This window comes from Capra hircus, chromosome 14 (assembly GCF_001704415.2).
Source record: "Capra hircus breed San Clemente chromosome 14, ASM170441v1, whole genome shotgun sequence".
Taxonomy (NCBI): Eukaryota; Metazoa; Chordata; class Mammalia; order Artiodactyla; family Bovidae; genus Capra; species Capra hircus.
The window spans coordinates 71,365,754-71,942,469 of NC_030821.1; the positions used below are offsets into that span (position 1 = coordinate 71,365,754).

The window sequence follows — 576,716 nt, forward strand, 5'->3', positions numbered from 1 at the left end:
TGAAATTCAGCCACATTTCCTAGGAATACAGACAATATTTTTTAAAGTCTCTTTCCTCTGACCTCTAGCAGGACACCAGGAGTCACTCCAAAAGCTTCCACTGCCTTTTCCACCTCCGGTTGTCTTGGATGTGCTGCAGGCAGGGGGATGTGACCAGTCACCAGATAGTAATAGAGCTGACTTACCTGATTATCACGCGTTTATTTATGGCAACCCTTCTAAAGCCCTGTGCCTGGATCTGGGTCGGAGGTGGGCTGGGGGGGTGTGCTGAGATGTTAGGATTTCAGCAGGACTTCCTAGAGACTCCTGGTCCTGGGGCGAGATGGAGGGCCCTGTGAATCTGCAGCTTCAGGAAAGCATGACAGTGTATAGAGGAGACAGGGGGCAGGGATGTTTACCCAGCTTGGAAGGGAGGGAACCAAAGAGGACAGCAGGAGGAGATCAGAAGGCCCTTCCTAGAAGCTGTGAGAGGCATTAGAAATCCCTGGAAGATTGCCTGAGCACCCGCACTCTCATCCTTACAAGAGGGGAACAGATGCCTCGCCCGAGGTGCTGGAGGGTGCCGTGGGGAGGGGTGGAACCCTGGGTCTTGAACTATGAAAGTGAGAAGCAGCAGGGGAAGGGTTTGGACTTACACAGCTGAGCTGAGTTTAGTTTCTTTCTTGGCTGCCTACAAAGTGGGCATCAATTATGCTGAACATTTTGGAAATGCTGAGCAGGTGCCAAAGGCTGTGCCCATCGAATTCTCACAACAGCCCCATGAGGTAGGTTCATCACACTCAATGGTTTGCAAGATACTGGAGCCGAAAGAGAGAGGGAATTTGCTCAAGGTCAGACTAATTGAATAGTGGTGGAGCTGGGCATGAACCCAGATTGCTTGGCTCAAAGCCCACACTTAGCCACTCTGAGCCTCAGTTTGCTCCTCTGTGAAATGGGATTGACCATAATTACTTCATTAGGGCTGGGGAGGGGGCAGTGGTTAAATGACATAGTACATGTGTACTATGAACCTAGCAGATTAATAGGATCCAGGACAAAGCTATCACCATTGTAGTTGTCCTCATAACAATTGTTAAAGGCATGGGGGTAGGAACTTTCTGGCACACTTGGGAACTGCAAAAAGCTCAGCATGATTGTAACACAGAATGTAAATGTGGCCAGGGCAGGGTCGGGGTTGGGGGAGCGGTTAGGAAGCTGGGAAGAGTAGATAAGGGCCTGGCGAGCGGTGGATCACACTTCGCCTGCACTCCACTGAATTGAGAGTACCTGAGATGAGAGATCCAACTTATATGCATGTGTCACTGGGTGCAGGGAGGCTGAGAGGATGATTCTCACCTTTGACCTTGGCTCATTCAACCAGGTCCTGATAGATATGACAAATTCAAGCAAATGGAAACCTGGGGATAATGCCTGGGAAAAGCTGTGGCAAGCCACTGCAGTGACCTGCTCTGTTTCTCTGGAGTATCACCTTTGACAATGGCAGATAGAAGCCTATGTCTGTCTGTCTGGGCTGTAGTAACCAAAAACCACAGACTTCTCAGGGTTTCAGAGGCTGGAAAGTTCAAGATAAAGATTCTGGCAGATTTGGTGTCTGGTGAGGGCCTGGTTCATAGGTGGCCTTCATCACTGTGTCCTCACATGACAGAAGAGGGGAGGGAGCTCTCTGGGATCTCTTTTATAAGCACACTAATCCTATTTATGAAGGTTCTGTTCTCATGACCTAATTACCTCCCAAAGGCCCCACCTCCCAATGCCATCACATGAGGGGTTAGGTTTCAACATAGGAATTTTGGAGGGACACAAACATTCAGTCTGTAACACCCAGCATCCTGAAAATAGTGCTGATTTTGGAGTCAGGAAGGCCTGACTACCATTTCCAGCTGTGTAACCTAGGCAAGTCATTTAACTCAACTCCAGTAATTTCCTTGTCTGTAAAATGGGAAAAATGACATTCATTTTCTGTTGTTGAGAAGGTTACATGAGAATGAATTCTGAACGCTCTATAAACTCAAACAGCACGCACATTTTAGTTTCAGTCTTCGAGTCCTGTCCTCCTATCGTGCATGCTGTCCACTCATCTTTCAAGCAAAGTATTAATAGCTTGCTCTTTCCATCATGTATGCAAAAGCTCCTCAAAAATATGCTTCCCCATTGAGCATCTGCTTTTTCCCACGAGTGAATGCTCTTATGTGTAGACGGTAACAGAAGGCAGAAGTCGGGAGGCACAGGGACTCCGTTTTTGTCCTGCTGGTTAGTATTTTACAATTAATAACTTAGGGACCAGAGACATATTAATACATCCTTTGTTACCCTAATGTTATTAACCAGGGTGTTTTGATATTCACTAGCATAACCAACCCCGGGCCACAGGAGTTAGTTTCTGCAACGTGCACCCCAGGTCAGCACTATGTTACGCAGATTCCTCTTGCTGTTTAATACCACTGGGCATTAAAGCAAACTCAGTGACATACTGCTACTGGTTGTGAGGGTCCCCTCACTTGCAGCCACTTAGAACCAACAAACTTAAGGAGGATTCAAAGCCTGAACCCTCTAGAGGCTGCCTTCCTGGAAGGGTGAGAGGGTTACTTGGAAGGGGGCTTGCAGGTGGCTCAGGCTGCCACTTTCAGGCTGGACAATCCCCCTCAGCAGGAGGAGAGAGAACTGGCCTTCAGAATGGAACAGGGGTTCTACCCCCTGGCATGCAGACCCAGGGCTAGTGAGGGATGGTTTCCAGGGGCCAGGAGAATGGGGGTAACTGCTTAATAGGTACGGGGTTTCCTTTAGGGGTAACACATTCTGGAGCTAAAATAAGGTGGTAGTTGTGCAAGAGTGAATGTGCTCAATACGACTGAATTGCTCACTTTAAGATGGTTAACTGTATGCTATATGTCCAAACTGTATCTCAATTAAAAAATTAATAAGAATTAAAACAGTATAAGTTTCACCTGAATCAAAAAAAAAAAAGGATGGGAAGAAAACTTAGTTGGGGGATGGAGAAGGCTAATGAGCAGCACCTTTAATATATTTTCAATATTTCAACATCGCCATGATAGAGCTGACAAATGAGCCAAAACGTCAGAATCTGGGCAACTGGGCATTGAAACTCCTTGTGAGCCATCAGGAATTAGTATGGAATAATGAAGTCTGGGTATTAACATTTTTATTATTACTGTTATACGTTAATTTGTGTTTCTAAGTAAAAAGCCTGGCATAGTGGCATAGTGGAAAAGCTCAGGGTATTTTCCCTGACTTTAGTTCTCATCAGTCATAGGGCCTTGGGCAAAGCACTCAGCCTCTCCTGATTCTTTGTCTCTTAAAATGGGATGAGGACGGCATTTACCCCATAGGGTCGTTGTGGGGACCAGTGGGGGACACAGGTATAATTTCACCTGGAAGATACTTAATATTGATAAATGGCTCTTACTATGTGACATATTCATATTTTCCAGAGCATGAAGCTAAGAATTTCACGGGGTGGGGCGGGGCGGGGGGCTACTTTACGATGTACTGCCTAGGCTCCACAGTCCTGGAAATGCACAAACCAAAGCGCACCTCCGAGACCGATCTCACACGTGCCCCTGCACAACACGTGCAGGCGGCGATAAGGGACTGACGCATGCGCAGCTTGCTCTGCTCCCTCTCCGCCCCTCCCGGAATCCGTGGACACGCATGGCTTGTTACTGGTCCAGTGCAAAATGACAATTACCACTAACCGCAAGAGAGCAAAGTGAAAATACTGCATACTCTCTGGGATCGTGTTGTGAGGGTGCTGGCCAAGGGAAGCTAGCCGTAACACTAGAAGAGCCGGAATCCTGGAGAAAGGCTGGGAGTGATTTAAGAGCCAGTGCTGTACAGTTACTTACCAGGGAATTGCTGTGTAAATGGGTCAGCTTTCATTATGCAGAAAAACTCAATTACTTGGGGGTGTGATCTTGTATCAGTGACATATTCCCTGGGAAATCAAATGGCCCTCTGTGAGAGGAAACAGAAATCTTCCCCTCTGGTCGTACTGAAGTAAAACCACTCTCTAAATGACTCATTTCCCAGAGCATAAAACGTCTCTCTACTCTGGTCGACAAGCATAGGTGTGAGCACATACACGTGCACACACATGGGCACGTACCCCGGAAGGCAAGAGTGTATCTATATGAGTTATTTTTAAGTTATGAAAGCAATAGCTGTTCACCATAGAAAAATAGAGAAACTATGAGGAAAGCAAAATTTATTCATAAACTTGTCCATTCTTTAACATTTTGATGTATTATCTTTCAGTCTTTGAAAAATGCATTTTAATACAGTTGCAGTCCCACTATATGCATAATCTTTCTTTGTTCACTTCTACCTAAGGCTGTTCATCCCACACAGGTTTGAACAACAGACGGGGTGGCCACTGCTGCCCTGAATGCCACACAGGCGAGAAGGGAAGGATCACGTGAGAGAGCAAGCACTGCCATCCCTTCACTGCCGTCTCCTCCAGGGCAGACACTATGTCTTGTTCAGCACTGAGGTCCCAGCCCTTAGAATGGTACCTGAAACATTATGGGTGCTAAATAAAGACTTGCTGAATAATGAATGGATGGATGCCTGGGGGAAATACCTTACCTGACAGGTCCAGCCACTGCCGCCTGCCCATCTGAGCAACAGGGAGTGGTGGGGATTGTAGTGAGGGGAACGTACATCCATCCTCGGGCATTTGCATTCCATTGTTTACAAAAAAACCCCTCTGCTGTCTGCAGTGGGCAACCTCTCAGAGCACTGTTCTCCAAGGGCGGTCCTTGGATAATAGCAGCAGCATCAGCTGGGAACTGATAAGGAGAAAAGTCTCCGCCCCTTCCATCCCCAAGTCACCCACTCAGGAACCTGGGGATGGGGTCCAGCATCCAGGGGTTTAACGAGCCCTCCAGGTGACTCCACAGTAGCTAATATTTGAGAGCCATGGACTCAGAGTAGTGGTTGATGGGTCTGGTGCATATTAGAATCACCCAGGCAACCTGGTTACCCTCCAATACCTGAGCCCCAGCCCGAGACTCTGATTTAATTGATCTTGGTTGGGGCTCAGACTTTAGAATGTTCTCAGAGGTCTTCAGATGCTTTTAATGTGCAGCCAGGGCTGAGGAGCCTGATCTGGAATGGCAGAGAGGCAGCAGGTAGCTCTTTTATTCCTCTCAGATTCTTGCGCCTTCTCACCTGATGTGTTTTCATCATTACTGTGAACTCAGTACTGTGATCAACCACACTGACTTTTTTAAAAATTATTATCATGAAATAGTTCATTCATACAAAGCTGCATAGAGATCAATATAACAAACACCGTTAGCTCTGTCATATCTTATCATTTGGTCATTGTTGTGGGCTGACTCTGTCCCCTTCAAATTCCTGTGTTGAAAAGTCCTACCCCCAGGACCTTAGAATGTCACTGCATGTATGTGTTAGGGCCTTTAAGAAGGTAAAAGTGAAAAGTGAAAGTTGCTCTGTGGTGTCCAACTCTTTGCAACTCCGTGGACTACACAGTCCATGGAATTCTCCAGGTCACAATACTGGAGTGGGTAGCCTTGTCCTTCTCCAGGGGATCTTCCCTACCCAGGGATTGAACCCAGGTCTCCTGCATTGCAGGCGGATACTTTATCAGCTGAGCCACAAGGGAAACCCAAGAATGCTGCAGTGGGTAGCCTATCCCTTTTCCAGTGATCTTCCTGACCCAGGAATCAAACTGGAGTCTGCTGTATTGCAGGCGGATTCTTAACCAACTGAGCTCTCAGGGAAGCCCTACTACAGTTAAAATGAGGCCATTAGGGTGGGCCCTAACCCACAATGACTGGAGTCCTTAGAAGAAAAGGGAATTAGGACACGGACACATGCAGACGAAGGAAGTCACCTACCAGCCAAGGGGAGAGACCTCAGATGAAACCAACCCTGCTAACAGCTTGATCTTGAACTGTGAGAAAATAAATTTTTGTTGTTTAACTACCCAGTCTATGGTACTCTGTTATGTGAGCCCTGGGAAACAAATACAGCCATATTGTCTCAGATTTTCTGGGTGAAAAAAAATGAAACACAACAGATTTGGAGCTCCATCTAGTCCCTCCCCTATTCCTCATTTCTCTGCTTCCCCCTCCTCCAGGGGTAACGTGTCCTAACCTTAGTCTTTACCTTTCTCACCAGGATCTTGGAACAATGTTAGGTACAAGGATTCTGGAGCCAGAACAACTGGGTGGGAATATTGGTTCGGCTACATGACTTTGACACACAATCACCCTCTCTGGGGCTGAAGGGTCCTCATCTGCAAACTGGAAATATGAAGAGTACCACCACCTCTGCATGCTGTTCGGAGGGTTAAATCGACTACTATTTACAAAACACCTAGGACAGTGAGTGCTGAAGAATTGATGCCTTCTATCTGTGGTGTTGGAGAAGACTCTTGAACGTCCCTTGGACTGCAAGGAGATCAAACCAGTCAATCTTAAAGAAAATCAACCCTGAATATTCACCGGCAGGACTGATGCTGAAGCTGAAGCTCCAATATTTTGGCCACTGGATGCGAAGGGCCGACTTGTTTGAAAAGACCCTGAAGCTTGGAAAGATTGAAGGCAGGAGAAGGGGATGACAGAGGATGAGATGGTTGGATGGCATCACCGACTCAATGACTTGAGTTTGGGTAAACTCCGGGAGATAGCGAAGAACAGGGAAGCCTGGCGCGTTGCAGTCCATGGCGTCGCAAAGAATCAGACACGACTGAGCGACTGAGCAACAACAGGATAGTGTCTGGCACATTCAGAGTGACATACACATGCTTGTTAAACAGAGCCACACTTTGACTGCATAAACATGTATGCACCTATAATATGCACGAAATATTCTTTACACATTTTTTTAGACTTACATAAACGGTCTCCTGTACACATACTCTGTAACTTGGGTTTTTTGTTTGACTGCCAGTGGCACTTTTGGCCATGGCTGCATGTGAATAAAGGCTCTCTTTCACCCCCATTTAAGGGCTGTAGTCTCCCCACTCTCACTGCCTCACCCGGGGAGCTGCCTCTCTCATCCTGGCCTCTTTTCACCTACACATGGGACACTCCCTGCCTCCCCAGGGACGGGGCCCGGCTGCCCTTAGTCAAGACCTCGCCTCCACTCTCCCCCCGAGGCCCAGGCTGCTTCTGAGCCAGCCCTCACACCTTCTTGCTCTAGTTTCATTTCCCCTGTGCCTGGGTTTTAGAAACCCAGCACTTCTTCCATTTCAGAAGATTTCCATAGCCAAGATCTCCTGGGAGGGCTGTCACTTAACAGCCCTGTGATGAACAGAAGGCAGTGTTGTTCCCTTCCCTTTGCACATGAGGAAACTGAGTCACAGAAAGGTTGAGTGACTCATAGAAGGTCACACAGGGAGTTAGAGACACAGTTACGTCTCAGCCCAGCTCTCCAAACTCCCAATCTTATGTTTTTTGCCAAATTTGTTATGAAAACAATTGCACTTAATATTTATAACAATTTGGAGTTTTCTTAGTATTCCCAATTAGAAGATGAGAAAACTAAGTTTTCCAACAGCAGGGTCCCAGAGCCACCCGCATTGGGATTCCCCTAGGGTCCTTGCTAAAAGTACAGATTCCCAGGCTACATATTCTTGCTTAGTAGGTCTGGGTGGGCCGAGGAACCTGCATTTTTGTGGCCACTGCTAAGTGGCTCACGCTCAATCAAGTTTGGGTAACACTGGAGTCTAGAAGAAGCGTTGCCCTTTCTTTGACCCATCACTCACTGTGGCAGGCAGCTTCCAAGCATCTGGGTCGAGTCCCCGGCAGCTGCCAGCTCTGAGGTGTATGTGTCGACCATGAAGGCCAGGGTGGCAGAGGTCAAAGGCTGTGAAGCAGAGCAAGATGCCAGACCCAGTGCAGGGGCAGAGGAGGCATCTGCGATGCACCTACCCACATGGGTGCTCAGCCCAGAGCCGGCCACGCGGACAGGGCCCCAGGGGCAGGAGAGCTGCTCCGGGGAGTCCCAGGATCATGGTTATTAGAGGTGTGGTTACTGGGAGCCCAGTGGCTCCTGTCCATCGGCTGCGTCTCAGCCTGGTGGCAATAGGAAATATTCATGGAGCGTTTACTGCACGCCAGGCACACACCCGGTACAGTGCTTGGCATACGTGGCCTCACCTTGTGCTGGGCACTGTTGTCATCTCCATTTGTCACAGGAAGAAGCTGAGGCTCAGGAGTCTAAATGACTCGCCCAAGGCCACGCAGTAAGCACACGGATGCCTGCATCCGTTCTCTTAACCACAATTCAACACGCCTTCAAGTCATTATTTTTTATGTCCCTGTGTTCCTGGCAAAGTGCCTGGGACTGTCAGTGCTAAATAATTGAGTAGACTGAATGAATGAATGAATGAAACAGATATTACAGTTCACTAGTATAAACTGACTCTAGCAAACCCAAGCTGTACTTCTTTTCTTAAAAGAGCAGGCATTTTAAAAATGAGCTTATACAGTCCTTTAGCTTTTTTCTTGAAGTTGACTGAGCCAGAAAGAACGTACACGTGTGCACACACAGTTAATGGGAAGCATTCTGGCTATTGAGAATCTGACTCGATTTGTTTTAATAGAGAACAGTTTTAGAGACAGGATCTGGCACTCACTCCTGGAATTCTCTAGGCCTCAGTTTACTCATCAGGAAAATGGGGGCAATCACAGCCCAGCCCTGGGGATGTGGTGAGGATTCAATGAGGAAACGCAGCTCAGGTGCTTAGTGCTGCGTGGGACCCACGAGGAGCTGACGGAGGATGTTAGTGGTTGTTGCTCTTTCATTATTGCTCTTTTGGGGGGAAAAGTGAGCCGGTAAGAATCATTCTTCTGTCACATTCATGCAAAAGGAAAAGCCCCCAAAGGGTTCTAAGAAAGATGTGTAGCAATAGTTGTGGTCACGTACACAAATGAAGACAGGGAGGTGGCAAATGGCACAGAGAATCCTCGAAAGGTGAACGTCACAAGTATTTGTCCCACTGACATTTGCTTTTGACACACATTTCTTTTTAATACATTGTCATTGCTTCCCATGCCCATTTATGATGATAAGTGAACATCAAAGGATTCCTAGAGCACCAGCTTTGCTGGATGATAGAAGTGGGGCTGTGAAATTGACTAATAAAGAGATCTTACAATACGTGGGCCTTTTGAGTTTACAGAGGGATTTTACACACACTGTCTTTAATCCTTAAACCCTGTCCCTTGAAGTGAGGCAGATACTGCTCCTGCCATCTGACAGAAAAGGAAATGGCAGCCTCAATGTCAAAGTGATATGCCCAACGTCATCTCTTTATACCAGAAGCTGGATTTGAACCTGGTCTCCAGAGCCCATGCCTGTGGTCCGCTCCATCACAGGAACCCACTCTAGAATTTAAATGTGTCCTGGGATACCTAGGAACCGAGTCACTGGGTAATTAATATGAATAGTATTAATATGAATTAATATAATTAACACTAATAGTAATTAATATTATTCATTAATATGAAAAGTAAGGATCACCCACAGAATAGAAAAACAGGTTGGGAGGACTTCTTGCCAAGGTAGGGTAACAAGGACTGGATTTATTCTCCTGCCTTAACTGGAAAAAAAAAGAGGAAAAAATACTGTTTCAGACAGTGGACAACAGCCAACAAGGACAGTGATCCCTGAAAGAGAAGAGGGTTATGACTCTAGCCTCCGTGCCTCACTTGGGGGGTCTTTTGTATCCTTCCAAGTCCAGTGGTTAGGAGTATACCTTCCAAGGTAGGTATTCAGGTTCGATCCCTGGTCAGAGAGCTAAGCCTGTGTGCCACAACTAGAGAGAAGCCCTCAGGCTGCTCCAAAGATCCTGTGGGCTGCAACTAAGACTAGATGCAGCCATAAATGAGTAAATCAGTTCAGTTCAGTTCAGTCGCTCAGTCGTGTCTGACTCTTTGCAACCCCATGCGCTGTAGCATGCCAGGCCTCCCTGTCCATCACCAACTCCTGGAGTTTACTCAAACTCATGTCCATTGAGTCGGTGATGCCATCCAACCATCTCATCCTCTGTCGTCCCCTTCTCCTCCTGCCTTCGATCTTTCCCAGCATCAGGGTCTTTCCAAATGAATCAGTTCTTTGCATCAAGTGGCCAAACTATTGGAGTTTCAGCTTCAGCATCAGTCCTTCCAATGAATATTCCGGACTGATTTCCTTTAGGATGGACTGGTTGGATCTCCTTGCAGTCCAAGGGACTCTCAAGAGTCTTCTCCAACACCACAGTTCAAAAGCATCAATTCTTCAGCACTCAGCTTTCTTTATAGTCCAACTTTCACATCCATACATGGCTACCGGAAAAACCATAGCCTTGACTAGATGACCTTTGTTGGCAAAGTAATGTCTCTGCTTTTTAATATGCTGTCTAGGTTGGTCATAGCTTTTCTTCCAAGGAGCATGTGAGATGAGTGCAATTGTGCAGTAGTTTGAGCATTCTTTGGCATTGCCTTTCTTTGGGATTAGAATGAAAACTGACCTTTTCCAGTCCTGTGGCCACTGCTGAGTTTTTCAAATTTGCTGGCATATTGAGTGCAGCACTTTCACAGCATCATCTTTTAGGATTTGAAATAGCTCAACTGGAATTCCATCACCTCCTTACATGTATTTCCTCATTACTTATATGAGTAAATACATATAAGTAAATAAGTAAAGTCCAGCCCCATTGCCACCAGCTCCATTGGGTGTGTCCCTGCTGGAAGGAGACTCTGCTCTGCCCTGAATTTCTACGACAATGCGTCTCTGTGGCGTTTATCACTTTTCTACCTTGTGCTAAGGCTGCCCAAGAACATGACGGCCATGAGACTCTGACCTTCCCACACCTGCATCCCAGCTCCAAGCACTATGGCCTTCACAGGACGGTGTTCACGAAACATTTATGCAAAGAAGAACGAATGATTCTTCCTGTGCCATTTACCCTTAAAAGAAAAAAAAAAAGCCTTTAGAAGAAAGAGTGAATTTGCAATAGCCAAGATATGGAAGCATCCTAAATGTCTGTTGGCAGACAAATGGATAAAAGTGTGTACATATACACAGTGGAATATTACTCAGCCATAAAATAGAAAAATGCAATTTGCAGCAACATGGATGGATCTAGAGACGATCGTTACTAAGTGAAGTCAGGCAGAGAAAGGTACCATATGATATCACTTACACGTGGGATCTGAAAATTGATACAAACGAACTTACAAAATAGAAACAGACTCAGGGACACAGAAAACAAACTTATGGTTACTGAAGGGGAAAGAAAGGGATGGGATACATTAGGAGTTTGGGATTAACATATACACACTGTGATACAAAAAACAGGTAACCAACAAGGACCTACAATATAGCACAGGGAACTCTATTCAGTGTCTTGCAATAACTTACAGTGGAAAAGAATCTATATATATAGATAAAAGAATATATATATATCTCTGAAAAAGTATACATGGATACAGTTGTATACAACTGAATCACTTTGGGTGATTCGTACACCTGAAATGAATACAACATTCTTAGTTTAATTAACACAGCTATACCTTAAACAATAAAAAAAGTAAGAGTAAGATAAACTCATAATCACCATACTTTACCTTGATATAATTGTTTTACAGCTTAAAAAAGTTAATCTTTGGATATACCACCTGATCAGTACCAAGAAGAACTGCTTTTTTCCCTGCAATGCTTGTTGCTGTTTGTGGTGAGAACAGGGAAAGAACAGACACTAACATCAGAGAAATATAGCTCATAAAAGTCACATTCTTGGGACACCGAAGGTATTTCAGAAGGACAAGAAAGGGTAAAATGATTCTTTTTAACAGTTAACAGTTGGGAAAAATGATACTGTTTTAACCTGAATTCCCTCTTCTTTTGATCATAAGCCTAAAACAAATTTTTTTTTTTTTTTTTGCTTGACAAAAGATCATTTTAAACCCTGTTCGGGGCCGGGGGCGGGGGGTGGAGGTGGAAAGGTGGCTCTAATTACCCTGGGATTATCAAGCAACACTACTCATTATCAGATCACCTTATTTCAAATTCTCCACGGCACTTAGTATCAGGTATTATTTATGTTCTGTTTCCTCCCACTGAGTGGACACTTCAGGAAAATGGGGATCGCGTGTATCCTTTTCCCTGTGGTTGGGGAAGGTCTCCTGTGCTCTGAGGTCTTCCAGGAACAGCTGTTAGCATCCCATTATCAGAAAGAACCTTGCCTTTGTGAATCAGTTCCCTGTTGGTTATGCCCTGAAACATCATGTATCAAGCGTGTTTGCATGTTCTGTAGCTGTGTTTTGTGGCTACATATTATTTTATTGGGTGGGTGTCTGCTTTGTCACTCTGTTGTGTCTGATTCTTTGCAAACCCACGGACTGTAGCCCGCCAAGTTCCTCTGTCTGTGGGATTTCCCAGGTGAAAATACTGGAGTGAGTTGCCATTTCCTCCTGCAAGGAATCTTCCCAATCCAGAGATTGACTCCATGTTTCTTGTGTCTCCTGAACTAGCAGGCAGATTCTTTACCACTGCACCACCTGGGAAGCCTGTATTTTATTGGGTGGATGTACCATAATTAACTAGAAGTGTGTATTAAAAAAAATTTTTTTTCTACAGGTGTATTTTTTTTTTTAAAGCAGCATAACATAGATCTTTTAAAGCAGCATAGCATAGATCTGGAGAAGGCAATGGCACCCCACTCCAGTACTCTTGCCTGGAGAATCCCATGGACAGAGGAGCCTAGTAGGCTGCAGTCCATGGGGTCACGAAGAGTCAGACACGACTGAGTGACTTCACTTTCACTTTTCACTTTCATGCATTGGAGAAGGAAATGGTGACCCACTCCAGTGTTCTTGCCTGGAGAATCCCAGGGACGGGGGAGCCTGGTGGGCTGCCGTCTATGGGGTCGCACAGAGTCGGACACGACTAAAGTGACTTAGCAGCAGCAGCAGCATAGCATAGGTCGGCAGCTCAGTGGTGAAGCATCAGGTACTGACACTGAAGTTTCAATACTTTGGGCACCTGATGCAAAGAGCTGACTCGTTAGAAAAGACCCTGACACTGGGAAAGATTGAGGGCCGGGGGAGAAGGGGGCAACAGAGGATGAGATGATTGGATGGCATTACCGACACAATGGACATGAATTTCAGCAAACTCCAGGAGAAAGTGGAGGACACAGGGGCCTGGCATGCTGCAGTCCATGGGGTAGCAGAGTCTGACACAACTTAGGGACTGAAAAACAACAGCAACAAAGTCCAGCTGGACTCCACTTCGAGAGCAGGCTCTTGTGTTTGAATACCCTCTACCAGGCCAGAAGGAAAGACAACCACTTCCTGTAATTCTGATGCCATTCTTCTCTCAGGATAACTTTGGTGGGTTGGGGTCGGGTTTTAGTGGCCCCCTTACTTACAGATGTTGTCTGAGGACCCCCTGTGAGCTCAAGGCTGCAGGGAGCATGAAAGGCAGACAGAGGTGGTGCCTGTTAGAAGCGTTATGTCTGGCCAGCGGGCTGAGTCCTGGAACTGGCCGGAGGAGACTATGGGTACTTGCAATGGAGCAGGGCCCTGGCGAGGGCAAAAAGGGACTGAGGACATGAGAAGGACACTTCTCGCTTGGCCAAGTGAAGCCTCAGAGGCCAGGCCAGCACCCAGAGAAATGCTCCTTTTTGCTTTAAGAGCCACACGTTATTTTGGTTTAAAAAAAAAAAAAGTTGAAATGCGTGACGATTATTTTTCAAAGGACAGTCCGTGACCACCCACATGAAAGTCACCTAGGTGGATTTGCTAAAAGTACAGAACCTGGGCCCTACTTGCTACGCCCGGACCGACCTGCTGACTCAGAATCACAGGGGTTGGGGTGTAGGGTTTGCCTTTTTAACACTGAAGTGTGAGACCCACAGGGTAAGCAGATGGGAAGACAGATGGACACAGAGATGGGATAGAGAATAATGGGCGGGTTGGCAGAGGCAAGGGGAGTGTTGGGTACCTGCTCTGGGCTTGGCTCTCCGAGGACCTCCTGGCCCCACGGGCTTCCTCGGTGCGGATCTGGGTGTGTTAGAGCCACAAGAATCCTGCCTGGCAGGGAGGGTTCTCCGAGCTGAGGTGATGTGTTATCTTGAAATCAGCACTTCCAGCCTGACTCATGCAGGGAGTGACTTTACCGTTAAGGGCCAGAGGGGCAGAGATGAGGAACTTCTCAAGTTTCATTTTTGTTTTGAAACCCACAGCTCAACCTGGGGGTGGTGTGTCCGTGACCCCTGAGTACACCTGACTGGTAAAGGAAGTTTGGCTGCAGAACCTTCCAATCTGCCTCTCTGGGATCTGAAACCCTGCCCTTCACCTTGGCCCCTCTGCAGAGAGCGGGCTGCAGGCATCATCGGAGCAGACCAGGTTCCAGGCTCTAGGGGCACAAACGCCCAGGTAGGCTCCGCTTTCAGGCGTGGGGTGGCGGCTGCTGTAGGGGAGACTGAGAAACCTCTGTGGGGCCAAAAGGCTATTTCCTCTAGAAAGAAGAGCAAAACGGCACTTTCTTTGGTTTCAATTATTGGTCAAGTTCTTACTGGCCCAAGGAGCTGAGAAACACTTGTTTGTCTCTGATTTAATAATAATAAAAGGAAAAGCAGGGATATTAGCCTTTTCGCCCTCCCCACTGCATGAAGAGGTGGCAGGTTCCAGCTTCTTCTGCTAAGGGCAGCTGTGAGCCATCAGGAAGGCTTGGGGGGAGAGAGGAAAGGGGGCTGAGCCGGGCTTTTCGGCATCAACAGCAGGGTGAGGGAGGGAGTTACCATGTACAGAGCCCCTAACTGACAGCAGACCAGGTGTAGGTCTTACACTGTATTAAAAATTGTATCAAAGTAAAGTGTGCATATCATACAGGAGGGCCTATTCCAAACTGTTTCCAGTTGTCTGCTCTCAGGCCTTCTCGTGAGGGCAGCAGTAGCATCCACATTTCATGGACAAAGACTCGGGCTCAGAGGGGCCCACTAACCAGACCACCTTCACTCGGCTACAGGGGTGGGGTGGGGGCAGGCACTATCAACCCCGGGGCCAGAGAACCCACTGCCCACATCTGTGCTCCTGGAGGCCACAGAGGCGCATACTTTGGCCTGAACAAGTGTATTACTGGAGAAAAACCCAAGGCCACCTCACACATTCAGGTGACTGGCCTGGCTTTTGAAAGGCTTTGGAGTTTGTGATTCCTGAAAGTTCCATCTTCATGAGGACAACATCCAGGTTCAAAAGAGAAGGGAAGGACAGCATGCAGAATGAGAGGAAAGCTTTGCAAACCACATATCTGATAAGAGATAAGAGACTTTAGAGTATATAAAGAACTCCTACAACTCAATGAGAAATAGACACACGATCCAATCTTAACACAGACAAAATTTCTTTCTTCCTTTCTTTTCTTTTTTTCCCTATGCTTTGGCTGTGCTGAGCGGCATGTGGGATGTTAGTTCCTGCACCAGGGATCGAACCCGTGCCCCCTGCAGTGGAAGCACAGCATCTTAACCACTAGATGACCGGGGAAGTCCTATTAAAAAGACAAAGATTCTATATAGCCAAAGAAGACATACACGTGGCCAGTCAGCGCATGAAAAGATGTTCAACATCATTAGTCATCAGGAGAGTGCAAATCAAAACCACAATGAGATACCATTCCACACCCACTTGGCTGGCTGTAATAAAAAAGATGGATCATAACAAGTGTTGTCAAGGATGTGGAGAAATTGGAGCCCTCATATACTGCTGGTAGGAATGCAAAATGGTGTGGTTACTTTGGAAAGCAGTCTGGCAGTTCCTCAGGTGGTTACACACAGAGTTACTCTGTGACCCAGAAATTCAACTCCTAGGTCTAGAGAAATGAAACCTACTAGAGAAATGAAAACATCCGTCCACACAAAAACTTAGACGTGAATGTTCATAACAGCATCATTCATAATAGTCAAAGCAGTGGGAACAACTCAACTGTGCAGCAATGGAGAAACAAAATGAGTGATAGCCACGGAGTAGAGTATTACGGTGAGAAAGAATGAAATAGCAACACATGCTGCAGCATGGGTAAACCTTGGAAACATTACATTGAGTAAAAGAAGCCAGTCACAGAAGACCATCCATGACTCTGTTTATATGAAATTTCCTATAGAGACAAATCTCTACAGAGACAAGAAGTAATTTAGTGGCTGTTAGGGGTTGGAGGCGGAGAAGGCAATGGCACCCCACTCCAGTACTCTTGCCTGGAAAATCCCATGGACGGAGGAGCCTGGTGGGCCGCAGTCCATGGGGTTGCTGAGGGTTGGACATGACTGAGAAACTTCACTTTCACTTTTCACTTTCATGCATTGGAGAAGGAAATGGCAACCCAGTCCAGTGTTCATGCCTGGAGAATCCCAGGGACAGGGGAGCGTGGTGAGCTGCCGTCTATGGGGTTGCACAGAGTCGGACACCACTGAAGCGACTTAGCAGCAGCAGCAGCAGGGGTTGGAGGAAAATGGGAGTGATCACTAACAAGTACGAGGTTTCTTTATGGGTTAGGAAAAGGTTCTAAATTTGTGATGATGGTTGCACAATTCTGAAATGTACACTTAATGAGTGAACTGTATGGTATATGGAATATATTGAAATAAAGTTGTTTTAAAAAAATGCATAGGGTCGTGGGGAGGTAGATGATGGTGTTGCTAGCGTGGGGCCCTCCCCAGCGTTTATTTCATCTCTGCATTTTAGCAGACTTTATTTTTTAAAAAAACTTTTGTTAACTTGGCATTCAGCGACATAAAATTGGTAGCTTGGAATCAGACTTGGCAGAAATATTTACACCATGGGAATTGGCAAATGCTACAAATAAGGGCCTTTATATATATTATATATATATATATTATTTATATATATATATAATATATATATATGCTGCTATGCTGCTAAGTCGCTTTAGTAGTGTCCAACTCTGTGAGACCCCATAGACAGCAGCCCACCAGGCTCTGCCGTCCCTGGGATTCTCCAGGCAAGAACACTGGACTGGGTTGCCATTTCCTTCTCCAATGCACGAAAGTGAAAAGTGAAAGTGAAGTTGCTCAGTCATGTCCGACTCTTAGCAACCCCACAAACTGCAGCCTACCAGGCTCCTCTGTCCATGGGATTTTCCAGGCCAGAGTACTGGAGTAGGGTGCCATTGCCTTCTCCCATATATATGTACATATATATATATGTATATATATGTGTGTACATATATATATATGTATATATATATATAGTGTTTTGAGAGCTGTTTATGTATTTATCAGCATTACACCAAGAATAACACACACCCATAAAAGTGCACATATCAGAGGCAAATAGCTCAATGAATTTCACAAACAACAACAGAAAAATGGCTTGCACCAAGAAGAAAGAATAGTATCTGTACCCCCGAAGTCCCTCCCCCAGGCCTCCCTTCCAAGTTTCCCTTTGGGTAACCATGATTTGACTTGCACACAGATGACCTATTTTTGTACGTTATGTAGTCTCAAAAGTGGCTTTTTTGCCTCATCATCTGTGACATTCATCCCTATTGTTCTGTGTGGTTGTTTCACTGTCGTTGCTCTACACATTGTGTGGAGCTAGTCAACTTACAGAACCATTCTAAGATCCCCTGGAGAAGGAAATGGCAACGCACTCCAATATTCTTGCCTGGGAAATTTCACGTACAGAGGAGTCTGGCGGGCTACTGTTCATGGGGTTTTAAGAGTCGGACATAACTGAGCGACTAAACCACCCTTCCTGGGAGGGACATGAGAGTAGTTTATAGGCTTTAACTATTATAAATAGTCCTGCTATGAACACTCTAGTGTGTTCTTTTGCCTGGCACATGCACAATTTCTACCTGGGAGTCTTGGGGCAAATAAGTTCTGTCCAGCTGTAGTAGACGAGATGTTCAGCCAGCTTCACTTTGACTCTGCTCCCATTCTCTGCCTCCTGACTCCCTTCCCAGCCCCTCTCCTTGTGAGCTGCTCACCACCTGCATCGCAGACCTCGGGCACAGACCAGACTCAGTCTCATTTCTAGGCTGCAGACTGGACTGGCCTGGAAGGGAACGCAAGACAGCCTGGGTGCACTTGCAGCTCACCAGCTCTAGAACGTTCTAAAGCACAGCCGTAGAAGGGGACCCAGATAGGGAAGCAGTCAACTGCTCTCCCGAGGTGGAACAGGCCAGGGGAGTCCTGGTGTCCGGGCTTCCTAAGTGGTTCCAGCTGAGCAGGAACTAAGCTTGCACATTCAGACAATGTATTCTTGTGCATCTTTGTTCTGCAGCTTAGTACACCATAGAAAGAGGCCCATTGTCAAGCCTCCTGTTTACTGGGTGGGAGTCGGCAATATGCAGCGCAAGTGGGCAGAGCAAATGTGGACCGGAGCCCCGCTCCCTGCTCTGACCCCGGGATGGGAAGCTCTGCCTACCATACACGACCCCTGTTTTCAACAGTGGGTGCTCTTTTACTTAATTTTGCTGGGAGGTTCCATGGGCCTGCTCATGCAAGGAATACTTGGAGGTCATCAACTGCATGTCAGTGGGCTTCCCTGGTAGCTTAGACAGTAAAAATTCTGCCTGCATTGCAAGAGACTGGGGTTCTATGCCTGGGTCACGAAGATTCCCCTAGAGAAGGGAATGGCAACACGCTCCAGTATTCTTGCCTGGAGAATCCCATGGCCAGAGGAGCCTGACTGGCTATAGCCTACGGGGTCACATGTCAACAATGAGTAGATCTGTGTGGTTTCTCACTTATCTCTGAGGAAGGAGAGGTTCAAAGTCCTTGTTGGGAGGTGAGAGGGCTCTGTACCCCCGGCGGTACATGGGGGCCACCTGAGGATGCTGGTTAAATGCAGATTCCTGGGCCCCCTTCAGAGACACCCAATCTCCAGGGACAGGGCCCAGGAGTGATTTAAATGCTGAGGGTCCAGGTGATGCTGGCCCAGATCTCAAAACCTGGGCTTGCTGGATTCTCAGGCCTGTGTGCAGATGACACATTTGCCATTTCTCGTCCTCAAATCAGCTTAGACTTATAAAGCAAAAGTTCAAATCCTGTCCGAAGAAGCGTGAAGCCAAGCAGGCGTCTTCCCTGAAGATTTTGCAGAAGGTCATCATTTTGGCCTTCCCTCTGACTAGGGTTTGCTGTGTAGTAAGAGTTTTGCAAAACAGCTGTGTTTATCAGAGCTCTAATTCCTGTTTCCAGGAGCTTAAGTGTTTCGGTGTTTGCACACGGAGCTGCTGTGTTCAGACAAGACACACTTGCGTACCCACCGCTTTCTTCTCAGTCACACACTGCAGGCACTGACATGTTGGGTGCCAGCCTGACTTCTGCAGAGCAGCTGTCCAAGGAGTAAGATACATCCCACCCCCCCACCCCCCCCCGCCAACCCTGAGGCCCCTCCTGCCAAGGCCGTCACTTCTCTGAGCTGCAAACTTCGCTGCGCTTCCTGGTTTACACTTCCCTGAAGCTGACCTGTCCTGCAAGGCTGGGTGGGCGGGCTCCAACCCAGTCTCTCTTCGGCAAAGGCAGCCAGGGGACAGAAGCAGCGGAGGCAGCACAAGGTCACAGCTAGGAGCTACATGGGCCTGGACCTCTGGGTTTAGATATGGCCCCTGCCCACCTCTCAAGCAAACCGACTTTTGGCAAGTTATATCTTCGCCTCTGAGCATCAGTCTTTCTAAACTGTAAAACGAGGAGAACAGTTCCTCTTCAGTGGGGCTGGGATGAGCATGGTTGTACTGATAAGGTACTGGACCCAGCGCCGTGGCCACAATGCTGGTTTAGCAGTTAGCGTGCAGAGGGGCCTCCCGGGAAGCAGAGGGGCACGACTGCTGGGGTGGAGCATCCCTGCCTGTACCTTCAGCACTGGTCCCTGTCTGAGCTGCTGCAGGCTCACAACACACCATCCCACCAGCCCCTGCCCCAGTTTTTTGCCTCCTCTGCTGCCCCCCACCCCCACACCCGCCCCCTGCAATCGTCGCAGGCCCCTACGATGGGCACAGACTTCCTTCCTCCAGGAAACCCACTGGCTTTAAACGACCCCACACGCTGCGGATTTGGGGAAATCAAAGATTTCCATTTGGGATGGATGAGAACATCTGGGAGGCAAAGAATGGGTTGAATAACCCAATAATTATCATCCCTCCCACCCCACCACTGCCACACATACAGCCACATTCTGGGAGGAGGAAGACTCAAAAAATACAGTGGAGGGCACAGGGTCAGGGGAGAGGAGAAAACAGCAGGGCTGGGGAGGGAAGGTGGGAAGGCCGGGAATGAAGCCAGGAAGCCTCAGGCTCACACTGCTGCCATGACTTACTGTGAGCTTGGGCAAGTCACTGCAGCCTACAAGCGGATTTCCTCATCTGAACATGGACAGAGGAGGATTTCTGCCTCACAGACGACAGACTCCACGTACAGGGAACAATGTTGCATCCACTGGTGCTGGAAGGACCTGAAGGAGAGAGCTCAGGGAGCTTGCCTGTTTCCAGGATCTCTGGGCCACTGAGGGCTCACAGAGTACTGGAGGGGCAGCTTTCAACGGGGGCCAGTCCGATGACCTCAGAGGCTGCTCCAGGTTTAAAATAATACATAACCAATGGAATCACTGCAGCATTTTGTAATTGCAAAGTTGGCTGCCCCTTGGCCTGAAACAGCCAGATAACCATGCAAGCCTCTCCCAGATCCATCCTGATGAAAAGTCTCTGGCTTTCGTGGCAAACGCCATCTTCCCCAACAGCTTGGCTTGAAGGGTTTATCTTGCTGAGGTGAGTGAACAGACATTGAGAGCTACCCACTTTCATGAAAGGAAACAAAACAGGTGCTGGGACCAAAGCCATGGTCTCGATCAGCTTTCCACCGCGGCATTTCTCTGGCTACAATTTCGTGATGGAGACCATCTCCCACCTGGTGGAAATCCTGAGGACGGCCCTGGAGCCAGGACCACTCACCTGGACCCTGAAGTGGTCGGTGAGTAACCATGAGGGCTGCTGCAGGGGCCTGCGTCTCCCTGAGCCTCCTGGTGGGCTCGCAGCTTCCCCTGGCTTCCTGAGGGAGAGATGAGACCACACACGTTCGGTGCTTAGACCACGGTGTGCTCACAGCACAGCAGTATCAGTGCTGACAGCTACAGAACAGAAGCGCACACACAGCACTGAGCAGGGCCCAAGAACTTTCAGTGTATCCACATGTAACCTTTGGGGACTTCCCTGGTGGTCCAGTGGCTAAGACTCGGCACTCCAAATGCAGGTTCGAGCTTTGGTCAGGGAACTGGATCCCACAAGCCACAACTACAGATCCTGCCCGCCACAACGAAGATCACAGATCCCATGTGCTTGCTGCAACTAAGGCCTGGTGCAGCCAAATAAGTACAGAAATATGTATTTTTTAAAAGTTATGATAAAAAAAAATGTAACATTCACGATGTTCCAAGATGTGCAGGCTGGGTGCCTATAGGTGGGGGTGGGTTGGGGGTAGCGGGGTCAGGGAGGAGAAAGAACTGAAATGCTACAGGTCCATGGTTTGTTAAGCCGAGGAAAGTAATGCACATTCTTTATCTGAAGTGAATCTGAACGTAGAAGTTGCGTGACTTGTGTTATCTGTACCTGCCTCCCGCCCCACCTAAAGCACAGCCAAGTCAAGTTCTGATTTCCTCCAACCAGAAGAGCCGTGGACAACTCACAAAATGACCTTATGTCAGATGTTTGGGATCAACTGAGAATATGTTTATTTAAAAGCAATTTTAAATATTAAAAAAAGTAGAAATGAACACATACAGTACTGAAAAACAGTCACATTAAATACATGTGAAATGACGAGTATACTGATGTCTAAGCATAACATCCAGATGGGAATTCGGAATTTAACTTGTGGCGCTGTGGGATCCCTATACAACATGTTGAAGTTCTAGGCAATAAAAAAATAAATAGCAATCGCTGTTCAACAGTAAAATAAGACACACACTATTTGCAGAACATAACTTTCCCCGCTGCGGGGGGGCAAAGAAGAATTAGCTATTTTTCCCATAAGGTTCCATACCTTCAAAATACTCTCTATCATGTACAAAATTGCAGATAGCGGCTCACTGAGTTTAAGAACAATACCAGATTCAAACTCAACCAAGGTCGCCAAAGGTATTTATTTATATCTATTTTTCCTATGTCCCACAGTAAGCTGGGTTAGAGAAAACTCAGATTCCTGATGGAAAACAAAAACAAAACCAGGAAAAAAAGCAAGTGTTAAAAAGCATCTGTGTAAAAGTTGCTCTAAAAGAGGAAAAAAGAAAAGGAATTAATTCCATATAATTTTAGACATCGTGCTTTTGTGTGTGTTTTTTTTTTTTAAAAGCCAGTTTATTCTGAGATCAGTTGAAAATACTGTAGGCCACAAAAATGAACAGTGCTTGAATGCAACTTAAGTGTAAGTGAATGAATTGGAACACTAAATAACTTTGGGAGGTGACTTCCTGTCCAGACACCCGGTGGCTGCACTATTAAGCCTGCCAACACTGGACCACGCACACCAGCACGTCCCGTATCTGTGTGGAGTTCACGTGTGCTGCGACGCTGAGGAAGCAGTTGCTTAAAATCACTTTCCGATAATAGCTGGTGAGATATGTTGCAGGTTTGTCATGCAAGGTTTATTGGTTCAGTGATCACGTGAGCAGAGCTAAGTTAATGCTCGCCAAGCACTGCGACTTGATTACAGAGGGCTCCCCTAAGGGTTTGGTTGGGAGCTGTGCTTCTGTGAAATGAACATTTCTCACTTGTTGCCAGGATGATCTGCTTAAAAATATTAGTTTCCTGCGCTGCTGCCAATGTAGCTGTTTAAGCAAGTGCACTGCCAGGACGACACACGGGCCTCGGAATCCGAGAGCAGTCCCACGGACTGGGGAGTGGAGCTGCTGTATTCTTTCCCCAGATTCAGGCTGATATAAAAGACTGAAAAACTTAGGATGGTCTTAATGGTCTGATGAACACGGCTGGGATGAGAAAAAAAAAACGGGAGGGGCAGGGACCCCTGGCAGAAAAGCATGTTTCACAGTGCAATTCATAGCAGCGTTCAGAAACTTGGTTATGAATTGACTTGAAGATGACGTGTCTGTTCAACAGAGCTGGGAAACTTATCTATGACTGGGGTTTAGTAAAGAAAATGGGGGAAAAAAAAGAAGGCTGGTTTCAGCACCTGGATTCTAGGGGAGAGCGGGCGGGGGAAAATGGTGGGCAGAACTGATTTCTGAATTCGTCGTCTTCTTGAACACTCTTTTGAGAGTTTAAATTTATCCAGAATGAAAACTGAGAAAATAATTTAAAACGGACACGTTAGGGGTGTTAACATAGTCGAAGGATGCTAATTCATAATGTGATATGCGTATTCATACCCTAGAGGAAGCCAAATGACTGACTGGAAACAAATGTTTGTTGCAACCTTATAATTTCTGCTTTAATGGCAATCAAGTTTAAAAAAAATGTACAGTTCAACTTATCCATACTATTCCTTTATAAAAGGCAGATTTCAGGTAAGCTTCTAAATGCATGCATAATGTAGAGGCTAATATTTTCTGGCAGTCCTTGGTTCCTGAAAGTTGAACTTCATCAGATGTGTCTTAAACTTCTGTGAAAATAGTCATGAAGGATATGTTATTTTTGCATAATGAGGTAATATCAGGGGCGGGCACTCATCTTCTTAAGACAGCATAAACCCACGTGTCTAAACCTGCGTGAGGCTGTGGGCATTGTAAAATGCCACCCAGCGTTCTGGGTCAGTGGATGTTTTGCTGAAGGAATAACACTTACACAGAACTGAGCACTTTTCTGTAATAAATACCAAAGTCGATTTTTGTAGCTGTAAACTGTGTACACAGATAACAACAGGCTGGTCTGTCACGGAGTGGAAAGATTCACCTGGAAGACAGTACCCACCTCTTTGCTAATGTTGCATTTCTCAGTAACACAATGGAGAATACTGTCAGGTTAGGAACAGAGAGGCAATTCTGTGCCCTTCAACGGTTGCTGGAGACCATTTCTATTCGCAAAGCCAGCAGTTCCTATATTCCTGCTTGTTTGTTTGCTTGGAAAACAGCATAGACAGAAATGTAAGTGCTAGATACCAAGGATGGCTTTGGCAAGCCAGTAAGGCGCGCCGGGCCCCAAGGCTACCCGAATACTGGCGAAGGCAGAGACCGCAGGGTATTTACAACACGCGTTCCGTTCCTCTCCTGAGGCGGCCCCTCCGGGAGCTTCCACTCGGTAACAGCAGCTATTTACACGGTGTGCACAGGGTCTCGGGGAGGCAGCGGTCTGGTATGACGGGCGCGGACAGTCTGAAGGCTCTGCTTTTCTGCTAGTCGGACAGGATGTGGACAAAGGACACTGGGAAGACGCCCTTCCTCTCGGGCTGCCCCTCGATGTGCCCAATCTGCAGGGAGAAAGGAGAGGCGTCAGGCAGGAGGCAGCCGGTGGGTCCGAGTGCCCCCGGAGCTGATACTGATGCAGGCCCCAGGCAGACACAATGAAGGCGCCATGCACGGCGAAACCGCTTTCACAGGGATCGCTTCGCTAGCAGGCAGCCCTGGGAGGTGGACGGTCCTGGGGCCCTCACTTTCTACACGAAGGGACAGGGGCCCCGAGGGGTGGGGTCCTGCCATGGTCTCTCCTGGGCTGCAGCCTCAACCACGCGCTTAACCAGGCCGCTCGGCTGCCTCTCCCGCTGGGTGACCTTGCAAAGCGTGCTAAGCCTCCCTTGTCTGTAAAACGGGGCTGAAAAACCCCTGCTTCTCAGGCCTGTGGGGAAGCTACACCAACGATTCTATACATAAAAAGGGCTACTAGGCACCAAGAACTTGCTTTCTGGTTGTGGTGGAGGAGAGGATGCTGTGAAAGTCTGAGAGTGATGGGGGCAGCTGTTTTCTTGTCTGCTGCCTAAACCTGTCAGCCATTGTTACCTCCCAAGGCTCCGAATAACCTGTTACATGAGGATTAACTGCTTCGAAGAGAACCCTATCAGGAAAAAGACCAGCGACACGCAAGCTGGCTTCAGATGACTATCACAGAGAAAGATGGGCGGCCTCCTTTGCTCACCAGGCCTGGGGCCTTGGACGGTCAGCCGGGCCTCTGTGCACTGGTTTCCATCTGGACAGAGAGGTTAATAGCAAGGCCAGGATGACCCACGTCATCGGGTCTTAGTTGGCGTCATGCACGTGAGTCCTCAGACATCCCTGTGAGGGAGGGCGACTCGTGCCTCCCTTTTCAGAGGGGGAAACTGAGGCTCACAGAAGGCTGCACCCAGGGCCAGAGGGTGAGTCACGCTGAGATTTCAGCACCCGTCTCCTTGTCAGGGATCTAACCCACCAGACTTCACGACAGACAGAGAGAGGGAGGAAGGGGGCCTCTGGTTTGTCAGCCCCAGTGCTTCTGACATTTGGGGCAGAGGGTTCTTTGTGGTGGGGGCTCCTCCACACATCACAGGACGTTCAGCAGAGGCCAGCAGCACATACCCTGGCCAGGCCCTGACGAGCAGAATGTTTCCAGATATTGCCACACGTGCCTGCAGAGTGAGACTGCCCCGGCTGAACCACTGCTGCGGCCCAAGGAGCATCCCGATGGCTGTGACCGGGATTCTGGAGTCATGGTCTGGGCCCAGGGGGAGGAAAGGCGAAGGGCCACGAGTGTGCCCATGTGTGTGTGTTTCTGGGCGTCAGCAGGTCCTGGGCTCAGCAGTGAACCACAGGTCCCTTTCTCAGCACAGAGGGTCGGGCGCTCTGGGGAGGACAGGGCTCCAGCTGCCAAGGACGCAGAATTTCCACGCCGGGGTGGGGAGTGATCGCCTCGGAGGCGTCCACCCGCTGCCCCTCTGTCCGGCAGGGCCTGCCAGAGGCTTCCTCCCCCAATAGCCTGGACAGCTGTGGGCACGTCGGGTCCCCTGCAGCCACCCAGGACCCAGGCAGCTCCCAGGCCGCGGAGGGGAGACAGGGCTGCCTCTCCTTCCTGACACCTAGGCAGCAGGTTTTCATGGAAAAGGAGCTGTCACAGATGGTCTCCTTGAATCCTCCCCTTGAATCCCCCCTGAAGTCACGTGAGGCAGGGATCCTCCTGATAGAACTTCAGGCTGGACGAAGATGGAGCCTGAGGATGTGCGGCGGGTGTGTGTGTGTGTGTATGTGGAGAGGTGGGGTGATAAAGCCTGAGGATGTGTGGCGGGGATGTATGTGCACACAAGTATGTATGTATGTGTGTATGTGTGTGTGTGGTGATGGAGCCTGAGAACATCTGGCAGGTGTGTGTGTGTGTGTGTGTGTGTGTGTGTGTTTGTGTGGTGGTGGTGGCGGTGGTGTTGAAGGGCGAGGCCTGAGCAGAGCTGGCTGGGCCAGGGTTGAATGAGCCCTGTGTGATGAGGGTACTCTCCTGAGCTGGTTTCGAAGCTCCCGGCTAAGAGGCAGGACAGGCACTGTGTCCTGGGGGGCGTGTGCGGGCTGACCACGGACAGCGCCACGTGGCTGGTACGTACCCACCACTCCTGGTCCTCCTCCCCGGTGACCACGATCACCTCACCCTCCATGAAAGTCAGCTCATCATCGTTGTCCGCCTGGCAGTCATAGATGGTCTTCACTCGCCTCACCTTGCTCTTCCCCTTCAAGAAAGCAGCGGGGTTTTAGCTCACAGGACCGACTGAAGGGAAAGGAGGACACGATGACCCAGGGCGAGTGGCTTCACCTCGCCAAGCCTCAGTTTCTCCCTGATGAAAGGGGGGAGCGCCCCTAGCCCTGGGTGCTCTCCAGATAGAAGGGCCCCTCTGCCCAAGGCAGCAGGGAGGCCCAGTGAGAGTGGAGGGGGGCCGGTAACCACCAATGACTTCCATCTGAGAGCAAACATCACGGGGAAGGGATCAAAATCCAGCTTCACCAGAAATAAGCGATGTGCCCGACCACGCCCCGCCCCACCCCGCCCCGCAGCGGCCTGCAAAGATGACAGCAGATTCTAAAAATGGTTTGGGGAAACATGATGTAAAGCAGACCAAACACATGCAGCATAAACACATTTCTCAGCCCCTCATGCAAAGCGCCGTGTCAGCACACGCTGCTGACACAGAGCAGGGGAGCCCGGGGCGGGGGCGGGGGCCTCCAGGCAGTTCCCCAAAACGTTTTAGTTTCTGACCCATGTTGATTCGAGCTTTTGGTTGTTAGATTTCCAGTTCTCTGCAAACAGGAAGATGGAAATAGAGAACTGACCTCCCAAAGGATGTTTCTGGCACCTGGCTTATTAAATAATTAGGAATTTTAAAAAAGCAAGCTGTCCCGCTCAAAGTCTGGGGTCAAGTGCTTTTCCTCTTGGTCTGTTGGTTTCTCCCTCACTCTCCCTGATGGCCCACTTGCTTCTACAACTCCCCTCCCCGGGCTAAGCCAGAGCTGGTGGAGTCTGAGAAGCCGAGGGCTACGGCCAGTTGAGGTCTTAAGTCTTCCGCTCTGACTCTGTGAGCAAACTGGAAGACCTCTGTGTGACCATTTATAACAGGGAGGGTTAAATGAGATAATTAAATGGTGACGTGTGCAGTAGCACAGACTGGAATTGTGTACATCAAGGCCAAGGGTGGTGCTCAGGCTTCTCGAGCACCGTGAAGAGCAAGCATCCATCAATGAACATGCTTGTGGCCTCCCACCCAGGAGAGGCTCTGTTTCACTATTCTCACCTTTCCTTTAGTATTGAAGGGACACACTTCTATCACAATGTTGTTTTTCCATGGGAAGATGTGAGCAAGGCTTTTGGTCCCCCCGCTACCTGTGTTCCTTAACCCGGGGTGCTCCCACCCCGGTCAGGGTGCAGCGTGGGCAGGACAGGCAGTACGTGTGCATCTTCCCAGAGCTTCATTTTTCCAAAAGAAGATTTTTTTTTAGGGGGTGGGGACGGAAAGGCATGTTTAAAGCAAAAAGGACATACTATAGAGCAGAAGGCATTTTGTGAAAATGAAGGGGTGGGAGACTTCAAACCAAACTCTACGTTGGTTGGTACAAGTCTCTTTGGGCTTTATGTCCAATTCCTCCAAAAGGCGCAAAGCTGAGGTGTGAGGCTGCTTTCCCGGGACCTTGGGAAAGGAACGGTCTCCTGCTCAAGGACCACAGACAAGGGTGACCACTTGCGGGGCGCTGCTCGCACTTCCCTGCATTTCACTGCCCATGAAGGCAGGCAGTGTTCTAACCCCTTTCTGTGAAGGAGGAGACAGAGGTTCAGGGCCGTGAGGAGGTGGCCACGGCCCCGTGGTCACAGGGCAGGCAGGTCCTGACGCCTATCTGCTGGGGTCCACAGCCCGGCCCCAACCCCCAGGCCCTGTGCCCCCAACGACACCCGACCCCGGGTGAGCACGTGCCTGGGTTTCCGAGCACCACTCACCGTGTTGATCTTCCTGGGCAGCGGCACGGGTGTCTCTGGCAGGGTGGGCGTGAGGTCGTTGGTGTCCTCGGACGCCTGCTTGGGGATGTTCGGGGACAGGTCCGCCGGGTGTGACTTGGGGGTGAGCTCCGGGGCTGGCTGGGCCTTGGGCGAGGCATCTCCCGTCTGGGGTTTTGCCAGCAGCTCCCCCAGTTGTGGCTTGGGAGGCAGGTCCTTCACCTGGGGCTTGGGGGGCAAGTCTGCGAGCTGCGGCTTGGGAGGCAGGTCGCCCAGCTGTGGCTTCGGGGGCAGCTCTCCTGGCTTAGGTGGCAAGTCTCCAATGGGGGGTTTGGGAGCCAGTTCCGTGGGCTTTGGGGGCAGGTCCCCAGGTGGCGGCTTCTGCGGTAACTCTGCCAACTGGGATGACTTCTGGAAGATCTCAGGCGGGACGTTGGCTTTGTCGAGGGACAGATGATGGCTGGTCTCTGTTTTCCTTAGTGCCACTGCGGGAGGCGACCACAGAGAGGGTTCACGGGCAGGACCGACCCTGAGCGAGCGCCCCAGGCAGTCGCAGGCCAAGATCCCACATGACTGGCCTGCTTTTAAAAAAGTTGGAAGCCTGGAGGCATCCACCTTACAAATGGATGATCTTATGCCTCAGTTATGTAAGAATAAGATCCAAACTCACCCAGAAGTAAAAAAAAAAAAAAACAAAAAACCACAACTATACACATAATAAATCCTCTGGAGAAGGGAATGGCAACCTACTCCAGCATTCTTGCCTTGAAAATTCCATGGACAGAGGATGCTGGTGGGCTACAGTCCACGGGGTCGCAAAGAGTTAGCTGTGATTGAGCGACTAACACTCTCACCCTTTCATACACATAATACAGATTACAGGAAACTGCAAGGTGCAGAGTTAAGAGGGGAAGTTTCCCGTAAGTCCACTGCGTAAATCAGCCACTTACAATGCTCTGGTGCAATTTCCTTCTGGACCTTTCTATGCATTTTTCATAGATAAAACATCTATCTGCCCTTATCTATATACTGATTTAGCAAGAATATTCACCACGTTTATAAAAATCGTTCATTAGTACTAAGCATATACTTTTAATGCTGCATCCTATTCCGTTCTGTAGTGGTATCATTCTAATTTCTCATGTTTTATATGATGTACACACTGTGTAAGAGGGAAAAAGTTTCTCCTCTTACCACTCCCGCCTACCACCCCTTTGAGGTCAACTCCATTCCTTTTTAGTGATGCCCATATGTGTATATGTGAATATGTGTATATATGAATGTGTATATATGAATTATCTTTAAAAACCTGGGACTACAGCAAATACATTAAATGGGACTACAATACCTACATTGCCTGCAACTTGGTTTCCCATTTAATATATTTGGGAGAATTTCTATTAACATGGGACACATACATTGGACAAGGAAATGGCAACCCACTCAAGTATTCTTGCTTGCTACAGTCCATAGGGTCGCAGAGTCGGATATGACTGAATGACTCACACTCACTCACTCATATACACACACACACACACAACATACAGTGTCTACAACTTTGGTTTTTCCCCACTTAAAATACTTGGGAGAATTTCTATTAATAAATCACTTCCTCCTCCTTCTCTTTAAAGGTTGTGCAGTACTCCATCGCTTGGAGAGTCTGCGGTCTGAACCTTTGCACAGCTCTAACCAGTGGAACTTAAGACATGTCTCCAAATTGGGCTCCACTACTTAGTTACAAGCTGTGTGACCTTGAGCAGGCTACAAAACCCCTCACCTTCCTCATCTCTAAAACACGAGCTGACATAATGAGCTTGCCAACAGGACGAGGCAGACTCTAGGTTCAGTATCAGAATATTACGGAGCATGTCACTGTTGCTGAGACAAGGTTCCTTGAGGCCAGGATTCCCCAAGCACATAGTGTGTGCTCAGCGAGGACACAGCGGACTAAAGCACACTGAAGGAGCCCAACAGCGGACTAAAGCACACTGAAGGAGCCCAACTAAGAACTGTATTCTAAAGACATGACACTCAGAGAGAGACTCTTCAAATGTTTTGTTTTTTAAAAAAGTAACGACAAACCCCAGTGTTGTAAAGTCACAAGCTACACTGAAGCTGCTCCTGCTCGGGGACTGCTGGCCACAACCCTTCCTAAGGAACTCAGACTTCACAGGCTGGCTGGTGAGCTTCGGCCAACATGGCACAGTTCAGAAAGTGGCAACAGGCCCATCAGATTCCTCTCTTGGAAGCAAGACACTGGGGTAAACAAAACAAGCAAGACACTGAGGCAGGCGGTGATGGGGGAACAGCTGGGGGAATCCCCTGAGGCAGCGGGGCTGAAAAGCCTAGCTCTGAGCCACACTTACGGGGGAACAGAAACCGTGAGGAAGTGCTGGGCTGCCCAAACAGGCAACTCCGGTTCTAGGAATTTATCCAAAAAGGGGATCAAAGCCAGGGCACACGCCTGTGCCAGGGTGTTCAGCATGACACTGTTTATAGTGAAAAAAAAAAACCAAACTGTGAACCGGGTGAATGTGGAAGAGGACAGACTACTTAATATGGCCCGGTATCAGATAACGGAGCACTACACAGCCAGTAAGAGTACAATTAATCTCATGGAAAGGGCTCTTGATTCACTGTATGACAAAAACCAGCTTAAATAGTGACATGAAAAAATCATAGGAAAAAGACCGAGAGGACCGACTAAATTGCTTTACCCTGGGTGGCGAGACTTTGGGTGGTTTGCATTTTCTTTATACTTCTTTGCATTTTTTAAATCTAGAATGAATATAGGTTCATTTTATACTACGAAGAAATATGAAAAGAGTCTCCCCTCTAAACAAGTCTCTCTGACTATTTTATTTCCAAGATGATCTTGTGTTTTCCCCTCTCTAATTCAAAGTCCTTTGTGAGCTTCATTTTTTTTAAATTAATTAATTTATTTGTCTGTACCAGGTCTTAAGTTTCGTCACTTGACCTTAGTTGTGGCATTTGAGATTTTCCCTGACCAAAGATCGAACTTGGGCCCCCTGCGTTAGGAGTGTGAGGCGTTAGCCACTGGACTACTAGCGAAGTGCCTGAGCTGCATTCGTAACTCTGATGGGCAGACCAGCAAATTTCCCCCCAAAGTTGGATGACACAGAGTACTCTGCTCGAATGAGGACATCAAGGACAAGAAAGGAGTGAGAATCCCACCCCATCCCTGGGACTTCCTTGGTGGGCCAGTGGTTAAGAATCCACACTTCCACTGCAGGGGATGTGGGTTCGATCCCTGGTTGGGGAACTAGAATTCCGCATGCTGCATGGCACAGCTGAAAAATAAGAAAAAGACCCGGGGGGGGGGGGGTTATGGTGCGGCTGGTTCATGCAGGCAAGGTTGGTTGGAAACAAACAGATTTGGCCCTTTGGATAGCAGTATGACACAGAGCTCAGGTGCTGAAATACTCTGCCCTGGGCTGTGATGGTTCTGTTACTGAGAATAGGCTCTAAGGACATAACTGAGAAGGAGGAGGAAGATGAAGAAAGAGCCCGTGTGCTCTCAGCTCATGTTTCCAACAAAAGGGGGCGTCAAGCAGAGGATGGCAGCCGCTTGATGACAGAATCCTAAGTGGAAAAACCCAGGATGCAGGGCTGGACTGTCACTGTGATGACAGCTAGGGAAGAATGTAAGGGACCAAGGGCTGTGTCACAGCCCAACACTACGGTGACTCTGTTCAGGTTGGAGAGGCCCCTGAAGTTTCTCTACTTCTGCCCTTTAAAACTCATTAAACAAATGGCTTCATGCAGCAGTCAATCCCCAGCTGAGGTTTTCACTAAGCCCTTTAGAAGAAGCCCAAAGGATTACCTCGTGGCTCAGATGGTAAAGAATCCACCTGCAAAGCAGGAGATCTGGGTTCGATCCCTGGGTCGGGCAGATCCCCTGGAGAAGGGAATGGCAACCCACTCCAGTATTCTTGCCTGGAGAATCCCATGGACAGAGGAGCCTGGAGGGCTACAGTCCATGGGGTTGCAAAGAGTCGGACACGACTGAGCAACTAACACTTTCAAAGAATTTAAAAAACAAGTGATGTTTTGGAGGGAAAAACAGTGAGGTGTGGTCAGGATAGTCCACGTGGAAGTGGCAGCAGGTGCTGCGGAGGACAGGTGGGCAGAAGGAGCTGTGCCCGGTCCCTCTCAGCGTCACAGACACCCTCTGGCTCTGGCTGAGGAGGCTCAGAAATACACCCAGACTCTGCTTGTTTTCTGAGTGAGACAAAGACACACTGGATGGATGGTGCAGGAGCCACTGATGTAACATGGAGCACCCTAGCTCTTCTGCTGGGGAAAGACTGCAGGGCCAGGGTGGAAGCAGGCAGACCAGGGAGGAGGCTGCAGAGTCTAGACAGGAGATCATGGTCTGGGAGACCACGGGTGAGAGTGGAGACACGGGAATCAACAGTGTGTGTGGAGGATGAGGGGCATGGGAGGAAGGGAGGAGCTGGGCTTCTCTCCTAGGTTTAAGATCCAATCTCCTAGACCTGGACAATATCACCTGTAACAGACAGGGACGCAGTGCAAGGAACAGGTTTGGCTGGAGGGGTGTGTGTGCTGTGTGTATGTGTGTGTGTCTGTGTATACTTGGACAATATCACCTATAACAGACAAGGACGCTGTGCAAGGAACAGATTTGGCTGGAGGGTGAGGGTGTGTGTGTGTGTGTGTGTGTGTGTGTGTGTGTGTGTGTGTGTGTGTGTGTGTGTGTGTGTGTGTGTGTGTGTGTGTGTGTGTGTGTGTAAAGGGTCTTCAAAATCTTAGGTTGAGAAGCTGTCAGACGTCTGAGCAGAGACAGGACAGTGGCAGGTGTGTGGGAGTTTAGATTACGGAGGGACACTTGGACTACGTACATGATACAGAGATGCCGAGGTGGGTACCCCAGGGAATGAGGGCAGATTCAGAAGAGAAGTGACTGCGACCGAGACAATCTCTGGGGGCTGCGGACACGAGGGACCTGCACATGCGGGGAGGGACTGTCAGTGCCGTAAGAACAGGATGGTGTTCACAGGTCAAGTGCAGAGACCAGCTGGGTCAAAGGCTGCAGACAGGCCAAGCTGATCACCGCTGACGGCCTCATGGAGGGGTTTTAACAGAGACACATGAATGGATCTCGGCCTGGAGAACTGGTAGCCGCAAACTTGACACAGAGAGAGGCAGTCAGACAGCACATCCCTCTCGACAGAAGAGCGCACTGCTGCCTGGGAAGGAGTTTTGCCAAAGCCTGAACTAGCAGCATCTGATCGGGTCTCTTGATCCAACTTTCAATTGATAGGACATGTTAGAGGACAGAGGAACATGTTAAATGACTACATGGGGGTGCCGATCAGCAAAATCCAGCCTTTCTGAAGTATGATCTCACTTCGTCCTCACAAAACCTGGTGGAGTAGGTGTCCTGGCGCTGCTGACAGGTGAGGAATCTCAGGCTCAGTGAAGCTTCTGAGTGCCCTGCCCAGGCCTCACAGCTAGTAAGAAGGAGAGCCAGTCCTGGTTCTGAGGTCTCTCTCACTTTGTTTGCAATAGAAGAAATGATATCTGGGGATACTAATGATGGATCTTCTGAAAAAGCATTGTTTTAGGAAAAGTTTGGTGTTTGTTAATTATAAAACTTGAGCTTATAAATATTTTTCTTCACTGAACAAATATTAATTACACATCTCTTACATGTCAGCTGCTGCTCAAGGCCATCTGAGATAAAGCAGGGGCCAAAAAAGACAGACACCCCGACCCCTTGGAGGGTACAGTGACAGTATAATTACACGTAAATATGAAAGAGAGGATGAGATGGTTAGCCAGCATCACCGACTAAATGGACATGAATTTGAGCAAACGCTGGTAGATATCCAGTGAAGGACAGGGAAGCCTGGTGAGCTGCTGTCTCTGGTGTCAGAAAGAGTCAAGGGAACAAACAGGATGAAAAAGAGAAATCTTACCTTTCTGAGGTAGTTTAGGAAGAACTCTTGGGCCAAGGGCAGTCTTTGCAGAGCCAGTGCTAATGAATAAATAAGAATCGTTTATGATCTCAGAGTGCTATAAAATCAATAGTGAAATAGTCTTCAAGGAAATCATAGAAATTCACAGAATTATCTATCTAAAATTGCTTTCAACATTTCCCTAACAAAAGATTATAGTCCAGTTGCCCAGATTTGAAGCTTGCCTGCATTTCCCTGAGGATTTTCTTTTTATTCCCAAGTCTGCAGAATGGAGTCAAGAGGGAAAGTAACAAAACCACCACCAACCCACTGAGTGAAAAAGCCTAATCCCTCCTCTTCTTGACGCCCTTCCCTGAAGGAACAGTGCTGATGAAAGCGCGGGGCACCCTGCAGGTCCTGGGCCAAGCGCACTGCTCCAAGGCAGCTCTTCTCATGCGGCCCCACGATGTTATGCATGTCACCTCCACCTGCAGCACAGGAAACCAGAGCCTGTGCACCTCCAGTGACCTGTGGACGCTTCCAAGGCTGGTCAGCGGCGGAGCTGGACATTCAGGCCCAGCTCCATTGGACTCCAGAGCCCTCACTTTTTCCTTGCACCAGAGCAAACAGCTTGGTTCTCAGGCCTCCAGGCTTTCCCTGAGTTGTTCCTCTTCTAGAACAATTTGTAAATGGGCAGAGGAGAAGAGCCCCGGAAAGCAGGCCCTAGGCACAGAAGCTGCCCCATGTCATCTGGTATCAGGGACTCCCCAACGCCCCTGCCACCACTGAAATGCCAGCGCTGCAGGAGACTACTCTCGGTGGGAACCCGCTCTTTCCCTTTAATAAGAGGCTGTGACTGTGCTCAGGGAACACCGGGGGCCCTGAGGACCCAAACAGCACAGCATCCCAGTGCCAGACTCGTATCTGCCAAGAGCCACCTTTATTACCTCGTTTATCCTCTGCTGTCCTCTAATGGCCTAAGAACCGACTCCACCCCTCGTCTATCCTAATTGCATTTAAAAGGACAGGAAAAGCCAAACCAGCCAAAAAGAAAACAAAGAGCTCAATAAAGAAGATGAAATGCACGTGTCTTTCATCCTGGCCCACAAACCACTCCTGGTCTCAGTGGCTCTCTCCTTGGCTCCCTCGAAATTTTAAGGCTTCTGGGCTACTCAAGGCTAAGGCTGGTGAGATCAAGCCACCACTGGACTAGAAGGGTTTTGCCCTGAACACGTCTGGTGCGTGTCCTGGCCTCAGCATCTTTGCAGGGACGCATGTCTGCCCATCACAGACATGAGCTTGATGCTTTCCCAGCCTGGGTACTGAGGCCAGATGCTTGGAAGCATCTCACACGGGTGACCTGGGGTGGATGCTGTGCGTGGATCTGGGCTGCTTTGCGTGCTGTGGGGGGTGCCGTGTGCACATGTATGCAAGCGTGCGTGCACATGTATGCAAGCGTGCCTGCACATGTGGGGGCTCAATTCCCTGTAAAAACCATTAGTGGGCACTTCCTCCACCTCAGATTCCCTCCCCTGGAAGACCCCCACTGGCCCTGGGGTTGAGAGACCCCCAGGCAGTGTGTGGGGGAGTCGCTGAGCGCAAGCGGCAGGCAGTGTTGACTGTGGCGTTTGAGAACCCCCCGGATTGAGTACCGGGGCCCCGCGTCCTCATCTGTAAACCTGAGGGCAGTAGCGACTGGGCTGCCTCACGGGCTCGTAAAGGCTAAAACAGGGCGGCGGCATTAGAAGAAATGAGGATTTTGGCTTTCAGCCTCGACAAACTCTGGAAGGCAACCCCCACGCACCAGCTGACTCCTCCTGCCTGAGCTTTTGGGTCAGGAAGCGGCTCCCTGTGTCCTCATCTGGGATCGAGTCTCTGGGGAAAACCCTCTGTGCTGGCACCGGGTATACACTGTCCACAGAAACTCTTCTGAAGCATCTCATTTCGGTGAGAGGAGAGCAGAAAGGGATGCCCCTCCGTTAGCCTAGCTTAAAGAAATCTTACAAACAGGAGGCTTGGAAAGAGTCCTATTTTTATGTTTGAAAATCTCTAGGCTGTTGGATCTCCTTGAGGATTATCTTTTTATTCTCAGGTCTGCAGAATGGAGCTAAAAGAGAAAGTACCAAAACAAAATGGCTTCATTAAAAAATTGAAAATAAGAACTCATTCCAGCACAGACTGTGCAATCCTCAGAAAAGTGAGGTCCGTTCCCGCTTGGAATCTGGACAGGGAGGTGCTGATCCCCTGAAACACCGTCTGCAGACCCTGTCCGGGCCCTAGAACTGTGTGCTGAGGGGGGCCATGCAAAGTGATGGAGGCTTTCAGGTTCCCATCACGGTCAGCATCAGCTGGTGGGCCCCACCTTGAGCAGACAGCCCCTGAAGTCCACTTGTATAACTGTCCATGGCGACCCTAAGTGGCCCCCCTCGGGGGAGTCCGCGTGGAGATGGCTCACCTTGACTGCTGGGACAGGCCCTCGAACTTGTTCGCAGTCTTACTGGACGACGACGGACCCACATCGTTACCTGGGGGAGACAGGATTAAATGGACCAACGCTGCAGGTCACAGGGCTGCAAGAGGTCCCACACACAAACGCACTCAAGTTTCATTACTCCTTGGAGATGCCCTGAGAGCCACGTTAATAACAGCAACTGCTGTGTACTCACCACTGACTACCAGTGAGGTACTGTGTTAGGTACCTCATAGTCATTACATCTGTGAGATACATATTATCATGTGGGTGCGCTCAGTCATGTACGACTCCTTGCGATCCCATGGACTGTAGCCCACCAGGCTCCTCTGTCCATGGGATTTTTCTGGCAAGAATACTGGAGTGGGGTGCCATTTCCTCCTCCAGGGGATCTTCCCAGGGATTGAACTCGCATCTCCTGTGTCTACTGCACTGCAGGTGGATTCTTTACCCGCTGAGTCAGTGGGGAAGCCCAGACATACCATTTGCCTTACAGTTTACATAAGAAACAAAGAAGTAAAGCAGAGGCCAGGGTCAAGCAGCTGGTAAGGGTCAGAGCTGGGATGCAAAGCTAGGCAGCCCTCCTCCAGGGTCTGCAATGAACCCCCACTCTCGCCCCTCCCACCCCAGCCCCATAACCTACAGGAGGGAGAGGCTGGTTAAGTGCTCAGACGGAACCTTCTGGATTGGACTGTAACACCAGGTCATTGATGCATGAAGAATAGCGCCAGACTTTCAAATACAGATCTAGTTTAATGAGACACTCCTAACCATCACTCTATTTCCACGAGTCTGCAGCTTAAGCCTGAAGGTCTTCCTTGGCAGCCTCTCACGGCATCCTCTGAGCTGAGACTTCCTTTAAGGCAGGTGTTTCTTTTCAGCATGGTGCTCACATCTCACACTTTCAGACTTAAATGGGTCATAACAATCAAAATGTCAAAGAAAGTTCTAGATGAGGGGAATACGCTGCTGCATCTGCTCATTCCTGCTCCAGGTGGAAAACACCCCAAACCAGTGATTCTCACCCTATTAAGCATGCGCAAGAGACCACCTGGGCTGCAGGAGCCCCCCCCGCTCTGCTCGGGGCCACCCACTCTGCTCGGGGCCACCCACTCCGCTGACTCACAGACAAGCCAACACGTCAGGGGCTGGGGCGCGACACTGCAGCTCAAACGGCCGGCATCCTCACTTCACCCTCTGCTCTGGCCACTTTCCAAAGAGGCTATGTGTTTTTACGCCTCTGTGACCTTGGCTCTTCTGTTCCCATTCCCTGCAGCATCTGTCCCCTCCCACTTGTGGTAAATTCCTCTGCCACCTTAGAAAAGAGTCTCTCCAAAGTCGGACTCTGTCCCTTCATCTCCCGGGCGAGCCTACAACCGTTAATCACAGAGGACGGTCAGGGTGCAGATTCTAGAGCCAGACGAGCCTGGCTCTGGAGTCCGGGTGTGCCCTCTGCCCAGCGGGTGTGAATTCTGATGACACTGCTTTTCCTACCAAGTCTCAGTTCCTGCCTGTATGAAAGAGGGATAACAGTTACTCCTCCACTAGACGGCGTGAGCATCTCGGGGGAGAAACCACGGAGTGTGGTGCACGGGGCTGGACCACGGGGGCGAGACAGGAAGGGGGGATCGCTGTTCCGAGCTCTCTGATGTGATGTAATGAAAATGGTGATGATTTATTTCCTCAACAGGTGAGCGCTTCGCTGACAGGGGCTCTGCCTTTTCCGGTTCTGTGGCCGTGCTCTCTAGCCCGCTGTCCGCCCAGAGCCACCTCCGGGTGCTATTGAAGGAAATCGTGGCCCACAGAGCCGCCGCCGCCACTTCTCCACCCCCCGTCTGGCTTCTCCCACTCCTTGGGGGCGAGGGTGGGCCTGGGGAAGGCATGTGAGGTTGGGCAGACAGGAATTCTGCCTTTCTCAGAGCCAGGCAAAGGCCACCTGCCATGCCTGGGAAGAGAAACGTGGCTGAGCACAATTTCTAGAAACAGGAGAGCAAGGTTGGAGGGAGGGGGAGGAGCATAAGCATGGAAGCAGCTCAATCCTTTTCCTCTCTCTGTGCCATCTGGGGAGGACCGTGCTGCACACACAGATGCGCAGGAAGGGACGGCGGCAGACAGACGCGGGGCAGGCAATTTAAGAAGCTGTGGCCAAGGACATCCCTGGTGGTCCAGTGGTTGAGAATCTGCCTGTTGATGCAGGGGACAATGGGTTCTATTGGAAGATCCCATATGCCTTTGGGCATGGGCAACTAAGCTTTCGAGCCACAACTACTGAAGCCCTTGCACCCCACAGCCTGTGCTCTGCGACGAGAGAGGCCAGTGCAACGAGAAGACTGCACACCACACCTAGAAAGCAGCCCCCATTCACCGCAACAACACACAGCAACCAAGACCCAGCACAGCCAAAAGTAAATAAACAAACAACAAATGCTGTGGCCGAGACTCGAGGTCCCTTGGTATGGCTCGGCAGCTGCGGGCCAAGAGTGTGGAATGAGAGGAGGCGCTGCCTAGCAGGGCCTGGCACACGGGCTCCAGCAGTCTTCTGGAAGAGTGGACACTCGTATGAGCCTTGGAGTCAGAAATTGGTTCAGATCCCAGCTCTGAAGTTACTGGACCTGTGATCTTAGGCAAGTCACTAGACCTCTGTGCTTCGATCTAATCAGCTAACCCAGGACAGTGACAGTCCCTATTTTATAGGACAGTTGTTATGACTTAATTAGGATTGACTGGTTTGATCTCCTTGCTGTCCAAGGGACTCTCCAATAAATCCTAAAGGAAATCAATCCTGAATATTCATTGGAAGGACTGATGCTGAAGCTCCAATACTTTGGCCACCTGATGCAAAGAGCCGACTCATTGGAAATGACTGGGAAAGACTGAAGGCAGGAGGCGAAGAGGGCAACAGAGGATGAGATGGTTGGATGGCGTCACTGACTCAATGGACATGAGTTTAAGCAAACTCTAGGAGATAGTGAAGGACAGGGAAGCCTGGTATGCTGCTATTTATGGGGTCACAAGGAGTCGGACACAACTGAGCAAATGAACAACAAATGATGACTTAATACAATAACGTATGAACAAATGTACAAGACCGGATACCTGGCAAATAATCTATACATGGCAGTAGCCACCATTATTTCTAGAACTGCATGTAAAACAGGGTTGGGGGGGCAGGGGCAGCTGACTTGAGACTATATCGGGAAATCCAAGAAAAAGAATCAGGAAGTATCTACCCAAAGGCTCTTTTACAAGTCAATGCTACTTCCAATAAGTAGATGTGGGCGCCTCAGATCAGACATTTCAAATACTGACTCTATCACCTGGAAGTTCTGGCCTTGAAATAGGAGAAGTGAATCAATTTTTGGCACAGCTTTTCATTCATTATCTATTCTCCATTAAAAAAAAAAAAGGAAGCTTGGGGAGGATGGGGGCCCAGAAAGTAGGGAAAAAAAGGAAGTGTATAGAATATTTTAAGTCCCAGAAGCCAAAGACAAGGAATTAATTAAAGTAACTCCCAGAGGTCACTTAGGCAAGAACCGGTGGAACACGGATCAGAACTTGGGCTTCTGAAAAGTTCACTCAGTTCATGTTACGGTTCCCCAGGTTGTGGCCCTGTAAACACTTCTGTGAGTACTGGATAGCGGTCCCAGGGGAGGCTGATCGTGGGTAGCAATTACAAGGATCTCAAGTTCGAGACGAGGTTTAATACTATGGCCACCACCAACTGGATAACCGGCTGCACTGTCTTCTGTGCTCTTGCTTGTAAGAACCTCAGTGTCAAATCCCTGGTCTATTTCCAGCCACTGCATGTGACCCTGCGCTATGCTTTTAGTGAAGACACCACACTCCTGGACTTCATTTTACTTTGCTACCTTTATTTTCCCTTTGTCCTCATTTCCTTACTAATTTGTGTGTTAAAATGTGTTGGTCTCTTAGAGAGTAGGTTATAAGCAACTTATTTTATCTCCAAAGGTGAGGTTTAACGACAAGCCACCTTAAAAATCAACAGTCCCTGCAAAAACCCAATTCGCCCACAGGCCTGGCTGTCTTCTGATCAAAATCCTGCCTTCACCATCTCCCTGGTGATGGCTGAACTCATCACTGTGGTGGGACGGTAGTCACGTGACGTCTGGGCTATCTGGGTGCTGTGGATGCTGTGGATCTAATGGGGAGAAAGCCTGGGGCGACCTCCCCAAAGATCAGGGCACCATGCTGCAGGGACGGGGCGGCACAGCCTGGTGGAAGGTGTCCACCTGCTAGGGCACCTTCTCCCTAACTCATTCACAGATAAAGGAACAACTGCTGAGACAGGAGAATGGCCACAGGGATCAGCAAGCCGTCACGAGCAGAACTCAGCAGAGCACCGAGGGGGCGAGGGGTCTGGGCTCCTCCAGCCAAAGGGGATCCCCTCGTACCAGCCGAGAGGACCTGGGCCGCGCACTGAACCTTTCTGAATCTCAGTGTCCGTACAGTCAAGCTCCCCATGTCCTACTCTGTGAAACTGTGGCAAAGAATCCAATGAGGGCTATTAACTAGCCCTGTTTTACAGGTGGAGAAACTGAGGTAGGAAATGAACCAAATATAACTGCTGAAAGCCATAGGGCTACAGGTGGTAGAGACAGATTAGAACACAGGCAGTGTGACACAGGTCCATACTGGAGCTCCAGAGACAGAAAACGCTCGTGCCTGCATAAAGCGCTCACACGGTGCTAAGAAAGGCAGAGTAGCAAACAGAACCGCTCTGCAATAATCCCTATGCCAGAGGGGCAGAGGGTGGGCAGGTGGGGCCTGGCGAGGGCTCAGGGGCTGTGCTGCCCACTCCTCACGCCCACCTCCCCCAGCCCTGTCCAGATCTCGGAGAGTCCAGAAGCCCTCACCCTCGGGGGCCGGGAGGAGAAGGGGCCTTTAGGGGAACGTAAGTGCACTGGAAATTGATGCTTTCCAACTGTGAAATGGCTGGGATGGCATCACCGACTCAATGGACAAGAGTCTGAGTGAACTCTGGGAGACAGTGAAGGACAGGGAAGCCTGGCGTGCTGCAGTCCCTGGGGTCACCGAGTCAGACACAACTGAACTACGACAGCCACAAAGAGCACTGGAAAGACGGGTTCCTGCAGGGAGACTGCAGGCACTGTGAATGCGCCCTGGGAATCTGGCACCCCATGTGCTTTATTAACTAGAGTCTGGCCTCTGCCTTCAGCTTCTGGACCATGGTGTCAGCGGGAGACAGGCAGAGATAAAACCTGTGGGGACGACAACATAAAGCACGTGGTGGGCTAGAGATAAAAGTCGCTTCAGCGTGCCTGGTGAGAGGCCTGTCACTGACCTGCGGCTACATGGGTCTGCAAGAAGGTCTTCCCTACGTGCACACCCACCACCTCAGAGAGCAGGCCCGACAGTCACAGAATGGCCACCTGGGGACAGTCGCCACTTTTGCATGGACAGGTTCTGCCTTTGTGCCTGGAGGCGGGTGGTAGGTGAGTGGCTCTGGCTGGTGGTGGTGGGTGGGGAGGGCAGACGACTGCTCGCGGCCCGAAGTTTTCAAAGCTCGAGGCTCCCGCTGACCGTCCAGGACACTGACTCTGTCTCACAGAGGGGGAGCTTTGCTTCCTAGTGAAAAATGCCCCTTGTCCCCAACAAAACCACCAAAACCAAAACCAAACAAGATGAACGGCAGCTGCGAGTCCCGCTGCTCAGTCAGGCGGAAGGAACCTAAGAAAGAGATGATTCTTCAGCCAGAAAACAGAAAGGTACAGACCAGTGGGGTAAGGCATGATAAACTTCACGGAGAAATAAAAGAAAACCTGAATGAACAGCAGGATCAAAGCTTGATGGGATTTGCAAGGAGGGGAATCGGAGATTCGTGGTAGGAACACGTGCAGGAGACTTGTGACCGTCAGTGCGACACTGTCTGGGGCAAAGTCCTTTTGGACGAACCCTGGGGACTCCCAAAGGCCTTGGGTAGGGTCTCGGGCAGCCTCAGGGACCTGTGTGGAGCTGATGGGTGCCTGGGCTGTGCCCTCCAAGGCTCCTCCGGCTCGTCTCACTGAGAACTGATTACTCAACACGTGCTGTGAAGTCCCCGAAAAGCCTCCCTGTGCAGCTGGACGCCTCGGTCCAGCATTTCCACAGTATTTGCTCACAGGGCAGCCTGGCGGTGAAGAACACACTGCACACGCTTTCCTACTCATCTCCTTCCTGGAGCACGCGTGTGCAGAGGCCCGAACCCCAGGCATGAAGAGAGCAGAGTGGAAGGCTGAGCACAGACAGGCTCATGTGTGTGCCAGCGTGCAGACGGCAGCACGGCCGTTCCCCAAAGCTCCCCAAGTTCGGAATACCTAATGCCTTTAATGACGGCCTTTCCTGGGGGTTCAGTCAGTAAGGAGACTGCCTGCAATGTGGGAGACCTGGGTTTGATCCCTGGGTTGGGAAGATCCTCTGAGGAGGAAACGGCAACCCACTCCAGTATTCTTGCCTGGAAAATTCCACGGACGGAGGAGCCTGTTGGGCTACAGCCCATGGGGTCATAAAGAGTCGAACACGGCTTGGAGACTAACTACCAAATCACCAATGCCCTTAAAAGCATTCAGCTGAGTTCCCTATCAGCTGCAAAGACAAACAAAAAAGCCACAAGGCGGCATGCTAGAAGGGGAAGGTGGGACCCGTAAACCAGCAGAGCCAGGGCCCCAGGGGACCCCTGGCTCTTGACTGAAGTTGGTGGCAGGCTGGCAAACTAAAAAGGCAGATGGAGCTGGAAACGGTGCTCCTCGTGGATGGAAATGTGCTATCCACCATCAGCTGTCACAGAAATGGTAAACTACTGACTGACTCTGCATGGGTTTGTTTATTCTCCAGCAATTATTGAGCACCTACTGCATCCTGGCTCGATTCTAGGCTCCGTGAACACAGAAGAGAACAAGACACACAAGGGCCCTGCTTTTATGGGGACCAAAACACCAAACACAAATAAAACACTCTTGTGTCAGCGGAGATCCGGGGCCTGGAGGGCAACAGGGGGATGGGGGCTCCCTTAGAGAGAACAGACAGACGAAAGGGAGCCAGGCTTTCAAGCCCACAACAGAGCTGCAGGGAGGAGGCGGCCCCAGGAGGCAAAGAGCCTGGAGGACCCAGAAGTGAAAGCAGATCAGTGAGGCTGAGAGCGGGGGAAAGGGCGCTGGGAGAGCCACGACCTGATCACAGAGGCCCTGGTGGGTGTCTGGTGCACAAGAAACGCTCAGCACCTTATCATTACTAAGCTTTCTAAGCGGTGATAGAAATATTGTCCCAAACGTTTCCTGGCCGTCAGAGGCTGCGCGATCATACGTGTCTAAGCCCTGGCCCAGTGTGGCTGCAGTCTCCTCCGGCTGCTCAGCGTGCTAAGTGCCCACTGCCCCCCGAGCCCCATGTGCGGCCCGACCCTGGGCAGTGTGGGCCCTGACTTGAGGATGACTTACCCCAAGGAACTGCGCCTTTGTTTGGGGGCCCGTGAGGTAGTGGGCTGGGAGGGTCGGACAGGGTTCTCTTGTGTCCGGGTGGTGGGGGAGGAGGCCGCTTCTTGGACAGGGTGGAGCTGCCACTAGAGGTCTGGGTGCTTAGAGGGAGTGTTGAAGGTGGGCCAGGCGGACCTGGAAAGGAATCGAACGGGGCAGGAAGGTTAATTTCGGTCTCGCAGACAGAACAGCCCATATGCGGTTACTCCCGAGCACAGAATGAGGTATGACACGGAGACGGAAGCAGGAGGCTGGGGACGGCCCAGTCCATCCATCCAATAACCCACAAAAAGGGTTTTAAAAAACTGCTGGTAAAAAAAATTAAAAAGGAGAATGCGTGCTGTTAAGAAACAAAATGTCAGTCAACACAGAATACTACTGGGTTTATACCCTCATTTGGGTGCAATGGGGAAAACATACATTTCACACCAGTAAGCTCACTGGAACCACTGCGAAACCTGCTGAGGAAGAAGATACCCCGCACTGCCAGCAACTTCAACGGAGAGGAGAGCAAAGAACAGACACAACCGCCAAGGGCCTCAGACCAGGGTTTTCTCTCCACTGCAACTTTTTCTTCTAGTCAGCAAACTTTGCCAGAAGTTTTTTTTTTTTTTCTCTTTTCTGATGACTTTTATAAATAATGAAGGCTCTAATGTAAAGGGTTACTTAGAAAGAAGGGAAATCCAAAAACATTTTTTTCCCCTCCAACTCTGACCTGTTCTAGAAATCTCAAAGGTGGAAGTATTATTTGCTCAGTTGTGTCCTCTGCGACCCTGTGGACTGTAGCCCGCCAAGGCTCCTCTATCCATGGGATTCTCTAGGCAAGAATACTGGAGTGGGTTGCCATTTCTTTCTCCAGGGGATCTTCCTGTCCCAGGAATTGAAGCCAGGTCTCCTTCATTGCAGGCAGATTCATTATCATCTAAGCCACCAGGGAAACCCCAGAAATCATAAACCATCTATTATACTGGAAGCTTGAGTAAATGATATAAGCTTCACTGATTTCTAAAGGTTTTTAAATTTTTTTAAACACCCTAATTTTATTTTTTAAATTGGAGTATAATTGTTTCACAATGTCGTGTTAGTTTCTGCTGTACAACGTGAATCACCTATATGTATACATATATCCCCTCCCTCTTGAGCCAATAAGTTATTTAAAAGATTCTGTTTTCTCTAGAGGTAATGACAGGATAGCAATAATGATACTAATATCACACACACACACACACATAAACCATTACTACCATTTCTAATGTTTTTAGAAAAAAAAAAGGGAGTTTTAAGTATATATGTTGTTAAATTTATTTCAAGTGACACTGAAGTGGCTGGTGTGTGCCTGGGGACCTGGGTGACGCTGGGCACCTTGACAAACCTCTCTTCGTGATTATTACCAGATATATGATTTAACTAGACAACGGTTTCCGCAAACACTGAAAGAAGAAGAAAAGGAAGAAATGAAAAGAGCTAGGGACACTGCTACCCCAAATGTTTAAGGCAGGAGGGTGGGTACCTGGTGCCCCAGAAAGGCTCCAAAAGAGCCTTCTACATTCCGTGTATTAAAAGAGAAGCTTAATTACCGCTGGCCTCCTTCCTTGGAAAACAAGCTCTGCTGTATCCCGTGATCAATTATGGTCAGTACCAACACAGACTTAAACCTCTGCTTCTCAGAGATAGTCTTGTCTTGAAGTAAATACTGCTCAGCTCAGGAAAGCAGTCATTTGCTTTAGGATGACACGGCCCTGGCAGTAGCATTTATTCTCAGTCCTACTGACAGATATGTGACGGAAGCCTGTCACCCCAGAGCAATGCCTAATTATGACACCAGTCACTGCCGTTTCAGAAACGATTTTATTTCTGCAACAATAAAGGCATTGTTACTTTAGCCTTGTGTTTGCAGAGGGCTTCTTAGTTTTTGAAATATGTTCCTGCATGGTGTTCCCCTCAATTTTCATAACAACTCTGTGAGGCATGTGGGTTAGGTATTGTTCTTGTTGCTAAGTTGTATCTGACTCTTTTGTGACCCCATGGACTGTAGCCCACCAGGCTCCTCTGTCCATGGGACTCTCCAGGCGAGAATACTGGAGCGTGTTGCCATTTCCTTCTCCAGGGGATCTTCCCAATCCCGGGACTGAACTCACGTTTCCTGCGCTGACAGGTGGATTCTTTACCACTGAACCACCTGGGAAGCTTGGGGTCAGGTATTACTGGCCCCATTTTGCAGCCAGGAAAGTGGAGCTGGGAATGATGTGATAAAGGTTAGGGAGCCGAGAGGAGCTGGGCTGGACCACGATGCAGGTCTCTGGGGCTGGCGAGGGCTCACCCTGTCCTAAAAGCAAGGCCACATTTTCTGGGCTCCGCACACGTTGATGCAAACGGCAACAACAAAGCTCGGTACTAGGAAGTGTAACTTTCCTCTTGGAAATAGGAGAATAGATAATAGACAATGGTGAGATTCTCTGGCAGGTTCGTCTTTAGCGCCACCTAGGGACGTCTCGATGTACTGCATCTGGAAGGCCATTCAATGGGTTCCAAATCCTGCCTGTAAACTCCAAATCCTGCCTGGAAACACAGACGGCCAATGGGACCATGTCTCTGGGCAGAGCAGTCTGTGTACGTGATTTTAGGAGAGAGCAAACCAGAGCAGTCCTGCAACCAACCACAAACCAAGTAAAATCAAGCTTTCTGAACCATCATGTTAAAAATGTAGGGGTTCGTGTTCCCTTCATCATGTCAACACAGCCTTGCCTTACTTTCTTCACGTCAGCTGCCGCAGTCTCTAATTATTCCTTTTCTGCTTACTTGTCACGGCCTCCCTCCCCACCACGCTGCAGGTTCTATCGAGGTCAGGCTTTTCTTTGGCCTGGTAAGCTGAATTTAATAATGCAGTGTCGAATAAATGGATGAGTAAACTGCTACTTCTCTTGTTTTAAGGCTAGTGATCCTTAAGGAAGATAGAATGTCTCCCTTAGGGAGACAGAGCAGAAACCAGGGAGAGAGGGAACCTAGTGAGAGAAGTTCAAAGAGAAACATTCAGTACTGTAATCCACCTTCACAGAAAATTTTACACACACCCAGACCCACCTACCGTTCTGGAACAGAAGCCACAGAAAGGAAGGTTCCACTGAATCTCCTGACTGGTAGGTCATGAGTTAAAAAAGGGTGAAAAACATTGTATCAGACCCCAGCGAAGCAGACAAAATTTTTTTACGTTGTAAAGAGCTCAAAAGATTTCCAAAATGAGTAACTGGTCTATAGGCACTGAAAACGATGTTTCAAGTGAAATAAACCTGAGGACTGGCTCAGTCAGGAAAGAAGCAATTCTTGCTGGGTAAAGAAAGCTAAAACAGGGACTTCCCCTGGTGGTCTAGTGGCTAAGACTCCACACTCCCAACGCAGGAGGCCTGGGTTCGATCCCTGGTCAGGGAACTAGATCCCACATGCCACAACTAAGACCCAGTTCAGCCAAATAAATAAATGAAATATATATTAAAAAAGAAAGAAAGCTAAAACAAAAGAGAAAAGAGTAGACACAGCATTAAACATGCTTAAAAGGGAGGCACAATTAACAGGTGGGGAGGGGAGGGACTTGGACAGCCAAGTTCCTCCCCTGAACTCTGCCGGAGCCTGTGGGAATAGGCAGAAAACACCCTAAACCACAGTGCCCACTAATATCGGCTATTATGTCAAATTATCCACCAACACTTTTCTTAAAAATATGGGTCTAGGCTTACAAAGTTGCTATAAATAACGTTGAGGTTACATTATTAGAAAGGCTTTCTACGAGGAGGCAGGGTGTACTGCAGCTCTTACTGGGGGTTCGCGTGGCTGGGTTGAGGTCCTGCACTGCCAACAGCCTCTTGGGTCACTCATCTGTTGGACACTCCTTCCACGCCTTCAACTCGAGCGGCCCCACTGGACATCCCTTGAGCTGTGCTGCTGAAAGCATCTCCCGGTCATCAGCTCGTGGAGGCCCCTCACAGAGTCCGACATGTGGCCAAGGCTTGGGAAGCTCACGAGCCTGATGATGCTGTACACATTCTGAGATGCTGTACATCTCAAAAGCCATGGTCCCTCCACCTCAGTATCTGTCAAGGGTCAGCTCCAGTGTAACCTTATCCAGAAGCCTGCTCTAACCCTCCTTTGCCCTGGAGCAACTGCAGCTATGAATATTTCTGCACACGCACTCTCCACCCAGCATCAGACACACACTGTCTCCGCCTTCCCAGGCTGCACATGTCCTCAGGGCAAGGGCCATACTGTCCTCTCTCTCAACACCCAGCACGTTCTGGGCACAGCCTATGGACATGATTCATGGTGTAAGATGGGAGGATCCTTCTTCAGTGTCCTTGTATCTTTGAAAAGAACGTGAAAGTCGCTCAGTTGTGTCCAACTCTTTGTGACCCCACGGACTATACAGTCCATGGAATTCTCTAGGCCAGAATACTGGAGTGGGTAGCCCTTTCTCTGGGGGATCTTCCCAACCCAGGGATAGAACCCAGGTCTCCTGCATTGCAGGTGGATTCTTTACCAGCTGAGCCACAAGGGAAGCCCAAGGATACTGGAACGGGTAGCCTATCCTTTCTCCAGGGGATCTTCCCGACCCAGGAATAAAACTGAGGTTCTCCTGCATGACAGGCGGATTCTTTACCAACTGAGCTATCAGTGAAGCCCTTGTACCTTTGGTTCTTAATAAAACAGAGGACCCAGAGGCCTGCCATGCTGGGAGACCAAAGGTACACCTCTGAAATTTCAATTTAAAGAAAAACCCAGAAGTTGACTTTAAAAATTACCCTGTCAGTTTGGGGCAGAAAACTGTCTGTAGAAGTATAATATATACATTCTAACATGCCATAGTAAGTGTTAATGACAGGAGCCAAGGACAGAGTCATGCAGACAACTCTGGACAACGCGAATGAAAAATTTAGCATTTTCTTCTTTTTAAATTTAGCATTGTCTAAGTGCCAGACTTTATTTTTTTGGGCTCCAAAATCACTGCAGATGGTGACTGCAGCCATGAAATTAAAAGACGCTTACTCCTCGGAAGAAAAGTTATGACCAACCTAGATAGCATATTCAAAAGCAGAGACATTACTTTGCCGACTAAGGTCCGTCTAGTCAAGGCTGTGGTTTTTCCTGTGGTCATATATGGATGTGAGAGTTGGACTGTGAAGAAGGCTGAGCGCCAAAGAATTGATGCTTTTGAACTGTGGTGTTGGAAAAGACTCTTGAGAGTCCCTTGGACTGCAAGGAGATCCAACCAGTCCATTCTGAAAGAGATCAGCCCTGGGTGTTCTTTGGAAGGACTGATGCTAAAGCTGAAACTCCAGTACTTTGGCCACCTCATGCGAAGAGCTGACTCATTGGAAAAGACTCTGATGCTGGGAGGGACTGGGGCAGGAGGAGAAGGGGGCGACAGAGGATGAGATGGCTGGATGGCATCACCAACTCGATGGACATGAATCTGAGTGAACTCTCGGAGTTGGTGACGGACAGGGAGGCCTGGTGTGCTGCAGTTCATGGGGTCGCAAAGAGTTAGACACGACTGAGCAACTGAACTGAATGGTTTTCACAGTACAGAGCCTGAGAGAGAGGAGAGACTACATCACTTAAAAATAGGTAAAGATGTAGTAACTTTATTTAGAGAAGAACTGTGTGTGTACAAGGAAGAAGCTACAAACACCTCCTCGCTCAGAAGGGGAAACAGAGGCACAGTGCGGTGGAGGGAGCGTGCGGAGAAACCATGGTGGGTCAGCCATGGAGCTGGCGGGGTCCCAACACGGCGGTGTGACCCTGTGAAGGACCCAGCATCACAGAACTCATGAGAGCTGTTCACGTGTCCTTCAGTATCCTTCTGGGAATATTAAGAGAAAAGAGCCAAACTCAAGGGGCTCAGGGTTGGCTCCTTAATGCTTACTCATACGTACTTCTATGCAAGACACAGAGCAAGGACTTCCTTTCCATGCCCTGAAGTCAGGCGGCTGGGCTGGCCAGCCTGAGCCAGTGACCACGGCCAAGGGCGGAAGTGACAGCGGTGTTCTTGGTCAGCGCAAGGTGACACACGTGATGCTTTAAAGAGGAGTGACAGACTGAAAAAAAACAGGCCCCCAAATCTCCCATCCCACAATGCCCACCCCCAACCCAAACCTAGAAAATTCAACTGGAATGAAGGACAATGGTCCCTGGGAAGTATTAAAATCAAGCCGTTCAAGTTGCTATCTTCCTATGAGATTAAAAAAAAAAAAATCCCAGGAAATTAAGAGTCATCCGCGTATGAATCATGTCCCTCTCGCGGAAAACATCTCCTAGGCTCCCTGACTCACACTCTGAGGGTCTCCTCCCTGGCCACCCCTCTCTGTTGCCACAGACCTCAAAAGAGAGTCAGAGAAATGGTATATAAAAGGCTTACACAACCGAGTGTGGGCATAAACATTCTGCAGGCCAACTATCTATCACATTCAGCAGGTCAACTGTCTATTACGCCTCCAGGACATCTGGGTTAGTTTTCTGGGAATCCCCTCCTTGCTCTGGTCACACACTTCTGGGATGTGCTCTCATTGATTCCGCTGTTGTTTATTCATACAACAAGTGCTGACGGAGCACACCTGTGCCGGGGATGCAGGGATGGCTCACTCACAGCATCCCTGCAGGAGCGGAGGGGAGAGTGGAAGGGAGACTTCTTTCACCCTTTCTTCAAACCTGCAGTGGCACCCGCAGCTGCCCCGATGGCCAGCTCACCCCTCTCTAGTCCACTGGAGCCCGAGAACCATCCTTTGCTACCTTCCCAGGACCCAGGACACTCGCAGAACCGAACACCTGCAGCAGGACCAAATAGGCTGCCATGCTACGTATTGAATGCCCACGCCGTGCCAGTCACTTTGCAGATATGACTTCACGCTCTAAGCAAGGACCTGCCAGAAGCCCAATCCTGATTTTTCAGATGAAGAGTCTGAAACTCGGCAAGGTGAGCTGAATGTCAGAAGGAACAGGGCGGGACAGGGTTAGCACTTGAGAACGCCACGCAAACACAATTGCTTTCCTTCCCACGCGTAAGGGCACGTGAGCCAAGCTAACCGCAGGAAGCATCTCCTGTTTCAAATCCCTTCCACAAGTCACGGGTGGGCCGGGCTTGTGTCTCATCAGCTCGGAATCTGATGTCCTGCTGTGAACGGCCTGGAAGAACACTCCTGATTTTAGCAGGGAGGGAGGTCTACGTTCAAATATGGATTTTGGGGGGGCAGGGGGGTGGTCTATCCTCAGCTGACCACGGCTGCTGTGGCTGTCTCTCAGCACTTGTTTCAGGAGCTGGATCACTAAGTAAGTCTGGTCTTTGTCTTCCTGGCCTTTGGTAAAGAGCTAATGAGAAATTTATTCAAGGCAGCAACAGATACATACTCCGGCGTTCAGTCAGTGTATTTTATGGATTTCTGCATCCCCTTGAGATAAAATTACAGAAAGGGGTACAGGGAGATGAGGGGGGGCTCCTGGCTCCTAGGACTCTGATGTCATTTCCTCCTGTAGACCTCTCCAAGATTCTCAGTGACCTGGAGGATCTGAGAGGCTATCATCACTTCTTCTTTCGTAAGCACAATTAGGTTCTCTTTAGGATGGAGAGAGGAATGCTGCTCTGAGCAGACTGCTACCCTGATGGGAAACACCATCACGCAGAGGTGAGCGGCAATACAGCCTTCTTACAGAACACGTGCACCCTGACCTGCTAGTGATGTAAAAGGTGCGTTCCAGCGTCATGCGTGGGGTGGCAAGAACTGCGCCGGCGGGTGAAGAAGCCTCTGGCTTCCACGTGCTGTTGCTGCTCTGGTCACGGGTTATCTCTGATGGGTACCGTTCGTGCCCAAGTCTTATTTTAACTTCCTCCGCTATTTTATAATCTCAGAGGCCATTTGGGGTCTAAGAACACTGCTCCCATTTATAACACTATTTCAATGGAGAATAAGCTCTGAAAAAACACTGTTTTGAATAAAGCTCACATTCCCCAGAAAATAGCCCCAGTGTGACTCCAACAGGCATGCCATTGTGCCCGGGGAGCCCCCGAACCTGCGTGAGCACAAGCCGAGCACACAGCGAGGATCCTGCACTTGGATTTACTGGCTGAGGCCAGACCTGAAGCTCCAGCTCTGGGTACCTCTCGGATTTCCCCTGGGCAGTGCTTAGTTGCGTCCAACTCCTTGTGACTCCACGGACTGTAGGCCTGCCAGGCTCCTCGGTCCACGGGACGTCCGAGGCAAGAATACTGCAGTGCGTTGCTGTTTCCTTCTCCAGTGGACCTTCGCGACCCAGGGATTGAGTCTGGGTCCCCTGCACTGGCAGGTGGATTCTGTTACTGCTGAGCCACCTGGGAAGCTCCCCGGCACTGGGCAGGGTGACTCCCTAATGTGACCATTTCTGCTTCTCAACTTGTCCCCGTGTAGGTGGGAATACACGGGCTTTCTGAGCAGGGTGTTCTATGGATCAGAGGGGGGTCTGTGGACTGTCACTCCCAGCACAATAACCCTCCTCTGGTAAAATCCTGCCCCGGTTGGTGTCTCACGGAAAAACCACTCCTTATCAGAGAGCACGGGAATGTGGGTTGGGGTCACATAGCACCTGGGTAAGGATCCCAACCACCAAGAACCTCAGAACAATGACTCAGCCTCCTTGAACCATGGACCCCTGTCTGCCTATTGCCACCAACTGTCCTTTGCACCTCATTCTCTGAGTGTGGAAAAAGAAGTTCTGGGTTTAGGGCCACTCATAAAGCAACAGCTTCGTAAGTATTAACTATCACTGTTATTACATTTTAGTGTCGAGGAAAGAAACTTCTCAAAGAACGGAAATCCCACCCCATACTACACAGGAAAGAGCACTGGTTTTGGAGCCAAGTGACCCTGGATGGAACCTCAGCTCCACCACTTACTGGCTGCACGACCTTAGGTGAGTCACTCTAGCTCAGTTTCCTCGTCTGTACAATTGGCACAAAAGCACGCACCTCAAGGGAGGTTGTGAGGTTCACACAAGACGAGGCACAAGGTGCGCCGGTAACACTATTTCTCGGCTGTAATGCAGCAGAGGGCAGGATCCCTGTTTCAAGCCGCAATGACGTCACAGCCCTGGTGCTCACACTCACCCCGCGATTCTGACCTCAAAGCGGGGTGGGTTCCCAGCTCTGAGGATGGAGTCATGTGGCCCTTCCCAAGGCTCCTACCTTTCGTGGCATTTCTGGGAGGCAGCGGGGGCGCCTCCGCGATCGGTGACGTGGGTGAGTCTGTGCTTGTGGAGACGAAGATCTGGTTGGTGAAGGCGCCATAGGAGAGTCGCTGCTTGTCCCTCGGCGTGCTGAAGCCTGGCAGTGAGAGCTTGTCCTGGGGGGAGATGCTGGAGGAGTGGCAGAAGCTCTGGGGTCGGGGGGAGCGCTCCTTCTTGATGGGGCTCGGCTGGCAAGCGAAACAACAGTGCGGGGGGCGGGGTCAGCCAGTAATCAGGGTGCCCGGGGGACGCGGGCAGGGCAGGCTCGGGAGGGGGGTGGGGGGATGTGGGCAGGGCAGGCTCGGGAGGGGGGGGGGGGGATGTGGGCAGGGCAGGCTCGGGAAGGGTGGGGGGACGTGGGCAGGGCAGGCTCGGGAGGGGTGGGGGGACGCGGGCAGCGCAGGCTTGGGAGGGGGTGGGGCTCCCGTGGCTCCACACATCGGGAGTTAGCCACAGGAAAACTGAGAGTCGTGACACAGCACAAGCAAAACATCTAGAGAGTTCGCGTCTGACTCTCCTATCATCACCAGGGTCCCCCTACGGACATGGCTGTGAGGGGTCACAGTATTCAGAAGCAACTTTTAATTTTGTATTGGGGTATACTCGATTAACAACCTTGAGATAGTTTTGGGAAAAGAGCAGAGGGATTCACATATATACATGGATCCATTCTCCCTTAAACTCCCTCCCACCCAGGCTGCCGGGTAACACTGAGCAGAGTTCCCTGTGCTCTCCAGCAGGTCCTTGTTGGTAACCAGTTTTAAATACAGCAGCGTGTGCATGTCCCTTCCCCCATCCCTTTCTGTTAACGACCATAAATTCGCTAAGTCTCACCGAAAATTCTGAAAGAGATGGGAATACCAGACCACCTTGCCTCTTGAGAAATCTGTATGTAGGTCAGGAAGCAACAGTTAGAACTGGACATGGACCAACAGACTGGTTCCAAATAGGAAAAGGAGTATGTCAAGGCTGTATATTGTCACCCTGCTTACTTAACTTCTATGCAGAGTACATCATGAGAAAGGCTGGACTGGAAGAAACACAAGCTAGGATCAAGATTGCCGGGAGAAATATCAATAACTTCAGATATGCAGATGACACCACCCTTATGGCAGAAAGTGAAGAGGAGCTAAAAAGCCTCTTGATGAAAGTGAAAGAGGAGAGTGAAAAAGTGGGCTTAAAGCTCAACATTCAGAAAACGAAGATCATGGCATCTGGTCCCATCATTTCATGGCAAATAGATGGGGAAACAGTGGAAACAGTGTCAAACTTTATTTTTGGGGGCTCCAAAATCACTGCAGATGGTGATTGCAGCCATGAAATTAAAAGACGCTTACTCCTTGGAAGAAAAGTTATGACCAACCTAGATAGCATATTAAAAAGCAGAGACATTACTTTGCCAACTAAGGTCCGTCTAGTCAAGGCTGTGGTTTTTCCTGTGGTCATATATGGATGTGAGAGTTGGACTGTGAAGAAGGCTGAGCGCTGAAGAATTGATGCTTTTGAACTGTGGTGTTGGAAAAGACTCTTGAGAGTCCCTTGGACTGCAAGGAGATCCAACCAGTCCATTCTGAAAGAGATCAGCCCTGGGTGTTCTTAGGAAGGACGATGCTAAAGCTGAAACTCCAGTACTTTGGCCACCTCATGCGAAGAGCTGACTCATTGGAAAAGACTCTGATGCTGGAGTGGTTGAGGGCAGGAGGAGAAGGGGACGACCGAGGATGAGATGGCTGGATGGTGTCACTGACTTGATGGACGTTGTATCTGAGTGAACTCTCAGAGTTGGTGACAGACAGGGAGGCCTGGCGTGCTGCGATTCATGGGGTCGCAAAGAGTCGGACAAGACTGAGCGACTGAACTGAACAGAACTGAACAGAACAGATACTGCCCCTGTGCAGGACACGTTCCCCAGTGTCTGGACGTTGAGGCCCCATCTGTAATCTACACTGTTTGTTCCCACTCAGCCCTTTGATGTCCAAGCTCTCCACCACCTTCCCCTCCCCCTTCTGCATCCTCTTGGGAGGGAGCCTCACCCATGCCTGTGGCCGTAACTACCAGCTAATGTTGATGACTCATTAACATCAATTTAAAAAATTAATGCTTTTGAACTGTGGTGCTGGAGAAGACTCTTGAGAGTCCCTTGGACTGCAAGGAGAGCAAATGAGTCAATTCTAAAGGAAATCAATCCTGAATATTCATTGAAGGACTGATGCTGAAGCTCCAATGCTTTGGCCACCTGATGTGAAGAGCCAACTCATTAGAAAAGACTCTGATGCTGGGGAAAATTGAAGGCAGGAAGAGAAGAGGGTGACAGAGGATGAGATGGTTGGATGGCATCACTGACTTGGTGGACATGAGTTTGAGCAAGCTTCAGGAGATGGTGAAGGACAGGGAAGCCTGGCATGGTGCAGTCCATGGGGTCGCAAAGGGTCGGATATGATCAGGCAACTGAACGACAAATGTTGATGACTCAGGCCTGCACACCTAAGCCCAACCTCTAGGATTCCAGACACTTCCAACCCCCGGTGACAGCAACGGCAGCCCTGCAACCTCCAGATATAGAACCTCAGTGGCGCAGAGTCACCTGGTCCCGCATGGGTAAATCAGGTCATGAGACCAAAATCAGCCTCACAAAGAATGGCTCTTATCTGCACAGGGGACAGAACCTGGGAGCAGCGCTTAGGAATCCCGAGGGATCATTTCCACTCACTTTGTCATCCAGGTCGTCATCGCTTTCATCCATCTCCTCCTGTCGAAGATTCCACTCATATTCCACGTGGACATGTGGATTGAACTTTCCAGATTTAGCCTGGGAAAGCTGAAAATGACAGCAGGCAGAACCGTTTTAATGTAAAGGTGAGACACCCTGACATTATATAAACGTCAAGTAGCTTCCACCTCATTCCTGGTTTCAGATTAATCACCAGTAGCTGCGATGTAGGCAAAACTCTGATTATCCAAATGGGACAAACTGCCACAGGACAGACCGAAAACTTCTGCCAAGAAGTTTTCTTAACATTATGAACATGCATCTCAAGAATTTACAACCATAAATTCTTGGCTGGAGGGCAAAACTGGAGTGAGAATAGTTTGAGAGGTCTGCCTCTAAAGTCAGCTGGCCCCGGTTCCAGGCAGAATACACTTTCTCAGTCATAAAATAAGGCAGGGGTGACTCAACTTCCTCAAAGGATTCTTACAAAAAATAAAGAAGGACAACTTCTGGGCCTGGGCACTTGGCACAAACTCCAGGGAGCGTCACTTATCCTTCCTGTCTTACCCTTTTCTGTGGCTAAGAGACTCAAGCTCTATGCAAAGGGCCAGAGGTCTAAGCAAGAACTAGTGGGGCTAGGGGTGAGCGTGTACACAGAATGGGCAGGGCACTGAACATGCTGAAAATCATTACACTCTGAGCTTTATTTGCCCTATTTTTGGAACTGGCTTCCCAAATAATTCAACTTAAAAAAAAAATTATCTTATTTCATTTTATTTTTGGGGACAGCCTGCGTAATCTTAGTTCCCCAACCGGGGACTGCACCCAGGCCCCCTGCAGTGGAAGTGTGGCGTCTTAACTGCCGGACTCCAAGGGAAGTCCTCAAATAATTATTTAGTATTAAGCTACAGAGAAAGACTAATGGCCTGGCAAATAAGAAAAAGCAGCACTTTGGGACAACTTGAGGTTCCCCCCATAAAAACCCCAAAACAACAAAAATATCCCCAGCACCTCAGTCCACAACTCTGGCTGGTAACAAGACTCCTCAGATGCCTTTTAGCTGCTACACTGTAACTGCATGGAAAACATGTGGATGAAGAATTTATCACTTCACTGGTTTTTAAAATCTAGCCTTAGTGCTGGTCTGAGTTTCTTTACCCTATGTCCCCCACCTCACCTCCTCCTCAAAAAATCTGCTTCTCTCACCTCCAGTCTCGGTTTTTGAGAACGCCCTTTTAAGGCAGAGGGTCTAACCCGTTTCCCACTCTGCTTACCAGGTCTTCACACTGAGTGGCTTTCAGTCTCTTTGCTATGTCCAGGGCGGTCTCTCCAGCCTGATTAACTGAAACAGGGGGAATACATTTGCACGATTATCTAAGATGCATCTTGACAAGGCAAAGAACAAGACTCAGAGTTCAACGGAAGGGGCATGTCTCAGTTTCAGCAGACTGAATGCTCTTACAGTGGTTATTCTTTAGCCTTTAAAAATGTATTTTATTTTTTGGCTGTACTGCATAGCATGTGGGATCTTAATTCCCAACCAAGGATGGAAACTTCACCCCCTGCACTGGAAGCATGGAGTCTTAACCACTGCACCTCCAGTGAAGCCCCTCACTGTGGCTGTGAAGAGACGCTTGGCCATACTTACCGACATCCACAGTGGGCTTGCTCCTGAGTAGCAGCTTCAAACACTCTGGTTTACTGTACATACTACAGTAGTGCAGAGCCGTGTTCCCCAGGGCCGTCTGCTTATCCAGGTTCCCACTGAAAAATGAAAGCATTCGGAAAACAGACGACTTGCTCTGTAAGTTAGAACTACAGATGAACCACTTTTACCCATGCTAAAGACTGAGTCAAATTTGAGACCTACTTCTTAGAGGCAGGGAAGACGATGATGTTTCTAGCATGACACCTGAATTTATAAGCAGCGTAATGACAACAACAGCTAGCACTTTCAGAGTGCCTACTGTGTTTAGGGCAGACACACGTCGCTTATATATACCAGCTCACTTAATCTTCACAACCACCTTATGGGGTGTGTATATTATCACCTTTATTTTTCAGACAAAAACAGTTACAGAGGACAAAGTCCTCGAGATTACCAAGACACAGATGATGGAGTAGGGATCTGAACACAGGCAGTGTGTCTGGAGCCAATGGTATGAACCACTACACTGAACCACCTCTACGGAAGAGGCTGGGAGTTACAATCTGCCATGAAGAACAAAGACACCATTCTTTGAATGTGGGTTCAAATCCCCTATTTACTGATCATGGCAGTTTTGACACTATGGTGGCAACACTGAATGGCTGTGATAGACACCAAATGGCCTGCAAAGCCTATAAGAGTATCTGGCTCTTTATAGAAAAAAATTGCCGAGTCCTGATCCAGGCCATCAAGAGGGCTGTTTGTGTCAACTCACAAAGCACGTTCAGGGAAAACTAAAACTGTACCAGTTTTGTACAAGGAAGTCCACCAAATGGAGAGATGTCTGGTCTGCGGTTCGGACTGCAAGATGAAGGGCTGTCTCCCCAAGCTCCTAAAAGGAAAGAACAAGTATAAATAGGGTGATCAGATGTCCTCGTTTGCCTAGACAGGCTTCATTTACGTCCAGTTACCCCTAAGTAGTTATTAATAGCAGCCCCTTTCACTCTCAGATCGTCCTGATTTAAACATGGTCACTTAATGTGTCTCCTCACTCTGTGTTGTTACGACGTCCCCTTTTAAACTGGCTTTCCACATCCCTCCTCATCCTGATTTTGGGGAGGCTGTTACCTGTCCGGGTTCCAGCAGCGGTTCCATTAACTCCACCCCCTCTGCATAGACTTGAATTAGTGCAAGTAAATCCCTAGATTTGATGGCCTCAAGCAATTCATTCAGTTTAGCTGATGAAGATGAACAGGTCTTCCGTGAAAATCTATGATCTACATACTTTGCAGTGATATATTCCTTCCGTACAGTCCTAAAATAGACCAAAACAAAATGAACTGAAACTTTATTTTTCAAGAGCTAAGAAAAGATTTAAATTTTTTCTGACAAACAGTTCCGTGAAGAGTTATTTTAATTAGGACACTCTTCTCTTCAACATTCCAGCTGACTAGGTTTAACTCAAGTTGACTGCAGCAGAGACAGAATGAGGAAACTGATAGGAAACTGAGGCTCCACGTGGCTGTCGCTGAAGCCCCTCCCACAGGCCATGCGCGGAGTTCCAGGGAGACAGATGGTGGTCCTTCCTGCTGTGGATAACATGCCCAGAGCCTGGGTGGGCCTGGCAGCATTTCTCCATCTCATCAGGACCCATCCCTCCTCTGCTTCAGTTCAAATGGTTCTGGGCCTGCCTCCCCAGCTGCAGGGGTGAGTCTATGACCTAAGTGCCCAGATGGCCACCTTTGGGGAAAGGCTGATGTTGACATTGGCTCAGAGGAAAGGAGAGACAAGAGTCAGGAGAGTGAGCTAGGGTCCAGGTGATGCTGTCTAACATCCTGGATACAGACGTGCCTGAACTCACCCTCTGAATTTCCCTGTTATGTGAGCCCATTAGTTAAAACACAATGAATGGATTTGGAGTTCCAATCTTAGTCCGTAACTTTGGTCAAACTACTAAATCTTCAGTTTTTGTTTATTTCATCTGAAAATGAGGATAGTAACTCACCAGTATATTTTGAATTAAAGAACACACAGTACCTAATAGGTGCTTTCTGCTTTCCAAAAGGGCTCTAATTCACGGAGTCTGGCTCCCAAGTCTACATGAGAGATTCAGAGAATCACGAACGCTCATAAGGGGAAGGCAGGGCGAATGCTGCCTCTCATGTGAGCAGTAGGAAACAAAAATCCATGCTCTTACAAAGTTTATCCTAAAGTAACGCCTTCAAGGTCTGGGTCATGTAAACACTTAAAAAACGCTGGTGCGAGCAAGACTGGGCCATGTATGAGCTGAGCATTTACTGTTACCACATTTGTGACGTGATCCCGGACTGTATTTGGTTGTGGTTGTCTTGTAATCAAACTAGCTTCTGAAAGCCCTGTTTCTCAGTGCAATTTGAGCTCATTAGTGTGACAAAAAGACATGCAAGCAGTTTTTGTGGTAGGATGACGGTTGGTTAAACCACACGCCCCTCAGATTAGCTTAGGGTATTATTATACATGCCCCCAACATCCTCGACTTCTCTTCTCTGACATTTAAACCACAACTATGAGCAAACAATCTGTTGTTTAATTTTCTGGTTAGTACCCAGGTGTCCCAAGGACAGGATTTATACCTAGTTTTGCTTTGTCAGATCCGCAGCATCTAACATAATTCGAGGCGCAGACTAAACATACGATATGCATTTGTTGAATTCAAAGAAAAGACAACTGCCAAAAGGCCTTCTGGAAGATTGCATTTCATAATTTCAGACTGAAAAAGCATGTTCATCGAATGCGTACCATAATAATTTTAGTGCTTTGGAAATTTGGTGCCTGAATAACCAACCACCCGGGAAGGGCTGGCAAAACTCTGAGGCTGGTGTCTGCATCTCTGATCACTTGAGTTGGAATTAAATCTCTTTTCTATTTAGCCACAGGATTTAGAATTTTAAAGTTTAAAGTCAACGTAAACCCTTTTGAATAGGTTTAAAGAGTCGCATGACTCAACAATAATGAGTTAGGGGGTCTTATGACTCATGACTCAGGGGGTCTCGTGTCTATGCCCACCCCAGAGGAAGGACTTTTATTAGTTTCCTGGGTATTTGCCAGTGTTTCTTTAAGCAGACCCAAGTTAAAATAAATGTATATGTTTATGTGTGTCCTTCACCGTCCAAATCAATTTGGTGCCTGAGTCCAGATAGAATAGCGAGAGTTCAAAAGTGAGGGATTAATCGGGAGATGTACCTAAAATTCAGTTCCTGAGTTTGGAGAGTGATTCTGGGTTGGGGTTTAAGATGTGCCTATACGCACTTCCTCCCATGCCCTCTACCCTTCCCTGCTCCAAAGGCAGCATGCTGTGAAGGCTGCTCTGTACCCTGATGGTTTCACTTGACAGTCATTCTGGAGATCATCCCGGAACAGGACAGGAGAGGCTCCTTTATTCCTTTTTACATTTACAAGGTGTTCCACTTTTTGGCCACACTATAGACTATGTCTGTCTGCTGTTCGGCCATATCCGACTGTTTGTGACCCCATGGACTGCAGCACGCCAGGCTTCCCTGTCCTTCACTATTTCCCGGAGCTTACTCAAATTCATGTCCATTGAGTTAGCGATGCCATCCAACCATCTTATTCTCTGTTGCCCCGTTCTCCAGCCCTCAGTCTTTCCCAGCATCAGGGTCTTTTCCAATGAGTCAGCTCTTCCCATCAGGTGGCCACAGTATTGGAGCTCCAGCTTCAGTGTCAGTCCTCCCAATGAATATTCAGGGTTGATTTCCTTTAGGATGGACTGACCTGATCTTCCTGCAGTCCAAGGGATTCTTAGGTAGACATCTGCTTTGTTCCTAATCTTTCTCTAATACAGAACGGGAACAACTTCCCAGAAGGGCAGGTGCTGAGTCAGGGTAAATAAATCTGTAATTATGATAAACATGTCTAATTTGCCCCTTGTGGCTGGTGTTCCATTTGTACTCCCACCAACAACACACGAGCAGGGATGCCTGTTTTCCCACAGTCTGGCTGAGCAGGCCGTTAACCACCTGGATTGTTGCCAATCTGATAGGAATCTCGCATTGCTTTAGTATGTCTCTTATTTACAATATGTGATGATTAAGCATTAATTGTCCTTATGAAGATTTATCCTCCACAGAGCAGCTACAATTACTTAGGGAAAGGTGATGGCAAAAATAGTCGATGCATTCCAGAAACGGGCTTCCCAGGTGGCTCAGAGGTAAAGAACCCGCCTGCCAATACAGGAGACGTGGGTTCAGTCCTGGGTTGCGAAGATTCCCCTGTAGGAGGAAATGGCAACCCACTCCAGTACCCTTGCCTGGAGAATCCCATGGACAAAGGAGCCTGGTGGGCTACAGTCCATGGGGTCGCAAAGAGTCGGACATGATTGAAGCAACTGAACAACAATTTCAGAAGTACTTTGCTCTGCCTTTTCCTCATAATGAGGCTTCCTCTGGTGGGGAAGAATGCCACAGCCACGAAGAAGTTTGGGGAAGGGGAGAAGAACAATTATAGAACAGCAAAGAACTCAGGATATTAGAAATACTTACATATCACTTGAAGGGGTGGGTTTTGGTGAGGGACTGGGTAAATTTGCTTCCATAATATCATTAAAACTATTGTTTCCTACATTCTTGGCCAGCTGTAACATAAACAAAACACAGCAGAGTGAACGTATTACTACTGGTTTAGGAGTTTACTATTAATTGCTTTTGAGATTTCTGAATACATTATTTTCCCTCAATTGATTCAGAATACAGACCATTCATCCATCTGGTCAAGAGATAATTTACTGGGCATATACTACGTGCCAGACAGTGAGCTTCTGAGTGCAGTTCTGGAATACAGAGATGGGTCAACAGTGTTCTCTCTCAAGGGAGATGATGGACTGGTGGAACCATGGATACGAAAACTAACGATTTTCACAAACACAATGTGATAAATGTTTGACTAGAATACGATGTGGTCCTACACACACACACAGAGTCTGAGATTAAACAGCAGGTCCCATATTTGAATCTCATATGAACGAGGTTAAATGCTATTGCTTAAAGCAAAAACTTTTCAATTACCATCATGACTCATTTTTAAATAAAGCAGATTTACTCTTATTAGCCAGAGAAGAGTGTAGGATTCCTTTATATTTGGGGTACAAATTAAGATGCTATAGGTAATTAATGAAGAGGCCTCAGGAAAAATTTTGCTTCTAGGTTCAAGACCATTCCAAGAAAATCTGTCCTGAAGGGCTTTTGGTCATTCAGATAATTTAGGGATCGATGCGAAGAAACATTCATGCAATCGGTCTCTTGGGCTTCCCTGGTGGCTCATAAGGTAAAGAATCTGCCTGCAATGCAAGATATCCAGGTTTGATCCCTGGGTCAGGAAGATCCCCTGGAGACAGGAATGGCTACCACTCCAGTATTCTTGCCTGGAGAATTCCCATGGACTGAGGAGTCTGGTGGGCTACAGTCCATGGTCTCACAAAGAGGCGGACACGACTGAGCAACTAACACTTTAACTTTTCACGACCCTTCCAAGAAAATGTGTTCTTCAGGACAAATTTGGTCATTTGGTCACTCGGATAACCTGGGGATCGATGCGAAGAAACATCCAGGCAATCAGGTCTCTGGTGTTTACCGTATTTAAGTGTTTAGGATTTGGACTCTATTTCAAGTTGTCAAACTGGGTTTCATTTACCCAACTCAAGGAGAGGGACTGACAGCACTTTCATATTAAAGGGTGTTGCAGGTGTTAGGTCTGAGTCTCTTCTCCATAATGCTGAAGTGAATAGGGAGCCGTGTATAATAAGTACCATATCTTCTAAATCAAGGGGCTCATGCAACACGAGAGAGACCACTGCTGCTTACTGACTGCTTAGACTTTAGGTTTTCTGGGCCCCAGGCTCCCTCACGTTCTGCTCAAGAGTCTCTTCTGTCTGAGAAGCAGCCCTGTTTCACTTCAAACCCTCGCATCCTTAGCATAAAGATTCTCTCATAGGCACCAGCTTCCAAATAGGCAAGACGGTGCTGATGACCAAAAGGCATTATAGGAGACTCTGAATGGGCCTTTCCCTCCTATTATTTGGTTGTGGGACCAATTTAACTCAGACCTGATGAGGGTGTCCTTTCCGTACCATAAAGTTAAGCACCGCAACTGCACACAATTTTTCCCCTGACTACCTGAAGAAGTTATGGGTTAAGGAGTGGTTGGTTTATGACAGTGGCTAATAGGCCACTCCTAATTCATATGTACTTTTACAAACAGAAGAAAACCAGAGAAGAACTCTTTAGCCTTTATTTTTAATAATGTAAGCCACTAGATAAAGTGAACACGAGTCTGACATCTAACTCCCTTTATCGTTAGGATAGTGAATCATATAAACACTAATTCTAAAAGAAAAAAAAAAAAAGAAAAAGAAAAAGCAACTTTGAAACAGGCTATCCCAGAAGAAAAGAGCTGGTTTCTGTCAAGCTAATTATAGAAATGCATGATTCGCCAGTTCTTCAGGAAACAGAAACAGTCAGTGTTACATACCTCAAAATTTACGTTTTAAATATCTATGCAAACTCACTGAACTCGGGAATTAGAATTCTTTGTACTCAGCAGAAACCGAAACACCCCAAAGCAATGTATTAAATGCATTCATGACAGGTCGCTACTTACCAAGAGTTCAGAAGTTCCTAATTTGTCTAGTTCCAAAGACTGGATGCGAGAAATATGAACCCCCATTTCTCTATGGATGCCAGAACACTCTATACAGGTCAAGATACCCAAGTTGGTGGACAGCCAGGTGGGTTCTGTGGGAAGGATTTTAAAGACATGATATCTAATTTTAGTGTGCCAATTACAGAGGAAGCTGCAAAAGTAGTAAAATTTTTAAAATTTATGAGGGAAAGATTTAGATGGAAGGTAGCAGCTATTTTTAAAACTAACAGCTTGTCAGAGAGCAAATCTTCTTTAAGACAAATTTGAAAAATAACTCCTCAATACTGAGCTGAAAACAAAATTCAGTGCCTGGTTTTTGTGAAAATGTGAGGCCTATGAAACACCCTGATAAAAGACTTCTCAGTACAGCTCACAAGGGGCTGGGTTCTGCAGCCATCATTAACCTGCACACTTGGTTAACTGTTATCCTGGTTATGGCTTCTTTGCAAGCACCTCTTGGTATAAGACAACCCCCAAGTGCCCTAGAGCAACGGAACGAATACTTCTGTTACCCAAATCTTCAGGGCTCTCTGTCTGCGGCGAGCTTCTATTTACTGCTCCTCTGCCATCCTGACACTGTGTGAAGCAGTGTCACACACGTGCACGAAAGTAGAAAGTCTGGGGCCTGCCTCTGAGGGGCTTACGGACTGTTGTATAGAAGAATCCATTTGCACTAGTAAAACGATTTTAAAAGTCAGCCATAACGCCTAAGAACGGGTTTGCAGGCTGATGCTCTGAGCCCTACCAGATGTGTGACCTCAGGCGAGTCACTCAAAGTTCTCCAGTCCCTCAGTTTTGTCATCTGTGAAATGGAGATAAGATCAGTTATCCTGCCCAGAGACCTCCTGTGAAGACTGAATAAGAAAAGACCAGCAAAACAACTGCCACAATCCTTACTATAATGTAAGCACTGGATACATGTTAGCTAATGTTAATATGCTTTCCAGGTGGTGCTAGTGTTAAAGAACCCACCTGCCAATGCAGGAGACATAAGAGATGTGAGTTCGATCCCTGGGTCAGGAAGATCCCCTGGAGGAGGGCATGGCAACCCACTCCAGTATTCTTGCCTGGAGGATCCCATGGACAAGGAGCCTGGTGGGCTACAGTTCATAGGGTCACAGAGTTGGACATGACTGAGCGACTAAGCAGGCACACAGTGTCAATAGGAAAACAACACAGATGCCATCTGAGAACAGAAATCTGGAGGAAGGTGACACCCGTGTGATACAGAGGTTGGGCACGTTTTACCGAACAGAAAGGAAGGAAAGAGAGGCACCGTGTGCCAGCCAGTTTTGGGGACACCATTCTATTGCATCCTCGCAGCAGCTGAAGTTCGTTATCCGACTTTTCAGACGAGCAAACTGAAGATCAGACTAGCTGGGGACTGGTCTGGAGGAGGTCCAGACGTTAGGAGCGGGCTGGTGATTCGAACTCTGGGCGACGGACTCCAGGTCCACAATGCTGACCTAACTGGGCCTTGCAGGACAGGGGGTATTTTCGCAGGTGCTGTTTAGGGAGAACAAGGTGGTAGAGCAGCGGGGGGATGTCCCAGATGGAGCGGACAGCACAGGTGACCACACTCAGAGGTGGGAACCATTCAGGTTGGCAGTATGTGCTTGGTGTGCAAACAACACGCTCACTTACACCCCTAGCCAGAATACCTGCTGAGCCGCAGTCGCAGCAGACGTCATTGCCCGGGAGCCGCTGCACGTCCTCGATGATGGCCTTCGTCAGCTCCTCCAGGCTGCTCTCCCCGGCGCTCTGCTCCCCCCGGAAGGCCATGGTGAGGGCCTCTTCTTTGCTGTTCGTCAGCACCGAGATCCACCTGCCGCCAGACCAGGAGGAAGGAGACGTGAGCACCTGGCTGGCCGCTGTATTCTCCTTCCCCTGCAAAAAACTCGTTATCTTCATCTGGAACTTGAGCAGTAACAGGAGGGAAAATGAAAGAAATTAAACTTGGAAAAAAGAGTCAGAGATTGGAAAGCAACACACAGGAGAAGAGCACGCAACGTGAGATGAGAGGGTGAACATCAGTAACCAGGGGCTTGTGTGAACACACGTGTGCTGTGCTGAGTCATGTCCGGCTCTCTGCGACCCCAGGGACTGTAGCCCACTAAGTTCCTCTGACCATGGGATTTTCAAGGCAAGAATACTGGAGTGTGTTGCCACTTCCTTCTCCAGGGGATCTTCCCGACCCAGGGACTGAAGACGCATCTCTTGTACTTCCTGTGTTGGCAGGCAGATTCGTCACCACTAATACCACCTGGGAAACCCATGATATCTATATTTACACGCAGCCACAATAAAGGGAGGAAGAGGGCTTGGCATGGGATCAACCCAGGGAAAGGATGAGAAAGAACAGGTGAGAAGGGAACAGGAGGCAGGAAAGGAGGCTTAGCAAAAGGTAGTGTTTTCTGGAAGTCCATGTCAGCAGGGGCACTTACAAATGAAAATGAAGGGATATTTCATTTTCCATGAAAATTCATGCTTACAAAAAAGGTACGTTAACATGGAAACATGCTGATGTTTGTTACATGAAATGAAAAGTACAAGCTATTAAAATATATATACAGCATGACCATAATGTGGACCCAACAAAGTAACTCCTCACTACCAGTCTATGCATAAAACAGCCTGAATACCCAACAACAGAGGTTGATTAGCAGAGTATGAAATAACCACAAAGTGGACTAGTTACTCCAGTACTAAAATTTAAGTTTCCAACTAATTTTTGGATGACATTGGGGAAATGCTGGCAATATAATGCTTTGTGAAATAAACAGGAAAAAAAATCCTTAAATAATCTCAGATTTAAATGTATTCATGAATTATATGTTTTGTAGGGAAAAGGCTAGAAAAAAAATTCACCAAAATGTGAATACTGGATGTCTCTTGAGTGATTTTCTGTAGGAAAAAAGAAACAGATGGAATGCCTTCACCCTGTACTTTTCAGTAACTGTCCAAATCTATAAGGAGTTGTGTTTCTTTCAGGAATGAGAGGGAAAAAAGCCAAATTAATTTTTTTTTGGAAGAAAATGAAAGACATTTCTAAACTACAGTCACTTCTCACCTATTGCACAGACAGCTAACAACCACTCTTGATAAAGAACACAGAGATCCAGAGCTGTGTCTTGAAGGATGTGTGCACTTGAAACAAAGTCTGTCTACAAGAGGTCTGGAATGAGTGACAGAGACAGCTGCTGCTAAGTCGCTTCAGTCGTGTCCGACTCTGTGCAACCCCAGAGACGGCAGCCCACCAGGCTGCCCCGTCCCTGGGATTCTCCAGGCAAGAACACTGGAGTGGGTTGCCATTTCCTTCTCCAATGCATGAAAGTGAAAAGTGAAAGTGAAGTCGCTCAGTCGTGCCCGACTCTTAGCGACCCCATGGACTGCAGCCTACCAGGCTCCTCCGTCCATGGGATTCTCCAGGCAAGAGTATTGGAGTGGGGTGTCATTGCACTGAGAATTAAAAATCAAAGCATCTGGTGCAGGTGAACTGCGAGTCACAACTTTGACTCTAGGTGGTGCTCACCCTCACCATGTTCTGAGAAACAGGATTGTGTAGCTCAGCTTTTCCTCTGTGATGCAGAAAACCCAACTGTTCAGATAAAACCAACAGTCCAGGGGCGGGGTAGGCAATTACTACCGTGTAAGTTAAAAAATACTTTTTCTATCATATAGTCTCAAGTTAGAAACTAGAAATTATTCTGTTAAACTCTGTAAGGATCTGGGTTCCACAGGGCAGGTCACTGTGCATTTATTAGCAGTCGTGTTGATGATGCCAGAGTTTTCACTTGACTGCAGTCTCTATACTGCTTTCCTTAGGCATTCTGATATTTTGGCTATCTGATATTTCCAGTATTTACTATGTGCCAAGTACTTATAATTTTTGAAATATAATCCTCCAAATAAGCCTCTGAGTTAGGGTTTACAATGCTTTAAAGAGACAGAGGCCTAGAGAGATTCAGTGACTTGCCCCAGAGCCCTATAATGGGACTGACGTCAGACTGGGATGAGAAAATAGCTCTGCTGACCCCCTTTTTTCAGAGTTCCTCCTGTTATGCCACATTCTCTTTACTGCACAATTCATGACAAATTAACTAAATAAAAAAGCTTGTCATGATGATCCAAAAATATACATTTAAAGGACAATTCATTTTTTGGAAGAATAATACAAATATGGTAGAATAGCTACATTTCAAAAGGGCTGAGAATCAAAGCAACTATTTCTGAAAATTCTTTAAAAACCTTTAAAATTGTTTTAAAGTAATTGGCACATAAAAAAGTATTAAGAAATAAAATAGTGCATAATTGTGTTTTAATACTTTAAAAGCCACTCTGAGTCTATAGGAGTGAAAAAAAAAATTGGCACTGTATGAGAGGCTTTAGGAAATGGCAACCCACCCCGGTATTCTTGCCTGGGAAATCCCATGGACAGAGGAGCCTGGTGGGCTACAGTTCATGGGGTCACAATGAGTCGGACACAACTTAGCGACCAAACCACCACCACCACCACACATTTCATCTCAAGTCTCAAAATTCTGCAAGCGAGGCCTGTAACCCTCTCACGGACAAGAAAGCCGTGGGATGGCCTTTCCAAGATCCAAAAGCCACTATCAGGCAGACTGAGGACTAGAAACCAAGTCTGCCGGACCTCAAACATTCAGCCGAGAAAGGATTTCTCTGTTAATTCACTGGATGCTTTCACATGAGATAACAGCTCAATGCGGCAGTGGAACTTCCTCCATGTGACTTGGAGAAAAATGAACATCTCTCCTTGAAGGATGCCAGAATCTCCTCCAAAATCAAGTCTCCCATCACCACCGCCGGTACCCAGAGAGAATCCCGAAGGGAGCCACTCCCCCAAACGTGAATTACTCCAGCGCTGAGGAAAGCCCTCCCAAGTGCAGATGGTGGGATTAGAAACGAAGAAGGCGCAGTCCTTGTCCTCAGAAGCTCCAGGTCTCCAGAGGGCTCAGACTGAGCCAGGGGAGAGGGGTGTGAAGAGGCCTGTGGGGAGGGAGCAAAACCCCTCGGGCAGCGAGGCTTGAGCAGAACCTTGAAGGGGGCACCTGAGTTGACTGAGCTCCCCAGACTAAAGAAGAGACCCATGGGAAAGCCCCGGGTGGACAGCTAAGCAGGGGAAACCCACCAGGACTGGTTCTTAGTAATAACAAGAACACTTTTAAGTATACTATACAGAAGAGAGAGGCGCTTTTTTTAGTTTAAGGCCTTATGCCATGATTTCAAAACTACTTACGCTACGTAATCCTGCTCATCTTCAGCCTGAAAGTGATACGTCCTGTTATCTGAAATACAAAAAAAGAGAGAGAGAGAAAAAAAGCAAAATCTTAGAAAGCAGAATGCTTCAGGTATTAATATAGATTTTAAAAGCTCCTGAGGACACATTGAAAGTAGGATTCTGATATTATTTTTGCACCCTTTTGTTTTAGCAGTTACACGATTCACTTTGTCAATAGTGCTTTTCTGAAGAGAAACAGGAATACAAGAAGATAACTGCAAACACCACGCCAGTGCCTAAACATTTCTTTTGAAAAACAAGTGGGAAGGGGGAGGGGTCCCACCTGGTCAAGCAGTTCATTTTTTTTTTGGGCCACGCCACCCGGCACGTGGGATCTTAGTTTCCCTACCTGGGATCAAACCCGAGCCCCCTGCATTGGACAGGTAGAGTCTTAACCACTGGACATGTGGGGAAGTCCCTCAAGTAGATCTTAGAAATCAGAGAGTGCTAGGTGCCACAGTATTAATATTTCACTTTCGTTTTCCAATTTGCCTTTCACTGGTTTTTCTTTTTAAAGAATTTCTTTCTGTAAGAATTCATAACTCACAGGGCAGCCCTGATGATCAGACAAGTCCTGCCCGAGGTTGCTCTCTGGTTAAATCAGACTTCAGGAAGGGAGGGTTCAAGCCCTGCTGGAGGGTCATCCTCCAAGGTGTGACCCACATAAGGAGGGGGTAGCTGGACCTGGGCAGTGTGGGCAGGTGTGCATGAAGGAAACTCTTCCTTAGAATGTGGGATTTACTGGGATGCTTCCATACACTGAGGTCCAACTACCACTGTCTTACCACTTCACTTTCTAGGCAGTCACTCACTCTGTGACTGCTCTGCCAGGCACCCCCTGCCCCCTGCGAGAGAGGTCGTGCGTGTGCCCAAGGACACAACACAGATACTGGAACCCAAGCGCCCCGGCTGAATCCCGGCTTTATTGCTGAGACTTTATGTTAAGTCGCTGGACCTTCCTGAGTCTCAGTTTTTCCTTCTGTGAAATAGGAAAATGACAAGGCTTTTGAGAGGATTACCCATCATGGACATAAAGCACCCGGCACATATTGTGGTTGGAGTCACTAAGTCGTGTCTGACTCTTTGCAACCCCGTGGACTGCAGCATGCCAGGCTTCCCTGTCCTTCACTATTTCCGGGAGTTTACGGAAACTCATGTCCATTGAGTCCGTGATGTCATCCAACCATCGCATCCTCTGTTGCCCCCTTCTCCTGCCCTCGGTCTTTCCCAGCATTGGGGTCTTTTCCAATGAGCTGGCTCTTTGCATCCGGTGGCCAAAGTACTAAAGTGCCAGTGGCACCCATGAAAGCACAGGGAGCCAGCCTAGAGGGAAACAATCTCCTTTCACTCCAAAGACTATGAGGACACAGGCTATCAGCTGAGGGGGTGGATGGGCCAAAAGCACGCCCGACCCATGGAGGACAGAGCGCAGTGTCACTGATTTAGGACGTCAGAAGGCAGCTCTTCGCAGCAGGGAAATGACTTCTCCTTTCAGAGCTTGATTCTGCAGGGGTAAAACTTAGGAGTTGGGCAGAGATAGCGGCACGCCTCACTGTTAAGTCCATGTCCATGCTTTCGTTTTCTTTTTTTTTTTTAACTGAAATTTTATTTTTTGACCACACTGCATAGCATGTGGGATCTTAGTTCCCTGATGAGGGAATGAACCTGCACCCCATGATTTGGAAGTGCAGAGTCTTACCCACTGGACCACCAGGGAAGTCCCCTGTCTGCACTTAACCATAGGTATACATCAGAGTCATCCAGCGACTTCTTAAAAGATACCTATGTCTGGGCATCACATCAAAGACCGATTCAGCAGACATAGGAGCGCAATGGGAACGTGCTCAGGGAAATCCCTCCCAGGAGATAAAGCTCATGGTCAAGAACTGGCCTGGTTTACTGTACAAATCTAGATTCTCCTCCACTGCAGGTCGCTTATGCCTTCCTGCCACAGGTGAGTTCCGTGTAGAGAGACCCAGGCTCTTCCTAGAGCAGCGTGTGCAGCATACACCTCCTCTCAAGGAGCCCTGCTTGGGAAACACGTGGCTTCCAACCCAAAGAATGGGCAGGTGGCAGGATCCACAGTAACCGACCCGGCAGAAAAAGGACTCACGTGATATCAGGTCAAAAGACTTCTTGTCCTCGGCATTCGGCTTCACCTGGCAGGTGAGAAGGTTCAGCTTGGCTGGTTGCCTGTTGGACTGGACATGAGAGAAAACAGAGAAGTTAAATGTAACACAGACTGCCACCCGCCGGCCCAGTGCCCCGTGGGCCAGGTGGGTGGGTTCATCATACATTCGATAAGGTCTAATTCACCCTACTGGAATACTTAATCTCATTAAACAAGAGGGGAAAAAAAAGTCAGGCGGCCCACTCAATGTCTTTTAACTGCGCATAAGTGTCCCAGTGGTTAATGAGGATGGAACCAAGATAATTCATCTCACTTTCAATGACCAGTGGGTATAACCCACGGAACTGTGACTTTCTGGAATCTACACGTATACAAGCGCAAAGAGTTGACACTTTAATCACTTACTGTGAAACACAGCTAGGTGTAGTTTCTTTATCCACTCAAAATGACCCCAGTAACCAGTCACTGCAAATCCCATGTCCCAGGTAGCCACAAATTTTAGCTGCCACACAAAATTCATGTTACTTCTCCCCAAAAGTACAAGAACAGTTACCACCCGTGAGACATTGCTTAACCAACCCCAAAATCTGGAGAGGAAAATATAATGAAGATTTCCTATCACTTCACAGCCAGTCTCTTGGTCACGCATGTATTAATAATTCACACAGACTCTGTAGTGACTAGACAGTCATGCTAATGTAGGCTTTGCCTTAAGAGAGTCTCGCCACATGATCACTCTGCTCAGAGCTCCTTCCGGCCCTCCTGCCCGTGTCTGTCCACGGTCACACTCTGGTCAATGATGAATGCCAGTTTCTGGAAGGAGCTGACCAAGGGGTGAAAGGCCTGAGTGCCCAGGCCTCGCTGTGCTTCCACAGAAGCCTGCAAAAGTCAGGCCTGCAAGCCCACCCCAGCTGAAGGTCATCATGCTGACAACCTCCATGCCAGGAGCACGACCACCCAACCAACTTGAGTTTTTAGGGAAAACAGAGGGGGAGGAAGTAGAAAGGGGACCCCTCGGTGGCGTATTATGATCAAAAACACTTCAGACGCACACTGTGCCTCTCATTCTCAATAATGGCTACCAGACACTTAATTTCCGTTTCAACAACTTCTGAGATCTTCCCCTGTGGTTTCAAGGATATCAGACACAGAAAGGATATTAGATACCCTATGTCCTGAGTTATCTGTTCCAAAACAAGCTCTCTGTGGGCAGGAAGTGAGAAGACAATCCAGGGATTTAATGTTCTTTGCATGTACATGTGACTTAGGCATAGAAACCAGAAGTCAGGTCCTGTACAGGATGGTTTTGCCTAAGAAGAAACAGTGTCCTGTACTACAGACTGACTGCCAAACCCAAAATAGGGAGGCAAGGAGGTTGTGGGTCTGCAATTTTTTCTTAGAACAGACCTGGGGTTTGGGTTGCTAAAAGCCTCAAGTCTCCAAAACCGGCGGCTACAACCACAAACTTTGGCTGGGTCCCCTGTAAAAGGAATTGCTAGTCCTCATCCTTTTGCGTGTTGATAAGATCGCTGGATTTCCCATATGAATGACAAAGACATCTGACAGGCTGAAAAGGTAGTGAGCCCAGTTAATGGTGAGACTGCAGACTACCACGTTCCAATGTGGCATCCACATTCTGAAAGAGGATACAGAAAAGCTTAGGGAAGATCAAGGGATGATTAAAGGAGTGGAAAACGGGGACTTTGAGGTGGGTTTAAAGGCATCTTTTAGTTGGAGCAAAGAGGCTGGGGCGTGACTTAACCGTCTGTTGGGACGTGAAGGGTTGTCACTGGGGAAGGCTGGGCAGCTGTTTTCCATTTGTACAGACGGAGGAGAAAGGCCCTCCAATTGTAGGAGGTCTGAGCCAGACACGAGGAAGAACTTCCCAGGTTTACACTGATCATGCTTAATAAGGGGTTGCAAGTTTCTTAACCTAAGTAGAGAAAGCTCTTCAAAGACCTTAAGAATTTTTGAGACACCATTCAGTTTTGAATGCGGCAGAGGGTTAACTGGGTTTCTTTTTCCTTCCCAAATCTTTGTGACTCTACTGTTTATGAACCACCTCACCAGCAGACACAACGAAGCAACACAGACAAAATTTTTAAAAAGGAAAACATACTCAGTTAAGTGTCAACTGATTCTGGAAAATTAAACAGCACCATTCTTTCATTCAAAAAATGGGCTACCTCGAAGTATGTTATCTGGAAGCTTCTGAGGACGAGGGCTTTGTGCAGTTTACATCATTCCATGACCGACCCACAACTTCAATGACAAGATGACACGTGATCCTCATTCCCGTGGAACCCTGTCCAGTCTGCTGAACTGACAGCTGCCATGTCAACATGAACTTCAGCTGGCAGACAGGTCATGCCTGCACAGTGTTCTTCCTCTAAATGCTAGTGGGACAAACAGCCTACCACTCCAAAGGCGAATCTGGAGAGCAGAGAACACAATTTTTTGGATGCGACTAGTCATGAGCCCAGGAACACCAGGAAGTGGAGTGAAACGCTGAACCAGAGTCTACGGACCAAGGGACCAGAAGGCTTGGAATCACGACAGTCATCACTGGAACTCCAGGTTTGTGTAACTTCCTCAAATTTCAAAGTCCTTTCTAGACCGTTAGCACTAATGTACAGCTTGGAAAGGAAAGCTATGACCAACCTAGACAGCATATTAAAAAGCAGAGACATTACTTTGCCAACTAAGGTCCATCTAGTCAAGGCTATGATTTTCCCAGTGGTCATGTATGGATGTGAGAGTTGGACTGTGAAGAAGGCTGAGCGCCAAAGAATTGATGCTTTTGAACTGTGGTGTTGGAGAAGACTCTTGAGAGTCCCTTGGACTGCAAGGAGATCCAACCAGTCCATTCTGAAGGAGATCAGTCCTGGGTGTCCTTTGGAAGGACTGATGCTGAAGCTGAAACTCCAATACTTTGGCCACCTCATGTGAAGAGTTGACTCATTGGAAAAGACTCTGATGCTGGGAGGGATTGGGGGCAGGAGGAGAAGGGGACAACCGAGGATGAGATGGCTGGATGGCATCATTGACTCGATGGACGCAACTCTGAGTGAACTTCGGGAGTTGGTGATGGACAGGGAGGCCTGGTGTGCTGCAGTTCATGGGGTTGCAAAGAGTTGGACACGACTGAGCGACTGAACTGAACTGAACTGAACTGACAGCTATAGTGATTAGGGAAGGTATAATCTCTCCTGCCAGTTCAGCAGACTAAAATCATAGACTAAATGACCTGCCCTGGGCTACATCGTTGATGAACAGTTTAGGAAATGCTTTCATACTGTTTATGTTCAGTTCAGTCGCTCAGTCATGTCCGACTCTTTGCGACCCCATGAACTGCAGCACGCCAGGCCTCCCTGTCCATCACCAACGCCTGGAGTTCACTCAAACTCATGTCCATCATGTTACAGGAAAGCAAAAAAAAAAAAAAAAAAAAACAAACGGAAAGGACACAAAGGAAATGTTTATTTACTGAGTCCTCACCATTGATGATTCCTACCATGCTTGGAATAAAAGCCCCAGTCTGGGTCAGGACCCCCACAGACCACCTTCAGGCTCCTTCTAATTTCGGTTCCTGCCACTTGGCCTGCGGCTCCCCCTGCTGGCGGCGAGTGGCACTGGCCTCCCCCCTACACCTCTGGGCTCGCTCCCTTCAGCCCCTTCAGCCAGCAAGTCCAGCAAGTCCCCGGAGGGAGGGGTGGTCCTGTCCTGACCTCCCTCCCTGGACTTCCTACTCCTTCACACTCCGTTGTACTGCCTTCCAGACTCGTCTCACTCCCCTTTACCGCTTGTCTTTCTTCCCACAAAGAGCAAACATCTTTCTGATTTGTTCACTAAAACATGTCTGGCCTGCAGCAAGTACTCAATAAATATTTACCAAATGAATGAACGCATTTCTCAGCCTTACGCATACCTATCTCATGTACCGACCTGCGAGGGGACTATTTTTAGTTTCTTTTACTAACTAACATGAAGAAACAGTCACAGAGAGCTTAACTGGCGTCCCTAAAATCTCCCGGTAGACAAGCAGCAGAGTCTGGCGTTCATCCCTTCCGCTTCCACGGGAAGGAGAGCCACGGAACCAGCCACGTGACCCCAATCCTGCCCAGGGGGAAGCCCAAAGCCGCAACCCACGAGAACACCTCCTCTGAGAAGAGCAAGGGCTAGAAATAAACAGAGCAATGGTGCCAAATATGAACTTCTATTCTGGTATCTTCTCAGGTCATTTAGCTTCTATAATTGATGCAAACAGAAATTTTAGAAGCCTATTTGAAACACCTCTTTACTTAGTGCGTTTGACAAAATACTGTAGAAGCCTCAAGTCCATCTAAGCACATACGAAGGGCAGCCGGTCTGTGCCACCCATAAGATACAGGAAACAGACCCGCCCAAGGACCGAGGATACGCCCGGTGCCCGGAGCCTGAGCTCAGGAGGGCATCGGGACTTCCGCAAGGTTCCAAGGGTGGCCTCGTCCCTGGGCGAGGACCGAGGCGAGGAGGTGTGGGTGCACGCCCCTGGGAGTGAGAGGGACAAGGCAAAAGATGATGAAGTAGTTAACACGGTGGGGCACTGCGGCTGGTGCGGAGGACTCGCGCCCCTTCCCGGGAACGCGGCAGTCACACTGATTGGACCCCCTCCCAGAACCGACCAGCCCACCGACATCCAGGGAGATGGCTGGGGGAGGAGTAGAGAAAGACTGGTGAGCGATGACAGGGCCTGAATCAAAGCGATGGTTGTGGCGCTGACCGCTGGGGACTCAAGATACTGCTGAAAAAAGACGTTTCAATTATTCCCAAAGATACTTCTATGTAGCAGGTGGCTCTCCCAAGCTCCGCATTTGATGTGTGGAGGGGGAGGGGGCGGGGGGGGGGTGGGTGGTGGTCTGCACCCTTGTAGGCTCTGCTGAACAGCAAGTTTAAAAAGCTCCAAGTGCCCCCACCCCAACATCGTTATGATGTCTTTCAAAAATGAAGACTGTTCCAGCTCTGTTCCCTGAAAATCTTTGAGGCCTGTCCTTTTACAGGTTTTACTGTTCCTTAAAAGAACCCATATTTCTGGAAGAAACACTAGGAGACAGAGATAGTGCAAAGCAGAAACTGAATATTACTTGTTAATCCTACTTACTTACACCCAGGGACACTCATGGCTAATACCTGATTTTAACAAGATATGCGTGTGTGTGAAATGTCTGTTTTTAGAAAAACATGGGTTGGTTCCATCTGTATATATTGTTTTGCAAACTGCTTTTTCCAGTTAACAGTATTCACGTTAGTGTTCATTTCTCCATGTGTGTGTGCATACACACGCATGTACACATACACATGCACACATGGCAAAGCTACTCGCAGGATTCTGAACGTGTTTCCACTCGGTAAGCTCTTGACACGTTCCCTGCACAGAAGTGAAGACATCACCCCTCTGACAAAAAGGCTCTGCCACCTTAAACAGAAGATGCCCTTCAGCTAGGAAAGTCATCACAAATGTGTGTAGAAACAGAATGACTCGATTCTGATGAACGTTTCTGCATTTCCTGAAAGAAAACAAACACCACACATTTGTCCACCACAGCTCGGCATGCACTGTGGTGAAGTGTTTTTGCTGGAAGTGTGAAGTCGTTAGTGCAGGCTATTTCTGTTAGCAGAAAACAGCTGCTACTGGAATTAGTATCCAGAAATGAAATTATTTACCCCCATCATTCAGCTGGATTGCTCGCTGCACAAACAAGTGAACATTATTAATTACTTGGAAAATAAGGCTGACCCAGCCAGGCTCAGGCTGCTGGGTAGAAAGAGATAAAAATAAAATAATAAAGCTCTCTTCATTTCCTAGGCGAATGCTTGCTAACACAGCTGTTTAGATCCTTATACTCATTTCAATTTTTCGTTCAATATTTATTTAGACACCTACCATGCCTTAGAGGGACACCTATGTTTGGTATACCATCAACAACCACACAACTCCTGGATTAGAAGTTAGGCATGCACTGAACACCTACCACTGAAGAGAGATCTTATCTTCAAAAATTTAGTACATTAAAACTTCTGGCTTTTGCAAAGAATTTTGGTTTCTTTGGGGGCAAGGTAGCAGTTTTCATTTATTGAGCACCTAAACCTTATCTCCTGCATTTGCAGGTGCATTCTTTACCACTGAGTCACTTGGGAAGCTAGAAGGGAATAAGATATCTTAATAAGCAAATTATACAAATTTGACATCAGAGAAAACGGAGGCTCCAAAGGCTTGAATAACTTATCCAAGGTCCTACAGCTTGCTTCAGGAGCTGGAGCCCAGGTCTAATCAACTCCAGGATTTGTCCTTTTATAATTCACAGTGCTGTGTCTAATCTCGTGGCAGAGGGGAAAATAGTCTCTTCTTGCAGTGACAACTTGGACAAAGATGTGGAACTGGGCAGAGTCCAGGTTAGCCTCAACAGAGGCCAATCACAGAAACCAGGTTATTGAACACACTGCAAGATGGGGAGCAGCCTGCTGTGAGCGGGCTTTCAGAGCATCTGTTAAAGTCCTGAAGCTGAATGTTGTCTTCCAGGCTCTGGACAAGATGGAGAACAAGATTCCCTGGGAAATGTCTGTGGGTCTAAAGAGCCCAAGGATAGGGAGAAAGAATCAAAGTCTTGCTCTAGTGTGATGCCTGGAGGTGCCAGAAGTGTTGTCCACTTCTAACAGGAAGAAATGAAATTCCTATGAGAGGTCAGTTGCTCCAGATGAGCTTCATCAAGTCCCTCCAGGAAGAAACAGCAGTACAAAGGAATTCCAATAAGTGAGATTAAATATGAGATGTTAACACATGAGGGAAGAAGGTGATAGTAACAGCAATAAGGACAGCTAACATTTATTGAGTGCTACTTCCAACTTGCATTGTGTTCTAATTACTTATAATCAATGAACTCATTTAATCTTTACATGTACCTATGAATTGGGCACTACTATGAGGGATTTACGGAGAAGGCAATGGCACCCCACTCCAGTACTCTTGCCTGGAAAATCCCATGGATGGAGGAGCCTGGTGGGCTGCAGTCCATGGGGTCGCTAAGAGTCGGACACGACTGAGCGACTTCACTTTCATTTTTCACTTTCCTGCACTGGAGAAGGCAACGGCAACCCACTCCAGTGTTCTTGCCTGGAGAATCCCAGGGATGGGGGAGCCTGGTGGGCTGCCTGTCTGTGGGGTCGCAGAGTCAGACACGAGTGAAGTGACTTAGCAACAGCATGAGGAATTCAGTGTTATTTTGACTCAAATCATGGCAGTCTGGGCCCACGGTGATGGGTAACATCATCCCAATCATATTTTTTTAAACTTTTTTTTTTTGGGTCACACCACGTGGCATGTGGGATGTTAGTTCCCTGACCAGGGATCGAACCCATGCCCCTTGCACTGGAAGCTCGGAGCCTTAACCACCAGCAAAGATGAGTAATCATTTAAGTTTACCAGACACTTGGCTTCCCTGGTGACTCAAATGGTAAACATAAATCTGCCTGAAATGTGGGAGATGTGGGTTCAATCCCAGGATTGGGAAGATCCCTGGAGAAGGGAATGGCAACCCATTCCAGTATTCCTGCCTGGAGAACCCCATGGACATAGCCTGGCAGGGTACAGTCCATTGAATCGTGAAGAGCTGGACACGACTGAGGGACACTTACTGTGGTCCAGGCTCTATAAAGCTTTAAATGAATCATCTAACTCTCATGGCACTGAAAGGCAGGAACGGTTAATATCCCAGTTGACAGGTGAGGAGTAAAGTATCTTAACAAAAGCTGGCATCAGAGGAAAGGACTATCATGTAGTAGAAAGAACACAGGCACTGGGAACTCAGAGGCAAGCAGGACACTAGCTTCTTACACTTTTGAAAATAATTTCTCAGGATCATGACGGTCAAGCGGTACTTCACACAGAATCCTTGTATTTTTCTTGGAACGCTTGTTCTACTGTATTATATGTCGATGCTAAAAAACTAAAGTAAAAGCAAACAACACAAAGATACAGAAATCTATTTATAATGGTCTAGTGGCTTAACATAAACACTTTTATCCTTAAGCTTTACGCTGTTTGCCACAGATTTGTCAGAATTGGCTTTTTAAATGAAAACATCTCACGCTGCACTGAACAGATACTAGACTCGATCAATATTACTGTGACAGCAGATTCAGAGGTTCTCACTGAATTTGATTCCCCAAGTGCTGCATTACTTTGAATAGTAAATTTAAAAAAAAAAAAGTCTTTTAACAGGTATGTGTGAAGCAGTGAAATTATAGAAGAAATCTCTGGGGATGTGTGCAGGTAAACAGAAAATGGATTTCTTCCAAAACAGTCAGCTAGAGAGACGAATGGTCCCTGGAGCAGAACGCAAGTGTGTGGTCAAGCCAACAGGCCATGGCTCACCAATCTAAACACAACTTGACCCTCTCCCAAATCAACCTGGTAAGAAGAACCTGCCAAAGTGACTGGGCCCTTCCAGCATGAGGAATTCCCCTGTCTTAATAAAGGGGTCCCAAACAAAGACCCTGTATTTCCTGACCGAAAAAAGCTCTTTTATCCACTTTTCAAAAGATCACTGAATTCGGCATGTTTTCTCAGGAAACTTCTGGCCCTGATTTTCAATCTGTTTCTAAGGAATCAGAGGTGTTTGCAAAGTCTGGAGAAGCCAGCTAAAACTGGCCACAGAGATCATTCTGTGGGGGCAGGTTATGTGATTACAAAGCGATGTAACTGGCGGTAAAGTGTGGCTTGAAGCCAATGAAAAGTAGGGACCAGGTTAACAGAAACCAGTGGGAGGTGGCCAGAGGTGAGGTGGAGAGGACCCACTTGCCCTGGTCTGCTCTGGGGGCAGCTGAGGTGGACTCACAATTTCCAGCGTGTGTAGCAGAGCAGGCTGCCTGTCAATAGATTTCAGCACCTGCAGGGACGTCCGAGGAGGAGGCAGCACAAATAGCAGCTGCTGTTTGGTACTAGTTGGTGACACAAATACCAACTGCTAGTAACTGTGGCCCCCACCCAGCATGGTGCCTCATTCAGTCGTCACCAGCACCTCTGGCAGTTAAACGCTTTTCTCCAGGCAAATGGTGAACCTGGGATTCAGAAAACTTCAGGTTTTCCACGTATGTGTGAAGTTACACAGATTTCTAAAGAAAGAGCCAGCTGTTGAGATAATTTGGGTAGCATCTAGATGTGTTAAAACTTCAGAAGAGCCAACAATATTTTCCCAGAGATGAAATGAAAAAAGTAAAGGAGCGCCTGATTCGGTTTCGAGGGAGCAGAAGGCAAAGTTCTGGTGAAACAGGAGAACCAGGCAGGACAAAGAGGGACAGACTTCTTTTGTGAAGGAATCTCCTAAACCCTCGGAGTGAATCCCACACGTTAAACACACGCAGGGAGATTTTTAGGCTGGTTACATCATGCACTTGCTTTCCGGGCCATGTGGCCAGAGTCATCATAGACATGGGTGGTGAATGAGCGGATACACTTACTGTGGCGTGGGAGATGGTCAGGATCCCGTTCTTGACGGAGCACTTCCTTCTCTGCCACACTTTCCGGATCCTAAGGATGGAGCCAAACACAACCTGATACAGTACCTGCTTCACGCAGCTGCACGGTGTCATGCTTGACCACCATCACAAAAACCCCCAAGCAGACCCCACACAGGCCAGGGTCTGGGCTGCCGTTTATTACCCCAGGGGGAGGGGAATGCAGACTCGTAGGCACACAAGGAGGCACCAAAGCACTGGGCTTCCTCCCCCTCTGGCCGCTCTTCACGGCACGTGGAACTTCCCTCAGCAGGGACTGAACCTGTGTCCCCTGCAGTGGAAGCGGAGTCCTAACCACTGGGCCGCCAGGGAAGCCCGCAGCACTGTTGTTGACAGTGAAAACAGGAGACAACAACAGAAATCTGAGAGCAGGAGAATAAGTAAATGATTCCTGTTACATTCGTACTACAGGGTACCATGCAGGCGTTTACAAAGAATAACACAGCTACAATATGGGCCACCTACGTAGACTTTTGAAGCATACTGTTGGTTGAAAAAGCAAGCTGTTTTAAGATACTTTGGGTATCATCTAGAAAAGCTAAAATTTCAGACCTATGAAACGGCATTCTACATTTTCTATACATATATGTATAAATGCATTTCCTTCTTGATTGTCTGCCTCCCTGGTGAGCATGTAAGCTCTATAACAATAAGGACTTTCTTTGGTTCAGAGTTGTATCCCCAGCATCTACAACAGTGCGTGGCATGTAGGACTGCCAGAAGGTATCTGCTGAACGCGTGGGGACAGTCCCTGCCTTCCTCAACCACACATTACAAGTCACAGGCGCCATCTGCGGACACAGGCCAGTTACCACTGCTTCTAAAGACAGCAGGTTAACTCTCAGCCTTGCCTGAGGGAAGCATCCTTCGAAGCTGGTGCACGCAAGACTGTAAGTGCGTCTCCCTGCCTGAGCGGCTGGGGCAGGTCCCTAGGCTACTGGCCCCTGGAAGGATGCTGAGCACACAGGGGACCCCGGGCTGGCTGCGGACGTACCCGTCACTCTTCTTCAGCAGGTAGCCCTTCTTCTCGCTGCCGTACTCCTTGTTGCCTTGCAGCTGGTGCATGCTGTAGCCTCCTTGCCGGCTCTGGGAATCCTAGAAAGGAGACGCCGTGGATAAGGCTCACGCCGAGACAATTCACTCCTTGACTCTAGTCTGCCATGGAGCCTTGGCCTGTTGGTCTGGAGCTAAGAGAACTGTGGACTTTTGAGAGCTGCCGGGTCCTTGATCATATACTAGCGGAGGAAACTGGGCAGGTAAGCAATTGCCAGACAAGCCTGAGCTGAGGCTTGGGGTCCGGGTCTCCTATTTCTAGTAGAAGCCAGCTCTACTTCAGAGACACTGCAGCGGCAAGCTATTCTAGGACTCAAACTAGTCTACGCTGGCAGCGGAGGCGAGCGCAGAGAGGGCTAGGGGAAGTGAGGTGGGCACCCAGCAAAGCTCATGCACCCCGAGAATTCCTCCTCCGGGCACGCTGCCTGTCCCTCACCTTTTCTGCTAAAATACCCCCAACAAAAAGTACCTCTTCTCAGTGAGGGATGAAGAACTGCAATAAAACTCTTGTTTTGCAACTGAGTACTCTGTAAAAATACACCTATACCCATGCTTTGCATTTAAAAAGATGACTCGGTGGCAGGGAAAAGTGTATGACATAGTGACAGGACAACACAGATGCAGACAAGCTCGATGTAACATCCACGAATGCTTTCCCCTCGTTTCTAAAGACTGCACTATGGAAATGTAAAAAACAACTGACGACGCTGAACTGTAGAACGAGAACCCGGGGCGTTAGACACAGACAATACGGTCTGACAAAACGCATTGACTTACTCTCCTAGACTTCGATCAGGAAGGGCAAAAGCAAGAGGGAAAAAAAGGCAGAACATTTGAAAATACAGTTAATTTCATTGATAGTCTTATTGTTTATAGGCTAAGCACTTTTTACAACACACAGAGAAAACATCACTGTAAGGGTAATTAACATCAGGTATCTCTCTCTCACTCACAATTCAGAGTCATGATAAACTTTGGGTGGTAGGATAAGAAAACATCTTTATCAAGTTTCATTTCAGGTCATTTGAGAACAGAGGGAAAAGAAAGCTGAATGGAAGAGGAAGTACACGCTTCACCAAAATTAAAGGGCTGACAAACCTCACCATGTTTATGTGTAAAAAAAAAAACCCAGTTCTTTACTTACAAAGTCTAAAGAAAACAACAAATGGTAGGAAGACCCTTTGTTTTCCTACAATGTATGTGAAGTGAAGAGAATTTAATAAAAATAAAAACAAACAGCTTAGAAGCAACCCCTGAAGCATGACGGTAAAGAGGCAGGAGGCTGAGGCACATTTACTCGTCATCGCCCACGGCCTGCCTCCCAGGCCAGGATGGCCTCTCCCTGGACTTCAAGATCCCCTGGACCAACAGCATGTGCTGGGTGAGTGCTCGGTGAATGTCAGTAACAGCTGCAGGGAAATCCGTAGGGCTACCGCACACACCATGAGCTCACTGTTCAAAAGCATGCCCCGGATGCTCCCGAAAAACCGGGTGCTGCAAATGTGCTGAGGACGCTGGCTGGGACACAGCCTGTCCCAGAATTGGACGCTCACCCTTGGCCCCCGCTGTCCTGCTCGCTAGCGAGGGTAACTGAGAGCTGACTGCACGCTGTACCGGGCTTGGCGACTCAGACTAAAGAGGTTACAAACTCTGCTTGGTTTCTTTTTTTGTTTGTTTGATTTATTTATTGGACATGCAGCTGTGGAGTTTAGTTCCCCAACCAGGGATCGAACCTGTGCCCCCTCCATTGGGAGCTCAGAGTCTTAACCACTGGGCCACCAGGGAAGTCCCTGCTTGTTTTCTTAATCTGAGTCATTTCTTTAACTGGCCAGGTTCCCTCCAGCTGAAATATATCATTGGACAGTTTTAATCATCCGAGGAAGAGGGGAGCTTAGGAATGCTGAAAAATTCCCCTCCAGGTTTACTTTTAACCGGGGTCTACAGCCTTGGACTCAGGGGCTGTGACTGAGGGACCGAACCTCATACCAAACAGGCAGGAGTCTGCCTCCTCCAGTGCCTCCAGGGACACCCCAATACAACGGTGGGGACACCTGGGATTTTTTTCAAGGAGGCAGCAGCGTGTCCACAATATTAGTCAAGAAATATGAGGACAGAAAATCAGATCAGGTGGTAGAACTTGAGCCATGAGACAAAAATAACAGGCTGGGATAAATGAAACCCACAGAGTTCCTGCCTTAACCCAGTGAAATCTCAGGGAAATCACTTAACTATGGAAAATTACTTAACAGGTATTTTTGCCACATCTATACCTCCCCACAACATTAAAAACAAACTCTAAAATCTCCTTGATATAGATTCTTATTAAAAGAATTACTATCTTCCTTGGACCCCTTTTCAATGAACTCTTTATCTGCTCGCATAATTCCTAGTCTGTCTAAATGCTTTAAAACTATTCATCTTTCACCTTAACTGGCCTGCTAACATTTAAGATAAAGGTCCAAGTATAAAAAAGTAAAAGTACTTATCTTTTTTAAAAAATAAGGATTCAGATGGTGACAACTGATGAAAACTATTATATTCCGTAAACTTACTACTAAGACATTCCTTACATATATTTTTACTAGCCTAAATTAACTTTAAATTCTGAATAACAAGCAGATTGAATATTCCTTGCTTGCCTGGAAAATCCCATGGACCGAAGAACCTGGTAGGCTACAGTCCATGGGGTTGCAAAGAGTCGGACACGACTAAGCGACTTCACTTTCACTTTGCTTTATATCAGACAAACATAGTTTTAAAGGTTAATAAAGTGGCTGAAGCCTAGGCTTTGACCCCAGAAGTCTGTTTCATTAAACCAAGCAGGAAGGAAGTGATGAGTCAGAAGTAGCATCAACAACCCTAAACTAACTACTAATGAGTTTTATGACCTAAGAAAGTCACACAAATGATTATGATATTGAGAAATGATGGTTCAGCATGGCACTCCAGATAAACAAAAAGAGGACTCTATTTTTCGAGAAAGTAAATCTTGGAGAATTGTTAACACTTAATAACGCAACAATCTGGAAAAAGGAAAGGCCACCCACTCCAGTATTCTGGCCTGAAGAATTCATGGACACAGGAGCCTGGCAAGCTGCAGTTCACGGGGGTGCAAAGAATCGGACACAACTGAGTGACTTTCACACACACAATAACTAAACAAAGCAAAGCTGAAGGGATGAAATAGACTGTCAATCCTCTAACAGTAGAACAGGAACCAATATGTGCCGAGGAAAGGGAGATGCAAATGAGAAACTCAGTCAGGCAAGCAATTTAAAACTAGACTTACACTTAAAAAGAAAACCTCGGAGAAATGCCACGATGTGAGTCAAGAGATGTAAACTACAGAATGAGAAACTATGGTGGTATTTTTTTTAGTTCAATTTCCTATTCTCTATTAGCAGTACAAATTAGCTTACCTTCTTATTAGAAAACCTTATTAACATATAAGATGCATTACAAAGGAGCAGAATCTCACATCCTCTAAAACTGCAAGCAATTACACCCTCATTGACTTAATGGCTTATAACTGTTTCTGCCATCCAATTTATAACTAAACCTCTATTTATAGAAGCTTCAAATTTCTAATGTAAGGTATGAATGGAGTGGGCAGAGGAGTTCATTTCATCTCACTAAATATTTACTGAGTTGTTCTGGGGTGCCAGGCAACGTACCAGATACTGTGAAAGGAGAGAGAAGCAAAATACGTATAGTTTGCAAACTAAGATGGGTTACTGAGACAGATTCAAAAAAAGAAGGTGGAGTTTGGGGAACGATTTATGGATAGCATCATTAAAAATAAAATATTTTCAACCCTGAAAATAGTATTAAGGCAAACAGTCCTTTTACAAAGTTAGGCTATTATAAAAACCTAAGATAACTAATTTCCTGAAACATTTGCCAAAAGTCAATAAAGAATTGTGACAAGGAAAAAAAATGAATCTACCAAAAATCCAAAGATTCTATTTAGAGTTCAAATTCTTGAAGCTTCCTTTAATGGAGCCAGGTTGAAGCTGGTGGGGGTGAGGAGGCTGAATGATTTGATGGGGGACTTTAATTTCTCAAGTCCTTATTTTAGATTATTTTACACTCTTCCCAACTGGAGTGCAAGAACTCTCTAGTGGACAGCCTTTTACTAAGTCATTAAAAATCATTACCTTCTAAAGATACATTGTGGCAAGAGATGATAAACACCATGAGAATGGGACAGGCATGTTGTGAAGTCAACTCTACTTGTAAAATACTCTGGACGTGGTGTTAATGAAAACTTACTTATTAATCTGGGGTGGAATCAAAATCAATCATGTGGATTCCCTCATGCGTATGAGAGCCTTAGATGCAACTATGCTGTTTAACTAGTGTGAGCAGAATAGTCTTTATGCAAAACAAAAAGGGACTGTAATAATCTTTTTTTCTTTTTTCTCCCAAGAAAGCTTCCACGCACAGGAAAGAGGTAAACCCGTGTGACAAAACAAAGGTAGGAAGTGCTTAAGTTACAACTGCGAGTTAAAAACCGTGTTGTTTTCTCCCCAGACAGAGACCTAGCTCTTACCCCTCCAGTTGGGTATTTCTAGGACTCTTACACTGAGAAGTAAGAAGCTACAGGAGACAGCTTCTCCCAGGGCCAGCAATAAGCATGATCTGAAGCCTCAGAGCACAGGTGCAGACGCTGCAGAGACTGGGTGAGCTGGGTACAAGCTCACACGCCTCCCAGGCCCTTGATGCCTCCTTCCAGGGATCAGCAGGTGCTCAGAGCAGGGCTACAGGCTCCACTCACTGCATGAACACCCAGGATTTATATAAAAACTGGATTTGAGGAGGCAGGAGGGTAGAGGGTGACAGTCATTCAGTCAAGGGAACCTTCAAGGTTGCTTTAAGATTAACGGTGCTGGTACATGCTTGAGGGGGTTTGCTTTGTTCCTGTTTTGGACTCATTGAACCCCTTTTGGAAACTTTAGGAATTTACAGAGGGTTAGTTTGCAACATTTTAAAAAAAAGCAGGGGGGACACTTCCCCCAGAGGTCCAGTGGTTAAGACTGCCTTTCTCTGCAGGAAGGGTGGGTCCAATCCTTGGTTAGGGAACTAAGATTCCCACATGATGCACCGTACAGCCAAAAATTAAAAAAAAAAAAAAATCAGCTTGCAATTGTGAGATAATACAGGGAGGAACTGGCACTATAAAAAAGTGCTGTATTTTGTGTGATTTTGATTAAGTACTGCACTTAAACTGAATCCATCGTCATTGCATAACGTAAGCACTACCTTCTCCCACGCAATGAACGGTGCGCAGCACCCCATGTGCCTTCACGTGAAGTCCCTTCCCTTCAGCTGCACCCCAGGTCCTCCACAACCATGTCTGGGTTTTTGCCTCAGAAGCAGCATGTCTCACTCCTCCGCCCACCCTGCCCCAGCCCAGGCTGTAGGTGGGCTGCAGACTCCGCCTGAGTCTTTCTAGCTTCTTCTCTTTTCTGGCACGGCCCCTCCCAATCTCTTACAGCTTCCATACTGCTGTAGGTCTGATCGCTGGTTCCCACGGCTGACTATTTCCTACTAGGCAATGAGCTCCTTGACGGAAGGGACCCAAGTTCAGTGCCTAGAACAGTTGTTGGTGCACGGTAAGTATTCATTAAATGCTTGACCAAACGAACAGATGAGACTAGTCATTAAGGATGTGTACTGCACTCATTTAACACTTAACCATTCACCATATAGGCCGTTTCAGCCCACAAGGACAACCTCACATTAATTTTTCTAACTGTTGGGACAAAAGCTCTATATGCTCTGCATCAAAATAAGTTCTCTGTTTTTCTGGTAGAATGAGAAAGGCTCCTCTTAGCTGCCTGGAAAGACCGGGATGACCTAAGAGGAATGGGGGTGTGCTCATCAATGCTTACTCTTCAAAGCGTGGGGGGATGCTCTTCTGAAGCACATCTCTTAGAGCCAGGATGGCAAATCTGGTCATGGAACTGGGCACATCATTTTTTGTTCTTTTACAAGGAGGGAATGGGAACTCAGAGGCTGTTTCTACTGCGTTTTAGATGACAGCTGTATCTTGGGTCTCATCTGTCCCCACCAACACCACGACCACCCTGGCAGGAAGCCCTCTCTACGCTTGTTCTGCAGGTCGGGATGCGAGGCCCCACTCAGAAGGTGAGCCCTGATGGAAACACAGAGACCACCTACTTCTTTCTGATCCAGTTGGAGGGAGGACTTTATTAGGTCTCGGAGTGCGGTCAGCTGTTTCTTTTCTTCATCCTGGGTCTGTTTGATCTATGAGAGAAAAACGTTTCTTCTATCACTCATCTCTCATACATTTACGAGCAGAGCTTAATTCATCCAAATAAATACCACTCATCAAACAATTATACAGTTGATTTCCTTATTAAAGTCCTTCGCATGGTCTCATTTCTGACAGGCACGATTTTCTCATCTTCTTAAACTACCAGAGAGGTTGGAAATTAGTGAATAATGCAACATGCTTTCTTATTACATAGTATATCTAAGCTAGACAATTAACTCAGAAGGACTATTTTAAACAAAGGTAAGAAGTAACACTGAGTCATTTGAGTTTTTCAAAGGGTGGTAGCGGAAATACCATGATGTGATTGAATGGCCAGAAGACAACCCTCAGAATGACAGGAATCCCAGAGCTAATGCATAGACGAAAGTTTACAAAGTTTACACGAGGGCAAGGGACTGGTGCTGCTTTCCTTTCTTCTTTTCTTTTTCTTTGGTGCTGCTTTTCCTAATTACTTGGAATTTAACTGCAACCTGAGCCATGTTAGCTTATTCAAGAAAAATCAGAAAAAATTCACAGCTGTGTATTTTTGAAGTTCTATCAGAGTATCATTTGTAACGCTAAAACTTTATTTGAGTACATGCAGTTACACTCCTAAGTACATACTTTCTTTTTTAATTCTGAAAGTGAATGTTCATTTCCACCCCCAAACTTTCAACTTTTTATTTTGTATTGGGGTACAGCCGATTAACAGTGCTGCGGTAATTTCAGATGAACAGCAAAGGGACTCAGCCATATGTATGCAAGTATCCATTCTCCCCCAAACTCCCCCTCCCATCCAGGCTGCCACATAACACCGAGTAGAGTTCCATGAGCTGTACATTAGGTCCTTGTATATACTTTTAATATTATTCATTGCCAACTGGTTCATGAAGAACAAATTTGAGATTTCTACATAGGCATTTAGTTTCTTGCTCAAAAAAGTTTTCCTCTTGATTTTCTTATTATAAAGGCAAAACACAGACAGTAGGGGGAAAGAAAGGAGAAGGAATATAAAACAAGCAAGCAAGCAAAAAAAATCATAAATATCTGCTCATTCAGAGACAGTCACTTAGCTGCTTTCCTTCCAGGATAAAAATTTCTTTTTCTCTTTCTGCAACTGCTGATGAAAGGGCACTCATGTGATGATAGTCATTCAGAATCAATGGCCATCCACCTGCTCCCTGCCCTACCCTGCTCTTCCTATGTCCCAGAAACATACTCTGGAATATCTGACCAGGGATGATGTCTCCAAGTTAAACTGGAGGGGAAAGAAAAGTTTATCGGCCTTAGGTTTATGCTGACACATCACTTCACCCTGTCTTCTTTTCTTTAGCACTCTTAGAATACAGATTACAAATTTACTGTTATTTATCCACAAAACCAAGTTAAAGTGCATGCATTTTGTGAAGAACTTACATTATACAAATCAGCAGCCAGTTTTTCAATGTACTGTTTCAATTTATCAGCTGTTTTCAAACCATCTTGAAAGAAACTACAATGGAAAACAACAGAGATTTACCAGCGGTTTTAAAAAAACAATATGAACCATAGTTACCTGAAAAATCTGAAATTTCCATAGGTACACATTTACTCTCTATCCATATATCTATACAAAACACTTACAAAACTAATTTCAGTATTTTATAAAGATGTACTGACAAATTATAGGAAGGCAGATTCTTTACTGGCTGAGCTATGAGGGGAGCCCAAATTACAGGCACCATTTGACATATGCTAGCAGGTGTCACATGGATACGCAAGCAACAGCTATAGTCCCAACACTCTGATTTACACGAAGTACATTTCTTCATGGTTGTGCCAAATTTGAATTCAAAAGAGACAGATACATAAACCAGTGGAGTAAATGAAGCTGAACTGGACATTAAGGATAGCAGTAAAGGGCAGAGGACAGCAAGGGTTCTTTCTGTTTCCCAAGATCTGTGTCCCCCAACATATTTGAAACAAAGGCTGTCGAATCAGTGGTACCAATGAATTTGGAAAGCTTTCAGTTCATGAAGACGCATCAGCCACATTTCAAGTGCTCAGTCATCACGTGTGGCTGGTGGATACCACGTGAGAAAGGAAAGAATTTCAACACTTCCATCACTTCAGTATGGCAGGAACCAACACAATATCGTAAAGCAATTATCTTTCAATTAAAAATAAATTTTAAAAAATTTCCATCACTTCAGAAAGTTCTACTGGACAGTGCTGCTCCAGGTGAAGAAGCAAACTGAGATTTGAACAGCCTGCAAGGAATGTTATAAAACATACATTTTTATGGAGAAAGAGGGATGGTTTCAGTTTGAGATGGTATTGATAAAAATGTGAAGTTCTTTACCAACAGTGAAAGCAGGCTGGAAGGAGGGATAATCCCTACCAGTCAAAAGGCTGAAGAAAGACCCAGGCAGTTTATCTGCCTACAGTTAAATTCTTCTGAATGTGACACAGACTAGGAAAAATCGACGTAAGGAGGGATGATTTTAATCTACAGTACGATCCAACGTTTGTAAACCAAACAAATCACATAACGTAAATCCAGTAAATTTCTGATTAAGGAGATTACGAGTCCCCTTCCCCCCGCCCCATTTTTTTCCCCATTAGCTCCATTTTCTAAATATTTTCTTAAGATCATATATTACTCAGGCAAAATAAAATCAAAGAATCAACACTTAGCCTAGGAGGATGAGGCTGAGCTGAGTCCCTCTCAGATGATTACTTTGGGGCCAACTTCTGGGTTTTGGTGGGAAGTGGGGGTCGGGGTGGGGGGTAGGGGGATTGCCGGGGGCGGGGGGCAGAGGCTGCAGGGGAACAACGCAGCCCCCAACAGTCCTAGTGACACCGAGGGGCCAGCACTGCGGTCAGCAGAGCCCCCTAAGCACCCCGCCTATCCACACTCCACGCTGCCACCTGCTGGCTGGGGCTCAGAGCTGCAACCTCCACCAAGGCCCCGCCTCCCTGTGCCCTTCTTCCCTCTCTTTGACCTGGTTCCCTTTCAGTGGAAAAGCCTGGCCTTAGGAGTAAAAAGCGTATCGTATTTTGGCTCCAAACCTCACCGTATGTATAATAACCTGGGGCGGGTTACTGCCCTTGGCTAACCACGAGCATGCTTAGCTCCACCTGTGGACGCTTTTTGAACTTCCAGGGGCATCGGATGAGCCACCACCGGTGAAAGCGTTCTGCTGGCTGGAGAGGGAAAGACCAGTGTCAGCTCTGATGACCCATCACTCAACCTGGACTTGGATGCTTTCCCTACGGAAGTGGAAACTGCTGAGTGACATCCCACTTGTCCCTTGGCCAACTTCTCCATAAGTTAGTGAAATAATTTGGAAAATAGGTGATGATGTAATAATAATAATGGCAGCTAATGTGTAATTGAGTACTCAGTGCCAGTCACTCATCATTATGAATAATTCATAAAATATCCCCTTTTAAAGGTCTCTTTACAATCTAACAAAATAGGTAATTATTATCATTAACCTGTAAGACAGATAAAGAAATAGGCTCAGAGAGGTCAAGTGGGTTGTCTAGGGTCATTGAGTCATTAAGTGCAGAGTTTGGATCTGAGTATCTGTTTTCCCATCTCTGGAGCATAGGTAATTAAAGCACAAGGCTGATCTGGGCCCAAATCTTCGCTTTCCCACTGAATAACAGCATAATCTCCGGAGCCCTGCGCCTTGATGTCCTTTTACACGAACAGAACAGAAAGGCATGGACCTTGGAGAGTTCTCATGAGCACCAAGATAAACTGCCAGGCACAGAGAAACAGCTCAATGCCTGATGGACACAGGCCAGCGAAACGGGCTTCATCATTTTTCTGAACTTAGGGACACAGCAGAACTGGTTCGTTTTTTAAAATAAGTAGCTTGAAAGCAATATGACCACATTTTAAAGATACTGGATGCAAGAAAAAGGTAAGCTGCCAACTGATGGGCAGAATGACCCCTGCATTTACACTGAGGAGCTAAGACACACCTCCAGAGGCTGGGAGCAAGCACAGGAGTGCCCAACACCGTCACCCACCCATCAGGCAAGACACATCCTCCTTAGAACGACTTGGAACCTTCTTGATCCTGAGAGTCGCCATGTACTTCGCTTCTGTCTTAAGTCACTCTAAGCAGGGACGGGGAAGGAATATATTGTGTTCTTCCTTTTAATTTAAAAGAAAGAGTGAGCAGGTCTCCCTGATACCCCTTTATCACATGTACTGCTTGGTATTGCTTGGCCAAAAGCTGAAAGATTCACAGAGCATTATTTTCATCAGTTACGACTCCCTGGAATAGCAGAGAGTTCGGTTCTATAAAACAAACTATAAAGCAAAAATTTTTAAAAAGCACCCTCTCACAATCCAACTACCAGTCCCTTAGGAAAGCCTGAGATCCAAGCTTCAGGTTTGGCTTAAGTCAGGTATTGATTCCCAGCTGTCTAGGTAATGAGGACATTTTTTCCCAGATATATTCTGTGTGTGTCCTGTGATATTTAAGAAACTTGAAAGCACAGGGGCGGTGTCAGGGCTAATTAACTGCAAATACATCTTGACAGTTCAGATCAAAGAGAGGTGGAGAGCGGTAAACTGGACTCGCACGTGGAGATTCTTAAAAATACAGACGTCCAATTCCAATCCCAGGCTTACAAATCAGAATTTCTGCATACTGAAAGCATGCACTCTGAGTGAGAGACCTAGGTTCAAGAGTTGGTTCTGCCATCTTCCAACTGTTAAGTTTCAAGAATCTTTGTTTCTGTTTTTTTTTTTCCCCATTTACAAAAGTAAGATAAAATTCATGTAACATAAAATGATACATCATTTTAAAGCATACAGTTACCACTGTGCAACCACTACCTAATTCCAGAACATTTCCATCACTCCAAAAAAGGACACTGTACCTGTGAACAGTGACCCCCAATTTCTACCTTCCTCTTTCCCCTAACAAACAACAATCTGCTTTCTGCCTCAAAGGACTTGCCTTGTCTGGACATTTCACTTAAATGGAATCACATCATATGTAATCTTTTGCATCTGGCTTCTTTCACTTAAAGTAACAATTTTTTAAAGAAAATTGAAGTACAGTTGATTTGCAATGTTGCTACTTCCGTGCATACAGCAAAGTAATTCAGTTTTACATATAAAATCTTTTTCAGATCTACTCTGAGTTCCTTAAATCACATGGTAGAGTTTGCACCCTACTTCTCTTTTTTTTTTTAATATTTATTTTTATTTGTTTTATTGCTCTAGGTCTTAGTTGCAGCATGTGGGATCTAGTTCCCTGACCAGGGATTGAACCCCGGGCCCCCTGCATTGGGAGTGTGGAGCCTTAGCCACTGGACCACTAGGGAAGTCCCTGCACCCTAATTCTTACACCTGGGCTGAACTTGTGTCTAACTGTCTAACTGAACACATCACAAGCTAACAGTGCCATACTGGAAGCTGAGAAGTCAATCTTGTGTGTCTCAACTCTTCCTCTCTCAGTAATCTGAACCAGTATGAAAACAAACCCAGGCTAAAAGGAGTTGGGCTAATATAGCCTGTCATCTCTTGCAATCAGCTAGCTGGGTGTTCCAATAGCACTGCAGCCTCTCTTGGCATCTCAGCTAAGACTACTTGCTGCTGAAACCCCCTTGGGCACGGATGACCCTCCTGGTGGCTCAGTGGGGCTGCCCTTCTACGTCTGGCTTGGACGTCATCTCTGGAACATGCTGTCTTGCAGCCCGTCTCCCTGGCTTACTCCACTGCATTGGCGGCCACACCCCTCTGCCACTGCTGCTTTTGATTATGGTCCTGGCCACTGAGTGTGGTGAGGCATCGCACTGGGGTTCTGATTTGCCCTTCTCAAATGACTAATGAGAGCGAGCATTTAATCATGGGCTTTCTGGCCATTCGTGTATCTTTTCTGGAGAACTGGATATCTGAATTTTTGGTCTGTTTTTAAACTGCGCTCTCTGTCCTTGAGTTGTAAGAGTTCTTTATACAGTTCTGGACACTAGATGCTTATCTGATAAACAATTTGCAAATATTTTCTCCCCTTCTGTGGGTTGTCTTCTCACTTTCTTAACAGTATCCTTTCACTCACAAGTTTTTAACTTCGAAATCCATTTTTATTTTTTTCCCTTTTGGTTCCTTGTGCTTTGTCTGTTTTGACACATATTAATTGAGCATCTATTAAATGAACGACTGTGCCTTTGGGCAAGTTACTGATCTTTTCTGAGCTACAATTTCCTGATTGCTTTTGATAAATTCTAGCTGTTATTATCTGTAAGATGAAAGATGATAAAGTAATGTGCGTAAGTGCTCTTGAGTCTGCAGACCATAATGATACTTGCCACTGCTAGAAGCGGTGGCTAAGCAGTAGAACAATACATTTGTCTTGGAAACAGCATGTTACTGACAATGTTCATGCTGGCAAGTGAGGAGTAATCAGTGTGGGCGAGCTGAAATGAGTGACACGACTTCTTCTTTTCTGCTCCCTTTATTTTTCCACGGCAGCAGCTGTATGCCTGCCAGGTACAAGCACTACGATGAGAGATTATCAGAGCAAATTCATTTTGGAGCTCCACCTGACTTTACGTTAAAAAAAATAATTTTGAGAACTGGAATCAGGTTCTCAGAATATGAAATTTCTCTTTTTACATCTAAGTAGAATGCTTTACGGAGAAGGTGATGGCACCCCACTCCAGTACTCTTGCCTGGAAAATCCCATGGACGGAGGAGCCTGCTGGGCTGTAGACCATGGGGGCTCGACTGGGCGACTTCACTTTCACTTTTCAGTTTCATGCATTGGAGAAGGAAATGGCAACCCACTCCAGTGTTCTTGCCTGGAGAATCCCAGGGACGGGGTAGCCTGGTGGGAGGCTGTCTATGGGGTCACACAGAGTCGGACACGACTGAAGCGACTTAGCAGCAGCAGCAGCAGAATGCGTTACAGGTCCACACTACATCTGTTAAGGGTTTGGGGAGACTGAATTAGGAAGGAGGAAGACGAGTCCTGGAAAGAAAGCTCCACTTGCCTCTCGCTGTAATGGCATCTGTGAGCCTCAGCCTGGGATGGCCAGGGTCGGATTACCACATGGCCCAGTTCTACTGCTGGCTGGCTTTGAATCGCTCTCCCCACAGGGGTGTTCAGTGTGTAGGCTTTCCTCCTGCTGATCTTTCTCTGCCCTGGGGTAGACGCTTCTACCAGGCTCCAGTGTCCAAATGCCAGCCTTCCTCCAAGTCCAGTCCCAACAGCCCCCACCACCTTCAAGGAGCCCTCAGCAGTCTCTGTAGCCGGAAGTCTGTCCTCCTGATTTTCTGTGTTATCAGTCACTTCCCAGCCGTGTGATGATTCTTGATGGACCCGACTTACTTCCTGCATCGCACAATGAACTCCCAGGGGCGGAAGCCTTGTTACGTCGCTGCACCCTATAACCTAGCAAAGTCCCTGGCTTCTGCTAGGGGACTGATAAATATTTATGGAAGGAGAAAAATACAAGAATCAAGGGAAGATGCTCTCCTTTTCACCTTTACCAACAAAGGCTAATATATCTGTAGTTTACATAACGTCTTATGTTTGGAAAACTCATGTTTGTTTACATTAAATCCTTCTACATGACTTACAGATTTTTGAGACTGAAAGAGATTTCTAAAATCAGGTGAAATCAGACTTGCTGCTCAATTGCTGTAATTGAGAGACAGCACCAAAGCCTAACCACTGGACCACCAGGGAGCATCTCAAATATTGTGACTGAGAAGACAGAGAGATTCACTGATTTCTGGACAAGTTTCAAAGAAAGATCTGTGTTGAGGAAAAGTAAAACTGATGAAAGATGAAAGACTCCCCCTAAACTAAAATCAGGGCCCACCACTACACATTTCAAGGTTTCATAAGCACCCTGCTGTGATAAGAAGGCAAAGCTTAGTCTGGGTCTTCAGGACGAGGCTTCTGCAGGTCCGATTATCTTATAAACATGGAACTGTTTCCATTTCACTGTATTATTCTTATATCTGAAACTTTCATAGAAAGTAGAGTTTACTTTGAAAAAAGGAAAAGAGTAAAATCGAATTTATGTAAATAACAAGTTGATCGTTCAAAGTTTGATCTTCTTGAACAGAAACAATCCTGTATAATAAAAATAATTCTTAATTCCACTTAGAATCACCCAAGCAGGAAACAGGCACAGTGCAGCAGGCATATGCATCTTCTCAGTTAATTCTCGCATCTTCTCAAGATCTGACGTGGGTCTGCTTACGAACCTTAACCCCACCTGACCCCGCCCGACAGATGAGGAGACTGCAGTCTAGAGAAGCGCCTGACAAGGCTCACACGGTTACCAGAGCCTGGATCTGAAATCCCCTATCTGCCCCACTCAAGCCTGGTGCTTTTCCCATCACGTTAATGCTGGCTCCCTTGAATGTTTCCGTTGAACACAAAGGATTTCCTAGGTATGAGATTATAAAAAAGAATCCAAGAGATGACCAAAGGAAATTACAAAATTTGAGTTCTTGGAGAGTCAGCATCTCACCTAGTATAATACTGCTGCTTATAGACTACTGTCATTATAGGTATGCCGCCTACCATGCTCCTCTGTCCATGGGATTTCCAGGCAAGAGTACATATAAATAAGTATGACAGCTGCCCGGACCATTTTGGAATGTCCATGCACTATTTCTCTCTAAATTCCATGGATTTAGTACAGACTTGAATAGTAATCGGTACATTTTCAGACAGAAATTCTACCATAAAACCCAAGAAAGCTAACCCAGAAAGTAAAGCAGATGTGATGAAGCCAACATGGTGCCACAAGCATAATACAAGGGTGGCCCTGCACCACAAGCCACAGCGGGGCCCGTGGAGACAACCGCGCCTCCCCAAAAGGCAGCAGCAGCTACTCAGGAGCTCAAGTACAAACACCAAGAGCTGCCAGAGTCCAGAGTTTTCAGTTTCCCTTAATTTAAAAGTGAAGTCGCTCAGTCGTGTCTGACTCTTTGCGACCCCATGGACTGACTGTAGCCCACCAGGCTCGTCCGTCCATGGAATTCTCCAGGCAAGAATACTGGAGTGGGTTGCTATTTCCTTTTCCAGGGGATTTTCCTGACCCAGGGATCAAACCCGGGTCTCCTGCAGTGCAGGCAGACACTTTACGGTCTGAGCCACTAGGGAAGCCCTTAGTTTGGATGATGCAAAAAATGAAACGAAAACAGTCCCATATAGGACTATGTTGTACAAATGACCCAGTAACACGTAAGACGCCAAGTTAAGTGGGGGAGGGAAGTTACTAGAAAGGCCTCTTTAGTGGCAGAGTGACACAGCCACCATGCATTTGTCACGGTAGCTCCACGGGCTGTCAAGGCCAATGCCAGAATCCGTAAGAAGGCATTCAGAGAGGCCGAACAGTTGCCCTTAATTCGAGTGACTGACTTACAGAAAACACGGAGGGTGGAAGACAAAACCATTTCTCAGCATTTGGCCACAGACGGTCACTGTAACAACCATGCACAGGGACCAAATGAAGGACAGAGAAGAAAGAAGGAAGAAAGCGACCGTTCAGCGGAGCCTTGCGTGGGCTGATGATTATGGCGGCAATCGTCCACTTACTTGCACTGTGCGTGATAATACTTTATCAGATTCTGCAGCAGATCCACACCTTTTTTGGTCTTGATTTCATTGACTTTAATGAGATACTGTGGAAATAAAACAGAATTGGACATCGATCATTACAGAGAAGGCTCTCTGGCATGGGTTTGGGGGCCAGATCAGCAATCGTGAGTCTGCAGGAGGCTGGGCTGCAGTCAGACAGTGTGAGCTGACTTAGGGGACGCTGATCTGACAGTCACAAGTGTGCAGCACAAATTGATTAGCGTGTTAGCATTTTAGAAATGCTTAAGATTAGTTTACTAGACAAGCAGAAACCAAACACAGCAAAACATTCCGTAATAATGGATTATCCCACCCCCCACCCCAGTTCAGTGGATCTCAAACTCACTGTTCATGTGGACAAAACCTGAAAGATGGACTGAAAGACAAACAGCATTCTCTTTAAGGAAAATGCTGTAAGATACTCAAACATTCAGACCAAAGAGGTAAATTGGAAAGTACTTTAGGTACTAAAAAGGGAAAGGAAAAAAAAAAAATAATGCACTTGCTTGCTTAGTCGCTTCAGTTGTGTCCGACTCTCTGTGGCCCCATGGACCATGATGGCCTGCCAGACTCCTGTGTCCATAGGATTCTCCAGGCAAGAACACAGGAGTGGGTTGCCATTTATGCGCTAAACGTTACTGGCTCTGATTTTCAAAACTGGCCAAGATTTTCTGTTGATATTGTTTGCTTCTTGTTCACTTGTTTATGGTGTGAAAGTGCTCATGAACAGATAAGCTCCCAGAAGGAGCTGAAGGCTGATGAGGGGGGTCAGAACAGAAATTTAAAAAAAAAAAAAAAATTATGGAAGAAAATCTTGAAACTGAGAAAATTCTATCTACTTTAATATTTTCTGAAAACTGCCAAAAAAAAAAAAAAATCTATTAGTATCAGAATGAGTTGGTCTCTAGGTCACGGAATGCCACTGTTCAATGGGAACCCAGTTTGAGAACCACTGTTCTAAGGCTACGGTAACATGCTTTTCATTGCATTTCTCCCCATGAGTTCAGACTTTTTTGACTACTTCATTTCAGTTTTCATTCAAAGTGGACACAGGGTTAAAACCAAAACAAAACAAAAACCATGCTGTACAACCTGTACGAGTAAAAATATTCACCAGTGTTACCTCTCACTCCCAGTTTTTTGGTTTTTTTTTTTTCCACACTCACTCACAAGCGATATTAAAGTTCTCACCAAAGAATCCCGTTTTGGCTTAAAGAGCCCCCTAGGACCCGGGCTCAAAATATGAGACAACAGTGAGACGGCGGATCCCAAAAGGCTTGGAGAAAAGTGGAGATTAGAGAGTCCTTGAGAAACGGTCCCCTCCTCTGATCATCAAACCACAGCCCGCGTTTAAGCATAAGGACGGCTGACCAGCAGGAAAGGCGAGCGGGAACCGCGTCGAGGCGCAGGGCGGGCTCCGGCCGTCCTTACCTCGCACATCTGGAGCTGGAAGAGGCGCCGCTCCTTCTCCATTTCCTCTGCGATCTCGGCGCCGGTGATCTCCGTGCGGATCATCCCGTGCTGCTTAGCGTGCTCCCTTTTCTCCTTCTCAATTTTGGCACTGGAACCGAAGCAGACGCCAGCATTTAAAAACCAAAGAACCACACTCTTGTCTTTAAGGACAGCCATTTGACTCTTTCTTCATTACTAGAAGAGGCTGCTGAGTCGCTTCAGTCGTGTCTGATTGCGTGCGACCCCACAGACGGCAGCCCACTAGGCTCCTCTGTTCCTGGGATTCTCCAGGCAAGAACACTGGAGTGGGTTGCCATTTCGTTCTCCAATGCATGAAAGTGAAAAGTGAAAGTAAAGGCGCTCAGTCGTGCCCGATTCTTAGCGACCCCATGGACTGCAGCCCACCAGGCTCCTCTGTCCCTGGGATTTTCCAGGCAAGAGTACCGGAAGAGGGAGGGACTCTTAAATGGACGGCTTCTATCAAAAGTTGAAAATCTGAAGTTCAAAGAAGAGTCAACACATTGTATGGATTTTCACCGAGGACACTGCCTACGTTTCAACTTTGATCTCACCCTTGAGAGGATTCACCTAAGTTCTCCTCTATGCTGGCTGGCATCAAGTCACTGCGACAGTTTACCTTCACGCAGTAAAGCACTTTCATGATACAAAGGAAATCAGGAGGTTGGAGGCCTCAGGCATATCTTGATTATTAATAGACTGTAAGACTCGAGAGTTATTTCAAGAGCATATAATGGGTCTTTGGAGGCATGCACAAAAGTTAGCCAAAGGTAATATTCAATATTTCTCTAAACATAGGTTGTTTTTCACCCTCTAATGATATTTTAGTCATTTAACCACCTGGCAATGGATTGTACACAGTCAAGATTTAGGAGAAATCCAAATCTCTTCTTTGGAATGCTGTGAAAATGTTCTTCCGTTGGGAGAGGGCCAGGAGGGAGCCAAGGAAATAAGCGCGGAGAAAGCACATTAAACCAAGAGTACCTGAGGGGGATGCTTGGCTACCGCAGATAATATTTTGGTATCGATACCAATGGCCACAGCTCTTTTTCTAAAAATCCATTTAATCTGAAAGCAGACTTCTAATTTCTTTCTTTCTAACTCAGACTTTCTTAATGACGGCTTCATTTCAGTTTTCATTCAACTGGTGGTGGTTTACTCGCTAAGTCGTGTCTGACTCTTGTGACCCAATGGATTGTAGCCTGCCAGGTTCCTCTGTCCCTGGGATTCTCCAGGCAAAAATACTGGAGTGGGTCGCCATTTCCTTCTCTAGGGGATCTTCCTGATCCAGGAATCAAATCTGGGCCTCCTGCACTGCAGGATTCATTCAACTGGACACACGGTTGAAAAAAAAATGCTATATACCTCAACCAGTAAAACTTAATATTCACCAGTATTCTCTCTCACCAAAAATTTTTTCCCCACATTCACTCACAAGCAACATTAAAGTTCTCACCAAAGAGAGCCTATCATTTATAGTTGTGAAAGCAAAGACTGACCTAGCCTTTGAGTTTTCCTTTAAATTGCAGTGATGGGAAAACAAACCCTAAGAAAGCCAATATCTTTGCCAACACACAAACACAGTAGAAAAATTGAGCCATCAACTCAATGAAAAACTTACAAACTGGGCTGAGATTCACTGTAATACCCTAGTGTCTGGCATGCCTAACAACTCTTCCATCACACACCTCACAGGTTAAATGGGTGTGAAGGCAGGGATTTTACCAGAAGGAGAATAAGCCTCAGCTCTCTCTCCACTGGTGTGGGTGGGAAGAGAAGCAGGAAGCTACAGATTCTGGAGAGGGAACATGAGCAGGGAAAAACTTAATAGTAATGACAGACTGCAAGGAGATCAAACCAGTCAATCCTAAAGGAAATATAACCCTGAATATACATTGGAAGGACTGATGCTGAAGCTGAAACTCCAATACTTTGGCCACCTGATGTGAAGACCTGACTCACTGGAAGAGACCCTAGTGCTGGGAAACAATGAAGGCAGAAGGAGAAGGGGGTGGCAGAGGATGAGAAGGTTGGATGGCATCACCGACTTAGTGGCTATGAGTTTGAGCAAACTCCAGGAGATGGTGAAGGACAGGGGAGCCTGGCGTGCTGCAGCCCCTGGGGTCACAAAGAGTCGGACACAACTGAGCAATGACAGACGTTGGGTTAACATGGTGATGACCATGTGCATTTATTTATTCTTCCTTCACCAAGCTCACTAAAATGATAGGGAAGTCATTAAAAAAGTATAATCTCCCAAAGACAGGAATTGGAGACCAAAAAAAAAAAAAAAAAAAACCCGAGAGAATTCAACAAAGATTTGGAAGAGCAGGCCTGAAGAGAGAAAAGTCTGCACCCCAAACGACAGGGTCCCCTGCCTTCTGCAGCTTCCAGAATATACACTCACCAGATGGGGATACAAGGGACTGGGTGGTCCCAGGAGACAGACCTCTGGATACTGACATGTAGAATAATCCCGATTAAAAAACTGATTTGACATCCCCTAACTTAATACCTAAAGAGGCAGCTCTAGCTCTCTTGAGAAACCCGGATATGTACATGACCTTTCAGTGAATACGTGGGGTGCCTTGCTCTGAGATGTGAATGGGCAGTCAGGGACAATAAGGATAATTGAGCAAAGGCCCCAAAATGAAATGGAGAGATCAAAAAAGACAAACAGCAGGGCTGGGGTGGCATAGGGAACCAGGAGCAGTAAGAAAGCAGAAAAAAATTTATAAAAGGTAACCAAATCCTCAGAGAGCTAAAATAGTGCCTCTACAAAACAAGAAACTATACAAGAAGCTTCCCTAACCCCAACTAATTGTGAAAAAGAGCTTTTAGAAATTTAAAACATGATAACCAAAATAACACACACACACAAAATAAATGGAAACAGTGGGAAAAAAGGTGAAGAAATAACCTAAAATATAAATAGGACAGAAAAGAGAAAAGTGTAAGGACAAGCTAGAAGTCCAACACTGTATAATGAGGTGTATATAAACAAAACAAAACAAAAAAAAACCCAAACCTGAGGAATCACATGAAAAGTTTCCAGACTTTTCGTGAAGGAGTAAAAAGCTACAAACAGAAGGTCAGTGCACACACCACGGCATATGAAGCAGCTCTGCAAGACCACTCATAAAGGGAAGACTTGAACATTTTCTAACTGAAAATGAACCAACCATGCCCCTCCAAAACCTCCACGTGTCACACACACAAAGAAATGGGAATCAGAGACATCTGACTTTTTTTTTCACTAGCAACACTGGAAATCGCAAAACAATGGAGGAACGCTTTCAACATTTTGCGAGAAAATGATTATAAAGTTAAAATTTTGTATTCAGCCATCTCTCAATTCTGTGTGATGGCAGAAGGAAGGCATTGCTGGACATGCCAAAACCTGAACATCTTACCTCCTCTAGAGCTGCTCTCTGGGAAGGGCTTGGAGGTGTCGTGCAAGTGAAAGCTGCTAAGTTGTGTCCGACTCTTTGCAATCCCCTGGACTATACAGTCCATGGAATTCTCCAGGCCAGAATGGGTAGCCTTTCCTATCTCCAGGGTATCTTCCCAACCCAGGGGTAGAACCCCAGTCTCCTGCATTGCAGGCAGATTCTTCACCAGCTGAGCCACAAAGGAAGCCCAAGAATACTGGAGTGGGTGGCCTATCCCTTCTCCAGCGGATCTTCCCAACCCAGGAATCAAACCAGGGTCTGATGCATTGCAGGCAGATTCTTTACCAACTGAGCTACCAGGGAAGCCCTCAGGGAAGAGGTGGTGTGCTCACAAAATTCTGGGCTTACCACGGCAAGGAAACAGGCCTACCACTAGGGGGAGCCCCAGGGTGAGAGCCGCTCTGCTGGCATCTCTCTCTTTCGTCACTCAGTTGTGTCCGACTCTTGTGACCCCATGCACTGTAGCCCACCATGATCCTCTGCCCATGTGATTCTCCAGGCAAGAATACTGGAGTGGGTTGCCATTTTCTTCTCCAGGGGATCTTCCCAATCCAGGAATCGAACCCATGTCTCCTTCATTGCAGGCAAATTCTTTACCAACTGAGCTATGAAGGAAGCCCCTCTGCTGACATGGGGGGCCCTGGAAGGATGTCTCCAGGAACGCAAAGGAACTGACAGAGAATTTAATGATAACTGATATATAATCACCATAATAATATACATTATGTATTTGCTCAGCAGCAACATTAATAGGTATTGGACATCTGCTGGGATAATAAGAATTCACAATAGATTCATGTACAACTAAGTACATGAATAAATGAGGCAATTGCTTCATTAAGAAAAAGCAAACAAACAAAAAAAAAGAGTTGGGAATTCAATCATAGCATACCTTCAGACTGACAATACATATTTATCTTTGCAGCCAAAGATGGAGAAGCTCTATACAGTCAGCAAAAACAAGACCAGGAGCTGACTGTGGCTCAGATCATGAACACCTTATTACCAAATTCAGACTTAAATTGAAGAAAGTAAGGAAAACCACTAGACCATTCAGCTATGACCTAAGTCAAATCCCTTATGATTATACAGTGGAAGTGAGAAATAGATTTAAGGGCCTAGATTTGATAGACAGAGTGCCTGATTAACTATGGAAGGGTTCGTGACATTGTACAGGAGACAGGGATCAAGACTATCTCCATGGAAAAGAAATGCAAAAAAGCAAACTGGCTGTCTGGGAGGCCTTACAAATAGCTGTGAAAAAAAGAGAAACAAAAAGCCAAGGAGAAAAGGAAAGATATAAGCATCTGAATGCAGAATTCCAAAGAATAGCAAGAAGAGATAAGAAAGCCTTCTTCAGCGATCAATGCAAAGAAATAGAGGAAAAGAACAGAATGGGAAAAACTAGAGTTCTCTTCAAGAAAATTAGAGATACCAAGGGAACATTTCATGCAAAGATGGGCTCGATAAAGGACAGAAATGGTATGGACCGAACAGAAGCAGAACATATTAAGAAGAGGTGGCAAGAATACACAGAAGAACTGTACAAAAAAGATCTTCACGACCTGGATAATCACGATGGTGTGATCACTCATCTAGAGCCAGACATCCTGGAATGTGAAGTCAAGTGGGCCTTAGAAAGCATCACTACGAACAAAGCTAGTGGAGGTGATGGAATTCCAGTCGAGCTATTTCAAATCCTGAAAGATGATACTGTGAAAGTGCTGCACCTCAATATGCCAGCAAATTTGGAAAACTCAGCAGTGGCCACAGGACTGGAAAAGGTCAGTTTTCATTCCAATCCCAAAGAAAGGCAATGCCAAAGAATGCTCAAACTACTACACAATTGCACTCATCTCACATGCTAGTAAAGTAATGCTCAAAATTCTTCAAGCCAGGCTTCAGCAATACGTGAACTGTGAACTTCCTGATGTTCAAGCTGGTTTTAGAAAAGGCAGAGGAACCAGAGATCAAATTGCCAACATCCGCTGGATCATGGAAAAAGCAGGAGAGTTCCAGAAAAACACCTATTTCTGCTTTATTGACTATGCCAAAGCCTTTGACTGTGTGGATCACAATAAACTGTGCAAAATTCTGAGAGAGATGGGAATACCAGACCACTTGACCTGCCTCTTAAGAAATCTGTATGCAGGTCAGGAAGCAACAGTTAGAACTGGACATGGAAGAACAGACTGGGTCCAAATATGAAAAGGAGTACGTCAAGGCTGTATATTGTCACCCTGCTTATTTAACTTATATGCAGAGTACGTCATGCGAAATGCTGGACTGGAAGAAACACAAGCTGGAATCAAGATTGCCGGGAGAAATATCAAGAACCTCAGATATGCAGATGACACCACCCTTATGGCAGAAAGTGAAGAGGAACTAAAAAGCCTCTTGATGAAAGTGAAAGTGGAGAGTGAAAAAGTTGGCTTAAAGCTCAACATTCAGAAAACGAAGATCATGGCATCCGGTCCCATCACTTCATGGGAAATAGATGGGGAAACAGTGGAAACAGTGTCAGACTTTTTTGGGGGGCTTCAAAATCACTGCAGATGGTGACTGCAGCCATGAAATTAAAAGACGCTTACTCCTTGGAAGAAAAGTTATGAGCAACCTAGATAGCATATTCAAAAGCAGAGACATTACTTTGCCGACTAAGGTCCGTCTAGTCAAGGCTATGGTTTTTCCAGTAGTCATGTATGGATGTGAGAGTTGGACTGTGAAGAAGGCTGAGTGCCGAAGAATTGATGCTTTTGAACTGTGGTGTTGGAGAAGACTCTTGAGAGTCCCTTGGACTGCAAGGAGATCCAACCTGTTCATTCTGAAGGAGATCAGCCCTGGGATTTCTTTGGAAGGAATGATGCTAAAGCTGAAACTCCAGTACTTTGGCCACCTCATGCGAAGAGCGGACTCACTGGAAAAGACTTTGATGCTGGGAGGGATTGGGGGCAGGAGGAGAAGGGGACGACAGAGGATGAGATGGCTGGATGGCATCACGGACTCGATGGACGTGAGTCTGAGTGAACTCCGGGAGTTGGTGATGGACAGGGAGGCCTGGCGTGCTGCGATTCATGGGGTCGTAAAGAGTCAGACACGACTGAGCGACTGAACTGAACAGATCCACAAAAAGACTAATGCGTGAATGTTCAGGGCTTCCCAGGTGGCGCTAGAGGTAAAGAACCAGACTGCTGATGCAGGAGGTGCAGGAGACATGGGTTCCATCCCTGGGTCAGGAAGATCCACTGGAGGAGGAAATGACTCACTCCAGGATCCTTGCCTGGAGAATCCCATGGACAGCCTGAGCACAAATGCATGTTCAGCATATTTATACTCACAAAAATGTAATCACTGACAACTGGCTTAAAACACAAATCACTGTATTTATCTTACTGGATGAATGAGGAGGGGGTGGGGTGGAAAAGTGATGGGGATGGTTGGACAAGCGTGATAAATCCTCACCTATCACGGCAATACAATACAGACGAACCAAGAAGGAACAGCAAGAGGAACCTGCGGGATGTGGGGAGAACTCAGGAGCCCCACCCTCCTTGTAACGACTCAGTTCTAGCTCCTTTCTGCTGTGTGCAGACGCCCTTGGGCCTGGCAGTCCTGTGAGCACTCGAGACCCACTTGCACAGGGCAAGACACACGGGCCTGATGCCATGGCCCACGGCCTTCACTTACCCTGGCTGGCCATTTTAGGGAGCCTTCTGTTCTCAGCACCATTTGTCACCGTCACGGCACATCAGAAGCATTCCTTAGGCAGCAAATCCTCAACGATGTGTGTATTACATAAGCGATTACAGAAGTGGTTTCGGGGAAAACATTTTAATCCTGAATTTGTTTTTCTCTGGCTTGTGTTTTCACTTTCCTGTTATTGCTGCCTACGGAAATGTTTTTATTCTCTCATGTTTATAGTTATCCAAGTTTATAGCCAAGACATTTATTAAATGCTTTTAAATACATTTCTCCTCCTGCCCCACCCCACTGACTGGTGTTATAAATGTCTCAGAGTACTAATAAGAATCACTATGGATGGTGACTGCAGCCTTGAAATTAAAAGACGATTGCTCCTTGGAAGAAAAGCTATGACCAACCTAGACAGTGTATTAAAAAACAGAGACATCATTGCCGAGAAAGGTCCATCAAGTCAAAGCTATGGTGTTTCCAGTAGTCATGTCTGGATGTGAGAGCTGGACCATAAAGAAAGCTGAGCACTGAAGAACTGATGCTTTTGAAATGTGGGGCTGGAAAAGACTCTTGAAAGTCCCCTGGACAGTAAGGAGATCAAACCAGTCAATCCTAAAGGAAATCAACTCTGAATATTCATTGGAAAGACTGATGCTGAGGCTTAATACTTTGGCCACCTGATGTGAAGAACTTACTCACTGGAAAAGACCCTGATGCTGGGAAAGACTGAGGGCAGAAGAAGGGGCAACAGAGGGTGAGAGGGCTGGATGGCATCATCGACTCAAAGGACATGAATTTGAGCAAACTCAGGGAGACAGTGAGGGACAAGGAAGCCTGGCATGTTGCTGTCCATGGGGTCACAAAGAGTTGGACGCTACTGAGCGACTGAACCACAAATAATAAGAAAGGGATGTGGAAGAACGACCCGTATAGTATGAGGATGAGCCACGTCCACACTGAGGTCTGATGGGCAGCGTCTCCCTGGTCCCACGTGGATCGCTCCAGCTTGCAGGCCTCTGGCTGCAGCCATGCTATGCTGTTCTGGGGTCACAGAGACCAGAGGGGAAGCCACACTTACTAGCCTTAGGACCTTCCGAAGCCCCTTAGCCTTTCTAAGCTTCAGTTTCCTGATCCACAAACAGGCAGCCCAAGGTGCACACGGAGAGGGGTGCTGCGAGGAGGTCATGCACATGAAGCATTTTGCTCAGGCCCCGGTGGGCAGAGGGATGTCACGGTTGTTTTGCTGCCAAGTCGTGTCTGACTCTTCGCAACCCTGTGGACCGTAGGCTGCCGGGCTCCTCTGTCCATGGGATTCTCCAAGCAAGAATACTGGAATGGGTTGCCATTTCCTCCTCCGGGGGATCTTCTTGACCCAGGGAAAGAACCCATGTCCCCTACATTGGCAGGCGGGCTTCTTCACCGTGGAGTCACAACACAAACAGTAGCTGTTTTTTATTTCTGAGTTGCCGTGTTATCCAGAAACGGGTAAATGGTCTATCGCTACGCACGAACTTTAATGAAAAAAAACTACAATACTCATCGACCTATAACTTGACCGTGTATCAGCCACGGACGCCAAAATAATCGACAATGAAAGTACATCTCACTCTAGACAACCAGCAGGGGAGGTGGAACCACTTCTAATCAGGTGAGCATACTCAGCCTCACGGCCCTTCCAAGGATGGACTCGGCAGTGTTTTTCTCCTGAAGGAATTAGTTCAAGACTCTGTCCTTCTTTTAGTTATTCTTTTTCTTAGAACACTTAAACCAGTAACAACAACAAAAAGGAACCAATTAGAAAAAACACACTTACAACTTCGTCTCATAATCTTTCCAAGCTTTGTCAAATGGCTTCTTGAGATCCTTAGAAAAGAGAAGATAAAATTGAGATTAAACATGCTTTTGCTTCAAGGTGAATAATTTTCAGATCACATCTTAGCAAAAACAATTTCTGTTACAGGACCCTGGAAACTTTACACGGGACACTTTCAGGCACACCACGTGACTTATTACACCCAAGAAAGCTAAGACAGTTGTAGCCACGCGTGTTCCCAGTCAAAACCATGAGGCAGTACCTGGTGGTTCTGAGAGGTGGGTCCACCAGGGTGGAGCCCAGACTCAGCACAGCCCACCCCCCGCCCGCCGATCTTCCTGACAGCATCTCATCCTATTTCTCAGCCAATAACACTATGTGAGTCGGTGTCTTTCTTCTAATGACCGCCTTCCAACAACACTTTTCATGCTGAAAATGTTCAGAGTGTCTTTCAGATACCAGTGCCACTAGGATCTTCAAAGATAAGAACAAATCGATCCTTTGAAGCTAAAGTGAAAATTGAATTTCAGAACACTCACGCCTTTGACTCCCTTCAGGTCTCCTTTCAACAAGGAATCCAAGGTGAAGATCACATTGTGGCTCAGGCCCTGGAGCTGAAAAGCAAACAGAGACGGGAGACAGTTAAAAAGGGAGCGCACAGGGAACCGCAAAACCAGCTGATGCTCGGTGAGCACCGTCGCCCCCACGCAAGTACAGACGCGATACAGTGAGGGCAGAGACCTTGATCGCCCTGCTCGCAACTGTATCCTCAGTGCCCAAGTTCTGTTGAAAGAGAAAGCTGTTCAGGGGTTCCCTGGTGGCCCAGCGGAAAGAATTTGTCTTGGAATACAGGACACCAGTTTGATGCCTGGTCTGGGAAGATTCCCACACGGGCAGAGCAGCTAAGCCTGCTCACTGCAACTACTGAGCCCGTGCTCTAGAGCGCACGAGCCACACTACTGAGCCCCCGAGCTGCAACAGCTTAAGCCTCTGCGCCGGAAAAGAGAAGCCACTGCAATGAGAAGCCCGCACAGCACGAGGAAGGGTAGCTCCCACCCACTGCAACTAGAGAAAGCCCACATGCCGCAGCAAAGACCCACCACAGCCAAGAAATAAACAGATCTGTGCGTTTCACGGTAGGTAAACTTAATCCCAATTTTTAAGAAATAATGTAGTCTCCTAGCCATCTAATTTACTCAAGGGACATGAAAGTTGCTCAGTTGTGTCCGACTCTTTGCGACCCCATGTATACAGTCCATGGATTTCTCCATGCCAGAATACTGGAGTGGGGAGTCTTTCCCTTCTCCAGGAGATCTTCCCAACCCAAGGATTGAACACAGGTCCCCCGCATTGCAGGCGGATTCTTTGCCGGCTGAGTCACAAGGGAAACCCTAATTTACTACTTTTTACTAATCCACCTGCTGATGCAAAGGACACAGGTTGGATCCTTGGCCCAGAAAGATTCCCACATATGCCACAGAGCAACTAAGCCCAGGCACCACAACTACTGAGCCTGTGCTCGAGAGCGCACCAGCCCCAATACTGAGCCCGCGGGCTGCAACAACTTAATTAGACCCCTGCGCTTGGAACCTGGGCTCCCCAACAAGAGAAGCCACTGCAATAAGCCCGCACACCTCAACTGGAGAGTAGCCCCTCCTCGCTGCAACTAGAGAAAGCCCGTATGCTGCCACGAAGACCCAGCATAACCAAAAATAAATGAATTAAAAAAAAAAGTAAACAAAAAAGAGAACGACTTAGCAAGTGCAACCTACAGCTGGGGGAGGGGTTTTCACTGTTCTGGGGCAGTGGCCTGGGTCTCCTTGATTTCAGGATGGAGCAGAGAGAAGCCCACAGAGGGGGGGTAGGACTGTAACCAGCTGGGGAGCAGGGGGGCAGGGGGTGGGAAACCAAGGGGAGGATGGTTTAGTGTGCACACAGTCAGGAGAGCCAGGGCTGAGGAGAGTTTATGATACAGTCTGTCTTCAAGGAGACCCAGGCATCTCGGGGAAGTCAGTTTCAGCAGTGTGCAACCAAGACGCCAGGGACCCACAGCACTGGATTCACATGCGGAGGCCGTAGGTTCCCTCATTTGAGAGGTCATTTTGTTCACGTGTAAGTGTATTCACCTGTCAGGTGACCCACCCACCCTTCCATCAATCATTGACTTAGTACCTATTCCATGACACCTGCGATGCCGGGGCTGAGACAGGGGTGCCAGGATGTCTAAAACACCGCCTGCCTCCAGAGAGCCCGCACGCGGGGGGCAGACACAATCAGCATGCAGCCAACTCTACCAGAGGATGATGCCACGTGTTTATCAGCAGCGGAGGGAGAAACCGGTGTGTGAAGGAGCAAGGCTGACGTTTATAGGCTCTGTGTGGGACCTTCTTAACCACATCTCTAAAGCAAGGATGTTACAGTCTGTTGCGGGCGGCTGCTGTGACGATGCAGTGCGTTCACGTATGAGGAAAGTGCTAGTGTGTTCCCTGATACTTGGGAAAAGCTGAAGACGTGTTTACTTTGAAAATCCTACGGGATGTTAAATACAAATGAAAGCAACGTGGTGCTGAAGCTGAAACTCCAAAACTTTGGCCACCTGGTGTGAAGAACTGACTCGCTGGAAAAGACCCTGATGCTGGGAAAGACTGAAGGGAGGAGAAGGGTCCAACAGAAGATGAGATGGTTGGATGGCATCACTGACTCAATGGACACGAGTTTGAGCAAGCTCCGGGAGTTGGTGGACAAGGAGGCCTGGCATGCTGCAGTCCATGGGGTTGCAGAGTCAGACATGACTGAGCGACTGAACTGAACTGAAGGCAATGTGGGAGCAGAGGCGGAGGGGCGGGGCGGGGAGGTTTTTTCTCCTGCCTGGAACACCTCCCTAGCCCTGGCCTGAGGTTCTCATCTGAGGTTTCCTGCAGCTCTAAGTCACTCCATGTCCTGCCCTCCCTGACCACCAATGAGACACACACGAGGAGAGTTCCCCACCACTAGTGGGCTTAGACCAGAGACAACCAACTCTTCTTATTTCAAAGACAAAGAGATTCCTACCAAGGCCACCTCATCTCTGCCATCTCACCATCACCCAGCTGGGCTGGCAGGCCAGATGCACAGTCCTCGTTCCAGGGTGGTCTGGGGTGCCGGTCTCAGGGCGTGGGGTGAAAATGACCTCAGATGTTATAACGGTCTGTGGCTTTCCAAAGGGTCACAGTATGTAAACTGAAACAGAATACCACAGTATTCGAATTTCATGGGGGATGTTATTAGGAAAGAAGTAAGCTTCCCTGGTGGTACAGTCTGTAAGAATCTGCCTGTCAATGCAGGATACACGGGTTTGATCCCTGGTCCAGGAGGATTCCACACACTGCAGAGAACTAGCCCCATGTGCTATTAACTACTGAGCCCAACACGCTGCAACTTTGAAGCCCACAAGCCCTAGAGCCTGGGCTCCACAGGAGAAGCCGCTGCAGCGAGAAGCTGGCACACCGCAGCTGGATAGTAGCCCGCCCCGGGCACTCTTCACAACTAGAGAAAAGCCCATACAGCAAAAGGACCCAGCACAGCCAAAAATTAGTAGTAAAATTATTAAAAAAATAATAAAAATGCTCCCTGGGATGGAGGCTTCCAGGTAATAATGAGGAAAAAAAAGAAAGGGTGAAAACCACTGGCCTTGGATCTGAGATGGGGAAAAAGAAAGATTAAGAGGATTCACTCTCTGTCCTGGACAGATAGCTAGAATAATATTTTGTTCTGAGTCCTCAACAATCTCATTCCTGGGCCACAAGCCCCCTGCATCCTGCTACCCTGCGGTCTTGGGACTTAGGGCCACGTTCACCTTGTGTGGACAGTGGTAAGTGAGGTACGGACCTCCATTAATCAAGGCAGAAAGTACCTATCCCCTGTTTGTGAAGATCCTTGCATTACTTCTCAACCTTTACCACCCTTATCATTTATACGTGTATTTGTTTCCTTATGTGTTTTGCTGTGTTTCCAACTTGAATGTGGGCTTCCCTGGTTGCTCAGATGGTAAAGAATCCACCTGTAATGCGGGAAACCTGGGTTTGATCCCTGGGTTGGGAAGCTCCCCTGGAGGAGGGCATGGCAACCCGCTCCAGTATCCTTACCTGGAGAATCCCCATGAACAGAGGAGCCTGGTGGGGTATAGTCCATGGGGTCACAAAGAGTCAGACATGGCTGAGCGACTAAGCACAATTTGAATGCAAACTCTTTGAGAGTGTGGTCTGCGTGTTCACTGCTATGTTTCCAGAATTTAGAACATTGCCTGGCACAGAGCAGCTACTCACTAAATATTTTCAGAATGAAGGAAACACAAAGTCACGTGTGTACAAGGTTCTTCTCTACAGGATTGTTCAGATTGAGTTTAGTATTTATCGGACTTCCCTGGTGGCTCAGACGGTGAAGCGTCTGCCTACAATGCAGGAGACCCGGCTTCAATCCCTGGGTTGGGAAGATCTCCTGGAGAAGAAAATGGCAACCCACTCCAGTATTCTTGCCTGGAAAATCCCATGGAAGGAGGAACCTGGTAGGCTACAGTCCATGGGGTGGCAAAGAGTCAGACATGAATGAGCGACTTTACTCACTTCATTTAGTATTTATCAGTAGAGGACCAATTAATAAATTATGGGAAGTTCTACACAATAGCCATTAAGATGAGAAAGTTTATTATGTCTGACTTTGGAAATACCTCCAAGATAAACTGTTTTGTGATAAAAGCAAAGTGAAAAACAGTATTCATGGTGTATAACGATTTGTACAAAAAGAGGGAAGAAAATATGGCTACGCTCAAATTATGTCAGGGAGGATACAGACTACACCGCTGATGGTCCCTTCCAGGGATGGACACTGGCTGGAAGAGAAGCCTTTTCTGTGCGCCTTCTGCATCTTGGGGGAGCTGAGGAGAGGGATAACCTGGACCGCGCTATTGATCCAAAACAGGTGAAAGTTCTAAAACAGAACATGAAGAGACGGTGATTATAAACCATTTTAAACCATGAGTCCCACATCAAGGCTTTCACCAAGGCCTCTTATCCTTCGGGAAATAAAAGCAGGAAAAAACAAAAAATACATAAATGTCCTTGCCACTTTGGCCTAAAGGCTGTGTTACAAAATAACAATAATAGTTATGAAACTCCATGGTTTGTACTGAATTTGAGGGTTGTTTGGAAGGAAAAGTCCCTTAAAAGCCAGGTACTGACCACACAGTGAACACACAGCCCCACATTTTGGCCCTGTCATCGTGGGGAGGCACCGGGTAAGCGTGGTGGACTGTAGTTTGCAGTGATGGAAAACCCCAAGACTTAAGAATTTCTTTGTGGTTATCCGCATACATACTCTTGGGGGCTGATAAGAAACCAAGAAGGCAAAAGTACCACATATTGTGAATTCAGAATCTTTCCAGTGATGAGCCTATGAAAAGGCCATAGGGGAAAAAAAAATTTTAACATACACAAACTCTTATTTCTTGGGAAAAAGTTGGTTCATTTACAGAAACTGGCAAAGGAGATTGTGAGAATAGTAACTATTTATTTCTATAAAGACAGGGAGAGAAGTCAAAGAGCAGAGCAATCTCAAGAGAAGAAAACTTTTAGGACATATTTGGGCAAAACTAAACTTCCTTCCTGGGATTTCCCTAGTAGTCTAATGGTTAAGATTCTGAATTTCCACTGCAAGTGAGCGTGGGTTCGATCCCTGGAAGGGAAACTAAGATCCCACAGGCTACCTGCTGCAGCAAAAAAGAAAAATTAAAATAAATAAATACGCTCATGACAGAAATTTAAAGAGAAAAATTTCCTTCCTTGGCCATCTCAGCCTAGAACACCTACTCTCAGATATTTTAAGGCATTGCTTCTGTGACAGGGATGGATCAGGTCGATTCACAGTTGAAGGATTCTGTCATTTCCCTTTTTTTTTTTTTTTTGCTAATTTCCCAGCTCTTTCAGGAATCCTTTTCACGGCCTTGGCAAACTTTTCATTGCAAACGGATATATAACAAAAGCACCCCATGGGCAATGCGGTCAGTGTGACACGGTAATAATACGGGGTGGACAGACTTCTGGTATCACCTTCATAAGCCTCAGGTTTTTAAAAGCAGCCTTTCAAATCCATTATATAATCATTTCCTATTTATTTTACTGAGGTCCTATATTGATTACTCCACTCCCATTTACTCCCAACCCATTTCCTTTATCAATAGAGTTGAACTAACATAAGCTCTTCATGTGATTCAAGATTACACCAGGTAGATGGGCATGTTTTTAAAGGTACATCTTTTCCATTTTATTACATAACACACTAAAGCCCCTTTCAGGAGTGATGTTTAGTTGTGGTAAATGCATGTGCTTTCCAAACACAGTTGTTTGTTTCCTTCCTTACAAAAGGGCAACTTCCCCTGTGAGCACACAAATCAAGCCCACCAAGGAATCCGGGGTAAATCAGACAGGGAGTGGCTGAGGGCTACCATCCTGCACAATGATGCAAAAGTGATTTGTTTAAGCACATAAACTATGATTACTACTGGCTTTGAGAAAAACATTTTGCCTACAACTGCTTAAACGCTACCAGACATTATACAAACTGCCCTTGTAATTCCAGCCACTGGAAAAGCCGTTTTCCTGGGTATAAAAACACACACACCTCCATGCCCTTAGTTTTTCTTTACCCCTGTAGAGCTTTGCTAGGAAATGATCTTGTTAGCTGTTTGCTGATTCCCGCCTATCTTTTCTAGAAGGTATGCTTCCTACGGGGAGGCGGCTCCTCTGTTTTGTTCACTAACTGATCAGATCCCAACACAGGAGCCAAGTGGCAGTTGTAGGTCTTCACGCTCCAAGGCAGCTGCTGGCTGGCCGGTGCGGGCCTGGCGATGGGGTGGGGCAGTGACTCAGCAGCGCAGCTCTGCAGACGGTACCCCCAGGACACCTACAACACCAACCTGCACATGCAACTCTATCAACTAACGAGGACGTGATCTGCTTGCTTTGTCATCCTGCGTTACTTCTGACAACCCGTCTTCACCGCCCACTGGTTTCTCTTTCTCTCTCTTTCCCCTCTGCAGACAGAAAGAGTTCCTCTGAAAGTAAAGCTAATACGAATCTGCTGACTTGCTCAGCACATTGGAAAATCCAATTAAAGTAATGAGCCAGCTCCCAGCGTTCTCCCGAGGTTCCCTGGTATAAATTAGGTCTTCTGGCCCATGTGTTAACTCCTTCCTGCCCTGCAGAGTGACTCACCACCGTGAAGCTGTTTTATTCTGGTGCCTGGGCATCAGGCTGTCTTCCAGGGCATTTAAGATCCGGAGGAAAGAGTTCTTGGCAGGAGCCGCGAGGCATGAGGCCATGCATCACTCCTGGCCTGTGGCTTTGGGAGAACTGCCTGACTTGCTGACTTGGCTCCCTGATTTGAAAATGGGCATCCTGGCGCCTTCCTCTATGAGCCCGAGCCAGTGTGCAGGGACCAGGGCCTGACGCCAAAGAAATTCTTGCTTCACTGCAGACACACAGGGTTGCCTGCTTCACTGGTGGCTCCTGAGAACCACGCAAGGTGTGTTCAAACACTCTATTAAGTGGAGGCATCAAACCACAGACCAGGTCTGGCACTAAACGTAATGAACTGCTTACTTCACTGTCTTCCTAGAGGTATCAGAATGCTTTGAAAACTACGATATACTATATGTGTGAATGAACAATCATTATCAGCTATTACTAACCTATTAAGCAAAGGGAAAGATTGAGGGCAGAAGGAGAGGAGGGCAGGGCTGGATGGCATCACTGATGCCATGAACTTGGGCAAACTCTGGGAGATGGTGAGGGACAGGGAAGCCTGGCATGCTGCCGTCCGTGGGGTGGTGAAGAGTTGGACACAACTTGGCGACTGAACAACAACAAAAGCTAAGCTTTATTTTATTTGGTTGCATATGCATTAAGGGGAAACAGGTTCTGCTCAGAGGTCAAGGGGTGAGAGGTAAGGATGCGTCTTCATCCCCTGCTCAGGGTTTTGTAGGTGCAACCCTCACAGCCACCAGAGTGCCCTGTGCTCGCACAGTCAACCAGGGGACGTGCACTCGGCCAGGCTGCGCCTGGGGAAGGCATTCACAGCCACACCACATGCTGCCAAGGGGCCGCGACATGCAGACACTGCCCGCAACGCATGCAAAATGCCCGGCACAACACAGACTCTTAATAATAAAATGTAGCCCCGTTTATTTTCTTAGGAGTCTTTACACATGAAAAGCTCAGCAGTAATAGTGGGGAAAAAAAAAATCTAATGATAGCATTTCAGATCCTGAAACAGGTCTTCTGAGGCTGGAGGAATGGAGGGGAGACTCCCAAGTGTCCTTCAGATTACACCACTCTCTCCTCTGGTAAGTTTCAGAGTGATTTCCCCGTCTCAACCTCCTATAGAACTGCAGGATAATGTACCCCGTTATACCTTCCTTCAACCTAGGTAGCCTGAAATAGTTATTAAAATGACAGATGGCATTGTGTTTAACACATGTTATCTAAAATTACTGGGGCTTGCCCAGGTGGTGCAGTGGTGAAGAACCTGCCTGCCTGACACAAAGACTCAGGTTGAATCCCTGGGTCGGGAAGATCCCCTGGAGGGGGAAATGGCAACCCACTCCAGTATTCTTGCCTGGAGAATTCCGTGGACAGAGGAGCCTGGTCAACTACAGTCTAAAGTTATTGCTTGAAACAACTCTCTTAAAATGAGACTTGGTCTCACCCAATTAATGAGGAAACAGGCTGAGAGAGGTTAAGCCACCTGCCCAAGGTCAAACAGTAAGTAAAGGAGTCGGTCAGCGTATTAATAAAGGTTTTCACTGACTCCAAAGACTCCTGTGCTCTGCCATGCTGTTAGGTTGAGATTTTAAAGTGCTTATCAGATCACATCAATTGGCTTCGCGTGCCCCGTCCTACTGCAGGTCTGGCCCCGCCCATGTCTCAGGCTCCCCCACCAGTTCCCACTAGCCTTCGACCGCTCCAGGCCCCCTCCGTGTCTTGACCCATCACAGCCTTTCTTCTAGGCACCTGCTGGGTCTTCTGTCGGGACCTCTCTTCCTCTGGCTGCTGGCAAAGCGGGCTTCCAATCTCCAGGCTGCTTCCTCAGGGAGGTCCTGACTGGTCTAGCTCTAGACAGATCGCTCCCCTCTGATCTCCCATTACTCTCAGCCAGGCAGAACAGGTTCTCTTTCAGGAGAGTCTGCATTCTAGAGTCAGTGGTTTGCGTTTTTTTTCACTTTCTGGAGCAAAGCTTCTTGAGGACGAGGGCTCTGATTGTTCTGTCGACCACTGTGTTACATCAAGTCCTCAGCATAGACACAATATATGTATGTCGAGTAAAATGCTTGTTGACTGACTAAATGGATGAAAAAATGAGCTTGAACCCCGGCTCCCTGCATTGGGAACATGGAGTCTTAGCCACTGGGCCACCAGGGAAATCCCTCAGCAGCTCTGCTTTAGGGAGCTTCTTATGAAACGAAGGTTCTTAGGCTACCACGTTTTACAAAACGGGAAAACATTTTCAGAGTATATAAATAAATGAAGACCGGAGGTATAAAACAGCACTGCAGTATGAGCCCAGTGTTAAGTACTGTATGATATGTAAAAGGCAAAAGAAGAAGGGGACGGCAGAGGATGAGATGATCAGATAGAATTGCTGACTCAACAGATATGAATCTGAGCAAATTCCGGTAGCGAAGGGCAAGGGAGCCTGGAATGCTGCAATCCATGAGGCTGCAGAGAGGTGGACACGACTCTAGGAAGTGAACGGCAACAACTGTATAAGAACTAGTCACAGGAAAACAAGACATATGTACAGACAGACAGAACGTCAGAAGCTAGCTAGCTAGTTCCCAACCCCTTAACGGTAGACTGTAAAGTGACTGGTGATTTTTATTTTACTCTTCCCCCACCCCTGCATTTTCCAGGTTGTCAACAATGAACTGGCTATTACTTTTACATACTGCTGCTGCTAAGTCACTTCAGTCGTGTCCAACTCTGTGCGACCCCATAGACGGCAGCCCACCAGGCTCCGCCGTCCCTGGGATTCTCCAAGCAAGAACACTGGAGTGGGTTGCCATTTCCTTCTCCAATGCATGAAAGTGAAAAGTGAAAGTGAAGTCGCTCAGTCGTGTCCGAATCTTCACGATCCCATGGACTGCGGCCCACCAGGCTCCTCCGTCCATGGGATTTTCCAGGCAAGAGTACTGGAGTGGGGTGCCATTGCCTTCTCCGTACGTTTACATAGGCTATTAAAAAGAAATTTGACACAGAAACACAAGAGGGCGATATAATCACCCAGCAGCTTATTTCTCATTTAACTTACTTGTTATTATAAGATACAAAGCAGGTGGTGTGTATAAAAGTAAAAATAATTAATAAGGCAGTGGATTTGGATGAAAAATGTTGTATCTTCTCTATAACACTAGGGAGGGCTTCCCTGATGGGTCAGTGGTAAAGAATCTGCCTGCAATGGGTCCCAAAGATCCCCTGGAGGAGGAAATGGCAACCCACTCCAGTATTCTTGCCTGGGAAGTCCCACAGGTTACAGTCCACGGGGTCCCAAAGAGCTGAACACGACTCAGCGACTAAACGACAACATAACACTAGGGAACTCGGGCTCTCTGCCCAGGACAGCAATTCTTATTGGTGGTTCCCAATGTGCAGTCCTTGGACCAACTGTGTCAGGCCAGGTGGGAACTTATTAGAAACAAAATCTCCAATCTTATTAATCAGACTCGGGGCGGGCGGGGGGCGGCGGGCGGCAGGTGCGGCAAGAGGGGACCAACAACCTGCTTTTAAACAAGCTTTCTTGGGAAGATCAATGCAAGGGCAAGTTTGGGCCCCGTGGTCTTAGCTGTTCAGAGTAGAAGGAAAACCAAAGCTCTGTTGGAGAAGAAAGCCCTACAGACAGAGAGTGGGACCCACTCGCCTAAGGCCTGAGGCATAATTCCTAGGAAGAAAGAACAGAGGTGAGCGAGAGGTGAGGAGAACCAAATTCCCACTTTAAGCTAAAGGGGCTGGGAACGAGCAAGTCTGAATTTAACCAGAAAGTACAGTTTCACTGAAATTTTTGCAGAGAAAACTGGGTATGTGCAGGAGTGTCAGAGAATAAGAGAATACCTTAATGTAAAATAATGCAATTATATTTTGTCTAATTCAATTTAAGTAAATGACGGGTTAGATTTGACATCATTTCCTACATCAACAGTGAAACTGAAAGAAAGCATGATTTTCCTTTGCATTATGTGATTTCATCTGAGGATAATAATAAGAAAAGGGAGGGGAGGGCAGCTAAGATTTATAAGATCGAGATAAATGAGAAAGCAAAAGAAAAAAGCCTGTATAGGTATGCCTTGGTTTAAAAGAGTCAGGCCGACCCTAAGGGCTTCTTTAGTGTGCTTGAGAGGATTAATCAGTTTGTGGTCAACCTTCAGACCTTTACTTTCATTTCCATGCATGCCATCTATAATCTGCTACGTTTAAACTAGAACAAAACCACAATGAAACTGACATCGAATCACATTTTCCTTGCCTTCCTTGAACATCTTTATCATACATTACGGGACATGCTTTACAACAAACTTTTACTTAGGAAGAACCTTGTCAAGGCAATTTAAGAAGCTGACAAACATGTACAAGCACACAGGGCTTACCACGTATCGGGAGGACAAGGTGATGCCACTCAGCAGACAGGTTCTGTCTTCATTTCCCTGGTCAGAAACCAGGCACCTGCTGCTTTCTCTGCCTAGACCGCCCTACTCTCTCGGCTTGGTCCACATCTTACACGTTTTCAGACTCACTTCACTTGATCTTCAATGAGTATTTTAGAATTCAAAGAATTTCTCTTAACTCAGGGGTCCTCCAAACCCTGGGCTACGGACTGGCACCAGGCCACACAGCAAGAGGTGAGCTACAGGCTAGCAGGTGAAGCTTCATCTGTGTTTACAGCTGCTCCCCACTGCTCACATTACTACCTGAGCTCTGCTTTCTCTCTGGTCAGCCCAGCTGATGTATTTCGAGGCCACCTGTGAAGAAAAAGAACCTTCCTACACATGCCTGTGATGTTAAGTGCTGCTAAGAAACCAAATAAAAGTGTTCTCTACTTGTAGGGAGCAAAAACAGGAAGTTTTAAAAATCTGATCCTAAACCCATATCCACCTTTCCCTATAGAATGAAAGTAGCACTTTAGGACAAACTACTAAAAGATTCTGTATAAGCAATCTCTTAAATGGAAGGTAACAGTCAAGCTTAGCACAGAGGCCGGAACAGAGCGGACACTTAGTAAATGCTGGCTGAGTCGAGGCCATGCTTTTAGAAAAAGTCTTTTCTTTTCTTTCTTTTTAAAACTACTGAAGTGTTGGTATTTTCTAAATCTCTCGAAATGTCAGGTGCATCAAACGATGCTTAGTGTTGTACGATGTTTCTATTTAAAGAAAAGAGCCTCTGCAAGCCCGAGAGGAGTTTCACAAAATATTGATTGATTATTTGTGGCTCAGGTCAAGGGTCTCTCTTCTGGGAAGCCTTTCTGGGTCTCCGTGCTTTCTGGATGAATGGGTGAGGCAGTGAGTGAGTGAATAAAGGAATCTGCCTCTGGTGACCTAGCTTGGGAAACAGCAGAGCAGAGATCTGAACTCAGTTGTAACTGACTTCAAAGTCGTGTTACGCCTGCCAGCTCTCTGAACTTCCAATTTCTCAACCCAGCCGGGCAATTAGTCAATAAAAGGGCCATTCACTCTGAGTGGAAGAGAGTCAGCTACTAGTTCCAGACGAAATCAGGAGGCTTGTTTCTTCCGGTTTAAACCTCAAGGTACCACAGACAGGGGAATCCTCTAAGAAAAAGAGACAACACATAAACAAAGAGGCTTAAAATACTCGAAAACGATTCAATGAAATGGAAGAAAGAAAGAAATTCTAGAAGAGTAGATGTGAAATGGAAAAGAAAACAAAAACAAACACGACAGATGAAATGGACCCCCTGATCCAGCAGGAGGCCTGGGGGCCTGCCTGGTCCTAACATCTCAGGCAGCATTTCTCAGGGCGGGTGCATGGGAAGAAGCTAATGCTTCTTACAGGACAAGAAAGCTGGTGGTCAAGGAAGTCAGGAAAACACTGGACCGGTCTCTTTCACTGCACGATGCCTCTAGCCTTTGATATACACGTGTGCGCAGTTAATTCTGCAAGGGTGTTAATTATGTGGTGCTTCTCAATCCAGAACTCAAGGCATGGGATTCGTGTTTCAAGGAAAACTTAGGGAAAGGTGTTTCACGTTCTGATTCGCCCGCTTCCAGGCAAGACGGAAGCAGAAGCACTGGGCCCAGCCTGGCCACTGAGCAGAAGGGCTTACGGGGTGTGCACACCTCAAAGCACCCACCTGGCAAGTACCATGGAGCCTAAATCCCAGCCATGCTCCCCTCACCCATCCATCAGGGAGAAGACTGGTGGGGCTGTGCAGCACCTCTGCCAACCGGTCTGGGCTGGACAGGGTGGTCTCATCTGAGGGCCACAGAAAGTGGAGGTGAGGGGCGAATGGAGGCACCGTTCCGCAGGAGTCCAAACCAGTTCAAGACAGAACATTTAATGTGAAGCAAGAAGAATGCAGATAGGAGGCCAAGCCTGGGATGGCAATGGGAATCCAGGCAGAGGGGAAAGAAGCCAAGGAGTGGGTGCAAGGCAGAGACTGGCAGAATTTCCTGAGCCAAGGAAAGTTATCTGCATTTGCTTTTCACCAAGCAGCTCCAGATTCGGGCTGGAGAAGGCGGTCTGGAGGCTTCTGGGACTGACATCATGCAGCCAGAGGGCTGTTGATTAGCTCAAAAACAGTGTTTGCCTTACTCTTGCAACATCCCTGCCACTATTTCGTTTGCTAGTCTTTAAATCTATAAAGAATAGAAGTGCATATGTTAGCTGCTCAGTCGTGTCCAACCCTTTGCGACCCCATGGAGGCCAGGCTCCTCTGTCCATGGAATTCTCCAGGCAAGAATACTGGAGTGGGTTGCATTCCCTTTTCCAGAGGATCTTTCCTGACCCAGGGGTCAAACCTGGGGTCTCCTGCATTAAGTTATGTCTGTATCCTCTGAGAGGCAGGGAGTCCCGGGAACTGCTTAAAAGCAGAGTGGGGAGCAGACTGCCTGGGTTTCATGCTGACTCCACTATCCACTCGGGGCTCTGTGACTCGACTTTCTCAGCCGTCCAGTAAGGATGATTATGGCTGCTACCTGGTGGGGTCCATGTTAGGAGCAAAGTGGGCTCTAGATGAGGCACAACACTCTCACCACATCTGAGCAGCACTGCTCACCATATCCTCCGTTCGCTCTTTCTGCTCTCTGAGCCCCTGTAAATGGGGCCAGGAGCACAGTTTAAAGACACGGCTCCATGTGAGTCTCCAGTTTCTCTCCTCCTCTGCACAGAGGAGCCAGAGCAGCCTCTCTCCGCCCTGGTCTCCGCATTGCTGTTACTGTACAGCTGAACCCTCGGTAGACATGGGACAGGAGGCGGAAATAACACCGCTTTGCTGTGTTAAGCGGTGCACATGTGGGAGCTAAGTTTATTACTGCAGCACATCCTTGCCTGTCCTAGCTGACACCATGCAAAGTGACTGAAAAACAGTGCCTGGCGTGTAGTGCCCACACTGTAAAACACTGGCTGTCACTGCTATTTGTATAGACAAAAAGTTAACCATTAAAAATAATGAAAACTTTGCCCGCCTGAAAGCTTGGAGGATAAGATCAGTTCCATCTTTATTTAAAAGAGAAGATCTGAAGCAAAATGTCAGGGACATCCTAAAGCATGGGGCACAAGCAGAGACTCCATGTTCCACGCTCAGCCCTCTGCTCTGGCAAATGAACCCTCTCTCAACAAATGCCAGTTCCACCCATCTCCATCCTCCTTTTCCTTCCTTCTCTCGTAGACCCACAACTCTAAAAACCTGTCTTTTGCAGCATCAAAATGCTGTTCTGTGAATCTCTTTCAAGTCAACACTTGACAGCCACATAACCACAAGCACACACATTCTAAATGAAAAGTGTTATTCACTACATGTAGCATTCACAAGATGGAAACCAATACTGTTTCAAATGCATTCTTTGAAATTCTTATCTAAAACACTTCTAATGTAAATCTTGAAAAAAAGAAAAACATGTTACATTGGGCCAGAGGATATCAGGATCTCTATATATTGGATATATTTAAGACAAGGTACACCTGCACTGAATGTATAATTCAAATCCTATACACAGAATGATGGTTTAGTTATACAGCGAAGTACTATGGAGCCTGTGGAAGTGGATTCTGCCATTTTATTTGTCTGGTCATGGAGAGCTAACAAGCTTTAAAAGAAAGTATGCAAAATGTATGAGGAACACAAGGTTTAAAGAAACCAAAAGTTGGTTGGCCAGAAAGTTCATTTCAGTTTTTCCCTAACACCTTATCCAAACAAACTTTCTGGCCAACCCAACATTTGGCAGCGAAACCTGACCTGAATGCACGTGATGGTTAGGCTGGACTTGAACTGAGGTGGGAATTCTCATTTATCCTACTTCATGTAACTGTTCACCCGAGGAGTCACCAGGGGGCGTTACACAACACTGCATATAGCAAGTGCACCCTGCCAGCTCTTCTGGAATCTGTAAAAGTCTGAATCTGGAAAAACATCTAGCCCCAAGAGTTCTGGATAAGAGCCCATGGAGCTGTACCTCTCTCTCTCTCACACACACACAGACACAAATGCGTGTATAAATTATCAGTATCTCTGTGTATAAATCTGTGAAATACTTTCAAAGGACAGACTATAATATTAGTATTCCCAGAAGTTAAGAATTATGTAATGATCTTTATCTTCTTATTTGGAATTTCCTGTATTTCCCTCATTTTTATAGTAAGCACATACAACTTTTATAATAGAAAGCAAAAAGAAAACCTCCCTGCTTTCACCCACCCTCCCCCAAATGGACAGCTCTCAGGTCATGAAATGTCCCACAATACTAGTCAGTGGCGAGGCATGTCAGGACATGAGGGGAAGCCTGGCAGATCAAAAGCTTAAATCTTTCAATTATGGATTACCATTTTGCAAAATGATTTTTGCAAATGATTTTTTTTTTTTGCCATGCCACATGTGGGATATTAGTTCCCCAACCAGGGATCAAACCCGTGGCACTTGCAGTGGAAGGGGGGAGTTCAAACCACTGACCCACAAGGCAATTCCCCAAATGACGATGTTTGAAAAATGTATTATCCTGGGACTTCCCTGGCAGTCCAATGGTTAAGACTCCGTGCTTCCAACGCAGAGGGTATGGGTTGGATTCCTGGTCGGGAACTAAGATTCCGTATGCTGTGTGGCATGGCCAAAAACAAAATAAAATAAAAATTTTAAAACATATAATTCAGAGCACCCAGAGGCTATCAATTACATTGAGGATACCCAGGCTTTCAGTGCTTTTCCACGTTTTAAAAACTTGAGAAATAATCCATTTGCTGTGAGTCTAGATGCAACCTGCACATTTCCAACTATTCTCGTTTGAAGGGGAAGAAAAGAAGGAAAATTAAAAAAATCCTTAACCCAAACCACAATGCCCTGCAGTCAGAGATTGCAAACAGGAAATGCTACGCAGCTGGAGAAACCTCTGCTTTGCTTCAGTAGTTCTGAAGCAATAACTGCCCTCTAACTGATAAAAGAGGCCTGGGCTCTTATGCAAGCTCCAGAATTGTCCAGGAGGCACAGACAGTCCTGGCTGGACTGGAATCCTCCTGGGCACCTCCGACAATTTCAAAAGAGCTTCTCCATTTATTTCCATAACTGCTGCTACATCGGGGTTCTTGGCATACGGTTTAAATGGTTTGCCTCTGCCCACTGAGAATCTATTTCAATCCACCAATTACTCCTTTCCTGTCCCATTTTTGTGGTTTGGTAATTAAATGGATGCAGGGCTCTGTTGACTCCTTTGCTTCTTTGTCAGGATCACAGGATGATGGCCTGACGCTGGGTATAAGCACGTCCAGCATGGTTTAGCAAGTGATGACTTTACAGAAAAAAAGAAAAAGGCACACAAAAAGACTGAACCCAATTCTGGCACTGTATATTTAATCAAATGAAAAATAAAGAAAACCTGCTGCTGCTGCTAAGTCACTTCAGTCGTGTCTGACTCTGTGTGATCCCATAGACGGCAGCCCACCAGGCTCCCCCGTCCCCGGGATTCTCCAGGCAAGAACACTGGAGTGGGTTGCCATTTCCTTCTCCAATGCATGAAAGTGAAAAGTGAAAGTGAAGTCGCTCAGTCGTGTCCAACTCTTAGCGACCCCATGGACTGCAGCCCACCGTCCATGGGATCTTCCAAGCAGGAGTACTGGAGTAGGGTGCCATTGCCTTCTCTGAAAGAAAACCTAGGGACAACTAAAAACGCAAGAGCACCCAGCTCTTCTCCTTCTTCTTTTGCTTACAAGGAAGCGTTAGTTATTAATACATTAGCTGAAGGGCATTTGAAGTAGAAGGAATCGAATGTGTAAAGACACGGAAGCAAAGAACAGCCAAAGTTCCAGTAACAGCAAAATAATCTGCTGCATCCGGAGCTGACTTAGATTAGGAAAGTTTTGGTTTTTCCCTTTTTTTGTCACTTCCTCTACACTTTCTTCTTTTAAAAAAGGTATTTGTTTTTAATTGGAGGATGCTTGCTTTATAATGTTGTGTTGGCTTCTGCCATACATCAACGTGAATCAACCGTAAGGATGCCTGTGTCCTTTCCGGAAGGCGTCGGAAGGATGAGTCCAGAGAGACTGAACTCTGAATAGTTCCAATAATTTTTAAAAACTGCTACTATCAACAAAGCAGGCTATGAGCCAAACCTCCGAAAGATACTTCGAAGGAAAGCTCAGGCACTTAAAAAACTCACTGCAAAGGTATTAAAAACGTCAACAAAACAGATTATGTCCGTGGTTCTCTGGCCTCTCACCACTAGGAGGCAGCACTCCGGAGACACAGCAAACATGATGAAGGGATTCACTTCCGGGAGGACACAGTTAATCCCTTCACCTTGTGAGAGCAGTGACCTCGTAGAGGCCTTTAACTGGGAGAAAAACTCGGAAGGCACAGGAGCTGGTTTAGACAACTGATAAGAGTCAGAAGGAAGTAGGAATTGGTCTATAGGAACAGCAGGGAGGCAAGAGTTTGGTTTTTGGTCTGTGCATTTTTTAAATTCTGAAATTAAAGTTATACAGTGAGAGCTGTATTATCGAAGATTCTCTCCAAGAATAGCTGTATTATTAAAGACTTTTCCCAACTTTCTCTCCCTGACTAACATCTGTTCATTTACATTTTTGTTAACTTTATTAAATTGAAGAAAAATGATAGATTCACAAAAAGTTGCAAAAAGGCCATTTTCCTTTAAGAAAGTCCACGATGAAACAGCAGAAACGCTTGATTTTTTACTACACCCCAACATCCCATGAGTATATCTTTTTAATAGTCTGTTTGATGAAACAGGACGCATAGGATGTAAAGAACTGCCAAGGTGCACCAAAATGCAACGGCGATCTTGAGGAATGCAGGTTTTCAAGTTGCTAGTTGAACTGGCTGGTTTTGTCAAGTTTTCTAGTAGAATACCACTTTTTTTCCCATAAAAGAGTGACCGATGAACTGTGGTATTGAAACCTGGGTATTTGGCAAACATTTTTTTAAATGAATCACTCATCTCTACAAGGTAAACAGGTGGCAGCATTTGTTGCTAATGACAGAACTGGAGCTTGCAGAGAAAGGTTAGAATTTTGGAAAAACTCTGCCACCATGGACTCGACAGTTTCCAGATCCTTAAAGTTACATGGTTTCAGATTCATGCTGCTACTAACCTTTTTAAGGAATCATAATCTTGTTCTGCTGCTGCTGCTAGGTCGCTTCAGTCGTGTCCCACTCTGTGCGACCCCAGAGACAGCAGCCCACCAGGCTCCCCCGTCCCAGGGATTCTCCCGGCAAGAACACTGGAGTGGGTTGCCATTTCCTTCTCCAATGCATGAAAGGGAAAAGTGAAAGTGAAGCCGCTCAGTCGTGTCCAACTCTTCGTGACGCCATGGGATTTTCCAGGCAAGGGCATGGGAGTGGGGTGCCATAGCCTTCTCTTTGTTTTGCCATAGTATCAAAGAAAAATATTGGTAATTACCTGCAAAGGGTCTTAAAGTACTTTTCTCTGTAATTTTGTCTACTTCAACTAAAAAACATATCACGACAAAAGGAATTAATACATTTAAAAAAATGCCTCAGTTTTAAATTCTAAGATAGTAAACAGGGATAGGAATATTCCACATAAACAAAATCTCTTGGGTGGCCTCAATCATTTTTAACATTAGGATCCTAATACCTAAAAGTTTTAGAACTGCTAGCTAAGAGTCTCCCGATATAATATATATATAATCCACTAATGAGGGAAGGCCTTCCCTGGTGGCTCAGATGATAAAGAATCGCCTGCAATGCAGGAGACCTGGGTTCCATCCCTGGGTTGGAAAGATCCCCTGGAGAAGGGAACGGCTACCCACTCCAGGATTTTTGCCTGGAGAATCCCATGGACAGAGGAGCCCGGTGGGCTCCACTGTCCATGGGGTTGCAAAGAGTTGGACATGACTGAGAGACTAAGCACAAGTGCAGTGAGGGAAACCAGAGGGAGAAAGGAGAGAAGAAAGCATCGATACTTCGCAAGCTGCAGAGAAACAGGAGCTGGATGGCAGCTGGCACAGGGCCCCGCCATGGCGTCCGATGGGCCGTTGGCATCCCGTCTATTGTGCTCCTGCTTAGTCAGTCGCGTCCTACTCTCTGCGACCCCATGGGCTGCAGCCCGCCAGGCTCCTCTGTCCGTGGGATTCTCCAGGCAAGAATACTGGAGTGGATAGCCATTTCCTTCTCCAGGGGATCTTCCCAGCCCGGGAATAGAACCTGGGTCTCCCGCATTGCGGGCAGATTCTTTACCAACTGAGCTACAAGGGAAGCTCAAGTGAGAGGATGTAAACAACAATAATAAAAGCTTGTATGGGTTAAGTGAATTCCATCTGTCAGGTATTGTGCTTGGTAATTTGCCTCCAGGATCTCAATGAAGTCTCATTACTATCAAGAAACAATTAGATACCATCATCTCTTTTTACAGATAAGGAAACTAGCATTAGAGAAAAGTTAAATGATTTGCCTTAGGCTAGAAAGCTGGGCTCTGGGACTCCAGGTCTGATTGTGACCAAAACCTGTGTTCTTCCCACTGCTTAACATGGCACAGCCTCTCCCATCCTATAATCAGAGGTAAGAGATCTTTTTATAAAAACCCTTTTCAAGAATTCCTTGGCTGTTGAGGGATTGGGACTTGGTGCTTTCACTGCTGTTTCATCTCTGGTTGGCAAACTGAGATCCTGAAAGCCATGTGGTGCAGCGAAATGCAAAACAAACAAAACAAGCTCTTACGTGGAGGGCAAGAGCTGCAAGAAAAGCAAGTTACTTAAACCTGGCTTGGGGCATGATCAGTATGAGGTCACAGGACCATCAGCTGCAACTGCCATCTACTCTGCAGTCCTCAGACTTCAGTTAGCTAATAAAAGCCAGCCTCAGCTCATGTGATGCTGACAGCAACGTCTGTGCAGCTCCTGAGATTTTCACAATAACATTTCACTTGATCACCCTACCTTCTACAATCGCCGCAAGTATGGGGAGACAAAAATTTAAATGGTGACTCAGAGTCACCAGCCCTTAGTGAGCTCATGTTTTTCAGAACCAATCCGACACAGAAAACTCCCAAACACAATATGCTTGTCATACAGACTGCTTAAAAGTCATTAGCACAACTAACGGAAGTTCAATCTAGATCTAGCATTTGTTAAAGGCAGAATGCTAGACCTGACCCTAAAATCTACCCCTTTTTCCCCCATAAAAATAACTGTTTAAATATAAATTATGGAAATACCCATTAAAAGCAATCTCTTAATTAGAAAATAACATTTCTAATGAAATAACATCTCATTAGAAAATAACATGACTATAGACCTCAGCACAACAGATATTTGGGTATTTGCTGGCTGAACTGAGGATAAATTTAGGAAGTCTAAAAAATGCCAAAGTATCTTCTTTCATCTTACTTTCTACACGATCCATTATTGCTGAAGTTTTCCCATCTTCTCACCTTAACTAGCCTAAGTGAGTAGGATTTTCAGCAATCTCCTGAGAAAAACAGGTTCCCAGGGGTGCTGCCTCCAAACTCATGAGGGGACTGAAGGTGCTGCAACCAACCCCTCCCTCCCTGAGGGGCTTGGCTTCCCTTGGTCCCCCTGCTCTGGGGCGTGGCCCTATGCATCTTCCCTTTCCTTTAAGACAGAAAAAGGGAAGCAGAAGCTGCTGGGCTCCTGTCAGGCTGTACAAACTCCTGGGGCTGACTTTATATCAATCAGAATAGTGTTTCCCTAGTAACCGGCTATGGCACACACTGATCCTTCTATCTGCTCCCGCAGTGGAAATGCCACCACCTTCTCCATCTTTTTTTTTATTTGGCAGCATGGCAAGGCGTGAAGGATCTCAGTTCCCCAACCACAGATTGAACCAGGCCATGGCACAGAAAGCCCAGAATCCTAATCACTAAGCTACCAGCGGGGCCTCCCCTGTGGCTTAGCTGGTAAAGAATCTGCCTGCAATGTGGGAGACCTGGGTTCAATCCCAGGGTTGGAAAGATCCCCTGGAGAAGGGAAAGGCTACCCACTCCAGTATTCTGGCCTGAAGAATTCCATGGACTGTTATAGTCCATGGGGTCACAAAGAGTCAGACACGACTGAGCAACTTTCACTTTTCCTTCAAGCTACCAGGGAGCTCCCTGTCACCACCACTTTTTGGGAAAATGACTTTGTTTTGTTTTAAACTAACTGAATGAAACCTTCCAGCAATTTCTTTTGATTTGTTTCTTAGACTTCTGGAAGGAGGAGGCCTGCAGCATGAGGGATGTTTAGGGAAGGATGACGCCCAGAGCAGGAGGTGCCAGGTGGCGGGGAAAGGCTGGGAAGGATGACGGACGCAGAGCCAGCGTGCGGGGTTCACGTCTGGTAACTAACAGCACGCCTGAACAAGGCACTGACGTAATGCGCCTTAGTTTCCTCACCTGGATTCGAGGTATAACCACCACCACTATGTCGAACACTGTTCTGTGCGAAACCCACATGAAGCACGCTGCTAGGCGCCTCAGAGCGCCCAAAAAGCACCAGTGGCGGGACTTCCCTGGGGGTGCAGTTGTTCAGAATCCGCCTGCCAATGCAGGGGTCATGGGTCTGATCCCTGGTTTGGGAAGATCCCACTCGCTGCAGGGCAGCTAAGCCTGCGTGCCACAGCTACTGAGCCAGCAAGTCGCAATTACTGAAGCCCATAAGCAGCAATGAAGACCTAGGTGCCGATACAGAAAATGCACAGATCTTAAAAAAAAAAAAAAATATATATATATATATATATACATACATATATATATATATATCAGTTGTTTCTGCACAGAGATAAGCAAGCGAAGACAATGACTGAATGGCAACTGATGGCATTAAATCCACACAGGAATCTCTTAGCTGAAGGAACCTACGGGATAGGGAAGTGTGGAGATGAACTGGCCCAGGAAACGTGGACGTGATGGCTACTGACTTAAACTAAACATATTTCATCTCCTGGCAATGAAAGGTTAGCAAGATATTCTATTTCATGGGTGAAAACGCCCATGTCAGGGAAAACAGAACTTCCTCCCGAGCCGGGAGCCTTTTACCAGCTATGACCAAAGAGAAACGTCCCAGTCTTGTTTCACTTCCTTTCTTCCCACCGTAGCACCCTTGGGCAACGCCACCTGGAAAAAGGTAGGCGATGCCCCGAGGAAGAAGAAATGGGAGGCCCTATCTGAGTAGGAGAGATTTAAATGATATAAGAATTACAGAAACATCATGGGTTTGTCAAATAAACTCCGAAGTTTAGGAACACAAAGGCCCTACAGTCGGAATTATCCTTTCTCCAGTTTCTGAAGACGTATTTCTATTTTCAACCTTTATTTTCTTTATGATTAGTTGTCACTGTGTAAGACTAATTCAGTGGCATGAAACTATCAATTAAAATTAAGTTGTCAGGATGACAGACACATACATATATTCATCTCGTGGGACAGGAAAACGAAGAATTTGATTGGTCAAATTATCCAGGTTGTCTTTATTTTACAACAAAGTGTAATCATCTGTAAGGCAGCCGTTTGTACCAAGTAGATTTGCGACAAGAGTCTCATGGAAGACCACAGAGGTCGGTTTGATATGGGTAACTAACTCAGGGTCAAGGCATTTTAAGCTTGAGTTCTGGGTCTTTAAAGGCGGCAAAGATGCAACACTGAAAGACTGGGAAGATGGAGAGGAGGAAGCAGCTCCTCCGTCTCAGGAAGGAGCCAACAAAATTATGATATAGTTTTCCTTTGGCATCTTTCCACCTCCCACTGCCCCACCTCTTGGGACTTAGGAATGGAGGCTTGATTACAAATTAACTTGTACACAGCTGTGGTGGTCGTGCTAGACAGAATGAAGCTTTCTCGCTATGAACGCAGTGTGAGGGTGAGGGAGACTGGTGTGCAGGATTTAGGGACAGCCAGACCACACTGCCTGGCAAACGGGTCTCCCACCCTCACGCTCTGGGCTCCCCTGATGGCTCAGCGGTAAAGAATCTGCCCGCAACACAGGAGACAACAGGATTGATACCTGGGGTCCAGAAGATCCAATGGAAAAGGAAATGGCAACCCACTCCACTGTTCTTGCCCGGGAAATCCCATAGACAGAGGAGCCTGGCCGGCTACAGTCCATGGGGTTGCAAAGAGCTGGACATGACTTGGTGACTAAACAATCCTCATGTCTGCTCCTAGGTCAGCAGCTCCAGTATCTTAGATTTTTAGGGATTCTTCTTGTTGTCATCTACTTCTGAAACCATAGATTCTCTAAACCTTAAAATCTTTTTCCTTGGGAGGATGTTAAAAGGATATGGGGAGTTGGGAGAAGTTAATTATCTGTAAATCAAGGGCTGAAATGTGTGATGATCTTCATACAAGCGAAGGGTGACATGTATGTTTGACACAGAAATAATCCCCATTCTTTCAACAAATTAAAAGGCCAAAGTCACTAACGCTTGTCTAAACAAACACAAAAGCAAACAATGGGGGAATGTGGCAGAGAGTTCTGGTTAACCAGTTTCTCTACCTGCTCTAAGTGGGGCCAGTGGTACAAATTCTAGGCATTTCCCAAAGGCATTTTCCTTAAATGTGACTCCACATCAAGGACTGAAAAAGCTTTTTATTTTTCGTTTTCTTTTTTTGACCCCAGGATCAAGGGCTGGGGAGAGGATTATCACTTCGTTCACTTTATGATCTTGCTTCCTTTGATCAGGCTGCAATTTTTAAACGTTACTTGCGAAATGGCTTACCAGATTTTTCAGCAGTGTGGACAGTTCCTTTGTAAGCGTGGAAAACTTGACAAAAGCAGTGCCAAGATCTGGGTTGTCTCGACTTAAAAAATTACTCCCAAACTTATCAAGAACTTGTGCATAGTTTTCTTCATTTTGTACATGGTCTGAAAAGAAGAAGAAAGAGGAGTCTGAGCTGTTATGTGCCACAGTGACAAGTCACTCTGAACACTGGCTGATCACCAGACACTCTCAAAAAGAAAGCAGAGAAGCTGGATCCATCCTTCACTCAATGTATCTAGAAGGTGGCTGGCAGTGTGCTGAGTGTTCTCACTCTCTCAAAGGCAGCTCCCCTCTTTTGTTTCAGAGCATTGAGTTCATTTATACCCCCAATTAATCCACAGATGCACCACAGGTTAAGGGGTCAAATTACCATCTCATTTTCAAGCATTTAAGAAACTATGATCGTCAGGAAACAAATCAGACCTGATTTTCCTTTCTCATACCCCAGATGCAGTCCCCTGGCCTCTACCTTTAAAAATATAACAAAAATTTGACAACATCTCACCGCTCCCATGACTATCAACCTCATCCAACACCATCCATCATCTCTTGCCTCTATCCCTACAACCCTTCCTGCAAAAGCTCCTTGTTGCAGCCTCTGGTCTGTTCCCAGCATGGCACCCAGTGTGATCCTGGGTAGTTGTGCGTCTGATCCCGTGAGTCTCGTGGCAGACACTGTCCCTCCCCATGTTCTGAGTCCTTGCAGGCTTATAGAAAGGGGTACTGCACATCCCCATACCCTGAAGTAACCCGGCACCGACCAAGGACGTGTGAGCGCAGGTGGTGCCAGCCTCACGTGGCAGTGTTTCAGTTCCCTGTGCTCAGCTCTGCACGTCTCTTTCCTTGTGCTGGAGTGCAGGGAAGCATGAATTTATATGGAGGTCCACAGCAGATGCATGATATTTATGAAAAGAATAAATGAACACAAAACCATCTATCAAAACCATACCTTTAAAGGCTTAATTCAAACGACAGCTCTTTCTCTTGTAAGCCTCCCCTTACTTGGCAATGATTTTTCCTTGCTCATAACGCTCTGTACCGTTACTGCGGTATTTTCCACCACGTCACATCATATTCGTGTAAGTACTGCTCTTTCCCTGCCCCCAGACCACGAGAGGCAGGGTTTCCCAGTGGCTCACCTCTGCATTCGCACCCAACACACACCACTCACGTGCCAGGGAGCTCAGCTTATGAAGCTAGGGCTCAGTAAAGAGGTGTTGACTTGGATTCGTCGATTACCCTTTTGGGACTTTAAGAAGCATTCACTCCTTAAGTCTCCTGGGTTGTTCGATAATTGAACACTAAATAATTTAAAAATATTTCACTCTCTAACACACCCTCAATAACTGCCTGGGAGCAACAGTGTGTGTGAGCCTGGACTGGTGGATGCCCCAGAAAGAAGTCAAAATACGACAAAGGAAACAAGCATCATAGCATCGAGCGAAATGAAACGAGGCCCGAGCAGCCTTCTAATTGTCACCACATTAGAAATGCATGATGCCTAGGGTGGATGTCAGCATTTCGGGTTGAGACATTAAAAAAGATAAAATGCAGTTCTAGTTACCTCCCGTAAAGCTGCTCTGAGAAACACAAAAGAAAGGCTACATCAGCTGCAGACAGGATGCCCACGCCTGGCCTCCTTCGTAAGCTGGAGCTACCCCAGCACCTCCTTCGTAAGCTGTCTGAGGCCAAGGGCCTCACCTCGCCCCTGAGAAGCCCACTCTGCCCGACATCCTTTCCTGCTCTGGAGGTCAGCAAAAAAGGGGTTCAGAAACCTGTTCAACCGCTTTCAAAGGAAGGGTCTCAGAATTAAAATCTAAGCGGCAAGCTTTACGCGGCAGGCTTGAAATTAGAACACATTTCAAAGGATACATTGAAATCTTTAGATTATAGGATACCCAGGTACCTACCAACCAGTTAAGACATAAACTATTTCAGGATGCTTCTTCTCTCCCTCTCAAGCTACCCAATTCCAACCTCTTCCTCCCCTTCCTCGCCACAGCCATTATCCTGAATTTGGACTTCAGGGAGGGGTTAGGAAGTTGTATGAGAAGCTCTCAGTTTATGAGGGATGACAGATTCACCAAAAAATAAGATGGACTTGGACAAGGCAGAGAGCGAGGTCACAGGAAGTTGGCTGAGAACCTTCTCTGACCCAAATGCTTTTCACAATATTATATGTAACCCACACCAGAACTCTGGGAAGAATTATGCTTATCAGGTAGGTAAAATAAAAAATATGATGAGAGAGGCAGAAGGTAAGACTGGATAAGTTTAGGCAAGATCATGGGTCCTGTATGTTTAGCCCACAAATGAATCACTTCAGTGGCTCAGTTGTGTATGACTTTTTGTGATCCCATGGACTGCAGCAAGCCAGGCTTCCCTGTCCATTACCAACTCCTGGAGCTTGCTCACACTCATGCCCACTGAGTCACTGAGGCCTCAAATCATTAGCCATATATATATATATATATATCTACACACATACTCACAAGAGTGTATGTCTATATGTAATAACCACATTTGTATGTGCATACGTGCTAAGTTGCTTCAGTGTCCAACTCTTTGTGACTCTATGGACCATAGCCCGCCAGGCTCCTCTGTCCATGGGATTCTCTAGGCAAGAACAGTGGAATAGGTTGCCTGCCCTCCTCCAGGGGATCTTCCCAGGGGATCGACCCAGGGATTGAACCTGTCTCTCTTAACATCTTCTGCATTGGCAGGCAGGTTCTTTACCACCAGGACCACCTGGTTTAAGTCCCACATGTATAATCTATACACATGTATATGAAATTTTACACATCTGAAAATAGAACAGCTAATTCAGTGAGCTAAATCTTAGAATACTACCACTAATTCTACTGAGGGTTTAAGTGATGGGAGTTAAATAAAAGGTGCTTAGAACAGTGCCTGGCAGGCGGCACATGCCCCTAAATTGTCAGCCACTACCTCTATACCCATGATTAATTACAATATCGAGATGTGTTTCATATCAAATGACATAGGAATGTAGGTCTCCCATGTTTCAAGTATTTTTTTAACATACTGCATTATAAAGCCAACAGTGACAATTCACCCGAAAGATTATATAACCACACACATCCCTTTGTACAAAATTAAGGGTTTACCAAACAGGCTTTCAATAGGCACAGAGGGCAAGGAGGCAGGATCCTGGTGGAGGCAGAAGGGAGGGACAGATTACAGAGTAGAGTAAGCAATTTGAGAGGAATGTAAACTCAGGGGTTTAGGGAAGGAGAGGGAAATGAAGGCCTTGGGCTAGGAGAGCACCGTGTAGGCATGGGTGGGACTTGGGACGCAAAGAATTGGTTCAGGACATCTTAGAGAGCAGGACAGTCTGTTTTAAGAACTTTACTCAAGTGCCTGATGACTTTTGGAAGCTGGTTAAATAGGGGTTGGGGTTGGAACTTCCTCGGTGGTTCAGTGGCTAAGACTCCCGAGTTCCTGATGCATGGGACCCAGGTTCAATCCCTAGTCGGGGAACTAGATCCCAAATGCCACAACTAAGACCCGGCCCAGTCAAACAAATAAATCTTTAAAGTAGAGGCTGGGAGAAGCAGGTGAAGACAGAGATGGAATAAAAGGAAAGGAAAAAAAAATAAGGTGAGTGAGAAATCTGATCCCTCTCTTATGGAGACCCATGTTTTTCTAATATTTATAGGGGATTCCCTGGTGGCTCAGATGGTAAAGCGTCTGCCGACAATGCGGGAGACCTGGGTTCGATCCCTGGGTTGGGAAGATCCTCTGGAGAAGGAAATGGCAACCCACTCCAGTACTCTTGCTTGGAAAATCCCACGGATGGAAGAGCCTGGTAGGCTACAGTCCGTGGGGTCGCAAAGAGTCAGACACGACTGAGCAACTTCACCTTCTGCCATTCAGGGTATAGTTGCAGAATATAAGGCAGCAAGTGCTATGTTGCTTCTTTCAGTTCTGACGAAAGAACAAAATAATATAGTTTTAACAACTGAACCAGAAAGGGCCACTTAGTTAGGATTTCAACTGCTGGCATTACTTTGGAGAGATGACGAAGATACACTAATCCCCTGATGTGTTCCACACAGCTTGAAATCACCTTTGTATACTCACTCAATGGCTCAGCAGGTAAAGAACCAGCCTGCCAATGCAGGAGACACAGGAGACGAGGGTTTGATCCCTGGATCGGGAAGATCCCCTGGAGGAGGAAATACCAACTCACTCCAGTATTCTTGTCTGAAAAATCCCACGGACACAGAGGAGTCGTGAGCCACAGTCCACAGAATGCACAGAGCTGGACACGACTGAGCACAGTGCACACACACACACACACGCATTTAAGCACCACGGCAGTATCTAGGTAGTGACCTCTTACTCCGGCTGTAACAGTGGCAACTGCTAGTTTGCTGAGCATTCAGTACTGAGCACTGCTGAGCACGCCGCTCACTGCACTGAGCACTTTACATACATTCCTTCAATCACGCTAATTAACAAGCCTATGAGATAAGTACTGTTATCATCCTCATTGGGAAGATACTGGAAAAAAACAAAAAAAAGAAAAGGCCAAGGCCGCACAATGCATAAGGGAACTTAAATTAGCACTTTTTACTCTCAGAGCTGTGAGACACACTCAGGTCTATTACTGATACTTCGTGATGCACTGACCCAGCAACTTCACCTTCTTCTAAACCTCATTCCCATGCTATGAAATGGAGGGGATGACGGTACTGACCTCACAGGAGCATGGCAGAGATGGAGTAAGATACTGAGTGGTATACAGCAGACTCGATACATTTCTACCACGACAAGGGCAACAACCGTGATGGGGACAAACAGCAGGCTGCCCGGCCTAGGCTGGGGGGCAGGGGCTTCCAACAATATTCAGAAAGTGATGTCTGCACTCAGGAGTTTACACTCCTAGTGGCTGGCAGTAACAGGTGCCTTGGGAATACATTAAATACAGTGTTCTTTAAAATATCTTGTATTTCTCCAGTGAGGCCTTCCCTAGAATTTTCAGAAGCACAATAATGATGAAACAGGCCTTTCTCTGAGGGGTGTCTGCCTGACTGTCACCCTGTTAGACTTTACCCACCTGGGAAACGTTCCCAAACCCTCCCTGACTGGCCCACCAAGCCCACCTCCGATTCTGTCCCTGTCATTCAATAACGACACAGAGGATATTCTAAAACCTAAGGCAGCTGTTTCACAGATAAGAAAAGGGAGACTCAGTGGTGAAGCCAGGTGAGGACCCAGCTTCGTCAGATTCCAGACCCTGTCCTTTTCCACCGACAGGCTCAGGAAAGATGGTCACGGCTATGGGGATACGAGTCACAAATAATTACGTGGAATCTATTACGTGAAAGAATGGATGATGAATAGCAAGAAGAAAGGGGGGGGAAGATGGACCTCCTGGCCCATGACAATAATATAATTATTATAATAACAATAATAATTGTAACAATGAATGATAGCGAATTTTTAAAAAGGTTTATTTATTATTTTTGGCCGTGCTGGGTCTTCATCGCCGCACGGGAGAAGTCCATTGCAGTGGCCTCTCTCATTGCGGAGCATGGGCTCAGTTGCTCCACCGCATGTAGTAGCTTCCCTGGTCGGTGAGGGAATCCGTGTCCGTTGCACCAGCAGGCGGATTCTTAACCACTAGACCACCAGGGAAGTCCCCTTGTAGCTAAATTTTTTGATGACTCACTATACCAGGAACTGTGCTAGGTATTTTTCCTGAGAATTTAATGCTCACAAGAATATGCTAATATTATCCCCCTTTCACATATGCAGAAGTTGGCTTAGGGAGGTTAAACAAGTCACATCCAGTGACACAGCTAGCAAGCGGTGATGACACGTGCCGACTGCAGAGCCTGAGTTATTTTTGACTGACTGGGCGGCTTACAAGATCTTAGCTCCCCAACTAGGGACCAAACCCAGGATCACAGCAGTAAGAGCACTGGATGCAAACCACTAGACCCCAGGGACGTCCCCCTAGCCTCGTTCTTAACCGACAGGCTTGGCTAAGTGCTGGGGAGCCCCTGGTGCTGTTGTTCAGTTACTGAGTCGTGTCCGACTCTTTGCAACTGCAGGGACTACAGCGTGCCAAGCTTCCCTGTCCCTCACCATCTCCTGGAGTTTGCCCAAGGTCACGTCCATGATGATGCCCTCCAACCATCTCATTGCAGATTGCCTTCAATCCTTCCCAGCATCAGGGTCTTTTTCAATGAGTCGGCAGTTGGAACCCCTAGTTACTTCCTAATTTGAGCCAGATGTCAAGTGATGGAGGGACTGGAAAATCGAGGTCTTACTGCGACCTATATGCAACCCTGGTCAGGTGACTAAGGATCTTGGGGGCTTTAATTTCATCTAGAAAACAGGTCTAATGAAACCTACCCAGCCTACTCCCGGGGGCTGCCTACCAAGAGGTAAAAGATGTCATCATTAATGTGAAAGCTCTTTGGGGGAAAACAACGGCAACAGTAACAACAACAGAGGACACTAGACGATCATAGAGGATTATTTCTATTTAATGAGTATCAGGCCTGGAAGGCACTCATCATAAATCCCTCCTAAAGAGCAGCCCCAACCTGGACCACTGCAATCAAATGCTCACAGAGGCATCACACCTGGTGGAGGGACACAGTTCTGGGTGGTGCGGTGATCTGAGTGTGAACCTCCCTCTGGTCCTGCCTAGCCGTGTGTGATCCGGGAAAAGGCACCAAAGTTATCTGGGTCTTGACTTTGTATGTGAACTGTGGTGGATGATATCCAGAAAGTACATAGCAACTCTCCATAAAAATATCTTTACTTTTACTACTTCTATTCACCCTGAGATTGAGGGCTGACGTTCTGATGTGATGGACGTTCAAAGAGAATCCAAATTTTATGGCCTTTTTTTTTTTTTTTTTTTTTGAGGGCTCCAAGTTACATAAGAGGTTCCCCTGGTGGCTCACACAGTAAAGAAGCTGCCTGCAACGCAGGAGACCTGGGTTTGATCCCTGAGTCAGGAAGATGCCCTGGAGAAGGGAATAGTAACCCACTCTAGTATTCTTGCCTGGAGAATTCCACGGACAGAGGAGCCTGGCGGGCTACAGTTCATGGGGTCGCTAAGAGTCAGACACGACTTGAGTGACTAACACAACAATGAAGGTACGTAAGACAACTGTGGACCAAAGCCTGGTCTTCCCCTTTACCAGCTGTGGATCTGGGGCAATTTCTGTGCCATCTCTGATGACTCTGCTTAACTGCAGTAATACCTACCTAACAGAGTTATTATGTACAATGGATGAAAAGAGTCTATAATGTGCCTCTCTCTGCCTGGTTTACACTGGCTGTTTATGAAACATGGAGATCTTCGTTCCCCCAACTAGGGATCAAACCCAGGGTCATAGCAGTGAGAGCACAGAGTCCTAACTACTAGACCCCAGGGAAGTCCCCCAAGCCTGTGCCCTTAACAGGCTCTGACTGGTTAGAGTCTAATTAATAGGCTTGGCTAACTGTTGGAGCCCCTGATGCTGTTGTTCAGTTAGTAAGTCGCGTCCGACTCTTTGCGACTGCACGGACTGCAGCACGCCAGGCTTCCCTGTCCTTCACCATCTCCTGGAGTTTGCCCCTTCTTCCCTCCAAAGCAAGACTCACTTCCTCAGTTTGCTGTATTCTCTTTCCTGGGAGCCTAGCTTCTCTTCCAAGATCTTTATGCAAGTTATCTTCCACACCAAGAGTCCATAGCAACTTGTGCTTGTCAGTTTATCCTTATGATATTAGAAAAAATCTTCAGGAGGACAGTTTAAGTAGAGGTATTATTGTACTATAGTTACACAACCTAGCCGAAGTTCCCAGTCCACCAAACTTCATCACAGTTCCAGGCCTAGCCTGCCTCTTTCAAGATCAAATGCAACTGTGATCTCCCAAGCAAGCCTGTCATTCCTTCTCAATCTCTTGCAACACCCAGGCTCCTAGCCTTGTATAATCTGTTGTTATGCAACCAGTTCCCAGCGCTGAGACTGACGTACAAGTTAGTATTCAGTAAAATGCTCAGTGTCTATAGTGAATTCTCCTGGAACAAGTCTTCTTTCTTCCTTCAAAAGAAGACTCAGCATGGGCCATGTGCCAGGGGTGAAAAAACAATGAACTATAACAACAATTAAAAAAAAAAAGGCCATGTAATACATGTCATAAATTATAGTGCTGGCATAGAGGGGGAAGCAATAAATTCTTTTATACTATACTATACATACCTGGTAGCACAAATCATACTTGCACAAAATTAATTCCATTTGGTTTTAAAATTACAAACATAATCCATATAGTACTATACAGACGTACAAAGATAAAAATTATTATTTCTTTCCTCTTCTTCAATCATCTCCTTGAAACAAGCCAAGTTAATAATCTCTAAACTTTTTTTACACATAAAAAATATATACACACATATAGATTTTCTCCTCTTTCTTAATTCACTTAAAAAATAAATGTGGTATTACATAAGACTCCATGGCTTGCTTTTTCCCTCCTGAATAAAGATTGAGAAATTCAATACAATTAAATCTAATTATTTTAATTGTGATCATCTATAATAAACCCTATCATAATTCACATCTATTATGAAAAGACTGTTTTGCCTAAGGGGTGGCAATTTTTTATAATACTTGTCACGGATATTTTTTTCCCATTTGTCTTTTCACTTTTCAGTAGTGCCCATGGCCATGAACTTTTGAAATTTCATGTAGTCAAATACACCCGTTTCCAAAAAATATTTATTTCATTGCACCGGGTCTTCATTGCGGCCCGTGGGATCTTTAGTTGAGGCATGCAAACTCTTAGTTGCAGCAAGTGGGGTCTAGTTCCCGGATCGGGTGACCCTGCATGGGGAGTGCAGTCTTGGCCACTGGACCACCAGGGAGGTCCCAAATATATCAGGCTTTACTCAAAAGACTTAAGAGTTTCCTGCCCTGCTTCTACTCCTTAACCCTTCTAATGTTCAGTACTTTTTCTAAACATCTAAGTCTTTAATCCAGTGCAATGTTATTTGTTCATACAGCAGGAAGAAGGGTTCTAACATTATTTAAAGTATGTCCTAAACCTTCTAGTATTTAATTTGGTTTTCTTTTTAATATTTAAAGTCAATTCATTAGCAATGGATGCATTCATATGGCACAAGGAAGAGTTCTAATTTTATTTCCTTTCTGTTGTATGAAAATATATTACTGTTTAACATAGCCGGTTGTAGGTACCCTTTCAATATCTGATAAATGAACACATGGCAGAACTTGAATGGAGCAGATCAGGCTTCATAAGAGATGGTACCTGAGCAGCAACCTAAAGAATATATAGTTAACAAGCTGATTTAGGGTGAAGCACGCTTCAGGTAAGAGGTAGCAGCCTACTGCCAAGGCACCATCAAGTAGCCAGGGGTTAGAAAGCGACTACCAGGAGGCCTTGGGTCTCTCCAGAGCTCACTGTCTCTGGTCTAGAATCAGGCATGCTAAGTTTAAAAGCACTGCCTTCCACTCCCGTTCATTATCACACGGGCTCAGATCTCTTTTGCCATACCAATCCATGAAGCCAGTAAACCTACCCTGTGACCCCGAAAACAACCTGTTTTAATTTCATAAGATGCCATGTGACTGGGGGGTGAGTTCTGGACTTAAGAGCCTGTATTTTCTGACATACGACATCCACCTGATTCTGAGCAGTTATTTCATGCCCCTGGGCCTCCGTTTCCCCATCTGTTCCCGCTCTCTGCACTGGTTAAGATGAAAGGTAACATCCTTGGGGACAGAACAGCCCTGTGTACGTTTTGTTTTTTTTTTTGGTAAATTGTCTTTCTCCATACCACTTTGGGTGAGTCATCTCGCTGCCTTTTCAAGGTCATTTTGAATTTGGATCGGTTCTTTCCAAGTTCTAGCTGAGCTTCTGCAGGAATCTGCCTGAGCCCCAGGGGTGTTATCTGGAAACGCAGCGTGCAGACTCCCATTTCCACAGTGCTGACAGGCCCATTAACTCACGGAGCCCCGAGAAAAGATGCCCGCAGAGTTCCATGGGGCTATTACTCAGCATTTAAACGGCACTTGAGCATCACTCCATTATAGCAGAAGCAGAAATGTTCTGTCTTCTGGCTCCATTATTCAGGCTTCCTAACTGCCAGATCAAATATGCATCATGGCCTGGTTTGCTGATGGCTCCTGAGGTAATTTTAGATCTGGCCCCTGAAAAAGCTAAAAAGGAGACGAGCAAATTCCTCTCCTACTCAAGTCTCCCACAGCAGGAGTGCCCATCACCCAGTGGAGCCAAGTTTTCTCATAAAAAGATAAACTTTAAAAATATGGCTTAAAAAAAATATGGTTTCGTATTTCACTAAAAACCTGCATCAAGCACCCACACTGAGATACAAAGATTATTTAGGTCATTATGTCTGTGGCCTCGGGTGCATCTTGTGGCCTTAGTGGTTCCCAGCTTTAGCTTCCTGGCTAATAAATTATGTGGAATTTCTGCGCTGTGCTCTGTGATGACCAAGAGGGATGGGTTGGGAGAGGGGTGAGATGGAAGCTCCTGGGGGAGGGGATATATGTGTACTTGAGAGTTGATTCACGCTGTTGTACAGCAGAAACTAAAACATCATTGTAAACAAATCATACTCCAATTAAATACATAAAAATTTTAAAAGTTTTTAGAAATTCAGGAGAAGACCAATTTTTGTCACATTATAAAGGGATCTATGACTTCAGAATTTCAGAAGCACAGAGGAAATATTCAGTTCAGTTGCTCAGTCTTGTCTGTCTCTTTGAGACCCCATGGACTGCAGCACACCATGCCTCCCTGTCCAACAACAACTCCCCGAGATTACCCAAACTCATGTACATTGATTTGGTGATGCCATCCAACCATCTCATCCTCTGTCGTCTCCTTCTCCTCCTGCCCTCAATCTTTCCCAGCATCAGGGTCTTTTCAAATGAGTTAGCTCCTCGCATCAGGTGGCCAAAATATTGGAATTTCAGCTTCAACATCAGTCCTTCCAATGAACATCCAGGAATGATCTCCTTTAGGATGGATGGTTGGATCTCCTTGCAGTCCAAGGGACTCTCAAGAGTCTTCTCCAACACCACAGTTCAAAAGTATCAAATCTTCAGTGCTCAGCTTTCTTTATAGTCCAACTCTCACACCCATACATGACTACTGGAAAAACCATAGCCTTGACTAGATGGACCTTTGTTGACAAAGTAATGTCTCTGCTTTTTAAAATGCTGTCTAGGTTGGTCATAACTTTCCTTCCAAGGAGTAAGTGTCTTTTAATTTCATGGCTGCAGTCACCATCTACAGTGATTTTGGAGTCCCCCAAAATAAAGTCATCCAGTTTCCACTGTTTCCCCATCTATTTGCCATCAAGTGATGGGACCGGATGCCATGATCTTAGTTTTCTGAATGTTAAGCTTTAAGTAAACTTTCTCATTTTCCTCTTTCACTTTCATCAAGAGGCTCTTTAGTTCCTCTTCACTTTCTGCTATAAGCGTGGTGTCATCTGCTTATCTGAGGTTATTGATATTTCTCCCAGCAATCTTGATTCTAGCTTGTGCTTCATACAGCCCAGAATTTCTCATGATGTACTCTGCATAGAAGTTAAATAAGCAGGGTGACAATATACAGCCTTGGCGTACTCCTTTTCCTATTTGGAACCAGTCTGTCCTTCCATGTCCAGTTCTAACTGTTGCTTCCTGACTTGCATACAGATTTCTCAAGAGGCAGGTCAGGTGGTCTGGTATTCCCATCTCTTTCAGAATTTTCCACAGTTTGTGGTGATCCACACAGTCAAAGGCTTTGGCATGGTCAATAAAGCAGAAATAGATGTTTTTCTGGAACTCTCTTGCTTTTTCCATGATCCAGTGGATGTTGGCAATTTGATCTTTGGTTCCTCTGCCTTTTCTAAAAACAGCTTGAACATCTGGAAGGTTATGGTTCATGTATTGCTGAAGCCTGGCTTGGAACATTTTGAGCATTACTTTACCAGTGTGTGAGATGCGTGCAATTGTGTGGTAGTTTGAGCATTCTTTGGTATCGCCTTTCTTTGGGACTGGAATGAAAACTGACCTTTTCCAGTCCTGTGGCCACTGGTGAGTTTTCCAAATTTGCTGGCATATTGACTGCAGCACTTTCACAGCATCATCTTTTAGGAGTTGAAATAGCCTCACTGGAATTCCATCACCTCTGCTAGCTTTGTTTGTAGTGATGCTTCCTAAGGCCCACTTGACTTCATATTCCAGGATGTCTGGCTCTAGGTGAGTGATCACACCATCGTGATTATCTGAGTCAGGAACATCTTTTTTGTACAGTTCTTCTGTGTATTCTTGCCACCTCTTCTCAATATCTTCTGCTTCTGTTAGGTCCATACCATTTCTGTCCTTTATTGAGCCCATCTTTGCATGAAATGTTCCTTGGTATCTCTAATTTTCTTGAAGAGATCTCTAGTCTTTCCCCTTCTATGGAAATGTTAGCAGAATCTAAAGACAAATCTTGCCCTCGACAAGGACACAGTGCAGTGCATTCAGGGGAGGACGTCAGCACACACACACGAAAGTGGTCAAGAGGGCTAGGCTGGATTCCTTGATTGTTACTTAACTTACTTTTTGGCTGTGCTGGGTCTTTGCTGCGGTGCAGGCTCTTCTCTGGCTGTGGCGAGCCAGGGCTGCTCTCCAGTTGCCGGGTGCAGGCCCCTCCCTGTGGTGGCTTCTTTTGTTGAGGAGCACGGGCTCTAGCGCATGTGGGCTTCAGTAGTTGCAGCTCCCAGACTCTAGAGCACAGGCTCAGTAGTTGTGGCACATGGGTTCAGCTGCTCCAAGGCATATAGGATCTTCCCAGATCAGGGATCAAACCTGTGTCTTCTGCACTGGCAGGTGGATTCTTTACTACTGAGCTACCAGGGAAGCCTGGACTCTGGTTTTGGTCCCTGGGGAAAGGCATTCCTTACTGGCCCTCATGGGCTCCCTTTAGGGTAGGTACTGTGAATTCTAGGTGGCAAAAAATCTTAATCTCACTTTATAACCACTTCCCTGGTGGTTCAGTTGGTAAAGAATCTGCCTTCAATGCAGGAGACCCAGGTTCAATCCCTGGGTTGGGAAGACTGCCTGAAGAAGGGCATGGCAACCCACTCCAGTATTCTTGCCTGGAGAATCCCATGGGCAGAGGAGCCTGGTGGGCAACAGTTCATGGGATTGCAAGGAATTGAACACAACTGAGCGACTAACACTTTCACTTTCAACTCGTAATCAGACATGGTAGGGATCATCTTCTCTGTTTCACAGATAATAAAATGAGGTCCTGAGAAATGAAGGGATTTGCTAAGAAATGTGCAGCTACAGCTAACCCAGGCACATCCCAGCTCGCCCAGGCACATCCCAGCTCTTCCGCACTGGGGCCACTGTTTCCACTCGTCACTGTGCCTGCAGCCCAGGAGCAATACAGCAAGACAGATAGATCTCTCCATCTCAGGACTCACGTAACAGACATCACCCTGAGGGCAGACAAGCAGGAAGGGCTGTAGAACTGCAGCTAGGTACCACCTAACTGTGCTGTCTGGGACTGAGAATACACAAAACAAAATGGAGTGTAAAAAGAAACAAGGCTGAGTAGTATTTTCTTCTGTTAGTTAATTTGAATTTTCTACAGCAAACATGGTAATCCACATTACACTTCCACATGGGGAGAAAAAAATCAAACAGAAAATGTCACTCGAAAAAAAAAAAAAAAATCAGCCCTAGGCATTCCAAAGAAGCAGCCCCCTGCAATTCTCCACACAGAGAACGTGTATGGTAGATGAACTGTCTGAGACACGGAAGAATACCATTCTGCCACTGGTGAATGCAAGCGATGTCATCCTCTGACAGCTCCTGAGCATTCTGTCCCATGGGACTGATTATCAGTGAAAGACACTTCATGATCAATAGCAACTTGCTTGATTTCCATACTCAAACAGAGGATCAGAAAAATCAATGTGGAGTTATCTTTCCAGGCTAAAGACTCAACTGGAAAGTCCCTCCAGTCCTGGGAACAGACACTTTAGGATTCTTGTCTGCTCCCAAACCACACATGGCATTCAACACACGGCCGACTGCTTTCTGGAGGTTATCACAGAGCATGGCTGCCTTACGATGGTGTATAACGTGAAGAACTGCGATGGAGCTGCTTCACGTGTGATACGCCAGGTGATCGGGAGAGCGTGTGTGAAAAAAGAGAGGGTTTAAGCACACCTGGGGAAAGAAACATACACAGAAACAAACCCAGAGACCCTGGCTTTCCTCCAGAGAAGTGAAACATCTTCATACAGGAAAAAACAATCCGAATTTGACGAGATATAAACCATCCAAGAGCACGGTTGAATGCAGTTTGAAACAAGCAGGAAGGTACAGGCAGGCTACAGAATCTTAGCTGTAGTGGTCAGCGAGGGCTGTTCAAAGGAGAAAGGTGGTCCTGAGAAAAGAACTACAGACCTAGAGATGGTCCTGCTGAGTGAAGTAAGTCAGACAGAGAAGGAGAGATACCATGTGACACCCTTACATGCGGAAATAACACTAACAACCTTATTCACAAAACAGAAACAGAATCGCAGAGAACTAACTTAGGGTTACTGGGTAAGGGGGTGAGGGGTGGGGGAGAACAGGGCGAGGGGACAGTCATGGAGTTTGGGATCCACATGCATGCACAGCTCTATTTAAACTGGATGACCAACAAGGACCTACTGGAGAGCACAGGGAACTCTGCTCAGTTATGCGGCAGCCTGGGTGGGAGGGGCGTTGGGTGGGGGGCGGGGCGCAGAGAATGGATGCATGTATGTGTACGGCTGAGTCCTTCTGCTGTCCGCCTGAAACTATCACAACATTGTTAACCGGCTATATTCCAATACAAAACAAAAAGTTAAAAAAAAATCTATAGATAGCTACTGACCTGAATATTTAAACAGTGAGAAGGGTCAGTGAAAAGGACAGAAAATCACAAATGGGGTTATATATCTATGTCTTTAACTGATGAGATTTAACTTAGCAGATGTGAAAGAACAAGAAAGAGAGACAGAGATAAGAGAGTGAGCGAACCCCCATTCCACTCAAAGAGCGCATGTCCCTGGGGCAGGAAGACACGCCAACCTGCTCTCCACCTGCTGGCAGAGGGCCTTTCTCCCTGGGCTAAGGGTGACTGGCTTAAAGACCATGTGTCTTTAAATACCAGGGCTCTTAAAGGACTGCCAATGCTACGTAAAAACACAGGAGTTCTATTTCAAGTGTACTTTATAGGCCATCCAAGCATATTCAAGGCTTGCTTTGACTCCATGGGTTACTTTCCATCCAGGCAGACTTTAAAATCTAACCTCAAATCAAGTGTGACTGTAGATAAATATATTTTACTTTACAATAAACTAAGTTTAAGAGAGCAGACATCACTAATTATCCTGTTCGTCCTATTACTCACTCATCTCGCTGATACTTAGTAGCTCTGACTGAACATATGAAATGCCAACTTTCAACTCCACTAACCTCAGTTTAAAATACACCTCTCAAGTCACCTGTCATACACTGGCATTTATTATTTATTGATTTAAGTCGAATTGCCTTAAAACATAGTAACCGTCTGTGAGCCAAGAGTGTTCTGGCAATTCTTTCTAGCTCTAGTTCAATAAGGGCTTAATAAATGAATTAGTCATATATATTAAAAAAATTTTTTTTGGCTATGCTGGATCTTTGCTGCTGCTGGGCTTTTCTCTGGTTGTGGCGAGCAGGCTCTACTCTCGAGTTGCAGGCGCAGGCCTCTCAGGGAGGCCTCTCTTGTGGAGCACAGGCCCCACGCTCATGGGCTTCAGCAGCTGCAGCTCCTGGGCTCTGGAGCCACAGGCTTAATAGCTGTGGGGCACGTGCTCAGCTGTTCCACGGCTTGTGGGACCCTCCCGGATTGGGACTGAACGTGTGTCTCCTGCACAGGCAGGTGGACTCTCCACCACTGGGCCAGCAGGGAAACCTTCTCATATATGATTCTCATAATTAAAGGCCTGCAGTTGCTAACGTGACAGAGTGACTTTTGCCAGGCTAATGCTCCTTTCATTAACAACGATAAACGATGGACAAAATATAAAAATAACAACCGTGTGAAGTCACTGCAAAGTACACAAAGGCATGAAGAAAGAGGCAGGGATGCCACCCTTTGAGGAAGGGAACTGCTCTGGGAAAAGACCATCTGTTACCGGCCTTTCTCCTGAGGACAGACCTCAGTTCATGCTGGGCAAGAACAGAACTTCTGCAGAAAGTGCATTTTACTGAGCTAAGGTGTCAGAGGTCAGAATTCAGGACTGCGTTAGCAGCTGGAAACTGGTGGTGGGGCGGGGGGAGGGGGGTGGGGATCTTAGAAAGGAGGAAGTCAGAGAAAGGAGAGCCCACATGTCTGCGTATACCCTCCCTTCAAATCCTTGGCTGACCCTGCACTGCACATGTATGACTGATACTTCAAGAAGCCCTGTGGAGGACAACATCTGAGAGCTGAGCAGGTTTCAGCCAGCAAGTTTCCCTAGACTGAGTAAGGTATGGAATTCAAGTCCCACAAAGTCAGCAGGGCATGGTAAGCACTGTGGGCTGAAGGCCCAGGGGACTGTACCTTTGGAGTACGGACCATGTAGCAGGACGAAGAGCTGGATCCTAGGACCGTGAGCAAAACTAAAACAAACTCACCCTAAAAAAGCTTTTCACAGGGTCAAGGTGATGGCTGTTGTTCAGTTGCTAAGCCGTGTCTGACTTTTTGTGACCCCACGGACTGTAGCATACCAGGCTTCCCTGTCTTTCACCATCTCCCAGAGTTTGCTCAAACTCATACCTGTTGAGTCAAGGTGATGGTGATCACCAGCAATTCAACTGTGTACTAAAATAAACACACTTCTTAGAAAGGTAACTATCCAGAGCCTCTACAACATGTACTTCGCTATGTCTACCTTGCAAACAGAAACTACTGGACATGCAAAGAAACAGAGGATAAGCAGCTAAAAGTCAACAAAGTCAAGAGAAGCAGAACCACAGACAACCTGGATGTTGGTTTAGTATGAAGTAAGTTCAAAAATAAATAGTACAGGACCTCCCTGCTGGTGCAGTGGATAAACATCCACCTGCCAGTGCAGGGGACACCGGTCCGACCTCTGGTCCAGGAAGACTGTACAGGCCATAGCGCAGCTAAGCCTGCGCACCGCAACTACTGAGCCTGTGCTCCAGACGCTGTGAACCACAGCTACTGAGCCTGCGCGCTACGACTACTGAAGCCCACGCACAGAGCCTGTGCTCCGCAACAAGGGAAGCCGCCGCAGTGAGACGCCCGTGCGCTGCAACCAAGGGTAACCGCCACTCACCACAACTAGAGAAGGCCCAGACGCAGCAATGAAGACCCCGCACAACCAAAAATCAGTAAATGTTACAAATACCTTCAAGAATGTATAGGAAAAGTCGGATAAAATGGGTGAGAAGATGAAGAATTACAGAGGAGATAAAAATTCTAAAGAAGGAAAATGGAAATCCAAGAACTAAAAACTACAATATTCAAATAAAAACACTCATTGGGCGAGACTATTAGCAGACCAGACGCTGCAGAAGACAGAAGCAGTCACCTTGAAGACAGGTAAGTAGACATCATCCAAACTGAAGCACGAGAAGTATAAAGACTTAACCTGAACAAGCTGAGTCTGGATGACCTGTGGGGACGATATCTAACATAAAAGTAACTGGAATCCCAGAAAGATAAGAGAACATAAGAATAAATAAACAATTTGAAGACATACAGGCTAAAAGTTTTCAAAGCTTTGATTTTTTTTTTTTTTGCAATTAACTGCAATTATAATAATTATCACTGATTATTATGTCCCGGGCTTCCCTGGTGGCTCACAGGGAAAAGAATCTGCCTGCAATGCAGGAGACCTGGGTTCAATCCCTGGGTCGGGAAGATTCCCTGGAGAATGGCAAGCCACTCCAGTATTCTTGTCTGGAAAATCCTATGGACAGAGGAGCCTGGCAGGCTACAGTCCACGGGATCGCAAAGAGTTGGACTTGACTGAGCAACTAACACGCACGATGTCCTAGCATCAACACTAAGTAGTTTATATATGTATTTCCCAATTTTCACAAAGTAGGCATTAATGCCCCATTTTCAGAATAAGAAAACTGAGGACTGAAATGGGGTGGAGGGCAAGGTGAAGGGTCTTGGACACATCTCCACGGTCACAGATCTAGAATGACAAACTAGGTTTGTCCAGACTTTCCCTTGGCTATTTCAGAAAGCCTCAAGTTGATAAGGATGAAGGCAATCGACACCATCACCACCGGTTCTGAATCATATGTGTTATTCTTCACGACAGTCCAGTGAGGCAGAAATTATTATTCCCTTTTACAGAAATGAAGACCCAATTGCTTAAAGTGTTCTCTGTGCACAGGTTTCTCACCAACAATCAGAGGCTAAATCAGTATTTGATCCCAAACCTGTCTGAACTAACCCACAGTACTTTAATGATGGTGTGCAGGAGGCATGTTTAATCTATGTAAGAGAATATATGAATATACTGGTCTAAGTGCCTTGTTTTTCATGTACCAATTAGGCTAATTACAAACAACACAGTAGTAATAGGAGTGAAATTGGGGAATACTTTGTGGGTAATCCTCAATTCCAGCTCTAGCCTGAAGGAATAAAACTGCTCTCTGTTTTAAGTGACCCATCTAGCACTTCCAAGTTACACGATTACTGCTTCTTTTTCTTGTCTCCCTGTCTCCACAGGTGAGGCACCCCAGGATGGCGTGCCCATGAGTTCTGCACTCCACTGAATGAATCCTCAGTGCGCTATCCTGGGTCGGCAGTCATTCACCTCTGACAGCTAATAGTCTTGGCAATTCTGCCTCGGCAGCTTTGGGATGATAAAGAACTAAGTTTCAAGACTTGTAGCTACTGACAAGCTGTGTGAGTAATTTAAGCCAGGTTTAAATTTAAAGTTACTAGCTATGCCAGTAATTTAAACCAGGTCCCTTCACCCCTAAATCAGGGATGACAATGTCTTTCATGCAGGACTGTTGAGATGATTAAGCGACAACAGGCACCTGGCCTGTAGCAGGGACTCAATAAACGGCAGTTATAATTCATCACTTCTATCAAACTTGGACCACGAAGGTACAGAAACATTTTTTAATAGTCACCTTTAACGGAGTGTTTTTCTTGTTCATCTCAAGGCTTTTCAAAAAACTGGAACTACAGGTTATAGAGTAAGTGTTCCCAATTCCACTTAACATGAGTTAATTTTTCATGAAGCATGCTCCCATAAGTTGTAAGCAAACATTATAAAATATTAACTCATTTTAAAGTTAAGACCACTCATTCCAGATCAGCAAAACGGAGGAAGTACATACACATACATACCCCAGATAGCTTCTGATTTCAAGTAACAAAGAGTTTTTGAGCCAATGGCTTGAATAAAAAAACTGTCAGTTCCCAAAGAGCCTCGAGGTGTAAGGTTATTCTGGAAAGAGACTTCAATTTTCTAAAGGCAGCTTAAAAAAACTCCTCTGGTTTTATCCCTACATAATTTGAGCAATAATACTCTAGACCAGGTAACTGTACTCCCTTTCAGAAAAGCCTGCTTCCTTGATCATTCTGAAGGAATCCATTATTTTGCTTTCATTTTATAAGGAGTAATGATGGGGGACCTCCCTGGTAAGATACCGCATTTCCAACTAGGGGTCCTGGGTTCGATCCCTGGTCAGGGAACTAGATCTCACATGCTGCAATTAAAAGATCCCTCGTGCAGCCAAATAAATAAATAACAATAAAATATTGTTTTAAATGAAGAAGTAATGATGGACTCACAAGAATTCAAAATGCCTTGAAGGTCCAAAATAATTTGTTTAAACTTTGCTCAAATCACTACAACTACCACCAAGAGCTATTTGCAGTTTTTCTGTCTAGTGCCTTCTATTCCTGAGGGCCTAGTTTTGTTTATTTATAGGTTTACTTTCATTCCCTGGTGGCTCAGAGGGTAAAGCGTCTGCCTACAATGTGGGAGACCCGGGTTCGATCCCTGGGTCGGGAATATCCCCTGGAGAAGGCAATAGCAACCCACTCTAGCACTCTTGCCTGGAAAATCCCAGGGACTGAGAAGCCTGGTAGGCTACAATCCATGGGGTCACAAAGAGTCGGACACGACTGAGAAACTTCACTTTCACTCAAAAAATTTTTAAAAATCAGATTATCAGCCACCAATTTGGAAAATGGCAGAAAGGAGAAAATATTCTAAACACAGACTATGTTCTCTGTATACCTCTTGACATTCTTTCCATTTAAATTCTAATTTATTTTTATCTCTATCTATTCTTAAACTGTGGTGTTGGAGAAGACTCTTGAGAGTCCCTTGGACTGCAAGATCCAACCAGTCCATTCTGAAGATCAGCCCTGGGATTTCTTTGGAGGGAGTGATGCTGAAGCTGAAACTCTAGTACTTCGGCCACCCCATGCGAAGAGGTGACTCATTGAAAAAGACCCTGATGCTGGGAGGGATTGGGGGCAGGAGGAGAAGGGGACGACAGAGATGAGATGGTTGGATGGCATCACGGACTCAATGGACGTGATCTGAGTGAACTCTGGGAGTTGGTGATGGACAGGGAGGCCTGGTATGCTGTGATTCATGGGGTTGCAAAGAGTTGGACACGACTGAGTGATTGACCTGAACTGATTCTTAAGAAAACTTTCTCCCCACAGAAAACCACAGGATTAAAAATATCATTACAATTAAGACTCTAAACTTAATTATCGACTCTACTTACAATTAACTTCACACTATACCTTTAAATTTGAGAAAATGTTAACTTAAAAAAAATAGCTGAAATGAAGTTGGAAATTACTTGGATATAAAGATTTACTTCCTATCCACTGATGAATTTAGCACTTTACCTTTAAAACCTTAGATTTCCTCATATATGACAAGCTATTTCTTAAAACAAATTATCAAAATGAAAATCTGGGGTGAACATCACATTTTAATTTTGTTTTAAAAAATACAAATGTTCTTGTAAAACCACTCACTATGCAACTGTAACTGAAAATGAAAGGGGAAATAAAATAGGAAGCAATAAGAAAGCAGTGTTTCCTTTCCTGACTGAAAAAAGCTGGGAGCTATTCATGACCACCCAGCTCTATTTCAGAAATAATACTTCCCTATCATATGCTTGTAATCAAATGACATACCACTGTCACTTTTTTATTTGCTAAAATAAAAGGATTTGAGAACTTGAATTTTCAGACGTTACAGAGATTTCTAGGATACCATGTGTTACTAATAAGCTAAAATGTACTCCAAATATATCTTGGCATGAATTTTAAGGAAGCCACTATATAACAATAAAACACACATTTTGATTTGTGATTCATTATTTTTTAATCACAGAAAAAGACCTAGTAGCAGGAATATCCTGGGTTTTTCCTGCCAAGGAGAAGTGTACATGTGTGTGTGTTTAAATAACACATCTGTTAAAAAAAAAAAAAAATGAACCAAGTCAACTCAACTAAGTCACGTGATAGTAAAACAAATTTGGTACACCCACGCTCACAGTGAACCACGACTCTTCCACTTTATACAAGCACAGCGGACCACTTTCGTCTCCAACAGCATGAGATGTAGTAAGCTCTCCTTTCTCTAGAGACACACTGGCTTACACTGGACCCACCTCGTGCACACACATGCCGGTGCTCAAAGGGGCAGAAATCCTGTGACTGTCAGCCCCACTGCAACTCTTCTGACCTCAGGTCGCACTCAAAGACCAAGAGCAGGATGTCGGTCAGAGCTGCGGTCACCTGAAGGTTTGGGGCTAGCCAATGTGCTTCAGTGGCACTTTTTGGTGGGGAAAAAAGGCCTCAGGGCTGCTTGAGTGTCCTCACAGCATGGCAGCTGGTTTCCTCCAAAACAAAAGAAGAGGTGGGGGACCTAGGTGGAAGCTGTCTCTTTTATGAACTGGCCTTGGAAATCACATGGTATCACTTCTATTACACTCTCTTCAATAGAGGAGAGTTCTAAGTCTGGCATATGTTCAAAGCAAAGAGAATCAGACTCTATCTTTTGAAAGAAAAAAAACCCCAAGGAACTGCAACATCCTTCAAAACCTCTACAATGTTCAAGAAAATATCAGCTATTTTAAACATTTATTAGTGGGAGAGAGAGGGAAAGAACACACTCACCAGGTAAAACTTTCTTAATGACAATGTATTTCACAGTTCAACACTGTTAAGACTTCAAAACTTAGAACCAATATAGAAGAATTGAACGGCTTGGAAATTTTCCCCTTGATCCAAGTAGTTTGCAGAATTCAGTTTTTTGTTTTTCAAAATCTCCTCATATACAGCAGGGACAAGTAAGAGAGAGAGACAAATTCCTAAAGCCATTTCAAACTAAACTGCTTAAAGGGAGATGATTTGTTTTTCCAGTAAAAGATCTCTTATTAATTTATAATTAATACTGATAAAGCTTACATGCAAAAAATAATAGATACCCTCATAGAGTAAGTCTTTTCACCATTCTCAACCATCTTTCAAATCGTTTTGGGGAGGTGGGTGGTTAAGTACTCTCAAACCAGAAATACAGAAATGCTTCTTAAAGTTCCGAAGAACATCAGATGGGTTTTGTGTCACTTAAGCACTGTGAGAAACCAAGAAAATTATGAAAACACACTGGGAAACAGACATCAGGGCTCAGCCTCTTGTGGCTTCTCTGGAAGAGACCAGAAGCCCTTGGACAGGAACGGCCTGGATTCCACTGAGTATGGCTCATGGGAAGATGTGCAACATCACTGTTTTACTCATCTCGTTGTTTTTTAAGAATTAAATGTCACAGGGCTGCCCACATAAGCTGATAAAAAAAAAAAAAAAACCCTAAATACGCTGTAATCATTGGTGACTGCAGAAACCCTATCAGGCCCCTGCAGTGGGTAAGATTTGAGTTTATCCCCACATTTCTAGGCCACAGGGATGATGATAACTGCTATTGTGGCCCCTATCTGAGAGGCACGAAAGTCACCCCATGGGTTACACTGCTGTGAGGTTCCATTTGATGGATTCATTCATGAATATTCACGACCAGTGAATATTTAATGGCCACTGACAGAGCATTTCCTGGGGACCCATCCGGCTGATAAGCAGCAATTCATCCCGTGCTTGTTGAGCTCCTGCCAAGTGTCAGGTCGACGACATGCATACAGTAGCTACAAACAGCCAAGCTGGAGTCAGCCAGGCTCCCCTCCCAGTCCTTGCCAGTTGTGGCCTCCTGGACAAGACGGTGTGCCCCTTCACAATTCAGCTCCATCATTTATAAGGAGGAGATAATAGGAGACCTGCCTCAAAGGCTTGGTGGGCTTCACTTAGTATGGCGTGAGCACCCAGTGCATGCTCCAGAGGTATTCCCCACCCACCCTCTTCGAATGACATCAGTTTTCCTTTCTGTATCCTGCAAGCTTTCCTTTAGTACTTGCCAGTTTCTAAGTACTTTCCAGCTTGAGGATCTGATATTAACATCTCTCTCTCTCCCACCGGACTGTCAAATTATCATCAAGGCAGAGATTCTGTCTGATTTATCTAATATACCTAACATCCCAAACAGTAGCATATAATAGGGGCCCAATAAATATTTGATAAGCTAATAAACCATGCTGGCAAATTCACAAAATACAAACATGAAAGACACAATACCGGCCCGCTAACAAGGAGTTCCCAGGCCACCGATGCCGTTCTCAATTCCAGTTGTATTTAGTCATCTGGGGAGTAATACTGCTGTAAGCCCAATATTTGGCCTCTATTGTGGAACAACTCTTGGAGGGTGGACCTATGGGAATCTCTGCTGTTGTGTTTTAAAAGAGTTGTTCAGGTGATCTTTTAAAAAATTATTTATTTTTGGCTGCACTGGGTCTTTGATGCTGCACAGGGCTTTTCCAGTCTTGGCAAGCGTGGGCTACTCCCCAGCTGCAATGTTCCAGCTTCTCATTGAGGTGGCTTCTCTTGTTGCAGAGCATGGCTTCTAGGACATAAGTCGCAGCACGTGGGCTCAGGAGTTGTGGCGCACGGGCTTAGCTGCCCTGCGGCATGTGGGATCTTCCCAGACCAGGGATGGAACCCGGGTCTCCTGTATTGGCAGGCGGAGTCTTTACCACTGAGCCACTAGGGGGAAACCCTTCTTCAGATGATTTTAATGAAAAGGCAGGATTGACACTCACTGGTCTAATGCTTGAAAGACTGAGCGACAGTTACCCTACCGTGTGAGCTATGTTCTTCTGGGGATGATGGAGGCGTCCTGTCTCTACACATATTGTAGCTGCTTGTCACACGTGACTACTGCGGACTCAGTATGGCTACTGACATTGAGGGCCTGAACTGAATTTTAATTTAAACTGAAAAAGTTATGTGTGACCAGGAGCTCTTCTATTAGCCAGGGCAGAAGACATATGAGAGCCCGGAATCCAGGTGACAGGACTCAAAGCTCTGTGGGCTGTGGTCTCACCTACAGGAGAGCATCACTGGGCAGCGGAGACCAGGCCAGACTCTGCACTCACCCCGCAACCCCACACCTTCCGCACACGCAGGACAATCTCTCCCACTGCCATGCCCAGGACGGCTGGGACCAAGCACAAGAGCCGCTGTGTGAGCTGCTGAATGGTGTGGTCACTGTGCAAAACGAGGCGATGTGTCTTGAGTAAGGACTCTTGGAAAGGAAAGACTGGCAAGGAGCCCCCAGCAAAGAACTGACATGGCACACCTCAGATATGTAAATCAGAAGTCTCCCTTCATGAGTCACGGCGTAAGCCGTTAACATTACGGAGAACTGACATGCATTCCTGAGGCAGACAATGGCTCATTACATTCGTTATAAAATCAGAGTGGTTCCACATTACTGGTAGAAAGGCTGAATTAATACAGAGAAGGCATCCACGCTATTGACCTACCTATCATTTTCACTCACCTATTGTGTGTTAGCCAGGCACTACATGGCAGGCAGTATGTTAGGGACCTTAAACATTCCCTCATTTTGTCCGTATTAGACTCTGTAAATTAGACGTTATTTTCTCATGTTATGGTGAGGTAATTTAAAACTCACAGAAGTTAAATAATTTACTTGACTTTGACAAACAGGAGTAAAGCTATAATTCAAACTTAGACCTACGTTACACCCAAGATTGTTTTTTTATAAAGTTTGTCTCATATTCTATTATATATTCAATAGATACGATACTGTCCAACAAACCTCCATTTATTTTCTGTTTTATCAAATCACAGTCAATGCTTCAATGAACCTACCTGTATATAAAGCATAACACACACATACATGTAGAAAAGTGCATATATCCTAAGTGAGCATTTCATGAATTATCAAAAAGCAGACTTAACTATGGATTTGATCGACCAATCCATAGTTTCTTACAGAAAAACCCAAATGACCTTATTGGCCAACCTAATAATACACTCCAAATCAAGAAACAGGGGAATGCCAGCACCTCAGAAGCCCCTTGGGCAACCTGCTAGTAATTTATCCCATCCTCCACAAAAAAGCTAGTATCTGTAAACGGCCTACCACCTCATGGGAGTTCATCAGACGCAAGCTAAGAGAGAAGTTACAAATTATGTGTATAATCTAGGCCAAGACTTAAAGTACCACTTGGTCACTAGATAACTGGACAAATACCATTTATCTACTTTAATTAGAAGTTAGTGTTTTATTGGACATAAAGAAATTAGAGACGGGTCTCAAAGAACCAGGGTACAAAATCTGTTAATTAGGATTATAGAGTGCCCTAGGCTTGGGGCTTTAAGGGTGACAAGTGACTGATTCTCAGCTCTGATAAGGTGAGGAGGACCAGGAAGTATCTGAGGGCTGAGCTCTGCCTGGTTCCACTTTCCTTTCAGTCCCATGATTTTACCAAAATAGGGAGCATAAACTTAAATAAAATATAAAATGAATAAAATATGAATGTATCATACTTAACTAAACTCCCAGGAAGTGGCAGACCTTTTACAGATGTGAACTACTTAAATCCCTTCAATAGTCCTGTAATAGCACCATCCCCACTTTACAGAGAAGATGACAGAAGTTCAAAAAGTGGAGCACCTGGAGGTCACGAGGCCCGTCAGGGTTAGAGCAAGGATGCAAACCCACCCTCACCGGACCTCGGAGCCCTGCCCTGTCCAAACACTCTGCTGCCTTCCCCTCCCAGGTGTTCTCTTCTGTAACAGACAACTGACTTCTTAGAGACATGACCTCTGGGAAAGTCAGCTGATGACTGCAGTAACAATAACAAAAGATGTGAGTCACAGACCTGGAAACTCCTTTCATGTTTCCAAGCCTCTCCCCCCCGGGGGCACCAGAACCTACTGTTTCAAGTGGACACCTACTGTTTATCTTCATTCGGTTTGTTTCTTCTTATCCACTGACAACAATTCTCTGCGACCCCATGGACTGCAGCCCACTGGGCTCCCCCGTCCATGAGATTTTACAAGCAAGGATACTAGAGTGGGTAGCCTTTCCTTTCTCCAGGGACTCTTCCGAACCCAGGGATCGAACCCAGCTCTCCCGCATTGCAGGTGGATTCTTTACCAGCTGAGCCACAAGGGAAGCCCATTTGCTGACACAGGTTACCTGGCCTGCCCTGAGCCACAAGCAAAGCAGGTTGTGGCAGGCTGTGTCCAGGTGTCCACTTAGCCTTGTACCCCACATCCCCTCTAACTTTCACCCCACGTCTGTCAGCAATTGGTGGTGGTGGTGGTGTTCAGTCACTAATTCGTGTCTGACTCTTTTGTGACCCCATGAATTGTGTAGCCCACCAGGCTCCTCTGCCCATGGGATTTCCCAGGCAAGAATACTGGAGGGGGCTGCCATTTCCTTTTCCAGGGGATCTTCCCAACGCAGGGGTTGAGCCCGAATCTCCTGCATTACAGATGGATTCTTTACCACTGAGCCACCTGGGAAGCCTGTCACCAATGTTAATTTTCAAATGTGTACAAGTACGCTTCAGATGGAAAAGATCCTTGTTTAAGTGAATTACAGCCTGACCAACCACACAAAGAGATTTTACATGTCACTTGTGGCAAAATTACCTATAATGTTACTAAGTTTTTCAATGTATAATAAAACCTACTGCAATTAATGGGCTTCCCAGGTGGTGCTAGTGGTAAAGAACCCGCCTGCCAATGCAGGAGACATAAGAGACATGGGTTCTATTCCTGGGTCAGGAGGATCCCCAGAGGAGGGCATGGCAACCCACTGCAATATCCTTGCCTGGAGAATCCCCTGGACAGAGGAGCCTGGTGGACTACAGTGCATAGGGTCGCAAAGAGTTGGACATGACTGAAGCAACTTACCACTGCAATATGTTTTTTCTTCTTTTTTATTGGGAACCAGTAACAGGCTTGGACTGACAGAAGAACTGAATCTCTTTGACTTACTTGGTTTTCCATTTGTAGGAAGTCTTTCATAAGCTTAGCACCTGACAAATAACAGAAAACCTTGGGTCTCCTGCACTGCAAGTGGATTCTTTACCATCTGGGCCATCAGGGAAGTCCAAGACTATATCTATAAATATATATGATTGGTGCCGTCCGTGTTGGTAAGTACTTACCTTGACCGGAATTATATATTGCTTTTACAGACTTCTTAACTTTCTGTAAGGCTGTTCTATCTTGGTCTAGAGCCTAAAAGAGAAAAACAGGGAGAGAAAATGTTGGAAAACTTGGTAAGTTTAAAAAAGAAAAGAAAAAGAAAAACTCATTCATAACCGCATTTGTTGTGCTAAGCACTGCAGCAACAGCAAAGTGGCACATTCATCTAATGGAGAACCATTTCAGAGACATGATTTGCCCAGGATTTGAGTAGTTTTGAGATAAATGTAGTTATTCCATAAGGCTCAACATTGGGTGAAGTGGATAAAGTGGTAGTCAGTCGGTAACTGTGCTAAGTTATGCACAGGAAAGAAAACAGAAGACACCTAATAAATCTTAAGATTTGATTCCTTCACTTGGAAAGCTTATAACTTGGGAAGGGAAAACGGCAAACATGTGACATGTTCCCAGAGGATAAAGCACATCATCAAATGGTAACTTCAGCCAGAAAGAAAACATTTAAGGGGCTGTAATAAATAAGAGTGGCCCCGAAGTGCTTCTCAAACTTTTAACTTGAGGATTATTTTCAGCGTTTAAAATTTTTTTGATGACCTAAGGCTGATATTTCAAATATTCCACTTATTAAAAATCACAACATGGAAAATGCTACCATGATGCTGGTAATGCTTACACATGATTTCTTAGGTGATGAATCAACACATCTCCAGCCGTCTGCCTGTATTACGGAGGGGGGTGGGGGTGGGGTATACTGGGGGACTGTCACTCCTGATTCTTAACCCAAGTGCTGGATACACAATTGTGTTTCATTTGAAAATTCATCACACCGTGCACGTAGGGTGTGCACTCTTTTCTATGTGCGCATTACACTTCAAAAGCAAGTCAGTATAAGGTAACACTCTTATGCATGCTGACTTAAAGTTCTTACAACAACTTCAAGCCCCTCTCTGCTCTCCCAAGGGTCTAGGATCCATTCACAGGCTGGGAACCCCTGGATGGTTATGTGAACATGTGGAGGGCAGGAGCAACAGCAGCCATCGTCATAAACTCATTTGTATAGTTTAAGAACATTAAATGTGCACTCACGCCTATTACGTCAACTAAACCTCAAGACACCAGATGAGTGAATGGAGGCCCACAGAGGACAGGACCTTCCTCACTGCAGGAAGGCGCCCGGTGACGGCAGCAGGCACCTACTATTCCCCTTCTGCAAGACGGGTTTTCCTGCCGCTCTGAACGTGGGGTTCAAGGGGCCCTGCTGCCTTCCTCTGGCTCCTGCTCTCTGGGTGAACATGGTGAATGCCAGCCTCAGTCCTGCCTCGGATTTCTTGGCTTGGGAACAGGGATTATAACATTCAGCCCCTTTCTGATGATGCACGCCTGGGGGCTGCCACGGCTTTTGTGGTGGAAGAATCTGGCCAGACAGGATGATGCCAACAGAGACAAGCACTAGAAACAAGAGGTGGAGGAGGCAGTCCTTGCGTCCAGCTGTCCTCAAGGCTGTGTCAACGCTAGCCTTCCTGCAGACTGAGGACTCCCTTCAGTCCTCAGCCAGCTGAACCTGAGGCTGTCACTTGCAACCGCGAGTCCTAAGTAACACAAGAACTGAAGTTTTAGTTCAGTTCAGTTGCTCAGTCGTGTCCGACTCTTTGCGACCCTATGAATCGCAGCACGCCAGGCCTCCCTGTCCATCACCAACTCCAGGAGTTCACTCAGATTCATGTCCATCGAGTCAGTGATGCCATCCAGCCATCTCAGCCTCTGTCGTCCCCTTCTCCTCTTGCCCCCAATCCCTCCCAGCATCAAAGTCTTTTCCAATGAGTCAACTCTTCGCATGAGGTGGACAAATTACTGGAGTTTCAGCGTTAGCATCATTCCTTCCAAAGAAATCCCAGGGTTGATCTCCTTCAGAATGGACTGGTTGGATCTCCCTGCAGTCCAAGGGACTCTCAAGAGTCTTCTCCAACACCACAGTTCAAAAGCATCAATTCTTCGGCACTCAGCCTTCTTCACAGTCCAACTCTCACATCCTTACATGACCACTGGAAAAACCATAGTCTTGACTAGACCGAGGACTTACTACCCAGATGTAAGCTTGGTGGAGAAGACACACCCAGCAGATAAGACTCTCTGAGTTGCATCTTCAACAAAAAAGAAAGCAGTATCTATATTTTTCAGATAAGGAAATGTGATAGGCCATCACTAAATATTTTTAAGAAGGGAGGAAAATATTAACTTGCTCGAAGTCATAGAGTCAGAAAGTGCTAAAGGTCACATTTCACACAAATGGCTCTTGAATCCCAAATCTAATGGGATACTGGGATAAAAATAAGACTGCAGGTCAAAGGCTATTTCTGCCACACCCATCACTTACTTCCCACCTCCACAACTTCGTCACAACCACATCCCACCTGTACTCCCTTTTTTGTACTCTTTTTAAATCAATGTTTTTCTTCAGGTCCATTCCCCCCCTTTTTTTCCCCCATTCACATCTTCTTTTCAAAAAAATAAATGGACATTGTAAAGAGCTGGATCATTCATCATTAACAGAAGATACCCTAAAAATGACGTAGTACCTCTAACTACACAAAATGCTCACCTATTTACTACCTCGAACCATCTCATCTAACACCAGGGACACCGCACATCACACTTAAGAAACCGTGTTTCACGACATAGTTGCAGAGAAGAGACGAAGCTTGAGTTATTTCAAAGATCTGAGATTTGTACTTTAAAAAGGGAAAATAACTAACATTTTAATCAATGTTTAGTCACATAGGGAGCTGAGGTTTACACAGATTATTCCACTCAATTCTTACAAAAACCCTCTGAGGTAAGTGCTAGTACTGGACTCATTTTATAGATGAGTCAACAGAGGCTTAGAAAGTGGAACTTGCCCAGGTGGCAGAGTAGGGATTTGAATCCAGGTCTTCACAGTAAAACGCCACCCCCTAATCACTACCAGTACTGTATTCCAATGATATCCCTGAGGAACTGAAACTGAAAGCAATCTCATCTTGAGTGGGGAATGTCCACCAGTTTGTAGAGGCAAATCTGAGTTAAGATAGTTAGGTTACTGGTAAGAGTGGGAAGGGAAGACATTAGTGAAAATAAGTGCAAATAAGCACTCATTTTAAGAGATGGGATCCAAAGGGTTTATCGTTTGATGAACTGCTTTTGTGGTGAGGATATTTTAAAAAATAATTCTAATAACAGCTACCATTTATTTTTTTACATACATATTGAGCATGCCTGCTAGGCTGCTTCAGTCGTGTCTGACTCTTTGCAACCCTCAGGACTGTAGCCCACCAGGCTCCTCCAACCATGGGATTTTGCAGGCAAGAATGCTGGAGTGGATGTCAAGCTGTCCTCCAGGGGATCTTCCTGACCCAAGGATAGAACCCAAGTCTCCTGTGGCTCCAGGGAAGCCTTTATATCCATTATTACTGCCATCTTTTTTTCCCGATGAAAACTGCTGCTTTATTTTGGAGAAGTCAAACAGCCTGGCAGGTGTCACATACCAGGTAAAAGAAAAAGCAGCTGATGCTTTTTCAAACAAGCCACCTAAAAACCCACTGTAGATGGCATGCTCGTGTTTCTCCTGATTTTTTAATTAACTTTAGAGAAAGAACAAAGGATATCCTTTTGGAAGAAAATACACTATTGGCTTAGCTTTGGGGAGTGATAACCACTGAAGAATGATTCTACTCATAGAGAAATTAATGAGTGGACTTTAATGTCCATGCACAGAGTTAATGACTCCCAATAAGCAAAGGGCTGGGGAAGATTTCAGCCATAACATTTTATGAGGCCAGTTATCTGCTTCCTTTCTGCAGGAGGGAAAGTCTCAGAAATTTATGTTGGATTCTTACCAACCTGTCTATAAACTAATAGGATGTAAAGTTCACGTACTTACTTTTAAAGGTTATTAATGACATCCACAGCCACCATTACATCTAGGTGACACTTCTCTTTTCACACTCTCCTATTTGGCCACTGGCAAAAGGCAGCCAAGTAAAATGCACTTTTAAGAGCTCCGTGTTGAAGAGAGCTAGGGAACGCTGTCCTTCAATCAAACAAGGCTCCCTCCAGAAATAACACATGTCTGAATGTGCTATAGAGCGCCATCCCCTCGACCGCCAGACAAGCAACACTCGGCAGTGACATATTTTAAAATGTCCTGTGTGTAAAACTAAATAAAGTGGAGAGAGAAAGGTGGCAGATGAATGGGCTTCACAACTGTCCTCTCTCTCAACCCATTAAAAGTATGTTAAAATTCATGCCTGTGTTGCAAGTATGCATCTGAAGGTGAATCACTAGAAAAGGCATATGTGTTTGTGAGAGAAGGAGAGAGGGAGAGGGGAGAAGGATGAATGAGCCAAGGCAGGAATCCAGGAGAACAGGCTGATCTCTAATGATGCAATAACGCCTTCCCCATCTAAGAATTCTGCAAGACAGCAACTCTACCTTCTCTGCGTTACCGAAGAGCAGGGGCATTAACCTCAGAAAGTACTCTCATCTTTATATGGAGACATCTTATTTCATGTACAGTCCTAACAAGTGTGGGCATCTGAACACACAGACAAGGCACAGGCTGTGCAAACTAGCGAGAGGCTGCTGGAGAAACCATACCACAGAAGCTGGCAACCTGAGGGTTCAGAAGGAGTCTACAAACTGGATATGAGAATGAAAAAGAATTCTCTAAGAATCAAGGGGTTATTTGGGGTAGGACATGGAGCCTTTCATAGCTCTCTGGGCCAAGCCACATCCCTGGGTCACAACAGATGCTCTTGAAGATGCACAGGAATCCAGCCATGCCTGTTCCCCTCCATTTAGGGCATTTGTACTGGCTGATCTGTCTGTCTGGAACTCTCCTCCCTGAGCTCTTCAGGTGAGGGTTCTGTTTACCCAGGCCTCAGGTTATCAGCCCCTCCTGTGACCTCCCTAGTGGTCCAGTGGCTAAGACTGCATGCTCCCTATGTAGGGGACTGGGTTCCATCCCTGGTCAGGGCACTAGATGTCACATGCCGCAACTAAGACCTGGCACAGCCAAATTTTAAAAAGAAGAAAAAAAAAGCTCCTTCCTCCAGGAGACCTTCTATGATCACCTAAAGCAGCTTATCCGCTCTCCCCCACCATTCACTCTCTCATACACTTCACACTGGATACTCAACAGCGCTACACATCCCTGAAATGGTCCTGGTTGTGACCTGTAAGGAATTTCTCTCCCTCCACCAGGAGAAGGAAAGCACTATGGATGTGGGCCCTGTGGAACCTCTTCATGGCCGACTTCCCAGTTCTGGCGTCCAGCTGAGCGGAAGCTCAAAAATGCTTATGAAACAAAGTTACAAATAATGAATCAATGAACCCCTCATTATTCTCAGCTCCCCAAATAGCAACCTACGCAATGCAAAGCTTGCCTTGAAAATGGCCAAACAGAATTTTGAATTGAGAAAACATGGCCCTCTGCAATTCCCCTGATGGTTTTGAACAGCTGAGGTCTAAAAGTATGTATGTGTTACATGCGTGAGTGTGTATGTGTGTTTGTGTGTGGAGATTCGTGTATGTCACACATATACGTATAAGGAATATGACCATTCAGTACCTCGAGTAACGGTTTAAAACGACAGAGCTTATACATTTTCAGTTAGTTTTGTGTCTCAAGATAGTTATTCTGGCAACTGTTAAAAACATTTTATTGGAATATAGTACACCTACGTTAAATGAGCAATGCCAATATGACTGTTAATACTCATTAAGATTTTCTCTTTCAGAATTACTTTCTAAGTCCAGGGCACCTTCTTTTCAATATACTTCAAGTGGGAAAAAATGTGTCTTATTTTAGGTAGATGTGATTTTTGAAAACAAAGCACAAGTCTTTGGTGCTAAGTCTTATGCGTATACTTACAGAGAAAGCAAACAGTGGATAACAAATAACCGCACAGATTTCTTACAGACATGCCTGGGAAGACATCAATCACACCTCCCACCCTCTAGGGATGCTGAACATTAAATAGATTAAAGTACCTGGATGTGGCTGGCACAAAGCCTTGCATGGAGCAGGTGCTCAAAAATTGCTAGCATCATTATGCTCACCTCTGGAGGTGCTTCCAAGAGAGGAGTTTCTGAAACACCTGGAGCAGTGACAGCACAGCGTCTCTGAAACAAGCACTCCCACTAGCAAAGTGGTTTCTTCAATGAAAAGAATTTTTACTCAGTTGGGGGAAAAAAGGAGCGCTTCCGTTTTATTATTTTAATAGTCCTATTCAGGGAGGTAATTTCAGAAATGCATTTCAATAGATGCATTTGTCCCATAATCACCACAAGGTAAGAGCTCTTCTTCTGTGCAACTGGCTTAATAGGGAAATCAAAGGGAGACGATGCTGGCCCGATTTGGGTTCAAAGCCCAGATGCTTCATCCTTCACCTTGCTGAGCAACCCCACTGCCTTTCTGGGAGGAGGGAGATGCCTAATTAATTCTCATAAACTCTCTGAGAATGAAATAGTGATGGAGGCTCGCGTGCAGCCTCCTAGCCAAGTCAATACACTCACTATCCGTCACAAGACCCCACACCCTAGCATGCATGTGTGTAACTGTAGTGTGGACCAGGCGTGGGCCCAGAAAGCGAGCCAGTGGGATGAAGGGAGAGTGACCATGCCATTTCCTCATGAAAGGGCTGGGGCATCTGAACACACAGAGAAGGCACAGGCTGTGGCAAGTGAGAGACTGCCTGCTGGAGAGACCGCACCAACAGAAGCCGGGAACCCAGGAGTTCGGAAAGATTATTCAAACTGCACATGAGAACGAAAGAAAAAAATTCTTTAAGAATGAAGAGGCCACTCGGAGTAGGACACGGAAACTTTTGTACCCCTCTGGGCCGAGGGGCACTCCTGGGTCACAGTGGAGTGCCAACAGATGCTCTCAGAGATGCACAGGAGTCTAGCCACGCCCGTTTGCCCCACTCAGGGCATTTGCACCAGCTGATCTGTCTGCCTGGAACTTTCCTCCCAAAGCGCTTCAGGGGAGGGTTCACCCAGGCCTCTGGTGGACAGTCTCAGGTTAATGCAGCTGAGTCTCTGTTCTGATCAATCCTGGGTTTTTATGGCACTGGCTCAGCTGTTCATCCATTAGCTGTGGCTGGCTCAGAGGGGTCCCTCCTCTGGGTCAGGCACTGCCTCTGCCTCTGCTTCCCCAGCTGCATAAGAACAACAAAACCCTTCGCTAGGCCAGGTGGGATGCTTGGGACTGCGTTAGATAAGACGTGAAGGAAGTTATTCATAAGGTAGGAATCCTCCCTACCCTGGGATTTTGGCCACACTTCCCAAACTGTACTATACTTCACCTTGAATTTTAGGGGTTTAGTACCTCTGTCTCTTCCTCTACTTGTCAACTGAAAGCACTCCAATAATAATACTTGTATTTGTTTCTTTCTTTGCACAGAAGACGCTGAGTAAGAACTTGCTCCGCTGAATGAAAGGAAAATACACACGGAAGGAAGAAAGGATGAACCCAATGGTCCAATACTATGGCCACCTGATGAAAAGAACTGACTCACTGGAAATGACCCTGATGCAGGGCAAGATTGATGGCAGGAGGAGAAGGGGACGACAGAGGATGAGATGGCTGGATGGCATCACTGACTTGAAGGACACGAGCTTGAGCAAGCTCTGGGAGTTGGTGATGGACACGGAAGCCTGGTGCGCTGCAGTCCACAGGGTCACAAGGAGTCAGACACAACCGAGTGACTGAACTGAACTGAACCAAGAGTAAAACCTATGTTCATCACTGCCAGCCAGGCCCTGTGAGGTCCAGGGCTGGTGGCCTCTGACTCTGTTCCCACACTCTCCACTCATGTGTAAGCCACATCCGCAGTCTTTCGGAACCCATAAGCTTGAATCCACCCAAGAGCTTCTGCAACTGCTAACATTTCTGCTGAAATCCTTTTCTCCAAACTCTTCCCCTGATGTAAAGGGGGGTGGCCTGCTCGCTCTCTCCTTTTTTCTTATGCATTCACCTCAAATGCTGGAAGCACAGCCCCTATTAACCTGAGGATTGGAAGTTATGGGGGCGCTGAGAGGCATCCTGTGGTTCAGCGACACATCAGCACAGGAGGCCAAGAGCAGCTCACATGAAAGGAAGAGGGAGAGATGTTATCATTTCTTAGTTTCAAGATTAACACGAGTTGAATGAGGCTGCTACACAAGGGGAAATGATCAACCTAAAATAAAACGTGATTTGCATAATGCATCTCAAAAAGGGAAAGCTGACAGGTCATCCACATAGGTTTTAAGCTCTTTGTGCTATTTTAGACTATAAAAGTGTCCTTAAGATTCAGATTCTCCTTTGTTTATACAGATTTCAATCAGAAACTTCTGTCTTCTACTCTACCTGTAGCTGAATGGCTGAACCAAAGGGAATCAGACTCACAGGCAGCAGAGAATTGCGGGTGCTGAGGACTAGGGGTTTGGACCCCACTTTACACGGAAGCTTCAGACTTCACAGCTCAGATATGCAGCAAAGATCAATGTATCACCTTAAGCAATGTTGTTGTTCAGTCACTAAGTCGTGTCCGACTCTTTGCGACCCCATGGACTGCAGCCTGCCAGGCTCCTCTGACCTCCTCTATCTCCTGGAGTTTGCTGAAACTCATGTCTGTTGAGTTGGTGATGCCATATACCTTCAGCAATACCTCCTGATTGATTCTAAGGATCTATGCCATGCAGGAAAACAGCACCAACCTATCAACTTTCCAGGTTGAAGAAAAGACACTGCATAAAACTGCGGCTCACCAAAGTCTGCTTTCCTATGTACACATCTCGAGGAAGGAGACTACGCAAGGCCCAGAGCGAGGGCTCAATAAATGCGAGTCAGCTGAATCTGCCTCTAAACTAAAAGCATCTGAAAGTAAAGGGATACAGAACAGCACTGGGACTCGCAGAATGCTATTTATTTCTCAAGCGCTATTTATTTTAAAAAGCTAAGTGTTTCATACAACCTCACACTGTCATAGTCAAGACTCCCTTCACTGAACCACTAAACCGACTCTTGCACTGCTGTGGGGACCAGCGGAGTGAACGGCCCCTTTAAGACCCTTAAAGCCATATAATAAGACCCGCTGGACTCAAAGCGCTAAGCCGAGTCTTGCTTTGCCCCGTGAGGCTGGGTCTCTACACCTAATGGTTCAACTCCCGCTGGTCCGCAACTATGTGGCACTGTTACCACGGGGGCCCCCCAGTTCCATGGGGTCACTGATATTCCAGCATTCAAGCCCTCGTTGGTGAGTGCAGCCTTTGCCTCTGGTGCGTATCTGGGCCCTGAAAGAAGCAGAGCCTGGCAGCGGAGCCATCAGGAAACGGATGCTGCGGTGGAGAGCTTGGAGGGCCCAGCCCTTGATGACTTCTGCTGGCTCCGTTGGGACCTGCTCAAGCAAGTTGTCCTGAAGTGCCCCTGCCCTCCTCCCACGCCGCCACCACAGGGAGTGTTTCCTTCTCGCCTCCTCGGCCTCTAACTGTCCTTAGAGACTTTTTTCTTTTAAACAGATTTTTTTTTTTACAAAATTATTTATTTATTTCTGGCTGTGCTGTGTCTTTGCTGCTGCACGTGGGCTTTCTCTAGTTGTAGTGCGTGGAAGCCGTTCTCCAGCTGCGGTGAATAGGCTTCTCCGTGCGGTGGCGTCTCTTGCTGGGGAGCAGGGGCTCTAGGGTGCTCGGGCTTCAGTAGTTGTGGCAAGGAGGCTCCAGAGCACACGCTCAGTAGTTGTGGCGCACGGGCTTAGTTGCTGCTCCATGTGTGGGATCTTCCCGGACTAAGGATTGAACCTGTGTCCCCTGCGTGGGCAGCTGGATTCTTAACCACTGAGTCACGAGGGAAGTCTTCCTTAGAGGCTTACATTGGCCCAGTCTCACCTCCCTTCTCCCAACACTGATGATGAGGGTGATAAAAACAACTGGAACGTGTTCTGATTTAATCCTCACAGTAACCGATCAGGACGTCTCTGACATTTTACCAAGGAGACTAAAGCGCAGGATGGCCCGAGATCCTGCATCAAGTCAGAGACGCAGTCAAGGTTCGAGCCCGGGTCTTCCTGACCTGCGAGCCCATATTAATGAGCTTTGTGTTCTCCAAGCTGCCAGCCTGACAAACTGGGTCCAAAGGAAACTTTAAAAGACCAGATCAGCCAAGGATTCAGTAAGCAGCCCACGAGACAAACAACTTCTGAAACCTTCTCCTTTCCATGTGAGGGACGCTCTCGCAAGAAGCCAAAGAGGAATTGAGACCAACGCTTAGCTTGAGAACCTGAAGTTGCTCTTTACAGGGGGGAGGGGACAAAAGCAAAGTGGGAGGAGGTCAGCCTGCAGCTCGTTGGCGCTGAGTCACCTGGCTGTCCCCACACCCCCCTGCCACTTCACGTGGGCCCATCTGCTAACCAAGCACTGTGCTGGGTGTGGTGGTGATGAGTCAGTCACAGAGAGGATTTCCACGTGGCTTCAGGGGCACCCGGAGGACTGCAGTACAGCCTTTGTGGACTTCACCGAGAGCCATGCTGGATACTGGGCATGACTTGCACTAAAACTGATCACTGACGTGTGTGCCCCCAAGGAGGAAAACAGGTTAAAGAGCAATAACTAATCACAACAGCACATGCAAATCCACAGGCTTGTGAAAGCGTCCAGGTGCACCTTAAAATATCAGAGACTGAACAACATTACTAAGAGTGACTGGCAGAAAAACCCTCAGAAAGAATTGGTGTGCTTATCCTTGGGGTCAGTGAGGGAATCAGGAGCCTATTTTAAGAAGAGGGACAGTTTCTCCACCTGGTACTTCTAATTTGGCTCTGGTCTGCGGAGAGGTTGCTTTGGTCCCTGCTGTGCAGTGTGAGAGGGACAGAGAGGACTATCCAGAGATTGGGCGCATCCATCCACAAACACCCACCCCTCTCAACAGCCAACGTCCACACTCAACGTGGGAACACCAGGCAAAGACCAGACAGTGCTCTTCTTCAAAGAGGGAGAGAAAGGGAACAGCAAGGTGCAAACCAACGTTCCTCAGAGGAGAGATGCTGGGGTCTAGAAGCACCAAGGAGGCCAGGTGGCTGGATCACGTGGACACGTGGAGGATAAAGAGATGGACGGGGGCCAGATCACGCTGGGAGGAGAGGCCACGGGAAGAGTTTGGTTTTATTCTGACGGCAAAGGTAAGTCAAGACTGGGGCTGCAGCGGTTTTACAAGAAAGAAGGTGGCAATTACTCCTGAACTTTGGAAAAATGACTACAGCTGACGTGCTGGGAATGGGAGAGACAGGAGCAAGATTGGAAAGGAAAGAGCCAATTGGCTGGGTCTCACACAGACAGAACTTCTAAGTATTTTTCATGTGGCGAGATCTACTTCCTCCTCTAGGATCACACTTTGTATTTAAAGCTTCCTCCAGAAGTAGCTTTCCCCCGTTGACACCCACTCAGGAACTCGTATTTAAGGCTTCCTCTTTTTCTTCTCCCTGCTCACACCCACTCACGAGCTCGGTGGAGGGCATCGAGATGCCCAGTTGGACTCAGGAGACCACACCCCAGCCAGGCCCACCTCTGCAGCAGTCCTTAAACCCATCCCCTTGGAGCCGGCCTGACTTCAGGACTGCACCATGTCCCAGGCAGAGGGAGGAGTTCTTCTAAACTATGAATCCGATCATGGCACTCTCTCGCCTTAAAACTTAGAATAATGAGCAGGCTGACTCTTTCAATGACTTTGAAAACCCTCTCTGCCTTACTCCAGGGGCTACCGCAGGCTCTCTTCTGCAGCACGATGACCTGCTCTCTCCGATCTCTCACCAGATGTTCCTGGCAGTCCAGGTCCATGGTGCCCAGTCATACGCAGCACTTGTCTGGCCTCTGTTTGACTCTGGAGATGCCAACTCCACTAGCTACAGCTCTCGTCCTCAATGATACTTTTGCCTTTTCTTCTCCATCTTAACATGCTACAAACACAGGCTCAACCTTTACACTTCAGTTTTATCATCTCTTCTTTGAAACCTGCCCCTTCCTGCTGAGAACGAATCTCTCTGCAGTGCTGTGAGAGCACTTATCATAAGGACTTCTTCCTTACATTTCCATCTCCAACAAACGGAGCTATGAGTCTTTCAAGACGCTACACACATACTCACTGCCTTTCCCCACTGCAGAGCCAGCTTCCTGCCCTAGGGATGCATGGGACCTGGAGACCAAGATGTTCACAGGGCACAGGTGGAACCCCACCCAGGATCCAGGAAGGGTTACCTGGAGGCTAACTCTGACCCCACTCTCAGACCTCTCGGGCTCCCAGCTTCCTGCCCTGTAAACCTGGAAGACTGGCCACTACATAGCTTCTCTTGGCTCTAGTTTTCTGAAAACAAACCATTTTCAAGTCCTAGGGACCATATCCTACTGCTTCAACTCTCTTATCGTATTAGGTTTTGTTTTAAAGGGAAAACACCGTAATTTTTTTTGACACCTTATTTTTAAAAAGGAAGTAACCCTAGGAAGGACCGTACATTTAAGACCTTTATGCAGTTAAAAAGCTCAACCGTGGCTTTGGTCTCAGATTCCAATTCCAGTCATTTCTGTGTCACTTTTTTGTGTTCTCTGTCCTCCAAGAAATGTTTAGAAAAGTTCATTCTGAATTCTGTGTTCAAAGACTCTATCGATCATATAAAACAAGCATACTTAGTGCCTGTTAAAAAGATAATTTACTTAATTATTGGCTGTGCTGGGCCTTCACTGCTGTGGGGACTTCTCTCTAGTTGCGGTGAACAGGCTTCTCCTTGTGGTGGCTTCTCTCGTTGTGACTTTTTAAAGATGAAGGAACTGATTCAGAGCAAGTGTCCAGGGCCAAAAGTCTGGGAAATGGCAAAACCAGGCTTTTCACCGTGGAAAGTCTAACCCCCAATGTCCGTGTTCTTTCTGCCACATCAGACTGCCTCTCCAGTTAAAAGACATGTTTTATTCTGCTTCTTATTAGGCTCAGCTATTTCACACACTAAGCTTTCTATAGGTGGCTCAAGGGCCCAGCTTCTGAGAAAAGAAGTTCTAAGGGGAGACAAGCTCTAAGCCACTGGTGATGTCCCCAGCTCAGCCGAGTTTAGAACTCTCGTGTCCTCTCCAAAAGAAACCTCAGAGCTGCTGACCGTAGATCAGGTCATTGTTAAGGAATGGTTTTTACAAAGACAGACTGGCCTGATTTGACAGTGGAGATCAAGAAACCCCAACTCCACACCTGCGTGAAGATGACACTGGAAATGAAGGACCACTTCTTGCGAACAAACAATGAAATGGATTCAAGCAGCATTTCCCAGACTGAGGTCCGTAGATAACTGTTTCTGAGATGCTGGAAAGTATTCTGGGGGAAAAAAGAGGCTGCAAATTTGGAAAACACTATGTGCTAATTACCATGTGCTAATTAACTATACCTTTCTTTTGGATCCCCAAGGCACACAAGAATATCAAAGGCTGGGATACTTTGTTTGTGTGGGTCTTATTAGTAAACCCATTTTATTATAAAAATTCACTTCAAAATTTGAAATTATTAACAATGAGTTATACAACAACACAAAACTGTGTGAAGAAAAACATCTTGGGATAGAGTAGAGCTTTAGTGCTTAAGTACAGGAGAACACTGTCCTTATTAGAAACGTACCACATGACGCAGTGCTTTGAACCACGCAGCAGTCTACTCACCAACACGCCACAAATGTAGCGGATGGCCACACTGGACTGAAACTGAGTTAAAGACACATCTTTCGGGACTTGCCAGGTCAACCCTGGAGTGGAAGACTGGGACACTTTAAGGAACATGGTTAACTTTATAACCCAGCAATTCTCCATTAAAATAAATAATTAAAATCAGAAATTTTTGGGCACACTTACAGAGTACTTATTGGGACATCAATACAGAAAACTCCATATTAAAAAAAAAAAAAACTAACAAAAGTTAAGCCTAAAAAAATACACTATGTATATGAAGTAAGAGGTCTAAAAACAGACAGATGCTATTAGGGAAAAGCCAAGAAAAAAAAAACCAAGATTAAAACCAGACTAAAACAGAAAACCCACGATAAAAGAACTAAGAAGTAAAAATAATCCCAACAACAAGAAGAGGAAAAAACGTTGACATCCGTAGGACATAATTACTATGTGGAATTCTTATTTTGCTGCTATTGTGATCCAGAAGAATGAGGACAAAAGATATTAACATAAGAAATTAAAAACAGTAAACCTATGCAAAGGACTTCAATCACACTGATAACTTTTAAATTCCAAGTAAAAGTGAAGGGTTTTTCTATCCTTATAAAGATGTTAAAAAAAAAAAAAAAGAAACAATAATAAAAAACAATGAAAGGACAGGCTTCAGAGAAACAGTCCCAACTGATAACCACGACAAAGTGTATTATTCCAAGTCACAAAACTGCTCTTACACTTGACATAGCAACTCCATTCCTGACAATTCCTATCAAAACGACCACCATCCCCTCAAGAATGAATAAAAAGAAGATAGTATAAAACTCATTACCAAGTTTTACAGTATAAGAAACTAGAAATAACCTAAGTTTAACAACAAGGAAATGACACAGTAAAATATGAAACAAAGAGAAGGGCTTATGTGGTCACTGAAAAGTACGTCTGTAACAATTAGAAAGACTAAAGGATAAGGTCTACCATTTATTGATGCCTATTGTGTGAGATGTGCAAATAATAAGGAATTCCATATTTTACAATGTAAAACTGCAGATATTATGAAGAAGTGAATTATCTAGAAATATAAAGTTTAGAAGGGTGCATAGAGAGGTTTAAAAGCTGTTGTTACCTTGGACTGCTATGATTAGGAGCTTTCTTTTAAAATAAGTTTAGTTCTGCAATATCTTAAGGCTGATGTAGTACTTCAAATTCTTCTAAGCCTTTTAACAGTCTTGTAATACGTTCAATGTCTGCTTCTCCATCAGCAATTGCAAGAGATCCAGCAAGATGCTAACTTTCATCGAAAACGAGGGAGAAACAGTACACACTCTCAGTAATTTCCTTGTTGCCTTGAAAACTGTACATTTAAAAAATTAGTAGAATATTGTGTTTCAAGAGCTCCTGTCTGGGGCCAAAAAGAAAACTGTAATCATAGCAATTACCTTGTGAACCTCTAATTTCTGTTGTAGTTCTAAAGTTCGGAGGAGCATACCCACCCACAAGCACCATGGCTCTTTCATCTTGAAGCAATTTCAGCTCCATTCTTAGGAAAATAATAATTATAGGTACAACAAGGTATTTAAAGACCAAAAAAAAAAAAAAAGTCATGAAAACACCATTTTCCATGCTATAACATAATGAGAGTTCATTAAAAGACTTAAAATTTAGACTAAAAACGAGTTTCCTGAGTCATGTCTTTTCAGGATCCTGAGAATTTATCAGGAACCTACCTCATAAAAGAACAAGAGTTTTCACTGGTGAACAGATTAAGAACCACGGAGTTACTGAGCCTTTTAAATTCCTACCAGTTCTGAGGTTCTATAATGACCTACTAAACCATGGGCCTGGGTCTTGACCCAATGATTCAAGATACGCTGGTGCTGATTTAGTCATATAGACTTTGTTGTTCAGTCGCTCAGTCGTGTCCGACTCTTTGCGACCCCATGGACTGCAGCACTCCAGGATTCCCTGTCCTTCACTACCTCCCAGAGCTTGCTCAGACTCATGTCCATTGAGTTGGTGATGCTATCCAACCATCTCAGCCTCTGTTGTCCCCTTCTCCTCCTGCCTTCAATCTTTCCCAGCATCAGGATCTTGTAGGCTTAATTACATAATTTTATCTAAAGTGGAGACTGCTGACTAGGTGCTTGGAAACATGCTGGTTAAGAGGACAGAATTTCAAGCCAGATGGCCTGGAGTCAAATTCTAGCTCCACTGCTTACTGACTATATGATCTGGGCCAGTTACTCAATCTAGGTGTGCCTCATTTTCCCCACTGGTGATCCACCTTGCACAGTTACGTGGATTGAGTACTTACTGACTATATGATCTGGGCCAGTTACTCAATCCAGGTGTGCCTCAGTGTTTCCACCAGTGATTTACCTTGCAGAGTTATGAGGATTGAGTAACCATGTAGATGAAGTGTTCAGAATGGTGCTTGGAGCAGAAGCAATATCAACAAATGTTAGCTAGAATTTGCAAATGTGGATACTTGGGTTTATTTTTTCTAAGGTTCCTAAGAGATATGTAGTTAGCAAGCATAATTTTTACACTGCTGGTGGTGCTACTATAGAAACTTCCCTGGTGTTCCGTGGTAAAGAATCTTCCTGTCAATGCAGGAGACACGGTTACAATCCCTGATCCGGAAGATCCCACATGCCAAGGTGTGACTAAGCTCGTGTGCCACACTACTGAGCCTGCGCTCCAGAGCCAGGGAGCCGCAACGAGAGAAACCACCACAATGAGAAGCCCATGTTCTGCACCTAGAGTGAGCCCCTGCTTGCCGCCACTTGAGAAAAGCCCGAGCAGCAACAAAGATCCAGCACAGCCAAAAATAAACTCTTTTTTAAAAAAAAGGAGGAAAAGAAAAGGGAGAAGCTGATGTAAAACCTTCCACGCAGGCCATTTCTTTAGATCGGTGACCTCCCTACAACGCACACAGGAGAGTCCACTTTGGTATGGGAGGAAAGACAGAACTCTTGTACTATGTTAGATAATTATACAGTATTAGTACAAAAGAGTATGTACAGATGTATATACACATACATGCATATGGCATGCATGCATTGAAACGTTTTACAAATGAGATGCACAGAAGTCTGGAAAACGCTGCTCTGTTAACGGACATGAAGATTTTACTTCTCTTAAGTAGGAACTGTGGGGAAACGAGGAGTTAGGACGACCGTGTGGCCCAGGGCTGTCTGCTGTCTGCACATGGAGAGAAGACAGCGCTGTTCAATGCTTAAAAGGACATTGCCAGAAATGCCGGTGGGTTTCTCACAAGTAGGGTCAATCAATCTAATAACTGAGCTTAGAACTCGGAGGGGCAGCAATGGGTACTAGTTTGATTTCAAAATAAAAGAATACCCTTTTACCTAGTTTCTTGTCACTTTTACTATCTTGCATCTGATTTCTCCAGCTGCCCAAATATTATCACAGTCTCTCCTAAGGGAATGAATGAAGGCTCAGGGAGAGCCTAGATAGACTAGGGGAATTTTTCTAAACTCACCTGGGTAATAAAAGGAGTCTTAAAACTCAAGTCTCTCAAATCAGAATACAGTGTTAAAAAATGATTCTGTTCACAAGTGTTCTGTATATTTACTGCCAAAAGTGCTCGAAAGTGGATGCTGCTTCTTGGTCTTTTGCTTCCTACCACAAGGTACTCAGGAAAAAGGTTTACTGGCAAAGAAAAAAAAAAACCATCAGAAAAATCTGCTTTTGTTTTTAATGTAATACTGAGTAAATTGGAAATACAAATTCAAAACTTTAATTCTGCAACTCTAAAACACTATTTTCTGTTTTCTTGACTTGCCATCGTTATTCACGTTTTATGATTTCTATGTAACTAATCGACATTGCATACAACTTGTATTCTGCTTTTTTCACTTAATACTATATATACTGCAAATACTGCTGCTTATTTTTCTTGCACAAGCACAGCCATTACTACTTCGGCATTCCATCACTCTCACATATCATCTACATATCACATATCATCTACGCATTGCTCTTGGTGAAAGCCAACTTAATGGCTGGCTTTTTCACTTTTTGTAAATAAAGGTATTTAAGACTTAATGTTCCAGCATGGCTGTCAAATAATCAAGTTGTTTTTAATAAGGATAATTTTAAGTTGTGTATGTTTTAAACATGCTCATGAAGTACTAGCAGGCACTAATGATATCTTTTAGTATCCGAATAATTCTCATGCCCCCAAGGCACAACACTCAGAAAAGGTCTTTAAGTTTCTGACTTCTAAAAAGCTGTCACATACCAGAAATGTCATAAAGATCTAACTAATCCTCTTGCAAATTATAAATGAGTGCAATTTAGGATAGTGGTTAACTGAAAAAGCACAGGCCTCTTAAAAGGGGGCAGCGGCTAATGTGGAATGCTCCCCATTCTAAACACCCCCGCCCCCCCATGCTGCCACCAGTAACTGTTTAAGTCACCCTTTCAAATAAAGCTCCCTCCGAATGGCCAGTTCAGATGGAAGTCTTATTATTAGGAGAATGTGCACAGATCCCAAGACCCGCTGATTCAATACCCTTTGAGGAAAACAAGGCTGAGGTAATATAATTTGCTCTGAACTATAAATGAATATTATGCTCCACTGGCAGCTGTTTCCATAAAGGTAAATCTTTCCGTTTATGGGAGTTGAAGTTTTCTATAAATCAAACCTTTGATATTAAACCTTACTCCCTCAAAGATGTACACATTAACATTTCAGAGACGCTTTCCTCAACAGGCCTCCAGTTTCTTGTTACCTTCATCGGAGAGTCCTTTTGTAATGTAAATGACACCCTCCCACACTCACAACCAGCTTATCTGAAATGAAGAAGCATCTATGGAACATTTGGGAAACAACTTCAATCTCCAGGCTACGAATGCGTTAGCTTGACAAACATCTGGTGGGAACAAAATCCCAGAGTCAGGGAATACAGAGACGGTCCCTGACCTCAGGGATCGTGAAAGATTACTCCAATCATGTTTATTAGGTAGCTGGATGTAAAATGTTTTGAACCATGAATGCTTCCCTATAATATAACATTTGGGGATAAGTACGCCACCGCAAAAATGTATTTACCCAGAAGCGAAGTATGTAGTAAATTTTAGAAAACGTTTAAGGAAAAAATATAGCTTGAAGCCAGGAATGAAAAAAAAAACATTCACTCTCCTTGATAAATACATATCGAAGCTTTTATTAAATCCCATTTCACGGACTGAGTTATCTTGTAAAAGGAGAGGACAACTTCCCTTGAATGAGTCTTTAATATGCTGCTGGGAATCAACTTAGAGGGATACTAATGGTTTAAGAAGTTGTTTCCATTTCAAATACCAACATTTAAAAAAAAAAACACACACAAGAAACTGGAGTGCTAAGGCTCTAAGAAAGCATCAGCTTATCATCAGTAATTTCATAAAAACAAAGATGTTTTCCAAATGTCTGTGCTGATTGTTTGGGAAAGCAACATGTTCAAAGGCCACTTCTTGGGGAGCCTGAGTGATCCCAGGGCAGTAACTATAATGGGCCCCCTCAATCCCTTTTAAATACACTCTGGCTGCGATCGTGACCCTTAGTACAGTGCAGAGTGGCGTTTTACTATCTAGGTGCTCTAGAGATCCTCCAAATGACTTCACTTCTCAAAACTGAACAAACAGTGCCCTTCTTATCCAATGATGAGGTGCGCCATCAACTTACAAGTGGTCCAGCCCAGGCCCTCTCACACCACAACACTGACAAACAGCTCAGCTGGCGTCTCACACAGGCCAGCTTTGGGGGAACAGTACTTCAGGACGAATACTTATTTCATTCCACGAGCATTTGTTTGCCGGGTAGAAGTGTGGAGAAACACATGGTTTTAGAGCTTTCACATAGTTAGAATATGCTTACATCAGAGAACTACTCACTTAGATCAGCATTTCCCAAAAGTCATGCCCAACTAGTCCAATCAATGCTTTGAGAAAGGGGAGACTGGTTCAAAACTGGGAAAGGAGTATGTCAGGGCTATATATCGCCATCCTGCTTATTTAACGTATATGCAGAGTACATCAGGTAAAATGCCGGGCTGGATGAATCATAAGCTGGAATCAAGACTGTTGGGAGAAATATAAAAAACCTCAGATGATACCACTCTAACTGCAGAAAGTGAAGAGGAACCAAAGCGCCTCTTGATGAGGGTGAAAGAGGAGAGTGATAAAGCCAGCTTGAAGCTCAACATTAAAAAAACTAACATCACGGCATCCAGTCCCACCACTTCACAGCAAGTAGATGGAAACAATGCAAACAGTGACAGATTTTATTTTTTTAGGATCCAAAATCACTGTGGACAGTGACTGTAGCCATGAAATTAAAAGACACCTGCTCCTTGGAAAGACAGCTATGACAAACCTAAACAGTACATTAAAAAGCAGAGACATCACTTTGCTGAGAAAAGGTCTATCTAGTCAAAGTTATGGTTTTTTTCCAGTAGTCATGTGCAGATGTGAGAACTGGACCATAAAGATGGCTGAGTGTCAAAGAATTGAAGCTTTCCAACTGTGGTGTTGGAGAAGACTCTTGAGAGTCCCTTGGACTGCAAGGAGCTCAAACCAATCAATCCTAGTGGAAATCCACCCTTAATATTCATTGGAAGGACTGATGCTGAAGCTCCAATACTTTGGCCACCTGATGCAAAAAGCCGACTCACTGGAAAAAGACCCTGATGCTGGGGAAAATTTGAAGGCAAAAGGAGAAGGAGGCGGCAGAGGATGAGATGGTTAGGTAGTATCACCAATGCTATGGACATGAAATTGAGCAAACTCCGAGAGATAGTGGAGGACAGGGGAGCCTAAAGGGCTATATTCATGGGGTCACCGAGTTGGGCATGACTTCGAGACACAACAACAACAACAACAGCCAGCAGGTCTGGGAAATGCTCCACACTATACCCTCTTTTGAAGATCCAAAGAGCATGGATCTATTATATGTTTGTGAGCTTCCTGTTTCTTGAACTTTGGTTAATACAGGATTCCCCAAACTCATTGACCTCACAAAAACACACTTCCTGCCACTGTCCTTTCAGAATTAGTTCTCCACATGATACACTTTGGGCTACACACACTTGGACCATAGTATTTCAAGGAAAAAACAATCTGTTCTAATTTATATCAGAGAAAGCAAATAGGTAGCTCAGAGTCTAAATTCAACTTGCAAAATATCATTTGTAAACTTTTGAATATAGCTTCCACACATTTTTAAAAGTTCAGTTCAGTCGCTCAGTCATGTCCTACTCTGTGACCCCATGGACTGCAGCATGCCAGGCTTCCCTGTTCATTACCAACTCCTGGAACTTACTCAAACTCATGTCCATCGAGCCAGTGATGCCACAGAATTGGTTTTAAAACCTGGGAGATTTAAGATAAAAATTCAGAAGTCCAACCTTCCCTATAAAATGCCTTGGTAGAGCTGAAGGCCCCTTTCCCCAGGAATGCCCATCAGGAGGGCCAGTCTCCAGTCTCCAGCTGCCACTGAATCACCAGGTCTGTGCCAGTCACGCAGGCCTGGCCCCAGTTTCACAAAGGGTCCTATGAATCCGACCCCTGTTCTGTTCTGGGCGATGGCTGCATGATGAAGGCATCAGGGCACGCTTGGGATGCAGGAAGAGAAGGTCACTGCTGACCTGCCCATCCCGCCAGTCCACCTCCCTTACGAAGGCTTGCCAAGGACGATGCCTGTTTATACCCACTGCCTTGGCATAACAAGTAACAGAGCCACCCTCACCCTCGTCTCGTTCTGGATAAGGACACAGCCACCGGAGCTGTGAAGTCCTCCCAGACACTCACCTCCACGTCCTCAAGTCCCACAGATGCATTTCACCACTTGAGTCTGCCCTTCAGTTTTCCCAATTGCTTCATGTGAGCCTTACAGAAATCAGACTGGCATCAGAGGCCAGGTGAGCTGGGTCTGATTCCGGGCCCTGCCGCTGAATGGCTTTGTTGCATATAGACAAGTCCTCTAATGCCTCTCGATTCAGACCCGCATCACCCTATTTCAGAGTTCACAGGAAGATCAGGGATGCAGCAAGCGCTTGATAAACAGCAGGGGTTCAATAACTAGTACTTTTAGTTCTGAGACTATAACTCCCTGGAATTATGTCATTCGAATCCAGTGGTTTTGGGTTTTCATGGCAGATACTATACATAATACATGATTGCTGACTGATCTGATTTTTTTCCTCAAAAAAAGAAAAAGCATCAAGAACTGCCATTTTGTCAATTCTCATGTTTCTTTAATTTTGCCAATTTGGGGTTAACTGATATGGGAACACTTTCCTTATTTGTCCCCATCAATTTAAAAAATAAATTCCGGAAGGGCATCTGTCCATTTACTTATGGAAAAATTTTTTAAAAAAATGTTTTGAAGGCTAGGAGGAAGAAGAAGAAAGAAAAAAATTCTCCCCACAGAGTATGGTTCACAAAATTCATGACCTGAGGTGATTTAAGAACTAACAATCTGCCTGTAATTTAGAGAAATGAAGTGATGACTCATGCACTAAGATGAACTGGCTTTTTCTTTTTTTTTTTTCTCCTCTATGCCTTGGGATTAGTAAATATCAGAAAACTTTCCCTGGGGATTTTCCCCCAAGTCTTTATTTGTTCCCAAAGAGCTTCAAACATTCTCCTGTTTTCCACTCCTTTTAAATTTGTCTCCTTTCAATCCAGCTAATAACTGAAGCCATTTCTCACGAGTTCTCACCATGGAAAGAAAATCTCAAAGCGGACGCTTTAATGTTTAAAATTCATTTTCAGCCCTTGCCAGACCTCTTTTGTGAGACAACACGGGGATTGCCCTGGATGCAAGGCCTCCCCTGCCCTCTGGACTTTTCGAGTCTGACACTAATATTCAAGAAGCAGACGGGGCAAAGCAAAACGAAAGAGAGCAGGGCTCAGATCCAGAAAGTGCCTCTTTTGGGCTGGCTATGACTATACAAAAATTTTCAAGCAAAATTAGCAAAAATTAGAAGTGCTGTTTTTAAAGTCGAACCTAACGAACCATCATTATCTTGTCGTGCTCACTTGCTAATTAGCGATGCCACATTGCCTCACATCATATTTTAGTTTCTTACAATGGACAGGGACGGGGAAGCTCACGACTGTCGACGTGTTGGCCACAAACATAGAATCTTCCTAAGAAATTCTCAAGGGTATTCCTGCCTTTATGCCTCTTTCTCCTAGTTAATGACAAACCAGCATAAAGTCAACCCTTCTTCCAGGAGGTAAGCTTGAGAAAGAGGCGTAGACGGGTGAGATGCCTGAGAAATCCTGGGATGGGGTTCTATGCCAGCAGTGGGGGCTGGGGTAGGTTTGGAGGATCCTGGAGCATCTCTGATTGTATGGGAAAAAACTGCCAAGAAAACCTATACTTTGGTCTGAATCAGAGGCTGGTAACTCCTCAGGCAGAAGTACCTAAGGTGCCCATATATTAATAGTTGATGTGGAGTAAGACTCTCTGATACACAATAAAATCTCAAAGGTTCACGTAAACGGTGTTATGTGGAGGTGGCCAGGGGACCTTGGGTGGGGAGACGCTGGAGTGGGCATGATTATAGTCAGGGCATTGCCTTCTCTTCCACTTTCATATTTTTTCCATTCTTTCTTAGTTCCAGGACTACTCATAGTTGACTCCCAGCAACTATCACAATTCTTACTATTGTGTACATATAGCAAACAACTGCGGAATGAATAAATAAATATGGTTACCAGGCATAACAGGAAAAGACAAACGCATCTGACAGTTACTGTAAAAACATAAAAGACTGTATACTCCAAAAATAAAAGTAACTGTTAGATATGGACAATATAAACTTTGCATACTTCTTCATTAGCTAACAATCACCATGTGATTAAAACAAAATGCATGTCTTAGACTGTCATGTTCCCAGTGTTGCTTTAAATGAAAAAAAGTCCATGTAGGATCATAGATAGGGTACAGAAGGTTTATTCACTGTCCACTTCAGTAAACATTTGGGATGAAAATTAATACTTTATTAAATATGAAGAAAGTAGTCTTTGAATGTGCGTTGGAATTCTGAGCTTCTTAAATCCTTTCAACTGATATTTAGACTGTAAGAACGCCTCTTTTCCCATGATCCTTGTTGAGATAAAGACAATCACAAAATTTTGAAAATATTTATACAAAAGGCTCCACTGCAATTCCCCCAAATAGCTCTAGGAGAACAGACCTCAAAATACAAGTCTATCTTCAGATGTATTATTAAATACTTCACATTTTTAACTTTTGCAGAATGATAAACAGAGAGGCCTGTTCCATGACCCCAAAAGCCAGGATTTCCTTGAATGACACGTTAATGAAAAATGCAAACCAGTGGGAGTCTTGACTCATTGTAGAGTCTGTTACATTCCAACCAAAGGCCTGTCTTGTGTCAAGAGGAAAGAAATAGCTCCTGAAACCAAAAGTTATCGTTAACCTTTGCCTTGAAAATATTTCCGTTTTTGTGTAACACGGAAACACAGAAAATGATTCTCAAAAATACTGAACACGTTTATTAACATGGCACTGAGTTGGTATATAGCGTCTGATTACATGTGATCACAACTACCTTCAAAGAGCCCCAACTCAAAGATCAGCAAAGACACAGCCAGGTTCCATGGCAAGGGACCACACTTTTCTTCTAGCCAGCACTAACTAGGCCAGGGAAGGTAGCTTGATCAAGGGCTTCCCAGGAACTGACGATGTGGCTGGAGAGAAGACAGATGAGCTGGACTAGTCAGAGCTGACCCCCTAAGGAACTTGCAAAAGGGAAAAGGTAACAGAGGAGAAGCCACGGTGGACCGGGCACAGGCACCTTAATGAAGAAACACAGACTCCACCTAAGCAGCAGGTAACAGAGATACAAAGATACAGAAAGCAGGAGCAAGTCCAGACCAGGAGGAGAAGGAAAGCACAGACGCAATAAAGGAGACATTGCAGAGAGCTCGAGAGGTGGTCTGGAACTAACGCTGCCCCCCATCACTACTTCTGAGTAACTTTAAATGAGCCTCTGCTCTTTCGAGAGCCCAATGGAAATGAAGCTCTCTGTTCTTTCTCTCGGAACAACCCCACCAAGTGAGGAGTATTAACCTCTATAGGCCACGGAGTGGTTAAACTGCAAGATCAGAGAATCAAGTTCAGCAGTGTTTTGCTCCAGTTCCTTGAGTGTATTCCCCAAGCTCTAGGCATCCTGGAAGAATAATTACCCATTTTGAGTGCTAGGAACCAAGCACATAGAGACACTAGGTAAAAATCATCAATCTTTTTTTTTTTTTTTAAACAGCCTAGGAAAACAGGCATTCGTCATTATCTCACAGGTGAGGAAGCTGAGGTTCAGAGAGGCCAAGCGCCTTATCTGCAGTCACACAGGCCAGAAAAAGCAGTCCCGTGATCCCACTCGTGTTGCAGACACTGACAACTGGGAGATTCTGGGCCTTGCTGAAACTGGTGAGAAGAGGAAAACCAGCCAAGACTGCAAAAAGCAGAGGGCTCTTAGTCACTTCGTGACAGGTGTAGAGGTGAACAGACGGACAAACACGCTCAAGGGCTCCCCCAGCTGTGGGGAGAGGAGACGATGAGACAGGAGGGCGACCGGGCTGGGCTGACCCTCAAGGCAAACCGAATCAGGGATGCTGGCCAAGCTGCATGATTAAATGACAGAAGCTCTTACTAAACGGTGAGAGCAAACTGCTGATGCTTCATCTCATAGGCTGGCTCCTCTACCTTTCACCTGGCAGGAGAAGCTGCAGGGTCTACCAAACTCGTGATTGGCCCGGCCCGCCCCGCCAGGGAGACACAGTTCTCAAGCCAGCCAGGCCCTCTCAGCTCCTCAGTGGGCAAAGCAATGCTGCCCGGGGCCCCTGCACTGGCTGGTAAAAGACCAGCAAGACGCAGTGAAACGGGCAGAAAACCCCCTTTGATCTCCCTGCCTACGCAGTGGCTCCCTATTCTTTTTCTGGCCAGGGCATGTGGTATTTTAGTCCCCTGACCAGGGATCAAACCTGTGCCCCCTGCGTGGGAGCATGAAGTCCTGGACCTCCAGGGAAGTCCCCAGTGTCTCTCTTTGCAGAGCTGGCAAACAATGGTTGTCTCAACCACTTTAAAAAAGAACTATAATAACTATTCCTGAACTGCTATCAGCTACTCATACACACCAGTATTTCCTTTCATGCAGGAACTGATTAAGCGCTTAGTATGTGCTAAGCCATGTGCTTGGGCCTCCCTGTGAGTACAAATGAGAGGGAAAATCCTTGTTTGTCTGAAGCTTATGTAGTACTGTGCACCAACTAGACTTAGACAGAAATGTATATGAAGGGAAATATTCTATTGAAATGAAAAAAAAAAAAAAAAATTTTTTTTTTAAAAGAAAGGGTAGAAACATACCGGGCGGTGACAATGCCAGAGCAGCAGGAGTGAGCCATAAGCGGTGTGAGGCGGTCGCCGTGCTCAAAGGGCTCCAGAAGCCCTGCAGGGAGGTCGGGAGGGAGGTCCCAGACAGGGCGGTGTCTCCTGGCTTTGAAGAGCCAGTGTTCTCCAGGCATCAGGGGAAAGATGTTTTAACAAGGGGGGTGAGCAAAGGCAAGGAGAAGTGACATGGACCAGAATCCCTGGTGTGCAAGGGGAGTATTAAAAGACGAGGGGCTCTTTCAAAGAATATGATGGCTTCTCTGGTGGCTCAGATGGTAAAGAATCCACTTGCAATGCAGGAGACCCGGGTTCAATCCCAGGGTCTGGAAGATTTCCTGGAGAAGGGAATGGCAACCCACTCCGGGATTCTTGCCTGGAGAAGTCTATGGACAGAGGAGCCTGGCGGGCTACAGTCCATGGGGTCCCAAAGAGTCAGAAAGGACTGAGTGACTTAACACACTTCAAGGAAAATTGTGACTGGGGCCAAAGAGCTGACCCTTTCTCAAGGCCACATAAAGCCACAGGCGGCTTTCAGTACGATCTGTGACGGGGCCGAGTCTTGTTTCCTTCAGGGCACCCCGGAGCACCCAGCACTGGGTGACTGACAGGAGATGACCCTGAACATTTCTGGACGTGAACAATCAAGTAAGGCATCCAAATTTGGGAGGGAGATCCCCTGACTCTCCCCAACGCAAAATAGGAAAGCAAAGGAGGCCTTTTGACAGCCTATAGTAAAAATGAGAGAGAGAGAAAAAAAAAAAAAAGATGTTATGAACAACAGACAGATGTGAAAAAATACTAAACAGATCCTCCAAAAATTAAAAAAAAATTTAACAAGGGAATGATTAAACATATACCAGTAAGAGAATTACGTCAGAAGATACGTCTGATGAAATTATCCTAAGAAGGTACACACAAAAATGTATTAATAGGATATTAATTTTTAAAAAGACAATGTATTAATAGGATATTAAGAGACATGGAAGATAGAATGGAAGGCCCAATGCTAATCTAATAAAGTTCCAGAAGGAGAGAACAGTGGGAAAGAGTGGAGAGATCAATGTGATATTCTGAAAAGCTCAAAGAAATACGGTTGTTAGCTTTCCAAAACGTCATCTCTTACCAACCATTGCTTAAGCACATCCTGCAGGTACCAAGAACAAAGGGAGCCACTATTAGGACACAAAACAAGTACAGCCAGCTGCCTGCACATATTCTGTTTGACTAAGCCGTTGTTAAGCCAGTGGAGACCACAGAACCTATTGCTAAACCAACGCCTACGTTAACCCTAGTATCAGCTCCTAGGGCTCACTGGAATTCAGTGAGAAAAAGAGTTAATAAGAGCAACAGTGTTGAAGTAATTCATGGACCTTGAAGAACTGGGAAATAAAAGGTGTGTTACATGATACTAACAGCTAAGACTTACTGAGCACTTAGTCTATACAAGACACTGTGCTGAGCACTTTCGATGGAGGACCTGATTAAACTCCCATGATAACCTACGGGATGGGGATGCTTAGATAATGACAACGGTTTACAGATGAGCAAGGCTGAACGCCCTGCCCAGAGTCACAGTGCAGCTAAAGGGGAGCTGGAAGTCAAACCCAGACCGTCTAATTCCAGAGCTGGGTGATGAACCGTTCTCACGTCTAGGCAGAACCCCCTCTCCTTTGATAAAAGATCTCATCTGCAACTATTAAATGAATAACATGTTGAAGGCACTCCCCTACCCCATCCTTACAAAAACAGTGAGGTCAGGCTGGAACCGCCTATGCCCTTTGGATAGGACACATTTCCTTCATAAGAGCAGTGATATTAGCGATGACCAGTACATTTTTTCCTTGGGAAAGCCTCCTCCTAAGGGGTCAGCTAGAGGGGAGGGTGGGAGAGGCCTTCTCTCTAGGGAGAAACTTGGGAAGAAGCTGATGGAGTCTTTTTTCCAAAAACCATAATGCATCTTTGTAGCTATATGACAGTTTGACAAAGCAACATGGCAGTGCAAGATCCCAAAGACGGTGCCCATGCCTTCGGCCCAAGGATCTCACTTCTGGGAAAGCTCCCCAAGGAGCTCACTCAATGGGGAAAAGTGGCTAACAACTTGAGTGGACCACTGCATACATGGTCTCTGCCCAAAGGCAGGCACAGAGATTTTAGTAAATTAAGGAACATCTCTATGATGCCATCGGAGAAGGCAATGGCACCCCACTCCAGTACTCTTGCCTGGAAAACCCCATGGACGGAGGAGCCTGGTGGGCTGCAGTCCATGGGGTCACACAGAGTTGGACACGACTGAAGCGACTTAGCAGCAGCAGCAGCAGCAGCAGCAGCATATGATGCCACAGATGAAAGACAGGATGAGATGGTTGGATGGCTTCGCTGACTCAATGGCCAAACTCTGGGAGAGTTGAGCAAACTTTCGGAGATGGTGAAGGACAGGGAAGCCTGGTGGTCGGGTAGTCCATGGGTTCACTAGGAGTCGGACGCAACTGAGCGACTAAACAATGACAACAAATATGATGGTACTATTATGGGGCCCTTAAACTAAAAGAGATGGCAACGCTTCAGAACAGTGTGTGTGCCATTACAGTTTCATAAGTAAAACAGCAAGATTCAAAGCTGCAAGTGTGTGAAGCTACGTGGCAGTGGGTGTGTAGTCACTAAGTCGTGTCTGGCTCTTGTGATCCTGGGGACTGTAGCCCGCTAGGCTCCTCTGTCCACGGGATTCTCCAGGCAAGAATACTGGAGTGGGTTGCCATTCCCTTCTCTATGAGATCTTCCCAACCCAGGGATCGAACCCAGATCTCCTGCATTGCAGGCAGATACTCTTACTGCTGAGCCACCTGGGAAGCCCTTAAAACAATGTATGAAGCAACAAAGACTGAACAGCAATAACCAAAAACTGTTAGGTTAGGGTGGTGGAATGGTGGGGGATCACTACTCTCCAAATATTTTTTAATGTGTCATTGTTCCAGCGTATACTATTTGGGGGAGGCATTCAGGTGTCTTGATAATGTTCCAAGTCAATAATCCTTTGCACTCTCCACAAAATTATACTACCATTCGTTAAACTAAAGATTTTCCACTGAGGCACCCCTACTCCCCACGGTTTTGCCAATGTTAGCTTCTGTTACACAGGACAAGAGCAATATCGGGTTAGCACTTATGATTCAGGAAACCTGAGGGAGGGGGATGGCACGGAGAAGGGATGGTCAGAGGCACTCAGACCGCTAACAAAAAAAGCACTGTGGCTCATACATAACACCATTATTGGCCTCCGTGAGGCATTATCGGTCCAATAATACATTTCTGTTTCAGACTGTTTAAAAAAGCGTACTTGAAACCAGAGCAGGCCTTGAATTTCAAACACACAGAACTAAAGGAATGCCGCAGAGGGAGAATTAAGGTCAGCTGAACTTTTGTCTGGGATGCATTCTTCAGACTCGGGAAAGAGGCAGAATTGGGTTTAGCTGTGGACGATTTGAAAGTAAGATCTGAGGTTTTCAGAATTACCCACACAGCAGGAGTTAGAAAGCTCGGTGCAGATTTCTGCGATATGGCTCCCCAATAAACCAGCCATTGTGTGACCCGAGTGTACCTCTAGCTGCAAGGAAGTGGACAACAAACTGTTAACAGTATGTCCTGGGAATACAGGCAGTGACAAGTTCCACAGGCTGTTTACACTTGCTCGGAGGGTCAACAGCAGGAAAGATAGAAATGTCAGACACGCCACACTGCAGCTTAGGTAATACGTGCCATCCCCTATTACGGCAAGATGTTGGCTTCGTGTAGAACGTATAAGTTTTTGACAACTGTGCATGACTGGCTCTCTCCTCCTCGTACACCAGGGAAACCTACTTCCTGGCTGAAGCCAGGTCTCCACCCAGAGGGTGTGTGGCAGCCTCAGGGTCACCGTCAGTTAAGTCAACCGTCTTGATACTAGAGGTAGGGGCTGCTGGCTCTAAGACCTCTGCATCCATGTGGGGGAAGGGCTAGTTTTAATCGCTGCCCTCATCTGGTCTCCAGATTAGTAAGTAGGCCAAGTGTGAGTTTCAAGTACCTAAGAATCACCATATTTGGCAGGCATTACTGCAAAGTAAAAGAAGCTATCAAAAATCTAGAACAAAAGGCCTAAATTAAGTCACTCCGCTATTTGGACCTACGTTTCCCCTTCAATAACAAACTTTTTTTTTTTAATCTAAGTCTCAAACTAAATTCATTTCATAACACAGAATGCATTGTGTTCTGCAGTTTGACTAGCATATTTCTATAAAGTTCCTCACATTCTCGATGGGCCTGATTCACACATTCACTCAGTCCCATCTTTGCTTTCTAACAGAATCGGCTCTGTACGTAAAAAGGAAGGAAATAAATTCTCTTGTTAAAAATGTTAACTGGGTAACTCGTTGTACAAAGTTCTTATACACTGAGTGCTTTTCATTTTGATGAATGTTTGCTTAATGTGGGTAAAAATATTCTTTCAACTCAAACACAGATGATGACATAAAAATTAAACAGACTGGCCAGATCTTCACCCTCATATTGTTTTGGGAGAAGTCAATTTGGTTCTAACCTCCTAACAATCTGAATTTTGGGGGGAAAAAAACACAAAACAACCACTTTTCAAAACATAGAGGTACCTTAGGAAGGTAATTTTTGTCCTACTTGCTAGGGAAGAAAATAACGCTTAAAGAGGGGCTACAGACTTTTCTCCAGTGTCTCTACCTTTAAAATCCATTTTCCTGGTCTGCTCAAATTAGCTTCTCCTATAACCTTTGCCTAGGAGTCATTTATCTCATGGTTTCAGATGAGTCACCAACACAGAAAGCAAGTGCTCAACAATGTGCTTGGTCAAACAAATCGCTGTCTCCTCCATAGACACCCATCCCCTGGGCAGCGGTTTGGGAATCACGCTGACCGCCGGGAGGATCTGCTCTTTCTTGTCCCAGAGGCACCCTTGCCGGTCAGCAGAGCTGGCTGTGGGCAGCTCACTCTTGCCCTGTGTGGGTAACATATCTCCCTCATTCCCCAGCTTCTCATTTGTCCGGTCAGGGTGGGGCTGCTCTGAAGACTTATTCAGGAGTATCCACTGCCAGCATATCCAGTGCTAAGGGGGGCAGTTCATCCGGGATGCAACTTCAGACTCACTCTGCTCTTTTAAAAAAAAAATACAAGTTATCACAATGTGCTTTGAAGACACTGTTCTCTTGTATGGCACAGAACTCCAAGGTATTTGTTCTTCTTTGCCAGGAAATTTTACCCCACAGCATTTTGGTTAAAAGAATACTTAACCACCTCAAGGAGAAGTAAAGGGAACCCAAACCAGTAACATTCCTTCCATTGCTATGTGCAGAGCTCAGATGTTATCCACCTAACTTCAGATTTTAGCTTCCAACCCATCTACCAACCCACATCTGCATATTTCTTGCTCGTCTCTTTTTGAATCCTTCATAAATATGATAAGAGCCACAAGTTTTAAAAATGGAACTGAACAAGCTATACATTATTAGGTTGATCACTCGTTGAGCTAAACTTGCTCATTATTAAGATTTCATGTTCTCAGGGAATGAGCCCCCGGGTCTCATTTTCACGTGATTATATCCACTCCTGAATTACTAAATTAAAGTTATCATTCTCCTGCCTCCTGTTTACAAATCTGTGCTACTTTTGAGTTCCAAGCTTTTCCCACTTTCTTATTTATAAATGCGTAAAACCTTGGTGGGAATAAACACTGCATGACTTTAGATAGGAAGAGAGGGAAAAAGTTAAGAATTACTAAGTTACTAATACGTCAGAGGAGTAAGGGGCTTCCCAGGTGGCACTAGTGATAAAGAACCCGTCTGCCAATGCAGGAGACTCAGGAGATGCAGGTTCAATTCCTGGGTCAGGAGACCCCTGGAGGAGGGCACAGCAACCCACTCCAGTATTCTTGCCTGGAGAATCTCATGGACAGAGGAGCCTGGGGGGTCTATGGGGTCACAAAGAGTCAGACACGACTGAAGCGACTTAGCAGCAGCAGATGAGTTGATCCTTAAATATCCAATTATTTGAGGTCTAACTTTTCATTGTTTCTCATGTCGTCCATGGCTTGTTTTGATTGGCCTGCAGTAGGTACAGGCTTGAGTGTTTTGGAATGGCCTTATTCTCATATGGTTTATTATGCAACCACTTGATTTATTTCAGAAAAAGACAACAATAAAAACAAAGACTTCTCCTCCCAAGGCACAGATTCAGACCTTTGGTCACACAATGGTCCGTGTTAGAAAGCCTTAGAGTTGATTTCCACACAAGGATTCATATTCAGCCAAGATCTGTTAAACTCACCACCCTCTTCTTACCCTCAATCCTATGACAAGCGCTCTAATGAACATTCAATCCCTAAATAGTCCCTCCTATGAAGTATTCACGCTCAATTTGTTTTACGGTAAAGAAATGGAATTAGAAAAATTAATGTGGTAAAAGTCATCTTAAATTAAAATACCACTTTTCCACTTGTCTTCTTGGCCTATTTTTTTTTTTCTCCAGCATTCAGAAACTGCAACTAAATTACGGTGCCCACTTCTATAGCAAATCAGCTTGTGTTTCAACAATGCACACATTTTAGAAGGCGCATCGTGAAACCTTTGATACCAGAGGGACGTAAAGACAGAACTGAAATAATGGTACTACATCATGCCATTACTTAAAATCATGTACACAGACGGGGGGCAGGGTCGGGAAGGGGAGAAAACATTCCTAGGCCAGAGTTCTAAAAACTGGTTCCCCAAACAAACGTTTTAGCACATCTCTGATCTTACTACCTTACACGAAATGAATGATGTCAAGGCAAAAAACAGTAGGCAAGCAAAGGGGATCTGCACAAACACTAAAGGAACCCCCATACTCTAAAAGGATAAATTAGAAGAGAGGGAACTGAGCAGCCTTTTCTTTGAAAATGTGCAATTTTCAAGTTTTGAGAGATATCAGATGAAAACGCATTTATTGCATGTTCCCGAGGCACGCTTTGGATCTGCTCCTTCAAATTGTTCTCTACCTGAGGAATATTATTACACACAGCTGGAGTGGACCCAGTTTTGTTTCTTTTGTAACAAGCAGGATACAAAATCCTAGGGCCAGAAAGAAAAACTCATTACAGTGAAGTTTTAAAATGTGCTGGAAGTGAAAAAAACTCAGAAGGGAGAAATACTATCATTTCTCTTTAGAATATTGTAAATAGCTGATGGCATGTTTTTCCTAAGATCTTTGTTTTGCTGGATCCCTGCATATGTAAGTGGAAAGTGAGAAACGCTTTTTTTTTTTTTAATATGCTGAGCTCAGTGCTGGTGCCGAGCGAAAGGCATGCAAAGGGTCACTTCTGAAATTAAGCTCAAAAAAAGGATGAGCTAAAGGAGAAAGATACAATCCTACCACCGACTCACCAGCAGGATCAGTATCTAGTTTCTGGAAAAGAGGGAAGTTCACTTAACTCCTGTAACCTCCATGCATCTATTTAAAATTAATACAGAGGTCTATATTTTAAATCTCTTTCCTTTTTGAAGAAGGGGGGAAACATCAAAAGTGATTTAAAACCTTGAAATTCAAAGGCACCTGCCTCTCCAGATTTGGCACCCCAGAAGAAGCAGGGACAGAGTAGGGGAGAGGAGGGCAGGGGACTTCACGGGGAGGACTGCCCATGTCCAGAACACTGGTTTAGCATCTGCATCACCTGGGGAAACTGGCTGCAAACGGGAAGCCTGGCTCTTGGCACCAGGCGCTTGGACCAAGGAGGAGGAGACAGGACCTCGGAGTGTGCTTCCTCACCAGCACCCTGGGGATCCTGATGGAGGCTGTCCACGACCACACCTAGAGAAAACTCTGCAGTCACACCTGAGACATCAATCTCAGGAGGACGAGAGAGTGGTTTTCACTGGGCTGTGGTGGTCCTCAGGTGCACTGTTAAAGATTCCCACATGATTCCAGTACCCAGCTAGGGTTGAGCAGGAGGCGTGCGGATGAAACCTATTGATCCCGCCTGCTGTGACCACAAAGCTCATTATTCTCACCCCCAAGACTTGCTCAAAATCCCCAGAACCCTGCAGAGGATGAAGGAGTTGGGGGATGCCCCCCAGAGCCCAGGCCTTAGAGTAAAGAGCTTTGAGTTCTAATCTTGGCTCAGCCACTAACTGGCTCTGAGGTCTCCGAGTTGTCTCTTACAGGACCACTACTGTATCAAACCCACTTAATAGCCTCATCACAGGCTTTGATCTATTTTGGTCCTCAGTTTCCCCATCTGTAAAAGGGAAATGTTTGCAGTAAGATCTCTTGAGGGTACAAAATTCTGTAATTCACAATCCCTTAAGCATGATTAACTGTTATTTTTCGTCTCACGCTAATGAGCGCCTGCATGTTTGTACCACTTCCCCTGCGGGAAGAACGACACCAAACGGCAGGGCTCGAGATGATCCCAGGATGACAGACTGTGTTACCAGGAGGAGGGCGACCACGGCAGGGAAGGGGGGCCTGGCTGGTATCTTCTGAGTACTTTTCAGAGAGGCCAAGTCTTCACTTATACTGTACATGGGAGCATTTTATTCTGGGGGGCAGTCATGCAGAAATGGAGAGGTTATATTCTTTTCATTGCTAGAGAGAAGATAATAGCTGCCTGATAGAGAACCAGGCTGAAGAGTAGGGAGCTGAGGTTTCTGGTCTGAACCCTCGAACTGTATCCATCTCTCAATCTATCTTGGACCATCATTTACCCAAATATCCTAAATGGAAAAGAGAAAAAGGGACGCTTAATCCCCCAACCTGTGCCCAATAGTATAATTTGATAGGGCAATGTCTCTTTATTCTACTTTCTAGCATTCATTGTCAGGGATGTACCTTAGGCATTAAGACCTGACGAGATATGATTTCATTCAAGTCTGATCAATAAAAGCCCATCTCCTCGGGAACAAGAGGAGTGAATGGCAAGGTATAGCCGGGCCTCGGTATCTGCAGGCTCTGCATCAGAGGACACAGGGGTCCGAGACTGCTACTCGAGCATCTGTGGGTTTGGGGATCCTGGTGGGGGTTGTCTGGGAACCACCACCCCTGTGCCGAGTACTGAGGGGCGACTGCACCTCCTTTTCGCAGCAGAGTACTGGGCACAGAGCAGACACGTGCACTGACGTGACCGCAGGAGCCACGTGCTTCCTCAAGCTTCTTCAATGCTGCCAGCACAGGACCTGACTGGTTGGAGCGACCACTCCCGTCATGCTAACCCCCTCCACCCACACTTGCAGGGGGAACTGAAGAATGAGTCTGGCTCACTACCCATAACCTGGGACAGAGACCGCTGGGTGAGGGAGCACAGGCTCGTAAGACTACTCACAGCCCTGCCTGTGACTGTGGAGCTGGTGGGTGAGGCAGGTTTCACAGACTCTGTCCGCCTCCCCTACCCGGGTCTGTGAAGCAGGAAGGGACATCCATCCTTATCACCTTGAGGCTTTAGAGAGAAATCAGAGGGCACACAGAGCACTCACAAGACAGGCAACGGATGGCAGCTCCCTCTTTCCCAAGAGCTCTGAAACCACTGCCAGGAGCTTTCCAAGGAAGAGGCTATCTTCCTGGCTCCAGCAGAAGGAAATAAATGGGTGAACAATTCAGGGCCGTGGAAGGCTTTCTGCAGGTCATCCATGGCTGCAGAAAGCCCACTAACTCACTTATCAAAGATTCCTGGAAGGCGGCAGTAATGGCTTTGGGCGGCTACCCACTTAGGCACATTCAGACTGATGACCGCAGGGTCAATACTGCTCTCTCAGTTACAGCCCCCTGAGAACCTCCCGGCCTGCGAAAGCTCTCCTCCTGGCCAGCACAGGAGCTGAAAAGCACTTCCAAACAGGGGAACGCACAGAGCTGAGAGCTTGCTCTCAGAAGTAAAAGGCTTACTAAAGCAGCCTTATCAGGGACCAAAGGGACCTATTTTGTTTGCTCTTTTTGTTCTAACTTTGCAATGGAAAGGGCCCCTAGAAATGGTTTATATTCCTCACGAAGACTAGAACAGCAGACCTGGAAAAGGGCACAGGCACTAACCAACAAGCCGGAAGCAACAGAAGCCTCACTGCAGAAGTAAATGTCCTGACAATGTCTGGGCCTCGGCAGAGCCGCCAAGGACACGAGATGCGAAGACAGAGTGATCAAGGGAAGAGAGGCGAGTTTCTCTGAAGGAAAGCAGGTGAAGAAGACTCAGACCCAGGACCTTCCATGAACCAATGGATGCTCTTCACTGAAAAAAAGATACAGAAAGAACCCCGAGGGCCTGGCTTCCAGGTCTGGTGTTGCCGAGATTAACAAGGTATGGTGCCCTCAGGCACAGCAAACCCCTAGAGCCAGCTCATTTGTTTAAATTTAAAAAATAAAAAACAGTGGGAGGGAGGGGATGAAAGGGTACCAACGTCCAGTTTTAAGACAGATTCTGGAGATTTAAGGTCCAGCAAGGTGTCTACAGTTGATAACACTGTACTGTCTATTTGAAAGTTTCTAAGACAGTAGATAGACTTTAAAGGTTCTCAGTTCAGTTCAGTCGCTCAGTTGTGTCCGACTCTTTGCGACCCCATGAATCGCAGCACGCCAGGCCTCCCTGTCCATCACCAACTCCCGGAGTTCACTCAGACTCACGTCCATCGAGTCAGTGATGCCATCCAGACATCTCATCCTCTGTCGTCCCCTTCTCCTCCTGCCTCCAATTCCTCCCAGCATCAGAGTCTTTTCCAATGAGTCAACTCTTCGCATGAGGTGGCCAAAGTACTGCAGTTTCAGCTTCAGCATCACTCCCTCCAAAGAAATCCCGGGGTTGATCTCCTTCAGAATGGACTGGTTGGATCTCCTTAGAGTCCAAGGGACTCTCACCACACAACTATAATTCTGTGAGATGGTGAATGTACCAGCTAACCTTACTGAGGTAAGCCCCCTGAAATACATACATATACAAAATCACTATGCTGTCCACCTAAACTTAAATAATAAGTCAATTCCATCTCAACAAAGCGGAGGACAAAAAAGTCATAGACAAGAGGGGTGTGTGTGGCACATTACTGCTCCAGTTTTAACAATATTTGTGTTAGTTTAAAAAGTGATTCCATGTACATTCCACTTTACTAGCCCGTTTTATAAAGGAGGAAGGTGAGCCCCAGTAAGGTTCAATGACTCGCCCCCAATCACACCGCTGACAGGTGGCTGGGCTGGGGCTGGAACTCATAATAACTCTTGATTCAAATTCCAATTTTTTTTTTTTTTTTGGTCTTACACCCAATCATGCCTTACAAAGGCAAGTCTGCTAGGACATCCACGGTCTGTGTAACCAGCAGGTCCTCTGAGGAAGAAGGAGCCGCAGGAGTGGCCGTATGGGTGGGTCCTCTGTGAAGAGGAGCCCGGCTGCGGCTCTGAATCTCTGCTGTGAACACCCGACCTAAATTCTCACCAAACAGGGAGAGCTGTGAATTGCAGGCTCAACCTGAACTGAGAAAAATAAAGAATACGGCACTCAGTCATGTGACCTGAAATAGGAAACACACGCACTCACAAAGAAGCTCTGCGGCTGCAGGAGGGAGAAGACCAGTCGAGCGGAGGCACTGGCTGGAGCAGAGAATGTGGAGGGCGGTTCTCTGACGATGCCAGGAGCACCTGCGGCAGGGAGGGAACATGAGGGCCCGCGGGCCCTGCCCGCTGCCAGAGGAGGAGAGTGCCAGGCGGAGGCGCACCCTCCCAGTTTCGCAAGGGCACCTTGGCTCTCTCTGGGAGACCCCGCCCTGCATCCTAGGCCCGGCCCCGCCCACATGCGAATCCCCGGTGAGTGCTTTTAATCACACACACCTGGGCCCTGGGTCGGACCTTCCAGAATCTCTGAGAGGGAAGGTTACAACAGGTGCTCCAGCAGAGGGCCGCCACAGGCCATGAAAGTGAAAGCCGCTCAGTCGTGTCTGACTCTTTGCAACCCCATGGACTATACAGTCCAGGGAATTCTCCAGGCCGGAACACTGGAGTGGGTAGCCGTTCCCTTCTCCAGGGGATCTTCCCAACCCAGGGATCGAACCCAGGTCTCCCGAATTGCGGGCAGATTCTTCACCAGCTGAGCCACAAGGGAAGCCCAAGCATACTGGAGTGGGTAGCCTATCCCTTCTCCAGGGGATCTTCCTGACCCAAGAACTGAACCAGAGTCTCCTGCTTTGCACGCGGATTCTTTTACCAGCTGAGCTACCAGGGAAGCCCTCCACACTAGGCCATAGTGTCTGGAATAACACTGAGGAGGGGGCTTCCCTGGGGGCTCGGTGGTAAAGAATCCACTTGCCAATGCAGGACACACAGGTGGCATCCCTGGTCCGAGAAGATTCCAGAGGCCCAGGAGCAGCTGAGCCCGGAGTGCCACGACCACTGAGCCTGTGCTCTAGAGCCCGAAGCCCCTGCCCCGGACCTGGCGCCAGTGCCAGGAGAAGCCACTGCGGTGAGAGGCCTGTGGACCAGCACTGGAGGAAAAGCCCGCTTAGCAGTGAAGACCCAGCACAGCCAGAAACAAAGGCTGAGGAGGAGAAAGCAGGGGTGAAACAGGGCTGGGGGCAGGAGGGACTGAACTTCTGTCTCACCTGGTCTGGCCGTTCACCTCCTCGGCACTCCCTTGCGATAACCGCTTTGCCACAAGGATGCAAGAAATGAGTGAGACAACTTCCAGAGGCAACAGAAAAACACCAGGGAACTCCTTGGCGGTCCAGGGGTTAGGACCCGATGCTTTCACTGCCAGGGTGTGGGCTCGACCCTTGATCAGGGAACTAAGATCCCACAGGCTGCCTGGCGTGGCTCCTCACTGCCCCTCCCCCCCAAAAAACTCCCCCAAATAAAAAAAATAACCCGCCAATGACCCTAAGCCACGCCAACTCTCCATGTCCAATGAGTTTAAAACAAAAAAGATCCAACAGCTACAGCTGAGTTGAAGTGAAAGAACCAGAAAACTCATTACAATGCAACAAAAACAAGTTCAAAATATCAATTCCATTTTTGCCACATGGAAAAAAATGTTTGGACAACCCCATCTTGTTAGTCCAACAACAACAAAAAAAGACACAAACAGAAAGTAAGCAGCATGACACTCGGTGTTCTCATGACAGATATCTGAGATGAGGGTCACAGCGCTCAGAATCCACCGGCCAAGACAGAGAGTCTGAAGGGTGAGCATGAAAGAAGGACAGATACAGAAACAGTTCTGTATCTGTATCTGAACTGCAAATGCTTTAGCGAACATCGCAAACAGGCAGCCATTAGCTCCAATTTGGGAATGAGTTCTGTGAGATTTCTCACAGGAGTTTCTGCATGTGTCTCCACATCAGGCAATCATCGTGTCTGCTGCCTGAGACCTGAGTGGGCCCGTTGGCAGGGCGGTACCCAGACTGCCCGGAACCAACAGGCAGAGACAGGGAAGGACAGGCGGGAAGCCCGCCCCGCTGGGCGGAGCTCAGAAAGGCGAAGAAACGCGCTCTAAGCAACAAGAGCGAGAAATCTTGAGCAGACTGCTTCTCAGAGAGGTGCCAAGAGAAGAGAACGTGTGAGTGTGTGGGAAACCCCACCCCCCCCACACACAAATAAAAGGGCCGTGTTAATACGTGTAAATCAGCACCAACGTCCTAAGACTGCATGCCCGCAGGGTTTGAAGGAGAGGGTCCTTAGGGAAGAAGCACAGTTAAGTAATTACTAGGCAGAGTGATGCATGTTGGCCACTGCGCTCACACAGGCATTTCCAAGAGCATTTTCTCAACCCAGGTCTTTAGGACGGATCTAACCACCAAGAGCTGTAGTCACATCCCACATTCTATACGTATTTTATTATTTTAGAGGGTATGGCAGATAGAAGCCACCATTCCTGTGCTAAATGGAAAAGGAAAACAGGGCCCTCGCCAAAAAACAAACTGAATTTTTTTGCTGACATCAACAATGTGAGGGGACAAACAAAGAAATAAACCAGAGACTTGTTGGCTTCTGTTTCATTAGAAACACATGAAGACAGTATCTGCCAATGAGAAAATATTCCTCTTTCTTTGCAAGTCTTCCATGCAAATCAATGTTTCTTTTTCCTTCTTTTGTTTTCTCTTTCTCTTTTCTTGAATACGTACCATCCGGTCTTGTAGCTAGGGAACACACTTATCAGATCAAGACACATGACAGAAGAGATGAGCGATAAAGGACAAAAATATCCCCAACAATTCCTAGGATATTTGATCCATATGTATCAAATATCTGTGTTAAACTACACAGGGTGGGAACACAAGAGTCAGCCATTGCTTTTGGGTCCGCCAGCATCCTCTCACTTAGCTCAGTCCCAAGCTGGGGACAGCACTAGAACTCAAACCCACGTCTTTTATTGCTGTTGTTTAGGCACTAAGTTGTGTCCAACTCTTTACCACCCCGTGGACTGCAGCACGCCAGGCTTCCCTGTCCTTCACTATCTCCTGGACCTTGCCCAAACTCGTGTTCTTTGAGTCGGTGATGCCACTCAACCACTTCATCCTCTGTTGCCCCCTTCTCCTCTTGCCCTCAATCTTTCCTAGCATCGGAGTCTTTTCCAATGAGTCAGCTCTTTTCACCAGGCTCTTTCATCTCATACTTTAAAGTCTCTTCATAAAAGCCCCCACAATCAGCCTTTGGCATGTTTACAAAAGCCCTTCCTCCCCTATTAGTTGATTCAAAACAACCCTCTGAGACATACAAGACAGGAACCTGCAAACCCTTCTCACAGATGAGACAGCTGAAGTGAGCAGAGTTCTAAAAGGTCACCCAGCTCTTAAGGAGTGGAACAGATACAGGTTTCTGACTCAGTCTACCTGCTTGTCAAGTAAAAACAAAACCCCCAAAACTTCAGCACTCGATCCCCAGTGAGACTGAGAGAGAAAAGAAAGTTAACAGAAGAGCATAAATCCTACACCTTCCTCTGAACTCTGTGGTTGCATTTTTAGCTCAGAAATACATGGGGGAGGCAGAGGAAGTTATTCTTTTCTCATGTAAGGTCTGAATCATACATCCAGTGTTAGGGGTTTTGCAGTTACCCACACCTTCTGCCACAAGCTGCTTCTCGGAGCCATGGACACAACAACCGGGGCCTTGAGAACCTGGCTGACACTGCACAGAATGTTAATGAAAGGTGTCAGAAATCTACTTCTGCAGAAATATTTAACCATGTTTAAAAGTGGGGGCTAGGGAGCCCCTTCCATGGGGACAAAATTTTCAAAGCAGCATGGTGTGGTGAAAACAGAGCTGCTTTTGAAACTGCACCTATGGGCTTCACCAGCCTGGCTGCTTGCCAGTTGTGTGCTCTTGGGCAGGGAACCTCTTGATTTTAGCTCCTTCATCTGTAAAACAAATAGATTTGACCAGATGATTCCTAGATGGTGAAAAGTGAAGTTGCTCAGTTGTGTCTGATTCTTTGTGACCCCTGGACTATAGCCTACCAGGCTCTTCCCATGGGCTCTTCTCCATGGGATTCTCCAGGCAAGAATACTGGAGTGAGTTGCCATTTCCTTCTCCAGGGGATCTTCCCAACCAAGGGATCGAACCTGGGTCTCCCACGTTGGAGGCAGACACTTTAACCTCTGCACCACCAGGGAAGCCCTCCTAGATGGTGCTCAACTCTAAAAATATTCTGTCATTTCTGTAAGAGAGATTGGATGGAGGAAGACATGGAGTAGGAGAGAGAGAAAGGAAAAAAACAGAAGTGAGAGCAGAGAAGAAAGAGTGTATGGTGGGAAGTGGGGAGCTGATCCCCTGAGCTGTCTGGGGCATCCTCCCCTAAGAGGGACCCTACTTTGTGTGGAATCCAATGCCCCCGTGAACCAATAACCAACATAAAATCCAAGGCTAAAAAAGAGGAGATGGGAAATAACTTATCAGTGAACGAACATCAACTATGTACCAGATTTAGCAACCTGAGTTTCTAAAGTTCAGTAACCTGAGTGTCTCAGTTCAGTAACTTTCCACCGTTACTTTTGTGTGCCTTGGTCATTAAAAAGAGACATGCAGAGACTTGCCTGGCGGTCCAGGGGTTAGGACTTCGCTGCCCAAGGCAAGCCATGCAGGTTCGATCCCTTAGGTCGGGGAACTAAGATCCTACATTCCTCACCCCTCCCCAAACAACATAAAACAGAAACAATACTGTAACAAATTCAACAGCTTTTAAAATGGTCCACATTAAAAGAAAAAAAAAAAAAAGAGAGAGACAGAGGAAGAGCTGATGCTTTTGCCTTTGTTTTGCTCAGGAGAAAACCAAGAATCAAAGGGATCAACGGGCCTTAAAAAAAAAATCATCAGGCCAGTGAGTAGCACAGATAGACTTGGAAAAAGATTATTTCATCTGTGCCCTTTCTAATACTCCTTAATGTTCCCTTTCTACCTTCTTTACTCATCTATGGATGTCAGAAGAATCCAGCATAGAACTGGTAACTGACCTCCGGCCCAGAAAACAAGATTAGGAAAGTGGTATGCTGTATAATCAACTGTGACTGTATTCCCGCCGCCCCCGAACTGTGAGCATTGTGTGCAAACAGTCTAACTGAGATAATGGTACTGGCTTCTTTTGACAACTAAGTCTTCACAAGTCAGCACTGCTCCTGGAAGGAGTTTTGGGCATCCAGTCAACCATGATAGACGGGAATCAATCATGCCAGCACTTTCAGCAGCTGGACTGAAACTTTTCTCAGAGCATGATCCATGCAATGTAATTCTGTCACACTAATAAACTCGTCCAGCTTTGGGCCAGAGATATTTATCCAAGCCAATTAATGGCAGCAGAAAAGCGAGCGAAGAGGTACATAAATACTCATCAGAGATTCTGCTTGAATAAAATAACAGAAATGGTTCAGTTACTTAAAATTCAGAAGGGTTATTTATTCAGAGCTGGGAAGAATACCAAAAGTGTATTTAACTTTCTACATTAGAATTCAATGACTTTTCAATTGCCACTGAAATTTAAAAAGAAATGAGGAAATGCGGGTTTGTCGGTCAGTCCCCTGCTGCTGGGTGTTAATAGCATCGTTCCATTTAAAGTCATCCAGTACACATGTGCTCTAACAGCCACTGGTGTGTCTAAGAATGAGTGAATGAATACTTGCATTTAGAGAATCACTTTTTCCAAGTAACATATGGTGGTGGAGGTTTAGCTGCTAAGTCACGTCCAACTCCTGCGACCCCATGGACTGTAGCCCAACAGGCTCCTCTGTCTATGGCATTTCCCAGGCAAGAATACTGGAATGGGTTGCCATTTCCTCGCTCAGGGGATCTTCCCAACATAAAACAACACATTGCTTTTTTAAATAACAAAAAGGTTTAGACTGTGTGTGTGTGTGTGTGTGTGTGTGTATACACATGAAAATACCTCATATTTGGCAGCAGTGTTGGTCAGCAGAAGAGAACAGAGACTTAGGTTCAGACAATCTGGGTCTGTAAGATTTTGTCTAGGTTAATTCATCTTGATGGACTCAATAACCTCATTTGTAAAACCAGAAATGATATGTACCTCAAGAGGTCACATAAGCAAGCCCACCACTCAATAAAAGGAAGCGACCAGTCTTAGGGATCTACAAGTCAACAGAAACAGCATTTCTCTACTAATTATGGCTTTTCTCTCTGCTTCAAGTTTTTACAAATCTCTTTATGGTCAATCCCATTACTGTTTATGGGTTGGTTCCTGCCCCCCGCTTCCCATAGAAAGACAGATATATGCTTATTAACTGAAGTAAAACATTTACTACGGGGTTGGGGACTTACTTGTCTGGTTCTTGATTTCTTAATTATGCCAGACCCTTCTGAGAAGAGGGGCTTCTATCTCGGGGTGGCGACTATGGATCTACAACCAATGCACTGGTTTAGTTTTTCAGGCTGGAAGATGTAGCCTAAGTTTAAAAATAGAGTTTTTTTTGTTTTTTTTTTTTAAAGCAACCTGATTTATTCTGTTCTGAGATACAACTGTATGATGACACGCAGGGAACCCAGCAATCAAGATACACAGTCCTGGCAAACATCAGCTCATTCTGCATCACACGTGTGTGTTCTCCATTTTGCAGTACAGCTTAATTACAATCCAATCTGATTTGATCATGCTGTCAAAGTATCTGAGACCCTGCAATTACGGTGTTCCAGGGATTCAATAATGTATCTGACAAATAATCATTTCTTTACTTAATTCACCAAATAGGGGAAAAAGGAGAAACACAAACAAAAGGATATTGTGACTCCATAATTTTTAGGTATCTTAGTCAAAACTATACATTTCATTTGTATTTGTATATTAATCCTTCCATTTTGAAAAAAAGGCTTAATTATTTTCACTCTATTTGCAAAAACAATGGAATTAAAATCTTTAAAAAATCTCATCGGAAACTGCTTAAGGTCTATCCAGTGCAATAAAACTGGTGTCTTAGGCACGCTTCATGGATATCTATTATCAATCCTGACTTGTGAATGTAATTATAGGAACACTTAATAAGATCCCTATTTGGCAAATTGAAAGGCTAAATACTTCAAGTGTCTTTCCATTTTCTGTAATACAAATGGTTATCAAAGAGAAAAAAGCCTACTCCCAAAAGGGACCACATGAGAACTTACAGAAAGAGGCAAAAAAGACCTACAAACAAGTTGGGAAAAAACGAAACACATTCACATATGCTCCCTTTACCAATTATTTCCTTAGTTGTCTGTTTTGTTTTAGGTGCTAAGAATAGAAAAAATAAGTAAGCACACTCCCTGACCTCAGGAAGCCCACAGACAGAAAAGGATGTGCTCAATAAATCCAACAGAGATATATCTAAATCAGACCAGGGAACTTGCTATGGAAGCTGATGCCACAACCAATGCTTAAAGCCTAGAAAAAAGACACGTCCCTTCCCCTCTTTCTCTCTAACTAGGGTTCACCCTACATGGCTCTTTGCTCTGCCTCGTCCCAGAAGTGCTGAGATGTATTGCATGGAACCTGTGTATGATCGCATTAGTGTATCGAGGATCTGTGATGCTGTAAAAGCCAGGTAGGGTAGATTAAATAAGAATATTCTGTCCTGTGTACATCAACCATGGCATTCAAGCTAAAATATCAAAACCAATTACTGATCTGGAAGAACAGTTACCCATCAGAGTATGGACACTCTTGGGGAAATTAGATTTGGTGGGAAAAAAGGCCATGCATCCTACTCTCATGAAAATCACACAAATAACAATTTGAAGGTACAAAGAGGAGAAGGGTAGGGATGATACAGGCTAGAAACCAAAGGACCACAAATACAAATGCTTACCAGAGCCAAGGTAATAATGTTAATAAGAGAAACAAGTTTGGTTAGTTTTATAGGGAGAGGGCATGACTATGGCAAACCAGTAACATTTGCCAGTTAAAAAAAAAAAAAAAAAGCAGCCACTAATTAAGCAGCTTTAGCTGGCTTTTGCCATATGGGAGAGTTCAGTATAATAAGGTTCTCTGGTTTTTCAAAACGAGCCAGAAATTCAATACTTACGTGAAATTTCCCGACACTTAAAAGTTAGCAACTAAGTCAAATTTGGTGGAAACACAAAACATCTGTGGGCTGGAGGCGGCAAGAGCGCCACCAGTTCGTGAGCCCTGCAGGAACTACAGTCGGCGAGAAGACAACCACACCCAGGCAGGCTGGATCGTAAAGACCTCTGTGCAGAGAACATGGGGTCTGGGATTAGCTTTAAAAGATGCAGACGCCGGGGAGGAGTGGAGAGGCCGCGTCAAGGCACGGAGGTGTGGGGACAGTGCTGGAGGCCACTGGCCTGGTAAGGACAGACAGTCCCAGGGGCGACCGGGCACAGGAGGAACACTCGGATGGTAAGGCCTTAAAAGCCAGGCAGAGGAATTCAGATCTACTCTGGTGGGCAAAGCAGGGCACTGGTCTGGACAGCCCCAAGGGATGAATATTTCACTGGCTGTATCGACAGCAACCTCGTGGAGAACCGAGTGTGATCGGGATGGCTGTTAGACCCACCTCCATCACACCCTCCCTAACTCCCAGTTCACTGACATGGAAGGCAGAGGGTCTCATGGACAGGATCCCTCCCCAGAAAATGACTGTAGTGGCCAGTTGTATGTGCAGGGTTTCTTAAGAGTTTGGGGGCCCTAAAGAATGCCTTTAAAAGAAAATGTTTGTTTTTTCTTCAGAAATGTAGTGATCATAATCCAAGATCTCAAAACACTGGAGCAATGGGAGTAGAAAAAGGAAAATTGGGCAAAATAAGCATCCTAAAAATAGCCAGACCCCCCCAAATTGTGTCTATAATTGGATTCAAGTGATTATACAGTAATTCAGTCCACAGGGCATGAGGCTCAACTGAAGGCCAGAAAGACAGAAACAGGAGCCAAATTTTCAGTAAAGGTGATGGGGAGCCCAGGTAAGGTAAGATGACCTGTATTTTACATTATTGTTGTTCAGCCGCTAAGTCGTGTCTGACTCTGTGCAACCCTATGGGCTGCAGCAGACCAGTCTCTTCTGTCCTCCTTTATCTCCTGGAGTTTGCTCTAAAATTCATGTCCACTGAGTTGGTGATGCTGCCTAATCATCTCATCCTCTGTCATCCCCTTCTCCTTTTGCCTTCAATCTTTCACAGGACCAGGGTCTTTTCCAATGAGTCAGCCTTTTGCAGCAGGTGGATAAAGTTATCTTATGTGTTTTATGAAGAGCAATAAACCAGAGGAGATGACCCAAGGCGTAGCTGGGATCTGTGAAGATAAGCGTCACCTCTAGACAAGATGCATGACTTCCTTTGGTTATGTCTGGGAACCAGTGACAATGAACCACGGTGACCCCATGAAGACTGAGAGTTAAGTTGTGGTCCTGGGAGGGAAGTAGGGAGGGAGGGAGGGATAATGGAGCAACGTAGTTTTAAGTATCTCAGCAACCACTGGCAGTGCGTGACCGCTCTGCAAGGGATAAGGCATCTTTCCTGGTGTCCCCTCCCCCCATACAAAAGACATGACCTCCTAGAAGGTACTGAAACTGATCAATCCTTTCTCCCTTTACCCACCTGTCCTGTGTGGGGGGCTATCCACGGAGACTGGTCCTAATGCCTGTGAAAGAGGAATGGGAAAACCTCCCACCCCACACTCTGCTCATGACCCATCAAAGTACAGACCAGTCTCTAACAATGATGGTCCTGGTGGTTCCCTAACAGTTGAGCCTTCCTTGACTATAAGATTTGGAGGGGGTTACTTCAGGGAACACTAGATCGAAAAGAAAAGGAGGGTTTGGCGATCCACACTCACTTTCCTACAGGAAGCAAGATGGGAAAGGATTAGCAGAATAAAAACTAGGACATACCGTTAATGACACTGAATAGCCTACCCTCCTTATGCAGCTTTCAGAAACACACACAAGGAGACAGAATACTCAGAGTTTTGAACCATTACGTCTGGGAAAAAAAAAAAAAACAACTGTTTCGGTGCCAGCACTAGCCAGGACAGACTTTCATGAATGAAGAGAATTTTATGTACACTGGCCCAAACAAAATGATCTTATCACTAGAATCATGTTTGGTGGTCTAAATAAGATGAAGAAAAATGTAATTATAATCATATCTGCCTATTTGAGAGTCATCTTCTAAAAAAAATTTTTTGTTTTAGTTGCTGAATCAGAGACAGTCATCGTGTGTGTAGCAGCTAGAACACCCAACCAATCGCAACCCTGACATCCATGGCAAACTAAACAAACACAAAAGGTTGGTTTTATTTTTCTGAACGTTCTGGGAAGGCATCCATGATTAGTGTCACTCTGGCATTCAAATACAGTTGGAATAAAGCTGATAGCAGTTTTTGTGTTCCATAGGCAATAGCCAGACTTTCTTTAAAAACATGAAATGTTTATGCAGATCACAGTGGAAGGCTTGCTGCTTTTAGTCTCTGCTGTAACTTTATGGTGTTTTTCAGCCGTACAGTGATCCATATATTGATTACAAATAAACAAAAACAAAACAGGCAGTCAAGGCCTTAGAGGCACAGATGTAATAATGAACTCAATAACTATTGGAAATCAGAAGATAACTGCCTGCGAATGACAGGATTCTGAAAATTCTGCTCTTTGTAGCCACCATTTCTGAGGACCTACTATGTGCTAAGCATGGACCTGGCAGGCGACGTGTGTTACCTCTCTGAATGCTCACAAAAAATCTGCCAGGTCAATTACCATCTTGATTTTCCAGAGGAGAAAAATAAACTCAGAGAAGCACAGGTCTCGTGTATCAAAGGGCAGAGCAGGCTCCTGAAACCAGGACACCCGAGGTACAGCACCCTACCAGTCCTAGGACACTAACCGTGAGCTTTCGTGAAAATGGTTTTGTTCTTTTTCTTTTTTTCTATAAACTGAACTATAGTTGAGTGAAAATGGGACAGTAATCAAAAGTTACTACAAAGCGGTTGACAAAGCTATTCTCAATTAACTAAAAACAAAGCTGGCTGAGGTTTCATTTCGCTGATGTCTATCTCACCGTGTATGTCAGATTCTATTTCTGTTCACAGTCGAAGCCCATCACTTTGTTTCACATTAAAAAAAAAAAAAAGCGTTCACAAAATCTGAGAGTCACGGCAGGCAACTCTTCCACGTACTGATGGTGTCTGGAGGCCAGAATTCCTGAGGTTTTAATCCTGCTTGAACAAGACACTTAGCGCTTCATGCTGCGTTTCCTTCCTCCAGAAAATGAAGCTTGCTGTGCGGACTTGAGTCAAAGCCCGCAGAGCACGAAGAAGGCTTGCTTGATACACAGTAAGTACGTGCACGGGTCAGCTTCCCGTACGTTCAGGCTCCTACTTACAAGTGGACTGAGCAGGTGATCGCATTGAGAGCATCCATCAGACTTCCTGAGCTTGAAAACCTGCTGAGAGCTATCTAAGCAAACGCACAAACGAGCAGACAGCCTTAATGTCTGCGTGCTCACTGTCATGAAACAACAGGGAAGCAGAAGTCCGTGCCCTTGGGGAACGTTAACCCTGGCACCAGCGTAGAAGCAAGATGAGACAGACTGACAGAGGGAAGACACAGCTCAGGAGAGTGTGGGCCTTCAAGCTGAAGGCGTGGGCAACAGAGGAGGAAGGGCTGGGGAGGTGGGGAGGGGAGAGGGTGCAGCGAGAGCCTGGAGGGAGCCCCTGACAGGTGCTGCTCAGAGAAGGGCTGCGAGTGCGTTCCTGGCGAGGGGACCCCGAGGAACCAGACAGAAACAGAGATGAGTGCAGCCTGAGGGAAATCAGAGGCTGATGAGCAGAATTATTTGATTCCAACTGAACAAAGCTCGATTGCATAGGCACTCAGAGGTCAGGGACTGACCCACAGATCATTTCTTGTCTATTCCTTGCCTGAGGCCTAGTGTTTGGCAGGGAAATATTGGCTGGTGGATGAAAAGTATAGAGGGATGGAATGACCAGCTGAAGGATGCTGGGGAATAATCGACAAGATGGGGCTGGTGAGGGCACTTCCGATGAGCAGGAGCCTGAACAAACAGAATGAGTGCCAGCGGAGTGGGTGACATAAACCCACTCATTCGGGTATACCCTTTGATGAATCTTATCTAATCCATCCGTCTGCATATCTGTCTTTGAGAAGGGAGGCCAAATGATTTGGCGGGGAGGGCTCATTGGGCTAATTCTCCCACCCCAGGGGAAACAATCCAATGGAGATATAAACTCCGAGGACCAGAGACTGGAAGCCCAGATCTGTGGGCAAATCTCACCATCCAGATGGCTCCGTTGATGCTAAATGGCTCTCCTGCTAATTAATGAAAATATAGTAAACTTACCTCCTCAACCAAGCTGGAAACTGAGACATTTGATCAGTGGCTTTGTTTCTGATTAAACTGGGACTTTTCATCTATTTCTAATCTTTCTGGTTCTAGTATCTGACCTCAAGGGCACCATTCCTTACCTTGGTTCCCCAGAACTGACTCCTCCGAAATAGTGCCCTTCTTTTGCAACAGCTGCTATAAAAAAGCACCCCTCATTTATACAGCTGTTAATAAAAGGGGATGTTTTTAAGAGGACACAGAGCCCCTCTGACAGGTCTGACCTCTCTGCCCATGCTTAACAGGAAACACTGCCTGCAGCTGCAGTCTCACCGGTAAGCCATACACTTACCAGCTCGGCCGGCTTTTACACACTGTGCACCCTGACATTCTGAAGTCTGCTCTGTGCATCGACCAAACAGATATGCATTAACCACCTTCATCTAGAGATCCCAGGTTGCCCTTCCAACCCAGGTTTTGTAGGATTTCATGGGACAGCTGCGGAAGCCTTCCTGGAACCAGGAGTTTGCCTGAGTTGGGGCTAGGGGAGGCCTTTGTATAGCCTCATCCTCTACAGGGTGTGTGCCTGATTTCATAAAGAACCCCGTAAGTCTTTCCAAACATTCCTCATTCCAATGGTGGTCCTTTCTCCCAGGCTACAGTAACGTGTACAAGACTTTTCAATCCCAAACCTCTTGCTGGTCTGTGCCTTGGGACAACTTCCTTGCAGGTGCTTTGAACCACCAAACTTTCATATGAACACACAGGACGTTACTTCTTCCTTTCCTTGTACCAAGAAGACATGAACAATTTTAGTGGAATCAAATACACAGAGCTTCCCAGGTAGCTCAGTGGTAAAGAATTCGCCTGCCAATACAGGAGACACAAGAGACGTGGGTTTGATCCCTAGGTTGGGAAGATCCCCCGAAGGCAGAAATGGCAACCCACCCCAGTATTCCTGCCTGGAAAATCCCACCGACAGAGGAACCTCGTAGTCTATAGTCCATGGGGCCACTAAAGAGCTGGATATGATAAAGCGCATGTGCGTACACACACATCAAATACACTACTCTTCCTTTGCCGTGATGCGCTTCTAGGCTGATGACATCTGGCCTGGGGTAAAGGGAGTAAAGACTACAAGGGCTCTTGACACATTCAAGGCATCCTTCTATAGAAGACCTTCACAAGTAGGAGCCACTTATCTTCTAAAACCAGTGAACTGCTTTGCAGGCTGAGGAAGAGAAAAGAAGAGTTGCCAAGCTACCAGTTCAGGAATCCAGTTATCCTGACTTTTCCCCTGGGGCTTGCTTCTGCTGCAACTAAAAATGAACCTCGGGTTCTTGGATATATTCACATACCCTTCCAGCCAAAAAAACGAGGCAGACTGGGATGTAAGTGGAAACATTACAGAGTGCTCTCAGAATGTGAATATCAAATTCTCCTGTTGAAAAAACTCAAGAGATGAAACCAGGATTGACACTCAAAGACAAATCCTGGAGCCAGAAATAGACCATTGCTAGCGTATATATTCCAAGTGGATGAATTCCAGAAAAAATAATTTGCTAAGACCTCAGCCGACAGTTTCTGGTTCATCAGCCCCTCATGCCTGCGCCTGTCCCCACTGAGGGGCCGACTGTCCTCATTAAGAGAAAGGGGCTGCAGACGTCACCTTCTGCCACTTCCCCTCGATGTCCTTGAGAAAGAAAAATGGAAGATGTGAGATGGCAACGCCCACAGGGCAAAAATGCTGATTAGCTTCCAGGTGCCCTCAGGCTCCCAGGGATTACAGAGATGAGGGGAGGGGAGTCAAATACACAGACCTTTCCACGTGGCTCAGTGGTAAAGAATTCGCCTGCCAATACATGAGACACAAGAGAGGTGGGTTTGATCCCTAGGTTGGGAAGATCCCCCAAAGGCAGAAATGGCAACCCACTCCAGTATTCCTGCCTGGAAAATCCCACTGACAGAGGAACCTCGTAGTCGGTGGGATTTGATTCTCCCTCTCAGACAGGGGAGAAAGGGGAGGTAAGGCTGACAAATAAGACACACAGTGAAGGAATAAATAAATGAATGCTGTCAATCAGTGGAGTGAACAAATGAGTATGTTGCATACACTCTTTGAAAAAGCAGTCAGAGCCTCCTCCCTGCCATTTTACTTATTAGGAGGTAAAATTCACCCTGACTTATATTTTCAGACATGAGTTAATTCACTAGATCCCAAGGCACTATAGTCAGAGTCCCCCAAACAATGGAAAAGCCTAGCAACTCCTGAACTTTCCAGAATCACTTGTTACATTCCACTGCTTACAAGAGGACCCTGAGAAGACAATGTGCAAGCATTTCATGTAAGTGCAGCTGAAGTCCCTGCCTGTTTATTCACTGTAATGGACCAGATCACCCTCAAGCCCAAGTGAATCCCCCTCCCTTCCTTAAAATGCTTTCCCAAAAGCCACTGAAGGAGCCAAACTAAAAATTTGAGTGTTATCTTCCACCCATACACTTCCTGCCCCCAACCCACCAGATGCTCTTAAAAAGCAGACAATGGGGGTGAGATGGGGCGGGGTAGACGAAAACCGCATCTAGACCATGCATGCACGCGTCATACGGTCAACATGCGAAAAGTATAGTGTTAGTTGCTCAGCCGTGTCCGCCTCTTTGCGACCCTGCGGATTATCGCCTGCCAGGCTTCTCGGTTCACAGGATTTCCCAGGGAAGAATACTGGAGTGGATAGCCATGCCCTCTTGCAGGGGATCTTCTTGACCCAAGGGTTGAACCCGGGTCTCCAGAATTGCAAATAGCTTCTTTACCATCTGAGCCACCAAGGATGCAGGGAGGGCCAAAATAAGCCAGGTTCTGGGGCTATAATGGTGAACTGGGACGTCTCTTGGTTCCTAAGGAGCTTATATAGGCTATCTGGGTAGGTGGGTAATAAGACAACTAGTTAAGACGCAGTGATCCTTTTTGTAACAGAAGCATGAATGAAACACGAATGGTGGTGGTGGTTTAGCCGCTAAGTCATGTCCGATCTGTGTAAACCCATGGATTGTAGCCCGCCAGGCTCCTCTGTTCATGGGATTCTCCAGGCAAGAATACTGGAGTGGGTGGCCATTTCCTTCTCCAGGGGATCTTCCCGATCCAGGGATTGAACCTGTGTCTCCCGCATTGTGGGCAGATTCTTTACCAACTGAGCTATGAGGGAAACCCAGAACGCTAATGGAGGAACCAGCAATCCGTCCCTCCCCGGAGGGAAGGTTCTACAGAGCAGGACTCCCCTGGGCTGGGCTTCACTGAAGAGCTGGAGGTGAATGGTAAGCCAAGGGAAGAGGGAAAGTGTCTTAGTGTTCCCGGCTCTAAGCCAGGGGAGTCATGAAACGTTCTAGAAGTTGATTCCTACAGAATTCCGTCCCTGGCCCAGACTGTTTTCCACTTAGAACTTTTCCACGTTCCTTCTGCACAAGTGCACTTACACAAAGCCATGGCCCCGATGGAGGATTTCTTGTATCTCACTATTAAAACATTAGATGATTCAAAAAAAAAAGCAAGGTCTGAACCTGTTGTTTTAAGACCACAGTTCAAATACTGCTACTGATTTTACTGTGTGACTCTGGGTATGTCACATAACCTCTCTGTGCTTTCGGTTTTATTATCTACAAAGCAGAGAATTGAGTATCTCACAAGAAGGCTATGTGATCAGAGAAGAGGATGGATATAAATGGGTTTTTAATGCTAAGACACCATTGTTTTCATCAGTAATCCATATTTATGCAGCTCAGTCTGGAATTCTGTTGCTTAAAATACTTGGCAAGTACTAAAAAGTGAGAAAGGTGGCTCTGACTGGCAGCCCTGCACAATGACTGACATTCCACAAACAACACTCTCATTCCTAGGCTTTCGGTCTATAGGATTGCTCCATCTTTCCCAAAGTTTGCTCCCTAGACTGCATACAAACACCTGGAGATCTCATTAAACTCCAAACTCTAATTCACGAGGTCTAGAGTGGAGACTTGAGTTCAGTGTTTCTAAGAAGCTCCCTGGTGACGACGCTGCTGGCCCCCAGGTGCTTTAAAAAAATCAATGTGTGGCTGCCCCACTGGCTAAGAGTGGATTCAGTCACCCAGCTGAAGTAGCTCTTTCATTGCTAGCTCTTTCCCAACTGTGAACAACCATTCCTGTTGTCGTTCAGTTGCTAGGTCGCGTCTGACTCTCTGCAAGACCATGGGCTGTAGCATGCCAGGCTTCCCTGTCCTTCACAACCTCCTGGAGTGGCTCAAAGTCATGTCCATTAAGTCGGTGATGCCACCCAACCATCTCATCCTGTGTCTCCCTTTCTCCTGTTGCCTTCAATCTTTCCCAGGGTCGGGCTCTTTTCCGATGAGTTGGCTCTTGGCGTCAGGTGGCCAAGTACCAATTCCTACGCTCCAGTAAACCATCACTTCCTGAAACCAAACAGCCTCATGACACAGTAAATCACCCTCCAGTCACAGAGTGGTAACAAGACGTTGGATTTCTGCAGCAGCATGAGGTCCAATTCTGACAGCAGAGCCCGCAGTGGTAAGGACTCCACCCCCACCCCAGCACAGTCAGCCACGGAGCTGGGAGGCTTTCCAAGTCAGCTCTGCACTCCGCTACCTCAAAGGTCACCACCTGACCACCACTCACCACTGGGTTACTTTCTCTGATTTTTTTGTCTTGGTAGAGGAGCATGTATCTCCTGAGACTATAAGCACCCCAGGGATGATAAATGCCCCACGTCTTCCCTCACCTGGCACAGGGCTAGGTGCTCGAACACCTGTGCAGTGAGTGAAGTGGGAACGTCCAGCATTTAGTGGACACGCACCACATCTGTGCCTGAGTGGCCCAGGGGCTGAGGAGGGCACAGGAGACAGCTTCGCCCACCCACCCCTGAGATTGGAACCCCCGAGGAAGTGCCAGGTGCCCTCTGATCACACTGCCCGTCACCGTCTCACGTCTCAATCCTCGTGGTAGCCACACGAAGCACGTATGAACACCCACACGCCGCAGGTGAGGAAACAGGAGAAGCACAACACAAGACGCCTTCCACACACAGAAAAGCTGCTGCTAGTCTGTCTGCTCTTTCCTCGTCTTAGAGTGTGCGTGCATGCTCAGGGTTCAGCGCTTTGCAACCCCAGGCACTGCAGCCCACCAGGCTCCTCTGTCCATCGGATTCTCCAGGCAAGAACACTGGAGTGTGTTGCCTCGCCCTCCTCCAGGGGATCTTCCCAACCCAGAGATCGAACAGGAGTGTCTTAAGTTTCCTGCATCCTGCGTTGGCAGGCAGATTCTTTAACCACGAGCACCACCTGGGAAGCCCCCAATTACAGAGAGTATTTCCATCCAACGACCAAAACCCAACGGCCTACTGCCCACTGCAAGAGTTCTATGACCTGGAACTAGTGCCCAGAAAGGCAGCGCCATTCCTCCTGGGGCCTCTGTCATCTCCTTGACCCACCTGGACATCCCTCACACAGAGAGAAACATGCAAGAGCTGGACAGAGCTGGGTTTGCATCCCAAGCCCACACCATGTGTCAGCTGGGTGGTGCCGCTAACCCTTTCTGCACCTCCACCAGGGGGGTAGCAACTGCAGCTTCCTGTGAGGTTGAAAGGAAGACACGAGACAGTGTGTTTAAAGTGAGTTGAATGTGTTTAAAGGCACCATGGACGTCTACAAATCCAACCTCTCTTCTCCCATATAAGGGCCGCCTTCTTGCTGCTTCAGGGGGAACAGCGTTAAGAGTTACATGTCCTACTTGGCTAATGAGAACAGAGAATTACTTGAACACGACTCAAGTCAGCAAAAGGCCAACTCCAGCCGCCACTGAAAGTCACAGTCCAATTACCGAGGCAAATAACAAGTGACTCTCTGGTTTAACTTGGAGGAGAATGGAAGCCATTAAAAAGATGATGAGATGCCTTCTTTGTTAACATATCTGGAAGTCAGAAAGATGATCAAATCCAATTTAAAGGCATGTGGACAGGGCCTAGCATATAACAGTGAGGGGAATATTAATAATGTCCTAAATTTTCTCCCAAATGGATTTAAAGTCCTGAAGGTAACTTTTTTTCTTGTTGCTGCAAATACTGTACCACAAGGATTACCCAAGAAGGACTGTGGAAAAAGAAGTGGTTCCCAAATCAGACAGAGTCGAATTCTGTCTGATTATGTTCTGGCACCTACTAGACTTGTGACCCTGGACAAGCTACACAAAAATCCTTAGCCTCACCTCCCTCAGCTAAAATAAATAAATAAATAAAATAACAATATTTGCCCTGTAGTCACTGAGAGATTAAAGTCTACAAAGACTTTAGTGGTAAAGAATCCACCGGCCAATGCAGGAGATGCAGGTTCTATCCCTTGGAGCAGGAAATGGCAACTCACTCTAATATTCTTGCCTGGGAAATCCCATGGACAGAGGAGCCTGGGCGTCCATGTGGTTACAAAAGAGCCAGACATGACTGAGTAACTAAACACCACCACCACCACCACCAAAGGTATACAAAGCATCTGGCAAAAAGCAAGCGCGCAATGGATGCAGCTGTCAGTTACTGTGACTGATCCCTGGGAGCAGAAAAGGCTTTCCTAACAAACTGTAAACTGGTGGATGTACATGAGGTGCGCTTGATGCTGGGCTATCATTTGTGCTGCCACTGGTTTCAGAAGGTTCCTAAAAATATCCTGAAGCTGTGACCCAAGAAGAATTTTTTTTTTTTTTTAATCAGCCCTTAACTAGGTGTCATGGAGATTTCAGGAACATTTTGGACCAAGTCCCAGCTGTGCTACATTTCAAAATTAAATATATTAAGTTTAAGAGCTACTGCTGCTGCTGCTGCTGCTAAGTCTTTTCAGTCATGTCCGACTCTGCGCGACCCCATAGATGGCAGCCCACCAGGCTCCCCCATCCCTGGGATTCTCCAGGCAAGAACACTGGAGTGGGTTGCCATTTCCTTCTCCAATGCATGGAAGTGAAAAGTGAAAGTGAAGTCGCTCAGTTGTGTCTGACTCTTAGCGACCCCATGGACTGCAGCCCACCAGGCTCCTCCGTCCATGGGATCTTCCAGGCAAGAGTACTGGAGTGGGGTGTCATTGCCTTCTCCGAAGTTTAAGAGCTAGGCCCTATCAAATAAAAAGAAAAAAAAAAAGACTTTTTTCCCCCTCCTGTCCTAACTTCAACTCCCAAAGCCGTTCCTCTTAGTTCCCCAAACGCCACCAACCAAAGGCCCTGCTGGGGGCTTCCCTTGGAGGGCTCAGTGGGGAAAAGTCCGCCTGCCAGTGCAGGAGACTCGAGTTCGATTCCTGATCTGGGAAGATAGCACGTGCTGCGGAGCAACTAAGCCTGTGCACCAGAACAACTGAGCTTGGGCTCTGAAACAAGAGAAGACACCGCGGTGAGAAGCCAGAACACTGCAACTGCAGAGGAGCCCCTACTCCCTGCAACTAGGGAAAAGCCCGCACGGCAACAGGACCCAGCGCAACCAAAAATAAATAAATAATAATTGTTATTTTAAAAAAGATACTGCTGGATTCTCCCGGAATGAGCAACAGGGGCCCGTGCTGACCCCGCAACCCCAGCCCAGAGGAGTTCCGGTTGGGGGCGGTCCTCTCTCCTCAGAAGGATCTTCACAACCCAGGGATGCCAGATAAAAAAGGTTTTGCACCTGGATGCTCCTCTGCTTGAAAACCAGGTGTCTTTGTTCCCGAGAGGCACCCTCAGCTCTGGGAGCACCTCGCTCAACACTGTGTCATTCTCACGCTCCCTCCAGGGTGAAATTCTAGCACGAATCCTCTGCATTATTTAAACTTGGTATTTCCACCCTCACTTTCCCCTTTTTTCCTTCTGCCAAGTCCTTGTTGTCACTCTAGCTGAGCAGAAGCTAGACTGATCACATCCTGCCCTGCATTTTCCACCTGCCGTTCTAAGATCCTGCATCTAGGAAGGATTCAAGGATCACCAAGTCCAGTCCTCTCCTTCTTCCTTTTTAACCTTTCATTGTAATCAGTCACGTGTCTCTTCTGAGCACAAGAGTGACCATACAAATACTTAAAAAAAAAAAAAAATTGAGCTAGCTTCCAAAGCAGCAACAACTAGCTCCCACGTATGCTCTATCTGCTCCTCTGCTTTGGGCCCTTGTGACTAAGGCTGGAGCCCCCTCCCAGGCCAGGGGTCTTATTTAGTCTCCACAGTCACATAGCTTTGAAGGTTAAGTGACGCGGTTCAGGGAGGGTGAGAGAGACACCCTCCTCAGGGAGAAGACAGAGCTCAGATCAACCTTCTGGAAGGGTGGAAACAGGAGTCCATCAGGGTAATGACTCGAGGGCAGCTGGTGGTAAACAGGCGTGTGCTGGATGGATTACAGTTTGGGCAAATGCAGTGAGGATACAGGACAGCAATAATCTAGTGTCAACACAGTCACCACTTATTGAGCATCAGCTGTGTTGCAGGCACGGTGCTGGCTTTCTTCACATCTACTGTCTTTTATTAGAGTCTGTGTTCTCATTAGCTAAGTATCCTAGTGCATGATCAGTCTGACTTTGCGACCCCATGGACTGCAGCCTACCAGGCTCCTCCGTTCATGGGACTCTCCAGGCAAGAGTACTGGAGTGGGTCGCCATGCCCTCCTCCAGGGGGTCTTCCTGACCCAGGGATTGAACCCTATGACTCCGGTGTCTCCTGCACTGGCAGGAGGACTGTTTACCACCAGTTACATTGGGGAAGCCCAATTAATTAAATATCACTGTCCCTATTTCACCCCAAAAAAACCTGCCTAGCAGACAAGTGGCAGAGGCGGGATTCCAGCCAGCCTGACTCCCAAACCCGGGCTGTCTGTGACAGAAATGCAGTGGGACCACCTCTCAGCACAACAAAGCCCAAGAGAAGCCCAGGGGCCTGCCCCGCCCCGCCCCCTGCCACCCATCAGGTGGCTTCAGAAAGGGGAATCCAGGATCTAAGTTCTGCTGTCAGAAATGAAGAAATCACGGAGTGAAAATGAAAGAGAAAAGCAGGGCTAGAGTATAACATTCACACTGTTCTTTACAAAAGCGCCCGTGCTCTTAAAAGAAGGTGACACCCAAGACCAGCCTTGATTTATCCACCTGTCACACACTGCAGTCCACTCAGCTGAGAGTGAGCGAGAGGAACACTGGCAATGAGGCACATTCCTGCAGTTAAACTGGGGGGACAGCTGTCAGCACCCCAAATCACCTCACTGGGAGCTAAGACACCTGGGTGTTAGTCCCAGTTCTCTCTGGGAGTTTAAGCAAGTCATTTTTCTTCTCCGGGTGCCACATTTTCACAGGTAAACCATGTGCATGGGGCCAGGGGGTGGGATGCACTAGGCTTCAAGGATTCATTCTCCTCTAACGTTCTTGGACTCTGGGATTCTAAATAAGTGACAAAGACCTAGTTGATGAGTATGTCTACTGCACAGGCCACCCGACGCTTTAGCTCAAGGATCGAAAGACCAAGAGAAGGGCAGGGAATCTGTAAACATGGCTGCGTCCACGAAGACGCTTCCATCAGTAGGAAGCTTATGAGCATCTTTTCGACATGATGTAGAGCCCTGATGAAATTGCATGATAACAGGCAGGCAGGACAATCCCCCTGTTCAGGAGCCAGACACCATCTTTGTGCCCAGAAGGAAGTCATGGATTAAATATTGCTTGGGGCTCTCTCTCTCCGGCCCTGTCTATCCCATTTCATGTTCCAGGTCAGGCCACCAACAGCTCTTGCTGGGTCATTCCTAGCAGTCTATAAACACTTATTACCCTTCATTTTCTTTTCCCCAGTGGCTCAGTGGGAAGTAAAGGATCTTCCTACAATGCAGGAGAGGCAAGAGATGGGGGTTTGACCCCTGAGTTGGGAAGATCTCTTGGAGGAGGAAATGACAACCCATTCCAGTATTTCTTGCCGGAAAAGTCCCGTGGACAGAGGAGCCTGGAGGAGTAGAGTCCCAAGCATCACAAAGAGTTGAACATGACTGAGTGGACATGATGATGGCCCTTCATCTAGGCCTGCCTTCTCCAGTCCACTCCCCACCCTCTGGTAGGAGTCGTCCCTCTAAAAGGCAGAGCGAGCATGCCAATGCCCTGCTGCCAGCCTAGAGCCTTTCTGTTGTTCTCAGGACAAACCCCCACTGTCTTCCCATGCCCATTACCACCCTCTCTCCCATCAAGCTCCAGCTGTAACAGGCGTGATTTCTCAAAAGCCACTGCCTCGCACCCCTACGCTTCAGGTCCCAGCTGAGGGATCGCTTCTCTGGAAAACCTCCCGTGACCCTCTGTGGACCAGGTGGGCCCTGCCCTGGACTCCGGACCACCTGCCTGCTCCCATCACGGCACTGACAACATTTCACTGTGAATTCCTGTTTACTCATTCGCACCCCACCCCCACCAGCCTGTCAGTGTTAAGGGGGCAGAAACCACATCTGTCTTGCAATCAGCACCTGGCAGAGTGCCTGGCACACAGTGCAAACTTTAGAAACAAATACACAGAAATCTGCTGGTGAAATGAAGGGTCTCGTAATGGTGTGGTGTGGAAGGTGGAGAACGAGGGCAGGCTAAATGGAGAGGAGAGGCTGAAAGGGGGGTAGGGGCCGGCCGGGAGCCCAAGAGGGGACGTCTGTGCCTCTGCACGTCTGCCCAGAGGCTGGGTGAGGTTGTGAGCGAGGGCAGCAGCAGTGACCCCTGCAAGGGCAAGCCGCGCGCTGTGCTCTGTCAGCTGTGCCCAGGCTGCACTCCGCGGAGCCCAGGGACGCTGTCAGTTGTGTTTCCGGCGTTCGGACGTGCCAGCAGTGAGAATGCTGTTTCAGGGCTGCACGTCTGCGTGGAGGACTGAGGATGTAAGAGTGGCTCACGAGTAAACTCAGCCATGCTAGTCACTAGACAGCAGGAGCAAACGTGTCTACTGCCCTCTCTGCTGTGTGCCAGCTCTGTCCGGCATGACCGCCCCCCTCCCTCTCCTTTTTAAAAGATGCCGATCCAGACAGGACATGGCTAGAAAACAACTGATGGATGGGGTTTGGCTACTGTACTATTTAAACAGACACTGCGGGCACTCCCCAGAAATTGTGACAAGATAGAAAGGCAGACTCAATGTGGCACTTCATGAGGGAAGGGAAAGTGCAAAATGACTCGGGATTTAAAGAGACAGCAATCAAGAAGCTGGAAACTGGGGGAACTTCCAGAGCTGAGTCGAAGAAGTTCAAGATGGGCAGGAACAATTGCAGCAGCAAGGACAGAGTTCAGAGGAGAACGAGCTCCTATTTTAAAAACACATTTAGAAACATTACATTTCAAGACCAGAAATGATGCGCTTCAAAGAAATAAGCAGGAGAAAGAGCTTTCATACAAATCTTTCCTGGGGGAACAGAAAACCACCAAAAGACAGGGTGGATTGGGAAACCGGCCACATAAGCAGGAGGTGGAAGTTAATTAAAGGAGGAGTCAGGCAGTCCCTTGAAAAACAATGTAACCAAAACAAAGAATGAAAAACAGACAAACACATACAATATCTTGGCCAAATAAAGAGATAATTCACACACACACACACGCACACACACACACGTCAATACGGAAGGGCTACAAGTTCTAAACAATTCACACACACACACGTCAATACATAATGGCTACAAGTTCTAAAAAATTCACACACACATACACACACACACACACATACACACACTCCCCCAATACAGAAGGGCTACAAATTCCCAGAAAAATCTGTGATCAGATCCTGCAAACAGGCAAACAACAGATGTGGCTTTGGCCCTTAATTAATTGTGGGAATTGAAAATCAAGCCAAGTTAGGACATCTAAGTAAATTCATCCCATTGTATGTTTCTCCTTTTAGGAAAGGATAAAATTTTCACGTCATTTCCTAATTTTCATAATTACTTTTGGCCCAGTTTTTAGAAGCCGCTGGCATGAAAACACTGCAGAAGTGCTCAGCTTTAGCAGCACCTTAGCAGCACCGGGGAGCTTTACACTCCTGCTGCCTGGCACCCTCCCCTGGAGGTTCAGATTTAACTGGTCCAGGGTGTCGCCTGGGATGTTTAATAGTTCCCAGTACTACTACATGAGAACCACCTTCTTAGTATTTCCCAGATTCACATGGCAACTTCTCAATTTCTGGAACAGATAATCAAGTGGAAGGAATTCAAACTCAACTATTCTATCAGAAAGTCTCTTAATTTCTAAAAAGAAAACATCTTTTCCTGTTTTACTATCCCCTTTCTCAACAACTGGATTCCTAAAACCAAAGCCCACCACTGGGTCGGCTCCTTCGGCCATGAGAGGGACGAGGAGACAACGTCCAGTCCTTTATGCCCCGTCTGGTCTAGGTTTCAGCAGGAGAGCATCGCTCAGAAAGTGATGTTTCACCTCTAAGAAGGGGGCTGCCTGCACTTAAGGGCTGGCAGGGGCCCTCCCTCCTTGCCGTCCTATGTCTGGAAAGCACGTTGTGCTATCGCTAAATCAAAACCCTGTCTGACAAATCTATAACGGGGCTTCTAAGTGGAGAAATTCATTCCCTGTGATGCATCTAAGGAGATGATGCCAAAAAGCCCATTAGTTCAGATGAGGGGACCAGATGAGGGAATCAGCATAAACACAGGACGTGACAAGAAAGAACCATTTACATCTTACCCAGACCCTCCTAATGGTAAGTGGCTCAAGTAATTAATGAAGCTACCTTACTCCACCTCCTATAATAACTATGGAGTGACATGTACCAATGCCAGCTCTTGGAGAAAATCCCAGTCTTTCAATATGTATACCAAGCATGGCGCCTTCCTTTATTCCACCCACAAACAAAATACTGTGTCCTGCACAACCATGGAAATTCCAGTGTGACTTTAAGCCACATACCTTGCTTTTCCTTCCCTGTTATCTAAGTAGCATTTTATACACATTTCCATTATTAAATAGAAATGAATGATGAACTGTGTTTTAGAAGTGATTCTCTAAGAAACCCAGGACTTCTTTCTATTGTGTTCACTGCTATAGTCTGAGTTCCTATAAATGTGCCCAGAGTATAGTTGGCACTCGATAGAGAGTTGCTGGATGAAGGAAAAAGCATTTGCTGTACTGAGTGGTCACTGAAATTGACATGAGTCACCCCTCTTGCCCCCCAACTCCAGGACAGGAGCAGCTTACAGTGTTTTTTCTTGCCCTGTTTCTTTCTTTATTTGTTTAAATCGATATTACATGTCCATTATGAAAAAATCATCTTGAAACTCCAGCATCCAGAGATAACTAACATGCAACTTTTAGTGCATCTTTCCAAAGTTTTCTTTTTAGATAAAATGAAAAGATCCCTCCTTCCTGTGTTGTTTTATAACCTGCTATTTTCCACTTAACATATGGTGACTGTTTTCCCGTATCAGTAGGTATGCATATGTACTGTTGTTCACTGTATTCCACTGATGTTGTCGTGTCTGTGTGTGCGCGCTCAGTTGTGCCTGACTCTTTGTCACTCCATGGACTGTAGCCCACCAGGCTCCTCTGTCCATGGAATTTTCCAGGCAAGAAATACTGGAGTGGGTTGCCATTTCCTTCTCCAGGGGGATCTTCCCAACCCAGGGGTCAGACCTGCGTCTCTTGTGTCTCCTGCAGTAGCAAGCGGACTCTTTGCCACTTGCGCCACCTTGGGGATCTCATTCCATTGACAGATTTCACTAAAGCTGACATGTACAAGTCTCTGTTTTTGCCATTCTAAACAAAGCCTGCATATAGGATAAAATTCACCAAGTAGGATGTCTGGGTCAGAGTTGCAAGAAGACGTTCATGAAGGCAGAGGTTACCCAACACCCAGAGTCTGCTTCTCAGTAAGTACTCAAATACTGACTGATCAATCTCCAAGCTCCAGGAGTCGACATTCTAAAAGGAGAGAAAGGCATGTAAACAAGCCAGCCGTGGCGGTCTAACATGATGTACGAGGTGCCTGCACGCACAAACCGACACAGGCACCAAAGATGTGAAAAACCACGTGTACCTTTTCACGTTAACCAGTTCCAAGACCCTATACCAACCTTACTTAAAAAAATTCTCTCAATTTTGGAGGAAAATTCTCTAAATGATGTAAAACAACCAGGGGTGCTAGAAATGTATAGTTTAGAGAGGGGGTGGGGTGGGATGTGTTCCTGTGTGTTGGGGGTGGGCAGGAGAGGGCTCACTTTCCCCAGACACTGGACATGTACCACTGTGAACAGCCATCTTCCCGGATGAAAGAGAAATGCTGAAAAATAAACAGACAGCAATCCCAAACAAATGAAAACGCTGGCTTTAAGACCAACACTGCCAGCTGTTCTTCACGCAAACAGGAAGACAGGTCAGGAGGGCAGGCCTCTACTGGGCACTGAAAAGAACAACCAACTTCTTTATCCAGATCCGCTGCCATCTGCCACGGGGACCAGACCCACGGCCACAGGAAGAAGCTGGGAGACGGCAGCCAAGCCCGGAGACAGACACCACCTGGGAGGTGGGGGCGGGGGGTCTGATGCCTCATCTCTTCATTCAGTGATGGTTCTCAGAAGACAGGGCTTGGGTCCCGGGACTAGGAAGTGCTGAGTCACTGGAGGACACCATCACTGTGCCTTTATCTTCTGGGGCAACCACATCAAAGGGGAGAAAAACAGGAAGAAAGAAGGGGCCAGACACAACTGCATAGAAACTTCTTGGAGGCCAGAGGCCACGGCATCTTCATCTTTGTTGCTTCTACAACACTGAGTGAAGTATCCAAGTCTTTGTGACCTCGTGCACTGCAGCCCGCCAGGCTCCTCTGTCTATGGGATTCTCCAGGCAAGAATACTGGAGTGGGTAGCCATTCCCTTCTCCAGGGGATCTTCATGACCTGGGGATGCAACCTGGGTTTCCTGTATCCCAGGCAGATTCTCTACCATCTGAGCCACCAGGGCAGGCCACTGAGAAACCAAGTATGCACTTAAAAGACTTCCACTGAATTGAAGTGAAAAGGCGACAAGAAACTTAAGTCACTAAGGAAACAAAGGAAGAGTATTTGGGTTAAAAACAGAAGAATCCACGCACAATGCAGAAGGAAGATCCCAAAGATACCTAATACGCTGGTGCCAGTGTCAGACTCCGACTGAGTTAGAAGCTGCAGGTCAGAATCCCGGCTTCAGCTCACTCACTGGCAGAGTGACCAGAGGCACTGACGTCTCTTAGTCGGTTTTACGGCACATCTGGCTCCTGGGGTTGCTATAGGCCTGAGATTCTCAAAGGACGGGCTAAAGCAAAACTAAACATGTATGCTGGTTGCAAATCAACTGTATTTCATTAAAATATATTAAAAAAGAGAAAGAGAGAGAAGGTAAGCTCATCGAGCACACTGTTGGCCTGTTTGTCCTTGTTCTATCCACAGTGATACTCCTGCCACATTGTAGGCACTTCACAAGGGAGTCAGTCACTCATTCTTATAATGAACCAGTTAATTAACCATCCCCACTGTGTGAGAAACTAAAGGCCAGACAAATTACACTAGCTTTAAGTCACCATTAGCAAGTGAGCCTTGAGTGACATCAAGACTCCACCGTGCAAATGAACTTCACTGTGACCTGTTTCAGAGGTCCCCACGTCACCCTAAGAGAGGAAACACAGGGGTCAGTGCCGAGAACTCTGTATCCAGTTGCTCCCCTTTGTAGCTATTCCAAAGCATTTTACTGGCTATTTGAGCTCCTCATACTTATGTGGGTCTCCTCCATCTATTTATCATTTCTTCCCAGATGACCTTTCTGCAAGGCCCTATGCCTACAGCAGTAACCCTGCCAGGGGAAGCCATGACTTGTCATGATTAAGCACGACTCTGAGGTCAGAAAAACCTGGTGCCAAGATCCATTCGGCCATCGACGGACTGACTATGAGAACTCCAACAAGGTTAGCCTGGTTAAGCCTGAGGTGTCTCACTTGAAGAACAGCAATGTTAATACCAACCTTATGGGGACTTTGGGAGGACTCAGAATTAGGTATAGAAATTGCGGGGAGTCTAGCAAGCAGCAATCACTTCCTATGTGTTAACTTTCTTTTTTTCCTTTAAGCTTTTAAGTATTATTTAGCAAGTAATTCACTCAGGGATCTGTTGACTTCTACTAATGCAAGTCACTATAAATCCTAAGTGACTCCTTTCGACCAGTCATTTGGTTAATGGCTTTTTTTTTTTTAATGCCCTCTCCCCACATTGACAATCCCTTTAGCTTTTGATAAATCTTTTTTTTTTTCAGCCACAAAATCAATTCTGAAGCAAAGAGAAAACCATATCCATTGTCATTAGCACAAAATCCCCAAGGATTCACATGATCAATTGGTCAAAGGTCTGAGCTGAGCTGGTCCTTCATCTCTTCTTGCATGTGAGACCAGGCGATGGCGGCCAGGGGTAACCTCAGGGTATGAGGAGGAGCAAACCCAGCTCTTGGCACAAGATTAAATTAGCAGATGTAAGAATGAAGGGAAGCGGCTGGGAAGCTAGTTCATCCTTATATTTAGGGTACACTCTCGAAGTAAATCTGTTGGCACTCACAATGTACCAACCATTTAGATTAAGACTTAGCTCTATTTTTCACCTCTGTGTTTTACCTCTACAGTACTTCTTCTCCTCCAATTAAAAATGTAATTCTTTCAGGGCAGAGAGCACTGAACCAAACAGGAGAAACGTGGATTCGCTACATCCAGCCTCCCTCGTCCAGAGCCTCTGCCGGAGCTGTTCCCACGGCCTCGAGCTCTGAGGTCCGGCCAGCTCTTTTCAGGTTAGCTACTTCTCACACCACGGTTGCAGCTCAAAGGTCGTTTCCTCAGCACATCCCTGGGTGATCCTACTAAGCCTTCCCACACCTGCTCTCTATCAAAGACACCTGACTTGCTTTCTTTAAGGCTGTGATCACCAGCTGAACTTATCTTTACATCTGTTTGCTTCGTCTGCCTGCCCATGAAACACACTCTGAGAAGACAGGACTTTTGCTTTTGTTTTTCCACTGCTCTAGTCCCCAGCACCTAGGACAGTTACTATCACACAGCAGTAACTGCTTGCCCGCTTCCCTGGTGGCTCAGACGGTAAAGAATCTGCCTGCAGTGAGGGAGACAGGGGTGCAATCCCTTTGCTGGGAAGAGCCTCTGGAGAAGGGAATGGCTACCCACTCCAGAATTCTTGCCTGGGAAATCCCATGGACAGAGGGCCTGGACTACAGTCCATGGGGCCACAAAGAGTTGGAGACAACTGAACGGCTAACGCTCACTTGGTAAGTGCTTAATTTCATATTCCTTGATTAAACAAATATAGTGAATATTCTTAAGAAAAAGTATTTAACTAATTGAAGGTCACAAATTTTATCTAATCCCTTGACAAAAAGTAAACACTCCCCAAATGGGGGCTATTGACCAATGGCATGTACAACCCACAGCAATGCCCCAGCAGACTCAGGTATAAGCCATGCCAAATAGACCAGGGATGTCAGCTCCTGCCTTCAGTGGTTCAAAGGGGCCTAGAAGTCCTGCGCAAACTTATAAAAGTCTTATCTGTCACCTGCCTCTGGTTTTTCTCTTACTTCCTTTTTCTCCCCAGTACCCAACTTTCTCTCCATGAGAAAGAAATACATATACACATGTGTGGGCTTCCCAGGTGGCACCAGTGGGCAGAAGATGTAAGAGATGAGAGTTCGATCCCTGGGTCAGGAAGATCTCCTGGAGGATGGGATGGCAACTCACTCCAGTATTCCTGTCTAGAGAATCCCAGGGACAAAGGAGCCTGGCGGGCTACTGTCCGTAGGTTCGCAGAGTTGGACACAGCTGAAGCGACTTAGCACACATCCACACATACACATGTGTATAGTGTTCGACAGCTTAAATGTTTCCCTCTCATTTTTAATCTTTTTTTAAAAGTTAATTAACTGGCTGCACTGAGTCAAATTGGCTGCACTAGCCCAAAGGCACAAAGGAGTGAGGAAGATGGACATGAAACCTGGTGTTTCTGGCTCTAAAATGCTCACTCCTTCTTTCTACTACAGTAAGCTGCCTTTCCAAATACATAAAGTGGATTTTTTAACATCAGTATTCAAATACACTTGAGAGGAATAACATTTGCACAGCTTCAGTGAGTAGCTTCTTCTCTCAAAAGTTGTCTCCATTTCCTGACACAGAATTAATTTAGGAAATGTTCACATTTTAAATCTGTAACTCAATTTGCTCCTGGCAATACAGTCTTGAATTTATATAACACTATCACAAGTTCCATTAATAATTACAGAAATATTTTATACACATATAAAATACCTGGATTTTACATACGTATTAAACTACCCATCTTAAGGATAAGTTTTATAAGTCATAGCTTCAAAATTCTACTGCAAACTTAAAATATATTCCCAAGCTAAGATTTTCCCAGTTGTCCAATTCAAAATGTAAGATATTAAAGTGTATTCTCCAACTGGATTATGAAAAATCGATTCTCAAGTCCATTCTGAACTCAAAAATAACCTAGTCCATGTTACGATCAAAACGAGAAGTGTGAATATAGGCAAACCCAAAGCATGAAATGAACTATTCAATAAATAAAATGTAAATCAAACAGGCTAAAATCAAGCTGCACACTTATGATGCTGGATGGGTCTGCATACAAAAATAATTCCACCCTTCAGTGTAAGATATTCTTTTAAAAATTACTGTAGGATATTAATCAAAAATTCACTGAGTGTAAGATCTTTCAATAAAACAAAGCTACATAGTCAAGTTTATTTGTGAACATTAGCATCAGGGAAGGAAGAAAACCCCAAACATGGATAATTCAGAAGTCCTTTTTGGAATCTTTTCAGCAACAGATTTAGTTTTTTCAACATGCACTGTTTTTTGACAGTGTGCTAAAGCTCTGGGATTATCCAGTTGAGGAGCGCCCACTGTTTAATAAACACAGGGCTTCTCTGGGGTACGGTCCTTACTTTGAAGTTGTTCAGTCTTGAGGGGGTAGAGTGGTGAGTACAGAGAGAGACAAGTATCATTTCAGCAGAATACACCCTGATTCACAAGTGCAGGAGTGCTAGGAATGAGAGGGTAGTGTCAACCCAGTCCAGTTCAGCAGAGGCGTGGGGGTGGCCAGTGAAGCGTGAGGGGTTGACTCTCGGCCTGGCCCCTCATAGTCAGGAGACCTGATTGGGAGCACAGGGTGAGAGGGCTGGCAGGAATGAACACAGCCCGGAAAGCACAGGTGTGTGTGTACCCGCTGCTGCGGATGAGGGGACAGGGGCAGGTCTGGGGGGACGGGGCTCAGCCAGGAGGGCCTGAGGGCTGCGCTCTCACCATGTGAGACCGAGGGGCCACTCTATGTGGACAGGGCCAAGGTCAGAAAGACAGACACTGGGTGCTTGTGGTAATACCAGACACCTCGCCGATGACTTGGAGAAAGTGGGAAAACTCAACCCAAACCGACTTTGGCGCTAAATGAAAGAAAAAGAGAAAGTGAAGTCGCTCAGTCGTGTCTGACTCTCTAAGAACAGATTTGAGCTCAGTTGCTCAGTGTGTCTGACTCTGTGCAACCCTACGGACTGTAATCTGCCCGGCTCCTCTGTCCATGGGATTTTTCAGGCAAGAATACTGGAGTGGGTTGCCATTTCCTTCTCCAGGGGATCTGCACAACCCAGGGATCGAACCTGTGTCTCTTGTGTCTCCTACAATGGCAGGTGGACTCTTTACCAGTGCACCACTTGGAAAGACCCCATAAGAACAGATTTAGGTTTCTTCAAAAGTAGACTTTTAAGGCCAGTGAATCTGAAGCCAAAGTACCCCATGGATGCATGGCCAAGTCCACAAAAACAGAAGATGTGACCAACCTCAACTGCTCAGTTTCCACGGTGGAGGGTCCCAATTCTACACCACTGGCTATAATGACCTTTTAAGTTCTCTGCCTCAGATTCTTCATCTGCAAAATGAGGACAATGTCATCTACCATCATGGAGTTTTCTAGAAGGGAATGTGGGAATGATTAAATGATAGAAGAAATATGAAAGGACCTTATAAAATCTAATTCTCCACAAATGAAAGAAAGAACTTATTGCAGGCTCAGCTGACAGTACTACAGAACATAAAATTATCAAAAGGGAGAAGAAGCTTCAATGTATTAATTAAAATGAAGAGGACTGTTTTAATTAAAAAAGACAGATTAGCCCATACAAAGGAACCACTTATTTTTAATAGCGTAAAACCACCTCTCAACCTCTCCTTGACCCCAGGAGTCATCAAACAAATTCTAGGCCAGACAGGGGTGAAGAGTGTAAACTTCACAGTGATGGATGTGTCATGAACAGAATTAAACCACAAAGCCAATTAAGTCATGAAAGCGGTGATACAACCAGACAGAGGGTTCAGAGGAGCATCTCTGAAAGATTTCATTAGCTAAACCACAAAGTCCTACTGAAAAGCATACCAGCAATCTAGCTAAAAATGGGTCACTTTATTTATAGATTCCATAACCAAATCATATATCCTCAAAAAAAAAAAAAACAGCCTCTGAAAAATATCTTGAATAGGTATGTTAAACAGGGCAGCTCCATGCCTACTGAAGGAAATAAGGCAATGATCTGTTTAAACTGTAAATAAACAGGCTTCACATGATGCCAGCAGAGTGCGTAGATTACGCTCTCCTGGGGAACACACCGTACTAGTTTGGGGCTGAGACCAAACTCAGTGGGATCCTGTTTCCTTGAACAGGTTGCTGCTAAAATCCATTGTGAAGGAGGCAGTTTTGCTAGACTCAGTAGGTGCACCTATTGTGGGGACGACAGTCATTCTGTGAAAATACTCTAGGGCAGGCTGTCAGAAACTGTGCGAGGGGAGCCAACTGCAAGCCTGGGAAACGCAGCCTGTTAACTGTTCAGACAAGTGACAAGTGCGATTTGCTGAAATGCCAGCTGCAGTGAGTGATCTGAGTGGCGAAGGCGGTGGGAGGATGTTTAAATTCTGTTCCCCTTATTTTGCTCTATTTTCAAGTTTTACCAATGGCCATATTTTTAAAAATTAACAAGAAATAGCCATGGCACCCCACTCCAGTACTCTTGCCTGGAAAATCCCATGGATGGAGGAGCCTGGTAGGCTGCAGTCCATGGGGTTGCTGAGAGTTGGACACGACTCAGTGACTTCACTTTCACTTCTCACTTTCATGCACTGGAGAAGAAAATGGCAACCCACTCTAGTGTTCTTGCCTGGAGAATCCCAGGGACGGCGGAGCCTAGCCGGCTGCTGTCTATGGGGTCGCACAGAGTCGGACACGACTGAAGCAACTTAGCGGCAGCAGCCACTTAGATGGAGATTTTGCAAAATACAGAAAAAGACTAAAACAGCAATGGCCAATTCCACCATCCATCTGCTTTATATGTCTCTCTAGTCTTCTTTCAATGAACATGCTTTATTTTTTTCGTATGTTACACCATTATTTTAAAAGGGAGGGCAAAATAATATATATATACATATAATGTTACTTATAATTACAGAAATCAAATTAACACAACATTGTAAGTCAACTACACATCAATTAAAAAAAATAAAAACAAAAAAGCACAGTTGTTAAGCCAGATAATCATAAACCATGTTAGACAGTTAAAATTCTCTTAGAAACATTCAAAGAAACAATTACTCCAGCTAACAATGGCAATATTTTGAAACCATGGTAATTTACATATGACTAATTAAAAAATGCTATTAATTATACTAAAAACAAACAAACAAACAAAAACCTAAAGGCATGCATGCTCAGTTGTGTCCGACTCTCTCTAACTCCACAGGCTGTAGCCCGCCAGTCTCTTCTCTCCATGGGATTTCCTGGGCAAGAATACTGGAGTGGGCTGCATTTCCTTCTCCAGGGGATCTTCCTGACCCAGGGATGGAGCCCACATCTCCCGTGTCTCCTGCACTGGCAGACGGATTCTTTACAGCTGAGCCACACTGAGCCACCTTAGTACACGTAATAAGCCACCTTATTACGTGTACTCCTTCCCTCTAAAAGAGGAGATCTGAACTCAGCCTGGAATATGTATGAGCAAGTACATTTTTGCTTATTGACCTCATAAACTTTTAAATGACCACCACCCACTGTTAAAGATGGAAGGGATGTGTCTATAGGTCCCTGCAGCTCAGCCCCTCACCTTGGACTTGATGGCGCCTTTGAAAAGGAGCTTGAACACGACCCAGACCAGAACAAAACTTCATCTCACACACCCGAACAGAATATGACATGGTTAAAAGGAGGCAGAGGAACCCACCTGGGGTTCTAGCTTAAAAAGAAATACCGCCACCTGCACCAATTCCCAGGGGCTCCCCTGTCTGTTCAAGAACATCCTCTGCATAGAGACGTTTGTCCTGGTCGATTACACTGAACAGTGTTTTGGTCCAGGAGGTCCAATGTATACACGCTTAGAGGGCTGAAGGGCAGGTAAATGGCTTATAAAAGGACCAGCGGGCTCTCACCAGTCCTTTTCACATGTTAATGTTTCAAAGAGACCAGCACCCATAAAACACCTGGCCCAAGTCCTGGCACCCAGCAATGCCACCAGTAAGTGGAAGCAGGTATTGATGTATCGATCTGTACCTCAACTCGTATCTTACAGACGAACCCAACATTTTCTAAAATGACTGTCAGTTGCTCACGTGAGGTTGATACTAGTGATCACATCAGACCATCTCTTCTGATTGCTTCTTCTCAGCCGTGGTGCTGAAGGTTTCGCTTAACCATGCTGCAAGTCCAGCTACCTACCCGGAGCCACTCAACACCAGATTTAGAGAGCAAAACACCACCAGCGTGTAGTACAGACTCAGGATGGAATACAATGACTACTTGTCATTTCTTACTTTACACCAGTGATCCTTGGGCATCTGTTTAACTTCACTAAGCCTCAGTTTCCTCATCTACAAAATGGGGATAAATGGCACCCATTGACTCACTTCAGGACTTCCCTGTAGCTCAGACGGTAAAGAAACTGCCTGCAACACAGCAGACCCAGGTTTGATCCCTAGGTCAGGAAGATCCTCTGGAAAAGGGAATGGCAACCCACTCCAGTATTCTTGCCTGGAGAATTCCATGGACAAGAGGACCCTGGCAGGTATGTGAGGTTGCAAAGAGTCGCACACAACTAGCGACGAACACTACACTACTCAATAAAAACACACAAGTCCAGAACGCTTTGCACAGGGGCAGGCACAAAGATAGCGCCCCAAAACAGTGAGGGGTTGCTCCAGCACAGGCAGCCTCCTTAACCAACCGTGTTCCCTAGGAATTCACAGCCACATGCTAGGAAAGCCTGCCAATGCAGGAGATGCAAGAGATGCGATTTGATCCCTGGGTCAGGAAGATCCCCGGGAGGAGGGCTTGGCAACCCACTCCAGTATTCTTGCTGGGAGAATCCCATAGACAGAGGAGCCTGGTGGGCTACAGTCCATGAGATTGTAAAGAGTCGGACACGACCGAGCATGCAGGTATGCTAGGAAACACAGGCTCGCTAACAGGATGGAGAGGAACCACAGTCATCTGCCAAGCTACCAAGGAACACCCGTGAGAGACCGGCAGCCACAACTTTTGGCACACATGCTGCCGGGGGCGATGCTTCTTCCAGCCAGACGTCACCATGCACGTGAGGGCAGCCCGCTGCTCTGACACCCCTGCCCTTCTCCCACTGCAAGGGGGGCTGAAGCTGAAGGTGCAGGCCTGGTGAGGAACCACGCGCCTCTGCTCTGCTCCTCCAGCACTGCTGGCAAGATGCGCCCATCCGCAAGCTGCGTCAGGAAGCCTCCATCACAAGAGAAGCCAGGTCACCGAACACAAGCCTTGCCCAGCGTAAAGATGGTCTATTTGGTCCCCATTCACTTTATTAACAATTTAGCCCAAAACCTTTGTAGCAGAGAGCCCACTTACTGGGTCTCCTCCTGTCTCAGCAAATGCGTCATCCCTTCCTCGCAGTTTGCAAGATTATTGCTCACACTCATTCTGGAAAATCACAATAAAACAAATGCTCTAGCTGACAGCCATGCTGGCAGTTTTAATTTTTAATCTCTAACCTGAGTATCAGTTATAAGGAAGTCTGGAGCCAAAGGAGGAGAACGAATTAAGAAGCAGCATGAGGTACAAACATTCAGTATAAAACACTTTTACCTCATGGTCTGTGTGTTTGTCTGTGAATATATGAGTGTATGTACATGTATGTGTATGTATGTAGGTGTATGTGGGTGTGAATGTGTATATGTGTGTGCGAATGTATATGTATATATGTGTGCATGTATATATGTGTGTGTGTGTGTATGAAATAAACAGAGCTTCAGAATGTTAGAATCAGCCAGCCCAGTTCCCCAATTCAACACTCATGAGAGAACTGTTTCAGAAACGTTAATGTATCAGAGGTCACAGTGAAAAGTGTCAGTTGCTCAGTTCCATGGACTATGGACCACCAGGCTCCTCTGACCACGGAATTCTCCAGGCAAGAATACAGGAATGGGTAGCCATTCCCTCCCTTCTCCAGAGATCTTCCTGACCCAGGGATGGAACCCGGGTCTCCTGCATGGTTGGCGGATTCTTTACTGTCTGAGCCCCCAGGGTTACACAGAGCTTTTGTCAAAACAGAAAAGCTTAAACCACAATCTGTTCGATCCACCAGTTTTACGGATGAAGAGACTGGTGCTGCTGCTGCTGCTAAGTCGCTTCAGTCATGTCCGACTCCATAGACGGCAGCCCACCAGGCTCTCCCGGGCAAGAACACTGGAGTGGGTTGCCATTTCCTTCTCCAATGCATGAAAGTGAAAAGTGAAGTCGCTCAGTCGTGTCTGACTCTTCATGATCCCATGGACTGTGGCCCACCAGGCTCCTCCGTCCGTGGGATTTTCCAGGCAAGAGTGCTGGAGTGGGGTGCCATCGCCTTCTCCAGATGAAGAGACTAAGGCCCAGCAAAGTGGACAACACAGCAGTAAGTGCAGGCTGTAGATTCTTGAGTCCAGCACATCACTCTGTCTTTCTAGCTCTTCTCGGTCTTGCTTGAGAAGCAGACACAGTGACACGGCACCTCATCCTGCAAACGCCCTGACGCATTTCCCTGGACTTTCAGGGACTAGAAGAGAGAGCTAGTCTGTCTTCAGACATTCTGGGAGGCCAACAACCCTGGAGCTCGCTTGCAAAAGGCTCACCCCACCAATGGCAGCATCAAGTTCAGGTGACTAAAGGAGGCTGCCCGCTGCCGCTAGGCCTCTGGGCCTCCGAGGAAGTACCAGGGCCTTGTTGGTCCCTGTGAAAAAGGGGGTGGCCTTTTCCTTGCCAGGAATAAACAGGTGTTCATTACTGGAGGCACCTTCGGGGTCACTCTGGAGTTGCCGGGGCATAGCAGGGCACAATAGTTCAACGTGTGAGCTTGAGGAAGACCCTCCTTCTCTGAGGCCCTTAATTAGATGATCGTTAAAGCTCCTTCCTGAAATGAAAATGCTTTATTATGTTGTGAAAGCAAGGACAGGCACTTGAGTACAACGTGACCTTCGTACACCAGTGTCTAACTTGAATTCTGCACGGAAACATGCCCTCGTCTTCTGCTTCTGGTTTGAACAGGTCTGTTTTCACCTTTCTTTCAGAAAATATAAAGATACTAAATGAGTTTGGTCTTAGACAGCCACACAGCTGAATATTGCCTCAACTGTGCATGTGTCTGTGTGTGTGATTAGCCAGTAACTCAATCTGTAGGTGCCCAATTTCTGCTCCCTCCACTGCCTCCCCAAAGCACTATGTTAGACACACATATCACGGAGATAAATAGTCGGCGGTTCTGGACCAATGCACCTGAAATAAACTCCAAGAAAGTTTATTTCACTCAAAGACAGCAGCTCTCACAAGGCTGGAATACTAATGTGAATCGAAAGAAAGAATAAAGCCTTGGTTAACGAAACAAAATAGCCCAGGCGGCAAAGCTAACACCCAGGGTGAGAACAGTGCATGAGAGCAGCCAGCACGGAGGCGCCTCACACTCGCCTGCGCTCTGTTCCCCTGAAAGCTGCTAAACCAAAAGACACAGTAGATTAAAAAGCTGACGACACCTGAGCCAGCTGGTCAGTCTTAACATATGAGAGACAGAGACAGGGAGAAAGAACAGGGCAGGCGTGACACGCCTCCTGATGCAAGTTGACAGCATCACTCCAGAGGACTCTGATCCCACTCCACTCCCCCAAAAAAGGGGAAAAAGAAAATCAAAATTGAATCTGATTAGCCTGCTAGATCAGTGGAACACATTAAACACCACAGGGATTGCAATTAGCAAAACCCCAGCAAAGAATGTGGTGAGTTCTATAGGACAAATGAACCATTGCTTTAACAAATTAATCATTAAGGGAAAAAAGGTGGGTGGGGGAGCCCAGCCAAAACGACTGTCTGATTCTTATTTGAATGCAGATTTAAACAAACCAACATTTGAGACCTCTGAGGAAATGTAAACACCGACTGAAGCCCTACTGATACTGAGGAACTACTGTGTTTCTTTGTTTGTTTTCCCACTTGGCATGTGGGATCTTAGTTCCCCAACCAGGGACTGAACCGGGCCAAGGCAGTGAAAAACACCGAGTCCTAACCACCAAACCACCAGCCAATTCCCTACGGTTAATTTTGTAAGCGAGATAATAGTATTGTTGTTATTATTTTTAGTATTATTTTTTAAGAGCGTGTACTGAACTGCTCACAACAAAGGGCCATGGTTGGGGGAGGCCATGGCAGGGAAGGCAGCAGTGAAGAGGCCATAAGCTTGACCCTTGTTGAAGCTGGATATTGAGTACGAGGGAACTCATTATCCCCTCTGCCTTTTCTGGGTTTCCTGACATTTTCCAGCATAAAATGTTCAAGAAAAAAAATGACAGACATAGGTGCAGATATGCGAGTTCCGTCAAAAGTACAAAGGAAATGAAAGTCACAGGCCATCAGTAAGTCTCCCTAACCCCATTCTCTCTCTCTTTTAAACACTCAGCTGTTTGCTGTTTCAGGACTTTAGGACTCAGTCCTTCTAAACGGTCAGCTGAGCCCCGTGAAGCAACTGTTTCAGCGCTAAATAAGCTCCCTGTAAGTTCTGCTTTGCTGACTTCAGAGAGTGGTGCCTGGAGCCTCAATAGCACCTGGTTAGAAATACAAGCTCCCAGGCCCTATTTCAGACCTCCTGAGACGCACGAACTCTGGGGGGTGAGGCCCCCACAAGGTGTCCCAACAAGCCTTCTGAGCGATTCTGATGAACAGTCAAGTCTGACCTGACATCAGAGTAATTGAGTTAACAAACCAGACAAGAAGGGAAAGAGGAGGGCTGAGTACTAACCACTTAAGTGCCAAGCTGATGACTGGTCAGTAAAAATACCCTAGAGCCTACAGGGCATGTTTAAGTAATTCTGGTGGGTCCCTAAATAAAACATAGCCTCTACACCCATCCACTACCACCTTCATCAAAACAAAAAAAACATAAAAAAATTGTAAAGGTCTACTTCCTATTGTCACCTTTGGGACCCTCAGTCTCAATGAGATCACATATAAACTTAACCCTCTTTCCAAATCTCATCCTTTTAGAAAGGAAAATGCTGTTTTGCTTTGTAATTATTGATCAGAGAAGAAAGCCATTTTAAAGCAGTGAAAAGTAAAAGTGTTAGTCACTCTGTTGTGTCTGACTCTTTGTGACCCCATGAACTGTAGCCTGCCAGGCTCCTTTGTCCATGGAATTCTCCAGGCAAGAATACTGGAGTAGGTTGCCATTCCCTTCTCCAGGGGATCTTCCCGACCCAGGGATCGAAGCTGGGTCTCCCGCATTGGAGGTGGATTCCTTACCATCTGAGCCACTAGGAAAGCCCTGCCCTCAAGCAAACTGGCTGTAGGTTAACTGCAGAATTACGCTTCTTATTAGTGTTAGTCACTCAGTCGTGTCCGACTCTTTGCAACCCCATGGACTGTAGCCTGCCAGGCTCCTCTGTCCATAGGATTTTCCAGGCAAGAACACCAGAGTGGTGGTATTCTCCATCGACAGCCAAACTGCCCAATGGTGGAGCTACAGTTCGAAAATGGGAAACTCTGCTTAGGTGGCAGATGGCAAAATCAACGTCCTCACAGAAAACCAGAGGTTTCAGCTAAAGAAAAAAAAAAAAATTCACCGCTTAAAACTACCAACCCCAGAATCTTCAAGGCTTATGAACTTTTATCTTGAACAATGTCCTCACTCTGAGTAGACCGAACACTCGTGGCTGGATGCTATCGGCTGTGGAATTTGCAGAGGGAAGGACAGGAACCTTCGCACGTGGAGCCACCCCCATCCGCAGTGAACGCTCTGGGTGGAAAAGAAGAGCGTTCAGAGAAGAGTCGTGGGCAAGGCTCTCTCACCCTGGTCAGAAAGGTGGGTTTGCTCCCCACACTCAACACACCATAGATCCACTCTACTGAGTGGGCAGGGCAGCCAGGCCGCGATATTCTTGCCTTTAATTTTAACTGGAGAATAGCCGCTTTACGACGTTGTGCTGCCTTCTGCCATACAGCAACGTGACTCGGCTGGAAGTATTAATGTGTCCCCTCCCTCTAGAACCTCCCTCTCACCCCATCTTACCCCTCGAGGCTGTCACAGAGCACCCCGGGTGCTCCCTGGGCTACACAGCAGCTTCCCATTAGCTATCAATTTGACATATGATAACGTATATACGTCAAAGCTACTCTCAATTCGTCCCACCCTCTTCTCCCCAAGCTGGGTCCACAAGTCTGGTTCTTTATGTCTGTCTCTATTCCTGCCCTGCAAGTAGGTTCATCAGTGCCAGTTAGCTTTCATTTTTGTTACCATCATTTTTTAGGAGGCTCTCACAACACTCTGAAAAGATGAAGAGCAAGGAGAAGAAGGCAGAATGCATGCTGGGCGCCAGCTACGTCGCCAGGCCTGGTGCTGAGTTCCTGGTGTGGCCACGTGCTACGCTGGCGCCATTTCACAGATGAGAGAGCAAGAAACTCTGCCCAGGTAACAAAAGCGTTTCAGAACAGTATGTTTTTGGCCCTAATTGTACAATGGCAAGGTCGAGGCTCAGAGATAGGAAGTGGTGAGCCCAGGATGCAGAGCTGGTACCCATGCCGGGAACCACACACATCCAGGCCTACCCAGTCCCGACGCCTAGGCCAGCTCTCTGCACGACAGCGAGCTGCCGCCCACAGGCACCTGTGAACCTGGGCCCTGCCAAAACCTGCACGGCCCAGCCAGGATGGAGCTGCTAGGTCGTCAACCTGCCCCCACCAGTGTGCAAGGAAGGGGCTGAGCCACAGAAGATACCAAACTTTACCAGTCGGAGAGACTCGTTTAGATGCGGTCGGGATGTGCAGACAACAGTTTCAGCCACAGCAGATCGACTAACCAGGCTCTGCTCAGGCTGAGAATTAGCATTCGCTTGCTTCCTCTGAAGCTGAACACTTGAAAAGGAAGGTGGACGACCTGCTTCCAACCTCAGGTCTTCCACAAGTGTCATAACTGGGTGACCTCAGAGCCTAGGTTTTCTGACGGTAAACAACTGACAAGTCATGTCTGCTCCGTCACAGCTTTCTTTATTATGAGGATCAGAGGAGAAACTGTGTTAAGGAACTTTGTAAACCATAAAGCGGTACAGAAATGGAAAGGATTAACGTGACATACCAGCGGGGCGGTAAGACTTTCACCAGGAAAGTACTGCGCAGTCCCTAATGATGCTAATGACAGACAGTGGTCATGCTAGCCTTTAAAAAAAAAAAGAAAGAAAAAGAAACAAAACCAAAAAATGGGCCCACTCCACAGAACGGCTACTCCTTTGGCACATAAGCAAGAGAGATTGTGTGAAGTCAGTCTCAGGCTCCATCCGGGATCAGAGCTGAGACCTGGGAACAGAAAGGTGAAGCTGGGTCCCATGAGGCAAGAGCTGAGAACTGCGGGCCACGGCAGGGCCAAGTCTCAAAGGTAGGACTCCCCATAAATCCTGTCTATAATGAAGAGAGAGCTGCAAACAAGGGGAAGGAAGAAGTCCTACAAGGTGAGCAGAGCATGAAGTAGAAGCTCTTCTTCCTCTCTTACGGGAGATGAAGGCCCTCAAGGTCAAGGCGAGCCAAGAAAATGGATTGCCCTGTGCGTGGGCAGCCTGCTGCGGAGCACCTTCCTTAGCAGGGCACCCACCTCCACCTCCCAAACTCAATGGGACAGACGTGCCTCCCGCCAGCAGGTGGCCTACCTAACTGGAACTTTCAGTGGGCTACCCATTACTGCATGGGGACACTCAAAAACCTCAGAAACGCAATACAGAGACCAAAATGATTTCTCTCACACTTTTGCCTATCCAGGCTTCCCTGGTGGCTCAGCTGCTAAAGCATCCGCCTGCAAAGTGGGAGACCTGGGTTAGATCCCTGGGTTGGGAAGATCCCCTGGAGAAGGGAAAGGCTACCCACCCCAGTATTCTGGCCTGGAGAATTCCATGGACTGTACAGTCCATGGGGTGGCAAAGAGACGGACACAGCTGAGCGACTTTCACTTTCACTTTCTGCCTGGCCACCATTCTCATTCTCCCTAACGTCCACCTGCCAGCTTCCCTTTCTTGGCAATTCAGCTACCACCCACGCCCGAGACATAAACCCCCCTCGCCTCCTTTTCGTTCTTATCTGGTTTAACGCCTCACCTCCCCACCAGCTTTAATCAATTGATTCCAAGCGCCCCGGGGTCTCTTCCTTGCTGAGTGCATCAGTTCTACATCTTTTCCACGGCTGGAGAGAAGGCACTTCTGCCTTTTCACTTCCCTTCCTTAAGATCTATTCTCCAGGCACACCAGTCCTTTACGACCATGTTCCCATCCACAAGTCCCCCCGCGGCCACTGTCACACCAGCGCCTCCCCATGATCTCCTCTTTGGGGGTTCATGCCCACCATCTCCCTCCCCTGAGCTCCAGGACACTAACACTTTAGTAACAACACCCCAACGTCACTCTCAGCCACATCAGGACCCACGAGGGTGACGCTCAACCCTGACTTCTTCCCTGCGATGCTACACTCAGCTTCATCTTCCCTCCACCCCAAATCCTGGCTGTGGGACAGACATGGCTGACTCCCATTCTCCTCTTTGCCTTAGCACCAGAAACCCAGTTTTCAGCAGGTATTTTGCCATTGGGAATAAAAGACTTCCAGTTCCCAGTCTTTCTTGCAGCCAGCTGCAGCCCATTAAGCTGTACTGGTATGTGGGTTCTAGAAGAGAAATGACTCCGTGAGGTGGAGAGGCAACTTTTCCTTTCTTCTTTAGCATCTCATCTCAGAAAGGAGAGCTGGAGCACCAGCATCTATCTCGAGCCAGGAGGTGGGCTTAAGGATGGAAGAAGGTGGAGCAGAGAAAGGGAGCCCGGAACCCCTGACGGCACCACGGGCCTGGCACTCTGGGCTCACATCCAGACTCCTTACAGGTGAGAAAGAAACTACCATACTTAAGCCTCTCTTGTTTTTGCTTTTTTCCTATTACATACAGCTCAACCAAATCCTTACTATTACAAGCCAATGATCAAATAACGGCAAACAATGAACCAGCTGTGGGCAGGGTCTCCAAAACGAAGAGGGGTCCAGAGAGAGTGAAGGTCAATGTTTCCTAGGCTTTTTATCAGTATAGGATGCCCTAATGAATGTTCCTGTCCCCACTATGGTGTGGTACATTATACTACACCTTCAGACTTCATTCATTTTGTCTTTAATATAACCTTTGTAGAAAGTATCACAAACGTGTTAAAAAGAAAAAAATACATCTCAAAAAATTTTTTTTCAAAAGAGTAACAAATAAGAGTCAGTTTTATTCTTTACTCATTACAGGCTTGAGAAGACTCTTGAGAGTCTCTTGGACATCAAGGAGATCAAACCAGTCAACCTTAAAGGAAACAAACTGTGAATATTCACTGGAAGGACTGATGCTGAAGCTGAAGCTCCAATACTCTGGCCACCTGATGTGAAGAGCTGACTCACTGGAAAAGACCCTGCTGGGAAAGATTGAGGGCAGGAGGAGAAGGGGACAAGAGAGGAAGAGATAGCTGGATGGCATCCCTGAATCAATGGACATGAGCTTGAGCAAACTCTGGGAGATGGTGAAGGACAGGGAGGCCTGGTGTGCTGCAGTCCATGGGGTTGAAAAGAGTCAGACACAACTTAGTGACTGAACAACAACCCCCATATAGGCAAAACGGTCGTGATAAACCCCCACTTCTCAGCGAGAATCTGGCAAGAGGGGATGACCTGAGCAGGGGGAAAAATATCTCCAAAGAAAAAGAAAGCGAAAGTGTTAGTCGCTCAATTGCGTCCAGCTCTTTGCGACCCCATGAACAGGCTCCTCTTCTCATGGGCTTCTCCAGGCAACAATACTGGAGTGGGTTGCCATTTCCCTCTCCAGGGGATCTTCTTGACCCAGGAATTGAACCTGGGTCTCCTGCCTTGTAGGCAGATTCTTTACCATCTGAGCCACCAGGGGAGGGAAAATATCTCCATGATAAACCCAAATGCCATAATGGACCCTCAGGGCTTCAGCCAAGGGTTGGACACAACTGAGCGAATGAACTGAACTGAGGGTTTCAGCTACTGTAAGGGCTGAACTCCGATTTTCTGCTCCTGAGTTTCCGGGATTCCACCAGGGAGTAATTCAGGGGAAGGAGTGAAGGGCTTGGACAGATTCTGTGAACCAGAACACCCCCCACCCTACCCGAAGGCTTTTCAGAGTCTCCTCCCCCAAACGGAAAAGTCCATCACCCATGCCTCCACCAGAACCCGCTGGAGCCCTAGCCTAACACCGCCACAGTTTCCAGCACTTTACCTGGACACCAGCTAACCTCACTGTGAGCATCTGAGGCCTGGGGCTCTGTGGCCCGGCCTGTTAGTGTCACTGGAGCTGAGAGTGCCAGGAGCACGGCACAAGTTCAGCAAACGGTCACTGAATCAATGGATAAAAATAAAGTGACTCGGTGAGCCAGACAGGGAGCTGTCGCCTGCTCCTGAAACCCTAGCCCAGCATCCTGCACACATGGCCCCTCAGTCTCCCACGGAAGCTGCTGACCCGGGCCACGGCGGCAGAGACGAGCGTGGGATGGGGGCGGGGTGGAGGGGAGAACCCGGAAGAGCTGGTGAAGAAATAGTCGCTGCGCGATTACTTTCACAGAAGCGGCTGAAAATCAGGAACAGGAAGCGGTTTGCTAATGCGTGTGCAGAAAGCACCCTCTGACAGGACCTAAAGGGAGAGCGCTGAGGGCCCTCATGGGATCATGGAACAGGCGGTGTTTTCCCGACGAGGAGCATCAGCGGTGACGGGAGGTGGGGGTGGGGGGTTAGGATGCTTCGAGGAGAAGTGTGTGGGCACCAGGGCAAGCATCTCCCACGCCGCCCTTTCCATCCTCACAGCAACACCGGGAGCCCAGCTGAGGGTTGCTGACAGGACAGGAAAAGGCTCAGCGCTCCCTCTGCACGTGACATCCATCCAGGTTAATCCTCCCAACAGCCTGGGGAAGGGGGGCTGTCATCTCTTACAGACATGGCAAGTGGTCTCCCAAAGTCTTCAAACTGACACGTGATCACAAGGGGGGAAAATTTTTCTTTTTTGGTAATTATGTACGGGGGACAATGTTAGCAAACCTTACTGTGGTGATCATTCTGCAGTGCACACAGTCTTGAATCAGTACGCTGTATACCTGAGACCAATATAAGGCCACAAGTTAAATGCACCTTCAATTAAAAAAAAAAAAAAACTGGTGATAGAGTTGAGGTTCAGCCCATGTTTGTTAAACTTCAAATAAGGACCAAACACCAAAAAAAAAAAAAAAAGAAAGAAAAGAAAGAAACCTTTTTTCTCCATCGTGGAAATAAGACACTAAGTCAAACCAACTAGAGGGAGAAAGGTTAATAGAAAAAAGAACAGATGAGCAGGTCAGAACAGGTGGGCCATCCGAGTTTCCTGGTCTCTCTGGGGCAACACAGGCCAGGAAATCCGGAAGGGAACACACCAAGCCACTCTCAAACCTAAAAGGGGAATAAAAAACTGAGGCTTCCGATATATCTGAATGAAAAGTCTAAGAAAATGAACACAATTTATCAGGACTTAAGAGCAGTCACTCCTACAATCAGCTCGGCTGTCAATCTTCCGAAGCGGTTTTACAATTTCATTTCCTCTGTGGCAACGCCACGGTTGCATGAGGAAGCAACGGCACGGGAGTCCAGAACCCTCGTGAAGGATGCCTAGGCTCCGCCAAGGAAGCTCTGCAGCCAGAAAGAGCTGTTTGCTCGTCTAAGTCACTGTCATGTGGGATCACGGAGCCAGAAGCAGCCCCCAGTTGCTAATTTTAAGAGAACCATTTCTGTCCTTAAAAAAAAAAGAAGAAGGAAGGAAGGAAGGAAAAGTATGTTGAGAAAGATCCCTGGCACTCCCAGACAGAGTATGGTCTTAAGAGACTGAGTGAAAGTGAAAGTGAAAGTGGCTCAGTCCTGTCTGACTCTTTGCGACCCCACGGAATTCTCCAGAATACTCGAGTGGGGAGCTGTTCCCTTCTCCAGGGGATCTTCCCAACCCAGGGATCGAACCCAGGTCTCCTGCATTGCAGGCAGATTTTTTACCAGCTGAGCCACCAAGGAAGCTCCAAATCTTCCAAAGGGCAGTCACTTTCCTGTGAAAGTGTATGAACCTCAGAGTGGAAGGGAGTGAGGACTTGGGGGCCACAGAGACAAACAACTGCAAGAGGCAACGTGACAGAAAAGGCAATCAATGAACTGGAAGTTCAAGCCCCACATCAGCCAACTGGGATGGAAACTCTGGGACTCCAGTGTCTACAAGACAAAGAGCAATGAACCTAGTAGGTGGGGGGGAGGGGGTGTTTCTCTCCAACTCTTCCACAAGGTCCCCCTGAGCTGAGACAGGGCATGTCCTAAAGCACTTACTCTAAGTACATAATCCTAATAAAGTCTCTATTTTATCACCAAGACTCATGTATGTTTTGCATTCTTCTCTACATCTCCTCCATATTTCCATATACCTCTAATTTAAATATGATGGTTTAAATATAAAATGACCATTGGTCACTTAAATGGCCTGAGTTCATGCATTACCTACCACAACCTGGTCTTTGGGTAAAGCTGATGCTCCCAGAAGCTATACCATAGGTGTCCTGTAACCTCACCCCTCTCCTCCCAGGACATCACATAAATCCCCCAAGAATGCATTTCCTAGCGTGAGATGCAAGGTTCTTAATAGTCACAGATTTTCCTGCCTGTTATAATTGTCCGTGATGAGATGTAATGACGTGTGCGCAAGTGCCGAGTTCACAGCAGATGGTCAAAAGACAGCAGCTACATCTGAATCTAACGGATCTGACTTCTTTATCAAACTAAACTTGCTTGAAAACATGCAGCTGAGTGTCCTCATCTGGGAGACCCAAGTCATAAACTGCACTGAGGACGCTGCTGCTGACACGGTTCTTCATATCTCTAGAGTTTCTTGTTCAGAAAAATGAACCATGGAGAAGACAAGAGAAGCAGCAAGTGAAACAGAAAAACAACAACAAAAATTCAATAAGACAACTCACAAAGGAAGACTTACGAGGTAGGTATGTGCAATGACAAGTTGCATAGGACCTGAGATATTAAAAATTCCTACTCAAGTTTATGACCAAGAAGTCTTTCTACAGATGAAGGTTGTGCCATCTGTGGTTAAAAAAAAAAAAAAGAAAATGCTGTATCTAGCCATGATTCCTTCTTTGTCTTAGATACAAAAGATTATGGAGTTACTACAACCTGCTGAACTCAGGAGTCTGTTGCCTCCCACAGAAGTTTTCTAGTGAATCTTCTACCAAACTGCCTTCTTTTAATCTTGCATTCTCATCTTCAGTCTGCCATATCCTTCAGGCTATAGAAGACATAGCTGTCTTAAATAACTAACTAATAGATCTGGGGGCAAGGGACTGGACAGGCGAAAGTAAATATTGACCTTTCTAAAAACAATTCCTTTTGTACTTGATGAGGACTCTGCTCAAAATAAATAATGCTATCTGGATTCAGTTCAATAAATATTTATTGAGTGCTTATTATGGTCAAAGCCTTACATTAGGGACTGTGAAGAATGCACAGAACACACAGTCCTTGCCAAGGTGAGTTTATAACCTGCGAGGAGAGATAGGACACACATATAAATAACTAATGAAGGGCAGGATGTCATCGGGCAAGAAGAGCGATACAAAGACTAGTGTGTAAGGAAAGATCATTTCCAGGCCAGGGAGTCTGAGAAAGTTTCAGGGAGGACACAGCACACACCCATAGGACCAGTTCCACCCAGACTTTGTGTTACTGTGGGCGTTTGTGGGGTCCAGCTGGATGAGAAAGACTCAGAGCAGAATGAGCAATGCAAGGAAAGTTTCAATGCATTTGCTGCAAAGAAGAGAGCGCCCCGGTGGTTAAAGACGAGTACCACACAGAGATGCAGGAACCGGTGTCTCCTGAAGCACCAGAGTCAACCACCCCTAGCGAGGGCCTGGTAAGACCAGATGTTCTTCTGGCTCATGTGCTTGGAGGGCAGGCCACCCAAGATTGATGCAAACAGAAGCATGAATACCACCCTTTAGACACTTCATTCAGGGATGTGGGTTGAGAAAGAGGGGTGGAGACGCTTGGGGTTTTTTAATACTGGTCAGGAGAAGCAAGAGGAACATACTTCTCTTGTTCCACTTTCCAGAAACCAACTAATAAGCCTTTAGAGGCTATAACTAACCTACAAGACATGGAGAAAGGCAGTACTCATTTGTCCTTGCTCTTGCAGATAAATATATGCCTTCTCAAGGCAGAGATTCCTACTTACTAGTCCCTGTACTGCTGGGTAAGAAAGTGAACACATTCCAATGCCATGTGTAGCAGATCTGAGATTCCTGCCTCATTGAAAATGCCCATGTTTGACCTCTCCTCCTTCCCTCTGCCGTCCATGACCCCTTTCTGACTCCCCAGCTCCAGCCAGGACTTCCCTCTCTCCTCCATGTGCCCTCAGCCATTTGCAGATACTGCCTGTGAACTTCATCTCTGTATCAGAAATATGTGGACAGGGACTGTCCTAGTGGGCCAGTGGCTAAGACTCTGCGCTTCCACTGCAGGGGGTGCAGGTTTGATCCCTGCTTGGGGAACTAAGATCCCTCACATACAGATAAGCTTCCCTGGTGACTCAGATAGTCAAGAACCTGCCTGCAGTGCCGGAGACCCGGGGTCGATCCCTGGGTGGGGAAGATCCCCTGGAGAAGGGAATGGCCACCCACTCCAGTATTCTTGCCTGGAGAATTCCACAGACAGAGAAGCCTGGCAGGCTGCAGTCCATGGGGTCACAAAGAGTCAGACGTGACTGAGCGACTAACACACACACATATATACATATATAATTCTTAAAAAAAAAAAAAAAAAAAGAATTATGTGGTCATCCACAGGGAAAGCACAGCAGATGTGTGATAATGGCAGTAAGTGTCTCCCCTCTAGCCTCTGAGGCCCCTTAAGGTCACACTCTTGCCTTTATACCCCACAGCCTAACAAAGTACCAGGCATGAAAACGACTCACCTGGATAAAAACCCAGAAACACAGGGGACTGGGTGCAGGAGAACTTCTCGCTTCTTGCCTAGAGCTGCCCGTGGTTTCCTTATAAGACTGCACCCCTATTCCCCCAGTGGCGATCCCCCTCCTGCCCTGCCAGCCAGCTCTTTTGGATGCAAACTAACAAAACGCTCTGGCTCCATCACTGCAGAAGTAGAATCCAGCTTTGTGTAAAGAGCTGGGAGCTCTTAATCAGAAGACCTGGCCCATGTGGGCGGGGCCCTCCCAGTTCTGCAGAGATCTTGACTCAGTCCCACTTCTCCTCCAGCTGTCTGTCAACTTCTGTGCTTCCAGGAACGTCAGGCTGGCTTTTCTTTTTCCAGAACGGAAGGTAAGCATCAGAGACCAGCAAGACTTCGGGCTGTCGCAGAAACAGGCAGGATGAAGGATGAAAGGATGAAGCCATACCCAACTGGAGGGCTGGCTTCATCTGCAGAAAAGTGATTTTTTAAAAGCTAAAGTAAGAACTTCCCTGGTGGTCCAGTGGTTAAGACTTCACCTTCCAATGCTGGGGTTGCTGGTTCAATCCTGGGCCGGGGAGCTAAGACTCCCACACACCTCACGTCCCCCCAAAAAATCACAACATAAAACAGAAGCAATACTGTAACAAATTCAAGAAAGACTTTAAAAACAAGTCCACATCAAAAACAAAACAAAATCATCTTACAAAATAAAAAGCTGAAGGTCTTTAAACATTAATCTAAGTCTGACCCCTCTGTCTGAGGAAGAGGAAACAGAGGCAGGGTGAGATGTGACCTGGGGAGTCGCTTGGCTGGAGCACGGACCTCAGATAACCAGGGGCACCTGTGCGTGCACCCCGTGACTCCGGTGTGTTCAGGAGAGTTAACTACATCCTATTTAACTCTACTACATCAATTTAGGAAGCATAATTCATAAAACCAGTTAAAACATAGGCCTCAGATTTTATGGATACCCAAACAGGGCTATGAAACTTCAGTGGAACTTACGACTTCATCAGTTTTATCCAGAGGCACAAAGACTCACAGAACAAATGTTCGCATGGCTAACATCTTAACTGCTCAATATCCTTTTGAAAAAACATAAAGCCCCTGGCTAGTGGCAACTTGCTTCCTTGACTGGTGGTAGGAGAATGTGGGCATCTAAGCAAGAAGCATGAACAGCTTCCAGTCGGCTCGGTAACCCTGAGTTCTGCAACAGCCAAGCAAAGGCGACTGAAACCTTGGAAAACACAGGTGAACAGCTGAGACCTCAAATCTCCAAAAGCCTGAGCCTCAGCTGCTGTCACTGGTGGCCCTGCTCTCAGGCCCTTCAGAGGTGACGGCATCTTTTCCTAACCTGGGCCTTCTCAGCATCTTAGGGACCAGAATTCCCCTGACATGCTGGGAATGGGGAGGGAGGGGGAGACCAGCAGCGCAGTGATGAACGTGCGGGCTTTCAACACTTCCTTTTCCAAAAACTCAGACAAGCTTACAGGCGGCTCTTTCTAGGGGGCCACAACTGGTGGTTTCTTTCTAACTGTGAGGAGAATTTGACACATGAGAGAATTCTTTTCTTTCAAAGTACCTGAAGGCAAGCAGAAATATCTAGACATTGACTCAGGGAATACAGGTGTCTAGTGCTGAGGACAATTTCACATGGCACACAGCAAGGAAAGGCACAACGCTCCCCTCGCGTAGATGCAGGTGGCTTACCGGGTGGCTCAGGGGTAAAGAACGGCCTGCCAATGCAGGAGACACAAGAGATGCAGGTTCAGTCCCTGGGTCGGGAAGATCCCCTGGAGTAGGAAATAGCAACCCATTCCAGTATTGTTGCCTGGGGAATCCCATGGACAGAGGAGCCTGGAGGGCTATACCGTCCATGTGGTTGCAAAGAGTCGGACACGACCGAGCAACTAAACGGCAACGTGAGCAAACAAACAGCAATGTGAGCAACTAAACAGCAACGTGAGCATGGTAAGAGGCACCTGTTCTTAGTCTATATGCTCTGTAAGCTCAAGCACACCTTGTCTGAATGACCATTCGTTGATTAACTACTGGGCTGAGTATCTGGGGGGCAGAGATGAAAGCACAGTCTCTGCTTACAGGTTCATGGTGTGGGGGTGCAATTCATAAACAACTACAGCCCACAGAGCAGATCGAACTGTTGTAACTGCACTGACTGCCGCATCCTGATACACCAAGAGCCGGGACAAGTGCCAGGAGCTACACCGACGCTTCTCCACACCGTCTCACCCACTCCTTACAAAGCTGCTGCTGACTTCGATATTTCTGTTCTCATATTGTAGGTGACACGACTGAGGCTCAGAGACATTTGACTCCAAATCAGACAACTGGAATCAGGGACTCCCCTGCTTACGCTGGAGGTCCAGTGGGTTAAGACTCTGCACTTCAATTAAGGGGGCAATGGTTCGAGTCCTGTTCTGGGAACTAAGATCCCACATTTGCTGGCATGGCCAAAAATAAATCACAGAATTCAAATTTTTGAAACGAACAAAAATTTGAGACAATTAGTAACAGTAACCATGGCTGTTACAGGGCACTAAAAATGTGGAAAACTGTGCTACATGAACACAGCTCACATGGAATTTTCTCATTCCATCCTCGCAACAACCCTCTAAGTTAAGTAGTATCACTGACACCAATTCACCAATGAGGAAAGGCACAGAATTTTTGTAAGGAGCCTCAGCAAAGCCGGGTTAGGAGTCTAGGGCTTTCTGACTCAGCAGCAAGTACCCGTCACTGCCAACCCCGCGCGTCGATGAGGCGGGGCGCCCTGTGATATCAGAAGGCTTAGGGAGGAGGTAGCATGTGACACCGATGCCGTGGCTCCCTGCCTACCTCCTGGGGCCCATCCCTTCCTGCTGGGGACTGAGGAATGAGCAGAGCCCTGGCACGCCCATGCATGATGGAAAACACAAGGGGCTTGCTTTTACAGGTCTGCCATCGTAATGGGAGGACTACGGGCCTGCCTACAAAACCTGAGACCTCACTGGCCTGCAAGGTCCTTGCTTCTCTCCTTCCATTCTTTCATTTTATAAAACAGTCAACTGCACCAGGGTCCTCAGTTTAAGCACAAAGAAGCTGGAACGCCTGCAGCCACTTCCCACCCCAAATTAACACAAATCTGATGCAGAGCACGAATGGACTGGCATGTCTGAATGGTGGTCAGCGCAACCCTGCTGAGCTCCTGTGGCAACCACCTCTGTCTCCCCCAAAAGAGGCTGGGCCAGCCTACTGGCCCTAATCAAATTGCATCAGTGGTGTTCACCTGGGGGCCTGGCAGAGGGTGGAGAAAACACCCAACGACTGTAAATGTTCCAAACTTGAACGCGCTCACAACAGCCAGACGGCAAACATGCAGAAGCCAAATCTCCCATAGTAATCCCGACATTTCAAAGCAGAGCATGAGCTGAATGCACCTCCCTACAGCACGTTATCCAGCCCTGGGACTTGGAACACGATCCCAAGGGAGAGATTCAGAGAGGAAGGGTGGTCTGTTTCTTCAAGATCTCTTTCCTTCCCAAGGCACCTGAGCTTGAGCCTTTTAGATGCAGGCTCATCAGATGCACTGTGGCTGATTCTCCCCGACCCCATCAGTCTCTGCACCACCAACAGGAAGCACCATTCACCGTGGACGGATGCCCGGCAGGCGGCCCTGAATAGCTATCTCTGCTCAGATGTAATGAGTAATTCTCCCTGTGTTCTGTTTCCACCAGGATTTGTCCTTGGACTTGAAACCATAGCACTACTGAAAGAGTTGGTGATGACTATGGCCCTGTGCTTGGTCTGTCTTCTAACAACTTTGCTCAGAAAGCCGATCGTTCCCCCTGCCCCTGGCAGGCTGCTGCCCCCTGAAAAACGCCAGGGACCTCATGGCTCGGGCCAGGGTCTTCCTCAGTAGCTCCAGGGGCATCTCCCAGCACAGGGGTGTGGCCCACACAGCTGAAGACATCACCTTAATTACATGACTCCCAGGCGACTCCACTGAGATGGCAAAGAAGCCCACCATGGGTGTTACCTACAATAATGAAAGTAACTTAAACGCCTACCTGCAGAGGGATGGTTGCTCAATCAGTGGACATTCACATAACAGAAAACTGTGCGCCCTTTAAATACCTGAAATGTCCAGAATAAGCAAATCCATAAAGAGAGAAAACAGATTAGTTGAGGGACTAGCGGGCTTTGGAGGAAAATGGGGAGTGATTGTTAATGGGGTCCAGGGCTTTTGTGGGGGGTGGTGTGATGTGTTCAGTCGTGTCTGACTCGTCATGACCCCATGGGCTCTAGCCTGCCAGGCTCCTCTCTCCATGGAATTTGCAGGCAAGAGCAATGGCGTGGGTTGCCATTTCCTACTCTGGGCACAAGGGGTGGGGGTGGGGGGCAGTGATACAGATGTTCTAAAATTGATTGTACAACTCTGAAAATGCTAAAAAAAAATATTGAACTGTTTAGTTTCAATGGAAGCACTATGGTATGTGAATTTCATCTCAATGAAGCTGTCATAAAAAAATTATGGTTGGGGAGACTAACAATGTAGAGAAATGCTCAATATAATGTTAAGGGGAAAAGGTAGGTTTTAAAGCAGATTATTTAATAAGATTCCACTTTTGCAAAAACTTTAAAAAACAACACACACACACACACACACTCACAGGCTTACTGCCGTCTACTAATTCTACTTCTGCCATCACTACTGCAACTGCCTAACATTTAATGAGTGTGCAAACCACGGACCCGCACTGATTAGGTATTTTCATGCATTTCTCACCTATCGTCACAACAGGCAGGTGAAATTGGTTCTGTGGTAGATGAGGAAACGGTCACAAAGTATGGACACAGAAGACTTTGACCAAGTCCATGCAGTCGGTACTCCGTGGTACAGAGGAGATCCAAGACCAGGACCATCAGACCGAAGCCTGGATGCTCTCGACCTCTGTGCCAAATTATACAGTGGCCAACAGTCTTCAGAGCAGTGAAAGCACAGGTGACTTAACCTTGATATTATTCCTGTTATGAAAATTCCACATTAATTTTCAGACTAAGGAAAGCCAAGAAATAGATGTAATTTTGACAAGAAAAAAACAAGGGGTTCCTGGACTTCCCTGGCAGTCCAGTGGTTAAGACTCCTCACTCCCAATACAGGAGGTGTGGGTTCAATCCCTGGTCAAGAAATTAAGGTCCTGCATGCCACACGGTGTGAACCCCGCCCCACGCACCACGCTCCCCCTCCCCGCCCCCCCCCCCCAATAAGTAAGAGGTTCTAAGCACCTGCTGTCTATAATAGGCCATGGGCACATAGCACCTTGACCAGATAATATCACAGCAAATTATTTTCAAGAGGGAGATGTGCAGTTAATACAAAAAGCTGTAAAAACACTAGTAATCAGTTAAGGCTCAGTATAGATTGTTAACAGTTGGAAGAGGGGAGGCCGTCTACACTAGCTGGGAATTCAGGGCACTAGGTTCCCTGACCAGATTTCTCCTAACTGGAAAACGGTGTCTGCTTAAACCGTCCCCTTGAGGCCCCTGGGGCTCTCTGAGGCCCCCAGTTTCAATTCAGGGTGGTACGTCTTTCCTTAACCCAAGCTCAGGATCGAGGGCAGGAGAGCTCTCTGGACTGGCACTGCCCCCACTCCTGCCCACGCTGCCCCTTCTCTGGGTCACACCACAATCGTTCCCCGAGTCAATTCTGGAAAGACTTCCAGCTCTGTCCCTACTTGGCTTCCATCACTCCTTTCAAGATGTGGCCCCCAGTTGCGGTGCAGACGTGGCAGGAAGTCTCCCCGTGGGGGACACCACTGAGCTCCCCAGCACTCACTTCCTCCTTACACGGCTGCTACACTATCCAGAGCAGAGCTAGGATCCAGGACCTGGGGTTCCTTCCTCCCACTTCTGAGGGGCTCCTGTGTCAGGCGCCCCCGGAGGCCAGCTGCTCCAAAGCCATCACCTTACAGACGTAAAAAGTAGCTGGGGCGCATGGCTGCAAAACTGGCACAGAGCCCCTATGACACTGGGGGCCTGAGTCTGGACCTACTGTGCAAACATACTCCTGCCTCACTAAATGCGGACCCAAAACTCCAGGTGTTTCCAGAAGTTTAAAATTGAGCATCTTTTACATTTCAAGAAGGGCTCTGAAACAGGAACTAAATAGTCAAGCACATAAATGCACTAATTCTTTCAATAAAAAAATGTCCATCCACCTATGATATGCGTACCTCTCTGCCGAGGCAGCCTCTGATAGCGCCATCCCAAGTTTTCCCCAGAGAAAAGCCCCAGGGCGGGATGAGCAGCAATATTTATTAACCAACTGGGACCACACAGCCCTAGTTTCTCAAATAATTTCTAAGTCAACACACCCAGCAGCCCTAAATCCACACTTCCCTCCTGTCCTGCCCCCACAGCGAGGGGTGTCTGATGCTGCAGCTACTGTCCCAGCTTGCAATGAGAGATGGTTGTAATCTAATTTCCAATTTGTCAAGCACGACATTTTCACTGCAGCCTGACCCAGCTGGAAATGACTCCCTTCCACACACACACATACACCCCCAACAAAACATAAAACAAAAAAGACGGAGAAAGACAGAGCAGGAGATTGATGGCTTCATCTAATCAAATGGAACAGGATGAAATAAAGCCAACACCATCACCATGGGTGTGCTGCCCGCCGCCTCCCCGCCTCACCGAAGTCCATCCCACCCTGGGCCTTTGCGCAAAGGGTGTCCTCTGCCTGGAATGCTGTACTCATCTGCCCTTCATGGTCCAGGTAGGAAGGGACGCTATAAGCTCTCTCCGGCTGGAACCAGCTGTGGCTCCACTTGTACTCCCCGAGCCATGAGACGCAGCTTCACAGCACTGTCCATTACACGTAACTCTGCACCCTCTCCCTAGACCTCATTCGCCTGCGAACACCTCTGGGGCAGAAATCATATGTCTAATTCATTCTGTTACCCAACCCCCGCAGCATCCAACACAGAATGGTCACACAGCAGGTGCTCAAACAATGGGAGAAGCAAATTAAACTGAACTTAGTCTGATATTGGTGGGAGGGGCCGGGGGTGGGGGGGGCAGTGCAGCTTCCCAGGTGGCTCAGTGGTAAGGAATCTACCTGCCAACGCAGAATGAGGGTTTGATCAGTAAGAGCCGCTGGAGCAGGAAATGACAACCCACTCCAGTATTCTTCCCGGGATAATCCCATGGACAGAGGAGCCTGGTGGGCTACAGTCCACAAGGTTGCAAAGAGTTGGACACGACTGAGCACGCACACAGTCTGATGGGAGGCCTTCTTGAGCAGTTGAGATTTTTACAGCCATAAGGTATCTGTCCTATGGGTAAGCTTTACGATGGATCTCTGTCTCCATCCCCATATTAAATGAGTATTTATGCCTGTATGTGAGGTGGGAGAGAGTATAGGATTCTAGCCAATAAATCTAACAGTGTGTTTTTTATCACGTGAGAATCCAGGGAGAGAGGGAAAGATGGCGGAGGAATAGGACGGGAAGACCACTTTCTCCCTCACGAATTCCTCAAAAGAACATTTCAACGCCGAGCAAACTTCACAAAACAACTTCTGTAGGCTGGCAGAGGACATCAGGCAACCAGAAAAGCAGATCATTGTCTTCAAAAACAGATTTTTAATCTTTGCTCTTAGGTTTTTGTGGTCAATTTTGTACATTTAAAAACCCAAACTTCACTATCCCAGTTTACCTGAGAGCGAGATTACTGGCTTGACCACTCTCTCCTCCTCTGGACTCTCCTTTTTCTCCACCAGGTGGCCTCTGTCTCTTTTCTCCCCCATCTCTCCTCTATCCAACTCTGTGAATCTCTGTGTGTTCCAGACGGTGGAGAACACCTAAGGAACAGGTTACTGGCAGGATTTGTCTCGCTCCTACTCATTCCTCTCTCTGATCCTCCTGGTCACCTCTGTCTACTTCCTCCCTCTCCTCTTCCCCGTATAACTCTGTAAATACCTCTGAGCGGTCCAGACTATAGAGCGCACATAAGGAAGTGACTACTGGCTAGCTTGCTCTCTTCTCTTTTGATCTCACCGCATCTCATTCCAGTTACCTCTAACTACCCCCTCCATCTTCTCTTCTCCTTATAACTCAGTGAACCTCTCTGAGTGTCCCTCAATGTGGAGAAACTTTTCATCTTTAACCTAGATGTTTTATCATCGGTGCTGTATAGATGGAGAAGTCTAGAGGCTACTGTAAAAATAAAACTGAAAACCAGAAGCAGGAAGCTTAAATCCAAAGCCTGAAAACATTAGAAAACTCTTGAATTCAGGGAACATTAAGCAATAGGAGCCCATCTAATGCCTTCATACCTACACCGAAACCAAGTTCCACCCAAGGGCCAACAAATTCCAAAACAAGACATACCACGCAAATTCTCCAGCAACACAGGAACACTCCCCTGAGCTTCAATATACAGGCAGCTCAAAATTATCCCAAAACCTTTGATGTCTCGTAACCCATTACGGGTCACTCCATTGCACTCCAGAGAGAAGAAACCCAGCTCCACCCACCAAAACTCCAACACAAGCCTCCCTAACCAGGAAACCTTGACAAGCCACTGATAGAACCCCACCCAAAGTGAGGAAGCTCCATAATAAAGAGAACTCCACAAATTCCCAGAATATAAAAAGGCCACCCCAAACGCAGCAATATAACCAAGATGAAGAGACAGAGGAATACACAGCAGGTAAAGGAACAGGAGAGTTGCCCACCAAACCAAACAAAAGTGGAAGAAGTAGGGAATCTACCGGAGAAGGAATTCCGAATATTGATAGTGAAAATGATCCAAAATCTTGAAAGCAAAATGGAATCACAGATAAATAGCCTAGAGACAAGGATTGAGAAGATGCAAGAAAGGTTTAACAAGGACCTAGAAGAAATAAAAAAGAGTCAAAATATAATGAATAATGCAATAAATGAGATCAGAAACACTCTGGAGGCAACAATTAGTAGAATAACGGAGGCAGAAGATAGGATTAGTGAAATAGAAGATAGAATGGTAGAAATAAATGAATCAGAGAGGAAACAAGAACAACGAATTAAAAGAAATGAGGACAATCTCAGAGACCTCCAGGACAATATGAAACGCTCCAACATTCGAATTATAGGAGTCCCAGAAGAAGAAGACAGAAAGAAAGATCATGAGAAAATCCTTGAGGAGATAATAGTTGAAAACTTCCCTAAAATGGGGAAGGAAATAATCACCCAAGTCCAAGAAACACAGAGAGTTCCAAATAGGATAAACCCAAGGCGAAACACCCCAAGACACATATTAATCAAATTAACAAAGATCAAACACAAAGAACAAATATTAAAAGCAGCAAGGGAAAAACAACAAATAACACACAAGGGGATTCCCATTAGGATAACAGTTGATCTTTCAATAGAAACTCTTCAGGCCAGGAGGGAATGGCAAGACATACTTAAAGTGATGAAAGACAATAACCTACAGCCCAGAATACTGTACCCAGCAAGGATCTCATTCAAATATGAAGGAGAAATCAAAAGCTTTACAGACAAACAAAAGCTGAGAGAATTCAGCACCACCAAACCAGCTCTCCAACAAATTCTAAAGGATATTCTCTAGACAGGAAACACGAAAAGGGTGTATAAACTCGAACCCAAAACAATAAAGTAAATGGTAACGGGATCACACTTATCAATAATTACCTTAAACGTAAATGGGTTGAACGCCCCAACCAAAAGACAAAGACTGGCCGAATGGATACAAAAACAAGACCCCTCTATATGCTGCTTACAAGAGACCCACCTCAAAACAAGGGACACATACAGACTGAAAGTGAAGGGCTGGAAAAAGATATACCACGCAAATAGAGACCAAAAGAAAGCAGGAGTGGCAATACTCATATCCGATAAAATAGACTTTAAAACAAAGGCTGTGAAAAGAGACAAAGAAGGCCACTACATAATGATCAAAGGAACAATCCAAGAAGAAGATATAACAATTATAAATATATATGCCCCCAATATAGGAGCCCCGCAATATGTAAGACAAATGCTAACAAGTATGAAAGGGGAAATCAACAATAACACAATAATAGTGGGAGACTTTAATACCCCACTCACACCTATGGACAGATCAACTAAACAGAAAATTAACAAAGAAACGCAAACTTTAAATGATACATTAGATCAGTTAGACCTAATTGATATCTATAGGACATTTCACCCCAAAACAATGAATTTCACTTTTTTTTCAAGTGCTCATGGAACCTTCTCCAGGATAGATCACATCCTGGGCCATAAATCTAAACTTGATAAATTCAAAAAAATCGAAATCATTCCAAGCATCTTTTCTGACCATAATGCATTAAGATTAGATCTCAATTACAGGAGAAAAACTATTAAAAATTCCAACATATGGAGGTTGAACAACACACTTCTGAATAACCAACAAATCACAGAAGAAATCAAAAAAGAAATCAAAATATGCATAGAAACTAATGAAAATGAAAACACAACAACCCAAAACCTGTGGGACACTATAAAAGCAGTGCTAAGAGGAAAGTTCATAGCAATACAGGCATACCTCAAGAAACAAGAAAAAAGTCAAATAAATAACCTAACTCTGCAACTAAAGCAACTAGAAAAGGAAGAGTTGGAGAACCCCAGAGTTAGTAGAAGGAAAGAAATCTTAAAAATTAGGGCAGAAATAAATGCAAAAGAAACAAAAGAGACCATAGCAAAAATCAACAAAGCCAAAAGCTGGTTCTTTGAAAGGATAAATAAAATTGACAAACCATTAGCCAGACTCATCAAGAAGCAAAGAGAGAAAAATCAAATCAATAAAATTAGAAATGAAAATGGAGAGATCACAACAGACAACACAGAAATACAAAGGATCATAAGAGACTACTATCAGCAGTTGTATGCCAATAAAATGGACAACGTGGAAGAAATGGACAAATTCTTAGAAAAGTACAATTTTCCAAAACTGAACCAGGAAGAAATAGAAAATCTTAACAGACCCATCACAAGCACGGAAATTGAAACTGTAATCAGAAATCTTCCAGCAAACAAAAGCCCAGGTCCAGACGGCTTCACAGCTGAATTCTACCAAAAATTTCGAGAAGAGCTAACACCTATCCTCCTCAAACTCTTCCAGAAAATTGCAGAGGAAAGTAAACTTCCAAACTCATTCTATGAGGCCACCATCACCCTAATACCAAAACCTGACAAAGATGTCACAAAAAAGGAAAACTACAGGCCAATATCACTGATGAACATAGATGCAAAAATCCTCAACAAAATTCTAGCAATCAGAATCCAACAACACATTAAAAAGATCATACACCATGACCAAGTGGGCTTTATCCCAGGGATGCAAGGATTCTTCAATATCCGCAAATCAATCAATGTAATTCACCACATTAACAAATTGAAAAATAAAAACCATATGATTATCTCAATAGATGCAGAGAAGGCCTTTGACAAAATTCAACATCGATTTATGATAAAAACTCTCCAGAAAGCAGGAATAGAAGGAACATACCTCAACATAATAAAAGCTATATATGACAAACCCACAGCAAACATTATCCTCAATGGTGAAAAATTGAAAGCATTTCCCCTAAAGTCAGGAACAAGACAAGGGTGTCCACTTTCACCGCTACTATTCAACATAGTTCTGGAAGTTTTGGCCACAGCAATCAGAGCAGAAAAAGAAATCAAAGGAATCCAAATTGGAAAAGAAGTAAAACTCTCACTGTTTGCAGATGACATGATCCTCTACATGGAAAACCCTAAAGACTCCACCAGAAAATTACTAGAGCTAATCAATGAATATAGTAAAGTTGCAGGATATAAAATCAACACACAGAAATCCCTTGCATTCCTATACACGAATAATGAGAAAGTAGAAAAAGAAATTAAGGAAACAATTCCATTCACCATTGCAACGAAAAGAATAAAATACTTAGGAATATATCTACCTAAAGAAACTAAAGACCTATATATAGAAAACTATAAAACACTGATGAAAGAAATCAAAGAGGACACTAATAGATGGAGAAATATACCATGTTCATGGATCGGAAGAATCAATATAGTGAAAATGAGTATACTACCCAAAGCAATTTACAAATTCAATGCAATCCCTATCAAGCTACCAGCCACATTTTTCACAGAACTAGAACAAATAATTTCAAGATTTGTATGGAAATACAAAAAACCTCGAATAGCCAAAGCAATCTTGAGAAAGAAGAATGGAACTGGAGGAATCAACTTGCCTGACTTCAGGCTCTACTACAAAGCCACAGTCATCAAGACAGTATGGTACTGGCACAAAGACAGACATATAGATCAATGGAACAAAATAGAAAGCCCAGAGATAAATCCACACACATATGGACACCTTATCTTTGACAAAGGAGGCAAGAATATACAATGGAGTAAAGACAATCTCTTTAACAAGTGGTGCTGGGAAAACTGGTCAACCACTTGTAAAAGAATGAAACTAGATCACTTTCTATCACCGTACACAAAAATAAACTCAAAATGGATTAAAGATCTAAATGTAAGATCAGAAACTATAAAACTCCTAGAGGAGAACATAGGCAAAACACTCTCAGACATAAATCACAGCAGGATCCTCTATGATCCACCTCCCAGAATTCTGGAAATAAAAGCAAAAATAAACAAATGGGATCTAATTAAAATTAAAAGCTTCTGTACAACAAAGGAAAATATAAGCAAGGTGAAAAGACAGCCTTCTGAATGGGAGAAAATAATAGCAACTGAAACAACTGACAAACAACTAATCTCAAAAATATACAAGCAACTTCTGCAGCTCAATTCCAGAAAAATAAACGACCCAATCAAAAAATGGGCCAAAGAACTAAGTTGACATTTCTCCAAAGAAGACATACGGATGGCTAACAAACACATGAAAAGATGCTCAACATCACTCATTATTAGAGAAATGCAAATCAAAACCACAATGAGGTACCACTTCACACCAGTCAGAATGGCTGCGATCCAAAAAGCTGCAAGCAATAAATGCTGGAGAGGGTGTGGAGAAAAGGGAACCCTCCTACACTGTTGGTGGGAATGCAAACTAGTACAGCCACTATGGAGAACAGTGTGGAGATTCCTTAAAAAATTGCAAATAGAACTACCTTATGACCCAGCAATCCCACTTCTGGGCATACACACCGAGGAAACCAGAATTGAAAGAGACACATGTACCCCAATGTTCATCGCAGCACTGTTTACAATAGCCAGGACATGGAAACAACCTAGATGTCCATCAGCAGATGAATGGATAAGAAAGCTGTGGTACATATACACAATGGAGTATTACTCAGCCGTTAAAAAGAATTCATTTGAATCAGTTCTGATGAGATGGGTGAAACTGGAGCCAATTATACAGAGTGAAGTAAGCCAGAAAGAAAAACACCAATACAGTATACTAACACATATATATGGAATTTAGGAAGATGGCAATGACGACCCTGTATGCAAGACAGGAAAAAAGACACAGATGTGTATACCAGACTTTTGAACTCAGAGGGAGAGGGAGAGGGAGAGGGTGGGATGATTTGGGAGAATGGGAATTATAACATGTATACTGTCATGTAAGAATTGAATCGCCAGTCCATGTCTGACGTAGGGTGCAGCTTGCTTGGGGCTGGTGCATGGGGATGACCCAGAGAGATGTTATGGGGAGGGAGGTGGGAGGGGGGTTCATGTTTGGGAACGCATGTAAGAATTAAAGATTTTAAAATTTAAAAAAAAAATAAAAAATTAAAATAAAAAAAATAAAATAAAATAAAATAAAATAAAAAAAGAATCCAGCCTGTCTTTATATACCACCCTTCTTGAGCCTATCAGTTCAGTTCAGTTCAGTTGCTCAGTCGTGTCCGACTCTTTGCGACCCCATGAATCACAGCATGCCAGGCTTCCCTGAGCCTATAAACTGACTCAAATAGAAAATTAAACATGAAGCCATGAAGAATATGTTGAACCCAATTTACTGTTTGTTTGGTTTGGTTTGGGGGGGTCATATTTTTGATTGGGTCATATTATTTCAGGACCTCTATCTGCAATTTTTTGTGCAACTCTTGATCAAATGATCTGATTTACTGGAGTTTCCAGTGAAACTGCTTGCTTCTGCTCTGTGCTTTTATGATGCTTTTGCTGAAGACACTGCCTGGGCCATCCCAGGTCTCCACACCCATCACCACTGGCAGTGGCTCCAATGGAAACACTCTCACTTCCTCATATCTCACTGAGAAAGGAAACCGCATTTGCCCATAAACCCATCCACCACGTCTACACCTTTGAATATTCAATTCCATTTCAAATTAAATAACTACTTTTATACTGGTTTCTGTGATGATGTAACGGTAGCTTAGTTCAAGTTACTGTTGTTTGTATACTGTCAAAAAATAACACAGAGAACTAATTTTACTTCAACACTTAAAAAATTTCATAATTCCAAATCCAAATGGAATTTAACACCAATAGCAATGCTTTTGCAAGTATTCCAGAATGCAAAAGGACTTTTCTTTCTCGTATAAAAAAAAAAGTTTTTCTTTCTCCTAAATAGCTGAGAATAGGAAAAAAAGCTTCCCTCTCTAGCTAATCTCATGCCAATTTACTTTCTACTTCCCTTATCACTTCTTTCAAAGTCAAAGGGTGATCTTTACTCACTCCCCCACCAAGAAGGAGAAGCCCACCAACTGGCCAGTGGCTGCCCTTAAGGTAAAGACACAATTTTCATTGGAAAAAAAAAATTTTTTTTCAGAAAACATTTGTTAAAAATAAAAATCTAACAAATTTATAGTGGCTAGAGAGAAATATCTTTTAAAAAGGGAAAATAAAGTGAAAGTGTCTTCACATTACAGAATGAACTAGAAATAAAACCATATGCAAAGATTCTATAAGCATAAAACCATTCAACCTTTTATGATAACTTTTGTTAGACGCTCTAACCAGATCGTGCTCTCAAACATCACGGGGAAATTACAACCATACATCTACTATAGACTCTCTCTCTATCTACCCCTCATGTCTTCTAAACGCTCTCCCCCATCCAAACCCACTGGATCACTTAAAAGGTGATTTTAAAAAGAATTATAACCCCAAATACTAACTTTGATAATCTTCAGGTGATGGAATTATAGGCAACTTTCACATTCTCCTTTCTTTCTACAATAAACAGGCATGGCTCTAACAATATAAAGATATGGCAGGACATTCCCCATCCTGAAGCAGAATGGTTTATATCAAATGGTTACAAAAATTAAAAAAAAAAAAACCATATTTTTGCTGATTGTGTTGATAAAATGAAGCCACACTGCAACTTCCTGGTGGTCCAGTGGTTAAGAATCTGCCTTCCAACACAGGGAATGCGAGTTCGATCCCTGATTGGGGAACCAAGACTCCCCTGTGCCACAGAGCAACGAAGCCCGTGCACCACAGCTAGAGAAAGCCTGCCCACGTGAATGAAGAGTCTGCACAGCCAAAATAAAACCTAAAAAGATAATAAATAAATAAACTCTGTCACAGACTATCAGATGTATTTTAACAGAGGCTTGCTCCTTGAAGGAAAAGTATGACAAACCCAGATAGCACATTAAAAAGACAGAGACATCACTTTGCTGACAAAGGTCTGTATAGTCAGAGCCATGGTTTTTCCAGCAGTCATGTATGGATGTGAAAGCTGGACCATAAAGAAGACTGAGCACGGAAGAATTGACAGTTTCGAATCGTGGTGCTGGAGAAGACTCTTGAGAGTCCTTTAGACTGCAAGGGGGTCAAACCAAGGTCGAATCAAACTACAGGAAATCAACCTTAAATATTCACTGGAAGAACTGATGCTGAAGCTCCAATTTGGCCACCTGATGCAAAGAGCCGACTCATTGGAGATGACCCTGACGCTGGGAAAGACTGAAAGCAAAAGGAGAAGGGAGCAGCAGAGGATGAGATGGCTGGATGGCATCATCGACTCAATGGACATGATGAGTTTGGGCAAACTCCAGGAGAATAGTGGAGGACAGAGGAGCCTGGTGTGCTACAGTCCATGGGATCACAAAGAGTCAGACAGGACTTAGCCACTGAACAACAACAATATTATACTGTCCCACAGAAGGCATCCACCACTACCAGTAATCCTAGGAAGCCCCACAGGCACCAGGCCAAATGGGAACAAGGACAAGATCAGGGAACAACAGTTGGGAAAGGTGATATCTGGTCCAAGGGAAAGAGAGTCAGGGAGAAGCCAAGGAGACTCAACAATGCAGGAGGAGGGCAGAGGGGCACCAGACTCTACGCTTGGTGGCCAAAGAGAATGAACATTGTCCCGGAAGCCACGGGGAGCTACCGAGGCCCCACATACAAGGAGTTACACCTGCATTTCCAGGTAACAAGTATCTGGTGTATCAAGTACGCTTCTCAGGTAATGGAAAAAGAAAAGCATGTGATGAAATGCTATCACGAAACTGCAGCCCTTCATTCATCTAGTAATTACTGACGTCTCCTAGAAGCCTCTGCTCCCAAGAGCCCCACTTGCTCTTCATCAAAACCAGCTAGAGTTCAGGAGACCAGGTACATGGGCTCTTTCACTTTTAAACTAGAAGATGGGGAACCAAGTTCGACCAACAGTTCATGCCATAAAGCAAAGACAGTTATCTTGAGATTATTCCACAGTTCCTCAATAACCACTCTGACGGCTTACAAATTACTTTCAGTTGTAGAATGTGACCAAAATAAACTTTTATTTAACAGCTCGGGGAGGGGGATACAAAACACAAAATGAATGAAAGCTCTGTTCTGTTTTGTGCGTGGCGACTTCCTGTTCTTTTCCCTCTTTGGGCAGCCCTGTACCGTATCACAGAGTGCTTTTTATACTATGACATCGACACAGATCTTCTTTCAGACTTGGTGAAAAATTGGGCATCCTCTCACATGGCAACAGCTCACCATTTACCAAGATAAAATAGCAGGGGGACTGAGAAAAGTCCATCTCATTAACAAAGTACTTTTATCACAAACAGACCTTCCCTTTAGATGATACAAATACATCCCCAGACCGTCACACCTCAGACCTGGCAGCACATTAAGTCTCTCTCCGTTTCACTGCTACCTTCCTGGGGCCGTGCTCACTCCCAAAATTCTCTGATTGCACTGCTCTGTCACTGACACAAGAAGCCTCAAGACGGCTGATTTATTCTCTCCTCCCTGCAAAGTGAACTAACGGAGGCTTCCTGCCCTTACTTCCTATCCCACTGTGAGCATCATCTCCTCCAAACTATTAATACTCTCAGCCTGGGTACTGAGAGAGTACCCATACTCCCTTTATTTGATGCCCCTGACCATCTTTATCACCAGAATGACCACTGATTGGACACCTATCATGGAGCAGACCCTCCTCCACCAGGCACTGAAAGAGACTCACTCACTTCCTTCTCACTATTGTTCAGCAGCGTCAGTGTATGAGTTCTGTTTTCACAGGTGAAGAAACTAAGGTCCAAAGCAACTGAGGCAGAGAGGGGTATGATACTGATAAACTGACAACACTGAGTGACACAGCCAGGATCCAAACCCACGCCCACCAGACGCATTCCCTTCGTGGTCACACTCACTCCTGCTGAGAACTGGCAGGGTGAACTGCCCTATCTGTGTACATTGGAATATGGGGGGACTGTGGCCCACAGCCAGGAACCAACAGTGTCTGGAGAGTACAGAGTCACCCAAGTGGAGAAAGAGATGGAAAGAGCTGGAAGTCAGATTCTGGGCTTGACTTTGCCTCTTGTGGAGATAAAGGGCACAGAGCCCTTCTGCTGAGGCTGTGCTGCCCACCCTCTCCTCCTCGTGACACCTGGGGCTCTCTGGTCAGTGAGAGACGTCAGAGGTCATCTGGGAAATGCAGCTCTTGGGAAAGCCCTGCCAGCAAGTCAGGAGTGAGCACAGTACATGTGAGCCTCAACAAGAGATCAGCAAGCCTGTTAGGGCAACCAGCACTTCTTTTATAACACCGCTGAGTCAGTCCCATGATTTGCAATAAATTTTCAGGATGTTAAAAAAGAAAAAAAAAAAGCCAACTGCAGGCACCTGCATGACTCAGAAGTCTGACTACTAGGATACGAGGTTTCCACGTGAGATAGGGGAACGGAGGCCCAGGGTGGGGGCAGGCTACATGCCTCAGAGACCACCAAGTGCTGCTGAGTCACTGCCCAGCAGGGGTGGGCACCTGGGATGCACACAAGACAAAAAGAAGCCTCAAAAACAGCCCTTTCCAAACAGTCAGGTCTCCCACTCCTGTGACCCAAGATAAATGTTTACTGAAAGGATGAATGATTAGTCGCTCCAAGGAAAAGAGTCTTGCCTTACACTTAATCACAGCAGTGGACAAGAAGGTCAAGGTAAACAAAGGTGTGTGCACACGTGTACGTGTATGTGTCTTCATGTATGTGTGTGTGTGTGTGTATCAGTGGTTTTCCTCCTTGCTACTCATGGTGTGGCCTCTGCACCAGCCACGGCAGGATCACTTGACAGCTTGTTAGAAATGCAAATTACTGGGCCTTTCCCAACACCAACTAAACGAAAGTCAGCATTTTAACAAACTTCCCAGGTAACCTGCATGCACAGGAAACTTTGAGAGACACTGGCCTACATCTAGGAAACACATTCAAAGCAAAATGTATAAAGACAAGGCAATAAACTAAAAGAATGCTTCCAAGGTATTTCAGTCACTTTAGTCCTGTCCGACTCTTCTCGACCCTAAGGACTGTAGACCACCAGGCTCCTCTGTCTGTGGGATTCTCCAGGCAGGAACACTGGAGTGGGCTGCCATGCCCTCCTCCAGGGGGTCTTCCTGACACAAGGACTGAACCCTCGTCTCCTGTGGCCCTTGCATTGCACGTGGATTTTTAACCGCTTGAGCCATTAATGCGGCCCCCACCTCCTAGGTACCAAACAGCAAAGAGCAAGGCTGGATGAACAGTGTCCACGCTCATCATGTGATGTAACAGAAGGATTCAGAAACGCTGCAAACTCTTACGACTTTGGGAGGCGCGTGGTAAAGCCAACCAAGGGGAAACAACCATTTTTGGACAGCCCTCATTTCAATTAGTTAGTAAACCAAAAAAAGAACCTATGTGTATCCTGAGTTAGCAATGTTAGGGAGGTAGAGAGGCAGAAAGCGAAATTTTATTCTGCACCAGAAACAGACATCAGACCCAGGAGAATAGGTGGAACAATGTTAAGATGAGGACAATTTGAGAGGAACTATTGCTCCATCAAACAGCTCCAGGTAGAGGCAAGCATCTCCTCCCATCTCCCAATAAGCAAACAGGGAGGGCTTCAGCAAGACCCGAGCCGACAAGTGACTCTCAGGGCTGGCGGCAGAGCCTGCAGGATACCGGGCACTGAGGATTCTAGTCCAGCCACGGGGACAAAAGGATCTCTCCCTAGTCAAGCTGCTTACTTATGTTGGCCAAACCAGCCTTCAGTGCAACATCAATGATTAAATAGCACTCGACCGAATTAATAATGCAATAAATGGGCTATTATGGGGAGCTTCCCTCTTACTGTAAGGGGCTTGAAAAAAGCCCAGTGGGGAGCTTGAAAAATGTTACCAAAGATGCTAGTATTTTTAAGCAGCTGATGCAGACACAAGATACACAGCTTTTGTGTTTATCAACGTCCACAATTTGGCACCAGGACAGGAAAAAGTCCACAATGTTTCTAATAAGAAACCACTGGCTCTTAAAAACAAACAAAAACAAGTTATCTTCTTCTGGGGCAGCAGGGGAGGGGTGGTTGGGAATCACCCACACAGAAGCCGCCAGCAACTAAACATACTGGCTGCAAACTGTAACTGACCAGGCCAGCTCCAGGGAAGTGGTCCAGTGGTCAGAGTGCTGCCCCTCCCCTCAAGAGGGACTCCTTGCGCTGGGAGGTCAGGGGGCGCCACAGCTGTCTGCTCGCCCTTCTGGCTGCCTTGTCCAGGGGCAATGGAAGGAAAACGAAGTTCAGAGTCAGGAGAAGAGAGTTTAATAAGTTCCAGCTCTACCACTTACACTAAAGCTATCTGACTGTGCAGGGCCCAGAATTTACTCATCAGGTAACAATGACAGGGCTTCCCTGGTGGTTCAGCGGCAAAGAATCCGCCCGCCAGTGCAGGAGACACAGGTTTGTTCGATCCCTGATCTGGGAAGATCCCACGTGCCGTGGAGCAGCTGGGCCCATGCACTGCAACTACAAAGCCTGTGTTCTAGAGCTTGGGAGCTGCAATTAACGGAGTCCATGCACCACAACCACTGAAGCCCAAGCGCTCTGCAATAAACCATAATGAGGAAGAGTATTTTAAAAAAGGATGTGTGTGTGTGTGTGTATATATATACGTATATAACTGAACCACTTTGCTGTCCAGCAGAAACGCTGTAAATCAACTATGCTTCAATTAAAAAGAAAAATCTGAAAGAACTCAGAATAAAGAAAAAACAAACAGGCACTGAGCACTCAGTATAAATTTAAAGAAGCAAGACAGTCATTATGGAGATTTTCAGTCTAGTTCTAGCCTAGACACAGACAGGCGTGTCAGTCAGTAACAAAAATGGAGGGTGCTGGGCCCTCGATGTCTGCCTTGGGCATGGGCTTGGGCGCGCTGCAGAGACAGATGCTGACGCACCTCTTCTTATCAGATGGAGGCCTTTCCCTAACGCTGCCCTCCTCCGTGGTCTACACCTCCAACACCTGTCAGAGGAAGGAGAACTTTGGGCCAGGGGAAAAAGCAGCGAGACGGTCTCACAGCAAACCACCAAGAGGAAGGCGGGGGAAAAGGGAAGAGGCTCTGAAAGAGTCGCTGGTGCCAGTTACAGAATTCTTCCCAAGGACTCTGAAGTTCTGAGATGAAAATAGCCAGGAAAACTGCAGTGCCCGACACCTCAGCGATGTGGCACTGAGTTTCTGAAGGAAAGTGCTAACTCCACAATTCCTTGTTTATTTCCATTCTGAAAGCCTCCGTTGCAAGGCGGCTGCCAGAAGGGACCCAACTCCGCTACACCCTTGTCCTTTTGTTTTCACATTCTTTATATGCTCGTTGAAATTACATGGATCACAAAAGGGATGCTGTGACTCAAAGAGAAAAGCTGAAACCACTGCATTTACAGAAACACAGGGTCCCTGGGGTAAAGGAAAGGGAGCAGGCTTGGCGGTCTGTACTGGACACACAAGTCACGTCCAATGTCAAAGACCCCAGGGCGGGTCCCCCTCAGACCCGGGCACACACCTCCCTCTGAGGTTCTTCCATGTGCTGGCCAGCGCCCCAGGAGGTAACCTGCTGTGGAGGGCGGTGGTTCTCCAGATCTGTCCCACTAACCACTTGCCTCTGATTCCCCACTGATAACCTATACAGCACACTGGCTTTTCAGAAGTTAGGTCTCCAAGGGCAACAAAAATGAATCCACTCCCAAGAGAACCCCTGTTAGAAATGCTAAGTTCTGAATGCTAATTAAGCGTGCTGGTCCTTCCCAAACAGTCAAGTCCTAACATGTCCATGATAATTAACAGAAAATAAATGTTACTGCAATGCACTGAGTGTTTGCATGCTCTCAAAATTCAGATGATGAACGCCTAGCCTTCTATTGAGACAGTATCAGGGGGCGGAGCCTTTATGAATGGGTTGAGTGCCTTTACAAGAGAGACCCCTCACTCCATCCCCCAAGAGGACACAGCAGAAAGACAGCTGTCCACAACCGAGAAGAGGGTTCCCACCAGAAGCCGACCGTGACGACACCTGACCTCAGACTTCCAGGCTCCATAATTGTAAGAAACAAGCTTCTGTTGTTGATAAGGCAATGTGCCTAGGGTAGTTTGTTTTAGCAGCCTGAACTAAGATATATTAATATAATCCTCTCAGGAAATGAGAGCTGGGTGGACAGGGAGGTGGCAGTGGAGAGCTCTCCTTCCATCTCATGAAAATTAAAAGTACTAAAGGCTGGCGGAATCTTCCGGCTTCTCAAGGAGCTATGTTCTTGTATTTGCCTTGGTTTTATAATAGTCTTTGAACTTTCTCCTACCCTCAACCTGACATCGTTCCCTTGCACCAAGATATTCTGTCTTCTACAGAGAGTGGCCAGGGGCCAGCCTTGCTAACAAGACCCTCTGATCCTGTAATCTACTCTGCACATAAGAGGGTGAGAAACAACTCCCCACGGGAATGGTGTTTATAACTACCATTTGCATCTAGTACTTACTACGTACCGATGCAGACCATGAGATGCCTAATAGCCATTATCTCATCCAGCCTCATAGCAACCCTCTCAAAACCTGCTGTACACATTTAATGGGTGAAAAAAGAGGGGCAAGGCACTGAGGGATAAGACTCTCCAAGGGGTTTATGACGCTTCACTCGCAGCCACTCACTCACTACATGACAGCCTCATGCAACAGGGCAGCATTAATACTCCAGTGATTCAGGGAGTTTGTGCCAGGGCACAGAGAAGTCAAGTCACTTTCCCAAAATAGCAGTTAGGAAGGGGCAATGAGCAGTGCCTACCTTAATGGTTGCTGTGGGGTTTCGATGAACGGACGCAGTCAGTCGTATCTAATACAGCAAGCACTTAATAAAAACAAGTGGCTACAGTGAAAGCACCCTCATATGGGTAGTGTTCCCAAAGAGGAGCCAGCAACAGCAACTGGAGATGGATGTCAGGTGGATAAAGAGGGGCTCTCCTCCAAGAACATTAGCCCAAACAGCTGTAGAGTCCGCAGCCGCCCCGGCTAACCTTCTGCAGTGTCTCTGCCGACTCAACCTGGCCGTGCACAAGGGCGCAGAACTTCTTTGTTCCTGCTATTAAAAGCCTGCAAAGACGGGTGGTGGAAAACCTACCTGCTTTCCTATCAGTACCTCTCAAAGTAAGACAACAGACACAGAAATTCTTTGTAAACTGTCAAGTGCTACACAAATATAAGACGCTGGGAACCTTCTCGGTGGTTAAAGGATCGTGCTGTGGAACAGATGGGGACACATAATCTAGGTCCTGACCGAGAGTAAGTTTTAAGAATTAGCAAATGCACAGGTCCTCTCAAACAGAGCAGGGGGGCATTGGCAACGTAACAAGAGTTGGGGGGTGGAAAAGAGGACAGGGCAGAGGTCGCCAGCGGGGCTGGCCTAAGATCCAGTTCTCTCTCACCTGAAGGCAGTGTGCTATTTGATTAGTTTCTAGAATTTTTAGAGTTGTTTTTCCTTCCTACCCAAACCACCTCAGGGCTCCAACAAAAAACAAAATCAATTACTTCAAACATAAAACACAACACGATGAACGGTTAAGTGCTGAAATCAATAAAAGCACTAATTTAAAGAGATCTGTCTGGTTCTGGGCCCTGAAGTGGGCAGTGGCTGCAAATTTAGGGCTGGTGAGAGATCTCAGTGACCCGGAAAATGTTGATCTCTGGGATCTCTAAGGCTCCTTCCGCCTCCGAAATGCCAGGATTACGTGATGTCCCTTGACCTCTTAAGAGTCCGAAACTTCCTCCCCACTGTCTGGTCAATCCTACACACAGTACCCTCCCCTGCCTCTGCCTGCCACAGAGCAAGGATCACTTTTGCCTAAATGCCTCAAGGCCCCTCAACATGTAGACATGTGCGTGTGGTCATCTGTTCATTTTCAGCTAGCGCTCATCCTCCTAGTTCCCAGGCTTTGGAGGTTAGGAAGTCAAGAAGACCACGTCCTGTCCTCGAAACAGTAACAGGAGGAGAAAAGGCTGGGCTGAGTGGATGGAGAAGGGAATGACCCCAAATAATTCCCTCTTTTCTGAGCATCCCATGCAGTCATGAGATGAGGGCGGCTGCAATGCAAAGGGGGAACTTCCCAGGGAATGAAAAGTAGGAAACACACTGAGAGAGAGATTTATCCTGTGAGAGTCAAACAGGGCTGGGCCCTCAGGGAGTCCGCTGCTGCTCCAGAAATAAGCACAAATTACCTCTCCCCAGGGAACCATTTACGCTGGATGCGGTGAAAATCCCTCCAGCTCCCTTCTTCCTATAACCTTTCTAGGGGAAAGGCACGAGCAGAAATTGAGTATCTGATGAATAATATCTGCCGTATTCATATGCTCCTTCTCAATGTAGAAAATATATATTATACACATGCACTACATAACACATATATTTAAACTACAAATTTACAAATTTTCATCCCACATCTATTTTTTGTAACAAGCTGTAAAGTGGTGTGACACTGAGAAGCTGAACAGACCTCCTCTGAAGTGCAGTTCAGCCATAAACCAGCTGTGTAACCTGAGAATTTATTGATCTTCTCTTAGCATCTCTTTCTTTCCTATCAAGTGCTGAAACTCTTGCAGAGCTGTCTTAAGGATCAGAAACCTGTGAAAAACTTAGCACAGTACTAGGTCCAAAGAAAAGCTTAATAAATGGTGGCTATTATAAGATTACAGTGACTCCCAAAGGCTGCTTGCGTCATGGCGACGGGATGTGGAAACACCTTCAGGAGGCTACCTAGTAAATTCCTAGTATTTTTTTTTTTAAGATGGGGGTGTTATGGAGTGGGTGTTTTATTTTGCTTTGTTTTGCTTTAACCAGTATTTAGTGCAGTGATGCCACATGTTTGTGGGGGTGCTAACAGATCAAATTAAGTCAGTAAGTCATGGGACACAACGCATCATTGCAGGAAGCAACACTAAGCCCCCAACCCTAGGCTCCAGAGCATAGCACGCACACCACCCACAGGGTGCCTAGGAAGGCGCAGGGCACCCCAGATGGATGCGTGACTCTGGGTCACAACGTCGAGCTCCTGTCTCCATTACTCACGCTTGAGAGAAAAAGTGTGGGGAAGCGCCCAGTGTCCGAGCCAAGAGGAGGTGTAACCAGGCGGCGGTCGTGGGATCCTGGGTAAGAACTGCAGCGCACAGAGGGGAAGGGCAGAGACCTTGGGGCTAGACAGACCTCAGTCTGAACTCGGCTCTTTCCCTTTAGTGGTATAACCTGAGCCAGGGAACTGCCCACTGCCCAGCCTCAGGCTCCTCAATGGAATATCCAAGTATTAACTACATGATGGATTTGTTGTAAGAACTGAATGATAAAATATACGTTAAGAGCCTGCCACCTCTCCGAGCCAATGGTTCCACGATCTGTAACATGGGTGAGCTGAGAATCCATATTCTGAGGTTGATACGAAGATTAAATCATGCAACACGTTTAACCTGACTGCCCAGCCCAATACTGGACATATACCTGGTAACCAGGGTTGAGGCACCAAGGGTTCATGAACAGGCTTTAGGAGATTCTTGGGAGACAGAAAGGGAAACAGGAATAGCATTTATTTATGAAATAATCTGGGCTTCCCAGGTGACACTAGTGACAAAGAACCCACCTACCAATGCAGCGCAGGTTCGATTCTTGGATTAGGAAGATCCCCTGGAGAGGGATGGGCATGGCAACCCACTCCAGCATTCCTGCCTGGAGAATCCCAAAGACAGAGGAGCCTGGAGGGCTATACAGTCCATGGGGTTGCAAAGAGCCAGACAGGACTGCGTGGCTGAGCACACAGGCACACATGCAATCATTTACTAACAAACAGGAGAAAAGGGGGCAGCGAGAAACCATGTAAGAAACTGAGGCAGCTTGGCATTTTTTTCTAAGAGTCCAATGAACTGACACACAGGAAGAGACAGGCAGCTACACCGTACAGTGCGAGGGTATCCCTGTGCCCGACACCTAAAGCTGCCTCCCAGCCGCCTCCCGGTGATGCCAGGTCAGGGCATCACGCACTGCGGGGGGCACACACAGCTCCAGGAAAAGCCGGCAGCTGCCTCGTCAGGCTTTAACACTGAAAGGGATCCTCAGCGAGACTGGCTTCCAGGAGAGTCGGACTTTGGTCCAGCAGACTTCAGTGCAGAAGACCCAGGTCCTGAGCCAGCGCAGGGACGGTGCGGGATGGGGAGGGGGACGTCCTGGGACCCCCAGGGGAAGCAAGAAGGATAGAGAAGGTACCCGAATGGGTGAGGACCACACCAGCCACAAAACACACAAACTCCAGCTTCCCCCGCTGCCTGCACATCGAGGCCAAGCCCTGCAATTCTCTGTGCTCGGTCTTTTCATCTGTAAAATGAAGTTCCTACCTCTCAGGTTCCAGATGCTCTGAGGACCCTGAAGACACCACCAGTGGAGTACCAGCATGGAACCCAGAACACCACACCCAGAGTCAACCCTGACTTGAAGTAGTCTCCACTAAGCGAAAGTCCCACTGCAAAAAAATGCCCCAGAAAGCCACTGCCTAGATTCCCTGGGGAAATGGGGCCCCGACACATCCAGAGGCACGCTCAGACTTAAGAAGGGGCCTCTCTGAAACACCAGCCAAGGGACAGTCCTGGTTGAGTTTCCAGGTCAACCAGGAAAACCTTATGGACCCGTCGTGTAACAATTCACGTGACAAAGTTATGGGGCTCCCAGCCCAGAGACAACTCAAGGATGTCTAAAATACAACTAAGCTGCTGCAAATAAAAAAACATTTGCCAACTCTCAGAGAGAACAAGTTAAGTTATTTTTGGCACCTTCTTCCCCTTGGGTTATTCCAAAGGCCCAGGTGCCCCATGAGGCCCACGTGACTTTGAGAAGAGGTCCCTCTCTCCAAAACACCCTCCCCTCCCACCCCCTGCAAGCTACCTCTTGGCCAAGTGGTGAGTTGGAAACAATCCAACTAGCAAATTCACAACCATGTATGAAGTATAACCATGTGTGGCAGTACTTAGGTGTGCAAAAGATACTCACTGATCCTAAGGCGTTTCTCAGCTGGAGAACAGCACTAACAGGGAAAGTGCGACCGTCCAGGCAACAAGGCAGGAAGGAGAACCACCAGGGCCGGCGAGGAGTCCAACGGACTCCATGTCCATCTTCTACATGTCCGCCCTCTTCATAGCGAAATCAATTTCCTTATCCCTGAAGGCACGAGGCACAGGCCTCCACGAACGTATCTCCAGGGCAAGCGGGGACTTGGGCAGGAAGGCTCCAGAAGGCACAGAAGTCACCGAGGGCTGACAGGGCAGAGTTGCCACTTCCTGTGACCCCAAGGACACGGGCTCTCGGCTCGCCGCCCACTCAGCTCTGCAGACGGCCTGGAAACACCCCCACTCGCTCCTTCTCCTCTTCAGACTCACAGTCCCTTCTGGAGCATCAGCACGCAGGGCAGGGTGACAGCACGCCTTTCCCTCTGCAGAAACTTTTAAGTAAAGGCCTGACTCAAGGCTTGTCTCTGTGAGGAGACAAGCTCGTTCACAGGCTGCCCGGGGCTCCGGGGTTGTGCGACACGGGCCATCCTTCTGGTGGGGGGGCAGGAGGAGGGTCTGGCTCCATGACCACTGTATCAGGAACTGACGAGCACACCGGCCTTGGACCCCATCGCTCTCCTCCTGGGACTCTGCGAGCACCGGTGCAGACAGACAGGTGCAGTCCCACGCGCACCGCTCCGTCTCTGCCCAGCTGTCGCTGTTGCTCAGTTGCTAAGCTGTGTCTGACTGTGCGACCCCAGGGACTGCAGCATGCCAGGCTCCCCGTCCTTTACTATCTCCCAGAATTCACTCAAACTCATACCCACTGAGTCAGTGATGCCATCCAGCCATCTCATCCTCTGTTGTCCCCTTCTCCCCCTGCCCTCAACCTTTCCCAATCTTTTCCAACGAGTCGGTTCTTCTCATCAGGTGGCCAAAGCTTCAGCTTCAGCATCAGTCCTTCCAATGAGTATTCAGAGTTAATTTCCTTTAGGGCTGACTTGGTTTGATCTCCTTGGAGCCCAAGCAGTTGCCTCAGAGGGCTGACTAGTCTTCTTGGGCAACTGCTGAGCCAACTATTTAAAAACACAAAGTCCTCAGTTTGGTGGCGGGGGTGGGGGGGGCAGTAACTTAAGGGGAGGAGGGAAAGGTCATTAATAAAATGATACACCTCATAAACTGTTACTGAAAACCTCTTGATGATATGGGGAAAGGCTCTCAATGTGTTAAATGAAGGTGAGCAGGATGCAGGTGAATCTGAAGAAAAGCCTGAAGGGACAAGAGAGGCGATTCCCTAACTTCTGGGGTTATGGGTGACTTTTCAAGTCTTTTGTGCTCTCCCTAATAGTTCGCTACAAGGGGAGTTTAATTTCTTTTATTCTCAAAAACTACTGGGAACAAAATATGTTAAGAACAGATTGTAGTACATGTTAAATGACACCAGAAAGATAGACGCAAGCAACACTATCCAGATTATGGGAAACTCAATGGGACAAACAACTCATTTCTCCCACAAATAAATTAGAGGGGGAAAAAAGAGGGACTACCCACAAAGACATTTTAAATATATGTCAGTCAAATTGAACATATGGCTTGCATTTGAATCCTGATTTGAACAAATCATTAACAGAAAAAAAAAAAACCAGACAGCTGGAGGAATCAGAACACCATTTAATGCTATATTGAGAAAATGGTCATTTTTTGATATGATCCTTATATTTATTGTGGTTCATTGAAGCTGTTGCTGTTTGTCCATATCTTTTTGAGACACACACTAAAATATTTATGGAAGAAATAAAAGAATATCTGGGACTGCTTAAAAAAAAAAATCAGGGGGGCAGGAGATAGAGATAAAAACAAGACTGGCCAAAGCAGATCTGTTGAATCTGGGTGACAGGTACATGGAGGCTCCTACTGTTCTGCCTGCTTGTGCATTTGTGTAGAAGTCACAAACCAACACCCTAAAACAGAAACATGCCCAAAGTAAAAAGCCATTCGAAGGACTGAGCTACTAAGGAAAAAAGAGACTACGAAAGAGAGACTACATATGGGGAGGAATCTAGTAATGCAAAGTATGTGACTGTCCAATAAAACTGTGCTTAAAGTCCAAGGGTATTATTTACGTTAAAAAGCATTTGACAAAACATCCCACTGATCAATCTATTTAAGTTGGGAGCTATTTGGGGGGCATGGGGGGGGACACAACATGAGACCAGAAGGCAGAACTGACCTCGAGCTTCAGCGCACTACCTCTTCAGTCCTGCGGCCCCTGACAAGCCACTTCAACTTTTTGAGCCTCTGTTTCCTCAACTGCCAAAGAGGAAATGGTGGCTTGTTGCCTTACCAAGTACTGTGGATGAAACGAGACAATGTATGTGAAAGCCCAGTGTGAGCGGTCATAACGGGGCACAGAAACGCTGGAGAGTAAGCGCACAGCACAACTGCCTCACATCACGACTTTCACCGTTTGTAAAGGAAAATCAGAGAGGTCAACTCTTCTTGAAAATACCAATCCTCTCGGCAATCCCTCCGATACCACACCACAAACTGGCTGCCCCCAAAGATGGATGTAAATTACCTGAATTTAAATGCCCCCCATTCTACTTAAGGAAACAAACCCAGAGTCAGGAAAAGCTTTCTTTTCCAGTGGAGGATGCAGGTCTTGTTTGTGTTTGTTTCCACTAAGGAAGTCAACACTAACCTGTCTTCTGTTTCCTGGCACTGTGCAGCTAAATCACCACAAAGTAAGGCTGGCTGGAGGTGGGGACGGTGTGGGCTATGCAGGCCCGCAGACCTGGCTGTGACTCCAGGCTCCATTTTTTATTAGCTGGGTGGCGTGAGGCTTAGAAATTGCACCTACAGTTATTTCTGTACTGAGCACAGAGCTGCGACTCAAAGAGTGAGAGTTACCAATGTTCATGAAATTGCTAACCTATTGAAAGACGGCAGGTTCCAGACACCAAGAGGCCAGACCAAAAATTCAGCGTGGCATCCAGTTCGGCCATGTATCTGTGGCAAGACCTCCAGGAAATTTAGCAACTGAGGGTTTTTTCCAATTGCTCTATGCAGCTGGTGGGCATACAACTGAAGTCCAGAGAGATGAACAGAAGTACTTGGAAAACTTTTACCGGATCAGCCCTCAACAATTAAAAATCAAATGCAATTTCATCTAATTTCTGAGTGCCTAGCAGGTGAAAAAAGAAAGGGCGGCGGGAGGAGTAGAAGGGTATCCCTGGCCTCAAGGTACTTATAAAGGGAATACATGTGTGACCATGAGCAAGTATATAATTCAACCAGCCAACCGGAGGGTGAAAATGTGACTTCCGGGGCCATGCAGTTGATACGTAATACCTTGTCAGGAAGCTCTTCGTGTTTATACACATAATTTTATTTACCTATTTCTGGCTGCGCTGGGTCTTCCTTGCTGCTCTAGGGCTACTCTTTGCTGTAGCGCACCGGCTTCTCACCGCGGTGGCTTCTCTTGTCATGGAGCACGGGCTCTAGGGCACACGGGCTTTAGCAGTTGAGGCTCCCAGGCTCTAGAGCACAGGCTCAATAGTTGTGGCACACCGACTTGGTTGCATGTGGGATCTTCCCAGTCCTGGGACCGAACCCATGTCTCCTGCACTGACAGGCGGATTCTTTACCATTGAGCCACCAGGAAAGCCCAGGGAGTTATTATTATTCAACTCTAGCCTAAATATCACACGCTTCAGCTGAAGCCTATTTCCTGATGGTTCTATTTCATTAGCATCCCATTCACAATATAAAGCATTTTGTCTTGAGGATAAGTCTGAGGGAGAAGAGGATGGACTGACCTGAATCCTTTCTCGGCCGAGCTCATCATCTGTAAATTGGGGCAACAGCACCCAGCCAACAGAGCTGTTGGAGGGATTAAGTGACATGATGTGTGTAAGGCGCCCAGCATAGAGCCCAGGATAGAGCAGGTGCTTAATTGTAGTGCTGGCAGATTCGGGATTTGTTCAAACTCTTTCACTCAAAACACGCAAGCCTTGAGACAGTGACAGCACTCTTTGCCTTGGCATCAATTTATTTACTGGGAGGCAGCGCCTTCACTTGCATTGCTATGAAAAATTTTACTATTATTAAAGCAGCAGCAGCTGCTGGGCCAGCCGTGAACGCTTATTTTGATTTGCACCTCCTGGAAATAAGGAGTATCTAATTTTATGTTAAGCGCTATTAATGTGAATAAACATCATACGGAAAAGGAAATGGGTTGCATTTATTTTTTTATGAAAATGTGATTAATGAAACATAAAGGAAGACTCCCCACATTTCAAAACAGCAAAGACACTCGAATTTTAGTTGGTGTGTAAACTGGTCAGTGAAGCCACTGGATGGAAGGAAAGCTGTGGTCCTCGTCAGACCTTTAAGTGGTTTGTTACCCAACACTGGAAGGAGGCAGTCAGACCAGGACACTCCCAAGCGGCCCAGCGTCTCCCAAACGTCCTGGGTAGCCATGGGAGGTGACTTCTGAGCACCATGTCATCACTGCGGGTTGAAAAGGTGGTAGGGTGTTCCTACTCTGCCCAAACCCTGTGTGGAATGTTGGTCTTTCTTGACCACATCAGGAAAGCTACAACCAGGCAGCGCGGTGCCCTGACCACAGCCCTTCAGAGTGTCCCAAGTGAATACAGAGCGGAGGGGTCACGGGGAGGCGAGGCTTGCAGAAGCAAGGGCAGAGAACTAACATCCCCAGGGCGCGGTGCAAGGCACGTGGCTGCCTTACCTCCTGCACCGGTTCTCAGGGCCACCCTGCGAGGTACCGACGTCTCCAACCGGCTCTCGCTCCAGTGGAGGGTGACGGGACCAGAAGACGGGATCCCAGTCCCATCCCCCTGTGTGATCCGGTATGGAGAAGGTGCTTCCCTAGTCCCTAACCCTGCTCTGAGGACCACCATCATGCCTGCACTCCGTCAGGTAGCCCCACCCTCCCAACAAAGCTGACTGCACTAGCAGTGGTCTCCTGACCCCCGCTGCGCCAATCTGATCCACCCCAACCCCAGGTGTCCCCACCAGGCACAGAGACTTAGCTGGTGAGGGCACTGGAGACAGGGATGTCCCCTCTCTATCATTTGCTCAGGAGAATATTTCATTTCCCACCATTCTGGACCCTTGTGTTCTATAAAATACCCCTATGAGTCCTTACAATCAACGCTCACTTTGTCTGGACAGGCTGTATTCTGTTTCGTAGGGGGAAGGCGGAGCCTGTTACTTCCAACAAAAAAGCCTAACATGGCTGGGTTTTTCTAGGCCTCCGTTTTTTCGTCCATGGAAGCAGGAGCTGAATAGATGGTCTCCAAGAACTTTACCAGGTCTGTCAAAGGTGTGATATAGTAATACGGGACACTGGGGGGACATGGCTGTCCTCCCCTGAGTCCCTGAGCACAATGCTTCACAGAGGCAAGGTACCCAGGCTCTACTCATAACAGAACGAGCTTGGAAGAACCTGTATTTTTCTCCATCCAAATCACATCTGGCGGGGAAAGAGATGGTCTGGCTGGACTTGGCCAACTCTACTTTTTAGAATAGTTGCCACGTGCAATGCAATCATCTTTAGGGCTTTACTTCCCTGGGACAGGTGGCTCTGACTTTGTTTTCCTAGCTTCTGGGTGGCTAAACTGGGTGCTGTCTTAACAAAGGCACACATATTCCAGTTCTTGGGGGAAAATCATACCATGGCCTTAACATTAAAATTCAGTTCTTATGTAAGTGAACTCTAAGCACACTGAGACCCTGGGCTGCTCCGAATGAGCTCTGGGTGGGGAGAGCCCACCGTGAGCTGTTATTCTGTTAAGGCCAGGCAGGGTCAAGGGCGTCCAGGTCTGACCTAAGCCCTGCCCCAGAGATCATGAAAATGCATCTTACTGAGGCTGAAAAGAAGTTATGAGGCACACAGAAATGCAAATTCAAGGACAGATCCTTTCCTTTGAAGGCGCCTGCCTCCAAACCAAAATAGAATTCCTTGTGGTCTCAGTGCTTCAAGCTGTAATCAGGAAAGCAAACAACTGAGCTGCCACGCTCTGTCCTCCTGGGGCCAGGGCAGAAACGGTTCCCCAGCGCCTCCCCGCAAACGACCCAAACCCAGTCCCTGCATTTATTATGGAACAGAGAAAGCGACTGGTTACTACAAAGCCCCAGTGAAAATCAAAAGGGACAACTGCCCCAGCCTTGATGCACTGATGGAGGGCATGTGGCAGGACGAGGTTGGGAGAAGGAAATAAAGAAACAGCAGCGACCCAAGGAAGCCCGGACAGCGAGGCAGCGCCCGCAGAGCCCGTGAGGCTGGCCCGGGTCCGAGGAGGCAGCGCTGGTCACCGGTCCCCTTACTTCAGAGCAGTGCCGCCAAAGGCGGACACAGTAAAACTGAGCAGGCACTCTATTTCAGATCAAGCTGGCTCTGACCGTGACCGCCCAGTGGCCGTCTGCACATCCACCATCAGGGTCCTCTGAGGCACACAGCCGGCCCTGTCACTGACCTCCTCACCCATCCTCTGCAGAAAGGGGTCTTGTCCTCTCGTCCTCTCCTCCTACAGGTTCAAGGGTCCAACCCAATAATACTAAATAGGGAGGATGGTGAGGCGGTGAGAACAATCATTCACAGAGTGCTCGCCACACCAGCAGGGCTCCGAGCGCTTCGCATACACCGACAGGTTAAGAGGCAGCACACAAAGATGCAAAAAGGTTCAGGGACTCGCCCGACACACACGAGAAGATCACAGGGCTGCAATTAACCCTGGCAAGGGAACTCTGTCCTCCTGTTGACCCAAGTGTCACCTGCCGGTCCACAGTGGCGAGAACTCTGCCCAGCTCCCTACCAAGGAACGCCTCTCACTTCCTTGAGCCCCGCCCCACGGGGGGAAGGCTGACTAATGTGGCAGGGCAGCCCCTGGCGTGCACATTTCACCAGGAGTGAAGTCACCGGATGGGTGTCGCACGTGCATTCTCCCCTTTGATACTTCTTTTATTCATCAAACGAGGAGACCGAGGCTCAGCTGCCAAGTGATCCCCATCGAGCCCATCGCTTACTCATGTTTAGATAATACACGAGGGAAAGGCCAAGGCCAAGGTCTGCCTCCAGTCCTCAAATGACTAGGTTACATAAATGGAAACCACCTCTCTGAGGCTCCTTTTGACGCCCAGACACAAACGCAAAGGTCTGCGTAGCGTCTGAACATCCAACACCACAAAGGCATCTAATGAGAGCTTCCGAGCCCCACATCAAGGAGGGCCGCCGTGGCTTCACTGGGCACGAGATGTGAGACCAGGACTTACCAGGAGACCGGCCAGCAAGATCGAGGCTCCTTAACTCAGGTTCACTCTCCACCTCCTGCCTTAAGCACGTTCTAGGGAAGGGCACTGGCCGAGCCCCAGGCTCACCACCCCTACCCCTCCACCCTGTGAATAAACAGTCTCCATAGACGTCTGGGAGAGCAGAGTACAGAGAGCCTGGACTGGGAGTCTGGAGACGGGAACCCAAATCCTCACCCCATTTCCTTTCCATCTTCAGGCCTCGGTCCCCACCTCTGAAAACAGCAGGACTGAACCAGATGTGTGTGGGTCCTTTTCCTTCATGAGCTTTCTCCCACAGGAATACAGAACTCAAAGGTTCTGCAAGCAAACCAATCACGAGAATGAGAGAGCCTTTTGCTTTCCAATTTTAGGAATCTGTAACTGGTGATCCAAGTATCTGATCAGCAGGAGAGATCAGTGTGACACCACCGACCTGACCTATTTCAGCCAAAATCAAAGACGACTGGCATGAAAAAGATGCTGAACCACGCTGTGAGGGGTGGTGTCCATTCATTCTTCTGGGCCACTGGCTACTGGACCTACATCGTGACTTTCACGGGCCCCTCAGAGACCAGGTTCCTGGGCTGGTGAGCACCAGCCTCCATTCTCTCCCAGGCCCTGTCAGCTCTGATGCCCAGAGTTGCCAGCAGCCACCCCAGAGGCAGGGCTGGGACGGACAGGAAGCCAGAAGGCAGCCGGCCATGGAGCCCTGCAGCAACTCCACCCAGAGCTGCAGGTTCTTCAGCCAGGGCTGTGGGCAGCTCACGGGCAAGGACAGGTTGGGCGACAGTCCCATAAGTATGCCAGGGTGGAGCTGAAAACCACAGGGCCTTGTCCACTTCCGCTCAGTCCAGGCAGGGTGGCTGGCAGCGCCACCTCTGAGGACCAAAGGCAGAGACTTCGAGAGACGTCCAACAAGAGGTCTCAGAAGAAGAGGGACACAGAGCTCCCCCTTTTCTTCTCGACCCAAAACTGTCTCCTCCCTGGCACTAGAAATCAAGTGAAGATAAGAAAAATAATCCATAGATATCTATGAGACAGAAAAAAAAAAAAAAAAAAACCCACAGCAGACAGGAAACACAGAGTGAGCTACAGGTGAAACACAAAGGCTTTCAGATCCTGAGATCTTACATTCAGAGCATTCACTACTGTGCAACTCTGGATAAGGCATTTTACCTCTCTGAGCGGCGGTTTGTGGTTTAGCCGCTAAGTCGTGTCCAACTCTTTGCAACCCCATGGGCTGTAGCCCGCCAGGACCTTCTGTCCACAGAATTTTCCAGGCAAGCATACTGGTGTGGGTTCCCATTTCCTTCTCCGTGGGATCTTCCCAACCCAGGGATCTAACCCATGCCTCTTGTGTCTCCTGCATTGGCAGGCGTATTCTTCACAGCTGAGCCACCTGGGAAGCCTGCGCTGAGGTTTATTCATATGTAAAAGAATAATAAGAATGCTATCAGACAGGGGTTTTATTAGATGGTAAAAATGTTTCTTTATTTATGCATAAAAAAGGCAAACAGCATTAGCTCAGACTAGCTCACTAACGGGTTTGAGCCCTGTTTTAGAAAGAGTGTGAGTTCTGTTACAGAAAGGAAGTAGCCTTCTCTCTTTGCTTCTGCAGGCAAATGTATTCTTCATTCACTGGCCTTATCTGGTAAAGTCCAGAGAAAACTCATCCTACGTCCCTCTGCACTGAGTGGGGAGCCACAGGGCCCAGAATTCTGCATGGGACGGTGGCTTCAGGAGACTTGTTCACCTTTTGTTGTTTCGTCTTCAAGAGCTCAGGGACAAAGAAAGCACATTTTCTTGAACTTAAGCAATGCACAGAGACTCTTGGTTTTATGTAAACCTTTCCTGTGACTTATGTTTCCTTTAAGATCACAACTGATCTTACCTGCCTCCTGAGAAACCTGTATGCAGGTCAAGAAGCAACAGTTAGAACCAGACATGAAACAACACACTGGTTCCAAATTGGGAAAGGAGTACATCAAGGCTGTATATTATCACTCTGCTGGTTTAACTTCTATGCAGAGTACATCATGAGAAATGCCGGGTTGGATGAAGCACAAGTTGAAATCAAGATTGCCAGGAGAAGTATCGATAACCTCAGATATGCAGATGATACCATTCTAATGGCTGAAGCTGAAGAGGAACTAAACAGCCTCTCGATGAGGGTGAAAGAGGAGAGTGAAAAAGCTGATGTGAAACTCAACATTAATAAAAACTAAGCAAGATAATGGCATCCAGTCCCATTACTAGATGGCAAATAGAAGGGGGGAAATTGGAAGTGAGAGTTATTTTCTTGGGCACCAAAATCACTGCAGACAGTGACTGTAGCCATGAAATTAAAAGATGCTTGCTTCTTGGAAGGAAAGCTATGACAAACCTAAACAGCATATCATCACTTTGCTGATGAAGGTCTATGTAGTCAAAGCTATGATTTTTTTCCAGTAGTCATGAACAGATGTGAAAGTTGGACCAAAAAGAAGGCTGAGTGCTAAAGAGTTGATGTTTTGTGCTGGAGAAGACTCTACAAAGTTCCTTGGACAGCAAGGAGATCAAACCAGTCAGTCCTAAAGGAAATCAATCCTGAACATTCACTGGAGGGGCTGATGTTGACGCTAAAGCTGCAATACTCTGGCCACCTAACGTGAAGAGCTGACTCACTGGAAAAGACCTTGATGCTGGATATGATTGAGGGGAGGAGAAGAAGGGGGCAGCAGAGGATGAGATGGTTAGATAGCATCACTGACTCAACAGACATGAATTTGAGCAAACTCCAGGCAACAGTGAAGAACAGGGGAGCCTGCTGTGCCACAGTCCACGGGGTTGCAAACAGTCAGACATGACTTATCAACTGAACAGCAGTAACCACATGAAGAACTCCTTGGAACTTGAACGTGAAGATAAACCAAACCACCTAGGAACTTACGCACCTGATTTATGGTACCAAAATGAGAACAGACAATAAGAGTGAAGCCTCCTACACTTCTACAAAACACTAACCACTGAAGTCTGTCTTTGTAGACATTTAGAACATCTATTTTAAGTCTTAACTATTTAGGGGCTTCCTAACACCACTTAGGGGTTTCCCAGGTGGCGCTAGTTGTGAAGAACCAGCCTGCCAATGCAGGAGAGGCAGGTTCGATCCCTGGACTGGGAAAATTCCCTGGAGGAGGGCACGGCAATCCACTCCAGTATTCTTGCCTGGAGAATCCCATGGACAGAGGAGCCTGGCGGGCTGCAGTCCATAGTGTTGAAAAGATTCAGACATGACTGAAGCAACTGAGCCGCAGCAGAGTTCATCATTAACACCACTCACTTACTAGCCATCCGATCTTGGAGACAAATCACTTCATCTCGCTAGGCCTCAGTTTTCTTCCCTGTAAAATGGGGCTAACAATTGTTTCTCCTCCATAAAGCCTCTGTAAGGGTGGAGTGTTCTCAGGCATGCTGTGTGTCTTCGAAGTCCTGGTACCAAGCAGCTAGCTGCTTAATGAATGGGCAGAGCATGCCTCCTCCGTCATCACCAAAGATAAAAGTGCTGGGCCAATACTACTGAATCAATAACCGAGCTGACCTTCACATATCATACTGGACTCTCCCTTTCAGCCAACATATGCACCAACCTAAGCCTCTAAATGAAGAGCCTCTCCTTTTGTCTCCCTCGATGGTGCTTGCTCCCTTCCTGGGAAAGCTCAGCCTTCTCCTACTCATTTACTCATAATTTCCAAACGGTCACGAGTAAAATGGCACACGTCAGTGTGCTCTGGTTGCTGAATAAGCAAAACACTGGCTTTTTGCTTGGAAAACACTCACACACCAGCATGAAACCTTGGCAGCCCATCCACTCTTGCCTCTCAAAAGCAGCCACTCATTCTGTGCCAGCCCCGCCATGACTTCCAGAATCATGGGGGACTCTCTGTCCCCAAAGTTGAAGCCTGGAAGTAAATTCTTTTCTTTTTTTTTTTTTAACCACGTATGTCTGACCCAGTTCCTAAAGTGCCCATCAGTGATAGGTTAAAATAAAAGCAGCAACATCTGCAAAGCACAGAACTCTTTGCCAAGAGGACAAACCAAAAGGGAGAGTGTGGGTTAATTTGGGGTTCCAAATTAGGAGATCTAACACAACTTTTTACGTGACATTAAGGCATGCTACTTTGGAATTCAAAGAGCAAAACAGTCCATAAATAAATAGGAAGACAATTGCTAGAACTAGAAAAATATTTTTTAAAAAATTCCAAGCTGCCCAAATTAATCCCTATTCCTGAGTTTCCACATCACCAAAAAAGTACCCAAAATTTCTCTTCCTAAGAATAACCACAAGATAACCCAAACAGCAGTCTTCAAGTTTCCACCTATTTCACTTGTGAAGCCTATGCCAACAAGAATTTGTGGTTTGCCCCAAAACTTTTCCTTATATTTTGAGGGTAATAACCTTAAGCCCCGTAATTTTTGAGAACTGAATGCTGATCTACGTAAGATATTTATAAATGTACGTCCTTCATACATACAAGCTTTGGGGAGGTGGGATTAAAAGTTCAACCGTGGTAGTTATCTATCAATTAAGAAACTAAAGGGTATATTGCACTTTAAGGCTAAAGTCAATCACTCTGAATCCAACCTCACGGAATTCAGTTCGAGAGTTAAAAGATGGACTTCCCTGGTGGTCCAGTGGTTAAGAATCCGCCTGCCAACGCAGAGAACACAGGTTCAATCCCTGGTCCAGGAAGAGCCCACATGCCGTGGAGCAACTAAGCCCGAGTGCCACAACTACTGAAGCCCGAGCACTCTTGAGCCCATGCTCCACAACAAGAGAAGCCACCACAATGAGAACCCCGTCCTGAGGACCGCAACAAAGAGTAGCCCTCACTCACCACAAGTAAGAAAGCTTATTCACAGCCAAAAAAAATAAATAAATAATAAAATTAAAAAAATTTTTTAAAAGGAGTTAAAAGATGGAGACTGGGGACAATGACTTCTTGGCTAGGACTGTACTAAAGTCAGAAAAAAGTTACAAAATGATTGTGCTGCTCTTGATGAAACAATCACTATTGTATTTTTGAGAACCTGAATATTACCAACGTACTCTAACATGACACTTTTGAACTTCAAGCCTGGTTCCAATTCCTTCTCAAGTTCATAGGTGACCAGGTTGGTAATAGGACTGGGTCTGTTTTTCTACCCAACCTTGCAAAACAGCATGGCCCACCAAAAAATACATCAGCTGCCTTTGCTTTTAAATTTAGTAACCTCAAACAAAGATCCAGAGCAGCTGCATATAATTTAAAAGCACTAACCCTATCCTCCAGTGTGGCCACATAGTATGGGCACATACACCTACAAACAGCATCACCAACTATATACTTACCCTTATCACACTCCACACAAACAGAATACAGTAACATTATCTGAATGTGCAGAAAGGAAAAGTTAAAATAATTGACAGCTCTATCAGCAGGCCCTGAAGGACTTATCTGGAAAGAAAATAGCCCCTCAGTCTAACCAATGTCACGTCCTTTAGAAGCATATACACTAGGTACAGAAAAAGGATGCAAAGTGCTGCTGTATCAGCATGTTTCAATTCATCACAATTAAGTGAAGGACAGACTGGTCATAGGGTTGAATGCCTGGCAAGTCCACTTAATCCCAGACACCAAGCATCAGGCTGGTTCAACAGACAAGATAGTTGACAGAAACAAAACCACAACAAAGAAAAAAGTCATTTACCTCTGGCTTTCAAACAAACCTAGTCAGATGGTGCTTCTCCAACTGAATTTCAAAATTCAGTTCAATAACCCAACATTAACTTCAGAGAGAATCTAGAAGCAACCTCAACTGGCATAAAACATTCAGACTCATTTGCAGCATCAGATCGGCAAAACAGGACCCAGCACTAGCAGAAACCTCTCCCCTCCTAAAATGTAGGACCCCGGTGCTTTTGAATACACGCATAGTTCTGCGTGTAATCTGGCCCAGGAACAAGCATCACAGCCTGCATCAAGAGTAGTCTGCTCACAGAAGCCCAAGCTTCTCAGTATTACACAGGAGGAACCTTGGGGAGCTTACATCAGAAAGAGCTCCCCTAAACCTCAAATAAACCAACCACAGAAGAATCCACCCAGGGAAAACGATCTGCCTTCCTAACTTCCTCCAGTGCTATCTTTTTTGGGGCTGAGAAGGGAGTGGCACTTTATGGCACTTATATATGGGGCAGAGTTCCAGGGCAAATATCCCGTTTTTGAGGAGGTTCAGAGGCTTCCCAGCTCCCAGGCTTGCGGATTCCTCCTTATGTACCCACTCGGCCCTATCATTAATGCACGTAAAATTGTTAAGGAAATTGCTAAGTTCTTGACGCTGTCGGAGGCACCAACAAGCTTTCCTTGGAGACCTAGATAAGAGGAGCGATTCTTTCTGCATCTCAGTCCTCCCTTCTTCCTGTCTGGCCAGGTCCTTAGGGCAGCATCGGCCTCGGGGCTCCATTCACAGCTTATGAGTGCCCTGCGGGCAGGTCCTGCTGGCGCAGCAGCCTGACTCTACCAAACCAGCCGCCCAGGGGAGCCGGGTGGGGACCAGTCTGCAGAGATAGCTCTTTCCACCCAGGGCTTTAGGACGAGAGAGGAGGAGGAATCCTGGGGTGGAGGCAGTCCCGGCCAGAGCTCCCTCTCATTCCTCTGGGGTTTTTCCACCAGTCCTAGCCGATGCAGCTCATTCTGCCCAGCCAAGCCGGGCCGTGGTGAGGTGCATTAACTAACTGACCATCTCCCAGTCCCTTGCTGGTGACCTTGGCCACGTTGCTTTGCCTCCCTCTACCCTCAGAGGCCTGACACCATCTGCTTGGCGGGTTACAAGAGGGTCAGGGTGATGTGGAAAGAATCTAGAAGGGCTCAAGCCAGGGAGAGGACTTCCTTCTTCTTAGGGCTGTCCACAGCCTGTTCAATCCTCTCCCCACCTCCAGCCTCGCGGCGGGGGGGGTGGGGTGGAGGGTGGGGGGTGGGGACGGAGCTGGGGGCTGCACATCCGATGTCCCCCGTCCATCACCTGGCCGGGGGTGGGCTGGAGGGGGTCCCGCAGGGGGGTGTGGCTCCCCCAAGCCCCATACATCCCCTTCCTCCCCGGCTCGGAAATCGACGCAATCCAACGGCGAGGCAGCGGCCGAGAGCTGAGGCAGCGAGGCGTCCCGGCGGGCGGGCCCGGGTCCCCGAAGGGCTGCGCGAGGAGGGCACCGGCCCCGACCTACCTCCTCCAGCAGCGTGACGGTGTTCCTGCAGTTGTGCAGCCGCGTAGTGAAGCTGGACGTGGTGGGCGAGTTGTAGTCCTCGGTGGTCTCGGCGATGAACTCGGAGACGGAGATCTGGTCCGGCATCCTGCCGGGGGAGGGGGCGAGACACAAGCGAGGGCGGGGGGTGAGTCACGGCGCAGGCTCCCGGGGCCGCGGGCCGGCCGGCGGCTCATGAACGACCCCCGCGCGCAGCCCGCCACCCGCCGCCCGGCTTGGCGCGGCTGCGATCCCGGCGGCAGCGGGAGGAAAGCTCTGGCGGGCGAGAAAGGAGGCGGTGGCGGCCCCGATCAGCGATCTGCGCGGGGCCCTTCAAACTCGGAGCGGCGCGCGAGGCTCGGGGCTCTTGGCGACCCGCCTCCCTCTGCTCATGCCCGGCCACGGGGGAGGAGACCCGGCGGGGCGCTTCGCGGGGGACCGGGAAGGGGGCGCCCGGGGCCGGGCAAGTCGCGGCTGGCCGGCGCTGCCTGCTCACACGCTCTGACAGGCAGCAGCGCGGACACCGACTGACTGAGCACACGCTCCCGCGGGCGGGCGGGCGGGCGGCGCTGCCGCGACGGTCACGGGGACAAACAAGGAAGTGCTCTGCGCACGCGCCGCCGCGCCCCCTTCCCCGCGGGGCCCGGCCCCACCCACGCCGCCCCGCCCCGCCCACGCCACCGGGCCCGCCCACGCCGGCCCCCAGCCCCGCCCCGGACCTCCCCCGCCCACTCGCCGCCCACGCCATCCCCCGCCCAATCCCTCCAGCCCCGCGCGCGGCGTTCCGACTGAGTGCTCCCGTCAGGCGGCCCGGGCCGCGCGGTTCTCGGGGCGGCGGATGCCCGCGTCCCCCCGGCCGCCCCCGGAGCGGTTACTCGGGCGAGCTCGTTACGCGAGCTTTTCGCAAGAAGGGGGACCAAAAAAATAAAAAGTTGTGCGCGTTCTTTTTTAGCCCCGTGTGGGAGCAGGAAGCGAGGCCCGGAGAGCCGCCTCCGACTGCGCGGGCCGCGGGCCCGGCGAGAGGGGAGCGCGGCGGCGGCCTCCGGGGCCCGGCTTGCAGCTTGCCCGCCCGCCGGCTCAGGCTCCTCACTCTCTTAGCAGGGCGCTCACGAGCCTCGCGAAGGCTAGTTTTGTGTCGTTTGCTGAAGCCGCTAAAGTGCTAAGTGAAGATATAGGATATAGGAAGGGTTTTCTTTTTTTAATACCACAATTTTCTAATCTTTCATTTACACTGGTTTTTGTTGTTGTTTTCACCCCGAAGGACAGAGGAGGGGAAGGGGTGTAAAAGGCATTTCCCGAGGTGCAAATGGTGTACAATGCTAAGTAGATGCCAAATTTCAGCGGAAAAATTACCAACAGATTGCTCATTCCTCGGCTCTGGCAGATGGCTATTTTGCTCAATCTACTTAGCCCAAAGAATCCATTTAACTTCTCACCATTGATTGCGGATCAAATTGGTTTAAAAAAAACAAAACTAGGCCCTTAGGAAGCGCCTGACGACTGGCTCCTATAATTGGAGCCAACTGGAGCCGGCTCATAAAGTCCCAAATTCACCAACCTGGGCAGAAGGCTAGCCCCCAGGCCTCCTCTGGGATTGAGTTTTGCGATCTTGTACGGTTATCTGTCCTCTGGTCCTTCCCCAAACCACAATAGAGTGCCCACTGGCAGGGAGGGACATTGGACCCGGGAGTGATTGTCAAAGGAGAACTTCTCGCTCACCGCTGACAACTATTTACTAATGCCCTTCTCCTGCCGCTGGAGATTCGTAAACAGACAATGCAGCTACTCTTCCATCAACAACAGTAAGGGAAACAGACAAGCAATATACATGTAATGTAAAGTGAAGTACATACAGAGTAAGCAAGTGATGCAGGAGCTATGGTTTAAGGAATGAGCAGAGAAAACCTCCTTGACAAAGTGACGTCTAGAGCAGAAGAGAGAATGAAGGGACTTCCCTGGAGGACCAAGACATCCCCGCTCCAGTGCAGGGGACCTGGGTTTCATACCTGGTCAGGGAACTAGATCCACATGACGCAAACAAAAGAGTTCCTGGGACGCAGCTAAAAAGATGTTGCAGTGGCAACAAAGATCAAAGGTCCTGTGTGCTGTAACTAAGATCCGATGCAGCCAAATAATAAAAAGAAGAAAAGAGAATGAGGGGCTGGCTGCCTCTGCAGGTATCCTGGTAGCTATGGGATCTTGGCCTTCAGTTGCCTCCCACGAAGATGAAAGAAGAGGGTGCCAGCCCCATGAGGCTGGTAAATGATAACAGATGAGAAGGTGCTCTGTGCACCGGAGAGCCATTGTACAAGTTCAAGGTGTTTTGTCTGCCTGTGCTGGCTGTCCTGAACCTGCACTGTGTCTCTGGGGAAGCGCTCATTAATGTCAGGAAGGCAAGCATTGCAGCTCACGAGGAAGCCCTTGGTAAGGCAGCATACAGGAATAAAGACTCTGCTCTGGCAAAATGTTGAGACATCAGCTTTGAGGGCATCCTAAAAAACAAAGAGACAAACAGGTACACACTTTCTCCTTCTTCTACATTAAAAGTCTGCATTGGGACACACCAAGGTTGAGGTTTTGGGGAAACTGCCAGATGGCATTTAAGACCCGTACCCGGAGGTCACTTGTTCACATGCTGTTACTGACAGAATATGAGACACCAGAAAAAACCCTACCTCTTTTCCCATATACTAACTGGGTCATCCTGTATCTAGAAGGTTCTGTGACTTGGGAGCAAATATAGCCACTACTAGCTTGTGCTCATTAAGCTCCAAGAGCCTCAAGTAACCCCATGTTTATCCCCATGCAGCTGGAGAAGGCAATGGCACCCCACTCCAGTACTCTTGCCTGGAGAGTCCCACGGACGGAGGAGCCTGGAGGGCTGCAGTCCAGGGGGTCTCTAAGAATCGGACACGGCTGAGTGACTTCACTTTCACTTTTCACTTTCATGCATTGGAGAAGGAAATGGCAACCCACTCCAGTATTCTTGCCTGGAGAATCCCAGGGACAGAGGAGCCTGGTGGGCTGCCGTCTATGGGGTCGCACAGAGTCGGACACGACTGAAGCGACTTAGCTGCATGCATGCATGCATCCCCATGCAGCAGCTGAGACTCTAACACCCAGCACTTAGCCTTCCAACCACTCCAAGAAGGCCATCCTCTAGGCTGGAAATCAGCTGAGACTCTGATTTTGCATTATTTCCACTTTTCTCTCTCTTCCAAGTTGTCATCGAATACCTGTCATCCCTGCTGGGCTGGTAGCACCTTCTATCCCATATGTATGGCTTAGAGCAAACACTTGATAAATATGAGCTGTTATTAAAAAGCCTGGAGTCAGTGAATAATTGCCTCAATTCCAGGAGGCCTGGATTCCAGAGCTTTCTCTCCTAATAACTGATGCTGTCAGCTTGGGCCTTAGTGCCCTCACTTGGATAAAATAAAGGGATGCGTATGTCAAAATGACCACAGAGATCCTTCCCAGCAGGAGCTGAGTCTGTGTCTGCCCTCAGCTCTACAGATGCAAGGAATAAAGATTATTACAACAAGCTAAGCTAACTGCGATGGTAAACAATGGGGATTGCTTTCTTGATGGAATTCACCAGAGTCCAAACTGCTGCCACCAATTGTTGTTTCAGTTTCATTTGAAGATTATGTTATATATCCGCTCCTCCTCCCCGTCTCCCCTAGCCAAGAAAGGAATATGTGAACAATGAGATATTGTGCCCAGGTAAGTATATACCTCCTTAGACTGGTGTGCAATTAGAATTTCAAAGGTTCACACCTCCATCCACCATTCCTAGGGTTCATGAACCATAATCCCTTTAAAATTTGAAACCATGCCCCAGTGCAAACCATCTGCACCTCTCATTTTCTCAAAACACCCTGAAAACCATTCCTGGCTATCTTCTGTGGATAGAGCCTGATGCAGGCAAAACTTAAACTTGATTTCTTTGTGCAGAACTGCTTAGAAATATTTGTTGTTATTTAATTGCTAAGTTGTGTCCAACTCTTTTGCAACCCCATGGACTGTAGCCCACCAGGCTCCTCTGTCCATGGGATCTGCCAGGCAAGAATACCGGAGTGGGTTGCCAATTCTTTCTCCAGGGGATCTTCCCAACCCAGGGATTGAACTCGTGTCTTCTGCATTGGCAGGCGGATTCTTTACCACTGAGCCACTAGGGAAGCCCGCTCAGAAATACACATCATCCTTTCTGGAGCCAGGAAAAACACACACACTTACTCGTGCACACCCAGTTTTGTCTAAAGCGTGCATCATCTCTTTCGTCATCAACATCACCCCCATCCAATGCTGTTCTGCGCCCTTGCACTCCTCAAGCCTGTTTGTTACTCTGAGCACTGCTGACGAGATAAGAATGGTCCTTACAGAAGGCTTTTCTTCCTCTAGAAAAGCAGGAATAAAAATAGTGGTGGCTTATTCTCCTGGTCAGCAAGGGCACTAGTGACCCCACAGGCATCAGGGAATTGGCTGAATTAGATTCCCAGTGGCAGGCTTCACTCATCTATCTGCCTAACAACCAAGGTGGTGCATTTGCAAGATAGCTGACAATGTACCAGGGGTGGGAGAGTACGGAGGAAGTGTGGGGTCCTTTCTGGGCACAAGAAACCAGGAACTTTCCTGCTAGTGCAGTTATTAAGACACAGAGCTTCCACTGCTGGGAACACGGGTTTGATCCCTGTTCGGGGAACTAAGAACCCACATGCTGCACACAGCCAAAAAAACAGAAGGGGGAAAAAAGAAGCCAAGAAGAGCTATCAGTGCTCTGATTCACATGCCTAGAAAGTGGCCCAGGCTGACAGGATGGAATTACAGCATTCATCAAAGGCTCCCAGTGCCTTCATGGGGCAGGGCCATAGATAGTGTGGGAAGAGAATATGCTTTGTGTTACTTGGATCTGGGTTTGAATCTCCGCTTTGTCACTTATAATAATGCATTGTTGTCTCATCTGTGAAATTAGTATAGTAATAAAATGACCATGTTACAGGTTGTTAAGTGAAATAAATTGAGAAGCTGTGGATAAAGCAGTTGATGTACAGCGAATAATTAACCAATGTCAATTCCCTTTGAACTCCCTTTTTATGTCAACTATGACCATGAATACATCTCTTTTCATTCCAGGACTCAGATCTCTCCCTAAAGTAGTCACCTGGAAGAGGAAAGACTAAAGGGAAGGGGAAACTGCTCAGTAATTCCCAAAGTCTGGGATCTCAGATTTGGGGATCGTCTTTAGAAACTTTGCTCATTCTTGAAAGTATCCCCTGTGAGGTAAGATCCATCAATGATGGATTTTGGAAGTAAAGAAACAGTGTCTAGAGTCAAACAGTGGGGATCAGAAGAGAGCTGAGACCGTAAAAGCCTGGTTTTCGTGGAACACAGTTCCTGTAAAGAAGGATATTCTAACCAAGGCAACTTCTAGAGGGTAGAATAGGCATTTGTTTCATAAGAGCATGAGTTATAGCATGATTCTCATGAGAAAGACTTGGCCTCACATCTCTACCATGTAGCAGCTATTAGATCTCATTGAAGTAATTCACTTCTCTGAGTCTCAGTTTTCACATCTGCAAATTGGGGGCAATGTTAGTAACTATGTCTTAGTGCTCTGAGGATTTCATAAGCTATGGCATATAAGGTGCTTAGCAGGGTCTGAGGGATCATAAGTAGATGATACTTCTCAGGTATTATGGGAATAAAAATTCAGATATTCCTTCCCCCTTAAAATTTACTGAAACCTACAATGTACCTGACGCCTTGCCAAGTATAGCATTTTGGACATACCTATCCTTCTTTAAACTTCATGGCAACTTAATAAGGTAGGTATGACTATCTTTTTTTTTAAAATAAAGATTTTTTAATATGGATAATTTTTAAAGTCTTTATTGAATTTGTTACAATACTGCTTGTTTTATGCTTTGGTTTTTGGCCTTGAGGCATGTAAGATCATAGCCCCTCTTTCCCCTTTTTCCTCCTCCACCAGCAATCGAACCTGCATTGGAGAGTTAAGTCTTAACCGCTGGACTTCCAGGGAAGTCCCAGGTATGACTATCCTAAAATTACTGGAGAGAAACCCGAGGCTAGTGAGGTGTGCGACAGTATTTTCTGAGCTTTTGTTCTGAGCCATGCACTGCCCTGGTTATATAGGCAGTGTCTGAATTCATCCACGTAACAGTTCTGATGTGGGAGTATTACAATAATGGAAACCAAGGGACTTCCCTGGCGGTCCAGTGGTTAAGACTCCGTGCTTCCAATGCATCAAACTTGGATCTGATCCCTGGTTGGGGTAACTAAGATCCCACATGCCATAGGGCGTGGCCGGGAAAAAAAAAAAGACCCAATAAAGGAAACCAAAACACAATGAGAGCTCACTGCAAGTTAATGTCCCAGCACCCAGGAGATGAAATCCTGGGCTTTTTCTACTGCCTGCAAAAATAAAGTTCTCAATAATAATTCACAGAGCACTACTCCATTAGATGTCCTTCTCATCGGTCAATCAAAATAAGTATGGTTTGTTCCTTATTTCACCTTATGTGTTTGTTTTCTATCATCTTAACAAAGTGCTAGAAGCAGGGAAAGCAGTGGGCGGGGGATGGGGCCGGGGGAGCAGGAAGAGGGAAAGACGCACTGGATTCCACGTGTTTTACTGTCGGGCTCATGTTGCGATATTCGACCCCAGCAACAGACTGCTTCACTCATGCGCCTTGTCTGAGTGCTTCCCAAGTACACTTATATTCTCTCAAGTAAGAAACAAACAAACAAAAAGCCTATTCTAGTCTCCAATGAACTTAATGTAAATACTCCAAGTAAAAACCACTAGAGTGTTCCCAGTGAGTAAGGAGGAGAACATGGTTTGTTCTCCTTATCAACTGAAAGGACTCAGGAATGTATTTCTGTTCTATAAAGGAATAATAATAACATCAATTAGTAAATGCTGGGCTTGTTATATGCCCTGCATGATTCTGCATTGCTGCAGGCATACCCTCATTTCATACTCAACAGCCACCACATAGAGCAGGCACTGGTATTATCCCCATTTTATACCTGGGAGGAACCTGGAGCTTAGAGGTCACCTTAGCAAGTAGAGGAGACTGACTGGTCTGATTTCAGAGCCTGTGTGATTAGTCTCCTGACAATGGGTCCACAGCCCTTGGATGGTCTTCTGTTAGAGCCTGTGTGTCATCTTTTTTCCTCCAGGGGAACCTGTGACAAGCCCAACTCAAAGGCAAAGTAATGGCTGGAGTGGAGTTGTTGTTCAGTCGATGAATTGTGTCAGGCTCTCTGAGACCCCCATGGACTTCAGCATGCCAGGCTTCCCTGTCCTTCACTATCTCCCGGAGTTTTCTCAAACTCATGTCCACTGAGTCGGTGATGCCATCCAGCCATCTCATCCTCTTCCCCCTCCTTCCTCAATCCCGTCCCCTTCCCCTCCGGCCCTCAATCTTTCCCAGCATCAGGGTCTTTTCCAGTGAGTCAGCTCTTCACATCAGATGGCCAAAGTATTGCAGTTTCAGCATTAGTCCTTCCAATGAAAATCAGGGTTGATTTCCAAGTGGAGAGCACTCCCATTGCTCCATTACTGCAGATGGAATTAATCTTCACAGTGATATTTACAGTAAAGCCTCCCTTTATTTATCTATATATACATATAATTTTCAGAGAAGGCAATGGCACCCCACTCCAGTACTCTTGCCTGAAAAATCCCATGGACAGAGGAGCCTGGAAGGCTGCAGTACATGGGGTCGCTGAGGGTAGGACACGACTGAGCGGCTTCACTTTCACTTTCCTGCATTGGAGAAGGAAATGGCAACCCAGTCCAGTGTTCTTGCCTGGAGAATCCCAGGGATGGGGGAGCCTGGTGGGCTGCCATCTATGGGGTCGCACAGAGTCAGACACGACTGAAGTGACTTAGCAGCAGCAGCACATATAATTTTATTCATATATATATAATTTTATTTATTTTTGGCTGTGCTGGGTCTTTGCTGCTACACACAGGCTTTTTCTAGTTGCAGAGGCTACTCTCTACTTGGGGCATACAGGCTTAGTTGCTCTGAGGCACGTGGGATCTTCCCATACCAGGGGTTGAACCCATGACCCCTGCATTGGCAGGCAGATTCTTATCCACTGAGCCACTAGGGAATTCCACAATACAGCCTCTCTCTTATTTTGTATGAAGACTGTTGGCACCACTGGGAAGGACCTAAGTACTCCCTTCACATGGAGAGATGAGAACTTCCCCAGTGACAAACAGCTCTGCTAGTGGCAGGGCGCGGCTCAGCATTTGGTCTTCCTAATGAGTTTCCTGCTTTCTGGGGCTCCAAAATCCCTGCAGATGGTGACTGCAGCCATGAAACTAAAAGACGCTTACTCCTTGGAAGAAAAGTTATGACCAACCTAGACAGCATATTCAAAAGCAGAGACATTACTTTGCCGACTAAGGTCTGTCTAGTCAAGGCTATGGTTTTTCCTGTGGTCATGTATGGATGTGAGAGTTGGACTGTGAAGAAGGCTGAGCGCCGAAGAACTGATGCTTTTGAACTGTGGTGTTGGAGAAGACTCTTGAGAGCCCCTTGGACTGCAAGGAGATCCAACCAGTCCATTCTGAAGGAGATCAGCCCTGGGATTTCCTTGGAAGGAATGATGCTAAAGCTGAAACTCCAGTACTTTGGCCACCTCATGCAAAGAGTTGACTCATTGGAAAAGACTCTGATGCTGGGAGGGATTAGGGGCAGGAGGAGGAGGGGACGACCGAGAATGAGATGGCTGGATGGCATCACTGACTCGATGGACATGAGTCTGGGTGAACTCCGGTAGTTGGTGGTGGACAGGGAGGCCTGGTGTCCTGTGATTCATGGGGTCACAAAGAGTCGGACACGACTGAGCGACTGAACTGAACTGAATGAGTTTCCTGCACAGAAGAACTCCCAGACTGGCCATCCCTGGGGGAAGGAGGGTGGTACATTGTATCCTTCTTGGTATTACCAACGTCCCTGAAGATCTAAGGGAGGGACAAGAGATTCCTAGAGCTCCAGGCTTGGCATTTTATAAGCACCATCTCCTGAAATCCTCCCCAGTGGCCTAGTGAGGGGCCATGCTGTCTGTTGAGAACTCAGATACATGCACAATCTCCTTAAGGACTCCAGGTAATAAACAGAGACTCACTATGCACAGCCGGTCTGAATCCAAACCCTGCAGGCTTTTTCTTCCCCACAGAAGGTGCTGCCTCGTACACATTCCCTGTGGGCCCCTGATAAACGTGTTTTGGATGAAGCCAGCTCTTTTTTATGAGCTACATGTTTCCTAATATAAGTAAAACAACATCCAGTGAAGAAAAATGGTGGTGTTATATGGGGTTCCTAAAAACTTGCCACCTATAGGAGTGAGGGATTTTAAACCTTAGTTTGTTTCTGAAAAAGAAATCGTCACCTGAAAAAAGAGAAACACTTAGAAAACCTTCAGGTCTCTTTTCTTTTTTTCTGATGCATTTGTCTTAGTTCAGTTTGGTGGCTTACACTTACTCGTGCCCACTTCTGCGCTATCTCAAGGCTGACCACATGTCTTTTTTTTTATGACCCTTTCTCACGGCACCGTTTTCCAAATATTTCTATTTCTCCAACAAGACTGTGAGGTCCTTGAGACTCGAGGGTTTTCCATTTGCTGTTACAGTCTCAGAGACCCAGGTGCTCAAGAGATGCTTCTTGAACAGATGGAAGGAGGAATGAATGGATGAATATTTAAGATGGGGGAGGGGTGTGAGAGGAATTGGGAGAGCAGCAACTGGAATGAGGAATCCTGGTTCTTAAGAGTTTCTCCATGTATATTATCATATGTGAAATAGATCGCCAGTCCAGGTTCGATGCATGAGACAGGGCACTCAGGGCCGGTGCACTGGGATGACCCTGAGGGATGGGATGGGGAGGGATGTGGGAGGGGGGTTCAAGATGGGGAACACATGTACACCCATGGCTGATTCATGTCAGTGTATGGCAAAAACCACTACAATATTGTAAAGTAATTAGCCTCCAATTAAAATAAATAAATAAAAAGAGTGGATACCAAAAAAAAAGAGTTTCTGACATCATCATAAAGCTACCAGAGTTGGAAAGAATTTCAGGGATAATATGCTTACGAACCCTTTCATTTTTCAGATGAGGAAACAGATTCTTCACTGGTTAAATGAATTTGCTCAGTATCCCCTGGCAGAATTGTGGGGAATTCTGAGATCCCAAGTATCCTGGTTCCCAAGGGTTGCCTGACTCCTCCACCTTACATTTCAAAGAAGGGCTTAAAAGACCTTGCTTTAATAAGGCTTCCCTGGTGGCTCAGAGGTTAAAGCGTCTGCCTCCAATGTGGGAGACCTGGGTGATCCCTGGGTCGGGAAGACCCCCTGAAGAAGGAAATGGCAACCCACTCCAGTACTCATGCCTGGAGAATCCCATGGACGGAAGAGCCTGGTAGGCTACAGTCCATGGGGTCACAAAGAGTTGGACACGACTGAGCGAGTTCACTTACACTTACTTTAAGAAAAAATATATGAAACTGCCATTTAAGAATGGATTATAATGGTCTTTGCGTCGCAGTGTCAAGGAATCCCTGCAGACATTTGCCTACCATTTAAAACTTCTAAAATTCTAACTACATAAAATTTGGCATAAGATTACTTAACTAACACTCCTAATTTTGAGCAAGGAGACTGTGAGTACAGTCGAAGACTGGAGTGATACCCACCCCCTTTTCATCACTTCTTGCCTCTTTCTCTTCTTTCTTGCTCTCCAAAAACTAAGCTAGAAACTTGACAGCAATCAAGAACCTTCTAAATCCGCCCCTCCCACCCCTGTGCCCTTCCTTTTGTGTTAGTCACTCAGTCGTGTCCGACTCTTTGCGACCCCATGGACTGTAACCCACCAGGCTCCTCTGTCCGTGGGATTCTCCAGGCAACAATACTGGAGTGAGTTACTAATTCCTTTCTTAAGCGACCCTTTTTAAAAGGTTAGAAGTCACAAGAGATAAGGAGATGTTTCGGTGACCAGAACATTGGGAGTCAGTGTTGTTTTAGTAAACAACCTTCTCCTTGCCCAACCCAGGGCAGCCCTATAGGATAATCCCAGGGTAAGTGAGGATTCTCCTCCCAAACCCACTTTACTCTCTGGGACTGACTCATTCCTTGTGGGACATTTTCAGAGATAAGACCATTGTCCCTGAGTCCCTGAGGACATTCCTCAATGGATGCAGAGGTATTTAGGTTGGAACCCATTGGTTCGATTCCATTTGCAGTTACTGAGCAGCACTAATAATCCTTCCAGAGGTTAAGAATGTGTAATCTGGATCCAGATTGCCTGGGTTCAAATCCCAGCCCTGCCACTTAATAGGGATGGTTAACCGTAGGCCTACGTAATGTCAGCTACTTAATGTGGTTTCAAAGGAAGGTGTCCTTTAAAAGGTGATCTCTCTCTCTCTTCTAAGGCTGTTGTGAGATATAAATGAGATAATCCATGCAAGATGTATTGGTATACAGTAAATGATATTTGTCTTTGAAACAGGTCCTATGCTAGACTCTTGAGTCAAAAGGACACATAAGATACAGCCCCTGTGCTCACACGTAGGCAGAGATACAGGTCTGCAGCACAACTGCCAAAATGCTCAAAGAACTCAAACAGGAAATAAATGTGTCTTTCAGCTATGTGACCTATGCATGTGGAGTCCAAAAAAAGGTCCTTTCATGTATCTCTGATTTGCCCAAAGCCCAGTTAGACCCACTGTTACAAGTGGCTGTTCAAAGCTGCCTATCATCTGAAACACTACTCAAGAAGAAACATTTGATAAATGACAGCTGTTTGCAACTTTAGCACTGAGAGAGAACATGGCATTGCCAGGGAGTTCAGCCTCCCTTCCTCAGCCAAATCAGCTCACCTCCTTTCGTCTCATTTCCCAGGAACCCAGGGCAGATGCTCTCTGAGGTCCTAGGGCAATAACATCCTACAATTTGATGAATTCTCTTCTTATATCAGTGTTATAACCAACCCCAAACACCAGCTCTGCCTCAAGATCTACTCGTAAGCCAAGAACAGTCTGGAGGTCATTACTTCCGTGTTGGGGGCCTCTGTTATGAGCACCCCACATTATATGAATCTATCACAGTACTCAGTTGTTGCTTTTCAAAAATATGATTTCACCTGCAATGTATTTGAACCCACATAACAATGAGCTGTATTATCACAGAATTTTCCTGTAATTTTGTCAAATGTAGGGCATTGCTCTATTTGAAAAAAGAAAATTGCCCACCCACTGCAGAGTTTTGTTCCTAGCATATGCTATTTGGTTAAAGTCTTTCTCAAATGTGAACATTCCAAATCACACTAGGGGCTCTAATTTAAAAAAAAAAAAAAAAAAACTCTACAATTGCTAGCTAAGCTTCTGACACAAAGATCTAGCTTCTGTTTCCTGTCTTTTATTTTGTGTATTGTTTTTGAAAAATTAGTCTCTTTGCTCAGGTCTTAGAGACTTAGAGGTATTACACAAACTAATTTATAAAATTGCTATGTTTAAGTGGACAGCAGAGAATTCACTGTTGATTAGATGTGGAGATGATTATTTTCAATTATCTTTTGTTTTTCTTTTGTGAGTAAACTGACTTTTTCCCTGTTCTTTGGATTTGGGAATTAACCTTCATTTAACCCTAAGAAATTTATGCATCTTGAACTCTGCAGTTCTATACAGACCTTGAAGAACACTGACTATGATTTTTGTCTACCCTACACATCCTCATAACTCCACACGACTTTCCAGACAGTGTTGCCATATTCCCAACCAAAGGGCTGGACCAAGCTGTCCAGAATATCCCAGCGTTCTGAGCACAGCACCGATGTGTGTTCTGATAGGGATTACACTCGAGCAAGGTCAGTCAGGGAGCATATGAAGGTCTGATATGGAAGCTAGAGTCAAGAACAATGTGTCTTTTCTCCAGGTCTCAACGGACTTAGGAAGCCTTTAGTTACTGATGACTATCTTTGCCAGGGCTTCCCAGGTGGCGCTAGTTGTGAAGAATCCACCTGCCAATGCAGGAGACAAGAGACGCGGATTAGATCCCTGGGTCGGGAAGATCCCCTGGAGGAGAGCATGGCAACCCCCTCCAGTATTCTTGCCTGGAGAATCCCATGGACAGAGGAGCCTGGTGGGCTACAGTTCATAGGGGAGCAAAGAGTTGGACGCGACTGAAGCGACTTGGCACACATGCATCTTTGCCACACATAAGAGAGCTTGCCTAAGAATGATGCTAACCAAAGACAGCAAGAGATGGAGGGAGGGAGGCGGGGGAGGGAGGAAGAACCTGGTGAGATCGCTTGAATCAATGGACCCCAGAATCGCTCCCATGCCTGCTGCCAGTCCTGGACTTTCCAGGTATGTGAGCAGCTACAGTTTTTCCAGTGGTCATGACTGTGAGAGTTGGACTAGGAAGAAAGCTGAGCCCCGAAGAATTGATGCTTTTGAACTGTGGTGTTGGAGAAGGCTCTTGAGAGACCCTTGGACTGCAAGGAGATCCAACCAGTCCATCCTAAAGGAAATCAGTCCGGAATATTCATTGGAAGGACTGATGCTGAAGCTGAAACTCCAATACTTTGGCTACCTGATGCGAAGAACTGACTCATTGGAAAAGACCCTGATGCTGGGAAAGATTGAAGGCAGGAGGAGAAGGGGATAACAGAGGATGAGATGGTTGGATGGCATCACCAATTCAATGGACATGAGTTTGAGTAAACTCCGGGAGTTGGTGATGGACAGGGAGGCCTGGTGTGCTGCAGTCCATGGGGTCACAAAGAGTTGGACATGACTGAGCGACTGAACTGAACTGAACTGATACTTCTTTTTTTCAGCCTAAGTTGTCTGAGATGGGTTTCTACCAATAAAGCAAAAAGAGCTCTGGTTAGTCTTTTCCTGGTTTCCAGCACCACCTTCACAGTTAGTAGATGTGTTACCCTGGGGAAGCTCTTCACTGCCTCAGAGCCTCAGCTTCCTCATCTGTAAAAAGGGAATACTGATGTCCACTTCAAAAGATTATTAAAAAGAACAAATTAGGTAATACACATGAATCTGCCTGCAATGCAGGAGACTCAGGTTCGATCCCTGAGATGGAAGATCCCTTGGAGAAAGGGAAGACTATCCACTTCAGTATTCTTGCCTGGAGAATTCCATGGACAGAGGAACCTTGCAGGCTACCATCCATGGGATCGCAAACAGCTGGACACAACTAAGTGACTATCACTTACTGACTTACATAACAGAATGGGAGAAAATACTTGCAAATCATATATCTGATAAGAGCCTAGCATCCAAAATATATAAACTCTAAAAAAAAATTTTTGGCTACACTGAGCCTTTATTGCGTTGCAAGGGCTTTCTTCATTTGCAGCACATGGGCTTAGTTGCCCTACGCCACGTGGCATCTTAGATCCCCTACCAGGGTCAAACCTGCATCCCCTGCACTGGAAGACAGATTCGTAACCACTGAAACACCAGGGAAGTTCCCCCAAATATATAAGCTCTAAAAGTTCAACAATGAAAAGACAGATAACTAATTTTTAAATGGGCAAAGGACTCAAATGAACATTTCTCTGAAAAAGATATAAAAATGGATAATATGCACATGAAAAAGATGCTCAGTATCACTAGTCATTGGGGAAATGCAAATCAAAACCACAATGAGACACCCTTTCACAGCCACTAGGTGTGGCTATTAAAAAAACAAACAAAAAAAAAGGCTGGAAGGTGACAAGAGTTGGAGAGGATGTGGAGAAACTGGAACCCTCATACACTGTCAGCCATTAGAAGGTGGCTCAGACCGTGAAGAATCTGCTTGCAAAGCGGGAGACCCCAGTTCAACATACATTGTTAGTGGGAATGTAAAATATCTTTGCAGAACAACCTGGCAGTTCCTCAAAAGGTTAAACAGAATGTGACCACCGCCACCATATGACCTGCCAATACCATTCTTCAGTATATATCAAAGAGGAATGAAAATGCACATTCGTGCAAAGAGTTACATCTGTCACAGCGGCATCAGTCATAATAGTCAAATGGTGGAAACAACCTAAATTTCCAGCAGATAACTGGGTAAACAAATTGTGGTACATTCATGCAATGGGATATTACTCAGCCACAAAAAGGGAAAAAAGTACTGATACTCATGCTACCACATGGATTAAACGTGAAAATACATTATGCTAAGTGAAAGACACAAAGGATCACAATTATTGATTCATATTCACAATATATGATTCCGTTTACACAAAATGTTCAGAAAAGGCAAATCCATAGAAATAGAAAGCTTACTAATGGTTGCCAGGGTCTAGGGGAAGGGAAGAAGGAGTGACTCAGCGGATATAAGACTGGGGGAGTGATGAAATGTTTTGGAGTTAGATCATGGTGAGGGTTATATAACTTTGTGAATACACTAAACCCACTGAATTGGACATTTTAAAAGGGTAAATTTTATGCTATGGCAATTTTTAAGATACTATTCTGATGCAGGAAGAAGGTACAACTTACTCATTTATAACAATAACAACTATAACCATTCAGTACCTACTATGTACAGGGCTTCCCAGGTGGCACAGGTGGTAAAGAATCCACTTGCCAATGCAGGAGATACAAGAGGTGCGAGTTCAACCCCTGGGTCAGGAAGATCCCCTGGAGTAGGAAATGGCAACCCACTCCAGAATCCTAGCCTGGAAAATTCCATGGACAGAGGAGCCTGGCAGCCTGCAGTTCATGGGGTCGGAAAGAGTTGGACATGACTGAGCACACACACATACACACACATGTACAAGGCGATTTAGGCAATGGTTTTGTTTAAACCTTATGACAACTCTAAAAAGTAGCTATTACTCTCCACGTGTTTCATGGGTAGGAAACTGAGGCTCAAAGAAGTGGTGCTGCAGCCAGTAAGTAGAGGAACTAAGGTTCAAACACAAGTCTGTCCGAATTCCAAGTTCAAGCTCTTTCCACTGCATTCTTTATACAGACAGTACCTTGCTGGATGTGGCAGGGACTACTGGTTTGTCACCTCTATCCAGTCTACCTCTATCCTTTCTTCAGTAACAGAGCCCCATTTGATTCAGGGGAGAAATATATTCAGCCAAAAGACTCATCTTTCAGCCTCTGCTATAGCTGGTATAGTTGGCTGTGTGCCTAAGTCTAACCAGTAAGATGTAAGCTGAAGTACTATGTAGGCCTCTGAGGAAATGCTTTGAAAGGAGTTACTTCTGCTAGAGGAGGACCCCTGCTACCCCTCTTCTTCCATACTGCTGCCTGGAATGCAGATGTGATGATTGACACTCCAGCAGCCATTCTGAATCATGAGATAATATGCTAGGGATGGTTTAACCAGTGAGACAAAATCAGGTTGGGTGCCTGATAATCATGGAGGCACCATCTGTCTTTGGACTATCTCCAGGCTTCTTTGGTCTTGGAGAAAGAGGTGAGGGGACCCTAACTGCTAATATTATTTGTATTTTTCTTCACATGCAGCTGAAATATAATCCGAGCTTATATACTGAACCTATGAACATACTTAACCAACTAAGAATGTATAAAAACAGCTAAGCTTAGAAGTGGTCAAATTTGAAACAATCTACCAGAGTCATTTTGTCCTGTATATTAGACTCTATATTCAGAGGCATAAAGATTCTATTGAATTATTCTGAAGACAGGCACCAAGGCCTATTTTGTGGAATTATAGAATCAGTGAAGAGACCAGTCTCAATTTACCAAGTACAGGCATTACATATTATAAGTACTTAAATTCATCTCAGGAATTGCTTTAGAAACACAGCCACATGGGAGCCAACAGGCTTCCACAGACTGGATTTCTGAAGAAGCAAATTTATTTACACAACCTTTGCACAATTTAGTTAAGAGAGAAGAGACAGAACAGATTCTAAACAGGAAATAAGATGATAAAGATCAAAGACTTCTTTGCTTTAAAATCAATGTTCTGCCCAGTCTTTCCAGAGCATTCATTTAAAATTCTAAAATTATTTTCCCTTCCAGAAAGACAAATGGTAGTGGTCTTTCACAGTTGACAAAGAATAGCAGTTTTGTTGTTTATTTTATTTACAAAACACAGATGTGTTTCGTATCAGTCAATATATTATTTATAACCCAACAGCAGGTTGGTACAGTATTTCTGGGTCAAGAATGGGTTTTCTTTGATTCTCCTTCCTTCTCATTAGGGTTCTTAAGAATTCAAACCACAATGACGCAAGAGCAGATAAAACATTTGGAGGAAGGAAAGATTTTTCCACACTGTTTTTTTTCTGTAGCTTAATATATCTGATTTTTTTTACACCCTACCAGCTAGAGCTGGTAACCCACATACTCTTGATGAGGGTAAAAAGTTTTGATTTTATTTTGTTATTTTGTATCATAGGCTATGTGTCTGTATATGTGTGCAAGTAAGAAGAGACAGAATTCAGATTAAAATTTATTGCAACCCTTTCTCCAGATTGGGTGGGATTTTTTTTTTTACCCTTTTTTCTTTTCTATGAGTATACATGTAGGGATTCCCTGGAGGTCCAGTGGTTTAGGACTCTGAACTTCCACTGCCAGGTTTCAGGTTTGATCTCTGGTAGGGGAACTAAGATCCTTTAAGCTGAGTAGTATGGCCAAAAAATAAAATGAAATAACAATGTACATGTATGCATGTGAACACACACACACACCATCTCTTCTAGAACATAGGCATCAGGAAATAAAGTACACAGATTCCCCAGAGAGCCAAATTCATTTCCACAAAGTCCATGAACCAACATTCATGCTTTTTAATCACAGGAATTCCCCTACCCTCACTCCACAGCTCTCCCTTCACCCTGTGTCTCTTACTTTACACTCAATTCCTACAGGTTTGGTAAGCTGGTTCCTAAGCCCTCAGCAAACTGAAGGGAGCAATTATGCTGGAAATAGTGAGAAGGGACTACAGAGAAGGGGAAAAAAAAAAAGAAAACTGTAGAAATTTGCCAGCATTCACCCCCACCAGAAAGAAATTCTAAATACATGTGCTTGCTAATGAAGGCACACCATTCCGCTCAACCTACGCCAACCTCAATAAGAGGTGATATTCAAAATGATGAACCTTTGCAATCAAGAGGTTTGAGACATGATGCTATAGTCTAGGCAGCATGCCAGGTGCAGGTCTTTTAGGAGGGTTTTCAATCAGACCAGAAAAATAACATAAAACAAAACGTATTTAGTGCTCAAAGGCTTTGCAGAAAATGCCAGTTCCTCAAGGGAAGTATCACAGCCAATGTGAACACAGGTTAAGAGTCAAAAGACATGAGATCAAATCCTGACGCTGTTGCATACAAGCTTGTAGGACACTGGGCAGAAGACTCAAACTTCCTCATCCCTACAATGGGGTTACAGACAGCAACATCTGAGGTTGCTGCAAATTTAAATAAGCTCCAAACTACTGGTTTCAGCTACAGGCCTTCTCTGGTGGGCACTCAGGGTCCACAGGTGGAAAAGACGGGGGCCAATGTCAGGGAGGCTTTCTGATTACTGCCTAGAGTCTAGACTCAGGGCTCTCATCCCTCGGACTCTGTGGTCCTCAGGCTGTACTGTACTTTCCCTGGTTAACATTCTGTTGGCCCCTATAGGAAGGACCACACACAGGGGAGCCCTGGAGGATTAACTGGAAAGAACGGCCCCAGTAGGTTCTGACTACAGCTGGGGGTGAGAGCAGGGGGAACAGAGAAGGAAGGAAATAGACAATGCAATTGAAAAAAAAAAAAGAAATGAGGTCTCTTCCCTCTGGTTTCACTGGAGAAGATTCTGAAAGGTGTAACTGGAAGAGCAGGCAAGTGGAGTGCTGCCAGCAAAAGGTGGAGAGAAAAGAAAGGGAACGCCCATTACTGCCTACCCGCCACCCTCAGAGCTATGCCCCTATTGTATCTCCTTTAGTTCTTCCACAACCTCGTGACGTATGATACCCATTTCACAGATAAGGAAACTGAGGCGCAGAGAAGTTGAATACTTGGCCCAGGTTCTAAAAGCAGGTCTGTGTGATTTCAAAGCCAGTGTTTTTGTTTGCTTTTTTTTTTAACATAGGCTGCCTACAGCTTCATCCCTGCTGATATAAGCTGAGAAACAAATAAATAAATGGCGAAGACAGAAATTTTCACTTCATCCAACATCCTTGGAGAGGGTAGATAACCTGCCCCCTACCCCTGCCTCTCTGTAGTATGAGATCAGTGTGGCATTTACTTGTTTATTAAATTTTTTAAAAAGGTCTTGTCTTCTACCTTCATATCCAAGTTCAAACGGGGCAAGAGACATGAAAAGTCTTCTGAGAAGCACTGAAAAGAATGAAGTCAGAACACAAGTCAAAACTACAACGAGGTATCACCTCACACCAGTCAGAATGGCCATCATTAAAAACTACACATAATAAATGCTGGAGAAGGTGTTGAGAAAAAGGAACCCTCCTACACCGTTAGTTGGAAGATAAATTGGTGCAGCTACTATGGAAAACAGTATGGAGGGTCCTTAAAAACTAAAAGTAGAGCTACCATATGATCCTGCAATTCCACTCCTGGACATATATCTAGAAAAGATGAAAACTAATTCAAAAAGATAGGTGCACCCCAATTCATAGCAGCATAATTCACAATAGCCAAGACATGGAAGTAATCTAAGTGTCCATTGACAGAGAAATGGACAAAGAAGATGTGATGGATAGGTAGATAGACAGACAGATAAATAGATGGACAGCTATATATACAATGGAACATTAGTCAGCCATAAAAAAGAGTAAATGAAATCCCACCACTTACAGCAACATAGATGCACCGAGAAATTATTGTACTAAGTGAAGTAAATCAGAGAAAAACAAATGTCATACGCTATCACTTATGTGTAGAATCTAAACTACAATACAAATGAACTTATTTATAAAACAGAATCATAGACATAGAAAACAAACTCTTGATTACCAAAGGGGAAAGCGGGTGGGGAAGGGATAGATTAGGAGTATGGGATTAACAGATACACACCACACCACAAAATAAACAACAAAGGTTTACTGCGTAACACAGGGAATGATATTCAATATCTTATATTAATCCATAATGAAAAAGAATCTAATTCATATATATAACTAAATCACTGCTGTATACCTGAAGCACAAAATTGTAAATCAACCATACTTCAATTTAAAATAGACTTTTAAAAAAATCAAATGTTTCAGAATTGTTACCATCCTCTTCCTCATTGCAAACTTCAGAGATAACACAGACAGATACACAGACACACAGACACACTCTCACACTCAGAATCTTGAGTCCACACATGATCAACAAGCAGGCACTGTGCAAGGAGTCATGCTTTTTCTTTTTTTGAACTTTTTATTTTGTATTGGGATACAGTCGACTAACAATGTTGTGATAGTTTCAGGAGAATAGCAAAGGGACTCGGCCATACATATACATGTATGCATTCTCCCCCAAACTCCCAACCAGGCTGCCACATAACACTGAGCAGAGTTCCAGTGCTATACAATGGCGGAAGGAACCTTTTTTTGCTTAAGATCATTCATCAGACACACACACACACACACACATGTGAAGTGAAGGCAGCCTGCTGGCTTCAGCGTGAGGTGCCCCAGGTGTAAGGAGGAGCCAGGAAGCCCTTCTTGATGGATCAAGAAGCCTACGGTTAACCTGGGGGTGAGGGAGGCCCTCCAGGCCCACTCATTACCCTGCCCTGCCCTGCCCTGGACCCCTGGGGCCTGATATGCTCTGAACACACCTCGGGGTCCTTGGCCCTCTGGCTTCCTGGAACAGAAGGAGAAGGCGTGGGGAAGCCGGTGTCCCTACCCTCCAGGCTCCTGCCCTCCTGCTGCCGTCGGAGCGGGGGCCGTGGGCACACGGCCTCTCCGGCTCCGCGGTCCAGAGACAGCCCTCGCTCCCCTCTTCAGACCTTCAGGGGAGCCTGGAGGCCCCACCAGCCTTTATGGTTTCTCTGCCCCTCACCCCCACTTCTCAAATGAGCATTCTATTAAACTCTGCTCGAATTATCCTATTTTGGGTTCACTACCTGCTTCCTGCTGGGAACCCCAACGGACCTAGGGAGGCAGAGTAAAGAGGGCTGCGCTGGAACAAAGCAGCGCCAGGAAGACAGTACTGCCTTTGGGGAGGGGCAAGTGCTCTGGGGTCTGATGCACATCCTGGTTCCCCCCCTGCCTATCTCTTAAACCTGTTTCATCCTCAGAATCCACCTCTGAAAAATGGGGTTAATACTAGCGCCTACCAACTACATAGGGCGGCAGTGAGGATCGAATGACACAGTACAAGTAAAGAAAGGAGCTCACCGTCTCGCTCTTCACCACTGCTGACAGAGTGATGAGTTAACTGTAGAGATTCTGAGTTAACTGTAGAGTCCCGAAAACACAGTAAATGCCCAATATGTAACCACTAAAAGGCTGAAGTTCCAGGATACGTAGACATGGAAACATCAAGAAGCAACAGGGCATCGAGTAAAGTGCTTTCCTGAGTTCAGTGAGTCATTTCATGGAATTACAGAACTTGAGGAGGGCTCATGGAAACCTCGGGATGTATGGCGGCTCAATCAAGAATCCGCTGGCCAGTGCAGGGGACACGGGCTCATCCCTGGTCAGAGAAGAGCACACACGTGGAGCGACTAGGTCCACGTGCTGTGACTACCGAAGGCCACATGCCTACAGCCCGTGCTCTGGGATGGAGAAGCCACGGCAGTGAGAAGCCTGAGCCCCGCAGCGAAGGGTAGAGAAAAGCCACTCGCCACAGCTAGAGAAAAGCTCTCACAGCAGTAAAGACCCAGCAGAGACAAAAATAGAAAAATAAGATAGATAAGTAGCCTCTGGGACTTGTGATTGGTATCTGAAGTGGGGGCTGTCCTGTGGGGTCTCTGCTTAATTCCAGGTACATAGTGTCAGAATTGAATTGAATTGTTGGACACACCAGTGGATGACGGAGAACTGGAAAGCTGCCTTCAGTCAGAAGTTGTGCTAGGAAAAAAGACACCGCGCCCATCGACTCTGCTTCGTGGCATGCGCTGGACACTTCCCGCTGCCCTTTCGGCTGGGAGCCACACCCGGATCCCACAGCCAGACTGACCACAGAAGGTCAGCCCTCATCTGGGCAGCAGTTGACTCACCTGCTGACTCAACTGTCCCTCTGGGTGTGGCCGCTGGAGGTGCTCAGGACCAGCCAGATAGCACGCCCCATGCCTGGCCCTATGTCCTCGCTCTTAGCCCTCTGGCTCAGAAGTCCAGGGGCTGGAGGGACTTCCCTGGAGGTCCAGTGGCTAAGACTCCAAGCAGGGTGCCCGGGTTCGATCCCTGGTAGATCCCACGCAACTAAGAGTTCACATGTTGCAACTAAAGATTTCACATGCTGCAACTAAGACCCGATGCAGCCAAATAAAAATTTTTTTTAAAAAAAAAGGAAGTCCAAGGGCTGGAGAAGACTGGCCAGGAAGCCTGTACCCCTGCCACCTGCACCCCGCCCCCACTGCTGCACCCAGTGGGGTGCCAGACAGATGGTCCCCTTCTTCCTTCCACTGAGCTCCTGTGTGCTGGGCACCCCACATCTCAGGCTGGGTTTCCTCAGAAGCAGAACCTGAAACAAGGATTTAAGGCAACGATCCCAGGGAACTAGGACACAAATGGAAAGGAAGCCAACAGGGGTGCATGGAAGAGCAGCCTCCAGTCGAGGGCAATGGGGCTCCAGCTCCAGTAGGGACGCCAGGGAGAGGCTGGAACACAACTGAGATGGTGCGCCCGTGGCCAGGGGGCTGAGGCAATTATTCCCAGGGGCCTGCTCCCGTGGGAGACCCAGGTTCGATCCCTGGTTTGGGAAGATCCCCTGGAGAAGGGCATGGCCACCCACTCCAGTATTCTTGCCTGGAGAATCCCATGGACAGAGGAGCCTGGCGGGTGACAGTCCATGGGGTCGCAAAGAGTCGGACATGACTGAGCGACTAACACTTTGATTGCTCCCGTGGAGTTAACTCCCAGCTTTGCTGGCCTGACCCATACGCAGCCTGGGCCGGCAGAGAAACCTCGGGTCCTGAAGCACCCTGGGAACCCGTATGTGCCAAGGGGAACCCGTATGTTCCAAGAAGACAGGTGCACTAATACCACTCCAGTACACTCTGCCCAGGGAGAAGACCACCAACCAGAGGAGGTCAGTCCTCAAGTGGGGACGCACGCAAGGCCAGAGGTAGTCATAACCCAAGCAGGTAAAAGCAAAGGCTAAAGTCGCTTCTAGAGCAGTGCTGACCAGCAGAGACATAATGGAACATAACAGGATTGCATGTAGTTTTAAATTTTAGGAGACTTTGCTGGCAGTCCAGTAGTTAGCACTCTGTGCTTCTACTGCAGGGGGCCCAAGTTTGATCCCTGGTCAGGGAAATAAGATCCTGAAAGTCAAATGTCACAACCAAAAAGAAAAAGTTTAAAAGTTTAGATTACTGAATTTAAAAAGTAAATTCATTTTAATGTTACTTAGTCTAATATATCAAAAATATTATCAGTGCAACATGTAAACAATAGAAATTATTAATGATGTAGTTGGTACCCTTTTTTTTTTTCCTACAAAGTCTTTGAAAACTGGTATATTTCATACTTTGAGACATCTCAATTCAGACCAGCCACATTTCCAGTGCTTAGTAGCCCACATGTGACTAGTGGCCACCATACTGGACGTCACAGTGTTTGAAGCAAAAATGAAAAGCACCAACTCCAGGCTGGACTACAAATTGCAACAATGGCTTGCCAAGGCACTAAGACTAAAATCTGAGCCCCTTATGGGCTTCCCAAGTGAGGCTAGTGGTAAAGAACCCGCCTGCCAATGTATGAGACGTAAGAGATGTGGGTCCGATCCCTGAGCCAGAAAGATCCGCTGGAGGAGGAAATGGCAACTCACTTCAGTATTCTGGCCTGGAGACTCCCACGGACAGAGGGGCCTGGTGAGTTACAGTCCATAGGTTTGCAAAGAGTTGGACACTATTGAGCAACTGAGCACACACGTGCACACACACAGACACAGCTGATGAATATGGCCTGGAGTCATCCCAGAAGCAAGTCGGGATGTAGCTGGCGGCTGGGAGTGTGCCTGAGGTTCATGTTAAAAGCCAAAGCAGAACAAAGACTCTAGAACACCTGCTAAGAAAGATGGTTTGAGCTTAAGCTACTGGCTGTCCCCACCTCCAGTGACCTGGTTAGTGGGGTGGCCCTTGCATCCTGGCCTCCCAGCATCCAGTGCTGTCCTTCAGTTTCCATGGTGATGACCCCTCTCCAGGTCTGCGGGTGGTCACATGACATAGGCCTGTATGGTCCGAATATCCCAACACCTCGTCCACAGTGATTGGGACAAGGGACCCAGGTTGAACCAATGGACACCAAGCCAGGGATTTTGCTAGCATTTCTCGAAAGACAAGCTTTTTGGATCTCAGATAGACTGGTAGTTGTCAGACAGGTGCTTCTGGAAGCTGCAATGTGAGAACCTGGTCTGTGGCTCAGGAATCTAACAGTCAATTACCTTTCTGCTGATGAAGAGGCAGCGGCAAGGGAGAGCAGGGCAAGTAGCCTGCAGCCAGGCTTGTTAATGACCTGTCTGCTGTCGCTCTGTAAACCTTTACTTTCGTGGCTCAGCCAGAAACAGTCGCTTGGCAAGCACATTTTTCACTTTGGAAGCTATGCTGCTGTTGCTGTGGTTATTGATTCCGAGGAAAACCTGTGTAGTTGTTTATGAGCATCAAACCCCAAATATTTGCAGAGAACCCCTTTCAGGAGCTTTTGGCACTACAATAACCCACACAAAATGTTCTACATCTCAGACTTCTTTTTTTCTTTAAACAGAGAGAATTGTTCTCTACTCAAATCTGTAAAATGCATTAGCTCATAGTTTCCATTTTAAACCCAAATCAAATCAACTTTAATATGGACTGGGTATCTGAGGCTGCTGTTTCCCCAAAGATTACATTTGTAAGTCCTAACATTTTGGAGGGCCCAGCAAGGAGAAACATGAAAACAGAGACTGAGATCCATCAGAAAAGCCCAGGTCCCATCCAACGTTCAATCACCTGTATACACATTCAAGTACCGCCTCGCCTGTGAAAGGACTCCGCAAATAACAGGCCTAGAACTGGTATTTTATGTTCACGATCGGGTTGGTTTTTTTTTTTCTTTTGGCCACACCATGCGGCACATGGGATCCTATTAATAGTTCCCCCAAGCAAGGATTGAACCTCTATGCCCTGCGCTGGGAGCACGGAGTCCCAACCACTGGACTACCAGGGAAGTCTCCCATGATCGGCTCGACAGGGACCAGTGGTTTGATTTCAACAATCATATATATTCAGCACTTCCCTGGTGGTACACTAGATGAGAATCCGCTTGCCAACCCAAGGGGTCACGGGTTTGATTCCTGGTCTGGGAAGATTCCACATGCTGAGGGGCAACTAAGCCTGTGAGCCACGACTACTGAGCCCGTATTCTAGAGCCTGTGCTCCGCAACAAGAGAAGCCACCGCAATGAGAAGCCTACACAGTGCAACGAAGAGCAGCCCCTGCTCACCACAACCAGAGAAAACGGATGTGCAGCAACAAAAACCCAGAACGGTCAACAATCTTTTAAATAAATTAAACTTTAAAAAAAATTTTTAATGTGTTTTTAAACAATCATATGTATTTACTGAGCATCTACTATGTACCAGGCTTTATGCCAGGCACTGGGGTAACATTTGTGGATAAGCAGCCATCAGCATCGTGCCTTGTGGTCCGGTGGGGACCTCAGACACGCACAAGTGAACAAATAGTTCCAGAGTGTCACAGTCCTGGGGAGAAAAGCTACAAGGTGTAACTAGAAGAGTAGGGTGGTAAGGAAAGGTCTGTCCAAGGAAATAGCATCCGGGCTGAGACTGCAGGATGAGAAGTCATCACCCCATGGAGGAGCAGAAGCTGAGGGCTTGGAGGTGCAGGGAGAGGGGTCCTGCAGGCAGACAGATAGCATGAGTCAGAGGCCTGAGGCTGGACAGCACTTGCTGAGTGTGAGAACAGAAAGAGGTCGGCAGCTGAAGCCTGCTGAGCGGATGGGGTGAGGGCAGACGAGACATGCAGGCTAGGCAGGGGCTGGATCATGCTGGTCATTACAGGCCATGGTAAGGAACCTGGATTCCATTCAAAATAACGGGCGGGGAAGGCACTGGGGCCACAGATGCATTTTTTTTCACAATAATTCTATCTATTTATTCATTTTTGGCTGTGCTGGGTCTTCGTTGCTGCCAGGGCTTCTCTCCAGCTGCAGCGAGTGGGGCTGTCCTCTATGGGCTTCTCTTGCTGAGGAGCACAGGCTCTAGGGCACACGGCCTGCAGCAGTTGTGGCTCACGGGCTTAGCTGCCCCTTGGTATCTGGGATCTTCACGGATCAAGGATCAAACCCGTGACTCCTGCCTTGGCAGATGGATTCCTTACCACTGAGCCACCAGGGAGGCCCCACAGATGGGTTTTAAGCAGGGGCACAGCAAGTTCTCATCCGGGAGGTGTGTGGAGAATAAGCCACGTTGGACATCCCAGGTTCGAGGTACCTGCTAGATCTTCAAATGGAGACTTGAGTTCGGCATCCGGGATACTCAAGTCTGGAAGACAGAGGACAGACTCAGCTGGAGGCATAATTTGGAAGCAGTCAGCATACAGACGGTCTTCATGAATGCTCTGAGGCTGGCTGGAGTAAGAAAGCACCATTGAGAGACTGGAGAGAATCAGTCATAAGTGTTGGCAAAGACGTGGAGAACCAGAAACCCCTGTGCACTCTTGATGGGAAAATAAAATGGGACACTTGCTGTGGTATGGTGAGTCCTCAAAAAAAATTACACATAGAATCACCACAGGACCCAGCAAATCCACCTTTGGGTGGAATTTCTTCAACCAAAAGACACCAAGCATGGTCTCAAGGCATCTGAGCAGCCACGTCCACAGCAGCATTCTTCATAACAGTCAAAAGACGGAAGCAGCCTAAGCACCCAGCAATGGACGACTGGATAAGCAAAATGGGGTATATACACATATTAAATACAATGGAATAGATGCAGCCTTTAAAAGGAAGGAAATTCTGACACATGGTACCAAATGGATGAAGCTTGAGGACATACACTAAGTGAAAGAAGCTAGTCACAAAACGACAAAAACTGTGGATTTACCTCAGTGAGATACATACAGTCAAAGTCACAGAAACAGAAAGTAGAATGCTGGGTGCCCGGGGCTGGAGGAAGAACATAAACGGTGTGGGTGGGTGGGGACGGGGGGCAGGGAGCTGTTGTTTATTGGGTACGGTTTCTGTTTTGCAAGATGAAAAGAGTTCTAAAGACGGATGGTGGTGACCGTTGCACAACAATGAGAATACTTAATACCACTGAATGATATACTTAATAATCATTAAGACACTAAGTTTTATGTCTATGTGTATTTCAGCACAATTAAAAACATTTTTAAATACATAAACAAATAATGTTTTAAAAAGCATTCAGAGGTACCAACCAGAGGAAATATATCAGCCTCACGGCTTTGGAAAAACTCTGGTTCTCTATCTATGTTGTTGCAAACTGGGTAGAAAGCATCTGGCGGCAGGAGGAGGGAGCCGCAGAAACTCCATCTAGCTGATCACCAGAGCCTCCTGGAGGGGGACTTGCCTGGAAGTCCAGTGGTTAAGACTCCACGCTTCCAGAGCAGGGGGCATAGGTTCAATCACTGATCGAGGAACTAAGATCCCATATCCCACAAGATGTGTGGTGCAGTCAAAAAAAAAGAAAAAAAAAAAAGAACCTCCTTGAGGGTCTGATTCTATACATCTGGGGATGGAGTCAAGGGGATCTTTAATATTACAGAGTTCTGAACGGGACCCAGACTCAGGAGCCCCAAGCTAAAGCACTTGTTGTTGTTCAGTCACTAAGTCGTGTCCAACTCTTTCCAACCCCATGGACTACAGCACGCCGGGCTCCCCTGTCCTTCACTATCTCCCAGAGTTTGCTCAAATTCACATTCATTGAGTCGGTGATGCCATCCAGCCATCTCGTCCTCTGTCACCCCATTCTCCTCCTGCCCTCAATCTTTCCCAGCATCAGGGTCTTTTCCAATAAGTCAGCTCTTCACATCAGGCAGCCAAAGTATTGGACCATCAGCTTCAGTCCTTTCAGTGAATATTCATGGTTGATTTCCTTTGCTGCTGCTGCTAAGTCGCTTCAGTCATGTTCGACTCTGTGCGATCCCATAGACGGCAGCCCACCAGGCTCCCCCGTCCCTGGGATTCTCCAGGCAAGAACACTGGAGTGGGTTGCCATTGCCTTCTCCAATGCATGAAGGTGAAAAGTGAAAGTGAAGTCGCTCAGTCGTGTCCGACTCTTCGCGACCCCATGGACTGCAGCCTAGCAGTCTCCTCCGTCCATGGGAGTTTCCAGGCAAGAGTACTGGAGCGGGTTGCCATTGCCTTCTCTTTAGGATTCATTTTATATTATGCTGTTGTTCCCATCTTCTCATCTGGTTTGCAAACTTAAGTGGAGTGACTGTGCCTTACATCTACCGTGAGAATCTAAATCACTTGTGAAATTTTTTTTTTTCCAGACTATGGATGCCTGGGACCTACCACACATCAATTAAATCAGCATCTCCAGACATCTTGTGATTTTCCAAAAGCTCTCAGAAGGGACTCTGACGCATTCTCCTATACTGACACCTCCTGCTCTGTGGCTAACAGTGCTTCAGGGAGAGGCTTAGTGTTTGCTGAGTGACCCACAGAATCAAGTCCTTTGCATAAGACATCAAAAGGGAATATCTGTGGTGCTTCACTCGTTACTTATTCTAAATGTTTTTCTGTGGCTATTTTCTACGTAATTTAGATCACGTGATCAATAATAATAACAATCAGCACCTCATATATGCCAGGTGCCAATCGTTTGTTTCCCATGTATTATTATTCCATTTAATTCTCAATCTTATATCTAAAGAAGGTACTGTTATTATCTCCATTTTACAGATGAGGAAACTGAGGCACAGGGAAATTCAGCCACTTCCTCAAAAATAAAATTTTCTTTTATTTACATGGCATTTACATCATGAGCATTCTCATAACCTTTAAAAAGTGACCATTATCTTCTTCTTAATGGCTGCATCACTGGTTTTCATTGTTTTACCCTAGTATTATTTTTTTAATCATTTTGCCCTAATTTGGTAACTCATTTCTCACAGTAAGGCAGGTCTTTGTCTTGGTTGCCACTGGTTACCATTTTAATGGCTTCCCTGACGGCTCAGTGGTAAAGAACCCAATTGCCAGTGCAGGAGATGCGGGTTCAATCTCTGGGTTGGAAAGATCCCCTGGAGGAGGAAATGGCAACCCACTCTAGTAGTCTTGCCGGGGGAATCCCACGGACAGAGGAGCCTGGAGGGCTACAGTCCATGGGGTCATGAAAGAGTCAGACATTTTAAACTATACTGCAGTGGACATTTTTGTGCTGAAGGTATTTGCTGTATTTCACAAAACTTTCCTTAGGAACGATTATGGAAAGAATGTTCTGACGGTAAATGGCATTAAACACTGAACAAAAGTCTTTATTAAGGCGATTGTGCTGAATGAGCTGGGTCAAGGCCATCTCCAGAGACGTGTTACATGCCTGGCCTAACTCCTACCAGCTCACACCAAACACATACTGCGGGCCAGGGGCTTGTGAACGCTTTACAGATCTGATCCACCTGGTCCTCATAAGACCCGGGAGGGAGGCACAGTGAGATGCCTGAGGCAGAGAAACGCCAAGAAATGAATCCAGGCTCACAGGACCAGCCAAAGCAAAGCCAGGACAGGAATCCACAGCTCCTACCACCAGGCTGGGCCTCACAGGCAACGCAGGTGCTCCATGACCACCCTGAGAAACTACAACTAACGAGAGTGCTAGGAATGAGCGCTGTCCATCAACTCGACCACACAGAAGACGCCTCACCTCCCAGGCCAAAATCCACACACAGTCACTCAGAGCAACACAGGGTTCCTGCCCTAAAGGCGTAAACCCTTCAGATGCAGAGAGAAAGTGGAAAAAAGAGGCCAATTAACCTTGACCCAGGACCCACTCGGAACCTTTGTAGCTGCTTTACAATTCAGGGGTCCCCAACCTCATGTTCTCAGGTGGAACTGATGTAACAACAGTAATAAAGGTGTACAATACATGTAATGTGCTTGAACCATCCCCCAAACCATCCCCCACCCCCACCCCCGCACCCGGGACAAGGAAAAACTGTCACCCACAAAACCTGTCCCTAGTCCCAAAAATGTTGGTGACTGCTACATTGTTTTATGTGTGTGTGTGTGTGTGTGTGTGTGTGTGTGTGTGTGTTATGGGTTGATATTTGTTAATGTCCCATACCAGGGAACCAATGGAAGTGGGTTTATTTGGAAACAGGATCTTTGCAGATGTAACTAAGATGTATTAATAAATTAAAGATGAAGTCATACTGGAGCACAGCGGGCTCTTATTCCCATAAGACTGGTGTCCTTGTAAGAGAGAGGAAGAGAGACACAGAGGGAGACAACATGGAACAACCCAGCCAGAGACGGAAGCAACGCAGCTGCAAGACAACGAACACCAAAGACTGCCAGCCAAGCCCAGAAGCTGGAAAGAGGCAAGAAGAAGTCTCCCCCAGAGGCTTCAATACCCTTGGTTTTGGACTTCGGGACTCCGGAAGTGTGAGACAACACGTTTCCACTATTTTTGAGCCATCAAGTTTGTGGTACTTTTGTTGTGGCAGCCCTAGGAGATGAATACAATATTTTCAAAAATTTATTCATTTATTCATGGCTGCACTGGGCCTTCCCTGCTGTACATGGGCTTCCTCTAGTCATGGTGAGCAGGACCATTCTAGCTGCAGTTCTCGTCGAGGTGGCTCTTCTTATTGTGGAGCACAGGCTCTAGGGTGCGCAGGCTCAGTAGTTGTGGCTCACAGGCTTATCTGCCCTGTGGCATGTGGGATCTTCCCGGACCAGGGATCGAACCGGTGTCCCCTACACTGGCAGGCAGATTCTTATCCACTGGACCACCCAGGAAGTCCAATGAACACAATATTGCCTGGTCTGTTAACTCCATCAAGACAGAAACTAGGGACTACTCTGGCAGTCGAGCAGTTAAGCTTTCACCTTCCAGGGCTTCCCTGGTGGTTCAGTGGTAAAGAATCCACCTGCCAGGGCATGGGACCTGAGCAGCTAAGCCCAGGGGGACTACTGAATCCATGCTCTAGAGCTGGGGCACTGCAGCCACTGAAGCCTCATGTCCCAGAGCCCAAGCTCCATACCAAGAGAAGGCACGACAGCGAGAAGCCCGCACACCGCAACTAGAGTAGCCCCCACAACTGGAGAAAAACTCTCATACAGCCCCAAATAAAAAGAAATACAGACACTTACTTTTTAAAAATAAAGACGTCACCGTCCAATGCAGAGGGTGTGGGTTCGATCCCTGGTCAGGGAGTTAAGATCCCACATGCCTCATGGCCAAAAAACCAAAAGCACGAAACAAGCAATACCATGACAAAGTCAATAAAGACGTTTTAAAGTCTTTTTGATGGTCGACATCAAAAAATCTTTTTTTTTTTAAAAAGCTATACTTTGTTCATCTTGGAACCCCAAACACGGAAACAGTCCCCGGCTAGTAGAAGGGACTCAGAAAGTGTTTGTTGGGTGAGCAAGAGAAAAAATTAATAAAGTATAAACTCAGGAGGAGGAGGAACTAAGTCTTTTATCTCTACGAAAACATCAAAGCAAATGAGGTGCTCAATAAATGTTTGAAGAATGAATAAGTGTCTTTAAATAAATAAATGATAAGCCCAGGAAGGCTCTGCAATGAGTCCTACTCATCTATTTCCCCAGGACTCGGCAGAGAGTGTGGAACACAGCAGCTCCTTAATAAATTTTGGAGCGAAGGGAAAAAAAAAAATGAAGAGAAAGATGGGAGCGAAGGAAAGCAGACCAGGACCATACTTTCCCAACTCTGGGTCTAGGTAGGAATTTCCTTCCTGCACGCATCTAACTGAGGAATGGCCAAGGTCATGAAATAAGCAGCTGGATCTTAAACAGCTTCAATTATACAGAAAGGGCTTTCACAGTCCTTTGAATATAATTCACCTCCCCCTCCTTGAATATGTTTTTTTCTAAACACTTGAATATTGTTATTCTAAAACACATTGCTTTGTCTTTCGCATGAACTTGAACATTGTTTTTCTGAAACGCGCTTCCTTTTCTTTCACATCCAGAAATCGTAAGGCTTCCCAACCCTTCCAACAATGTCAGAAATGCACCTCTGAGTTGAGAGGTCAGCGCTTCTGCGTTCAGCTCCGAGGACACATTTCCCGTCTCTGTGCTGGATTCAGCCTGACCCCTACCCTGCGGCCAAAAAGGGACATCAGCTGGGCTCAGGGAAATGCAATTCGGGCTGACAGCCCGCGGCCTGAGGAGGACAGGACGTCTGCCTTGACCTCTGCAAAAGCAAAGGCGGGGAGGGAGGGAGAGACACAGAGGTTCCTCCTGGGCTTGGCTTGGAAGGGTCTAACGTTTAGGTCAGTTCATTTCTACACATGGAGAAAAATCCTGAAAATAAGGCCAAGTGATTCCCACTGCCGGCTCAGAATTCAGTGACACTGCCATTTGCTACTCCCGCCCTCCTGGTGCTATTTGGGGTGAAAAAAAGGAACGTCTTGTTCTTCATTCCTCTGGACCTGAACTTTCCCAGGGATGACAACTGCTCAGTTGTGGAGCATGATTTTATTCATTCATTCCTTCATTTATTTTTTTAAAATTATTTCTGTATTTGGGTACACTGGGTCTCAGCTGAGCCAAGTGGGATATAGTTTCCTGACCAGGGATGGAACCCAGACCCCCTGTATTGGAAGTGCACAGTCTTAGTCACTGGATCACCAGGGAAGTTTCACTTCATTTATTTTTTATTCTGTATGAATATACATAATATATAAGAGGCCCCTGGACTCATGTCCCGGTACATATAGAGAAACTCTGCATGTGTGCATGCTAAGTCGCTTCAGGCGTCTCTGAATGAATCATCTTTGTGACCCTGTGGGCTGTAGCCCACCAGGCTCCTCTGTCCATGGGATTCTCCAGGTAAGAATGCTGGAGTGGGTTGCCATGCCCTCCTCCAGGGGACTCTTCCGACCCAGGGATCGAATCTACAGCTCCGGCGCTGCAGGCAGATTTTTTTTTTACCACTGAATCACTGGGGAAGCCTATAGAGAATCTCTGCTCCTGGGCATTTTCCCTCTGTATACTGAACTCCAGAGCTCCAGCACTTGTCTGTTCCATGAGACGCCAGGTGTAGGTCAACGACTGTCACAGTGACAAGCAAGGAAAAGAAAGGCTGACCCCTTCTCAGAGCCGGTTAGCAGGAAAGGCAAAGAACTGCTTTATGTGTTTTGATGTAGCCCTGACTTGGTCAGCTTAAGCACGGACATGGGGACTTTCCACCCTATCAAAGCAGTCAGTTGAGACGGAGATCACTGTTATTTTATCAGACACAGGACTGTGTGGTTGGATTAGTTTCCGTGACCTTCCTGTGGCCCCAGGGCATCCCATGCTGAGCCTAAGCCAGTAGCTATCCATATGAAAGATTTTTAAAAAATATTTATTTATTTAGGCTGCGCCAGTGCTTAGTTGCGGCACACAGGATCTAGCTCCCGGACTAGGGATGGAACCTGGGCCCCTGCACTGGGAGCATGGAGTCTTAGCTACTGGACCACCAGGGAAGTTCCAATCTGTATAATGTTCATCTTCCCTTTTCCTCTAGACAGAAAGCCCCATGAGCCTAGGGCTGAGTTACACTGCTGCTTACGCTGAGCACAGTTCCTGGCACCTAAGTAATAAGAATCTATATATGTTATATGAAAGAGCCAACAAACAAACAAATAAATGAAAAGAAATAATGGTGTTGGGCTTGACATCATTGTTAAAAAAGAGCGGTGGTTTAGAATCAGGTGGGGTTTTGTTTCACTCATGGTCTATCACTTATCTGCTCCATGAGATGTTGATTGAAATATACAACAAACGCATAACATGGTCTATGTCATAAAAGAACCAGTCGAAGAATTTTGACATCCAGGTAATCAGCACCCAGAGCACTCGCAGAATCTCAGAAGCTGCCTTATGCTCCCTACAGGAGCATACACTCTTCACCGACCCACTCAAAGGTGAACCACTATCCTGCAAGACGCATGCATCTGACATGTTACTATCCTCCCTGACTCTCATCTTCACACGGGGAATGTGAGTAACACTTACCATGCCATGAGTGTAACATTTCATATGCGTATGTGCAATACTTGGCAGCAACAGTCACTGTTTGAACAGTAGTAACAGTAGTAGAAACAGGACCAGTGACAGCAGATGTGATAGGAGGAGCAGGAGTTGCAAGAACAGAAGCAGCAGCAATGGCAACAGCAGAAGCAGTAATAGTGGTAACAGAGGTAGTATCATTAAGAGCAGAAGCAGCAGTAACAGGAACAGCTAACACTCATGCCACACAGGATGTTCTAGACACTGGTCCAGGGGCTGTACCCTAACTCATCTAATGCTCAAAGCAATCCTTATAAAGACAGATAAAATAGGGTTTTACAGATAAAGAAACTGAACTTAAAGGCACAGAAGATAAGCACAGATAAAAGCACAGCAGTTAAGTAGCTTTCTCAAGGTCACAGAGAGTGTCCTAAATCCAGGATTTTAATACCAGCAGTCTGGCCACAGAGTCTGTCCTCTCAAGAGAACTCTCTTTTTAATAAATACTTGCATAGCAAAGAAAGATCTGTCCTCCAATATCTGTTCTCTTTCTTTGGTCTCATCATCATCTTCCATTTTCGTATGCAGGTAGTGTTGCAGAAGAAAGATCACATTTCCCAGCCTTCCTTTCAGTTAAGTATAGCTGAAGGACTAAATTCTGGCCAACAGAATATAAGCAGAAGCAGTAGCTATGATACCCAGAAGCATCCTTAAAAGAAGAGGCCTGCCTGCCCACTTCAGTAGTCTTACCTGGGAAATCCCATGGACAGAGGAGTCTGGCAGGCTGCAGTCCATGGGGTCGCAAGACATGACTTAGAGACTAAACAACAACATGGATTTGTCAGTTTCTGTTATGTAAGTACTGTAAGAAGTTAAATAATTAAAAAGCATTATTTGTGATTTAAAAAAAAAAAAAAAAGAGGGCCTGCCTTTCTTCTTCCCTTCTTCCTGTTGGTAGATGTTATAGCTGGGACAGAAGCAGTCAGAATGGGCCATGAGGTGACCTTGGGGGGAATGGAGGCCCACACGGCAGGAAAACAAGAGAGGAAAAGTGTGGGTCTTTCACAGGTTGCTGTAGCAGCCCTGTAACTGAACTTTTAGGTAAGAGATAAATATACTACTTCTGTTTTCTATTTAAGCCACTGTTCTTTTAGATTTTACATCATTCATAACAAAACCTAATCTTAAATAATGCACTCTTATAACAATTATAATTAATACTGAAACTGAAGAAGGCTCTGCAGGATGTTCCCAGGGACAGACAAGACAGACACACACACACACAAACACACACACACACCCTACCATGTTCCCTACCACTTGTTTCTATAAAGGCTTTAGCCTCCAAGGCCTTCCCCAAGATTCAAAGAGCAAATTTAATCAGAAAAATGAGAATATGCACAAAGAAAGCAGTGAAGTAAGACAAAATAATAATAATTTAGCCATAAGTTCTTCCTTAAGGGCTACAGGTAACATCCTGAGCCATATCCTTGAGCTGTTTTGCAGATACTGAAACCTCCACCAGGTGGAAGATGTTTACTGCAGGCTGACCACTAACATGTGTACCCCAGACTGGGGCTGGAAGCAAAAGGTTGATAGATGAGATTCCCCAAACACCACCCTGTTACCTCACCAGCAGCCAATCAGAGAACCATGCACAAACTGATCACACACCCTGTGACCCTCTCCTCATGAGTTTAGATCTCAAGCCCGTTCTCCTTGCTTGGTGCTCTGCAATAAAAGCTGTACTTTCCTTCACCACAACCTGGTGTGAGCAGATTGACTTTGCTGTGTGTTGGGCAAGCAGACTCAGTTTGGTTTGGTAATAATATCACCTAAACAGATATCTCCAAAACTAATGTCACTTTCCTGTTGGATTCTTGATTTATAAAACAAAACAGAATAAAACATAATTCTGTAATAGTCAAACTATGAAAATCAGCAGGCAAAGTCTCATTTATCCTAGAGGATGGTAATGACAGTCTCCCATTACTTCATGTCTGGGTCACATGAAAGCCTCTTAGGTTGGCCTCTCTGCCTCCAGCCTCTAACTTCTCCTCCACACTCAGGGCGTTCTTGTCTAACTATCTTTAAATATGACTTTCATCTTAAAAACTGGAATAATTACAATGCTCTACGCCCTTACATTATATGAGACACTTTCTTGTAGACCTTTTTTCCTAATCTCACAAAAACCTGAAACATAAATATTATTGCCCAGATTTCATAGATAAGAAAAAAGAACAGAGAAAGTCAGTGACTTGTCTGAGATCACAGCAAGATGGAGGCAGAGCAAGATTCAACCACCTGTCCAGCACCCATAGTCTTTCCACCACTAAGCTGACTTCTGGGATATGCCGATCATAGCAGGCGGACCCCATGTTGATTCACCCTGGCAACTTAAAGATTCCTGGACTCTTTCCGTTTTCTCTGCTTACTCTTCATGGTTCTTCCCAGACTGTCCAGTCCAATTTTTTTTTTTTATCATCCACCAACACAAACCTCTACCCACTGAGGTTAGATGCCTTAAGATTCTATCATGTGGCTCTATGCCAGGTCCCAGTAGTCCCAGCTGCAAAACGGGGCAAATCATACCTCTACAAGAGCCAACACTGCGGGAGGAAAAAGACAAGAGACTTGGAATCAGGAAAATTGGTTTCAAATCCAACCAGGCAAGATACGGTATATATGCACAATGGAATATTACTCGGCCATAAAAAGGAACAAAATCGAGTCATCTGCTGAGATGTCAATGGACCTAGAGTCTGTCTTACAGAGTAAAGCCAAGCAGAAAGAGGAAAACAAATACCATATATTAACACATATACGTGGAATCTAGAAAAATGGACTTATTTCCAGGACAGCAATGGAGAGGCAGGGGTAGAGAAGAGACATGTGGGCATGGACAGGAGGGGTGGGGGGTCGGAGGCGGGGCGAGGAGGGGGGACACACTGAGAGTGGCCCTGGCAGATACGCGTACAGCCAGTGGGGCCTGCTGCACAGCACAGAGAGCGCAGCTCAGTGCTCCGCGACGCCCCAGCAGGGCCGGAGGGAGTGCCGGGAGGGAGGGGACACACGTGTACGCAGAAATGATTCACTTGGTTGTACAACAGAAACTAACACAACATTGTAAAGCAATTATACTCCAATCAAAAAGGAAAAATCCAGTCGAGCAAGCTGTCTATCTGTGAAGTGAATGCGGTAAACCCTTCCTGGTAGGATTATCAGGTGGACTGGATGAAATTGTATCTTTAAAGAGCCACTCAGCTACACCAGCACTTATTACTGTTGACAGTGCTGTTCTGTTATCATTCCTGACTTCATTCAGGGGCCCCACAGCCTTTCCCACGGCCCACAGGAGACACATCAAAAAGCCTGCCGTTCTACAAATGCCGAAGATCTGGTCGCCACTAACATCCATGCTCATGGTGTCTCTTGCACGTTTCAGGGCTTGAGTCTGGTCAAATTCTGCATTTCAACCTCCCAAAAGCATCCCTCCACATTTCCCAGGCTGGGCTCTTTGGACCACTCACCGATTCCATAGCGAATCTCTTGATGAAAAACTGGAGAGCCTGGAGGCTGAAGATCTCATGTCTCAGCCGTCACATCAGAAAATTACCTGGATGGGGGGGCAAGAAAAAAGGTGACAAGAGTCATACAGCAGGGCTTAGACAGAAGACATCGTCTCAGACCAACACGTGATTCCATCTGGAGGCCAGCACCCTTGTTAGGAATATTCCCACTCCACAGTGGCCATCCAGGAATGGGAAGGAAGACAGCTGGGAAACCACTGTTTCAGCAATCCACTTTGGGGCTGACATCTCCATCAGTAAATGTGCGCAAGTGCTCTGGAATCCTTGCATTCTATTTCTAGCTCTACGTTGGAGAGCAATTTACAAGTCATTAACATCTCCAGACCTGGGCTCTGAAACATGAAATTAAATTGTGCTGACAGGTACAGCAGACAGACAGACAGACAGCCACAGCTGTATGCCCACAGGGAAGTAGAAAAGTTCCCCCAGCCAAGGCAATCAACCCCAAGAAGGAGGCAGATATATATATGAATCTCTATATTTCAGGACAGCCCCTCTGAACCAGAGACAGGATTTTAATTAATTCATGCATACCAAAGCTTAATTAATTGCTGAGTGCACAGAGCACAGGAAGTCTGGGATTAAAAGTGTTACATAAGGGAACAGCTTCAATATTTTTGGAATGGAGGGGAAACAGAGGTGGTGGGTGTGAAAACAAGAGAAGTCAAAGGACCTGCTTGATTCTTCTCCAGGGATCCCTAGTTCAGAGTGGTAACTTCCTCTGGGGCCAGAAACCCAGAACACACTTGAAGCACCATCTCCATTACTCCTGTATCCAACCCAGCCCTAAGCCACGTGTCTCTTCCTAGGTATTTCTCAGCCTGTCCCTCTCTCTCTCCATCTCCACCGGCACAGCCCTGGACCAGAATCCATCATTCTCAAACTGGGCGACTACACCTACCACTACCTCCAAACTGGTCTCCCCTCGTCACCATTTCTCCTCTGAAATCTGATCCCCTACACTAAAGCCAGGACAATCTTTTCCTTTTTATGTTTTAGTGTGCAGAATTTTATACGGACACAACAATAGAGATCCCCACTGCCCAGCCCGAATCACCATCGACTTATAGTCAGTCCTACTCCATCCACACCCTAACCCCTCCACTCTCCACACTGTTATTTAGAAGCAAGCTCCAGACATCTTATTTCAGTCATCAACATTACAGCATGTGTTGCTATATGTCTTTTACAAAAATGTAACAGCAATACCTTTACCTCACTTAAAAAGATGATAATTCCTTGATATCACCCAATAGTCTCATAAATGTTTAATATGTTTTTTAACAACAACAAAAAAAATCCCAGATCCAAATACAACTGGCTAATAGCAGGTGGCGCTAGTGGTAAAGAACCTGCTTGCCAATACAGGAGACTCCGGACATGCAGATTTGATCCCTGTGTAGGGAAGATCCCCTGGAGGAGGGCATGCAACCCATTCCATTATTCTTGCCTGGAGAATCCCACGGGCAGAGGAGCCTGGTGGGCTACAGTCCATAGGCTCGCAAAGAGCTGGACACGACTGAAGCAACTTAACGCAATATTAAAAACAATTTAAAATACAAATCTGCTCGTGTCATCTCTTCATTTACAGCTTAACATTCTTCAGTGGCTTCTCAGTGCTTCCAGATAAAAATCCATCAGCAGGAACTCCCCTGGAGGTCCAGGGGTTAAGAATCTGCACTTCCAGGGCAGGGAGCATGGGTTCTGTCCCCGGTTGGGAAACTAAGATCCCACATGGCATGTGGTACAGCCAAAATGTCTTTTTTTTTTAATAAATAAAAGCAAAAAGAGCTCCCTAAAAAAAATTTTTTTAATATACATATATCATTTAACATACTCAGACTCCTACCCACCTCCTCCCTGACCTCACCTTGTCCACCCAGGCAGCTGGCTCACTGCTGCAACCACCCAACCTTCTTTCAAACCCTGCAACTTCCCACAGTCCTCCTACCTCAGGTCTTTTGTGCCTGCTGTTCCCTCTGCCTGTAAGGCTTCCTCACTGACTCTGCCTAGTTAATGCCTGTGCTTCTTAAAATCTTACTTCCTCAGGGAAACTCTTCCTACTCCTCTAGATTCGATCACAGGATTTACCTCCGTTTCTAACTCTATGTTATTCACATGAGAACTGATTAACATCTGCTCTGATAATAAGTCATGTGAGTACACAAAGACAATGTTTGGATTTTCTGGTTGCATCGCCAGACCACGCAGTGGTGTCCAGCACAGTATTAATAAATATTTGTTGGATAAATGATCAAACTACTTTTTTTCAACCTTAGATGCCAATGGTGATTGACTTCCTGAACTTTGAGTCATACATTTAAATTAGATGGGGGAATTGACAAGTCTTATCCTAAAATTGATATGGAAAAGCAATGAACTCAGGAGAGCCAAAACCATCTGGAGGACTCACATTTCCCAACTTCAAAGTGTCCTTCAGGCCTCCCTGGTGGCCCAGTGGTTAAGAATTCCCCTGCCAATGCAGGGTACATGAGTTCGATCCCTGGTCCAGGAAGATTCCACAGGCTGTAGGGCAAATAAGCCCGTGAGCCACAACTACTGAGCTCACAAGAGTCTGTATTCTGCAACAAGAGAATCCACCACAATGAGAAGCCCAAGCACCAAAACAGAGAGTGCACCCCGCTATGAAACTAGAAAAAGTCCATGTGCAGCAACAAAGACCTAGCACAGCCAAAAATAAGGAATTAAATAAAACCTACTACAAAGCGGGAATAATCAAGGCAGTGAGGTACAGGCATAGCATAAACATATACTGCCCCCCAGAATCACAGAGCATGATCTTTCCATAACATTCACCTCCTGACCACAACTTAACATGCTCTATGTACATGGAAAACAAGACCCTGTACTGGCCTCTCCCAGCCCACCTCTCATCTTACCTTCCCTTTGCTTTCCTTGCTCCATTCAAGCAAACAATTAAGGCAATGTCTAGGCTGAATCATTTCTCCCATTCTTCACTCTCAATCTGAATTTCAATTATACATCCCTGCCCTCCAGCATGTGACTCTGCAGTCCTTCCCACCGTGGTGGTTGGTGGTTCTTTTCGTTCTTTCTCACTGGATTCTAGACTGGCCCACTGATGACTCATTTACAACAGAATTCGGATGGAAGCGACAATGTACTGCTCCCAAGTCTATCCCTTGCCCTCTGTGCTGTGCCACGAGGTGAGGTGGTGTCACTAGTCTCTTTCAACTGCTGCCTTTCAGTCTTGATCCTGCAGGGAACCCAATCTGAAGTCCAGCCCGAGCTAGCCAAGCCCAACCTAGATCAGCCAAATCACAACCGACCCACAGACCCACGGGTGTGAAAATAAACACTGGCTGTCAAGCAAGTCACTGTAGTTCTGTGGTTTTTGTTACTCAGCAAAACCTGACTGATACACATGGGAACACTAATTCATGGACACCAATGAGTATCAATATGTGACTGGAAAAAAGACACACACAGACAGCACAGGTGTGATAACAATCAGCAAAGCCGCCTCTTGAAGAAAACACACCTACTTGGTGCCAATTTGACCCTGACAACAATCCTGCTGGGCAGACATCAGGCCAGCTTTACAGATGGAAACACAGGGGCTCAGAGATACGCAACAGTGTGTCCAGGTCAGTGTGTGGCAGCACTGGGATTCCAACCCAGGCTGTTGTCTGACTCACAAAGTCTAAGCCAGACTTTTTCTCCTTAAAAGAACTCAAAGATGCTCAGAGACCACTGGTACATGAGTCCCCGAGCATGTCACATGGTCCACCAATCCACCTCTGTCCTTGTCCCGCTTTCTTGAATGGGTCTTCACAAAGGGCTGCAGGGACACGGTGAAAGGTCACTGGAATTAAACTCAAATGCCTTGAGTCCCAAGCCAGCTAGGCCCCAAGACAGAGCCTTGTCCTGGTCAGTGAGCTTCTTTGGCTGCCGGGTCCCTTGTTTGTGAAATGAGGTCACTATCCTAGCCTGGTTCAGCAGTAAAGAATCCACCTGCAATGCAGAAGGAGACACAAGAGACATGGGTTTGATACCTGGGTCAGGAAGATCCCCTGGAGGAGGGCATAGCGACCTACTCCAGTATTCTTGCCTGCAGATTGCCCTGGACAGAGGAGCCTGGTGGGCTACAGTCCATAGGGTCGCAAAGAGTCAGACACCACTGAAGGGCCTTAGCACTCACATGCATCCTGGCCTGACCTACGTCACTAGACTGGCATGAACCCCCAGAGAGATGGTGTGTGAAACTGCTTTGACACCAAAGTCAGTTCACATCCTGCTTCCTCGACTCTGAGCTCGCTTGAATTAGGTTAGCATCTACGTGTAGGTCAGTGTACAGTGCTCTGAAACCATTTATGCTTTGAGACTGATTGTTTCTTCAAACAGAGATTATTCCTTTCCAGTTATAAAGTAATCCAAGTCCATCAGTGAAAAATAATAAGGCATGAAAATAAAATATTTCAGTATCCCAACACCTAGAGAGAAATATTCACAGGATTTTTAAGGCTGTTTCCTTTCTGGGACTGGTTTTTGTAAGTCAAATAACTAGGGAACTACCAGCAATTAAAAAAAAAATCCATATTCATTCATTCAAGGAATATTTGTTTTGGACCTACCACTCTTTGGCAGGGAAGACAAAGCCAAAAATAAAAAAAATCATAATCTCAAGGAACTAATATTCATTCATTCATTCTTTTTTTTTTTTTTTTTTTTGCCACAACGAACAGCTTGCAAGATCTTAGTTCTATAACCAGGGACTGAACTTGGGCCACGGCAGTGAAAGTGCCAAGTCCTAATCACTGACCTGCTGGAGAATCTCCACCCTCCCCTTTATTTTTCATCTAATCACAAATATTTTTTGATCCAGAATTCTGACTCCATTCAAAGACTGGTGCTCCCTTTTTTTTCTTTTCTTTTTTTACTGACATTCTTTTTAACTCCACAAATAAATGGAGCACCAACTATATACGCTGGGCACTTGCTAGTAATAATAATAATGGTAATTTCCTTGCTAGACCTTGTACTCTTAACAGTTTGGTTTGTAACTAAAAGTTGGCCCCTTAGAACAAATGCATCTGGGTTAGAAATCAGATAGTGCCTCTGTTATTTACTCTTTCGTACTTCAGTTTCTTCATCTTTAAAACTGGGATAATTGAAGTTCAAGCACCAAGCCAAACTGTAACTAGTAGTGGCGGTAGTAATAGTATCATCTTGTTTAATTCACACAACCATCCTACAAGAATCTGAAACTCACAGGTTAGGGAACTTTTCAAGAAGTCAGGCGCTTACTACTTTAGCACCTGGAGCCCAAGCCCACTGGGGACCCCATGAGAGATGGGAACACACCTCAAAATTGCCTCCCGGGGGTAAGGAAGCTGGGATATTTATGCACAAACTCCATGCCTCCCTGGCCGAGTACAGCCAGGGTATGGCCTCAGAGAGAGATGCAGGAAGCCATTCCATGAAACAGGCACTGTCTGCAAGACCTTCCAGGGTGGGCTCAAGGATACAGGCAGGGAACACACAGCATCCCTAACTAGATGCTCGATAAATACACACCAGAGGAGTGAATGAACCTGTGTTATCAACACCCTTGCTCTTCTCCATAACCTCTCCTTTCCCCCTGCCACCAGCGAAGGAAGATTTAGAGCAAGTACCTGCCAGAGTGAACCAGAACTCATTACCATCAAGCACCTTAATTTTTATCCACCCACGTTTCTGCTTTTCCCATTGAAATTCTATTTTGTGTCCTACAGTTTGTCATTCCAGACAGCGATTACTGCATGCCAGGCAGAAACAGGGACATAAATCATTGGGCACCTCAGCCCTTCTTTACAGCCAATCTCCAAATAGGTGTTGAGTTTTATTCAACAGAAGTGACTTCACCAATGTGGAGATTCATATCCTTTTATGGAGGACGTTGTGAACTGGAGTCACCTGCAGCTGACTACAGTTTGGACAGTTTCCTTTGTTCCCATAACATTCAGCAAACACTTATCCTATTTACTGATGAGACTCTTTCCTGTTTTGTAGCAATCATAGTTAGAAAACCAGGGATGGAAAGGAAATAGCCTGAGTACATATTTCTACCAATCTTCCTCTTATCTACTGGAAGCCTAGCTTGTCTATCCCCACTCAATATGCCTTCTCCTTCAAGCAGCTTTCTCCAGAAAAGGGAACCCTCCTACACTGTTGGTGGGCATGCAAATTGGTACAGTCACTATGGAGAACACTGTGGAGGTTCCTTAAAAAACTAAAAATAGAGCTACTGTCTGAACCAGCACTCCCACTCCTGGGCATATAGCTGGGGAAAACCATAGTTCAAAAAGATACATGCACCCCAATGTTCAAAGCAGCACTATTTACAATAGCCAGGACACGGAAGCAATCTAAACGTCCATCAACAGAGGAATGGATAAAGAAGATGTGGTGCATATATACAATGGAATACTACTCAGCCACAAAAAAGAAAGAAAGAATGCTATTTTCAGCAACATGCATGAACCTAGAAATTTTCATATTGAGAGAAGTAAGTCAGACAGAGAAAGGCAACTATCATATGACATCACTTATGGTGGAATCTAAAAAAAAAAGGGTACAAATGAACTTACCTACAAAACAGAAATAGAATCACAGATATAGAAAACAAACTTATGGTTACCAGGGGTTAACAGGGGAGGGAGGAATAAGCTGAGAGATTGGGATTGACATACACAAATGACTATAAATAAAACAGAGAACTAAGAACCTACTGTATAACACAGGGAAATCTACTCAGTATACTGTCTGGCTGGATTATAAACGAATGATGACTGTGTTCATGTCTTAGATCATGTTTTCTGGGTGGACTGCACACTAGGCCACAGTCAGGAGGCCAAGTTGGGTAGTCTAAGACCGCAGTCAAGCGGGTGCAGAGGGGCAGGGATACAGATGACAGAATAAACTCTCACGAGTGACCTAGTCTGGGTGTGAACAAAACGTAGGACCTGCCTCACAAACAATGAGTAAGTGCCTACTGCATGCCATGTCCCATTGGCAAGAGCTTCCTGTAAGTGAGAGTCACCTGTTGGAAAATCCCTCCATTCAATTACTGGAAAAGTGTTTGTTAAGCTAAGTGCCAAGGATGTAATAATGGTCAGCAAAGGTGGCAGAGTGGTAAGGAATCCGCCTACCAATGCAGGAGACAAAAGAGATGAGGGTACGATCCCTAAGCCGGGACGATCTCCTGAAGGAGGAAATGGCAACCCTTTTCCAGCATTCTTGCCTGGAAAAGTCCATGGACAGGGGAGCCTCGTGGGCTATAAAGTCCATGGGGTTGCAAGAGAGTTGGGCATGACTGAGCAACTGAGTGCACACACACACACACACACACACACACACACACACACAAACACAGAGCAAAACAGACCCAGGCTCTGCTTAGAGCTCGTGGTTAAGAGAATCAGACCTTAACCAAACTACCTCCTGGGCAATGAGAAAAAGTGCTGGGTGCCATAGGAACCTATGCACTGCAGGTGAATAATAACTTCTCAGCATCTTAAAAAGTTGCATCCTGAGAACTGTGTGAATCTTAACATACGTGAATGCCAGGCAAACAAGCTCAGGGAGCTGAGAGGAGAGCCACCGAGTAACCTTCAGAACTATGTGCAGGGGGCCTCACTCACCACAGTGCCTGCTCCTCACACAATGCAGAAGCAGGTCCAACTCTGTGCCATCTCAAAATTTACACATTTCCTGGGGTCTCCTGGGAAGAACTGCAAGCGCGGCGTGTGAAGTCTGCGGGTGCCTAGGGTCTGTTGTGCTACCAACTGTTTTAACAGCACGATGCAGGTCCCTGCAAACAATTGCGTGTTTACCATCAGCAAGCACACTGAGCGCAGAGCCATCTGTGTGGCTGCCCCCCGGGCTCGCTGCGTAGGAGAAGGAGCGGCAGGCAGCCCTGCGCTGGGGGAATTTCCCAAGCGCTGGAAAGAGGACGGTCTTTGGAGCAGGAAGGCTTCCATTGCAGCAATGGCTCTCCCCGCTAACTGCTGCGCAACCCCAGGCCATGAGCTTCACTTCAGCGAGTCTGTGTCTTCTTCTGGAACATGCGGATGGCAGCAGACACTGATGGTGCCCTACACACTGCCAGGGTGCCCACAAGTTCATGAACGTCCAAGTGCATCCTCTGGCAAGAGCACTGGGACCTCCTGCTGGAGAACATGCTCTCAAGAGAAAAAGCTGGACACTGGGAAAGACTGAAGGCAGGAAGAGAAGGGGACAACAGAGGATGAGATGGTTGGATGGCAATTCCGACTTGATGGACATGAGTTTGAGCAAACTTTGGGAGATGCTGAAGGACACGGAAGCCCGGCACGCTGCAGTCCATGGGGTCACAAAGAGTCAGACACGACTGAGCGACTGGACAAGTGCCAGAGAACTAATACTCTCAGATGTGGCCGTCACAAAAGGATGTGAGGAACACTAGCACACAGCAGATGTGTGATGGATAAACTCCCCTCCAGTGACAACCCACAAGCAGAAAGGACGTCAGCAGCCCAGGGTCCCAACTAGGTGGCTTCTCAGCAAGGCCAGTGCCATAGACGTGGCTCCTGCAGCTGGTCATCCTGCTGCAGGGGACAGGCAGGGGGGCCACGACCAAGGCCTGGCCTCCGTCCTGCCCAAGGGAAAGGGAACTGGGATGGAAAGGATTTTGTGTAGAAAGGTGTTCATCCCCCTGCAGGAAGCCCCACTGCCCAGTGCCCATAGGGCACCACGAAGGGCTTGCATGGGCACCATGAAGGGCTTGCGTGGGCACCACGCACTCTGCCACCTTCGACTGTGCTCATGCTTCACCCCATTTCCCACAGTGAGAAACACAGTTGCGATTATGAGCCCCACATTTGAGAGGAGACAACAGCTTTGACAGGTTAAATAATAACTGAAAAAAAAAAAAATTACAGCTAGCATAATGCAGGAGACATGGGTTTGATCCCTGGGTCAGCAAGATCTCCTAGAGGTGGAAATGGCCATCAACTCCAGTATTCTTGCCTGGGAAATCCAAAGGGCAGAGAAGCCTGGAGGGCTACAGTCCATAGGATCACAAAGAGTTTGACACGACTGCACATACAAGAAAGGGAAAAAAGACTGGATACATTTATTTTATTATTATTTTATGTGGTTAAAAAAAATGCATGACATAGAATTTACCACTTTAGCCATCTTCAAGCATATAGTTCAGCAGTGTTAAGTATATTCACATTGCTATAACAGCAGATGCCAGAACTATCTCATTCTATAAAAATGAAACTACACCATTTATCAATAACTCCACATACCTCCTCCCTCCAGCCCTGGGCAACCACCATTCTACATTCTATTTCTATGAATCTGACTACTTTAGATAGCTCACATGAGTGGAACCATATAGCATTTGTCTTTTTGAGACTGGTTTATTTCACTTAGCATGATGTCCTCAAGATTCATCCATGTTACAGCCTGTATCAGAATTTCCTTCCTTTTTAAGGTTGGATAATATTCCATTATATGTACATATGACATTTTGTTTATCCATTCAGCTATTGATGGCTGAATAAGAGTGAATAAGGCCGCCGTGAACATGGATGTTCAAGCATCTCTTTGAGACCTCAATTCTTTTGGATATATATACACACCCAGAGGTGGATCTGCTGGGTCAGACAGTAATTCTAGTTTTAATTTCTGAAGAACTGCCACACTGATTTCCACAGAGACTGCACCATCTTACAAACCCACCAACAGTGCACAAGGGTTCCAGTTTCTAGAACTGGATACACAGTTGAAGCGTAAATGAGCAATGTATTTAGTAAATGAAAAATACGCATGTGTGCTCAGTCACTCAGTCGTGTCTGACTCTTTGTGACCCCATGGACTGGAGCCCGCCAGGCTCCTCTGTCCATGAGATTTCCCAGGCAAGAGTACTGGACTGAGGTGGCACTTCCTTCTCCAGGGCATCTTCCTGACCCAGGGATCAAGCCTGTGCCTCCTGCATGGGCAGGTGGATTCTTCACCACTGGAAAGCCAAATGAACAATAGACACAGCCTAATAACACAGTACCTTCAAAAAGTCTCTCAGTAGTGCCACAGAGCATGTAGCATCCTCGTTCCCTGGCCAGGGATCAAACCCACACCCGCTGCGTTGGCAGCACGGCGTCTTAACCACTGGACCCCAGGGAAGTCCCAATAATACAATGAAGTGAAGTGAAGTGAAAGTCGCTCAGTCGTGGCCGACTCTTTGCACCCCGTGGGCTATACAGTCCATGGAATCCTCCAGGCCAGAATACTGGAGTGGGTAGCCTTTCCCTTCTCCAGGGGATCTTCCCGACCCAGGGATCGAACCCAAGTCTCCTGCATTGCAGGTGGATTCTTCAGCAGCTGAGCCACAAGGAAAGCCCTTCTACAATTTACTCGCTTATTTCACTTTTGGCTGTGCTGCACCTCCACTGCTACACAGGTTTTTCTCTGGCTTCATCGAGCAGGGGCTACACCCCCCGGCTCCAGAGCACAGGCTCCGTAGTTGTGGTACACGGGCTGAGACGTTCTGTGCCACGTGGGATTTTCCCGGGTCAGGAATTGAACTTGTGTCTCCTGTATTGGCAAACAGATTCTTTACCACTGAGCCAGCAGGGAAGCCTAACACAATACTGCAGGTACATCATGGAAACCTCCTCATCCAAAGGCTAACATTGCTCCCATGATTGTGTTCAATACGAGAAGTTCCTCTGGGACAGGAACCATGACTTAAACTCTCCTCTAAATCTCTGATCTTGACCCCCAAAGCCACTGTCCAGGGGCTGACATGCAGCAGGCATATGGCAGCATTTGTTGAATGGTAACAGAGGGGCAGAGTCAATCAAGGAAGGCTTCCTGGAAGGAGATGGCATTGCAAGAGAAAAAGGACAGTCTGGCAGAGAGAAGGATGAGCAGGGGTGACTGCAAAGAGGGGCCTGGCTGATTGGTTTCATCTCATTCTTGAAGGCAGCGGTGATCTGTGTCTAAGACTCAACTCAATAATGCTGTCATGACAGGGTAACACAATATGCTTCATAGGTGCTCAGCGAACACCTGTTGACCGAACGCATGATCAGAATGAGAGGAAAACAAACAGGAGAAACATCAGAAAGACTTCTGTATGAGCTGTCAAAATGAGAAACCAGGGGTTCCCTTAAACTACAGGGAAATAGTCATGGGACCAAACACCAGCTTTCCCTGGCACTCCACCACCTCCAGTCAAACAGGAAGCCCGAGAAGGAACTACCTCCCAGCCCTACCCTGAGGAAACCTCATGAGCAAGAAAATCCCAATCCTCAAACTTCTTTCTGGAAATCCATCTTAGGAAGTTTACTGCCTGCAAAACCTAGAAGGATCAGCTAATGTCTGTAAGACTTCATTTCAAAATGAAGTTTCTCCAGAGTTAAGACTCTTTCCTTCTCCTGAGGATGTAAGTCTTCTCTATTTCATAGCTATTTGTCTTCAAGGTATGGCAAGTGACACAGCAGGATGCTGCATTTGGATGCAAGTGACTCACGGCAGGCTTGAGTCCACTCCCCGCGCCCCTGAGGTCCCCACCAGTGGAGTCACCGAATCCAGGATGCCCACCAGACTGGAAGGCCCTGGGAAAATCACCCAGGTGGGCACAATAGAGCTGTGAGCAAAGAGTTCCACCTCTACCATTACTCTTCCAAAGAAGACTTCGGGGAAACCAGGAGACCCTGTGGCTAGCACATGTCTGGCTTAGTCAATGTTTATTGAATGAGTGAATGACCACCTAAACAAACACCCTCACACCAAAACTTGCAAGCACACTTTAATTTCCCACCAGAGTACAGCTGCCAACCGGTCAACATCAGCTAAAAGTGTCATGGGGTCCTGCAAGCCTCCTGCTTTGCCTCTGTCTCAAATATGTCAGCTTCTCTGATAGCTGCTGAAGAATCTGCCTGCCGATGCAGAAGACGTGGGTTCGATCCCTGGGTCGGGGAAGATCCCCTAGAGAAGGAAATGGCACTCCAGTATTCTTGAAAGAAGATCAAACTAGTCAATCTTAAAGGAAACCCTGAATATTCATATGAAGGACTGATGCTGAAGCTGAAGCTCCAATACTTTGTCCACCTGATGTGAAGAGCCAACTCATTGGAAAACACCCTGATGCTGGGAAAGATTGAAGGCAAAAGGTGAAGGGGGTGGCAGAGGATGAGATGGTTAGATAGCATCACTGACTCAGTGGACATGAATTTGAACAAACTCCAGGAGACAGAGAAGGACAGGGAAGCCTGATATGCTACAATCCATGGAGTTGCAAAGAGTCAGAAACGACTTAGCAACTGAGCAATACATTTCTTGCCTCCAGTATTCTTGCCTGGGAAATCCCATGGACAGCAGAGTCTGGCTGGGGCTACTGGCCATGGGGTCACAAAAGAGTCAGACATGACTTTAGGGACTAAACAACAATAAACGTAGGTCACCCTTAAGCATCATCTTCTGGGGCCTGGTATGAACTCAACTTCTCTTAGAATCAAGGCTCCTCACCTTCCCCAACTCTATTTCCCTTAAATGACAAAGAACCATGAGGACCTGAGTCTGAAGCAGGAATGTTTGCAGCCCAGAGTAGCTGGGGATTTGGCCCCTTCTACCTGCTTTGGGGATAAAATCCTCTAATGGAAAGTCCATTGGCTCCTCAAAGCCTCAGAAGCAAAATGAGAAGGATAAGGCCCAGGTCTCAAAACAGCTGTGTTTCCCAGGAACCAGGGAGACAGAGCAGAAAGAATATCAGATGTTTCTCACTCTGGCGACATGGCAAGCTGAGTGGACGTGGGCACCCTTCCCCCTTGTCACGCCGAAAATCTTGAGTGAGTGTGACTCCAATGGTTTAAAAGTTATAACCAACAAGGAGAGAGAGAAGAAAAGGAACCACAGGCCATGAATGAAGGCCATACTCCAGGACACATCCATGCCCAGCTGCGCACACGCACACATAGACACACACACACACACACACACACACACACACACTGACCTGCAACCGAAGAATGCACGCAGACTGACCTGTGTGGGCACAACAGGCCGCAGGGCGGACCCAGATACCGTCCGGGGCCTCACAAAGGACTCTGTGTGCCAGGCCACAGGACGTTCCAGCAGCAGCCTGTTTCCTCTGTGGAAGCGGCCCTCCTGGCCTGCTCTGATACGAGAGATGGGCGGAAGGATCAGTTCCCTCACACAGCACCGGGATTGTTGTGGAAAGGAGGCCTCAGAATCGTGTAAGCCTGGAGGGCCCACGTGTGCAGAAGCCACATCTAGACTGATTTTCTGAGACAGAAAACTCAACACTTACTGGCTTTAAAAAAAAAAAAGGGAAGTGGGAGATGCTGGGCTGACCAAACTGAGAAGTCCAGGCATGGCTGTAACTTCAGGCACGGCTAGATCCAGGGGCTCATGTGTGGTCAGCGCAAGGCTGGTCTCCATCTGCTGGTTCTGTCTTCCGGGAGGGGTGATGGGGGGTGTTTCAGGCAGCTCTGCCCCCAGGGGGCCACTGCCCTTCAGGTTTATGTGCAGTCAGAGCTCAGCAACCCCTGTGGAAGGCCAGATCTCTTTCCCTGTGGTTCTAATAAGTCTCAGGGCTGACTCTGACTGTATGCAGCCCTGAACTCGGCCCTGTGGCCAGGGGCTGGAAGACTCCATGGGCTGGCTGTTGCTCACAGGTCCATGCAGGTGAACGGCTGGGTCACGTCCACAGGACCCACATAGACTAAGGGGACGTAGGTACTCATCTGGAGGAAAGTAGGGAAGAGAGAGAGAAAGAGAATGAAGGAAAGAGGGAGGATAAAGAAAACAGGGGGCTTCCCTGGTGGCTCGGTGGCAGGGCCAATGTAGGGGACACGGGTTCGATCCCTGGTCAGGGAACTAAGACCCCACACGCTGTGGGCCAACCAAGCCGGTGCGCCACAACTGCTGAGCCTGCGCTCTACGGTCCGGGAGCCGCAACTACTGAGCCCACTTGTTGCAACTACTGAAGCCCGAGTGCTCCAGAGCCCGTGCTCTGCAGCAAGAGAAGTCCACACACCAAAACTAGAGAGCAGGCCCCGCTGGCCACAACTAGAGAAAAGCCCAGGCAACAAAAAAGACCTGGCACAGCCAAATAAATAAATGAAATTTTAAAAAAAACACATGGTATAAGCCACAAATAATTTTTATTATTAAGGAATAAAACAGCAATCAACCTCAGCTTTAAACAAAACAAGAAGAACAGCAGCCGACCGAGCTTTTGTGTCTTTTGTCTTCTGTAACAGCTTTGATGAGATATAATTCACATACCATACAATATAGCGATTTAAAGGACACAGTCGGACTTCCCTGGTGGCTCAGACGGTAAAGCGTCTGTCTACAATGCGGGAGACCTGGGTTCGATTCCTGGGTTGGGAAGATCCCCTGGAGAAGGAAATGGCAATCCACTCCAGTACTATGGCCTGGAAAATCTCATGGACAGAGGAGCCAGGTAGGCTACAGTCCATGGGGTCGCAAAGAGTCGGACATGACTGAGCAACTTCACTTTCACTTTCCACGGTCTAAAACATAACTCACAGAGTTGTGGGACCACCACTCTAATCGATTTTAGAACATTTCTGTTGCCCCCAAAAGAAACCTCATACCCATCAGCAGTTACTCCCCTCCAATTCCACCTCCACCCACTCCTGGCAAAAGAACAGTGTAACTTTGTTTCTATAGATTTGCCTATTCTGGCGATTTCACATACACAGAATCATACAAAAGGTGTTGGGGGGTGGTTTGGCTTTTTGCTTTAATACTTTTATTTACTTATTGGCTGTGATAGGTCCTCACTGCTGCTTGAGTTTTTCCACTAGTTGCAATGAGCAGGAGCAACTCCCTAATTGCAGCCTGTGGGCTCCTCACTGCTGTGCCCTTTCTTATTGCTGAGCGCGGGCTCAAGGACACGCATGGGCTTCAGCAGCTGCCACAGGTGGGCTCAACAGTTGCATCTCCCAGGCTCTAGAGCACAGGCTCAACAGTGGTGGTACCTGAGCTTAGTTGCTCCAGGGCAGGTGGGATGTTCCCGGACCAGGGATGGAACCCGTGTCTCCGGCATTGGCAGGTGGTTTCTCTACCACTGAGCCACCAGGGAAGCCCAGTGGGTGGATTTTAAGAATTCTGTCTTTTGTCCTAAAATCTGCACACACACAAAAAAATCCATTTCCTGGACTCCTAGTTGAACTGAGTCTGGACTTATTCCCTGGAATCACTATTAAGCATGTGGACCAGAGGAGGGGTGACCAGGCCTGGGAGACCCTGAAGCCTGAGGTGGTTGGTATGACTGGAGATGACTCAGCAGCCAGGGCGTAAACCCTCCCGGAAGCCTGGTCCAAGCTTCTCGTCTCGCCCCTGGCACGGTATGGGGTGGAGTGGGAAAATCGTGGGCTCCAGCTTATCAGATGTTCCAAAGAATCCCCAGGGAAGGGCACCATGGGGCTCCACCCAGCACCCTTCCTCATTCCTGACTTCATTCAGGATCCCCCTTCTCCCAGGAGGTGCGTGTTCCTGCAGCTCCCAGGAACGGGCTCTGCTGGTTCAAAACCTTCCTGGTCACTGTAAAGTGACTTTGCTGCAATAAAAATTAATTAAAGAAAAATAACACCTTTCAAACAAAAATAAAACAAAGTGTGGACTCTACAAAACCTTAAAAAGAACACCTTCTCAGTACTTTGCCAGTGATTAATCTAAAGGGCATGTGACCCAACTTGGATCAAGGAGACCTGGAGTCGGAGGCTCTTTCTCCATCTCCTAGAAGAGGTTTTGGGAATGGTGCTTCCTCCCTTCTTCTGGATGATATAATAAAGATGTTCGAGGTGGAGGCAGCCCGTCTCATTACCAGCCTCAAGGAGAAGTCAGTGCAAGATGAAGGACGGACATGAAGACCTACAGGAGAACGGAGCGGGGCCTCCTGGAACGGACACTAGCTCTGTGCTACACGTCCCTCATGCTCCACCATCCCCTTTCCCAAGCCCCAGATTGGCCTTTAGGGACTAATAATGCAAGGCCCCCTTCCCTCTGCTGCAGGATGCTTTTGGCCAACAGGGAGCCCCCAGCAGGAGACAGGAGGGAAGGGAGAGTGAGGCATCCACTCCCCCTTCTGCCCCTCTCTGGACCCACCACTGCTCCTTCTCTGGGGGCCACTGTGAACACCTTCGACCCAAGTCTGAGCTCTGGTCAGAAACCCTCCTCACGCCCTCCCTGTCTCCAGGTCCCAGAATCTGTTCCCTCCCCACCCCTTGAACTGGGCATGACACAGGAGCCCCCGGGCACCACACTATTCCTGGAGCTTCCCTGCACCTGCCCACACCTTCCTAAAGATCCCTTCACGTGACCCACAAGCACAGCAAAGATGCTCAAAGGCATCAGTCATTCCAAAATGCAAATCAGGGACTTCTCTGGTGGTCCAATGGGTAAGAGTCTGCCTTCCAACGCAGGGGACACAAGTTCAATCCCTAGTCGGTGAACTAGGATCCCACATGCCATGCCATGCCATGCCATGGGGCAAGAGCACCCACAAGCCACAACTAGAGAGGAGCCCACACACAGCAGTGAAGATCCTGCGTGTCGCAACTAAGACCCAACACAGCCAAGTAAATAAATAATAAAACATTTTCTTAAAAAAAAAAAAAAGAAAAATGCAAATTAAAACCACAGTGACACACCATGTCATACCCACTAGATCAGCTATCATACCAAAACCCATAAAAAACAAGTCTTGGCAAGGATGTGGAGAACTGGAACCCTCTTATATTGCTAGGGGGATGTAAAATGATTCAGCCACTTTGGAAAAGCTTGGCAGGTCCTCAATAAATTTAAATACTGAGTTAACAGATGACTCATCAATTCCATTCTAGGTATATTTCCCAGAGTTGAAAAAAGGTTTTCAAACAAACATTTACAGGTGAATGTTCAGAGGCACTACTCACAATAGTCGTAAATTTGAAATAACCCAAATGTCTATCAACCAATGAATAGACAAATAAAATGTGGCTTGTTCATACGCTGGAATATTGTTCTGTCATAAAAAGGAATGAAGGACTGAAATATGCTTCACCATGGATGAACTTCAAAATCATTATGCTAAGGGAAAAAAGCAGAAACATTACTTTGTTGACAAAGGTCTGTACAGTCAAAGCTATGGTTTTTCCAGTAGTCACGTATGGATGTGACAGTTGGACCACAAAGAAAGCTGATCACTGAAGAATTGATGCTTTTGAACTGTGGTATTGGAGAACCCACTCCAGTACTCTTGCCTGGAAAATCCCATGGATGGAGGAGCCTGGTAGGCCACAGTCCATGGGGTCGCGAACAGTCGGACACGACTGAGCGACTTCACTTTCACTTTTCACTTTCATGCATTGGCGAAGGAAATGGCAACCCACTCCAGTGTTCTTGCCTGGAGAATCCCGGGGACGGGGGACCCTGGTGGGCTGCCATCCATGGGGTCTCACAGAGTTGGACACGACTGAAGCGACGCAGCAGCAGCAGCAGCAGCAGCGGCAGAAGACTCTTGAGAGTCCCTTGGACTGCAAGGAGATCAAACCAGTCAATCCTAAAAGGAAATCAGTCTTGAATATTCATTGGAAGGACTAATACTGAAGGTGAAGCTCCAATACTTTGGCCACCTGATGTGAAGAAGTGACTTATGAGAAAAGACCCTGATGCTGGCAAAGACTGAAGGCAGGAGGAGAAAGGGATGACAGAGGATGAGATGGTTGGATGGCATCACTGACTCGATGGACAGGAGTTTGCCCAAGCACTGGGAGTCGGTGATGGACGGGGAAGCCTGGCATGCTGCAGTCCATGGAGTCGCAAAGAGTCAGACATGACTGAGCAACCGAACTGAACTGAAGAGAAAAATTTAGACACATTATGCTAAGGGAAAAAGCCAGACACAAAGGGTCATATATTGTACAATTCCACTTACCCTACCCTCAGCACATATAAGGAACCAGCTCATTCCACCGTGAGCAAGGGAGAAGGGGCAACTATTCCTTGTTCGAGCTCCAGTGAAAGTGAAAGTCACTCAGTCGACTCTTAACGACCCCATGGACTATATATAGTTCATGGAATTCTCCAGGCCAGAATAAATAAAGAAAGAATAATAAATAAATAATAAATAAAGCTGTGCCTGAATTTCTTGTCTGGTCTCTTATCAATTTCTATTGATTAAGAAGGCCAAGAACCCTGGTATCACTGAGATCAGTGATCTCTGATGTTACTATGGCAAAAGATTATGACTTGCTGAAGGCTCAGATGATGGTTAGTGCTTTTTAGTAATAATGTATTTTGTAGTTAAGGTATCTACATTGGCTTCTTTGAGACACAATGCCACTGCACCCTTAATAGACTATAGCGTAAACATACCTTTTATGCGCACTGGGAAACCAAACAAATTGCATGACTCGATTTACAGCAATATTCACTCTATGGTAGTGAGTGAAAGTTACTCAGTCATGTCCAACTCTTTGCGATCCCATGGACTATACAGTCCATGGAATTCTGTAGGCCAGAATACTGGAGCGGGTAGCCTATCCCTTTTCCAGGATATATTCACAACCCAGAAATCCAACTGGGGTCTCCTGCATTGCAGGCAGATTCTTTACCAGCTATGGTGGTGGCCTGGAACCAAACCAGCAACATCCCTGAGGATAAGATAAGGTGAGAACGAGGGCTGACCCCCTAGGTCAGAGCAGCTGAAAAGACCAGGCTGCCTGCTTCCTCACCTGACCGCTCAGGCAACGGAGCCAGGGACCGGAGCTGGTGACCTACCTAGTAGGAGTAGGTCATCTCCTTCTAAGCAGGGGGTGACCCCGATGTGAATTCTTGAGGAGACTCCCCTGGCAGCAGCTTGGAGGACAGATGAAGCGAAGGGCAGAGAGTTGGGAAAAGGCTGGATGGCTCAGGGGAGATCCTGCAGAAACCTGGCCTGTGGCAGAAACTATGGGGACACACGGAAGGGCTGGACTGGAGATGTGCGGACAGACTTCTGCAGAATCCATCTGGCTTAGAGGAGGCGTAAGAAGGAAAGGGAGTGAGCCACGGGCAGTAAGAACCTCTTCCCTCTTCTGGAGGCTCAGATCTAGGGAAGCCAGGACACCAGGAAACCACATCACAGCTCCCCTTCCCCTTCCACATAAACAAAAACTGAAGAGCTGAAGTTGTGGGAGGGGAAGAGAAGGCAGAAGAGAGGCACAGACTTGCTTCTTTCTCACCCATGCACCACTGAAGCCCAGCACTGAGCATCTAGGGATGCAGAGACCAGAAGGACCAGGAATCCGGGGAGACTGTGGTCTTGAGAGACGCAAACGTGACTCGGCCTTGTAAACTGGCCAGAAGGCTCAGCGTCCTCAACGGCTCTCCCTCTGCCCTCCCCCAATCCATCCCCAAGCCAGCCGGTGCGACTGCCTAGTACCTTCCCTCTCCTTCTCCCGGGCCACTCACCGCCAGACTCCTACAAGAGCATCCTGAATGGCCTGCCCGCCTCCAGTCCTGGGCCTCACCCGCCCGGTCCATTTGGTCCAAGGTACCCAGAGTCAGCTTCCCCAGAGACCAAGGGTCACATCACTGCGCTGCCGTAAGCTTTCAATGGCTCCTCAACAGCTTCCAAGATAAAGTCCCAGCTTCTCGATGTGGCTCCTGATGTCCCCTGCAGGCTCAGTGCACCCCTCTGCACACAGTGGATTCACCAAGGCTGAATCACTCGGTTCCCAGCATAAACCGTGCGGTTTGCACCATCCACCCCTCGCTGAAGTGGCTCCCTACACCTGGAACTTCCTTCTCTTCCCACCCCTCTTTTTCTGGCCAATTTTTATTCATTATTTAAGACTCAGTTCAAGGATTCCATCCTGGACCAAGTCTTCTTGACCCTCTGTGCAGGGTGGGGTCAGGCGTCCCCTTCGTAAGGACTCAGTGATACCTTATTTCCCCTGGGATCACACAAACCATGTTGGCTCACAATTTACTGCACACGTCTGCCCCCAGTCGTGAAGGACAATGCCACTGTACACCACCACAGCTGGCACATAGTAGGCACCTACTAAAGAAGGAGAGTGGGGATAGGCAGGGACAATGGGCGGGGCAACAAATCTTTTGGTGCTCAGTGACTAAAATAATGACTCACCACAGGAAGGATCAGGAAAGGCTTCACAGAGAAGGGACATTTGAGCCATTCTTTAAAGAGCTGTGTGTTTGGTAGGTGAAAAAAATAGCAAGACTGCCAAGGTATAAACATGTACAAGTTGGTGGTGATTTCAAATAGGGTGCTGGGCTAAGCACGGGGTTATTAGAGGATGGTATAGTGGACCCAGAATCACTCAAATGTTACGTGACATGGCCAGACCCTTGTGTTAAGATTGCGCATAGGGGCTAATGAAACTCAGCGCAAAAAGAGTCTCAAGGTAGGATGTTCAGCGTCTTGTTCCTCCCATCTTTCTGTTCAGACACACTCAACATGTTCTCCCTAAGCAAGGCCCCCTCAGGGCCCCAAGATGGCGGCCATAGTGCCAAGTATCACATGCCAGCCCTACTACATCCCATAGCAAAGGTCCCATGGTGTAGTCTAAGCCATGGTTTTTCCAGTGGTCATGTATGGATGTGAGAGTTGGACCATAAATAAGACTGAGTACCGACGAATTGATGCTTGTGAACTGTGGTGCTAGAGAAGACTCTTGAGAGTCCCTTAGACTGCAAGGAGATCCAACCAGTCAATCCTAAAGGAAATCAACCCTGAATATTCACTGGGAGGACTGATGCTGAAGCTGAAGCTCCAATACTTCAGCCACTTGATTCAAAAATTGGAAAAGACCTTGATGCTGGGAATATTGAGGGCAGAAGGAAAAGCGGGCGACGGAGGATGAGATGGTTGGATGGCATCACTGACTCAATGGACATGAGGTGGCGTAAACTCCGGGAGATGGTGAAGGACAGGGAGGCCTGGCGTGCTGCAGTCCACACGATCACAGACAGTCGGGCACGACTCAGCGACTGAACGACAAGCGCAGAAGACAGGCTGTTTCTAAATGCCTCTGCTTAAGACGGGAAAAACCTTCCTCCACCCCCCTGAAAATTTCCCTGTATATTTTACAGCCAGAGCTGTGTCACGTGCCCATGCCTAAACCAATCACTGCCAAGGAGGACAAGACCACAGAGGTTCACCACTGGGGCTGGGACTGGTCTCTCTCAATGTCCCTGGAAGGTTGGGCTCCTGAAGATCTGTGTTCTGTCAGCAAAGCAAAAGGGCAAAGATGTAGGATAAACAGCCAACAGTGTCTTCTATAACTTCTTACCTGCCTGCCCCCGAAGTACACCATTAAACTGAGTGCAACCTGCAAACATCCGGCACCTCCACCCTTCAGCGGTTCTATTTTAGGTCTGAGGAAGTAACTGTCCTAGGAGAGGAAACTGGCTCAGAGTTATGACGGGAAGGTCTATAAACACTGCAGTCTGCTTTTCTGGATCTGGACTTCTGTGACAGTCGGGGGTAGGAAATAGCAGGGATGCCTGCGTTCCAGATAGAGACCCCGGATGCTGTGGTATTTTACCTGAGAGTTTTGCCTGTCTCCTTGAACAAATATTTGAACAAATATTTTCCTTAGGCCTCTCTTTCCTTAGGGACAAAAAGGCCTGGCGTGCTGCAGTCCATGGGGTCGCAAAGAGTCAGACACGATTGTGTGACTGAACAACAGGCCTCAACGATAAAAAAATAACCAGCACAAAGGCTTCCCTCGTGGCTCAGTGGTAAAGAATCCACCTGCCAATGCAGGAGTCAAGGGTTCGATCCCTGGTCCAGGAAGGTTCCACACGCTGTGGAGCAACTAAGCCCATGTGCCCCACCTACTGAGCCCACGTGGGGCAACTACTGACGCCCTTACACCCAGAGCCTGCGCTCAGCGACAAGAGGAGCCACTGCAAAGAGAAGGCCACGAGCCGCACCTAGAGAGTAGCCCCTGCTGGCCACTACAGAAAAGCCGACACAGCAATGAAGACCCAGCTCAGCCAAAAAGAAATAAATAAAAAGTAATTGATTGATTAAAAATACCCCGCACATTCCTATCAGAAGGACTGTGATCAGAAGTGACTCCTTCCTCACTCCCTCCACATACTAAGAGCCTGCCCACCCTGGATCATAAATTCTTAGAGCACGTTTTCCCCAAAGGTTCCCCTTTCTGCCCCACTGGGGTACTCTCCCTTCCCTGCACACTCACAGCCATCCATGCCTGTGTAGCTTTGCTGTGGTGAGGACGAACATCAGTTCAAAACTGCAAACAGTTCCACATCTTTCTCTTCTAATCAGCTATAAGAGGCTCTAGCCCATGGACCCTGAGTTTTCACCTTTGTCTCCTGGGTGCCTGGCACACAGCGGGATATGCTGTAAAAGTGTGTGCAGGGAAGACTCTCTAAGTTGAATTGGTCCTCGCTTTATTCCTTCCCTTGTTGATCCTGCAAATGAGAACTCATTTTTCCTTCCCCTGTTGATCCTGCAAATGGAACCCACTCACTTTTGTTTAGAACTGATTATGTGCCTGGCACTACTTTCTGTATATTAATATATGGCTTGGTTTAACACCTTTTAAAAAAAACCTACAAATTTATAGAGGAAGACACTGACGATCAGAAAAGCTAAGAGAAAAGTGAAAGGCAGACTCTCCCAAGGCCACATGAGGAATTAGGGCATGGAATTCAAGTTCAAGTCTTCAGAGGCAATGGTCGGGTGTGGGCCGTGAACACAGACAGCGTCGCTTAAAATCTTGCCACTTGTGAGGTTGTATGACCTCGGAGAAATTAGTCCCTGTGTGTCTGTTTCCTCCCACATAAAATGAGGAGAGAGAGAGTACCTGTTTCACAGGGTTGTTACAAGCATTAAACAAACTCATAGGAAAGCTGCTTAAAGCAATGTTTGATGTGTATTAATGTACGATAAGGGCTTTCCAGATGGTGCTAGTGATAAAGAACCTGCCTGCCAATGCAGGAGACATAAGAGACACGGGTTAGATCCCTGGGTTGGGAAGGTCCCTTGGAGGAGGAAATAGCAACCGGCTCCAGTATTCTTGCCTGGGAAATCCCATGGACAGAGGAGCCTGGTGGGCTACAGTCCATGGGGTAAATATTAGCTGTTGTTATTGATCCTGAGTCCAGCAGTTTTCCCATTGTATCATGACAAATGCTACTACTTACATCTACCAAATCAACCCAGGCATGAGAGTGACCTGACCAAAGGATAGACCCCACAGAGACCTTGATTTCCATCATCCAGAGGACTGTCTCAGAAAACAGCACGAAGGCAACACAATGTACAAATTCTATCCCACAAGGGCTCCCAGCTGCAGCTCAGCCCTCATTTGTGGGATCTGGGGGGGGACCTCCCAGGGGAAAGAGACAGGAGCCATTCGGCCACCCCAGTGCCCAACTATTGCCCATATGCCAGGGGACAGCCCCTTAGTCTGCACAAGCTTTGAGAACCCCGAAATGCCTGCAGCTCTTCCCTGGAAAACCCAGGGCCCCCAGTGGTGAGACAAGGTGGAGGCGGATGGGGAGGGGAGTCTTCAAAACAAGGTGCAGCTGGAGGACACGGGGCCCCTTCCACCTTGAGGACAAGAAAGCCCCCGTACCCTCTGAGACTCCCTCCTCCCACATTCGTGACCTCAGGCAACCCGGGAAGGAGTCAGGGTCAGGACAGAATTATCACCACCTTTTGACTCGGGTGAGGTAGGGCGCTTCCAAGAAGGTAAGTGACTGCTTGTAACAGTCACATCACAGTCAATATCTAGTCAATTTCCAGACTAGAACTCTGGACTTCTGAGTCTCAATTCAGTGCTCCTTTCCATTAGCCTGTCTCCCACATCAGTCATTTGTCTTTTTCGATACATACAATTCCTTTCTCTTTCCCTCTCTTCTTAAATACCTGTTGTCTTCTCTGCACTGGGAGTTACAAAGATGAACAAGACATTTTAAGGCCCAGCTCATTCCTGCCTCCCCAAACCACTGCTCTGCAGGGTGAAAACGCAGAAAGTGTTCAAAGTGCTTGCTGCTATGAATCACATCTTTGCTACTGGTCTGATAAGGATTCTGGTTTTCTTTTCTGGAAATGGCAGTTTTTACATTTTTGTAAGTGTTCTTTCTTTTCCTCGTTTGCAAAAGAAGACTCAGAGTATTAAGCTGGCTGGTCTCTGCTTGGTGCCTGCAGGACAGGACAGCTGAGAACCCTCCATAAGGCCACAACCCCACAGAGGTCCCAGCCTCCTTTGAAAGTAGGCCAAAACGATTCCTCTCTCCAGTGCAGAGAAATGACAAGAAAGCACATTCTGCCTCTGGGTCTGGATGGGGGAGAAAAAGGCTTCTGTGCAAACTCTGAGGCCCTAAGTATGGACGCAGAGCTCAAAGATACTGGGGTTAAAAGCATGGACTGGGGTTAAAAGTCTCCGGTTCACCAGTTAGCACAGCAGCATTTCCAGGACCTAGGAAACCCTCAGATCCTTGGCTGAAGCACAAAACCAGCTCTGTAAATCCTCTTCTGCTACCCAGGAAAGGTGAGGTATGAACCACCATGCCCTCCAAATCGGAAGATGCAGGAAATGGGAGAATAGGCTCCTCCAGAATTAACATAACAGGGCAGTCTGAAAAAGAATATCAGTACGTTTTAAAGTAAAGATATGAAATAAGAATGAAGAATTCTCATGGAAGAATAAGACCCAAGGATTCAAAACCAATGGATTGGAAAGAGAACCAGAGGGAATTTCCAGAAGTAAAATGGAGAGTCATCGGAAATGGAAACTCAGTGACGAGAAAATTGAAGAAACGTGGTGACGTAGAAGCCAAGGCACTTGATTCCTCCTCCCTGCCCAGTGCCTGCCCTTGGCCTGCGCCCAGCACGAGGGGACAAGAGGAGTAAGCCCGAGCCCCCACCCGCGCCCCTCCAGATGCTCAGTCTGAAGGGGAGGCAACCAGACCAGCAAGTGCATTTCCATACAGGACGGCTGTGATGATCTTGCATTTCTGCACTCCCCGTGCGGGATGCTTTTCCTCCATGATTTCGGTTCGGTACAGAGAAGTGTGAGGACGCCAGCAAGGTGGGGTCCGTAGCAGACCCCAGCATCTCCTGGCTTCCTCTGGGCCATCCTGAATCAAGGTCACAATCACCATGGAATGTTGAGCCCTCTTCTACTTCCCCCCTTCAGTTTGCAAAAATCCTATTTGGAAATGTCAATACGAATAGTACAAGGAACACACATGCCCTTTACCCACCTGCACTGATGGTTAATATTTTACTCCTCTTGCTTTCTTTTCCTTTTTTTTTCCTCCCATGTAATTTTTATGTATTCAGAAAATACATATAATTATTTTCTGAACCATTTGAGGGCAAGTTGCCTATATGATGGTCTTTTACTGAAGTGCCTTTCTGCATTTCTGGTGGACTAGGCAGTTGGAATTAGCAGATGAAAACTGGTAGATACAGAATAGATAAACAATAAAGTCCTACTGTATAGCACAGGGAACTATATTTAATATCCTGTGATAAACCAAAATGGAAAAGAATATGAAAAAAGATATATATATATATGATAACTGAGTCAGAAATTAACACATTTTAAAGCAACTAGATTTCAAAAAGAAATATTATTTGTATTTTAATTTTTTAACAATTAAAAGAAGACTGTAGCTGTAAGAGGGACAAATGGTCTATTTTCTTTAATTAATTTTTATTGCAGGTAGTTGCTTTAAAATGTTAAGATTCTACTGCATAGGAAAATGAATCAGCCACACTTATAAATATATATCCCCTCCCTTTTAGGTTTCCCTCTCGTTTAGATATCCCTCCCACTCGAAAGGATAATTATTTCATTACAAAACTACAATGAAACAGGCACCCAGTATCATCCCATAAGCAAGAGTTTTATAAAGGCAGATGCCTTGCTGGAAAAACGCATGATGAGTGTTGATGAGAGAAAGACGAGCCAGTCCGCAGAAACCACAAACAGGCCAGACCCTCTCCTTCTTGTCCTGCCTACGGATGCCTGGTGTGGGCCTGGTTCTCGGGAAGCCCTGCGACATCTGGGGGACGCGCTGACGGTCACGCTTCTTTACTCCAAGTCTAACCAGACTTCCACCTGGTATCCCTCCTTTGGAGAGATACTGCTTGCTCATTTCTGTTTTTCTAACGCTGTGCACTTTTTGCATTTCCTGACTTAGACCGGTAGAGGAAGGGGAAACGCCAAAAATACTACAAGACCAGCTAGCTGGTGGCACTTCGAAGGGATGGGGGTCGGCAGGGGAAGCGCAGGCAGTGAGGGACCTCGGTCTCCCTGCACTCGCCATGGTGCTGGCCGGCAGAGCCGATGGGGGCCCCCTGGCACTGAAGGTCTCCGGACACCATCTGGAGAGTAGCTGGGACAAGAGCCCATTTTCTTCCAAATAACAGGGAAGATGTTCGCAATCTGGTCTTAATCAGCCCCTCGCAGCGACTACACATCCCATCATGGTGCGTTTCCTTTACTCTCAGAAGATGGGGTAGCCTGCCACAGGCCACGAGGAGGCGGGGCCTTGGGATGCCTCGTCCCCTTTCGGTTCAGACGGATTTGTCCTGATCAAACCACACTCCCTCTCCTGACGTCAATGGTCTGCTTTGGGAACAGGAATGGCTAAGGCTAGGGACAGTAACCATAGCTCAGGAACTGAGTTTTTAATAGCACAAAAGGCACACGTGTTGGGGTTCCCGCCATCCCAGAAGATCAACCCCAGGCAATTTTAAAGAGAGGACCGACTCCCCTCAGTCTCCACTTCTTTGTGGAAGTGGATGCCAGGTAGGGGGGCTGGGGGAGGGTGTTCATGGGTTGGTTAGTTTAACTGATTCATGAGGTGGGGTAAAAAAAAAAGTGAACGTCCTGAGTTGAAGTGAACAATCCGGCCTGCAGCCTGAAGGATGTGCAGTGAAGTGAATCCTCAACTCTGACTCCCCACATAAAGCCGGGCATAGACAAGACTTTGAATGAAGGAATGAATAAATCTCAATGAGACAGTGAAATACTTGGAAGGGCAGTGAAGATACAAGTAGAGACTGACTTCTATCCAGCTACCACTACCTCCAGGAAGATGTCCCTGGCTTCCCCTCCCTCACTGAGTTAGGGGCCTTGCCCCACAGCCCCCATAACATCTTCCCCTACCAGCCTGCGAAGATGTCCACGTCCAAATCCCCAGGAACTGTGAATGTGTTAGGCTACACAGGTCACCCGGCAGTGGGGAACTAAGGCTGAAGATGGAAATAAGGTCACTAATCAGTTAACCTTAAAATAGGGAGATTATTCTAGGGCTTCCCAGGTGGCTCAGTTGTAAAGAATCTGCTTGCAATACAGAAGACCTGGGTTTGATCCCTGGGTTGGGAAGATCCCCTGGAGGAGGAAATGGCAACCCATTCCAGTATTCTTGCCTGGAGAATTCTATGGACAGAGGAGCATGGTGGGCTTCAGTCCTTGGGGTTGCAAAGAGTCAGACAGAACTAAGCAACTAACACTTTCATTTTAGATTATACAGGATGGCTGCTGTCATCAAAAGGGTCCTCAAAAGTGGAAAAGAAGAAAGAACCAAAGATGGCAGCGTGAGAAGGACTAGGACCAACATTGCTGGCTTTGAAGATGGAGGAACGGGTCAGGAGCCCAGGAAAGCAGGAAGCCTCTAGAAACTGGAAAAGGCTAGGGAATAGATCATTCTCTAGAGCCTCCAGAAAAAAAAGTGTTCTGCCCACACCTTAACATCAGACCCCATTTCAGACTTCTGACCTCCAGCACTAAAGGAGAATAGACTGGTGTTGTTTAAGGTGTTGCCAAGTTTGTGGCAATTTGTTATGGCAGCAAGAAGAAACTAATACACTATCATTATATAATACATACACACGCATACACTAACATGGGCTTCTCTGGTGGCTCAGACGGTAAAGAATCTGCCTGCAATTTTATTTATATGCCTATCTCTCTGCTTCTGCTCTTCGCCCCCTGTGATCCACTCTTATAAAAGTAATCTCCTTAAAATGTCAATCAGACCCCACTCCTGAACCTACATTCATCAGTTCCGCTTCGTACTTGGTGAGGTGATCGTCCCCAGGATGATGCCCCTGCCTCCCTCTGAAATCTCACCCTCACCTCCGAGCATCCTCCGTGTCGCTCCCTTACACTCTGTCCTGTTCATCGCCCCACTTTCCTCACTTCTGGGATCACATCAAGCTCTTTCGTGCATACGCTGAGCTCCCTGGGTGGAATGCCCCCTCTCCAGCAACCTCTCTACCCAGGCCAGTTTTTTCTCGATTCTTGAGACTCCGAGAGGCCTTTCCCTGGCAAAACTAGGGCCGTCCCTACACCCCATCCCCCTTCACTTCAGTCATCATTTCGATCCCTGGTGTTTCTTTAATAACAAGCGCTAGCATCTTTCATTCATTAGAAATTACCTTCTCCTTTGTTCTGGAATGCGAACCCCAGGAGGGTGAGGCTGGGTCTATCTCATTCATCACTGTATTGTTGGGACTGCACCCAGTGCTTAGCATGAAGCACTCAGTACAGCCTTGCTGAATCAACTAATTAAAAGAGAAAGCGCAAGGCTGACCCTGAGAGATGAGGCTGGAAATAGAAGGCCTTGAACACAGGATCCTATCCATCTCTGAGCTCCTGGCACCTCCCACAGGGGAGCCACTTAGCAAATGTGCACGAAATGAATGAAAGAATGACTCAGGTTCCAGATGAATCTGAAAAGTGCTGTCCTTTCTGGGCAAGGTTCCCAAAGCAGCAGCTCCCTCTCCTCCTTGGGACTTCTTAGGAGGGGGCGGACCCCGGGCACACAGCAGTTGCTTAATAAATGCCGGTGTCACTGTCACTATCGCTGACATGGGGCCTCAGTCACACAGCCCGCAGAAAAGACTTGCTCCAGCCCACACACACAGAGTGGCTGGGAGAGAAGTGGGAAGGAGATACACAGGCGGGAAAAGCGAGAACGGGGACATGGGATCCAGGCAAGACGCTGAGAACTTGGAGGAAGATACAGTAACAATGAGGTTCCAGGTAACACAGGCTCCTGCCTTTCCTCTAGACCTGCGGTCCCCAACCCTTTTGGCACCAGGGACTGGTTTTACGGAAGATAATCTTTCCACAGATCAGAGCAGGGGGGCGGAGTTCAGAATGATTCAAGCACAGTATGGATGGTTTGGGGTCCTATGAGAATCTAACATTGCTGCTGATCTGACAGGCAGAACTCAGGTGGTCATGCGAGCAAGGCGAAGTGGCTGTTAACACAGGTGTAAAACTTCTACCCTGAAACTCACCTCCTGCTGTGGGGACCTGGCTTCTAACAGGCCAGGGACAGGTACATGGCCTGGGAGGGTATGAACACACCTGCTCTAGACTTCAGCCACCTGGGTGCAGTGAGGAGAGGCCCGCAGGGAGGTGCATCCTCAGGGAGGGCGAGGGAGGGTCCTATTTGAAAGTACGCATTCACGTGGGGGCCTGCAAGACTGTGACTGAGTTGCAAAATCTGGCTCACTGTGGCTGGTGAGGAGTGGGGAGGTGGGAGAGAATTTCAATTTCCTTCACCAAATGGCAAGCTTTCGAAAAAGTCCTTTCTCTCCAACATTATCACATACTAAAAATGAAAAACCAGCCCTTTGGAGCTCTCATAGGGAGAAAAATAGATGGGCTGCCGAGCTCACAAGATACAGAGGGGCTGGAAGTCAAGCCTAGAGAACATCACAGAGTATATTTTGTGCTAAGATACTGCCCTTTTCTGGACCTGGGAGTTTCTACTTCATACAAAAGAACAGAATAGAGAAAAGTCATCCCCCATAGAAGAAGCCACCCATTTTATATTTCAAATCCATTTGCTGGGGGGAAAAAAATCCATTTGGTGACTGAAACTCCAAATACATTTAGTGACTGAATAGTACGGGTTAGGGAATTTCATCTCTAACTCTAATCTCAAAATAAGCAGTTTGAGGTAACTACATATCTCAGAAATAGCAGCAATAACATAAGACAAAACAAGAGAAGGCACTAAAAATGATGACAGTTACAATCCCAAGAAGACATATTTGCGAACTTAATGGCTGACACAGACCAGAAATTGACAGTGTAAGGAGCACTGGTCAGGGAGTCTGAGCCCTGCCCATGTGACTTTCCATAAGTCCCAGTCACCTCTTCTGCTGCAGGAATAATAAGAAGGGGCAGCAACAACTGCTCTCAAACGTCCTGTTTCTTCCCAAACTGTTGAAATTTGACGCTTCCAAAAGATCTGCATCTAAGATCTGTTATAAGGTGAATCTCCAACTGCAAAACGGGAAAGCCCTGGGCTGCACTCTGATGGACAGACAAAACTGGCCTCAACACTGAACTATGTTTTACAATCCCGAACATTACTCAGCAATCCATGCCCGGCTGTCATTCCAGGATCCAATGTGCCAAGACAACCTGACCGAGTCTACGGGGAAGAGTGGGAGAAAGTTCCTGCTCTCTCTGATTAGTGAGGGTAAAGCTGAGGTCACGCTGAGGATGGTCTGAAGTTAGCCCTCCATCCGCCTGCGCTAGTGGAAAAATTAATTATTGAAGGAAACCGCTTTAGGAATGCCCGGGAAGAACACTAGGGATGTATGAAACCGCAGAATACCAGACGCCAGAGAGTTTCTTTCTTTCTTTTTTTTTTTTTTTCTTTGAAACTTCACGTCGCTCTCAGAAAATGCAGCAGGTCTCCAAATGGTACAAGAAGAAAAACACAAGCCACTTTCCTGGCTTCCCGGGAACAAACCCCAAGCCCCGAATGGATTTTTAAAATTTTTCTCTTTAGTTTCGTTCGCTGTAAGCCAAGTGGTCTAGGGCCTGCCTGGCAGCGCCGAGTCCCAGCCGGGGACCGGGGGCCGGGGGCCGGGCCGCCGGCTCCAGAAACGGCGGGGAACTTTCCTCCGCCGCGCCGGAGACAATGCCGCGGTCGTTCGGGAGGGCGCCCGATCGGCGGGGCCTGGACCCCTCTTCGGGAGGGCGCGCCAAACCCCCCACGGGCGGTCCCACCCTCCCCACCCCCGCGCCTCGGGGGTGCAGACCCTCAGCCCCCCAGACGGCCGAGCCCGGCCCTGCGAAGCCCACGGCCAGCTCCCCAGCGCGAACAGAGCCGGGACCCGCCCGCCGCCCCCGTGCCGGCGCCTCTCCGCGCGGGAGCCGAGCAAGAGGGCGCCGACGAGACCCCCGCGCGGCCCCGCCCAGCCAGCCCGAGCGCCCCGCAACTCACCGGGACCGGGCGGGCCGCTGGGCATTATTCCATCGCGGGTTCGGCAGCGGCTCCCTGGCGGCGGCGCAGACGCCTGCGCCCCGGCTCTCTTCGGCCGGCCGATCGCGGCTGTCGCAGCAGAAAGCAGGAGGCGGCGGCGGCGGCGGGAGCAGCCGGCGGGGCGGGAGGCGCGGGCCGGGGGCTGCCCGAGCGCAGAGAGCCCGCCCGCGGCGGCGGCGACGGCGGCGAGGCGCGGGAGCCGAGCGCGGCGCAGGAAGGGGCGGGCGACCATGTGCCGAGGGGAGGAGGCCGCAGCGACGCGCGCGGCTCGGAAGATCCCGCTCGGCGGCGGAGGGCGCGGGCTCCAGGAAATCCAAACACTTCGACAGGAAATCGGAATCCTGACTAAGCATTCCCGGTCCCGGGGCCGCCCCGCGCCGGGGGCTCCCGCCTCGCTTAACCCTTGGCCCGCCGGCACGCAGGAGGGGAGTGGGGGGCCGGCGGGCTCCCCGACATCGCGCGGAGAACGCGGCGGCCGGACACCCGGCGGCCGACCCGCGGGGTCTCCGACCCCACGACTCCGGCGTGCGAGCTGGGCCAGTGTCGGGCCTCCTGCCTCTTCGGCCCCACACTCGCGGTGGCCTGCCTCCTCCATGCTCAGATGTAGAAGGGGTCGGATTTGTCCCCATAAAACCTTGGCCTTGGGAGGTGCCTTTCTAAGTTCCCCAACACCAGGAAAGGACCTTGGCCTCTCTCCCACCCTACAGAGAATGAACTTGAAATCTCCTGGCCGTTTCCCCTATTTTTCGTAAAATAAATGACTTTACCTGACTGCCGCCCTCCCACCCCTTTCACTGCTTCCGCGTTGCTAATTTCCTCATGTTTTTTCCAGTGCCAGGGGGACAGGACCTTTCCAGGTCAGGATAGTATACAAATAGTATGGACAGTCGTAGTATGAACTTTGGACCCTGACCTGGGTTGGAATCCACGCTTTGTCTTTTTTCCAACTGGGTTACCTTGGGTAAGTCACTTTACTTCACTGAGCCTCGGATTGCTGAAATGTGAAATGAGGTGGTCATACTGCCCTCATAGGTTTGATTTGGAAACCAAACGTTTAGACCAGGACTGACACATTGTAAATGCTCGAATAAATGATAACCATGATTATCTATACTACAACAGACATCAGAGAGGCGAGGGTTTTAACTGATGGAGTGTGTGCTGTGCATTATCTATACCTACTTAAAATGCCTCCAAACTTCATTTCCATCCTTATCACCTACTGATTTTTTTTTTTTTCTTTGCAGCATTCAGCAACTGCTGTCTGCAGAGGAAAAGGTTAGCAGCTATGGCAAAATCCCTTCTGGTGAAATCTGAAACTCCGCAAACGCTACAGAATTTGGTATTTTGCTCTTAACCTGAGACTCAGGACACTGTGGGGGTTTGTTAAAAAGTCTGAAGAGGTATTAGGAAGTTTGAGAAAACCAAAGTAAATCTCCATGCAGTCGGGCCTGGACTAGGTGGGCCAGTGGGAGTGATTCATTGTGGTTTCCCACGGAAATGCCACATTTGGGGTTTTTTCTACCTGGAGGATGCAGCTTGGTGGTTTTGCTGTAAGTGTTTCAAATTCCTTTGAAACCCAGTCTGACTTTGAAGAGGGATCAACATACCCGTGAGTGAAAACCAAACTTGAAATGAGTCTGCCAGGGACTGGAAGTTGGATATCAGCTCCTCAAACCTCAAGTAAGGACCAGACATCAGTTTTAGACCCATTTTGTCTCTTTTCTGCAACTCCTTTATCAGTGGCCAGAAGCAGTGGGACAAGCTCTTGGTTTGGCCCTGGGAGTCCAGGGTCCTGCCCCCAACCCTTTGCACCTGCTTTTCCTTCTGCCTGGAAGAATCTCTGCTTGACTGTTCGTGGCACTCAGCTCATAGTTCAGAAGTCAAGTCCTCAAAGGGAGCTTTCCCCAACCATTGGATCTACTTGACTTTGACACTCACCTCTCCCACCCCTACCTCTCCTGCACATCACATGCCCTGTTTCATTGCTTTATAGCCCTTGAAAAAGGTCTCAGTCATGTACAATTCTTTGCAACCTCATGTACAACTCTGCAACCTCATATACCATAGCCCACCAGGCTTCTCAGTCCATGGAGTTCTCCAGGTATGAATATTGGAATGGGTAGCCATTCCCTTCTCCAGGGAACCTTCCCAACCCAGGGATCTAACCCGAATCTCCTCCATTGCAGGCAGATTCCTTATCCTCTGAGCCACCAGGAGGCTTTCAAATAGGAAAGCCCAGTGTAATGGAAGAAGTGTCAGACACCTCTATTAATGGTTCAGGAAAGTTAAAACTCTAAGTAATTAAGACTGTCAGACAAGTTAACTGCAATCTCATTGATACAGTCCTAGTTAATTGCACCTTCCTTTGTGCTCCTGTAGCACTTCCATTCATTTTAAGAATATATCACATTCTACACTTGCTCAGTGAGTCCCCTCCTAAGTTAGAAGGCAAACTCTGAGTTGGAGGGAAAGGAAAGGACTGCATTTATTGACCACTTACTCTGGCCAGGACCCTGAGCAGGGTGAATTTGAATTAATTAAAGCCATCACTAGTTAAGGGCTTCCCTGTGGCTCAGTGGTAAAGAATCTGCCTGCCGATACAGGAGACACAGTTTGATCTAGGAAGATTCCACATGCCTCAGAGTGACTAAACCGGTGCACCACAGCTACTGAGCCCGCATGCCCGGAAGCCCTTGCTCCCCAAACAAGAGAAGCCACTGCAATGAAAAGCCCGCACACCACAGCTAGAGACTAGCCCCAGCTCACTGAAACTAGAGAAAAAAGCCTGTGCCTCACAGCCAACTGAAAAAAAGTCACTAGTTAAGTGCTCAAAAATCTTCTGGGCAATAGATTTGCAAAGATGAACTGTTCTTGCCCTCCAGGTTATATTTAGAAAGCAGAGAAATGATTATTCTTATAGAGGTATGCTCAGAGTGTCACAGGGAAGTCTTCCTAAATCAGTAGGGAGCGGGTATGTTAGTTCAGGCTTCTATAACAGAATATCATAAACTCAGTGACTTATACGCTCATCTTTATTTCTCACAGTTCCAGAAGTTAAGAAGTCTGATGCTGACAGATTCTGTGTCTGGTGAGACCCCTCGTCCTGGTTCACAAATGACCATCTTCCGGGGCAAGGGGGTCTGTCTTTCTGTTATAAGGTCACTAATCTCATTCATGAGAACCCCACCTGCTCTCATGACCTAATCACCCCCTAAAGCCCCCACCTCCGAACAGCATCACATTGGTAGTTAGGGTTTCTCAGCATATGAATTTTGGAGGGGGTTAGAAACCACTTCCAAGAAGTGGATGCTCAGAAACTAACTTTCTAAGAAGAGGTGGAACTTACCTAGGTAGATAAGGGAACGCAGGCCTGGGAGCCAGAGCAAAAGGCACAGAGCTGGTGATGCTCAGTTCTCAGTTCCCTGGACCCCGCTGTGAGTTCACCCGCAGCTGCATTTTGTTGCCTGTCTCCTCCTCTCTGCCCGGGCTTTTCTCCAAGGCTGCAGAATTTTGCCCAGACCAGAAGTGCCTAACAGCCCTGGGGCAGCCTCCAACCTATCAGTGGGTAAATGTCCCAGTATTCTATCCCTAACGGGGACAGTCCTCAAGTGCTTTCAACAGAGGACCCCCCCAGTAGAGTTGAGTCCCATTGCCCCCAGGCATAACTTTCATCAGTTCACTGTGCCTTTTGTCTCTTCCCGGCCTTACTCTCTCACTCCCTCATTTGTTCTGCCTGGAATCAATCACCTTCCAAATAAACTTGTTGTTCAGTCACTAAGTTGTGTCCAACTCTTTGCCACTGACCCCATGGACCGCAGCACACCAGAATTACCAGTCCTTTACTGTCTCCCAGAGTTTGCTCAAACTCATGTACCTTGAGTTGATGATGCCATCCAGCCTTCTCATCCTCCGCCATCCCCTTCTCCTCCTGCCCTCAATCTTTCCCAACACCAGGGTCTTTTCCAATGAGTCAGCTCTTCTCATCAGGTGGCCAAAGTATTGGAGCTAGCTGCACCCAGTTCCTTGTCTCAAGATTTCTGTCTGTGTCTGAGCAAAGACTGAACCTGAGTAGGAGCATGTAATACATCTGGTAGCTCTACAAGGTTCAGCATGGTCTGAGGAAACTGTGCATGTTTGGTCATGAAAAGCAATAAGACATGAAAGCTTTGCACCATTTTACAGTTGAGGAAACTGAGGCACAGAAATGTTGACTAGCTGGCTCAAGGTCAAACACTTGGTTCACAGAGGAGTTTTGGAGTCCAGGCTCTAACTACCGTCCTCTACTTTCTCGCCTGGTGGTTAAAACTGTGGGTGCAAGCTGCAGATGAATTCACCCATGGGGAATATGTAGAGTGAGAAGGCACTGGGATCAAGATTGAACCCTAAGGGACACTGTAGGCTGCAGAGGACGGGATACCCACAAAGCATACTGAGGCCAGGAGGGAAGGGAGTGGTCCAGGAACAGAAATGGAAGGAATACCTGAGGTCAAGGGAAGAAATTGCTTCTAAAAGAAAGTGATGGCCAACCCTCTCAAATATCACAGAAGATCCAACCATAGGAGGAAAGCAAGTGCCTATTTTATTTGACAGTTAGAAGGCTGGTAACTTTTGCCAGAACTGCCTCAATGGAGTAGAGAGATTGGAAGCCAGATTGCAGTGGGTTGAAGACTGGGTGGGAGACAGCAAGTATAGACAATTCTTTTCAGAGACATGGCAGTCTAGCTCGTGGGAGGCAAGGGTGGAGGATTCTTTAAGGAGAGTGGGTGAGTGAGCATCTGTGCTTGATGGGAAGGTCCCAGTAAGGAGGGAGAGGTTGAAGGGGAACAGCAGGGTCCCTCATGGAACAGGTCCTGAGGGTGAGCGGGTGGGAGGTGGGAGGGGATGAGCCCCAGCCCCCAGGGACCACCTCGCCCGCTGGAGTAGACGGCCAGAAGGAAGGGAACAGATTGCTCAGATTCCATCAGGAACTTCTTCTGGATTCCCAGGCTAGGACTTGGGTGGGCTCACACAGGTAATTCCACATGACATTCCTGCTCTGGGTGAAATGAATGCATCCCCGTGTAGATGAATAAAAAGTGACTTCAGTCTCATAACTGGAAAAGAAATAGCATAAGAAGCTATTTTGGCCCAAAGTAGGTTAGTGAGGATGGGAAGGAGATGGAGCGCAGGAGGAGCTTTGGAGAGCCGGAAGAGACACAGCTCGGCGACTGATGGTTGGATGGTGGGAGTGCGGGGGGCAGTCGTGAGAACGGCAAGGTGGGGGACAATGGTGCTCACCTGGGAGGAGGAGGAGGAGGGTGGTATTTTTAACCGTGATAAAGAGCAGGGGAGGGAAGGTTTTGAGGAGGAAGATAATGAGTTCCTGTTTGTGCAATGTGCTGGGAAGGCTGAGTGGGTGGTGCTAAGAGTTCGGCTTTGCTGGGCTGGGAGGTGGGGGGTAGGGGGGTGGGCTTGAAGGTGGTGGGAAGCAAGGAAGAGGAGGAGGAGGGCTCTGCACAGTTGGTGAGTTGGGGAGGAAGCTCCTAAAAAGTTAACCCTCTTTATGAGCTTCTCTCAGCCTTGCTTTGTAGTCATAAAGCAGGGTTTCTCATCCTTGGTGCTATCGACACATTGGACCCAACAGTTCTTTGCTGTGGGAGCATCTCATGCGTTATAGCATGTTTAGCAGCACCCACTAAATGCATAGCATCCTTCCGGCTCGGACGACCAAAAATGCCTCCAGACATTGCAAGATTGCCCCTCATTGAGAACCACTGCTCTTGTCCTCAGTTAACTTAAAACTCACTCTTTAAAAAGTTGCAACTTTGGATTATCTTTTTTAGCAGAAACCCCTATTCCCAGCTGCAGAGTCAGATTGTCTGGGTTCAGATCCTGGTCTCAAGACCCCACTGGTTTCATTGTTGTTGTTGTTTAACGTTTTATTTTTCCTCTGTAGAATGAGGTTTTTGAGAGGTTGAAAGGAAATAATCCAGGTAAAGCACTTGGCTTACGCGGTCACATGCTATTATTAGTAATGCTCGCAGTGGGGTGTAGGCACTGGTGAGATCTCTACTGAGCATTTGGAAATCTGGGCTTGGAGAAATGGACATCACAGATGGATTGGGTTGGACCAAAAGTTCATTTGGGTTTTTCCATAACATGTTAGGGAAATACCTACACACACTTTTTGGCCAACCCCATATCACAGATAAGAGGTCAGCCTTAAAGCCATGGACAGCTATCAAATGGCCTGGAGAGACTGATTGATAGGAAGAAGAAGGGAGTGGAAAGCCAAAACCCCTACTGAGCAGCTGGAGGATAAGGCATCTGTATTTCACATTTGGGTGGTCAGAAATGTAGACAGGGAAGAGGTGTGAGTTTTTCAGCCAGTCAGCATTGAGCAACTGCCCTGAACTTTGGGTGATGAGAGGCATGACAGCAGATTACTGTATTTGGGGAGGATGACAGTCATGTTGATGTGCCCATTGAGTGCTCATGTGTCAGGTGCTATGCAGATATTAAGGCTCATTTAGTGCTCTCAACCCTGAATATTCATCGGAAGGACTGCTGCTGAAGCTGAAGCTCCAATACTTTGGCCACCTGATGTGAAGAGCCAACTCAACTAGAAAAGACTCTGATGTTGGGAAAGATTGAAGGCAGGAGGAGAAGGGAATGACAGAGGATGAGATGGTTGGATGACATCATCCACTCAATAGAGATAAGTTTGAGCAAACTCTGGAAGATAGTGAAGGACAGGAAAGCCTGGCGTGCTGCAGTCCATGGGTTGCAAAGAGTTGGACACAACTTAGTGACTGAACAACAACAATGCTCACAGGTACCACTTATTATCCCCATTTTCTAGATGAAGAAACTGACATATAGAGAAGGAGGTGAAGGAAGGTGAATTTATCAGAAAGGTAAGAGGGGAGGAGAAGGGCCTCAGTGCAGAAACCACGGGAGCCAAAGCAGAGCTCCATGAACCCTGTGCATCCATCAGTGTCAGGAAACCAAGTGTGAGGCAGGTGCAATGGGCTGGAGGGCAAGACGCAGGGGGCCCTCACGATGGTGAATGGTCAGCTCTGCCATGTCCAGCCACACTGGAGCCCAAGGCAAAAGGGAAAAAAAAAATTCAGCCATATTGACCTTGTCTTTATGTAACATTTTGAAATGTTGTTCATCTTGGAATTTTTACATTAATTTTTCTTTTTAAAAGGATTGCAAAAAAAAAAAGGACTGCATTAAAATATTTCTTATCTTGATCACTGAATTTGTTGGCACCTGTTCAGATGGATTGAACAGAATGCCAGAGTCTTCCAGGCTCCTTGACATTGCTGCTTACAAGTCAAATTCCAGCCTGTGTCACTCCCCTGTTCCTGAGGGAGGAGGAAGCAAGAGTCTTGATTTCAGCCAATGGGGAGGAGGTCATTCTACAGGAAACAAATGCTTTTTGTAAGAGGAAATGGACACTATGCACCAAAATCTAACAAATATCCCTTACAAGAGGTTGCCTTTGGGGCGAGCTGAAGATCCTTGGTGCGAGAAGAAAACATTCTAGGGTGTGGGGACGTGCGGAGAGGAGGTAAGGAAAGAATGGAAATTGACATGCAGAATCAACTGCTTAAAAACTGCACTGGGGCTTCCCAGGTGACACTAGTAGTAAAGAACCCGCTGCCAATGCAGGAGACATAACAGACATGGGTTCAATCCCTGGGTCGGGAAGATCCCCTGGAGGAGGACACGGCAACCTACACCAGTATTATTGCCTGGAGAACCCCATGGACAGAGGAGCCTGGCGGTCTACAATCCATACGGTCACAAAGAGTTGGATACGAATCTGAAGTGACTGAACATACAGTGCAAGAGCTGCATTGCAGGGACTTCCCAGGTCCAGTGGTTAAGGCTCTGCACTTCCAATGCAGAGGGCTTGGGTTCAATCCCTGGTAGGGGAACTAACATCCCACATGCTGCTCAGCTCGACCAAAAAACTCCCCAGATAAACAGTTAAAATAATTCAAAAAAAAATTTTTTTTATAAAGAACTGCACTGCAGTCAGTAGCCTGGGTTTAAATTCTGGCTCAGCTACTAGTAGTGTGATTTTGCTACTCGCTTCAAGTGTTAAGCCTCAGTTTCCTGGCTATAAAATGGGGATAATAAAAGTACCCATATCATAAAGTTATTAGGAAGATTAAATGGATTAAGCCACACCAAATTCTTGCACATGATAAATATTCAGTGTTTTTTCCTTTTTTAATATTGTGATATCAGTGTCTTAAAAATTATTATTTTTCAAGCTCCAGAGTAATGAAGGGGAGAGACAGAATATTAACATGAAGCTTAGAGGGACTCCAGGGAGGACTTTTGTTCATTTCTTTGTTTTTCCAGCTGGGAGAGCTCTTGCAGAGAGCAGAAGAGAGGAACAGACAGAAGCAGTGGTGTGCAGTAAGTCCCCTCCCCAAGCTGGGAAGAGTTGTTAAACCTTCTCAAGCTGGACTCACCAATTCGCAGAAAGGTTAATGGCTGCAGCACAGTTGCATATGTCCGGCTAGCATCATCAGAGATAGAATCCAGGTTTCCTGATGCCCAGGGAGCTATTTCTCCTGAAAACCTGGTCCCTGTACTGTATCTAGTCTTTGTCAGTCCTGGAGCCTCCCCTTGATTCCAGGTCACAAGAATGTGAGATGTGACGATGTCTTCCTCATCACACAGCTAACAAAACTCCCCTTTGCCAAAGCAGAACCTGAAAGGGTCCGGTAAGATGAACACCCGAGGGCACTCCCTCCGGAGATACTGAACATTGGGGGAAATGCTTTGTGTCCTTAGTTGATTAATTTTGAAAGCTTCGTTTCCAGTTATAATGGAGTTTTGTGACAAAAGTTTCAGACAAATAGGTCGTTGCCACAATCTCTTAAGGAAGGAAGGAATGTCCTCTTCTGTTTTGAGTGAAGTTAATAAGGGCTTCAGGCTTCCCTAGTGGTTCAGTGGTATAGAATCCTGCTGCCAATGAGAAGACTTGGGTTTGATCCCTGGGTTGGAAAGATCCCCTGAAGGAGGAAATGGCAACCCACTCTCGTATTCTTGCCCGGATGATCCCATGGACAGAGGAGCCTGGCGGGCTGCAGGCAGTCCATGGTTTTGCAAAGAGTCAGACACGACTTAGCGAATAAGCAACAACAATATGGGCTTCACCCTCTCCTCCACCTGAGAATCCCAGGTGGCCCAGAGCAAACCTTCCTTGACCTTTTGGGGTGGGGTTGGCTTCTCTCTATGCCCGCAGCATATGGGGATCAATGTGGAAGGAGACTTTACTGCAGTGAACCTCACCGCTCCCCTGTAGACCTAGGGCAGGGGTACTCTTACTCGCCTCTACACTCCCAATGCCATACATAGTGTGTGCTCAACCCATGTCTCATGAATGACTGCTTGAATACTTTACGAAACATTGCTGCTCATCAGCTATGTGAGAAAACCCACTCACTTCCTAAGTAAGTAAAATCAGTCAAGAAGGTTTCCCAGCAGGCTTCTCAAGCTGGCAGAATACATTGTCCAAGTTGAAGCAGCTACGTGTGTTAATAGCAGTAACTGTGATATTTTTGTTGTTCAGTTACTCAGTTGTGTCTGACTCTTTGTGACCCCATGGACTGCAGCACTCCAGGATTCCCTGTTCTTCGCTATCTCCTGGAATTTGCTCCAACTCATGTACATTGAGTTGATAATGCCATCCAACCATTTCATATTCTATTGCCCCCTTCTCTATCTGTCCTGAATCTTTCCCAGCATCAGAGTTGTTTCCAATGATGATTAACAGTGATGATAATAACCAATAATAGTTAAAATATATTGAATGATTACTGGATGCCTGGCACTGTTCTCATGAGTCTAATGGTGCTTTCCAATGATTATCTCAGTCTCAGAATAAACAGGCAGTATAAGGCTATCATATGTACAGAGAAACCAAGACTTGGAAAAGTTGCACAGAGAGGATCTGTCTTTGGAATGATTCACTAATTAGACTTGTGCTCTCTGCTCTGACTGCTCTGCTCTCTGCTTAGATTTGTGCTCTTTGAGCTCCAGATCAAAATAGGGCATGGAGTTTGCAGACTCCAAATCTATGGAGTTTATTGTGTATCTGAGCTGTAGATTTATGTCATAAAATAATAGGTCCCTCTAGTCAGTTCCTACTGTTTCAGAAAAGGCAGAAAAATCCTCCCTCATTGGTTTTGTAAATAGTCCTTAATTGAACTCAGCATTGGTATCATTACCACCAAGTTCTGTAATTAAACAGCCTGGAGATGCTTTGCTAGGTTGCTGCTACAGAGATATTTACATATCTGTGTTATAACTCTAGGCGAGACTTTCAGCATGTAAATTGCTCATCCAGCCACAATTGTAGCTGCTAGGAAACTGCCTGGGGCCATTTTAGGGGAATGAGACAGCTAGAGGATTCCCCCAAAGCCAGCTGTTGCCAGCCCAGAATAATAACACTAACAATTAAGAACTAACATTTGTACAGTCCTTTAAAAATTACAAGACACGTTCTTATTCAGTGACTTGCCTAGTTTTTAATTCTTGGGATAGTGGGAGGAGAAGACTGCTATGAGGGTTATTATTTTAAAGAAGAACCACCCCCCCACCGCCCCCCTTGCCCCGCCAATAGCACACTGTTTCATTCCACAAATATTTAGTGAGCACTTACTATGTGCTAGGAACTATACTAGGTGCTGAAATGTCATGATGAATAAAACAGACATTGTCCCTGGACTCATGAAGCTTATAGTCTAATAGGGAAGAAAGACCATGATCAAATATTATAAACAGATATATGTAAAATTATAGCAATTGCAGTGCTACCAGAGAGGCAAAAAGTACAACGTGAGCTTAAAATGAAGATATTTAACCTAATCAAGATGAGGGTAAATTTTGCCAAGCTGTGATGGGTAGGAATCAATGAGACAAGAAAGAGGAAAGTGTGTTCTAAACAGGGGGAACAGCATGTATAAAGGCCCCAGCGCCCAGGAGAGTGTATCAGTTAGCTTCTGCTGCATTAAAAAACACCCCCAAAACTTAGCGGCTTTAAAACCATCATTTAGCTCATAATGAGCTAAATAATTCTGTGGGTTGGCAACATGGCTAGAATCAGGTAGGTTGTGTTCCTCTGATCTCGGTTGGGTTCACTCATTCATACCTTGTGGTCAACTTCCAGGTCAATGAATGGCTCATCTCTATTTCATATAGCTGTTCCTTCTCTAGCAGGTGAGGCCAGGTTTGTTGACAGAGCAGCAGGGTTCTGCAAGAAGCTTCGAGAACTCTTATGCCCTAGGTTCAGAACTCACACAACCTTATTTCTGCCACATTCTACTGGCCAAAGCACCTTCAAATATGATTAATAAGATATCAGTTCAGTTCAGTCGCTCAGTCGTGTCCGACTCTTTGTGACCCCATGAATCGCAGCACGCCAGGCCTCCCTGTCCATCACCAACTCCCAGAGTTCACTCAGACTCACGTCCATTGAGTCCATGATGCCATCCAGCCATCTCATCCTGGGTCGTCCCCTTCTCCTCCTGCCCCCAATCCCTCCCAGCATCAGAGTCTTTTCCAATGAGTCAACTCTTTGCATGAGGTGGCCAAAGTACTGGAGTTTCAGCTTTAGCATCATTCCTTCCAAAGAAATCGCAGGGCTGATCTCCTTCAGAATGGACTGGTTGGATCTCCTTGCAGTCCAAGGGACTCTCAAGAGTCTTCTCCAACACCACAGTGCAAACGCATCAATTCTTCAGCGCTCAGCCTTCTTCACAGTCCAACTCTCACATCCATACATGACCACAGGAAAAACAATGGCCTTGACTAGACAGAACTTAGTCGGCTAAATAATGTCTCTGCTTTTGAATATGCTATCTAGGTTGGTCATAACTTTTCGTCCAAGGAGTAAGTGTCCTTTAATTTCATGGCTGCAGTCACCATCTGCAGTGATTTTGGAGCCCCCCAAAAATAAAGTCTGACACTGTTTCTACTGTTTCCCCATCTATTTCCCATGAAGTGATGGGACCAGATGCCATGATCTTCGTTTTCTGAATGTTGAGCTTTAAGCCAACTTTTTCACTCTCCTCTTTCCCTTTCATCAAGAGGCTTTTTAGCTCCTCTTCACTTTCTGTCATAAGGGTAGTGTCATCTGCATATCTGAGGTTCTTGATATTTCTCCCGGCAATCTTGATTCTAGCTTGTGTTTCTTCCAGTCCAGCATTTCTCATGATGTCCTCTACATATAAGTTAAATAAGCAGGGTGACAATATACAGCCTTGACGTACTCCTTTTCCTATTTGGAACCAGTCTGTTGTTCCATGTCCAGTTCTAACTTTTGCTTCCTGACCTGCATACAGATTTCTCAAGAGTCAGGTTAGGTGGTCTGGTATTCCCATCTCTTTCAGAATTTTCCACATTTTATTGTGATCCACACAGTCAAAGGCTTTGGCATAGTCAATAAAGCAGAAATAGATGTTTTTCTGGAACTCTCTTGCTTTTTCCATGATCCAGCGGATGTTGGCAATTTGATCTCTGGTTCCTCTGCCTTTTCTAAAACCAGCTTGAACATCAGGAAGTTCACAGTTCACGTCTTGCTGAAGTCTGGCTTGGAGAATTTTGAGCATTACTTTACTAGCATGTGAGATGAGTGCAATTGTGCAGTAGTTTGAGCATTCTTTGGCATTGCCTTTCTTTGGGACTGGGATGAAAACTGACCTTTTCCAGTCCTGTGGCCACTGCTGAGTTTTCCAAATTTGCTGGCATATTGAGTGCAGCACATTCACAGCATCGTCTTTCAGGATTTGAAACAGCTCAACTGGAAGTCCATCACCTCAACTAGCTTTGTTCGTAGTGATGCTTTCTAAGGCCCACTTGACTTCACATTCCAAGATGTCTGGCTCTAGATTAGTGATCACATCATCATGATTATCTGGGTCGTGAAGATCTTTTTTGTATAGTTCTTCCGTGTTTTCTTGCCACGTCTTCTTAATATCTTCTGCTTCTGTTAGGTCCAGACTATTTCTGTCCTTTATCAAGCCCATCTTTGCATGAAATGTTCCCTTGGTATCTCTAATTTTCTTGAAGAGATCTCTAGTTTTTCCCATTCTGTTGTTTTCCTCAATTTCTTTGCACTGATAGCTGAAGAAGGCTTTCTTATCTCTTCTTGCTATTCTTTGGAACTCTGCATTCAGATGCTTATATGTTTCCTTTTCTCCTTTGCTTTTTGTTTCTCTTCTTTTCACAGCTATTTGTAAGGCCTCCCAGAGAGCCATTTTGCTTTTTTGCATTTCTTTTCCATGGGGATGGTCTTGATCCCTGTCTCCTGTAGGATCTTAGAAATGGAAAGTGAGTCCAGTGCAGGTAACAAAAAGTAGCTGTGTACCAAAAATCATTTGAATGAATGGAAGGATGAATACCCAATATATGATCGTCATCAGCATCTCCAGCCCATGCAATATTGTACTCATGGTCTGGAACTAGTTTCTCTGCCTTGGGCTTTTTTTTTTTTTTTTTTTTTTAACTCCTTGTTCTTGCCCCCTCCACAGTGAGGTCAGAGGGTTTTAGCTAAAATGTAAACTTGAATTTTTAGTGTTTCCCCAGTGCCTGCCAACATGATTGGTACATTAAAATCACCAGGAGGGGCTGTTCAAGAGAGACTTGTACCCTCCACTCTAGATTCACTGAATCAGAATTTTGAGGCTTGGAACCTAGGATCACTATTTTTTGAAAGCTATCCCAAGGAATTAGATGAAACCAGTCCAGCTTTCAGGAGAGCTGCTGGCTACAAGGTTGTCCAGATTCAAATGTTCTTTAGCCATATTGATCTCATCAGCTCAGACACTGCCTTCTTTAAAAAACATTTTCTCCCTTCCCTTCCCATAATCCCTGGGACCAATGTCTTCCTTCATGGTGTTCCTATGATACCTGATATAGGGTTTGTATTGCCAGCAATGCGGGAGACCCTGCTTCGATTCCTAGGTCAGGAAGATCTGCTGAAGAAGGGACCGGCTACCCACTCCAATATTCTTGGGCTTCCCTTGTGGCTCAGATGTATCATACTATTATTATTCAAAAAGCGTTAAAATTGGTTAACATATCTGCCAACTTTCCCCCTCCCCAGCCTTTCCCTCCACTCTCATGGATCCTGTGAGGTCCCTGAAAGTTGTCATCATCGTATTAGCTAACTTCAGTGCCTACCAGAGGGCCTGGTACAAAATCGATCCAATTTGGGATCAACTGATCTAATCCAGTTGATCCAAGTGTACATTGATGGCTGAATGAATAAATGAAACATGGTTGGTACATATATCATGTGTGCTTAGTCACTCAGTCGTGTCTGACTCTTTGCAACACCATGGACTGTAGCCCGCCAAGCTCCTCTGTCGATGGGATTCTCCAGGCAAGAATATTGGAGTGGGTTGCCATTTCCTTCTCCAGCGGATCTTCCTGACAGGGATCGAACTCAGATCTCCTGCACTGCAGGCAGGTTCTTTACCATCTGCGTCACCGGGAAAGCCATTGTACATATATTATTCAGGTGCAAAGAGAAAGGAAATTCTAGTACATGCCACACAACGTGGAAGAACCTGGACATTCTAAGTGAAATAAGATGGTCATGTGAAGACAAATGCTGTATAATTCCACTTACAGAAGTACCTAGAGAAGCCAAGTTCATAGAGACAGAAAGTCAAATGGGGGTTGCCAGGGACTGGGAGAGGGGGTAATGGGAAATTATAGTTTAATGGGCCCGGAGTCTCCAGTATACAAGATAGAAAGAGTTCTGGAGATGGATGATGGTGAGATGGATGGGGATTGTACAACAAAGTGAATATACTTAATACCACTGAAATGTACACTTTAATATGGCACCGTATTTAAGATGGTAAATCGTATGTCATGTATATTTTATTCATACCCATGATTAAAAATTTAAAGAGTTGAACCAATGAAAGTATGGACGGTCACCAGGCATCTGTTGAACGCTTGCGGAATCAGAGCATTTCCTGACACGATGACTTTGCCAGAGACCAACTCATGGCCTCTATTATAACTTGGAGTCTTTAAAATAATGGCTCTGCACATATTCCATAAAGCCACCGATGGGTGACGGCCAGCTGAGGCTCTGCCAGCCCTTCTAGCTCCCCGTCTATCTCCGCCTGGCTCCTGAGGCTTGGCTCTGCTCCCGTTTTTCTTCTCCATTCCTGCCTGTGGTCTGGGTACTGCTCTCTCTCGCAGACTCGGAATTGGCGTGTCTCTCCCCCTGTGGCTGTCTCTGCCCATGACCCCCACAGCTAACAGACTCCGCCCCAGATGGACCTGAAGGACTCTGTTCCCAAATCAGGCCAGCCTCCTTGGAAGAAGGAATCAGATCAAAAGTTCTTCCTTAAATAGAGCCAAGGTCTCTGTGCTTAGAGCTTTTCTTCCTGTGATTCGATTCTACCTTCTAGAACAATACAGGACAAGCCCGACTCTTTTCACAATCCAACAGCTCTTTAAACACTCAAACATACTATCCCCAAATATTCCCAATTTCTCAAATAGCAGATTTTTTTTTTTTTCTTTTGGCTGCACCTTGGAGCCTGTGGGATCTTAGTTCCCCGACCAGGGACCAAACCCAGTGCCCCCTGCACATGAAGCATGGAGTCTTAACCATTGGACCATTAGGAAAGTCTACAAATAACAGATTTCTAGATCCTTCCCTCCACTCCTTTGCTCTCGTCTGACCCAATGGCTGTTTATTCACATCCTTCTAAAATAAGGCTCTTAGAAGTACATAAATTCTCCAGGTGGCACCTGACCAGTGCAGAAGAGAACAGGATTATTATTTCTAGGATGTGGACCCAAATTTGCAGAATCCTGAAATGAATCCAAATATCCATTATGTTTTTTAACTCAGCTATAAACTCAAAGTCAGCCTGTTTAACCACACACTTCCTACGTGGCCCAAACCGCAATCAAATGATTACCTGAAATGTCTACACGCACTACACATGGAGTGGCCATTGAGCTATTTCAACAGTTGTAATATCATTTTGTTTGTTTGGTTTAAAAGTTCATCAATTTACACCCGGAAATGAATTCTCTAGCCCTCACCCCATTTACATTTACAGTCAGCTCTCAGATTTCACGGGCTGGTTGTCTTCACTTGCCCAAGCAAATCTCACCTCTTTCTCCTCAGAATCTGATGCAGTTATTTTGGGGGGATCCTCAAGGGGATCTCACGTGGGCTCTGAACAGACTTCTCAGCTTCATCTCCTCCAAGCTCTCTGAGGTTGTCTTCTGCCCTTGAAGCCCTCCCACCTGGCACAAAACAGGTACCCAGACTGATATCTTCCAGAGGCCCCAGTGCTGCAGACTTGAGCCCCCTTCATTTCCCCATGGCTTTTGCCGAGGTCCCCCCTCTGCAGGGGTGTCCACAAGGAATGCCTTTGAGGGAACTCCTATACCCTCGCTTTCCATCACCCCAAATCCAAACTCAGGATGTAAACTGCAAATAGAAGCATCTTTAGAATTCTTTGCCATTCTGGTCTCCAACCCACACACTAAGCAAAAACAGTGTGATCACTGTGCAAACATAGCTCTGAAACACTAGAGAGGGTCTCACACTTTCCCTGGGTCCCTAGTCCCCTTTCTGTTCAGATGATAAAACTGAGATCTGACAGGAAAGGTTATTTTAGCAGAGAGACAGTGTTAAAATGCTAAAGCTAGGAATAAATCCTGATCCCCCAAGACCTCCCCACCTCCGGAAATCATACTCACCCCATCCAAAAAAATCTCCCAACAAAGTTAAGTACCTTCACGATATTTATCTAGAACCTTCAAGATATTTCTTTAAATGTGATTCAGAAGGTATGTTTTGTGTTAAATCCAATAAGTCATTCAATCCATGGCCCTCTCTTCACCTCAATACTTCACTGTTGTTCCCCAGTGGATACAACTACGTATCAGTTGGGAAAAGATTGATGAAATCCAGTAGTGATATTGCTAGAAAACACGAAGGCTTTCTTTCTTAAAACTGTCAGTTGAACAAGTTTTTCCTTGAGGGTGAATACTAAAAAAAGATAAAGCAGGTGAATCTCACATTTTTCTGAGATGGCGAGCTAAGGTTCCTCTCCTGTTGGATTTGCTATTTTCTCTGACTGTGGCTCTGAGCCAGGCTTCTCCTTAGACTGGAAAAATCATCACTGCCATCCGTGCCTAACTGAACTCAAATGTAGAATGGGCTTCCGTGGTACCTCTAACGACCTCTGCATGGAAAATGGTACCAGGAAGTCAGCTGACAGCATTGTCCCATCTGTCCCTCCCGCCCTCGGTTGACTCACGTATTCATCAAGGACATATTGAGATTCATTCATTCAACAAATGTTTACTAAGCAACCAGCTATATGCAGGCACTGTTCTTGGCGCTCAGACTATCTCAGTGAACCAAAGAAATAAACAGAAGAGACAAACGTCTCTGTCCTTGTGAAGCTTACAAAGGGAAAAATAAATGTAGAAAATTAGTAAATTACATAATATATTATAGGTAATGAGGTCCATGGAGCAGAAAAAAAAAAAGAAGCCAACAAGCCAGAGGAAGGGAGATCAGGAGTGGCATGGGGTGGAACCAAGGCTGACATCTGTGTGTGTGTGTGTGTGTAAAATATAGACAACAAATGGACAAAGGAGCCTGGCAGGCTGTAGTCCACAGGGTCACACAATCGGACATGACTGAAGCAACTTAGCAGGCATGCGTGCATACACAACAAAACGTAATTTTAGTAAATTATTAAGTGTATGTTCACTGGAATTTAAGTATACTCATGTTGTTGTGCAGCCATCACCATCATCCATCTCCAGAACTTTTCCATCCCAACAAACTGGAGCTCTATACCTGTTAAAAACTGAAAAGTGAAAGTGTTAGTTGCTCAGTCATGTCCAACTCTTTGTGACACCATGGACTGTGGCCTGCCAGGCTCCTCTGTCCTTGGAATTCTCCAGGCAAGAATACTGGAGTGGGTAGCCATTCCCCCCTCCAAGGGATCTTCCTGACCCTGGAATCGAACTTGGGATCCACCTGCATTGCAGGTAGATTCTTTACTGTCTGAGCCTCTAGGGAAGTCCATGAAATTCCCCATTTTCTCACCATCTTCAGCCCCTGAGAACCACCATTCTACTTTCTATCTCTATAATTTACTCTTAGTTACTAATGTAAGTGGAATCACATAGAAATTGTTCCTTTGTGACTGGTTTATTTCACTTAGCAAAATGTCTTTAAAGTTCATCCATACTGTAGCATGTGTCAAAATTTCGTTACTTTTTAAAGCTGAATAATACTCCATTGTATGCATATGCCACATTTTGTTTATCCATTCATCTGTCAATGGACGTTTGGGTTGTTTTCCTCTTTGGTTTTTGTGAATCATGCTGCTATGAACATGGGTGTACAAATATCTGTTGTCAATTCTTTTGTATATATACCCAAAATGGAATTGTCCGATCATATGGTGATTATACATTTAATCTTTTGAGGACTAAACCATACTCTTTCCCACAGCAACTGTAACTTTTTATATTCCCATCAGCAGTGCACCAGATTCCAATTTATCCATATCTTCACCATGACTTACTGTTTTCTGTTTTGTTGTTTATAATAGCTATTCTAATGGGTGTGAAGTGATATTGAGGCTATGATTTGTATTTCCCTAATGTTTAGAGATGATGAGCATATTTTCATGTGGATTTTGGCTGTCTATAGATCTTCTTTAAAAGTGTCACTTCTTTGGAGGAATGTTTGTCAATTCCTTTGCCCATTTTTGAATTGGGCTTTTATTGTTGTTTTTGGTGGTGGTGACAAGTCTTAGGAGATTTTTGTATATTCTCAATTAATCCCTTATCAAATATGTTTTTTGCAAATATTTTTTCCCATTCTGTGGGATGCTGCCATTTCAAATAAAAGTAGTCAGGTTGAGCTTCATAGAGCATGTGCCTGGCTGGCAGGCCTGCTGTACACCCCAAAATGTCCCTGGGCTGGACTGTCCTTAGGTCTAAAGGGGCAAAGAGTGTTAGCAGATCTTTATGGTCAGAAGTCTAAAGCCCTGATCTGCCATCTGTTTTATCAGTCATCAAGATGATATTCCGATTTCCCTCTCTCTGTGTACCTCATTTCTCTACTGGTTCCATGGTCCAGAGAGAAGAAAGGGGTTATTATTTCCTGACTCCCTAAGACCTCAGCAGCTGGTCTCAGTCATGAATGGGAAATAGATAAAGGCTTCTCTTGCTTCTTCTTCCCCTGCACTGCCAACCTCACTTTTTTTTTTTTTTCCTTCAAGCAGCATGCACGATCTTCTCCAACCAGGGATTGAACCTGTGTCCCCTACATTGAGAGCACAGTCTTAACCATTGGACCACCAGGGAAGTCCTCATCTTGCTTCTGATTATCCACATATGCTTCATCCAACTGATGGTTAACCAAACCGGAGTCCAGAAATGGAAGAGAAGAAACATTTCCCCTCTTGCCTAAGACAGGCTGGGCATTGTGCTGGGTACTTTAATGACCTCATTTGTATCCTCATAATATGTACATTTCATTATTCAGAAAACAAAAGCTCAGAGGTGAAGCTACTTGCTCCAGGCCAGAGGGCTGCCTGTTCCAAAATATATGTGTCTTCCTTTATGCCAATGGAAATTCCTTTACAAAAGGCCTTTCCTGCATTCTGAAAAGGTGACTTTGGAACCACAGTGGGAAGGACAAGGGAGAGGGGTAACTTTTCAGGGCTCCAAGCCTGCCTCTGCCCTTCAGCCTGAGCTTCCTCTGCAGGGGGCACAGGTTCGATCCCTGGTTAAGGAGCTAAGATCCTGCATACTGTGTGGCACAGCCAAAAAAAAAAAACTTAAAATTACTTTTTTAAAGTGCCAGCAGAGGAGAAAACAAGATGGAGGAGGAGTAGGTGGATGTGGAGTACATCTCTCTCCACGGATACATCAGGAATACAGCTTCAGACAGAGAACTGCATGCAGAACACCAGCTGAGAGTGGGCAGGAGTGCCTGACCAGAGGAAAAGAATATACAGAACCATGCAAAACTCGGTAGGAGGAAGGAACCAGGGGGAAGAAATGGAGTGTTAGTAGGACTGGACCTGCCCCCAGTGGGTGGGGAAAATGAAGCAGGGGTCCGATCCCCACATCGGGGCAATTGTCTGAATCAGAGGAGAAACACTTAAGGCTGAGAGTGTAACAGCTGATCTGTGGCAGCCTAAATGGAATGAGAATCAGACAGACCTGGCTGCAGCCATACATACCCCGGACGGGGACTCAGGTCCCTGGGAAGGTGCAAGAGCTGGAGTTTAGGGATTGTGGAGCAATCCCAGGGCGAGGACTGCTGTTGACTGCAAAGAGACAGATCGAAGGGATGTGAGGGAGGAGACTGTGGTGGAAATGCTTGTGGAGGAAAGCTGGGCAGCCATGGAAGCAAGGCGATACTGCTGAATCACCCTTAGGGTGTGGAGCCATCAGCATAGCGTCTCTCCCCACATTGCCAGCATCCGCAGCTGAACAATAGAGAGGCCGGCCCATCAAACGCCTGTCGCACTGAACTACAGAGCAGGACCCCACCCAGGGTGCCCCTTTAAGTGCCTGATGTGCTGATCTACAGAGTAGGACCCCAGCCAGAGTTGGTCCTTCTATATGCCTGACACACTGAACAAGAGAGAAGGACCCCAGGCAAGGGAGCCCTCTAAGTATGTAAACAGGAGGAGCTATGGAGAAAGACTGGCCAAAGAGGCCTTCTGATATCCAGCTACAAGAGGTTCAAAAAAAGACTCTGATAGGGCCATAACTCCTGTGGCGGAGACAGTCCATGTCCCTGCACGGTTGGCACCACCAGGGTCCCCACAAGCCAAGCAGCTGCACCACCTTCACGTTCAACTCTCAATGGGGCAGAGCTGCCACAGGCAAAAAAAGTCTTATGTCTATGCCAACAGGGTCACTTCAGTAGTGTCCGACTCTGCGACCCCATAGACTGTGGCCCGCCAGGCTTCTCTGTCAGGGAGGGGGCGGTCTCCAGGCAAGAACACTAGTGCATATTGGCCAATACTAGTGGCCATACCCTTCTAGGGCACTATATTTCCTGCTGCCCTAGCTGCCAACCACCTCCTGAGTACCTGGTGTTGCCAGAAACCCTGCGACCTAAGCAGCTGCACCGCCTCCACACCTGGCCCTCACAGGGGCAAACCCAAGTCCTCCAGGGCAGCGTCAGAAGCAAACCCCAGTGGACGACCCACATGCAGAGGTGGAAATAAAGCCACAATTGAAACCCAGGGGCACTATGGCTAAGAAAGAAGACCCAAAACCTTCCCGCCAGCTGTACAAACTGCAGATTAAATCCATACAATCAACTAGGCAGACTCTGTGTCTGTGGAATATATAAAAGGCCATTGAGAGCTCCCACAAAAGAAAATGTACGAGTTTTGATAGCTGTGGATATTGGAGGCAGGAACACATAGGAGTATGACCAGATTAGAATCTGAGCTGCCCCCACAGCAGATCCAGAGATCAGCACAGTGTTGGAGGGCATCCTAGGGAGGTTAGGTGGACTGTAACTCCCAGCAAGGGAAAGGATTCTGACAGCAGTGACTCAAGAAAAACATTTATTATTCTTATATTTTGACTTGTTCTGTAGATTCTTTTGGATTTTTTTTCCCTCTCCACCCCCCTCTGTTGTAGCTGTTGATTTTATCAGCACTATGAAATCCAATTAAGCTTTTGAGCTTTTTAAATTTTTTCTCAGTCACATTTTTTATTATTGTTATAAACCTCTGCCTTTACATTGGGCTTTTGCAGTTCTGTGGCATTTTCCTTTTTTTCTTTTCTCTTTTTTAATTTTAATTTTTAAAACCTATTATTATTATTTCTACATTTATTCCTTTGTTTGCTTTTACCACTGTTCTTTTCCCCTTGCAGTTAATCTTTAATGTATATAAATCTTCTTCATCTACCTCTGTTTAACTTTGCATATCTATTCTTTCTTTTTTTTTCCTTTCTTTCCTTTCCTCTTAACATATTTGTTAGTTTTATTTTCATTGCTTTATTCCCCATGTGGCACCTTGCTTTAGTTTTGTTTTCTAGTTTGTGCTTTAGTTAGTTTTCTTCTGGTAGATATAATTTTTGTTTTCTTTTGTTCACCAGGTCAATCTACTGTACTTTATTTTTGTTGGACTGTTTTGACTTTGCTCATGGGTGTATATGTATGTGTGTATATTCCATTATTTTAATTATTATTTGCCTGATCTTGTAACCGCCATTTGTCTGGGGTTCACCTGTGGTTTCTTGTTTTTGGATATTTGTTTTAATCTCACTTAATGCCACAACAGACCACTTGTGGAATCTTTGTTCCTGACCAGCAATCAAGCCCTGAGCTTTCAGAGGGAGAGCACTGACACCAAGACCCTAGACTACCAGAGAACTAACCCTAGGGAGGATCAAATGGTGGGGACTCACACAAAGGAAACCACTTGAATACAAGACCTGCATCACCCAACCACCAGTAGCACCCTGTGCAGGACATCTCATCTAAGCAGCAAACAAAACAAAAGTACAAACCCAGTCATCAGCAGACAGGATTACCACCTCACTCAGCCTTGCCCATCAGAGGAAAAACAAACAAACAAACAAACCTCAGCACAAATCTCATCCTATACATAGCTTACACAAACCACTGGACCAACCCTAGGAAGGCAGAAACCAAAAGGAAGAAAGAATTCAACCTTAAAGCCTGAGAAAAGGAGACCTCAAACACAATAAGTTTTAAAAAGTAATGAAAAGGCAGAGAAATACTGCACAAATGAAGGAATAAACTAGAAACACAGAAGTCCAAGTAAATGAAGAGGAAGTAGGCAAACTACCTGAAAAAGAATTCAGAATAATGATAGGAAAGATGATTAAAAACCTTGACAACAAAATGGAGAAAATGCAAGAATCAATTAACAAAGACCTAAAAGAATTAAAGAATAAACATACAGAGACAAACAACACAATTACTGAAACTAAAAATACTCCAGAAGGAATCAGTAGCAGAATATCTGAAGCAGAATGAATAGGTTAGATGGATGATAAAATGGTGGAGATAACTTCTGAAGAGCAAAAATAAAAAGAATGATAAAAAGTGAGGATAGTCTCAGAGACCTCTGGGACAATATAAAACACACCAACATTTGAATTATAGGGATCTCAGAAGAAGGGAAAAAGAAAGGGTATGAGAAAATTTTTGAAGAGATTATAGTTGAAAATTCCCCCAACATGGAAAAGAAAATAGTCAATCAAGTCCAAGAGGCACAAAAAGTCCCATACAGGATAAACCCAAGAAGAAACACACCAAGTCACATACTAATCAAACTAACAAAGACTAAACACAAAGAAAGAATATTAAAAGCAGCAAGGGAGAGGCAACAAGTAACATACAAGGGAAACCCCATATGCTTAGCAGCTGATCTTTCAGCAGAAACTCTGCAGGCCAGAAGGGAATGGCAGGATATATTTAAAGCACTGAAAGGGAAAAATCTACAACCAAGTTTACTGTACCTGGCAAGGATCTCATTCAAAATTGATGGAGAAATAAAAAGCTTTTCAGACAAGCAAAAGTTAAGAGAATTCAGTACCACCAAACTATGTTAAAAGGATGTATATAGTCAAGAAATACAAGAGAGAAAAAAAGATCTATAAAATCAACCCCAAACATCTAAGAAAATGGCAATAAGAACATATATATCAATAATTACTTTCAACATAAATGGATTAAATACTCCAACCAAAAGACACAGACTGGCTGAATGGATACAAAAACAAGACCCATATATATGCTATCTACAAGAAATCCACTTCAGACCTCAAGACACATGCAGACTGAAAGTGAGAGCATGGAAAAATATATTCCATGCAAATGGGAAGCAAAAGAAAGCTGGAGTAGCAATCCTTATATCAGACAAAATAGACCTTAAAGATTACAAGAGGTAAGGAAAGACACTACATAATGATCAAGGGATCAATCCAAGAGGAAGATGTAACAATTGTAAATATCTATGTACCCAACACAGGAGCACCTCAATACATAAGATAAACACTAACAGACATAAAAGGAGAAATGGACAGTAGCACAATAACAGTAGGAGACTTTAACATCCCATTCACCAATGGACAGATCATCAAAACAGAAAATTATTAAGGAGATACAAGTCTTAAATGATCCACTAGATGAGATGGATCTCATTGATATTTTCAGGACATTCCATCCAATTGCAGAAGAACCTTTTTCTCAAGTGCACATGGAACATTCTCCAGGATAGACCACATCTTGGGTCACAAATCAAACCTCAGTAAATTTAAGAAAATTGAAATCGTAGCAAGCATCTTGTCTGACCACAATGCTATGAGACTAGATATCAATTACAAGGAAAAAACCATAAGAACCACAAAAACATGGAGATTAAACAACACGTTTCTAAATAACCAACAGGTTACTGAAGAAATCAAAAGGGAAATAAAAAAATTTCTTGAAACAAATGACAATGAAAACACAACAACTCAAAACCTGTGGTATGCAGTAAAAGCAGTTCTAAGATGGAGTTCAGTTCAGTTCAGTCACTCAGTCGTGTCCAACTCTTTGCGACCCCATGAATCACAGCACGCCAGGCCTCCCTGTCCATCACCAACTCCCGGAGTTCACTCAGATTCATGTCCATCGAGACCGTGATGCCATCCAACCATCTCATCCTCGGTCGTCCCCTTCTTCTCCTGCCCCCAATCCCTCCCAGCATCAAAGTCTTCTACAATGAGTCAACTCTTCGCATGAGGTGGCCAAAGTACTGGAGTTTCAGCTTTAGCATCATTCCTTCCAAAGAAATCCCAGGGTTGATCTCCTTCAGAATGGACTGGTTGGATCTCCTTGCAGTCCAAGGGACTCTCAAGAGTCTTCTCCAACACCACAGTTCAAACGCATCAATTCTTCGGCGCTCAGCCTTCTTCACAGTCCAACTCTCACATCCATACATGACTACTGGAAAAGCCATAGCCTTGACTAGACGAATTTAGTTGGCAAAGTAATGTCTCTGCTTTTGAATATACTATCTAGGTTGCTCATAACCTTTCTTCCAAGGAGTAAGCATCTTTTAATTTCATGGCTGCAATCACCATCTGCAGTGATTTTGGAGCCCCCCAAAAATAAAGTCTGACACTGTTTCCACTGTTTCCCCATCTATTTCCCATGAAGTGATGGGACTGGGTGCCATGATCTTCATTTTCTGAATGTTGAGCTTTAAGCCAACTTTTTCACTCTCCTCTTTCACTTTCATCAAGAGGCTTTTTAGTTCCTCTTCACTTTCTGCCATAAGGGTGGTGTCATCTGCATATCTGAGGTTATTGAGATTTCTCCTGGCAATCTTGATTCCAGCTTGTGCTTCCTCCAGTCCAGCGTTTCTCATGATGTACTCTGCATAGAAGTTAAATAAGCAGGGTGACAATATACAGCCTCGACGTACTCCTTTTCCTATTTGGAATCAGTCTGTTGTTCCATGTCCAGATCTAACTGTTGCTTCCTGGCCTGCATACAGATTTCTCAAGAGGCAGGTCAGGTGGTCTGGTATTCCCATCTCTTTCAGAATTTTCCACAGTTTATTGTGATCCACACAGTCAAAGTCTTTGGCAGTTTATAGCAATACAATCCTACCTCAAGAAACAATAAAAACATTGACTAGACAACCTAACTTTACACCTAAAATGACTGGAAAAAGAAGAACAAAGAAACCCCCAAAATTAGTAGAAGGAAAGAAATCATAAAGACCTGAGCAGAAATAAATGAAAAAGAAATGAAGAAAACATTAGTAAAGATTAATAAAACTAAAAGCTGGTTCTTTGAGAAGATGAACAAAATTGACAAACCTTTAGCCAGACTCATCAAGAAAAAAAAAAAGAGAAGAATCGAATCAACAAAATTAGAAATGAAAAAGGAAAGGTTACGACAGACAATGTAGAAATACAAAGGATTATAAGAGACTATTATGAGCAACTATATGGCAATAAAATGGATAACCTGGAAGAAATGGACAGATTCTTATGGAAGTTTAATCTTCCAAGACTGAACCGGAAGAAATAGAAATTATGAATAACCCAATTACAAGCACTGAAATTGAAGCTGTGATTAAAAATCTCCCAAAAAGCAAAAGCCCAGGACCAGATGGTTCACAGGAGAATTCTATCAAACATTTAAAGAAGAGCTAATGCCTATGCTTCTAAAACTGTTTCAAAAATTTACAGAGGAAGGAACACTTCCAAATTCATTCTATGAGGCCACCATCACCCTGATATCAAAACCAGACAAAGACAGCACAAAAAAAGAAAATTATCTTTTTTTCAAAGATGACATAAAGGCCAATATCACGGATGAACATACATGCACAAATCCTCAACAAAATTTTGCAAACAGAATTCAGCAGCACATCAAAAAGCTCATACACCATGATCAAGTCGGGTTTATTCCAGGAATGAAAGGATTCTTCAATATACGTAAATCAATGTGATACATCATACTAACAAATTGAAAGATAAAAGTCATATGATAATGACTCATCTATTGACTCTGTCTCAATAGATGCAGAAAAAGCCTTTAACAAAATTCAGCACCCATTTATGATTAAAACTCTTCCAAAAATGGGCATAGACGAAATCTCAATATAGTACAGGTAATATATGATAAGCCTACAGCAAACATTATTCTCAATGGTGAAAAACTGAAAGCATTCCCCCTAAAATCAGGAACAAGACAAGGGTGCCCACTTTCCCCACTATTATTCAACATAGTTCTGGAAGTCCTAGCTACAGCAATCAGAGAAGAAAAAGAAATAAAAGGATTCAGATCGGAAAAGAAGAAGTAAAGCTCTCACTGTTTGTAGATGACATGATACTGTACATAGAAAACCCTAAAGATAGTATCAGAAAATTACTAGAGCTAATCAGTGAATTTAACAAAGTCGCAAGATACAAAATCAACACACAGAAATCACTTGCGTTTCTATATACTAACAATGAAAGATCAAAAAGAGAAATTAACAAGTCGATCCCATTCACCATTGCAACAAAAAGAATTAAATATCTAGGAATAAACTTACTTAAGGAGACAAAAGAACTGTACGCAGAAAATTATTAGACACTAATGAAAGAAATTAAAGATGACATAAACAGATGGAGAGACGTTCCATATTCCTGGGTAGAAAGAATCAATATAGTGAAAATGACTATACTACCAAATGCAATCTACAATTTCAATACCATCCCTATCTAATTACCAATGACATTTTTCACACAACTAGAACAAAAATTTTACAATTCATATGGAAACACAAAAGACCCAGAATAGCCCAAAGCAGTCTTGAGAAAGAAGAATGGACCTGGAGGAATCAACTTTTCTGACTTCAGATTATACTACAAAGCTACAGTCATCAAGACAGTATGGTACTGGCACAAAAACCGAACTATAGACCAATGGAATAAGATGGAAAGCCCGGAAATAAACCCATGCACCTGTGGTTACATTATTTTTGACAAAGGAGGCAAGAATATACAATGGGGCAAGGACAGCTTCTTCAATAAATGGTTCTGGGAAAACTGGACAGCTACATGTAAAAGAATGAAATTAGAACACTTCCTACACCATACACAAAGATAAGCTCAGAATGGATTAACGACTTAAATGTAAGACCAGAAACTATAAAACTCTTAGAGGAAAACATAGGCAGCACATTTGATGACATAAATCAAAGCAAGCTCTTCTATGACCCACCTCCTAGAGTAATGGAAGTAAAAACAAAAATAAACAAGTGGGACCTGATTAAGCTTAAAAGCTTTTGCACAGCAAAGGAAACTATAAGCAAGGTGAAAAGACAACCCTCAGAATGGGAGAAAATAATAGCAAATGAAACAACTGACAAAGGATTAATTTCTAAAATATACAAGAAGTTCATACAACTCAATGCCAGAAAAACAAACAACCCAATCAAAAAGTGGGAAAAAGACCTAAACGACATTTCTCCAAAGAAGATATGCAGGTGGCTAACAAACACATGAAAAGATGCTCAACATTGCTCATTATTAGAGAAATGCAAATCAAAACCACAATGAGATATCACCTCACACCTGTTAGGATGGCCATCATCAAAAAGTCTACAAGCAATAAATGCTGGAGAGGGTGTGGAGAAAAGGGAACATTCTTTCCCTGTTGGTGGGAATGTAAATTGATATCTCCACTATTGAAGATGGTATGGGGATTCCTTAAAAAACTAGGGATAAAACCACCATATGACCCAGCAATCCCACTCCTAGACATATACCCTGAGGAAACCAAAATTGAAAAAGACACATACATCCCATTGTTCGATGCAGCACTATTTACAATAGTTAGAACATGGAAGCAACCAAAATATCCATTGACAGATGAATGGATAAGGAAGTTTTGGTATATATACACAATGGAATATTACTCAGCCATAAAAGGGAATGCATTTGAGTGAGTTCTGATGAGGTGGATGAACCTAGAACCTATTATGCAGAGTGAAGTGAGCCAGAAAGAGAAGGATAATATCATATTCTAACACATATATATGGAATCTAGAAGAATGGTACTAAGGAACTTATTCACAGGGCAGCAATGGAGAAAGAGGCATGGAGAATAGATTTATGGATATGGGCAGAGGGGAGGAGAAGGTGAGATGTATGGAAAGAGTCACATGGAAACTTACATTACCATATGTAAAATAGATAGCCAATGGGAATTTGCTCTGTGGCTCAGGAAACTCAAACAGGGGCTCTGTATCAACCTAGAGGGGTGGGATGGGAGGGAGATGGGAGGGAGGTTCAAAAGGGAGGGGATATATGTATACCCATGGCTGATTCATGTTGGCGTTTGGCAGAAAACAACGAAATTCTGTAAAGCAATTATCCTTCAATAAAAAAAATAAAGAAAAAAAGTGCCAGCAGATCATGTATCTGGTGATGTGCTTTGAAACACGCACAAAATCCATCAATGAATATATACTATTGTGAGATCTATACCAACTTCATGACAATTCAGAACACTCAAAACAAGTCAGTGCATGCGTCCATGAAAAGACAGATATAGGCATCATTCATCATAGCCCCAAACTAGAAATAACCCACATGTACCTGCCAAGCAGAATAGATGAAACAACATAGAAAAATCATTCAACAGAGTGTTTACAATAACCAAACGAAACCAAACCAAAAAAACAAAAACCTCCCAAGAACTATTACTGCAAGAAACCACATGGAGACATCTGAGATAAAGTAAGAGATGAAGCAAAAAAAAAAAAAAAAAAACCTCAAACACAAAGGAGTAAATACTGTATGTTTCCACCCGTAGAAGCTCTAAAACAGGCAGAACTAATTCTACAGCAATATTGTAGAAGTCACGAAAGTGATTTCCTTTTAGAGAGAATGATGGGTGGGTTGGAAGGGCACACGAGGAAGCCTTCTGAGTTGTTAGAAACATTCTGTGTGTTTAATAAGATGGTGATTACATGGATGTAGACATATGAGGGACATGCATGTTAAAGACTGTGCATTTGGGCATTTGGGGAATCTAGAAAAATAGTGTAGATGAACTTATTTGCAAGGCAGAAATACAGACACAGATTAGAGAACAAACATATATATACCAAGAAGGGAAGGGGGAGATGAATTGGGAAGCTGGGATTGACATATATAAACTGCTATGTATAAAATATATAACTGATGAGAACACACTATATAGCACAGGGAACTCAGCGCTCTACAGTGACCTAAATGGGAAGGAAATCCACAAAAGAGGGGATATATGTATGCATATGGGCTTCCCTGATAGCTCAGTTGGTAAAGAATCCACCTGCAATGCAGGAGACCCCGGTTTGATTCATGGGTTGGAAAGATCTGCTGGAGAAGGGATAGGCTACCCACTCCAGTATTCTTGGGCTTCCCTTGTGGCTCAGCTGGTAAAGAATCCACCTGCAATGTGGGAGACCTGGGTTCAATCCCTGGGTTGGGAAGATCCTCTGGAGAAGGGAAAGGCTCCCCACTCCAGTATTCTGGCCTGGATAATTCCATGGTCTGTATAATCCATGGGGTTGCACAGAGTCGGACGTGACTGAGCAACTTTCACTTTCTCTTTTCACGTATACGTATAGCTGATTCACTTTGCTGTACAGCAGAAACTATCACGGCATTGTAAAGCAACTGGCACTCCAACTTTTAAACAGTATATATGAGGAAAAAAAACTTGAAAAAATTTTGCATGTAGGGACTTCCCTGGTGGTCCAGTGGTTAAGACTTTGTGCTTCCACTACAGGGGGCACAGACATTCAATCCGGGGTGGAGAACTAAGATCCCACATGCCATGTGGCACACCACATCCCCCCCTCAGAAATAAATTTTTAAAAATAGTGCATTTAACTCTAAGTTGTGTTTCAGTTAAAAAGAAAACAAAATCCAGTAGCCCGAGGAGTATCCGGATTGCCAGTGCTGGCAGATCTACTCTAATTAGGTGATGGCCGTGACAGGCTCTTGGCTGTGTTCTCAGCTGCCCAGCCTCCCTTGGTCCCTGCCTCTGGCCAGGTTCCCTCGCCTGCCTGTGTCTCCTGGAACAGTCTGCTCTCCTGCCAATAAAGCCTTTTGCCTTCGTGTTAGCCTGAATCTCTCACTTTGTTGGCAGCCGAGTCCTCTCTTAGCACGTAACTCGGGTCTGGAAAAGAGGAACCAATAAAATGCTAAATAGGATTGTATTTTGTCAATTGTAAGGAGCCAAGATACAGGAAAGACATTACTATTTTTTTTTTTTTAAGCAAAGGAAATTGGTTTCTGAAATGCTCAGTTAGTTTGAAATCTGAGAATCATTTAAAACCATGCTTTACAAGGCGGCCTAATTGCAAAAGCTATAAACTCTCCTGGGAAAACAACCATTAAAAAAAGCATGACATTTCAGAACATAATACCAGTCAAGATGCACTAGCTCATGATGGTTATTGTAGCCCAATTATTGTTTTCATTTAATGGGACACTTAAAAATACAATTAGGGGGCTTCTCTGGTGGCTCAGTGGTAAAGAATCTGCCTGCCAATGCAAGAGACACTGGTTTGATCCCTGATCCGGGAAGATCCCACATGCCTCGGAGCAACTGAGCCTGTATGCCACAACTATTGAGCCTGTCCTCTGGGTTCAGGCTGAGCCTGGGTGCCCCAACTACTGAAGCCCACGTGCCCTGTAGTCTGCACTCCGCAACAAGAGGAACCACGGCAATGAGAAGCCCGTGCACCAAATCTAGAGAGCAGTCCCTGCTAGCCGTATCTAGAGGAAGCCCATGAGCAACAAAAGACCCAGCACAGCCTAAAATAAATAAATAAATTTATACATAAAAAATACAATTAAATCTTTAGACTCCGGCAGAATCAAAGCACATAATGAAATGAAGAGAGCAGGTATTTGGAAGATAATGTTATGTAAGGAAATCATTTTGGTGAACTTTATTTGAATCAGGATGATTCACAATTCTATATTTAGATATTTCAGTTTAAACATGAAATACAGTAAATTATTCAAACAGCAAACAAAGCCTCTCTCCCTGGTATTTCTCAATGAAAGATTTAATGAGACCCTGACAATGGGGTTTCTTCCTCAGACCATTGGTGATTAGTTGATAGCCTGATGCTTGCAAACACTTCCTCCTCTTCGTTTGGGACATGAACTCAGGATTCCAGTTCTCCTGTATCTGCTCACGCTTCCCTGAGGTCTGGGTTTCCTAGAGGGCTTCTGTCCCATGGTGGCCCTTGAACCGGGAGGTTCCTGAGTGGTTGCATTCACAGTTCACTGTGGGCACTGCTCACAGAATTGCTGGAATTACATGGGAAGAGCCTTTGGCTTTAGGACCAACTAGCTTCCAATGTCAGAAACTCAGACTGAAGCATTGTCGCTACAATTGGATGATTTAGCTTAAAGACCTGGCCTCTTGTTATTCACATCTCTGTTTTATCCCCTTATGCTGAGTGTGGGCTGGACTTAGTGACTGGCTTCTGAGGAACAGAAGTCATGGGATGTCCCTGCCATGGTTAGGTTACAGATTGTGACTTCTCTCTCTCTCTTGATTGCTCCAGTAAAGCCAGCTGCTGTGTTATGGAGAGGCCCATAGAACAAGAAACTGAGGCGAGCTTCCTTCAGTGACCAGCAAGGAGCTGGGACTCTCATCTCAACAGCCTCCAGGGAATTGAATCCTGTCAACAGGCTCCTGGATGAGCTTGGAGGCAGATCCGTCCCAGGTGAAACTTGCAATGACAGGTTGATTGCCTCCCTGTAGGCGGTTCCTCTCCCCCCACCCCCAGCCCCCAGTCTCCCTTATCTCTCTCCGCCTCCCCTTCCTCTTTCTCCTCTTCCATCTCATTTACAGTCTCATCATGTTTCATGCGGGCTTCCCTGGTGGCTCAAACAGTAAAGAATCCGCCTGGAAAAGGGAATGGCAACCTACTCCAGTATTCTTGCCTGGAGAATTCCACGGACAGAGGATCCTGGTGGGTGCCAGTCCAGGAGGTTGCAAAGAGTCACACATGACTGAGCGATTCACACGTTTGGTCCACACACTTACCATGTTTCACGTAGATCAGTGATTTGCCACTTTCCTGTTTAAACTAAAGTGTTCTATTTTCAAATAAACTAATCTCTGGGTGCAGCTGCTCTTTGAAACTCAGCTCTCTTTGGATATGGAAAAAAGGGAGAAGAAGGCAATAAACAACCCCCAAAAGCAAAATACCTATTATCCTGGGTGGCAACTATAAAGAAAGATATATCAGGGAAGTGAGGATAAGACATGTTGAGAAGCATTATTGTTAAAACAGGAAGGTTAGGGAAAGCCTCAGAGAAAAAGTGACATTTGGGAAAAGACCTGGTTGTACAGGGTCTTGTAGGCCTCTGTAAGACCCTGGCTTGCTGAAGGAGAAGAGGTCCTGATCACTGGAATGGGGACATGCTTCTTCTATCCTGGCAAAGCTTTGGCAAGCTACATTGCCTCAGTTCAGTTCAGTTCAGTCTCTCAGTCGTGTCCGACTCTTTGCGACTCCATGAACCGCAGCACACCAGGCCTCCCTGTCCATCACCAACTCCCAGGGTTTACCCAAACTCATGTCCATTGAGTTGGTGATACCATCCAGCCATCTCATCCTCTGCCATCCCCTTCTCCTCCTGCCTCTGTAAGCATCAGTTTCTTCATCTGAATAATAATGATTTTATGAGCTGAACTGTGTGTCTCCCACATCCACAGGTTGAAGCCCTAAGCCACAGAACCTCAGAATGAGACTGTATTTGGAGACAGGGTCTTTGAAGAGGTGTTTAATTTAAAGTATGGCCATAATCCAATCAGACTGGTGCCCTTATGAGAAGAGATTAGCACACAAGCACACACAGAGGCAAGACCCAGAGGATGTGAAGACCCAGAGGATAGTCATCTCTAAGCCAAGGAAAGTGGCCTCAGATGAAACCACCCTGTGGACACCTGATTTCAGATTTCTAGCCTCCAGTATTGCGAAGAAATAACTTTCCGTGTTACCAAACCTGTGGTACTTTGTTGTGGCAGCCCTAGCAGATGGATTCATTGTTATGTACCTCAAGAGCTGTGTGTTTTAAAAGAGGTAACATATGCAGAAGAACATTTACTCATTTATTCTGTCCACAAAAATTTATCGAGTGCCTACTAAATGGCGCTGATGGCATCTAACACGTAGAAACACAAACACATATTAATGATTATCATGATTATTAAAACAAACAGGTTGGCAGGTGAATTTTGTCATATCTACCTATTTTTCTTTCCAAAATGGTAACTACAGCATCTCATCCTTGGCCCAATTCACTAGGGAACATGGGGGTGATATATTTTCATGCATAATTACTGGTCTCATTTCCCTTTGTGGGGCTTCCCAGATGGCTCAGTGGTAAAGAATCCACCTGCCAATTTAGGTGACAAAGGAGATAAGTGTTTGATCCCTGATTTGGGAAGATCCCCAAAGGAGAAAACAGCAACCCACTGCAGTATTCTTGCCTGGGAAGTTCCAGTGACAGGGGAGCCTAGCGGGCTACAGTCCATGGGGCCACAGAGAGCCAGACACGATTCAGCGGCTGAGCTTGCACACACATGGAGAGAGACATGCCACCTCTACTGATCAGTGAAGAAAAGAACCCTCTACATACCAGGACTGAAATGTCTTCCCTGGAGGAGTCATCTGAATTCATTTGCCTTCCAATTCAACCAAATCAAATTTAGTGCCTACTAGGTGCTCGACACAGTTGGAATTAGAGTGTAAAAGTGAATTAGACAGACTTTGCCCTTAAGGAGTTTGCTGTCTGGTGGGTGAGACACTCAAACAAACAGTGATGATATGCCCTGACAAGGGTTATCAAAGAGGCAGACATAAATTTCTGTAGGAAAACAGTAAAGACAAAACGATTCTGTTTGGGTATGTGTGTTATGGGGCAGTGTCTCGAATTAAGGCTATGAATGTTCCCAAGACACCACTGATTGTTTCTAATTTAATGACAGCTTTTGGGTACACAATCGGAAGTACTACAACATTAAATGGTCACATCGATTATTAGATGCATTATAGAAATGGTAACATTGGGAAAATAAGGCTGTTTGAACTCCCTTTCTGCTAAACCCAGGATCCCCACACCTGGGTAGAGAGTCTGAAAGTCTGTCCTCAGCCTAGAGGGAGCAGGGCTAGCTTAGGGGCCAGTTCAGACCCGAGAGATCTAATGTAGGAGGGATCCACCACCCAGGCACTAAAACATCAAAAGCAAATGCTGGAGATGGAAGATGATGGAGGAAAGAATTATTCCATCACTCCTCCCTAGAAGAATACAGCTCAGGGTTGCCAGAAATGTTTTAACAAGATGCTTATACGGGATGAGCTCCCAAAAGCTGCTCAGATTGCTAACTTCCCTCCAAGGAGGTCTGCCTGGGTCAGTGGAGGGGAGGTGCTCTGGTTTGCAAAGCCGGGCCTGCCTGTCAAATTGCTGTGATCACAGAGGACAGGCTGGGGTGGCCACCAGCAAGATTTCTTGCCATCCCGCCCCTTTCTTTTAAATAAATGCTGAATGAATATCTGTGGAAGGAGCATGAAGTGGTTTGCATGCTTCTGGCCCCTTCTTGTTTCTATCCATCTCTGCCTGAAAGGCAGCATTCAAAAGCAATAGCCAACGCAGGCTGTGTGGATGAAGACGCGTCAGTGCAGAGGCTAGTGGAAACTGGGAGAGAGAATGCAGACGTGACCAGAGCAGAGCAGGCCAGTTCAGATGGAGGGGTGGGGGCAGGGTGGGAGGCTGGAGATGCCCCCAGAGTCTGGAGCTCCGGGGGCACAGAGATTACAGGGACCCGGAGATGTCCCAGGGGTGGGAAGGAGCTATTCAGGGTGCTGAGGCTATTAGACCACATCTATCTCCCTGCATTAAAAAAAATGTGTTATTATTATTATTGTTTTTTGGCCATGCAGCATGGCTTGTGGGATCTTAGGGACCGAAGCTGTGTCCCCTGTAGTGGACTGCCAGATAAGTCCCCCTGTGGCTTCTTTATTTAAAAACATTTATTTAATTTTTTAAATTCTTTTCCTCTGTGGCTTCTTAATTACTAGCTGGTAGATCATCTGTTCTTTACCACCAGCTACCTCGTTCTCACTGCCTTTACCAGGGGTGTGTGTGTGCGTGTGTGTGTGTGTGTGTGTGTGTGTGTGTGTGTGTGTTTGAGAGTAGAGGAACTGGTGATGACAAGGGGTAGAGAAGGGAGCAAAACACAGGCCAGAAAGATCGCCCTGGTTCACAGCAACCTGGAGACAAGCTCGAGTGGCCCTGGGGATCTTGGGTGATGGACACTGTTGATCTTTGTGGCCAAGAACACGGCAGTTTGGATCCCACGGGCCTATCTGAATCTTCGCTCTGGCTCTGACCCCACGTGATCTGGACAAGTTACTTAATCTCTCTGAAGTTTCAGTCTCCTGATCTGTGATATCTGTCTCACAGGGCTGTTCAAAGAATTAAATGAGATCGTGCATTGTGAGGGGTATAGCACTGTGCCTGACATATAGCTCATGCTTAGGTAATAGTGGGCTTTCCAGGTGGCGCTAGTGGTAAAGAACCTGTTTGCCAATGTAGGAGACGTGAAAGATGAGGCTTCAGTCCCTGTGTTGGGAAGATCTTCTGCAGGAGGGCATGGCAACCCACTCCAGTATTCTTGCCTGGAGAATCCCATGGACAGAGGAGCCTGGTGGGCTACAAACTATGGGGTCACAAAAGAATCAGACACAACTGAGCGACTATACAACAGCACACAGTACTATCTGAGTTAGACTCTGCACACCCGCCCAGATAAAGGATTGATCTTGTCATCACCAGTTCCTCTACTCTCAAACACACACACACACACACACACACACACACACACACACACACACACACACACACACATTCTTTCAAAGAATGAAGGCCCAGAAGTTTAGGGAAACGGCAGGTCTGAAACCCTAAAGCCTCTTCCAGTTGGTGGGGGTGAGAAGGTCTGCGATAAGGAGCCACAGCTTTGGCCCAGACCTTGTGCCAGCATTTCTAAGAACTGCCTAATACATTTCTGTGTTTCTCTAGTTTCAGATCCCTATCTCCTGATTGTTCAGACAACTGTCATTGTCAGAGTCCAGAGAAGCCGAAGGTGGCCAGGCTGGGACCTCTTAGGTCCTCTAAGAAGGACCTCTTAGGTGAAATGTGATTTGAGTTGGGCCCTGTGATTGGGGAGCATTTGGATTCATGGGCTAGGGAGGGGTAAGGGACTTGACCCAGCCTTGCTTTGGTCTACTATAAAATGGGCATTGTCATATTGTTAATATTTTACCAATTTTGCGTAAGGATTTAATGAGACAGTATGCTGCTACTCTCTCTCATTAGGTAGGCAATAGTAGCTCCATTTTATAGTTGAGCAGACTGAAGGCTGGCACATAGCAGGTACTCAGTAAATAGTAGTAAGTCATAGCTGTCATCATTCCAGGCACTGGGATAAAATGAAAGGATGAAGATAAGATAAAATGTATGGATGGAGGAGGTTCTGACTAGCTTGTTTGTAGCTACCTCCCTAGCCCCCAGAACAGCTCTGCACATTAAAGATCCTCAGTATAGGTTTGCTCAATTAATGAAGTCCCAGCTCCTCCACTCATCATTTCAGAGACTTCCTAACCTCTCTGTGTCCCAGTTTCCTCATCTGTATAATGCCTCACTGAATTACTGATGATAATAGAATAGAGCCTGATTCAATAAATGCCCCCTGTTTTTATTATCCCTGCCTTTTCTTATTATTTGTGGGAAGTGTCTGATTGGAAAACTTTACATCTGCTCTGTTACGTTCATGGACTTGGGAAATGTTTCACTATTGCATGTTAGAACCCCCCTCCCTCTGAAGACCATAGCCTGAGAGTTGTCATATTGACCTCTTACCAGGAAGAAGGGGATGGCGGCTGGAAAGGGCTGGTGGCTAGGGTGGAACGTGGGCACTGTGTGTAATGGTTAGGCACACTGGTTTTGTATGCTGTACTGATTGCTGTGTGACCTTGGGCAAGTTATTTGACTTCTCTGAGCCTCAATCGTGCAGCTGCAAAATGAGGATTACTAAAGCATCCACTTTGTGGCCTTGGCACAGAGTACTCATGAAATAGTAGTGAAAAAATGCTTGGGAGGCAGCTAAGACAAGCCCTGTGCTGAACTTACTTTTAAATAATGGCTTCCCCTCAGCAAGGTCCCCGGGGGACAGCAATCACTGACAAAAGTGATTTAATTTTACGGTTGGCAGGGGAAGATGGTAGTGACCTGCAGTCATTGTTACGCTGAATTCTTCGAGACAGAGGTAAGAGATTTTGGAAAGAGATCCTTTTAACACTCCTGCTTAACCTTCCTACAAGTTGCTTTCCTGTTGGATTTGTTTACTGCCAAGGTTTTCTTTTTTTTTTTTTTTTTTCAAACTGCGCTTCCATGGAAAAAGGCTGACAAGATCTCCCAACAAGAAACAAATTGTTCTGCTTGCAACCCATCCAGGGATACGTTCAAGCCTTGGATGTGTGACAAGGATACTGTTGGCTTTGGCAGAGAAAGCCCTGACTGGGGACAGGTGAGATGCAATTATGAGGCATCTGACTTCAGCAATTCAGCTCAGCCATCTCTTGGCATCTCTGCAGTACGCTAAGCACTGGGCATGTAGAGACTGACGACCACATGGTCCCTGCTCCCAAGGAGCTCACAGTCGATGGGGACTTCCCTGGCGGTCGTGGTCAGAACTTCGTGCTTCGATGCAGGGGGCGCAGGTTCAGCCCCTGGTTGGGGAGCTAAGATTCCGCATGTGGCACAGTGCAGCCAAAAAAAAAAAAAAAAAAAAATCACAATAAGAATAATAAAGTGATTTTTTTTTTTTTTTTTAGCTGTGCTGTGTCTTTGCTGCTGCGAGGGCTTTTCTCTAGTTTGGCAAGCGGGGCTTCTCATCGCAGTGGCTTCTCCTGTTGCAGAGCACGGGCTCGTGGGCTCAGTAATTCCGGCCCCCAGCTCTAGAGCACAGGCTCAATAGCTGTGGCGCATGCGCTTAGCTGCTTCGCAGCATGTGGGATCTTCCCGACCCTGGGACTGAACCGTGTCTCCTGCAGCGGCAGGCAGATTCTTTGCCACTGAGCCACCAGGGAAGCCCCTAAAGTAATTTTTAAAAACCCTTGTAAAATAAGGAGCTTACAGTCTGGTGGGGGGAAGGTACAGATACACTTCAAAGCCAGGAAGAACATGACACACACAAGGACATTGGGGCAGGAACCCCTTGGGTGACCACGGAGGCCAAGGAGACGGGCGGGCTTCCTCTGGTTAGGAGGGAATAGTCCATCCTTTTCCTAGAGACTACAGAGCTCCACAGACCTCCCAGATCCACCTCACTGATCAGTGCGTTTCTCCCTTTCTCTGGACTTTCAGACCTCAACCTCATTCCAACTTGGCTCTGAGAAATGCCATCCATGCCTAGCATGGTGATGTATTATTGGGGTCTTTAAAGATACAGGTTCATTCATTCAGAGGACACTTATGAGGCAGGCACATGGTGGATGCACCCAGAGAGAGAGGAAGAGAGATGTAGAGAGGATATTGCACGGGCCCAGGGGGAGCTGATGGGGACCTGAACCAAGAAGACAGTGCCGCTGATGGAGACGAGAGAGGATTCAAGAGATGTGGGGTGGGGGAGGACTCCATAGGACCTGATGTGGACGAGTGCCGAGCAATGCAGAAGTTGGGGTCCAGCCTGTGCTGAGGCTGGACAGTGCTGTCGTCAGTGTTCCTGCCATTTAGTGCATGAGAATGGTTTCCCAGGAGATGGACAGTGTTCCTGCAGGACTGCCTCGATTCTATCAATAAAACATGCCTGTCAAGTGCTTTAGAGGCTGATTTTAGATGGTCACCTACATGGAATTAAATGACCTTAAAACACAAAGTGAGAAAGATATAATTCCCACCCCTACCCCTTGCATTCCTTCTTGTAACAAGATGGAGACAGATTCAGTTCAGGGTTAGCAGTTAAAACGCTTTCAGGATTTTCCCTAATCTTCCTCTTGAATAATGTGTAAGGAGAATATTAGGCAAAGAGCTCTGATTGGGCAATGATATTTAGCTGAAATTCGATAACAATGCTTTTTGTTTTCACTACAGTCCTTTTTGGAGCTACTTTTTATTTATGGAAAACACTTTCCATTTTGGAGATCAAGTTCTCTTTTCCAATATATTTATTTAAATTTTAAAAGTGAGTCAGTGTAAAGGAAAAACCTTGAGCAGATCTGGCCACAACTGCGCAGGAGTTCATTGACTCAAAGTTTGAAGGAACACACACCCAGTCCTTCCTCCCCTGCTGCTGTGATAAAAAGAGTGGAGAGATGGTTCAAAAGGGACGAGAATGGAGCACAGTATTAGCAATAGCACCACTGGGTACCAAAGGCAGATCATTCCAGCCTTATATCAAGGGATTAGATGAACAATTATTCCTGTTGTACTTGGTCTACTTTAGAAATCGTCATTTTATTTTTCACTCAAATAAGCTCATGTTTCCATGTTCTCTTATTTACTTGGGGAGAGTAACCTTAGTCACATCAGTTTACAAAGAAGGGCGAGCAGGAGAGCAGGAAGAGGGGGAGAGGCACAGGCATGATTTATTGGGACGTGGGGATTCGCTGTACTTGTATAATATTTTCCTTCTTACCAGCAACGTCACACATACCATCTGTTTGGAGCCTCTCAGCAAATGTGAGTTTGTTACTGAGGAGATGAGCAGAAACAACTGAGACTGGGCAAATGACTTATGATCAGCAACAGCAGCAGGCATCGTGGATTAGGAACTGCCTGAGCACCACATGGCCTGTTAACATCTCCTCCCTATGAGGCAGGGACCTATCGCTGTCACCGTCTCTAATTTACGGAGGAGTAAAGGACTTCCTGTAACTTGGTCAATGTCGCACATCTAGCAAGTCAAGATCCAGGATCTGAACCCAGAGGGTCTGGAGAAAGAGTCCATGCACTGAACGACTCTGCACCCTCAGGTGACAATTAAGACTTAACCTGAGTCCTATATCCTGTGGGGCTTCCCAGATGGTGCAGTGAGTGGTAAAAGAATCTGCCTGCCAATGCAGGAGACACAGGAGACGTGGGTTCAGTCCCTGAGTCAGGAAGATCCCCTGGAGGAGGAAATGGCAACCTGCTCCAGTGTTCTTGCCTGGGAAATCCCATGGGCAGAGAAGCCTGGTGGGCTCCAATCCATGCAGTCACAAAGAATCAGACACGACTAAGCAAAGGAGCACGCACACACACTCGCTATATCCTGTGTTCTACTGACATTTATCGAGCATCTCCTGTGTTCCAGGCACCGAGCTTGGCACAAGGACTATTCAGATAACTGAGGCTCAGAGGCTGCCTCTGGGAACTCCGAGTCTGAAGGAGGAGGCAGACAGACACAGACAACTTCATATGACAAATTGCTGTGATGAAGGCAAGAACAAGATCTAGAGGAACCACAAAGGAGGGACTGATTGATCACTCAGGAAAGTTCTCGCTGAGCTGGGGTGGTTGGAGTTTACTTCACTGGTGAAGTCTCCCAGTGGATAAATGAGGGAAGTGGTGGTGTGCGGAGGGCATGTCCAGGCAGCAGAAGCCACGCGTACACACGGCTGCAAAGCAAGATGAAAGTTTGGGGAACTGTAATAAGGTCCGGCAGGAACACGCCTGTGAGGGTCAGAAGAGTGGGAATGGACACTTCAGAGTGGCTGCCAGCAGGAGATTTGTTTGCAACATCTGGTAAAACGCAAACATCTCCCAAACCCATCCATCACTAGGTAACAACAGGTGAGATCCTGTGTTCCTACAGAAGCATCATGGAACACTCCAGCAAAATGCAGACCAGCTAAGACAACCTGGAGGCTGGTGGTGGAAACCTGGAAACAAAGTCACAGCCCTTAAAGCCCCTTAAACTCATTTTCCCATCAGCCCTGAAAAAAAGAACCTCTCTGCATAGATTTCTTACAGAGACCCCGCGACAACATCTGTCATTTTTCCATTCCCCTAATAAGATGGTTGCATTTTGTTTTCACCTTCTCACTCCAGTACTGTTGCCTTGAAAATCCCATGGATGGGGGAACTTGGTAGGCTACAGTCCATGGGGTCACAAAGAGTCGGACACGACTGAGTGACTTCACTTTTTCTGCCCTTAATCACTCTCCTTTGAAGAGGGTTGCTGCAAAACAACACGGCTGCAGCCATTCAATTATGCTGAATATAGGGGAGAAAATAACCAGCAGAACAACCTGCCAGCACAGCCCTGTGTTTCCTCAATTCTCTCTCCCCAGCCACATTCATCTTTGGAACTCATATTCTCATACACTCATGGTCATCTAGGACAGAGTGACGAGCATGGTGCCTGGTATGCAGGGACGCAGAATTCCAAGTTATTCTTATGTATCGGTGATGACAGTCAACATCACTGAGTGCAGATGGGGAACTGATGCAGCACCGGCAATATACAAGGATCATTGCTGAGGGCTGGGAGGAGGCAGGGGACACCAAGATGAATTAAGTACAGGGTCAGATCAAGAAGCCTAAAGTCTGGAAGGGGAGGGAGAAACTATGAGTCACGGCAGCACAGGCAGATGGTGCCCAGGACCTTAAGAGAGGCAGGGAAGGTGGCTTTGCTGTTCAGAGGAAGAAGATTATTTCCAGTTCAGGGAATCAGCAGAGGCTTCTGGAGGGTTCCAGCTAACCAGAGCCTCTGTGTTGGTCATTTACTCTGCAAATGTGTGCTTGCTCTGGGGATGTGAATACTGCCAGGTGCCAGAGACACTTAACGCTGGATAAGGAAATAAGGCTGCCCTGGTGGGTTGTGTTATAGGTATGTGCGTGCGTGCATGCTCAGTCGTGTCCAACTCCTTTGGGACTCTGTGGACTGTAGCTTGCCAGGCTGCTCTGTCCATGGGATTTTTCCTGGCAAGAATACTGAAGTGGCTTGCCATTTCTTTCTCCAGGGGATCTTTCTGACCCAAGGATTGAACCTGCATCTTCTTCACTGCAGACGGCTTCATTACTACTGAGTCACCTGGGAAGCCCATTCTACTAGTGTGAAGGGGGACAGATAAAAAGACAACTCAACCTACCAGTAGTGAATGAGGAAAATTTGAATAAAATGAGTGCTACAAAGAAAGTCAAACAGATGGATACACTTGATCATGCCTATAGCAGATGGGGCCACTTTAAATTGTGTGATCAGGACAGGCCTGAAGGTTCAGAAAGAATCAAGGTTGCAAGGATTTGGAGGAACAGAGGTTGCTACCGAGGAAACCGAAAGTGCAAAGGCTGCGAGGCAGGAATGAGTGTTGGGTATGACTGGAGGGCAGAGAAGGCAGAGTGGGCGGAGATGAGGTTGGAGAGGCAAGCTGACTACCAGTAGAAATTTAGGTTTTACTGCAAGTGCGATGGGAAACTGGGGAAGGGCTTAGTCAGGGGATGGGCAGGTTAGTTTTGTGAAGATGAGAGGGATCTCTTTCTGGCCAGGGTGTATGTGATAGTCGCTTAGTCATGTCCAGCTCTTTGCAACCCCATGGACTGTAGCCCACCAGGCTCTTCTGTCCATGGAATTCTCCAGGCAAGAATACTAGAGTGGGTTGTCATGCCCTTTTCTAGTGGATCTTCCCAACCCAGGGATCGAACCCCGGTCTCCCACATTGTAGGAAGATTTTTTTATCGTTTGAACTACTCGGAAAGCCCCCTAGGCAGGGGGCCAGTCACAATTGGGAAGATGTGAAGAGGCCATTTTAGAGAAACACTGGGAGCCAGATCAAGGAGACTCTTGAATGACTGCGGTTTGGCCTTTGGTCCTGAAAATAGAACCATAAAGGAATCAGTTCTTTAGATTCCGCAGATCCTGTGTCAGGCTTGAACCCACGTCCCCTGCACTGCAAGGCAGGTTCTTAACCGCTAGATCACCACAGTGTGAAAGATGGTCTAATGGGGAAGACCCTTGGGTGAATTCTTAAATTTCTTTGTGCCTTAGCTTTATTTGTAAATGGGGGTTATACTTGTGCCTACCTTATGGGATTACTGTGCAAATTCCATGGATTAAAATGTGCAAAGCACTAAGAACTTTCATTAGAACAGACTAAGCAGTCAGTAAATATTTGCTATTATTATTACAAGGAATAGGCACATTTTGATGTTGATAGAGGAAAACTCTCACTTTTTCATGAAATACACCAGAAACCAGCTGGCATTATGGACAGAACACAAAAGGTGATACTGCACTCGCCACTGCAAAGTAAAACTATTTGCTCAATTCAGGACAACGCCCCCAAAGAAACCATGCAAGCTGTATTGCAGGACAAAAATGCACAACCTAAAAGTTGAGAGTTATTTTTCATCCAGACTTGAACCTGGGACACAGCCTCTCTGATAGCTGAGGGACTGCCTGGAGGCAAGGGAGGAGCCAGGATAGACAGGAGTTTTTGCAACAAAAACTAGGTGGTCAGAACATCGAAAGATTACTGTTAATTAAAGAAAACCAGACATCTCAGTGTAATGATTTTAGCACTTTGTATGTATGGGAAGATGGAAGAATCAGGGCTCATTGAAATCATTCCTTTGATGTGCATCTTAGCTACCTTGGGCCAGAATGCTCTTTTTCTCCATCCTGAGTCCCCTCAGGGTGCGCAGTTGGGTGGCTGCAGTGGCTGATGACTTGATGACTTGCAACAGTCATCAACAAACAAACAGCATCCTTTGTTTACTGATATGGCAGGAGACGTTATTCTTTTTAAAATTTATTTATTTGGCTGTGTTGGGGTCTTAGCTGCAGCACGTGGAGTCTTTGCTGAGTCCTGTGATCTTCCCTGTGCCACATATGGGCTCTCTTAGATGTGGAGCACGGGCTCCAGAGTTGAAGGGCTCAGTATTGGTGGTGTCCAGGTTTAGTTACCCAGGGTATGTTGGATTTCAGTTTCCTGACCCAGGAACCAACCTGAGTCCCATGTATTGCAAGGCGGACTCTTAACCACTGGACTACCAGGGAAGTGACATTCTTGAGCCACACTCCCCATACTTTATCCAGGGGCTTAATCTTGCATTGGCTGAAGCTGCACCCGATGGGGCACTAACTCCACCATACTCCAGTGTGGTGCCCCTGTGGATAAGAACCCCGAGTGAGTGGATCCACACACAGATCTAACAGGATCAGAGGCAAGAGGCACGTGGCCTGGGTTGGAGGGAACTGGAATTGGAACATGTCTTCAAGGAAAAGGTGTCCGGAATATGGGGGCCACCTCTCTGCAGTTATTGTTTCTCCAGAGTATTAGCTCCTCAAACCCTGTTTACTTTGGTCGCCCTGCACTGCAATTTTTTTTGCCTCCCAAGTGCCATGACACTGGTGAAAACTCATCGGCTGTGTTCTACTGAGTCTGTCAGATCCACCAGGCTTGAAAATCAGCAGATGCTTACAATTAATCTTTGACAAAAGGGGCAAAAACACACAATGGGGAAGACAGTCTCTTAAGCAAATGGTGCTGGAAAAGTTGGACAGACAGGTGTAAATCAATGAAGCTAGAACACAGCCTCACAGCATACACAAAAATAAACTCAAAATAGCTTAAAGACTTAGATATAAAAAAAAGACACCATAAAACTCCTAGAAGAAAACACTGGCCAAACATCCTCTGAGATAAATTGTACCAATGTTTGCTCTGGTCAGTCTCCTATGGCAATAGAAGTAAAAGCGAAAATAAACAAATGGGACGTAATCAAACTTAAAAGCTTTTGCACAGCAAAGGAAACCATAGTCAAAACTAAAAGACAACCTATAGACTGGAAGAAAATATTTGCAAATGATGTGACTGACAAGCACCTGATTTCCGAAATGTACAAGCAGCTCCCAGAATTCAATAACAAAACAAACAACCCAGTTGAAAAGTGGGCAGAAGATCTAGATAGATATTTATCCAAAGAAGGCAAGTGCTTTGTTGTTCAGTCGTGTCTGACTGTTTGTGACCTCATGGACTATAGCCTGCCAGGCTCCTCTGTCCATGAGGATTCTCCAGGCAAGAATACTGGAGTGGATTGCCATGCCCTCCTCCAGCGGATCTTTCCAACCCAGGGATCTAACCCAGGTCTCCTGCATTGCAGGCAGATTCTTTACCATCTGAGCTACCAGGGAAGCCCAAAGAAGGCATACAGATGGCAAATAGGCACATGAAAAGATGCTCGTCATCACTGAATATTAGAGAAATGCAAATCAAAATAATGAGGTATCATCTCATATCAATCAGAACAGCCATCATTAAAAAGTCTATAAGTAAAAAATACTGGAGAGGGTGTGGAGAAAAGGGAACCCTCTTACACTGTTGGTGAGAATGTAAACTGGTGCAGCCATTATGAAAAACAGTATGGAGGTTGCCTCCGTTAATTCTCAAGAATTTGGGTAATTTTTGTATCACTTCTGTATCTCCAGCATCTAGACTAATGCTTAGCCTTTGAGTAAGCCCTTAAGGAAGCACTTGTTGCGTCTATAAAACTCTATGTTGTAGTTCTTATTATTCCCATTTTACAGATGAGAAAATAGAGGCTCAAATGAGTAAATGACTTGCCTAACACCATTAGGTTGTAAATGGCAGCACTGGTATTTGAAGCAAGAATCCAATACCCCTGCTACACTGATGGGAAGACAGTGATCCTGTGCACCTGAGGGCCCAGCAGTGCAGGCAGGAGAAACAAGAAGGGCATCAACCAGCTGACGGTGCTGACCTAGGCGGGGGTCTCCTAAAAGAGGTGAGCACTGCTTGAGGTGGGAGCTTTGGGAACACTGCCACAGGTGTGAGTCCTGCCTCTGCCAGGTGGGCGTGTAGGCCTAGTGTTCTGAGCTCCGTCAAAAGAAGAGACATCTGTTCTAGGCCTGTTATGTGGGGTTTTTGTCCTCTGGCGCTTGAGGCCTTGGCTCCCAGAGCAGGGATTGTGGAAAATTCCTCCTGTATCCAAAGAGCAAGCAGGTACCTGCAGGAGCAGAGGGATCATAGCCAATCGCAAGAAAGCTGCCAGGTGCAGGCAGAGCTGCTTTGGGTTGGACTGGCTCCCCAGGGCGTCACCTCTGTGGGCCACCTGGCCCAGTTTCCTTGCCCCAGAATAGCCCAGAGGCCTATGAGATGGAAAACCCTTTTGGTTTTAGTGGATGCAGGAAAGTGCGTCACTGCAAAGCGGGTCCCAGGGGAGGGGAGGAACCTTTTCCTGAAGGAAGGACTTTTCAATACCCTGCTGCTCTGGTCTCCATGGAAATGGCAGCGAGACCCAAACAAGAAGTCAGCTTCCTTGGGGAAGGGAGGGCCGAACTTCCCACCATCGAAGTCTCGGCTATGAACTACTTTATCTCCACCAGATGCCACGGTACTGGGATCCCATCTAGGTGAGGGCAGAGACCAGGAAAGTGGGCTGTGACCCCGCTGAGCCCAGAGCAGACCAATGGGGATGGTCTAGGAACAGGATTCAGGGTGTCCGGATTGGAAGATGCTTCAGAGATCCTCCAGGACCCAGGAGAGATGTGACTTGTCCAAAATCACACATTAAGTAGTATAAATGAGGACTAAAGTCCCTTCCACACATCATCTCAGTGACTTCTCACAAGGTTGAAAGGCACATACCACTGTCCCCTGTTTATAGACAAGGTGATGAGTCTTAGAGGGCCTGAATATGCCAGTCAAGGTCACCAAGCTGCTAAGTAAACAAGCTAGTAAGTCCACCTAGGGCATCTGACAGTAGACCCCTGGGACATAACTGCTACCATTTTCCTTCATAGTTCTGGGTCGTCTGTCTCCCTCTGGGCGTCCACTGACCAGCCTCCCTTTCTATGCCCGGGGTGGGTCCTCATCCATGTGCCAAGTATCTGTCAGCTTCTGACGTTCAAGTGCACATTAGATGCCGTTTTTTTGAAGAACGTGACAGCCAGGGAGAAGCCTTAGGCCTTTTTCGAAATGGCTGTCCAGATTAATAAAATAATTATTTTGTGATTGCCTGAGGAATATCAATGCTCTTTACGAAAGGCCAAGAAAGTATGAGTAAGGAAAAAGAAGGTAGGGGGAAAAAAAAAGCCAACTCATACGTTTGCTGGCTGTTTCTTCTGGAAATTGTCCATTTATCCACTGATGATCTAAATGATTTTCTCATCAGTTTGCTCAAGAACCATGTTCTCACAGTTGTTTTTTTCCCCCCTTTCCAATTTGTTGTTTCCCAGTGCACTTTGAACAATGTTTGTGGAAGTTGGAAGTGGTTGCCTGGGCTGGGACCTCGTCCTGCAGAGACCCATTTCTGGTGTGGGAGCCGCCTGACCGGCAGGGACATTGACATTGGCCATGGCGAGTGTTCTCTTAGGGCCGTAAAGGCTCTTCTTGATCAGCTTGACCTGGAGAAAGCAGTCTCGCCCTCGGAGACCCCCATGAGCCAGTCAGCAATGCCGTTGCCATTTATTATCCTTTCCTGAGAAGGGCAGGGCTGTGCTTGGGGGCCGAGAGCCAAGACTACAGAACCTGGAGGTTCATCCTGGTCCTGGGAGTCTGTTGTGTAAGCCCTGGATGGAGTTGAAAGGAAATTGTCCTGCAGTGTCTCTCTCCATGCATGTGGCTCCATCTGGTTCCAATGGCTGGAGAGCTGCAGTCATTGTGATGAGGACGATTTGTGTGGCTGGAGGGCCACCAGCTGCCTAAATTCCTCACAGTTGCCTTGAGATTTCATGCTCACCGTAGGAAGTGGGCCGAACAGGTAGGGAGGAGTTTACCTTGCAGATAAGGAAGACCGAGGCTCAGGGGGATAGCACCAGGGCTGAGACTGAAGTCTGAGCTGCAGTGAGCTTTCGTGATGAGGGATGAGATCCCGGGGGGGCCTTTTGGGCGGGGTGGGGGGTGATCTGAGAGCTCAGAAGAGGAGAGCGAGGAGACAGAAGCATCTCTGTGGGTCCCCAGGCTGGAGACCTGGACTCCACCCACTTTGCTCATTTTCTGCATCACTTCTGCTTCCCCTCTGTTCCCTAGGGCCACCCTTCCCTGAGTCCCAGCTGTAAAAACAATGGTGCAGACACAGGACGACGCGGGGGAGTGGGGACACACGTATCACATGCTTAACCACCAAACCTCAGGAGCAAGCCCATTAGCTAGGAACACGACAAGTTCACGATCTCTGTCACTAGCAGACAGCGGTCACAAGGCACAGCTGACATGATCAGAAAGGAGAAAGAGATCAGGAAACATTAAAGAGGCGGCTGATATGACTTTATACTTACAACGCCCAGGATATTCTACTAAAGAACACTGCTAATGATAGAATTTGGTAAGATGTCTGGGTAACCGAGTTGGTATCTTTCAAAATAAGAAACAGAAAAGTATAATGGAAGAAAGACGCCCATTTAGCTACAAAGAGATTGCATATCCAGGAAAATAGTTATTAGGTTACGTGTAAGATGTCAGTGAATAAAATTTGAAGATGCTGCTGAGAAATATATACAAACATGAATAAATAAGAGAGGAAGCTGGATATAGACACTGGGCAACTGTCTCTAAATCAACGTTTAAATTTAACATACTACTACTATTAAGTCACTTCAGTCGTGTCCGACTCTGTGCGACCCCATAGACGGCAGCACACCAGGCTCCCCCGTCCCTAGGATTCTCCAGGCAAGAACACTGGAGTGGGTTGCCATTTCCTTCTCCAATGCATGAAAGTGAAAAGTGAAAGTGAAGTCGCTCAGTCCAACAGTTGAAAAATAGGTTTTTTTTTTCTCGAATTAAACATGTTAAAGTTTATATGGAAAAAGAAACAGATGAGAATCATCAAATTCTGAAAAATAAAAGGTAGTCTGGTCCTGAAAGACATTTAAAAATGGTAATATTATAATTCTAAAATAAATTAAGCAGTTTGGTAACGGTACATGAATAGACCAATAAAACAGTGTGAAAAGTACAGAAATAAATTCAAGTATTCATAGAAATTTAGCTTATGATTGAGAGGACATTTTAAATCAGTGGGAGAAAAGGAGATTATTCAATAAATGGTGTCATGTTTAGACAAATGGTAGCCATCTAAAACAAAGTTTAGATCCCTTCTTAGATTCCTATGCCCAAATAAATTCCAGATGGAGCAAAGATTTAAATGGAAAACAACTCACCATAAAAGTATTAAAAGAAAACATGGAGATTTTATTTAAATAATATCCAAATGGGGAAGGACTTTGTCTTTTTAAACAGGACACAAAATCCAGAATCCATATAAGAAAAAAAGATTGGCATATATGATATCATCAAATTACAAATTTCTGCCTTGCAAAAAATGACTATGAACTCAAAAGATAAGCAACACATTTGGTTGGGAAAAAAAAAAGTTTCCAACGTGTGAGATTCAGACAGCTCATTTCCTTAAGGCCCATGTAAATGGCCACAGATGAGAAAGGAAAGGACTAACAATCCAAAAGGAAAAGCAAAGGACATGTGCAGAAAGTTCTAAGTTCATAGAGAAATGGGTAACGGTGGCCTTTAAACACAAGAAAGGGGCTTACTCTCATTGCTGAAAAAAATGTGAACTAAAACTCCTATGAGATAGCCTATACACCTATTATATTAATCTGGCAAAAAAAAGAAGATTGTTTGCTCATACATTAAGGATGAGGAACAAGCACTCTGCTTTTGCAGCGCTGTTGGGGAGGGGTGGTATAATATAGATAACCTCTTTGTGGGACCGTTTAGCGACTTCTCTCTAAATGAAAAAGGCCCTCAGTCCTGACCTAGCAAAATCATGTCCCAGAGCTTATCCTACACAGACATGCACACATTCGCTTAGTGACATATGTCTAAGGATATTATTAGTATGAAAGGACTGGAGGTAACTGCAGTGTATATCAACAAGGGGCCAGTTAAAGAAGTACCATGTGCTCTTACAGTGAAATACTCTGCAGCCTTTAAAAGCTATGTGACAACTTTAAAATGGTATGGAAAAGTGAAAGTGTTAGTTGCTCAGTCATGTCCCACTCTTTGTGACCCCATGGACTGTAGCCAGCCAGACTCCTCTGTCCATGGGATTCTCCAGGTAAGCATACTGGAGTGGGTAGCCATTTCCTTCTTCAGGGGGACTTCCTGACCCAAGGATTGAACCAACTCACCTGCATTATAGGCAGATTCTTTACAGTCTGAGCCACAAGGGAAGCCCCAAAACGGTATGGAGCAAGTCCCCAAATGTACTGACTCTATAGCATCATCTACAGCTGAGACTTCTAAACCTTTTGACCATAACCCATCATTGTCATTGTTGTTTAGTCGCACTGTTGTGTCTGACTCTTCCAACTCCACAGACTGTAGCCTCTCAGTCCATGGGATTCTCCAGACAAAAATACTGGGGTGGGTTGCCAAGTCCTCCTCCATGGGATATTCCTGACCCAAGGATCAAACTCGAACTATACTTTACATCTCAAACTGGTTTGTTCTTTCATTCATTGATTGTTTGTTCACCACATTTTTCTTTCAATAAATATTTATTAATATTAACTACTACATTTTCAGACACTGAAATAGGCATTGAAAGAACAGTGATGAGTAAAACAAATTTTAAAAAAATTTCTGCCATCATGTTTACAGCTATATATAAAAACACAAACTGTTTAATGTGGAAACAAACAAAACTCTCATGACAGAAGGCAAATGAGTGGTTGGCAGGGCTGATGATGGGGGAAGAGACTGAATTTAGAGAAGGACAGGGGGCCTTTCTGGGGTGGTAGAAATGCCATATTTCTTGATTGTGACTCGATTACACAACAATGCATTTGTTAAAACACATCAAATTTTACACTTAATAAGAGTAAATTTTAGGAGCTTCCCTGGTGGCTCAATGGTAAGAAAATCCGCCTGCCAGTGCAGGAGACACGGGTTTGATTCCTGATACGGGAAGATCCCACGTGCAACAGAGCAACTAAGCCCTGTTTGCTTTACAAACACTCCTGGGAGACTTCCCTGGTGGTCCAGTGGTTAGGATTCCACGGTTCCAATGTGTGTTCAGTCCCTGGTCCGGGAACTAAGACACTGCATGCCACTCAGTGGAGCTAAAAAAAAAAAAAAAAAAAAGATGATCAGCAAGCTAGGAAGAGAATGGGGAGTGTGAGAACTATTCTATGGTGACTGCAAATGGAAATCCTGCTAACATCCTCTTGAGATGAAGACAGTTTAATTTCCAAGTTTAATTGGAGGTAGCATTACCCTGACAATGGAGTAGCTTTCTATTGCTCCTCCCTTGTTTTATATTCTTACGTAAATTACACAGTTCCCCATCTGCTGTTTTGGTAGGAATCGCCACATAAAGACGTTCCAACATATATACACACATATATTTGTAGGCACATATGTTTAAACCAATTCAATAATATTTATTGAGTCTTGATTATGTGCAAAACACAGCACATCCCAGGTGTGGGGGTTTGCCAGGATGATTGCCATATGCTAGATCCTGAGATCCAGCAGTGAGCAGAAATGGAGGGTTCCCAAACAGGTGTGTCCCCTTAATGCAGGACTTAGAAAAGCTTTTATCCAATGGAGCTTTACACCTGGTAGGTGACCTACCTGGATCAGATCATGGAGCAGAGAAAATCACCTTCCCTGAACACCTCCTGTCAAGGGATAAATAAACAAGCTCTCGTCTTGTTTAAGTCACTCATATTTGGCCTCTGCGAAGTATTAATCAGTCCTCTAATTAGTCCTTACAGACCATTGCAGAGAAAGGTGACAGTTTGAAGGATGTCCTCATTAAGTTCCATGGGATGGAGTCTTGTTTTTGCAACTGTTTACTGTGTTTGCTTAATCTCATGCCTGAGTTCTGTTCGTGACCCTCTCCCTGCCTTTGCAGGGTGTTCCAGACACACAGATGGGACATGCAAGAGGCGAGAGAGGGTGTCACTGCCTGGGAAGATAAAATGGTTCACATCCTGGCAACCCCCGTCGCTTGGCATGTGCCGTACTTTCCGTGTAACTTTTCCACACCCCCTCCAGTCAAAGGATACTTTTGCTCCCAACTTCTACTCATCCTTCAGGTCCCTTCCTCAGGGAAGCCCTCGCTGATCACCTCTGGGGCCACCAGTCTCTCCTTTCATCCTCCAGTGGAACCATGTTTGTTTCCTTCTTGCTTCATTTCTGATTCTATGTGTTTCTGGTGTCACTCACCGCATATTCCCAGCACATAATGGTAGCGCATACCAGGGGTACAACAATCATTATTGTTGAAGAATTAAAATGAGAATTGAGTTGATAGGTTGAACTTTTTATATTCAACATCCTTTGCTCCGCTGCATATCTCCTCTTTCTGTTTTGTAATGATTTGACAGTGTTAATTTACACATAATGGCTTCTCTTTGCAGACACACTGGGTCCGAGAGTCTCATTTATTATCTGGGGGATCTGGTTCATAGGATTTCCCTGGTGGCTCAGACAGTAAAGAATCTGCCTGCAGTGCAGGAGACCCAGGTTCAGTCCCTGGTTTGGGAAGATTCCGTGGAGAAGGAAATGGCAACCCACTCCAGTATTCTTGCCTGGAGAATCCCTTGGACAGAGGAGCCTGGCGGGCTACAGTCCGTGGGGTCGCAAAGCCGGACATGACTGAGCAACTCACAGTTTCTGGTTCATATCCATCCTACAGAGACCATTTTGCTCACGTGTGACTCTTCAAACACCTGGCGCTCGATGGCAGTAAAGGGTCACATAAATATTCCCAGCACGGCCTACCGTGTGGATAAGAATCACAGTAACACAGTCAACAGGGATGCAGAGGAAAGTGGAAAGTGCTGAGACCAGTGGAATAAAATTGAGGACCTGGTCAAGAGCTTCACTTACTGAGCTCTCATCTAGACCCTGGGGTGTGGGAATGAACAAGACAGAGGAGACCCCTGCCTTTACAGATTTTATTTCCTGGCAGCAAAAGACATGTTCTGATCAGGGAGATGAATGAGCAAACAGCAGTGCCAAATGTGTCCAATTATGAGAAGAAAATAGAGTGGTCTGATAGAGAGACTCGGGGGTGATGGGGAAGCCACTGTTCAGGATGGTCAGGGAAGCTTCCTGGAGAAGGTGACATTTGTGCCAAGCTGTGAAGGATGAGAAGGATGAGGACTCACTGCTGAAGAGTCTGGGGAGAACAATTCCAGGCAGAAGAAACAGCCAAGTGCAAAGAACCAGAGCTTGAAAAGAGCCAGCTGGTGACTTGGAGAAGACAACCTAAGACTCAGTTTTCCAGTCTGGAAAATGGTGACAGTGATGCCTACCAACAGCAGGGGGTGTGGTTATTATTGTCAAGATATGATTATTCTTTAGCTCAGGAATAGCTTCAACAAAGCAGATGCTTTCAGCTCGTCTGGGAAACAGATTAGTTAATTATATGTTGTGATTTTCAGTGGAGGATACAGTTTAGACCCTAGAGTTGGTACGGCACTGGCCTCCTAACACACAGACACACACACACACACAGACACACAGACACAGACACACACAGACACACAGACACAGACACACACAGACACACACAGACACACAGACACACACAGACACACAGACACAGACACACACAGACACACACACAGACACACAGACACACACACACACACACACACCATACTCATATGGGATTTTGGCTGTGACTGTAGGATTTCAGCTCCCCATCTTCAGTGCAGAGAGAATACAGATTTTGGCATTTCAGGCTTCAGGCAATCTTTCGGCTCCCTTTCCCCACAGTCTGTGGGAGGAGCCAGCTGTCAGCGGCACAGAAGGAGGGGGGCGAGGCTGTGGGTGGGGACCGAGCCGCTTGATTAGCATAGTCTGCTCCGCGCGGGAAGCCTCCTCCGAGTTCCTCTGCGCAGTTCCTCCGGGGAGACAAGGGAACATTTTGCAGCCAAGACTGGGTTCTTTAAGGTAGCACAGATACCAAGCCAAGGAATCGTGTGGGAGCTTGAGAGCATCACTTGTGGAGTGAGGCGAAACAGGTGTTTCTGGGGGAAACGAAGCAGAGGAAAGAATACCCGCAGAATTTAGAGGGCTTTTCTGCTTGTTCTGTTCAGGTGCTAGAACAGTGTATGGCATTGGTTCTTTAAAAAGTCTTCTACATCTCAGTTCATAGCAACACCATCCTTCCAGCTGCTCAGACCAAAACTCTGCGTCCTCGTTGGCTTTTGCCGTGGTTTCACGTCCCACACCCCATCCGTCAGGAAGTCTAGTCGGCTGGACCTTCAGAATACATCCAGAACCCGGCCAGAGCACTCCCCACCGCACTTTCATAGCCTCTCACCAGGGTTAGTTAAAGGTTCTCCTTGAAGGTCCCCCGTTTCTGCCCTTGTTTCTCTGTAGTCTGATCTCAACACATGGCCAGAGGGACCCACAAAGAGCTGTATCAGGTGGAGGTGACCCCCCCTGGACCTGTGAACTAAGCTTCAGGACCCCTTCACTTGCAACAGCCTCGGGCAGAGTTCTGGGAGGGACCCAAGCAGCATCCTCACTGCTAGGTATTTTTTTTAAAAAATCTTAACTTAGGTTGTGCTGGGTCCTGTTTCTCTAGTTGCGGCGAGCAGGGCTATTACAGTTGCGGTGCACTGGCCTCTCACTGGGGTGGCTTCCCTTGTTGCAGAGCAGTTTCTAGGGCGTGTGGGCTTCAGTGGTTGTGGTGCACACGCTTAGTTACCCTTGGCATGTGGGATCTTTCCGGACCAGGGATCGAACTGGTGTTCCTTGCATTGAAAGGCAGATACTTTAGCACTGAGACCCCAGGGAAGCCTTTGGTATGTTTTTGTAACATCTGTAAAAGCAAGCTTTCAAAAGTAGTTAGCTAAGATTGCTCTCTCTTTCCAATCTGATTGCCTTCCCTGCCATTTTCCTCCTGATGGATAATATCGGAGTGACTGGGAGAATCTGGAGAAACTCACAAAGTCTTGGGCACCTATGAGCTGGGCATGCATTTTTGTTTGCTGGGGTATATTTATGTGGTTCACAGTAACTTCCAAATATATGTCTCAGTGTAGGCATGACTTTTATGAAGACTCTTTACATCCCTGAGCCAAAATAGAGGTTGAATGGTGACAGGAGCATGTCCCAGGTTCCCAGCCCCAGTCGTATGCAGGTATTAGATGCTAGCCTGGTTTTCTGTGGGTGCTGTAATGAAGGACCACAGTATCGGTGGCTTAAAACAACAGAAATGTATTCTCTCATTATTTTGGAGGTAAAGAAGTTTGAAATCAGTATTACTGGGCCAAAGTCAAGGTCTCAGCAGGGTCCAACTTCTTTTGGAGGCTCTAGGGGAGAATCCAAATTGCTGGCAAAGGTTCCTCTTGTCAAAGCTATGGTTTTTCCAGTAGTCATCTATGGATGTGAGAGTTGGACTGTAGAGAAAGCTGAGCGCCGAAGAACTGATGCTTTTGAACTGTGGTGCTGGAGAAGACTCTTGAGAGTCCCTTGGACTGCAAGGAGATCCAACCAGTCCATCCTAAAGGAAATCAGTCCTGATTCTTCATTGGAAGGACTGATGCTGAACCTGAAACTAATACTTTGTTCACCTGATGCGAAGAACTGATTCATTGGAAAAGACCCTGATGCTGAGAAAGATTGAAGGTGAGAGAAGAAGGGGACGACAGAGGATGGGATGGTTGAATGGCATCACCGACTGGATGGACATGAGTAAACTCTGGGAGTTGGTGATGGACAGGGAAGCATGATGTGCTGCAGTCCATGGGGTTGGGAAGAGTTGGATGCGACTGAGCTGCTGAGCTGACTGAGGGGAGAGTCTGTTTCTTCTTTGGGCTTCTAGTGGTTGCTGGCATTCTTTGGCTTGCGGCTGCTTAACTCCAGTCTCTGCCTCCTGGTCACATTGCCTCCCCCTGTTATGGGTGAGCCTAATCTCTCTCTGCTGCTCTCTCATGAAAATACTTGTCATAGTGTGCAGGGCTCACCCAGATAACCCAGGAATATCTCTTCTCAGGATCCTTCATCACAGTCTGGTCCAATGAGATGCAGACAGACCATTGTTGTGCCTCATGGCAAATACTCTGTGTGTGTGTCTGTTTTCTAGAAGATAGTAAGGAGTGAAGATTCACAATCGAGAACTTCTTTGGCCATTTTGGCTCCCAAGGAGAGCCAACTGGAGATAAAGGCAACACACAGAAAGAAGGGCCTGGAAAGGCAGAGGGAAATGGAGCTAGGATCCTCATGACATGTTATCATGTTATCAGCTCCTGGATCACAGAGAGCCTGAAACCCCTCTCCCTCACCTCTGGTCTTTTCAGTCATGAAACCCAATAATTTCCTCTTTCTTTCAAGTTCGAATTGGGTGTCCTGTTCCTTACATCAAAAAAGTTCTCATTGATATTCTCTTTAAGTTTCAATGTCTCATCTAAAAAAGGAGGCTAAAATACTCTACAGAATATGATAAAATTTTAAACACGGTGACATATGTAACAGGTGTATGTTGGTTCCCAGTACACAGAAATTCTCCTTGTGGCTGATGTCTGTTAATATTTAACAATTTATTATCATAAGTGAAGAACTAATATAACTTATATAATAAGGCTGAGTATATTTGGATTATTGGAGGAGGAAGTGGCAACCTACTCCAGTATTCTTGCCTGGAGAATCAGTCCCATGGACAGAGGAGCCTGGTGGACTACAGCCCACAGGGTCGCAAAAGAGTCGGACACGACTGAGCGACTTAGCACATATCTGGGATATGCATATTAATATCATAGAACTTCACTAGAATCCAGTTTCTCTGCTCAATCCTAAAACTCCACTGTGAGAACTCCCTGAAGCCTTTGGCATCCTGGGTGTGGTTACCTCCTTGGGTGTCCCATCACTGCCCTCGGATTGAGCTAAAACCTGTCTCCACGGTTTCCACCCACTTCCTGGTTCCACTTGTTTTGGGAGTGGATCAGGAAGCAGGAGTCTAATGCTTTGTTCTACACTGTTTCTGATTCTCCAGCAGATTCACCTTTGGAAATCTTATGTATTTTCAATCTTCTCTGTTACATCCCCTGTCTCTGCAGGCCTTGAGGATCACGCTGATTTGGGTGGGAGTCACACACACGTACAGACAACACTGGAGGGGGTTACTTGTGCACGCTTCCGCATGCGTGCTGACATGTAGCCGTGTGTGGGATCAGGTTCTCCCCGCCTGTGCTGAGTTCCAGGAACAGTTGGCTTGCTCTCACACACTGCACACGTGTGCTGTGTACAACTTCCAGGTGCTGGAATTGCATCAGGAGGTGTTTTCCTAATTCTTTCTTTTGGCCTCTGTGAATGAGACCCCCCAGGGCAAAACTTTCCTGAGCAGACCCTCCAATGGACGACTCCTCTTAGAACATGGTGGCATGGCGTGGAGCAGAGGGTGTGTGTCCAGAGGAGAGTGGCTGGTGTGTGCTTGCACACATCCGTGGTGAGTCCTGGGCTGCAGGATTACCTGTTGGTGTGACAGATACAGTACTGAGTGGAAGGCAAATACGACCTGGGTGTGCAGGAGGCAGGGGCTTCCCTGGTGGCTCAGAGGTAAAGAATCTGCTTACAATACAGGAGATGTGGGTTTCAGCCTCTGGGTTGGCAAGATCCCCTGGAGAAAGGAATGGAAACCCACTCCAGTATTCTTACCTGGACAGACGGGTTTGGTGGACTACAGTCCATGGGGTCGCAAAGAGGTGGACATGACTGAGTGACTAACACTTCTTATGCAGATGGCAGAGTGTGGTCTGGGGGTTTGGGTGATGGGGAAGCCAGCAAAGAGGTGGCCTTATCAGAACAAACGAGCGTGTGACCACTGTGGGTGCTCAGGAGGCTTAACCATAAGACTTCACTTGCACTGTGTGCTGGCTCCCTGGGGTGGTCATAGTGAATAACCACAACTTGGTGGCTTAAGACCAAAATACTTATTCTCTTAGCTCTGGAAGCTAAAAGTCTGAAAATGAAGGTGTCAGCAGGATCACACTCCCACCGAGCACTCTGGACAGGAGAATTCCTCGTCTCTTCCCAGCTTCAGCTGTTTGCTGGCGATCCTCAGTGTTACTTGGCTAGAGGCCACATCACTCCAGCCTCTGCGCCCTCGGTCATGTGCATTCTTCTCCATGCCGGAGTCCAGATTTCTCCCTTCTTAGAAGGACCCCAGTCCTTGTATGAGGGGCCACTCTAATCTACTATGAACTCCTCTGAAACTTGATTACGTGCACAAAGACCTTATTTCCGGGACTTCCCTGGCATTGAAGTGGTTAAGACTTCACCTTCCAATGCAGGGGGAGCTGACTGGCCTGGAGGTAACCGTCAGAGGGTTTGGAGAAGTGGGTGATGAAAGAAGGGTAGAATGGGGTACACAGTTGCTGTAAGGTGTAGATCACATGTTATAGACCAGGGATTAACAAACTCTTGCTGCTCAGTGCCAGATGGTAAATATTTCAGGCTTAGCAGGGCTTGTATAATCCATCACAACTATTCCTCGTGTAATATGCAAATCAGTGAGGGAAGCTTTGTTTCAATAAAACTTTATTGATGCTGAAATTTGAATTTCATATGTTTTTCACATGTCACAAATACTGTTTTCTTTTCCTCCTCCCCCTCTCCTTCTTTCCATTTTTGAAAAATGCAAAAGCCATCCCTTAGCCTGGAGGCTGTTCAAAACCAGGAGGCAGGCTGGATGTGCTGACCCCCATGCCCGGTATAGACTCCAGCTGCTGCTTGTTTGCTGATCCGTTCAAGGATATGAGAGAATGAGGTCAGAGCACAAAACTCTGTTTAAAACAGTGATGAGAGCAGAAGGGGACGAATACAGCACCATGATTTCTGAGACAGGCGTTCTACCTAATGAATACCCTGAAGTTCTAGCATTCACGATTGCCCCATAAACATGAAAAGGACAAGACAAAGCGTTCTACCTTAGCAACCCTGGGCCAGGTGTATAGGCAAAAACACCCCTTTCCAGGGCTGCTTTGCTCAGCAGCCAAGTTCCTGGTACCTCCTCAGTGTCCACCTGCAGCGCCTGGTGAAGACACGATGCAACCTCTACCTGGGACAAGAATGGGGCACCCTCTTTGTTAGAACTGCTGACTGAAACCGCCCGCCATGGCCAGGGTCCACAGTAACCACTTGGTGATGAGTTATCTTACAACAGGAGGTCCTGGTAAGGAACGTGGAGCTAACAAGCTATCACCAAGGGGAAGAATTTGGGAAAGGTCAAAAGGAGAGAAGAGACTCCAGTCCATGTGTCCTACCACCTCCCAGAATCCTTCTGGCTGGAATCCATCTTGGTTGAGCAATGTGTGTCCCAGAAGGACCTTGGGTCAGAATGATTGGCCAGAGACAACCGGAAATTAAGGTCATGAGCATAAACCCCGGGACAACTGGCACAGCAGTTCTCCCGGGTTCCCTTAACCTGCTGCTGCTCTTCGCTCAGGCACCCCTTCCCAACAAAGTCTCTTGCTTTGTCGGCATGTGCGTCTCCTCAGACAATTAATTTCTGAGTGTTAGACAAGAGGCCACTCTCAGACCCTGGAAGGAGTCCCCCTTCCTGCAACTGTTCATACCATCAGTTCTCAGAAGATGGCCTGGGAAGATGCTAGAACCCAGTCTTACATGCCCAGGGCCTAGAAGGAGTGTTAGTGGCAGCAGCTGTTGAGAAGCTGAGGGAAGGCGGGACCTAGTGCCTTTTAGGTAGATGAGAGAGGCCTGTGGTGTGGCCTTGTGAGTGAGTGGGTGTGCAGGGTGTGGGTCAGAGTCTTCCTGCTCGTAAGTAGGAAGAGAGATCTTCATTTTCCAGATCCATGCAAATCACCATCTTTTCTGGAGTGACTCCCTGGATGGTGGACACTTTGCGAGGCCCTCTGTTGAGAGGAGGGAGGGAAAAGCTAGCTCCTGCCTTCACATTCCATCTTGAGCATTAACTAGCTGTGTGACCTTGGACAAGTTGCTGAACCTCTCTGAGCCTCCGTTTCCTAACGTTTTAAACCATAGATACCCTCTGATGGTAGGGTTGTTGAGGGGATTTAGATGGATGATGTAACCTGCTTTGCATATCATAGGTTTCTGTGAATGGTGGTTAATGCAGTAGTATGTCACACACTGCCAAGTTCAGGCACAGCTTCTGCTGAATGTCTCTGAAAATCTGTCCTCAAAGAAAAAATCTTTTGCTACCAAACATCCGAGTTAAATTTCTCCCTCCTTCTTAGCCTCCAGTCACTGGGGAAGGTTAAATTTGTAAACGCTCTTTGAGATTCAAAATCCACCCAGAGGTCTTTGGGTCTCCCTCCCCCAACCCATCCCTTCCTGGGGCAGACATGGGGAACTCATCAGACATTTGAAGGCGGGAACTGTACATTTTCAACAATTGAGATGCAAAAGGGGGGGTAGGGAAAAAGAAATTAAATCTAGCAATTAAGTTCTAATTGCGCAATTACTTCACTTTGTGGCTCCATGCCAGGATTGGGAGTCTTGCTCTTCCAAATGGTGTTTTTGTGCACACTCAAGGAAGGGGAGGTGAGGAAGAGGGGGTTAAGGAGGTGCTATCTAAGGCCAGGGAAACAAAGGCTTTTATAAGTTAAGGCATCTTTTCAATAACCTGATGTTGTCATTGTTCTGAATGACAGGTTGTGAGGTGGGGTGGGGAACTGGGAGCCTTTGTAAGAACTAAAATCTCTGGGTTTTTCTTTAAGTAGTTGTTTTCTAGTGAGAGCCTGGGGGTACATACATTTCTACTCACATCTGGGGTGGGGGCCCTCTCTGCAGGCTGGCAGTTTCAGAGCCTTGCGGTTGACGCCAGGGCAAGGGACCATGGCACTGCTGAGGCCAGGCCATCCTACAAGGCTTCTAAGAGCCAGGAGGGGCTTGTAACAGTCAGCCCATCCAGGAGATCCATATTTGTGCTCTGAGAAAACATGGAGGAAAGAGAATCTGCTGCTTCAATCAGGGGATTCCATGTGCTGCTTCTTTGCTTCTCGTTCACTCACTCACTTTTTCATGCATTTACTCACCTGCACATTCTCCTCACTCGCTAATTCTTCAACTATTATGGAGCATCTAATTTGCACAAGGCAGTCTGCTTGGCATGATGGGAGAAACAAAAAAGGTTTACGATGGGTCCTTGCCTGCAAGGACTGACTTATTTACACTGACTTACTGTAAGACCTTGGGGGGGGGGCGGCATTTTAACCTCTTCTTAGTACCAAGTGCTCGTCTGCAAAATGAAAATGGTAGTAATGTATGCCTTGGAGAGATGTCCCAAGGTGTTACAATAGCCTGTGTAAGATAGTAAGACATGTGTAAGATGATCTGGTATTTATTGAGTACCTGATCCCCTGGAGAAGGAAATGGCAACCCATTCCAGTGTTCTTGCCTGGAGAATTCCATGGACAAAGGAGCCTGGTGGGCTATGGTCCACAGGGCACAATGAGTCAGACAAGACTGAGCGACTAACACTACACTACTGTCGTAGGTAGCTCAGGCTGCTGTAACAGAATTTCACAGACTGGGTGGTTAAACAGCAGAAATTTATTTCTCACAGTTCTGGAGGCTGGGAAGTCCAAGATCAAGGTGCCAGCTGATTCAGTTTCTGGTGAAGACACTCCTCTCTTGCAGAAGTCTGCCTTCTTGTTGTGTCCTTGCATGGCAGAGTGAGAGAGTGGGCAAGCTCTCTGGTGTCTGGACTAACAAGGGTACTAATCCTATCCTGGGGGCCCCACCCTCATGACCTCATCTAACCCTAATCCCCCTCTCAAAGGCCCCAACTCCAAATACCATATTGGGGGTTAAGGCTTCAACAGAGGAATTTGGAGGGGACAGACATTCAGTCCACAGCAGCAGCTGCTATGTGCCCAGGGGTTTTCCCTGGTGCTTTACACAGGCTATTGTTAATACCTCGTGATGTCACTCTGAGGTACACATCACTGCTATTTTCATTTTGCGGATGAGGCACTTGATACTCGGGAGGGATTAAAATGCTTCCCTCCACAAGGTCCTACAGTAAGACAGTCTGAGAGCTCTGGGACTGAATCCCAGCTGAGTTTTGATTCAGAAGCTTGTGACGTTTTGGTGACCTCGACGTAGAAGGTGATATGTGTCCCAAGGGAGATGAAGCCACACCAGGAATGATGAAAAGAGACACAAGAACATGGCTGTCGCTGCTCTCTCCCTCCTCTGAGACCGAAGAGACCATAAGCCATTTCCCCCAAATGGGGGAAACGTAGAGGACCCGTCACTGAGTGAGGATGATGAACTTGGCCCCTCTGGCAGGACCCCCAAACCTTGGCCAAGCAGCTGGTATGGCAGCCACGGGGTGTCCCAGGCTGGCACCAGCTGAGCCTCTGCAACATTGCATAGGGGTGCCAAAATCACGCTCCGGTGGGTTGCCAAAGATGAAGAATTGCTTGGGAGGGAAATTGCGTATTATAGGTTGCAGCGAACACAAAAAGCTCCGGAACCCCAGCTATAAAAGAAATCAAAAACAGGCGTGAGACCCGCCGGCATGGTTCAGAGGAAACTCCCAGATTAGAGCCACAGAAGGGAAGCGGAGGGGGAAGATGGACATCTCAATGCCTCCTTCCACCCATCCCCTCCCCCTTCATCTGGCCTCCCGCTGTGTTTCCAGTCTTATCTGCCCCCACACGTCCAGATGTATCTGATGTTCAGCCACCGAGCTGCCTCCCCATCCCCCACCTCACCCTCCAGACTTTCTTGCTCTGCTGGTCCACCTGGCAGGCTCATTTTTCCAGGGCTTGCTCAAGAGCCACCTATCTCTTTCCTCAACTGCATCCCGCCCCAAGACAATTGATTGCTTCCCTTGCTAGGACCAGCCCTAGGGCACTGCAGTCAAGATCATGGGCTGAGCCAGACCTGGTGTGATCCCCAGCTCTGCCACTTATTCTGTGACCTTGGACCAAGGGCCCCAGTTCTCTGAGCCTCAGTCTCATCTGTGCTCTGGAGCCAATACTGAGATCTGTCTCATGGCTGTTTTTATCTCGGATGAATACTTCTGTGTACCAAGAGCTGTGCTAAGTACCAAGGACACAGCTGCAAACATCTGAGGCTTTGATGCAGTTACTTACATAAAGAACTTAGGCCTTTTCCTGGAACTTAGTAAGAACACAATCAATTTTTATAAGGGTGGTCCTGCAAGATTTTGTATGGACCTCTGCTCTAAGATTTATTGCACTGTCTTGGCTTTCTTTCTGTACGTGGCTTTTTCTGCACAGGCTATGAGCATGCTCATGTGGGTCCAGTGTCATTTTTGGCTCTTTATACCCAGTGTCTGCCCAGTTCCTGACTTGCTATAAGCTTCCCATTATGTTTTATTGCCAGAAGGTATGATGGAAGATAGGGCTTCCCTGGTAGTTCAGAAGGTAAAAGAATCTGTCTGCAATGTTGGAGATCCCCTGGAGAAGAAAATGGCAACCCACTCCAATATTCTTGCCTGGGAAAAATCAGTGGACAGAAGAGCCTGGCTGGCTACAGTCCATGGGGTCACAAAGAGTCAGACACAACTGAGTAACTAGCACTCACTCACTCATGCTGGAAGATGGAGACCTAGCAGCTATCAGCTCTTTGGCTACAGAAATGAGGGCTGCTAAACTTTCCCATGAGGTTTGCTCTGGTGCCAAAAGGGTGTTTTTTTTTTTTTTTAAATTTTAGAAGTACTGAAACTGGAGAGAATTTTCAGGTCCTCTATTTTCCCTTTCTCCTGCTCCAGCTTTCTGAAATGGAGCACATGAGGATCAAACCAGAACTGGGGTTTTCAGTTCCCTGCCCCAAGTGAAGCTCTAAGTGAGAGAGAGAAGAAAGAAACAGGGATAGGGTGGCAAGGGAAGGGGTGAGGAGGTGTGGGAGGGGAGGAAAGGGAGGCACTGGAAGGGGACAAGAAGGGAGGAAGATGACGATGCACTCTGGTACCTGGCAAGCACAGGTGCCTCCAGGGGCAGAGCTCACTGGGCAGGTGATCCAAAGGGCTTCTCTCCACTCTCTGCTGTCGCCCTGGTAAAGTCCTTCCTTGCCTCTCCTGGGGCTGTAGGGACATCAACTCACATCAACTCACTCTGCTCCCTGATCTCACATAGCAGTGAGCCATAGAGTGAAGTGAGATATTAATTCCCTGCCCAGGAATTGAACCTGGGTCTGGATCATTGAAAAAGCAAGAGTTCCAGAAAAACATCTATTTCTGCTTTATTGACTATGCCAAAGCCTTTGACTGTGTGGATCACAGCAAACTGTGGAAAATTCTGAAAGAGATGGGAATACCAGACCACCTGACCTGCCTCTTGAGAAACCTATATGCAAGTCAGGAAGCAACAGTTAGAACTGGACATGGAACAACAGACTGGTTCCAGATAGGAAAAGGAGTACGTCAAGGCTGTATATTGTCACCCTGCTTATTTAACTTCTATGCAGAGTACATCACGAGAAACGTGGGGCTGGAAGAAGCACAAGCTGAAATCAAGATTGCCGGGAGAAATATCAAGAACCTCAGAAATGCAGATGACACCACCCTTATGGCAGAAAGTGAAGAAGAACTAAAAAGCCTCTTGATGAAGGTGAAAGAGGAGAGTGAAAAAGCTGGCTTAACGCTCAACATTCAGAAAACTAAGATCATGGCATCCAGTCCCATGACTTCATGGGAAATAGACGGGGAAACAGCGGATACAGTGTCAGACTTTATTTTTCTGGTCTCCAAAATCACTGCAGATGGTGATTGCAGCCATGAAATTAAAAGACGCTTACTCCTTGGAAGGAAAGTTATGACCAACCTAGACAGCATATTCAAAAACAGAGACATTACTTTGCCAACAAAAGTCCATTTAGTCAAGGCTATGGTTTTTCCAGTAGTCATGTATGGATGTGAGAGTTGGACTATAAAGAAACCTGAGTGCTGAAGAATTGATGCTTTTGAACTGTGGTGCTGGAGAAGACTCTTGAGAGTCCCTTGGACTGCAAGGAGATAAAACCAGTCCATCCTAAAGGAGATCAGTCCGGGGTGTCCATTGGAAGGACTGATGTTGAAGCTGAAACTCCAATGCTTTGGCCACCTGATGAAAAGAGCTGACTCATTCGAAAAAACCCTGATGCTGGGGAAGATTGAGGGCCGGAGAAGAAGGGGATGACAGAGGATGAGATGGTTGGATGGCATTACCGACACAATGGACATGGGTTTTGGTGGACTCTGGGAGTTGGTGATGGACAGGGAGGCCTGGCGTGCTACGTTTCATGGGGTTGCAAAGAGTCAGACACGACTGAGCAACTGAACTGAACTGAGCTGTAGTAGTAGTGCATATATGTCAATCCCAGTCTCCCACTTTATCTACCCTACTCCGCAACCAGGGAGCCATGTTAAAAGGAGAAACACTTGGCCAGCTATTGCCTTAGTGACTGGCCTTGGTTCTCCTATGGCACTATGCTGCTGCTGCTGCTGCTAGGTCACTTCAGTTGTGTCCGACTCTGTGTGACCCCATAGATGGCAGCCCACCAGGCTCTCTCATCCCTGGGATTCTCCAGGCAGGAGTACTGGAGTGGGTTGCCATTTCCTTCTCCAATGCATGAAAGTGAAAAGTGAAAGTGAAGTCACTTAGTCGTGTCCGACCCTATAGAGAGTGACAATTCAAGAGGGCACTGCCATTGCTTTGGATCCATCAAAAGCACTTTATGGAGACAAAACTTGACATCAGTGGGTAAGGAGTGACAGCACATGGGTCTTTTTTGGCCAGCGAGCTACTTGGACAGTAGGGAGAGGGGACGATTAGGAGACAGATAATTAGCAATCTCTAATCTACAAGACCTTTTAGAACTAACACCCCCAAAAGATGTCCTTTTCATTATAGGGGACTGGAATGCAAAAGTAGGAAGTCGAGAAACACCTGGAGTAACAAGCAAATTTGGCCTTGGAATGTGGAATGAAGCAGGGCAAAGACTAATAGAGTTTTGCCAAGAAAATGCACTGGTCATAGCAAACACCCTCTTCCAAGAACACAAGAGAAGACTCTACACATGGACATCACCAGATGGTCAACACCAAAATCAGACTGATTATATTCTTTGCAGCCAAAGATGGAGAAGCTCTATACAGTCAACAAAAACAAGACCAGGATCTGACTGTGGCTCAGATCATGAACTCCTTATTGCCAAGTTCAGACTGAAATTGAAGAAAGTAGGGAAAACTGCCTGACCATTCAGGTATGACCTCAATCAAATCCCTTATGATTATACAGTGGAAGTGAGAAATAGATTTAAGGGCCTAGATCTGATAGATAGAGTGCCTGATGAACTATGGAATGAGGTTCATGACATTGTACAGGAGACAGGGATCAAGACCATCCCCATGGAAAAGAAATGCAAAAAAGCAAAGTGGCTGTCTGGGGAGGCCTTACAAATAGCTGTGAAAAGAAGAGAGGCGAAAAGCAAAGGAGAAAAGGAAAGATATAGGCATCTAAATGCAGAGTTCCAAAGAATAGCAAGGAGAGATAAGAAAGCCTTCTTCAATGATCAGTGCAAAGAAATAGAAGCAAACAACAGATTGGGAAAGACTAGAGATCTCTTCAAGAAAATTAGAGATACCAAGGGAACATTTCATGGAAGGATGGGCTTGATAAAGGACAGAAATGGTATGGACCTAACAGAAGCAGAAGATATTAAGAAGAGGTGATAAGAATACACGGAAGAACTGTACAAAAAAGATCTTCACAACCCAGATAGTCATGATGATGTGATCACTAATCTAGAACCAGACATCTTGGAAAGTGAAGTCAAGTGGGCCTTAGAAGGCATCACTACGAACAAAGCTAGTGGAGGTGATGGAATTCCAGTTGAGCTGTTTCAGATCCTGAAAGATGATGCTGTGAAAGTGCTGCACTCAATATACCAGCAAATTTGGAAAACTCAGCGGTGGCCACAGGACTGGAAAAGGTCAGTTTTCATTCCAATTCCAAAGAAAGGCAATGCCAAAAAATGCTCAAACTACTGCAAAATTGCACTCATCTCACATGCTAGTAAAGTAATGCTCAAAATTCTCCAAGCCAGGCTTCAGCAATACGTGAACCGTGAACTCCCTGATGTTCAAGCTGGTTTTAGAAAAGGCAGAGGAACCAGAGATCAAATTGCCAACATCTGCTGGATCATGGAAAAAGCAAGAGAGTTCCAGAAAACCATCTATTTCTGCTTTATTGACTATGCCAAAGCCTTTGACTGTGTGGATCACAATAAACTGTGGAAAATTCATCAAGAGATGGGAATACCAGACCACCTAACCTGCCTCTTGAGAAATCTGTATGCAGGTCAGGAAGCAACAGTTAGACCTGGACATGGAACAACAGACTGGTTCCAAACAGGAAAAGGAGTACATCAAGGCTGTATATTGTCACCCTGCTTATTTAACTTCTATGCAGAGTACATCATGAGAAACGCTGGACTGGAAAAAACACAAGCTGGAATCAAGATTGCCGAGAGAACTATCAATAACCTCAGATATGCAGATGACACCACCTTATGGCAGAAAGTGAAGAGGAGCTAAAAAGCCTCTTGGTGAAAGGGAAAGAGGAGAGTGAAAAAGTTGGCCTAAAGCTCAACATTCAGAAAATGAAGATCATGGCATCCAGGCCCATGACTTCATGGGAAATAGATGGGGAAACAGTGGAAACAGTGTCAGACTTTACTTTTTTGGGCTCCAGAATCACTGCAGATGGTGATTGCAGCCATGAAATTAAAAGACGCTTACTCCTTGGATGAAAAGTTATGACCAACCTAGATAGCATATTCAAAAGCAGAGACATTACTTTGCTGATTAAGGTCCGTCTAGTCAAGGCTATGGTTTTTCCTGTGGTCATGTATGGATGTGAGAGTTGGACTGCTGAAGAATTGATGCTTTTGAACTGTGGTGTTGGAGAAGACTCTTGAGAGTCCCTTGGACTGCAAGGAGATCCAACCAGTCCATTCTGAAGGAGATCAACCCTGGGATTTCTTTGGAAGGAATGATGCTAAAGCTGAAACTCCAGTACTTTGGACACCTCATGTGAAGAGTTGACTCATTGGAAAAACCTCTGATGCTGGGAGGAATTGGGGGCAGGAGGAGAAGGGGACGACAGAGGATGAGATGGCTGGATGGCATCATGGACTCGATGGATGTGAGTCTGAGTGATCTCCAGGAGATGGTGATGAACAGGGAGGCCTGGTGTGCTATGATTCATGGGGTCGCAAAGAGTCGGACACGACTGAGTGACTGAACTGAACTGAACTGAATTATGTATCATTTCTAAAATCTGTAAAAACAACACACAATAAAGAAACAGAAAAGAAGAGAAGAAAATGGTCCTAGATGTCCATCCAGTTAGACAGACTTTGCTGGGATGACCTTTTGTGTAGGCATTAATAACTCAGGGGCGAGGAACCCTGGGTTGCTTCCTCTTCCTCAATTAAATGAAAGCAAAGTAAATAAATACACCCACCCAACTACTCACTAATTCCTGAACTTCCCTTTCCCTGAAACATAGTCTATCTTTTCACTATTAGTTAATTTTTTAAACTAGCGTTGCTTTTTTTTTTTTTTTTTTGGTAAAGTAATACGTGTTCCTTGTAAAAAAAATTCAAATAGCACAGAGGGATTCAAGGAAAAATAAGTCTCCTTCCTAGCCCAGATCCCTATTTATTAATTCCAACATTTTTCCTTAAAGAGTCTTTGAAGGGAGCCTGGCCCTTGTGACGCTTTGATTTCAGACTTTTAGCTTCTAGAACTGTGAAAAAATAAATTTCTATTGGCTTAAGAATAGAAAGTTGTCTTAAGACTCAGGTCCAAAGTACCTGAGTTGTGGTAATTTGTTATAGAACTCTCAGAAACCAGTTCAAGAATTGACTATATTAACATTGATAAAGGACTTAGTACAGTGCCTGGCCATAACAAATATTACATGTGTTTGCTAAGCTATTTTAAATTTTATTAAAAAGTTTATTATCATTAAATTTTTTTCTTTTTTTCCTGACCAAACTACACAGCAGGTGGGATCTGAGTTCCTCAACCAAGGAACTCAGGATCAAACCTGCACTCCCTGCATAGAAAGGGTGGAGTCTTAACCACTGGCCTGCCAAGGGAAGTCCTATTATTATCATTTTTTAATTGATGTATAGTTGATTTACAATGTTGTATAAATGAGTTATTGTTTAAAGACCTCATGGCAATTCCCTAAAGCAGGTGTTATTTTTATTCGCATCTAACAGGAGAAAACTGAGGTTTTAGCTCAAGCATGTACATGAATAAAGTCAGCTCCCAGTTCAGTATCTCCTTTTCCCCATTTATTTGGGCTATATAATTTTTTAAATAGATTTTTTTTTGACAGGTACACACTGCATCATTTAATTTTGGCTATGCTGGATCTTCCGGATGCACACCTGGCTTTCTCTAGTTGTGGGGGCGTGGGGGGGGGGGTCTACTCTCCAGTTGCAGTGTGCAGGCTCTCGGGTCCCCAGGCTTCAGTCGCTGCAGCACAGGGACTCAGTAGCAGTGGCCCACAGGGTTTGTTGCTCAGGAACACCAGCGATTGCACCTGTGTCCCCTGCATTGGCAGACGGATTCTTATCCACTGTGGCACCGGGGACGTCCTAGGCTAGGTAATTTTAAAATGTCTCAGTCAAGTAAGTCTCCTTAAACATTTTCTGACACCCTTTATATATGGGTGGGGAAGTGACAGAAAGTCTGTGTCTTGTTCAGGATGGGCCAGGCTTATGCTGCTGACCCAGTATCTCAGTCTGGGTCTCATACCGAGTCTGGCCACTCTCCAGAGCAGCTATCCTGCAGTGATGCTCTGGTCCAGGCTGCCCCACCTAGGCGTGCCGCCATCTCAACCCACGCTTTCCAATGCGGGGCGGGGGTAGGTGGGGGGTGGGTGGGGTGGGGTGGGGAGGTAAGGGTGCAGGATAGGGTGGGAGGAGAGCAAGATGCATCTGTAATTTCTACTCACAGCCCATTGGCCTGAGTTGGTCACATGGGCAGCCGCTTAAACCGCAAAGGCTGCTGGGAACTGTAGTCTTTCCACAGTTCCGTGTCTAGGAAGTGAAAAAGGAGCCTAGGTTTGGGAGGACGTTTTGCTTTGGCTCGGCCACAGCCTCTAGGCGTTGAAGCCTTATTTTCTGAGGTAATTTTGCTTTTATAAGTCACCATTGTGAACTTGCTTTTCACACTTGGTTTTTGTTTTTCTTCTTTAATCGTGTTCCCTCCTCCTTCCTTCTCCCTACACCCCTGCTTCTGGTTTGGAAAGTCAGAATCACTCTTTACCCTTGGGTTTCCCCGGATGTGAGACAGGAGGCCTGAGAAGTCCAGGAGATGAAAGGTTCTGCCTCCCGATGCAGCCAAAGGAATTGCTTTTTTGAAATTACAGCTAGACCACAGTCTTGCAGAGATGAATGCTGTGAACTGTCGTAAGGTGTGGATAACTAAGGGTCTTGATTATGGGTGGACATCTATTGCCTCAGAGAGATAAATTAAGGAAACCTTGTGGATACAAGTAGCATATTACCCTTTTTATGCCTCTAAGCAAGTGCAGTTGCATTGGTGTTTCAGCGAACGTGGCTGCTGCTGCTAAGTCACTTCAGTCATGTCCTACTCTGTGACCCCATAGACGGCAGCCCACCAGGCTCCCCTGTCCCGGGGAATTCTCCAGGCAAGAACACTATAGTGGGTTGCCATTTCCTTCTCCAATGCATGAAAGTGAAAAGTGACAGTGAAGTCGCTCAGTCGTGTCCGACTGTTCACGACCCCATGGACTGCAGCCTACCAGGCTCCCCCGTCCATAGGATTTTCCAGGCAAGAGTACTGGAGTGGGATGCCATTGCCTGGAAGCATTTTCCCAGGGGCTGGTCCTTCATGGGTGCTGCGGTGGCGGTGGACAGTCCTGGATCCTTTCCATGGAGCTTGGAACGTGCTGGTCAAGCATTTATTAGCCCTTGCTGTGTGCACAATGAAATAGGATGAAAGAGAAAACTACATTTACCAGAGCACGTTTTACAGGCTGTGAATAAACACCCTAAGCTGTCTTGTTCCCACTGAGGACCACAGACTGAAGGAGAAGACCAGGTTTCTTGCTTGCCAGACCCATATTCCACATTCTCAACCCTGTTGGCCGTCCTATGTCTTGTGGTGGGAGGTTCAGAAAAGACTTGTCTCCATGACATGCAAGAGAAGGTGCTTGATACAATTGTTTATTAAGAAGAACAATTTCTGATCAGGAAAACCAGTGAAATTTGAGGGCAGAGATTCTGTTATTTAATTGAACATTTGTAAACTGAGCCCATAGTAGCTATTGAGTGTGTTTTTTGAGTGCAGATATTTTCTTTTTTTTTTTCTTCTTCAGAATTACTTATTGAACATCTACTATGTTCCAAGCACTGTTCTAGGTTTTGGGGATGGAAAGCTGAATGGGATGAAGCACTGCACCATCGCATCCCCTTGGTCCACCTCTGACTTCAGCTGTATGTGTGGTGGACAGTCTCTTGCAAGTTCAGGCTCCTCAGACTGCCAGTGTCTTTCCTATGGCTCCAACTGTGGGGTTTCTGTTTTGTTTTTTTTTCCCAATGCTGTGGGAGCTTCTTTGCCCCCATGAACAAAAGCAGCCAGAAGTGTTAACACCCCTGGGAGCAGCCCTCAACAGTGAGGTGGGAGCTGGTGGATAAAATCTGTAGCTTCCTGTCTCTCAGGAGGTGGTTCTGGGAGGCCTTCTTGTAATTTTTCAGGAAGTCCCTGTGAAGCAGAGTCTTTGCTACCAAGACACCTCTATAATGCATGCTTATATCGACTTATTTTTCTTTATCAGTATCCCCAGCCCTTTGCTTTTGCTTCCTGGTATCACGTTCTAGAATAAAAAATAGGCTTGTCACCCTGGTCTTAGCTCTGCTTTCAGGGGAACCAAGCCATGAAGGAGCCTACATTCTATGGCAGTACTGTCCAAAAAAAACATAATGTGAGCCACATGCATAATCAAAACACTTCTAGTGGCCACATTAATAAAGGTAAAGAGAACCAGGTGAAGTTGATTCTAATAGTCTATTATATTTAATCCAATATACTAGCAATAAATTTCAATATGTAACAATATAAAAATTCTATTTACTATTGAGATACTGTGCATTCTTTTTTTTCTGTAGTAAATCTTTAAAATTCCATGTGTAATTTACACTTATGGTGCATCTCAATTTGAATGCTAAAGTTTCATTGGAAATACGTGCTCTATTTTGGTTTCATAAAATTTATAGTTGAAAAATATTTCCCTTATGCAAGTTTTTCTAAATACACAAAGTTTTCCAATAACTAAATCAAGTTTCCATTTCTAAATTGAAATTGACTGAAATAAAATATTCAGATCCTCAGTAGTACTAACCTCATTTTAAATGCTCAGTGGCCACATGTGGCTACTATACAGACAGACAATAAACAAAATAAATGAGTAACACATGATATAGTGATAAGTGCTACTGCTACTGCTGCTAAGTCACTTCAGTCGTGTCTGACTCTGTGTGACCCCATAGACGGCAGCCCACCGGGCTCCCCCGTCCCTGGGATTCTCCAAGCAAGAACGCTGGAGAGGGGTGCCATCGCCTTCTCTGGATAAGTGCTAGGGAGAAAAATAAATTCTGGGAAGGGTGCTTACTAGTATTGGAGTGATGGTTATCATCTTTAGTTAGGGGTGTCAGACTTAGCAAATAAAAATACAGGACATCTGATTAGATTAGCATTGCAGATAATATTATTTTATTATTATTTTTAATTGAGGTATAGTTGATTTAAACTATTATATTATTTTCAGGTGTACAACATATTCAATACTTTTATAAATTATAATCCATTTAAAGTAAGTATTACAAAGTAATGGCTATATTCCCCATGCTTTACAATACGTCCTTGTAGCTTATTTATTTTATACATGGTGGTTCATACCTTTTTAAGTCCCTACTCCTATATTGCTTCTCTCCTTCTTGTGTCCTCACTGGTAGCCACTAGTTTGTTCTCTGTATCTGTTTGTTTTGTTATACTCACTAGTTTTATTTCTTTAGATTCCACATGTAAGTGATAACATATATATTTGTCCTTCTCTATCTGACTTACTTCACTAAGTGTAAATACTCTCCAGACTCATCCATGTTGTTGTAAATGCAAAATAACATTCTTTTTTATGACTGAGTAATATTCCATCACACACACACGCACACACACACACACACACACACACACACACACACACCATGTCTTTTTTTAAAAACAAGTTTTACTTAATTTTTTGGCCATACTCTGCAGTAGATCTTAGCTCCCCTACTAGGGACTGAACCCATGACCGCTGCCTTGGAAGGTGGAATCTTAACCACTGGACCACCAGGGAAGTCCCTCCCACATCTTCTTTATCTGTTCATCTAGCAACAGAACATTGTAAAGTGTAAGTCTGCCCTATGCTAAAATGTCCCAAATGTTGCAGGGGGCATTCTTTTACTAAGAAGTTATTCCTTGTTTATCTGAGATGCACACTTAACTGGGTGTGTCTAAATAGGTGGCCAGCAGAGACTTCACTGAGAAAGTCTCTTTGAATGCAGACCTGGGGGAGGTGAGGGTGTTAGTCGCATGGGTATCTGGGAGAGCAGGTGGAAGGGACAAATGCAAGGGTCTTCAGTGCGAACATTTTTGGTTGAGCAGAGGATTGACTTGATGTCACTTGTATTTAAACAGGATCTCAGAGCTTCCACATTGGGGATGGATTGAAGGGGCCAACAGCAGAAGCTGTTGTAGAAATCCAGGCTAGAAGTGATGGTGGCTTGGACCAGAAGGGGCTGGATTCTGGATGTATTTTGAAGGCAGAGTCGGCTGCGTTTACTGATTGGATAGGAGTGACAGAGGTAAGTCCAGGACTCCTAGATATTTACCCTCCACTTTGAAGGATGGAGGTTTTATGCACAGAGATAGGGAGCATGGTTGAACATTAGGGGAGAGGCAGAGCTCAACAGTCTGTTTTAGACGCGGTAAGTTTGGAGATGCCTGTTAGAAACTCAAATGGAGTTACTGAGTCAGCCAGTGGGAGTATACATGAGACATCTGGCTGGAGTTAAGTTGGAAGACAGAATTCAAAGCCACGAGCCTTGGTGAGATCTCCAGGGAGTGCGTCTGAGTCAGAAAGAGGAAAGATCCATGGGATGCACCCTGGGTCCCTTTAGTCTTCTCAGTAAACCCAAGAGTTGGGGCCTGTGAGCATTTCAACTTTCATGGATGGAGGATTTGAGGCTTGGAGAAGGGAAGAAATGTGCCGAAGCCTGGGGCCGAGCTGGATGAACTTTCCTATTGGTCTCTGTTTCCTTCTTTCCCCATCCCTTCTCTGCATACGTAAGTGAGAATGAGATTTTTATTTTTAAACAATATTCATTTATTTGGCTTCACCAGGCCTTTGTTGCGGCATGGGAACTCATAGTTGTGACATGTGGGATCTCATTCCCTGACCAGGGATTGAACCCAGGCCCCCTGCATTGGGAGCACGAAATCTTTACTACTGGACCACCAGGGAAGTCCCTTTAAATGATTTTTAGATTGTTTAAATTATTTAAATGGATAGAATGTGAAAGCCTTCATTTTAATAATTTTATTTTTAAAACATTTTTAATGGGAGAATAATTGCTTTACAGTATTGTGTTGGTTTCTGCTGTACAACTATACAAATCAGCCACAAGTGTGTAAATATATATATATCCCCTCCCTTTTGAGCCTCCCTCCCACCCACCTCCCCCCCATACTAATTTGAAAGTGTCTTATTTAGGGGTATTTAGCCCATTCACAGTGTTGTGCGACCATCTTCACTCTATAGTCCCAGAACGTTTTCATCACCCTAAAAGGAAGCCCTGAATCCCCAGTCACTCCCACTCCCCGCTCCCCTCAGACCCTGGCAACCACTAACCTGCTTCCTGTCTCTATGGACTTGCCTGTTCAAGGTCTTTCCTACGAATGAAATCACTCACTGTGTCTTTTTTGGTGTGTGTCATGTGTGTATCAGTACTCCTTTCCTGTTTACGGCCAGTGTTCCATTGCATGGATATGCCATTTGTTTCTCCATCACGCCGTGGTGGACATTTGGGTGGTTGCCATAGCCACAATGACTTATCAGAGGATGTTATTGTCTTCTCAGCTCCCCACAGCTCCTGATCATACTTGTGACCAAATACATGTCTGGCCTCTGCTTGCCTCCCCCCGCCCCACCCCCTCGATCCCTGCCACCCCCATCAGGGCAGCACTGGCCTCTGGGAAGCTCCTTGTGCACATCAGAAGCCCCTTGTGCACCTTTGTGCTTGCTTGGTTTATACTCTTCCCCAGATATTCCCCTGCTCCAATTTCTACTAAAATGCATGTCCCCACCTACCATGTATTATAAAACTCTACCTCCAGTTCTTTATTCTGCTTTATCTCTTCAGAGCATCTATCACAACCTGGTATTATGTTACCATCGGTTTTAGCTATCATTGAGGGTTGGTTCCCCAATGAATGATTTCATTCATAGGACAAGTTGCAGACACCGAAATCCACAAGAGTCTGAAGTCCCATCATTGGCCCTCCTAATTGGTAGATTTGGCATCAGCAGATACAGAAGGCCAACTTTATTTAGTGAAAAAAATCCCTGTGTAAGAGCCTTGTGCAGTTCAAGCCCATGTTGTTTGAGGGTCAACTGGATAAATAAATACATATGACTGTATATTGTAGCTATAGTAATTATTATATTGTTTCTTCCTCTGTTGAATATCTTTTTCACTAGAACTGGAAGCTTTTGTTCCGCGTTCTACACCACTGTGCCCTGAGGACTTAGAATAGATATTTCTGGCATGAATACTGCCAAGGTCTGAGGTTTGTTCATTTGCTGACCCCATTTTTCATGAGAGGTCCTGGGATGGAAAATGTGCCTGGGGCCTGGACACTTAGATTCCTTGTGGAGGCCTGGCTCTGAAAAGGAGAAACAGGAGAAAGAGCTTCTTCCCATCCCATGGAAGGAATTTGTAAACTAGCTACACACAAGCAACATGCAAGTAGAGAAAAATTCAAAGCTGGAGAAGGACTGACTCCGGTGGGAGGGGTGATGCAACAGAGGTTCCCATCCAGGCCGCAGCGCTCCTGGTCCAGGAAGCTAACGAGCTGGGCTGAGGCTATATTTCGGTCACTTGCCAGCTGTGTAGCCTAGAAGACAGACATTAACCCTCTCTGAGCTGCCGGTTGCTGTAAGTCCCAAAGAGACAATGGTTGTGCAAATAATTTGTTAATAGTAAGCAGATCACCGCTAATTATTTTCATTGTTTTTTATTTTAGTTTCTTTTTGATGCTAAATGGCAGAGTTTGGGTTCTTTGGGTGCAAGCAACAGAAACAGAACTCTGGCTTCCTTAATTTAAAAAGTGTTTTATGGCAAGGATACTGAGGAGTTCTCAGAAGTGGCGAAAAGCTGCAGAACCAGTCTTTCAAAGGATACAGACTATCTCAGCTCCAGGGATTTGGGTACAGTTGGGACCATGAAACAGAGCTTCTCTGCTGGCTCAGACTGTAAAGAATCTGCCTGCAATTCAGGAGACGGGGGTTCGATCCCTGGGTTGGGAAGAACCCCTGGAGAAGGGAATGGCAAACCGCAAAAGGCTTGTTGTGGGAATCCACTCCGCCTCTATTCATGGAAGAGAGCTTCTGACTGGCTTGGCTTGGGCTCAGTGCCCACCTCCTGGGCTGGGTGAGGAAGATCTCCTTGATTGACAGGTCCACCAAGGTGGGGAGAGGTAGGGACATTTCCTCAAATGGAAACATTTTACCAGGAAAAGGAGCCATAGGTGTTGGGTAGGGAAAACAAGAGACTCTGATTAAAATAACCAGAGCACAGCACTTCCTGCTACTTGGTCTAGTGCAAGGCTGCATGGGGAGCCGAATCAAAACAAGCCCTGATGCTGAGAGTTTTTGATTTTTATTGAAGGTGGAGGGAGCCAGCTGGGGGTTTCTGGACTTGGATATTCTTTAATTCTACAGTGTTTGGGGTCTGCCTGTTTGCTTAAAGCTCCCTCTTTGCAATTCACACAATTAATTAAGCAAGTCTGGCCTTCTATGGTTTAGAGTGGGAACAAGCTGTCAGCGACCCTGCTGCCCCGCATACCCACTTCCTTCAGAGAGTGAGGAGTCTCTGTGGAGCCGGCTGGCTGCTGCCCACTCTCTTGTTCTTTCCTGCTCAGGAGCAGAGCAACCTGATGTCAGAAGCCAGTTCTGAGTCACCGTCTGTGATCTCACCTTGGGACAATAGGGAACAGTTGGTATCTTTTCTTGTTTTGGAGCACATCCTGAGATGAAAGCGAAGGGAAGGGACGTAGGTGCATTCCCGTTTCCTTTGGGCTTTACAGATGCTTTGCCCAGATATCACTTTAAAAAGTAACCTTTATGGTTAGGAAATGAATCCAGTCTCATTATGGAGAACTTAAAAAAAAAAAAACTCAAAGAAAAAAAGAAATCAAGTATTACCCTTTGTGCCATCACAGCCCTACCAAGCAGTGTCATCATTTTGGGGCCTATCTTTGATCATTCTATTTCAATGCACATGTATGCTGAGGCATATATAACATATGACTGTTTTTTTTCTAATTAATTGCCATATGGTAATTTTTCTAATTTATGGATATCAATGTTTATTATTATTATTACAATTATTAATAACCTCTGATGTCTACAGAGTCCATTGCCATTGGACCCCATTGCTTTCTCAGTTTGGTTGAACAAAGGAAGAAAGGGTGCCGCTAATTTGCATCATCAGGATGGGAAGTGAAAACTGAGGCCCAACAGCTGATAATTAAGAGCTTGACCTCCACAGTAACCATGGCTAACATTTACAAAGTGTTTCCTCTGTGCCAGGTACCATTTTAAGCACTTTTTAAAAATACTAAGTCATCTACTCACAGCAAGGGAGGAAGCATGATGAAGAGGAAAAACCACCTCTATTTTTCTCCATTACTCTCACACTCACGAAACTTTTGTCACCAGATGTGTGGGTTTTCCACCCCCAGCAATTCTCTGACACCAGCCGGGTGCCCTCTAGTTCAGTGCAATTCTGACCGGAGTTAGCACAGACTCTCTGTGGGTCAACGTGCTGTGTGAGTGGTTTTGGTGAGTGTGCCTTAAAGTCAGAGTTTTTAAAGAGGAATTTGAATTGAAATGTGGCTGTGGACACATGTCTTGGGTCCCTTTACAGGTAAGCTTCTTGGCAGTCTTTCTCTTCCTCATCCCCCACTTTCTCCAAAACCCACCACCCTTGTGTTTCTCAGTCCCATTGCTGCTCTTGAAGCCTTACCAGCGACTTCCTTTTGATTAGACCCAGGGCCCCTTTTCTGGTCCTGGTTTCTTGACTTAGCAGAGTTCACTACTGTTGACTATCCATTATTAAAATCAAAGCAAAATTAATTGTGGCAAAATACACATAACAAAATATACCATATTAACCATTGACAAGTGTATAATTCAGTAGTGTCACATATATTCTCTGTTGGAGAACGAGTCTCCAGAGCTTTCTTCATCTTGCAGAACTGAAACTCTATACCCGGGAAACAACAGCTCCTCCTCCTCCTCCACCACCCCAGGCAGCCATCATTCTGCTTTTGCTCTCTCTAGAATTTGACTGCTACTCTAGCGACCTCATATAAGTGGAATCATGCAATGGTCATCTTTTTGTGACTGGCTTATTTCACTGAGCATAATATCCTCAATGTAGCAGCCTGTGTCAGAATTTTCTTCCTTTGTAACACTGAGCATTATTCCTATGTGTGTATACATTGCATTTTGTTTATCCCTCTGTTCATTGATGGATGATGCTTGGGTTGCTTCCTCTTTTTGGCTATTGTGAATGGCGCTGCTATGAACATGGGTGCACAGATATCTCTGAGCACTGCCTTCTTTGGAAATGTGGTTTCTTGTCCTTAGAGACAAAGTGGTGGAGTAGAAGGACTTGAGCTCACCTCCTCTCCTGAATACACCAAAAATCACAGCTAAGTTCTGAGCAACCATCGACTAAATAGACTGGAACCTACTGAAAAAGATACTCTACGTCCAAAGACATAGAAGAAGCCACAGTGAAACAGTAGGAGGGGTGCTTTTGTGATATAATCAAATCCCATACCCACCAGGTAGGTGACCCGCAAACTAGAAAATAATTTTATTGCAGAAGTTCTCCCACAGGAGTGAGAGTTTTGAGCCCCACATCAGGCTCTTCAGCCTAAGGGTCTGGCACTGGGAGAAAGAGCCCCAAAGCATTTAATTTTGAAGGCCAGAAGGGCTTGAGTGCAGGGGCTACAGAGGAAGCAGAAACTCCATTCTTGGAGGGCACACACAAGGTTTTGTGTGCGCTGGGACCTAGTGACTCCATAGGACCCCGGGCCAGACATACCTTCAGATCTTGGAGGGTCTTCTGGGGAGGTGGGGGTCAGTTGTGGCTCACTGTGGGGGCAAGGACATTGGTGGTGAAGGCCCCAGAGAATATTCATTGGTGTGAGCTCTTCCAGAGGTTGCCATCTTGACATTCAGACCTGGTCTCACCCAATAGTCTGCAGCCTCCAGTGCTGGAATGCCTCAGACCTGATAGCCAACAGGGTGGGAACACAGCCCCATCCATCAGCAGAACAGCTGCCTAAAGTTGTCCTGAGTGCATAGCTGCCTCTAAACATACCCCATGACATGGCTCTGCCCACCACTGGGGTAAGATTCAGCTCCACCCACCAGTGGGCAGGCACCAGTCTCTCCCACCAGGAAGTCTGCACAAACCCCTGGACCAACCTCACCCACTAGGGGACAGACACTAGAAGCAAGAGGGACCACATATCTGCAGCCTGACAAACAGAGACCACAAACACAGAAAGTTAGACAAGATGAGATAGCAGAGAACTATGTTCTAGATGAAGGAACAAGATAAACTCCCAGAAGAACACCTAAGTGAAGTGGAGATAGGCAATCTGCCTGAAAAAGAATTCAGAGTAATGATGATAAAGATGATACAAGATCTTGGAAAAAGAATGGAGGCACAGGTGGAGAAGATACAAGGAATATTTAACAAAGAATTGGAAGACTTATAGAATGAACATAGAGAGATGAACAGTACAATAATTGAAGTGAAAAATGCATTAGGAGAAATCAATAGCAGAGTAAATGAGATAGAGGAATGAATAAGTGAGCTGGAAGACGTAGTAGTAGAAATCATTGCTGCAGATCAGAATAATGAAATGTGGTTTTGTCTGTTTCTTTTTGGTTTCTGCCTCTTTGTCTTTTCATCCTGTTTTTTTCCCAATGAATTTAGTATCATTATTACCCTCTTTTGGGCTTCCCTGGTAGCTAAGACAGTAAAGAATCCACCTGCCAATGCAGGAGATGCAAGAGAAATGTGTTCCCTCCCTGGGTCAGGAAGATCCCCTGGAGAAGGGAATGGCAACCCACTCCAGTATTCTTGTCTGGAAAACCCAGTGGGCAGAGGAGCCTGCTAGGCTACAGTCCATGGGGTTGCAAAGAGTCAGACATGACTGAGTGACTAATACTTCCACTTCCACTACCCTCTTTTACATATGAGGAAACTGAGGCACAGCTTGATTAGGTCAGTTGCTCCAAGTCACGTAGCTTGAAAGTAGGAGCCAGGACATACAACTCAATGTCAAAAAAACCCCCTGATTTTAAAAACGGCCAGAAGCCTGGAGCAGATGTCTTTGCCAAAGAAATGCAGATGACCAACAGGCACATGTAAAGGTGCTCAGCATCACTAATCATCAAGCAAATGCAAATCAAAACAACAATGAGATATTGCCTCACACTTGTCAGAATGCTGCTGCTGCTGCTGCTAAGTCGCTTCAGTCGTGTCTGACTCTGTGTGACCCCATAGACGGCAGCCCACCAGGCTCCCCTGTCCCCTGGATTCTCCAGGCAAGAACACTGGAGTGGGTTGCCATTTCCTTCTCCAATGCATGACAGTGAAAAGTGAAAGTGAAGTCGCTCAGTTGTGTCCGACTCTTCGCGACCCCATGGACTGCAGCCCACCAGGCTTCTCCGTCCATGAGATTTGCCAGGCAAGAGTACTGGAGTGGGGTGCCATCGCCTTCTTCAACTTGTCAGAATGGCCATCATCAAAAAGAAGACAAATAACAAATGCTGGAGAGGGTGTGGAGTAAAGGGAACGCTCATACTCTGTTGGTCGGAATATAAATTAGTGCAGTCACTATGGAAAACAGTATGGAGGTTTCTCAAAAACCTAAAAGTAGAGCTACCGTATGACCCAGCAATTCCACTGCTGGGTATATATTTGAAAAAACGAAAATCACTATGATTTGAAAAGATATGTGCACCCCCTATATATAAAATGGAGTACTACTTGGACATAAAAATGAAATTTTGTCATTTACAGCAACATGATTGGACTTGGAGGGCATTATGCTAGATGAAGTAAATCAGACATAGAAAGACAAATGCTGTATGATAGCACATGAGGAATCTAAAAAATACAATGAACTTGTGAACATAACAGAAAAGAAGCAGATTCACGGATACAGAGGACTGGTATCATACACTGGTACCAGTGGGGAAAGGGAAGGAGTGAGGGGGCAATATAGAGGTAGGTGAGTAAGAGGTACAAACTATGATGTATCAAATAAGCTACAGAGTTGTGTGAAAATTGTATAAATCTTAATTATGTTGAATTGGTTCATGGTGCTTTTCAGGTCTACTCTATCCTTCACTTTTTTGTATATTCATTCTATTAATTTTTGAGAGTTTGATATTGAAACTCCAACTAAATATATTAATTTATCTACTTAAAAAATAATTGTAATATATAGTGGAACTATATGTAACTTTGCTCTGTATTTTCCAAGTCCGTAAGTGTGTTTTCATATTTTCATAATTTAAAAATATAAAAAAAGAGAAAAAAATAAAATAAGCTACAAGGATATATTGTACAACAGAAGGAATCTAGCCAATATTTTATAACTGTAAATGAGCATAATCTTTAAATATTGTCAATCACTATATTGTACACCTGTAAGTTACATAAAATAGTATATCAAATATACTTCAACTGAAAAAACCTCTTAAACTCTTTATAAGAAGCAGGTGGGAGCTGGGATTTAAAGTCAGGCAATCTGTCTGCAAGGAGATCCAGCCAATCCATTCTGAAGGAGATCAGCCCTGGGATTTCTTTGGAAGGAATGATGCTAAAGCTGAAACTCCAGTACTTTGGCCACCTCATGTGAAGAGTTGACTCATTGGAAAAGACTCTGATGCTGGGAGGGATTGGGGGCAGGAGGAGAAGGGGACGACAGAGGATGAGATGGCTGGATAGCATCACTGACTCGATGGACATGAGTCTGAGTGAACTCTGGGAGTTGGTGATGGACAGGGAGGCCTGGCATGCTGCAATTCATGGGGTCGCAAAGAGTCGGACACGACTGAGTGACTGAACTGAACTGAGTCTGTCTACAGAGCTCCTGTTCTTACGATTAAGTTCTCCATTTTCTCATAATCTGTATCTCCTACCCAGTTCTCTCTCTGAATTGCTGTTGTTTAAGCCACTCAATCTATGATATTTTGTTATGGCAGCCAGAGCTCACTAATACACATGGGTATGTCCAGGTGGCTTATTTATAAGTTGGGGTGTGTTCCAAATAGTTGAGCATCAATTCTGATTGGTTGGCTTCCCTGCTCTTCCAGGTATAAAATATTTTGAGTATTACCCCTGCATGTAATTATATGCTAACTCCCCTTATTCACCCCACCCCTGTGACATTGATCTCTTTGAGGGCAAGAGCTGTGTCTTACTCATTTATGTTTCCCAAGGCTCCAGTAAATGTTCATTGAATGACTGAATCCATCTTATTTTTTCTCCACAAACAAAAAGATCATTCTCTTGAAGGATATAAAGCCCTGGTATCCCTTTGTGATTTAATATCCCTGTCCTCATCCTTGCCTTGATTTTGTGGGTGTTTCTTGGGATGATTCTGGGTAGGGCTCGCCCTAGGAAGAGGGTCCTTCCCCACCTTGAAAAAATGACCTGAGGAGCTGAAAAGTCACAGAATCTGGATGAAGGAAACTCAGATGTTATCACGCATGCAGGTGCCTGCGCTGTAACGCAACTTCTGCGTAACGATGAGAGATCTACAAGCTTTAGCAGCTAGTGAAAGTGTGAAAGTGTTAGACGCTTAGTTGTGTCTGACTCTTTGCAAACCCATGGACTGTATATCCCACCAGGCTCCTCTGTCCATGGAGTTCTTCAGGCAAAAATACTGGAGTGGGTTACCATTTCCTTCTCCAGAGGATCTTCCCAACCCAGGGATTGAACCTGTGTCTCTTATGTGTCCTGCATTGGCAGGTGACTTTTTTACCACTAGCGCCACCTGGGAAGCCCATAGAACGTAGAAAAACATTTAAATATCTAAGAAAACCTTATTCTTCTAGAAAAGTGGGGTAGAGTAATAGAAAGAATACGACTCTAGCATCAGAAAATCTGAGTTTGGGTCCAGGCTCCACTACTTAGAAGTGTAAGTTATTTATTACTTACTAGCTAAAATGAATTGTTTACATGAGTGTCCACTTTTTGTGTTGTGTGTTCTGTGGGTTTTGACAAATGTTAATGACTTGTATTGACCAACAGAATAATTACTCAGCCCTAAAAACCACCGATTCTCTGCCTGTTCATCCCCATCTCTCCTGCAAACCCCTGACAATCTCTGATCTTGGTGCATACACTTTGTGCATACACTTAAAAATTTTGTATTATTTATTTATTTTTGGTTGCACTGGGTCTTCATTGCTGTGTGAGGGCTTTCTGTAGTTACAGCAAATGGGGGCTACTTTCCAGTTGAGGTGCAAGGGCATCTCATTGTGATGGCTTCTCCTGTTGCAGAGCATGGGCTCTGGAGCAAGGGCTCAGTGGTTGTGGTGCAGGGGCTTAGGTGCTCCAAGGCATGTGGGATCTTCCTGAATCAGGGATCAAACGCATATCCTCTGCATTGGCAGGCAGATTCTTAACCCCTGGGCCACCAGCAAAGTCCCGTGCATACAATTTTAAGTGTACAATGTGCCTGCCAACTAGCAAATGCATTGTTTTGGATGCTGGAAATTTGATTTTTGCTTTTAAGCCTCCCACCCTGGGTGAGAATGCACAGTAAGGTCAGGAGAGTTTGTTCTTGTCTCAGGGCCATTCATTGGTTGGCCTCCTCATTATAAGGCTATAGTAGAATGACAGGTGTTGACCCTACAGGGTTGTGTTAAGGATTACATATGTGAAAAACTAAAAACCTCTCCAGATGTTAACCATCACTGCCATCTCTAATTTTGATTTGGGGTAACTCCATCAGAGAGAAGTTAGTATTTATTTTAATATGCAAAAGGGTTTGCTAAGCAAATGTAGGGACTGCAGGGGAATGTTTAACTCAGAGAATGAGCTTTTGAAAAACAGTTAGCAGCTGCCATTTGTGAAATAATGTGCCACGCAACTGGGCTATTCCCCCAGGCTTAGTCCTTACCTCCTATTCTCCTGCTCTGTCATCAGCAAATGCATTTATCTTTCATGGCTTCTCCCATTTCTTGCTGGATAAATTCCAAATCTGTTTGCAATACTATCCTGTCACCTGAGTCCTGGTCAGTATCTTTGACTGTTTCTTGGAGAGTTCCACTCAATGTCCCAACTTCACATCAAATTCAGAAAGGTAAGCTCCTTTGAGGATGTAGAGAAATGGAAACACTGGTGTGTTTTTGATGGGAATGTAGAATATTGCAGCTATTATGGCAAAGAGTGTGACAGTTCCTCAAAGAATTAAAAATAGAGTTACCATATGATCCAGCAATTCCACAGAGTTGAAAGAGGGTCTTGAAGAGACCCAAAGAAAGGCAATGCCAAAGAATGCTCAAACTACCACACAATTGCACTCATCTCACATGCTAGTAAAGTGATGCTCAAAATTCTCCAAGCCAGGCTTCAGCAATATGTGAACCGTGAACTCCCTGATGTTCAAGCTGGTTTTAGAAAAGGCAGAGGAACCAGAGATCAAATTGCCAACATCCACTGGATGATGGAAAAAGCAAGAGAGTTCCAGAAAAACATCTATTTCTGCTTTATTGACTATGCCAAAGCCTTTGACTGTGTGGGTCACAATAGACGGTGGAAAATTCTGAAAGAGATGGGAATACCAGACCACCTAACCTGCCTCTTGAGAAACCTATATGCAAGTCAGGAAGCAACAGTTAGAACTGGACATGGAACAACAGACTGGTTCCAAATAGGAAAAGGAGTACGTCAAGGCTGTATATTGTCACCCTGCTTATTTAACTTCTATGCAGAGAACATCATGAGAAACGCTGGACTGCAGGAAGTACAGGCTGGAATCAAGATTGCTGGGAGAAATATCAAGAACCTCAGATATGCAGATGACACCACCCTTATGGCAGAAAGTGAAGAGGAACTCAAAAGCCTCTTGATGAAAGGGAAAGAGGAGAGTGAAAAAGTTGGCTTAAAGCTCAACATTCAGAAAACGAAGATCATGGCATCTGGTCCCATCACTTCATGGGAAATAGATGGGGAAACAGTAGAAACAGTGTCAGACTTTATTTTCTTGGGCTGCAAAATTACTGTAGATAATGACTGCAGCCATGAAATTAAAAGATGCTTACTCCTTGAAAGTTATGACCAACCTAGACAGCATATTAAAAAGCAGAGATATTACTTTGCCAACAAAGGTCCATCTAGTTAAGGCTATGGTTTTTCCTGGGGTCATGTATGGATGTGAGAGTTGGACTGTGAAGAAAGCTGAGCACTGAAGAATTGATGCTTTTGAACTGTGGTGTTGGAGAATACTCTTGTGAGTTCCTTGAACTGCAAGGAGATCCAACCAGTCCATTCTAAAGGAGATTAGTCTTGGGTATTCATTGGAAGGACTGAGGCTGAGGCTGAAACTCCAGTACTTTGGCCACCTCATGTGAAGAGTTGACTCATTGGAAAAGACTCTGATGCTAGGAGGGATTGGGGGCAGGAGGAGAAGGGGACGACCGAAGATGAGGTGGCTGGATGGCATCACTGACTCGATGCACATGAGTTTGAGTGAACTCCGGAGTTGGTGATGGACAGGGAGGCCTGGCGTGCTGCAGTTCATGGGGTTGCAAAGAGTCGGACATAACTGAACGACTGAACTGAACTGAACTTGAAGAGATATTTGCACAACCATATTCATTGCAGGGTTATTCACAATAGGCAAAAGGTGGAAGCAACTCAAATGTCCATTGGCTGATGAAGGATAAATAAGCTGTAGTATATGCATACAGCAGAATATCATTCAGCCTTATGAAGGAAAGAATGGACTTCCTTGGCTGTCCAGTGGTTGAGACTGTGTGCTTCCACTGAAGTGGGTGAGGTCTCACTCCCTGGTTGGGGAACTAAGATCCCAGATGTTGCATGTATAGCACTGCACCCCCCCCCCCCCAAACAAAAAAAAACAAAACCAAAACCAAAGCCTAACCAGCCAATCCAAACCCTGGCTTCTGATCTCAGCAGCTCAAAAGAGACACACCCTAGCTTAGGGAGAGGGGTGGAGCGGAGTGCTTACCTGGGACCTGGTGTTGCACTGTTGAGTTTTAATCCCAGCTCTATGGAAGCTTGGCCAAGTTCCTTAAACTTCTCTATGTCTGTTTCCTTGTCTGTAAAGTATATATAATACACATATTTCACAAAGTTGTTGTATTAAATGAGTTAATCCACATACAGGGTTTAGAAGAATGGTCGGTATGTAGTAGGTGTTCACTAAATGTCAGCTATGTGGACCCTCTCCTCCTGGAAGCACCTGCCTTCTCTTCTCTACCTGTCTGAACTGTCCACATCTTATAAGTCCCAGATGGAAATTTCTCTCCTTATTAAAACCTTTTCTGACCTTCCTCTTCTCGAAACAGTCATAGTATTTTGACTATAGCACTCATTTAATACTAATTTGTATTGTATATTACAAATAGTTTTGCTACATGTATATAACCGAAGTGCTTTTGAAAGCCATTGGAAAGAGGTGTGAAATGATTAAAATAGTGAGATCTATGAGGAGTTGGAGATGGGGGAAATGAACACTTATGTTCTACACGGTGAATGCTGGGCTCCCCTGAAAGCAGAACCTGCCAGAAGGCCACATGTGTATTTGGGAAGTGGTTTCACAGAGTAGAAGTAAGGGAATGTGGAGAATGAAGGAAGAGAAGCTGATTTAAGAGCATTGTTATGGTTAGTTTTACTAATAAACTTGGCTAGGCTGTCATGCCCAATTGCTTGTTCAAACACCAGTCTAGATATTGCTGTAAAAGTATTCTTTAGGTGTGATTAACATTTAAATCAGTAAAGCAGATTACCCTCCATTGTGTGGGTGGGCCTCATGCAATCAGTTGAAGACCTTAAAAATAAGGTCTTAAGGTCTTAAGAATAAAGACTGAAGTTTTCCAAAGCAGGAGCAACTCTGCCTCCAGAATGCAACACAGAACCCCTGGCTGGGTTTCAGTCTGTGAATTTCAGACTCAAGACTGCAACATCAGCTCTTATCTCAATCTCTAGCCTTGCTGGCTTGCTCTTTAGATTTTGGACTTGCCAGCCCCTACAACTGCAGGAGCCAATTCCTTAAGTGAAACCTCCCTTTGTATATATTCTGTTGGTTCTGTTTCTCTAGGGAACCCTGACTAATACAGGCAAGCTGTTGAAGTCACTGCTGTAGGCAACTCTGGCTCATCATCAGAAAGCCTCTCACATTTGTCTGCTGAGAATTTATCCCAGAAGTATTGATGTTTATCCCTGGCTTCAGCCCCCAGGTTGAGGCTGCACCTGGGAGTGTTATCTCTTTGGCAGTTTCTGAGCTGTCATGCAAGTTTGATGAGAAGGTTCCTGTTGGTGTTTGTGGGCATCAGAGAAGCTCTGGAGACCAGTGCTTTGGGCTGCAGCAGAGCCCTCATGGAACCATCCAGCACAGCCTTGCCCATGAAGTAGTGGTGATGGCTACTAGCCATTCCAAACTTATAGTTTCCAGTGAGATAAACTCATTGGGAATATATTGTTGACTTTCTGGTAACTTGGGCTCAACTCCCAGAATTGCCTCTCCTTGTCCCTGTTTGGGTCTTATACCCATCCTGAATAATCCCTTTGGCCAGGGAATTAAAATTGTCTGATTAGACAGGTGTAGATGAGATGTCTCCCTGGATCCAAGGACTGAAGGCTGGGGGAAGTAGTTTCCCAAAGAAGTGATGAGCAGGCAAAAATCATGTCTTATATATATATAGTTTTATTTATTTATTTTTTAGTTTTGGTTGCGCTGGGTCTTTGTTAGTCCATCCTTCCTGATCTACTCATGCAAGGAGGAGAATCTCATCAATGTTTCGGTGTTTCTTACCTTAGTAAGCTGTTCCTTTTTCCTGTGTGGTTTGCTGGTGCTATTGGGTATAACTGACAGATGGAGGCAGATACAATGGCATTATTATTTAGTCTCAAAATGCTTTCCTCTATGGTTTTGTTTAAAAGTTGTCTATTTTAGGAGTATTAAAATCTGCATTTATTAACCATTTATATGCACCAGGTCCTGTGCTAAGTGCTTCCAGCATTACCTCACTTAACTTTCACAACATCTTCCAAATGGTCTCGTTATGTTCCTTTGAGAAAACTGACATTTAGAGGAATAAGTCAAGCCAAGATTCACCTCTGTTTTTGCCACCATATTAAAAAAAAAATCTGGGTGAACCTGATATGGTTTATCTGTGACCTTTTAAAATGAAAACTTTTATTCATAATTTAAGGAAAATATATGAAATAAGCATTACTTACCTTACACGCCCCACATCCTAGGTAAGAGAAACCCAAGTAAGATGATAGGTGTTGTAAGAGGGCATCGGAGGGCAGAAACCATAATCACAGAAAACTAGCCAATCTGATCACATGGACCACAGCCTTGTCTAACTCAATGAAACTAAGCCATGCCGTGTGGGGCCACCCAAGATGGACAGGTCATGGCAGAGAGGTCTGACAGAATGTGGTCCACTGGAGAAGGGAATGGCAAACCACTTCAGTATTCTTGCCTTGAGAACCCCATGAACAGTATGAAAAGGCAAAACGATAGGATACTGAAAGAGGAACTCCCCAGGCTGGTAGGTGCCCAATATGCTACTGGAGATCAGTGAAGAAATAACTCCAGAAAGAATGAAGGGATGGAGCCAAAGCAAAAACAATACCCAGTTGTGAATGTGACTGGTGATAGAAGCAAGGTCTGATGCTGTAAAGAGCAATATTGCATAGGAACCTGGAATGGTAGGTCCATGAATCAAGGCAAATTGGAAGTGATCAAACATGAGATGGCAAGAGTGAACATCAACATTCTAGGAATCAGCAAACTAAAATGGACTGGAATGGGTGAATTTAACTCAGATGACCATTATATCTACTACTGTGGGCAGGAATCCCTTAGAAGAAATGGAGTAGCCATCATGGTCAACAAAAGAGTACAAAATGCAGTACTTGGATGCAATCTCAAAAATGACAGAATGATCTCTGTTTGTTCCCAAGGCAAACCATTCACTATCACAGTTATCCAAGCCTATGCCCCAACCAGTAACGCTGAAGAAGCTGAAGTTGAATGGTTCTATGAAGACCTACAATACATTTTAGGACTAACACCCCCAAAAGATGTCCTTTTCATTATAGGGGAGTGGAATGCAAAAGTAGGAAGTCAAGAAACACCTGGAGTAACAGGCAAATTTGGCCTTGGAGTATGGAATGAAGCAGGGCAAAGGCTAATAGAGTTTTGCCAAGAGAACACACTGGTCATAGCAAACACCCTCTTCCAAAAGGAGACTCTACACATGGACATCATCAGATGGTCAACACCAAAATCAGATTGATTATATTCTTTGCAGCCAAAGATGGAGAAGCTGTATACAGTCAACAAAAACAAGACCAGGATCTGACTGTGGCTCAGATCATGAACTCCTTATTGCCAAATTCAGACTTAAATTGAAGAAAGTAGGGAAAACCACTAGACCATTCAGGTATGACCTAAATCAAATCCTTTATGATTATACAGTGGAAGTGAGAAATAGATTTAAGGGACTAAATCTGACAGACAGAGTGCCTGATGAACGATGGATGGAGGTTCGTAACATTGTACAGGAGACAGGGATCAAGACCATCCCCATGGAAAAGAAATGCAAAAAAGCAAAATGGCTGTCTGAGGAGGACTTACAGATAGCTGTAAAAAAAGGGAAGTGAAAAGCAAAGGAGAAAAGGAAAGATATAAGCATCTGAATGCAGAGTTCCAAAGAATAGCAAGGAGAGATAAGAAAGACTTCTTCAGCGATCAATGCAAAGAAATAGAGGAAAACAACAGAATGGGAAAGACTAGAGATCTCTTCAAGAAAATTAGAGATACTAAGGGAATATTTCATGCAAAGATGGGCTTGATAAAGGACAGAAATGGTATGGACCTAACAGAGCAGAAGATATTAAGAAGAGGTGGCAAGAATACACAGAAGAACTGTACAAAAAAGATCTTCATGACCCAGATAATCACGATGGTGTGATCACTCACCTAGAGCCAGACATCCTGGAATGTGAAGTCAAGTGGGCCTTAGAAAGCATCACTACGAACAAAGCTAGTGGAGGTGAGGGAATTCCAGTTGAGCTATTTCAAATCCTGAAAGATGATGCTGTGAGAGTGCTGCACTCAATATGCCAGCAAATTTGGAAAACTCAGCAGTGGCCATGGGACTGGAAAAGGTCAGTTTTCATTCCAATCTCAAAGAAAAGTGAAGTGAAGTCACTCAGTCGTGTGTGACTCTTTGCAATCCCATGGACTGTAGTCAACCAGGCTTCTCTGTCTATGGGATTTTCCAGGCAAGAGTACTGGAGTGGGTTGACATTTCCTTCTCCAGGGCATCTTCCTGACCCAGGGATCAAACCCAGGTCTCCTGTAGTGCAGGCAGACGCTTTACCCTCTGAGCCACCAGGGAAGCCCCTTAATCCCAAAGAAAGGCAATGCCAAAGAATGCTCAAACTACCACACAATTGCACTCATCTCACACGCTAGTAAAGTAATGCTCAAAATTCTCCAATCCAGGCTTCAGCAATATGTGAACCATGAACTTCCAGATGTTCAAGCTGGTTTTAGAAAAGGCAGAGGAACCAGAGATCAAATTGCCGACATCCGCTAGATCATGGAAAAAGCAAGAGAGTTCCAGAAAAACATCTATTTCTGCTTTATTGACTATGCCAAAGCCTTTGACTGTGTGGGTCACAATAAACTGTGGAAAATTCTGAAAGAGATGGGAATACAAGACCACCTAACCTGCCTCTTGGGAAACCTATATGCAGGTCAGGAAGCAACAGTTAGACCTGGACATGGAACAACAGACTGGTTCCAAATAGGAAAAGGAGTACGTCAAGGCTGTATATTGTCACCCTGCTTATTTAACTTCTATGCAGAGTACATCATGAGAAATGCTGGACTGGAAGAAACACAAGCTGGAATCAAGATTGCTGGGAGAAATATCAAGAACCTCAGATATGCAGATGACACCACCCTTATGGCAGAAAGTGAAGAGGAACTCAAAAGCCTCTTGATGAAAGTGAAAGAGGAGAGTGAAAAAGTTGGCTTAAAGCTCAACATTCAGAAAACGAAGGTCATGGCATCCAGTCCCAGCACTTCATGGGAAATAGATGGGGAAACAGTGGAAACAGTGTCAGACTTAATTTTTTTGGGCTCCAAAATCACTGCGGATGGTGATTGCAGCCATGAAATTAAAGGACACTTACTCCTTGAAAGGAAAGTTATGACCAACCTAGATAGCATGTTAAAAAGCAGAGACATTACTTTGCCAATGAAGGTCCATCTAGTCAAGGCTATGGTTTTTCCTGTAGTCTTGTATGGATGTGAGAGTTGGACTGTGAAGAAAGCTGAGCACCGAAGAATGGATGCTTTGAACTGTGGTGTTGGAGAAGACTCTTGAGAGTCCCTTGGACTGCAAGGAGATCTAACCAGTCCATCCTAAAGGAGATCAGTCCTGAGTGTTCATTGGAAAGACTGATGCTGAAGGTGAAATTCCAAAACTTTGGCTACCTCATGCGAAGATTTGACTCATTGGAAAAGACCCTGATGCTGAGAGGGATTGGGGGCAGGAGGAGAAGGGGATGACAGAGTATGAGATGGCTGGATGGCATCACCAACTCGATGGACATGAGTTTGGGAAACTCCTTAAGTTGGTGATGGACAGGGAGGCCTGGTGTGCTGCAATTCATGGGGTCGCAGAGTTGGACACGACTGCACGACTAAATTGAACTGAACTGAACCTTACATGTAACAGTCTGTGTAGTTACAGTTAATTCTAGGTCCTTCAGGCTTCAAGCACTACAGATTTTCCTTTATGAATATATTTTCAAAGAATATGAAAGAGCAAATAGTGTAAAGTTCTGTGCCCACCCACCCCATCCCTCAGCCACCCAGCAGGCCCATCTCCAAATAGCCATCATCACTTTTATTGGTTTCCTTTTAAAGTTTATGCAAATATAAGAAATATGAATATATAATATTTTCTTCCCTTTTACTAAAAGCTAATATGTTTAATTAATATATTTATTAAAATTTTTATTGAAGTATAGTTGATTTATAATGTATTTATTTCTTCTGTGTAGCAGTGTGACTCAATTATACTTACCCACATATCCACTCTTTCTTAGATTCTTTTCCCATATAGGCCATAACAGAGTATTGAGTAGATTTCCCTGTGTTATACCTTAGGTCCTTATTATTTTTCTACTTTATATATTGTTGTTGTTTCAGTCGCTCAGTCATGTCTGACTCTTTTTGACCCTATGCACTGTAGCCCTGCCAGGCTCCTCTGTCCATGGGATTTCCCAGGCAAGAATACTGGAGTGGGTTGCCATTTCCTTGTCCAGGGAATATTCCGGACCCAGGGATCGCACCTGTGGCTCCTGCATTGGCAGGTGGATTTGTTACCACTGAGCCTCCTGGGAAGCCCATTTTATGTACAGTAGTGTGTATATATCAGTCCCAGTCTCCCCATGTACCCCTCCCTTTGCCCTTATCCTTGGTAAACATAAGTTCATTTTCTAAATCTGTAGAAACTTTTTTGTTTTGTAGATAAGTTCTTTTGTACCCTTGTTTTTTTAAGACTGAAAGCTAATATATGTTACATCCTATTATGCATTTTTCCTTTTTCCAGGAATTTCTCACCGTAACAATGTAAGTTCTCTCCAGAGTAATTCATAGAGTGTCCTCATTTTTTCCCGTCATGGTTGCCTAATATTCCATCATATTGATGATTCATGGTATTTTCCCAGTTCTCTATTGTGGATATTTAGAATTGTTGTATCTTTTGTTACTCCAATACATTGATTATATTTGTATATAGCTTATTTTATACACATGCAAGTACATCTGTAGAATAAAGTGGGATTGCTAAATTATAGGCTATATGGGTTTGTAATTTTGACAGATGCTCTTGAACCATCTTCCATAGTGCTTATACCAGTAAGACACTCCACTAGCAAGGTTCAGAGTGTCTGTTTCTACTCAGCTTCATCAACTGAACAGCTTGTCAACTTGAGGGTTTACCTTACCTGATAGATTTTTTAAAAGTGGTATCTAACTGCATTTCAATATGCATTTTTCTTCTTATGCATGAGATTGAGCATCTTTTCGTGTGTTTAAGGTTCCATCCCTTTTCCCATGCCAGTCCTCTTAGCCGTGACACCAGGCTGCCTCCCATTACCTTGACACCCCTACACCAGGCTTCCTTAGGGGCATGAGGGTGACATGGTAGGCAGAGCTCTGGACCAGTTTGAGGGTTCTGATCCTCATTCTTAAAAGTCTCCGGAATGAAAAGACTCTTAGGCACTAACACGGTGGCTTCTTGGGTCCCTTCCAGTTGTGCAGTTGGGGATGTTTAGACCCACCGTCCAGGAGACGCGATCTCCCTCTGCAGTCTGCCACTGAGTCTTTGTGTCTTTCTGCTTGAATACTTCCTGACAGGGAGCCCAGCCTCCTCACTGGCACTCTGTTTTGTTACTGGATAGCTTCAGTTGGAAGATCCCTTGGAGAGGGACATGGCAACCCATTCCAGTGTTCTTGCTGGGGAAATTCCATGGACAGAGGAGCTTGGCAGGCTAGAGTCCATGGGGTCACAAAGAGTAGGGCACGACTGAGCGACTAACACTTTAGTAACTTAGCAGCTTCTATTGGGGAACTTCATTCCCTGTAGAAAATCAAGGATTAAAGTCCATTTTCAAACTAGGAATTACAAACTGGAATCTTCTTAGCCTTTCTTCTGGAGATTTCCAGAAAGAGTTTGACCCCTTCTTTCCCCTGGAAGTGTGACCTTGAGCATATCATTGGACCTTTCTGGGCTTTAGTTTCTCTACCTGTGAGAGGACAAGTTTGGCTTCCTATTGGCTATGGTTCCTCTGTAGCATTAATCCCACTTACCTAGAATTAACTCATAACAGAGTGGGCAGATTTATTGGAAAATCCAGTCAGTGTAAACTTCCGGTTGGTGTGACTCAGTGGCTCAGGGATGGGCCTGAGACTCAGTTTCTTCCAGGCCATCTGCTTTACCTTCTGCATAGCTTCAGCTTCAAAGCAGAGGGCAGATGTCGCTGAAGAGTGAAGATGCTTTTTTCCCAGAAGCTCAAGGAATCTCTGCCTGCCCCTCATTGAACAGCACTGGTCCATTGACAACATCCCATCTCTGCACTGGTACCTGGGGCCAGGGAATGGAATGCCTGATTGGAGCTGGCACAGCAGCAGCTTTTCTGTAGTAAAGGGGCTGTGAGAGGGAGGTGTGGCCATCCATTTGAAAGCAGAGATTTCTATAAAATGAAAAAAAAAATTATTTATTTGGCTGTGCCAGGTCTTAGTTGTGGCATATGGGATCTTTAGTTGCAGCATGTGGGATCTAGTTCTCTGACCAGGGACTGAACCCATGCCCCCTGCATCAGGAGCACAGAGTCTTAGCCACTGGACCCCCAGGAAAGTCTCAAGAGATTTCTTAACAAAAGAAGCGGTGAATGCCGGTGAGGCACCCATATGGTGCACTTTAGGGGTGTATGGTTCCCTTTCTGGTTCTAACACTTTGTGATTCTGGATGGATGAAATCCTAGATGTGATTCTGATCAAAGAGGATACTTACTGCATTTGTGCCTCTCTTGTCTTTTCTTCCCACATCTGCTGGGCTTCCCCTCGGTGCTGAGGTGGACTGCTTGCATCTGCTCTATAAAACTCCTGCTCAGAAAACTTGCAGACCAGCTTACTCATGAAGTAGCAAGACACATCGTTGTTTGTTTAACAAGAGAACATGTCCTGAAGATAGAAAAGACATTTAATTTCTTGCCAAAAGAAGAGAACTTCCAGTAAAGGCTGTCTGTTTGCTGTTGAACATTTCCACTTTTCAGTATGCGGCCTTAAGGTTTGGGGCGAGGATCTGTGCTGTGCTCTCAGTAACTGCTGCTGTTTTATGGGAGCATACTTAGTTTACCTCTCTAAGCTTCAGTTTCCTTATCTGTAGAATGGGGCAGAAACTCCTCCACGGTTATAAATTCATTATTATATTACCAGCACTTATAGCACAGTTTGTGGTACATAGAGTGCATTTGATAGGTGAAATACTTGTTAAGTAAATGAATTTTTTTTTGCATGGTTGTTATGTGGATTAAACTGGGACAATATAATAAATATATATCAATACACAGTAGTTCTCAGAATAGTGTCTGACATACAGAAGGCACCAACAGATGATTGCCCTTGTTTTTACCATTATTATTTATTATTACCATTATTACTTGCTATTAGCATTATTATCCATTATTATACTTATAATTACCATTGTGAGGAATAGCTTGTGGGAGAGCTGATGGAATTGTCCTTCATTACGAAAACTGCTCTGCCTGACCCCTTGGGTGAATCTGTTCATTTTCCGTTTGTCCTGCTGTCAAGGGACCGACCAGTGATTTCTCATCCCCACGTGGGAAATCCCTGGCCTTGGAGCCTGAGCCTGCAGGCGGGGCCATAAAATGATCAGAAATCACAGTGGACTCATGTCCACCCTCCGTTCTCCAACTATGCCAGCACCTCTCAGAATGCACAGGCTCCTCTGGGTCTGACTCACTTTAAATTCATTTCAAATTGGTTGGGTGTTTTCCAACTAATCCGAGCTGCCTGCTCAGTCCGACCCAAATCCCTCCAGCTGAGTCTAAGCTCAACCAAGAGGGAGAAGCTTTTTGCCCCAGAGAGGGAAACAGCATCAGGGAGGGGTGGGTACTCCTGCCTGCTCCCTGCCACGTCGCCTACCTTCTTAAGCTCAGAATAAGAGCTTATCATTTTTTTCAAGATAGTTGCTTTCCACTTCTTTCTTTTTTCTTTTTTTTTTTTTTCCTTTTCTTTTGGCTTCTTAAAATCAAACCCAACTTGTCACCCAGGTGCTGGGCCCAGACAGAACCAGTTTTAGGAGGAAAGAAAAGGCCACAGAGTTCCGCAAAGCTAATTGCTTTCAGGTGGGTTGGCCTGCTATTTGTTCTTTCCGCAGAGTCCTAACTGGGGCTCATTTTGGAAGCTGGCTGCAGCAAGGGAGAAGATGGGAGTGTTGGAGGAAAGGAGGGAGGGAAAGAGGGTGATCAGAGAGAGGAGAAAGGGAAAAATGAAGAAGGCGCCTGGTGTGGTCTCATGTAACCTGCTCCACGCCGCTGAGAATTCTTCTTGTTTCCCCCATTTCTTGCAGATGAAAGGAGCTTGCCCTAGTCTCCTAGCTAGGATGGGGTGGGGCCTCCAGCCCAGTTCTGTGCATCTTCAAAACTCTTGGATGAATTCTAGTCCTGTGTCATGCCCCATGGAAAGGTTTTCATGGTCAGATAATTTTGGAAACCGTGGAGTATTATCCCGCTGGCGATTCAGAGTTTGCATGAAGAAATTAAGGACCCCCAAAGTGAAAGTGTTAGTGCTCAGTCATGTCTGACTCTGCAACCCTGAGGACTGTAACCCACCAGTCTCCTCTGTCATGGGATTCTCCAGGCAAGAATACTGGAGTGGGTTGCCATTTCCTTCTCTATGAGATCTTCCTGACCTGGGGATTGAAGCTGTTATGTAAATAGATAATAACAGTGCAATGTGTTCAGCTATTTGGCAGAAGTATGGAATGCTGTGGAAATCATAAGAACAGAGAAATCCATGATCTGGGTGTTTGCAAGATGGGAATAGAAGCTGGAGAGAAGCTTTCAATAATAATAAAAATAGATACTGTTCTGTGGTTAGAAGGTCCTTTCACCTCTAGTGTCCCATTTGATCATCAGAAAACTATCATCTGTTAGGTATGAATGTTCCTCCCATTTTGCAGATGAGAAAACTGAGGTCTGAAGAAAAAGAAGCAAAACTGGTATGTGAGTCTAGAGCTTCTGATTCCAGTGTCTGTTATTCCTTTTTCATAGCCTACCCTCTCTGGGTATGTTTTTCTGGCTTGTTTTTCTGGGATCAGACAGATGTTGGCACACACAGCCTGAATTCTTTGAGGATGTTGTTCACTCTCCCTGGCCCATCCCTGAGGAGGTAACAACCAATTAGCCATTTCATCCCATCCCTTTTCTCATCCCTGCCTGTCTCTCCTCTCTCTCCTCTCAGTTTTTTCTTTAATAAAGTGGAAACAGTAATAGCAATAAAATCTCCCTCAGAGGGCTCAGAACTTAGGGAGAAAATGTGTATGACCTGGGATGGAAATTATAAAATACTACTCCAATATGGAATATCATTGTAATTATCTCTGCTGGCACACGGTTGCAAAGAACATGCAACAATAACCAATAATAGCTACCATGCTTTGGTAGGTTACTGCGTGCCTGCTGCTCTGTCAAGCACCCTATCTACAATATCTAATTTAGTTCTCCCAGCAAGGGAGGAGCCCTTGTCCTCACATTACGCATAAGGAAACCCAGACTTGGTCAGGTGAAGTCATGCAATCTGGATTTGAATCTAACGAGATATTAAAATCTGCTTTCCAGAAATCCAGGTTAGATCAGGAGAAAAGCCTTCTGGTTCCTCCCACTGCATGCTCCCTGCCTGCCTGCCCGCCCCCACCTCTGCTATGAGCCTCCCCTTTTACCATTATTAGCCTTTGCCTGACTGTATCTGTCTTATACACCCAGGCCCCCCTGGTTTGCCCTTTTGCTACCAGCAGGAACACGGAATGGACCTGAGGTCGGGAGGAGGGAATTTGGCTCTTCTGTATTCTGGGGAGCAGCTCAGAGGCTGGCCTGCCTGCCATCCCTTTTGGGTTGCGTGCCAGTCCCTCAAACTGGAGAGTGAATGCGGTCACCTCTGAGGGCCCAAGCTGAGGATGGAAGAGGACAAAGGATGCATGGGTGGCAGCTTCCCTGGGTACGTGGTGACCAGGCATGTTTGGGGCTGGATCATCTCAGACTTGAGGAGCCCAGTGCCCGCCACCAGAGCCACCACCCAGGGTCCGTGTCGTGATTGTCTGCGGCTGTCTGAAAGCCCTAGAGACATCCTCAGAGATATCTGGAGTATTTGGTTGCTCTTCAGTGGCTTTTGTTTTCTTGGAAAGCTTAGGCTGCCTGACAAAATGTGATGTATCCATGAATGTGTACATCCATGTGCATGTGTGTGCTCAGTTGCTCTGCGTGTCTGACTCTTTGCGACCCCATGGGATTTTCCAGGCAAGAATACTGGAGTGGGTTGCCATTTCCTTGTCCAGGGACTCTACCCCATCCAGGGATAGAACCTGTTTTCATCTCCTGCGTTGGCAGGTGGGAATATTATTCATCAGTAAAAAGAAATGGCTTACTGGTCCATGCTACGACGTGGGTGAACCTTGAAAACATGCTGAGTGAAAGAGGCCAGTCACACGTGACCGCATACTGTGATTCCATTTATATGAGATGTCCACAACAGGCGAGCCATCCACAGATACAGAGGGTAGATTAATAGTTCCCTGGGACTGGGTGAGATGGGGGCTTGAGGTATGGCCTTTCTTTTGGGAAGTTGAAAAAACATTCCTCCGTTTACTGTAGTGGTTGTTGTGCAGCTCTGTGAATATACTAAACATCACTGAGTTGTATACTCTTAAGTGGGTGAACTGTGTGGTATGTGAATCGTGTCTCAATAAAGGTGTTCTAAAAATACAGAACGCAAGAGAGAGGTGTTGGTGGCTTGACCGCAGAAAGTTCTTGTGCCTTGGAGCCGTTTTTGGATTAACCACCTTTCCCCATGCTGTCCATATTTAGTTCCTCAAACCTTGTAACAGGTCGTCCTCTAATGCTGTTCTGCCTTCCTTCCTGTTTTCACAGGTTCCTCCTTAGCTCTGGGCTTCCTGGTGGCTCAGATGGTAAAGAATCTGCCAGCAATGCAGGAGACCTAGGTTTGACCCCTGGGTTGGGAAGATCCTCTGGAGGTGGAACTGACAACCTGCTCCAGTATTCTTGCCCAAGAAATCCCATGGACAGAGGAGCCTGGTGGGCTATAGTCCGTGGGCTTGCAAAGAGTTGGACACCACTGAATGACTAAACACTTTCACTTCCTTGTGTCGAGCCTCTTATCTCTGTCTTTCTGTGCCCCTGGGGTTCTCAGACTCCAGTGCTAACAGTCTCCTCTGCCCAGACTTGCAGGCTTGTTTGACGTGCTCAAGATCTGCTGTTTGGGTCTGTCCGTTATTTTGTTCTTGCCCCATCTACCAGGTCCTGGGCGACCTTGCCTTGCTCGCCGCATCCTGGAGCCAAACATCCTGACAAAATGATACATCTCCATCTTGGCTCTGCCCCTGCAAAGACCTAGCCCCCCTGTGACCCCTGACATGACCACAGCCACAAATCTGGTAAGGGGCAGAGTTGAAAGGTCATACCAAATGCCTTTGATGGCTCCCCACTGCTCACAGGATGGAGGCCAGAATCCTTAATAAAGCCCTCCACAAGCTGATCCCTGTTCCCTCTCATTTCTCACCCTGTGCCCTACGAACTCCTCTCTCTTTCTCAAAAGTACCACGTTCTCTCTTGCTGCTGGGCTGTCCCATGTGCTTTCCTCTTTGCTGAGAATGTTCTTCTTGACATGTGTCGGGCTTTTCAGCAAATCTTAGATCTTGACCTAGGCATTGCTCATTCTAGGAAGTCCTCTCTCCCACACCCTCCAGGGCTGTCCCAGGTGTATACCTCCTTTATCTCATTAATTATCATCCTCTGCCTTAAGTTATTATCCCTTTGTTTGTTTCTGCCACTAGACTGCAAGGGTATGGAACTTGTTTTACTCACTGTGCTAGTTACTAATACCTGAGACAATAGATGCTTGCTTAATACAGGAGTGGAAAATGAAAACTGTGTCCAACACGGTATCGTAATGACTGCAGATGGTATAACTTGACTAGGATATTCGTATTACTAGAAGATAGAATTTCCTCACTGTGGTTGGTCCTCCTTAGAGAGATTCCGGTGACAATGTTACAATGTTATTTACTAATGTTAAACATTACAAGACTTCCCTGGCAGTCAGCAGTGGTTAGGACTCCACGCTTCCAATGCAAGGGGCATGGGATTGGTCCCTGGTTGGGGAGCTAAGACCCCACATGCTTCATGGCATGGCTCCCCCCCAATTTTTTTTTAAATACTTAAGAAATTTTTACAACATACTATTGCTCTTTTAAATTTGTATCCCGAGAAGAATGTTGATCCTTGGAGTGAGACAGAAATAGTTTCCAGTGCAGGCTACTCTCCATCCTGACTGTAATGATGATCCTCTTTGAGTCTCAAATTCTGGGAGATGGGAATAATATTTTCTGCTCACAGGCTTAATGTGAGGAGAGAATGAAATAATGCATTAAAAGGACTTAGTGTAGGACCTGGCACAAAATAAGTATTTTCTAAATGTTAGCCATTATTTGCATTACCACGAGGATAGTAAAAACTGTCTTGATTGGCAATGAGATGCTTGACAGATGGAAGCTCTATTAATATTACTATTATGATGAAGGAATGTTTGTGGTTTTATTGTGATGACTCTGGGAGGGGTTGGCAGGAAGCTGCTCTCTGAGGATGCAGGGAAGCGGGAGCTGTTGCTGGGAAGGTTCTTTCTCGGGTTTTCTGGTGGGAGACATTAAAATGGACGGTTCTGGTTGGACTCAGCCTGGGAGAGCATTGAAACTGTGCATGTCTGCTCAGTCACTCAGCCGTGTCCAGCTCTTTGCAACTCCACAGACTGTAGCCCACCAGGCACCTCTGTTCATGGGGTTATCCCAGCAAGAATACTGGAGTGGGTTGACTTCCTACTTCAGGTGATCTTCACGACCCATGATCAAAGCCGCGTCTCCTGAGTCTCCTGCATTGGCAGGCGGGTTCTTTACTGCTGTGCCATCTAGGAGAGGCAGAGCATTGAAAAGGAGTCCTTTAAAGGTTAGGAACATTCTTGGGGCAGCTCGCTTCTTTTGGGCAAAGCGCAGCATGGTGCTCTGCAGAAGCCTTTATGCAGGAGCTTGGGGATCTTTTCTTCTGGAAGCTCAAAGAGATGCAAAGACAGCCCAGGACAGCATTTGGAATTGCAAGAGATGGAGTGAGAGTGTTTGAAAGAAAACTTTGTGCTTGGAAAACACCATGTCTGTGAAGTTCTATTGAGACCTTGCAGACTAACCTTGATGACAAGCATTAAAACTGCCAGGCGGCTCAGCTGAGCTGATGGCATTTTGGCTCTGGCCTGAGACTTTTAGGGGCTGCTCCATCTACAACATGCTTCTTGGACTGAGTCTGCCCTCTCTCCCTTCCAAAGGCTAGCCTTTAGGGGTGTTTTTCTTCCCAGTTAAGAACTGGGGTGTGAGCTAGGGTACAGAAGCTCAGGGCTTTGGGTGTTGGGAGCAGTAAGTCTGTTGGCAATCTGGTTTCTGCCCCTGCCTTCTGATTAAGGGCACCAGTGTCTTTCATGCTGAGGCCAGTGGCTTATGACTTCTTGGAGGTGTGGTGAGACTTTTGAAGCTTAGAGTGTCCAAAAAGGGTGGATTTGGGGGCCTGGGCAGAGCCGAGCTGGAACGTTGTCTTTTACCCTTATGACTGAACAACAACAACAACAACTTTATTTTGTAGCTGTTGTATGTATTTCAAGTACATATTCCGAAAATCCTGCCAGACAATTTTATCATTTTTGCTTTTAACTATCATACATATTTTAAAGAACCTGAGAAGAGAAAAATAGACATATGACTAATGTGTCATTTTTCTCTGGCCATCATTTTTCAAGACTTTTCTTTGGGCAGTTTATGATGTATCTGGGTGTGGAAATCATGGATTTGACAGCATTTTTTTTTTTTTTTTTTGGCACAAGGTATATATAAGAAGGACCCTGTGCATTGAGGGTACAAGTTTGATGAATCCACATAAAACATCAAAAACTCAATTGGGTATAATATCAAGTATCTTCTAAGAGTTATATTCCTAAGAATATGAAAGAATGAAAAATTCCATTCAATCTCAGAGTTTTAGAAATTACATTTCTTAGGCTATCATTTGGGCAGCCATAACAAAATATCTGGGTCACTTTTTAAAAAAGATTTTTTTGATGTGGACCATTTCTAAAGTCTGTTGAATTTGTTACAGTATTTCTTCTGTTCTACATTTTGGTTTTTGGCCACAAGGCACGTGGGATCTGAGCTCACCAAATGGGACTGAATCCACAACCCCTGCATTGGAAGGTGAAGTCTCAACCACTGGACAGCCAGGGCAGTCCCTCTGAGTCACTTCTAAACAACAGACATTTATTTCTTACAGTTCTAGTGGTTGGAAGTCCAAGATCAGAGTTCCAGCATTGTTGGGTGAGGGTTGCAGACTTCTTCTTATATCTTTACATGGTGGAAGGGGTGAGGGAGTCCTCTGGCTTCTCTTTGATAAGAGCACTAATCCCAGCCATCAGGGCCCTGTCCTCATGACCTAATCACCTCCCAAAGGTCTGCCTCCTAATACACTGGCCGGCCCTGTCACGTTGGGCATTAGGCATTCAGCTTATGGATTTGGGGGGTACACAAATATTCAGATCAAAACAATCACTGATTAAAAAAAATCTTAGTCTGTAGGAAGAAAGACATTTGTACATTGGGGAGTTTATCTACTATGGTGGAGCCTCATACTTTTGTAGTAAAAGAATTAGGTAATGTTGACTCAGATGGTAAAGAATCTGCCTGCAATGCAGGAGACGCGGGTTCAGTCCCTGGGTCAGGGTGATCCTCGGGAGAAGGAAATGGCAACCCACTCCATCATTCTTGCCTGGAAAATTCCATGGACAGAGGAGCCTAGTGGGCTACAATCCATGGGGTCATGAAGTCGGACACAGATGAGCTACTAACACACCACACACACACACAGTGATCCCCCCAAGAATGTGGGCTGATTGCTCTCCTGCTGAAGTTATGGAAGAAATGATATATTAACATTTATGGAGATTCCCTTGTGATCTAGTAGCTAGGAGTCTGTGCTCTCACAGCCAAGGATATGGGTTCAAACACTGGGGGACTAAGATCTCATACGCTCTGTGGTGCAGCCAAAAAAAAGAAGAAGAAATGATACTAACATTTATAAAAAAGGTCACAACAAGAATCTCGGCAGTTTGCTCTGTTCCACATCTCTATTAGTAGGTGAAATCAACTGCAACAATGAAACAGGCCTCAAGCAGCCTGGGGCCCTTCTAATTGTCAGGATGATTATGAGGGCTACAATTCAAAGGACTGTGGGGCTGCAAACCAGATGACACCATCAGGGGACAGCTTGTGAGGCTCCAACCCTTGGAGGACGTATTACTGTCTTTGTCCAAGACACATGTCTATTCCAATTCCTTTTCATCCCGAGTGTGAGCTGCCAAGACCACACTGGACTCAATACCAACCTAGGCCTCCAGCCAGGAGATGACGTACATGAAGGACTTCTGAATAAGGAACTGGCTCACAAGTGAATGCTCACAGCAGAAATTAACACAATGTGGTAGATCAACTGTATTTCAATAAAGTAAAATTTAAATAAAGATAGTTATGGGACTTCCCTGGTGGTCCAGTGGTTAAGAATCTGCCTGCAAATGCAGGGTGACATGGGTTTGATCCCTGGTCCAGGAACTAAGATCCCACATGCCTCAGAGCAACTAATCCCATGGGTCACATTTACTGAGCCCACACTCTAGAGCCTGTGTTCTGATGAGAAGCCTGTGCATCGCCACTTGAGAGTAGCCCCTGCTTGCCACAACTAGAGAAAGCCCACACAGCAATGAAGAGCCCGTGTGCCACAGGGAAGACCCAGTGCAGCCAAAAATAAATAAAAGATCATCACATCTCATCCTCTTTGCCATGTTTTAAGCAAGTCATAGGGGAGAAGATTGTACAAGAACTCAAGAGGGAGGGGATTGTCACCTTAGGGCATATTTACCATACTGGGTTATGAGATTGATAAAGAGCTGGCTCGTTGGAAAAGACCCTGATGCCAGGAAAGATTGAAGGCAGGAGGAGAAGGGGGCCACAGAGGATGAGATGGTTGGATGGCATCACTGATTCAATGGGCATGAGTTTAAGCAAACTCTGGAAGATAGTGAAGGACAGGGAAGTGGGGCATGCTGCCGTCCATGGGGTTGCAAAGAGTTGGACATGACTGAGCAACTGAACAACAACAAACCTGAATTTTCTTTGACTCCACGATTTACTGGTTGTGTATCTTTCAGTGAGCCATTTCCCTTTGCTTGATATGTCATTTCATCTTTGAATTGGAGCTAATCATTTGCTCCCTGCTCATGTCAAACTGTCAACAAACTGTGACAAACCATGACAAACTGTCAACAAACTGTGGAAAATTCTAAAAGAGATGGGAATACCAGACCACCTGACTTGCCTCCTGAGAAATCTGTATGCAGGTCAAGAAGCAACAGTTAGAACTGGACATGGAACAACAGACTGGTTCCAAATCGGGAAAGGAGTATGTCAAGGCTATATATTGTCACCCTGCTTATTTAACTTATATGCAGAATACATCATGAGAAATGCTGGGCTGGATGAAGCACAAGCTGGAATCAAGATTGCCAGGAGAAATATCAATAACCTCAGATATGCAGATTACACCACCATTATGGCAGAAAGCGAAGAACTAAAGAGCCTCTTGATGAAAGTGATATAGGAGAGTGAAAAAGCTGTCTTAAAACTCAGCATTCAGAAAACTAAAATCATGGCATCCAGTCCCATCACTTCATGGGAAATAGATGAGGAAACAATGGAAACCATGAGAGATTTTATTTTGGGGGGCTCCAAAATCACTGCAGATGGTGATTGCAGCCATGAAGTTAAAAGATGCATGCTCCTCAGAAGAAAAGCTATGACCAACCTAGACAGCATATTAAAAAGCAGAGACATTACTTTGCCAACAAAGGTCTATCTGGTCAAAGCTATGGTTTTCCAGTAGTCATGTATGGATGTGAGAGTTGGACTATAAAGAAATCTGAGCGCCAAAGAATTGATGCTTTTGAACTATGGTGTTGGAGAAGACTCTTGAGAGTCCCTTGGACTCTCCTAAGGGAGATCAGTCCATCCTAAAAGAGATCACTCCTGAGTGTTCATTAGAAGGACTGATGCTGAAGCTGAAACTCCAATACTTTGGCCACCTGATGTGAAGAACTGAATCATGTGAAAAGACTCTGATGCTGGGAAGGATTGAAGGTGGGAGGAGAAGGGGACGACAGCTGGTGAAATGGTTGGATGGCATCACTGAGGTGATGGACATGAGTTTCAGTAGGCTCCAGGAGTTGGTGATAGACAGGGAGGCCTGGCATGCTGCAGTCCAGGTTGGAAAGAGTCGGACACGACTGAGCAACTGAACTGACATGTCACACTTTCTGGGAAGATTAAATGAGATAATGTTCAGAAGCTATAGCTATGAGATTACGATGTACTAATGAACATAAATGGATTACCCAGATGAAGCTTTTATTAGAACTAGTTATCTTCCTTGGAAGTGAACAAATGTTGGGTTGCATAGATTTCTGATCTTTCTGTTGTCAGGGGCTTAAATACACTTGGATAACAAAACAGTATGTGTAATTTTATAGAGACATTTATAGTTTAATCAATTATGCTAATGGGAAATGTATATGCGAAAATCTTGACAACTAAGAGACTCTTGAGAGTACTTTTTCAGAATTATTTAAGACATCATAAATATAGATTATATGACTTTTGCATAATATCCTGCCAGCCACAGATGCCTGCCAAATAAATGCAGGGCTGGAGTCATACGATGAATTATGAGTCAAAAGAGCAAACTTCTGAATCTAGCGCTTCCAGAGCCACAGAACGTGTCTGTGACCCTGGGAAAGTAAGTTGACTACACGAGTGAATTGACTTCAGTTTCCTCATTTGTAAAAATGAGGAGGGTGAGTTCCAGAACCTCCGAGATGCCTTCCAGCTCAAAGATTCTCAGAACCAAAGTGGCGATACCCTTTCTTGATTCAACGTATTTTAGGGTTTTGGTTATAGGAAGCAGATCCAACTATCACATACCTCTCTTGTGAGTATCTGTCTGTTTACACTGCAGTTTTTTTTTTTAATCCAGGATAAATTTTTATCCCAGTAGTTAATTGACAAAGAGGATAACAGGGACTCTGGAAAGCCTGAGCGTCAAGATAATGAGCATGCTTGTCAGTCTGTGTAAGCTGCCCAGGGTCTATGACTTTTAGCTAAAACCCATTTAGGAGAAAACTCCCATCAAGTATTTTTTTTTAAAATAATTTATTTATTTTTGGCTGTGCTGGGTCTTTCTCTAGTTGCAGTGAGCGGGGGCTGCTCTTTTTGCAGTGTGCAGGCTTCTCATTATGGGGGCTTCTCTTGAAGTGGAGCACTGGCTTTGGGTGTGCAGGCTTCAGTAGCTGTAGCACGCAGGCTCAGTAGTTGTGGCCTGTGGGCTCTAGAGCTCGGGCTCAGTAGTTGTGGTATATGGGCTTGGTTGCTCTGCATCATGTGGAATTTTCCCAAACGAAGGATCAAAATGATGTCTTTTACATTGTTAGGCAGATTTTTACCCATGGAGCCACCAGGGAAGTCACCATCAAGTATTAATGTCATATTCTTTGATACCTTGGGGAGAAAAGAGTCCCACCAACTTAACCTATTTACTTTCTTAAAGGGCTGCATTTATGGAATTCCTCCTTTCACCAAAGTGTAGAAATACCTGCTAGTGTTCACACTGCAACTTGAATTGGAGGTTGAGTGTATATGGTGGGTGCTCTGGGGTGTTGCCTCATCTCCCTTTGGGACCAATGCATTCATTCCTCCAGCGGGTGCTGATGTTGTCTGCTGATGGCTCACAGCTGGGTTCCTTCCCAGGCATCACCCTCAGCTGAAGAGAGCTGCTCAAACCCATTGCCCCTCCCTGGGGTGGGGCAACCCATTCCCAGTGACTGGTCGTTGCAAGTGTCGCGAAGTAGGAGCGAGAGGCCTGGCTCTATGGCCTCCACTTGGGGTAGCTCTCATGGTCTTTCCTGACCCCAGATTTCCCCATGAGGTTGGCTGAGAACTCTGGAAACAACATTGGCCTTTTGTCTCATGCGTTGTCATCACTGTCTCCATGGGTATTGATCCTGAGTTGCTTTACCCACTAGACTAAGGTTTCCCCAAGTAGAAAGTATGTACTTCAGGTAATGTACACAGTAACCTGTTGGAGACCAAAGGAGAAATGAGAACTTCTATTTATATGTTTATATCTGGAGAATGGGAGTTGCCAAAGTAGATTGGTGCTTTTTCACTTTTAGCATCCTGGGACCTTTTGCTATGAATATGTGCCCAGGTAAATAACTCTATTGTTGTGTAGTCACTGAGTTGTGTCTAACTCTTTGTGACCCTGTGAACTGCAGCACGCTAGGCCTATTTGTCCCTCACCATCTCCTGGAGTTTGCTCAAGTTCATGTCCATTGAATCGGTGATGCCATCCAGCCATCTCATCCTGTGTCACCCTCTTTTCCTTCTGCCTTAAATATTCCCCCACATCAGGGTCTTTTCCAATGAGTAGGCTCTTTGCATCTGGTGGCCAAAGTATTGGAGCTTCAGCTTCAGCATCAGTCCTTCCAATGAATATTCAGGATTGATTTCCTTTAGGATTGACTGGTTTGATCTCCTTAAGTGGGTCTATAGATGGTATTAAACTAGAATGAGAATCTCCCCAATGTTGCATAGTGTGACAGTGACATGGTGGTTCACCAGTCATCTGATGGCAAATCATGAACAGTCAAAAGCAAAGAAGAGCTTTGTGTTTTTCCTTTATGAAAAGCAAGTGTTCTGTGTTTACTGATGTTCCTGGGATAACATGTCTGTCAGCAGCATACTGCGCATCCAATGTTAAAAAACAAAAACCAAAAGCTGTTCAGTCTACCCTTTGATTAAAAGGGGGAAATTTGCATTTTTGTCCAGCATTTTAGTGAGGTGGCATTAGTTGCAGATCCTATTCCAGCTTTGCTTTTCCGCCCAAGGACGACAAGAAGAAAGATGCTGGAAAGTTGGCCAAGAAAGACAAAGATCCAGTAAGCAAATCTGGGGGCAAGGCCAAAATGAAGAAGTGGCCCAAAGGCAGAGTTTGGGACAAGCTCAATAATCTAGTCTTGTTTAACAAAGCAATGTATTACAAACTCTGTAAAGAGGTTCCCAGCTATAAGCTTATAACTCCAGCTGTCATCTCTGAGAGACTGGAGATCCGTGGTTCCCTGGCTAGGGCAGCCCTTCAGGAACTCCTTAGTAAAGGATTTATTAAACTAGTTTCAAAGCATGGAGCTTAAGTAATTTACACCAGACACACCAAGGGTGGAGATACATGAACAGGTCCTACCACCTGTACATTTTGAAAAATAAAACTTTATTAAATAAAAAGGAGGAAGATTTAACAATGATTGAGAAAATAATTTTTCAAAAGAACTCATGCTTTTTTCCCATTTTCAAAAGAACTCATGCTTTCAGGGAAATATTTTGAAAATGGTATTTAAAGACAATGCCATCAGTACTTGATATTTTTGGTCACTGTGTATAAAGTGTGATACTTATTTTTTAAAAACCCTTATCTATTTATTTAAGCTTAGAAACAATATTTTATAATCTATTTAATAATCTTAAATATAAAGAGGTTTGGTGGTGGTGTTGATTTAGTCACTAAGTTGTGTATGACTCTTTGCAACCCCATGGACTGTAGCCTGCCAGGCTCCTCTATCCACAGGATTTCCGAGGCAAGAATAATAAAGTGGGTTGCCATTTCCTTCTCCAGAAAAGGATCTTCCCAACCCAGGGATCTAACCCGGGTCTCCTGCTTTGCAGGTGGATTCCTTACTGCTGAGCCACATGGACTTTTGAATCAATTTTTGCCCTCAATATAAAATGATGATATTAATAGAATATCTTCTAGTTAGTTTGCTGCAGGAACTCTGGTTGATCAAGAAAGATGAAATTTTACTAGTCAGATTTTCCTAGCTCAAAAATCTTTGCAAAATTGGAGGCAGAATTGAAAATGAATCTCATAATGTAGTCAGCATAGAAAACACTGCAGTCCTTTAATTGGACTAATGAGTCTTCAGGAGCTATCTTGCTTAGTTGTAAGGGTTGAAATCTTTGAACTTAAAACCAATATGTGCCGTGCTACAAAACGGAAGCAGCATTTTAAAAGCAAGAAAGTATGTTCAATCACATTTCTCTAACTAAAAATGAATTATTATTATTATTCATTATTTTGATGAGATTGAAATCTTTGTATCATTAATAAGTGAAAGTGAAAGTGTAACCCCGTGGACTGTAGCCTACAAGGCTCCTGTGTCTGTGGGGTTCTCCAGACAAGAATACTGGAGTGGGTTGCCATTTCCTTTTCCAGGGGATCTTCCCAACCAAGGGATTGAACCCAGGTCTCCCACATTGCAGGCAGACACTTTACCCTCTGAGCCACCAGGGAAGCCCTAATAAGAAGTAAAGCTAACTTATTCATAACTTATATATAATAGAAATAAAAATACATGTATTGAAGCTGCCTGTTCAAACATACATATTTTTTCCTGTACACAAACAAGAAAATTTGGAACCTGCTGGGCCCTACTAAGGGATTCCCAGATGGCTCAGAGGGTAAAGAATCTACTTGCCAATGCAGGAGACTCAAGAAACTGGGTTTAATTCCTGGGTTGGGAAGATCCCCAGGAGCAGGAAATGGCGACCCACTCCAGTATTCTTGCCTGGAGAACCCCATGGGCAGAGGAGTTTGGCGGTCTATATCCATGGAGTCACAAAGAGTCAGACACGACTGAGCACACACACAAAATAAAATGCTTTACTAGTTCAGTTCAGTTCAGTCGCTCAGTCGTGGCTGACTCTTTGCGACCCCATGAATCACAGAACACCAGGCCTCCCTGTCCATCACCAACTCCCGGAGTTCACTCAGACTCACGTCCATCGAGTCGGTGATGCCATCCAGCCATCTCATCCTCTGTCGTCCCCTTCGCCTCCTGCCCTCAATCCCTCCCAGCATCAGAGTCTTTTCCAATGAGTCAACTCTTCACATGAGGTGGCCAAAGTACTGGAGTTTCAGCTTTAGCATCATTCCTTCCAAAGAAATCCCAGGGCTGATCTCCTTCAGAATGGACTGGTTGGATCTCCTTGCAGTCCAAGGGACTCTCAAGAGTCTCTTGAACACAACAGTTCAAAAGCATCAATTCTTCGGCACTCAGCCTTCTTCACAGTCCAACTCTCACATCCATACATGACCACAGGAAAAACCATAGCCTTGACTAGACGGACCTTATTTGGCAAAGTAATGTCTCTGCTTTTGAATATGCTATGTAGGTTGGTCATAACTTTTCTTCTAAGGAGTAAGCGTCTTTTAATTTCATGGCTGCAGTCACCATCTGCTGTGATTTTGGAGCCCCAAAAAATAAAGTCTGACACTGTTTCTACTGTTTCCCCATCTATTTCCCATGAAGTGATGGGACCTGATGCCATGATCTTCATTTTCTGAATGCTGAGCTTTAAGCCAACTTTTTCACTCTCCTCTTTCACTTTCATCAAGAGGCTTTTTAGTTCCTCTTCACTTTCTGCCATAAGGGTGGTGTCATCTGCATATCTGAGGTTACTGATATTTCTCCTGGCAATCTTGATTCCAGCTTGGTTCCAGCATTCCAGTAATGCTGAAGAAGCTGAAGTTGAATGGTTTTATGAAGACCTACAAGACCTTTTAGAACTAACACCCCCAAAAGATGCCTTTTCATTATAGGGGACTGGAATGCAAAAGTAGGAAGTCAAGAAACACCTGGAGTAACAGGCAAATTTGGCCTTGGAATACAGAATGAAGCAGGGCAAAGACTAATAGAGTTTTGCCAAGAAAATGCACTGGTCATAGCAAACACCCTCTTCCAACAACACAAGAGAAGACTTTACACATGGACATCACCAGATGGTCAACACCGAAATCAGATTGATTATATTCTTTGCAGCCAAAGATGGAGAAGCTCTATACAGTCAACAAAAACAAGACCAGGATCTGACTGTGGCTCAGATCATGAACTCCTTATTGCCAAATTCAGACTTAAATTGAAGAAAGTAGGGAAAACCACTAGACCATTCAGGTATGACCTAAATCAAATCCTTTATGATTATACAGTGGAAGTGAGAAATAGATATAAAGGCCTAGATCTGATAGATAGAGTGCCTGGTGAACTATGGATGGAGGTTTGTGACACTTACAGGAGACAGGGATCAAGACCATCCCCATGGAAAAGAAATGCAAAAAAGCAAAATGGCTGTCTGGGGAGGCCTTACAAATAGCTGTGAAAAGAGAGGTGAAAAGCCAAGGAGAAAAGGAAAGATATAAGCATCTGAATGCAGAGTTCCAGAGAATAGCAAGACAAGATAAGAAAGCCTTCTTCAGCGATCAATGCAAAGAAATAGAGGAAAAGAACAGAATGGGAAAGACTAGAGATCTCTTCAAGAAAATTAGAGATACCAAGGGAATATTTCATGCAAAGATGGGCTTGATAAAGGACAGAAATGGTATGGACCTAACAGAGCAGAAGATATTAAGAAGAAGTGGCAAGAATACATAGAAGAACTGTATAAAAAAAGATCTTCATGACCCAGATAATCACGATGGTGTGATCACTCACCTAGAGCCAGACATCCTGGAATGTGAAGTCAAGTGGGCCTTAGAAAGCATCACTATGAACAAAGCTAGTGGAGGTGATGGACTTCCAGTTGAGCTATTTCAAATCCTGAAAGATGATGCTGTGAGAGTGCTGCACTCAATATGCTAGCAAGTTTGGAAAACCTAGCAGTGGCCACAGGACTGGAAAAGTCAGTTTTCATTCCAATCCCAAAGAAAGGCAATGCCAAAGAATGCTTGAACTACTGCACAATTGCACTCATCTCACATGCTAGCAAATTAATGCTCAAAATTCTCCAAGCTAGGCTTCAGCAATACATGAACTGTGAACTTCCAGATGTTCAAGCTGGTTTTAGAAAAGGCAGTGGAACCAGAGATCAAATTGCCAACATCCACTGGATCATGGAAAAAGCAAGAGAGTTCCAGAAAAACATCTATTTCTGCTTTATTGACTATGCCAAAGCCTTTGACTGTGTGGATCACAATAAACTGTGGAAAATTCTGAAAGAGATGGGAATACCAGACCATCTGACTTTCCTGTTGAGAAATGTGTATGCAGGTCAGGAAGCAGCAGTTAGAACTGGACAAGGAACAATAGACTGGTTCCAAATAGGAAAAGGAGTACATCAAGGCTGTATATTGTCACCCTGCTTATTTAACTTCTATGCAGAGTACATCTTGAGAAATGCTGGACTGGAAGAAACACAAGCTGGAATCAAGATTGCCGGGAAAAATATCAAGACCCTCAGATATGCAGATGACACCACCCTTATGGCAGAAAGTGAAGAGGAACTTAAAATGCTCTACTAAGAGCTTCCCAAATCTTTTTCAATATTCCGTCTTCAATGCTTAGCAAATAGTAGATGTCATTGAAATGATTAAATAGAGTGGCAGGTTAAAGCAACTGACGGATGAACTGGATGGATAGATGGACATAGAGGGAGGGACACATTGATAGATGGCAGTGCTGTGCTAGTTATTAGCAAGGGACGCAAAAGCAATGTCAGTCCTGGCACCTCTGCCTACACCAGCTTACCATCCAGCCCGGGAGACAAGCACACTCGCAGGCAATAGTTCAGCAAAGGCACAAGGCACTTGGTGATTAAAGGCTGAGTTAGGTAGAACCACATAAATGCATTAAGTTATGCTGTTTCCTTCCATGAACCTGGAGCAAGCAGATCAGGGTTGAAGGCTGTCCTCTTCCACTCTTCACCTCTGTATACTAACGACTGCATAGCCCCATGAGCGTTAGTGGCGTTAATCAACCCCTCATCTTGAGAAAGTAACTTTCTTACTTGAGAAATATTTTCTAGTTGCAGCTTTCATCAGTTCAGTTTTTTGGTGTGAGAGTTTTCCTTCGAAAACTATAATTACAGCTTCAAGTCTGGGAATGCCTACAGAGGACCCCTGTAATTTCTTATTGAGACTTCGTAACAAAAGGAAAGAAAAAGGCCAAAACAAACAAGCAAACAAACTCCACTCCACAAATCCTCCTTAACTTAATTACTAACATCTTCATAAATTGAGCTATGTAGGAAACCCAAAGGGAACATGGACATTTCCTCAGTGATTCCCAACTTTACTGAGTGCCATCTTTTATGTAGCAGGGAATGTGCTTAAGGCTGGGGAGATTATGGTGATTAAACAAGCCAATAGGATAAAAAAACAACTTTTATAAAAGCAGGAAAGGATTTAACATTTTTGTGTCAAGCATCGTTCAGACAGTCATGTAACATACATTCATTGGCACTTGTTGTGTGCTAGGCTTAGTCCTGTGTTACTGATACAAAGGTAATTATCAAATGCAGAGATCAAGAAGGAACCAAATTGAAATTCCAAAACTGAAAAATTCAACAAATAAAATCAAGACCTACATGGAAGGAATTTGGACAATTAAAGAGAGAAAGAAATGCTTCCCTGGTAGCTCAGCTGGTAAAGAATCTGCCTGCAATGCAGGAGACCCTGGTTTGATTCCTGGGCCAGAAAGTTCCCCTGGGGAAGAGATAGGCTACCCCCTCCAGTATTTTTGGGCTTCCCTGGTAGCTCAGGCAGTAAGAAAAATAGTAAACTGGAAGGTACCTCAGAAGAAAATATTGAATGAAACAAGGGGAAGCAAAGGATGAAAAGATTAAGATTAAGAGCTATACATCAAACTGTGTGAAGGCTTCATTTATAATAAATTACAGCCTAAATAGAACCAGAGAATGGGGAGTGATATTTGAAGAAACAATGACAGGTATTTCAAAATTTATGAGACATCAAACCACAAAATCAAGAAGCCCTACAAAACACAAATAGGATAGCTATAAAGAAAAACATACCTAGATATCTTGTATTAATGCTGATAACAATAAAATCAAAGATTAAATCAAAGGAAGCTAGACAAAACAGAAACACTGGATGCTAGACACTAAGGAACAATAGTTTTAAAGTGCTGAAAATATAAAAATCAATCTTCCAACCAAAGTACTATGCCCGTGAAAAATATCTTGTAACAATGGAGGCAAAATAGAGACATTTTCAGAAAAATTGAGAGAATGTAATATTCATACTAAAAGAAATATGAAAGAGTATTCTTCAGATAGAAGGAAAATTACCCCTACTATGATTAATTAAAATCATATACACACACATACATATTTAAAATAAACAATAACAGGGACTGGTGGTCCATTTGTTGAGAGTCTGCCTGCCAGCTCAGAGGAACTAAGATCCCACATGCTGCATGTCAACTAAGCCCATTCACCACAACTACTGAGCCTATGCTCTTGAGCCCGTGTTCCACAGTAAGAGAAGCCACTGGAGAGAGAACCCTGAACGTCGCAACTAGAGAGTAACTCTGGTCACCGCAACCTGAGAAAGTCCATGTGCCACAGCAGAGACCCAGCACAGCCATAAGTAAATAATAAAATAAAATACACAGTAGCAATGGCTTATAAGTTAGGAAGATGTTACAGTGTTCTAAGAATTTTGCATTGGCTAGGAAATGGGTAATATTAGAGTTAGATAAATCAAGGGTGCATATTATGATCACTAGAGTAACTACTGAAATACCTATAAAACAGTATATAATGTCCATGCAAGTACATGAAGATATGAAGGATATGAGATAATAAAAAAATTTCTATCAATCTTGATGAAGTCAAGAAAGAAATAAAATGAATAAAATAGGTAAATGAATATAATCTACTTAGTAAGATGGTAATTAAAACCCAAAGCATCAGTAATCACATTAAATGTTAATAGAATAAATGCTCCTGCAAAAAACATAGATTTTTAGAATGGATTTTCAAAAATTCTGGCATATGAGTCACACCTAAAACATAAGAGAGAAAAACAATTATAACAAAAGAATGGTAAATGAAAAGAAAGGTGGTGTGTCATATATATATATATATATATATATATATATATATCACACCAAACAGGCTTAAGGGCCAAGAATCGCAAGATACAAACAAAGACATTTTGTAATAAAAATAGGTTCCTTTTGCCAGGAAGATATAACAGTTCTAAATTTCTGTATGCTTAATAAGATAGTCTCAAATACATAAAAAATTAAATTTGATGGAACTGCAAGGAAAAATACATGAATTTGCTGCCTGAGAGACTTCAACATATTTCTCAGTAACTAATAATAAATAGAAAAATTATAATTTTTCCATAGAGAGAATATGAAGACAATTCAGTCTTTTCTCTAGTATGGTTGATTGAAATTTGATTTTTTAGCTGATGATATTTCAGGAAGATTTCTTTCACCTTTGCAATCCACTCTTGGTAATGTCAAAGTTGGGAAGATCTCTATCAAACTTCTTCATGTATGAGTTATAAAATTAGGAAGGATTTCAACACACTTGCTTTTGCACCTCATTTTTCCTCCACTACCCTGTATTTTTGTTGCCAGACTCTATAGAAACCAGTCATATCTTGATAAGCAATGTCTGACCCTGGGTATTATTTGTATCCTGACTCTAGGTGGGTTGTCATAGTGGGCAGGAAGAGTATTTCTGAAAGTCATTCCTTTCTGCCTGAGCTAACAATAATGTCACTGTACATGGAAGTGATTGGAGCCACACAAATATATCCCACTAAACTCACATTGGATAAATCTACTTCTTTTTAAAAAAAAATTATTTATTTTAATTGTAGGCTAATTACTTAACAATATTGTAATGGTTTTTGCCATACATTGACATGAATCAGCCAAGAGTGTACACGTGTTCCCCATCCTGAACCCCCCTCCCAACCCCGTCCCCATCCCATCCCTGAGGGTCATCCCAGTGCACCAGCCCTGAGCTCATGCGTTGATCTTGGACTGGCAATCTATTTCACATATGATAATATACATGTTTTAATGCTATTCTTTCAAATCATCCCAGCCTCACCTTCTCCCAGAGTCCAAAATCTGTTCTTTACATCTGTGTCTGTTTTGCTAACTTGCATATAAGGTCATTGTTATCATCTTCCTAAATTCCATATATACGCATTAATATATTGCATTGGTATTTTTCTTTCTGACTTACTTCACTCTGTATAATAGGTTCCAGTTTCATCCACCTCATTAGAACTGATTCAAATGCATTCTTTTCAATAGCTGAGTAATATTCCATTGTGTATATGTACACAGCTTTCTTATCCATTCATCTGCCGATGGACATCTAGGTTGCTTCCATGTCCTGGCTATTGTAGACAGTGCTGCAGTGAACATTGGGGTACACGTGTCTCTTTCACTTCTGGTTTCCTCAGTGTGTATGCCCAGCAGTGGGATTGCTGGGTCATATGGCAGTTCTATTTCCAGTTTTTTAAGGAATCTCCACACTGTTCTCCATAGTGGCTGTACTAGTTTGCATTCCCACCAACAGTGTAAGAGGGTTCCCTTTTCTCTGTACCCTCTCTAGCATTTATTGTTTGTAGACTTTTTGATAGCAGCCATTCTGACCGGCATGAAATGGTACCTCATTGTGGTTTTGATTTGCATTTCTCTGATAATGAGTGATGCTGAGCATAATTTCATTTGTTTGTTAGCCATCTGTATGTCTTCTTTGGAGAAATGTCTATTTAGTTCTTTGCCCCATTTTTTGATGGGTCACTTATTTTTCTGGAATTGAGCTGCAGGAGCTGCTTGTATATTTTTGAGATTAATTCTTTGTCAGTTGCTTCATTTGCTATTATTTTCTCCCATTCTGAAGGCTGTCTTACCTTGCTTATAGTTTCCTTCGTTGTGCAAAAGCTTTTAAGTTTAATTAGGTCCCATTTTTAAATTTTTGCTTTTATTTCCATTACTCTGGGAGGTGGATCATAGAGGATCCTGCTGTGATTTATGTCAGAGTGTGTTTTGCCTATGTTTTCCTCTAGGAGTTTTATAGTTTCTGGTCTTACATTTAGATCTTTAATCCATTTTGAGTTTATTTTTGTGTATGGTGTTAGAAGGTGTTCCAGTTTCATTCTTTTACAAGCGGTTGACCAGTTTTCCCAGCACCACTTGTTAAAGAGATTGTCTTTTATCCATTGTATATTCTTGCCTCCTTTGTCAAAGATAAGTTGTCCAAGGTGCCTGGATTTATCTCTGGGCTTTCTATTTTGTTCCATTGATCTATTTTTCTGTCTTTGTGCCAGTACCATACTGTCTTGATGACTGTAGCTTTTTAGTATAATCTGAAGTCAGGCAGGTTGATTCCTCCAGTTCCATTCTTCTTTCTCAAGATTGCTTTGGCTATTCGAGAGTTTTTTTGTATTTCCATACAAATTGTGAAATTATTTTTTCTAGCTTTGTGAAAAATACCATTGGTAGCTTGATAGGGATTGCACTGAATCTATAGATTGCTTTGGTAGTATACTCATTTTCACTATATTGATTCTTCTGATCCATGAACATGGTATATTTCTCCATCTAATAAATCTACTTCTTAAGCTGAATTCCCCAAATGATGCAACTACTCCCACATCAATCAACATGAGGGAAAGTATGACAGAGAGAAGGCTAGAGTGTAAACAGACAGTGGTCCTAACCAATTATGGGTAAAACATCTTACTTGGTACACTTCGTAAAAGCCCATGACTATATAGATCCTTGGGCTTCCCAGGTGGTGCTAGTGGTAAAGAATATGCCTGCCACTGCAGGAGACACAAGAAATGTGGGTTTGATTCTGGGTTAGGAAGATCCCCTGAAGTAGGAAATGGCACCCCACTCCAGCATTCTTGGAAAGTTTCCCGAGCAGAGGAACCTGTCAGGCTATAGTGTGTGGTGTCACAAAGAGTTGGGCATGACTGGGTGACTGAGCACACACACACACACACACACACACACACACATACACATAGACCCTTAGAAGGGAACTTTGGTCATGAGAGACCCTGAAGGTTCTGCTTGATTAGTTCATAGTAAATCTGCCCTTGCCTGGCAACTGGTAGGAAGCTCAATAAATATTTGTTGAATGAATGAAATGGGTTTCCCTTGTGGTTCAGCTGGTAAAGAATCCGCTGCAATGTGGGAGGCCTGGATTTGATCCCTGGGTTGGAAAGATCCCCTGGAGAAGGGAATGGCTACCCACTCCAGTATTCTGGCCTAGAGAATTCCATGGACTGTATAGTCCATGGGGTTGCAATGAGTCAGACATGACTGAGCAACTAACTTGTGTGATTCTTAAACCAAATGGAACAGATGCTCACCATAAACAACCAGTATGCCATCCTGATGAGAACCAGCTGGCCGTTGGGCCCTTCTCCTCAGTGACCGTTTCAGTGGAATCTTGATGTAGAGTTACTTTGGCCCAAGAGACTCAGTGATGGTTTATCCCTCATATGTACTTAAACAGTCTGGATTCAACTTGGGGCCACATCACAGAGCATGACTTGAGTTTGAACAAGTTGCATGAATCCAAACTTAGTCCCTCCAAAATTGCTATCTTGGTCTTGAACAAAGCATAAAATCTGGGACAGTTGATTTAGTACTGCCAGGATTTAACGATTTAAAGTCAGATTCTCACCGGTGGTCAAAACATAGAAAACTCAGCTACCTCACCGTTAAGTTTTTTTATATTCTGTTCCCTTGAAATCTGTGGGTCTGTCTTGAACCTTGAATAGATCTTTTACCCATCTGTGGTTTTAAACAACACACATTGGTCATTTGAAAAATACTGCCTCCGTGAGTTATACAGATCTACCAATTATTGACATTTTTTATAATACAATATCAAAGCATCACATTCATGATTATTTCCAGCATTAGGAAGCTGTTTGAAATTCTAATTTTCACTTTGAAAACTGAATTTTATAATAGACAACAAATGTTGTTTTTCTTGAAGTGGCTTGCTCACTTCATTTATGTTATTTTTTAGCTTTATTGAGATATAACTGACAAATACAATTATAACATATTAAGTGTACAAGGTAATGACTTGATATATGAATATAGTGTGGGAATGTTCCCACCATCCACTTAGTTAATAGGCACATCATCTCACACATTAACCTTTTTTTGTGTATGAGTGAGAACACACTTTCTACTCTCTTAGCAAATTTCAATTACATGATACAGTGTTACCATCTATAGTCACCATGCTTTACATTAGATCCTCAGACCTTATTCATTTCATAGCTGAAAGTTTGTACCCTTTCACCAACCTCTACTTCCTCTACCTTCCAACCCTAGTAAACCTTTTTTTTCTGCTCTGTTTCTATAAATTTGACTTAAAAAAATCCACATGTAAGTGATAGCATGCATTATTTGTCTTTCTCTGTCTGGCTTATTTCACTTAGGATAGTACCATGTTGATGTGAATGGCAGAATTCCCTTTTTAAAGGCTGAATAATATTCCATTGTATGTGTGTGTGTGTGTGTGTGTGTGTGTGCATGTACACATCTGCCTTCCACAGTCTAAGATATTTTCTTATGTTTTCATGAAGATGTATAGTGTAGTTTTCACATCTAGGTCTTTGATTCATTTTGAACTGATTTTTTTTATGGTATAAGATAAAGATCAAGGTTTATTTTTTACATGTGTATATTCAGTTATTCCACCACCATTTACTAAAAAGGCTTTCCTTTCCTTTCCCCTTTGGCTTATACTGCTATCTTTGTCAAAACGCACATCATCATATATATACATATATATGATGTATATATGTATAGTGATATATATATATATATATATATATACCCATTTCTAGACTCCATTCATTTCCATTGATTTCTTTGTCTACTTGTAATTAACCATTATTTAATTACTACAGCTTTATAGTAAAGTTTGAAATATGTTAATGTACATCCTCCAGCTTTGTTCTTCTAAAAATTATTTTAGCTATTCTAGGTTCTTTCCATTTCCGTATATATCTTAGGTCAGTTTACTAATATTTACAGAGAAAGTCTTTCAAGATTTTGACTGGAATGTCATAGAATCTATAGATCAATTTGAGGATCTATAATTAATTTAACAAAATTAAATACTTGGGTCTTTTAATACAGTATGTCTTTGTTTTTAAAATCTCTTTGTTACCTTCTTTCATTTATCTTAGCAATGTTTCATAATTTTCAGTTTAGCAGTCTTCACATCTGTTATTAATTTATTTCTAGGTATTCATCATATCTTTTAGTTTATCAGTGTTTTCTTATTGTTATAACTAGTACACTCATTTTTCATTAACTTCTACATCCTAAATATAAGCAGAACCCAAATGCAATATGGTTTTAACATGCTATGCAATTTGTTGTAGGTTACATTATAATTTACTTAAAGAATCTCTTTACTGTTGGGAATTTTGGTTATTTGGAGAAGGAATGGCTACCCACTCCAGTATTCTTGCCTGGAGAATTCCATGGATGGAGGAGCTTGGCAGGCTACACTCCATGGGGTTGCAAAGAGTTAGACTTGACTGAGCGACTAATACACAACTTCTATTCGCTGTTAAGTAAAACTGAGTATATTGAACAAGATACTGTTCTTAGCATTTTGTATTAGCTTACTTAACCCTCAGAAAAGTCAGTTTGTTAATCTCTGATTCTCTCTTTAGGATAAATCCCTAGATATGAAATTGATAGAGAAAAGGGTGTACATGTTTGCAAAGCTTTGGCAGACAAATAGAAACTTCATGCCAGGTTATTTCAGACCAGCCAGACTAACAGTGTTGTACAGTCTACACCTTGGCATCCAGTGTGTAAGCTTAAAAACCCAGCCCATGGAGAGCACTACAATAAATCTTTGTCTAAGGGATAAAAGGATGAAAGAATGTTTAGATGAGCCACAGAAGCCAGAGGTCAGCTCAACTGGTGTGAACTTCTCTGGATTTGAGCCAGCTCTGTGTTTGTTCACCTGTCTTAATAAACTTCAAGTGAAAACCACAACCATGAAGAGAATCCATGTTGGTTAAATAATCACAAGCAGTTAATTACCTTCATCATTAGAGAAAGGGGCGATGACATCATTATAGATTCATATCAGAGTCTCCCCTCATTTATCTGATTTCATACTCATATCCACACTGGTTTTGAAACCCTGGATCACACTTCATCTTTCCTCAAGATGTATCCAAGATGCACTGTCTGTATCCACGATGCCAGCATGCAGCACAAAGAACATTAAGGTTCTGAAAATCTCCTGGCTTTTGATATTATAGCATCACTTTAAGTTGATGGGCCCAGGAAGGTCATGGCTGTTAACAGTGTCCCAGAACCCATGAGCCGAATAACTGGACAGACCACAGAATAGGGGAAGAAGGGCTTGGGAATCAATTACCCAAGAATCTTTCAAATTTCTGCACATCTTGTGAACAGAGTCACAGAGGGCTCATTTTGCAGTTATATTTCCAAAGATGTTGGTAAAGCAAATAGCCCTGGGACACAGAGCTGGTGTCTGTCTCTGGAGCAGAAGGCAGGTTTGTTTGCTGACATTTCACTTCTCTCTCCAGGGCCAATGTTAGGCAGGTTTGCTTATAGCCTCTTTAAAAGATTTGACTTTCTTAAGGTCATGATTCCTCTCCTCTAACACAACCCACTATGTTTGCAAGAGTTGCCTGCCCTTCCCTGCATTTTCTGGTGGGAACTGGGCATCGGAGTCAGTACCAATGATGATGTTGTGGCTACTATGAGTCATAAGCTGTCTTTGGTCTCTGACCAGGAGTTTTCTGTCTTCTGCCAGCATCCATGAATTTTGGTAGGGTAATTTGTTAGATTTCAAGTAGGGTAAAATTCCAGACCCTTCACAGTTATTTTTTAAAATTTTTATTGAAGTATAGTTGATTTATAATGTTGATTTATTTTCTGCTGTATAGCAAAGTGATTCAGTCATGCATATATATATATATATGTATATACACATTCTTTTTCATATTCTTTTCTATTTTCACTTATCAAAGGATATTGAATATAGTTCCCTGTGCTATACAAGAGGATTTTTTTAAAAAAAAACAGATCAGCTAGCCTTTTTTTTTTTAAAATATATAAGACTTATTTGTTTTTATTTTATTTTTTGGCTGTGATGGGCCTTTGTTGCTGCATGCTGACTTTCTCTAGCTGCCGTGAGTGGGGGCTACTCTTCATTGTGGTGTGTGGGCTTCCCATTGCAGTGGCTTCTCTTGTTGTGGAGCACGGACCCTAAATGCTCAGGCTTAAGTAGTGCAGCTCTTGGGGTCTAGTGTGCAGGCTCAGTAGTTGTAGCACGTGGGTTTAATTGTTCCGTGGCATGTGGGACCTTACCAGACTACAGATAGAACCAGTGTCCCTTGCATTGCGAGGTGGATTTCTAACTGCTGAACCACCAGGGCAGCTGTACAGTAGAATCTTGTTCATCCATTCTACATATGATAGTTTGCATTTGCTAATCCCGAACTCCCAATACGTCCCTCCTCGATGCTATCCACCACCCCGCCACCTTGGTAACCACAAGTCTGTTCCCGATGTCTGTAGACCTTGCACAGTTCTTATTGCAATGTAAGAGTCCAGAGCTGAGGGCTGGGCTGAATTCAGAATTGCTGCTGCTGTTGCTGCTGCTGCTAAATCGCTTCAGTCGTGTCCGACTCTGTGCGACCCCATAGATGGCAGCCCACCCACCAGGCTCCCCCCGTCCCTGGGATTCTCCAGGCAAGAACACTGGAGTGGGTTGCCATTTCCTTCTCCAATGCATGAAAGTGAAAAGTGAGAGTGAAGTCCCTTAGTTGTGTCTGACTCTTTGCGACCCCATGGACTGCAGCCCACCAGGCTCCTCCATCCATGGGATTTTCTAGGCGAGAGTACTGGAGTGGGTTGCCAGTGCCTTCTCCATCAGAATTGCTAGTGAAGGTCAAAACAATGACACAACCTACAGGGCTGAGTAACTTCCTGCCATTTTCCTCAGCATACAGGCACTGGGATAAACTTCAGCCTCAAACTAGCGGTCATTGCTGAGTCCTGCTATAAGGGCCTGCGGGAGACAAACATGCATGTTAGTCACTCAGTGCTGTCTGACTCTGTGACCACATGGACTGTAGCCTGCGAGGCTCCTCTGTCCATGGGATTCTCCAGGCAAAAATACTGGAGTGGGTTGCCACTCCTTTCTCCAGGAGATCTTCCTGACCCAGGGGTTGAACTCACGTCTCCTGCATTACAAGCAGATTCTTTACCAACTGAGCCACCAGGGAAGCCCAAGGGAGACAAAGGAAGAATAAAATGGAGGTAGGGGCTGCCAGACAAAAGTTAAAGACTCAATTCAGTCAGTTCTTATTGCTGGTTAACAATCTGTATTAAAACCAAAACAGTATGGTGGGGGAAATATGGTGATGGAGAGTGACAGGTAAACTGTACAGATAAACTCTACTCAGCTAGTCTTCACTGCATCCTCACTATGCGAAGATCAGTAAGGGCCTATTGTGCACCCTTGTTCAGGGCTGCAGCAAGGGTCAGAGGATTCGATGTATGATAAAGGGCTAAAGTCAAGAGGTCTGTATAGTCAAAGCTATGGTTTTTCCCATTGTCATGTACAGATGTGAGAGTTGGACCATAAAGAAGGCTAAGTACTGAAGAATCAGCACTTTTGAACTGTGGTGTTGGAGACTCTTGAGAGTCCCTTGGACTGGAGATCAAGCCAGTTAATCCTAAAATAACTCAACCCTGAATATTCATTAGAAGGACTGATGCTGAAACTGAAGCTCCAATACTTTGGCCACCTGATGTGAAGAGCCGACTCATTGGAAAAGACCCTGATGCTGGGAAAGATTGAAGGCTGGAGAAGAAGGGGATGACAGAAGATGAGATGGTTGGATGGCATCACCGACTCGATAGACATGAGTTTGAGCGAGCTCTGGGAGATGGTGAAGGACAGGGAAGCCTGGTGTGTTGTAGTCCATGGGGTCACAGAGAGTCAAACAGGACTGAGCTACTGAACAGCAACAACAAAGTCAAGAGGTGATGAAGTGAGGATGTTAGTCTCTCATGCTGTCTGGTTATCTGTTAATTAAGATAATTAAATCTAGGGCTAGGCTAAAAATAATCATAGCTACCATTTGTAGGATAATTATTGTAAGCATTTTACAGTTATTATCACTTAATTCTCACAGTAAGCCCATGAGGAGGGTAATATTATTATCCTGTTAGGAATGAGGAATATAAGCATGTGGGGCTCAGAACACAAAAAGAAGATGTAATTCAGTGGTGAGGTGCTGAGATAGAACCATGGAAGGACTCTGAAGAGCCTTTCCCTACTCCTACTACCTTTTTTGGGTGTCACCTTCCCAACCTCACTTTCCCGACTCCATCCACTATGCACCAATAGAAAAGAAGTCAGCCACTCTTCAAAGAGCTCTTCCTGGTTCTATGCTGAATGACTTGTCACCTTTGGAGCCCTGATCAGGAAGTGTGCTTCCCTCTTCTGCTCACCTTTCTCTCCCTTTATCCTGTGAGGTTCCAAAGGCCAGAGACTGCATCTCCATACGTAAAAGTTCAAGGAAAGCAGGAAGGAATGACAAGGCTAAGAGCAGAAGGTGAGAAAAGAATGGTTAGGGAGTGACTACCCTGGTGGTCCAGTGGCTAAGACTCCACGCTTCCACTTTCAGGGGGCCTGGGTTCAATCCCTGGCCTGGGAACTAGAATAGATCCTACATGCCGAAACTGAAGGATCCCACATGCCGAAACTGAAGGATCCCACATGCCGAAACTGAAGGATCCCACATGCCGAAACTGAAGGATCCCACATGCCGAAACTGAAGGGTCCCACATGGAGCAACGAAGATCCTGTGTGGCTGCAGCTAAGACATGGTGCAGCCAGATAAGTAAATACTAAAGGGGAGAGAGTGGTCAGGGAAGGGCAGGGGCTCGACTCAAAAGCAGGGATGACAAAGTCAGCCAGTGGGAGAGGGGGTTCAGTGGCTTCTTGGAAGGGGGGGAATGAACCCGGTGGGCCCCCAGGGAGTCAAGTCCTGCTGTCATCAGAGCCCATCTGGAGCATGGAGGTCAGTTGTGCAACACGGGTGATGGGGCCACCCTGGGGCAGGGTCAGATAAAGGGTCTCCCAGCTCTGTCATTTGAGGGGCTGGGGACAGATCTGAGGAGAGAGAGGAGATGGAGAATAAGACCTTAAGAAGACCTGTCTTGAGGAACGGTTAGAAGATCAGTTTTTTGTGTCTTCTAGGAGGAGAAGATACAGAAAGGGAAATTCCAGTCAATATCCCTCAGAGCATTCCTGGCATCATCTTTGGGAGGGAGTTACCATCCCCGATGGTGTTCAGAGAATGAGGGCTGATCAACATCAGCTGCAGAGGCAACTGGTTTGTATCCGCATAGATACAAGTTCACATCCAGGCTGCAGCATTTCCTTTCTTTTTAAAAACTGAAGTATAGTTGATTTACAATGTTGTGTTAGTTTCTGGTGTACAGCAAAGTGACTCAGTTATGCATATATATATAGGACTTTTCCATTGGCTCAATGGGCAAAGAATCCACCTGAAATGCAAGAGACATAGGAGACATGGGTTTGATCCCTGGGTTGGGAAAAACTCCTGGAGGAGGAAATGGCAACCCACTCCAGTCTGCTTGCTTGAAAAACCCAAGTACAGAAGAGCCTGGTGGGTTACAGCCCAGAGTGTTGCAAAGAGTTATATATGACTGAGTGACTAAGGACACAAGTATACACATATCTAAGCACATATTCTTTTTTGTATTCTATTCCATTGTGGTTTAATATGACTTATTATGGCTTATTACAGGGTACTGAATATAGTTCCCTGTGCTAAACAACAGTAGGACCTTGTTCTTTATCCATTCTACATATACAATATTTTGCATCTGCTAGCCCCAAACTCTCAATCCAGCTTTCCCCTGCCCCTACTCCCCTTGACAATCACAAGTCTCTTTTCTATGCCTGTGAATCTTTTTCTGTTTGGTGGATAAGTCTGTTTGCAACATTTACAAACTGTGATTTTGGACTAATGTCTTGAGTTCTTTGAGTGTCTATTTCCTCCTGTTTTAGAAGAGAGAACACCTGTCTTGCAAGTTTTTTTTTTTTTTTTTTAGAATTAGAGACCATGTAAGAAAACTGTGTATTTAAAGATAGATTTTATAGGAACTTCCCTGGTAGTCCAGTGGTTAACAGTCCCTGCTTCCACTGCAAGGGGGCAGGTTCAATCCCTGGTCAGGGAACCAAGATCCCACATGCTGTGAGGTGTGGCCAATAAACCCCGCCCCCACCCCCAAAAAACATGTTTTTTTTAAAAATAAATGATGGCTCTAATTAAGCCTAATGATACATAAAGGATCTTAGCATCAGGTGGGTTCAGGTGAGAAGATGGGAACCAGATAGTCTTTAATGTCTTTTCCAAGATTCCAAGGAAATGAATGGACTTCTGATGTGACCCTGGACAGTTTGCACTGCCATCCGTGCCTCGTCATGTTCATCTAACACTTGATGATGATTTTCCATATGTTTATGTCCCTTGTCATCCCACAAAGAAAAAGATATGCTGAAGGGAGGAGAGAATATAAATAAACGACTGTGACCCTGAAGTGATGGTTCTAGGGGTGACAGGTGCTGGGAAAACACTGATGCAAACACCCATCTTGGATCAGGCCAGGCGTCCAGTTGGCAGAAACTGTCTCCTCTCCCGCGTCAGTGCCTGATGCCAGTTGGCTGCATGTTGGTGACAGAGAAAGCTCCATTTGGCTCCCTTTCAGACAAGTTGAATGAACATCATTAGAGAAATGTAAAAGGGATGATGGACGACTTGGATGAAGTCACAGAAAGAGTGCTGATCAAATTTGCCTCTGACTCGAAGCTGGGAGAGCGAGCTGAAATGCTGGGTGACATAATCAAGATTCCAAAAGATCTAGGCAGGAAGGAACAATGAATTGAAATTAACTGGGTCAAATTTAATAGGAAAAATCAAGGTCCTGCATCTAGATTATAAAAAGAATCAAGTTTTTGCAAACATAGTGACAAAGACAGAATCTAAGATGGAAAAGATTGACTAATTGGCTCCAACAAACTATAAAACATGTGCATGCCAAAAACACTATAAACAAGATGAAAAGGCAGACAGTAAACTGGGAAAAATAATGACAGCATATATGATCGTGGAAGTGAGTTGATATGTTTAAGAGATCTTTCAAATCGTTAAGGAGAAGAAAAATGCTCCATTCGAAAGATGAAGAATGAATGTAAACAGGCAGTTAAGAAAATAAGAAATCAAAATGGTCAAAGAGCATGTGAAAAATGTTTATCCACAGTATTTAAAAATTCAAACAAAAATAAAAGTGGAATACTTTTTTTGCGCCTACCAGATTAACAATGATTTAAAGGACCAATGATAGATAGTGTCAGGAGGCCTCAGGAGAAGCACACAGGCTCAGCCAAGGCAGTGGAGTATAAATCAGGACAGGCTTAACAGAGGCCAGATTAGTAGTATGTATAAAAAGTCTGAAAAATATCCAAATACCTTGCCCTGGGACTCCACTTTAAGGAATTTATCCTAAGAAGAGAAAAGTCAGGGAAGAGGTCAAAGATGTATACCAGGGCATAAGAGCTTCCCAGGTGGCTCAGTGGTAAACAATCTGCCTGCCAGTGGAGGAGATTTGGGTTTGATTCCTGGGTCAGGAAGATCCCCTGGAGGAGGAAATAAATGGCAACCCACTCCAGTATGCCTGCCTGGGAAATCCTGTGGGTTGAGGAGTCTGGCAGGCTACAGTCCATGGGGTCACAAAAGAGTAGGACACACCTTAGCAACAACAATTCACAACAACATGATTTAGAAGAGAAGAAAGTTCATAACAATCCAATGTTCAACCATGGGGTATTTGTAAATCAAAATGATGAAATCCTTGTAACTGTTGGGAATCACTGATGGGAGGGAACATTCCCAGCGTGTTGCTACGGTGCACAGGGAGATGGAATCCTTAGGTCCAAGTCTGAGAAAGGGCTTGCTCCCACGTTGGCTCCTTCAGGGTATGTGTCTCCTTTGGAGAGCCAAAGACACATCCTTCTCAGCTACCCTACTTCCAGTGACTGTTTGGAGCAGGGGTATAAACCCCATTTCCACCCAGCACAGAACATCATGGTACACCATTTATGTTCCAGAGCTCCCCATGACGTTGGCCCCGGTTGTGTCGAGGCTGCTGTTAGGAGACGCATACACACTTAGTGGCTCAGTCGTGTCTGACTCTCTGTGACCCCATGGACTTTAGCCCACCAGGCTCCTCTGTCCATGGGATTTTTCAGGCAAGAAAGTGGAGTGGGTTGCCATTTCCTCCTCCAGGGGATTTCCCGACCCAGGGGTCAAACCTGCGTCTCCTGCTTTGTCAGGGGGATTCTTTATCACTGTGCCACCAGGGAAACCTGCTGTTGGGAAATAATTCTCCATAAATATTTTCATATTTTCTGCTTAGTCTGAGATTTTTCAGCAAAGAGTGCTGGCAAAATTGGTTAAAGATGACTTTTAATCAAGAATTGCTAACGTGCCTTGAAACTCCAATACTTTGGCCACCTGATGCGAAGAGCTGACTCATTTGAAAAGATCCTGAAGCTGGGAAAGATTGAAGGCGGGAGGAGAAGGGGATGACAGCAGATAAGATGGTTGGGTGGCATCACTGACTTGATGGACATGGGTTTGGGTAGACTCCGGGAGTTGATGATGGACAGGGAGGTCTGGCATGCTGTGGTTCATGGGGTCGCAAAGAGTCGGACACGACTGAGTGACTGAACGGAACTGAACTTGCAAGTTAGAGATAAAGTGTTGTTCCAATGTGATTTAGAGTTTGAGCTTCCCAAAGCCATGTTCTTACATTCTAGGGTAAAAAGCTTGGAGATGCTTTCTTTCTCCTGCAGTGATATATATTTATATTCTAGAGTAAAGATCTCCTTTTCTTCAGAGGAGAGGATGGGCAGATGGGCTGGCCACCCTATATAAGCTCTAGTTTCATAATTTTGGAGTTGGTGCAGTCCTGATGAATGCACTGAGTAACATCTAGCCCTCACTGCTTTGTCCTGTGGGGACTGGGGTGTGGGAAACTGGTGCTAATACGCTCTGTGACTGTAAAGCAGTCTGTTCTCAGTCCCATAAGAAGATGCTCTTCACTGCTAATTATTAGAGAAATGCAAATCAAAACTACAATGAGGGACCACCTCTTACCAGTCAGAATGAGTGTCATCAAAAATTCTACAAATAATAAATGCTGGAAAGGGTATAGAGGAAAGAGAACCTACACTGTTGGTGGGAATGTCAATTGGTGCAGCTACTACAGAGGACAGCATGGAAGTGCCTTAAAACACTAAAATTAGAGCTACCGAATGATCCAGCAATCCCGCTCCTGGGCATATATCTGGAAAAAGCAGAAACACAATTTGAAAAGATTCATATACTCCTATGTTCACAGTAGCTCTGTTTACAGTAGCTAATACATGGATGCAATGTAAGTGCCTATCCACAGATGAATGGATAAAGTGTGAGTGATATTGACATATACGTATGTATATATATACACACACACTCACAATGGAATATTACTTAGCCACCAAAAAGAAGAATGAAATAATGCCATTTACAGCAACATGGTTGGACCCAGAGAATGTCATACTGAGCAAAATAAGTTGGACAGAGAAAGACACACATACAATATCACTTATGTGTGGAATCTAAAATATAGTACAAAATAATTTAGCTACAAAACAGAAACAGGTTCACAGACATAGAAAACAAACATAGTTACCAAAGGGGAAGAAGGGGTAGGGATAAATGGGGAGTATAGGACTAATAGATGCACATGACTATATATAAAATAAATAAGCCACAAGGATTCACTGTATAGCACAGAGAACTATACTCGATATCTTATAATAAACTATAATGGAAAAGAATGGAATAAAAGAGGTATGCAGTACTTGGATGCAATCTCAAAAATGACAGAATGATCTCTGTTCATTTCCAAGGCAAACTTTTCAATATTACAGTAATCCAAGTCTATGCCCCAACCAGTAATGCTGAAGAAGCTGAAGTTGAATGGTTCTATGAAGACCTACAAGACCTTTTAGAACTAACACCCCAAACAGATGTCCTTTTCATTATAGAGGACTGGAATGCAAAAGTAGAAAGTCAAGAAACACCTGGAGTAACAGGCAAATTTGGCCTTGGAATATGGAATGAAGCAGGACAAAGGCTAGAGTTTTGCCAAGAGAACACACTGGTCATAGCAAACACCCTCTTCCAACAACACAAGAGAAGACTCTACACATGGACATCACCAGATGGTCAACACCGAAATCAGATTGATTATATTCTTTGTAGTCAAAGATGGAGAAGCTCTATACAGTCAGCAAAACACAAGACCAGGAGCTGACTGTGGCTCAGATCATGAACCCCTTATTGCCAAATTCAGACTTAAATTGAATAAAGTAGGGAAAACCACTAGACCATTCAGGTATGACCTAAATCAAATTCCTTATGATTATACAGTGGAAGTGAGAAATAGATTTAAGGGACTAGATCTGATAGAGTGCCTGATGAACGATGGACGGAGGTTCGTGACATTGTACAGGAGACAGGGATCAAGACCATCCCCATGGAAAAGAAATGCAAAAAAGCAAAATGGCTGTCTGGGGAGGCCTTACAAATAGCGGTGAAAAGAAGAGAAGCAAAAAGCCAAGGAGAAAAGGAAAGATATAAGCACCTGAATGCAGAGTTCCAAAGAATAGCAAGAAGAGATAAGAAAGCCTTCCTCAGCGATCAATGCAAAGAAATAGAGGAAAAGAACAGAATGGGAAAGACTAGAGATCTCTTCAAGAAAATTAGAGATACCAAGGGAATATTTCATGCAAAGATGGGCTTGATAAAGGACAGAAATGGTATGGACCTAACAGAAGCAGAAGATATTAAGAAGAGGTGGCAAGAATACAGAGAAGAACTGTACAAAAAAGATCTTCATGACCCAGATAATCACGATGGTGTGGTCACTCACCTAGAGCCAGACATCCTGAAATGTGAAGTCAAGTGGGCCTTAGAAAGCATCACTATGAACAAAGCTAGTGGAGGTGAGGGAATTCCAATTGAGCTATTTCAAATCCTGAAAGATGATGCTGTGAAAGTGCTGCACTCAATATGCCAGCAAATTTGGAAAACTCAGCAGTGGCCACAGGACTGGAAAAGTCAGTTTTCATTCCAATCCCAAAGAAAGGCAATGTCGAAGAATGCTCAAACTACTGCACAATTGCACTCATCTCATACACTAGTAGAGTAATGCTCAAAATGTTCCAAGCCAGGCTTCAGCAATACGTGAACCATGAACTTCCAGATGTTCAAGGTAGTTTTAGAAAAGGTAGAGGAACCAGATATTAAATTGCCGCTGGATCATGGAAAAAGCAAGAGAGTTCCAGAAAAACATCTATTTCTGCTTTCTTGACTATGCCAAAGCCTTTGACTGTGTGGATCACAATACACCGTGGAAAATTCTGAAAGAGATGGGAATACCAGACCACCTGGCCTGCCTCTTGAGAAACGTTTATGCAGGTCAGGAAGCAACAGTTAGAACTGGACATGGAACAACAGACTGGTTCCAAATAGGAAATGGAGTACATAAAGGCTGTATAGGAGAAGGCAATGGCAAGCCACTCCAGTACTCTCGCCTAGAAAATCCCATGCACAGAAGAGCCTGGTAGGCTGCAGTCCATGTGGTCGCTATGATTGGGACATGACTGGGCAACTTCACTTTCACTTTTCACTTTCACGCATTGGAGAAGGAAATGGCAACCCACTCCAATGTTCTTGCCTGGAGAGTCCCAGGGACGGGGGAGCCTAGTAGGCTGCCGTCTATGGGGTCGCACAGAGTCGGACACGACTGAAGCAACTTAGCAGCGGCAGCAGCAGCAAGGCTGTATATTGTCACCCTGCTTATTTAACTTATATGCAGAGTACATCATGAAAAACACTGGGCTGGAAGAAGCACAAGCTGGAATCAAGATTGCTGGGAGAAATACCAATAACCTCAGATATGCAGATGACACCACCCTTATGGTAGAAAGTGAAGAGGAACTAAAAAGCCTCTTGATGAAAGGGAAAGAGGAGAGTGAAAAAGTTGGCTTAAAGCTCAACATTCAGAAAACTAAGATCATGGCATCCAGTCCCATCACTTCATGGGAAATAGATGGGGAAACAGTGGAAACAGTTTCAGACTTTATTTTTGGGGGCTCCAAAATCACTGCGGATGGTGAATGCAGCCATGAAATTAAAAGACGCTTACTCCTTGGAAGAAAAGTTATGACCAACCTACATAGCATATTCAAAAGCAGAGACATTGCTTTGCCGACTAAGGTGCACCTAGTCAAGGCTATGGTTTTTCCTGTGGTCATGTATGGATATGAGAGTTGGACTGTGAAGAAGGCAGAGTGCCAAAGAATTAATGCTTTTGAACTGTGGTGTTGGAGTCCCTTGGACTGCAAGGAGATCCAACCAGTCCATTCTAAAGGAGATCAGTCCTGGGTGTCCTTTGGAAGGACTGATGCTGAAGCTGAAACTCCAATACTTTGGCCACCTCATGCGAAGAGTTGACTCATTGGAAAAGACTCTGATGCTGGGAGGGATTGGGGGCAGGAGGAGAAGAGGACAACAGAGGATGAGATGGCTGGATGGCATCACTGACTCGATGGACATGAGTTTGAGTGAACCCTGGGAGTTGGTGATGGACAGGGAGGCCTGGCGTGCTGCAATTCATGGGGTCGCAAAGAGTTGTACACGACTGAGCAACTGAACTGAACTGACAATAGAACCGCTTTGCTGTACACCTGAAACTAACGCAATATTGTAAATCCATTGTACTTCCATTTTTTAAAAAAGCAGCCTGTTCTCTCAACCAGACATTCCATGTTTCCTACTAGAATCTGTCTCTCTTTATACATCTGCATTCTACGTCAATATCCATCTACTAATATATGCATACATGTATGTATGTTTGTATGTTGTGTGTGTATATATATATATATAAACTTAGCACCTGTATTAAAGTTTGCCCTCCTCTGCTTCCTACCCCCGCACCCCCACCACACCTGTGGATCCTTGATAAACATCCTCCCCACCTCCCAAATCTGTCTCCATATTGGCTTCTTTTATGTGAGGCTGTGTGGGAAAAGATACAGGATGAAGCCACGGAGTATAAGCGATGACTTTCTCCTGGTGGTGTAAATATGAATAATTGTCTTTCCCTGCTTTTCTATGCTGAGTTTCCTGCTTTGAACATATATTACTTAAACAATGTTACTGAAGTGTAGTTAATTTACAGTGGTGTGTTAATTTCTGCTGTACGGCAAAGTGATTCAGTTGTACCTACACATTCTTTTTCATTATGGCTTGTCACAGGATATTGACTACAGTTCCCTGTACTGAGCACGTATTACTTTTAATTACAGGGCCTCCGGGAAGGCTCTCGCCATAAGCCATATTTAGCAGGAAGCGAAGGACCGAGAGATAAAAGCTAACACTTACAGACTGCTGACTAGGTGGCTGGCGCTGTTTTAAGAATTCACGTTTAGTTTCTCCTTATATCCTCCATGTAGTCTTTTGGGGAAGGTGTTGTGATCTTTTTCTCATCGATGGAGGAAACTGAGACTCGGGAAGGATAAATCACGTGCTTATGGTGGGGGGAGTCCAGGTGTGAACCCAGGCTGCTCTGTGCTTCTGATCCATGTCTTCATCCTGTCCTCAGTTAGGTCCGGTCAGCCTTGAACGTCTCCTCTTCATCCAAACTCCAGGCTCCTGGTTTTAAGGCCAAGGCCCTGAGGACCTGCCCCTGCCTCCATCAACAGCGCCCTTTTGCATCACTTCTCCCATGCTCTGCGCCTGTCCTTCGGCTCCCGATGCCGTTTTCCACCCTTGAAGCCTCCGCCCTCAACTTTGCCGTCTCCGTGGAGGGAGCACTCCCTCAGCTCGGAGTGTGGCCGACAGCCTCCACCCCATCCCGTTTTCCTTCTGGAGATGCCTGCCCGGCCGCTCTCAGCGTTCCTCTTCCCTGCTGTCCCATCAAGGTCATCCTCCCAGTTTTGTTCGCCTGTGGCTCTTGGCACCTGGTGAAGACCCGTCTGCTCTCTTGTCGCACATGTGCTCTCGAGTCCTAGCTCTTCCGTTTCTGGTAATGCCCCGCTGAGTGAGCATAAAGGAAACACTCAGTTTGCCACCTTGGGTCTCTCTTTCCTCCCCCTGTGTCTCCTCTTCGGCTCACACAGAACCCTTAACTTCTGACCCTTCGTGTCAGCAGGTGTGTGGAGGCTTTCCCCCACACCAAGCAGTTGACCAGCTGTCTGTTCTACAGTTCAGCTCAGCGATCTGCCCAGAGCTAGTGTCAGAGCCCACAGGTGAGGGGTCCGATCCTACAGGACCCGGCCCCCTTCAGATGCCACCGGCAAGCCCAGGTTGTCACCTGTGCTTCTGACCAACCGGCTATTGATCAGAGATTGCAACAGTCCCCTCCTTGAATCTGATTCATATGCTAGAGAGGCTCACAGGGCTCAGGTAAACACTTACGTTCACCAGTTCTTTAAAGGGTGTGATGAAGGATACAGATGAGCAGCCAGATGAAGAGAAGCGTAGGTAGGCTGTGGTCTGGGAGGGTCCTGAGTACAGGATCTTCTGTCCTCGTGGAGTTGAGGTGCACCCCCCTCCCAATGTGGAAGTGATCAACCTTCTGGAAACTCTCCAAACCCCAATGCTTTTGGGATTTTATGGAGGTGTTCTCACAAAGGCATGATCAATCATTAACTCTACCTTCAGCCCTTCCCTCTCTGGAGGATGGGAGTGATGTGGGGCTGAAACTTCCAAGCTCCTAATCAAGGCTTGGTCTTTCTGATGACCAGCCTGCATCTCACCCAGAATCACCTCATCAGGACAAAAGATGCTCCCAGTGTTCTGATAAAAACACTTTTATTTCCTAAGTGATAACTTAGGAAACCGCAAGGAGCTCTGTGCCAGGAACTGGAGGGCAGAGACCAGTATCTATTTATTTTCTCACAGCAAGCTTTTTAAATTTTCTGTGCCTCAGTTTCCTGGGCTTCCCAGGTGACTCAGTGGTAAAGAATCCACCTGCAGGAGACAGAGGAGATGTGGGTTCTATCCCTGGGTCAGGAAGATCGCCAGGATAAGGGCATGGCAACCCACTCCAGTCTTCTTGCCTGGAGAATCCCATGGACAGAGGAGCCTGGTGGGCTACAGTCCATAGGGTCGCAAAGAGTCAGACAGGACTGAAGCGATTAAGCACGCACGCACACACACATACACGCAGGCCTCACTTTCCGTGCACCTGTAAATGGTTTATTCAGGACACTGCCTGGCACATTCTGAGATTCCCATCCATCTGTGAAGTCCGTGGCAGCGGGGACTGATCTCACAACCATGGATCAAGCTTCTAACCCAGTACTTGGTGCTCGCAGGTGTTCAATAAACATTTTTGGATTGAAAGAGGAATGCAGGGGCTTGATGCTCATTCATGCTTATTGAGAGCTAATGGTTCATCATTTTGCTTGTTCAGGCAGGACCATGCTGGGGGAAAACCTTCTCTTGTTTGGAGTTTTGTGTTTCTCCAGAGAAGAGCACTGATGCAGTAAACCGCCAAGGGTCTGGCCACTCCCTTTATGGAGCGTGAGTCTCACATGAACTTGAGCTCAGCTCGCAATGAGCTGTCCAAGCTGTCCAAGCATTTCCCTCCCTGTTAGACTTAAATCTTTGAGGTGAGGTGGATTTGGGAAACCTTTGCATACAATTTAGGGCCTCATCATTCAAATAGGACCACCCACTCTCCATCCTCTTGCCAAAGTCAATACTTAATTCCAAAAGAGCGTCAGGAACTTTGGTTTTATTTCCCAACTTCATTTTTCATGGGTGACACAGTCTTTCAGTTAAAGATACCTCTTTCACTGTAGTTGTTCCCCCCAGCCATCTCCCCATTTTAACCGTGATTTGTTTGAATTCAGAAACTGCTCCACAAAGTGGGTGCTCCTGAATGTCTGCTGATGAATCAATTAATAGATTAAAAGTCACTGAGAGCAGGACTGTATTTCTCTCATTCTTAAATTCTCAGCAGTCCTAGCTCAGTACAGACATGTAGCAGCTGCTCAAGGAATTCACACAGTCAGCCATTCATCAGTCATTCCTAAGGGCGCAGTAGGTCCAGGCAGTGTCTTGGGGCTATGGACAAGGTGATGAACCCCACATGCATTTACTCTGCCCTGGCAGAGTAAGAAAACTTGAATGGTTGAGTGAATGAGGAAGTGCATTGCTTTGCTGAAGTGATTATCTTAGTTTGCAAAGCAGCAAACACCACACTCAATTCTGGTATCTCCTTGGAGCACAGCTTCTCCCAGCATAAAGCCAGGGTACCAATGGGGAGTGACGGGTAGGCACAGACCTGGATGATTAAGCAGAAGGAACTACAAGAGACAGAGATCGAAAAGGAGCTGGGAAGGTCTGGTGTTTGCAGAGAATACAAAACAGGACAGAAGAACCAAGAAGAATTAAAAAATTAATAGCATGGTCATGTTCACGGAGAACCTCATTAGGGTCAGGACAAAGGGCAGGACGCCAAGATCTCAGGAGGGGGAGTTGTCCGGGTGAATCCAAGACAAAGTCTGGTTGGCCACAGCGGGTGGTTTTGAACAGGCTCTCCAGCTGTGGTTGCCATACGTTCACAATGAGACCCCATCTCTTAAAGCGGCAGTGTCCCCATTCTTCTATGTGATACTCCTCCGAACTCATACTTTTCTCACTGGGAATTCCCAGATTCGAGATGTTCAGATCAGGAGCATGGGAAAGTCCTTTCCTTGGTTACCAGCTCACAAGTGAAATGTGTGGACACTGTTGATTCTGGAAACACTTGGCTTTTACCCTCACCCCAGCTGACATCCACAATGGCTGAAATAATGAAAAAAATCTAGGTCAGTGGGTCAGGAGCCAATGTCCTCGTCATCAAGGCCTGTCCCATGAATGCTCCCTTCTTGACACCCAGCAGCCCACCCCTTTACTAGGACCCTTAGAGATGGTGCTGGACATGGCATGACTTTCTTCAGTGACCTTCCATTCTGTTTGGTTGATGGCCATTTGATACCTATTGCTAAATATTTTGAATAGCCTCCCACCTCCAAGGCAATCACATCATTTGCCTTACTTTACCAGTGATTGCTTTTGTGTCTCTCATTCAAATCCTTTTTCCAAACTGCAACCAAGTAATCTTTCTGAAATGTGAATCTTACTCCTTTGCTTAAAATACTTTGAAGGTTTTGCACTGGTAGTGGTGGTTTAGTCCCTAGGCATGTCTGACTCTTTGTAGCCCCATGGACTGCAGCCCGCCAGGCTCCTCTGTCTGTGGAATTTTCCAGGCAAGAATACTGGAGTAGGTTGCCATTTCCTGTTCCAGGGGATCTTTCCAACCCAGGGGTCAAACCGGCATCTCTTGCATCTTCTGCATTGGCAGGTGGATTCTTTACCACTAGTGCCACCTAGGAAGTCATCCAGACTCTTCAACCTGTCCTGCAAGACTCTCTCTGACCCAGCCCTAATTGTCCTGTCTTACCTAAGACCACTGCCCCCTTCCACCTGGTATTCCATCCACAGTTAACTTCTTCCGGTTCTTCAGAGGCTCCACGGTCTCTCTCCTCAAGCTCTTAGCCTAGTCCTGGAAATTCCTGCTCCCTCCCTGACTGATGTGAGCAATTCTGAGGTGCTGCGTCCTTCGTGAGTCCTTGTGCTGCAGGATGGAAACCCTATAGAGACACTTTCCACCTCTCATTCATTACACGTGTCACGTCTGTCCTCGATGCTCTGTGCTCCGTGAGGACAAAGCCATGCTTCTCTGGCCCACCGCTGCGTTTCTACCATCTAACCATATTTCTAAAAATGTAGTATAGATGAATATCTGCCAAGTAAATGTTTCTCCTACTGAAATGTGAGCCCCTTGGTATCCTGGATCTTCTAGAAGTGTCCAGCCTCTCCCCTATTGCATGAAATATAAAAGTCTCTTGCATTGGCAGGCAGGTTCTTTACCACTAGCGCCACCTGGGAAGCCCCAATTAAGTGTTTACTACTACTACTACTACTACTACTACCAAGTTGCTTCAGTCGTGTCCGACTCTGTGCGACCCCACAGACGGCAGCCCACCAGGCTCCCCCGTCCCTGGGATTCTCCAGGCAAGAACCCTGGAGTGGGTTGCCATTTGCTTAGTGAAGTTTTATTGCACCTTGGAACAGAAATCGACTGGATGCAAGAGAAGCGGGTTAATTCCGTTTCTGCACCTTCTATCTGTGATTTTGGGCAAGTCCCCAGAGTTCTCAACATTCTCACCTGCAAAGTAGGAGGATAACAGCTTTACAGAGTGAATAAAAAGGAGAATTAACACTCCTTGTGACTCTCATCTGTGCCAAAGAATGTCCTAGGTGCTGTATGTATTTGATCTGATTGAAATAGTTCATAGTCATTTTCTTGCTACAGAAATTCTGAGAGGAAGAACAACTTGCTCAAGATCACACACAGAGAAAATATTGACCCAGGATTTCAATCAATCTCCCCCTGACTCCAAAGCCCATGTTCTTTTCCTCATCCTGAGGGTTTGAGATTCTCAGCCCAGGGCCTGGCACATGGCAGGTATGTAATAATTGCTCACTAGAGATGGTTTAGGTCTCATCTCCTTGAACATAGATTCTAAACAAGAAGATCTTACTGGATCCCAGCTAGTCCTGTGATCTTATCACATGGAAACAGGAGAATATGAAAGTCATGGCAAGCATGCTTCCTCTGAAGCCATTTTCCAATTCCCATAAAGTTATTTGCTTATTCCTCCAAGTACAAGGTGCCCAGTTCCCTTGCACAGGACAAGCACACCAGGGACAGGCCCCACCAGGGAGGAGATGTCTGTGCCTTTTCTTTTCTTTAAAAATTTCTTTTCTTTAAAAATATTTACATATTTGACTGTGCCTGGGCTTAGTTGCGGCATGCAGACTCTCAGTTGCAGCATGTGGGGTCTAGTTCCCCAACCAGGGATCGAACCTGGGCCTCCTGCATTGGGAGCTCAGAGTCTTAGCCACTGGGCCACTAGGGAGGTCCTTTATGTGCCTTATATTTAAACTTGGTGATCACCGAGTCTCTCTTAGCAGCAGGGAGGGGTGGGGCGTACATTCACTATTCACTCATTTACATAGTTAAACTATAATAACCACCATCTACTGAGATCCTGTGCCAAATGCTGGGCTGAAACTGTCCTCACAGCACCCCTTCGATAGGCTGTGACTACAGTTACAGGGAAAGAGCTGGAGAGTCTCCTGGCTGACAATGAAGTAAGAGCTTAAATAACTTACTAGCTCAAAGTCCCTCAGATTGTCTGGGGTGATGCTTAGATTTGGACCCAGTTCTGTCTGCTTCAAAGCTCTTTGCACGTTGTCATGAGTTTGGCATTGGACTACAGTGCAATTACTCATTACCCAGGAGGTGTTGGGGAGCCAGAATGTTAAAGAGCAATGCTATTCCCTTATGGAAAAGGAAACTCGCTAGAGCCTCTTGAGTTTAGGGCACAATTTGGGTCCTTGCAAAAAGCAGATGGATCAATCAGAAGGCTCCTTCTTCCTTCCCCCAACCCAAGATCCCTTTTAATCCTTGGGTGCCTTTGTTATTTCCCCAAAGTACTGTAGTGGGAAGATTTTTATTTTTATTTATTTGTTTATTTATTGTTTATTTTTGGCTGTGCTGGGTCTTCGTTGCTGTACTCGGGCTTTCTCTCGTTGTGGCTAGCTGGGGCTACTCTCTAGTTGCGGGGTGCAGCCTTCTCATTGCAGTGACTTTACTTGTTGCAGAGAATGGGCTCTAGAGTGTGCAGGCTCAGTAGCTGTGGCTCTCGGGTGTAGCTGCTCCATGGCACGTGGAATCTTCTGAGACCAGGGATTGAACCCGTGTCCCTTGTATTCGTGGCAGATTCTTACCCACTGGACCACCAAGGAAGTCCAATTGGAAAGTGGAAGTCCAAGTGGAAAGATTTTTGATCTAGAGGCTCATACTTGGGGTTTGATTCTTCAGCCCTGCAGTTTCACTGGCTGTGTGACTCTGGGCAGACATATCAACCCTCTGAGCCTTGGTCTTCTCCTTAGAGGATTAAAGGACATAATGATTAAATGAGAAGTGGTTGGACCTCAGTGAAAGTTCAGTAATGGATAGAAATCAGGTCCAAAAAAATCTGTTTCTGGGCATTAGTTGTCAAATGGACAAAGTTGTTACTTGGGTTTTGTCCTACATCCAGTTTCTTTCTTTTTTTCCCTAAAAGAAAGCTGCAATCAAATACAAGGAGCAGAGAAGCAGAGCAGACCTCAGTTCTCCCTACAGGAATGTCTTGCAAGGTTATTAGCTCAGCCACTTTCCATTAACGCAAATAAATTGCTCAGAAACATCTGGGCCACATTCGTCAGGAATCCAGCTTGGAGCTGGCACTTCACTTTCAAACCCAAAGTCATCTTGGACCTCTTTCAACACCCCTGAGGAAACAGAAGGGTTCCAGAAACTGCCACGTCCCCCTTGGCCCTATCTCTTTTTTCACTTCTGAAAAGCTCAAAGAGGATAGCAGCCAAGTGAAGTTCAGGTGGGCTGGTAGAGAAAACCCTCTCCTCACTGCAGACAGCCCCCTTTCTAGTAAACTCTCAGGCCCATGAGGTGGGGACTTGGGCTGGTGGTAGGGGCTGGAGACTTAGGGTGCCATGGGGCCAGGCAGCAAGGCTACATTTCTAGGTCCAAAGTCTTGGGATCAGGTTTGCTGAAACCTCTACCAGGGGAGGCTTCATGCTATTTACCACCATCTTCCTCTGCTCTCAGCTTCCTAGCAGTTCTCACAGTTGATGACAATATTCAGCTGAGACAGTGACTCAGCTAATCCCAGCAGGTCCCCTGGGGGACTGATGTATGTTGGAGATGCTCCTTCCTGCCTGCATCTCTCTGGCAGGGGCTTTGGGAGGCCAGTGGGGGAAGTGGGAAGGTCACCACGACTGTCCCTTAGTCTTCATCAGCCACACGCCCCAATCCTCCTCTGCAGGGGACGGAGAAAGGCTTTGGGGTTGTGAGAATGGATTGTCAGGAAAGGAAGGGTCTCTGAAATCATCTAAACGAGGTTTTAGATTACAGATCAGAGAACTGAAGCTCATAGGCAGGAGAAGTGTTTTGTCCAAGGCCACGTGTCCAAGACTCAAAACCAGTTCTTCCGACTTTTTAGGCTTAGTACCTCACAAATCCCAGGAAAGAATGGTAAAGAAATGTAAGAAATGGCTACTGGGCCTGTGCAGCTATAGACTCAACTCAGGTGTTTGAAAATGTCTACTCTTCTGCTTATGTTTGATCAGATATGGTGTCTGATCAATCCAATGGGTGGAAAAAAAATTGAAAAGAGAAGCACAGTAGATGTTTTAGTACATGTGCAAGCATGTGGGCATGCGTGGGACTCACACCAGGTTAACTGATGACCACCACGGGCTCTTTCCCCATAAAGGGAGGAGCCTGGTCAGACCTGGGAGGTTGGGGGGAGGTTATTGAAGAGGAGCAGTGCTTGGGGCAGGGACAAAAGTCGGAGCCTAGAGGTCAATTAGGTGACTACATTCTGTTTTGGTTTTGCTGTGAAATGACTGATTTTACCTTTATTCTGGAAAGCTGCATCAGACCTGTCAAGTCCCATCATTCCAAATGTGTACTTAAGAGCATCAGCTCACAGCTGAACAGAATTAATTACCTCTCCCCAAGACATTTTCAACAGTTTGCAAACTGTTTTCTGCCTCAAGCCCTTCCATCCTCAAAGTCATCTTCCTGCCTCGCTCTGCCGATTTCACACTGACTGTCCTAAAGCACACTTCCTGTTCTATCACTTCTGTGCAATGGTTCCTGGACGCCTAGGGAATCCAGTCTGGGTGGAGATGTCTTTCTTGTTTCTGTAGCTTATGCTTCCCAGCTCCCTGCCCACAGCCTCCTGGCGGAAAACAAGAATAATGGTTAGAGCTGTATGCTCATAGCTGAGTCAGTGGGAGCACCATGAGGTTGAGTGAGGAGCACCCAAGGTCCCCTCCCTCCCCCATAGCTAGCTCCTCTCATGATTCCCAGACCTGTGTTCACCTTGTCCCCTCCCCAAGTTCTCCATAAAGAGACAGACTTCATCAGATTCAAAGGCTGACCATGCCACCTGCAGTGACCCTTCTCCCTGCTCTCAGATGCTTTCTCTTCCACCCTGAGGAACTCACCCCCGCCTTGCCTGACCTGAAGCCCCCTACTACCACATACCCTGCCCCTCCTTCCCTTCCTGGTCCTTTTGGGCTCCCCAAGGTCAAAGGTTGCAACATGATGATCTAGTTAACTTATCCACATTGAAGATATTCAGCACAGGCAGTGACCTACTTATCCGAGCCTGTAATTTAACTGAAAGCACCATCCCAGGCTAGAAGGAGGATACAGCAGTTGGAGGGCTGATGGTGGCTAGTGTCATCATCTAGGGGAGATAGGACCTTGCATTGTCTTTAAGTAAGATGTGATGGATCCCCAACCCTTGCTATCCATTCTTGCTTGAAGGAGGTGATGGGCCATCATGAAAAAAAGCACTGAACTGAGAGCTGATTGACTTGGGTTCTAGGCTTGATTCTGCCACTTGCCTAGTGGTGACCTTGGGCAAGTCGTTTGTCTCCTCTCCTCCTCAGAATCCCTGTGTCTTAAAGTAGAGATGGCCAAGAGGTTCCTTCTGGGTATGACTTCCTATGACTCTCTGGCAGACCCAGGCTCATCAGACCAACATCATGGGTGAGCTGGGATTCCACATCAAGTGAAGCTTCTGGTTGGTTCTTTAGCCTCCCTGTTGTATCACCTTCTCCAGGGTCAGCAGCTACCCTGTGACCCAGGAAAGAGCTCAGCCTCCATCCCTTCATCTTGGCCGCATCAGAGAGACAGGAGCCAAAAATAAGTCGTCTATTCCTCATAGATGATAGCAGGATCAAGTGATACAGGACTGTTGAGCCTACTGGGTCCTGATGCTGGGGCTTGGGCTCATGCAGGCACATGGCCAGCAGGCTGGCTGAACTCCGAGAGTTCTTTTCAAAACTGAAATGTAACCTGCCTCAGACCAGAGCATGGTAGGTGGTCTCGATTCTTAGATTCTAAATGACTGAAGGTAACTGTTTTTCCTGGCCCCCTTATGATCCAGTATAATGTTATTGCGATTGGAAGCGTGATGGAGAAGGGATTTTTTTTCCCCTTTCTAATCCCCAGGAACCCTGAGAGGGTTGGGTTTGTAAATCTTAGTACTTTCAGCATCCCAGGGATGATGTGTGATGCTTTGGAGGGCAGAGAGGATTGACCCCTCTGGGTCCTGGGCTGGGTTCTCTGCCTCTGACTCCTGGTGTGACCTTGGGCAAATCATTTGTATTTTATGAGCCATGTCTTTCTTACCTGTAACAGGATGAGTTTGAGCTGGTGCTTCTCTCTGGCACCTATAGGTCCAACATTCTGGGCCTTGGTGATTCCATGATAAAAGGTATTCATGGAATCAACCCAGAGGATCGAATCTCCTAGTATCATTGACTGGTCCTGGGGGCTCCTTGCAATTTGGTCTCCAATTGTCTATCATCATCTCCAGTCATCTCTCCATCTACCCGTCTCATCCCACCCCGTTCTCTTCAACATGGCTTCTTCTTTCATACATTTAAAAGCTGGCACCTGCAGTTGTGTCTACTTAGACTTCTATTTTAAGTCTTCTCCAATCCATGAAACCTTTTCTTCCTTCCAGCCCAGTTTCCATGTCACCTTCTCTGTGAAGTCTTCCTAATCTCCCTCTGGCTGATGGATTCATGACTAGACTCTGGGTGTTCCTGGAACTCCCAGGGAGATACGTCGACTATAATAGCATTCATGTAAAGTTCTTGGTGCAAATTAGACCCTACTGTGAGCTTCATTGTCCCCGCCTCTAACCCCCGCCACAAATTTGTACACTGAAGTACACTACCCCACTACCCTAGAATGGAACTGTGTTTCAAAACAGGGTCTTTAGAGAGGTAATTAAAGTAAAATGAAGTCATTAAGGTGGACTGTAATCCTATATGCAAACTTTTGAAAGGTCCTGGACACAAGCAAGTACAGAGAAAAGACCATGGGAAGACACGGGGTGAAGACAGCAGTCCGCAAGCCAGGGAGAGGACCCTGCAACAGATTGCTCCCTCCCAGCCCTCAGAAGGCACCAAGCTTTTTAAATGTTTATATATAAACCTCAGCGCAGTCGGTAAGGAATCCGCCTGCAATGCAGGAGACTGCAGTTCAATCCATGGGTCAGGAAGATCCCCTGGAGAAGGAAATGACAACCCGCTCCAGTATTCTTGCCTGGGAAATCCCATGGACAGAGGAGCCTGGCGGGATACAGTCCATGGGGTTGCAGAGAGTCATGGGGTTGCACGACAGTCACTAAACTACCAGCAGATGTTTTCTAGTCCCCACTTGGTTTCTGCCCCTACTCCTCACTCTCTCCTTCTGCTTCTGCATACCAGCAGTGCTGTGCCCATCTCCATTTTCTTTTATTTATTTTTTAAACTATCTTGGCCCAGTTTATTTATTTACTTATTTATATTTTTTAGCTTTTCTGTTTTTGGCCACATGGCATGTGGGATTATAGTTCCTGGACCAGAGATCAAACCTGCGCCCCTTGCAGTGAAACATGGAGCCTTAACCACTGGACCATCAAGGAAAGTCCCTCCATTTTAAGCCAGAGACCCTAAACGCTGCTCCCCTTCTATTCTGCCCCTGCTTTGGCTCTATCTTTATCCTCAAACACGAAGCTTTCCATTCAACCCCAAACAGAAACTTGGATGTTTCCCCACAGTCGGGGCCAAGACATCTCCCGGGGCCTTTGGGTTGTTGACATTATTCCTTTTCAGCAACAGCCCTGCCTGGTTGACTTTAGAATTGATAGCACCTTTGAAACTTACATAGGAGAGCCATGCCAGCCCACTCCCCATCCCAGGAGGCATGCAGGCAGTGAGATGACCCAGAATTCTTTATGGTTCCCACCTCATAAATTGCAGCTCACTTGGGCCAGCGGCTGGGAAGTGAGTCTGAATGCTGATTTACAGAATAGTTGTCAAACACGGGCTGCTTGCTCATTGTCAATGCCAAGAAAAGACCCAATCCCTGGGTGCCTTTTCCATCTTTCTCCCAGTGACAGCTCCTGCCCCAACATCAAAGGCTTGTTTCCTCTGTGGGGCCAGCAAAAACTTATCTATGCCTTTTCAGGCGTGAGTCATCTGTCTGTTTATGATTGTCCTCTGGATCTCTTTTGGGAACGTGGTAATTACAGAATCTGAGATCATGGCCGTCCTTGGCATGTTCACTCCACCATCTGGTCCCCAAGATGTTCCCAAGTTACCTTTGTACCCAGCAGGCCGCTGTGAATTCACCTGAGCATCCCATAGACGCCTGCTCCCTGGCCCCTGCTGTGTCTTGGTCATTATCTCTGTCATTATCTCCTAGGATAATCTGTTCTGTCCAGTGGCACTGAGCTCATTGCATTGGGCACCATTCCAGAAACAATGGTCATAGTAATATTTTTAGAGGAGGCTACGTGATAATTGTGGAAACAGCACACAGCATTCAACAATCAGGCTTGGGATTTCAACTCTGGCTGTGCCAATGAACAGCCAGACCAGTGACCTAAATGTCCAGTGCCTCAGTTCCCCCATGAGCCTAATGAGCAGAGAGTAATGGCAATTAAATGAAATAGCCTGTGTAATGTGCTCAGAGCAATTCATGCCATTGCCTAGATCCCTCAAACCCAGTCCATTTATTTCCTACTTCCCTTGAGCTTTTATTATAGCATCAAGTTTGGAGAGAATTAAGATGCAGGTGAGAGTGCTGTCTTGAGGAGCCAAGGGGCAGTATTTCTCCAGCAGTCACCTCTGAAGGAGAGTCAACCTGGGAAGCAGCATGTGAAACACATACTGAGTGACACAGCCTCTGGAGTCATTTATTTCCTTTGTGTCCGTGGTGTGGGCTGGGGTTGCTGATATGGTTTCCTCTGTGTGGCTCCCTCCTTAGGTGGGACCACAGCCTTCTGTCGATACCTGTTGGACAGCTCCTAGTACCGTCAGAACCATGGAGGGTGAGGATTAAGCAGCTCCAGCCACATGGTAGTAGAGAAAACAGTATTGGCTGTGGGGTCGCTCAGGCCTGGATTGACTCCTTGTGATGTCCTGTACTAGCTATATAGCCTTGGAAAGCCATCTCTCCTTAAGCCTCAGTTTCCTCACCTACAAATGGAAGATAACAGTATCTATTGTCTCCCAGATGACTCAGGTTAAAAGAAAAGGAAAATTCAATTCCAAATTGCTTAGTAATACGGGAGACATTGTATCACATAACTGAAAGAAAAAAAAAAATCCAGAGATAGGACGTCAGGCATAGTCTGATCAGGGGTCTGACTCTACTCTTCTGCCATAATCTCAGCTCTAGTGCCGTCCTTATGCTGTGTGTTGGCTTTGTCTTTAGACTGGCTTCTTTCATGCAGCAAAATGCCTGTATGTTGCTCCTTTCCCATAATCAGAAAGTCTCAGCTTGGGTCAGACTATCTCTGGTGACGTGACCACTGCTGGACCAACCCCTGTGGCACTTGGAGCATCTTCAGTCCACTCTGAAGACGGGTTAAGTACTCCTCAAATCACCTGCTACCAGGGAGAGATGAAATGATGTTGGGAGGACAACTGCCATGCTAACCAGAGTGAAATTTTGAGCACTAAGGAGCTGCTGAAATACTACTATGCCAGTTTTAGAGAACTGATTCTGTGCTGGGCAGGCAGTATCTCATTTACTTCTCACACCCATCCAGCATCATGACATGACCAGCATCCTTGGACCAGTTTCTCTTCCAAACACTTCTGACTACTCTGCGTCTCAGATTTCCCATCACTGTCGTCCGCCTACCAACCATGACACTATCATTGATTTAAATGGTGGCTGAATAATGACCCCCTAAAATATTCATTTTCTAGTCCCAGAACCTGGGGATGTTACACAGCAAAGGGACTTGGCAGATAGGATAAAGGTTAAAGATCTTGAAATGGGGGGATTATCCTGGATTATCTGAGTGGACCCTAAATGTAAACACAATGTTCCTCACACAATGGATGCAGAGGTAGACTTAACCATGGAGAAAGAGACTGTGATGATGTAGCAGCGATTGGATTGATGTGCTTTGTATGAAAGGAAGGGGCCACAGCCAAGAAACACTGGCCCAACTAGAGGCTGAAAAGACAAGGAAACCAATTCTCTCCTCAGCCTCTGGAAGAAACAAGCCTTGCTGATGTCTTTAACTTTAGCTCAGTGAAAATGATTTCATACTTCTGAATTCCAGGACTGTAAAGATAATAAAGTTTTGTTGTTTCAAGCCACTAAGTGTGTGGCAACTTGTCACAGTGGCCATAGGATGCTAATGCAAAATATAATTACATGAGCTGTCGGGTATGGGGCCAGGCACTCATCTAAGTAGTATTATTTCATTTAATTCTCACAATCCTGGAAGGTGGTGAGTATTATTATCATTCCCATTTTAGCTGGGCAAACTCAACCAAAATGACATTATAGACTTTGCTAAAACATACTACTCAGAAGTGAGGGCGATGTTCCTGGTGTTCTAGTGGCTAAGACTCCATGCTCCCAATGCAAGGGGCCTGGGTTCGATCCCTGGTTGGGGAACTATCGAGCATGTCTCAACTAAAGATCCAGAATGCCACAACGAAAATGGAAAATCCCCTGTGCCACAACTAAGTCCCAGCTCAGCCAAAAAAAAAAAAAAAGACATGATGGCTTACGCCCCGACACTCAGGTATCAGAAGTGGCAAGGTTTCCCGCTGCCCTCCACTGTCTCCCATGGGCTCAGCACAGGTAGCTTCGCCCCACTCCACTCCCTCCCTCTTGCCAACCGTTCACCTGTCCTGAACTTATTCAGTAGACCAGCTTCCCATTATTCTTAATTGATTACCATCCCTGGCTGCCAGGCTCCTATCCTGCCTCATAGCAGAACCTGGCCCCTCCCTGTCTTCTTCCATTTCAATAACTAGCCAACATTTCCTCTCCCTGATCCCAACCATCTGGCATTGAAAACAGGCACCAAAATCTGGTGGTTCTTTTGGCTGGAAGTTTTATTGGCCTGGGGCTATGTTTTTAAAATATTGAATAGTATAATCAGGCAGGGGTAAGGCAGAGCAAGCAACCTGGCACCTGTTGTATTTCACAACCACTGGAGGAAGCAAGGCCTCTTATTATCCCCATTTTACAGATGGTGACACTGAGACCAAGAGATTCCTGGAAAGTAATTTAACCAGTAAGGGATGGAAGCTGGATCCAAACCTAGGCAGTGTGCCTTCAGAACTTGTGATCTTATCCATCACTTTCCTTTTCAACTGCTCAGCAGTCAGGTGAAAGTGAAAGTTGTTAGTCGCTCAGTTGTGTCTGATTCTTTGGGACCCCATGGACTGTAGCCCACCAGGCTTCTCCATGGAATTCTCCAGGCAAGAACACTGCAGTAGGTCACTGTTCCCTTCTCCAGGGGATCTTCCCAATCCAGGGATTGAACCCAGGTCTCCTGCAACACAGGCAGATTCTTTACCCTCTGAGCCACCAGATAAATCCCTTGGCCTAAAGGCAAAGTAAAGACTAATATTCTTTCTAAGAGTGCAGAGAAGGCCATCTGAACACAAGGCCTCAAAGTACATGTATATGACATATAGCAAGCACATATAGTAGCTTTTGGAACTCTGAACATGATACCTTATCTATAAAATGGAGGGAAAAAATAACTACCTGATCAAATTATTATGAAGATTTATCAGGTGAAGACACTGCATACAGATTTCAGATCATGGTACCAGGCAGAGACTAAGTCCTCAAAATTAGCTATTTTATTTTATACATATCTGGTTAAACATGATATGTCATATTTGTTATAGGCATGCATATATAGTTATATATATTAGCGTTTATACTCACATGAATTTTTCTGCCTATCATCACATCACTTACAAATGACTGGACAAATTTTTAAGCTGGGATGGTTAGTTTCAACATCTTTGAAATTCACTTTTGAGGGCCTCTGAGAATAAGAGTTGACTCATTGGAAAAGACCCTGATGCTGGGAGGGATTGGGGGCAGGAGGAGAAGGGGATGACAGAGGATGAGATGGCTGGATAGCATCACTGACTCGATGGACATGAGTCTGAGTGAACTCGGGAGTTGGTGATGGACAGGGAGGCCTGGTGTGCTGCGATTCATGGGGTCGCAAAGAGTCAGACACGACTGAGCGACTGAACTGAACTGAGAATAAATACCCCAAAGAGCTAGGTGAAATTGTGGCACAGTGAGTGACAGGCCTCCCTGGCTGCTGGTTTTGCCAACACAGGTCCATAAAGTCAAAGCTATAGTTTTTCCAGTAGTCATGTACCGATGTGAGAGTTGGACCATAAAGAAGGCTGAGCGCTGAAGAAATGATGCTTTTGAATTGTGCTGCTGGAGAAGACTCTTGAGAGACCCTTGGACTGCAAGAAGATCCAACCAGTCAATCCTAAAGGGAATCAACCCTGAGTATTTGTTGGAGGAACTGATATAAGTTGAAGCTCCAATCCTTTGGCTACCTGATGCAAAGAGCCAACTCATGGGAAAAGACCCCGATGCTGGGAAAGATTGAGGGCAGGAGAAGAGGGCAACAGATGAGATGATTAGATAGCATCACTGACTCAATGGACATGAGTTTGAGCAAACGCTGGGAGATAGTGAAGGACAGGGAAGCCTGATGTGCTGGAGCCCATGGGGTCACAGAGTTGGACATGACTGAGTGACTGAACAACAAAGAAAGGTGAGGACAAAGAAAAATATCAAATATGAGAAATATGTCAAACAGGAGCGCAAGCCCAGAGCAGTGGGGCAGATCCTCTAACTGCAGGTGTTGTGTAACATAAATGCTTCTTCTTGGATGGCTCTGAGCTCCTGGGAAAGGATCAGCAGAGGTTAACTGAGGGAACCATGTGCTCCGAGTAGTACCTGGTACCCATCTTGTGAATAACATAGACCCAGGAGAGGAGGCTGAAAGTGCTTTACCTGGAGTCATGGATGAGTCAGGAAGGTCTCATGGAGAAGATGGAGGGCCATTTTGCCTTAAAGATAACATAGTGGAGTTGAGTGATGATGATCAGTGAAATGGAAAAGTCAGCCTCTGGGGGTTGAGATTAGAGTTGGGGTTGGGGATGAGGTCAGAGTAGACACTGGGCTGGGAATCAACAGACCAGGAGTTTGGGTGGCAGAACACGTCAGACGTAAGGAAGCAGTGAGCCCTACCCCGCACCAACCCTCCCCAACCCTCCCCCCGCCGCGAGCAATGCTCAACTGCCCACTGTGTGGGAGCAGTCCCGTTCACGTTTTGTTGAGAAAACCATGGATTCCTTCTTGCAAACAGGACTGACAGATGCTGGGCGTGGAACTGCTTAATGAGTTTGAGTTTTGAATTTCATCCAAGGCTTTGACACTGTGCTACCCAAAGCAGACAGCTCTTTGAATTCATTATGTGTTGGTTGAATGCCAATATTTTCCCCACCAAAGACTCCTTCAAATACTTTCCCACAGTAAACTACATGTTTCAGAAGATCTTCCAATGCAGTGTATTTATTGAATTATTGTTTTTGTTGTTTTTATTTGAAGTGAGTAGCTCACTAAGTGGAGGAGATAGAATTCCGGACAAGCAAATGGACTCTATTAATCAGAAAACATAGGCTATCCTTGCCAATCTTTTTGAAATGGTAAAAATAGCTCAAGTATTTTATTACTTCCTTCATGATAACTAAATTGGGAAACATTAATAAAGAAAAGCAGACACAGAGTTTAATCTTTGTATTTCTATCTGCTGATGCAGATGGATATATACATTTTGTGGGTATAAAGAAATGGAGAAAGATATCTGTGATGGTTAGCTATGTCCACTTGGCTCTAGGACCCAGAGATTTAACCAAGCCTAGTCTGGGTGTTGCTATGAAGGTATTTTGTACATCTGGTTAGCATCTCCAATCCATTGACTTTAAATCAAGGAAATTCCCCTTGAACTGTGGGTGAGTCTCATCCAACCTGTTGAAGACTGTGAGAGTGAAAACTGAGATTTCCCTGAGAAGGAAAACTTCTGCCTACAGACTATAGCATTAACTTTTGTTAGAGTTTCCAGCCTGCTGGCCTGTACCTTATGCACATTTTAAGATCCATGAAGTCCATATGTATTTTGGACTCATGAGGCAATTACTTAAGTTTTCTTTCTCTCTCTCTGTCCACATACATACAACACACACACAATCAGTTCTCTTTCTCTGCACAGTGCTGACTGGGACAATGGTCCTGACCAATAAACAAAGTTGGGCTCATTTAGAACAGTGGTACACATGCTCTAAATATGCTAATGTTCAAACATCTTATAAGCATGAAATACAGGTTCTTGGCAGGGAGTAGGGGGTAGTAGAGTGAGCCTCTGGGTCATTGCAGGATAGTTGCAGGACTGTGTGCAACCAACCTCATCATTAGACCTAATTAAAAAAAAATCCTGTGTATCTCATTTATCTGTTACATGGCCAATTATTTATTGAGTGCTTATTCTGGGGTTCATATAAATACTCGGGTTTACCCCATCTTGTGGGCCTCCCTGATGGCTCAGAGGTAAAGAATCCACCTGCTAATGCAGCAGATGTGGGTTTGGTCCCTGGGTCAGGAAGATCCCCTGGAAAAGGGAATGGCAACCCACTCCAGCATTCTTGCCTGGGAAATCCCATGGACAGAGGAGCCTGGCGGGCTACAGTCCATGGCGTCGTGAAAGAGTGGGGCATGACTTAGTGACTAAACAACAATGACTGCAAGCTCCATCCTGCAGACAGAATGAAGGACTCCCTGGGAGTCTGTATCCCATACATCACAGCGCTGTGACCAAAATAGCAGGCTATGCTGCTCACGTCCCATTACTCAATGAGATGCAGAGCCTTTGTGCTCTCATTCTGCTTTGCAAACAAACATTTTGTCCTACCCAGACACCAGCAAGCCTGTCTGCATCCACCTAAAGACAAGATAGACTACCAAGAAGACTTCCAAAAATGCTGACCAGGAAAACAGCATATGTGCTATTTCAAAAATAATAATAAATCATCAGTTGATTGAAAATGTAATATTCAGAATAATAGAATAGCTAGGAATTTGACCAAGCATGAACAAGCCAAAGGCTCCTAATGCACTGTGAATTAATCATCAATCCATTTATTGGTGGAAGACAACCTCAACCCATACATCAAAGGAAGGGCAGAATGGTCTCAGAAAGCCTTAGCTAATCAGAATAAGTAAATCCATTTCAAGGTGACATTCAATTTTATGGGGAAAAAAATTACATTCTCCTGGGTGCTTGGGATCCCAGGATATTTCTAGTTCAGTATCTATACAAAGGAGGCATGCAAACCCATGGTTCGCTAAATGAAATAGAAATTTTGGTTAAAGTTCTTAACTGCTGTGCAAATTTACTTTTTGGTTCTCGACTATCTTCCAGATAGAGCCTTCTTTGAGATCATGAAGGGCACGATATAGGCAAATTTGCCATGAACATATTCACCTTCTGGGGACTTCCCTGGTGGTACAGTGGTTTAGACTCCATGCTTCCAATGCAGCAGGCGTGGGTTCGATCCCTGGCCAGGGAAATAGGATTCCACATGTCACACACACACACACACACACACACACACACACACACACACACAAAATACAGCTCCCAGAAGATCTGTTCAATGATTCACTCACCAAACATATAAACAAGGACTTCCCTAGTGGTTCAGTGGTTAGGGCTCTGCTTCCACTGAAGGCGGCATGAGTTTGATCCCTGGTTGAGGAACTGAGATCCTGCATGCCACATGGCCAATAATTAAAATGCTATAAAAATTAAAAAAAAAATTCAAGGTCTCCTGAGAGCACGAGTGTTGAAATGCATCCTGATGTAATCCAGATTTTCTCGAATGTTTATTGAATATTCTCTAGATGTTTATCATGCACCTTCATGTGTAAGCACCACTGTAGTAAATGCTGGGGTTATAAAGTTAAACCGGGGGCCTTCGCTCAAAGTCTGGTGAGTTAAGACTCTACGCTTCCACTGCAGGGGGTGGGAGTTCGACCCCTGGTAAGGGAACTAGGATCCCTCATGCCTCACAGTGTTGTCAACAATTTTGTTCTGAATTCAACTGGGGAGATCTCTAGTCTTGAAGGAAAGACAGAAAAGGAAGTATTTCATATAGTCATGGAAGCAAGAACCTGAGGGACCATTTGTGCCCTGAGGGTGGAGAGTCAAAGAGAGAGGGAGAAATAGTAACTGTTAATTCCAGTTCCGCCCATTAAAGGGATTTGCAATGATGCTTGTCAGTGAGTGGTGGATTAGAGGGCTGGAGTGGTGAAGGAGCTGAGTGTATTTCTGTGGTGGAGCCTGTCTCACGGAAACATGAGGACAAGAGAAAAGAAAGCACTCCAACAGTGAGGATCTGGGTAGACCTAAGAGAAGGCAAGGGGGCTCCCCTGGTGACGTGGTGGCAAAGAATCCACCTGCCATGCCGGAGACCCAGGTTCAATCCCTGGGTCAGGAAGATCCCCTGGAGGAGGTCATGGCAACCCACTCCAGGATTCTTGCCTGTAGAATTCCATGGACAGAGGAGCCTGGTGGGCTATATAGTCCATGGGGTCTCAAAGAGTTGGACACGACTGAGCGGCAAACACACTTTAAGAGCAGGCAAGAGTCAAGCACTCTTCAGGACTCCCTATCTTCTGTCTCTCTCCTCTTCCTGTCTCAGCTCTGGGCTGTCTGTGCAGGAGCCTCATTCTCTCCTCCGCTGCCGCAACTCCATGCAGCTGGGCAAGATGGCTGCCAGCAGTTCTAGGGGAGCATCATTCCAGCCTTGTAGCTCCTCCCCAAAGGAGAAATTGGTGCCGTGATCAGAAAACTAGAGAAAGATATTGGAAGGTGAACAACAATAACAACAAATCAAATAGAAACAAATCTCTGCCTCATTAGAGAACCAGACTTACTGAGATGTAGAGATATTAAGATGCTTGACTCTTGGTTTCTCTTCAATAGTCCTTGAAGTCAGGCTTCCTAACATGGAACAGGTAGAGTCCTGAGGTTAACTAAGCTGCCCCCAAAAGGAAGTGAGTGGCTCCAGACCTCCAGGTCCCTTCCCTGCTGTTCAAGAGCCAAGAGGACCAATATCTTGACCCAAACTATTACCCACTAGTCAGGATATTACTTTTTGCCTTTAAGACTTTAAAGAAGGAAAACACTGGGCCAATAATGGTCACTTGTTCCTTAGTTCCTTAACTTCAACATCATGATGTAGAGATAGTTGAAAGGCATCAAGGAACGGGGAAGAGTAACACCTCCTTGGAGGACAGAGGCTTCCTCCTGGTTCAGGGCAGAAAGCAAGAGACTTGCTTCTTGTAGTGGTGTTTTCTGGAAACCAAGGGCAAATGCTAGGCTGGATTCTTGAGCAAACACTCTGGGAAAAGCCAGAGGAACATGTTCCACGTTCCATGACCCAAGCACCTTGAAGTGAGAGGCAGGTAGGTGAAGGTAGGCAACTTGGCAGGATGAGGTTAACTACCAGTGTGTCCTGGAAACAGAAGGCAGCAGTCCAATTATTATCAGCAGCAGAGATTTCTGTCTGAGCCTAGACTTTAATATGTGTTTAAAACTATGTCCTAGGGGCAAGCTAAATGTATTGGAAAGGCTGGAAATAGAGTGGATGCATGGTACATTTTTGTAAAAATAAATTAAACACTTTAAACAAGTTATTTTACTTTCAGTTCAGTTCAGTTCAGTCTCTCAGTCGTTTCTGACTCTTTGCGACCCCATGGACTGCAGAATGCCAGGCCTCTCTGTCCATCACCAATTCCCCGAGCTTACTCAAACTCATGTCCATTGAGTCGGTGATGCCATGTAGCCATCTCATCCTCTGTCGTCCCCTTCTCCTCCTGCCTTCAATCTTTCCCAGCATCAGGGTCTTTTCCAATGAATTAGTTCTTCACATCAGGTGACCAAAGTATTGGAGCTTCAGCTTCAGCATCAGTCCTTCCACTGAATATTCAGGACTGATTTCCTTTAGGATTGACTGGTTGGATCTCCTTGCAGTCCAAGGGACCCTCAAGAGTCTTCTCCAACACCACAGTTCAAAAGCATCAATTCTTTAATGCTCAGCTTTCTTTATGGTCCAACTCTCACATCTGTACGTGACTATTGGACCTTTGTTGGCAAAGTAATGTCTCTGCTTTTGAATATGCTGTCTAGGTTGGTCATAGCTTTTCTTCCAAGAAGCAAGCGTCTTTTAATTTCATGGCTGCAGTCACCATCTGCAGTAATTTTGGAGCCCCCCAAAATAAAATCTGTTACTGTTTCCATTGTTTCCCCACCTATTTGCCATGAAGTGATGGGACCGGATGCTGTAATCTTAGTTTTCTGAATGTTGAGTTTTAAGCTAGATTTTTCACTCTCTTCTTTCACTTTCATCAAGAGGCTCTTTAGTTCTTCTCTGCTTTCTGCCATAAGGGTGGTGTCATCTGCATATCTGAAGTTATTGTTATTTCTCCTGGCAATCTTGATTCCAAGCTTGTGCTTCATCCAGCCCAGCATTTCTCGTGATGTACTCTGCATATAAGTTAAATAGGCAGGGTGACAATATACAGGCTTGACATACTCTTCCCGATTTGGAACCAGTCTGTTGTTCCATGTCCAGTTCTAACTGTTGCTTCTTGACCTGCATACAGATTTCTCAAGAGGCAGGTAAGGTAGTCTGGTATTCCCACCTCTTTAAGAATTTTTCACAGTTTGTTGTGATCCATACAATGTTGCTTTTGAATTGATGCTTTTGAACTGTGGTGTTGGAGAACATTCTTGAGAGTCCCTTGGATTGCAAGGAGATCCAACCAGTCAATCCTAAAGGAAATCAGTCCTGAATATTCAGTGGAAGGACTGATGCTGAAGCTGAAGCTCCAATACTTTGACCACCTGATGTGAAGAACTGACTCATTCGAAAAGACCCTGATGCTGGGAAGATTGAAGATGGGAGGAGAAGGGAACAACAGAGGATGAGATGGTCGCATGGCATCACTGACCTGATGGACATGAATTTGAGTAAGCTCCGGGAGTTGATAACGCACAGGGAAATCTGGCGTTCTGCAGTCTGTGGGGTCACAAAGAGTCAGACATGACGGAGCGACTGAACTGAACTGAACTGAACTGAACTGAACTGAACACAGTCAAAGCTTTGGCATAGTCAATAAAGCAGATGTAGATGTTTTTCTGGAACTCTCTTGCTTTTTTAATGATCCAACGGATGTTGGCAATTTGATCTCTGGTTCCTCTGCCTTTTCTAAATCCAGCTTAAACACCTGGAAGTTCACAGTTCACATACTGTTGAAGCCTGGCTAGGAGAATTTTGAGCATTACTTGGCTAGCATGTGAGATGAGTGCAATTGTGTGGTAGTTTGAGCATTCTTTGGCATTGCCTTTCTTTGGGGTTGGAATGAAAACTGACCTTTTCCAGTCCTGTGGCCACTGCTGAGTTCTCCAAATTTGCTGGCATATTGAGTGGAATACTTTCACAGCATCATCTTTTAGGATTTGAAATAGTTCAACTGGAATTCTATCACCTCCTCTAGCTTTGTTCGTAGTGACGCTTCCTAAGGCCCACTTGCCTTTGCATTCCAAGATGTCTGGCTCTAGATTAGTGATCACTTCATCATGATTATCTGGGTTGTGAAGATCTTTTTTGTACAGTTCTTCCATGTATTCTTGCCACCTCTTCTTAATATCTTCTGCTTCTGTTAGGTCCATACCATTTCTGTCCTTTATTGTGCCCATCATTGCATGAAATATTCCCTTGGTATCTCTAATTTTCTTGAAGAGATCTCGACTTCCCCATCCTATTGTTTCCCTCTATTTTTTTGCTTTGATCACTGAGGAAGGCTTTCTTATCTCTCCATGCTATTCTTTGGAACTCTGCATTCAAATTTTCCTTTATAAACCTCTTTTCCTCTGCCCTCTCCCCTCCTCTCCCACAGAACTCCCTGTCCCTTCTCTCTGCTCTTCTCTTCTGTTCTCTCCTTTTCTCTTCCCTTCTCCTCTTCTCTCCTCTCTTCTCTCTTCCCTTCTCTTCTTTCTCTCTCTCTCACACACAAAATTAATGCATGCTGTGTTTCCATTGCTGCAGTGGAGATTCTGGGGGTGCTGGCTAAGACTCACTAACAAAGTACATCCAGATAGAAGATAACAAGAGCTAGAAAGAATCTTAGTAACTGCCTACACCAGTCCTTTCAATTTACAGAGAAGAAAACCAAGACCCAGGAAGGAAGATAACCTGCCCACTTCCCTAACCTGAGAGGCAGAGCTGGGTCTCTAAGATTTCCAGATCAGTGCATGGTGCTGTTCCTCCCCCCCCACCCCCAGGTGTGTAATTCTTTCCAAGTCTAGAAAGTGGAGGCAGGATGTGAACCAGAGCCTGTCCAATGTGGAAGGAGGAGGCATGCTGGGGATCAGATCCTGACTACACTAGCTGCGTGAACCTTGGGCAAGCTACTTTAGTTCTCTGAGCTCAATTTCCCCTAATATAAGAGATGAATTTATAGTATTATTGTGAGGATTGAATTACTTCAAGTAAAATCTAACATTATGTTAATAGAATGATAGTATACAAAAAATAAATCTCAATTATGAATATAGAGGCAAGAATTTGAAATAGATTATTAGGGAATAGAATCTAGCACGTGTCAAAATAAGACTATATGATGATCAAGCCTGGTATATTGTAGGAATGAAAGGGTGGTTCAGTGTCAGGAAACAACACATAATCCTTTACATCAAAAATTAGACTAAAAAAAAGATCATATCAGTAGATACTGAAAATGGCATTTTGCAGTTGAGATAAGAATTACATTTCTAGTACAGTGCTTGACACACAGTTTCTCAAGCGATGGTAGCTTTTGTTAAGAATCATGGGATCATGATTAATCAGCACCAGCTGGGTTATACAAAGACTTTGACTTTTATGAAGATAGCAGTTATTTCTTGGAGTATTTCCTGAGCTAGATTTCAAATATAAGCCAATCTACTTACCATGTTGAGAAAATAAACATGCTGATTTTATTAGGTTCATCTGATCCCCACACCACCTGCTCTTCAAGCCCAAAGCTATTTTTAATCTCTGTGGGACAGTGTTCCTCCATCTTTAAAGCAGAAATGATAATGTATCTCCATTATAGGTTTGTGGGAATCAAATGAGACAATCAGTGCACAGACTGGGCAGATTGCCTCCATGAGGCAATCACTAAAATGTGCCCATGTCCCCTGGGAGTGGCCTTTAGTTTCAGCCTAATTTCCCTAAATAGTCATGTGAATGCCTGGGTGGCAGATCTGTAATTCAGGTGAAAATGAAAAGGCAGACAAGTTTCTTTGGTGGGAATTACTGTGACCTACACTATCTATAGCTCTGGTGAGACTGTCAGGTCAAATCCAAGGCAAAAGACATTTACGGGCATCTTGAGAGCAATCATGCAAGGAGAAGAAATACTAAAAGCGGAATATGCTGAAAGAGAGTTTCAGGGAAACAGCAAGAAAAGACTTTGGCTTGGATTAGACTCGTGGGAAAGACTTCAGAAATTATCATTTAAAAGTCATGTCTCCTCCAGAGTGTATAACCTCAGTACTTTGCAAAGAAATAGTTAGTTTCTTACTTATTTAAAAAACTTGGAATATTTTAATACTTACAGAAAAGTAGCAAGAACAGTGTAAAGAATGCCCACGTTGCCTCATGCGAGGAATCCACTCATGTTTCATCAAATGCCTTGTAACAAAGGAATCCAGTTTAGAATCGTGGTCACCCTTAGTCCTCACGTGTCTTTTGTCTCCTTCAAGGTGGAACACTTCCTCAAATTCACCTTGACATTCATGACTTCAGCATGTGCTTTTCTCTTTAAATATGACATTTAAAAATTCCAATTCACAGCAGCGATAATTCCCTTAGGAATAAAACTTGTTAGTAATGAGGTAGATGCCGGCCAAGTGCAAAGTCCTTTGTGAAGTTTGACAGTGGAAAATGTACTTGCAGTATCTAGTGTTTTCTTATGATTCCTTGATTCCTTTTGGAGGATGACATTTATTTTTTAAAAGAAAACCCACTTTTTAAACACTACAGAACATTTATTTTGTAAAATGTCCTTTAATTTGTGTTTGTCTGAAGTATCCTGACGATTGTATTCAGCCTATGCCTTTTTGGCAGGAATTGCACAGAAGTGACTCTCTGATCTTGCTGCATGTCGTCAAATGGCATGCAGTGCTGCGTTTAACCATTCCTGATGGTGTTGACTTTGATCACTCCATCAAGGTTCTGGGCTTGTCCACTGTAAAGTTACCCTTTCTCCCTATGTAGTTAATAAGCATTTTTGCGGGGGGATGTTTCAAGACTAATATCTTCTTCCTCATTCGGTTTCACCTGCCTTACTGTTAGCCCACATTGATGGTTCTTGCCTGAATTAATATTTTACCGTGTGTGTGTGAGCTCAGTCATGGCCAACCCTTTGCCACCCCCATGGACTGAAGCTCACCAGGCTCCTCTGTCTATAGAGTTTTCCAGGCAAGAATACTGAAGTGAGTTGCCATTTCCTTCTCCAGGGATCTTCCCGACCCAGGAATTGAACCCGTACCTCTAAAGTCTCCTGCCCTGGCAGGCAGGTTCTTTACCACTAGCCCCACCTGGGAAGCCCTGATTTTTACCATCACAGTTGCCAAATGGTGTCCTTTTAATTCCATCTTTTCATCTACATTTATTAGTTGCTATTTTGTTGCGAGGAAGAGATTTTACGTTTTCCCTCTTTATTTATTGATGTATTTTTATCAAGGTGAGGATATGAGTTCTTAATTTATTCAGTGGCACCCAATCCATTAGTATCCTTATTTATTTTGTTACTCAAACTGTCCTCAATTTGGCCAGTGGGAATGCCTTCCGGCTTGACCCTGTGTTCTTCTGATGTGTCCCCATCATTCTTTGAGGACTTTGAGCATTTTCTAGTACACAATATTCCAGGCTTGTCTTATACATCTTCTGACTCAGCCCTGAGATGAACCATTTTTTTCTGAGAAGCCCTGGGTCCATTTAATGAAGAATGTTATTTCGAGACTAAGATCTGGATGCTAGGTACAGTTGTTGTAATTTGGCTGTTATTACTTCCAGAGTCTTTCAGTCTCTAATTCAGTGGCTCATTTTAACTTTCTCTTTTTCTATATTTGTGACTCCCTTCTATAATAGTGAGAAGCCTGGTTCCCATTATCCTCAAATATTTGCGGATTCATCTACTTCTTCCCATATCTAACCAACCTCCCAATCTTGCTGGGCTGATAGCCTGCTGGGCTGTTTTCTCACTTGAATCTCAATCCCTTGGGGCCTTCCTCCTCATCCTAGCCTGCCAAATGGATTTTGAACTGAATTATTCAGGAAGGAAGGAAGAGAGAAGAGAAGCCAAATAAATACAAATATATATATATATATATATTTTTAATAATTTCTAGTTTGATTCTGGATATGGGAAGATGGGGATGCTCATGAATAGTCAGAAGTATGAGTGTATGTGTGTGTGTATATATATATATATATATATATATATAAAAGAAAGTTGAATTTTTTTAAATTAAATTAAATTTATTTATTATTTTTGGCTTTGCTGAAACTTCGTTGTTGTGCACAGGCTTTCTCAAATTGCATGGGCTTCTCACTGCGGTGGCTTCTCTTGTTGCAGAGCATGGGCTCCAGAGCACACACTCAGTCACTGTGGTCTTAGTTGCCCCAGGGCATGTGGGATCTTCCCCAACTAGGGATTGATCCCATGTCCTCTACATCAGCTGGCAGATTTTTAACCACTGAACCACCAGAGAAGTCCAGAAGTGTGTATCTGTACAATGTTTCTGTTTTAAATATGATGCTCAGTTCCTCTTTATTCAATATAGCCAATCAGACACACACATGCAAAATCATACCCTTTGACCTAGAAATTTCACTTCTGAGAAATTATCCTATTTCATTGGACAAATATAATAGACAGTAGTAGTATTTGTTGCAACATTGCACATAATAGCAGAAACCTAAAAATGTGAATGTCAAATAAATTATAGTTTTTATCAACAGAATGCACCAGACAAATGTTGTATAGATCTATGTCCTTTGTCATAGGAAATGGCAATAATATATTGTCATGCGAGAAACTGAATTAAAAGGAACAAATATCATACATTCTCTTTGAATACACATACACTCTTCATGGGGGAGAATCTCAAAGGCACTTCATACGACAGTGGGTTTTCTCTAGTTGTGGACTGTTAGATTGTTGTACTGTTTTATTTAAAATTTTTTGATTAGTGTAAATTCAACAGTGAACATATGTTATGAAATAAGAAAAAAGACAAAAAAATAATCACAAAACCTAAAACTTGATATTTTATCTGGGGACTTCCTTAATGGTCCAGTGGTTAAGAATCTGTGTTTCCATTACAGGGGGAACACGTTTGATTCCTGATCAGGGAACAAAGATCCTGCATGCTGTGCGATGTGGGCAAGAATTAAAATAAAATAAGGTAAAATAAAATAAAAACATGCCTTTCCCCCAAGTGAATAAGGTCAATAGATAATTGCCAGAGATTAGAATAAAAAAATTTTTTTAAAAATTTTGTCTGAAAAATTGGCATGCACTCCATAAACTTGTACCAAATCCACACCACCATCCCACTATCCACCAGCGGGCAGCAATCACAATTGCCGGGCTTACTGCACAAACATGGAGTGAGAATCACGGAAATAATAGAACATTGTACGATAAAAAATGTGACGTGCTATCAAGGTTGTTACTGTTGTAACTGCTGTTGTTACTATTATTATTTTGATTGGTATTGGTTTCAGTTCTTTGTTTTCTAAATTCAGAGGGGAAAATACTAGCCTTTTTTTGGCTGTTTGGAATCCAGAGAGGAGCCGTTTAGAAAGGCACCTTCTCTGAAGGAGCTTAGAATCCAGTGGAGATAAGTTCCCAACTCTTTTACATCAGTCAACACACAGGACCAGGCTACAACCCAGGGCAAGACAGGAGATTGAGTCCACTTTTGCCAGCAATCCAAGACCAGAGAGATTCGTGTGGGCTGGGGAGGCGGGGAAGGTCTCAGGGCACAGTAGCCTATTCTTGGTAGACTCTGTGAATTGTTAATTGCTTTCCAAGTGCTGTGACTGGACTTGTTCACACCTTAGGATGAGTATGAAGTGCAAGTTTAGAAATGAATTAGAAGGATAAAAATGATGCTGAGAATAAAATCCACTTCGTTCATATTTTCAGAGATCCTGCAGAGTTTAACATGCCCTGAAACTCATTTTATCGAAGACAATGATAGCCCCAAGACAGATATATGAAAGGGGGGGTCAGGATGTGTCATCTTCTCTGGCTCCCATCCTGGCATCAGGGAAGGAAAAATATCAACCTTGTGCATGCCGGCCCAACCTAAAGGCAAGGGTTTAGTCTCTTTTGCTTATTGATGGATTCCAAGTGTCCAGAACAGTGCCAGGCACACAGTAGGAGCTCAATAAATACTCACTGGATAAATGAATGAACCCTCATTTTTACTTTCAATATGCAAAGTATTATAGTTAGATTTCTTTTTCAAACAGGTGGTCCACTATTGGACACTAGGAATTAAGAGTGTGCTTGACTTTGCTTTCAAACTCAGAAGCCAGATTCCACCAGTGCTTGTCCAAGAAACCACCTGAGATCGCAGTGTACAGCCTCAGAGAAACATTAGGCATTTGGCCTGTCTTTTAGGAATCGGATTTTCAAATGCCTTAATTTCCTGACAATTCTTTCCCTTTAGAAAGACTAACTGACTTTCAAGCAGAGCTTCTAATATCTTTTCACAAAAACCCTGGGGGCTGAGGCCAGTTCCAGGCCACATAAATGTTCCAATTTTTCTATCTGTTTTTATCTTTTTCTAAATGGTTATTTATTTATTCCACAAAGAGCTGACTCACTGGAAAAGACCCTGATGCTGGGAAAGATTGAGGGCAGGAGGAGAAGGGGACAACAGAGGGTGAGATTGTTGGATAACATCACTGACTCAGTGGTCATGAGTTTGAGTAAACTCTGGGAGATAGTGAAGGACAGGGAAACTTAGTGAGCTACAGCCCATGTGGTAGCGAAGAGTCGGACGCAACTGAGCATGCATGCATGCTTTAGGTCACCATCAGGAATCACTTTAGTAGAAGAGAATTTACCTGCTTTATTTGAAGGTTAAGACTATTTCTGGAGTTTAGGTTATCTTACCTTCCCAAAAGCTTAATGGTAGAGATTTAATTACAAAACAGACAATTATGTAAATGACTGAGAACAATCACAGAGAACCATAATCTGCCATCTCCATGATCATAGATTTCCATCCTTTGGGTAACCTCCAGTCGTTTCAGCTCTGTTCCATGCCCTGTAGTAAATTGTTCTTCAGTGACCCCAATGGGATGGTTTCTTAAAATGGATGGTGTTTATCCAGATGAGTTATGTCATTTGGATTCTTCTTCTTCTTTTTTTTTTTTGCTTTTTATTTATTATTATTATTTTTTTACTTTACAATACTGTATTGGTTTTGCCATACATTGACATAAATCCACCACGGGTATACATGAGTTCCCAATTCTGAACCCCTCTCCCACCACCCTCCCCATATCATCTCTCTGGGTCATCCCAGTGCACCAGCTCCAAGCATCCTGTATCCTGTATCGAACCTAGACTGGCGATTCGTGTCTTACATGATGGTATACATGTTTCAATGCCATTCTCCCAAATCATCCCACCTTCTCCCTCTCCCACAGAGTCCAAAAGTCTGTTCTATACATCTGTGTCTCTTTTGCTGTCTCACGAATGTAGACTCCCAGATGAACAATCTGTGGTTGCATTATAGGTCATATTGCTTCGGGTCTCTTTACAACTCTGATGAGCACGAGCATTTCTTAGTCTAAGCCAAGAATGCTCAGTGTTTTTGTCACGACTGTAATTCTGAAAAGGTATCGACCGGGTTTAGGAATGCAGTACATACAGGTTCAACCAAGTATTGATTACCTCCTAACAGGTAGTAATGAGTGCATTAAACACTGGAGAGCTCAGCTGAGTCAAACAGATAAAAATACTGGTAGCAGATGGTGTCTGTGACACACTGAAGCCTAGGGTAATCTTGGTGCCATCAGCCAGCTTTTGTGGCTCTTTGTCAGCGAAGTGGCTTCAGGCTGCCAGAGACTACTTGGCCTCTGTTCTGCAAAGACCAGAAGTTTCTGGGAATATATATTGCCCAGGGGCAGCTTTTGACCAGTGAAAAGGAGTACATCAAGGCTGTATATTGTCACCCTCCTGATTTGACTTATATGCAGAGTACATCATAAGAAACGCTGGGCTGGAAGAAGCACGGGCTGGAAGAAGCACAAGCTGGAATCAAGATTTCCAGGAGAAATATCAATAACCTCAGATATGCAGATGATACCACCTTTATGGCAGAAAGTGAAGAGGAACTAAAAAGCCTCTTGATAAAAGTGAAAGTGGAGAGTGAAAAAGTTGGCTTAAAGCTCAACATCAGAAAACGAAGATCATGGCATCCGGTCCCATGACTTCATGGCAAATAGATGGGGAAACAGTGGAAACAGTGTCAGACTTTATTTTTTGTGCTCCAAAAGCACTGCAGATGGTGATTGCAGCCATGAAATTAAAAGACGCTTACTCCTTGGAAAGAAAGTTATGACCAACCTAGATAGCATATTCAAAAGCGCAGATATTACTTTGCCGACTAAGGTCCTTCTAGTCAAGGCTTATGGTTTTTCCTGTGGTCATGTATGGATGTGAGAGTTGGACTGTGAAGAAAGCTGAGCACTGAAGAATTGAGGCTTTTGAACTGTGGTGTTGGAGAAGACTCTTGAGAGTCCCTTGGACTGCAAAGAGATCCAACCAGTCCATCCTAAAGGAGATCAGTCCTGGGTGTTCACTGGAAGGACTGATGCTGAGGCTGAAACTCCAATACTTTGACTACCTGATATGAAGAGCTGACTCATTAGAAAAGACCCTGATGGTGGGAGGGATTGGGGGCAGGAGGAGAAGGGACGACAGAGGATGAGATGGCTGAATGGCATCACCTACTCGATGCACGTGAGTTTGGGTGGACTCTGGGAGTTGGTGATGGACAGGGAGGCCTGGTGTGCTGCAATTCATGGGGTCGCAAGGAGTCAGACACGACTGAGTGACTGAACTGAACTGAAGAAGGTGGAGGATAAATAATCCAGCCCCCTTGTCCTCTGACTGGGACAACTCAGGTGTAACCCATGCTGTCTCCCCTGTAACATTGACACTGACTTCCTCACATTGCTAGATATTGACTCCTTGCTAAACTTCCTTCTCTTCCCTTTTCCGCACTCTCAAGCCCCTTTTGTTTTGTTTTGTTTTTTTCCTTTTCTGGAAATACTTCCTAATAAACCAATTTCAGAAGAATCTTTGCATCAGGGTCTGCTTCTGGGGAGTCCAACTTATGACAATATTGTAATCGAGCTGCAGCATGCGTGCTCACTCATGTCCACCTCTTTGTGACCCCATGGACTGTAGCCCACCAGGCTCCTCTGTTCATGGGATTTTCCCAACAAGAATACTGGAGTGGCTTGCCATGCCCTCCTTCAAGGGAGCTTCCCAACCCAGGGATCAAACTCCCCTCTCCTGGGTCTCCTGAATTGGTAGGTGGGGTGTTTTTCTTTTTTTAAACCACTGGACTGGATACATGGTCCTACAAAATTGACTGCTAGTTGCCTATCATTGATCCAAGTGGGCCTTCAATAGAAATTTGTAAGATCTGTACAGCTGACTCAACAGATCGATAGATGCTAAAGCTACCGCTACCTGGGACTTCGCTGGTGGGCCAGTGGTTAAGGCTTCACCTTCCAGTGCAGGGGGTGCAGGTTCGATCCCTGGCTGAAAGCTAAGATCCCACTTGCCTCATGACCAAACAGAAAACAGAAGCAATATTGTAACAAATCCAATCAAAACTTAAAAATAAAGCTTTCACTACCCAAATGCTGAAGAAGGCTTTCTTATCTCTTCTTGCTCGATAAAGGACAGAAATGGTATGGACCTAACAGAAGCAGAAGATATTAAGAAGAAGTGGGAAGAATACATGGAAGAACTGTACAAAAAAGATCTTCACAACCCAGATAATCATGATGATGTGATCACTAATCTAGAGCCAGACATCTTGGAATGTGAAGTCAAGTGGGCCTTAGAAAGCATCACTGTGAACAAAGCTAGTGGAGGTGATGGAATTCCAGTTGAGCTGTTTCAAATCCTGAAAGATGATGCTGTGAAAGTGCTGCACTCAATATGCCAGCAAACCTGGAGAACTCAGCAGTGGCCACAGGACTGGAAAAGGTCAGTTTTCATTCCAATCCCAAAGAAAGGCAATGCCAAAGAATGCTCAAACTACCGCACAATTGCACTCATCTCACATGCTAGTAAAGTAATGCTCAAAATTCTCCAAGCCAGGCTTCAGCAATATGTGAACCGTGAACTCTCTGATGTTCAACCTGGTTTTAGAAAAGGCAGAGGAACCAGAGATCAAATTGCCAGCATCCACTGGATCATGGAAAAAGCAAGAGAGTTCCAGAAAAACATCTACTTCTGCTTTATTGACTATGCCAAAGCCTTTGACAGTGTGGATCACAATAAACTGTGCAAAATTCTGAAAGAGATGGGAATACCAGACCACCTAACCTGCCTCTTGAGAAATCTGTATGCAGGTCAGGAAGCAACAGTTAGAACTGGACATGGAACAACAGACTGGTGGTTCTAAATAGAAAAAGGAGTATGTCAAGGCTGTATATTATCACCCTGCTTATTTAACTTATATGCAGAATACACCATGAGAAATGCTAGACTGGAAGAAACAAGCTGGAATCAAGATTGCGGGGAGAAGTATCAATAACCTCAGATATGCAGATGACACCACCCTTATGGCAGAAAGTGAAGAGGAACTAAAGAGCCTCTTGATGAAAATGAAAGAGGAGGGTGAAAAAGTTGGCTTAAAGCTCAACATTCAGAAAACGAAGATCATGGCATCTGGTCCCATCACTTCATGGGAAATAGATGGGGAAACAGTAGAAACAGTGTCAGACTTTATTTTTTGGGCTCCAAAATCACTGCAGATGGTGACTGCAGCCATGAAATTAAAAGACGCTTACTCTTTGGAAGAAAAGTTATGACCAACCTAGATAGTATTTTTAAAAGCAGAGACATTACTTTGCCGACTAAGGTCCATCTAGTAAAGGCTATAGTTTTTCCTGTGGTCATTTATGGATGTGAGAGTTGGACTGTGAAGAAAGCTGAGCACCGAAGAATTGATGCTTTTGAACTGTGGTGTTGGAGAAGACTCTTTAGAGTCCCTTGGACTGTGGGGTGATCCAACCAGTCCGTTCTGAAGATCAACCCTGGGATTTCTTTGGAAGGAATGATGCTAAAGCTGAAGCTCCAGTACTCTGGCCACCTCATGAGAAGAACTGACTTGTTGGAAAAGACTCTGATGCTGGGAGGGATTGGGGGCAGGAGGAGAAGGGGACGACCGAGGATGAGATGGCTGGATGGCATCATGGACTCGATGGACTTGAGTCTGAGTGAACTCCAGGAGATGGTGATGGACAGGGAGGCCTGGTGTGCTGTGATCCATGGGGTCGCAAAGAGTCGGAGTCGACTGAGCGACTGAACTGAACTGAACTGAACTGAACCCAAATGCTCTTTCCTCATTTTCACCTCTTAATATCACCCCCTCAGATTCATCTTCCCTGAACACTGGGTCTAAAACAGACCCTCATAGCTACATTATCTCCATTTTGGCACCTTATTGGTTTCATTTGTGGCACTTGCCACAGTCTGTAATTATCACATGCCTTTGTTTCTTCTTTGATTTTGCCTCTCTTCACCCCTAGACTATAAGTCCCATCAGGTCAGGGTCCATGTCTAACTTCCTTGGGTCTGCTCTGAGGTAAGCTCAGCGCTTAGCAACAGTTTATCGAATGAATGGAAACCACTCCAGTATTCCCCACATTGTGTCCACCAAGACTGACCTTTGCTCAGGTTGCAGACTGGTTGTGTATGTTCAGGACTTCCAAGAAATTAGAGGTCGACTCTACAGAAATTCTGGAATACCCACCTGTCCCCAGTAAGGAAAACAGATGAAGCACATGTATTTATAGGGATTGTTCAGCCTGGGACTCACCAGGCAGTAAACAGATTGTGCCTGACAAGTCTTCGTGAAGGGTGTGGAAGTTTTGAAGTGTTGCTGGCATTGATTTGCTTCTTGGAAAACACAAGTCCTCTTTTCCCCCGAGCTCTTCTGATGACTGTGCCTCGTGTTTCTGAATCAGATTCTCTCAAGCAACACTTATGCCAGGAGGGGCAATTTTTTTGTGGGCTGTCCATGAATACTTTGGGGGGAAGTTAGGACCTCTCCGAAGTTGTGAAGATGACTTCTGAAATCTTCCACGCACTTAGACAGAAGGACTATAGCAGAACTTCTCAAAGTGGGCCCCGTAGAACACAACTGCTGTAGTATATTAAGAGGCGTGCACAGAAATGAAAGCTTATGTGGATGGCAAAATATTGGGCTGGCCAGAAAGTTTGGGTTTTCCTGTAAGTTGTTGTTCAGTCGCTCAGTTGTGTCTGACACTTTGTGACCCCATGGACTGCAGCATGCCAGGCTTCCCTTTCCTTCACCGTCTCCCAGAACTTGCTCAAACTCATATCCGTTGAGTCGGTGATGCCATCCAGCCATCTCATCCTCTGTCACCCCCTTCTCCTCCTGCCCTCAATCTTTCCCAGCATCATGGTCTTTTACAATGAGTCAGCTCTTCGAGTCAGGTGGCCAAAGTACTGGAGCTTCAGCATCAGTCCCGTAAGATGTAATGGAAAAACTCAAATGAACTTTTTGGCCAACCTGTATATTGTGGAAAGAGCCTTTAATATGCTCGTATATGTTGTTTGTGACTGTGAAACTCATGTGACCATAGCAGATTTTCTCCAGGAATTATCACATATGCAGTGCTGCATGAGGCATGGTCCAGGTCTTCGTGGCTGTGTTTCCCCATGCTTCTGATCTGCAGGAAGTCCTCATCTTCTTCCACACAGACCACCTCTAGAGCCTTTTCTACGATTCTCTATTTTTGAATCTTACACCCTTTCTCAAATCAGGGTATCTATCTGTCTCTAAACATTCTTCCAACTTGATCAGTGGTTCTGGTTTGCAAACCGTTGCAAAACTTAATGGCTTTCAACAGCAGCCATCATTTCTATGGCTCATAATCTTCCATTTGGGCAGCACCTAGCAGGGAAGGCTCATCTCTGTGCCCTGAAGCCTCTACTGGGAGGTTCTGCTGGAGGATCTGCTTTTGAGATCAGTTTACTCACATGTTCGAAAGTTGGTGCTGGCTGGTGGCTGAGACCTCAGCCAGGGCTAGCAGGAGGAATACCCATAAGCGGCCTCTCCCTGTGGTTGCTTGGTTTCTTCACAGTATGCCCAGTGGAGTCTAAGACTGAGTGTTCAGAGACACAGGAAGTGAAGTCTGGACTTCTTAAGGCCTGAGCCGGGACACAACTCAGTTTCAAGTCCTTGGTGTTCTACTACTCAGATGTCACAAAACTCAGATCCTTTGATAGATGAAAGGGCTGACAGGGATTTGGGGTGTGTGTGTGTGTTTAGATGCCTGCAGCAGCTCTGTGACGGCTTCCCTGGGGGCTCAGTGGTAAAGAATCCGCCTGGTAATGCAGAAGACTGGAGTTCGATCCCTGGGTCAGAAAGTTCTCCTGGAGAATGGAATGGCTACCCACTCCAGCATTCTTGCTTGGGGAATTCATGGACAGAGGAACCTGGTGGGCTACAGTCCGTGGGGGTCACAAAGAGTCGGACACGACCGAGGGACTAAACGACAACAGCAGCTCTGTGAATTTGCTCTTCTAATTCTGCATCTGATGTGATTTCTCTCCCACCCCTATTCTGCCACCTAGAAAACTACTGACTCTCCAAGGCTCAGCTCCACTTCCTCTGTAGAAGTGCTCTTGTGAATTCTTCATTAGCATGGTGTTTTTATTGCTAGTCTCATATTTATCGCATGTTAACATTGTCTTAGAGGGAGATAGGATATTCTTTGCATGTGTGCTGGGTTGCTTCAGTCGAGTCCAACCCTTTGTGGCCTCATGGACTGTAGCCCACCAGACTCCCCCATCCATGGGATTCTCCAGGCAAGAATACTGGAGTGGGTTGCCGTGCCCTCCTCTAGGGGATCTTCCTGACCCAGGGATCGAACCCTTGTCTCTTACGCCTCCTGCATTGGTAGACAGGTTCTTTACCACGAGCGCCACCTGGGAAGCCCTCAATAAGATATCCTGTTCATCCTTTATTCTAGTTCCTGGCATAAGGCCTGTGATGAATTAATTAATTTTCCCAATAAACTGTTAGCCTAACAGCTACCATTTCATAAATGTTTTCTATTTAATAGGCGCTAAAATACGTCCTTTACAAATATTATCTTATTGAATCCTCACAATTGGGAAACCGTAATTATTTCTATTGTACAAATGAAGAAACTAAATCATAGTAAAATTTCCAATGCCCCACAGACTGTAAATGGCAGAACCAGGATTCAAGTTCAAGTTCAAAGTCCATGTTCATAAATAATATGTTCTTATTTGAATGCCTGAATAGTGAGTCAGTTAAAGTAGCCACTTGCATCTACTCAGCATTGAAAAAACCAAACAATGCTCTCAAATAGTTGATCTGCAGACTCCACTGCAGTGTTTTAGGATAATTACATTTCATTCCTATAAACCACTATCTATTGTTCTAAAGGATCAAAATAGTTAAGGAACTATTATGTGGAAAGGAGACTGGGGCTTGTTTTTGTAGCTCAAGATGGCAAAATTAGAAGTAATAAAAGGAAGATATGAAAAAGAGGCAGATTTTTTTCAAGTATTAAGACTGATCATAGATGGAATGCATTGATGTGGAGGTGCTGAGTTCCCCATCATGGCAGGGATCCAAGAATATTGTGCCTGATTACTGGGTTGTTTCAGAGACATGGACTGGGTATCTGTAATGGATATGCTGTTTTTGGTCCTCCTTATCCCTTCACCCTTCTCCTGGGAATTATATCAGAATTTTCCTTTGACACATACTCTCTGCCTCAGTTTCAACTAATGTGTTTTAGGTCAAGTTTAGGTGGAGTCAAATCTATCCCTGCTCCTAGAGTGATCAACTGACAGGCCTCTACAATCAAAGTTTTTGCATATTTCTTGCCATACTGATTACTTTAGTGATGAGTAATGATGAAGTCACATTGTAGGCGGATTCTTTACCAGCTGAGCCACCAGGGAAGCCCAGTGATGAAGTCATAGCCGCTGATCCATTCAACCATTTATTCAAAAATATGTAGATTAAACTTTTATTTCAAATTATGAAGGATTCCTCCCACCCTCCTTCCAATGAGTATTTATCTCAAAAAAAAAAAAAAAGAAAACATCATGAAGGATTCACCTTATAAGAATTGTCCTCCCATGGCAAACAACTATAAACTAAGCTAAAACATCTAAAACAACGATCTTCAGACATTCTTTTTAAACATTTTTATTTATTATCTTTAAATTTTTGTCTGTGCTGCTTCTTCATTGCTGTGGGGGCTGTCTCTGGTTGCAGCGAGTGGGGGCTTCTCTCTAGTTGCGGTGTGCAGGCTTCTCACTGTAGCGGCTTCTCTTGTTGCAGAGCATGGGCTTTAGGGCACATAGAATTCAGTAGTTGTGGCACGTGGGCTCAGTAGTTGTGGCTCCCAGGCTCTAGAGCGCAGGCTCAATAGTTGTGGTGCATGGGCTTAGTTGCTTTGCAGCACATGGGATCTTCCTGGATCAAACATGTGTCTCCTGCATTGGCAGGGGGATTCTTTCTTTACCAGTGAGCCCCCAGGGAAGTCCCAGACATTCTGTTTATGCAGTACAGGGATGTCATCTCTGAGAGACAGAAAATGAAAGAGGAGAGCTGTATGACTGGTCCAGATAACTGGTTGGAGGCAGTTTCCAGGACACCATCCAGGAAAAGAGAGATGGTGAAGAGAAGACTGCAATCTTGCTGAGTTGAGAAGGCTTAGGTTGGAATCTGAGGATGCCAAGTCAGCTAAAATTTGTGTGACAGATTTCTGGAGAGGAGGAGCCTGTGCAAAGAAAGAGTTCCAGAAATCTGCCCAAGAGTTCCCTTCTCTTTGGCTGAAAACCTATCTAGGCATGTATAAGATGAAACTCTGCACCGTTAAGCTTGTTCTGCAGATTTGCTTCTGGTATTGACTATGTCTTTTAAAGTTTATCAGTTTTAAAATGCATCAGCCAGGGATTTATTTCAGTGGTTCCCTGTTTCAATGTTTCTTTGCCATAGCTGGATAGTGATTAATCTCAGTAAGGACAGTAGTGGCTCACTAGCTTTGCAGTTGGTATATTCAAAATTCAATATTGCCAATGTTATTTATTATTATAATATTTAATATTAGTTTTATGTGAAATAATATTAACAATATAACAGAGGGAATGCCAACAGCAACAAAAAAGAAAGCAACAAGAAAACAACAATGAAAGATGTGAAAACATTTTCTCCTAAAATGTTACCCAGTGATGTAACAAAGATTGCAACTTCTAACAGTTTGTTGGAAGACAGTTCTCCAAGGGTCTCTCATATTTCTTATATGTCTTGCAAGCAGAGGCACTGATTGTTTTTATTCTGGACTAGCTTTTCAAGGATGTCTTTATTTTATTTTAATTAAAAAAATTTTTTTTGGCCGTGCCACACAGTGTGTGGGATCTTAGTTCCCCAAATTCGGATTGTGCCCCTTTGCCCTGAAAGTATTTAATCTTAACCACTGGACCCCCAGGGAAGTCCCCCAAGGATGTTTGTAAAGCAAACAGACTTGGCTGGTAGAGCATCTCCTGGGACAAAGGACAGGTGCATTTTCAGCCTTGGATGATGGAGACAATGTCTTCCTCTGAAGCATAGCAAGTGTCCTCACCTGTCTTGTCCCCACTGGACTGTGAGCTCCTAGAAGCCAGATTCTGTCTTCTGCATCTTGACATCTTCAGTGCTCATCTTAGGGACCTTAACAAGGTAAGTCTTCAGTCTGTTTGCTTAACAATAAGCAAATCAGGCCAGGGACTTGTCTAGCTGTCTGTTCTCCCTGAAAACAGAAGGAGTAAAAACCCAGGTACTTTTATTGATACTGTACATATGTTAATTCTCTTAATCCTTATGGTACCTTAATAAGGTACAAACAATTATTGTTTTTCATTATCAAGATAGGCAGTAGAGTGGATTTGCCTGGTGGTCCAGTAGCTAAAATTTCGCCTTCTAATGCAGGGAGTACGGGTTTGATCCCTGGCTGGGGACCTGAGATCCCATATGCCTTGCGGCCAAAAAAGCAAAATATAAAACAGAAGCAATATTGTAACAGATTCAATCAAGACTTTAAAAATGATCCACATTAAAAAAAAAAAAACAGATGGGCCGTAGAGGACGTGGACGTGTTATGTATATGGAATCTGGAGCCAGACTGCCTGGATTTGGATTCTTGCTCTGTTACTTCAAGCTGTGTGACTGAGGCAAGTGGCTTAACCTCACCAAGCTCCTAGCTTCCTATCTGAAAAACAGGCATCATGAGAATAATATTGGATTGTTGGGAGAGTTCAGTGAATGAAACTAATGCAAATGTTTGGCACACAGACTTGCACAAGTGTGAGCAGACAGAACACACTCATATAGGCTTTATATGTTAGACAGCTGAGACCTAGGAGAGGTGAACCACTTGCCCAATGCCGCAAGGCAAAAAGTGGTGTAACCAGGATTTGGACAACGATAGACTGATTCTGTGATGCTGAATGATTTGCCTTGGAAACAAACTGAGATCATTCTGTCTTTTTTTGAGATTGCACCCGAGTACTGCATTTCGGACTCTTTTGTTTACTATGAGGGCTATTCTATTTCTCAACCCTGAATATTTACTGAAAGGACTGATGCTGAAACTGAAGCTCCAATACTTTGACCACCTGATACGAAGAGCCAACTCATTTAAAAAGACCCTGATGCTGGGAAAGACTGAAGGCAGGAAGAGAAGGGGACGACAGAGGATGAGATGGTTGGATGGCATCACCGACTCGATGGACAGGAGTTTGAGCAAATCCTGGGAGATAGTGAAGAACAGGGAAGCCTGGCGTGCTGTAGTCCATGGGGTCACAAAGAGTTGGACACCACTTAGTGACTGAAAAACACAACAGCAGACTGATTTTAGAGGCTGCCCTCATGATCACTACTCTACTTTCTCTGTTCTGAACTCTAAATTTAGTAGATTAGCCGGCTGTCATCTGGCTAAGAAGAGATGAGCCTCTAACTGGGTCTCCTCCTGCCTTTATCTGGCTGGTGCCCCAGCTGGGGGCCTACAGGTCCCCATCTGCCTGTGGGGCTGGTGACAGCAGGTGGGGCTTGACCCAGACTCAGTGCAGCAACACTGCTCCTCACAGGTGTTCCTGGAGCCCCACCTATACCAGCTACTCAAGAAGAATATCCGTGAGGGGAGGAGGCTCCCCTGACCTGGATACTCCCCAGAATGTTCCAGATACTTCCTGGGAGCCCCAGCCAGGGCCTTGCATGACCCACAGCTCTGATTGGGGGAACCAATGATTTCAGCCCCTGGAACAGGGCCTGGCACACAGCAGGTTCTCAGTTTGAATGAGGGAAGAAACCTCAGGTTTTGGAGTCATGGAGTGTTAGAATGGATGGAACATACAGTGACTTGCCGCTCCCTGTTTGAAATAGTTGTATTTATTGAGTTTCGACTGTGCTGCGTCGTCATGACTGCTTGGGCTTTTCCCTATGCAGTGAATGGGGACTCCTCTCTAGCTGTGGTGAGCGGGCTTCTCGTTGTGGTGATCTCTTGGAGAGCACAGGCTCTAGAGCACACGGGCTTCAGTAGTTGCAGCTCCCGGGCTGAAGAGCTCAGCTCAGCAGTTGTGGCACGTGGTCGTAGTTGCTCCACGGCATGTGGAATCTTCCTGGATCAGGGATCAAACCCGCACATCCCGGGACTGGCAGGTGGATTCTTTACCACTGAGCCACCAGGGAAGCCCTCTTGTAACGCCTTTCTAAAGTTCTCCTTCCGAGCTGCCCATATTCCAGGATTATCTCTCTGTTCAGTGGGCCAGTAGAATTAAGCCAGGAAAAAAAGAAATTCCTCCTCCACTTCTCCTCTTTCTTTCTTTTTTTCCCTTCCTCCCAGCCAGGAAGCCACACATCTAATGTTCTGGTGGTAGATCTTTACCAACTATACCTCCAGAAGAAAAGAGACCAGTTTCATAGTGCTTGCCAATTCCTGTTGTGTCAATATTCCTGGCTGATTCCAAGTTCCCGACACGACATCATTGCATGCAGAGTTGGGAAAAGATGATACTCTCAGCTCTGAGCCAGTGCAAGCCATCTCAAGCCTTCACTGCAAATGTAGGACGGTGACTCCAGGCTTTGAAGACTCAGCAATCTGATGCAGGTTCTGAATCCATATTTGTTATCTGTCCGACCTTGGGCAAATTGCTTAATCTTCATGCGTCACAGTATCCTTATCTGTAAGATGGGAATAATAAAATTATGCATGTCAAGGAGCTGATCTGAAGAGCAGTCTGCCAAGTGAATACAAAGGACATAGCTCAAAGGCTTGTCTGGCATATCTAAGCACCCCATGCAAGGTAGCTACTGTTAGTTAATAATACAATATATTAAAATCATGCAATATAACAGTTTCTCCCCCTCCTTGCTAAATACCACAACAGACTAGCAGTAAAAACCAAAGCTCCCCAGCTTGGTGAGAAGTCTGGATGGTTCCTTGTGTTGCAGTCGCAATTTTGGAGCAAAGGTAAATGCTGACGTAGCAAAGCGAGTGCCCAGCCTTTGAGGAACCGAGTGGCTGGAAAGAAAGAATTACAGCCAAGATGAAATGACCTTCTCTTCTTTGCTCAAAATAGATTTCTGGCCAGGAGGCATTCTTCCATGATCCCTTAACAGCTTTCAGGAAAATAGATAATCGAGGCCATAAAGCACGCTGCATTCTGATACATGATGTAACTTATAAATGAAAGCTCCATCTTTCTGATCCCGCCAGCCAAGAAGGAAAGAGAATGATGCTTCCTGAGTGAGGACAGGCTAGATCACAGAATGCTTCCCACGGCTAGTGACCTGCATGTGTTTGTAACCACGCTGAAGCCTTGTCCAGTGTCTGGCATGTAGGTAGAACTAGAGAAATACCTGCAAAGTCAACAGAAAGATGCATTGAGTACTTACTTGGTACCAGGCATGGTGCTCAGCCTGGGGACCCAGAGATAAAGAGAACACATGTGTGACCCCTCAGAACTCACTGTTGAGTGGAAAAGAAAGATGCATAACTAAACAACTGTCACTTCATAACCGTGGTATGAAAATAAGTCCTGGGATCGAAGCTCAGGTAGTGATGAAACCTGCTAGGGGCTACCATGGCAAGATCTACACAGGAGATGGCATGTGAATTTGGTCTTGAACTGTGAAGGACTGTGCCACTTTACAGATAAAGAAACTAAGGCTCAGATTTAAAAACTTGCTGAAGTCACAAAGTTGTTCAACTCAGAAGCTCCCATCCTTGGCTTGTGCACAGAACCTTGTCTCTTAAACAGGGGTAACAGGTGCCTCCTTTGCAGGGCTGAAGACAAGCTTCATTCATTCCTAGATTAACTTCTAAGACAATCCGATGATGCCTGTAGTGCGTTCCGCCTGGACCAGCCCACAGCAGCTCCTCATTATGTGATGTTCTTAAGAAAAGCTGAAAGTGTTAGTTGCTCAATCATGTCCAGCTCTTTGCAACCCCCTGGACTGTAGCCTGCCAGGCCCCTCTGTCCATGGAATTCTCCAGGCGAGAATACTGGAGTGGGTTGCCATTGTCTTCTCGAGGGGATCTTCCCAATCCAGTGATTGAACCCAGCTCTCCTGCATTGCAGGCACATTCTTTACCGTCTGCGCACTGGGGAAGCCCTATGAAAAGTTGCTCTGGGTTTAATCTGTCCCCAGCCACTGTCTGAGTCGGGGAGGCCTCATGGTGTCTGGCTCCCCAGCCTCTGCCCCACCAGGACACTCCCTCTCCTCCCACATCCTGACTGCCTTTCTGTGGTCATTCCAAGTCAAAAGAAAATGACAGTCGGCTCTCATGTCAGGGCTATGACAGCTGGGGCTGTATCTTTTTCATCTTTGTTTCTCCAGAAGGGTCTGGGACAGGGCATTTACTCAACATAAATAGCTGCGGAACTGAACTCTGCACATTTTCAGTCTCGAGGGCCCTCTCACTACCACTTTCCTCGCTTCTGTGAGCCTGTAAACAAGATACCATCTCGTCCTAAGGTTGAGTCTGAGTGGTGGACCATCTCACCCCTTATTTTACATCTGAGTAAACAAAGGTTCAGGGAAGGGGGATGGGGAATTTGTTGTCCAGCACGAGAAGGCTCTGGAAGCACCTTTCGTCCTGTGGGTGGCAGAAGTCATTTGGCAGGGATAGGGGTGCGGAGCCCACCTCAAAACCCACTCTGAGCTTTGCCGCTTTACCCACTTCTGTGGTCTCCCAGCTAAATTGCTGCAATATGTTCTCCTTGGCAGTAACCCTGAAGACCACCCAAGCGTTGAGGCAAATGCAAAATGCAGCCCCCGAGCCTCAGCCCAGAGAGGGTGTGTCTTGGAGCCAAGCGTGCGCTGTGGTCTCCTGGCGCAGGGTTCCGCCCAGGTGAGCTCCAAGCCAGTGGAGCCCAGAACACGCTGGGGGAATGGGGGGAGTGGTTGCAGAAGCTGGGGCAGACCCAGACAGTGGCAGCGCCCACAGACGGAGGACCCTCACCCCCTCCCGGTGTTGATAGGGGTGTCTGGGTTCCCAAGTGGGCCCCACTTCATGCAGCTGGTGCCTTTCTGCAGAACTGGGTGAGAAAATGAATTCCTGCAAGTCAGAAACTTTCTTTTTGGACTTTTTAAAAATTGGAGTATGATTACAATGTTGTTAATTTCTGCTGTGAATCAGCTGTACGTATACACATATTCCCTCCCCCTTGGACCTCCCACCCCTGTTCCCCACATCTAGGTCATCACAGAGCACGGAGCTGAGCTCCTTCTGCTATACGGCAACTTCCCACTAGCTATCTGTTTCACACGTGCTAGTGCATTTATGTCAAACCTAATCTCCCGATTCATCCCACCCTCCTCCCCTTCCCACCGTGTCCCCACATCTGCTCTCTACGTCTGCATCTTTATTCCTTCCCCGGAACTAGGTTCATCTGTACCATTTTTCTAGATTCCACATACCTGTGTTGATATACAATGTTTGTTTTTTCTTCAAGATAGAAAGTTTTATATAATGATGACAGCATGTACTTTTTAAGATATGATCTTACATCCTTTAGTAGAGAGCTCTAGCCCTAACACACACTCTTTATAAATCCTGATGTGTGCATTTTTAATTTGCTTTGTGCCCCATTCCCTTACACCCTAATGAGCCCCACAGATTAGGAGGCCAACAACCTCTGTGTGCAGCTCACTGGCTGTTTCCTCTTGACCTTGGGAGAGACAGTGAACTTCTTAGACTTACTAGTAAATGATACAGTGCACTTAAAATGACAGAACACTGCTGAACGCTGATTAAGCGTTCAATACACACATGATAGTTTTTTAGGGAGAGTGGGCCTTGTGGTTTTAAACTCAGCAAAATGGAAATATTACCCGACCTGTCTTCTCTTGGGGTTGTTGAGGGCTGCTGCAGATCACTGGGCAAGCTATTATTTATTCGTTCATTCCACACTTGATTTTGACTGTCTACTAGACATTTATGTTCTATTTGGAAAAAAAAAATAATTCAGTTTGGTCATTATTTTAAGGGAAGTAAGCATCAAGCAGAGTGAATGTGAACAATGTGCCTTGTTCTACCCACTATTTTTTTGTGTGCTATAGACTCCTTCTTAGATAGATGAAGTGCATACAATGAAATGTATAGGATTAGAAAGGAAACCAAATCTATTGAAAAATGTTGGGGAAATTTTGAAAAAAAAAAAAAAAGACTGCCACATTTATGTGTGATGGATCTAATGTGTACTGCAGTTTTAAACAGTGATGAATACAAACACTATGTTGAGATCTAGCAAAAGGCCTACTATGAAATGGGAACATCAGTTGTTCCTATTGGCAACAAAGCCACAGAGCGAGGGGCTACAGTTACCACTGAGGTTGGTTGATGCATCGATATATGAAGAGCTAAATTTCAGTTGGAGATATGTGGGAAAAAAAAAAAAAGTAAATTTTGTTCTCCTTCAAGTTCACTGGTTCCTCTAGAATTCTTTTTCCTTTTTGGTCGTGCTACACAGGATGTGGGAGTCTTAGCTCCCCAGTCAGGGACTGAACCCTTGCCTCCTGCAATGGCCCATGCTGGGTCACCAGGGAAGCCCTCGTTTTGAATCCTTGGATCTTGAATCCTTGCACCCCAATTTAGGAGTTTCTGAACCAGGCATAGTAAATGGCATCGACCAGCTAAGAAACCTAGTGGCCAAGTCAGTAGCGATAGGAGCCAGGAAGGCAACGTGATTGAGGGAAGGGGCAGCTGTAGGAAAATCCCACCTGAGAGGCTGAGCAGGCTCCAGCCCAACAGGACAGGTGCTTCTGAGCCTGACAGATCATTCCCAGCAGAAATGGACAGCCAGTTTGCTAACCTCTCCTAGAGAAGCTAGATTCTTTGTTGAGAATCCCCTTCTCCCCACTATGAGTTTGAAATATTGTTAAGTCGCCTAGCATTTGGTATACAGATCTATATCATGGGACAACACCTACTTCTCCTGGGCCAGTTCCCTCTTTGGGCCACCTCGGAGCCATGCAGCTCCCCAGCGGCGCTGTTTTCCAGAGGCTTCAGTGTGTTTTCACCTCTGGAAGCCTGAGTACATGTGCATCCTCCTTTCCAGATGCCTCACCCCACCTGGCTGACTCTACCTGGTCCTTCCACGGCCCCTCCTCCAGAGAGCTCCCTAATCAGGACTCCCCTGTCATGCGATCACAGGCCTCGACCAGAGCATGCATTACACAACTCTTGCACGTGTGTGCTTCTCTCACTGGGGTGTGAGTGCTCTGAGGGCTGCATCTGCTGTCTCTTTGTCTCTTTCACATCTTCATATAGGCTGGAAATGGGGCTTCCCAAGTGGCCCAGTGGTGAAGAACCTGCCTGCCAATGCAGGAGACGCAGGAGACATGGTTTCGATCCCTGGGTCGGGACAATCCCCTGCGTTAGGAAATGGCAACCCATTCTTGCATTCTTGCCTTGAAAATTCCGTGGACAGAGGTGCCTGGCAGGCTACAGGCCATGAGGTTGCAAAGAGTCAGATACAACTGAGCACACACACACGTGTGCTGGAAAAGTATGCAGTAAATGCTTTTTTGAAAGAATGCATGAATTGAGTGAATGAAGAGAATGATTTAGATAATGTGACTTCTAAGATGATTCTAGGGATGGATTTCCTGATAGTTAGACGGGCTAAGTCCCTGGATCACAGACCCTGCTGGTACCCTGGGGCTCGGTCTTTGGAGGTGGATGAGTGTAAATTGTGACTGTGAAATCACGATTCTGGTTTCAGACTCCCATGACAAGTTCCTTTGATGGTATCCATGAGACAAGTCTGCTCCTTCTGCAGGTGGATGAAAAGAAATTTTTTTAAGGCATAAATCATTCGGAATGGCTTCTTATGAATAAGAAGGGAGTAGAGTTCAGAAACTCTGTTTTTAGCTCTCTCAAATGAAACGAAAGCCTGTCTATGAGGTAATAAAATTGACTTGCCAATTTGACTTCTAAACCAGCTCTAAAGGTAATTTCTCAAGAAACATTCCAAACATGTCTTGAGCAAAAATGGCATCATTAGAAGAAGCCTCTGGCTTGGTAGGAAAGGAGGAGGGGGGTGCTTTGGAAGGCCAGCTCTCATCTGGAGGTTAAGGTCTGGCTTGTTCCCTTGAAAGACCAGCCTCATTCTCTTATAAAACAAATCTAGCATTTGCAGAGGATTTAAAATATCAATGGGCGCTTGCATGTGTTATCTCTGTAAGCCTTGCAATACTTGTGTGAAATTATCAGGGGCAAATGTTTTCAGCCCCATCGTACACACAGGTGTGGAAGTAGAGGGTCACGGAGCTTGATGATTTGCTGAAGGTTCAGAGCTGGAAGGAGACAGAGCCACCCCACACCTGCCCATACGCTTGTGTGTCATCAAAGTGGCACCCAGCACATGCCAGTCACACACGTGGGATCCCAGGCCATGGTTTCAGTGCCGCTATTCGTCCTGTCTGAGGAGGAAGACTCTGGTGTGCATTAAACTTCATGTTCTTACCTTGTTTGAGAGATATGATGGTGTAGCAGTGTCTTAGTGTGGGCTGCTTTATCAAAATACCATAGACTGGGTAGCTTAAACAGCACACTTATTTCTCCCAGTTCTGGGAAATCTAAGATCGAGGTGCTTGGCTCTTTTCTTGGTCCATAAATGTCCATTTCTTGCTGTCATCACATATGGGAAAGGGTGAGGAACTCTCTGGGGTCTTTTGTTAAGAGCATTAATCCCATGCCTTCATGATCCAGTGCCTAATCACCTCCAAATACAGTCACATTGGGGAATAGGTTTCAACATGAATTTGAAGGGGACACAAACATTTAGTCTCTAGCAGCTGGTTAAACGGAGAAGGCGATGACACCCCACTCCAGTACTCTTGCCTGGAAAATCCCATGGACGGAGGAGCCTGGTAGGCTGCAGTCCATGGGGTCGCGAACAGTAGGACATGACTGAGCGACTTCACTTTCACTTTTCACTTTCATGCGTTGGAGAAGGAAATGGCAACCCACTCCAGTGTTCTTGCCTGGAGAATCCCAGGGACGGGGGAGCCTGGTGGGCTGCCGTCTCTGGGGTCGCACAGAGTCGGACACGACTGATGCGACTTAGCAGCAGCAGCAGCAGCTGGTTAAAAGTTCTTCCTTGGTGGTTCAGACAGTAAAAAAAATCTACCTATGATGCAAGAGACCTGGGTTCGATACTTGGGTCAGGGAAGATCCCCTGGAGAAGGGAATGGCTACCCCATGGACAGAAAAGCCTGGTGGGCTACTGTCCTTGTGTCTCTAAAGAGTCAGACATGACTGGGTGACTAACACTTTTACTTTTTTCGCTTTCAAGTGGTTAAGAATACAGACTATGGGGCCAGAGGACCTGGGCTTGCCTCCCAGCTCTGCCGCTAGCTAGAGACTAAAGGAGTGTTTTAAGTGATATAGTAACACATGTAAAGTATATGAAGAGTGTGGGGAGATTTCCCTGGTGGTCCAGGGTTAGGTGCGCTTCCACTGCAGAGGGTGCAGCTTCAATCCTGGTCAGGGAGCTAAGATCTCACATGCTGCACGTGCAGCCAAAAAATAAACAAAGAAATACATTTCAAAAGTATATGAATGGTGCCTGGTCTGTGATAAGATTTAGCTAATTATTATTATTTCATTTTACCTTTCTCAACAACCCTTAGATGTCTGTGGTCTTGTCCCCTGTATTACACATAGGGAAATCGAGGTTATGTCTCTTTTTTTCAAAGTCCTAGAACTGAGACTTTGAACTTAATACACATGTGCTCTTGACCAATGTGCTGTCTCCAGTTGTGCTCACAGATCTGGCAGGCAGCCATATTCACATTAATATATTGTAAACGCAGGCAATAAATCCCTTCTTTTCCTTCATGGTATTCCTCAGAAGATATATCTATCTGGAGGCCCACAATTGAAAGTCACATCCCATCCTTATCACCAAAGGATCTGCTTCCCCAGAGGACTGAAAATATAATCAAATCTCCAATTATACCTCACTTTTGCAATGCAGTCTTCAACAATACAGTTTCAGAACCATGGCCAGGTTCTTTAATTTTGCTTGTTTCCTTCATAATTGAATACATAGTCTGATCCTCTTGAGACTCAAGATTTGCTTCTTAAAGCATGGTTTCTATCTCTGTGACAAATGTCTTAAGTTTATGAGATCTATACTTCTTAGGGCTAAAATCAGTACTGACATTTTCTCTACTGCCATTCATTTTCCGAAGAGAATGAATGCAGAAGAAGCATTTAAATAACTGAACAACTGACCACCGCTGACATTGAACTGTTGGCTTTTAGGCTTGAATTGTTCATCCATCATGGGATGATAAAAATCTGTATTAAATGCACAAAACGCAAACAATTGCTTATGACGAATCTCAAGAGAAGGAGGAAATAAAAACGAGTGGAGAATATAGGAGTATCCTGAAAATGAGGAATAGCTAAGGAGGGTCCTGCAATTGCCACTGTCTGGTTATAAAGTGTTCTGTAGTTTAAAGGCACTTGACCAAGTAGGAACCTGCAAGTTGATTGAATATTTCAGAACTCTTTGCATTGTAAACAGAAGATCCAATCTCTGGTGGGTTTTTAACATTTGTCTACAGTTCTTTCCCCCTTGCTTTTGTCCTGTTCCTGTGAGCAGAGTATAGTTTTCTTTCCCTTTGATTTTGGGCTTTGAGAGTAAGACTTGCTTTGGCCAAGGAGTGTGACTGGGGGTGCCACACCGGAACATCCTCCTTCCACCGTGAGAAGAATACACAGTAGGTGACATTTGTTCCATTAATCTGAGTCCTGGACCTGAACATAACCATAAGCCTGGGGTCCAGCCTGGCCTAGCTGATTCAAAAGTATGATATGAACATCTGCGTGGTAAACCATTGAAAGCTGGGTTTGCTTGTTATGCATTATTACCACAATGACAATATCGGCAACCTGGACTAACATATAATTCAAGCTAGCCTAAAATGAAAAAAAAAAAATGTCTTGGTTTATGTAACAAGTCTTCTTAAGATCAGAGGCTCAAGTTATGTTGCCTTTTCCCACCCATTCTTACATCCATCCTATCCTTCCATCCACCTATCTGACTGTCCATTTTCCAGCCCTGCCTGTTTCTGCTTCTCTTTATGTTTTGACCTCATCTTCTCCTTATGGAGGCAGACCCAGGTTATGCATTTGCTAAAATGTAATTTGCAGAACACAGTTCCAATAAAACGCTCTGGGAAAGTTTTCGTGGTCCAACAGATTTGAGAAAGAGTGTATACTACATTTTAGCTTTAAAATGTCACAAAGCATTACTGGCAAACAAACAGATCAACATGCAAAACAATGCAAGAAACTTTGAGAAGTTCCCCTAGAATAGAAAAATCTGTAGCATGATTTTTTTTTAATGCCAAACTTTCCAAGTTTATTTGACCATGGAAGGCTATTCTTGACAATCTCTGGGAATACACTTGAGGGCAATGGTGGTATGATGGAGAAAGCACTGGCTTGGGAGCCAGGAGACCTACATGTCAGTCTGGGCTCTGCCACCAACCTCCTCTGCACTGCCTCAAGGAAATTGCTTCCTCTTCCTGGCCCCTGGGTCCCCATTCACAAAATGAGAGGCGTGGACTTAGTTGGCCTTTTAAGACTCCACTGGGGTCCATGATCTGTAATTCCAGCAGTGTGCTGTATATCATGAAAGACAGGGTGGTTAACCTTTGGCCCGGGAAGCATCATATGGAACTATGGAGAATGTTCAATCAGTGAAATATGATGGTCCAGCACAGTGAGAGTAAAGAGGATGGGAGAGATTCAGCAATGTTGCTCTAACTTGTCAGGTTGCCTGTGGCTCTGGAGCCTTGGTCCTGGATCCCTCTGTGCTCCATGACCCCTTGTCCCAAGTTCCCCCTCTTCTGTGCAGCCTCTGGAATGGGTTGTTGATAATTCTCAGTGGCATTCAGTTCAGCCACTGGGTGGGGGAGGAGGGGGAGGAGAGTCTGCTCTGAATCCTGTATTAGTCAGGATGCTTTGGGTGGCAGAAACAAAACCCTGACTCAAGCTGGCTTAAACAATAGGGAGTTTATTATCTCACATATCAGGAATTCCACGGGCAGGGCGGATCCAAAGCCGGTTGAATCACCCATTCAACAGTGGCCCTTAAGAGTCCTTCCTCGTCATCCCTCTGTTCTGCCACGACTATTTGTCCTCTTTCTCATGCCGGTGGCAGCAGGGTGGCATCAGTTCTGAGGACCACATCCCGACATGACACGATCTGGAGGATAGGGGTCCATTTCTTTTCGTGGCTCTTTCCTGAAGGCAAAGACATTTTTCCCCAGAAGCCTCCAAGACTCACCCTGGAAAGACTTCTCTTTGTGTTTCCTTGGCTGGAATTGGGGGAATGGCCATTCCTAAACCAAGCAATGGCAGAGAGAGCAGGATTATCCTTAGGTCAATCAAGCCCATCCCTGGAGCTGGGAGCCGGGTCAGCCACCTCCTAGTCTGATGTGGGAGAAAGAGAACAGAACTTGAGTTTGGTTAGGAAGGAAGAAGAGAAGAATGAGTGCCGAGTGGACGATCTATAGTGAGACCTTAAGGGAGAAATGTGGCTTCCCTGGTGGCTCAGACAGTAAAGCGTCTGCCTACAATGCGGGAGACCCGGGTTCGATCCCTGGGTTGGGAAGATCCCCTGGAGAAGGAAATGGCAACCCACTCCAGTTCTCTTGCCTGGAAAATCTCAGGACGGAGGAGTCTGGTAGGCTGCAGTCCATGAGGTCGCAAAGAGTTGGACACGACTGAGCGACTTCACTTGAGAGGAGAAGGGAAAGTGAAGACCCCTTTGGAATAGTCTGGCTTCAACTAAACATTTCCAGCCACACATATTAACCCGTTGCTAACAATTCTTTTGTACCATATTGTGCTCAGAGAATGTTAATCTCTTTTTTAGCCCCGAGTTACATGACAAAAGACTTTTCGTCACTTTAGCATCTGTTTCCAGGCGCTAGGAAGAGGTGGGAGAGGGAGAAAACTCAGTCTGTCCTATTTAATAATTCTGTTTAAGCACCTGTGTTTTCCACATTTTAGCAATCTTACCCACTTGCCTCCTATCTGAAATAGCCAGTCTAGGGAGCATGGCCCACATACAAGCATGGATACCAAGGGGGAAAGTGTGGGGGTGGGATGAACTGGGAGACTCATATATACACTATGGGCTTCCCAGGTGGCTCAGCGGTAAGGAATCCGCCTGCCAATCAATACAGGAGCCACAGGAGGTGCAGGTTTGATCCCTGGGTTGGGCAGATCCCCTGGGGAAGGAAATGGTAACCCACTCCAGTAGTCTTGCCTGGAACATTCAGTGGACACAGGAGCCGGGCAGGCTACAGTCCATGGGGTCACAGAGAGCTGGGCACAACTAAGCAACTTAGCACACACGCATAAAACAGGTATGAGAACCGACTGTATGAGAACCGACTGTATGAGAACCGACTGTATGAGAACCGACTGTATGAGAACCGACTGTATGAGAACCGACTGTAGAGCACAGAGAACTCTGCTCAGTGCTCTGCGGTGACCTAAATGGGAAGGAAATCCAATAATGAGGGGGTATATGTAAACATATAGCTGATTCACTTTGCTGTACAGTGGGAACTAATAGAACATTGAAAAAAAACTATACTCCAGTGAAAAATTTTAAAAAAATCATGTTCTGTGGAAGTGAGGGTACTCTGGTCCTTATTCTAACAAACTGTAGAATATGATGGAAAGTGACTGAACAAAGTGACTGCACAGGGCTCCCATCTCCAGCTTTATAGATGAGCTGATGAGAGTTAGAACCTTTCTTCTACCACTTCCTAGAAATGGAATCCTGAGCAAATTGTTCCAAGTCAGTCTTCCTCAGTTTGCTTCTCCAACAGGGAGATAATAATAGTAATAATAATTCCCACCTCGTACAATTATCCTGAAGATTAAAGAAGGAAGAGCCCACCCATGTCTAAGTGCCAAGCCTCACACAGGGATGTGCCTAATAGCTATCGATTATTGTCATTTTTACGATTATAGGAGCAGAGCTATTATTATGACGTCATCTAGAAAAATCCCAGAGCAGCCAACAGAGTCAAGCTGATGCTTCCATTGCCACCGAGAGCAGGCTTTTCTCTCCCTGGTGGCGCTCAGTTGGCACTCCCTATCCCCAGTGACACAGCATCACATGGCAGGAGGAGGGACGCCAGGGACGAGACTGGCACTTGATTCAGCAGAGTGACTTGGGCTGCCAAGTAGGCTTTTGGAAAATTTCTTGCTCCCCCCTCCTGGAGCATATTTTGGACGCCTACTTGTCATATTGCAAAGTGTATGTGACGAAACAATCTGGGATCTTGCTGACAATGATGCGCTTCATGCAGCGGCATGGAATCTCAGGGTGTGCTGCCAGCCTCGGGGACCCTGGCACAAGGCAACAGGGCTGGAGCCCCTGCCTGGCAGGAGGGGTCAGAGGCAAGGCAGGAGCACGGACCTGGGTCCTTCCCAATGGACCTTGGTTTTTGTGTCTCGGCCTGGGCAGCACACTGAAGTTTGCCCTCCTTAAACAAGAGAAGGTCATCCAACTCTTGGGGGGCAGAGAAAGGTAGAAGGTTGTAGCAATAGTGTGCATCTATTAAGCTCTTTATTTTTTTCCTAAGAATGCCATAACAAACTACCCCCAGACTTGATGGCTTAAAAGAATGGAAATGTGCTCTCTCGCAGTTCTGGAGTCCAGAAGTCTTAAATCAAGGTATTGGCAGGGCCATGTTCCCTCTAAAGCTTATAGGGAAGGATCCTGCTTTGAATCTTCCAGCTGCTGGTGGCTCCAGGTGACCCTAGGATTGGGGCTGCGTACCTTTGATCTTTGCTTCTGTCTTTACACAGCCTTCTCCTCTGTGCATCTTCTTGCCTTCTCTTCTCTTAAAAGGACATCTAGAGGAACCTCCCTGGTGATCCAATGGTTAACAATCTGCCTTCCAATGCAGGGATGTGAGTTCGATCCCTGGTCAGGGAACTAAGATCTCACACGTCTTGGAGCAGCTACTGGGCCTGCGTGCAACAACTAGAGAAGCCCGAGAGTCGAAATGAAGATCTTGCCTGCTTCAGCTAAGACTCGCTGCAGCCAAATATACACACACTTAAAAAGGCCACGTAGAAAGGCAAATATCATATGATATCGCTTTATGTGGAAGCTTAAAAAATATTACAGATGAACTTATTTACAAAAAAGAAATAGCTACAGATGTAGAAAACAAACTTATGGTTACCAGGGGGTAAGAGGAGGGAGGGATAAATTGGGAGATTGGGACTGATAGATACACACGACTGTATCGAAAACAGATAACTAATAGGGACCTGCTGTATAACACAGGGAGCTCTGCTCAGCACTCTACAATGGTCTATATATGGAAAAATAATCTAAAAACATTTTTGTTTTATATATAAATATATATATATACAAATAGCTGAATCACTTTGCTGTATACCTGAAACTAACAACACTGTAAATCAACTAAACTCCAATAAAAATTAAAAAAAAACCCAAACCTCACAAAAACAAAAACAACCATATACATGTTAAAAATAAAATGAGAGGCCAAAAAAATAAAATAGTAACTTCACCAAAAAACAAAACAAAACAAAACCTGTCATTGGACTTAGGGATCTCCCTAACCCTAGATGATCTCATCTAGAAATCCTTAATTTAATTATATCTACAGAACCCCTTTTTCCAAATAATGCCTTATCCATTCAGGTGGACCTGTATTTTGCAGGGCCACCATTCAACCCACTGTAAGCCCCTTCTCTGTGGCAGGTGCTAGACCAAGGATACATGACCAAACCTCATCCCTAAAGGTTTGTACTGTTTGAATTCCCATTTCCAGATGAGGAACCCTGAACTGTCTGAGCACTCATGATTCTCTTTTATTCCTTACACAGCCTTGTGCAATCAAAACTATCATTAACCTCATCCCTAAAGGTTTGTACTGTTTGAATTCCCATTTCCAGATGAGGAACCTGAACTGTCTGAGCACTCATGATTCTCTTTTATTCCTTACACAGCCTTGTGCAATCAAAACTATTATTAACTCTCACTGTACACATGAAGACACTGAAGCTTTGCGAGACTACGTATCTTGCACAACAGGTAGCAAAGCTTATGCACAACTTGCACAGCAACAGCAAATCCCAGGACTCAAGATTAGCTCTTTCTCACACTAACTGGACAGAAATACAGAGTTCTTACCCCGTCTGCCTTACTTTCTTAAAATAAAACAAAAACCAAAACAACCACGTGGTGAATTAGTAACAACGTGAAGATAAAGCAGCCTTTTTTCATCTTCCAAGAAACTCAGTAATTTCCTCCATCTTCTCGCTTCCTGATGTTGACTGAAAAAAAAAATCGACAAACTACAAGTAGAGAATTATGTTTTATTCAGTGGACAGACTGAGGACTTAAGCCCTGGACATAGCCTCTCCAGATAGCTCTGAGGGAATGCTCGGAAAAGGAAAGGGAGGGGCCAAGGTTTATACAAGTTTTTACAACAAAGACCAGGTAGTTAAAACATTAAAAGATTACTGATAATTACAGAAAAAATAGACATCACAAGTTAATGAATTTAGCACATTTCTGTACACGGGAAGATGCAAGAGTCTGGGCTCATTGAAATCATCCCTTTGATGAGCACCTTAGCTCTCCAGGGCTGGTAGTCTGTTCTTTTCAGGGTGCACTGTTGAGGGTGACTGCAGTGGGTGAGGGCTTGGCGTCCTGAGTGAGGCCTTGGGCTCACTGGGGGACTGCAGGTAGTGACTGATGACTTGATGGCCACAGCATCCTTTGTTTGCTGATACAGCAGGCAGCTTTCTTCATTCATACAAGTCAGTGGCATAAAAAGACCAACACTGGTGATCTCAGTTTCCATGGAATTTGGATGTGGTGAAACTGGGTCCTCAGCCTCAGGGTCTCTCATAGTCTGCAATTAAGGGGTCTCTCTAATAAGGGTGGATCTGCTTCTAAGGTTGTCAAGAATCAATTCCTCCCAGGCTGTTGGGTGGAGGGCCTCAGTTTCTTACCATGCTGAGCTGTCTGCAGGGCAGCTCATGACATGGGAGCTGACTTCTCAGAGCCAGTAAAAGAGGCAAAGAGAGAGAAGGAGTAAAGGAGATGGAAGTTGCAGTCTTATTTTTAAAAAGTCCTTTTAAAATTGTGGTAAAATGCACATAACATAATATTTATCTTCCTAACCATTTTAAAATATGCAGTTCAGTGGTATTAAGTACATTTGCTTTGTTCTTGATTAAAGCAAAGCTATCCATTATCTAGTGACTAACGGTTACTTAAGAGTGTGTGGCCAGGAAAGGGATATTTAAAGAGGTGATGTTTAACCTGAGTTCTAAACAATCAGAGGGAGTCAGTCATGAGAATACTGTGGGAAGAGGCAACAGGGCAAACAAAGCTCCTGAGATGGAATGAACTTGGCCATATAGAAAGAAGAGAAGGAAGGCCACAGGCCCTGGACCAGAGTGAGCAAGGGGAGGGGCGGTAGGAGATGAGGCAGAAGGGGTGATCATGGCCAGGTCCTTTGTAAATTGCCCGGAGCCCGCATTTGACCCTCTGTGTAATGGGAACCATTGGAGGATGTGATCCGAGGAATGATGGACTCAAAACAGAGGTGGTGAAGGGAAGAACCCGTGTCCAAGGGCAGTGAGGCAGGAGGGCCGGCTTGCCCGGATGATCTGCTAGGTCACTTTCTCATGTGGCTTCCGTCTCCTCCTAGGAGACTGGCTTTTACAACCGCTAATTGAGTGCCTCCCGATCATCTCCTGTCCCCCATTTAATAGCTCTAGGGTGTGGTTGCGTGCATGCTTAGTTGCTTCAGTTGTGTCTGACTCCTTGCGATTCATGAACTATATGGAACGCCAGGTTCCTCTGTCCATGGAATCTTCCAAGCAAGATACTGGAGTGGGTTGCCATTTCCTACTCCAGGGGATCTTCCTGACCCAGGGATTGAACCCCCATATCTTGCATCTCCTGCACTTTGCCACCTGGGAAGCCCTATAGAGGTGTTAAAAACATTCACATCAGTGAGATAACATAATGGAGTAATGAGAATATCTAGCACTTACTATGTGCCATGGACAGTTCTAAGTGATTTACATACTCTGTCAAATGAATATAATGTCATTATTTGATGATCCTGTTTCACAGGTGAGGAAAGTGAGGCATAGAAAAGTTAATCAACTTGCCCAAGATCTTATAACTGATAAAGACCAGAGCCAGGATTCAAACTCTGTGCAAGAGTCCTTGTTCTTGTCCACTAAGCTATAACATTTACATCATCTCCCAAGTGTGGGCTCTAACACTTAGGTTCTGATAGGCATTTAATTATTTAATCCATTTTGTTTTTGTTTTTGCTTGGTTTTACATTACAGCAGGGCACAAGAATACTGCTTTGTCATCAGAATAAATTCCCAGCTTGAACAAGGATGACTATTTCTCTTTCACCAGGGACAGCCAGCTTGACGACTCATCCCACCATGCTGGGCTTGCTGTCACAGTCTGAACAAAGTACAGATTCCTCAAGGCCAATAATTAGGTATGTTCTAGCATCTGCAGCAGCAATAACAGATAATTAGTTTATCCCCAAACTAGGTGACGTGATTAGTGTTTTTGCTCCAAAGTCACAGAGGAAAATTGCAGGTAGAAGCTAAATTTAAACTTCCTCCACAGGAGAAGTCAACCCGGTAATTGCTATGTTAAATTCCCTGCTGAAAGGAAGTCAACAAATCACCGAAGTCATTAGCCATCATCACCCAGGCAGGATCACCTGAAGTCTGCTTGGAATGGTGAAAACAGCACTGGCTCTGAAGTCAGATGCGGGGATCTAGAAAAGGCCTCGGGAAGGCTGTTGCTCTTGGGGAACATTTTGTATTCACGTGCTGTGTCTGGACATGTGGCAGCCAGGTTGGACCATGAGGTCCAAGGTTGACCAGCAGAGGGTGACAGAGGAGAAACATGGGAAGGTCCTAGGTCCTGGAGGATGCTGAGTGACTGAATTATCCATTTGTGAAGCTGCCTTACCTCCAGACATTTTGGCATCCAGGTAAAAAAGTTGCTTTATTGATTAAGGCATTTCAAAGCGACATTTCTGTTAGCTGAAGTTGAAGATGAGTAGCTGATGTACTAGATAATTATGAGAAGCAGTTGATAGTATGAATGCAAAATGCTCTGGGCTTTGTCCAAGATAAAGGGAGACATCCTAAGAGTCTGAAAGAAGGGAGGGAAGCTCAAACATTTTAAGAGACCCAGGAATGGGAAATACATGATTGAGGGCTGTTACTGATGTTACTGGCCTTCCCGGACCCGGGTCAGACACGGCCAGTCAAGAACAGAACCTGTGCTATAGCCAGTCAGTGTCTGGAGGTATTTGGGGGGCTCACCTCACTTGTTTCCCATCTGTCAGGCGTCAGTGTTCTTTGTTGCTTGATGTCCAATGCTTCCTATATTTTGTCCTTTAAAAATTCATTAGTATCAAATTATTACACAATAGAATTAGTAATATGTCAATTAGTAATTAGAATATGTTTTATAATGTTTTATAACAATTATATACAATTGACTCTTGAAAAACATGGGTTTGAATTTTGAGGGTCTGCTTATATGAGAACTTGGTTTTTGAGATTTGAGACAATTTGAAATAACTCACAAACTGCATAGCCCAGAAATTTAAAAAAAAAAAAAAAATTTAAGAAAAAGATGTGTCATGAATGTGGGCTTCCCAGGTGGCGCTAGTGGTAGAGAATCTACCAGGGTTTGATCCCTGGGTCAGGAAGATCCCCTGGAGGAGGGCATGGCAACCCACTCCAGTATTCTTGCCTGGAGAATCCCATGGACAGAGGATGCTGGGGGGCTACTGTCCGTGGCGCTGCAAAGAGTCCCAAATGACTGAAGTGATGAGCCCACACGCACATGAATGTAGATGCTAGCTTATCCTTACATAGGCATAAAGTGATATTTAATATAAAATCCATAATGTGTTAGTAACACATTGCTTATAATTATTACATTGTTTCATAACTTTGCTTTCAAACAAGTATTGATATATTACCACAGGATACGCCTCTCTCTCTCTCAATTGGAAAAACTGTTATCATCCTGATATCACAAGTGATTTTTAAAAAAATGTTTCTGATACAGTAGTATGAATATGATTCTTAACATTGTATGCCATAAGACTTTTATAATGATGCATTCATTAGTGCGGGCTTCCCAGGTGGCTCAGTAGTAAGGAATCCTCCTGGCAATGCAGGAGACGCAGGAGATACGAGTTTGATCCCTGGGTCAGGAGAAGGAAATGGCAACCCACTCCAGGATTCTTGCCTGGGAAATCCCATGGACAGAGTAGCCTGGTAGGCTACAGTCCATGGGGTTGCAAAGAGCTGGACACTACTGAGCGACTGAGCATGCATGCACATTCATTAGTGTACAGGCCAGGCTGTTGTGAAGCAATTATACTGATCACCCTCAGTTCATTTCAGTCACTCAGTCATGTCCAACTCTTTGTGACCCCATGGACTGCAGGATGCCAGGCTTCCCTGTCCATCACCAACTCCCAGAGAATGCTCAAACTCGTGGCTATCACATTGGTGATGCCATCCAACCATCATCTCCTCTGTCGTCCCCTTCTCCTCCTGCCTTCAGTCTTCCCAAGCATCAGTGTCTTTTCAAATGAGTCAGTTCTTCGCATCAGGTGGCCAAAGTATTGGAGTTTCAGCTTTAGCGTTAGTCCTTCCAATGAATATTCAGGATTGATTTCCTTTAGGATTGACTGATTGGATCACCTTGCAGTCCAAGGGACTCTCAAGAGTCTTCTTCAACACCGCAGTTCTAAAGCATCAGTCCTTCGGTGCTAAGCTTTCTTTATGGTCCAACTCTCACATCCACACATGACCACTGGAAAAACCGTAGCTTTGACTAAACAGACCTTTGTCAGCAAAGTGATGTCTGTGCTTTTTAATACACTGTCTGGGTTGGTCATCGCTTTTCTTCCAAGGAGCAAGCATCTTTTAATTTCATGGCTGCAGTCACCATCTGCAGTGATTTTGGAGCCCAAGAAAATAAAATCTATCACTGTTTTCATTGTTTTCCCATCTATTTGCCATGAACAAACATGACTGGACAGGATGCCACTATCTTTGTTTTTTGAATGATGAGTTTTAAGCCAGCGTTTTTACTCTCTCACTTTCACCAAGAGGCTTTTCAGTTCCTCTTTGCTTTCTGCCATAAGGGTGGTGTCATCTGCATATCTGAGGTTATTGATATTTCTCCCGGCAATCTTCATTTGAGTTTGTGCTTTATATAGCCTGGCATTTCGCATGATGTACTCTGCATAGAAGTTAAATAAGCAGGGTGACAATATACAGCCTTGATGTACTCCTTCCCCAATTTGGAACCAGTCCATTGTTCTATGTCTGGTTCTAACTGTTGCTTCTTGACTTGCATACAGATTTCTCAGGAAGCAGGTAAGGTGGTCTGCTAGCCCTATCTTTTGAAGAATTTTCCAGTTTGTTGTGATCCAAACAGTCAAAGGCTTTGGCATAGTCAATAAATCAGAAATAGATGTTCTTCTGGAACTCTCTTACTTTTTCCATGATCCAGCGGATGTTGGCAATTTGATCTCTGGTTCCTCTGCCTTTTCTAAATCTAGCTTGAACATCATTAAGTTCATGGTTCATGTACTGTTGAAACCTGGTTTGGAGAATTTTGAGCATTACTTTACTAGCATGTGAGATGAAGGCAATTGTGTGGTAGTTTGAGCATTCTTTGGCATTGTCTTTCTTTGGGATTGGAATGAAAACTCACCTTTTCCAGTCCTGTGGCCCTTGGTGAGTTTTCCAAATTTGCTGGCATATTGAGTGCAGCACTTTCACAGCATCATCTTTCAGGATTTGAAATAGCTCCACTGAAATTCCATTACCTCCACTAGCTTTATTCGTAGTGATGCTTCCTAAGGCCTACTTGACTTTACATTCCGGGATGTCTGGCTCTAGCTTACTTTATTATAAGAATACAGTATATGATACATATAGCATACAAAATATGTGTTAGGAAACTGTTTATGTTACTGGTAAGGTTTCTGGTTGACAGCAGGCTATTAGTAGTTAAGCTTTGGGGGAGTCAAAATTTGTACACAGATTTTCAACTGCATGAGGGTTGGCCTCTTAACCCCTATGTTGTTCAAGTGTTCACTATATAATATATACACACTATGTATAGGAATATATTATTATTATAGTGTATACAGAAATATATAACTATAATATATTGTATAATTAGTATGATGATAATTATAATAAATGAACAATAATTAAAGTCCTGGTGGTTTATATTTTAAAGCAGATTTCTCACTGTGAAAGAAATGGCTTGTTCTCCCAATAAAGAAATATACATATTATGTACACATTCAAATTATAGAATGTGTTATATAATTGTTATGATACTTGTTAGTTGCTCAATCATGTCTGAGTCTTTGTGACCCCATGGGCTGTAGCCCATCAGTCTCTGTCCATGGAATTCTCCAGGCAAGAATGCTGGAGTGGGTAGCACTCGGGGGGATCTTCCCTGACCCAGGGATCGAACCCAGGTCTCCTGCATCACGGGCAGATTCTTTACTGTCTGAACCACCAGAGAAGCCAGTAATAATTAAGGTTCTAGTGGCCCGTACTTTAAAACCACCTTCTCACTGTGAAGGGACTGGTGTGATTTTCCATCGGAGGAATTTAGAGCAAGTAGAGTTTGCAGGATGTGGTGATGGATTTGTCTCCCTCTGCCTCCTGAAAGCACGTCTCACAGATCCCAAATTACAGTGAGGAAAGCTGCGCCCGTCAGAGGATGCTGCGAGCTCTCGGCACAAATCAGGTTATTCATGTTGCTGCAGAGCCTTACTGAACCAGGGTAAGTGAAAATGAACTGGTGACAGCGTCTGTTCTAATTTTACCCCCACCCCAACCCTCCACACGTGTACAATGCAGCACCGTTTATAAATGAATGGGGTTGTAGCTTCTAGTCACTGAAAGCCAGGAGATGAGCAACTTCTTCTGTGTTGAGGACACAGAGCTGGAGACATTCAGAGGGTGGTTGGCACTACCAGCTTCCCTGTTAGCTAAGCTTCCAAACTGATAGTCCTTGCTCATCATACCTACAGTGCTGATTGCCCAAAAAGTAGCCAAGGCAACTCTGTTTTAAATAATCTCTGGGAGCACTATATAAATTACTAAAGGTCAATAATCTTCAAGTTCCCACTGGACAAGATTAAGTAATCCACCTGGATGACTGATTTATTCTACCGCTTAGGGAAACAACGATCAATTGCAAAATGGCTAAATCCTTCATTCTATCCTTTCTTGGCATCCACTTCTGGTCCACTGTGGCTTGCAGTTTCTTTGTCTAAGAGGTAGGGTGTCTGTTCCCTCACCTCTTGAATCTGGCCTGGCCTTGTGACATGGTTTGGCCAATAGAAAGCCCTGGAAGTGATGGTGTGCCAGGTCTGAGCTGAGGCCACAAGAGGTGATGCAGGCTTCCACTCTCTATTTCTTGAAATCTTTCCAGATGCCACATAAGCAAGCTTGGGCTGTCCTGCTGGAGGGTGAGGGGGGCTATCCTCCATTAGCCAGCCTCTAGCCATGCCAGGAGCTGACAAGGTAACTGTCTGCAGATTTGTGAGTAAGCGTGGTCTAGACTAGGTGAGCTGCCCAGCTTAGCCCAGGCTAACCATTATTGACTTGAAACATCATGAACTTAATAAATGGTTGCTTTTTAAAGTTACCAAGTTTTCAGGTTGTTTGTTACACAGCAATACAGACTGATACAAACATCTTGTAGAAAGCTCTTGCTTTTGTTAATAGTCAAAGACTTTTAAATATGCGCTTTTACCAATGTGTATGCAAGTTAGGAAGGGAAAATACTTAAAGAAAAGTCAGAAACTTGGGTTCTGCCAGCTCTTATGAGTTTCAAAATAGCCCAGGAATTTCTAGAAAGGTCATGACATATATTTAGAAATTTGTCTTCTGGATCCACCAACTCCTCCCCCTCTAGTTTTGGTTTATTCCATATATTCGATTATAAAAAGAATGTAATGAAATAAATAGGCATTTTCATGCTGATAAGAATGTGAATAGACATGATATCATTTTTTTGACATGATATAATTTTTATTAATTACATAAATATTTATTAAAAATACTCTGCAGTCAGGCGGAAGGGTACAGTATATATACAACTTCTGTCCTTAAGCAGCTGACAATTTTTTAGAAGTAACAAACAAAACCTTAATTGTGAAACATATATAAAAATAAAATACTGGAAAGGAATTTGGCATTATGTATCGATGGCTTTAAGTCATTTTTACTCTTTGGTACAATGATTTCTATTCTGAAAATACAAAATGAATAACCCAAATGAAAATCTTATTCACAAAATATTCTTCTCTCTATGTAAGTATGGGCTTCCCAGGTGGCGCTAGTGATAAAGACCCTACCTGTCAATGCAGGAGATGTAAGAGGCATTGGTTCAATCCCCACATCTGAAAGATCCCCTGGAGGAGGACATGGCCATCCACTCCAGTATTCTCGCCTGGAGTGTCCCGTGGACAGAGAAGCCTGAGGGGCTATAGCCCAGGGGGTTGTGAATAGTCGGACACGACTGAAGCCACTTAGCACACATATATAAGTATAGGTGAAATGTACTAATTACCAACAGCAATTAGTTATCCTATGTCCACTAGCTGGAGTGCTGCACAACCATGAAACTTACGTTTATGAAGAATTTGTTATAAATCATGTTTATAACAAAGTCATTATGACAAGTACTCAATAAAATACAGAATGCAAAAATACATTTGCAGTAACATTGAGCTTAAATAACAAAGTAAAGATTAAGAAAAATACTCTATTTATAGTGATTTGGACAAATAATGGGAAAGAAGAAAGGAAATTAACATTTTTGATGATGTGTTATGTATTAAATATATATGTATTATGTCCCTTAACATCAAAAGATTACTGTTAATTAAAAAAAAAAACAACAAAAAAAACAGTGGTTGATGATTTGGCAGTGGCGGCCCTTATTTCCATTCTGAGTTCACTGCTGCTCACCACAGGGGTGAAGGTAGTGGCTGATGGCATCCTTATTTTGCCAATAGGGCAGGCAGCAATTTTTAAGATTATGGCTGAACTGATCCCACATGGCATCTGAGGCTGGGCCCTAAAAGGCAATATAGAGTAACTCCTGTCTGGCCCTGTTTCTCTGGGACATGCACATTGGGCACTCACGGCCTGGAGTTGTGGAGCTGTATGTTAGGGCAGGTAGACCGCAGAGAGACGGGGATGTGTGAGGAGCCCTGGCTTCTCTGTTTGCAGCTGACCCAGCAGTAACTGACACAGGGCACGAGAAGGGCAGAGCACTGTGCTTGGGAAGGTCCCCGCGGTCTGTCAGGATGGAACTGACTCTGGTTTTTTTTTTTTTTTTTCTAAGAAGTCAGCATCAGAATTTCTCAAATTACTCAACTCCTCTGGAGGTAGGTTTTAACCAGTTTCAAGAGCTATAAGCCCACAGGAATGCAGAACTCAGTTCAAAACACACTATAAACTGACTCATTTTCACGAGACTATTAAAAAAAAAAGTTGAACATATGCTTCATTTTCTTAGGGCTTCCAAAAACAATAGGCAAGTCTTTCAAATGGAGCCATGTGTGTGCGGAAGATCTGTCTGGAATCCAAATCCGTCCCTGATGTAGTTAGCCTAAGGAAAATTCTTTTGTTTCAGTGAACCTGGAGGCAAAGAAAGTCACTGGGCTAGAGAAGCAGTCTTTGTCACAAGGTTGGAAAAGTAATGTCGGGCAGAGATGGCTGGGTAAATCAGGTCAGCTTTTCCCCACCTCAGTAACTTGGCCATCTTCCCTTCTAGGTCTTGATTGTACAAAAGGTACAAGTGACTTCATATCCAGTGAATCCTGAGTGGCATGGAGGGACAGGGAGATATTGTATGCCAAGAAGCCAAATGGCCGGTTATGTTCAGATTGTAAAGAAATGGTCAGAACTGGTAGAGTTTTCAGGGATGCTACAGGTAAAGCTCTTTGTTTCTATGGGTGGGACGTTGGAAGCACAGGCAACCAATGTGATTTACAGAACTGGTTATAGAGTGGGTTTTCAGGCTCAGTTGTGTAAAAGTCTTTGCGACTCCATGGACGATTGCCCCCCAGGATCCTCTGTTCATGGAATTTCCCAAGCAAGAATACTGGAGTGGGTTGCCATTTCTTCCTCCAGGGGATCTCCAGGAATCAAACTCGAGTGTCCTGTGTCTCCCACTTTGGCAGGCATATTCTCTACCACTGAGCCATCAGGGAAGTCCACAGCGAAAGGGTAGTGGTCGGAGGCGGCCAAGAGGAGAGGCACAGAAAAGCTCCAGGCGTGACATTCACTGTCCCCTGCCTGCGGACTCCTGGGAGCAGCACTGACTTTCCCAGTTATGACGTGGCAACATTCGCAGAGTATTCTGAACCAGAGGAGCCCCCCCTGAGCCTTGTTCCCAGAGTTCTTATTGGGGTCAAGTGGCCCACAGTGACCTTGGTCACCTGCACATGCTTGACAGCCGTGTGGCTGACCTTAGTCTTCCTGAGATCAAGTTGGCACCCCATGACCCAAGGACCCCCATCCCAAATTACATCACCTGCACAGACTAGCAGGCAAGGGCCAAGGCCCCCAGGTAAATAAAGACTTTCAGGTAGGACGTTCCAAGGGCTCAAAGGTGACCCCCCAGGAGCTGGGGCAGGTGACAAACCTTTCTCTGGGCAAGGAGGTCCTTCGCTGTACAAGCTCTAGCTTTATCCCGGTCAAGTTCACAATGTTCCTCCACTCATGTGGCCCAGTTTGGGCGAGTCTCTGCTCTTAACAGTCGGGTTTGTCTTCTTCTCCCTTCCTCTGCCTTCTCCTTCCTCTTCCAGGGCTAGAAAACAGAGTCACTCAGGCATCTGCTCTCTTTTGCATTCTACTGGCTTCCTGTAGATCCTTGCCTCTGCACCTTTTTCTCCATCCTCATTGTCAAGGTCACTGTGGGCCCCTTGAGGCAGGACAAACACCCCCTAACTGGCCTCTCCAACTCTCTCTCTCTGCCCCCCAGTCCACCCTCTGGAGTGTTTAGAGGGACCTCTCTAAATATCACCAGTAGAGGCTTATCCTTCGCTTGAAAGCCTTAGGTGATTTCTACCACGCACAGCGTTCAAGCGGTCCTGGCAAACGCAGCGCTGCTTGCTTTTCTGGACCCTTGCCCTATCACGTTCTCACCTGTCTTCTGAATAGGATGTTGCTATTCACACCCCTTTCCATCTGGATTATTTTCCTGCCTCTCTCACGCCTCTCCAAGTCCCCCTCCCTCTGCCTCACCGCCCTCCGCTCATCAGGCCAGGCCAACCTCCCTGGGCTCAACTAACAAGTCACCTCCCAGGAGAAGCCTTCCTGGTCCTCAGTGCTGTAGACAATCCTGCTCTTCTTTTTCCCTTGTCCCATGTTTCCAGCCCTTTGCCTGGTGCACAGGAGATGCTCAGGAAATATTTGTTGGCTTAATTCGCAGAGAACAAATGATACAATTCGCAGCATATCTGACTCCATATACTAAAGAGGTCTTCTGAGGCTGGATTTTATTACAGGTTGATTCCCAAACATAATGGGATTAGACTTATTTAAAATTAAAAAAATTTTTTTAAATTTTATTTTTAATTTTTTTTTGGCCACAACATGCAGCACATGGATTTTAGTTCCCTGACCAATGATCAAGCCTGTGCCCTTTGCATTAGAAGAGTCTTAACCAGAATCTTTACCAGTGAACTGCCAGGGAAGTCCTCCCCCATTTTTTAAAAAAAATGGAAATATAGTTGAATTGGGCTTCCCTGGTGGCTCAGCAGTAAAGAATCTGCCTGTAATCCAGGAGACGCAAGAGGCACAGGCTTGATCCCTAGATTGGGAAGATTCCCTGGAGAAGGCAATGGCAATCCACTCCAGTATTCTTGCCTGGAAAATTCCATGGATAGAGGAGCCTGGCGGGCTACAGTCCATGGGGTCGTAAAGGAGTTGGACACAACTGAGTAAGCATGTACATGTACATATACACACACACACATTCAGTTTTATATGTATACACACAGTAATAAATACATACATATTTTTTCCGTTCTCTTCCATTATGGCTTATCACAGGATATTAAATACAGTTCCCTGTGCTGTGCAGTAGGATCTTGTTGCTTACCCATTCTATGTAGACCAGTTGGCATCTGCTAATCCTAAGGGCCCAGTCCAACCCTCACCTCCCTGCCTTCCCACTGGCAGCCACCGGTCCATTCTCTCCCTCTAATGGGCTTAGACTTCTGATTCTCATTTATTCCTTGTTATTGGCCACAGTTTTCATGTCAGATCTTTCATTTTAATGTTTGCATCCCCTCCCGTTTCTTCCTTATTCCTACCATAGCTTCCTGTTATCTGCAGAAATCTTTTCTTCCCTCCTCGAGAGCTCTGCTGTGGAACTAGTAAGTGACTCAATGACTTTATCAGGTAAAGCTTGGCTGTAAAGCAAATCAAGTACTCCTGGCAGGCTCTGCTTTATGAGAGAATATTTACTATGATTGAGCCCTGGAAGCTGGTTATCAGGTACTGGCTGTGTTTTAAATATTGCGTTGTTTTCTCACTGTTGTTTCAGCTGCCGGAAGGAAGCACCAACAGTCTCCAATACTGCCACCCTGTGGCGAAGTGGGATAACAAGCAGGGTTAGGGAAAGTGCCGGCTTCTATCAACCCACGTTTCCCCCTGTTGTGGACAGAGAGGAAAGGCCGTATGAGGACACAGTGAAGAGGTGGTTGCCTGCAAACCAGGGAGAGGGCTCTCACCGTAAACGGACCATGGCCACATCCTGATCCTGGTCTTACCAACAAAGCTGTGAGAAATGCATTTCTGCTGTTTAAACCATTCAGTCTGTGATATTTTAAGGCAGCCAAGGAACACTAAAACAGCGGTCTATTCCGATCCTGGCTTATCCTGGTGAGTCACAAATATTCAGTGGGTTTAAATCATCTTTATTTATTGCTGAACTTAATAGCAAATTTATTGAAAAGTTAATGATATTTAACTCTACTCAAGACCCTGTAATGATCTTTTGGGAATAGAATCTTAAAAAGAGTGCGTATATGTATATGTACAATTGATTCACTTTGCTGTATAGCAGAAACTAACACAACACTGTAAATCAACTATACTCCAATAAAATTAATTGAAAAGTTAACGATATTCAATATAATTTAAATTTTAAAGTCACAAGTGTCTGCTGGGAGTAGGCATCTTTTTAAAGAAAGTATTCATTTATTTGGCTGCACTGGGTCCCCATTGCGGCTTGCAAACTCTCAGTTGCAGCATCTGGGTTCTAGTTCCCTGACCAGGGATTGGACCTGGGCCCCCTGCATTGGGAGAGTGGTGTTTTAGCCACTGGGCCACCAGGGAATTCCCAGGAGTAGATGTTTTATGGAAACCAGAAAAGTGAAGTTGCTCAGTCATGTCCAACTCTTTGTGACCCCATGGACTGTATGAAACCAGGTTCCTCCATCCATGGGATTTTCCAGGCAAGAATACTGGAGTGGGTTACCATTTCCTTTTCCAGGAGATCTTCCCAACCCAGGGATTAAACCAGGGTTTCCCGCATTGCAGGCAGATGCTTCACTGTCTGAGCCACCAGGGAAGTCCATGGAAACTGGATAAGGGGTTAAATGTGAATCACATGGATTGATACAGGGATGGCAAATGCAGATACAGACACTGACTAGAGGGGCTCAAGGGAGAAAGCTAGGAAAGGTAGAGAAATAACAAAAAGGGCTCTGGGCTTCCAAAGACCTTAAAGAAGGGGTTTGAATCCATTTTACATAAATCTCTGAGCACTCAACTAGTATCTGGGTTACTAATAACATCTTAAGCCATAGGTTCCCTCCAAGTTACAGACTGGATAGACCTGCTCTAAAGATTTCAGTCGTGATTCTTGTGTTCAGGTGAGGGAAAGCATGGAGCCTCTTCCAGAATGTTGTATATATGTGGCTTTTTCCTTTCTAGGCATGATGTAATTTACATAGTACTTTAGAAAAAAAAATAATGTATTTTATTACTGTTATCAAGTGGAACAATAAAAATTACTAAGAACTAAGATAAAGGGGTGGGTGGTGGCTTCCCAGGTGGCGCTTGGTGGTAAAAATCCACCTGCCAATGCAGGAGATGCAAGGGACTTGAGTTTGATCCCTGGGTAGGGAAGATGCCCTGGAGAAGGAAGTGGCAACCCACTGCAGTATTCTTGCCTAGGAAATCCCACGGACAGGGGAGCCTGGTGATCTACAGTTCACGGGGTTGCAAAGAGTCAGACGTGACTGAGCAACTGAGCTGAAGACAAAGGTAGTCCTAGCAATGGCACCCCACTCCAGTACTCTTGCCTGGAAAATCCCATGGACGGAGGAGGCTGGTGGGCTGCAGTCCATGGGGTTGCTAAGAGTTGGACACGACTGAGTGACTTCACTTTTACTTTTCACTTTCATGCATTGGAGAAGGAACTGGCAACCCACTCCAGTGTTCTTGCCTGGAGAATCCCAGGGATGGGGGAGCCTGGTGGGCTGCCGTCTCTGGGGTCTCAGAGTCGGACATGACTGAGCTGACTTAGCAGCAGCAGCTGGAGCCTAAGTATTGTCCACTGGGGGAATTCTGACATGTTTGGGCAGATCAGGCTGACAGAAGTGGGAAGAGGGAGTATTGCCTGAGGAGCTTCTTGGAGGATACACTTATTCTAATGGAAGCAGATATAGAATTGAGGAAGAAGACTTAACTGTTTGCAAATTAAAAGTTTAGCTGATTACTAAGCTTATATGTGCAGCCAATTTGCTTTGAATCATGTGATGTTGAAAAAACATCATATAAGGAAATAACAAAGTCTCACCTTACGTGTGGTTTGCCAGATATTTCTGCGCACAAGGTAGTGTTAAGCTCCCTGGCCTCCTTTTCACTGGGTGAAACGATAGGGTTAGAGCCCCATGTGAGCTGTGAGGACAAGCGGATGCTAGCGCTCAGGGCTGAAGCATAAAATTGCAAGTTTGAGACCCTTCTGAGCTCTTTTTCTCTTTGCAGTGACTTTCAGAGTTCCAGATTGTGGCTGTCCCATAAGTCTGGGAAGTTCCTGAAGCAGTTGGTGGAGGAAATGGCAACCCACTCCAGTATCCCTGCCTGGAAAATCCCATGGACAGAGGAGCCTGGAGGGTTGTCCATGGGGTTGCAAAAGAGTTGGACAAGACCTAGCGGCTGAACACACCCTGAAGCAGTACGACGAACATAGACCCACCAACCCATAACAGTCACACAGCGAGAGCAACAGGTAAACATTGGTGGGCTTATATATATGTGTGTAAATTTGTGTTTCTTTTTAAAATTGCTTATTTATTTTTGGCTGCCTTGCATCTCTGTTGCTGCACTCGGGCTTTTTCCAGCCGCGGTGAGCGGGGACTGCTCCTGGTTGGAGTGTGCTGGCGGCTTCTTGTGATGGCTTCTCTTGTTGCAGAGGGCGGGCTCTATGCCACACAGGCGTCACGAGTTGCAGCTCAGTGGCTGTGGCTCATGGGCTCAGTTACCCTGCGGCATGTGGAATCTGCTAGGACCAGGGATTGAACCTGTGTCCCTGACGTTGGCAGGGGGATTCTTAACCACTGGACCGCCAGGAAAGTCCACCTTGTGGTTCTGACTGCTGAAATGTGGTTGTTGGTCACTGCAGCACAACCTGATCTCCAAAGTGACAAGATGAGGTTTTCAGGAATCTTCCTCAATTAAAACATCCCTGTCCTACGCCCTTATTTTCAAGCCACACCCAACAGGTAGTGAAATGATCTGCCTTTAAAAAATTCCTCCATTGCAATTTATTCCCATTCCCTTTGTGATCTTTTCTAGCCTACACATTGTGAGGCTGGGTCAAAGAAAATTTCATACCATTTCTTATACATTGTGTGTAAAAAAAAGGAGTTACCTTGTTTCCAATCACGGATGAAAACTTCATGAGCCCCCACCACACATGAGCCCAAACAGGATAGGAGGTTGGGAGAGAGAGGAGACGGTGAGATGGGGGTAGAAAGAATTTTGTTTGCTGATAAGCTGTATATAAGTCTCCTTTGGTTTAAATAACCTCTTTTTGTATGGTTGCTGGGGGGAAGGGTGGGAGGAAGAGATAGTTAGGGAGTTCGGGATGGACATGTCCACACTGCTATATTTAAAATGGATAACCAACAAAGACCTACTGTGCAGCAAGGGAACTCTGCTCAATGTTACGTGGCAGTCTGGATGGGAGGGGAGTTTGGTTGAGAATGGATACTTATATATGTATGGCTGTGTCCCTTTGCTGTCCACCTGAAACTTACAACATTGTTAATTGGCTATGTGAAAGTGAAAGTGTTAGTCACTCAATCGTATCTAACTCTTTGCCACCCCATGGACCACGAGGAGCCCACCAGGCTCCTCTGGCCATGGCATTCTCCAGGCAAGAATACTGGAGTGGGTAGCCATTCTCTTCTTCAGGGGATCTTCCTGACCCAGAGGTCAAACCTGGGTCTCCTGGACTGTTGGTATTCTTTACCATTTGGGCCACCAGGGAGGCTATACCCCAATACAAAGTAAAAAGCTTGAAAAAAATTTAAAATAAAAAATAAATTTTGTTTTCAAACAGTCCATTTCAGTAAATGCTCAGTTATTCAGTGTTTACCTCCTTCCCTCCCAAAGATGGCATCTAGTAGGGGAGAGGGACGTCTGTCTTTGTGGCCCTAGGGAGGATCTGTGGACAGACGTGCTTTCTCAATGATTTGGATTGGTTTCCAGGTCACCTGCACTACTGACCTTGAGGTGCAGCTGGTAAACTTGGGGTTTATTTCCTCCTTCTTTCTCTCTCTCTCTGTCTCCTATGCTACGTGCCCTCTCTCCTGCTCCAGCACGGCTGCTCATCCCCATGGTCCACAAGCTTCTGCCACTTTGCCTCTTGACTTTGTGAGGTCCCCTGGGGCAGTTAGTGCTCTTACCTTCCAACTTCCCTGCCAAGAATGCAGAGACCTTGGGGTTCATTCCAGACTGAGGGTGGGGGGGGGGCCGAGGGAGGCTCAGGAGCGCCAGTTTGGGCAGCTGCTCTGCCTCACCATGCTGATTCACCAGCCTAATCGATGTAACTGCTCCACTTTGAGGGGCTGGCTGGGACACCAGGGGCACCCGCAGAGCCTTCAAGCTATCGAGTCCTCCATTTTGAAATTCGGGAGGTAGAATCCACTGCATACGTTTCTGATTGCTTGCTCCCCTGCCTCAGTCTTCTTCCTCCACTGCGTCAGAAGGATGACCAGCTTCCATGTCCGTCAGCTGGGACATCGGTTATGTCAAATCCTGAGCACTGTCTGTGCCTTGCTTAGGAAGAAACCAGTGTTCACTTCAGCCAAGTCCAGTTCTTTATATGTTCACTGGTGCTTGAAGAAGAAATACTATATCTTGGTAAAGTATGGCTTTTAAAGTATTGTCTTGGAAGTTCTATTTTAGTATTCAAAAGCTAAATACCAAATGTGCTTTCCATCTCTTTGCATTTCTGCTGGAAGAGTCCTGATCACACACTTTCCCTCTACTTCCTTGCCAACGCAGATGGATGCCTTTGGGTGATGAGAGAGAAGGTCATATACTTGGAAATACAAAGAAAAAGACACATTAAGGTTAAAAATACCTTCAACATTATTGTAATTTTTTAAGGAAAACGGTCATATTTCACTTCTCTCTGCACATCCTCATGATGCCTAGCACATAGTAGGTACACACATGCAGTGACCAACTTGTTCCAGGAACTGAGACTTTTAGCACCCAAAGTACCATGTCCAAGGAGCTCTCAGTCCTTGGCAGTCCGGGCAAACTGAGGGTCACCCCTGTGTACACAGTCCATTATTTATTGCTGAAGGTAAGATGGTGATTTTCTCCATATGAAATGATTATCCCCATAGTACTCATTAGCCTCAGAATTAAATGATGACATGTTGGAATTTCCACACATGTTTTTACTGTAACTTCTGAATTTCTAAATAGTGGTTGTGCTTAGCCAACACATAACTGACTCATATGGTCTCACTTCAAAGAACACGTGATTATCCCTCACAAAAGAAGACTAAACAGAGCCCAGATTTGTGCCTTTGCTAATTGTTTGTTCTGGCCCTTTGGTCTTTCACCATAACTGCTCGCTTTCAAGGGACTGGAGAAATGGCTGTGTGTTTGTGCTCAGCCGCTTCAGTCGAGTCGATTCCTTGTGACCCCACTGAACCTGCGTCTCTTGCATTGGCGGGCAGATTCTTTACCGCTGAACCACCAGGGAAGCCCAGAGCAATGGTTGGCTGCAGTATTAAAGTAAATTCTTTTAAGGTCTTTAATAATTCTATTTATTTAGGATAATCTATTTGTGACTCAGATGGTAAAGGATCCACCTGCAATGCAGGAGATCTGGGTTCGATCCCTGGGTCAGGAAGATCCCATGGAGAAGAGAATGGTAACCCACTCCAGTATTCTTTCCTGAAGGATCCCATGGACAGAGGAGCCTGGTAGGCTACAGTCCATGGGTTTGCAAAGAGTTGGACATGACTGAGCAACTAACACATACATTTAGTAAACAGATTTACTCTTTTTTTTTTTTTTTAATTATTTATTTATTTGACTGCAACAGGTCTTCATTGTTTGCAGGTTCTTTAGTTGTGGCATGCAACTTCTTGGTTGCAGCATGTGGAGTCTAGTTCCCTGACCAGGGATCGAACTCTGGCCTCCTGCATTGAGGGCATGGAGTTTTAGCCACTGGACCACCAGGGAAGTCCCCAGATTTACTCTTTAATAAAATCTCTGTTTTGTGTTAATGGTTTTGAACTGCAAATCATTGCATCTTGAGAGAAATCCCAGGACATAGGAAGGAGGGAATCTCATGAATAGTGTGCAATAAGTGCATGTGCTTGCCTCAAACTGGTGGAGAGCAATGGACTGGGATTCGGGAGACAAGAGATCTCGTCAGGCTTGTACCACTAACTGGCTGTGAGGTCATGACTAGAGTTTCTCATCTGCGAAAGGGGAAAGGTATAGATAATTTTTAGACCGGTGCTAATGCGAGGGGATTTATCATGATCAAAACTTTTGATTCCTTTTTAAAAAATCCCACCTGCCAATGCTGGAGACGCATGTTCGATCCCTGGGCGGGGAAGATCTCCTGGAGAAGGAAATGGCAACCCACTCTAGTATGCTTGCTGGGAAAATCCCATGGACAGAGAAGCCTGGCAGGCTACAGTCTTTGGAATTGCAAAGAGTCATCCACGACTTAGCGACTAAAGAATGTACACACACACGCACGCACACACATGTGCACGCGCGTGCACACACACACACACACATACACACATGCATCTTACTTGTTCTGTTTCTCTAGAAAACCCTGTCTAATACATCCATGATAGGCCCTGGAAAGGTTTAGAGGAAAAGAGGGCCAGAGGCAATTTTCCTGCTCATGTTTTGTCTTCTCATCATATTTTCATTTTCTTCGTGACAGAGCCCACTCTCTTTTTCTATAGTTTTAGTCAACAGGAATTAAATCAATTGGAACAAGGAGCCATATTTCCCCCTATATTTGGCTTTTATTAATAAGAGGCTAGATTCTTCTGGAGAAGGGAATGGCAACCCACTCCAGTATTCTTGCCTAGAGAATCCCATGGACAGAGGAGCCTGGTAAGGCTACTGTCCATGGGGTTGCAAGAGTTGAACACAACTTAGCAACAAACAGACAGACAGAATAAGAGGCAAATATCAGGAAAATACATTGATATGCTAATGGTTTGCTCTTGTGTAGCTCTTTTTACTTTATCCAAGTTTATTCCTCACAGGCATGATTTTCTTATAATCTAGCATATAGTGCAGAATAGATGATTAATTAATGAGTTGACGTGGACGGTCCTCATGACAATTCTGTCAGATAAATAAATATGTCAGCAGCAATGTTCCAGGAAGGTGACATGTTGGACCGAGGTCACACAGCCAGGAAGTAGAGAAGCTGGGATGAAATTCCAGAGGACTCGATGTTAACACAAGGTAGTACCAAGGCCGACTCAATGTCCTCAAAGACTGAACTCCATACTCATGCCTCCTGTGATATGGAGCAGGAATAATATAGTCTTATCCTTTGTAGGGTTGTGAATTTCAAATGAGATCGTGCACATAAAATCACATCATAAGCTTTGATGAGGAACCCCTTTCCAGAATAACACCTACATTTTCGCCCTGTGATCTGTGTCACAAAGGAACAAGGTCAGTGGACCAGCAACTTTCCACTGGCTACCCAAAATCCTCGTCTTTTATGGAGCTCAACCAAGTTTCTAGTTTCACAAAATACTGTACCTTATTTGCCACTCATTTCCTTGGTTCAACCTGCTTAAATATTTCCCCTAATTCCCAAGCAGTTCAAAAAGCAATACATTTTTGTCAGTGCTATGTATTTTAATTTTAATTTATTATTATTATCATTGGCTGCACTGCACAGCTTGCAGGATCTTAGCTCTCTGACCAGAAATTGAACCCAGGGCTCCAGCAGTGAAGCCACTGGACTGCCAGGAATTCCCAAAGCTATGTGTTTTTAAAGGTTTGCTAGCAAAACATGGCAACCCACTCCAGTACCCTTGCCTGGAAAATCCCATGGATGCAGGGGACTGGTGGGCTGCAGTCCATGGCGTCACGAAGAGTCGGACACAACTGAGCGACTTCACTTTCACTTTTCACTTTCATGCACTGGAGAAGGAAATGGCGACCCACTCCAGTGTTCTTGCCTGGAGAATCCCAGGGACGGGGGAGCCTGGTGGGCTGCCGTCTATGGGGTCGCACAGAGTCGGACACGACTGAAGCGATGCAGCAGCAGCAGCAGCAGCAGCAAAACATGCGGATCTCTTCTTGTTTTGCAGACACGATGCATTTTGAGACTTGAGTTTTGTGTGCACTACTGATATCTGCTTCTATAGCATTTTAATAGATTCAGTTCAGCCAAAAAAAAGCAAAAAACACATTACTTTCTAAGCTTGGGTGCCATTCATATTTCTTGTTGTTAGTATATTGCAAGATTTTTTTGTTGTTTCTCCATGTACATGAGTGTGGGATTCAGTGATTTCTGAAAATAACATCACATATATTAATATATCAATAAATCATAATGATCCATAAACTTTTCAACTAACTTAAGGATAGATTGATTCTCCTGGCAATAAGTAGTTCTACTATTTCATTTAAATATTGAAGGAAGTACTTAACTCTTTACTCCTGTTTATTCTTTTGAAAGCAATATGCAAATGCTGCTTGTTGTCTGTAATAACTTTTCAGTTCAGTGCAGTTCAGTTCAGTCGCTCAGTCGTGTCCGACTCTTTGTGACCCCATGAATTGCAGCACGCCAGGCCTCCCTGTCCATCACCAACTCCCGGAGTTCACTCAAACTCACGTCCATAGAGTCGGTGATGCCATCCAGCCATCTCATCCTCTGTCGTCCCCTTCTCCTTCTGCTCCCAATCCCTCCCAGCATCAGTCTTTTTCAATGAGTCAGCTCTTCGCATGAGGTGGCCAAAGTACTGGAGTTTCAGCTTTAGCATCATTCCTTCCAAAGAACACCCAAGGCTAATCTCCTTTAGAATGGTCTGGTTGGATCTCCTTGCAGTCCAAGGGACTCTCAAGAGTCTTCTCCAACACCACAGTTCAAAAGCATCAATTCTTCAGCACTCAGCTTTCTTCATAGTCCAACTCTCACATCCATACATGACCACAGGAAAAACCATAGCCTTGACTAGACGGACCTTTGTTGGCGAAGTAATATCTCTGCTTTTCAATATGCTACCTAGGTTGATCATAACTTTCCTTCCAAGGAGTAAGTGTCTTTTAATTTCATGGCTGCACTCACCATCTGCAGTGATTTTGGAGTCCCCAAAAATAAAGTCTGACACTATTTCCACTGTTTCCCCATCTATTTCCCATGAAGTGATAGGACCGGATGCCATGATCTTCATTTTCTGAATGTTGAGCTTTAAGCCAACTTTTTTACTCTCCTCTTTCACTTTCATCAAGAGGCTTTTTAGTTCCTCTTCACTTTCTGCCATAAGGGTGGTTATGCATATCTGAGGTTATTGATATTTCTCCCGGCAATCTTGATTCCAGCTTGTGCTTCTTCCAGCCCAGCGTTTCTTTTTAACTTTCTTTAAATTCATTTTCCTACTCATCTTCCTCAAGTTAGAAGAATAGATGGTGGAAAACATGCAAGTGTTGGAGTCAGACAGAGCTGAGTGGTTTCCAGCTCCTCTGCTGCCCTGGATTTTATCCGTGGGCCCCCAGCACCATTTTCTGCCTTTCTGTCTCTTTCTTGTACTGTAGGGGTTGGAAGACTGGGAGCTATATTTCCTTTTTTTGCCTACTGACATGGTTCCAACTGACAAAGTCCTTCTAGTCAAAGGTATGGTTTTTCCAGGAGTCATGTATGGATGTGAGAGTTGGACCATAAGAAAGGCTGAGCACTGAAGAATCGATGCTTTTGAACTGTGGTGTTGGAGAAGGCGAGTCCCTTGGACTGCAAGGAGATCAAACTAGTCTATCCTAAAGGAAATCAACCCTGAGTATTCACTGGAATGACTGATGATGAAGCTCCAATACTTTGGCCATCTGATGCAAAGAACTGAGTCATTAGAAAAGACCCTGATGCTGGGAAAGATTGAAGGCAGGAGGAGAAGGGGACGACAGAGGACTAGATGGTTGGATGGCCTCAATGACTCTATGGATATGAGTTTGAGCAAGCTCTGGGAATTGGTGATGGACAGGGAAGCCTGGCGTGCTGCAGCCCATGGGGTCACAAAGAGCTGGACATGACTGAGCGACTGAACAACGTGGTTCCAGATATGGCTGAGGTTCTTGCAGTGAAATGAGTGTCCCTGAGACATAGAAGGAAGAAGGGAATAGAAACCATTTTGCTCTTGCTGGCAGCAGTTTTGGTAGATGTAAAAGTCTTTGCAGCAGCTTCTGTATTTCCCTAACAATTGTTTCCAGTTTGGAGCTTTGGCAGATGCACCATCTTGACAGTGCCTTCCTGAGTTATCCTCATTTTGGGGTGGATATACCCAGCTGCAATGGCAAACCTAAAAGCTAATGATGGGCAGATCCATCCTAAACTGCCCTGACTTTAACTTTGTGGGGTCCACCAACAGTTTTGTAAGCTTCTGATGTCTACTTAGGGTTAACACAGCTAATCTTTTTCAGCTTAAAACACCTAGACTGTTTTCACTTTGCCTGACTAACCTCTAACTGATTTCACCACTGATGTGCTTTGAAACCAAAAGCAAGACATTTTACTCTTTGAACCTTAATTTCCTCATCTGTGAAATGGGCATAATGACTCATAGAACCCCACAAAGATAAATAAATAATGCATGTAAAGTTTTCAACACAAAGTATGGATGCAGTAATGTTAGTATTTTGTTTTCACAGTCTCCCCTACCCCCTCCTGCCTTTAGAGATTTCTTGATTGTTTTCTTTTAGTTCCAGGGTTTGTCCTTTTTTTTTTCTTTAATTGATTACAAATCTAGATGTCTTGGGGTGAGCTCCTGCTCCCTGCCATTTTTTTAATGAGACTTGATGCTGCCTCCAGTTCCAGTGCCCTACTTTTTTGAGCACAGATTTATCACCTGTCTTTCATGACAGGGATGATTGAATTCTGCCAGAATTTTTATGGTTATTAGCTGGTAAGCTTGTCCTGGGAGACTCCATCAGAACTTTCCTTATGCATATCTCTCAAAGTCATTTTTAACTATGTCTGATTCATTTGTCTTGTTCCTAAAAGTAGCAAGAAATCTCCCGGCCAAAGGAAGCGTCTTCTTTGAGGTAAGTGGTCTTTTTATAATTCCTAGTCTACTTTTAGGAACCCACCGGCTGTGTTTCTTGTATTTGCAGCTGAAAAGGCTCAGCAACCAGGCCTCTGGGTCTGTGGGGTGGAGTGGATGATACAAGTGATGGGATCTAGTGGTCCCAGCTCTGCCTCAACTTCCTGAGAGGCCTTAGGCTGAGAACTACATCCTCTGGACCATGGTTTCCTCTCTTCTAACATCGGTCAACTCTCTAAAGGGCGCTCCCAGCTCAGGCTTTCATTGGATGGCTGGTGGAAGCCTGTTGCTTCTCCCAGGTTCCCCTCTGTGGCTGACATCAGGGAACCCACTGGAGATTGCTCTTCCTGCCTCCTCACCAGTAATCACGTGGATCCTTCTAATGGGCATGGAACAGATCCTCCAAAGATTATCTCCTGAACACCCAAGGTCTGGGTGATGAACAACCCCATCCTGTGCTTTTTTGCTGTGGACCACGGGCAAATTTCAACTAAGTTCACTATTTTTTTTTTTTCCTCTCTATATTGTGTGGCATGCGGGATCTTAGTTCCCCAGTCAGAGATCAAACCCAGACTCCCTGCAGTGAAGGGACAGCATCGTAACCACTGGACTAGGGAAGTCCTGAACTCACGTCCATCATCACTTGTGGAGCCTCCTGTGTGCCAGATGCAGGGCCTTGTGATGCGGTGTGTAGTGTTTGTTAGCTAGGAGAGATGGACGGGCAATGGTGCTTCAACACCATTTGATGAGTGGCAGCCAGGAGGTCCCAAATCACCAGTGCCAAGGTCCATCCGGTCAGAAGTGTTGTTGGCCAGGACCCTGAACCAGCTCATTTTTAAAAACAAGTTACTTATTTTTAGTTGGAGAATAATTGCTTTACAATATTGTGTTGGTTTCTGAACACAACTGAGCACTCACAAGCACGAAAGAATACCTTAAGATTTGGTATTGGGTTGAAAAGTTGTTATCTCTACAGAATGGCATGATAACAGAGCAGTAGGAGGTAGGTCTTAAATTAGTGAAGCAAATATTCATTGGCGGGATAACAGCGATTCTATATTTACTGGCAAAGCTAGGACCAAAAAGAGAGTCTCTAAAAAGAGAGACATCTACAAGAGATGATGCTGTGTTACATATTTTTTTACCACAATATATGCAAAAGGGTTGCCTGTCAAACACCAAGCATTGCAAGTGATGGAAATGGAAATGGACAGATTTCTCAAAATAGATGAAAAAGATTTCAAAGCAAGAATACTGGAGTGGGTTTCCATTTCCTTCTTCAGGGGATCTTCCTGATCCAAGAATCGAACCTGCATCTCCTGTATTGGCAGGTGGATTCTCTACTGCTGAGCTACCAGGGAAGCCCCTGTAGTTGATGAGCAGCCATTAAACATGAGGATGCATGTGGTTACGTTTGTGTTTTAAGAAAAGGACTTTATCATCAGTTCCTCATCTGTTGCATCTGACCGAGGCCTTTCCCTTCCAGCTCCCACACAGCAGCAGCAGGCTCATGTGTTGGACAAGACTGGCTGATTCCCTCCGTGGATGTGATTGCAGACACCTATTACTGCTAATGGCAAGGTGAGAAGCTCTGGTCTACTAGAGGCCACTTCCTCAGGGCAGAAAATTCACAGATGGAGTAACAGGCGTTGATCTGCTGCTCCTTGAAAGCCAGTACAGATGGAGACGTGGTCCCTCGGTGAAAGATGCTGGACCTGGGCCTCATTTGAAAGGGCTATTACCAGATAAATATCCTCCTGTTAAAGCTGAGACTTGGGAATCAATGGCTTTCTTTACAGAGAGGCCCACAGAGGTTCTATTAACCCCACTGACCCCAGAATCTTGAGAGAGCTGAGGTTCATCTGGAGACGTAGCCTTTTAACACCCAGGGGGTCGATATATGGATTCTAGCAGCCTGGATTCTGTGACAGTCTAGTTGGGTAATCTTGGCCCAGTCTCTCAACTGCCCTGAGATCCCGTTTCCCCATTTATTCAATGAGACTGATGACACCTGATTTACAAGGTCTGCTATAGTACAAAATTAAATAACAAATGAAGTCTACCCAGGAAATGGGCAGACATAGACGAGATATATGCATTCTAGACATATACATTATCTTCTTCTTCATTTTCTATTTCATTTTTCTTTTCATTCTTCTGTGTGGAATTAGACCGAATGTTGAACAAAAGAATCCAGAATAAATTAAGGACTCCTACACATTAATAATAAAATGATGAACACTTCAATTAAAAATGGGTGAAAGTCTTGAACAGGCATATCACAAAAGAAAATATCTGAATGGGCAAAATTCATATGAAATGATGCTCAATATTAATTAAAATGAGATATGTCTATACACCATGAAAGGGACTAAAATTACAAAGAGTGACAATACCAAGTGTTGGCAAGGAAGTGGAATCCATGGAACTCTCATACTTGCTGGGAATTAAAAATGACACAAGTACTCTGAAAAATTGTTTGGCAGCTTCTCATAGAGTTAAACACGCATTTACCATGTGAGAGTAAATCCAATTAAAAAAATTATGACATCTTCTCTTTTGGCACAGTTTGAAGTTTATAAAGTGGTGGATTGAAATGTAGTTTATGGTTATAAAAATTGATCATTACACATGTCTGTTTTAAAACCCATTTGTCCTATAGGATAAATTGCCCCAAGCAGGATCACATACAAAGGTCCTGTGTCCCCCCTCCCTCCTGTTTCCATTTTTGTCTGCACCGTATTCTCTAGCTGTATGAAAGGTAGATCATTTCCCTCAAAGTGCTTCTCACGTGGGCGCCCATATCTTTGTGCACTGTTTCGTCTGCAATGTTCTGCCTGACTCGCATCCTTATCCTTCTTGGCCCCAGCCAGGTGAACTCTTAATTATTCTTTAAAACCCACATCAAATGTCACCTTTTTGTTGGAGCCATTCTGGATTCTCCCAGGCAGAGGCAGTTCTTTCCTCCTCTTTGCTATCTCTTAGTACCATACACCCTAGCACCGTATACCATTGCCCCACACGCCATAGCACCACACGCCATAGCACCATACACATAGCACCACACACCAAAATTCCTTGTTTAAATGTCTCCACCATTTGACTGGGATGCTCAGAGTTGGGAGTTATATCACTGGCTCTCCAGTGTCTGCCTCGTAACGCAAATCCCATCATAGCAGTTGTCTGTATTAACTTTTTCTGTGTACTTTATTATTATATTTTATGAATTTATCTGGCCATGCCAGGTCTTAGCTGTGGCATGTGGGATCTAATGCCTTGAACAGGGATGGAACCCAGGTCCCCCGCATTGGGAGTGCAGAGTCTTAACCACTGGGCTT

General features: G+C 45.7%; 1 protein-coding gene across 1 annotated transcript; it reads right to left on the reverse strand.

Annotated features, from left to right (window-relative positions):
* Nucleotides 21,696–359,273, reverse strand: ASAP1 (ArfGAP with SH3 domain, ankyrin repeat and PH domain 1). Its single transcript, XM_018058570.1, has 31 exons — nucleotides 359,079–359,273; nucleotides 327,714–327,799; nucleotides 289,815–289,941; nucleotides 161,025–161,097; nucleotides 133,354–133,499; nucleotides 109,458–109,532; nucleotides 108,919–108,968; nucleotides 99,922–100,051; nucleotides 98,449–98,534; nucleotides 90,296–90,371; nucleotides 88,783–88,869; nucleotides 83,377–83,385; nucleotides 82,541–82,641; nucleotides 81,490–81,559; nucleotides 71,977–72,064; nucleotides 69,822–69,870; nucleotides 66,223–66,386; nucleotides 64,520–64,653; nucleotides 62,407–62,498; nucleotides 58,997–59,183; nucleotides 58,675–58,760; nucleotides 57,869–57,984; nucleotides 57,495–57,562; nucleotides 56,221–56,328; nucleotides 53,470–53,698; nucleotides 44,235–44,405; nucleotides 36,769–36,838; nucleotides 34,335–34,393; nucleotides 28,375–28,856; nucleotides 26,498–26,620; nucleotides 21,696–24,409 (listed from the first exon to the last, which is right to left on the reverse strand). Exons 2-31 carry the CDS (start codon nucleotides 327,770–327,772, stop codon nucleotides 24,335–24,337), a joined length of 3,390 nt encoding a protein of 1,129 aa, XP_017914059.1. The 5' UTR covers nucleotides 327,773–327,799; nucleotides 359,079–359,273; the 3' UTR covers nucleotides 21,696–24,334.

Bases quoted from the DNA above. Each gene is read 5' to 3' on its own strand.
- ASAP1 (XM_018058570.1), bottom strand. From the start codon at position 327,772: ATGAGATCTTCAGCCTCCAGGCTCTCCAGTTTTTCATCAAGAGATTCG. The intron at 69,871-71,976 runs GTGAGTCCTTTT...TTTGTATTTCAG, and splicing joins GTCTTTTGACCTGATATCAC to ATAACAGGACGTATCACTTT. The intron at 57,985-58,674 runs GTACAGTTTTAG...TTCATTTTTCAG, and splicing joins GACTTCCTTGTACAAAACTG to TGGGAACCTGGATAAGCAGA.